Below are 532,848 nucleotides of genomic sequence, written 5' to 3'. Positions count from 1 at the left end.
TGTACTGACCGGAAAATACCACAAGGGGTCACGGCTTCACAGCGTTATCTTTGCCCCTTGATTCCAGGGGAAAACATTTAAACAGACACAGGCAGACTATTTATAAACAGGATAATGGCATAAAAATGCAACTCGGCACAAAACATAGGTAAGACGAATATTTTGATGTAGCGCTGCTACAAGTGGTTTGAGACTTCATGAAAACAAGCTAAACAAGACTACATTAAGCTCCATCTTTAGCTAAAAGCTTGTAGCGGTCTGGTGCCACTAAGATACAGTCTCTTAGATGGTGTGAGATTTATTTATTTTTTTAGTGAAGATTCCTGTGACGCACTCCCAAACAGAGACAAAAAGCCCCCGAAAATAAAACAGCAAATAAAGAATGTATTAACAATAATAAATAAAAACAACGATCCCACCCCAGTACCCCTTATGGTGATTAAACATTAAATACAACAAACCACGCACAGTAAAGTCCATGATAAAAAACAGCAACTGATGTAATGTAAAGATGAAGGTAAATAGTCCAGAGATCCGCATGTTGAAGGGGAATGTAAAGATAGTCCTACTGGTAGTTCCTGAATGGTGAAAACGGGTGGACGGTTCAGGTGTGCTTCTTTCTTCACAGGATGGCCATAAATCCACACACAGTCCTCATGTAACAGGCAGACAGTAGACAATCCAGACCCCGACCCAGAAGCGATGCAGTACAAAAATGAGAAAGCACAGGTATCCCAATAGAAGGCAGACAGACAGGAACTTTAGACACGAAACACAAAATACTTCTTCCTTTTTGGTAACACTAGCCCCGTTTTAAATGTTGTGCCAGCCTCTTTGTACCCAACAGCCCCTGCACCTTCAGTAGTAACCAATAAGAGCCACTGCAGGGACTGCTGGGAGTTGTAGTTTCAAACCCCAGTAACACTGCTACAAGCTGATGTTTGGGTGCTTCAGTTACCAACTGTGATTTGCCCTAATCCTGTTGATGGGACCAAATCAGGCAGAAATAAGCCTGACTTGTTGCATTAAGTACCCACTTGCTAAGTGCGCTTTGTGGAATACCCCAATGTTGTGCTGTTTTCCATCAGGGCAGACTCTCACATAAACTCCAAGATGTGCCTTTGCCTTTTCAAAAACTGGTTCCCACATCAGTAGAATGCCTATAAAAGACATTGGCACAGAATCAATCTTAATAATAATTCTTGGCATTTATATAGCGCTTTTTTCACTACTCAAAGCACTCCGCAATTGCAGGTTAAGGGCCTTACTCAAGGACCCAACAGAGCAGAGTCCCTATTGGCACTTACAGGATTCGAACCAGCAACCTTCCGATTGCTAGTGCAGATCCCTAGCCTCAGAGCCACCACTCCACACCAAGCATATCACGTATTAGTCGAGGTAAAGCTGCGGTTCTTGAGAGACGATCTACCAGAAATTATTGCAGGGATCCGGGTTTGAATCCCACTCATGGCACATTGCTGAATGGAAGAATATATCTCTAAAATATATATTTTTTTAAACTTTATCTTCTACTTCTAATTCTACTTTGCAGATTTAGTTGTTTATTTTTCTTTTTTGATTAAACAAAAACTGTTTAATGAAGGATTGATTTGTTAAGGAACACATGGACAACAAGCATAGTTAACATCACAATTAAACAAACTGCCTGCAAATTCTATTGAATCATAATTATAACAAATGATAACGCATTTCAATTACTTATATAGCACCTTTACCATGGTCTCAGACGGCCACACAGATAATCAAGAGGGGTACAATAAAAATGAAAGAGGAGTTGGTTTCGTTCGTTTATAGGAGATGGACGTCTGAAGCAGAGCTCCGCTAGCAGCGGCTTTATTTTCCCACGTATTTCATATTATTTAGAGGTATCCTGTATTTAACCCGACCAAGGAACTTCCACTACAATATACAAGCATGAGTAACAAGAAGAAAAGTCAGAAAGAACCGGAAAAGAAACTTAAAGCTGCATCAAAGTCCGGACAGACTTCCGGCCTGAGTGCAAGTGTAAGGTATGGTGGCCTCACGGAGACTGACCTGGAACAGGCAGAAGAGTGCGCAGAATTCCTGGGACCCCGCTCCATTGTATTGTCTCCAGTCGAGAGTGAAAATGGGAGCGAAGGCGCAAGTGATACAGGCCACGAGGGATCGCCAATTTCTGAGAATCATTTGAGACTAGAAAGGGCTCTGCAGGACGTGCTCTCATCTACTCATCGTGAGCCTGTAACAGGAGCTGCATTTTCACTTGCGGAGCACGAAAGCCGAAGCGAACTGTCCGAACTGAAAGAGATGATCGCTACACAGAAAGAGATGATCGCTACACTGGCCACTGCCATGGTTACGGCCATGAATGAGCTTAAGAAAGATAACACAAATGATCTTAAGAAGGTGGCCATTGAGCTCAAGAAGGATAACAAAGATAAGGAAACGCGTCTATTTAAACGTTTCGACGTGAACTTTAAAGGCATGTTGGAGAAATTAGTGGAACACATTGAAGAAACTAACTCCAAACTGAAAAGGCTTGATGATCATATTAATGACGTTTCAGATCAGCTGGAAGACGTTAAGCAGGGACTCACGGCTCGAGTGGAAACAGCGGAACAACTGGCATCTAACGCCGATGAAAAAGCCACAGCTGCGAACTCGGAATGCAAAAAACTTGGAGACAGACTTGCAGCCCTGGAGGATGGGTGCAGAAGAAATAATATAAGAATTGAGGGTATACCTGAGAAACCAGAAAGCTCAAGCCCAGTGAAATTTGCAGTAGAATTACTGTCTAAAATAATTGGAGATGACTTTAAACTCGACAATGAGATAGCCACGGCTTATCGCACAAAGATACCAAGCGCCTTTAAACCTAGGTCTTTTATTGTCCGCTTCGAGCGACTAAGATGTAAGCTTGATGTGATGGCACTTCTCAGACACAAGCAAGAGATTATATTCGAAAATAATCTTATTCGTATTTTTCCCGACTTCTCACCATCAACAGCTGCAAAACGCAGATCCTACATCGACATTAAAAGGATGCTACGGGAAGCCGATATCAAATACAGCCTCTTGTATCCTGCCAAACTGAAAGTGGAAGTTCAAGATCGACATTATATTTTCTTCAGCAAAGAAGAAGCTGAAAAAGAATTAAAGAAGCTGTTTCCGACACTTTTTTGAAAGTTAATTAAAATTAAAGAGCCGTATTCTATCAAGGCACGGGAAGGACCTATGATCTGATCGCTGGATCCATGTTTAAAGAGACTGGTATTATAATTATACATCTCTTATTTTTTTTTTTTTTTTTTTTTTTTTTATCTGGACTTTATGTTTATGTTTTAATCAGAGTTATAGACGTGAGTGTGAAAATGTGGAAGGGATTAAAGTAGGATTCGTTTTATTTTTATTTTTTTTAATTTTTTTATTTTTTCTTTATTTTTTTTTTTTTTATTTTACTATACCTTAAAGTAGACTGTTTAACTTCATACCCTTGGTTTATTGCTTTTTCTACTATTTATATAATTACCATTATACTATTACAGTAGGAATTACCAGGTTTATCCTAGACTAGTTTTTAAAATCATTCCCAGGGTTGGTTTTTTTTTTTTTTTAAATCTTAATATCTTAACTTAAAAGCGCTGAAGATTATTTCAAGCTTAAATATTGTTAATGAGAACATTTTCGGCAGATAGTATTAAGGATTTAACTGTAAAAGATATCTCTGTTTTAATTCTGTAACGCCGCTGCAGGGTGGGGGTTGTTTTGTTTTGGACGTGCTCTGTCTCTTCGTATGTCAGAGGACTGGAACATCGCGAAGTGGGATCTAGCCTCATGTGGGGAGGCAAAATGGGGGGGGGGGGAAAAAGGGGGGGAGAGAAGGAGAGCAGGTTATATCTAATCTATTCTTGTAATCCTTATAATTATAAATATCAATGCAACAACAGGCTAAAATGCAACAACTCATGGGGAATCTTGAAACTAAGATTAAAACTGCCATATTACCAATTAAAACTATAAATGACATTAAAAACTCAGAATCAATGTCTCCATGATGGGACAGTTAACTTTGTGAGCTGGAATGTTAAAGGCCTGAATCACGAATTAAAGAGAAAGAAAGTATGCTCTCACCTAACAGGCTTAAACGCTAAAATAGTATTTCTACAGGAGACCCACTTACTAACCAAGGATCAGTTCAGATTACAAAAAGGCTGGACTGGCCAAATGTTCCATTCTAGCTTTATAAAGAAAACTAGAGGGGTGGGAATTCTCATACATAGAACAGTTCCATTTGTAGCAACAGAGGTAGTGTCGGACCCTGAAGGGAGATATGTGATGGTCATGGGCAACTTATATAACAGTAAAATGATTTTGATAAATGTTTATGCACCCAATGTTGATGATAAGGAATTCATGCAAAATCTATTTGCATCCATTCCCAATGTGAACACTCATAAAATTATAATGGCTGGGGACTTTAATTGTGTTTTAAATCCACTCTTAGATAGGACTCCTGTGACAGGGGGAACGACATCTAATACTGCAAAGATAATTACACAGTTTTTAAATGATCACAACTTATCAGACCCCTGGAGGTTTCTTAACCCAAACTCAAGAACATATCCGTTCTACTCACCAGTGCATTATAGCTACTCAAGAATTGATTATTTTTTTATAGATAATAATTTCCTGCCTACAATTAAATCATGCAAATATGACACAATTGTTATCTCTGACCATGCCCCTCTAGTCTTGGAGCTAAAATCAATAAGCCCCTCATACTCACCTCGCAGATGGCGTCTTAACCCTCTTTTATTGGCAGATGAGAACTGCACAGAATTTATATCCAAACAAATCAGCTTCTTCCTAGAGACAAACATGTCCACAGAGGTTTCTGCAGGAACACTCTGGGAAACTCTAAAGGCCTTCTTAAGAGGACAGATTATTTCATATCTTTCCCATAGAAATAAATTAGAAACCAAGAAAGTGTCAGAGCTAAGAAATGAAATTACTAGAATAGATGAAGAACAAGCCAGGCGTCCAAGTGAAGCTCTTCACAGGAAAAGGCAGGCCCTGCATACAGAACTTAACATCTTAACAACTGAAGAAACTGAACAATTTATTTATAAGTCTAGACAGCATTACTATGAACACGGAGAAAAAGCTAATAAGCTTTTAGCTCAACAAATTCATAAACAAGAAGTTCACAATGCAATACCAGTAATCACCAACAAGAATGGAGAAGAAATCATCGACCATAATAAAATAATGCACACATTTAGAGATTACTATAAGTCTTTATATTCCACTGAGCCCAAAGAAGACAACACGCAATCTAATGCATTTCTGGATAATTCACAAATACCACAAATAGATGCTTTAAGTGCTGAGGAACTGGCTAAACCTCTAACGCTAACAGAATTACTAGACGCTATAAAGTCACTACAAAGCGGGAAATCATCAGGCCCTGATGGTTACCACGTAGAGTTTTATAAGAAATTCTCCACTCAGCTAGCTCCACTCTTATTGGTAACATTTACAGAAGCTAAAGACCACCAAATACTACCTCAAACATTTCGACAAGCATTAATCACCGTCTTTCCTAAACAAAATAAGGACTTGTTACCATGTGCATCATATAGACCAATTTCACTCCTGAATAATGATGTTAAGATACTCTCAAAAATCCTAGCTAGAAGGATGGAGAAAGTGCTGCCCTCGGTAATATCACAAGATCAAACTGGATTTATTAAAGGCCGACATCTATCTTCAAATCTCAGACGCTTGTTTAATGTTATATATTCACCAGCAAAATCAAACACCCCAGAGATATTACTATCATTAGACGCAGAAAAAGCATTTGACATGATCGAATGGAATTACCTTTTCACTGCATTGGAGAAATTTGGGTTTGGCCCGAATATTTGTGCATGGATCAAACTACTGTATACCAGTCCAGAAGCTTCAGTTTGTATTAATAAAATTTGCTCAGAGTACTTTAAACTAGAACGTGGTACCAGACAAGGATGTCCCTTGTCGCCACTGTTATTTGCAATCGCTATTGAACCACTGGCGGTTCACTGCCGAAATTCTTATCAGATAAAGGGGATTGTCAGAGAAGGACTGGAACAGAAAATTTCTTTATATGCAGATGATATGGTCTTATATATATCGGACCCAGAAAACACTGTCCCTGTTGTTTTAACAGCACTAACAGAATTTCAAAAGATATCTGGTCTTAGAATTAATCTGAATAAAAGTATACTCTTTCCAGTGAACTCACAAGCATATAATATTAGATTAGACACCCTACCTTTTACCATAGCAGATCAGTTTAAATACCTAGGGGTAAATATCACAAGTAAACATAAAGCTCTTTATCAACAAAATTTTGGCGTCTGTATGGAAAAAATTAAGCAAGACTTGCATAGATGGTCAACCCTTCATCTCACTCTAGCCGCAAGAATTAACATTGTTAAGATGAATATCCTTCCTAAACTTCTCTTTTTATTTCAAAACATTTCAATATATATCAATAAATCGTTTTTTAAACAGTTAGATTCAATAATAACCTCATTCATTTGGATCTCAAAACACCCACGTATCCGAAGAGCGACCCTACAAAGACCTCAGGCAGAAGGTGGCATGGCTTTACCTAATTTTCAGTTTTATTACTGGGCAGCAAACATACAAGCCATAAAAACCTGGACACAAATAAATGAACATACACAGTCTTGGTCCGCAATAGAAGTAAAATCCTGTAGTACTTCTTTATATTCCCTGCTCTGCTCTCCAATAAATGAAAGTTATCGCAAATATACTAATAACCCAATTGTGCTTTACTCACTCAGAATATGGAACCAAATTAGGAAGCATTTTAAGATGGAAAATCTTTTATCAGTGGCACCTCTGCAAGGGAACCACCTCTTTCAACCTTTGCAAGTATATTCAGTTTTTAATACCTGGAAAAGTTTTGGGATTAAAATGCTCAGAGATCTTTATATAGACAACATATTTACATCTTTTGAACAATTACGTTCAAAATTTAACCTCCCAGCTACACATTTCTTTTACTATCTTCAAATTAGAAATTTTGTTAAACAGAAATTGCCCGATTTCCCCCACCTTGCACCCTCCACAATGCTGGAAAAAATACTGCTCAATTCCGAGGAAACAAACACTATTTCCGCAATATATAAAATCTTATTAGAGTCCCTACCTTTCAAAGATCCAAGAGGACATTGGGAAGAAGATCTCTTAATCAATATATCAGAAAAGGAGTGGAAGGTAGCAAAGCAGAGAATTCACTCGAGTTCTATATGCGCAAAGCATAGAATTATTCAACTAAAAATTATATATCGAGCTCATCTGTCTCGCTTAAAACTGTCCAAAATGTTTCCAGGCCAGGATCCAACCTGCGAGCGCTGCAACCAAGCTCCTGCCTCACTGGGTCACATGTTCTGGGCCTGCACCAAACTAACATCATTTTGGACAAAAATTTTTAAGTGCCTCTCAGACAGCTTTAGTATCACAATCCCTCCTAACCCATTAACAGCTGTGTTCGGTGTTCTTCCAGATGGACTTGAATTGGAGAAGGACAAACAAACGGTGATTGCATTCACTACACTCTTGGCACGCAGACTTATTTTGTTAAATTGGAAGAATCCTAATTCTCCTCTTATAAGTCAGTGGGAAACCGATGTTTTATATTATTTGAAATTGGAAAAAATCAAATTTTCAGTTAGAGGATCTGTACAAAATTTTTTCAAAACATGGCAGGATTTAATCAATATTATTTTAGAATAAGAGAAATAACTATTATTGCATTTAACTCCCTTCTCCATCTCTTATTTATATAGATATTTACTTCTCCCCTTCTTTTGTCTAATGTTGCCTTATTAAAAAGCTTAAAGCAATTTTCCTTTAGCTAAGCTCTCCTTCTCAGGGGTGGGGTTTGATTTGTTTTCAAATTTGTTGGGTTATAAATTGATCTGTTTGTATGGAATGATTACAATGAAAATTAATAAAATAAAAATATTAAAAAAAAAAAAAAAAAAAATGAAAGCACAATAAGAATGAATAAATAATAATAAATGCACAGCCTTGTGTTTGTATGTATTTATAAAATTTGGGAAGTAATATATTCTAGTTGACGCTGACATTTAATTAATTTGAAGTAGGTAAAAATAAATATTTGGAAATATTGCGAAGGGAAATGTTTATATACTTATAGTAAACAGAACACACACCATTTAGTTAATTATATATATATATATATATCTTCTTCTTCTTCATTCGGCTGCTCCCGTTAGGGGTTGCCACAGCGGATCATCTTGTGTGTGTGTGTGTGTGTGTGTGTATATATATATATATATATATATATATATATATAGATAATATATATATATATATATAATATGCTGTTCTACAACACAATTAGAATAGTCTGAGTATTAAAGGTGTAGGTCTATTTTATAAGCATATTTTATAACATCAATGTTGATGTAGAGTATAACTATAATTATTATTATTCTGTATTAGCATTGATATGAATGATTTGTGAAATTAGTGTTAAGTGTAATAAATGAAACTATGACTATACAATTCAATGTTTATTATATTTATACTTTATTATATCTGTCTTTACACATTTTGCACACATATTTAATAAATGTAATAAACTGCACCAAGAATAGTTAAAAAATCATTCAAAAAATGTGTACTTGAATGTAAATATATCTGCACAAACCGACACTCATGAGTAACATTTTTAGAAAGTTCAAAATGAAACGCAAATCGCAAAGCGTCTGTGTGCCGATTCGAACGAGCTTTTGCAGAATACATTAACTAACAAGAGGCTGGCCCGCCCTTTCCGAGTTTTGGTAGCCAACATGAGCCGTGATTCGCCAATTCCTGATAGCCGACCGAGCCGTTATTGGCCAATTCTTGGTAGCCGAATCGAGTTGCAAGTGGCCCGAGCTTTCAATTCTTGATAGAATCTTGGTAGCAGAAAGCGATCTGATTGGTTTTCGCTACCAAAAATTACCTCAACTCATGGCTGCTCGGGGGGCGCCATAGGATCTTAGGGTGTCGTGTCAACTCTTGGTAATCCTTAGACTTGAAGAGCAGGCTAAAAATATCATCTAAAATGTATCTCTTTTGATGGCTTCAACCCATTTTCTACTTTGTGTTACAACAGTGGAAAGTAATGGAAATTCGAGTTGGGATGGTTTTTTTGTACTTAATAATAACAGAACCTTATAGATGTTCTTCTTTACCAATTCTTTCATTGTTGACTCAAAGAATGTCTACCCACTGACCACACCCTGTGGAAGAAAAAATACTGAACTGTTAAAAGGACCACTGAGTCTCAGGATTGGGGTGTGGTGGCTGGGGGCATTAAATTAATAAGACAGGATGACCGGGACAAAGTCTGGGGAGAAGAAATGTGTGAATGATCAGAGAAAGCGATCAGATTGTTTCAGAAGAAGCTCAAAACTGAATAAACAACAAGTGTTTCAGCCTCTTCCTTCATATTCCCTCTGAGCTACTTTGTGGTGTTTCAGAATCCAGTCCAGGATTTTTTTTTTCTTTCTTAACCCTAAAACTGATTAACATTATAAAGTTAAAATAAGTCTCTAATCCATAAACAAAGAATTAAACTGTTACCAGAGTGAAACCAGGCCAGCTTCATTAGCTAGTTAAATTTAAAGCACTTTTATTTATTGGAAGATCTGCTATGCCAGACAGGGCCCTTGTTATCAAAAGGAAGTATGAAATCAAGAATGATGTTGAAAGCAGATTTGAACTTCTACAGTACAAATTAAGCAATGAAGTAAGAATTTGTACAGTGGCAATTCCTCATTTGATGGCATTTCCTGAGGCAGGAAAAGGGTACTTGAATATGTGGTGGGTGCCATGCTTGTTTTCAGATTTGCGCAGGCCGATGATGACGTTTAACTCTTTCTTGCACACTTTAATGATGTTGAAGCATTTTGACAGAGATGAATTCCATAGGTGGATTTGCCCATGCAACTAATTTTGTGGCTTAATCAGGTTAATCGCCTTTTTGATGTGTATATACTGTAAATGCAGTCATATTTTCATAGTACTTTATATGTTTTCGTGTATTTGCTTGACAGAAGCTTTTATCCAACACAACTTACAAAGGAGGTCAATATAATCAACTAACCATCTGCCTTGAGTCCCTGTTTTAGAACAAGTGTTATGAAATTATTCATCACAAATGAAAAGCTCAGAACAAAATACAAGTCATAATTCTTTGGTTATAAGAACTTAACAGCTCGATTAGATAGAAATGCACCAACGAAGAGAGTCTCCAGATGGAGGTGGGCAGCTCAATCCACAACCTTGGAGCTTCACATGTAAAGAGTCTGGACTGAGATTTGATACCACGTAGAGGTGGCATCAGCAGACATGAGAGGTCAAGAAGGAGCATAAGACCTCACAAGTGTCTCCATAAGCATGGATACTAGCCTTTTGATTATTCTGTTAGAAATCATCAAGGATTTGAACTAAATACATACTTCTACAGGGAGCCAGTGGAGTGGCCTTATAAGAGGAGTGACATGCAGCCACCTTGGCTGATTGAACACAAGATATGACCTAGCATTATGAAGCATCATCAAGCAGAGAGTTTCTGTAGATCAAACATGACAAGCCCAAACTTGGGCCAGCAGTTGTGCTGCACACTCTGTCAGATAAGGCCTGTTCTTGCAGATGTTGCATAGAGTGAATCATCAAGAATGAGAGACCATTGCAACATGGGCTGCATGCAGACATATAGAGATTCTAGTAAATACTGTTGTTTTGGGGTGTAAAAGTGTCTAGGAAAGGCATTTTAACCTCTGAGGTTCTTTGTGTATTGGTGGAGAAGCTAATGATGGAAATGCTAGCCTTGATTCACGCACTCTGTATGTCCTGCAGAACTTACCTGGTCAACAGTCAGTCAGCACAGATAAGCTCAAATACAAAGTAAGATTATCTCAATGCTGGCCGAGGCTAGCGACTTCAACTCCAATACTTTTCCAGGAGCTAGAAGGCACTCCACTCATGAGGCGTCCCTACTGGGATTCACTTACATGTTGATGTGTTTTCGGATTGCTTCCCCTTCCCCTGAAAGGGCTACATTTCAGAATAACCAAGAAGAAGAAAGGAACGGCTACTCCTGTTGGGCTTTCATATTCTGATGGCTACCTTTGAAATGGCCACACAGTCTAATAGAAGGTAATCAGGGTTAATCACTACCTTGATAGTATGTAACCTAAATGGATACAGTTAATTTTATTTACAGTCATCGGCCATTGCTATATCTCAATAAACAGCAGGACAACTTCAGCAAAGCAACAGTCAAACCACTTGAATCATTACTTATGTGTATTTGAAGGAGAAACCAGGCATGAATGTTGGATATGAAATCATACAACCTGAACGATTCAAATCAGGGTCACACAGCAAACTTCATATCAGGTGCCTATGGCTTTGGTTGTCATGGTCTTTGTTTTCTTAAACCAGGAAGGATGCTTGGGAGTGGAAGTCTGTAGATGGCAAAGTCTTACCAAGTGGTCTTCTCTTCAGCAGATGTTTCTCTCTCTTTCTCCTCTTTTCTTGACAGTTAGGATGTCTCTCTGGCAGTGCCTTTTGAACATCCTTTGAATTTATACGGCCTTTCTGACTGCCCCTCTTCACAATAAAACCCTGCCTTATGTAAGATATTGCATCAGTTAAAGTTTGGGACAACCAATAAGTTCCCATGGTCTGGTTGACTGTTAATTCAGTTACTTTTGGCTAAACATGAAACATGTTAATCTTGAAGTCCCACGCTTCCACTTCATATTCTTACAAGCAGACACACACTGGTCACTTTATTTAAGCTTAATCATAAACATTCTAATAAACAATAATACTTATTTTCCCAGAATTCCTGTCTAACAGTCTTAGGATACTACTTCATGAATAATAATGAGCTGATGAAGTTATTTGTACCTGCCTAGCCTTTCAATTACAGAACATTTCCCACGTGAGCTCTGAGCCCACAACCTAAGAGACAGTATCTAAATAATTCAAAAATGAAAAGAGACCAAAATAAAACCCACAAATATTACGAGTTTCATTAGGATTCTGTAAAAGCTCAATTTTCCAACTGTGTAGTCTTCTGGCAGGAATGACAGTTACAACTGAGTATCGTTGACATAGAACTAATCAGAAAAAAAAACAAATGGCTAGATGAGAGGGCCGAGTGAGGAGGTGGTAAAAATTGAATTGGAAATATATCAAATCAAGAAATTTGTCCTCAACTGGGACCTCTTTGAGTCAGGAACCAGGCAGGAGGAAACTTGTTCAATGCATCTTTAATTTCTTTTTATGAAGAGGGAACACCCTGTTACAGCAATCTACTAAAGGGCAGTGGCCTGAACAGAGGATGTTGGCCAATGGTCACAGAACAAAGACAAAACCTCATACTTATTGATAACTGAATTTTCATAAAAGTGCTGAATTAATTCTGACATTTACTTCTGATTGGTTCATTGGCTTACGTCATCTGAATATTGTGAACCCTGTTGGGGCCCGTGGCTGCCGCCAGGGGGTGCATGAATGTTTTCAGGGCCTTATTTGGCGGCACTTCTGCCACACCCGGAAGTGCTGCCAGAAGAAGCTCGTTGGACACTTGGGTTCTTACCTGGTGCCCTATAAAAAGGGGCCAGTCGCCAAAAGTCATCAGCCAGAGTCTGGAGGAAGAGGACAAAGCCTCTAGGGAGGACGGAAGGAGACGGTGAAAAGACTGTGCTTGCCTTGTGTGCTGTGGAAGGCAACTGTGTAAATAAATCATGCACTGTGTGGACTAGAATTAGTGTCCTGCCTGTCTGTGTCAGGGTTGAGGCCGCTGTACCCGCCTGGTTCATCACAATATTTACTCTGATTGGTTAAAAGTCATTAGATGTTTTCAGCAAAGAGTATAGCCAGCTTACATACCCAAAATAAAAGTCACACTAGCCAACCCACGGCGTAGCATACGCCGCATAATTATGTATTGATGGGTGAACACTTCCTAAACGACACAGTTGTCCAAATGGGGTGGGTTTGTGGATACCACTGTGAGTGAATGAAAAGATAGACCTCTGGAGAGAGCAACATACAACTGTCCGTGACTGAAAGTGGGATTGTCTGTGACGAAGAAGGCCACGCTGGTGAAAGTTACTTTGTCGGTAGGGATAAGTGTCAGTACTTGTAGATTAAGGTGTAGCGAGTAGTCTTCGTTGTTGACGCTTAATATAGCTTGCGTACTGAGATGTTCCGGAGTCACAGTTGAGAAACACTTTGTTAATGTCTTTTAAGCACAGGGGAAAAAATGAACATGTGAAACATCCGTAATGTAATAAGCCACCAAGAAAAGTAACATTGCAACAATGCTATCTACAACTCGATCTCTGTAAACAGAAGTGATAAGAAAATCGAGCCCGGTGTATTCTTTAACTGCCTTGTGGCGCTGTAGTAGTGCTGCTGCTTTGCAGTAAGGAGACTGTGGAAGATTGTGGTTTCGCTTCCTGGTTCCTCCCTCTGTGGATAGCGCTTTGAATACTGAGAACACCGCTATATCAATGTAACGAAGTATTAACAGGAAATTGTCTTCGTGTAATAGTAAAAGGCAAACAAACTGTTTTACACGCTGCATACCACTACGCCGCATAATCACGCCGCTTTTTAAATGTCTTTTAAGCAGAGGGAAAAAAATAAACATTTGCAAAATCCGTAACACTGCTTTCAGTAAGTACAATGCACACGCGTTTAATTTGTTGGCCACTTTTTGCCAGCCGTCTTTTCTGGTTTGGGCTGCTTTTGCAGTGTTACCGCTTGTGCATATTAAATCTTGAAATCCTTCGAGTAACTAATTAACTAACTAACACCAACCCACCCACACACACAGCTTGTGTGAAAAAATGTGCCCGTACTTTCATAATTTTGTTGCAGCCTATAGTGGAGTCATGCACAGAGAAGGTTAGCTGCTGAGAGAGCGTCTCGACTGTTGCAGGGTCTGCATCAGTGAAGCAGGTGAGACGCTAATGAAACAGAGGCACAGGGCTTATTGGTTTTTAAAGACTGCTTCCTTCATTGTGTTTTAACCTCAGTTTTAAAGGATTGTTTTAAGGATCCCATGGGATACCTCTCGCAAACTGTTTTAGACGCTGCATTCAGCAACTCACATCCGCGACAAACATGCCTCTTCTTACATGGTCCTGCCGCGTCCACCCTCGTTCTCAAAGCATACACACCACCTGGTCATGTGCCCACTCGTAAGAGCAACTCACGGAGACCCGCCCACCAACTCTAAGACCATGGCGTGTAAAACAGTTTGCGATGGTGGTGCGTGCGTCATAACCGAAAAGAATAATGAAAAGTCAACGTGGCTCAGAGGTGCATGTGGACTCCTAACACAGACGAAAGTGACTTACGGGGTGGTCGGTGAGTTGTTGAGTCCGGGCACATGAGCAGGCAGTGGGAATGCCTAGAGAGGGAGGGTGGACGCGGGCCAGGGAATAAGGAGTGTTGGTGGGCTGGGAAACATTTTCCGTGTTCCTGCAGGACCATCTAAGAAGACGCATGTTTGTCTCGGATGCGGTGGACGCGGGCCAGGGAATAAAGAGTGTTGGTGGCCGGGGAAACGTTTTCCGTGTTCCTGCAGGACCATCTAAGAAGACGCATGTTTGTCGTGGATGCAAATTGCTGTATGTAGCGTGTAAAACAGTTTGCGATGTTGCACGCGGTCGTATGTCGTAACCAAAAAGTCAACGTGGCTCAGAGCTGCATGCGGACTGTATTACAGACAAACAGAAATGACGGCGTGTTTTCTGAGGCGTCGCATCTGAGTTGGTGGGCATGGCTCTGCGAGTTTTTGGCGTATCCAATGGTCTTAGAGTTGGTGGGCGTGGCTCCTTCCTGCGTGCCTTCATGGGTGTCTTGCCTGCTCTGGCGGCGGCTTAGAGAATTATATATATAGATTCTATCAATTCCACCTGGGGAGGTAAACGTTAACACTATACAAGATTATTGTCTATTATACCTGCCTCGCACTTTCCACCTTGCATTTTTTTTTTAACTTGTACTGTGTTTTTATCACTCTTCAATTTAATATTGCTTTTATCAGTATCCTGCTGCTGGAGTATGTGAATTTCCCCTTGGGATTAATAAAGTATCTATCTATCTATCTATCTATCTATCTATCTATCTATCTATCTATCTATCTATCTATCTATCTATCTATCTATCTATCTATCTATCTATCTATTTCTTATCTATCTATCTATCTATCTATCTATCTATCTATCTATCTCTTAAGTTCAGCTTTTATTCTTTTATTGGAAACTGTGTATGTGACAACTGCCAGATTTATCTGGGCACATGACATTGGCCAATTTCTTAAGCTGCCATGCTAGAACACTGTGTCTCTTTACTTAACCCTTTGAGCAGTCACTTCATGCTGCTTCTAAAATAATTTATATTTTAATGTGGAAAGTATACCGAAACACTTTATGGGCAACAGCTATGTTACCCCTAATGCATATCATTCTCTCACACTATGTAAAACAAAAATAATGAATGTTTATGTTAAGTCATTTATGTTCTTTTTATTTTGTACTTTGCCTTTACGGTTGTGTTTATGAAAAGGTCACAGAAACAGAAACTTTCATAAACCTGAGAGATGACTGTCATTCAAGCCAGGGTCACTACACTAGGCTTTAAAAGTAATAAAAGTAAAAATAATAAATATGGTTACTTAATGGAGCTTTACAATACCATACTGTATGTGCAAGAATAGCAATAATAATTTAAACCAGGGGTCCTGGAGGACCCCCATGGATGCAGGTTTTCATTCTAACCCTTTTTTTTAATGAGTACCGTTTGTGCTGCTAAGCAACTTCTTGTGAATTCATTTTAATTCAATTGCTTTTTCAAGATTTGTTCCCCTGAATTTCGTCATCGTTCCTCTGAATTTCTTAATTTCTTTCCTTAAATGGCACCCAAACAGAAATGAAACGTGACGCGAGTGAGCCAACAGAAGGCCAACTAAGCCAGGGCCTCAAACTCACACCAATTTCACTCCAACCAGCTGCTTAATGAGGTCCTAATTCTTGTTGTTAATTAATCCCGTTCTTTAATTCCATGGCTTGTTGCTGCTCTCGTGGTGCATTAGCGGACATTTCTGAAATTGTTGATTTTCTCTTTTCTAAGAGCACTGTTCAAATGTTTTAGGGACCTGAGCAGATCAACATTCCTAAGACCTTCATTGTTCTTTATTTTCAGATATTGTATGATGGTCACCAGTTGTTTTGGTTCATTTTGTATCCCATTATTTTTTGGCTGCTAATTAAGGAAAAAGAAACAATTAAGGTGTCTGAGTCTTCAAGAGCAAATCAATTCAAATGAGTTCAAAAGTTAGAATGAAAACCTGCAGCCACTGCGACTGTCCAGGACTGAAGTTGGCAACCCCTGGTTTAAAGAGTGTTTCCTTACAACTGTACAGAAACAAAGTGAAGTTTATAGATTCATTTTCAATTTAACATATTCATACAAATGTTAAATATTTTCTTTTCCAGTACAACAGATCTGCAAGTTGAGTTGGAAACCCCCACAGGCACATCAACTTGTGGCAGATGAACACCAGTGGATGTTAATGGACAGTATTCACAGAATTCGCTGGTGGCACCAGGTTATCAGCGAGACTCCTTATTTAAACGTCGAGTCAGGAGCCTTTCATTTGGACATTTTCCACACCCAAGGAAGCGTTATTTTACCAGTTAAAAGTTTAAATTGTGTAAAGGGCCATGTGTTATGGGGGGTATTTTCTTACGTATATGTCACATTTACAATTACTTGTTACATGCTGTGTATGTGATTATTTCATGTGAAGATCATTTGGTTTACCTGAGGTAAAATACTAGCATTATTGAACAGAGTAATGCATGTGTTTGTGAAGCCTATGATTTACAGATCTTGCTGTGCCGCCAGTATTTCCATTTGAACACAGCAGCAGATACCTTGACATATAGCTAACGTCACACTATGTGTTGCCATACAACTTTAACTGTATTGTTTCTGGGAATTTTACACAAACTTCAGTGAAGTGCAATTTTAAAACCGGCTATTCTGGTTGCTCTCCAACTGTACTCTTTCTTAATAAAGGTATGTAGGTTTGGGTTGAGTCATGATTCTTAAATCAGTGGGTCATTCTGGGTTGACATACAGTATGCAGTGGATTCAGAAAGTATTCAGACCCCTTCACTTTCTGCGTAGTTTATTGTTTCGTAGGTTTCATTTGAAATGGGTAAATTTGCCATTTTTGCCCACACTCAATAGCCTATCATGGCAAAGTGAAAACATGTTTTCAGAAAGGTTTGAAAGTTCTTTCAAAATCTAAAACTGAAATCTCTTCTCTTCAGACCTTAATTCAGTACTTTGTAGAAACTCCTTTGGTAGCAATTCATCACTGATGGAGGATGACAGGCGTCATCGGGTAGAGGGGTTCTTTCATCGGATTGGCCAGCCCAGTACTGACTCAACTGTGGAATGGCCAATAGGGGGAGGCAGCTTGATGGCTGAGGTCTCCAAGACTCTGAACAAATCCAAATCGTATTATGGGATATCATCTACTGTTGAATTCTTCTCTGTACTTGTACTATTTCTATTGCACTATTATATTGAAGATTACTTGTGTTCTGTTCTGTGTATTGTATTGTATTGTATTGACCCCCTTTTTTTGACACCCACTGCACGCCCAACCTACCTGGAGAGGGGTCTCTCTTTGAACTGCCTTTCCAAATGTTTCTTCCATTTTTTTCCCTACAAGGGTTTTTTGGGAGTTTTTCCTTGTCTTCTTAAAGAGTCAAGGCTAGGGGGGCTGTCAAAAGGCAGGGCCTGTTAAAGCCCATTGCAGCATGTCTTGTGTGATTTTGGGCTAGACAAAAATAAATTGTATTGCATTGTATTGTAATTACAGCTATGGATCTCTTCTTGGTAGTTCTCTACTAGGTTTGCACACCTGGATTTGGGCAGTTTGTTCCATTCCTCCTTTCAGATCCCCTTAAGCTCTGTTAGGTTGGATTGGAAGCATCTGTAAACTGCCATCTTCAGGTCTCTCCACAGATGTTCTTTCAATCAGAGACTTGTCCTGAAGACAATGCTGTCATGCTGAAAGATAAACCATCACCCTTTTCTGGAGCAGGTTTGCTTCAAGGGCCTCTCTGTATTTGGCTGTGTTCACCCTTGTCTTAATTCTGATCAGTGTTCTTGTCCCTACTTCTGAAAAGCAAACCCATAGCATGATGCTGCCACCACCATGCTTGACCATAGAGACGGCATTAGGCAGGAGGTGATGAGGAATGCCTGGTCTTCACCAGACAGAGTACTTAGAGTTTTGCACGAAGAGTTGAATCTTTGTCTGATCAGACTAGAGAATCTTTTTCCTTATGCTCTCAGACCCCTGGTGGGCTTCTTCACTTGTGCTCAATCTTAATGTAGGCATGTAATTTTGGCTTGATTCATGATTCTTAAAGCAGTCTGCCAGTTTCATTTGTAAAATTAATTAACATTTCCTTGAAGGCTGAGATATAAGTGTGGTTTTACTGTTGGAGGTACCGGCCAAATTAACTGAGCGGGATTACCCTCACACTTTTGAAAACCTGTTTGGTACTGGATGATATCATGTCCTGCACACTACATGAGAAGTTTCATTGCTCTTATATTTAAATGGACGGAATTTAACAGAAAGAGAGCACAGTTTGGAACCTGATCCACTTCAGAGCTATGTGAACTCATAAAATATATGAAGCTCTGAGGGCGCGTTCCTGATGAACTGCACAATTTGTTCTGCTTAAAGAGATATTTTATGCTGGGAACCATTGGTAGTAATATGTTAGGCTGTAATCCGTTATTGACAATGAAGCACGATGGCAAGGGTCTCCACTCAGAAGCTGAATAGCAAAGGTATGAGGGAGTATCCCTGTCTGGTACCTTTAAAAGTCTAAATGGGCTCTGACATATTCTAGTTAGTAATGATGACTACTGTAACAGAGGAGTACAACATCTGGATCATATTAAATATCTCTCTCACCCCTTCACCGCCTAATAACAAATGTGTGTTGAACATCCTGGCACAAAAACGGCTGCCATTGCATCATTCAAGTGGATCCCACACATTGGTGGTGGTTCAAGTGTTTCCTGGCTATCTATGTAAAGTGTTTTGAACAGCGTGAAAAGCACTATATAAGTGTAACTAACTAACTGTTTTGAACTCAGGTGTTCCAAAGCACATAAGTCCTGAACAGTTTCAAAAATGCTCACTAGAGGGGGAAATCCAGTCAAAAAACCCTGGCTAGGAACACAGAGGGCCATTTAGAATTTTTTTTTATAAATAATGGATTTATTCTTACAGAAATGCTCTGAACAAGAGCAAGCTCTGTGGAACACAAAAGGCAAAAAAAAAAGAGTTGTCAGCAATGGTAAACCAAGACGAACAAAGTCCCAATACGAAATTTGAAAAGTCATGAAGAGCAGAGCAAAAAGGTCAAACATCCAATAGGTCACTAAAGCACAGAAAAATCACAAAAAGCATCACAAATTCAAGAACTCTCCACTCTCAATCAAATGAACCACCATAACTGTAGGAAACCCCCTCCTTTATGGGGCTGAAGGAGGTCTCTAGCGGTGATGGGCATAGTGGTCCGCCTCTTGGGGAACAACCGACAAAACACAAGGCATGTAACAAAGGCTTGCAGACAAAATCAAAAACAAAGAATAATGTAAATAATTAATACTAGTAACATCTATCCATCCATCCATTTTCCAACCCACTTAATCCGAACGCAGGGTCACGGGGGTCTGCTGGAGCCAATCCCAGTCAACACAGGGCATGAAACAATCCCGGGCAGGGTGCCAACCCACCACAGGACACACACAAACACACCGGGGCCAATTTAGAATCGCCAATCCACCTAACCTGTATGTCTTTGGACTGTGGGAAGAAACCGGAGCACCCATAGGAAACCCACGCAGACACAGGGAGAACACGCAAACTCTGAGCAGAGAGGACCTGGGAAGTGAACCCAGGTCTCCTAACTGCAAGGCAGCAGCGCTACCACTGCGCCACCGTGCCACCCATACTAGTAACATTAACATACATAATCAGAAATGAATAAAACAGACATAAAACAAAAAGCTGGCCTTGTTTATGGATGTCTCAGTGTGGCTGTGTCTAGCGAAGAGCATCATTAGTGGTTTAGTTTTACAGTTTGGAATTTTTTTAGGTTTACATTAATACTTTCTGTGTATGAACTTTACTTTCAATAATTATGTATATATACTTTAAATATTTTTTAATGTATAGATATGCAGCTTTTGTATTCCCTCAAAGTCTTTTTTTGATTTTATTTTCCATGGATATTATTTTGTGACCTCATGGCCGATGTAATATTGTTTTGCCGAGAAATGGAGAAGTGATATATTTACTGAGCTAAACCTGGAGAAGCATGTAAAAATGCAGTCCAAAACTGTAAGCATAAGTTTGATATGTCACTGTGCTCTGTGCAAATCTATCTTAGAAAATCTGATTTTCTCTGCTCACATGCACAGCTGCCACATAGCCAGATTAAGCACAGACCTCACATAGAACTGCCGGGCAAGCAGATGGATTAGGACAGATGAACAGCATGCAAACAGACTGTGAGATGCTGTAACGGTGTGCTATGTCTACCAGTTAAGTCAACATGGAATAGTATCCTTGTTTAAGCATTGTTGCCTTGTTTAGAATTGTATGCTTATCTGAAGGGGGCTCTGCACGTGAAGAAAGAGTATAAAGCCTTGGAACAATGCCCGGCACACCTTTGAAGTCAACGAATGGATTGAAGACGTCACCACCTGTTCCTGAAAATGCTTTCCGCATCTGCAATGATGACACTGACAGGCCCCACTCCTCAGGCCCCCACTCCCGTCTGGGTCTTGTCACTGGCTTCATTCGTCATTGTACTATCTGCAGTGTAAGCCGACATTAAACAAAGTTAAGTTATTTCTCCTACGTGATTTCTTACCGCCGTATCACTAGGGTGGGGTATCATTTTTTTAGGTTATATCTATATAGATTCAGGTTAAGTAACACGCCGCAATCACAAAAAGAACTCATTCCCAGGGAGTGAGTGCCTCCTGTTGGATACAAAAACAAATACAAATTAACCTATCTACCAAATCCTAACAAAAGACAAGAATTGAAGTGGAAAAAAAAAACAAAACAAACGAAGCACAATAACAATTTATTTTTAATTTGTTTAAGAGATTTGTATCCGCTAATTGCATAACAAAAGGAACCCCCCAGCTGAAGTTTAATCAATGAAGATAAGAGCCAATGACTGTTCTTTAAACAGAACCTAAAAACAAGTGTTCAAGATGTAGAAAATACCAATTGAATTTATGAGAAACCTAATCATGACAAATATGTTATGTTATGTGTTGTTACTTTTGTCAACCGCATTTTATTTTATTAATCTTTCTTTCATTTTACTGATTATTGTTTATGCCCTTTCTTATTCACTGGGTTCTTTTTCCAGTTTTCAGAGGATTATAATCATGGTTGAATTTATAGTAGGGTTCAATATGGTAGAAGTGATGGAAAAGATTAGATTTTGCTAACACTGGGGATGGAAGCAGTCATTTCTAAAAGGCAGAAAAAATATGTAGAGGTAATCCGTCAGGACCAGGAGATTCCCCCAGAGTTCAAGTCTAAATCCTCCTTGTGCTCAGACTGCATACATAAAGTAGGTTGTGCAAGACAGCAGTGTTTTCTACAGTCATCTTAGTGAGGGACAGTTCCCCTGGATGACTGAACTTCCCTTGGAAGGTTTAAAGTGATTCTGCAATGATTCCCAATAAAAGTTCATAGAAGTGATTGTTATTCTGTAAGGAGTTATTTGTGATGCATCCTGATTTTCTTTTGATGGCTTAAGTGTTGCTTCTAGTGTTGGTTCCTGTCTTGTGTGCAGTACTGATAGAATAAGTTGTTGTCCCCATGAGGGTTTCAGAATGTTACTTGATTTTGCATAATGCTGCCATCTGAATCAGCAATAGTAAACTAAAACTCACTGTGTTTAGCAAACGATTACAGTAAGTGTATGCACATAACCTATCAGTGACTGTAAAGGGACAATTTGCACAATAGTTGCAAAATCACCTAGTCCTGAACTGAAATGAAATTACAAAAGGGAGAGCTTGAGTGTTTTTTTTCTTGCTTAAGAAAAAGCAAGAAAAATGAAGTCAAATGCTTCTGCACTGTAATGGCATCAGTCTCTCTCTAACAATGCTGAATACAAAGAATGGAATTAATGGTTTGTGGTCTTTTCAAAGAGAACAAGCAGTAGCTGAGAAATACTAACATCTTCATCTGTGTAATACAGGAAGATAGAGATGTATTTACAAAGGACATTCAAAAAGTTTCTGAACTTTTATATTTTTGTTGGAAACAGTAATGGCGGGAGGAGTAGTAATTGGGCATTAAGAAGCTGGTATGACGCTGGGAAGATGACTATGTAGAAAAGTGATGTAATTTGTTTTTGAAATTATTAATAGAGTTAAAAAAAGTGCAGAAACTTTTTGAACGTCCTTCGTAAAATGTACAAGTACTCCAAGGTATTAAGAAAGACATTCTAAAAACAACCACTTAAAAATGTAATCCCAGTATCAAGTTATATTTATTTCATTCTCCATCTTCTTTTCTTGGTGAAGGTCAATGTGAGAATACGCTGAGTTAGAAAGACTAGGATACTGTACCCCTAGCCACAGTCTCTATGAACGTCAGTATGATTCAAGAAGCTCCCATCATGTGGAGAAAAAGACAAAAATATTTTTCCACCTCATTCTAAGTCTATCCTTGGTCTTCCTCATGTGGGCATTACCCATGTACATCACTTTTATCGTGGTATTTCCCTCTACTTACCCTTTACCTAGGGGTAAGTGTACTCATCAGATTCGTTACCGGTTTGCTCTACTGTTGCACCTTAAGAGTAACACACACATACATAGCTATACGCATACACACAGAAACTCAACAGTGCCCTATGAATGACACACACACAGCTGGTTAATCTCTGGCACTTTAAACTACACAAGTGCCTTAGGAATAACACAGCCTGTCACTCTCTCAACACTTCAAGAGACGTACTTATTATTTGCACGAACAACATACGATGTTTTAAAGATATCTCAGACCTAAATTTTTTTGACCTACAAGAATACATTTAACAACAACAACAACATTTATTTATATAGCACATTTTCATACAAAAAATGTAGCTCAAAGTGCTTTACATAATGAAGAAAAGAAAAATTAAAGACAAAGTAAGAATTAAAATAAGACAACATTAATTAACATAGAATAAGAGTAAGGTCTGATGGCCAGGGAGAACAGAAAAAACAAAAAAAAACTCCAGACGGCAGGAGAAAAAAATAAAATCTGCAGGGGTTCCAGACCATGAGACCACCCAGTCCCCTCTTCTACGTCACATAAATGAAACAGTCCTCTTTGTATTTCGGGTTCTCACGGTAGGACTTGATGATGATTTAAATATACAAAGGCTCAGCATCTTTGACTATGGGCTATTTATCAGCCAAGAATGCCTTAATATACGTACTGTTCCCTACTTTTGGGTGGAGCTCTCACCCTCAGCCCTTAATATACGTTGCAGCACAGAGGTAATGGAAAACCTCCAGCTGCACCAGGTGCTCAAAGAAATCTACCTTATTACTTTAATCACTCTATAGACATTAAGACAAAGCCTAGAAAGTTAAAAGCAGCATGGTATTTATTACAGGAATAATAATTCCAGTAGAACAAAGAATAATAGAAAATAGGACTGATAGTGAAGTCTGGATATATATAGTCTTTAGAAAAAGCTTATGAAAAGTTGACAAGGATTAATATTACAGACGACTTGTGATCTAGCACTCATAGTTGTTCAAGATGCTTTTCTGATGACCAGATGGAAACGGCCAGACGTTGCTATCGCTCTGTTCTCTTCTGACGTCTTCGTCCCTTCTTCTTCCTCCCTCCTTCCTATTGCGCTCCTCAGACGAGGCATATTTATTCTAAAATTCTACCGGGGGGGTTTGCAAGATGTGATTGTTAGTTATTCTGATTGGCTGGCTGTCAATATGATGAATGAATTCACTGTCAGTTTTCCCAAACAATAAAACTTTTTTGATGTTCTCTGAGGTATTGGCAGGTCTTCTTTTCCCAGGCTGTAAAATAATTAAATGTCCATCCTTTCTCAGGTTATAAAGCAATTGATAGCCTGAGCCACCAGCATGTCTTCCTTTCTTTGTTGGAACATCTGCTTTAAAAGTGAGATATATCTGGGAAGAAGACATGCTTTGATTTGTCCTGAATGTAGTTCATCTATTGTCTTGTCTTGAACAAAATATAATGGAAATATAAACAAAAATGTACAGATTTTGTACCCCACAACAATCACCCATGAGAGATATAGGGAAAGGACAATTAATTTTAACTTGCCCACCCAGGGACAGTCAAAATGAATTATCAGTTTTGCCTTTGGCAGTGCTGCCAATTGAGTAATAATTACTTTATTTTCTTTACCTGCCTCTATTGTAGGAGATAGTCTCCGGCCTTTATACTTGCATTAAATTAACTGAAGCAAACATGAATTAAAAAACAGAATAATACAGTTTTCAGAGAAACACAAAGATTATAGAAATACTGAGTGTTCAAAACTCATTTTAGTAGCTAGCGAGGTCATTCTTTCCAGTCGTTGCTCACGTCTTGTGCCCATAGGTGATGATCAAGTTGGAGTCTAGTAGATGGTCTAGTAAATCCAGACCATCATCTGAAGACATAGTTGACACTTTACCACTATTGTCTGCTTGTAACATATGCAGACTTGCCAGAGGTGCATTGATTCCTTGGTTAATCTCATAATAAAATATCTATGCTTATTCAAGAACAAGACTCTGAACTATTGAAGCTCCTCCACTTGGGACAGGACCTCCGATTTAATGGTGTTCATCAGGCTTCACTTTCAGATGAGACTAAGATGTCAACATCGTTCACAAGCATCAGAGACATAAGCCTTATGCTTCCTCAATGAATGATCTTCATGCCTTTGACATGACTTCATATCCCATCAATGACAATCATGACCATGACAGAAGACAACATGCACCTTTGGGGGATCCAACAGCCACATTGAGTGTTTTAAATGCCAGAAATTGTGCCCTGTACATACAGTATATGGATCAAATGCTAAATTAACAACTAGCCTTAATCCCCATAGTGATGTATGTCCTTCCTCAAGCTACCATTGACTACACATTCAAAAGCTCTCAGTAGAATTGGAAAGAACATGCAGATGACATTACCAAACTTTCATGACCTCTCAAATAGCCATGTAAGGCAAAGAAGTTCATCTACGTGTCCAAGACAAGGACTGAATTAGCATTGTACCTCTTGAATCTTTCACTTAATTATTGGGGTTTCTGTTCTAGTTCTCAGTTTTTGGTTTTCCCCAACAGGTTGAAAAGAGGAATGGAAAACAGTTTCTTGTTTCCTTTTTCTGAAATGCTGACAGGCACTGTTGTCTTTCACCCTCCAAAGTTTTGTCTCTGCCTTCAATCTAATATTGAAGTGTTATATTAGCTTAGCCGGCCATACAATGTGTACGAACATGAGAAGTCTGACAAATAAGAGGTGACCAGTGAATTTCTCAGTCTTGTCTGGTTAGCTTATAACTTTAACATACTACGTTGTCCAAATATCTCACCCATGTACTTTAAAAAAATTCCTTCTTCAACTACATCGCTTCATAATTTTTTACAACGTTCCACATATCTTTTTGTGCTACGTAGTCCAATATAATAGAATATCAGAGTATTCTCAAGTATTTAATTCACTATTTAATCAAAATAATTCTAATGGATTAGCTTTATAAGTTCCAAAAACTGAATTTGATCCTCACCCAGCGTTCACTATTGAAGATTAAAGAGATCTAATTCCTTAATTCCGTGTCAGTGTAGGACATGCTGCTGCAGACCATCTTCAGAGACAGACGTCAGAACCGACTGGGGAGAGCCAACGAAAAGATAGCAGATGTTGAAAAGATAGCAGTTCCTTAAAAAAAATTACACAGTGGTGTAAAAATTATTTACAGTGAAATTCAAACCAGAAAGACCACACAAGTGAGAAATCTTGGATGATTAAAAAAAAAGTCCCACATGGGGCTGAAAACAAAAACAAGTAAATGTTCCCAATCCATTGTTCTCTTACCCTGCTGATATACAAAAACAAACGGGTAATTTACCAGCATCACCTCCATAAAAAGAAGCAAGCTTTGCATCAGCCCTAAAAACAAATCAAAAAGAGCAAGTCTCCTCCAAACAAGACAAAGTGAGGAGACTTCCATGGCCAATAGCTCTTCCCACATCCACTACATACCTACCAGCCAACTGCTGAGCCACAAAGCTTTCCTTACATTAAGGTGCTCTCTCACTTTCAGTACTCATCACTACTCTGATCAATCAAACTGCCCTGACTATCACAGTTGATGATCAGGATGGAGTCTGACTAATAAATCCAGACAATCATCTCAAGACATAGTTGACACTTTACAACTATTGACTATCACAGCACTTCATAAAGAAGAAACTATTGCAGCCCATCCTCACGTGGAGTACCACCACTGACCATTGAAGAGGACAAAATGCACACAGTCAACCAACACCTCACAGCATTCTGACTATAATCAAAACACATATGGACCAAACAAACACCCAATAACTAAAATATCATCACTAAATCAAAACCAAAACATTACATTGAAACAAAAAACTACAAGCATACAATAAAATCTAATAATAATCTTAGCCGGCACTAAGCTAAAAATGAAGCGCCTTGCGAGAAAGTGGCGTTTCAAGCCTTCGGTGCCTTCTGTGATTCTGGGGAATGTAAACTCAATCTCAAATAAGATCGACGAACTGGCTGCGCTGGTGAAAAATGTCAGGACCTACAGAGAATGCAGTTTGTTGTGTTTTTGCGAAACGTGGCTAACTACCACCATCCCAGATGCCAACATGGAGCTACCCAGGTTTAGCACAGTTAGAGCGGACAGAGATGCAAGTACCTGTGGGAAGCACAAAGGAGGAGGACTCGCTCTCTATGTTAATACACGGTGGTGTAACTCTGGACATGTTAACGTCAAAGTCTCCACTTGCTGCAGGGACATCGAACTGTTGGCCGTAAGTTTACGTCCCTACTACTTGCCCAGAGAGTTTGGACATGTCATTGTTGTCATCGTGTATATCCCTCCTCGGGCGGACGAGGAGTCAGCGAGTGACATCATCCATTCTGCTGTTGCTAAGTTACAAACGCAGCACCCTGAGGCGCTTGTGCTAATCGCTGGAGATTTTAACCATGTGACGCTGGACAAAACATTGCCTGCATTCTCCCAGTATGTGGACTGTAACACCCGGGGAAATAAGACTATTGATTTACTGTATGCAAACGTTAAAGACGCATACAGCGCCACCCCGCTGCCTGCGCTTGGGAAAGCAGATCATAACCTGGTTCTGCTTCAGCCTCACTATAAACCAAAAGTGAGAGTCCTACCTACAACCACACGATCATTCAGGAAGTGGACCCCGGAGGCTGAGAATACTCTGAGAAAATTTTTTGGAACTACAGACTGGGATATCCTGCAGGGATCTCATAATGAGAACATTGAGGAAGTTGTTGACTGCACTACTGACTACATCAACTTCTGTATGGACATTGTAGTTCCAGTAAGAACTGTACGCTGCTATGCTAACAACAAGCCATGGATTACAAGTGACATCAAGGGCCTTTTGAACCAGAAGAAAAGGGCTTTAAAAACAGTGATCAGCATGAGCTCAAGCGCGTGCAGAAGGAACTCCGAGTCCAGCTCAGGGCGGCGAAGGAGCAGTACAGGAGAAAGCTGGAGCAGAAGTTGCAGAATAACAGCATGAAGGAAGTGTGGGATGGGATGAAGATCATCACTGGCTGCAGCTCGAAGCGGGGTACCACCATTGAGAGAGACGTGAAGAGAGCAAACCAAATGAACAACTTCTTTAACAGGTTTGACCACCCTAACCCACTCTCACACTCACCTCGGAGTATTGCACCCTCCACACATCCTTCTGCTGATACCAGCATAGGAAAGACATCCCCACCCATAATTACAACAGCGCAAGTGAGCAGAGAGCTGAGGAGACTTCGTGCCAGCAAAGCAGCGGGTCCAGATGGAGTATCGCCACGACTGCTGAAGGTCTGTGCATCGGAGCTGGGGGGTCCTCTACAGCGCATCTTCAACCTGAGCCTGGAACAGGGGAGAGTCCCGAGGCTTTGGAAAACATCTTGTATCACCCCAATCCCAAAGGTATCACGTCCTAGTGAGCTGAATGACTTTCGGCCTGTTGCTCTGACATCACATGTGATGAAGACCATGGAGAGGCTGCTGCTTCACCACCTTAGGCCACAGGTTCAACACGCCCTTGACCCTCTGCAGTTTGCATATCAGGAGAAGGTGGGAGCAGAGGATGCCATCATCTATATGCTACACCGATCCCTCTCTCACTTGGACAGAGGCAGTGGTGCTGTAAGAATTATGTTTCTAGACTTCTCTAGCGCCTTCAACACAATCCAACCTCTGCTCCTTAGGGACAAGCTGACAGAGATGGGATTAGATTCATACCTAGTGGCATGGATCGTGGACTATCTTAAAGACAGACCTCAGTATGTGCGTCTTGGGAACTGCACTTCTAACATTGTGGTCAGCAACACAGGAGCGCAACAGGGGACTGTACTTTCTCCGGTCCTGTTCAGCCTATATACATCGGACTTCCAATACAACTTGGAGTCCTGCCATGTGCAAAAGTTCGCTGATGACACTGCTATCGTGGGCTGCATCAGGAATGGGCTGGAGGAGGAGTATAGGGACCTAATCAATGACTTTGTTAAATGGTGCGACTCAAACCACCTACACCTGAACACCAGCAAAACCAAAGAGCTGGTGGTGGATTTTAGGAGGCCCAGACCCCTCATAGACCCAGTGATCATCAAAGGTGACTGTGTGCAGATGGTGCAGACCTATAAATATCTGGGAGTGCAGCTGGATGATAAATTAGACTGGACTGCCAATACTGATGTGCTGTGCAAGAAAGGACAGAGCCGGTTATACTACCTTAGAAGGCTGGCGTCCTTCAACATCTGCAATAAGATGCTGCAGATGTTCTATCAGACAGTTGTGGCGAGCGCCCTCTTCTACGCAGTGGTGTGCTGGGGAAGCAGCATTAAGAGGAAAGACGCCTCACGTCTGGACAAACTGGTGAGGAAGGCAAGCTCTATTGTTGGCATGGAGCTGGACAGTTTAACATCTGTGGCAGAGCGAAGGGCGCTCAGCAGGCTCCTATCAATTATTGAGAATCCACTGCATCCACTTAATAGTATCATCTCCAGACAGAAGAGCAGCTTCAGTGACAGACTGCTGTCACTGTCCTGCTCCACTGACAGATTGAGGAGATCGTTTCTCCCCCAAACTATGCGACTCTTTAATTCCACCCGGGGGGGTAAACGTTAACATTCAACATTATACATAGTTATTGTCTGTTTTTCACCTGCATTATTATCATTCTTTATTTTAATATTATTTATTGTATCAGTATGCTGCTGCTGAAGAATGTGAATTTCCCATTGGGATTAATAAAGTATCTATCTATCTATCTATCTATCTATCTATCTATCTATCTATCTATCTATCTATCTATCTATCTATCTATCTATCTATCTATCTATCTATCTATCTATCTATCTATCTATCTATCTATCTATCTATCTATCTATCTATCTATCTATCTATCTATCTATCTATCTATCTATCTATCTATCTATCTATCTATCTATCTATCTATCTATCTATCTATCTATCTATCTATCTATCTATCTATCTATCTATCTATCTATCTATCTATCTAAAAGAGTCTTCCCTGAGCCTACCTTTGTGAGGGCCACCATGACTACGCTTGCCCTTGGCTAGAGAGCTACGTTTAAAACAATGAGCCAGCACACACATACACACAAGAGAACGCGTTAGAAGATGGAAAAGATGGATCCTTGGAGACAGCCTGTAGGTAAGCTTCAGATTTTATATTTCTGTGCTCACTGTAAATGTCATACTGTTGGTTTTGATGCTCTGTATGCCCTTCATGCTTGGGAAAGCAAATCTGAAGGCTTTCTGTTGTCAGATAAAACTGAAGCTGTTCAGTTTGTATTCTTTGGGGTTAGGGGTTGGCTGCAGGCGTTACATGTGCCCTTTTTTCCAGGGATGCCCTTTGTCGCTCTCTCCTGCACGGCTTCTAGTGATGCTATGTCATTTTTGTAGACACAGACACAGTGCTCTAGATGCAGCCTGACCACTGTAGATTCAACAGTTTTCACAATGCAGTCTAACATTTGCCTTTTTAATTGCTCCTGTATATTATCTAGTGTAGAGCTTCTTAAACCTTTTTTTTTCCCACAACCCAATTTTTGTGTCTACGTGACCCAGTCCATGATGGACATCAGAGCAGTCCGGGGCAGATCTACTATGAAACTAATGAAGCTCAAGCTTCAGGGCCACCAGACCTGCAGGGGCCCCAGAAGCAACTTTGTTCCATACTGCTTAAACATTTAGGTATGAGAAGGGGTTTTTAAAAAATGATAATAATATTGTGTAATGCAATACAAAATCATGGTTAAAATAAAAATTAAAAGGTTAAAAGTAAAAGTTTTAAAAAGTTAAAATCATAGATGCTTTGTCATAGAACATCTGTAATAAGCACAAGTTAGATAGATAGATAGATAGTTAGATAGATAGATAGATAGATAGATAGATAGATAGATAGATAGATAGATAGATAGATAGATAGATAGATAGATAGATAGATAGATAGATAGATAGATAGATAGATAGATAGATAGATAGATAGATAGATAGATAGATAGATAGATAGATAGATGCTTTATAATATATACTTTATATGTCACTGTACTATGGAAATATATCCTATAAATCTGTCTTTTTCTACTCACATGCACAGTTGACACAGAGCCAGATTCAGCACAGGGGTTCATCATATAAGAACTCCTAGGCAAGCATTATAAGACAAGACAGTTAGGGACAACTGCGAAGTGGGCAGTCAGACTCAGGACTGTCGCATACTATTTTTGTCTGTCAAAGTCAGCATGAAACTGTATCCTCTTTGCCTTGTTTGGAGTTGCATGATTCACCTAAGTGGGGACCTGCACATGAAGTAAGAGTATAAAGCCTTGGAACTTTGCCCGGCACACCTTTGAAGCTGACAGACGGACGGTAGATAGCGTCATCCGATCCTGAAAATCCTTCCACTACAACGGCGAAAATGGCAGACTCTACACATCAGGCCCCCACTCCCAAACTGGGTTTTTGTCATTGGCTTCCTTCGTCTGTTATGCAGCGTAATCCGCCATTAAAGAAAGCTAAGTTATTTCCCCTATGTGATTTCTTACCGCCGTATCACTAAGGGAGGGTTATTGCCTTTTTATATTATATCTAGTTTTCGGGTTATGTACTGTAACATGCCACAACTACAAAAGAACTTGTTCCAAGGGGCTATAGCCCCCACTGCTGCATACAACAACCCTATTGATGTGGATAACAGTGGTTACCCAGACCTCTTTGCTTACACAGCAGTTCAAGTTTCAGGGCCCCCGTAAACGTTGGTCCACCACTGAATTGATCTCCCTTGGAGAGTCACCGACGTGATAACCCTGAGTTGCACAAATCCAGAGACGTTACTATTAAGCTTGTGTTGCATTAGTCTTCCACCTCCTCCCCTTTAAAGCTCAAAATTGTTCCTCCTGGGGAAAAAAAAATCTGCCTGGTTCAGCTTTTTAATTTTTTTTAAACCACATTTAAATACTCTTAATGGTGGGAAATGATGACATTGTCCTGTTAGCCAAGTGTCTAAAGTGTGTGGCTCCCACAACACAGGAAGGCAGTTGCATGTTACTCAAGGAGAGGGTGAAAACAAGAAATCATGTGGGGAAATGTGAACATTTGTAAGACGAAGTGGCACATCACGAGTGTTGAAATGGCAGCAGCAGCAGTGGCAGCACCACTGATATGCTTTGTTCCCCCAGGATGAAGTTGCTTTACAGTTCACCGCCCTGCTAATGAAAGCACAAGCGTTCTAGAAACAGGTGTCAAAAGTCCAGCATAACAGTAAGACATCAGTGGTATTATCTGGAAGTTAACTTCAAAATCGTTCATTAAGCATATACATTGCATCGTGATGATTCCCAGCCTCAAATTGTAATGGTAAATTTAGAGTTTAATTGTGTCGTCTGCATCTAAGATGTGATACCCATAAACTAAAAATGGGGGAATGCCATCCAAAGTGGATTCTTTCTTGGATCTTAATGTTGCTAAAGCCTACAAGGCTGCATTCAGACTGCAGTGTCTCAATGTGGCTTGCAATTTTTTTGTTTGTTTGACAGATCAAATTAATTCTGCAAGTGAATTAAATCCAAAATAACGGAGTACCAAATTTGAGAAAATAATAAAAATTAATTCCTCAGATAGATGCAACTTACCAAACCAACATAAATATCAGCTATGTGGTCAACTCATGACAGCAGGGGCTTAGACATGGAATCATCACTGCCGAATGTGTCTGGTACACTTTTGTGGAGAAATGCGTTCGAGGAGTTTCACATCACAGGAAAGTCTTAACAACCGGGCTGTATTGACAGTTTTTTTTTTCCATTTTCCATTTCTCTTAAAACATCGATCATGAGTCCATCCATCCATCCAGTATCCAACCCGCTATATCTTAACACAAGGGTCACAGGGGCCTGCTGGAGCCAATCCCAGCCAACACAGGGTGCAAGGCAGGAAACAAACCCCGGGCAGGGCATCAGCCCACCGCAGATACATATATATATACATATATATATATGAGGGGGGACCCAAAAATAACCAGAATTTTGTTGTTGTTAGGTTGGTACTTGTAGTACGTGGTTGGGCCGCTAGGGCGATCAAGTTACACTCCTCACAACTCAGTCTGCCAAGTGCCATCAGTCTGGAAGGTTGTGCTTGTGTTCAGTGAATTTTTTTGTAAAAGTAGGTTGCGCAAAAGTGTGAGAAGGAAACGCCCTGATTTGTGGGAGTCGGGCGATTGGTTCTTTCATCATGACAACGCTCCATCATCTCACACTGCTCTCAGCATTCGCCAATTTTTGGCAAGAAACGGTATGACAACCCTGAACCACCCACCCTACTCACCGGATTTAGCTCCGTGTGATTTCTTTTTGTTCCCTCGGATGAAAAAAGACTTGAAAGGAAGGCGTTTTGCTGACGTCAAAGAGGTAAAACAAGAAATGACCAGAACATTAATGGGCATTACTTCAGACGAATTTAAAAAATGCTTCGAACAATGGAACAAATGGTTAGATAAGTGTATTTCCACCAATGGAGAGTACTTTGAAGGAGACTATTTGTAGTTTGTACAGAAAATTAAATTAAACACATTTTAAAATATTTCTGGTTATTTTTGGGTCCCCCCTCGTATACTGACTAAGTCAGTATGATCAAGGTGGGGGGGGGGGGGGGTGCTTGTATAGTTTATTTATTATGTACATGTTCTTCTTAAGTTAGCATATGCTGGATTTATGTCCAAGTGTCTGTTGATGGCGTTTTCACATTTTTTCTCCCTTTGTGGATCTCCAGCTGCACATATGCAAACTGTATCACAGACCTTCTCTTCCATATAGATATATATATCCATCCATCCATCCATCCATTTTCCAACCCGCTGAATCCGAACACAGGGTCACGGGTGTCTGCTGGAGCCAATCCCAGCCAACACAGGGCGCAAGGCAGGAACAATTCCTGGGCAGGGCGCCAGCCCACCGCAGGGCACACACGCCAAGCACACACTAGGGACAATTTAGGATCGCCAATGCACCTAACCTGCACATCTTTGGACTGTGGGAGGAATCCGGAGCACCCGGAGGAAACTCAATCATGAGTGGAAAGATACATTTTCAACGAACAGCAGTAAAAACGAATTTTAAGCAGGAGTACACTCTTAAAATTAAAGGTATCAGAGTGGTTCTACAATTCAATGCCATAGGGGGACCATTTTAAGTTCGCAAATGATCCATCCACATGAAGGTTCCAGAAAGCTTCTTTATTTATTTAGATCATTAACAGGCTTCATACAGTAAATAACCAGAATAGATGTAACAGATCTGTAATGGCTCATGGTTTTAAGAGGACTCTTGCTGCATAGATAGGTTCAGTAACACAGGCTAAGTCCAGGTTTTCTTATTCTGTAGCTGCCTACCATACAGTAAAGATTTCCATGTATTTCTACATATTAGGAAGTTTTTCAAAACACAAAAACCATCTTCATGTGCCGAGAACTCTTTTCAGAATTAAATGGTGCTTGGTCAAGTAATAGTTCCATGAGGAACCACACAACCCAGTAAAGAACCATAAAATGGCATTGAAGAACCAGAACTTTTAAGAGTGCAACTCCATAATTGTTCCAGAAGCTCTCATCGCGTGCCTTTACCGAGAATATATTGGGTTTGGGGCAAATGGCAGCAAAACTGTATTTTGCCCCGGGTGGCATTAATTGTCACGTATGCTTTTACAAGTTGGAACTTTATGACACTATGGAACCTGTTATGGATTTAAATAAATAAAAGGATCTTTCTGGAACATTCATGTTGATGGATCTTTTGGGACCCTAAAATGGTTCCCCTGTAGCTTCACTCTGAAGAACCACTCTGGCCCCTTTATTTAATGAAGTGTACATTCTTACCCAACATGCAACACTATCATGGGGGCATCTGATTAGTCCCATCTTCATTCTGCAGCATGAAAGTGACCCCCCAACACACATACATGGCCAAAATCATAAACAAAACTATCTGCTATAAAAAGAGGAAAAGATACTTTGGCCCCCACAGAGCCCTGATCTCAACATCTTCAACCCAGATTGGGATTATAAGTAAGACAGCCAAAGTCTTCAGTGGATCAGGCTTGGAACAAGTGACCGTGTGAGGACCACCAGAAACTGCAAGACAGTGGAATGAAGAGAACTGACAACGGTAATCACACTAAATATTGAAATGCTGATTGCATTTACTTCTGCTTTCTGTTTATTGCACTTTCAATGAAGTTTTTTGAACAATAAATAACATTTATGGCGTTATTTTTTATTCTTGCATTACAGTATTTCTTCTTAGTGCCTAAGACTACTGTACACAGTACTGTATTTGTGTGTAAAGACAGAACTTTATTTGTCCCTGGGGGAAATTTGGCTTTGTACAGAGTCTCTTTAAATAAATAGAAGAATAGATAGGCAAATAAATAAATATATACACACACTATGGTCTGAACACACACTAGAATGACTAAAAAGCAAGAAAATTAAAAAGAATGAAAACATCTCACTTGGCAGTAATGCACAGGTCTGGAAGGGACTAAAAACAATTACAGGACTGGGCTCTAAAACGAGTGTGAATTTTCCAGCTGACAAAGACCACAAGCTTTTAGCAGATGAACTATTACAGATTACATCTCGCCTGAAGAAGAGGCCTGAGTTGCCTCGAAAGCTTGCATATTGTAATCTTTTTAGTTAGCCAATAAAAGGTGTCATTTTGCTTGGCTTTTCTCTACATTCATAATGGCTAACACGGTACAACACCCTAGTACTGCAGATGAACTGAATAACTTTTATGCCAGATTTGAAACAAGTGATTTCAGCACCCAAAATACAGAAATAAAGGAGATGCTTTATAAAAACACCAGGAATTCTGCTGTGATGGGGTTCAGTTTAACTGAAGTAGAGAAACAAAGGCTTGCGGCAGGCCAAAACAAACAGTGCAGCTCTCTCCAGTTTTTCATTTGCTTTTTAACTGGTCTCTGACCTGTGGTATTGTGGAAACAATCAATCATTACCCCTGTATCTAAGGTTTGTAGGCCAGGCTGTTTAAATGACTATAGACCAGTGGCACTTACATCTATTCCAATGAAATGCTTTGAACATTTGGTGAAAAACATTTTAATGACAGAGACAAAGTCTTTTCAAGACAACAATCAATTTGCTTATTGTGCAAACAGAAATGTGGAAGATGCTCTGTTTGTTATCTTACATCAAATCTATACTTTTCTTGATCAGTCTGGTTCATATGTCAGAGCACTATTTTTGGATTTTTCTTCAGCGTTCAATACCATACAGTCTCATACACTGATTCAGAAATTGAACAGTATGAATGTAAACCCATTTATTACACTAAGGATTCAGAACTTTCTTTTAAATCGTTCACAGACAGTTAAAGTTCAGGACACTTTTTCAGTAGTCATTCATTCAAACACAGGAAGTCTGCAGGTGTGTCTTATCACCATTACTGTTTACTCTGTACACAAGTGACCTGAGACAGAATAATGACCACTGCTCCATTATCAAGTACGCGGATGACACCATGATCATAGGACGCATGTCTGGGGAGGATGAAAGCCACTATTATGGAAAATAAGAAATTATTTTTTTCATGTATTAGCATAAATAAATATAGAAAAACGTAAAAGCATTAACCTTAGTGCAAATATTAATGCAAGTCAGGCCGGCTAAACGAATGGTTAAATAAAGGCACATGCCATATTTCTTTTTTAATTAAAGTGTAGCTCCAGCCACCAATATATCTTGTTAGCTCGAGGACCAAGGAAGAGGGAATGATAAGATAAGACAGTCCAAGAGTGGAGGAGGGGGAACATCTGCAAGCTCAAGGCCGACCAAAAAATAAGCGAAGCAGAAAAATAAAGATGAATAATAGAAAGTAAAAATATCAGTGGCTAGCTACAGAAGGGAGTCAGAATAAGCAGTGAATAAGCTGTTTGGAGCGAGGTCAGAATGATAAGAAATGATTATATAAACTGTGATTTTTGGACTGTTCAGGGCTCAGCTCGATTTGGCCTAATTGGGTTGAGTCTGTGTTATTGTTTATTGCAATAAATCTAATTACTCTGTTTGCCTGTTCTTCGACTCCTAGAGCCTTCATTTAAAGTGAGAATCTTCAACGTATTTTTTGCTTCCACACTGTCTAAATCAAGTGGACTGTGGACTCTCTCACTCTGAATGTAAAAAAGACCAAAGAAATGATATTTGATTTTAAGAGACAGAAATCTGTATGTTCACTCATTGTAGTTCTGGGAGAGGAGGTAGAAATAGTGACTGAATATAAATACTTAGGAACTTACCTAGATAACAATCTTAACTGGAATACAAATACAAAAACATTATTTTCTAAATGCAACCAGCGCTTATTTCTCCTCCATAAACTCAAACTATTTAAAGTAGACAAGGACCTCATGTTGTCCTTCTATCACAGTATGATCCAGTCTGTGATCATTTTCAGTTTCATTGCCTGGTTTAATAGTCTGACAAACCAAAACTCAAAAAAGCTCCAGCAGATTACGAAGTATGCAGCTAAAGTTATTGGGACTAATGTAGATGATGTGACTAGTGTGTGTCAAAGGGCAATGCTAAAGAAACTGGAAATCATCTCAACTGATGACAGACATCCATTACATGTAGAACTAAACCAGTAAATCAGGAAGGATAGTTGCTTTGAAAACCCACACAAATCACTCTAGAAACTCCTTTCTTCCTTGTGCCATACGACTTTTCAATAAGAAATATCGGAGATAATGATTAAGGTTTTGATATATATCCTGTACCTTTTTTTTTGGTGTAAGTTTGCATTATCTAACTGCCTGACCTTAACCTTTCTTGTTTCTATTTGTCTGTTTTATTTCATTCTGTCTGTTATTAGATGCAACTGAGAAGGCAAATTTCATGTTTTCTTGTGTAAACATGACTAAATAAAGAAACCTTAAACCTTAAACCTATTATGGAGTATTGCTGGAGCCCCCTTCTTGACTCACTTTTGCTGAATATTTATTAGTGACGCAGACCTGTAGCACACTGTCCAAAGCAAGCTGTCTGTCTAGTAGAGGTGGGTAGAGTGGCTAAAAACTGTACTCAAGTAAGAGTAGCGTTACTTCAAAATAATATTACTCAAGTAGAACTAAAAAGTAGTCATCCAAAAAATTACTCACGTAAGAGTAAAAATGTATTTGGTGAAAAGACTACTTAAGTACTGAGTTTGAACATAATAAATGATTTATTTTTTAGAAATGTTGTAATAAGACAGACAAAAATATAATATAATGCGCAAATTCTGCTATTTCCAAATAATAAAATAAAAAATGAGTACAAATAAATAACATCTTTACAAAATAAAGATGCAAAAATAACACAAAGTTCCAAATCTTAGTTTTTCACAACAAAGCTTTTGAAGCCGATACCGACAGTAGGTAACATGTATGTTTGAACAGCGCAAACTACTTACAGTGACAAGATCTACTGACTGTACACTGACAGTATCATACTGCATATTCACTTGCCCTCCAAATATCACAGCTGATAGAAAATAACATCAGAACAAAGCAGCTTGTGTACATACAAGAAGTCTCACTTTACCTTAACTGTCTGCGTCTGCATGTTTGGTTAAAATGTGCTTGCCTGTTAGCTTCAGCGGGAGTTGGCTCTCATTTTTCATGTATTCTTTGTTTCCCTGTCTGCTGTCTGTAATTAGTTTGTGCCGCTATGGCGCCACAGTTTGTGAGTGGTCATGTGACTGCATGGCTACATCTGATTTGTCAAACAGAGCCATGTGATTATTGTTGCTATGTCTGATTGGTGAAACGGAGTCTTGAGATTATTTTTGCTACGTCTGATTGGTGAAACAGTCATGCAGTAGATCCACTGACGGATTCTCTCTGGCAAAAATATAGCGTATATAATGGAAAAAAAGTAACGATTCGAGTGTTGCCCAATGTAGCGGAGTAAGAGTAGCATTTCGTCTTCACAAATGTACTCAAGTATAGTAAAAGTAAAAAAGTATGGTGCAGTAAAACTACTCTTAGAAGTACAGTTTTTTAAAAAAGTTACTCATGCAAATGTAACGGAGTAAATGTAACTCGTTACTACCCACCTCTGCTGTCTAGAAGGTGATATGATAGCATGTAGTGCTGGGTCAGCAAACTCATAAACAGCACTCACCTTTGGGCCGTTAAATTGTCCGATTTCCATGTAGTCACAGCGGAGTCTTCTGCTTGGCCTGTGATCAAAGCTCCATGCTGTACGCACCTGCTCTGTCAGTCATATACAATACAATACAATATAGTTTATTTTTGTATAGCCCAAAATCACACAGGAAGTGTTGCAATGGGCTTTAAAGGGCCCTGCCTCTTGACAGCCCCTCAGCCTTGACTCTCTAAGAAGACACGGAAAAACTCCCAAAAAAACCTAGTAGGGAAAAATGGAAGAAACCTTGGGAAAGGCAGTTCAAAAAGAGATCCCTTTCCAGGTAGGTTGGGCGTGCAGTGGGTGTCAAAAGAAAGGGGTCAATACAATGCAATACACAGAACAGAACAAATCCTCAATAAAAAATTAAAAATTTTTTAGAAGTACGGAGCAGAATTTAACAGTAGATGATATCACATAAGAAGATTTGGATATATTTAGAGTCCTGGAGACCTCATCCATCAAGCTGCCTCCCCATTTGGCCATTCCATGGCTGAAACAGTGTTGGGCCAGCCGATCCAATGAAAGGACCCCTCTTTCTCACGATTCCTGTGATCCTCCATCAGGGATGACTTTACCTTAGGCAGGCAAAACAACTTGGCAGGTGGGCCGTGGCACCAAGTGCCACATTTGAGTACCAAGAAGAGAAACAGAATATGTGAGGGTTAGTATACAATTCTAACTATCATGTTACTTATGTTTTAGTGCTAATGACTAACAGAGATGCAGTCTGTACAGTTAATCAGCAGCTCTAGTCAGGATATGCCAAACTGAAGTAGTGAGTCTTCAGCCAGGATTTAAAAGCTGAGACCGAAGGGGCATCTCTTATAGTAGCAGGCAGACCACCAGTTCATATGCCCCCCTGATTTAACATGAATGACCATTATGCAGACCCCTCACTTGTACTTAAGTGAATGTGACTTGTTTTGGTCTGGTAAATGTGTTTTGCATGTGATAATTGAATTTAATGTTCATGCTTTTTGCCATGACTTGTATCTGTTGCACTACGTTTATAGACAATGTACTGCATTGTTACACATTTCTGAGGTCTCTGAACTGGTGGTCCTTGCAACAAATGCTTGAATTTGTGCTATTAATACATGTAATTGATTTATACTGTATATGTTCCTTTTTAATTTAAATTTCCTCAGTAAGATATTGCTAATGGACCTCTTTGAAGTTTCTTTTTTTTGTATATGGCCAACCCTCCACCATGCCACCCTATACTGTGCACATTTTTGGATTTCATCATGGTCCTTCTATCACTTTCACATCATGTTTATATTCCACTATGTAACTGAGCTAATTGAAAGATTAAGAAGCTAAGTGCAATGCAAGGATTGTCATAGAATAAAATCCCAAACCAGTAATATCCAAAGCCATGAAATCCCACAGAGTCCAAAAGCATTCTGGCTTCAAGTTTAGAAACTGTGGAAGATCAGCCTCGACACAGACAGACACGCAGACTCTGAAGTCCCAAAAACACACACGTTTATTATTATTCTTCATAGCACACATGGTGCACAAACCCACAACTCTCTTTACTGCCACCTCCACTCCTCTCCTCTCCCAAAAGCTCTGCCTTCTACCTTCCGACTCTGGCTCGCTTGCTGGGTTCCCAGCAGTTCTTTAAATAGTCCTTGACCTGGCAGTGCTTCTGTTCTTCCTCCCACGTGACTTGTCAGCACTTCTGGGTCAGCTGGAGAATCCAAGTTCTTTTGTCAGCCCAGAAGTATTTTGGGGCTCCCATCCGCATGATCCATTAGTACTTCCAGGCTATGGAAAGTATGACTCCCCAGGTCCTTTGACAGCTCCCCCTGGCAGCACCCACGGAACCCAACAGGGCTGAGAAACCAAACTCCAAGTCCCAGGATGTCCTGCGGTAATCTGGGGCACCGCTATACTCCAGGGGAGCTGCCATCTAGCGTCTTGGGGGAGACAGTGTCCAAAAGTAGCTGCCTTCCCCCATCCTTTCATTCTCGGGGCAACCCGGCCATCCATCACAACATTTATTAAAGACAATAAATAGACGTGTTCTGTCCACATTTTTATAAATAGCTTAACACAGATAAGATATTCGGACACTCCTCCTTATGCTAACGGACAACACCTAATGGCATATTGCCACCTTTATCTGATCCCCCTTCAGTCAAGCCCACTCCTCACTGGGTTATGCCCATCCATGCCCCTTATTCATTATGTTGATGGCCAACACCTTTAGGCATTTTTAGCCATCTTTGTCTCCTTTCCTTTTCAACTGTCTTAAAATATGCGAAATCACATAATGAAACAAGGGTTTTTAATTGACAGGGCTTATTCATATTATACATTCTAATTTCTATACATATTATATTCTAATCTTCCAGTGTGTGATTGTATATCCAATAAATATTCATGTAGATATACCACACATGGTGGTGATATAGTCAAAGTCAACACGTCCATAAGTTCTGGGATGCACTTGGTTGCTCTCCATTGCAGAGCTTCAAGTGCTGCTATGTCTTTTTTTGTAGCATGGTGACCAGAAATGCACACAATACTCCAGATATGGTCTCACTAGTGCATGATAGAGTCTGAGAAGAATGTCCCGTAATTTATGTGTATATACAACACATTTTTCCAATGCAATGTAGGTGCCAAGGTGGATGGACTGGCATCCCGGGCAGGAGTGAGGGTGGTTCCTTGTCCAAACAGAAGGTTGTAATGGGAGAACAAGAATGGAGAGGGTTGTTTGCAGGTGCCTTTCCTAGTCAGGAGGTCATAATGGATAAACAAGGGGAGATAGTCTTTCCAAAAGAATTCCTTCCCCAGTACACTAGATGGCAACTTCCCTTAGGTGAATTCCTAGGTGCACACCTGCATGACAACATGGGAATTGTAGTTCCAGTGAGCAGCCCTGCTGGGGTGCCTTGAGAGATCCCAGGAGGTGCTGCAGAAAGGAGAATTCCTTATTTTAAGGAGGCTGCGAATGACCCAGTAGTGCTACCTTAATATGCAATATGGTGGCACTGGAAAAACTCTCAGGTCAGGCATGAAGGAACCTGCCTGACCTCATACGGGGAACTCGCAGTTGGGAGGCAGAGGGTGACACTCACCTGGAAGTGTGGAAGGTGTGGTTGTTGAAATAGATCTCACTCATTTGTGAAGGAGCTGGGTTTAATAAACAAAATATTTTATTTGAACCCGGGACTGCATTGGATGTGTTGATGTCTGGAGTTTTACGCTCAGTGGTGTCCCCTACTGCTTACTATAACATAACATTTTATTTGCTGTTGTATCAATATAAACCCCCAAATCCTTTTCAGAGGCTGATTCCTTTAGGACATTGTCTCCCATCTTGTATTTATTACTGATGTCCTTTTTGCCCACGCTTAGCAGTTTTCTATGTTAATATATTTCCCAAGTGTTCACCCAGTTCTAAAGGTTGTCCAGGTCTTCTTGAATTGTTTTTGCTGTTCCCTTGTTGTCTGCCATTCCTCCAATTTTAGTATCATCTGTGAATTTCACAAGTGCCCGAACTATGCTGTCATTAATATAAATCAGACAAGGTACCGCTCCAGGTATACAGACCCCTGAGGTACTCTACCAATGGCCTCACTCCATGTGGAGCATTCTCCTCTTACCTGTGCTCTTCTAGTCTCAAAATTATTTTTTAGTGTGAATTGAGACCCTTTCCACACAACTACATTTACGTTTCAAAACTTTTTTTGATTTTCTACCACATTAGCCCAGTGTTTTCAACCCCCACAATGAAGACTTTTATAAATGCTGTCCAAAGCCAGATACGTTCATTAATGCAGAGTCAGTGTCAAGGTGTGAACAAGTGAAAACAGAGTTTTCCAAGAAACAATCCTGTAATCACACTCTGGTTGGTTCGTGCTTATTACCTGGCCCTCCCTTAATCGGATTGTGCTCATTACAACTTGTCTTTCACTGATTGGTCACACTTCATGGAAGAAAAACATTTTCCAGCATAACAGACATACAACAAGAGTCATGGGCATTGTAGTGGGAGGAAAAAGAGTAATGATTACCCAGGGCCCTCGAAGCCTGGAATAGATAGATAGATAGATAGATAGATAGATAGATAGATAGATAGATAGATAGATAGATAGATAGATAGATAGATAGATAGATAGATAGATAGATAGATAGATAGATAGATAGATAGATAGATAGATAGATAGATAGATAGATAGATAGGAAATGCAATATATAATAGATAGATAGATAGAAAAGGAACTATATAATAGATAGATAGATAGATAGGAAATGCAATATATAATAGATAGATAGATAGATAGATAGATAGATAGATAGATAGATAGATAGATAGATAGATAGATAGATAGATAGATAGATAGATAGATAGATAGATAGATAGATAGATAGATAGATAGATAGATAGATAGATAGATAGATACTTTATTAATCCCAAGGGGAAATTCACATACTCCAACAGCAGCATACTGATAAAGAACAATATTAAATTAAAGAGTGAGAACAATGCAGGTATACAGACAGACAATAACTTTGTATACTGTTAACGTTTACCCCCCAAGGTGGAATTGAAGAGTCGCATAGTGTGGGAGAGGAATGATCTCCTCAAGCAGGGCAGGAACCCTCCTTTTGTAAACATATCCCTAAAAATATAAATTTCTCAATAGTACCATGTGTTGTATTTTTTTAGCCTTTATGGCAGAACCAACCATATTATGGAGGAAGAGGAACAGTACTTGGACCTTTATGATTAAGAGAATTTCTGCTGACCTTTTTCATGTGAATGTTAAAGCAAAAAAGGGAAGTGTCACGACTTAAATTAATATATTGGAGAAGTCAGTGGCTTTAAAGGGGTTGATGCTGTTTGACATTGAGGAAGAGTGGCAGACAGAGAGTTGCTTATGGATGAGGGATGTGAAAAATGAAGGCTCATGAGACTGAGGTCTTGTGGTGGGTGCTAAAACAATTTGATCAACATTTCTACTTCACATAATAATAACTGTGAAGTTTTCAGTTTGAATGTGCATGTCAGGATAGCTGGTGACTCCATTATGGCTCAGTGTTCTGATTGAGTTTGTGTTTGTATGTGGGCATGTCCTGCAACAGACTGGTCCCATTTAAAATTGGCTCCTGGTTTATTCCCAGTGCTTACAACAAATCCTAAATTTGGATTTTTATTACAATTTTATTATAATATCAATTGCAAGGCTCAAAGACTGTTTCTCTGATGTGGAGGTGAGCAACACTGGAGCACCGGAAGGAACAGTCCAGTCTCCTTATGTCTTCACTCTGTACACCTCCGACTATAACTATAACATCAGGTCTTGCCACTGACAGAAATTCTCAGGTTATTCTGCACTAATGGGGTGTATTGACAAGAGGAATGAAACAGAGGACAGAAGTCAGATGAACGACTTTCAAAACTGTTTGGAAATTAACCTCAAGAAAATCAAGGAACTGCTTATTGACTTTCACCGCAGCAAAGAGCCTCAATGTCCAGTCACTATTCAGGGAGTGTATGTGGAGGAGGTGCACTGCTGCATGTACTTGGGGGTCCACATGAATGACAGGGCAGACTGGTCTCAGAACACAGAGGAGCGATATAAGAAAGGGGCAGAGCAGACTCTCTTTTCTTAGGAGATTGTGGGTAGTTAATGTGGGTAACTAGATCCTTTTCATGCTCGATAACTCTGTGATGGTCAGTGCGATTTTTCTATGCTGTGGTGCTCTGGGCCATTAACATCCCCTCAAGAGAGGCAGGGTCAGTTATGGGAAGCACTCTCAATACCGTGGAGGCAGTGGTCGAGAAGACAATGAAGACAAAAGTGACGGCCATTATGAACAATGCTGCATGTCCCCTTTCAATCAACTGAATATGCAGATGAATATGTTTCCTAAAAAAATACGCTACTAGAGCTCTTGTATACCAACGGCAAAACTCCTGCATAATACTTCAATGTGGCTGCAACTTCTTATCATAATGCAGTAAGAAGATTTTTTTTTCTTTTTAGTTTTCTTTCCATTTACTCATTCTGGTTTTCATATGAGATGGAGGTTGCTGCTTGTTATAATACAATAGTAATATTTATTTATTCAGTTTCTTTAAGAAGACAAATTTCCCCCTGGGGAAAAATAAAGTTCTATCTATCTATTATACTGTATAGTGTATTTCCTAACTATCTATCTATTATATATTGCGTTTACTATCTATCTATCTATCTATCTATCTATCTATCTATCTATCTATCTATCTATCTATCTATCTATCTATCTATCTATCTATCTATCTATCTATCTATCTATCTATTACATAGTGCCTTTTCTATCTATCTATCTATCTATCTATCTATCTATCTATCTATCTATCTATCTATCTATCTATCTATCTATCTATCTATCTATCTATCTATCTATCTATCTATCTATTCTGTTCAGACTGTGAATAGCATAAACATGAATGAATGTGTAAGCCTCATTCATTTCAAATAAAATAAGCAAAAAGTGAAATGATCATGAGTCTGAAAAGGGGAACATTCAGAGCTCAACAGAAGAGATTTCATCATACTCTTATTTCACACGGTGACTGTTGTACAACTGAGGAAAATACTGAAGGCTGGTGCATCCAAACAATTTACAATGCTGAGAACTGTGAAAAACTATTAGTAGTGGTTTTTATGTTGTGTTCTGGAGTGAATGCCACACATTAAAAGCTGTTTAATAATAAGAAAGAAAAAGAAAAAAATGCAAAAATGAGCCAGCTATATTTTGTACATGACTTGGCCTGTGCAGGGAGACAGGGTGTTATGAATCGTGAGACAGAAAAATCTCAAAATAGTGCAGCCAAACTCAGAAAACTACAATAAGACATGCTGTCAGCACTGGTCCGAATCCAATAGGGCCTCACCCCAAACATCCAGTCCCCAAACACAAAGTGGTAGGCTTTCACCTCTAGCTCAGCTTCAAAATGGGGAATTGGATATGAAAGTTAAAAAAAAACTCAAAATATTAGTTAAAACGGCAGACCAAAACTGCACACAGTACTCCAGATGAGGCCTCACCAGTGTGTTATAAAAGTTGAGCAGAACCTCCTTGGACTTGTACTCCACACATCAGGGTGCTAACATTCTGTTAGCCTTCTTAATGTTTTCTGAACAATTTCTGGCAATTGATGGTATAGAGTCCACTACTCCTAAATCCTTCTCATTAAGGTGTGCTCTCAATTTTCAGACCTCACATTGTGTATTCAAACCTAACATTTTTACTTCCAATGTGTAATACTTTACATTTACTGACATTACATTTCATCTGCCACACATCTGCCTGAGCCTGTATGCTGTCCAAGTCCATCTGAAATGACTGAATGGATTCAAGATTATCTGCTAATCCACCTATCTTGGTATCATCTGCAAACTTAACCAGCTTGTTACTTATATTCCTATCTAAATCATTTATATATATTAAAAATAGCAGCAGCCCTAGCACTGACTCCTGCTGGTCACCACTCTTAACATCGGCCAGTTCTGATGAGGTTCCTCTCACCATCACCCTCTGCTTCCAGTGTCTGAGCCAATTCTGCACCCACCTAAAAACATCACCCTGAACTCCCACTTCTTTTAGTTTGATGCCCAACCTCTCATGTGCCACCTTATCAAATGCTTTCTCAAAGTCAAGATAAATAATAGGCAGCTTGAAAACACCAGGACAAATACTGCTTTAAAGAAATTCTGAAGTAATAACCTTGAACTGGCATGTTTCATTTAACAAAGTAGCCTTGAAGTTCTCTGTTATTAATCAGCTAATGTCTGCACCATATACTGATGTATTCTCTCAATTGCCACTGCCACAAACTTGACAAACCGGATTTGAAAAGTGTGTTCTTATCAAAGCAGCTTTTAAAAACTGGTGAAAACTGAAATATTTTGAATTATTTTGATATTCACTTATTTCACATGGTAATGGCGTTGGTTTTATGCAGTGTTTATTTTTCAAGTAATGGACAGAAACTGTGAGCAAATTTAGTACACATTGTAAGATAACACAAATGGTTCATGATAATCGCATCATTTTCCATAAACCCTTCTCTGGAGTCCCCAAAACTGAATAAATAACAATGGCATGACCTCTTGCCAAGTTGGAAGGTGCCAGGGGATGGACGAGCAGAAGCCATAGGCCAGGAGCAGTTCCATCCCCTGTACATTATGTGGCAGTGGTCTGCTGGAGGAGTCCTAGCTTGGACACCTACAGGAGTTCATGGATACTGAAGTCTGGGAGTGCATCCGTGTCGGTGTCCCTGGGTTCCACACGGGGGTGTTATTTGGGGGAGGACTAGCCTGGTTCTCAAACAACACGGAAGTGCTCCCCAACAAGTCATGCCGGGTCATCGAGAGCCCTTCCGCGATCAGTAAAAAAGGTTCTTGAGGAGTCAGTGGGTCACACTCAACTGGAGGCGGGAGGAGAGAAAAGAGTTTTATTATTTATATGGTTATTGGCTGTGCTTCATCGTAAAAGTGCTTGGTTTATTAAAAATCATTTATTTGAACTTGTAACTGTGTTGGGGATTATTGTGTCTAGGGTTTGGTGTCCCATTCTGGTTGCAACTCCTAATTTAAATCTGGCTCAGTATTCACAGTTGAATTTCCATAAAAAACAGAAACTTTTACAATTAGCAAGACACATTTTACTGCATGCATAGCTATCATAAATAGTAATGTGGAAATGGACACTCGTAAGGTTTATTAAAGTATGGTTTACCTAAATCAGGCCTTTCACAGAACCACTTGAGACTAACCTGGCAAGTTTAGACTAACCTTAAGTAAGATGCTTATATGAAAAATTAGCAAAAAAGAAAATAAAACCATTCTGAGGTGCATTAAATAATTACCAAATTAAGAAAGAACAGTTCCCAGGCTAATTAAATCTTATTATTTCACCACCTCCCCCTGGCCCTTCTCAGAATTAAGGAGGCTTAGAAGACGGTATGGTCTGGTATTTCACAACCTCTGTGTACATTTGCAACTGACATACTGTATGTGATTTAGATAGGCTAACCCACTAATAAATTCTCTTTAATCCAACTTTCCTGGATGCCTATAAATATAATAGTCTATAAAGAATTATTTACAGACAACCTCCCCTTTCTGCACACATTCTTGTCTCATTGTATCACTTATGGTATCTCTCGGTGTCACAGACTGTAAACTATAAGCCATTTGGGTGTGATTGTGTGCAGCTGCAGCAATAAAAACATAAGAAGTACCAGCCTTTGAAAATGTGCATTTTGTTGTTAAATAAAAAACACTCTCTGAAAACCTTTTTGCTCTTTTAATAGATAGTGTTCAATTTTATCTTTTTTGGAACACAATGTCTGCATTATTGTGTCAATTGTATTCTTGTAATTAAAAGTACGTTTTGGTTTCTATCAGTTTTGAGGTAGGACCAAGATGGAATGACAGGAGAAAGCTTTGGACCATGGCTGTACAAAGTCGCACGTGATAGAAGTTGTATATATGCCTTGTATGTGAACAGACAATTTCCAGAGCAGATGCATTCATTTTTACATTTTAGCAGAACACCAATAAACTAAAACAGGGAAAAGTAAAGGAAGCAAATTTAAACCAAAGGAGATTAAGTGGAGACATGATTGAAGTGTTTAAAATTATGAAGGGAATTAGTCCAGTGGATCGAGACTGTGACTTTACAACGAGTTCATCAAGAACACGGGGACACAGTTGGAAACGTGTTAAGGGTAAATTTCGCACAAACATTAGGAAGTTCTTCTTTATACAGTCAACCATAGACACTTGGAATAAGTGACCAAGTAGTGTGGTAGACAGTAGGATGTTAGGGGCTTTCAAAACTCAGCTTGATGTTAATTTTGGAAGAATTAATTGGATAACAATGTCAAACTTTGTGTGGCTGGATGGCTTGTTCTCATCTAGATTGTTCTAATGTTCTAAAACAAGAGCAAACACTGGGACAGTTATAGTTATATCAAAATACACCTTAAAAAGACAAACTTTCAAGTTAACATTACAGTCTTTACAGTAACAGCTGTAGGATATATACTGAAGTCCTGCTTTAAACTTAATTTTCTCAAAGGCTCACCTCATAATTCTTTAAAGCATTCATGTGCATTCACATTCATGTTTTCATGTGCAAAGAAGTGGATAACCTCCTCGCAGTAACAGGGGCTTCTAAGGTGGTACTGAGTGATTTGGAAATTTTAGAGGGAGAACTGCTGCTTGGATTAAATAAACTAATATCAAACAAATCATCAACTTTTTTAGTATATACAGTTAGGTACATAAATATTTGGACAGAGACAACTTTTTTCTAACTTTGGTTCTGTACATTACCACAATGAATTTTAAATGAAACAACTCAGGTGCAGTTGAAGTGCAGACTTTCAGCTTTAATTTAGTGGGGTGAACAAAACGATTGCATAAAAATGTGAGGTAACTAAAGCATTTTTTTAACACAATCCCTTCATTTCAGAAGCTCAAAAGGAATTGGACAAATGAAATAACTGGAAATAAAATGTTCTTTTCTAATATTTGGTTGAAAACCCTTTGCTGGCAATGACAGCCTGAAGTCTTGAACTCATGGACATCACCAGATGCTGGGTTTCCTCCTTTTTAATGCTCTGCCAGGCCTTTACTGCAGTGGCTTTCAGTTGCTGTTTGTTTGTGGGCCTTTCTGTCTGAAGATTAGTCTTCAACAAGTGAAATGCATGTTCAATTGGGTTAAGATCAGGTGACTGACTTGGCCATTCAAGAATTTTCCACTTCTTTGCTTTAATAAACTCCTGGGTTGCTTTGGCTGTATGTTTTGGGTCATTGTCCATCTGTATCATGAAACGCCGCCCAATCAATTTGACTGCATTTAGCTGGATTTGAGCAGACAGTATGTCTCTGAACACCTCAGAATTCATTCGGCTGCTTCTGTCCTGTGTCACATCATCAATAAACACTAGTGTCCCAGTGCCACTGGCAGCCATGCACGCCCAAGCCATCACACTGCCTCCACTGTGTTTTACAGATGATGTGGTATGCTTTGGATAATGAGCTGTTCCACGCCTTCTCCATACTTTTTTCTTGCCATCATTCTGGTAGAAGTTGATCTTGGTTTCATCTGTCCAAAGAATGTTTTTACAGAACTGTGCTGGCTTTTTCAGATGTTCTTTAGCAAAGTCCAATCTAGCCTTTCTATTCTTGAGGCTTATGAGTGGCTTGCACCTTGCAGTGCACCTTCTGTATTTACTTTCATGCAGTCTTCTCTTTATGGTAGACTTGGATATCGATATGCCTACCCCCCCAGAGAGTGTTGTTCACTTGGTTGGCTGTTGTGAAGGGGTTTCTCTTCACCATGGAAATGATTCTGCGATCATCCACCACTGTTGTCTTCCGTGGACGTCCAGGTCTTTTTGCGTCGCTGAGTTCACCAGTGCTTGCTTTCTTTCTCAGGATGTACCAAACTGTAGATTTTGCCACTCGTAATACTGTAACAATTTCTCGACTGGTTTTTTTCTGTTTTCGCAGCTTCAGGATGGTTTCTTTCACTTGCATGGAGAGCTCCTTTGACCGCATGTTGTCTGTTCACAGCAAAATCTTCCACATGCAAGCACCACACCTCAAATCAACTCCAGGCCTTTTATCTGCTTAATTGATAATGACATAATGATGGACTTGCCCACACCTGCTCATGAAATAGCCTTTATGTCAATTGTCCAATTACTTTTGAGCCCCTGAAATGAAGGGATTGTGTTAAAAAATGCTTTAGTTGCCTCACATTTTTATGCAATCGTTTTGTTCACCCCACTGAATTAAAGCTGAAAGTTTGCACTTCAACTGCATCTGAGTTGTTTCATTTAAAATACATTGTGGTAATGTACAGAACCAAAATTAGAAAAAAGTTGTCTCTGTCCAAATATTTATGGACCTAACTGTACAAACCCTTGACACGTAATTTTACAAAGTCAGTGCACAATGGGGAAGTTCTTAAGGACTGGAAGTTAGCAAATATTATCCCCTTATATAAAAAGGTTGATCAGTCAGCTCCAAATAACTGTAGGCCAACAAGCTTAATGTGCATCACAGGTAGATTCAGGCTGACCATGGCAAGAACAGGAATGTCAGTCAACAGTCAGCGTGGGGTCTGATTAGGGAGGTAGTGTTTCACTAATATGCTGGTTTCACTAATATGTTGGTAACTCAAGAATATGATCTGATTTGTGTGTATGATATTATTTATCCTGATTTTCAGAAAGCATTCCATCTGCATCCATCCCTGCATGTAGGCCCTCCAACCTGCAGGGAAAAACTTGGGGGTTGGTGGCAGAATTGGCACTCCAGCCACCATAAAACCTCACACTGTCCCACTCCATCTGAGCTAGTGTGGTGCTGAGGTGTCACCCATTGCATGGCTGCACTTGGGTCCTAATCTGGATCCTGAGTTGGTTTGTCGTGTGAGGGGTGCGGCAATGCACTGTATCAGCGTGTGCTCCTAACCTCTATCCATTTAATGAGGTACCACATGAGAGGCTGGGTATCAAACTAATAGAAGTGTGAATACAGGGCGTAGTGTAAAGATGGGTCCAGAATTAGATCAACCACAGGAAACAGATGGTGATGGTGTGAGGAACCTTATAATTAGATAATATTATAAGTGGTGTACTTCAGTGTTCAGTGCTGAGAATGCTGCTCTTTATAATCTATAAATGATTTGGATAATAACATAAACAATAAGCTGGTTAAGGTTAAAGATGGGTGGAAAGTCAAATAATGACAAATTAGCCAAATCATTCCTCAATGTCATGGATAGAATACAGGCTTGTGCAGTTTTATGTCATTTGAAATTTTGTTTAAGTAGGTGTAGGGTATTGTATGTGAGAAGTAAAAGTATTAGATATGAGTACAAGTTGGCAAGTCTAAAACTTAAATTTGCCACTTATTAGAAGGACCTAGCAGTCATAGTGGACTTGTCACTATCTACTATCTACTGGTGAGGGGACACTGGCGCACGCATGTTGTTGCCGCTCCTCCCTGTAAACAACACTTCTCACAAAATTCGCCTAATTCTACACTTTCTTACGTTTGTTTTATTTCTTTTATTGTACGTATAGTTCGTGGATACAGCTGACTCGAATTGTATGGATTTGGCTTATATTTACAGATTTTATGGACTCTACTTTGACTGGGAATAGCTGAGTCTGTGGATCACGGGACGAGAACCTTCAAGCATTTCTTTGTGCCTGGCAATCTAGGACCTCGGGATGATCTGTCTCCGTGATTATATTTAATTCGCTTTGCTGATCTGCTCCCATTTCATCTTATAGTACTCTACGACTGGGAACTGATCTGATGTTCTTATTAACCTGGCTTTTGGCTCCGGGGCGATCACGCCTGAAATTACCAAGCGTTACATTTTGTGACTGTGTATTGGAACCTCCAACTCCTGCTACCTCCTCTTGCTATGCTTTCTGCTGATTGCTATGGCTGCTCACCTACGCTACCACACCCACCTGTCCTACCGGTTCCACTCTGCTGTGCTGCTTCTCCACTGCTATTCAGATAAGTATTACTCAGCATCATGCTAAAATACTCTCATGACAAACTCCTTCTTATTAAACAGTTTATCCAGAGCAAATGGTCTGACTGCAACATCCTAAAGGACGCCGGTATTTTGCAGCGCCCGAAATATATACATCGCGGGTCAGGTCGCCGCCACCGCCGGGCTGCGAATGAAAAGACCACCGGCAGCATTTGCTCAGGAATACGCCGTCCTTCTCATGACCCTGGAAATAGAATTGTCAGTGTGCCAAATTTGCATTATGTGGGAATAAACCCTGATTGCGGCTCTGTGCAGAAAGAAGCCTCATTATGTAATATTGCACTGTTTAACTCGAGGTCTCTTAATGGCAAAGCATTGGTGTTGTCAGAACTCATCACTGACACCAAACTTGATATTCTGTGTCTAACGGAGACTTGGCAAAAACCAAACGAATTTGCGTCTCTCACAGAGGCGACTCCAATTGGTTTCACTTTCCACTCAGAGCCTCGCAGCTCAAGACATGGCGGCGGGCTGGCAGTAATTATCAGAGAAGACTTAAACGTTAAAAGAATCCCAATTGACTGCCCATTGTCTTTTGAGTGCCTGGCTCTTAAACTAACAACGGAATCAGGTCCTGTCTCACTCATTGTTCTTTATCGTCCCCCAAAATACAATGCATCCTTCTTATCCGATCTGATTGAACTTTTGACCCACCTAAGCTCTTACTCTCAGAGAATTATCCTTCTTGGTGATTTCAACATCCATATTGACACCCCCACATCTAAACTGAGAAATGAATTCCTGTCCTTACTGGACTGTTTTGACTTGACACAACATGTTGATTTTCCAACCCATTTTGGTGGTCATATATTGGACCTGATCTGCACTTCTGGACTATCTGTTGCCAACATTTACAGCACTGATTTGGGACTCTCTGACCATAAAGCAGTATTTTTCACTGTTTCATTGCCTTTCCCACCTCTTACCTGTAAACGACAAATTTCTTACAGAAACCTTAAAAATATCTGTCCCTCTATCCTTTCTGGATCCATTTCTGATCTTTTACTGTCTGTACCTATTCCACCAACACTAGATAGTTTTGTTGACCACTATAACTCAGCCCTTCACTCAGCATTAGATAAAACAGCTCCTTTAAAACATAAGGAGGTTTCCTTTAAGCGCTCAGCTCCTTGGTATAACTCAGAATTGCGATCTATGAAAGCAGCTGGCCGACGCCTTGAGAGAATGTCACGTAAGACTGGCCTCACCGTGCACATCCAGGCTTTCTCTGACCACCAAAGAGCTTACAGAGAAGCACTAACTTCTGCCAAGAACACCCATTATGGCAGAATAATAGAAAGTAGCCATGATAACCCAAGGGTTTTGTTCTCTGTAGTTAATAAACTACTCGAACCCGCATCTGGTCCAACTACCTCTTCTACTGAAGTCTGTGAGGAATTCCTCCACTTTTTCCGTAACAAAATTAAAGATCTAAATAATTCAACCAACATAAATACATCATCTGTTTATATCTCTCCCTGTTTTCCCACTCCATCCAGCTCCTTCTCTAAGTTCTCACCAGTCACATCTGCGTTTGTTAATGACCTGCTTTATAAGATGAGGCCGACTACTTGTGTACTGGACCCCATCCCCACCACACTACTTAAATCCTGCCTTTATGCCATAATCCCGACTGTTACAACAATAATAAACTCATCCCTTGACGCTGGCTCCGTGCCGCTCACTTTTAAAATTGCTTCTGTAACCCCAATGTTAAAAAAGTCTGGCCTTGATGCTGACAATCTTAACAATTTCCGGCCTATTTCCCACTTACCTTTCCTGTCAAAAGTTCTTGAGCGTGTTGTAGCTTCCCAACTCACCAATTACCTAACCTCTAATAATTTGATGGAACCCTTTCAGTCTGGTTTCAGGGCGCGGCACAGCTGTGAAACTGCTCTGCTATGGGTAACCAATGATTTGCTTATGGCAGCAGACTCTGGACAAACCAGCATTTTAATTCTGTTAGACCTCAGTGCAGCATTTGACACTGTCAGACATGACATCCTACTGTTCAGAATGGAGAACATGCTGGGTATCTCTGGCACTGCCCTCCAGTGGTTCAAGTCCTATCTGACTGATAGGCAAGAGTTTGTTAGTCTTGGCAACAGTAGATCCAGCTCAGCGCCAGTCACACAAGGAGTCCCTCAGGGCTCTGTCCTCGGTCCTCTGCTTTTCTGTGTTTATATGCTTCCCCTTGGCCATATTATCCGTAGTTATGGATTGGGTTATCATTTTTATGCAGATGATACTCAGCTCTACTTCAATGTTAAAAGTGGAACTTCATCAGAGCTTTCTCAGCTCACAACCTGCCTTAGTGAAATTAAAACCTGGATGGAGCAGAACTCTTTAAAATTAAATTGCAATAAAACTGAACTCCTGCAAATTGGGACTAAAATGCAACTTAATAAAATGAGCTCCTTCCCAGTCCATCTTGGCAGTGATCTCATCAGACCTGCCTCTACTGTAAAAAATCTTGGTGTCATTTTTGACTCCTCCCTCACTTATTCCGCCCACATAAATCACATTAAGAAACTTTCTTACTTTCACCTCCGTAACATATCCCGTGTTCGCTCCTTCCTCTCCTTCTCTAATGCTGAGAAACGTGTCCATGCTTTTATCACATCCCGCATCGATTATTGTAATTCCCTACTGGCAGGTGCCCCTTCTAATCTTATATCACAGCTCCAGCTTATTCAAAACTCAGCTGCAAGAGTCCTTACTCGAACCAGCAGCAGCGAGCACATCACACCCATCCTGCTCCGCCTTCACTGGCTCCCTGTGTCCTACAGAATCGAATATAAAATCCTACTAATAACCTACAAAGCTTTAAATAACCTCGCACCAAACTACATCAGTGACCTTCTCCATCACTATGTGCCTGCCCGCCCACTAAGGTCCTCTGATTCTGGTAATCTTGTTGTGCCCGTCACTAATCTACACTCCATGGGTGACAGGGCCTTCAGCTGTATAGCGCCCAGATTCTGGAATGACCTACCAAAATTAATCAGGTCAGCTGACTCCATGAATTCTTTTAAAAAACAACTCAAAACTCATCTGTTCAGGAAGGCTTTTAGCTCTACTTGACTTTATTACCCTTCTCTCAGTTTACTTCTCTGTCAAGATGCTCATGTAACCTGTATGTGTGTGCGAGACCATCAATTATGTTGTCTGTTTTTTTTTCAGAATTTACTGTCTTAATCTTCTTTGTTTATTTATCTGGTTTGTACAATGCTATATACTGTATATTCTGCCGTTCTTTATTTATTCTGTAAGTGCCTTGAGCATGGGAAAGGCGCTATATAAATAAAATGTATTATTATTATTATTATTAAGTGTATGTAAAACACTTTAACCTTTGAGCCGACAGAATTCAAGCGATATGCCTTAAGTCTGAAAGTTTTGTCAAGCTGAATTTGAGTGCATTGTATTTTGGAAAAGCTGAAAGGCACAAAAGGGTTGTCAGTATTTTGTTTAGTTAGACTGTGCCACTTTTGATTCCCAAGATAAAATAACCTTGAGCTTGTTGATAATGATTGAAAAATGCTTCTTTATTAGACATATTTTAAAAAGAGTTCTGTCAGTTCAGTTGCCGTGGACAAATCTGGCTAACCAAAGTTCCAATACATTTTAAAATTGCATTCTTAGCGTTCTGTAATTTATTTCGTACTGATATAATAGAGTTTGAATTTTTCTTTTGTATCTTTTTTTAAGCAGTATGTTTGACAAAGGTGTGCTACAATTCAAGGCAATAGTCTAGGCCTAGGGGTGTCTTGTTGGTTCAGTGAAGTTTATTGGGCCTTCTTTGCCTTTGCTGCAAAAAAAAAACAAATAGAAGATACTTAAAAACTTCTTCAATCCACTGTCATGCCATTGCTGCCTGGCATGCAAGAAAAGGGAAGAGTTGACTTCACAGATAGGAGAAAAAGGAAGTAAGGCATAATTATAGGGGGGATGAGTGAGAAACTAAATTGCAACAGTAAAGTACAAAGTGTGGAATCCACAGAACAATGTAATGTGAAAGAGGATGAACGGCTTAAAAAGTCACTGTGTTTATAAAAACATGGAATTTGTACTTATTAAGTAGAAGGTTGCAAGTAACTATGAGTTTAGGGTATTGTCGTGCCCCTGTCGTAAAGAGTAAACCTAATACTGAATAATCACAGGTTTTAAAGTTTACGTGTGCTCACTGTGGCACATATGGCTTTGTAAAAGAAAACAACTATCACAAAGTCCAAGATATTTATATGTATATTGTGGCGGACCCGGCCGGGACACCCCTTCAACGTATGTTCTGGGGGGAGCAACCATGGGCTGCTCAATACCTCCCCCAGGATGCTTGGTGGCAGCCTCCCTGGTGATGGTGGTGCCTCAGTTTCCCGCAGGGCTCCATGGGAGTTGGAGTTCTCCACAGCCCTGTGGGGATCTGGGGTGGCCACCAGGGGGTGCTACATGGGTACCTGAGCCTGGCTGGACAAGTCTTCAGCCCCGCCCGGAAGTGCAACCGGAAACAGGTGATCAAGCACCTAAAGCACTTCCTGGTGGGCTATAAAAGGGGCCAGCCACCACCACTCAGTGGCCAGAGTCAGGAGGAGGAGGATGAAGCTAGACTGGAGGAGTGGTGGTGTCAGAAGGGAGTGTATTGCTGTTGTGTGCTGTTTTGGACTGTGTTGTGCCTGTGGGGATTATGGGGAAGACGTGCCCCACAGGTGAAGAAAAATTAAATACTGTATTTGTGTTATTTTTACACGTGCCTCTGTGTGAGTCTGTGCCGTGTCTGGCGCAATATAGCGCCTCATTTTACAATATATATATGTTTGAGTTATTAACAAAAATCCTTGACCCTTCCTCTCTTTTTCTGCTTGTTAAATGTGGCATTATGCGTGTCTTTGATGCTGAAAGGATTGAAAGATTAACCTCCATGATGATACCTGTAGCATCGCATCTTCGAGGACTTTTCATCATACAGAAAGTAGACAATACTGAATACCTTTGGGATGGCTGTCTTCTAGAGGTTTACTTTCACTAGCATCCATGCCAGCTGGAACTTTTGTTTTCCTCACCTCTCTGGCCTACTGACCACGGCATATATTATCAGATTGGACATTGACTTTTTTCCATAATAGTCATTAGAAAAGGAACAACTACCTAAACAGAAATTTATATTAATTTACATTTGTCACCATTAGCTATTCTGTCATTTCTTTTTTTTTTTTAATTTTATTAATTTTATTGTAATCATTCATACAAATCGATCAATTTTTACAAAAAATAGGATTGAAAAACAAGTCGACCCCCACCCCTGAGAGAGAGAGCATGGCCAACGGGGTAACACTTAAGGCTTGTAAACTTACCTAAATTGATGAGTTTAATAGGCCAGTAGAGATGAATGGAGAGGAAAAAGATAATGCGGAGAGAATTACTTCCTCGGTGCTTTAAGAGCTTATTCTAAAATTTTATTGATTATATCCTGCCAGGTTTTTAAAAAAATCTGTACAGATCCTTTAACTGAATATTTGATTTTTTTCCAATTTCAAATAGTATAAAACATCGGTTACCCACTGACTTAAAAGAGGAGAGTTAGGATTCTTCCAGTTTAGCAAAATAAGTCTGCGTGCCAAAAGTGTAGTGAAGGCAATCACCGTTTGTTTGTCCTTCTCCAGTTTAAACCCATGTGGAAGAACATCAAACTAATGGGTTAGGAGGGATTGTGACACCAAGGCTGTCTGAAAGGCACTTAAAAATTTGGTCCAAAATGATGTTAGTTTGGTGCAGGCCCAGAACATGTGACCCAGTGAGGCAGGAGCTTGATTGCAGCGTTTGCAGGTTGGATCTTGCCCTGGAAACATTTTGGACAGTTTCAGGCGAGACAGACGTGTTCGATATATAATTTTGAGTTGAATAATTGTATGCTTTGCGCATATGCAGCTCGGGTGAAGTCTCTGCATTGCTACCTTCCACTCCTTTTCTGATATATTGATTAAGAGATCTTTTTCCCATTGTCGTCTTGGATCTTTGAAAGGGAGGGACTGTAAAATAATTTTATATGTTGCAGAGATGGTGTCTAAGTCCTTGAAGTTGAGCAGTATTTTTTTCCAGCATGGATGAGGGTGCAAGATGAGGAAAATCGGGCAGGTTCTGTTTAACAAAGTTCCTAATTTGTAGATAGTGAAAGAAATGTGTAGCTATTCTGTCATTTCTACCTGTTTATACAATTTGCAAAGCACTTTGAGCTACATGTCTGTATGGAAATATGCTGTTTAAATACATGTTATTGATAGGTTAGTTAAGAATAGGAAGACTATTTTATTCTAGTGGGACCTTTTTTCTTTTGGAGCAAGAAAGTATAAAACATTGTGGCACAGATATAAGAAAATAAGCCAAGACACAACAGCTGAAAACTAGTGTTGTCATAAATACGTATACTCAAGATTAGTACAAGGAAGAAAAATTACCTTTAACATTACACCAACAATAATCCAGAATTATCAGCATTGCTAGAAGTAACTAAATTCAAAATGCTTATAACTTTGGGAATAAAAGACTTCTTAAATTTGTTGTTCTTTATCCACAGGAACCCAAATCTGCAGCCTGATGGCAACAACTGAAATTTAGAATAAGAGGATGGCCACTGTCTGACAGAGCTGGATGGCTTTTTAAATTGTTTGTGATACAGCCCAGTGACAGAGATCTGCTGCAAACCAACACTTTTACAGATTTTTTCTTTCTTAATGCTGAGGTTGCAAAACCAACGTATAAAAGCAAAAGTGACAACAAATTCAATAAAATCTCATTATGTTGTTGTCCACTTTAAAACAGTTGAGTTTCCCAAGGAAATAAAGCCATGTCTGCCCCTTCTTACAGATTTGTTCTGTGTTGAGATCAAAGTTTAGCCAGTTATCAAGGATTGTCCCCTGATATTTGTTTTCCTCCACAAGTCCACTGTCTCATCTTCTTTTATTGTAGAGAGTAAGAGGAGAGGAGCACCTGAAATCTACAGCCATATCCTTTATCTTAGAAATATATAGCTGTAAAAAGGAACAATCACACCTATGATCAACACATTAACAGCAGGTCCATGTCTCTCCTCCATATCTTGTAACAGATTCATAATAACAGAGTCAATTGAAAATTTCAGGATATGTCTGTCCTTGGACACTAACTCTTTGTGTTCTGTGAGTTAAGATGTCCAGAATCCACCCCACCAAGTTAAAATTCAAGCAGAATTGATCAACCAGCTTGTCTAAAAGAATGGGGAGCTTGATAGAAATTAAAGTCAAAAAACAATGTAATAGACAACATGGGTTGGCTGGCATCCTGGCTGGGATGAATGATTCATTACCTGCCTAGGAGGCCTTTTTAATGGAAGGATATGGGTGGACAGGCATTCCAACCAGGTTGATTAGTGGTACCTTTCCTGGTCAGGATCCCGTTATAATGGATGGACAAATGGAGAATGTTTTCCAGGGCCATGTGCTTCCCCAATAAGTTGAGTGGCAACACCCCTCTGGAGTGCACTCCATTTCAACACCAGCAGGACTGCATAGGAGTTGTTGGGGTCTCAGACTTTCCTGTCATGGGGAGGTTCTGCCTGACCTGAAATTGCTTCCTGGATGTAAAATGATAGCACCAGAAGTACTCTTGGGTCCGACACAAAGGAAGGTGATCTGCTTCGTCTGGGGAGTCAGAGTCAGGAGAAAAGTCCAACAAAGCTTACCTGGTTGGGATGGAGAAGGGAAGAGTCATATGATTGGAGCTGTACTTATAGCCATCTGGAACTGTGACTGTGCTGTTGTGAATGGGGTTTGGGTCCCTGCAACACCCCCCTCATGGTTCACAACAGCAAAATGTGTGTTTATGTGGCACCTTCTAAGTGCTCATTGAGTAAATTCAGAAGTGTTGCTGTAACGTCCTCCACCCCTCTCTTTGCTCTTTATGCAGCTGGTAAGGGGCCAAGTTAGACCTCGGTGTGGTTAAGCAGGAGTCTCTAAATTAACTTCTCAAAGGATTTCATGATTTGAGAAGTTAAGGCCACGGGTTTAAAATCAGCAAATGTGTTAAGGTGTGTAGTTGTAGTGTGTTGTTGTCTTTATGATAGATAGATAGATAGATAGATAGATAGATAGATAGATAGATAGATAGATAGATAGATAGATAGATAGATAGATAGATAGATAGATAGATAGATAGATAGATAGATAGATAGATAGATAGATAGATAGATAGATAAGGAACTATATAATAGATAGATAGAAAAGGAACTATATAATAGATAGATAGATAGATAGATAGATAGATAGATAGATAGATAGATAGATAGATAGATAGATAGATAGATAGATAGATAGATAGATAGATAGATAGATAGGTAGGAAATGCAATATATAATAGATAGATAGATAGATAGATAGATAGATAGATAGATAGATAGATAGATAGATAGATAGATAGATAGATAGATAGATAGATAGATAGATGTATGTAAAGGCACTATAATATAATAATTATCCCTAAAGGTCTTACTCCTTTCATGTTATCATTAAGAAGTCCAGGTAACTAGTATAAATAACTTTATTTAATGCAAACATTCAAGCTGTTAATTTTGCATTTTGTTTTACAAAAACACAGATAGTGTAATAACACTAGTAGCAAATTTAATAAATGTAAGCTCACAAACAAGCACCCTTGTCTAGATTGTAGCAAAATTACAAGAAGCTAAATGTCATGTCTGGTACATTTGGGGGGCTCACATATTCTGAATCTACTGCGACAAGAGCCAGTATCCATTGCAGAATTGTAATCTGCACCCACCATCTGCGAGAGAAGTGCGCTGTTATGTAAATTAAGTTACAGAGGTGACCCTCACAATGCATGGGACAGCTCTTAGATGGCTATGGGTACACAAGTCACTTGCACGCTGCAGGCAGGGATGAGGAACTGACTGGAAAATAACCAAGAACAAAAGAGGTGGGAAGTTCCATTTTTATTGTAGAAAGTGAAAGTGAGCAAGCCAAATACTGTATAGTAAGTAAAATATTCTTTATCTTTTTTCAGATCTTGACACTAGAGTGCCAAGATTGTAAAAACACTCAAAATTGGCTCTGCAATGGGCCCCCAGAGAATCAATTGAGTTGAAATGGAACTACAAAATGTCAGACACTGAAACACACTGGTTTAACAATAATATTCAAGGTTTGAGTGCCATAAGATGCCATTAATGAAAAGACTGTTTATGACGCATATCACTAAGTTACTATTTAACACTGTGTACACACATAGCACTGAGGTTCAAAGTACAAGTACTTGACATGAAAGCTAGAAAATCTCATTGTGGTATAGTGACTTCCGGATCACAGCGGTCCATTTTAATCACGGATGTACTAATAAAAAATAGTTTTAAGCTGCATGACGGTTTTGTAGTAAGCTCTGTTTTCTCATGGCTCAACACATGGGCACTATCTGTGTGCCAAGTGAGGACATATGGCTATCTTAGTGAGGACATGTGGCTTTGCCTGGAAAATATTATGGAAAGAGGTCTTATTTTAGGAGTTTGTTATAGAGGACCCAATTCAGACAGTAATTTCAACACACATCTTTTTAGTAATATCAAAAAGGCAAGTTTAAAGGGAGATATTATAGTCACGGGGGACTTTAATTATTCGAATATTAACTGGGATAACCTTGCAGATGGAGGAGCACAAAAGCAGGAGTTTTTAGAAGTAATCAGTGACTGTTTTTAAACACAGCATGTTAAAGCACCGAGACGGGGTGAAGCCTGACTGGAATTAGTTTTTTGTAATAATCAGGATAGCATTGAGGGTGTAGAGGTGATTGAACCACTAGGGTCAAGTGACCATAATAAACTGCTCAGAAAAATTAAAGGAACACTTTGAAAACACATCAGATCTCAATGGGAAAAAAAATCAAGCTGGACATCTCTACTGATATGAACTGGGTGATGTGTTAGGAACAAAAGGATGCCACATCATTTGATGGAAATGAAAATTATCAACCTACAGAGGGCTGAATTCAAAGACACTCCGAAAATCAAAGTGAAAAAATGATGCAGTAGGCTAGTCCATTTTGTTGAAATTTCATTGCAGCAACTCCAAATCGTACTCAGTAGTTTGTATGACCCCCACGTGGTTGTATGCATGCTTGACAACGTTTGGGCATGCTCCTAATGAGACAACGGATGGTGTCCTGGGGGATCTTCTCCCTGGTCTGGACCATAGCTTCACTGAGCTCCTGGACAGTCTTAGGTGCAACCTGGCAGTATTGGTTAGACCAAAACATAATGTCCAGAGGTGTTCTATTGGATTGAGGTCAGGCGAGCGTGGGGGTCAGTCAATGGTATCCATTCCTTCATCCTCCAGGAACTGCCTGCATACTCTCGCCACATGAGGCCGGGCATTGTCGTGCGCCAGGAGGAACCCAGGACCCACTACACTAGCGTAGGGTCTGACCGTGGGTCCAAGGACTTCATCCCGATACCTAATGGCAGTCAAGGTGCTGTTGTCTAGCCTTTAGAGGTCTGTGCGTCCCTCCATGGATATGCCTCCCCAAACCATCACTGACCCACCATCCAAACTGGTCATGCTGAACAAAGTTACAGGCCACATAACGTTCTCCACAGCTTCTCCAGACCCTTTCATGTCTGTCACATGTGCTCAGGGTGAACCTGCTGTCATCTGTGAAAAGCACAGGGTACCAGTGGTGGACCTGCCAATTCTGGTATTCCACGGCAAATGCTAATCAAGCTCAACAGTGCTGGGCAGGCAGTGAGCACACGGCCCACTAGAGGACATCGGGCCCTCAGACCACCCTCATGATGTCTGTTTCTGATTGTTTGGTCAGAGACATTCACACCAGTGGCCTGCTGGAGGTCATTATGTAGGACTCTGACAGTGCTCGTCCTGTTCCTCCTTGCCCAGAGGAGCAGATACTAGTCCTGCTGATGGGTTAAGGACCTTCTATGGCCCTGTCCAGCCCTCCTAGAGTAAGTGCCTGTCTCCTGGAATCTCCTCCATGCCCTTGAGACTGTGCTGGGAGACACAGCAAACCTTCTGCCAATGACACATATTGATATTTTAGAGGGAGAAGTGCTGCTCAGATTAAACAGTCTGAAATCAAACAAATCACCAGGACTAGATCATATTTATCCTTGTGTTCTTAAGGCGGCTATTGAGTACAGATATAAACCCTTGACACACATTTTTAGGAAGGCACTGCGTATTGGAGAGATTCCAAAGGACTGGAAAATGACAAATATCATCCCATTTTATAAAAAGGGTGACAGGGCAGATCCAAGCAACTATAGGCCAGTAAGCTCAACATGCATCACAGGAAAATTAATGGAAGGAATTATTAAGGATAAGATTGAGCAACACCTGGCAAGGACAGGACAGTCAGCATGGTGTCAGAAGAGGGAGGTCATGTTTTACTAACATGCTGGAATTCTATGAGGAGGCAACAAAAGGATACGATCAAAGTGGTGCTTATGATATTATTTATCTGGACTTTCAGAAAGCATTTGATAAGGTGCCACATGAGAGGTTGGGCATCAGACTAAAAGAAGTGGGAGTTCAGGGTGATGTTTGTAGATGGGTGTAGAATTGGCTGTGACACAGGAAGCAGAGGGTGATGGTGTGAGGAACCTCATCAGAACTGGCCGATATTAAGAGTGGTGCTCCACAGGGGTCAGTGCTAGGGCTGCTGCTATTTTTAATAAATATAAATGATTTAGATAGGAATATGAGTAACAAGCTGGTTAAGTTTGCAGATGATACCAAAACAGGTGGATTAGCAGATAATTTGGAATCCGTTATATCATTACAGAAGGACTTGGACAGCACACAGGCTTGAGCAGATTTGTGGCAGATGACATTTAATGTCAAGTATTACACATAGGAAGTAAAAATGTTAGGTTTGAATACACAATGGGCGGTCAGAAAATCGAGAGTACACCTTATGAGAAGGATTTAGGAGTCACAGTGGACTCTAAGCTATCGACTTCCCACCAGTGTTCAGAAGCCATTAAGAAGGCTAACAGAATGTCAGGTTATAAAGCACCCTGATGTGTGGAGTACAAGTCCAAGGAGGTTCTGCTCAAGCTTTATAACACACTGGTGAGGCCTTATATGGAGTACTGTGTGCAGTTTTGGTCTCCAGGCTACAAAAAGGACATAGCAGCATTAGAAAAGGTCCAGAGAAGAGCGACTAGGCTGATTCCAGGGGTATAGGGGTTGAATTATGAGGAAAGATTAAAAGAGCTGAGCCTTTACAGTTTAAGCAAAAGAAGATTAAGAGGTGACCTGATTGAAATGTTTAAAATTATGAAGGGAATCAGTCCAGTGGATCAAGACTGGTATTTTAAAATGAGTTCAGCAAGAACACGGGGACACAGTTGGAAACTTGTTGAGGGTAAATTTTGCACAAACATTAAGAAGTTTTTCTTTACACAAAGAACCACAGACACTTGGAATAAGCGACCAAGTAGTGTGGTAGACAGTAAGACTTTAGGGACTTTCAAAACTTGATGTTTTTTTGGAAGAAATAAGTAGATAGGACTGGCGAGCTTTGTTAGGCTGAATGGCCTGTTCTCGTCCAGAGTGTTCTAATGTTCTAAAGTGCTTTCTCCTGAGAGCCACATGAGTTTTTTCCGGTTACCTTTGCAAATGCATGCAGGTTATGCCGATCGGTGGCTCTGAATGGGAGCGTGTCGGAGAGACTACCCTTATGATTTACTGCTTTGGTACTGGTGGCTGCTCCTCATGACTGAATCAATAAGTTTTGAAAATGATTGAAAGAAATATCAAGATAGATTTTTTTTATTTAAATTTTGTTTTTTTTCTTACTATACCACAGTGGTTATACAGGGGGCTGGGCGGTCTCATGGTCTGGACCCCCTGCAGATTTTTTTTTTTTTTGTTTTTTCTGTCCTCCCTGGCCATCAAACCTTACTCTTATTCTATGTTAACTAATGTTGTCTTATTTTAATTCTTACTTTGTCTTTTCTTTTTCTTTTCTTCATTATGTAAAGCACTTTGAGCTGTATGAAAATGTGCTATATAAATAAATGTTGTTGTTGTTGTTGTTATCAATGTCACCCGATACATTTGAGTCCCAGCTGCAGATCTCCCTGTGTGAAGTCTCTTTGTTGAGACACTAACACGTGGTAATTGAAGGAATTAATTATGTCAAATATTCAAAAAAATAATTGCTTGTAGAAATAGAAAAGTATTTTTCACTTAATACAAAATACAACAAAGCTCGCCAGTCCTATCCACTTATTCTTCTAAAATAACATCAAGTCGAGTTTTGAAAGTCCCTAAAGTCTTACTGTCTACCACACTACTTGGTCGCTTATTCCAAGTGTCTGTGGTTCTCAGTGTAAAGAAAAACTTCCTAATGTTTGTGCAAAATTTACCCTCAACAAGTTTCAAACTTTGACCGCGTGTTCCTGATGAACTCGTTATAAAGTCACAGTCTCAATCCAATGGACTATTTCCCTTCATAATTTTAAACACTTCAATCATCCATCCATTATCCAACCTGCTATATCCTAACTACAGGGTCACAGGGGTCTGTTGGAGCCAATCCCAGCCAACACAGGGCGCAAGGCAGGAAACAAACCCCAGGCAGGGCGCACACACACACTAAGGATAATTTAGGATTGCCAATGCACCTAACCTGCATGTCTTTGGACTGTGGGAAGAAACCCACACAGACACGGGGAGAACATGCAAACTCCACACAAGGAGGACCCAGGAAGTGAACCCGGGTCTCCTAACTGCAAGGCAGCAGCGCTACCACTGCACCACCGTGCCGCACTTTAATACAAAATGAAAGATTAAAATTTGGTCAAATAACTCTAATCCACTACTCACCTTAACCACTTCTGAAAAAGCATCTTCTTTAACTAACGTTTGTTTGAGATGGACTTTCACCCCATGCAGAGCTGGATTCTGATTTATGCTCAGTGCAGCCAGGATAAGTGCCAGCTTTCACAACACCACATTGAAGAGATGTTTATGTGAAAGCAGAAATCGGTTAAATTATTGTTGTTGTTATAATTCATTTTTTTATAGCTCAAAATCACATAAGGAATGCCTCAAGGGACTTTAACGTGCCTTGTTTTTCTGACTGGTCCCAGCCTTGGCTCCCTAAGAAGACATGAAAAAAAAACTTGTTGGGGAAAAATATGGAACAAAACTTGGGAAAGGCAATTCAGAGAGAGACCCCCATCCCGGAAGGTTGGGCGTGCAATATGTAGTGTTCTTTAGGTTGAAGTAGAGACACACTCAGGATAACGTTTCGAATGCTGTTCATTTTCTAACCCTGTTCAACCAACTCTCCATACAGCGTTTTTAGAAAAGTGCACGCTTCCCTCAAGATGTCATACATCCCAAAAGACGCAGACCATAGTAATCAATACCTGAACATAAAAAAATCGATAAAAGCATTATTGAACAATCATTTACAACACAATGGGTGTCAAAAAATGGGGTAAATACAACACACAAAACAGAACACAAGTAACGCTCTTCACAGAGCTAAATGGCCAATCTATGATGGCCACCTCAGAAATATAATGCAACAGTAGAAACTAGTTTGTTCATACACAGTGCGACTCACCAAGTGCAGGCATAGAGCACCGCAACAACTCTATAAGAGAGAATAATCTTATAAATGGCTTAAAGTGATCAAGATAAGACATTCGGCAGTAACTCTAATGAACTACATATATTACTGTATATTCTTATTTAATACGCTACCATGGCTGTCTGTTTGCTTGTCCAGGATTTTAAATCACCTGTAGCTCGCATACCGTTTGAACTAGTGACGTCAAATTTGGTGCACTTATACTACGTGACGTCTACTATCCGCCTCAGGAAGGTGAAGGTCAAACAACAATAACCTGTAGCCTGAAATTCGGTACACATATACTATGCTGAATCCTGCACTACAGCTTTATATTAAAAGTGAAGAGTTTTGGAATTATTCCTCTTTTTATTTTATTTTATTTTATTGTAGAATCAACTCTCGGCAGTGGCCAGCAGGGTGGCAGTATGGGTGCCATTCTCATCCTTACCACCTTTGCCATCACTTCCTCTACCTCTTTATATGTAAATCATTCTTGAGGCAGATTGAAGACTCATGTGCCAGCTTAAGTGAAAAGTTAAGGAAAACATACTGCAACACAAAAACTGACTTAATCAGTTTAAACACAAAAAGATACTGATGAAAGAAGAGAAAAAGTGGGCCGCTAGGGTGGAGAACAGAAGAGCTGCTCAGGAAGCAGCAAGCGCATCAACCTCTGAGCAAATGAATGCTAAACATACAGAGAAAGAAATGAAAACTAGAAATGCTCAAGTCAAGTGTATAACGTGCAGTGCGCCATTACTGGTAAATTATATTGCAAGATATGCCCTTATATTTTTGGGTATGTTGAAATATCTTTAATTTTCATATATATATATATGAAAATTATATATATATATATATATATATATATATACAGTGATCCCTCGCTATATCGCGCTTCGCCTTTCGCGGCTTCACTCTATCGCAGATTTTATGTGTAAGCATATTTAAATATATATCGCGGATTTTTTGCTGGTTCGTGGATTTCTGAGGACAATGGGTCTTTTAATTTCTGGTACATGCTTCCTCAGTTGGTTTGCCCAGTTGATTTCATACAAGGGACGCTATTGGCAGATGGCTGAGAAGCTACCCAGCTTACTTTCTCTCTCTCTCTCTTGCGCTGACTTTCTCTGATCCTGACGTAGGGGGTGTGAGCAGGGGGGCTGTTCGCACACCTAGACGATACGGACGCTCGTCTAAAAATGCTGAAAGATTATCTTCACGTTGCTCCCTTCTGTGCAGCTGCTTCCTGAAACGACATGCTGCACGGTGCTTCGCATACTTAAAAGCTCGAAGGGCACGTATTGATTTTTGACTGTTTGTTTTTCTCTCTCTCTCTCTCTGCTCCTGACGGAGGGGGTGTGAGCTGCCGCCTTCAACAGCTTTGTGCCGCGGTGCTTCGCATACTTAAAAGCCAAACAGCCCTATTGATTTGTTTGCTTTCCTCTGTCTTTCTGACAGTCTGTGCTCCTGACGCACACTCCTTTGAAGAGGAAGATATGTTTGTATTCTTTTAATTGTGAGACGGAACTATCATCTCTGTCTTGTCATGGAGCACAGTTTAAACTTTTGAAAAAGAGACAAATGTTTGTTTGCAGTGTTTGAATAACGTTCCTGTCTCTCTACAACCTCCTGTGTTTCTGCGCAAATCTGTGACCCAAGCATGACAATATAAAAATAACCATATAAACATATGGTTTCTACTTCGCGGATTTTCTTATTTCGCAGGTGGCTCTGGAACGCAACCCCCGCAATGGAGGAGAGATTACTATATATATATATATATATTAATATCTATATTAAATGGCAAGGGACCTTGACTTAATTCTTTTTGTTGGTCGTATTTTTCTATCTTTCAGCCTTTCTTTTGTTGATGTTTACTTGCTGAGCTGACCATTCTTCGTGGGCTGCCGCCATGTATTGTGTGTCTTTAATTTTCTGTGACAGTAATACTGTCTTGTACGTCTGCTGGCTTGTACGTCCGTAATATGCCTGTAATTTTCTCTGACCCTAATACTGGCTTGTATGTGGCTGTAATATGCTTCACTGTATTGTGTACCTTTAATTTCCTCTTGCAGTAATACTGGTTTATATTTCCATAAAACGCCTGTAACTTTCTCTGACAGTAATATCGCGCATCGCACTTCACCAGAAGACACACACACGGACACCTGGACGCACACAGGGATTTTATTATATATATATATATATATATATATATATATATATATATATATATATGAAAATTAAAGATATTTCAACATGCCCAAAAATATAAGGGCATATCTTGCAATATATAGGCCTACGTATACAATACAGTATGTGCCCATATATATTAGTTTAATAAGTTTAGATTACAAGATGCAGAACTACTTCATACACAATAAATAATTCCAAATTTCATATCAAAATCAACTTCATCCCAATCCCCAAACCCTTTTCAGAATACATTATTTTATTTACATTTATTTTACTGAATTTGTAGGCTATTACAGAAATTATTACAATTTAACAAACTGGGCACACTGAACCTGATACCATCGCTGGGCGGGACGCCCCTCAAAGCCGGGATGTTTCTCACCTGCCCACTGGCAGTCAAATGGGAGTCGAAAAGGTGTGTAGCCGGCTGGAGGTGAATCTCAGCTTCAGCTCTAAGCACTTCACTGACAAAATAAAGAAGAAAGTCTCCTTATGGTTACAATAATGTCTCTTAGAGAAAGCCCTTCCGAAAGTTAATTTTCTGAAATGGCTATACGTCAGTCTTTTGTGCTTTTATTTAATGACTTTAAACTGTGATCGCAAAAATGCCTTTTTAATTAGCCGGCGCTACTCGTCTCAACCTTTCAGCGATTTTGTGTCTGGGGGGCCCAAACACCGCCCACCTGCTTTCTTCATATCGAAAGTACTTCACGTCTTTTCGCAAGACTTCGGGAAAAGGAACTGTCCTGACAGCTTTCGGTAATACGTTTGGTACCTTACTCCTTGTTCCTCCTTCCTGGACCAGTCAGCTTGAGTTAAACGCTAGTGCGGCGGAGAGTGAAGAGCGGCGCAGGGCGTACTCAGGTAAGGCTCGTGGGGGTTTTATGTCCGTCTTCATTGTCCGAGCGATTCACTGACAATTTTAAATAAATAGATTGCCTATAGTAGGTGTTAAAAAAGGAAAGCAAATGCTTAAGTAAAGGAAAACTTTGTCTGCACAGAACTATAATGGACAGACTGGACAATTGCTCAGGTGTGGTTAGAAATAAAATAAACTGGCGGCCTTTGGACCTTTTTGAAGTTGCTATAGAGCTGTGCATGTTCCATTTTCATGTGGACATCCTTAAGAGAGTCTCGACTGCTGCTACACTCAAAGGTCCGGCAGCTAGCTGGACGTGCTGCTCTGTATCAGACCGGCGCGGGGTGTCGCCTGGTGTCCCCATCTCGTGGTTGACTCGTCTCAATGGCACTTCTTATTCTCGGTTATAACGGCTTTCCAGAAGTTCCATGTGGCATATAAAGCTGTAGCTCAATTAAAGGTTTCAATTTAGGTTATGTCATTTCATTGCGAGTGGAGTGTGTATAATTCCTCTGCCAGGATTCCCGGTTCATCTAATGCACTAATATGGTGATCGTGGCGGATGCTAATGTGAAGTTTGCAAGTTCTTCTCGTGCGTTTCCTCCGGGAATTAGGATTACCTCACACATCCCAGACACCTGCGCGTTAAATGCATTCACGAATTTAAATTGGGGGTGGGGTCTGCTGCATTGGACGAAACGTTAAGAAGACACGGAGAAGGGCGTACACATTTCGTGCTGTTTAATAAATGATTTCTTTTTAACGTGCCCGGAAAAACAAAAATAGCATCGTCTCTTTAGATCGAATGTTAAAGTGTCGCTGAATGCCTTTGTAAACCACTTCATGCTGCTCTTGAAGATGCAGGAGCAGCGACCTGCGCAGACCTACCGGTGGGCAGTGACGTGAAGGGGGGCACCACAGCACATCAGGGTTTGTTGCATTTTAATCCTGCACACAATGGTGTGTAGTTTTCAATATTACTGGAAATTTGGTTGTGACTTCTGGATTGTTATATTTACGAACTTGGCAGAATACACAGTATGTGCCCATGATTGCTGATTATGTCACAGTATCAGACTCTGCACCTTCCTCTGTCCTGCATATATAATTTATTTTGCAAATATAAAACATTTTAACAAAAAAAAAAACCTCCCAGTGATATGGACCTTATTAGCACATTAAAATCTTTGCATCCAATTTTTTTTCACTTTTTCCACCTAAATAAACTGCAGGAACTGCCTGCATACTCTCGCCACGTGAGGCCGGGCATTGTCGTGCACCAGGAGGAACTCAGGACCCACTGCATCAGCACAGGGTTTGACAATGGGTCCAAGGATTTCATCACGATACCTAATGGCAGTCAAGGTGCCGTTGTCTAGCCTGTAGAGGTCTGTGTGTCCCTCCATGGATATGCCTCCCCAGACCATCACTGACCCACCACCAAACCAGTCATGCTGAACGATGTTACAGGCAGCATAACATTCTCCATGGCTTCTCCAGACCCTTTCACGCCTGTCACATGTGCTCAGGGTGAACCTGCTCTCATCTGTGAAAAGCACAGGGTGCCAGTGGTGGACATGCCAATTCTGGTATTCTATGGCAAATGACAATCAAGCTCAACAGTGCTGAGCGGGCAGTGAGCACAGGGCACACTAGAGGACATCAGGCCCACGGACCACCCTCATGAAGTCTGTTTCTGATTGTTTGGTCAGAGACATTCACACCAGTGGCCTGCTGGAGGTCATTTTGTAGGGCTCTGGCAGTGCTCATCCTGTTCCTCCTTGCCCAAATGAGCAGATACCAGTCCTGCTGATGGGCTAAGGACCTTCTTCAGCCCTGTCCAGCTCTCCTACAGTAACTGCCTGTCTCCTGGAAACTCCTCCATGTTCTCTACTGTCATATGTACTCAGGGTAAATCTGCTCTCATCTGTGAAAAGCACAGGGCACCAGTGGTGGACCTGTCAAATCCGGTATTCTATGGCAAATGCCAATCGAGCTCCACAGTGCCGGGCAGTGAGCACAGGGCCCACTAGAGGACAAAGTCTGTTTCTGATTGTTTGGTCAGAGACATTCACACCAGTGGCCTGCTGGAGATCATTTTGTAGGCTCTGGCAGTGCTCATCCTGTTCCTCCTTGCCCAAAGAAGCAAATACTGGCCCTGATGATGGGTTAAGGACCTTCTATGGCCCTGTCTAGCTCTCCTAGAGTAACTGCCTGTCACCTGGAATCTCCTCCATGCCCTTGAGACTGTGCCAGCAAACCTTCTGGCAATGTAACGTATTGATGTGCCATCCTGGAGAAGTTGGACTACCTGTTCCATATCGCCTCATGCTACCAGTAGTGACACTGACCATAGCCAAATGTAAAACGAGTGAAAAAACAGATGAGGAGGGGAAAATGTCAGTGCCCCCCACCTGTTAAACCATCCCTGTTTTGGGGGTCGTCTCATTGTTGCCCCTCTAGTGCCCCTGTTGTTCATTTCATTAACACCAAAGCAGCTGAAACTGATGAACAACCCCCTCTGCTACTTAACTGACCAGATCAATAGCCCACAAGTTCCATTGACATGATGCTATACACTCATTAAAAAGTGTTTGTTTAATTTTTTGAGCAGTATATATTAAATTAATCCTAATTCAAATGTGTTGTGTTTCCTAAATGTATTTACAGTGCTTTATTTTAGCATAATGAAGTTAATTAAACTACACACATTGTCTTTTAATTAGATAGATAGATAGATAGATAGATAGATAGATAGATAGATAGATAGATAGATAGATAGATAGATAGATAGATAGATAGATAGATAGATAGATAGATAGATAGATAGATAGATACTTTATTAATCCCAATGGGAAATTCACATTTTCCAGCAGCAGCATACTGATACAATAAATAATATTAAATTAAAGAATGATAATAATGCAGGTGAAAAAAAAAGACAATAACTTTGTATAATGTTAAATGTTAACGTTTACCTCCCCCCTCCCAAGGTGGAATTGAAGAGTCGCATAGTTTGGGGGAGGAACGATCTCCTCAATCTGTCAGTGGAGCTGAATTCAAGTGAGTAGCAGTTCACACATTACACTCCTAACAATCCTGGCTCTTTACTGGCGAGTTGTGTGGTTCCTCATTGAGCAATTGCTTGACGGCACCACATCATTCTCAGACAAGTTCTTCGCATATGAAGTTGGTTCTTTGTGCTTTGAAAACCTTCCTAACATGTAAAAAAAAATTAAATCTTGAATGTATAGTAGACTTCCTAGCAAGACACTAAAGATAAAGTAAACCTGAACTTAGCCTGTGTTACTGTAGCAAGAGTAACTTTAAGGTCATGAGCCTTTGGTATTCCAGAAATTCAGGGTTGTTTACTGTCAGTGCCACTCCTAAGTTATTTTGCTTAGGCCAGGCTTTTTATTGCACCAAGGAGCAGGTTTGACAAGTGTACCATCAACAGAAACAGAGAAGTTGGATGCCTTAGAAAGTTGGGATTTTGGACCTACCAGTAACACTTCAGTTTTATTGGCATTAAGTTTGAGAAAGTTATTTTCCATCCATAGCTTAAGATCAATGATGCAGTCAGTGAGTGTGCTGAGAGGTGAATCTGTAGGGGAGTCTGTACTAAGATATAACTGTATATCGTTTGCATAAGAGTGGAAGTTAAGGCCATGTCTGCAAATAATCTGACCCAAAGGAAGGATATAATGTAAAAAAAGTAATGGCCCAAGGACTGAACCCTGAGAGACACCACGTGACACAGGTGAGGTGGAGGATTTATATCGGCCGAGTGTGACAAACTGTTGCCTATTAGAGAGATATGATGTGAGCCATTGAAGGGCTAAGCCAGAGGTCCCTACGTCAGAGAGATGTGACAGGAGGATTTCATGATTAACAGTGTCAGAAGTTTGAGTACCCACCGTGGATGCAATGCAAAAGTCAGTCCTGGGTAGCACACCAACACTTCCAAACCTTTGTATACAAAACTCAAAAGTTTGCTTAAAGGAATAGTTAGGGGTGTTCAGCAGAATGACATGTTTGTGTCTTATTTTACAAAATACAAGTAAACATAATGGGGAGGTTCAGGTTTTCTAACGGAGATGGCGTGTCAGTAGGATTACAGTGTCTCCAGTTTTGACATGCAATAGAAGTTATCTGAATCAAGATATCTGAAAGTGAAAATAAATTTAAACACAAATTGAAAAATGATTTGTTAAGTAATCATGGACACTGGTTCAATTAGTCTGAGTAGTTTTAAAATGAACCATTATTTTTAAGTTGATGCATTTACTTTGTGTTCAGAAAGCGTAGTTAAAGTAATTTAAATAAATGCCTTTATGTAGAATTAAAGTAACTAAATCCATATCATTAAATTTAAACTACATGAAACATTTTATGTTGAGAAGACATAATTTCCTTAAGTCAATCCAACTTAACCTTATTTCACTACATATTGTATTAATGAACATTGTAGACAGTGGTTTGATCTAAACAATGCATAGAACACAAAAGGTTGATGATGTGTGTAGTGGTTCACTAAAGCCGATGTCACATTACTTGACTTTTTGTCATGATAGGTCAGATTTGCTGATCACAGTCGCTGATCTTGTCACTAAACTGTGTCAAATTACCAAACTGAAAATCGCAGCCCATGTCACATTTGCAGACCGAGTGACGATCTTCTAACACAGTCGTGCTTGCCCCTTTTTCTGACAGCCAATAGCGTATTGCCTGACAGAGCAGGGGCCTCATGTATAAACGGTGCGTACGCACAAAAATGTTGCGTAAGAATGTTTCCACGTTCAAATCATGATGTATAAAACCTAAACTTGGCGTAAAGCCACGCACATTTCCACGGTAGCTCATACCCTGTCGTACGCAAGTTCTCCGCCCGGTTTTGCAGACTGGTGGCACCCAGCATCAAAGCAGTGCTACTGTTTGTGTGGTTATCCTTTCTTTTTTAGATCCACATCCCTGACGCAGCTTTATAAATACACTGAAATTAACCGTATATTGTTTATTAGTTTAAGGCATCTGATTGTAATTAACCTGTAATAATATAATGGTCCACAGAATAGTCAAACTATTCCAAATACCATAACTGCTTTAGCATTGTTACTCTCACTGCACTTTCTTCTTCTTTCAGCTGCTCCCGTTAGGGGTTGCAACATCGGATCATCTTTTTCCATATTACTCTCACTGCACCACTCGGAGTATTTATATCACTGTATCTGAGTGTGGAATCACAGCGCTACAGCAGCTAATCAGAAAGAGAATTATCGATATACAGCATCAAGCAAATGCTGCCTCAGCCATGCTGTCTATTGAACTGCTCTCATCCGACAAATGCTTCAGAATATTTAATGTACGGACCTCGCGGTTCAGAAACAGTTTCATCCCAAGAACTATAAACGCACTCAATCAGTCCATCAAGTGCTCCTTGTAGAACTGTTTGTACTTATAAGTACAATTACCTCACTATAAACTTGCGATACAGTTATAATATTGCACAACCTGAGTCACTTTATAAAGCGCGTATTTACATATGATGATGATATCATTTTTAAGGCGAAAAATATGTTTATTATATTATACAGATAAAACTTTAACTTTAACTACACGGTGCCACAGCGCTAGCAAGGAGCTGGAGCTTCGTTCACGGATTGTTCCTGTTACGGTTTGTAAAATATGAGACATCAGACAGAAGAGCTTCTCTTCTGTTTGTGAGGTTCATAGTTCACAAGGTTGGCATGTTGCTTACACCTCGTCTGCTACACTGTACGTCTAGATGAGCATTCATTGGTTCATGTGGTGGTCCTCTCTCCTGCAGGGACAGCCCAACCCTCCCTAATGCGAACAATCAAACCTGTTTGATTATGTCCTAGTAAGTTATATTTTGGTTGATTGCATTCTTCATGTAATTACATTGTTGTTTTGAAACTAATTTAAAAAATGCTTTCTTGATGTAGAGCGAGCAACGTGTATCAAAAAGAAGTCTCACCTTCCACAACCCCGTAAAACCCCAAGGCATTTGAAAGTAAAATCAGTTTACTAAAAGTCTTTAACATTCTTTCAAATTATACAAAGGTGTGGAAATCCCTTGTAATGTGCTATCAACAAAAGGGGCAGGCCTTTATGCAAATGATTGTACTTTATGCAAATATGGGAAAGTCATATTTATAAAGCTTGATTATTTAAAGTTAAATCAGCTTTCTTTATATATAGGAAAAATGAGAATACTGCATTCTGAACATTAGAAAAGTATTAACTGTGAGCGAGATTAACATAAACTAAGTGAGTAATGACAACAGTCCCTGAGATGGATTATGCTTTGGTTGAAAGAAAATAATCTGATTGCTTTGTTTCAATATAAATTGTGTTAGTGTGACATCTTACAAATGTAACTAGAAAAGGTTTAGCAAACACAATTATTTTAAGATAATATAACTTAAATTAGATATTGTTGTCAGTTAATGGTAAGACAGGAGTCAAGATGAAATGTTAGGGTGGCAACACAACCAAACCAAAACCAAAGTTTCCCAAAATTAACAAGCGCACAATGGCACGATAAAAAAACAAACGCATAGTCTAGCCTTAGGCTGCAGTTTAATGGCACTGGAGAGCGGTTGGGTTTCAAGGTCATAGCTCCATAGCATTGATAGCTCATCTGCTGAATGAAACACCTACTTCTGGGAACAGCCTGCTTTTATAGCAAAAAGCTGACCTCAATGGATGATTTCCCTGAGCTGTGAGTGCAAAAGGAGACAATACAATACAATACAATACAATACAATACAATACAATACAATACAGTTTATTTTTGTATAGCCCAAAATCACACAGGAAGTGCCGCAATGGGCTTTAACAGGCCCTGCCTCTTGACAGCCCCCCAGCCTTGACTCTCTAAGAAGACAGGGAAAAACTCCCAAAAAAACCTTGTAGGGAAAAATAGAAGACACCTTGGGAAAGGCAGTTCAAAGAGAGACCCCTTTCCAGGTAGGTTGGGCGTGCAGTGGGTGTCAAAAGAAGGGGGTCAGTACAATACAATGCAGTACACAGAACAGAACAATTTCTCAATATAGTAAGAAATAAAAAATATAAGTTTTAGAAGTACAGAGCAGAATTTAACAGTAGATGATATATCCCATAATAAGATTTGGATTTGTGTAGAGTCCTGGAGACCTCATCCTTCAAGCTGCCTCCCCCATTTGGCCATTCCACGGCTGAAACAGTGCTGGGCCAGCCAATCCGATGAAAGGACCCCTCTTTCCCATGATTCCTGTGATCCTCCATCAGGGATGACTTTTCCTTAGGCAGGCAAAACAACTTGGCAGGTGGGCCATGGCACCAAGTGCCACATTTGAGTACCGAGAAGAAAAACAGAATAAGTGAGGGTTTGTATACAATTATAACTGTCATGTTACTTATGTTTAAGTGCTAATGACTAACAACAGAGATGCAGACAGACGAGTTGGTAATCCCAGGGTGGTAGTGCTTACCTCTGATGAGCCCAGAAGGTGACCCTCAGATTCACATTCCTGAAAATAAATAAACAATACATAAATCTCATTTTCTGAGAGCACCTAAACTGTTCACAGACAGTAGTTAATAAATAAATCAATCAGCACTGTTTCTACAAAAAATATTATGCATTGGTGGTAAGCAAAAACGGACAGGAAGCTTTTTGTACCCATCAAGTGGGCCCACCTAATATACATTATCGATGACACAACGTGCTGGTCGTGTTTGACTAGATGAAATTAACAATGAGGTCAGCTTGAACATTATATATTGTGGCGAACGGCTGGGGGCAGTAACCAGCCGGGATGCCCGGAAGGACCAAAGAAGGGAGTACGCCTCCTCCGGACCACGAGGGGCGACCACCCTGGTGGCTATGGGGACCACGGGAAAGGAGCATGGAAGCTCAACCCTATAGGGGCCCGTGGTCACCACCATGGGGCACCCAAACGCCAGGAGAGCCCTGGTCCTCAGCACTTTCGCCACACCCGGAAGTGCTGGGTGGACAAAGACCAGGGACACCCAGAGTGCTTCCGGGTGCACAGCCGGCACTTCCACCACACCAGGGAGTGCAGGCAGAAGTTCATCAGGAGGAACCTGGAGCATGTCCGGGTGAGGATAAAAGGGGCTGCCTCCCTCCGTTCGATGGCTGGAGTCGGGTGGAAGAGGATGGAGCTCGGAGGAGAGGAGTGGAGGTGGTCAAGAAGAGAGAAGGGCATTGTGATAGGCCAGGACTTAAAGGGTGATTAGTACGGGAGTACTGGGTTGTGTGCACTGTACTTTATTTAATTATGAATAAACGTGTGTTGGTGCTTGAACCATCGGTGTCTGCCTGTCCGTGTCCGGGCCACCTTCCACAATATATAAAAAAAGATGGTCATGAAGGGCTTTCAAAACACAGTAATTGAGGGGACTCATCTTGCAGTTCTACTCTCATCCCCTTCAATTTTGTAGCAAGGGTGGGCTTGCAAGGTCGACAGTGAATACAATGTATTGGAAACTTCTAGAGGATCTTACCACTTTGCATTTGAAATCGGAGTCGGAGTTTACACCTAAAATAACATTTCATATAATATTTAAGCATTGGATTTGAAATAAATGTATGTGCATTAATTAAATGGAAAAACACGTAGCTATTACATTTTCAGACCGAAACATATTTGAAGACACATGTGATTCATCCATTCACTGATCTTTATTTCTCTTCTCAAGTTAAGTAATATTTAAAATAATTGATTTCCAGACAGGTTGATCAGTGTTGTGGTCTCATGTCTGATTATCAGTCTGATTGTGCTTTGTTTTGCATTAACATCCCATCCTGGGATGAGTCTCACCTTGTACCATATGCTACTGGGTTCTCACTTAATATTTTTTATCCAAGGCAACTTAAGATATTTGAGATACAATTGGTTATATTTCTTTAGTTTTTCCAATTGGAGCACAGGCAGGTGAAGTGGCTTGCTCATAGTCACACAGTGTCAGTTTCAGGATTTGAACTCACAATCTCAGGGTTTGAGATCCAAAACCTTAACCACTACACCACACTTGTAGCCATGGGCATAAGGCAGGAAAATAACAGTGACATCTGTCTGTGTCTGTCAGGCTCTGAATTCTATGTAGAAATGGTTAAGCCCGAGTGTCCCTTGAGTTAAGACTGAACAGCGCTTGAGAGAGTATCCTGCTGCCATCTAGTGGATAAAATAACATAATGCTGAAAAATAATTATGAATATTTCAGTGTGATATACCACTATATGGTAACTCTGAGCCTTCAATCAAAACACACAATTAAATACAAACCAAAAAAATGTAAATCCAATTTTGGAACAAGCTGAACTATTACTTGAATCCAGCGATAGGGATGACAATGAGAACTGGTCATCAGACGTTGACACGGATAGTGAAACTGATGCATGTAGTACTGCACCACTGAATTCCTGTGATGTGCCTGATGGGAATCGGTCATATGAAGCTTCAGCATTGAGAAAAGATAAAATGATTGCAATGAAGTGAAAGGGCAATGAAGATGTTAGCCTCCTAAGCACTGCTCATAATGCAGCAACTGTCAATGTTTGTGTCGGGGCAAATGTCGAAGTCACTAAACCTTGTGCTGTGGTAGCCCACAATAACACAAGGGGCACTTCGATTGTGTGGATCAGACACTCACATTCTACCGTCTCACGTGCAAGCAACAGAAAAATGCACAAAGAAGCACGCTTCTACTGTCCTGATTGCAATGTCGGGCTGTGCGTTGGCAGCCGTTTCAAAACGTCACATGACAGATGTGCACCTCAGTAGAACAGTGGACACTTGACATACCTTTTCTATTGTGTTTATGTTGACATTTGGTATACAGTGTGTATGTGTCCATCCATCCATTATCCAACCCGCTATATCCTTACTACAGGGTACCAGGGGTCTGCTGGAGCCAATCCCAGCCTACACAGGGCGCAAGGCAGGAAACAAATCTCGGGAAGGGATAGGGACAATTTAGGATTGCCAATGCACCACCACGCAGACATGGGGAGAACATGCAAATTCCATGCAGAGAGGACCCGGGAAGCGAACCTAGGTCTTCTAACTGCGAGGCAGCATTGCTACCACTGCGCCACCGTGCCGGATATGTTTGTTAGGAAATGTGAAATGGGGGCTGTTGGGGACTTTTGTTGTTTAACTTGTATCTTATAATTAGCTTAAAATAACTCCAGGTTGACAGATAGGGAAGACTGCAAGTAAATTCCAAGTCACCTGATTTATTTATTTTTTATTATTGTCTCTTACAGGGCCATCTTACTAGCATCATAGGACCCCAGACAAAGTAGTGTGCTGCAGCCCCTGCTTTGATTGCAAAACAGAAACATACATAGGCATCAGAAACATCATGGACCCCTAGCCAGTGCCCATTACCCATACGGTCACATGCTTATAACAAACATCAAGGCATGTTATAAAAACGTTTAATGGCTTTTGACAGAGGCAGGTGTGAGGCAGTTGAAAAGGGGGGACGACACACAGCTTTGAATACGGGAGTGCGGCGTTGTTGTGAGAGGCAGAGGACGGTGGCTGTTCAGAAGATGCACTGAAACAACATGCCGTCTGAGAACAAAATGCATCGCAACCTAAAATGCACCCCAGCGACAAAGACTACACCATGAATGTGGTGCCTACTTTTAAGTAAGCACCTCAGCTGCATTAAGAAGAATGGGCTCTTTAAATTACATGGACCCCCAAATCAGTTACCGCTTTTATGAACATTGACTTGAATTGCTCAGGTTGTATGTTTTCTTCTTCTGTTTTTGACTTCTAGTATTTAATGCCCGGTTTCCCTGCAAATATACATAAGTAATGATAAAATTAAAGTTTGTATATGATCTCGCTGAAACTTGTCTTGTTTATCGATATAATTTGCCCCCATGTGCTCGTTTGTGTGATTTTGTTGTTTAGCCCTTTCGAAGGCAGTGATCTGGCCTTGTTGGAGTTTGCCTTGCATGCTTGTTCAGGTGTGAGCTGTGTTCATTCTGTTAGAATTGTGCAGGACCATCAGGGGTAACGAGGAGGTAGTTAGTCTCTGACCCCTGCTAAGATATTGAAGTAAAGGTAGCCAACCTTGGCCAAATTGCTCTGGGCGATATGTGCAGCCCTCTCAAAGGTGGCAATCTGCAAAGTCCTGAAGCAGCTCTTGGCCTTCACTATGGCATCCCAAAGTTTAGCCCTTTCAGGGGTAGTTCTTTGGGGCAGCAATTGACACTTGACCCATGTTTAGGAATATTTGCTTTGTATTTGATCTGTACCCCAGCAGTGGCAGTGATGTGTTGTGTTAGTGAATGTCAAGTTAGTAAGTACTGTGGGGCGCACTTGTAAATCAAGGATCATAATAATTGAGACATTTCCAGCATTGGATTGTCCACCAACATAAAAAGAACCTAAGAGGGGAAAGTATCTTTATATGAACACTTCCACAGAGCAAAACACTGATGGGAATGGAAGAATGACAGTCAGTTGAGTAGGTGTGTGCAAGCAAGGATGAAATTTAGTGACATGATGATGACATGTAGTTCTTCCTTTTGGATTATGCAGAAGGCAATCTTGCTGCTTTTAAGGAGAAGCCACAAAGCTTTTTTAGGATCAGAGGCATAAATTGTGGCCAACAGGGGGCGCTCCATCTATGTTGGATTACAATATTCGGTCTGCAGTGATTACTCACTCACTTTATCTTCTCCTTATGGTGTTGGGGTCTTGAGTCATTGGTTATGTTTTGTTCTCTGTTTTGCCAGGATCTTCATTTGTTCCATGGTCATCCCTCCTCTTTTTTGCTGCATCTTTGACATTTTCCTCCCACAGCTTTCTGGGTCTTCTCCTCTGTCTTTTCCCTTCACCCTTCATTTCAAACACCTCTCCTTATTATGTGTCCATTCCACTGTAGCTCTTTAATTTCTGTGGTTTCCATGAGTGTTTGTCCAGCTCTTCACAGATTCTTTTTGTTTTACCTGCCACTCAGATTAAATACTTCATTTCAACTGCTGATCTTTATCCAGTATTACCCAAGAATCTGCAGTGTATAATATAGTTGGTACATACACTTTGGGGTTTTTATATAGATGAATCTTCATTTTTAACTTCATTTTTTTCCCCTATTAGGTTATTTGATAATTTAAAAATATTCATTATTTGCCCTGCTTATTCCGTTTCCAATTTTTTCATCTATCTTTCCATCTTCACTTATTATTACTCCCAGGTATTCATGTATTGACATGTTTTGCAGCTGCTTTCCATCCATCTGTATTCACATTTGCCCTTTCTCTTCCTGTTCTCCCCTTATTTTTTCATTACTTTTCTTTACATTTATTATCCATCCATCCATCCGTTACCCAACCCGCTATATCCTAACTACAGAGTCACGGGGGACTGCAGGAGCCAATCCCAGCCAACACAGGGCACAAGGCAGGAAACAAACCCCGGGCAGGGCGCCAACCCACCGAAGTACATTTTTTATGCCTTTGTTAATTATATATTCCATACATGAGGGTAAATCTTAGTTAGTTATTTGAAAATTACACAGTAACCACAACAGACAGAAGCTAATGCAATACAACACATTTGTAATGGCTTGTGGGTAGTTTGATCTCACACAGTGCTGTTCTCTAGTTGAAGCCAAGGTCAAATGAAAATGGATGCTCCACTGTGGGATTGCACCATTGCTGAACAGTACACCATAGTGAGATTTCTTTGGACAGAGGGAGTGAGACCTGCTGAAATTCACTGATGGGTGTTGGCTCAGTACAGAAGTGAAAAAATTAGAAAGGTTTAAAGCAGGACAAGTGTAACCATCAAGTGTTGACCATCAACACAAGCCCATGTCGACAGGGTGAATGCCTTAATCAAAGAAGACAGATTATGTTGTCCAGTGTTGCTGCACATTTGGATATCAGCTATGGATCTCCATATGATGCAAGTTATCTCCACGATGACTTGGGGTACCATAAAGTTTGTGCAAGATGGGCACCCAAAACAGTTTACTGATCTAAACAAGCCAACATCCTTCAGCTACATGTACACTTGCCTAATGAGCCTTGTTACGTGATACTCCAAAACACAATGATGAAGATGCTAAGACCTGCAATGTGAAGTTTAGTGTGGACTTCCTCAATCAAGGCACATACCAAAGTGAGTTGGCCATGCTCTAGGTTATCTTTCATTTATGGGTTAACATTTTTGTTCTGTTTTTATAGGAACAATCTAAGGATAAACCCCAGCCAAGATGGCAGAGACTAAAAGTGACACAGGTCTTTCTGAAAAAGATGCTGTCAAAACAGAAGTCGGACAATCCAGTTATACCAACATGGCCTTTGCATATCCTGAAGCTGGTGAGGCAATGCAAGTACCTCCACCTCCATCATACATGCCACCTTCATATCAATCAGGTAGCGTATGAGAAGCTGATCTGAATTATAAAATGTAATCCACTAAGTGATGAACACTCGTGGTATTAGACTGCTTACAAAACTTTGATTTTCAATTGATGAATCATTTCAGTTTTTGACTGAGGTTACTGACAACAAGTGATGGATCCCAAAAATAGATTAGTGAGGTAAACTCTTATGGTATTAGTTGATAAGCAATACAAGAAAGCAAGTCCACGGGAGAAAAAAATAGAACAGTGAAAAGTCCATGTGTTCTTTTTCAGACCTGCTGTATTAGCGAGATATTTCCCTCTACTTAACTCTACTTTACCTATTTTCTTCAGAGATAAGTGAACTCATCAGGTTTTTTGGTCTACTGTTGCACCTTACATAGATATAAACATACACAGAGACCCTAACCACAAAAGTACTGTATGAAAAACGTATACACGTGCACGTTATTCCCTAGCACTTTAACCCACACAAGTACCGTATGAATAACACATACACAGTCCGCTCTCCCTAGTACTCCAAGAGACTTACTTATTATCTGCACAAACAACAAGCAATGTTTTAAATTTATCTGAGATCTAAATATTACTTTGGCCTCTAGGATTACATTTAAACATTCAAAGGCTCAACATTCTTGGTGACAGGCCATTTATAAACCAAAAATGCCTTACTTTATGTACTGTTCCCTACTATTGGATGGAGCTCTCATCCTCAGCCTTAATAAACCTTGCAGATCGGCGCGCATGGCAAACTTCTGACTGCTCCAGTTTTATTATTATATTCCTTCATTACTTCAGTCACTCTAGATATAAAGACAAACTATATTAAGTTAAAAGCCGTGGTATGTATTAAAGAACAATAATACCAGTAGAGAAAAGCATAAAAGAAAATGTGGATAGCAAAGTCTACATATATATAATCTTTAGAAAAAAATTACGAACGGTTAAAGATGTCAAAGGTGAATGTCCCAGGGTGGTGTTGATTTAGCAAGCAATCTTCATGGAACATTTCAGCTGATGATCAGATGAAAACGGTCACACATTGCTGGCGACCTCTTTTGGTGTCATTCTGTCGTCTCCTCTTGATGTTACTGCTGGACCTTCTTCTGATGTCGCTGCTCTGTTGTCTTGTTGTTTAGTCCTTCATATTTATTATAAAATTCCACAGGTGTTTCACGACATGTGATTGTTAAATACACCTGATTGGCTGGCTGTCAATATGACTTGCTCAAACTCTTTAATCCGTTTCCTAAACAATAACATTTTTGATGTTTTAATAGCCTTCCTGTCCCAAGCTGGAAACTGGTTTCGCAATTGACTCTAATCCCATGGCATCTGTGTCTGTTCACAGGTTATAAAGTAATAAATACAGCTTGAGGCATCTGCATGTCTTCTCTCCCCAAGCTGTAAACTAATTTAGTCCTACGTGCAACCGATGTCACTGTGCTTTGATTACTATTACAATTTAGGAAAACAGAATGCTTCAATGTTAAAATTTGCCCATGGAAGTATCCTGTATTTAAATTCATCTTGTTTGGCTTGAGCAAGGTATAATGGAAATATAGACACAGAATTACAGATTTTGTGTCACACCAGAACCACCTCTTATCTAGTTCAGGGTCTCAGGTTACTGGTGAATATCACAACAGCATTGAGAATGAGGCAGGAAACAGCACTAGATGGGGCACTGGACCACTGCATGTCACGCACACACCAATAGTCACTTATATTGGACCATTTTAATGTCACCAGTTAATTTTGAGGTACATGAATGTATGGTGACACAAATTAATTTAAAATTAATTTTCCCATTCTCAACCTTGAAACTAGATTAAATGGGATGGACAGATGGATGGATGATGGTGGACAGTTATCAAAATCATGAGAGCAACTACAGAGCACATGTACAATCTGTTACATCATGTTATGTCTTTAGAAGTTTTAATTGGGGAGAAAAATACATATTAAAATATTAGAATCTATGTTTTAACAAATAACATTTATTTATCCACTTAGCCAACATTTAGATTAGCAGCACTTTACACGTACATATGAATAATGCAATTGTTTTTATGGCTCTACAATTGAAGCACAGGGAGCAGTACAGACCTGCACTAAAGCTGATGTCACTTTATGCGACTTTTAGTTGTAGGGCACGTCAGAGTTGCCGACTGCTGTTGCTGATCTCGTCTTCTGCCCATCTGAAAATTCACTGGTCCTGTCACATTTGCCAACGTCATGACGCCCCTCCAGCACAGTTGTGCTCACCCCTTTCTCTGACAGCCAACGACGTGCTACCTGATGAAGCCCATGCTTTTTGAATGGTTAACAGGTTTGGCGAGTACTACTGCAATCTCTGCCTTTTTTGTTTTCCATTTTGTCATGTAAAATAAAACACAATCAACATGCAGGTGAGGTCAAAAAACATCCATGTTTGTTGCTGCGTTAAAAAAAAAGCCAGGGGACTGAGTTAGGCGTACCTGTAAAACCTTCAGCCAACACTGGCTCTGTCTGGCAGCCAGTTATTAGCTGTCTGGAAAAGGAAACACCCTTGGAATATTTTGGAAATGTGAACCTGTGATGCAAAGTAAGTCGCCACATTTCTCTTATTTCTCTCCAGGTATATGTAATTAAAACAGACAATCAATACACACACAGCCATGTGAGACAGTGAACGACTGGTTCGTTTGTTATGCATATCCCAGTGTTAACTGGTAAATGGTTAAGCCAACGAGAAGAAACTGAACTGTGAATGAAGCTCTTTAAGACAAAAAGAAACAGTTAAAGGTTGGCAGTTTTAAGAAGTGAGTTAAGTCGACATCACATCACCTGACTTGTTAGATTTACCGGCCACAGTTGCTGATCTCCTCCCCAGACCACATCAGTTTTCAGAGGCGTGACCACGGGGGGGCTGGGGTGGGCACTGCCCCCCCAGAGACAAGCCATGCCCCCCCTGCGAAATGCTCTGTCTGTCCAATGAAAACTCTGGAGAAGAATAACATTTGATTTTCAAAACTGAGTTGATTTCCAATCGGCCCGTTTGAATTTGGGGCGCATCCGTCAGTGTCTCCTCCACTAGACAGGCACCGTGCTGCTCACAGTTCACTTCGCCACACATTTTGCAGCACGTTTTGAACCTATTGACCACATTCTTTAATTAAAACAACGTATACATTCCATTCTTCTTTTATTTTCTGGTTGGTAACACCAAAGGCTATGCATAGATAGATAGATAGATAGATAGATAGATAGATAGATAGATAGATAGATAGATAGATAGATAGATAGATAGATAGATAGATAGATAGATAGATAGATAGATAGATAGATAGATAGATAGATACTGTACTTTATTAATCCCAAGGGGAAATTCACATACTCCAGCAGCTGCATACTAATAACAAACAATATTAAAATAAAGAGTAATAAAAATGCATGTAAAAACAGACAATAACTTTATATAATGATAACGTTTACCCCCCAAGGGTGGAATTGAAGAATCGCATAGTTTGGTGGAGGAATGATCTCCTCAGTCTGTCAGTGGAGCAGGACAGTGACAGCAGTCTGTCGCTGAAGCTGCTCCTCTGTCTGGAGATGATACTGTTTAGTGGATGCAGTGGATTCTCCATAATTGATAGGAGCCTGCTGAGCGCCCGTCGCTCTGCCACAGATGTCAAGCTGTCCAGCTCCATGCCAACAATAGAGCCTGCCTTCCTCACCAGTTTGTCCAGGCGTGAGGTGTCCTTCTTCTTAATGCTGCCATAGCTGGCTTATTAAAAAGCAGACATCTTCAACCTCTGTCTCTCCGCAAGCTGCTGGCTCCATGGTTGAGCCCATCACCACTGCTACCAACACGGAGCACAGCACACCCACGTCGGGAACTGAAACTCCAAAAGATGTAGATAAGCCTACACAATCCTCCAGCTCTGCGCCCGTGTCAGGTACTCCAAACCTCTGCCTTCAACAAAATATACAGTCTGGTCTGCCTGACTTAGGCTAAATATGGATAGCCCATCCCAGCCCATTTTAATTAATTATCCCAAGCGCGCATTCGGAAAGACACTCGGATGTTTTAGTGCAAGCTGGTATCAGTCTCGTCCATGGCTTGAATATTCTGTTGTCCGTGATGGCAGATTTTACTTTGCCTGCCGCAAATTTAGTGTTTCCAATTCGGACCGCGAGGACATATTCACCAAACACAGCTACACTAATTGGAAAAAAGCTCTAGAAAAAGACGGTGGCGGCTTCCACAAACACGCATCTAGTATCCTGCATGTCAGAGCCATGTTTGCATCACGGCACTCAGCATTGGTGTGTCTTCAGCTGCATGCGAAAGCTCTTTCTCTACTTTGAACCGCATTCTCACTCCACTCCGCCGAATCATAAGACTGTATTGCTGCACGACGTCAACACACAGCGATGTGATGATGTCTGCGTTTTGAGTTTGAATGTGTGTTTATTACAGTCGTCTAACTGGGGTGCTCTGTGATTGACGGCGGACAGTAAACTTTGTAAAAATGGTATCAAAAATGCCACTTTGTTAGTTGTTACATCAGTCGTTTTGGCGTGCGCGCTACATGTTTTGTTATCAATAAATTCTTCAACCACAGCTTATCAACAAAGAAACCTGGAAAATAAGATTTAGTAAAAAAAAATAATAGGAATAATTATAATTAATAATTCACTGCTTGACCCACAAGAACTCTGTGCAAAGACATTTTAAAATAAATGTACTAATCCACTTTCACGCCACACGTGGTGCCTTGCTCTTAAACATTTACAGTACTCTGCTATTTTTTTAGTAGCAGTTTTTTACGATGGGCCAGCGCCCATTGTGCCCATATATTAAAACAGCCCGGTGCTATAATTTATATTAATGACGCGTACAACACCAGAAAAAAGCACAATAAAGGCACACAAAACACGAACGCACAGTTCAAGCAGTACAAACACCAAGGCGGGTATGTGATGGGCACACGCAGTAGAGCAGAGAGACCCGTGCATTTACACGCACACACGTAACTGGGTTAACGTGAATAACCCACTTAAGGCAGAAATCTGCTTTGTTAATAATCTGCGTATACCTGTGCTAGTCATCTTCTGGAGTTCTTCTTTGTCACAACGCTCAGACGTCATTAAAGTTCACACAAAAAGAGTTAAACGTCACCATCGTCCAACGTAAATTCAAAAATAAGCATTACGCTTGTGATAGATTTTTTGTGTTTTATAAATAAGTTTAGCTGGGTTAGTTTGGGTGCATGCTTAGCTATACTAACACTTTATTTATTGGGTTCTGTTAGCTCTTTTTCTACATTGGGATTAATAATCTATCTATCTATCTATCTATCTATCTATCTATCTATCTATCTATCTATCTATCTATCTATCTATCTATCTATCTATCTATCTATCTATCTACTTGATCTGGGGTTGAGCACCACAAAGGACTGACCCGTTATGTTTGCATCTTGCCTTGCACCCAGTGCTGCTGGCATTAAAAAATAACACATGTATTCGTACTTAATAAAAATAATTAAATAAAATAAGTACTGAGTTAGGTTACACGTTGCTTTAATCAGTAATTGAACTGCGTAACGCAAGTCACCTTGCCGAGCATAGGACGCTGCTGCTGTGCCGGCGCTGTACTGTCTAGCCTTGCGCGCGTGCTTTATGCAAATCTGGAAGGTTCCACTAGGGGGCATTGCGAGACATCATAACGGTAAGAAAACAACATCCGGTTTCGCTGTTTTGCGAGTTGAGGGATAGAGATGTTCAAAATTTAAAAACAAAAGTTATTTGTAATGAAAAAAAAGACGGCAAAAGCGATCCAGATGGTTATGTGAGACCTTTAAATGTATCCTGTCATTAGGAGGGGGAATGTGCGACACTTGTATTGCGTATGCGAGAAATAGATGAAGAAAAGCACATTCATATGTTAAAAACTTGATATCAAATTTCAAAACCGTGATATCAAATTTTAAAACTGTGACATCGAATTTCAAAAAAGCTACGTCAAATTTCAAAATCTTTATCAAATTTCAAAAGCTCTAACAAATTTTAAAAGCATGATGTCAAGTTATATACAAAATGAAAAATGGATTAATGGCCCACCATAATACAATATATTAGTATTTTAGCTCTCTTTTTTTAAAATTAATTTTCAAAAACACAATATCAAATTTTAAAAACTGGATATAAAATTTCCAAAGCTTAATAGTAAATTTTAAAAGCTTGATATCAAATTTAAAAACTGGCGATATTAGCGTTGTAACTGCTGAAATCAAGGAAAATGTATTAAATATTAAAACGGACTGCCATAGTAACCCACGCACGATTCTGACATTCTGTTAAGATGAAACGCAGGACAGCCACAGCCCTGGGCGCTGTGTGTTTTTGAGGTTTGATGAAGAGTTTACTGAACACCAATACTTCACTTGACAAAACACATTTCATGGGGTACAGGGACTCTTTCATTCACTGAAAGCTAAACATGGAATTGTTGTTCGTCTTCTTCAACTGAGTTTAAATAAGAAGTGGGTGTGGCAGAATCACCTGTGGATCCTTCCATCTTTTTTGTGATATTGCGCACAGAAAAAGGGAGCTTTGGGTGTTGTACTATACTCACTAAAGTACGTGCAGATTAAAGTAGTAGTGTAAAGTAATGTTGTCACTTAAGCATTAAATTAGAGAAGTAAATGTTCATTACATTAGAATGAGAATATGAATATACCTACATTTAGATCTGCAATGTTAATTTCTCTGTTAAGTTTTAAGTATAATGTGTTAGAAAGTAGTGTTTATAAAGTTAAGCATTCAAGATCTGGGAGGATATGCGAGAGGAAGTCCGATTGTTGTTTTTTGGTTTTGTCCTGACCATGTGCTAGCAGCTGCAGAGAATACAGCTTGTATTTGGAACAGAAATCTGCCTCCATTCAGTTTTTTTTTTGTTCCCAAAAAGGATTCCATCCACCTTAGAAGACAAACCTTGTTACATTTGGTGGCAGCGGTGGGATAGTGGCATAGCTTCTTGTATATTATTAACATTACTGCTATATGTTTCAGTGCTCAGCACAGTGGTTGTTCCAGCAGGGAGTGAAATTATCATGACTGCCAGTGCGGGCACACCTACATTACCTTAGTCAGTCCCTGACAACTACTTTGGTGTGTTAGGACCTCAAACTAATTGTGATGTTATTGTAGCTCGCACTCTCAGTCAGATACAGAATGGACTTATTATTGAACGAGTGCTTAACCCCTCTAATGAAGACTAGGAATTAACATTGCGGATCTAAATGTAGGTATATTCATATTCTCATTCTAATATAAGGAACATTTACTTCTCTAATTTAATGCTTAAGTGACAACATAACTTTACATTAGCATGCGGTGCGAAGCAGGACACATCGGTGACTGTAGGCTCGTTCAGCAGAGAGCACACTAATGGGACAGGCGGATTTTAAGTGACTGACGAAATAAAGCATTGTGTGAATTTATAAGCAAGTAAAGCAGATATTCTCAAATGATACTCAAGTAAAATAGTGAAGTAGATTTTAAACACTGCTCCTGGCTAACAGCTCTCATGAAAGATTACGGAGGCATAGTGGTGGCTTTGAGGCTAGGGATCGGCACTGGTAATCAGAAGGTTGCCGGTTCAAATCCTGTAAATGCCAAAAAGGGACTCTGCTCTGTTGGGCCCTTGAGTAAGGCCCTTAACCTGCAATTGCTGAGTACTTTGAGTAGTGAGAAAAGCGCTCCATAAATGCAAAGAATTATTATTATTACAATGAGAAATTATTACAAAGAAAACGAGAGCAATAATCATGACAAACAGTAAATAGAACTAAAAAGGATATCCCCAAATGTGACTATAACCAGTAACCACAAAAATAATGCAGCTTTAGTGAAAGCACACAAAGAAGCAAAGCCCAGTGAACGACCGGGTGTCAGCACAAGGAAAGTGGAGCGAGTCTTGGACTGAGTCACTGGGCACATCAGACTCGGCAACTGATCTTATTGGGAGGGCAACGCCAACAGCCCCCAAGGCGCTAAGATTGGGTAAATAAAAACTACGAATGAAAACCCTGAAAAATGTTGTGTGATATAATAAGGTCTTTAACTTGGAACAAAAACCTGCGGTGCTCTAGAAACCAACTTGAGATCTGTTTTGTTATTTTGTATTTAATGGTGGATTATCTGATAGCACCACCCATTGTTCTAAACAGATTCATCTAAATATTTTTATTTATAATTACATTACTGGTTAGAAGTTTTAGAACACCAAAAAGGTGAAAAGGTAATCAATAAACTGCCAGAGGTTTAAAGTTTAGGATAGCAAAAACTGAAAAAAAGGAAAAATCAGAATATTACAAATGGGCCTTCTTAAGGGAACAACTAATAGATTACAACTTACAGATGTTCAGACGCAATTAAAGTAAATGAAGCCTTGCAACAATTTGCACAAGTGTCCCAACTTCTGTTGATTACTTAAAATCTCTCTGTCTGTCTTAAAGCAGAGTGGGAACAAGCTGTGTTACTACACCCTGTGAAGTGCTGCCAGTGATAAAGGCAAGAAAACAGCAATTAACAAATGAAACGAGGCAGAGCATTAATACTCTTAGAAGTGTAGGCCTTTTCATTAGAGAAATTTAAAAAAATCCAAGTGTCGGTGGGTACGGTGGTGTCCAACAATGCAAATGCAACTGGAAGAAACTCCGATAGTAAAAGATCTGGCAGACCCAAAGTCACAAACCAATCAGAAGTCAAGTTTGTGAGGGTCACCAGCTGGTGTGATCAGAGGCGCCTCACAGCACAAGAGCTTCAAGCACAGCTTAACAGAACAGGTCGACCAAAGCAAATCTCAGTTTGTGCTGTGAAGAGGAGACTTTGTGCTGCAGGTTTGACGGGGCGAGTGGCAGTAAGAAAGCCATTCCTTTAAGGACGAAATAAGAAAGCAAGGCTTACCTGGGCCATGAAATGCCAGCTGTGAACTACTGCAGACTGGAAGAAAGTCTTATGGACCAATGAATCAAAGTTTGAAATCTTCTGCTCGTCACACAGGTTGTTTATATGCTGTTGTGTTTGTGAAAGGCTGGTTCCTCAGTGTGTGACACCGACTGTCAAACATGGAGGAGGAAGTGTGATGGTCTGGGCTTCTGTTGCTGGAGGCAGAGTGGGTGACTGGCATTCTGAATCAAAAGAGTTACCATAGCATTTTGCAGCCCCCCACAGTACCTTCTAGTGTGCTTCTAGTAGGTCAGGAGTTCATCCTACAGCCAGACAATGACCCACAATACACCTCAAGCCTATATCAGAACTAGACGTTAAACTGCGTGTATAAAACTGAAAAACTGAAGTGTTCTAAAACTTTTAACCAGTAACTGTATGTATGTATGTATGTATGTATGTATGTATGTATGTATGTATGTATGTATGTATTTATTTTATTTGTATTTTCATGTGTTTCCTCAGCGGTCTGTGCCAGTGAGTATGCCAACAAACCGGAGCCTTCACTGAATTCAAATTATAACACAATAAATGGTCCGGACACAGGTACTACATGTTACTTTTTCAAGTTTAAGTCAAGTACTTTATGTCCAGCTGATGTCTTAGTAATTGTTTTTATTTACCTTTAGTTGTAGTTGTAACAGGAAATGACGCATTACCACCCGGCTGTGTGGAAGTGGTGGCAACTGAGTATGAAGACAAATCTGTTCGGAGAGCTTTCATCAGAAAAGTAATTTTTTTTAATATTTATTTTTTAATTAAAAAAAAAATAGCTAAATTTAAGGTGTATGGGTGTGTGTATGAATGTGTGTATTATGGTCATGTGAGGTACAACACAAGTCCAAAGAATAAATTTTGGGGTGCCACTCTGGTCACCCCATTTTTATAATGGTGCCAATAACAAAAGAAATAGCATTCGATGGTGCAAACAAACAAACATCTAACAGGTTGCAGTGCCTTCTCATAAAGAGTCTGCCGAGTGGTCAGTCTGGGGCAGAGCCCAGTCCTGGGCTGGTTCTATGTCCAAGATAAGATGCCACCTTCCCTGAGCTCCTCAGATTTATAGACCTCCGACAGTAAGGGGCAGAGTCAGTTGGCCTCATTGGGTGTCTTCTTGGAGCTGTGGGTATAAAAGTCGATGACACCGTTATCAACAGCACCCCCTTGTGTTCCGGGGTGGTATTACTTACCTTGGATGAGGTAACCCTCTGACATGCACATATGACAGTATATATACAGGGGTGGGCAAAAGTAAGTTTACAGTTGGGAGTACACAAGGCTGTCAATTTGAGCCCTTATGAGACTGTACCTAAGTGCACTGTGCCATTGTGACATTCTTTTGAGTTAATAAAGTTATTGAGTTAATGAAGCTATTGCAATCATCATAACCTGTATGTCGTTTTCCATACAGTAACAACTGTAAAATCTACTTTTGCCCACCCTTGTATATATAATATATATTTTAGAATCCAAGCTGGATTGTTGCTTCAGATAAAAAAGAGAAGCAAATCCTCCTACAGTTAATGTGTCTTATCATGTAATCGTAATTATTGCTTAATATGTTACATTTTGGTTTGCACTGATTACTCAACAGGACCCAGACTCACTGGTGTACTTTAAGTGTTTTTTTACTACTCTTTTTTTAGTTTGGTGTTTAGGAGAGATGGCAGTGGAGTTTTTAACCAGATTGTTTAATGGAATCTTGGAAAGTGAGAGGATGCCTGAGGAGTAGAGAAGTGTACTGGTGCTGATATTTAAGAATAAGGGGGGTGTGCAGGACTGTGGTAACTACAGGGGGATAAAATTGATGAGCCACAGCATGAAGTTATGGGAAAGAGTAGTGGAAGCTAGGTTAAGAAGTGAGGTGATGATTAGTGAGCAGTTGTATGGTTTCATGCCAAGAAAGAGCACCACAGATGCAATGTTTACTCTGAGGATGTTGATGGAGAAGTTTAGAGAAGGCCAGAAGGAGTTGCATTGCGTCTTTGTGGACCTGCAGAAAGCATATGACAGGGTGCCTCGAGAGGAGCTGTGGTATTGTATGAGGAAGTCGGGAGTGGCAGAGAAGTACGTAAGAGTTGTACAGGATATGTACGAGGGAAGTGTGACAGTCGTGAGGTCTGTGGTAGGAGTGACTGATGCATTCAAGTTGGAGGTGAGATTATATCAGGGATCGGCTCTGAGCCCTTTCTTATTTGCAATGGTGATGGACAGGTTGACAGATGAGATTAGACAGGAGTCCCCGTGAACTATGATGTTTGCTGATGACATTGTGATCTGTAGCGATAGTAGGGAGCAGGTTGAGGAAACTCTGGAGAGGTGGAGATATGCTCTAGAGAGGAGAGGAATGAAGGTGAGTAGGAACAAGACAGAATACATGTGTGTAAATGAGAGGGAGGTCAGTGGAATGGTGAGGATGCAAGCAGTTGAGTTGGCGAAGGTGGATGAGTTTAAATACTTGGGATCAACAGTACAGAGTAATGGGGATTGTGGAAGAGACGTGAAAAAGAGAGTGCAGGCAGGGTGGAATGGGTGGAGAAGTGTGTCAGGAGTGATTTGTGACAGACGGGTATCCACAAGAGTGAAAGGTAAGGTCTACAGGATGGTAGTGAGACCAGCTATGTTATATGGGTTGGAGACGGTGGCACAGACCAGAAAGCAGGAGATGGAGCTGGAGGTGGCAGAGATAAAGATGGTAAGATTTGCACTGGGTGTGACGAAGATGGGTAGGATTAGAAATGAGGACATTAGAGGGTCAGCTCAAGTTGGACGGTTGGGAGACAAAGTCAGAGAGGCGAGATTGCGTTGGTTTGGACATGTGCAGAGGAGAGATGCTGGGTATATTGGGAGAAGGATGCTAAGGATAGAGCTGCCAGGCAAGAGAAAAAGAGGATGGCCTAAGAGAAGGTTTATGGATGTGGTGAGAGAGGACATGCAGGTGATGGGTGTAACAGAATAAGATGCAGAGGACAGAAAAATATGGAAGAAGATGATCTGCTGTGGTAACCCCTAACGGGAGCAGCCGAAACAAGAAGAAGAAGTATACTTACTGCTACCCTCCATCTACAGACAATCATCAAGGAGACTGAAATATCAGCAAACAACACCACCATACTACACACAGTAATGCAAGAAGGTGATGATCACTGGGAGAGTATACAGCTCTGTGAATATCTCTGGAGAGACCTGAATATAGTTGTGCAGTGACAGTGTCCATCCATCCTGACAGAGCTTGAAAGAATCTGTAGAGAAAAATGGCAGAAAATCCCCAAATTCACTTCTTGTGTCAGACCCAAAAAGACTCCACAGACAGCAATGGCTGCCAAATATTCTTCAACTAATTACTGAGACAAGAGTCTGAATATTTCTGTCATGGCATTTTCTAACCCACTCAATCAAGCCCAGATTCAGTTAGGGTGGGCTGGTTGAGTCTTGCTGGGGTCTATTCCAGCTAGGACAGGGCACAAGGCAGGAACAAACCCTGGACAGGGCAAACACACACATTCACACACCATTTATATAGTGTATGCAGATACCCTTAAAGGAAAGTCTGCAATGCGCACTTTCATCACATCGAAATTGTTTGCTTTGTAACTTTAAACTATGGAGCAGAGGGGTAAATTATGAAAAATGTGTTTTTGTCCCAAATATTATGAAGGGCACTGTAAATTTTAGCATAAGGTTGTAACATAACAAAATGTGTAAAAAGTGAAGGGGTTTGAATACGTGTTGATGTATTGATCTTTTAATTCAACAGATCTACTAGAGAGAGTCAAGTGAACTCTTTGTTTTACTTGAGCCAACTAGACAGAGACGTGCTGAGGCTGACGTAGACATGGATAAGAGCGACTGCTGAGACGCAGTAAATCCTCTTGTAGACTGCTAAAGTTACTTTGAAAGTTAGAAACTTAAAGTGCACAACTTATCTGCTGATCCAGGCTGTGCCCTGTTCTGGATGAGGCTAAAGGGCATCCTTTGTACAATAATAATAATGATAGGTTATATAGCGCCCTGATGTGTGGAATACAAGTCCAAGGAGGTTCTGCTCTGCTCTAGTAACGCACTAGTAGAATAGAATACAATGCCTTTTATTGTCACTATACACGGGTACAATTTGATTAAAAGCAGCTTCTTCAGTGCAGACATATATGTAGAACACAACAAGTAAATAAACACATGAACAAATGGTGCAAAAAGTTGCGAAAAGTTGCAAAAAAGTTCTGCAATGCTATATACATATGGAAAGAATAATAACTGCAGTGAACCCTCGTTTATCACGGTTAATCCGTTCCAGACTCTACCGCGATAAATGAATTTTCGCGAAGTAGGATTCTTTATTTATAAATCAAATATTTTCGCAGTTAGAGTATAGAAAACCTGTTTACGACCTTCTAAATATGTTTTTTAACATTATAGGAGCCCTCTAGACATGAAATAACACCCTTTAGTCACCATTACACTCGTATTACCCAATATATTAGGCAAAATAAGAGAAAATAAGACTTATTAGATGTTACAAATATCATTATTATTGTACTGTACATTTAATTACACACACACACGGTTCTTACACACAACCACTAACCTATGAAGGCACAAGCTCAGTAGGAGAGTCTTCAGGTGGTGCGTCGTTGTCTTCTTCCGCTGAAGGAGTACTAGGAGTAGGCTATGGGTGTCTGGGTGCACGGCTGAAGAACATCTTGATAGGCAGTTGCTGGCGCTATCTTTTCATATGCGTGAGGAGGCTTTTGTAGGGTATTGCCATCTTTGATCATATCCAAGAGTTTCACCTTCTCCTGGATGGTAAGCATCTTCCTCCGGCGCTTAGTTTCATTGTCAGAAGGCTTACAAAAAGCAGCACGTTTAGGAGCCATCGTGGGGCTTAGATAAAAGTTCTCAGAAAGCGCATGTGTAGTGACGTAAGCGTGTATGAGAAAAAATTGCGATAGAGTGAAGCCGCGAAAGTCGAAGCGTGATATAGCGAGGGATTCACTATATTGCACTATTGGGTTATTGCACATAATTTAAATATTGCACAATAATGATGATCATGTGCAGTGAGTAGTGGATGTTGGACCCTGAGAGTAATGACATTGTACAGTATACAGATATTGCACAGTTATTATCAATACCATTTAGATATTGGATATTGCACAGTTGATGGATAGAAGGAAGTCCAGGGGTCGGGGGGTTAGACTGTGTAGTCAGTGCATGTGTGAGTTTAGAATGGTTATGGCTTATGGGAAAAAACTGTTCTTGACTCTGTTTGTGAGGCCTCATCTGGAGTCCTGTGTGCAGTTTCAGTCTCCAGGCTACAAAAAGGACATAGCAGCACTAGAAAAGGTCCAGAGAAGAGCAACTAGGCTGAGTCCAGGGCTACAGGGGATGAATTATGAGGAAATATTAAAAGGGCTGAGCCTTTACAGTTTAAGCAAAAGAAAATTAAGAGGTGACCTGGTTGAAGTGCTGCGGTGGGCTGGCGTCCTGCCCTGTGTTGGCTGGGATTGGCTCCAGCAGACCCCTGTGACCCTGTAGTTAGGATATAGCGGGTTGGATAATGGATGGATGGATGTTTGAAGTGTTTAAAATTATGAAGGGAAATAGTCCAGTGGATCGAGACTGTGACTTTACAACGAGTTCATCAGGAACACGTGGTCATAGTTGGAAACTTGTTGAGGGTAAATTTCGCACAAACATTAGGAAGTTTTTCTTTACACTGAGAACCACAGACACTTGGAATAAGCTACCAAGTAGTGTGGTAGACAGTAAGACTTTAGGGACTTTCAAAACTCGACTTGATGTTATTTTAGAAGAATTAAGTGGAGAGGACTGGCGAGCTTTGTTGTCCTGAATGGCCAGTTCTCATCCAGATTGTTCTAAAGTTCTAATGTATCCTGAGTACATATGAGTACACACGTGTATAAAACTGGTTTCATATATAAGATATAGTAAGCTGTATAGAAAAAATACATCAAAGTTTAAACCAAAAATACTTCCACAAGTTGAGAAAGCACCCACCTGATAACCTTTATTCTTGCTTTCAAAATGCTTTCAGGTATTTGCAGTGGTCACCATGCAGCTGTTGGTAACTTTCGGCATTGTGTGCATTTTCACCTTCGCAAATGTTGTGAAGAATTACATCAAGTCCAACATTTGGGTCTACATAACCTCCTACTGTGTGTTTGCTGTTGTGGCCATCGTCCTTCAGTTCGGTGGGTCGTTGAGGAGGAGATTTCCCTGGAATATTATTGCACTGGTAAGAGAGTTATTTTGAATGACCTTCGGGCTCTGTACTCCAAGCGCTCTTGAAGACTCTTTTAAATGTTCTAACACAACTCTGATTGTTTCCCTTAGGGTGTTGTGACGCTGAGCTTGTCCTTCATGGTGGGAGCAGTGGCTTCATTCCATGATACCACAGCGGTCATAATTGCACTTGGAAGTACAGTGATCATCTCCTTCACCATTATCATCTTCTCAGCACAGGTACTCTTTTATATTGACAGTGTGTAGTCCAATGAAGCAGAACAATGGAGGAAAAGCCAATTAAGATTTCCTGTAAGCCTAAACTGGGGTACACAATAATGTTACACAAACTCAGTGTTAGGCTGAGCCAATGTCTGTCTTAAAAGCAAAGGACAGGCCACCTAACCTTTACATTTCTACATTATTTGTAACTATGGTCATCAGCATCCATATACATGTTAAGCACGTTCATATCCATATTGTTTATGCTCAGTATAATTTGATACAGTGCTCCATTAAGGCAACGAATGCCATGTCTGAAACTCAAAAAGATTTTAAAGTAGACATTACACAGAAAAAAGTTCAAACTGAATAGCAAACTGAGTGCCAAACATCTAATGCATTTGAAACATCACTGGGCCAAGGAGAATTGACTGTATTCTTAGGGGTGAATAAGTGAAAAGCAGCCTGCTGCTAGTTAGATCATCTATTCATAATTATGAGGAAAGATTAAAAGAGCTGAGTCCTTTCAGTTTAAGCAAAAGAAGGCTAAGAGGTGACATGATTGAAGTGTTTAAAATTATGAAGGGAATTAGTCCAGTGGATAGAGACGGTGACTTTACAATGAGTTCATCAGGAACACGTGGTCATAGTTGGAAACTTGTTAAGGGTAAATTTTGCACAAACATTAGGAAGTTTTTCTTTACACTGAGAACCACAGACACTTGGAATAAGCTACCAAGTAGTGTGGTAGACAGTAAGACTTTAGGGACTTTCAAAACTCAACTTGATATTATTTTAGAAGAATAAGTGGATAGGCCAGGCGAGCTTTGTTGGGCTGAATGGCCTGTTTTCATCTAGCTTGGTCCAATGTTCTAATATTATGAACTCAGCCTGCATTTAAGTCAGATTATTTCATCCTGTAGAAGTACTAGGGTGTTGTACTGTGTTAGCCATTATGAATGTAGTGAGAAGTCAAGTAAAATGACACCTGTTCTTGGCTAACTGAACAGATTACAATATGCAAGCATTCAAGGCACCTCAGGCCCCTTCTTCAGGCAAAATGTCATACAGAAACTGGAGTTCCCCGAGTTTATTTAGACACTAGGACAAATAACAACATTGGAAAACCTTTAAGTGGGACATCTTAAATATATTATAGGTTTGTATGGTTGAATTCCATATCATGATGCCTTTTGGGATAAGATTTTCCTTTTTGCATTCCGTTAAGAAGAAGATGTCAATGTCCCTGTGTGTCAGTTTCTTCCACCAGGTATCAATTCCATGTAGTAGCAGGACATTTCAGTGTCTTGTATGTCTGTAGTATTAGGGTCTTGTACAGTGTTAGCCATTATGTGTGTAGTGAGAAGTCAAGTAAAATAACACTTTTATTGGCTAACTAAAAAGATTACAATGTGCAAGCTTTCAAGGCAACTCAGGCCCTGTAGAATAAATATTTTTCTAGGTTTCTATCATAGCTTTTCATCTCAAGCAGTTCCAGTATTTCCTTAGGTTTTTCCAACACTATTTAATTACTTTTTTCTCTATTTTGTATGTAAATTGGACTTTGAGATGCTCTGGTCAAGTATTTTTAAAGCCCTAAACATTCTACCTGGGCTTTAAACAGCTCTTGTCTCTGCAGATTTAGGTGAAGTGATTTGCTCATTACAGTGGCAGGGAAAGGTCATTGAACCTTTTGGAAACAACTGCATTTATGCATACATTGTCTTACAATATGGTCTGATCATCATCTAAGGTAGATATTAAATTCCTCATTCAAACTTTCACATTATAGGTTGGAAAAAGTATGAGACCCTCTAGGCTGATGACTTCAATAAAAGCAAATTAGAGTCAGGGGTTAGGAAACCTGGACACCAGCCAATGAAACGAGATTGGAGGTGTGGTTTAGAGGCACTTTGACCAATAAAAAAAGACTCAAACATTTTGAATTTGCTACTCACAAGAAGCATCTGCCGATGTGAAGCATGCCTCAGGAACCTCTGAACTGCATAAAACTGGAAGGGGTTGCAAAGTAATTTCAAAGGATATTAATCAGCCCACAGTTAGTTTGAGAAATGAGCACCAAAGCAAGATGACAAGAAAAGAACAATGCAGAATCCTCAATGAGCCATTGTTGGCTTGTCATTTTAGCAAATTCTAGCCTGGCTTTTTTTTATTTTTGTCCTTCAACAGTGGAGTCCTCCTGGCTCTTCTTCCACTGAGCCCACTATCATTCAAAAAGGGGTAGATGGTGCAATCAGTCAATGATGTTTCTTGACCTTGGTGTTCAGCTTGTGTCTCAATGGTAGTTGCCCGGAATTGGTTCCTGCCTTGTGCCCTGGGATTGGCTCCAGCAGACCCCCCGTGACCCTGTAGTTAGGATATAGCGGGTTGGAAAATGGATGGATGGATATCTGAGTCCTCAAGACTGAGCAATATTTTTTCCAGCATAAAGGGAGGTGGGAGGTAAGGAAAATTGGGCAGGTTCTGTTTAAAAAAGTTTCTAATTTGAAGGTAGTGAAAGAAATGAGGTTGCTGGAAAGTTAAATTTGGATTGTAATTTGTTTGTAGGATGGAAAGACATTGTCTACGTACAGATCTCTAAATGATTTAATCCTGAATGTTTTCCAGACATTAAAAACTGCATATGTTTGGGAGGGTTGAAAAAGGTGGTTCTTGTGCAGAGGTGCCACAGTTAAATGCTTCTTTATCTTAAAATACGTCCTACATTGTTTCCATATTCTGAGTGAGTGAAGCACAATTGGGTTGTTAGTATTATTGGGGTACAAAGAAAGGAATATAAAGAAGTACTGCAGGATTTTATTCCTATTGCAGACCAAGCCTGTGTATGTTCATCTATTTGTGTCCATATCCAGGTTTTAGAAGTTTGTATATTTGCTGCCCAGTAACAAAACTGAAATTTGGGTAGAGCCATACCACCTTTCACCTTAAGTCTTTGTAGGGTCGATCTTTGGATACATGGATGTATTAAATTCCAAATAAATGAGGTTATGATTGAATCTAATTTCTTAAAAAATGATTTATTGATGTATATTGGAATGTTTTGAAATAGAAAAAGGAGCTTACAAAGGATATTCATCTTGACAGTGTTAATTCTTCCAGCTAAAGTGAGATGAAGGGTTGACCATCTATGCAAGTCTTGCTTAATTTTTCCATGCAGAAGGCAAACTTTTGTTGATAAAGAGCTTTATGTTTACTTGTGATGTTTACTCCTAGGTATTTAAACTGATCTGCGATGACAAAAGGGAAGGTGTCCAATCTAATGTTGTGTGCTTGAGAATTCACTGGAAACAGCACACTTTTATTCAAATTAATTCAGAGTCCAGATATCTTTTGAAATTCTGTTAGTGCTATTAGGACTGCAGGCACAGTATTTTGTTGATCTGATTTATATAGTACCATATGATCTGCATATAGAGACATTTTGTTTTCAAGTCCTTCTCTGATAATCCCGTTTATCTCAGAAGCATTTTGGCAGTGAACTGCCAGTGGCTCAATGGCGATTGCAAAAAGCAGTGGTGACAAGGGGCATCCTTGTTTAGTACCACATTCTAATTTAAAGTTGTCTGAATTAATGTTGTTAATACAAATGTTTTCTTTCTGGTGTCCTCAGACAACTCTCTCCTTTGCTTTTTCTGGTTCATGTTCAGTGCGGGATACACAGTGATACCAAGCAAAAGAGTGATGAGTTTTCTTCATTTAAGTGGGCTGAGTGACTAATTGGACAATTGGAGACATGTTTGATACTAATTCAAGAAAATAGATTGAAATCGGAATCAGAATCTGAAATCTCAGACCTATCTATCTTTTCTAGGGGTGCCAACAAATGTGTCCTGGCCATTTTAGAATATCTCTGTAGAATAAGCAATACTTGAATAAATCCGGCCTTCTGAAACTATGTGCTCTGGACAGATGAGTGAAAGAACAGCAGACATGTTTAGTACAAACTAAAGATCACATTTCAGGAGAAGAACTTCAAACCAACTATGAAGCAAGGTTGTGGAAATATTATGATTTGGGGTTGCTTTGCTGCTTCAGGGCCAGGGCAGCTTCCAGTCAGCAAGTCAACTGTTAATTTTGCATCATATCAAAGTGTGCTTGAGGAAAATGTGGGGCCACCTGTCCAAACATTGAAATTGAAGCAGAAATAAAAACATGGCAATGCCCCAAAGCACACTAGCAAATGAATCAAGGAATGGCTCAAAATGAAGATATGGAGGGTTAAGAACAAGCCTAGTCAAAGCTCTAATTTGAATCCCACTGAAATGCTGTAGGGGTTGAAACTGGCAGTACATGCAAGAAGACCTACAAACATCTCGCAAATGAAGGAATGAAGGAATTTTACATGGAGGAGTTGTCAAAAATGTCACTGACCCAATGACACCTGGAGAAATAACAAAGAGGGGGATGAATGTAACATAGAGCGATACACATTTTTAGGAAGGATAGACAGAACAGAAAAGGAGGTGGAGTTGCTTTTTACATCAAACAGAATTTAATGTAAGTCCTCTTAGTGAGACCCATCTTAGTGAGGACATGTGGCTTCACCTGGAAAATATTAGGGAAAGAGGTCTTATTTTAGGAATGTGTTATAGACCACCTAATTCAGACAGTAATTTCAACACACATCTTTTTAGTAATATCAAAAAGGCAAGTTTACAGGGAGATATTATAGTCATGGGGGACTTAAATTATCCAAATATTAACTGGGATAACCTTACAGATGGAGGAGTACAAGAGCAGGAGTTTTTAGAAGTAATCAGTGACTGTTTTCTAACACAGCATGTTAAAGCACCAACACGGGGTGAAGCTCGTCTGGATTTAGTATTTTGTAATAATCAGGATAGAAATGATGAGGGTGTAGAGATGATTGAACCACTAGGGTCAGGGGACCATAATATAATACAATTTTCAGTATATTGTAAGAGTGCAGAAGCAAAGACTAACATTTTTTATTTTAACTTTATTAGGGCAAATTTTGAGCAGATGTGGCAAAGTCTAAGGTGGACAGACTGGGATAAGCTTTTAAGTGTGGAGACAGTTGAGGAGCAGTCCTTTTGTCTCACTTCCTTGTCTCCTGGGACATTATCTGGAGTCCTGTGTGCAGTTTTAGTCTTCAGGCTACAAAAAGGACATAGCAGTGGTAGAAAAGGTCCAGAGAAGAGCGACTGGGCCGATTCCAGGGCTAGAGGGGATGAATTATGAGAAAAGATTAAAAGAGCTGAGCCTATACAGTTTAAACAAAAGAAGATTAAGAGATGACATGATTGAAATGTTTAAAATTATGAAGGGAATTAGTCCAGTGGATCAAGACTGTTATTTTAAAATGGGTTAATCAAGAACACAGGGACACATTTGGAAACATGTTAAGGCTAAATTTTGCACATAAAACATAAGTTTTTCTTTACACAAAGAACGATAGACACTTAGAATAAGCTACGAAGTAGTGTGGTAGACAGTAAGACTTTAGGGACTTTCAAAACTCGACTTGATGTTATTTTAGAAGAATTAAGTGAAGAGGATTGGCGAGCTTTGTTGGGCTGAAAGGCCTGTTCTCTTCCAGATTGTTCTAATGTTACAATGTTCTGATGTTAGAGACTGTTGGGCAAGTGTGCAAAACAAAGTATATCATCTTTATCTCTAGACACTATCTGCATGAAGATCTACTGTTTGCCTTTATCAGTATGCTGCTGCTGGAGAATGTGAATTTCCCCTTGGGATTAATAAAGTATCTATCTATCTTGTCAGATACTGTGTGTTGAAAAAATCAACAATTTCCATGGGGGTGTAGTTACTTTTTCATATGACTCTACCTTCTAAGTTAACAGATTTGGTTTATTATTATCAATGCATATACAGTATATGAATAAATCAATAGCAAAAAAATCAAAAAAAGCCTTAATGATTAGTGTTGAAACCAAATATTAAGAAAAATAATGGGTTTGATTAAGTCATCATTCAGACGCTGGCTTCTGGTTAGTAACATGGCAGCAGCCCGAGTGTTCCTTAAGGATGAGTAACAGAAAGCACTCAGGTAGAACATGAAGACTGGAATTCAGTTAGGATAGTTGGCATTAACAATTTTGGGGTCACAATTAAAGCAGGTAACAAATTATGGAATCAGATGAACAAATTGTTTGCTGTTTTTTTAATACAATGTGCCACAAGCCAACTGCTACAATCATCTACTTAACTAAAATATTTTCTTTCTCCATGCAGTCGCGAATAAGCTTCTCCATCTGCAATGGCATCCTTATTGTCCTGGCTGTTGACCTCATGATGTTTGGCTTCTTCTCCATTTTCTTCTACTCCACCATGCTCCAGATTCTCTATGGCTGCCTTGGGGCACTCGTCTTTGCTTTGGTTTGTATCACAGGACTCCTGCTGAATGGATGAGGGGGGAGGCGGGTCTTCATGATCTTTTGATCTTATCTGTGCACGCTTTGCAGCAGTCATGCACAAGACAGAAATGCCTTTTCAGTTTCGGGTGGAGTATTCCATTAAGTCTAGCTAAGGAATGATTTCCAAGCATGTCCCAGGTCAGAAGTGCCAGTGACAAGACGTTGGGTCACTCTACTAGAACAGCTCAAGGTGTCCCTGCAATCCTAAGCACTAATGCTCTAATAAAGGACAGATAAACCTCTGGACCCTTACCCATTCTAATTGGTTATGGGGGGCGGGTATCAGAGTGGGCCGACTCCTGCCTATAGGACTTCATTCCCTAGCGTTCTTCCATTCCTGAAATACAAAACTTTGGGGCTATTAACTAGCCGTATATTAGCCCCAGGCAGCCAAGTTAAGTAACGGGTAACTGTCCTCTGTACCTTCCTTCAAATGGTAGCCTGCGTAATCATGTATAACATCTGCCAGAGTGCGTTAAGGTCTGATTCCTGCCCTTAACACTAAATTGCCTTCAGTCCTGGGAGTTTATCCTACAAAGAGCACTTATGAAGTCAAGACTTAGCTGTGAAAACCTCGCTTGAATAAGCCATGTTTACCAACCAAGGCTCAGTCGGTTCCATTAACTTGGAGTGTTTCTCATTAAGTCGAGATGTGCTTTGTCATTCCATGATTACGTATGCACTCCTGAGGTTTAAACAGCACTGAGAACCGACAGTAGACAACATGAACCAAAGTTCAAAAAGCATAGAGAAGAGTGAAGTATCTGCAGGTTGAGGACTTTAATGGTAAAACTGATGGGATGCATGATGTATTGTGGGTAGCTTGGAGAAGTTTAGAGGTAAAATTGTCATAAAATTGAACAACATGTAACAGAGATAGTGGCAGTCTTTTCAGCAGTTGATGAAGAAGTAATACGTGATCTACAATAATGCACAAAAAAGGGAAATGCATCCACTATAAAGAAAGCACGAGAGGCTGCATGCAATCCATAGTAGACTGATGTCAAACTACGTTCCGGTTCTGAAATTTGTGCATTGCGCAAAGTGATACAAAGCAGGGCTTCAGCGAGACCCCAAACCCCAACACGAACACACCAAGAGCCACGGGTTCAAATAACAGTGCGTTTATTACACACACTCAAGAACATTAACAAAATGTAACACAAAGTTAACACAAGCACAACATTCGCTTTTTCTCTCTCCACCGTACTGCCCTCCTCCAACCGAGTGTTGTCCCACATCCTCCCAGCTCCGACTCGCCTGGGAAAGGGAGTGCGGTCCCTTTCATTATGGACCCGGGAGTACTTCCGGCACCAGGGCCATTGCCTGATGGAAGCATTTCCGGGTCATGTGAAAGTCCATTATAACAGACAGCTTGTCTCCCTGTAGCACCCTCTTGTGGCACCCAGTGACCCCAGCAGGGCTGCCCTGCCGGAGGACATCTCCTTGTCATGTCCTCCTGGCTTTCTACTGGGCACTGATATCCAGAAATTATGCCATCTACCGTGCTGGGGGAGTATGAAGCCCTTTTCAGTGGGCTGTACATCCAGCCTTTCCTTCCAGGTCTGATCCTCTTCTCTTCCAAGGCCGGGATGCCTATCTGCCTGTTGGGAGCCTCCTGTCCGGGTAAAGAACCATCCCCTCCTCTGGCTGAGATGCCCGTCCAGCCCATGTGGCATCTACAGCACTTAAATATTAATAGTATTACTCACTTTTTTATGAGAAGTTTCCTTTGAATTGCCTAGTTTGATTGTAAATAAACTGGCTTGTAAACATCATAAGTAATCATGTTCTGTTTGCCAGTTGGTTTTGTAGTAGTATCAGATCAGCTGTTTTGAGAAAAGTTTACTATAATTTGTTAAGTAATTGCAACTCACTCGAAAAAGTACATTTTAGGATTTATTTACATGTATGTCATGTTTTCCACCTAAATGAATTAAATAAATTCTCCTTAAAATAGGCTGCTTTTACTAAATACATTTAAGCTCTTCCGTTTTAAATCAATTAAAATGAATTCACAAGAAGTTAATTAGCAGCACAAACAAGGCACTCATTTAAAAAAAGGGTTAGAATGAAAACCTGCAGCCACGCTGATCCTTCAGGACTGGACTTGGCAACCCCTGCCCTAAACATTCAAATACTCATTTATAATAGTATATCAACATAAACTCTAAAGAATTAGAAGCATTCATTTATTTAGTTTGGTTGATTACGCTTTTCACAAAATCTTAACAGTTGTATGTTATATTGAAAATAAAGAAAAAGATGCTTTTGTGATGCAGGGCGTGGAAAAAAAAAGTGTCATAAATCAACTTCATATCCATAACACACACAAAACAACTACGACTTTCAGGAAAAAATCAATTAAAGTCTACAATGTTCTTTCCAGGTGTGAGGACCACAATGGAACAAAAGGGGTGCAACTTTATGCAAAATAGCAAACCTTATATAAATTAGGACAGTCGTGTACATAAAACAGGTTTAAGTTAAGTCAACTTAATTCAGCTGTGTATCAGGAAAATTAAAATATTGTTTTAAGGATTAGAAAAGTGTTAATTTTGAGTAAGCATAAAATAATTGAGTAATTACAACAAAGTTTTCAAGGCTGATTATGCTTCCGTTAAAAGAAAACAATTTATTGGCTTTGTTTTAACTTATGTTAATGTGACATTTGAGAGATTTTTAAATGTAACTACAAAAAGTAATGTAATTCCAACAAAATTATTATTTTAAGTAACATTGAAGTTGATGTATAAAGTAAATATCCTCCTTCAGATTTTTTTCAGTGTACTTCAAACATGTAAAACAAGTAAGCATTCAATTTCAATATGAAGTGCATATGGCAGCAACTGAAAATTTCATATAAGAATATAACTTCCTTCAGAATTACTAGATTTGTACATTTAGTATACACTACCAGTCAAAAACACCTCGGTTTTTCCAGTTTTTCTTTGCATTTAATCAGTTGAAATGCAGTGAAAAATCTAAAAATGATGAAAATAATGCTAGAGGTTTAAATTTAAAGATTAGGTTAGCAAAAGTTGAAAAAAAGGAAAATATAAGAATATTACAAATGGGCCTTCTTCAGGGAAGAACTAACAGGTTACAACCTACAGATGTTCAGCAGCAATTAAAGTAAATGAAGCCTTGCAAGTTGATGCAAACAATTTGCACAAGTGTCCCAGCTTCTGTGGATTACTTAAAAACCCTCTTTGTAGACTGTGTTACTACACCCTGTGAAGTACTACCTGGACGATATTACAGTGATAACGGCAAGAAAACAGCAATTAACAAATGAAATGAGGCAGGGCATTATTAACGCTGTGTAGGCCTTTAATTTTGCATAAAAAAATCAAAGTGTCAGGGAGTACGGAGGTGTCCTACACAATCCAAAGGAAGTTAGAAACCAGAAGAAACTCTTGAGGTCTGGCTGACCCAAAGTCACAAACCAATCAGAAGTCAAGTTTGTGAAGATCACCGGCTGGTGTGATCAGAGGCGCCTCACAGCACAAGAGCTTCAAGCACAGCTTAACAGAGCAGGTCGACAAAAGCAAATCTCAGTTTCTACTGTGAAGAGGAGACTTTGTGCTGCCGATTTGACAGGGCGAGTGGCAGTAAGAAAGCCATTCCTTTAAGGACAAAATAGGGCCTTGAAATACCAACTGTGGACTACTGCTAACTGGAAGAAAGACTTGTGGACCAATGAGTCAAAATTTGAAATCTCCAGTTCATCATGCAGGGTGTTTGTATGGAGGAGAAAGTGTGACTGATGGTCTGGGGTTCTTTTGCTGGAGGCAGAGTTGGTGACTTGCACAGAGCAGCTGGCATTCTGAATCAAAAGGGTTACCACAGTTTGATTATTACTTCAGCAAAAGGTGGCTACTTTGATGAGCCAAACTTTGAATAACATTTGACTTAGTTTTTCTGTTTGCCATTGTTTATTTGTTCTATGCCTTGACTTCATGAAACATTAAGACATTAAACTGTGTGCATTTCCATCAAAACTTTAAAAACTGAGGTGTTCTAAAAATCTTTGACCGGTAGTGTATGTAAACGTATACTGCACATTTATCAACCAAAAAGAAAGTTGCTACTTCAGACACAGATGCAATGCTCCAGTGCCACTCCTGCTCTAGGAGTTTGCCCTCCTCAGAAGGTCCAATTGCACAATACGACTGGTGGGTTACATTTATAAGGACCGACCTGTGCTATTGAGCTTCACAGTGCGTTTATTCAGTCATTTGCACCGATGACATTTTGAAAGCATAAAACAACATTTAGTGTCGCTGATAAGGCTTTGGATTCACTTACAACACTTGACATTTTATGTATTGAATGTTAACCACAAACATCCGAATGACAAATCAAACATTCGTCACGAGTATCAGACCAGACCTGACCATTTTTAATAACGAGTGTTACTGTTGTACTGACATATCCTCAATTACAAAACATTTTGCCTTTTTAATATTTACTAGAGAAGGAAAAATGTGGACTAATTTAAAAATTATACAATTTATTAAGTTTGTTTAATTATTGAGGTGTGCAGCTGAATTTATTTTAGATATGTTATTCTATTTTACAATGTAGCTGTATGTACTGCCATGAATTATGCCAAAAGCGACCAGGGCCTGCCTGCCTTTCTTTCTTTCTTTTCCATTGTGGGGCACAAGCACACCAAGGTTGATCCCAGAAGGTCTTGAAGTGCGGCTTTTTCTTGTACATACATCACTATAAACATCTTTATGCTGCTTTAGTGTTTAAAGTTTACTGACTTAGAATTGGTACTATTAGAACGAAACATCCCCTATTAACTTTTTTTTATTATTATACTTTTTCCTTTGTTCCTCACTGACAAACAGACCAATGTGGATGAATGGCATAATACTTTTAAATGTGACATATTATTAAATTCTTGTCATTATTCAATAAACAGTAGCTTTTAATATTTTAGCACTTTTCAATGAATATCAGATTAATTTAAAAGATACTGTAGCCAAGAATGCATCAATATTAAATACACTACAAAATCCCATCACTGACTAAAAAGGTTTTTAACAAAGTACATAATTTAAATGTCATTCATTTTCAATGGATAGTTTAGGTTATAATATAGTAATTAAGTAAGAATAATATAAAAGAGAATTCACCAAGATTAGATAATCCTAAGAATATCCCTGGTTCCTTTCTCCGAACTTTCATTTTCTCAACAAGTGGGAATTTCATCAGCTCTCAATGCACAATATTCCGCTCAGCTTCATCTTCAGCCTGGTGCGGAGCAGACTAAGACGGGGCCTTTAGCTGCCTCTGTTAGCGTAACCCGCCCATATCCTCCTTGGTGGACCCCAAACCAGCGCAGATAAACCTCAGTTTAACTAAGGCTTACTTGCTAAATGTATTCTCTGGAATACCCCCCTACCCCCAGTCTTAACAGAGTCCTGTACAAATAAGATGATGATGGAAAGATGGTCTTTCTCAAATTGTTGGATCATCGTTTGCAACTATTAGGAGGTAGAACCCAAGAATTAGCTGTTGTGGCAGTGTAAATAGTTTAAGGCTTAGCAACAGAAGCTGTGTGAAGCCAATTTCAGAATTCCCCACCCCCAAATCCCCCCCACCCCCCAAAGACATAAACCCACTGATTTGGGCCGCCAGTGCGAGGGCCTAATTGTAGGCAAGAGACCACTGACTGAAATTTACAACAGGTTTATTCACCGCTGAAGTGCCTTCTTTCAGTTTAGGTGACCCTGCATTGATGAGATCTGCTGGTCAAGTCAGTTGGCATAGTCTCGGCCATAGTTCTCGTTGTGTTAGTGAGATGTTATTGAACTGTTTGTATAACCGCTAATGACATTCATTTTGGTTTAACATTTTTGTTTACTGTATGTTAATGGCGAGGTGAACGTTTCAAAGCTAGATATTAAAAGTGGTATCCTTAAGGAGTCAGTGTTAATACACATCAACAATTTGGACAAGAATGTAATCCGTAATCTGGTCAAATCTGCAGGTGACACCAAACAAAATCCACTATATAATTACAGAAGTAATTGGAGAGCATACAGGCTTGAGCAGATCTGTGGAAGATGAAATTAAAATGTAAAAAGTATTACATGTAGGAAGAAGAGACGCTAGATTTGAACACATAATGGGAGGTCTGAAACTTTCCTACGAGAAGAATCTGGAGATGATAATGGACGCTAGACTTGAAAACAATGGGAGGTCTGAAATGTTAAAGTACATTCTATGGGAAGGACCTGGAGATGATAATGGACTTGTCACTTGCCATCCAAACAGGGTACAGAAGCAATCAGAAAGGCTAACAGGAGGTCGGGCTGAGGTAGATAGCACAAGATGTTATGCTTAAGTTAGATAACACACTAGTGAGACCTCACCTGGAGTTCTGAGCAGAGTTTTGGTTTCCGTATTACAAAAAAAAAAACACCGCAGCCCTAGAGAAAGGCCAGAGCAGAGCGACTAGGCCGAGTCTGGGACTAAGAGGTATGAGCTATGAGGAGACGTTGAAGGGGTTGAATTTCAAATGGAGATTATGAGGAGGCATGATTAAAGTGCCTAAAATCATGAAGGGATTCAGTACAGCGGATCCCAGTGTTACTTTAACATAAATTCTTCAGAAATAACATGGGGACATGGTTGGAAACTGGTTAATGGCAGATTTCTCACAAATACTAGAAAGATTTACTTTACTTAATTAATCACACAGAACAAATTAACCAAATAGAGTGGTGGAGAACAGGACTTTAGGGACCTTGAAAACTTGACCTGATGTTATTTATTTTTTACACAAAATAACAATCACAATCGTTGGCTCCAAATAGGTCATCTGAGAATGTCTCTTCCTCTTTTTCTTTTTAGTTCCTAGCTATTGACGTTCAGCTTGTGATTGGTCGAGAATCGTATGCACTGAGCCCTGAGGAGTACATATTTGCAGCTTTGGCCATTTACCTGGACATCATCCTCATCTTCCTTTATCTCCTCATCCTCTTTGGTGGAGGCAAAAAGTAACTCAACTCAACTAAATGTACGACGAGCAACCGCTGCATCCGACATCAAAGAGAGACTTTTAACTCTGAGCTTAAAGATATTTTTATTACATTTTTATTGAATTACATGTACTAACTACCTTGAACCATTTTTTTACATTGTTTTATGAATTGTACCTATTTTAATTTGTAATTAAAAATGGATGAATTTTTTTATTTCACATATCAGGTTGGACACATTGGTTCAGAATTAGAATTGATGCACTTAGAATGGCTTGCAAGCAGGAAACAAAAATAATGCAAATGGATTTTTTAAGGTAATTGTTCTGAGTAATCGGTTAATATTTATCATTTTGTTTTTGGATAGTGCTCTTTTAATTTGACATTATTTTACTTTGACCTAATGTCATGTGAAGCCACATGGGTGGGACACCAGATGCCACTGCCACTCCAGTATAAGAAAGGTGGCACCCAGCTGTCAGGCACCCACCCATTGGATTGAGGAAGCGCTCAAAGCAAAAAGCTCTTTAGTATAAGAGGAGGAGAAAGCATCTCAAGGTGATGGTGAAGTTGGCCTTTTTCTGGTTTGAAACTTATTTCCTTTTTGTTTTTATTTCTCGCTTGTTTATGGACTATAAACCTGCCATATCCTATCTTATTTCTCTAGAATAAACTGTAAAAACACACAATACTGCTGCCAAGTACATAGCAGTATTTGTTTTTTTTTTTTTTTTTAGAACTTGTATTTCTTTCCCAAATACCGGAGAACGAAATGCCCAACAGCTGCGTACCATAGCGGCTAAGGTTTTGGTGGTAAAAATCCAAGGTCACCAGTGTAATGGCCTCCTGTGACTCACCGTGTGAAGCTGAGAAAGTCACGGAAACTTCTGTTGCTCCAACTGTTAAAAAAAATAAAGTTGGAAATGCATCCTGAAATTGAAAGTTTACTTGGATAGAGGTGTCCGTTAATTTACACAAATGGAAGTTAACATGAGCAATATCTAAAGGTCTAGCAAGGCATTTAGTACAAGAAACCGTTCACAAGAACTTAAGTTATCTGGATATCAAAGCATTTATTGCAACACATTCCACTGTAAATGTACTCCTCGACCACTGACTTCACGATATGGACCAAACAATGACAAAAGATGTGCGTTTCCTTGATTTTCCCCTCTGCTGCACAGGTTTAAAATTACAAGCAATTCTGATGTGACTAAAGCGCACATTGCACACTTTTATTTAAGGGCACTGTCATACATTTCGGTCACAGCATATGAAAATGACAACACCTTTTCTCTATAGTCCCCTCCATTTTAGGGCGGAGTGGTGGCTCGAAGGCTAGGGATTTGCACTGGCAATTGGAAGATTGCCAATTTCAATCCCGTAAACGCCAAAAGTGACTCTACTTCGTCGGGCCCTTAACCTGCAATTGCTCCGTCCTGGGTATGACATTAATCTGCATCCAGCCCTGCATGTAGGCCCTCCAACCTGCAGAGAAAACTTGGGGTTTGGTGGCAGAATTGGCACTCCAGACACCATAAAAAACCTCACACTTAGTCCATTCCATTGTGTGCTGCTGGGGTGTCACCTGTTGCATGGCTACACTCGGGTCCCAATCTGGGATCCCGAGTTGGTTTGTAATGTGGTGGGTGCGGCAATGCGCTGTATCAGTGTGTGCTCCTAAACCCTCCATTTCAGGGCAGCATAATTACTGGACAATAGCAATGGAAAGTATATTGAAGCAGCCATATTTAGTTCTTTGCTGCATATCCCTTAAATGTAATAATGACTGCTTAAAGTCTGCAATTCATAGACATCACCAGGGGGCTCATGTATAAACGGTGTGTACGCACAGAAATGTTGCGCAAGAACATTTCCACGTTCAAATCGTGATGTATAAAACCTACACTTGGCGTAAAGCCACGCACTTTTCCACGGTACCTCATACCCTGTCGTACGCAAGTTCTCCACTCACTTTTGCAGACTGGCGGAACCCAGCGTCAAAGCAGTGCTACTGTTCCTGTGTGGTTACCCTTTCTTAGATCCACATCCACGACGGCGGCTTTATCAAATACACCGAAATTAACCGCATATCGTTCATAAATTTAATGCATCTGATTGTAATTAACCTGTAACAATATAATGGTCCACAGAATGGTCAAAATATTCTAAATACCATAACTGCTTTAGCGATGTTACTCTCACTGCATCCTTGCAAGTTACCGTGAGGTAATTGTACTTGTTATAATTCTACAGTTATAATGTTGCACAACCTGAGCCACTTTATAAAGCGCGTATTTACATATGATGACGAATTAAACATTATGAAGATATTTTGATGTTCCTTAAAAGTTTTGAAGAATCGGCGTTCTAAGCTTACAGATGGCTTAATGTCTATTACAGAGCTGACTGTGTGGCAATTGGGTATTTGGAGAAAGAAAAGCAAGGACAGGAATTGGGGGTTAGTACGTTTGAAAAACTACTTCTGTAATAAAGCATTTCATCGAAGGTCGCACATGGCACAGCAAGCATCTTGCTGTAAGACATGAACAATCACTGCGCCACCGTGTTCTCATGTTTAATGACATGCTTTAACTCATATCATCATGAAAATGATATCACGTATACTTCTCAGTATTTTAATTACTCAGAGAGCTGTAATATTACGAATGTAATGGATTCTGTGTCCTGTCGGAGGAAGAGCACGTAGTGATTCACGCACATAGACCTCATATAAGATCAAATACACAACAAAGCATTTAACGTGCTACTTTATTACGATGGGATTTGAGAAACTAGTAAATTAAACGATTTTAAGATGAAGGTTATGATGTTCTACTTTAACGACAAAATAAACTACGTGATTAAAGTGGAAATTTCGAGATTATAGTTGACATTTCCTGCTTTTTTCACACTATGTGCCTTTTTTTTCACTGTACCCTAATAAGCTTCATATGACACTCAGACGGTGGCTACGACTCGCCTTTTCACGACGACTTTGATATGTGATAACTTCTTTTTTATTTCGGGCACTGTGCGACTTTGTGAACTTGAGCTTTCGAGTTTCTCTGACATGCTATGTCACTCTATCAACTTCCTTTTGTTGCTTATATAACTGTTTAAACCAACAAATAGTACGTTTTTCTTTGCTTCCATTTGGTATTCGCTGAAATTCTTCTATTTTTCCTCGTACTTTTGCCATTGCCTTTTCACAGAACGCTGGGCTTAAGGGCTATTTATATTGATTTGCATATTCAAAGAGGCGTAATTCTGGGAGGAGTTGGGGCGGGACAGCAGGTGCGTGCACATGCGTTTATTTCCACGCTGAGCGGGATTTACGTAGCGGAAGAACGTGGAAGTTGGCTAACGCACGGATTCCTGCATCTGGATTTTTCTGTGCGTAAGCACATTTCGACTTTCGTGCTTACGTCATGTTTTAGTGCTAATTCTACACACGGCGTTATGCATGAGGCCCCAGGTGCGGAGACTCTTTTCTGGTGATGCTCTGCCAAGTCTCTAATGCTGCCATCTTGAGCTCCTGCTTGTTTCAGGTGCTTGTCTCCTTACATTTTCTCTTCAAATTATGGAAGGCCTGCTCAGTGCTTGGCCATTCAAGAATTTTCTTATTTTTAAGTTTTAAAAACTCCTGTGTTGCCTTAGCAGTATGTTTAATCACCTCTGAATTGTTTGATTTGTAATTTTTTTTTTTTATTGTGGAGCAGAGGAAAGCAAATCTAGGAAAAATGTGACTTTGTCAAAACATTAGGGTGGCATTGTGTGGCTTCATTTTCTTTGAATCAAGGAAAACACAAGTCTTATACTAGTTTTGACAATGTGCGGAAGCTATTAATGAGGCAAATATAATTTTGAAAACTGAGGAATATAAACTCAAAGACATTATGTTGAGACCACATCAGAAGTATTGTGTCCAGGTCTGCTCAAAACGCTACCTGAAAGACAGAGCAGCACTTGACACTGCAAAGAGAAGAGCAACCAAGGAGTGAAAGGCACATCTGACAAGGACAGGCTAACAAAATGAAAAGTTCTTAGTGCAGATTAGGGGAGTATGCAGGTTTTTGAAAATCTGGAAGGCAGCTTAAATTCAATTAAATGAACATGCACATATGCAAAGACATAAGGAAATTAAGATTTAGCCATAAAGAGCTGCTTATCACAAGGAGTTATAGGAATTTTGAACAAAATACCATATCATATACAGTGGTGTGAAAAACTATTTGCCCCCTTCCTGATTTCTTATTCTTTTGCATGTTTGTCACACAAAATGTTTCTGATCATCAAACACATTTAACCATTAGTCAAATATAACACAAGTAAACACAAAATGCATTTTTTAAATGATGGTTTTTATTATTTAGGGAGAAAAAAAATCCAAACCTACATGGCCCTGTGTGAAAAAGTAATTGCCCCCTTGTTAAAAAATAACCTGTGGTGTATCACACCTGAGTTCAATTTCCGTAGCCACCCCCAGGCCTGATTACTGCCACACCTGTTTCAATCAAGAAATCACTTAAATAGGAGCTGCCTGACACAGAAAAGTAGACCAAAAGCACCTCAAAAGCTAGACATCATGCCAAGATCCAAAGAAATTCAGGAACAAATGAGAACAGAAGTAATTGAGATCTATCAGTCTGGTAAAGGTTATAAAGCCATTTCTAAAGCTTTGGGACTCCAGCGAACCACAGTGAGAGCCATTATCCACAAATGGCAAAAACATGGAACAGTGGTGAACCTTCCCAGGAGTGGCCGGCCAACCAAAATTACCCCAAGAGCGCAGAGACGACTCATCCGAGAGGTCACAAAAGACCCCAGGACAACGTCTAAAGAACTGCAGGCCTCACTTGCCTCAATTAAGGTCAGTGTTCACGACTCCACCATAAGAAAGAGACTGGGCAAAAATGGCCTGCATGGCAGATTTCCAAGACACAAACCACTGTTAAGCAAAAAGAACATTAGGGCTCGTCTCAATTTTGCTAAGAAACATCTCAATGATTGCCAACACTTTTGGGAAAATACCTTGTAGACTGATGAGTCAAAAGTTGAACTTTTTGGAAGGCAAATGTCCCGTTACATCTGGCGTAAAAGGAACACAGCATTTCAGAAAAAGAACATCATACCAACAGTAAAATATGGTGGTGGTAGTGTGATGGTCTGGGGTTGTTTTGCTGCTTCAGGACCTGGAAGGCTTGCTGTGATAGATGGAACCATGAATTCTACTGTCTACCAAAAAATCCTGAAGGAGAATGTCCGGCCATCTGTTCGTCAACTCAAGCTGAAGCGATCTTGGGTGCTGCAACAGGACAATGACCCAAAACACACCAGTAAATCCACCTCTGAATGGCTGAAGAAAAACAAAATGAAGACTTTGGAGTGGCCTAGTCAAAGTCCTGACCTGAATCCAATTGAGATGCTATGGCATGACCTTAAAAAGGCGGTTCATGCTAGAAGACCCTCAAATAAAGCTGAATTACAACAATTTTGCAAAGATGAATGGGCCAAAATTCCTCCAGAGCGCTGTAAAAGACTCATTGCAAGTTATCGCAAATGCTTGATTGCAGTTATTGCTGCTAAGGGTGGCCCAACCAGTTATTTGGTTCAGGGGGCAATTACTTTTTCACACAGGGCCATGTAGGTTTGGATTTTTTTTTCTCCCTAAATAATAAAAACCATCATTTACAAACTGCATTTTGTGTTTACTTGTGTTATATTTGACTAATGGTTAAATGTGTTTGATGATCAGAAACATTTTGTGTGACAAACATGCAAAAGAATAAGAAATCAGGAAGGGGGCAAATAGTTTTTCACACCACTGTAGTTGCAATGTAAAGCTTGACAACTTGTAAAAGGGCAGCTGGATTAGGCTTTGAGACAATTTAGCTGTTAACCGTGAGTATGACTCGGGCTCAGAATTCTATGCAATTAAAGATAATCCCAAGTCGGGCTTGGGGTGATGTGTAATGATCTGCTGTACTGTGTTAAGCGTGAATAACCCTTGTGTCTGTATTCTGCTTCTCTATAGTAGATAAAACAACACAACATACTACAAAAAATCACATTAATTTGTTTTGCCTTTATAAGTTAACTAATCAATATTTATGAGAGGGGTGGAGTCCTCAACCAAAACAACAATAGCATGAAAAGCTGTAAAGCCAGTTTTAGAATAAACAGAAACTGAACCAATTGTTGAATTAAGCAATACTGAGGACAAATTAAATTAGTATTCACACACTGATACAGCTAATGAAACAGGTGCATACAGCACTGTATGACCAAACCGCCATGATATGCCCCATGAATCTGGTTGCCTGAAGGTTCACTGTGGTGCAAGTAGGGATGTGGCAAGAAACTTATTGCAAACACATAAGTACAAGAAAGACATTTCCCCCCTTATCTCTGTGCATAATGCAGAAACTGTAAATGTTTGTGTTGGGGGATATGTGAAGTCAGTAAGTCTTGCGCCACAGAAGCCTACAAAAACACAATGTGCGCCATTAATCATGCAGATGAGGCACTGACATGCCACCCTGTCATTTGCAAGCAACAGAAAAATAAATGTGTAAGGAAACAAACTTCTACCATACTAATTGTGACATTAAGTTGTGCATTGGTGACTGTTTTCAAAACGGTATCATGAAAGGTGTGTATCAATTCTGCATCAGTACAGCTGAGAACACTCGACATAGCTTTCAATACTGTATTTATGTTAATGTTTTCGTACTTACAAATTTCGTTTGAAAAACATTTTTGCCACATTTTTCCAGGGTCAAAAATTAACACTAAGGAGGCTATGCTAATGAGCCTATTATTTATTAAGCACTGAGGGCAAATTCTTGTTTATCTTTTCCTATTTAAAAATGTGAGGTCCTGTAATCAACACAAGCTCGCTCACTGTCCACACTCAAACAAGGAATCTGTTTTGATTAAAGAAACAAATGAGAAGGTCTGAACTTATTAAAGCAGCTTCTCTTAATTTTCTGCCAAAGACACACCTTGCTTTACCACCCCTTCAAGTTCAGGTGGACTTCATACACAACAGATTCTGCTTTCTCAGTGGACTACTCCATGTTCTTTAATGTAAAAGCCAGTATTATGAGCTTCTCTTTCCTAAACTTTGAATGTGCACTCCAGAACGTTCTGGCAGTAAAATGACAACTGGAGTACCTCACGAACCTTAATACTTTGTCTAAAGGGGCACAACAACTGAATTATCGTGAAGCTTAGAAAAGTAGATTATAAAAAATGGGCAATTATTAATTGTCTGGGCACAACAACTGAATTATCGTGAAGCTTAGAAAAGTAGATTATAAAAAATGGGCAATTATTAATTGTCTATCAAAACATTTGAAGTGGACCATCACTAATATTTAACATCACAATTAAAGAGTACATTTCAGTTACTAGAATGAGATGGAAAACCATTGGTTTGAAAAATAAAATTGCCTTTAACAAAGCCACCTCCTATGCTCCACATTCACACAAATATGTAGGTGTAGTTAAATTAGCTAAATGCAATCTTTGAGGCATTTGGAAGCATGTTGGACTCCCGTTTATTAAACTTAACATTAAAATTAACTTTAAAATGCATCCCTACACACACCTCTAATATTTGAATTAACTCTATGCAGTCTTCAGCAGAGAAAGTTTTTCCAGTCATCATCTTTCCTCAAAACACTAAGTGGTGTATTGTACATTATCAGAGTTGTTCAAAACAATTCATCATTTCTTCAATGATTTATACCCTTCTATCTTACTTTAACTTATGAACAAATTAAAACTAAAAAAGATGTCACTCATAATCAGGTCTCTCAAAACAAGCAACGGGACATTGCAGGAGGAAACTACGTTGAATAAATACAAGTAGGAAAAAAGGCTAAGCAATAAGGACATGGTTAGCAAAGAGACAGAAAACTGTCACTAAGTTGTCATTCTGTCAGCAAGGGGAGAGAAGCAACCGACTCAAAAGATGATTGCCTCAGGAAAATCAAATTTACCCTAATGTGATATTATTTTAGTCTTCACTTTAACATCTACATGAACAATGATGAGCCTAAACATTCTGAACATCTGCCAAATATGTTGCTCCTCTGTGGTCTGCCGAAAGTGTCCTAGTGCCAGGATGTTAGCAGCAGATCCTGTAACCTTTGCAAATTGTGAAGGGGAGCCTGTGATAAGAGGCCCATGGCATGGTGCAGTTTTTAAATGAATAATTCAATCCCAGAGTGTGCAGGCTCAGAACGTTTGTGGGAGGACAAGAGCGCATTTGGATCTGGGGTTGACTAGCTGATTGCGCACATACATGTGCGAATGTGAGTGGATCAGTCAGATGCCTCATTCACATCTTGGGGGCAGTGCTGGTGTACCGTTATTTTGCACTCAGTGCGCCAACCGACTGGTCAGTAGCTAACCCATATGGCTGGGTATCTTACGTGGGTGCCCAATTTGCCTTAATGGTGGTGCCGGCACTGCTTGGAGGTGGTGGTACATCACACCTGTGCCCAGTCAGGTAGGGAGATAAAAAGCCGCCTGCACTGCAGAGAATGGAAAAAATTGGAAAAGAAAGAAGGAAATTAAAAACAGAAAAGAACAGAGGAATGGAGGTTAAAAGTAAAGAAGAATAAGGAGAGAGACAAGAGAACAGAAAGATCGAAAAGGAAAGAATGGAGGTTAAGGTGAAAAAAGAGTGATGCGCAGGATCAGGAGAGACCATGCAGAGAGGAATGAAGGCAGGTGGTCAGGAGTGAGCCTCAGGGAAAGGAGCCTGGGGTTGAAAAAGGGTCACTCCAGCTAATGAACCATGCAGTGTCTCCAACAGACGCCAAAGGACTGGTGGAGAGATACATTTGTGGCTTGGTAGGACACCCTACAGATTCTAAACGCCTGGTAATGGGGATCCAAACCAGGAATTTAGGTTTGACTGCACCTACCGGTTGGGCGTCTCCTCTGCTACAAGATCCTGTGTGGGATAAGTAGAGGAGATGTTGGTTTGTTAAGAAAACATTGGAGCTCATTATTATGCAAGAGCTGTCTCTGGATTTTCACCTTGGTCTGGCTTAATTTGGATTTTTGTTAAATCTTCATGTTCACCTCAAGTTTTATTGGATAATTTATTTGTTGACTTGTTTATTGGAGATCATTTGTTGCAGTGCACTTTTAAGGAACACTGCTTGTCCTTCTGGTTTTAATAAAGGCGCTGCACACTTTTAGCACCAACCTGTTGCTGGACGTTTGTCTCTTCATTTGTCCAGCTCATCTCGGTTCAAGACAATCTATGGTTCTGGGTTGAAGAGGCGACAATCTATGGTTCCGGGTTGAAGAGGCGACAATCTATGGTTCCGGGTTGAAGAGGCTCCTAGCAGTGACAAGGGAGCATTGAGCCGACCCCAACCATTACAGAGCCACCATAGATTGGACATCTTATTCCAACATCCCCTCACCCCCCATCCTCAACTACACTGAGATCTAGGGAATTTGGAGTCCCCACAGTTGGGGATTCAACACTGGAGCTGGCAAGTATCCATTTCTCACTAAGCAGTCAGTCATTGTCCAACCACTATATCCTAACACAGGGTCACGGGGGTCTGCTGGAGCCAATCCCAGCCAATGCAGGGCGCAAGGCAGGAACAAATCCCCGAAGGGCATGGCCTAAACACAAACATACACCAAGCACACACTAGGGACAATTTAGGATGGCCAATGCACCTAACCTGCTTATCTTTGGACTGTGGGAGGAAACCCACACAAACACGGAGAACATGCAAACTCCATGCAGGGAGAACCCAGGTCTCCTTACTGCAAGGCAGCAGCGCTACCACTGTGCCACCATGTCGCCCTTTTCACTAAGCAGCAGGCAGGAAACACACCATCTCTTGACATCTGACACACTCCAAGTTGTTCAAGACACAAGTGTCTTGTGTACTCCCTGCACATTAATTCCCTTAAAATTTTTCAAAAGGAGTAGATGGCATTAAATTTTCTGCGAGTATGAATAGGGATGAGCGTTCTATCCACATAACATATAATGACAGCTATGCCTAAAATTTTATGAAAACCAAATTTTAGTGGAGGGAAAAAATGTAGGACTCCCCTCCAGTTGACAAAAGTTGCACACAAGACAAAATAGTTATCTGGTCATTGCATGCACAGATTTAGACACTGCAGCCTTGTTGAGGTCTTTAGCATCACAGATGATCTACAAGAATCCACGGGTAATATAGAAAAGGGGAGCTGTTAGAAGCTCAACAGTGGGACTGAGGGCAAAATTCCAGCATGTTGTTCTTTCCAATTGGCCCAACAGCAGACCAAGGAGGGTTGTTTCACTCCTGGGCGCTCTATTATCATGTTCAGTCACATAAGAGCAGTTAAACCCACGCCATCTCAAACACTGTCTCCGTGTCAGCTGTACAATTTACTGGCCGGCTGCATTACCGTTGCAAGTGGTGCTTAAAGGCAATTCACCCTTTGACTTTAAAGGATGTGAACGATGACATAGTGAGTTTGATTAGTTAACTCATTATGAACTCAAGAAGGCTACAGGTGAAAAAGCTAAAAAGCGTCCCTTTGTGCTGACACATAACCAATATTGTATTTTTTATGTATATAGCAAAATTGACTTATTGTTATTACTTTGTATAATAACAGGATCAGTGTGTTTCATGAGATCCACTAAAATCAACATCTGCTCCTCTATGACAGACTCGCATGAAAAAGTCCAAATGCTACAAACAACAAGTGGGCCGATTCAGTTGTTAATTTATGAACAAGAAGTATTTCTTTAGTTAGTTCGGGGAAACACTCACTAATTAACAAACGATCTTAAGTACAAGATAAAGTATTTAAGAGTTATGAAGCTTAAGGGAAAATCACCCCAGCTTAAGTATTTTGTAAGCCCAACTCTGTGGAAATGAGATGCAGCTTATTTGAAAATTGTGCAACACAAGTTACTGAGAACTGTCACATTTTTCCCTTCATTTTTAAAACTTTGTCAAAGTGCTTATTACGCAAATTGAACAATTGTGAACACTAATTTATTGCATTGTTTCAACACTTGTTCACCTGTAAACAATTTTGATTTGAAATTTATAGTTTTGCAATAAACTGATTTCACATTTTGTATAAAAGAAATTTTAAAGTACTTGTTAGACAAGTTGTACAATTGCAATCACAAATTTATTGCATTTTCAGCTGTAAAGAATTTTGATTTGAATTGGTTGTATAAAGAGAATTTTGTTTGTTTAATAGGCCCTTGTGGCTCTGGCCCTACTCTGAATCACTGGTCCTCATTTATAACAGGATGACAGGCATTCTTAAGCAAGGTTGAGGACAACGGAGTATCACAATTGCTTCCTAGAAAAACAAATCGCATTACTCATTACTTTACTCTTCTCTCTCTCTCTTACCAAATGATGAAAGGACATCTCACACCATGAACTGAAAAAAACACAACAAAAAGCACACCTCGGCAGGCATATTGAGACAGGAATGTGGCCTATTCTGAGAGAAAGCTGACCAAAAATGAGGACTTTAACTAGAGACATTTTAAGTACAGTGGAACCTCAGTTCACGAATGTCTCGGTACACATACAAATTGGTTTATGACCAAAAAGTTCGCCAAACCTTTGCCTCGGTTCACGACCACACACTCGGTATACGAACAAGCCAGTTTCCCCTTTCGGTTTGTACATGTTCAGTCTCTCCGTGTGCATTTCCTGTGCAGAGAGAGAGAGAGAGAGAGAGAAAACACACACAGGCAGCACGAGAGAGCGCGCACACACGCAGGTGAGAGAGAGACGGGCACACACACACAGGCAGCGCGAGAGGGGGCTGTGGACGCTTAAGGTAGGAAGGCAGTTAAAGAATGCACTGGGCTTGATTTTGTTTTCAATTCTGTTTACAGCGATCGGTTCGTAGTGTGCATTGTTGCAATGTTACTTTTCTTGGTGGTTTATTAAATTACGGATTTTTTGAAATGTTCATTTTTTTTCCCTGTGCTTAAAACTCATTAAAAAAAAGTGTTTTTAGCCAGTGGTTGGTAGCACTATAGCGCGAACTATTGCAGTGTTAGTTTTCTCTGTTGTTCAAGGTTTTCTCAGTGTTTTTCATTGTTTTTACATTTAGTTTACTATTATGCTTACGCTGTGCATTCTGTGGTTTGATTAACTATATTTGTGCTTAAAAACATATATATTTACATACAGTTTGTATGGTCTGGAACGGATTAATTGTATTTACATACAATCCTATGGAGGAAATTGCTTCGGTTCACGACCAAATTGGTTTCCGACCAGAGTTTTGAAATGAATTATGGTCGTGAACCAAGGTTTCACTGTAACTAACAAGTCAGGTTGTATGGTTGCCAATATTTAAATGTACTTTGCATATTGTTATTATTTATGAATATCATCAGTAATATATTATTTAAAGTGTAACTTAACTCCTGCTTGTCTTTTACTACATTTAATTGCTTGAGGTTATAAATGTAGAAGGGAAGGTGGGGGAGAGGTTATATGGTACAATACCTTATAAACAGTGGTAAGTCTGTGAGATTAGAGGCATTCTGACAAAGGCTACATATTAATAACACAAAAGATGAAACTCTGCCAAGATAAAAAAAAATCCCTAACTTCTTGGCATTTAGAAAACACAAGGATAACACCCCTATGTATTTTCAGTATTTAATACAGAGAAAATGGTGAGTAATGGCAAGTCTGAGTTAAGTAAACGACACAATTTACATCATTAGTCACCTGCCTTTTCAAACATGAACCAGCCAGTAGAGGTTTTTAATTCACAAAAATAATTTGTAAAAAAAAAAAAAAAAAAAAAAATCTAACATACTCATGACACTTACAAACACGTAGTCAATATACAAACATGTAGTCAATAAACAGTAAATTACTGCATTTACTGATTGGGTGGGCCAGTTACCTCGAAGGCACACTCTACACTTTGTACTGACACACCACTTCCAGGAATATAAATGCCCTGTAGAACCACCATTTTTTCTGTCTTAAATTGTTAAGTACTGAACTCTTGTTGGATAAAATTTTTTCCAGCCAAAAACATTTGTAACAAGCTATCACAGGTATTTTTGTGTCCAAATGTCTTTTGATTTTTCTTATGTACATTGTATTAATAAATTATTTTTTAATGTATGATTGTGATTTATGTTCCATACCAAACTAGACTAACTCCTAAAATTCTTTAGTTTCAATTTACAAAAATTGTACCAGTCAGAGTGTGAACTGCATGTGTTGCAGAGGGGGGAATTTGGAGACAGGGGTTTCAACAAATTCGATTTGTAATGGCTTTGAGGGATTTTCAAATACTGCTATTGTCATGAACTACCTGATTTATCTCATCACATGCATGTACTAAACTAATTCACTTTAAGTTTCTGTCCACTAATTGAAAAATAAAAATGACTAAAAAAAAATACAAAAATAAATTATTATTACATCACTGCCAAGTGAATTAGTAAATATAAAAATAATTCAGAATATTTAAGGGTGCTGTTATAACAGCACACTTTAATTGAGTATTGTCAGGAAATGTCGGTCAGGTTTGAGATTTTTGTTGTCAAGATTGAATCAGTGCACGGAGGACAATAGCACTGACAGAAAAATACTTCATATTTAATAGAGAAGTCAAATGAACATAAAATTTCAAATTGTGCCAAACTCCTGATGCTTTATTTATTTTTAAAATTTTCCCCCTTTGTGTAATCTGGCCCAACTTTACGGCTACCTTTGCAAAATCAAACTATTCCATTTAAGATTATAATTTTAGAATTCCCAATAAAACAGCCTTTGTTGTGTAGTATTCAAACTGTTTCAAATATCTGACAAGACTTGCTGAAAAGGTGACGCACTGGTTACTCTTCAGGCAAACATCAGAGAGATCTGAAGTTGATGCATGGTGTTAAAGGCAGCCAATATAGTGATCTAAAAGGGGAGTGACGTGTGCACATCTTGGCTAGTTGAGCTCCATGCTGCGTATCACTGCATTTTCAATCTTCTGCAGTGGTTTGGTGCTACATGCTGATGCATCTGCCAGCAGAGAGCTGCAGTAGTCCAGACATGACTCGACCAAACCTAGAACAGGAGTAGTACCACATATTCTGTCAGATAATAAGTTTATACAGAGTATTTTCAAAGAAAATCAGCAAAAGTTTAAAAACAGAGAGCTTCAAAATATGATCCAAAGAAAAACAGTGCCATACAGGATGTGATAGTGGTGGTGATGGGTAACAATACTTGCATTAAGTCTGAGGGAAATGTAAAATACTTGCATTAAGTCTGAGGGAAATGCAACCATTCAATTTCTAAACCCACTTTTCAGGGTAAAGTCAGGGGGCAGCTGGAGTCTATCCCAGTAGTCATCAGGCACAAGGCAGGAGGAACACCACCTGGACAGGGTGCCAGTACATCACAAGATGAACAGAGAAAAAACACACAGACTCATTGGGGCTAATTCAGCACTGCCAATCCATGGAATCTGCACCTCTTTGGACAGAGAGAAAACTGGAGTACTGACCGGAAAGCCACATTGGCAAGTGAAGAACATGAAAACTCCATGCAGGGAGCACCCGGGATGAAAGCCCAGGTCTCCTTACTGCAAGGCAGCAGCACTACCACAGCACAACCATGTTGCCCTATAATACTTAACTCGTAATTACAGTTTATTTTTCTATGTTTGCACGTTTTCACTCAGGCAACACAGGGTAAATCATTTAAATTAAGACATACTATGATATAGTAATTACATTTAAAACCCCTAGTGCAAAGGCTCTGTAAATAAACAAAAGTTAATAATCTAAATTTAAGAATAAAAATGTCAAGAAATAGGTGCGTGGTTGCCACACTAAAAAAAAATAAAACTGTTGAAAACTGCTGCGCCAATATACACAGTCATACAGATTTTCTTTGTTGTTTACAATAAGAATTTTAAAATATTTTTTAAACATTAAGGAAATGTGTCACTGTTTTCATAAAACATTAAGTGCATCAAGAAAAGATTTATATAGAGACTTAAAACTAATACAATTCTGGAGAGTGTATATTCAAAGTATGGAATAAGGTGAAAACATATTAGCAAAACTTATTATTAACAAACGGAGTATCTGATGTCCATGTCAGTAACAAGCAGGCCTCTGGTCAATAACATAATTGCTGGTCCTGTTTTCACAGATGCAGATTATAGACATGCATATCAGCCATTGTTAAAAAAAAAAAAGTTGCAAAATGCCTGTAAAGAGCCACTCTAAGCAACTGCTTCAACAGGTTGTTGTTTCATTATAATTAAAGGGAAACATCCCATGCAGATGCCAACATCTGTTGATCTGCTTGAAGAAGACTTCTTTCAGATTTACCTTTCACAGCTGCAAAACAAGCACAAGGCACATGTGTACACAAGACAGTTGATGCACACTACAAACAGAAGATCAGTGCAGGTTCTCTAACTGAATAAAGTTGTCTCCACATCAGTGCTAGCACACATCAGCTTTTCATAGGTTAGTTAGCCTCGATCAAGCACAGTATGCCATTAGGAAAAATTAGGCTGACCCGGATTTAATATTTACTAAGGGCCTGCCCTGAACTGGGTACACAATGTTTGGAACCAATCATTTTCAGCACATCTTGCCCAGTGTTTACAGTTGGCTTCACACTACAGCAGATGTTTTCTTTGGATGGACCAGAAATTTCATGTTGGTTCAGAAAAAAACTAATTTGCTTCCATCAATTAGAATTAAAAGAAGTTGATTTTTTCTTTCATTCACAGGCATGATGTGTAGCCAATAACATTCATAAACTCATTCAGAACACACAATGATATCATCGACAGTTAAACACCCAAGGAGAAAATCTTGTAAATGAGACTTGAAAGGTTAAAAAAATAAAATATCCACCTTGAGGATAGACTAGCATTACAAGAAACTTGCAGGGTTGTTATCTAAATCTGCTTTTCTGTGTTCATGTAGAAGCAGTCACTTTATCTGTAGTCTAGACAAAATGGCTAAATGGTTCATAACCTTGTCCATGCTGTGATGATGCACAAAGATCAACAAGGCTTAACACCACAAATGATTTGTCAACCCAGATAAACCTCTCAAGAAGTTTCCACTTGTCTGTTGTACATGCTATTCGAGGTCAATGTAAATGAATGACTGCTATATTGAATGCCAGAAAGATAGACTGGGTTCAGTTCCTGAATATTATTAGTTTCTTCAGTGGATGAAACAACACTACAAAAGTAAGACAGACCTTAGAAATGAAGGAAACGGGTTTTTGCAAAGCAAAGCAAAACAAAGAATGGTACTCATCTTTTCTAGCTTTTCTGTGAAAAGATTAAAGTAACATACAGTTAAGCATCTAGAATCTGAAAAGGAATATTGTTAGTATAACATCTTTTGGACTTATCACCTGGTGTGTGAGAAGCATGCTGTTTAGCAGCAGACACAGAGGTTGGCTAAAATCTTTATATAGCTCTGCAACAAACAACATAACGTGCATTTACATCTGTAAACTTACCTTCCTCCATACTGAATAATACACAAAATATTTTTAAAGGTGTAAAAATAAAGGAAGTAGCATAACTCTTAGCTTAACAGTAGCTTAATCACACAGAGTGCTTAAGTGCCAAAACTTGTAATGGCTCTACTTCAGACAGGTACCTCAAAATGGTTAAAAAACCCAGCTGATTAAATGAAAAGAACAGGTATAAACCCTTTTTAACAAATTCATTCTTCATCACTAATGACAACGGATCAATCCACAAGCACAGCTTATGAGGATATCTGATCTAAAAAATAAAGTTTATCTGAACAGGACTAGGGTTAGAATTTTAACTGAAAAGGAAAGGGTGTATTGCTTGGAGACACTGCATGCACTGCTAAAAATGCCCCTTCAGGCAGAGTCTGGAGGCCAGTTGAGTCAGGAACCAGATGGAGCTGCAGCCAAACCGTAGAGCAACCCTGCATTTAGGGAGATTGAGAGAGAAAACAAGTGGATAAAACAAGAAAGAAATTACTGTCTATAATAGGATTTGAGTAGGAGATGTTTATTGTAGACTGGACTTCTTATTCTACTAATTCCGCTTTAATTCAGAGTTTAAATGCTATCATGGGCATTTTTCTATAAACAAAGAAATCCTTGCTATTCATAGGAACAGAATACTTAATTAGGCATGGTTTCTGAAATATATTAGTAACTACTCATATTGGATGTATATAATCAACAAGCTTAAAAACAAATTACATTTAAAAAAATATTAGTAAGAGGATAAGAGAACACTATAATCCATTTCACTTTTTAAAAATCTGGGCAAAGTATTACACTTAAAAGGTTTCACTTTTTAAAAATCTGGGCAAAGTATTACACTTAAAAGGTTGCTACAAGATTTTTAAAACAACATCTGCTTGACCAGTAAACTGCTTGAGGTGTCCAAGAGAATTAAGTGTGGAAACATGACTGAAATGCAGATTAGGCAAATTTCAACTTGTCTTGATCTGTAGGCTTTAATTTCTGCATCAAGTGCCAAGAATGTTAGTACTAGTTTAACTGAAGAGTGTGGATTGGTTGCTACTCAAGTCAGATTCCGCATGGTAAACAGACTGTGTAAAATAGGGGGGCTTACAATGCTACATTTTCTTTTATCACAGATTAAAAGCTCTCCAAACAATTATCTAGGTGTTTCTGTGCATATCTGCAGTATCAATACAGTCCAATCAAATCCACTGTGATTTAATGTTGTAAAACAATAAAATGTAAAACCTTTCATAGGGGGTAAATACTTTGTTTAGGCACTGAACCTGAAGTGCCAATACTGCCCTTAGATTCACTCAGTTTTAAAACATCCCTGGATGGGATGCACAGCACGTTCTTGGTATGGCTAATGGAAAAAAAATGCCTTAAGATAGCCATAATTCAGTTTTATTGTGGTTGGTAACAGGGATAACATTCACTGTTTACAGTTATGGATATATGCCATCTTATGAACAAGCAAGGCACACCATAAGCAACTTGGAGCACAAAAATAAATCAAAGGAAAGAGCCTAAACATAGCATAAAAACAGCTACCTAGAATGCCCTGAATGCTTCATCAAGGTTACAGCACCACTTAAGGCTTTGTGAATTAACCCAAAGCACAGCTCGTAGTTGCAGCCAACAGAGCACTGGAACATAAAACAAAAGCGTTAAAAAGTTATGAAACACATCAAACTTCAGAGTTAAGAATGTTCTTACATGTTGATTTATGGAGTCATGCCAATATCAAAATAATTTTGTAAGGAGGGAAGTAAGATCAACTGAAAAAAATACTAGTTTACAGTACATGTAACTCCTCTCTTGGATGTTACACATTTGTGTATATTTGGAACATTTGTCTACGTTCAAATTTTCTGATATACAAGTAAAGTGCATGGTGCTAGCTAGGTCAAGATACTGAGGAACTGACTTATTTAAAATGTGAAAAAACTGTACCTATCATGTTCCTTAAAACAAACTAAGTACAGTAAAGGAAGTAACATTCTAACCAGTCAACCATACTCTCAAGTACATTTATTCCACTCCAAGGCAGCAAGTAGCTAAGCCTGCAGGAACTAAGCCAGAATATGGCAAAGTATTCTTTCAAAGGACACACATACAAGGTCAATCAAGAGCCCTGACTTGTGTGGTAATGTGGGAGAGAAAAAGGGAAAAGCCGGTGGGTTGGCAACAAAAACCCAAACACAAGGAGAATATGTAAAATCCATATAAAGAAGTGAGTGGAGAGAAACAACACATTGACGTTACTAAATCTAATTGCAGGATCAGCAGTGTATTTAACATAGCTGATATGCAGTATCAAAATTAAAACAGCCAACTGGCAACCTTGGCACACAAGATAAAGCTTAGCCAAAGAACTGATCCTTGACAAAATGGACTGACTGACAGCATTCAAGGCCTAAGAAGCAGGTTAATGCATGACACTTTTGACAGTTCAGTTCAGTTCATACATTTTGAGCAAAAACCTCTAATGAACAGTTTGGACAAGCTCTGCTAAACCGAAGGAATTAGTTACTCTTCTGCTTGTTGTAGATTACTTGACCCTTTCAACTTACATATCAGAACTCTCTGCTCTACTATCATAAACAAAGCTCTTTGCTCTGAAAAAATTTACAAAAATAAATTGGTATGCTTTTCAAAGCAATTGAAGAGCTCAGTTCCAAAATCAGCTAAGTACAAAAGATAAATTTTAGAGATAAATAGGAAAATAAATTTCAAGAAATTACAATCAAATTTTGAAACTTCTATTTGCCTCATATGTGAATGTCATTTACAGTATAGATGAGAAATCGGAGTTTTTTATTTTTTGCAAATAAATGAAAAAATGTATATTTAGCAGGTTTTGGCGCTAACCAAAGGCTACGTTTTAGATTTACTGTAAGAAAGTTTCATCTTTACTCAAGCTGATCAAGAAATATTTGATAGAAAACAAACAACTTCACAAAAATAAGACTAACTAATGTCCTAACAAAAATATTTGAAAAACTCTTCAAAAGTATTCATTTACTCAATAGTACGTGGCAAGTTTGAGAAACCTAAAATCCAAAATGTTTGTTTACAGAACAGATGTCAAATCTTGAGACGTTAATAGTCTATATCTTCATCTTCATGGCCTTTACTATGATGGGGCTGTACAACTGTTCGAGTGTCTCTGAATCATCAATGTTGACTTCCATTTTGCTTAACAGCATTTTCACATCCTTAGCCTTTGCAGGATTGACACAGCAGTGAAGTGGGAGTACAGTTGGTGAAACGTTCTTTATTTTGCTTTTTTGCTGCCACGTTTCACAATAGAGTGGCTGCAAAATTCCCCGAGTACGTCGTCTTGATCTCGACATTAGTGCTGGTAACTTGTGTTACTCTAACCTTTGTGAGCTGAAATGGCAGTTTCTTCTTGCAGACTTTGGCAGCTACTGACTTGTAGTCATACACCTGCCAGTCTGATCCTAATTCGGATACCACACTGTGATATTCTTCAGGCAGCAGAACAGTTTCATATTGCCGAAGCCTTCGTAAACTCGATCATGTGACAAAATGCAAGGCGCTGAGTGGCTGCCCTACTTAACAGATTTTGGAATTAATCTGGGTCCGTACTTAGCAGATTTTGAAACTAAATCCCTAAAACTACAGTGCTACACTGTTGCAATTAGCAGGTCTTGAAGCTGAAACATATTTTCGGCACATGACCAACTGCATGAAAAGTCACAATCACGTGTTCACTAAATTTTACCAAAAGGTGTAATTAGCAGATTTTGGAACTCACATCTTCATTGCATAGTAAGCTTCAGGATATTTGGCCAATTGTCATAAAAACTGTGATATTACACCAGAGAATGTAACTAAAAAGATTAATCAAAGAAGGCAAACAACTTTGCATGTATTTTATACATTTTATATATAAAAAGAGGTACTGATGAGGATTACAGAATTGCCCCAAAGCAGCTTTTCCAGGATCTTTATTATAAAGGATGGAGGATTAATCAAGGCAGGCATTTCCAATTTATGAAAACAGAAAAGAAGGTTAGAATCTATGTCAGTGTTACTGGCTTCTAAGACGTTTCTTATTCTTTATTACTTAAATACTTTACACATTAACTATCTAAATAGACATTTGATAGTACAAGCACAGTGTATTCGTCCCTGTCCTACAATCATCCCTGTTCCAAAACAGGCAGTGGTCAGGTCAATGAGCGATTATCGTCCGGTTGCCCTGACCCCCATTGTTATGAAGTACTTTGAGCGACTTGTCCTCAGACACCCCTCCCCAGACCAAAACCAGTTCACTTACAGGGCAAACAGGTCAACTGAGGACACTGTCTCACTTGCCCTTCACACTGCCCTGTCACACCTGGAGCAGAGGGGTGGCTATGTGCGGATTCTGTTCATCAACTACAGCTACACCTTCAACACCATCCCCACCAACAAGCTGGTTATTAAACTATAATAACTTGGGTCTCAACTCACACTAACAGACTATAAACTGTGTGCATGGGTAATCAATTCTCTTTGACCATAAGACTGAACACTGGGGTACCACAGGGCTATGTGCCGAGACTTCTCCTTTACTCCCTCTTCACAAACAATTGCAAACCTACCCATTATACTAACATCATGATAAAGTTCACAGACGACACCACTGTGATAGGCCTTATATCCAATAATGATGAAGCAGCCTATAGAGAAGATGTCGAGAATATGGAGAGGTGCAGCCAGAATAACCACCTTACACTCAATTCCAATAAAACAAAAAGGAACTCATTCTGCACTTCAGGAGACATAACTACAGTGGTCATCATCTCATCAGCATTAATGGCAAGAGGGTGGAGACAGTCCAGAGTTTCAGATTCTTGGCAGTCCACATCAGCCAGGACCACAACAAACGCAACAGCAATGGCCAAGAAAGGTCTTCAGAGGCTTCACTTTCTGAGGAGTCTAAAGAAAGCACAACTCCCACAACAGCTGCTGGTTAACTTCTACAGGTGCACCACAGATTCTGTCATCATGTACTGCATTATGTGGTTCTCTGTCTGCACCTCCGAGAACAGGAAGGCCCTCCAGTATATCAACAAAACGGCCCAGAGATTTACTGGCACTCAGATACCATCACTGGAAGATCTCTTCACTACCCACTGCAGCAGAAAAACAAAGAACATCTGTAGAAACCCAACCCACCCAGGACATAGCATCTTCACTCCTCTGCCTTCTGGCATGCGCTTCAGAGCCCTGCAGGTCCTCAATACCAGGCTGAAAAACAGCTTTTACCCCAAAGCAAATCAGCCTATTAAATGCACAGCCATCAGTACTCAGCTGATTGAGCTGAACTTTTGCATCAACCACACATAGTCACACACTTATACATGACCCATGTAGAACTTGATGACCATCGCAACATTAACTGCAACTTTCTCTGTGACTTAATTTATTATGTATTCATTTATGCTTACATATTCACCTTTACTTTTACTCTGTGTATATTTGTAACTATTAATAGTAACTGTGCTTGTCATAGTTTACTTTTAAATTTGCGTTTCTTGTAGTTTAAAGTATACTCTTACACACCTTTATCTAAGGCATCTACAGGCTTGCTCCAAACAATATTTCATTGTGTTGTACAGTGACAAATAGGTATCTTATCTTGAGATTGCATTAACTTTTATCTTTTTTATTATACTTTGCTTTGTACCTTCTTACACTAATTTGCCCAAAATGTTTATAACTTTATGGAGTCAGAGGTTCGGTGCACTGGTTTAGGGATGGAGAGGGGGTTTTGGGGGTGAGAGTTAAGCAGGAGCCTGAACTACAGGACAATAAGGGCTTCAGGCCTACAAAATGCAAACAAACCTGGTAAATTCCCATCACCAGGTGCTGGGCTCAAAGGTGTGGAACTGCGCAGTGAACCCTAAAAGTCACCATTGTCCCCAGACTTTTTACTTCTATGCCTGAGAAAGAGAGAGACAGGTAAACTTGATGCATAAAAACATGCTAACTACAAATAAGCAGTATTTGTATGAACATACACAAAACATTAAAAAATGAAAAAGCTGCTTTTACCACTGAATTGGGTTTACTTACTAAACCTGAATTCTTGAATTTGTAATTAAAACTCAGTTTTATATTTAAATAGTTCAGCAGAAAACAAAAACATTGTCTTTGGTAATTTCCTGTGTAAATTACTTGTACAATTGTAGTCTTAACATTTTATCAATGTGCATGACCACTGGTCAAGGCTGCCTGTAAATTTAGCTTAGATTTGAAGGAGGAAGCTAAAACACATACCTTTGTGATGGCCAGGAACAGAAGTACTGGAGTACACAGTTAAAACTCACAAATGATTGCTTAAAAATGTACAACGAATTTACCAAAAACTTACTGAAAAAGGTGTTATTAATATTACTGTTAATTTATGAATATTTTTTCCCCCATGCAAACAATATATCCACAATATGTCTACTGAGAAAGCTCTAGTTGCCAGCTTTGTCAAGCTTTCCACAACTAGCAGGTTTACAAATTGATTTACAATTGCCCTTACAGAAGAACACACATTTATGAATAAACAGTACAGTACAATGAATGTTATAACTTCAAAGACTTAAGAGTGAAGAAATTCCTTTGTTTAAGCATCAAGTCAAAACAATTAACAAAACAGCAAAAGAAAAAATAAGTAGAAGCATTAAGCTAAAACAATTTAAAAAATGAACAATTTTTTTTATTAATTCTTTCCTGAATGATTTAAAACATAATGTACATAAACCAATGTTGTCACTACTATTCAGATCAAACAATTATAGAACAGGGATTTGAAACAATGTTAGTATTATTGATTCTCAAACAAACAAATGAAATATTATATAAAGAACTACTTGCAGTTAACATTCATCATACTTTTTTCTTTTTTAACAAATGAAGAACAATATATTTTAAAGTATACAATTTAATGTTAAATCTTTGTTATTAAAGATGTTCAAAGCAGAAAACTGAAAAACCCTGCTTTTAATTTTAATAAAATATATCCTGAAAACACAAAAGATGTACACTCTGCCCCTTGATTTGCAGTTTCATAAATTCCTCAGGAATTTCCTATATTTAAGTTTGTTACTTTAAATACCACTTGAAAACAAGGTGTATGGAACTACCTGAAAATATATCCTTTATATTGTTCATTCCTCTTTTCCTCTTCTTATGGCTTGGTCAAAGTAGATGGATTTCTGCCAGTTTAGTAATCACCATAGTGACACAAAGTTGAACTGCACTTTTAGAAGGTATTTCATGCGAACCTGCTGAGGGTTATACACAATATATTCATTGTAGAGAAGGCTGTAACCAACTGGGTTGCCTACTCCAGTGTTGATTGCCGGACCCATTAACAAGGAGGCTTCATCTCTGTTCAAGTAAAGAAAAGCAGACATCCATTAATTAACACATACATATTCAGTATTTTAGTAATGTTGAGAAGAACACAAGATTTGTTTAAGTAATTGTTCATTCATTTTCCACTGCTTATTCGAAGCTGGGTCGCAGGGACAACTGTCCTATCAGTGAGGCCCATACATCCCTTCCTCTAGCCACACCTGCCAGCTTATACTGTGAGATCCCAAGGCATTACAAGACCATCTGGAAAACATAATCCCTTCAGTGAGCCCTTAGCTGGTCATGCCCATAAAACCTCCATAGTGAGGAATCCTTATCAGATGCCAGAACCACCTCAATTTGTTTCTCTCGATTCGGAGGATCAGTGGGCCTACTCTGAGCCTCTCCTTGATGTCTGTTCTTCTCACCCTGTCACTAAGGGAGAGCTAGCCATCCTGAAGGGAAAGCCATTTTCAGCAGTTTGTACCCACAATCCCATTCTTTCGGTTATTGCACAAAGTTCACAACCAATAAGGATCGGGTCGTAGATCAACTGGCAAATGAGGAGCTTCACATTCTGACTCTGCTCTTTCTTCACCACTACAGACTGGTATAGCAATCACATAATTATGCTCGCTGCCCTGATCCATCTGTTGATCTCACCATCCCTTTTCCAATCACTTGTGAACAAGACCCCAAGGTACTTCATCTCCTCTAGTTGAGGCAGTCACTCACCTCCCACTTGAAGAGGACAATACACCTTTTTCCTACTAAGGATAATGGCCTCAGATTAGAGGTGCTGATCCTTACTTATCCCTACCACTTCACACTTGGTTTCAGGCAATATGTGCTGGAGCTCACAGCCCAATGAAGCCAACGGTCCATGCCATTTGTAAAAAGCAGTGATGCAATTCTAAGGCCACCAAACTGGACACTCTTCCCCCTCCCCGGCGGCACCTTGATATCCTGTCCATGAAAATTGCAAACAGGATAGGAGATAAAGCACAACCCTGGTGGAGTCCCAAACTGGAAATGGTGTTGATATTTTTCTGAGTATGTGGACACAGCTCTCACTGTGATTTAACAGGGAACAAATAATCCGAGCAACACCATACTTTCCCAGTACCCTCCACAGAATCCCTTGAGGAACAAAAGCCCGACTGGGCGTACTCCCATGCCCCCTCCAGAATGCTCATGAGGGTAAAGAGCTGGTTCACCATTCCATGGCCTGGACATTGCTCCTCCTGGACATGAGGATTCATAATTGAACAGAGCTTCCTTTCTAGTATCCCAGCATAAGCTTTAACACAGAGGTGGAGAAGTGTGATCCGATAACCGCAATACACCCTCCTGTCCCCCTTGGTCTGCCACACTAGAGGCACAACTCCTGATGACCAACTCAGTGACCTCGCTAAGAGAAATGGGCATTGATCCCCCATCCACTTCTGGCTCTGCCTTCTCCACAGAAGGCATGTCCATCGGGTTCAGGAGCGCCTCAAAGTTTTCCTTTTAGCGCCAGACAACATCCTCAGTCTGGGTCTTGCTGAGAACAGCCTGGGTGAGTCCCTGCCTTCCTTTTCCAAGTCGCCTGATGGTTTGCCAGAACCTCGATAGGCACTTTCCATTGTCTCTCCGAACTCCTCCAACACCCGGGTTTTATGCTGCTTTGACTGCCAAGGATGACACCCTTTAAGCCTGTCGGTACCGTTCTACTGCTTCAGGACACTCCCACACTACCCATACAGTGGTGTGAAAAAGTATTCAAATCCCCATTAAAGTCATCACAATTTTCTGCATGACAAAAGATTTGTACACATATTTATCTATTCAGTAATTTTAAAGCAAGTTCTTATGCTTAACAATACATTTTCAAAGTCAAAATAAACCATTTACTGTAGATATTTATTTAACCGAATAAGAAAAACTAAAAAATTAGTGTATGCTAAGTATTCAAAGCCCTACACATTAATACTTTCTTAAGAACCCTTTTGCTGTAATAACAGCCTTAATTCTTTTGGGGTATGTATGTTCGATTGTTCAGGATTGATTTTTCCCTATTGTTCTTGGCAGTATTTATAGAGATCTTCTAGGTTGGTGGGATGGAGTCTCTGGACATTCTCAATAGGGTTAAGATCAGTACTTTGACTTGGCAATTCCAAAACATTCACCTTTCTGTTTTTTAACCACTCCTGTGTCGTTTTGGCCTAATGCTTAGGTCATTGTCATGCTGAAAGATGAATCTTCTCCTGTGTTGTAAATTCATAGCAGACTGGAACAAGGTCTCCCGCAATATTGTGCAATATGTGTGTCTATCCATTTTCCCTTTAGCTCCGACAAGATTCCCATTTCCAGCACATGAAAAAGAATCCCCATAGAATGATGCTGTCACCACCTATGTCACAGAAAATATGGCATTTCTTGAAACATGGGCAGTGTTAAGTTTTACACCACACATGCCATCTCTAGTTTGGCCAAAAAGTTGAATTTTGGTTTTATCTGACCATAAAACCGTCACATCTTAACTAGGTCTTTCTTGTGCTTTATAGCAAATGCCAAACATGCTTTTATGTGGACCTTCTTAAGGAATGGCTTCTTTCTTGCTACCCTCCTGTAGAGGCCTGTTTTATGGAGAGCTCTTGAACTCTTGAAATTGTGGACCCATGCACCTTCACTCCAGTTTCAGCTGAAGAGAACTACACAGTTCGATTTTTAGTAGCCTCTCTCACCATTCAACGTCTTGCTCTGATTTTCAGTTTTGAGGGATGGCCTGTTCTAGTAAGAGTCGGGTGCTGTGATAAACCTTCCACTTTCTGGTGAAGGAACAGTGCTGAACAGGACATTCAAACTTTGATATTTTTTGTAGCTATTTCCTGCTTTGTGCATTTCAATAACTGTTTCTCACATCAGCAGAAAGTTCATTTGTCTTCATTTTGGTGGTGATTGTCCAACAAAAACTATGGCCTTTACAATGGGTGCTTTTTATATCCAGACAGAGATACTCTGATGGCGCCTAGGATGGCAGCCATGGTAGCTTGGTGCTCTGTCTTGGTCTGTCTTTTTGTGTTAAATTAATCAACTTCATTAAAAAGTCATACAATATATACACGGAAAAAGATTCTGAATATCAGTCACAGTGTGCCACCTAATGCAACTCCAGAAATTATAACTACATCCGTGGATCTTACAGCTTTGTTGATCACAGGTGCTTATGCAGCTAAATATGTAGCCTGACGGTGGACAACCAGAGGCAGAAAAGCTGGCATCGATTCAAGAAGCGAGGACTACGGCAACCACGGCCTAGAATATGTCTATCTAACGTGCATACAAAGTCGACGAATGCACGAACTGCATTCGTTAATACATACTAAAATAAACTTTTCTTTTTTATCTGCTTTGTGATTTACTGAAACATGGTTGAATGACTATACATGACTCTGCACTGGACTTAGCCGACTTCACACTGTACCGAGTGGACCGTGTTATTGAAATTTGATACAAAGGACAGGAGTGTGTTTCTATATTAATCCAAGCTGGTGTAACGATGTACAGTTTTTTAAATCATGTTCTCCCAACCCAGAATTGCTTATTATAAACCGTAAGCCATTTAATTTACCACACAAGTTTTCCTCAGTAATTAGACAGTGTTTACATTTGCTCTTGCACTAATGCTCACGAAGTGCACTGGCACCTAGCTGATGTAATCACAGAGACTGAAAAAGACAACCCAGACTCGCAAATCATTATTTTGGGTGATATTAACCATGTCCATTTTAAACAGGTCCTTCCTAAATATCAACAGCAAATAAAATATCCTACCAGAGATGGAAATATTCTAGATCAAGGATGCCTATCATGCTTTCTCGGTGCCACCCTTGGTAATTCTAATCATTCTAGGATTCACCTTATTCCTGCTTACAAGCAAAAGCTGAAAACTGTCATGTCTGTAAAAAGAACAGTTAGAAAGTGGACCAGCAAGGTATTAGAGTAGCTTCTGGACGGCTTTGCCTTTACAGACTGGAGTATCTTCAAAACTGCCGCCACCAACATACACAAACACACTGATGCTATAATTTCATATATTAGTTTTTGTGAAGGTGTTTGCCAAGTTTAGCAATGATAAGCCTTGGTTCATCCCAGAGCACACACAACTGCACCAGGACCAAGAGTGTGCTTTCAGATCTGGCAATAATGATGAATACAGGAAAGCCAAGTACATGTTGAAGAAATGGATCAGAAAAGAAAGTACTCAGAAAAGTTGTAAGAAGAATTGTCTATAAATGACAGCGCATCAGTCTAGAGAACCTACAAATCTGGTTACTAACTAGAAGAAACAAACACCAAACAGTTCTACTGATCCCAGGCTGGCTATTCAGTTAAATCAGTTTTAATGGTTGCTTTGAAAGACAATGGGACATAAATTCTCCTGAAGGTCTCACTGTTACTACTTTACACTACTCTTCTTCTCAGCCTCCCTTCATGTCATCACTGCAAAAGTCAACAGTTGTCAAAGTATTTGCAGACATTTTCAACCAATCTCTGGATATCTGTGCACTTTTCCTGCCTACTTCAACACCTCCAACATCATTCCAGTATAAATAAAAAAAATCAAAGGTCACAGGCCTCAGTGATTACAGGCCAGCAGCTTTAACCTCTGCGGTAATAAAGACCTCTGAATGACTTATTCTAAACAACATCAAGGATGTTACAAAAGACTTCATGAACCCATTTTAACTTGCATATACAGCCAACCAGTCTGTGGATGATGCAGTGAATTTAAGTCTGAGCTTTATTTAACAACACCTTGATAAACCAGGGGCATACAGTGGTGTGAAAAACTATTTGTCCCCTTCCTGATTTCTTATTCTTTTGCATGTTTGTCACACAAAATGTTTCTGATCATCAAACACATTTAACCATTAGTCAAATATAACACAAGTAAACACAAAATGCAGTTTGTAAATGGTGGTTTTTATTATTTAGGGAGAAAAAAAAATCCAAACCTACATGGCCCTGTGTGAAAAAGTAATTGCCCCCTGAACCTAATAACTGGTTGGGCCACCCTTAGCAGCAATAACTGCAATCAAGCGTTTGCGATAACTTGCAATGAGTCTTTTACAGCGCTCTGGAGGAATTTTGGCCCACTCATCTTTGCAAAATTGTTGTAATTCAGCTTTATTTGAGGGCTTTCTAGCATGAACCGCCTTTTTAAGGTCATGCCATAGCATCTCAATTGGATTCAGGTCAGGACTTTGACTAGGCCACTCCAAAGTCTTCATTTTGTTTTTCTTCAGCCATTCAGAGGTGGATTTGCTGGTGTGTTTTGGGTCATTGTCCTGTTGCAGCACCCAAGATCGCTTCAGCTTGAGTTGATGAACAGATAGCCAGACATTCTCCTTCAGGATTTTTTGGTAGACAGTAGAATTCATGGTTCCATCTATCACAGCAAGCCTTCCAGGTCCTGAAGCAGCAAAACAACCCCAGACCATCACACTACCACCACCATATTTTACTGTTGGTATGATGTTCTTTTTCTGAAATGCTGTGTTCCTTTTACGCCAGATGTAACGGGACATTTGCCTTCCAAAAAGTTCAACTTTTGACTCATCAGTCCACAAGGTATTTTCCCAAAAGTCTTGGCAATCATTGAGATGTTTCTTAGCAAAATTGAGACGAGCCCTAATGTTCTTTTTGCTTAACAGTGGTTTGCGTCTTGGAAATCTGCCATGCAGGCCGTTTTTGCCCAGTCTCTTTCTTATGGTGGAGTTGTGAACACTGACCTTAATTGAGGCAAGTGAGGCCTGCAGTTCTTTAGACGTTGTCCTGGGGTCTTTTGTGACCTCTCGGATGAGTCGTCTCTGCGCTCTTGGGGTAATTTTGGTTGGCCGGCCACTCCTGGGAAGGTTCACCACTGTTCCATGTTTTTGCCATTTGTGGATAATGGCTCTCACTGTGGTTCGCTGGAGTCCCAAAGCTTTAGAAATGGCTTTATAACCTTTACCAGACTGATAGATCTCAATTACTTCTGTTCTCATTTGTTCCTGAATTTCTTTGGATCTTGGCATGATGTCTAGCTTTTGAGGTGCTTTTGGTCTACTTCTCTGTGTCAGGCAGCTCCTATTTAAGTGATTTCTTGATTGAAACAGGTGTGGCAGTAATCAGGCCTGGGGGTGGCTACGGAAATTGAACTCAGGTGTGATACACCACAGTTAGGTTATTTTTTAACAAGGGGGCAATTACTTTTTCACACAGGGCCATGTAGGTTTGGATTTTTTTTCTCCCTAAATAATAAACACCATCATTTAAAAACTGAATTTTGTGTTTACTTGTGTTATATTTGACTAATGGTTAAATGTGTTTGATGATCAGAAACATTTTGTGTGACAAACATGCAAAAGAATAAGAAATCAGGAAGGGGGCAAATAGTTTTTCACACCACTGTATATGAGGATCTTGTTTGTGGATTTTAGCTCTCCTCTCAATACAATCATCCCAGAACTGCCAGATAAGAAACTCACCTACTTCAACCTGCCAAGTTCAATATGCAATTGGATCACAGTCTTCCTTACACACAGAAAACAGTATGTGTAGCTTGGCACACATCTGTTCCATTAACCCTTAGTACTGGTGCATTGCATGGATGTGCCCTTTCCTCACTACTCTTTTCACTTTATACAAATGACTGTATCTCTGGCGATTTGTCTGTCAAACATCTTAAATTTGCAGATGACAACACTAATAGGTCACATTTCAAACAAACAAATATAAAGACGAGGTGGAAAATCTGACATTGTGGTGCAGCCATAATAATTTGGACCATAACATTACAAAAAACTCAGGAGATGATCATAGATTTCAGGGAACAGTGACCTGCTCATACTATCACTTGTTATATTATAAATGGCTCAGCAATTGGATGACCGAATCCTTTTATGTTTCTGAGCACTGTGTTGTCACAAAACCTTAATTAAGTGGGACAATAACATCACATGCATTAATAAGAAAGCCATTCAGAGAATGTTCGTTTTGCATAAGCTGAGGAAATTCAATCTCCCTCAAGCAATAATGGTCCAATTTTACGCAGCCAACACTGTGTCCATTCTGACCTAATCTACAACTGTCTGGTTTGGTGCTGCTTCTGTTTAGGCTAAGGCCAGTCTGCAATGCATCATCAAGGCCTAAGAAATGATCATAGGCTGTAACTTACTGTAAACTTAAGTCTAATACGAGTCCAGGGTAAGGAAGACCATAAAAAATATTGCTGATCAGACTTACCCAGGGCGTCGCCTGTTCAAACATTTCCATTCGACAAACTTCTTTGTGAAGTGAGAGCTAAATCAACACGAAACCTAAACATTTTTTTTTTCCCCATGTGCTGTTATTCTTACTAATCAGGCCTGAGCTTTTACTTAGTGTCTATGTATACCTGCACAAAAGACTTCCTGGAAAATTTAAACCTACCTATTGCCCTTGTATGCTGCATCATATTTACCATTTTATATTTAATATTCTTTTATTTAACTTTTGTATTCTGTGTTATCCTTGTATGTTGCACCAATACTATCGTAATTGCAACAATACTATCAAGTGAAATTCCTAATACACATTAATGCACATGGCCAATAAAGTGAATTTTAATTCGGATTCTGATAAAGGACTTGCAAGTAATACCTAATGACGTTAAATTATGGTCAAATGACTGTCACCTTTATGTCATCTGTGAATAATTTATCATGTGTGTAAATCAGGAGCTTCCAGAGCACAAAGAGGTTTAAATACTTATGCAAACATGAACTTTTGTTTTTCTTCTGCAGTTAAATATCTACAGAAAATGGTTTATTTTGACTTTAAAAATGTATTGTTACAGCACAAGAAAGAGTTCACATGAAAATACTGAATGGATAAATATATGTACAAATCTTTTGTCATGCAGAAAATTGTGATGAATACTTTTGCATGCCACTGCACATGGAAGGCCTCCTTTTTCAGCCTGATAGCATCCCTCAACCCCTGGTGTCCACCATTCGCATCCTTGCATTGCCATTTCGAGAGGCACCTATGGCTTTCAAGCCACAGATCTGTGTAGACACTTCCACAATGGAGGCTTTGAACAAAGCCCATTCAGACTATGTCTCCAGCTTCCCCTGGGATGCAAGAAAAACTCTTTCGGTTGGAGCTGGAAGTCTTCTGGACAAGGCTCTCAGACTCCCCCAGATGTTCCCAACCCACCCTCACTACTCGTTTGGGCTTACCGGGTCTATCCAAGAGCCTCCCCCACCATCTGACCCAACTCACCACCAGGTAGTGATTAGCTGACCACTCTGCCCCTCTCTGCACCCAAGAGTCCAGAACATATAGGGGCAAACCTGATGATACAATTATGAAATTGATTACAGATTTTTGGCCTAAGATGCTCTGGTACCAAGTAGACTTACAAGCCACCTCATTTTCGAACATGGTGTTCACTACTGACAAACCCTGCCTAGCACAGAAGGCTGAACCCTCCCAATCATGCCTCTCTAGGCGTCTCGATCATTTCCCAAGAGGGTGCTGAAGTTTCCCAGCAGAACTATAAAGTCCCCAGATGGGACCCTTTCCAAGATCTACTGGAAGAATCCTTGGTACTCTGAACCGATATTGGCATTTGATGCATAAGCTAATATGGCAGTCAGAGTACTCGCCTCCACGACCTTCAGTTGCATAGATGCAGCCCTCTCGTTCTCTGGGACAAACTCCAACATGGCATTGACTAGGCAAGGGCTCAATAAGAAGTCCACTCCCACCCAAGACATTTTTTCTGGGCAACTACAAAGTAAAGCAGATTATTGAAGTCCACTCCCACCCAAGACATTTTCTCTGGGCAACTACAAAGTAAAGCAGAGTCCAGCCTCTTTTGCGGTGTCTGGGTCCAGAACCAAGGATTGGGTGGATGTGAGCCCAACTATATCTAGCTGGTATCTCTTTGCATCATACACCAACGCTGGCTCCTTCTCGGAGGTGACATGCCACATCCCAAGAGCCAGTTTGTGTGCCTAGGTTCCAGTCTGCCAAGGCCTCTCCCTTAGACTGCCACCCAGGTCACACTGCACCAGACCCCTATTCGACCTATAGGTGTTGGGCCCACAGGAGGGCAGCCTAACTTGTGTTTTTGGGCTATGCCTGACTGGACCCGTGGCAAGCCCAGCTATCAGGTGCTCACCTGTGGGCAACTCCTCCCAGGCCTGGCAATCCCGTACCAGGCACGGTACTTTTACATTTTTTTATCTTTGCTTTATGAGGGACTTTCAATTGCTCTTTGTCTGACCCTTCATCTGGGATAAAGTTTGGTCAAACATTGTGTGTCTTTTACCATCATTCCTTTTTTTGGGAATAACTTAATTTTTTAATTTACAGATGCATGCTGACACAGACCTTCAATAGCTCTACCCCAAAGAATCTGTATAATTTCTGCTTTTCCTAAATGTTTTAGAAAGAAGTGCTACAATTATCAATCACAATTCAATGTTGGAATAACAATTAATATGAATTCTACCTAAATGTGAGAAAGCAGAAAGGAAATATATCTTGTCCAGATGTAGTTCAGTTTTAACAAATACATTTAACAAAATACATTAATAATCACCTTCATTTCTTTGAAATGAACACAAATTTTACACTTGATTCTTACAAATATAGTCTGAACAAGAAAACTCACAGTGTAACCATGTTTTTTGGATCAGGTGCTCTCTTCCCTAAACCTTTGGTGCTGTGCTTGCCGGAAGGCAAACTAGCAGCATCATAGTCTGCAGCAAGAAGTTCATTGCATTCCCCAAGAGCCACCTAGAAACCAAAAAAAGAAAAAGAATATAATGTAGAAATAAAATAGCCAATTAATCACAGTAATTTGATGGCACCTACTTTTCCTGTCCGTATAGGGTACACACTCTTGAGTGTGAATGTGTATATTATATTAAAATTATCTTACATTCATTTACACCAGTAAAACTCTCAGCTTGTGAAAGAGAAAGGAAGTAAGAGAAAGAAGAAACAAAAGAAATCTTAATATCAGATAATATTTGAAACAAAAGAGAATAATTTTAAATGGCCAGAGAATGAGAGTGTGACAGATACACAGAATGCATGATCTGGTTCAAAATGGCTTTTACAATTCAACTATTTGAACTGAAAAGATAATGTATTGACATTTGACAGGCTGCGTTTGCCATCATTTTATCAACCCTTCTAGACCAGCACTTTGGGTGCCTTTATAGCTTTTTCAAAATGATTTTGTAATGTTAAAGTGCTAGTGGGTGTTCGATTAACAGATTTAAATACATTTATTGTTTTCCACAACACTGAAGGGACTTGTTCTAATAATAATAAAGTGTTTAAATTTAACTGTGCTGGGTGGGATTGGCTCCAGCAGACCCCCATGACCCTATGTTAGGATATAGCGGGTTGGATAATGGATGGATGAAATGCTCCAACAACATAGTCAAAACATGTCCAGATGGGTTTTCCTCAAGTGTTAATTAAAAACATTACCAAGGGTGGGTGATGCCTCCTGGTATTACCTCTCACAGGTTGTATCTATCCTTAGACAAATATTAGATAGGTCAAGCTCAAGAGTCGCCATCTGTATGGTGTACAACTTTAAACTGTATTTCATGTCTAGTGCAGAATGAAGAGTAATATATCCTTGCAAAATGACATCAGTTAATGAATTGCAACTTGAAACTCTTGTGCAACTAAAGTCATAGATAAAGCAGTTACAAAAAGCACTGTATATAACACTACAGTCTTTAAAAGATTGCTGGCATGTAGGTATGAATTTACAAGTATAAAAAAAATTAACTGCATTAATCCATCCATCCTTCCTCTTCCACTTATCCGAGGTCGGGTCATGGGGGCAGGAGCTTGAGCAGAGATGCCCAGGCTTCCCTCTGCCCCAGCCACTTCTTCTAGCTCTTCTGGGAGAATCCCAAGGTGTTCCCAGGCCAGCCGGGAGACATAGTCCCTCCAGCATGTCCTGGGTCTTCCCTGGGGCCTCCTCCCGGTTGGACGTGCCCGGAACACCTCACCAGGGAGGCGTCCAGGAGGCATCCTGATCAGATGCCCGAGCCACCTCATCTGACTCCTCTCGATGCGGAGGAGCAGCGGCTCTACTCTGAGCCCCTCCCGGATGACTGAGCTTCTCACCCTATCTTTAAGGGAGAGCCCAGACACCCAGCGGAGGAAACTCATTTCAGCCGCTGGTATTCGCGATCTCGTTCTTTCGGTCACTACCCATAGCTCATGACCATAGGTGAGGGTAGGAACATAGATCGACTGGTAAATTGAGAGCTTTGCCTTATGGCTTAGCTCCTTTTTCACCACGACAGACTGATGCAGAGCCCGCATCACTACGGACGCCGCACCGATCCGCCTGTTGATCTCGCGCTCCATTCTTCCCTCACTCGTGAACAAGACCCCGAGATACTTGAACTCCTCCACTTGAGGCAGGATCTCGCTCCCAACCCTGAGAGGGCACTCCACCCTTTTCCGGCTGAGGACCATGGTCTCGGAATTGGAGGTGCCGATTCCCATCCCAGCCGCTTCACACTCAGCTGCGAACCGATCCAGAGAGAGCTGAAGATCATGGCCTGATGAATCAAGCAGGACAACATCATCTGCAAAAAGCAGTGACCCAATCCTGAGTCCACCAAACCGGACCCCCTCAACACCCTGGCTGCGCCTAGAAATTCTGTCCATAAAAGTTATGAACAGAATCTGTGTCACCGATTCTGTAACTGCATTAATTCTTCACATAAATGTAAGTACCATGAGGAGTCATAGTCGATATTATTCAGGAGGAATATAAAATACTAGTTCGTAAAGATCTTTAAAATTTGAATAAATGTGACTTATAAATGCATTTATTTATATGAATATGGTGAAAGGAAAATGACCAGTACTAGCGCTCACATGTAAAACACGTCTGGTTCAAGGAATCTACATGTTCGAGTTCCTGCTTTTAAATCCCCTGAACAGCCATACATTTGCAATAATAAACACACAGAAGCTTGATAGCCGGTGCAGAAAGAAGAGGCGACAAAAATGAAATTCTCTTGGAAGAAATAAAAGAAAAAACTAGAAAAAATAGTGTTATTTGTATAACTGAGACTTCAGGAGTGGAGTACAAAAGGTTTATCTTCATCTTGAGGTGAAACCAAAAAAAACTACACAGATCTTTTAAAATCATTTTCTGTATATAATACCACACTCTTAAGTACTCTGACACTGATGATTTATGTTTAGTAAATTTTAACAGGTTCAGTTTAGCCCAAGTTTCTACTTTCAGACTAAATTATTCTGTTTAATGTTATTCAGTTGCTTCCAAAACAAGCATTAAAACAATCAAGGCTTAACAAATGTTTACTTACCAACATAGAATATATACAGTTCATATGAATAAGTTTGGGAACCCCTGTCAGCCTGCATAATAATTTACTCTACTTTCAACAAAAAAAAGATAACAGTGGTATGTCTTTCATTTCCTAGGTACATTTGAGTACTGGGGTGTTTTCCAAACAAAGATTTTTAGTGAAGCAGTATTTAGTTGTATGAAATTAAATCAAATGTGAAAAACTGGCTGTGCACAAATTTGGGTCCCCTTATAATTTTGCTGATTTGAATGCATGTAACTGCTCAAAACTGATTACTTGTAACAGCAAATTGGTTGGATTAGCTCGTTAAGCCTTGAACTTCATAGACAGGTGTGTCCAATCATGAGAAAAGGTATTTTCAGTGTAGGGCCATTAAGCCGCGGGCCAGTAATCCGCGAATTCGCTTAAGCCGCGCAAAAAGCTTGGATCCCAATTTTTTGACACTATGGATCGTACGGACCTAAACATGGCTTCTCAAACACTCGAGACAGGTGTTGACAGCTATCATTTTGGCATTTCGAATGTCCATGATTGACATGCTATGCACTATCGCGGATTAAATATTTAAATGCTGGCTTATAACTTCAAAGAGGTATTTATAGAAGATTAGTCTTATTTATCAATAAACAATAAAATAACTTACAATGAAATTCAAATATTAATCTGTTTTATCCACGCTGAGTGTCAGCGTTATGGAGGCCGCCATTGTAACCGATTCACACCTTACAATTCTACAAAGTTAATCCGCGGTAATTCCGCAAAAAATCGACTCGTATTTAAAGTATTATTTTTAATTTGATAATCTGATAAAACTTGAAATTGTATAACTATGAGTCACAAACCCGATGTAAATCACTTCAGTTTCTGAATCTATAGCGAGCATATCATATTTGCTTTAAAAATTATTACGCCATGAGTAATAAACGTAAACACACTTCATATGATGTTCAGCAATAACAGTAATAGCACTAATTTATGCATTATCAAAAAATATTTAAGCCACGGACCACCTAAGCCGCAGTTAAGCAGTTTGGACCCCAATCACCACGGCTTAATGGCCCTACACCAGGGGTGGGCAAATTCATTCCAGGAGGGCCGCAGTGGCTGCAGGTTTTTGTTCCAACCCAGTTGCTTAATAAGAAGCACTTATTGCTCTAGAAACACTTCTGCTTCATTTTAGTTATCTCCCTCGTTAAGATTATGAACCCTTATTGCTTATTTAAGTCTTAAACAGCTGCATTCTTGGTTTTTAATTGCTCCTTATTAGCAATAAGATGCAAATGACAAAAGAAACCAGCAGTTATCCATTTTGCTTGTTACCCTTTACACCTGTGTGTATTTATCGTGCACTATTTGGTTTAATTAAATACTTGGAAGGAAAGAGAAGAGAAAAAAGTGAAGGATTGAGAATTACCCATCCGTTTTACACTTCAAAGTATTTGGATGATATCCTTAGAATGGAAAAAAAAATCTAGGATATGAGAATGACTTGACATAGCAGAGTTAAAGCACTAACAAGCCATGAAATGTAATTATTGGCAAGGATTGTTTTCTGATTAAGCAACTGGGTTGGAACAAAAACCCGCAGCCACTGCGGCCCTCCAGGAATGAATTTGCCCACCCCTGCCCTACACTGTATTTTGTGCATCCCTTTGGCTCTCCTCTGAAGAGTGACAGCATGGGATCCTCAAAGCAACACTCAAAAGATCTGAAAACAAAGATTGTTCAGTATCATGGTTTAGGGGAAGGCTACAAAAAGCTATCTCAGAGGTTTAAACTGTCAGTTTCAACTGTATGGAATGTACTCAGGAAATGGAAGGCCACAGGCACAGTTGCTGTTAAACCCAGCACGTCTGGCAGGTCAAGAAAAATAAAGGAGCGGCATATACGCAAGATTGTGAGAATGGTTACAGACAACCCACAGATCACCTCCAAAGACCTGCAAGAACATCTTGCTGCAGATGGTGTATCTGTACATTGTTCTACAATTCAGCGCAATTTGCACAAAGAACAACTGCATGGCAGGGTGATGAGAAAGAAGCCCTTTCTGCACTCAGGCCACAGACAGAGTCGCTTGTTGTATGCAAATGCTCATTTAGACAAGCCAGATTCATTTTGAAACAAAGTGCTTTGGACTGATGAGACAAAAATTGAGTTATTTGGTCATAACAAAAAGTGCTTTGCATGGCGGAAGAAAAACACCTGCTACCTACTGTCAAATGTGGTGGAGGTTCCATCATGCTGTGGGGCTCTGTGGCTAGTTCAGGGACTGAAGCCCTTGTTAAAGTCGAGGGTCGGATGAATTCAACCCAATATCAACAAGAGTGGAAGAATAGTCAAAAATACCTCCATCCAGAATCCAGTCACTCATCAAAGGCTATAGGAGGCATCTAGAGGCTGTTATATTTGCAAAAGGAGGCTCAACTAAGTACTGATGTAATATCTCTGTTGGGGTACCCACATTTATGCACTTGTCTAATTTTGTTATGATGCATATTGCATATTTTCTGTTAATCCAATAAACTTAATGTCACTGCTGAAATACTACTGTTTCCATAAGGCATGTCATATATTAAAAGGAAGTTGCTACTTTGAAAGCTCAGCCAATGATAAACAAAAATCCAAGAATTAAGAGGGGTTCCCAAACTTTTTCATATGACGGTAATACTACATAAATACATGCATACATACATACACACTCCTATCATACATTATCACACACACACACACATTATTTATATACAGGCCACTCACAATTATTGGCACCCCTTGTAAAGATGAGTAAAAGAGGTTATTAATAAAAATAAAAATAAGAAGGGGAAAAAAAGAGAAATTAAACCTTTTACTGAAGCAAATTTATTCTGAGAAAAAAATTCTTGCTCATCAACAAATACTTTTTAACAAAACCACACATGCCACACGTATTAGAAACCCTTAATGTTTTATTGGCAAAGGGAAGTACAAACTTACCCCCTCCCCCCACCCAAACCCCTTTACTACCTAGAACGCTGGAAAACATACACCAGAAAATCAGACCATCACAGAATCCCTTCAGATCACCCAGAGTCCTAGGTCCTCTTTTATACTCTCCCTCTTCTCATTTGTGGTTAAAAGATAGGAAAGGCATTTTTTAGGCTTGCACTCCAATTAATTTGTTGGCATGGAGTAGGAATCTGATGGCAGTTTGGGTGCTCTTCCAGGCAAGTTGGTAACAGTACCAACAGATCTGAAATTTTTAATTATTGCTCTAACTGTAAATACGGGTATATTCAGGGGAGTAGAAATTTTTAATAGCGATTCCCAAACTTATGAAGGCCAATGCACTTTCCTCTCAATTGAACTGTATGCTTTCTTTTCTTTCCTATGTTGGAATTTGAATCTAGATCATTTGGCCTTGGTCACCTCATATTTATACCACAGTGAAACAGAAAGTCATGGATTACTGCTTGAAAGTTTCTACACACACATATCTTTCACTTTAAAAAGATACAGATGAAAAAAAAAAAAATCAGTTACACTTTGCTCTTGAGAATTGTAGTACTAGGGTGCTGTACCGTGTTAGCCATTATGAATGTAGAGAAAAGCCAAGCAAAATGACACCTTTTATTGGCTAACTAGAAAGATTACAATATGCAAGCTTTCGAGGCAACTCAGGCCCCTCTTGCCTGAAGAAGGGGCCTGAGTTGCCTCGAAAGCTTGCATATTGTAATCTTTCTAGTTAGCCAATAAAAGGTGTCATTTTGCTTGGCTTTTCTCTTGAGAATTGCAAAGAGGTGCCGATAATTGCAGCACACATGTATTTGTTAAAATAGTTATTTCTTTATTCCTATATTTTGTGTATATGCACACTAATAGTCAAAAAAGTTTTAGAACATGACTATTTTTCCAGTTTCGGAGAGTCAACATATGGTGTGTGTTATAATAAGTTTGTTATAATATTAAGTTTAATGTCACTGTCTCTGTGCAAATTGTTTTATGGATTCATTCACACATGGGGACCAAGTATGGCACACAGGGGCTAGGTTGCATTTAGAAACCACTAGTCTAGCAGTTTGCAGAATGAGACAACTGCAAGTAGGCATTGTGCTATTCCTGTATTTTTGGGGGTGGGGTTGAGTCCTTTCCTGTCCTTGTTTGGAGACCAGAGAGAGAGTCTGCACATGGAGAAACCAGTATATAAGGCTTGGACTGCTGCCAAGACACTTTGAAGCTGACGGCCGAATGACTGATATCGTCATTTGTCCCGAAAAATCCTTCCTGCAGCGAACGAAAGATGGCAGACTGCATAGATCAAGATCCCACCTTGATAAAGTTTGTCATAAGCTTCCCGTTCATAATGCCGCGTAAAATCATCAGTAAAGAAAGCCAAGTTATATCTTTTTCTCTTATGTGATTATTCACCGCCGTAACACTATGGGAGGGATATCGCCTTTTAATATCATATCTCTATATTTTTCGGTTACTTAAAATGCCGCAATTTCAAAAGAACACATTTCTGGAGAGTTAGTGCCTCCTAAGGAAATAGTGTGATAGGTTGAGCAAGCTTCACTTCCCACAGTGAAGAGCGGACTTCTAACTGCAGGTTGTAAGAAATCAACAAATGTTGGGACACTTCCATTACTGTAGAAATGCTACAAGTTGTTAACATATTACTTGTTCCCTGAAAAGGTCTATTTGTATATTTGAAAATTTTTCAGTTTTTGGCAAGCTAATTTTTTTAATCCTCTTGACAGTTTAGTTGTCAGCTTTTTACCATTTCAAGGCTATTCACTGGACTTAGGTGCTTAAATTAAAAAATAAAAACTGGAAAAATTAGGAGTGATCTAAAAGTCGAAGTACGTATGTATATATACTGTATATATACACGCAAACACATACACATTATATATTGGTAGCTTTAATTTATTCTTTGTCATATAACAAAAGTCAAGCAAAAAATGGCATTTCACATAAACGCATCGTCTTTTAAAACTAGCTGCCATTTATATGTAGCCAAAGAAAAAAAAATCACCATAAAAATAAACCTGATGAGACAAAAGAACCACCAAGCAGTTTTACAATGATACACTACAATAGAAGTACAGTTAAATATGTACAAAAAGCCATACTTTTTGAAAACAAGCAAGTATGCATGGGGCGGAGTGGTGGCTCTGAGGATAAGGATCTGTGCTGGTATCCAGAAGGTTGCCGGTTCAAATCCCCGTCACTGCCAAAAAGAGATCCTACTCTGCTGGGTTCTTGAGCAAGACCCTTAACCTGAAATTGCTCCAGGGGCGCTGTACAATGGCTGACCCTGCGCTCTGACCCCAAGGGGTATGCGAAAACTAACAAATTCCTAATACAAGAAAGTGTATAAGGCGAAATAAAGAACAAAAAATAAATAAATAACCCTTGCAAACTTTAGGCCTTTACTTTGCAATATATACAAATGGAAACAAGTAGCACAGAAACAATCAGGAGCCATGTTATATATTGAAATTTATATGAAATATCACCCTTAATTTAGGGCCTATTCATTTTTGTTCCCAATTAAGGCGCCACTCTAAATGCAAAAAGAAATTTTCATTCATAAAAGTTTGGTTATTCAAATTCAGGATGACTGAAATTTATAACAGATTTCCTTAGCATAAGTATAGGTAAGCATAAGTAAATATCTACAAGTATAAGGTTTTAGAATGTAGAATGAAACACCCAGAGATAACCACCTCATGATTATTCATAAATTACTATTTAGATCTTTATACAATGTATAGATGCTTTTTACTACTGTAGAGTCACAGGAGACCAGAAGCAAGTATACTGGAAACACTGGATGTATTGGAAGAAACAACCTTGGACAAAGAACCACATCAGAGCAGGGCAGATTCATATGCACTAATCTGTACTCACATAAAGGTTAATTTAGAGTGACTGGTCAACTATGCATTGAAGTTATTTAAATGTTGTGGTACGTCTGGTGTTCCCAGGGAAAAACCCCATATAGACACAAGGTGAAAGAGAAAGAGGCACTCTAGAGGAACCCTCAAATACCATAATTCTGCAATTAATTATGTACTCTTTTTGTCAATTGCTATCGTAATGAGCTATTTTATGATTAGAAAGATCAGCATCAGAGCGGTAAATACGGAAATGTTAAAGAATGGTTCAGGTACTTGGTTCCTTGGGCGTAAAGCCTAAAGACACTCAAATCTGAATTTTATTTTTTTTTTTGGTAGTGGTTCTCAGCTCACACAATATGAAGACCTTGGAAAAGCTTAATATTGGCTCACTTGCAAGCCCTGGTGAAGACCACTGAACCCTCCACAGTTGGGAATCAATGTACTCAATAGATCCTACTCCCATTTAGAGAAACAGGGTAACCGGGTGAGGATATTGTTCTGTGACTTCTCTAGTACACTCAACATCATACAGCCCAAGCTGCTGGGGGAGAAGCTCCAGTCAACGAGGGTTAACCCTACCATTGTATCCTGGATAATGGACTACTCAACTGGTAGACCAGAGTTTTTGAGGATCAAGAATTGTGTGTCTGACATGGTCATCAGCAGCACAGGTGATTCCAGAGAGAAATGTATGTACGAATACCTCAGGTGTATCTGATTAACAGGCTTGAGTAGTGTACCAGCACACAGGCTGTATAAAAGAAGGGTCAGAGTTGCCTCTATTTCCCGAGTAGGTGAAGGTTGTTTGGTGTATTGAGGCCCATTTTACGTGTTTTTTACCAGTCTGTAGTGGCAGCCAGTGGACTGTTCTATGCAGTAGTGTGCTGGGGAAATGACAATAGCGCAGGTGATGCCCTGACTAAATAAACTGATTAATAAGGCTAGATAAATCTCACAAGTCTGGCTGTACTTAACTGGAGGAACTGGTAGAACAGAGATCAATCAGGAAGTTGCTTACTATCCTGGACAATTACTCTCAACCCTTTATGAAATTTTAGTAAACAGGAGTGCATTTAGTAACAGACTGAAAAAAATGTTTTGCTCCAAGGAGTGCTATTTGAGGATGTTTCTATCCTTAGCCATGAGGCTCTATAATAAGTCACACCTCGGCCAAAGTGGTTATGTACTGTGCCAATGACGGACATCCTGTACTGTAAAATTTTAAGTAAACTAGGGGGCTTCACCCCATGCTCGCTTCGTTCGCCAACCCCCGTGTTTGGTTTTCCGGATACACACTTTTAAGATTTTTTTTTCTTTGAATTGTTGCTATTTCAGAACTTCTATAAAAACAATATTTGTAATCTTGCGAGTCCCAATATGCTGAATCTTTTTAAGGAGGTCAGGACAGGTTTCTCTGTTTGGAATTTCAGCACAGACAAAACGATCTACATCATCAGCAGTTAATAATTTTTTTTTTTTTTTTTTTTACAAAGTAAAAAAGTAAGTAGAGTTCTGCATTGGACTCCTGTCTGTAAAGTCGTGCTATTTTCCTCTCACAGTTCCAAAGGTACATGGGGTTACCAAAGTGATACCCCAGCTTTTGTCTAGGTTTTTGTACAAGGGAAAGACAGAACGTTTTTGACTCCTGGGGTAAATGTAGCTTTTTAAATAAGCAGACAGATAAATATATATATATATATATATATACACACTAACAAAGTAACCAATAAATGCATGTGTGGTAAACTTCGTTTTTGATATTCTTAAGATTCTTTATTTGTCACATGTATAGTTATACAAGACAACATGCAGTGAAATGCATCCTGATCTGCTTATCAAAAACTGTGCAAAGTTAGAAGAATATCAGTTAAATTAACAAAAAGTCATAGATTGAAAGATAACAGTATAGTAGAACATAATAAATAAGTAAAATTATGTGAATAAAGTAGAATTAAGTGTTAAGGTGCAATAGTGTAGTAATTATTGTGCAAAACCAAAGTTAGACTGGTGCATAGTTAAATGAGGCAGTTGGTTTGTTTGCGCTTTCTTTTTTTTATATTTTCTAATTTTCCTACTTTCATATCTTTTAACTTTCTCCACGTGTATAGCGCCGTTTTTTTTTTTGAGCCTTTCTAATTTCACTGGTTTCATAGTCTCTAACCTGCTCTACATGTGTTTAGCGTCAACGTTTGTAAACGTCTTTATGAAGTTCTAGTTTGTCATTTTACTCATTGTCTTTTAATTCTGAGCTGTAGAGTACAATACATAGAACAGAATAAATCCTCAATACAATATAAAAATAAAAATTCTAGAAGTACGGAGTAGAATTTCACATTAGATGATATTACATAATATGATTTGGATTTGTTTTAAGTCCTGGAGACCTCATTCATCAAGCTGCCTCCCCCATTTTGCCATTCAACATCTAAAATCGCGCTAATCCGATGAAAGAACCCCTCATTCCCACGTCCCCATTCATCAGGGATGACTTTACCTTAGGCAGGCAATCTACAATTTAAAGAGATTGTTATTTTCTTGTGAATTGTTACATATGCATTATTTTCACTTTTACTTTAAAACCTTTTGTAAAAACAATACTTGTTTCTTCATTTCCTGCCCCGCGCATGTTTACATCTTTCTTCACAGACGTATAATACTGCTCGTGTTGTGAAGGGTGTTGCGACTGAACGTACGCTAAGGATATGCCTTTGGATCATTTGCTGTCTTTTTGCTGCTTGCTAGCTGCCTTTTCTGCCTGTCGCATTTCGTTGTTTTAAGAGCTCCGAGCACATGATGCTTGCCTGCCAAAAGCAATCCAAAAACTGCTAGATTAGAGGTCTGTTGACTTGTTTTAAATGATGGCTCACTGCCTGGTCTCGCGTGACTTTGTAAAAGCAATACCCGTCTTTTATTTCTGGCCCCGGGCGTGTTTGAATTGTTTCTTGCAGGATGTATAATGCTGCTCGCGTTCGTTTGGGGTAGCTGCCGTTGCGCTACCCTTTGATCTTTTTAAAGTCTGTACAGCCGCTGTCCTTTTTACTATGGCCCTGGGACAATCTCTTGGCACCAAGTCTCATGTTTACGGTCCCCGCGAGATGCACCGTGGCAAGTCTCCTCGGTCTCGCAGGTCTTTTAAATGTCTTTCGAGATTATCATGTATCATAGCCTTGCATTTGCTTTCCATTCCAGGATTCCTTTTATATATAAAGAGATAGTATGTGCAATTCTAATCACTTTAAACTAGTAAGTACTACAATTTGTTAGCCTACACATAGATAATTCGTGGTAATGTGTATTTGTAACTTTTTAGCATATGTAAGACTATTATAATTCTTGTTATATGTTTGTGTCTTTATTATCTGTTGCTGTAACTCTGTAATTTCCTTCGGTATTGATAAAGTTTCTGTTTATCCATCTGCTCGCCAATGTGAAGGACTAATGCAGGCCAGTCCTAACTTTGCTATTGCTCTGGATGAGACTATGTAAATTTCAATGCTATATTAAAATCCCACACAAATGAACTCGGAAGCTACCAATGGCCTGCATCATATAGTAGTTTAAAGCACAGGGTGAGCCAAAAAGAAGTACCACATTTCAAACGTTAATTCAACAAAAATGCTACAAGATAAAATAAATTTCATTACGACACAAGAAAGGATATACAAAATAGATTTTTTTCACTGTGTTTTAAAAATGATGTCTTCAAGGTGGAGGCCATCATTAGCAAAACACACTTTAAGACGATTTCTGAACGCTTGAATGACTCGTTCATGATCAGGTAACGTGAAGGCCACCTGGCATGACTGCACAGGGAGATCAGCTTCGCTGGAAACATCTCCTGCAAAACTTGCATGGGTCTCTGTGCCATATGAGCTGTTGCTTCATTCTGTTGAAAACAGACATTCACCACATCCATTTCTTTCAGTTGGGGCCAGAAAAAGTTCTCTAGCATTTCAATGTAATGTTCTGAAGTCGACGGTGACTATTGCTTACCCCTCCTCAAAAAAGTAAAGGTCTACAATGCCAAATTCTGCAAACTGTAACACGCCCACTGTTCAGGGGCCACTGATGACATTTATGAGGGTTGGTTTCAGCCCAATAGCAAAAGTTTTGCTTATTTACGCAACCATTCAAATGGAAATGCCATCGTCCTGTGCAGCGACGAAGCACATCTCGATGCAGTTTGCAGAATGTTCACTTACAACTCTCTATGGCTCTCCCAGTCTCTCTCAGTGAGTTCTTGCAGTACCATCATTTTGTATGGATTGAAATTAAGGTCCTCATGTAAAATCCTCTTCAAAGACATGCTGCATGCTAAACATCTAGGAGACTACAAAATTGATACCCTTACAGCTTGGATGTTTTCAGGCGTTCGTACAGTCCGAGGATGGTCTGGAGATTTTTTGTTCAATGTTATACCCGTCTGTCTAAATTTAGCCAACCACTGAAGAACTGGTTTTCCCGATTTGGGATGTCAGCATTAGGAGGAATACTGAAGTGCGTACGGAAGGCGCGTTGTGTAGTGATGATGGATTTGTTGTTTTTGAAGAATGCTTTGAAAGCAAAAGCACGGAGAGCACTGGACCAAGGCACGTTTCCATCTGAAAACTACAAGGGATCGCCTATAAAAAGTCCACCCAAAAACTCCAACCAACTCAGCTGCCTCTACAATGAACTTGAGAAATGTGGAACTTCATTTTGGCTCAACCTGTATAATTTCATGGGCTGGAGTTTATGTAGTTATGTAACCAATTAAATTCATCAGCACCAGAGTTTCAGGCCAACCCATTTTTGTTTTAGCGTTTTTGTACACAAATTTTTCTGGAGACCAAGAGGATTTCTATGACTGTAAATACCCTTATCCATTCATTGATTTAATTACTGGAACCCACATTTCACTGCATCTCCAAGTGAAATATGCATATGCTGCTTTACAAACATGAATCTCCTATAATTGCCATGCCTGACTTATTTAAACAGAAGATTTTCGTTCCTGTTGATGTCGCATGTGAAGTTTTTCACAAACCTTTGTACCTAATATTATTTCCTTAGATATTCATAGTTTGGAATGTGTTCCAAGTTTTTCCCCACAAACACTGTGGCAAATGTCACATGTGCTACAACTTAATTTCCTGTATTTGTGAGCTCACTCTAGTGATGATACTTCTTGGCAGTCAGACTTTCCTATATCTCATATATATTACTCTTCCGGTTCGTCCTGCTTCCAATTCAAAACTGGTTCCGCCCATATGCAGCCAACACGGTATTTCTCGATTCCTATTCGTCCTCTTCCAAACCCTTCCCCACAATGCATTGGGACTCCAGACCAGCAGTGCAAACACTGTCATGCACTATACTGGCCTGCGGAGCGTAATACATCCAACAAGTACTCGAGGTTCTGCCACAACGGTAAAGTAGCTTTACCACCCTTGCGGGAGCCACCTGTGTCTTTACAACAGCTTCTTACACAGCAAACATCAGAAGCTAAAAATTATCGTGACACGTTCGAGGATACAACTCTTCTTTAGCGTTTGCTTCCATGGGTGCACAGATAACTCAACCTCCTGGTCATGGACCATACTGTTTTAAAATACACGGGCAAATTTATCACCAAATCTCTCTACTATACGCTAACACTTCTACCTCTCCAGGATATGGACAGTTGTATGTTTTTGACACCGCGCAAGCTACTGAAGTATGCTTACAAAATAAAGCAAACTCTGCATGCAGCAAAAATGTACTTCTCCAGCCAGATTCCATGCTCAGAACCATCAACCCCTTCACTAAATCATACAAACACATGCATGAAATCGCTCAGTCCAATCCAACAGCATCTGTACGAATGGTTTTCAAGGAAAACCCTAGGCAGGATTAACGACGATACAATGCCCCGACATGTCACACCGATGTTGCAGCGATTTTCGTCGGAGAAGATGGCGAACCGCCTGCCGAAAGGGACATTTGCATCTATCCCATAGGCAACTCCTGTAAACAGATTTCCACGCTCAATATGAATTGCGATCCTAAGGTTTACCCACTTTTACTCCCTTACGGAGACATTGCCTTGCACAAAGATTTACAACATGTTCCCAATAAAAGAACCGCTAAGCGATAAGGCTTACTCAATGCCAATTTTATGCGTACAGATTAGCAATGAGGAATACATTTAGTATTTTGCACTCCAGCGGCAAACTATTCCAACAGTACGTCGTAGATGCGTATGTTAAAACAGAGGGCACGCGTCTCAACTATTTCAGATTACATCAACAAGATCAGCACGTGGAACAATACAAAGGACTTTCAGACGCACTGCAAGCAAACGCTGAAAATAACATACGTGTAGGCAAAATGATCATACTACCGTTCACATTTCCAGGAAGTCCAAGATACATGCAACAAAACTATCAGGATGCCATGTCCATAGTACGTAAATTCGGAAAGCCTGATTTATTTATCACTTTCACATGTAATCCTGCTTGGCCGGAAATTCTACATGCAATGTCGGATACCCAAAGACTGGAGCACAGACCTGAAATTGTAGTACGAGTCTTTTGGATTAAGCTGCAGGAATTACTTAGATGCATTCTACAACCCCAATTCCAATGAAGTTGGGATGTTGTGTAAAACGTAAATAAAAACAATACAATGATTTGCAAATCCTTTTCAACCTATATTCAGTTGAATACACTACAAAGACAAGATATCAAATGTTCAAACCGATAAACTTTATTGTTGTTTTGCAAATTTTCACTCATTTTCTATATAAAGGTATATATCTGCCAGTAGGAGATAGCTACTCTGAGTATGTAAACATCAAAAACTACTCTTACACTAATAAAAACTGTTCACACGTTTTTCACTTAACTAAAATAAGTAAATAACTTAGAAAGAGGTTTACAACACTGTTTAAATATTCATTAAAATGACAGAATCTGATTACAAGGTAATTAACTGCATTACAGCAGAAATTGTATTATTGCAAAGTATGAAAAAAAGACAAGACCGTTAAGTGTGCAAAAAAATGCAAAAGATTTCTTATTTCTTTGGTGCACATGTCAACTCTTGCTTTCACTCAGAAGCCCAGCATGATTTATTAAATTTCTCCCTTACTACAATCAAACAATACTGGCATTACAAGCTAAAGCTAAGCTTGCGCCACCACCATCTACTCAAAGCACCGTGATGTTCCAACAATGATTGATGGATTAAAAGCCAGAAGTCTGTATGACCATCAGCATCAAGTGACTCTGTGAGAACCCTAACTACAAAGAGGACTATTTCTTTTATGTTAGGTAGAATGCCCAGAGGGGACTGGGCGGTCTCAAGGCCTGGAACCCCTGCAGATTTTTTTTTTTTTTCTCTAGCTGCCTGGAGTTTTTTTTTGTTTTTTTCTGTCCACCCTGGCCATCGGACCTTACTCCTTTTCTGTGTTAACTAATGTTGTCTTATTTTAATTTCTTATTTTGTCTTTTATTTTTCTTTTCTTCATTATGTAAAGCACTTTGAGCTATTTTTGTATGAAAATGTGCTATATAAATAAATGTTGTTGTTAGTGTTAAACAAGCTGAAATTAGCACCTTACCTCACTAAGGAGTAGCAGCCCCACGTTCTTCTGTCTGTTGGCAAAGCAATAGTTGGCACTTTTCGAGGACATGTCTGCAAAGTAGATTCCTTTGCCAAACTATAAAAGAAAGATTATGTTAGCTTTATTAGTTTCACGGTAACTGTTGTGTACAATAATTCTGAGAAAATAACTAACAGCAGTCATTGTTGGAAATTCTTAATGAGTGTTTTCAAAATGTCCAAAAAAGGCTTTCAAGTTACAAAACTCTTGACAACTTTCCACTATAGTCTCCAATCTCAGAACAAAGCAAGTTTGTGTCTTTTTCCCCCAACCAATAATGTACTGCCTGACTAGCTGGTGCTTGTGTGAAGGCTTTACAGGTACAGCAAGTTTAGCCACAACCTCTGCCCCTTTTTTTCCCCTCCGCATTCTGCTGTGTAAAGTAAAACACAAAAAAATCTGATACACAAGTTTCTCTTCTGTTTACGCGTCAGGTCCAAAATACCTGTGTTAGTTTCTAATTCCTTGTAGCTGCATTATATGCGTTGTACTTCAAGTTAAGAGATCACTGGTTGCCAGCTCTCCAATGACTTAAGACAAAAAACAAATCTGTTTGATAAAGTTGGGTAACATGACATGGCCTTAGTGGCCTCTAGAGAATAATTCTAAAAACAATATGATAAACAACATCTGTGAAAAATGATAGAAGCCCCACCTATAGGAAAAGGGCGATCTGAAGTACTAAGAAGTAACAGTTTTAAGTATTAAATATGACAGGTCTAATTTCCACCAAATTACTAAGAATCAACAGTTTGTGATTTAAATGATAGAGGGTCTCATTTCCACTAATATTTCAAACAATTAATAAAAGTAAGCTTTTTAGCCATTTACACAAAAATTAAATCTCGTTTGAAATTTTTACTAAAACATTAAATCAAGGTTGAGCAAACATGTTTGTGGTATGTAAAAATGCTGTGTGTGTGTGTTGTTACATTGAGTTTCAAAATTAATAACTAGATACATTATTATTAGCCTGATTCCTTTATCGGGCATCTTACAAAACCACAATATGGCACAATTATTTAACTTGTTTCCTTTTTGAGTCCAAGGCAAGAAAATACAAGCCACATAAACTCTCTGAAATTAGCTTCCAGATTTACTGGTATTGGGCGGCATGGTGGCGCAGTGGGTAGCGCTGCTGCCTCGCCGTTGGGAGACCTGGGGACCCAGGTTCGCTTCCCGGGTCCTCCCTGCGTGGAGTTTGCATGTTCTCCCCGTGTCTGCGTGGGTTTCCTACCACAGTCCAAAGACATGCAGGTTAGGTGGATTGGTGATTCTAAATTGGCCCTAGTGTGTGCTTGTGTTTGTGTGTGTCCTGCTGTGGGTTGGCACCCTGCCCAGGATTGGTTCGGATTGGCTCCAGCAGACCCCCGTGACCCTGTGTTCGGATTCAGCGGGTTGGAAAATGGATGGATGGATGGATGGATGGATGGATGGATTTGCTGGTATTCAGATGAATCCCTTCTTCCTTCTGTCCAAACACTATTTCCTATTCCACTGTCTACCACACATATTCCACCAGTGCTTAATGGCAGGCAAGATTTTTGTGGGTCATATAAAGTGAGAGTTATTCAAACAACTATAACTTCTAAAGACAACAGGCTGAGCAGGAGACTGTTTACAGAATATACTATATATTATAAATAAAGGAAATAATAGCAAATTTTAAAACATCTACATAAATGAAGTTGATTAATGACAAATAAAAAAACAAAATGTTGCAAATTCATGTTGTAACAAAGTACAAAAAATACAGGTAAAATTCCGTTACAACGAATGTCCAAGGACCTAAAAAATATTTCGTTGTAATGAGATTCTGTATTTGTTGCTATAGTGCTTTTTTTAACTTGCGTCCAGGCGTCTGCAATCATTTCAACAGCTTCTTTCCGCTTCTTTTCTCTTACGAGAATTTGTTCTCAGCATTTCCTTGCAATAATACACTTTTACGGTGCGAATGATGCCCAAATCCAATAGCTGAAGCACTGCTGTGCAATTGGGTGGGAGGAATTCAACCCAAAATTTATAATGCGGAAGCAGGGCAACAGCAGGCTCACAGTGGTACAGTGAGACGACACAGAAGCGAATCCAAAAAGATTTGAGTCGCACTATAAGTCCCTGTCTTGTACCCCAAAACGCGAGGCTGAGTCTCAGTACTTTAGCAAAACCAGCTTTATTCAGCTTGAAAGAGGAAAAGCACGGTTATTTATTGTAGCGTGATCTGCCACTCTCCTATACACAGACACAGCAGTCAGGCAGGGTTGTTGCCAGGTTAGTGGCCAAGTAATCATGTTCCCTGCATTTACAATGCTCCTTGCATCACCCATCGAGTTTGCTTTGGCAGAGAGACGCAGCAGAGCTGTGAGCCTGCTGTTGCCCCGGCAATATATAAACAGTCTTCCACAGACGCGGTGATTGCACTTCGGGACGCTCTTCAGTTGGGGGAGGAGGTCGCCAGAGAGTTTAGAAACCTCACATTTTCTTGAATGAGTGCCACATTAATAGGAATGTCTCTTGAACGAGCATCACTTAACCACATAAAAACGGCTTTTTCAACATCTTCAAATGCAGTTCGCATACATTTGCAACCCAAGATTTTTCTTCTTTTTTTGCTCGGTCTATCAAGAAAGTTGACAGTGTCAATGGCGAAATTACGAATTCACTGGCAAAGTCTTTTTTCTTTTTGCCGCAATCGAGAGCTGCAAAAATTTTTTTTTTTCCTAATATGAACTGTTAGCGTTTTTCCGTTTCTGCCGTTTCTATAGGAGAGTGACAATGAGTTGTTGACCAATAAGCAAAAGGTATCCCTGAAAACCACCGAAAACAAAAACAGCAAAAAAACAGTACGAGCAAATTTCGAAGAAAGAAATTTTTTTTTTTTTTTTTTTTTTACAATGTTTCTGTTTGGGGATCATTGTGCACAACTGAGCTGCGACCATAGAATTAACTGCTCTGTGGATGATTCATTCAGGCATTTCAAGGTTTTTTGGGCACTTCGTTGTAATGAAAGTATCTGCTGAACGTACTTCGTAGTAATGAGATTTCTATAGACTCATGTCATATGGGGAAACTGTCGGGACCATAAAAATATTTCGTTGTAATGAAAGTTTCATTGTAAAGGAATTTTACCTGTATATATCTCAATGATTATTTTTCTTTAGGCAATTTCCCTTGGTGGGATACACCAAACCTAAGCATGTTCCTAATGAGCAGAAAATGTTAACTCCAAATGCAGAATTATTCACAGATGATAAAGACAGAGCACACAAATGACTCCACAAATAACTAGGAATATTTGGGCTGTTAGAATAGGTTGCTGTATATAATAATGGACAAAAGAATTAAAAAATGACTGAATCATCAATGAAGCACCATTTGCTGGAAACTTATTTCTTGACCCTTCTGTAATTCTCAATTCATTCCACAAAAGATTAAAAATTCATCTAATGGGTCATACATTTTTATAATAGTTTATTAGCAGAATACTCTACCGAAAAAAAAATCATTTTTGTATCTTGTTATTCGCTACATTTTTTGAATTGAGAGTTGAGGAACATTTGTAATCAGATGTTGTCATGAAGAACAGAGATTAAAAAAAAAAATCTGAGAGGCCTGAATGGAGACCCAGCCAACAATATCAGAATATCCATGAAGAAAAAAAAAAAACTCAAATTACTTGTGTTATGTAATTCAAATGCCAGATATCCAAGTCCTTTTCTCATAACATTCAAAGTGTAGTTTTACTAAAATACTCTTAGAAAATCTATTTCTAGAAGTCCTCTCAAAATCTATTTCTAGAAGTCCTCTCATGCATGATAATGAAGCAAGTAGAAATGAGATAGTGTTTGGATAACAGACCCACCTCCCCCTCACTTATTGATCACTGCAAGCTAAGTAACAAATACAAAAATACTCATTTTTGGGCACAGAATTCCTTTAAGATTTGCTTTTCAAACTGTCATTAAAAAGGAACCTTTGACAATTCTCAGCCTACTAAGGCATAGATTAATTTAGTATCGAGAATGAAACATCAAAAATGGCAACTCACTGAAGCAGAAAAACAGACATGTCATACTCACCATGTAACCGGTGACAGGAGCCTCAGGTGGTGCTACCCTTAGGCCTTTAGTCAGTATTCCCACCCAGTTTGATAGACGTGATCCATGCCATAATAATATTCTGCCAGGGGAAAAAAAAATGCACAAAGAGGTTTTTAAGACCACATACAAACATGCAAATCAAGAAATTAAAAAAAAGAAAGTGCGCTAATATACAAGTCACAGATGCTTACCTGTTGCCAATGTCTTGTTGAAAAGCATCTTTCTCACCCTGTTTTTCCATCTTAAAGACATCAAGAAGAGTAAGGGTGTAATCGGAGTGTGTGCAAGCATGGGTTGACAGTAAACATCTCTCCAGTATCTAAATAAGAGAATAAAAAAGAGAAAATGACATGGTTCCTTAAGCTTGCTGTGTTTTAACCAAATACTAAAATATGCTAAGGCAGATCAAAACTGCAATGCATAAGAGAGACAAATGTACAATTCACAAAAAATGCATAATGAAATTCATTTATATATAAAGAAATTGCAATTGAGCAATTAATGGTTTATCTCATTACAAGGTAACTCAAGATTATATAATTCAGGAGAATATATATTTTTCTTTTTTGGCAAAAACTACAACATTAGAATAACTTTAATGAAGTGATAAACTTTGTATAATCAGGGCTGTTGGGGAATGATTATTAGCATTTTACTTATGTTGAATGTTTTGATTCACATATGCTTCACCATATCAAATCCAATGCATTTTTTATTGAGCATTAATAATATAACTGCCATGTATACTGTATATAGTCAAACATTTGACAGACATAACTCTGAATGCTATGTTACTGTAATCTAAACAGGTTTACAATCTTTGGAGTCCAATTATCTACTTAATATAAAGAGAAGAAAGAAATTCTGAAATAAAACTACTTATGTCACAGTAGTTTCTGCATGTGTGAACCTCCTGGTGTACGAACCAGTATATTTAAATAAATTGTGTATCTCAAAACTACTCATGCCAAAATGTTGCTAATCAGTAGGCCTGGACCTATGATTAAATGGAATAGACTGCAAAAATTCAGGTTAATTTAAGCAGTTTCTACAGTAGTTATCGTTGGCTATAGATTCAACTGATTTTGAAGGATACGGAGACACGTAGAGGTGCAAATTAGACAACTAGGCCTGGAGCCTGTTTACAAGCCAAACACAATGCAGCTTGTTTGAAAAGTACACAGGTGTCAGCATTTAGGGCAGATATCTCAAACACTACATTTTTTAGTACATCTTATCTTTGATTAGGATGCTGTCATCCTGTAGCATTACACTACACAACTATTAATGAAAATGACAATGAAATCTGTCATATTTAGACCTGAAATTAAAGTTTTCCACAGACACCATACTAATATGAACTTTTAACATTTTGAAAATTACCCAAACTTTACATGGACAGGTTAAAAAAAATGCAATTCTGAAGCAGCTCTCACCTTGAACTCCTTACTGTTATGATCCAAAGGCTCCAAACTACACTTAAGTGACTGATACTGTATGTCAAGTGGATTTTCAGAGCTGTCCAAGCTTGACTTGACCATTTTGATAGCATATTCAATATCACTTAGCGCCTAATGAAAAAAAAAAAAAACAGGTAATAGACTCTCAAAAACTATTACCATTTACCTTGGAAAAACACTAAACTCAACTTCACTTTTACCGTGTCATTCTTATATATATATATATATATATATATATATATATATATATATATATATATATATATATATATATATATATATATATATATATATATATATATATATATATATACACACACACACACACACACACACACACATACGTACGTACATACATACATACATAATACATACATACATACATACATACACACACACACACACACACACACACACACACACACACACACCACATACTGAATTATCAAGTATAATAAAAAATTTACATGAAACAATGAAATGATTGAAATGATTCTTTTAACACAAGGTTTTAGAAATTGCTATATTTACGCTGTTTATAGGCTGCAAATCAATAAATCAATGTTGTATAACCTACATTTTAGAAAAAAAACTGCTAAGTAAATCTACGCATTTCAATTCAAATAACATTAAACAAGCAATGAGGGATCCTTGATAAACAGGATACTATCTCTCTAATACAGAATTTTCCACATAAAATGCAGAAATCTTCCACATAAGGTGTAATAATGGCAGAATTTTATGACAGAACTGCAAAGTTGTGAGGATGGCTTGAAATCACAAGTTATATTATTACAATTACTGGCTATGACATCCAGCTCAACTTTAAGCAATTTTATTTTTATTGCATTCCATTAATGAACAATTAAATATCGGGTATTTTCCTTTCAATACATGGCTTCTTTTTAATGCTGAAAGCAGTAGTTGCATTTGTCCAATATATATTTTTTTTTTTTTTATTTCGCCTTATACAATTTCTTGCATTAGAAATTGGTTTGTTTTCGCATACCCCTTGGGGTCAGAGCGCAGGGTCAGCCATTGTACAGCTCAAGGGCCCAGCAGAGTAGGATCTCTTTTGGCAGTGACGGGGATTCGAACCGGAAACCTTCTGGATGTCAGCACAGATCCTTATCCTCAGAGCCACCACTCTGCCCCAAAATTGTACCTTCCTTTTGTACCTTCCTAAAGTTTTTTTTAATAATTTTCTGAGTGGTGTTCAGTTGAGACAAATCTATTAAATGATATTTCAGTATTTTTAAGCTAAAGTTATTTTTCACAATCATTTATGTGCCGTGGGAAACTGGCAAATCTCTTTAAAGATTAATAAAAACTTCTTCACTTAAAAAAATACTGTTGACTGTTCTTGTGGCTTAACATGTAGTCTATGGGGCTACAGTCCAAATTTAAAAATAAAATCCTTAAAATTTACGGAATATGTTCATTATAAAGCTAAGGACATTCCTGAGCACTGATCCACGTCTTGAGATTGTGTATGTTGTAAAACAGCATATTCATGTTGTCCATGATAAACATTTTTGTGAAACTCTTCAATCTCAAAAGAAGTCCAGCTGTGCTCTTCACCTCATTACCTGTCACCCTCCAAGGTAACTAGTTTGTCATCCCCTGGGATGTGGTCTCTTGGTTATTTTTTAGCAGTTATGTGCGACTATGAAAACAAGGATACATTTGCCTCATTGCAGAACCTTATTCTTGTAATGTGAGTTTTAGGATCCCCTTTTGTGGATTTATATAGAACGGTTAGTTTAGGCAGCCCTTAAAGTACTGTATTTTAATTGCCATGATAGTAAAATGGCTATGGAGCTACTTTTGTTTCCGTTTTTTTTTTTTTTTTTTGGGTATGGGATGGCCATGTTGTTCATGTCTGCGAAATACCAGACTTACTTAGAAACTTTACTTAGACAATAAAACAAGTGTACCAAAAGAACTTTCTTGCTTGCTCTCTTTTGACTTGATTCTCATTTCAGTGTATATGGCTTTAAAGAACAGTATTTTTGTCTTTTCTGTGGCACGTTACCCCATTTGCTTGTTTCTGAGTTTGTCTAAATCCTGTTTTGCCTTTTGATAACCTCACTTATTATAAGAGGAAGCTACGACATTTCAATGTTAGGACCCTTGTCTGTTGCATTCACTCAAATTTATGTTGTCCTGTCTTCTAGAATATGTCCAGTCTGAATCTTTCTCTTTGTGATTCTCTCTACAGTTTGGTTCACTCTCAGTTGTAGCACATAATAAATACCTGTACAATACACAATGTACAGAATATACAATTTCCCATTGGGATTAATAAAGTATCTATCTATCTATCTATACAGATGAGGACTTCCATCAAAAAAACAGAACTGGAGAGGAAATATGCAGCTTTAGCTATTGGCAAGTCCAACTGGTAAGGTAACTTCAAAGTTAGGCAAATACCATTTGGGGATTGATGAAAACTGTAAACAATATAATTATTGGTATTTAGTAAAGTAGTAGTGATGTTTACCTGAAGAAGTTCAATTTTTTCTTGTAATTGTTTTTCTGTTCGAATAATAGGTGGAGTTCGTAACCTGAAAAAAAAAAAAATACCATTGTTTAGTAAAAATCTGCTTTGGGTAGAAGCTATTTAAAAAGTAAAATATGAAATACTCCTCACAGGTTTTTTTAACTGAACAACAGGCTTAACACCTTTATGTTTTAGCTCTATAAACATAAAAACTGTACTGTACACAGAGGTCAGACATGTCCAGGAGTAAAATGAATTAAAAAAATTAAGTTTCACATGAGATTCATTCTTACACAAGACTAGATACAAACAGCACACAATTACTACAACATAATACCTTAAGTCCAATTTGCCACATCAGGCAAAACACATAAGAAACACATACCATTCATGGTTCATACCATTACCACCAACAGTTATTTAGTAAACATATGACCCAAGCATAAATGCTGTTCCTACCAATAGGCCTAAACTGACTCTACAAAACTTTGTGCTGTTTGCATAAATTGTGAAACTGAAGAGAAACAGCAAAGTGAAGTGTTCAACAGATCTGGATTGATGGTTCAAATATTCAAGTGACATGGCTTATAGGTAGTAAAATCAAAAATGTTTGTTGGGTTTGTCAGTTCTAATCTTGATCAGGGCCTCAAGAAAAGATGGTGACTGGAATAATAAAAATAGAATTCTCTTTAATATTCAGAAGATAAAGAGGAACATATACATAGCAAAACATAGCAAAAGTTAGACCTCTTGTATCATTGAAAGATGCAGAGAAATTAGTTCACGCGTTTGTTTTCAGTCGACTAGATTACTGTAACGCACTCCTCTCAGGACTACCCAAAAAAGACATAAATCGTTTGCAACTAGTGCAGAACGCAGCTGCTAGAATCCTTACCAGGAAAAGAAAATCTGAGCACATCTCTCCAGTTTTGATGTCACTACACTGGTTACATGTGTCATTCAGGATTGACTTTAAAATTCTGCTTATGGTTTATAAAGCCTTAAATAATCTCGCCCCATCTTATATATCGGAATGTCTGACACCTTATATTCCAAATCGCAACCTCAGATCCTCAACCGAGTGTCTCCTTAGAATTCCAAGAGCAAAACTTAAAAGAAGTGGTGAGGCGGCCTACTGCTGTTAAGCACCTAAAATCTGGAATAGCCTGCCAGTAGGAATTCGCCAGGCTAATACAGTGGAGCACTTTAAAAAAACTGCTGAAAACATATTACTTTAACATGGCCTTCTCATAACTTCACTGTAATTTAAATCCTGATACTTTGTATACCCAATTCATTATAATAACTATTCATGGTGGCTCTAAAATCTGTACTAACCCCTACTCTCTTCTGTTTCCTTTTCCGGTGTCTTTTTGGTGGTGGCGCAAGCCACCACCATCTACTCAAAGCACCGTGATGTTCCAACAATGATGGATGGATTAAAAGCCAGAAGTCTGTATGACCATCAGCATCAAGTGTCTCCCTGAGAACCCTAACTACAAAGAGGACTATTTCATTTATGTTAGGTAGAATGCACAGAGGGGACTGGGCGGTCTCGTGGCCTGGAACCCCTACAGATTTTATTCTTTTTTCTCCAGCTTTCTGTTGTTTTTTTTTTTTTTGTTTTGTTTTTTCTGTCCACCCTGGCCATCGGACCTTACTCCTTTTCTATGTTAGCTAATGTTGTCTTATTTTAATTTCTTATTCTGTCTTTTATTTTTCTTTTCTTCATTATGTAAAGCACTTTGAGCTACTTTTTGTATGAAAATGTGCTATATAAATAAATGTTGTTGTTGTTGTATACCATTACATGTAAATGGAAAATAATAGTATGGACTCACTAAAGCATCAGTAAACCTATAGATATATTTGCAAATATCATCAATAACAACGCACATTTTCTGGAATATGCTTGATAAAGAATGCAATCCTTTTCACCAGGATAAAGAGATTATTTGTGGTCAATGGTAGCTCTTTCCAGGATTGAAAGGGGCATCGATTACTATTTTACAACATTACTTTGAAGGTCTTAATGACACAGTATGGGCAGCTTAAATTAATCAACTTTTCCAATTTGACCCATGATTAGGAAATATTTTCTAGGACATGCACCTCTTTGAAGATGCATACTATAATAAATGTAGCCAGATGACAGTTGTGTATTCTCATCAAGATATGAGACTCAAATTTAAGTATATTACTTTAAATATTCCTGCTTTGACAAAAATAAATTCAAGTCAAACAGAAGGAAATCTGGTTGGTTGGCAACAAACAAATAACAGCAAACTATAGCATAATTATCACTATTGATATACTTATTAACTTTAATATACCCGAAGGACAGACTGAAAAAGTAACAAATACATTACCCAAAGTCATGAGGAATGCGGGTATAAAACTCATTACAGGCTTCAAGCAACTCTTTGCCCGTTGCATTTTTCTTGATGCAGTTTTCAATCTTCTTCAGAGACATGTATCCTGCCTTGATTTGTTCTTCAGTAAGTTTGCCTTCAAGCAATGTGGGCAAACATTAATCTTACGATACAACACACACTCGCATAAATGTTAAATTTACATATTATCATGTTTATAAATTTATTTATTAAGCAACACTTTTATCCAAGGAAACTTACAAAGCAAGTTAGAATTTATACAAGAATGAAATAAAAGTTGCATGTATGAAACTCAATAGAGAACCATAGGTCAAGACAAATGAGTTTTGCACTGGATTCTAGTAGCAACAGGAATTGGAACTGAAATGAGAAGCAGAGAGGACCAGTTGACCTGCTCTATTCTAGAGTAGCTGAAGCTGTCTTATAGCAGTTGAATGAAACCCTGCCAAGAAAGAGTTGCAAAGAGCAAAGAGAGAATCAGTGCCTGAACAAGGAGCTGTGTGGCAAATTAATGAGATTATGAAGAAAGAAATGACATGATTGTGTCATTCAAGGATTATTAAAAGTGAGGAATCCAGAGTTATACCAGGATTCCTGACTGCGGGTAATGGTGAAAGGGTGAAATGTTTAAGAGCAATGCTTAAAGACAAATCTGAGGAAGGAGAATCAGAAGGCAAGTACAACGATGCGTGACTTTGAAAGATTAAATTTAAAGTAATGAACAATCACTCATGATGAGACTTCAGGGAGACAGCTGGAGATCTGTGTTTAAATCTGTGGGTTGTAAGAGGGAAATGATAGGAATATCTGTGCATCATTAGGCGGAGTGGTGGCTCTGAGGCTAGCACTGCAACTGCACTGGCAATCGGAAGGTCCCATAAATCCCATAAAAAATCCTGTATGAATCCCATAAAATGCCAAAAGGGACTCTGCTCTGTTGGGCCCTTGAGCAAGGCCCTTAACCTGCAATTGCTAAGCGTTTTGAGTAGTGAGAAAAGTGCTATATAAATGCAAAGAATTATTATTATTAGCATGGAAGTGGTAGAGGTGGTAAGAGAAGCCATGAAAAAAATAATGCCTACAAAGTGAGTGCAAAGAGAAGAGAAGTAGACCTAGCACTGATCTTTAAGGCATGCCTGTGGAAAGTTTCTATATAGAAGACAGACAGAAAAGAAACTGGTGAGAACTGGTGGGACTTGAACTAATCCAAAGCAGAACCATGGACTCAGAGTTTACTGAAGTAAGAGATAACCAAGGCAGGATTAATAGTATTGAACGCTAAGGAAATGTCACTAAGGATGAAAACAAAGGAGGGATAAGTAGGTTGAGCAGATCTAAGAGCACTTGTACTTCAAAGCAGTGCAGTCTCAGTAGACTGCCCTTACAGAATCCAGACTGAACAGGGTCAAGTAGATTATTGTCAGAAAAAACAATAGTGATAGAAAAAAACAAGTGTCGTTTGTGTACTATGCATTCTAGAGTGCTGGACAGGAATAGTAGAAGGGAGACAGGATGGTAATTCTTTATAACAGATGGCTTGAAAGGGGGTTACATATAACAAGAATTACTGTCATTTCTAATTTAGCCATATTTTATATAAAAATATGACAAATTTACCTTAATTATTTGAAAATTAGCATAATTCCTGTACAGAACACCAAGGGAAGTGGCTGAAATGCTACATTTACTTAAAATGTAAAAATATAAGGACAATAAAACAAAAATAAAATTCAGTATATTTCATTAGTTTAAACTTTTAAGTAGAGCAGTTGGAAATTTGACAAAATTTCTTACCAAGAGGGGCTTTTTGCGTGTCAAACTTCATTTCTAAGATGCACTCTTCCATTGTCTGAATGTTGCAGATAAGATTAATGAGATCTTGCACTTGGGCTTTAAGCTTTGAGTCTTTATACTTCTTTGGTTCTTGTGTGGTACTTTCCTCTTCCTGAAAAATCAAACACAAAAAATTAAACATGCATTAGTTAAAAATTAAGATATGGCAAATTAAAGCACAAGGATTTATATTAATACTTTTAGATCTTTGTGAACACTTGTTAATAAATTTTCAAGGTGGCTCAAGACAAAAATCAAACCAAATGCTACAAACAAAATCTTTAAGACATTTCTAATAACTTAATAGGGTTGTCAACATTATTGAAATATCAACAAGTATCAATTTTAACATTACTCAATTTTTTTTAATGGTATCAATTTTACAGTGTACATTAAGAATGCACTTCCAGTTTGGCATGGCTCGAACTGCAGCCCCGTTTTTATACACTTAAGTGTTAAGATGGCAGTTTCAGCAGTATTGGAGCCTTCACTGGAAAACTTAACTTACAAAAAGAAGGCAGCCAGAGTGGTGTCGGGAAATACTTCACCTTTGTGGCAAATGCGAACAGAAAAAAATGCGAACAGAAAACCACATACATGCAAGCATATATTCAAGATTTGCAAGAAACTCAACACAAAACATTTTGAAAGGAATCTTGTTTCCAAATTATGGAAACATTAATAAGAATAAACCTGTAAATTATTTCATTGGAAGTAGGAATGTGGCATGTATTATTTTTCTACAGGTTAAAATGTTTTTTGCCTTTTTTTTTTTTTTTTTTTTTAATAGCCAGTTAAAAAGACTTGACACATCAAGACTGGGGTTTTCGATTACTTTTACCTGCAGGTCAATTTTATTCTGTGCTGTTCATTCAAAGCCAATACTTTTTATAGCGCTGTAGGGACTCAATCAAACCCTCGACTTTTAAAACCTTGCCATTAAATCTGCTGCTATAGCTCGTTACTTTCTGTTCTTGTGTGTGATTCTAAAATTATATATTTCATCATATAGTGACCTGTATAATGTTTGGGATAGGATCACATTTTTCCTAGACTGACCACCTGCTCAAGAGTATAAAACTGCAAATCAAACAATTCAGACTTGATTAAAAAGTGCACAATACAGACATTACTTTAAGGGTACAGTGGAACCTCGGTTCATGACCATAATTCGTTCCAAACCTCTGGTCGCAAACCGATTTGGTCGTGAACCGAAGCAATTTCCCCTATAGGATTGTATGTAAATACAATTAATCCATTCCAGACCATACGAACTGTATGTAAATATATTTTTTTTTAAAGATTTTTAAGCACAAATATAGTTAATTACACCACAGAATGCACAGTGTAATAGTAAGCTAATGTAAAAACATTGAATAACACTGACACAAACACCCAGGCTCCCTGCTCAGCTGCACAAGCAGGCTCGCTCGCTCTCAGCTGCACGTGCCCTCTCTCTCTCTCTCTGTGTGTGTGTGTGTGTGTGTGTGTGTGTGTGTGTAACATTGCAGCAGTTTGCGCTATAGCCTTGCAACCGATCACTGTATAAACACTTTTTTTTAATGACTTTTAAGCACAGGGGTGAAAAAAAAGGAACATTTGAACAAATCCGAACTTTATTTAAAAACCAACCAAGAAAGTAACATTTACAGGAGTTCACGCTACCGATCGCTGTATAAACACTTAGTTTTGAGGGAGAGTTTGGCTCCGCGATGGAGGGATGTTTTCCTTCAGATGTTTTCTCTCTTGTGATTTCTTGGGTTTCTGGTGTTTTTAGCAATTCAGTTGGTGGGAGCGAAAGCCTCGTGCAGCGATTCCAAAAACAAAGTCCTTGTGACCCAACCCTTTGTGTTTGCCCTCCACATCACTGGCAGTCTGGCTTTGTTTACATTGTGCTGCTTGAAAGAACAAGGGTTCTCAAATTGGTAAATGAGTAAACTGGTAAACAGTTTTTTCCACCTCTTCCAGCACTTGAGGCCTCTGCCTGGTTAACGCTGTAACTCCTTTTGCAACATCTGTTGCTTTAATAGATTCTTTCTGCTTTAGAATAGTCAAAATCGTAGGTTTTGACTTCTTGTACTCGGCGGCAAGATTAGTAACACAAACGCCACGCTCATACTTTTGAATAATTTCTTTCTTTACTTCGATTTCAATTTTCTGAAAAACTTTCTTCTCACCACTCTTCACTTGCTTAGAAGCCATGGTTAACTGCAAAAGCACACGAAATACTGTAGAGCACAAAGAATTTACAGGTAAAGCACGCACGTCTGACTGAGAACAATGAACAGGGAGAGGCTGAACACATGCTTAAATACAGTAATCGGCGTGTACCAACCGGAAGGGAAATGAAATAGAGCACAAAGAGTTCACAGCGAAAGCACGCACACACGTGCAAGCACGCACGTCTGACCGAGAACAATGCAATACTTGTGGAAATCATCAGCGCGCACAAACTGAAAGGGAAACTGGCTTGTTCGTATACCGAGTGTGTGGTTGTGAACCGAGGCAAAAGTTTGGCGAACTTTTTGGTCGTAAACCGAGTTGTACGTGTACCAAGACGTTCGTGAACCGAGGTTCCACTGTATTTGTATAATTTCAGTCACAGTAAATAGAAATGACAACACTTTTTAAACTGTGGAGTAAAGGGGTAAACAATTAAGGAAAAATGTGTCTTTGTCCCAAATGTTATGGAGGGCACTGTATTTACCATATAATGTAAGATACTGTTACTTTTCAGTGCTCAACTGCATAAACAGTGGTGCTAGGCCCCTGTGTTCTGATTTACTTCCAGCTGTGCTTCAATTTGCATATTTAGTACATTAGGGCACATCTGCAGCTTAACAAAAAGCACACAGAGGCCTCACAGAGGAGCACATTAAAATGACAAACTTCTACAATTGGAGTTTATTTTCACAAAAATGCAATGTGCGTAATTTAAGTGTGTTAGTGGTTGGTTTCTGTGTTGCTTTCTGAACAAAAGACCACATTAATAACCTCCATCCATCCATTTTCCAAACCCGCTGAATCCGAACACAGGGGTCTGCTGGAGCCAATCCCAGCCAACACAGGGCACAAGGCAGGAACCAATCCCAGGCAGGGTGCCAACCCACCACCACAGGACACACGCAAACACACCCACACACCAAGCACACACTAGGGCCAATTTAGAATCGCCAATCCACCTAACCAGCATGTCTTTGGACTGTGGGAGGAAACCGGAGCGCCCGGAGGAAACCCACGCAGACACGGGGAGAACATGCAAACTCCACGCAGGGAGGACCCGGGAAGCGAACCCAGGTCCCCAGGTCTCCCAACTGCGAGGCAGCAGCGCTACCCACTGCGCCACCGTGCCGCCACATTAATAACCTTTTCATTGGAATATTTTTTAATGTTGGTTTTAATAATCGCATGTATACTGCTTACAACACTATTGAATTAACATTTAATGACATTTGTTACATTTCATTGTACTACCTCAGCAAGAGTATCTGTTTCCATGTATTAAAAAGAAACTTTACTAGATTTAAAGTTCTTTACTTTTAATTGCTTACAGAATTGTACTCTACAGCACTTTTACAAAGGACTGAAGTACTTAAAGTACTTGCATTTAATGAGTAAAATTTCTATTATCTATCAATGTTAAGATTTGAATTTATACAGAACTGCAATTGATTTAAATATGTTTTTTAAAGAATTGAAATTGAACTTTGAAGTTCTGGTGTCGTTACAAACCTCTCTCTCTATTATAAAAAAAAAAATTTGGAAAGGAAAACCAGGGAGACAAGACATGATCTTCTCAGAAGACACTTAAAAGACCCGCAAGACAAAAGAGGTTGGCCATGGAGCATTTCATGGGGACCGTAAACATGAAACCTGGTGCCAAGAGATTGTCTCAGGACCGTCTCGTGGGGACGTGGAACATGAGATTCTTGCAAGACACACCCTACTTACAACCAATATCAAATAAGATCATGGGCAGCAAAACACTCAGTCGTGTAAAGGCATGTAGCAGACACAGATCCTGTGCTCTCAGCTCATATAAAGCGTACAAGGACAATACATTCTAGATGAAACGTCAACAACTAAGTGAAGAAGAAAGAGCAGCGTGGAGAGAAGAGACACAAAAGCGTTGGAGAGAAAAAAAATGCAGATAACAGATTATGAAAGCAGTGGAATTCGAAAGGCTCAAAATAAACAATGGTGCGATACACATGCAGTAAAAGGTAAAGAATATGAAAGCAGTAAAATTCAAAAGTATTGTAGCGTCCCAGCCAGGATGAAAAGGTTGAAGCCTTTTTTTTTTTTTGAGTGACTGTTAGGTCCGATTGAGGGAGGGCAGAGTAGGTAGATAGGCAGATAGATACTTTATTAATCCCAAGGGGAAATTCACATTGAATAAGAAGAAAAAAAAGAAAAAAAAAACAGAGCTGCTGAAAAGGCTGCCACTCTCAGCGGCGCCCAAGTCATATGAGAGTACTGTACAGAAGACTGACAGCGGGGTACTGATTGATGCGGAAAGGGGGGGCCCGGGATGGGAGGAGGGGTTGGAGAGGGTGCTAGAAGGTTGTGTTTGGGATTACGGAGTCGGAGTTCTTTTTCTTGAACTTTTGTGAGACTTTATTACATCCATCTGTTTTTTTTTTTTTTTTACTTCTCTTTTCGAGCCGGATGCGGAGGTCACTACAGTATCAAAAAAAGATAGTAAAGATCGCATTAGCACAAACAAAAGGAAATTATTACTCGAAAAAAGGAAAAATAATCATCACAGACAAAGAGGCCTCATGTATAAACGGTGCGTATGCACAAAAATGTTGAGTAAGAAAGTTTCCACGTTCAAATCGCAATGTATAAAACCTAAACTTGGCGTAAAGCCACGCACATTTCCACGGTAGCTCATACCCTGTCGTACGGAAGTTCTCCGGCTCGGTTTTACAGACTGGCAGCACCCAGCATCAAAGCAGTGCTACTGTTCCTGTATGGTTACCCTTTCTTTTTTAGATCCACATCCCTAACGCAGCTTTATAAATACACTGAAATTAACCACATATTGTTTATTAGTTTAATGCATCTGATTGTAATTAACCTGTAATAATATAATGATCCACAGAATGGTCAAATTATTCCAAATACCATAACTGCTTTAGCGTTGTTACTCTCACTGCACCTTCTTCTTCTTTCAGCTGCTCCCGTTAGGGGTTGCCACATCGGATCATCTTTTTCCATATTACTCTCACTGCACCACTCAGAGTATTTATATCATTGTATCCGAGTGTGAATCACAGCTGTACAGCAGCTGATCGGAAAGAGAATTATCGGTATACAGACATCAAGCACACGCTGCCTGAGCCATGCTGTCTATTGAACTGCTCTCATATGACAAACACTTCAGAGCCTTTCCTGTACTGACCTCGCAGTTCACAAAAAGTTTCATCCCAAGAACTATAAATGCACTCAATCAGTCCATCAAGTGCTCCATGTCGAACTGTTTGTACTTATAAGTACAATTACTTCACTGTAAACTTGTGATACAGTTATGATATTGCACAACCTGAGCCACTTTATAAATCACGTATTTACATATGATGATAATATCATTTTTAAGATGAAATGAAGCAAAATATGTTTATTATATTATACAGATAAAACTTTAACTACACGGTGCCGATGATCTGGCACTCCGTTCATGGATTGTCCCTGCCTCGTGCTGTATTCTTGCTGTGGCTGGCGCGACACTGGAAGGACAGAGAGATGGGATAGAATAATTAAACATTACAAAAATATTTCAATGTTCCTTAAATGTTTTGAAGAATTCAGCGTTCTAAGCTTACAGAAGGCTTAACGTCTACTACAGAGCTGATTGTGTGGCGATTGGGTATTTGGAGAAAGAAAAGTAAAGAAAGGAATTGGAGGTTAGTACGTTTGAAAGAGACAGTACTTCTGCAGTAAAGTATTTCATCGAAGATCGCGCATGGTGCAGCAAGCATCTTGCGTGAGACATGAAAAATCACTGAGCCACCGTGTTCCCATGTTTAATAAAATGCTTTAACTCCTATCATCATGAAAATGATCACACGTATACTTTTCACTATTTTAATTATTCAGACAGCTGTAATATTACGAATGTAATAAATTCTGTGTTCTGTCGGAGGAAGAGAAAGCCCGGAAGCACATAGTGATTCATGAACATAGAGCACATAGAAGATCAAATACAAAACAAAGCATTTAACGTGCTACTTTAGTTACAACAGGACTTGAGAAACTAGTAAATTAAACGATTTTAAGATCAAGTTTATGATGGTCTACTTTAATGACAAAATAAACTATGTGATTAAAGTGGAAATTTCGAGATTAAAGTTGACATTTCGTGATTTTTTTCCCCACTATGTGCCTTTTTTTTTCTCTGTACCCTAATAAGCTTTCATATGACACTCAGACGGTGGCTACAACTCACCTTTTCACGGCGACTTTGATATGTGATAACTTCTTTTTTATTTCGGGCACTGTGCGACTTTGTGAACTTGAGCTTTCAAGTTTCTCCGACACGCTATGTCACTCAATCAACTTCCTTCCGTTGTTTATACCACTGTTTAAACGAACAAATAGTAAGTTTTTCCTTGCCTCCACTTGGTATTCGCTGAAATTCTTCTATTTTCCCTTGTACTTTTGCCACAGCCTTTTCACAAAAGGCTGTGCTTAAGGGCTGTTTATATTGATTTGCATATTCAAAGAGGCAGATTTCTGGGAGGAGTTGGGGCGGGACAGCAGGCGCGTGCACGTGTGGCAATTTTCACACTGACCGGGATTTATGTAGAGGAAGAACATGGAAGCTGGCGTTAGCACAGATTTATGCATCTGGATTTTTTTGTGTGTAAGCACATTTCTGCTTTTGTGCTTATGTCATGTTATAGTGCGAGTTCTAGGCACGGCGTTATGCATGAGGCCCTAGGTGTATTTGAAAAAATAGCAGGACAAAGCGAGGTCAGAAATAAAAGACAAAGAGTAGAAAACAAGTAAAACGTCATAAAGAGGTTCAAAAATGACGGGGCGAAACACATGCAGAGCAGGTTAGAGATAATGAAAACAGTGGAATTCAAAAGACACAAAAAAACGTAGGCGCGATATACATGCAGAGCAAGTTACAGAATATAAAAGCAGAAAAATTCGAAAGTATCAAAAAAAGATAAAGATCGCATTGCAAAGTAAAAGTGCAAATAATGAAATTGAAACATTTCCAAAAAAGCTTAACTTTAAATCACCATCTCTAAAGCAACTTGTTTATTTTTATTGTTGCTTTCACACTTCTAAATCTCACTAACTAGGTGGCCTGTGGTTCATCAGCTAAAATACAATGGAAGAAGAAAAATTAGCTCATATTTTTGCTTGCAATTCATAAAACTTGTTTCTTTCTGCAGTATAAATTGGCATGTGAATTCCAAAATTTTCAGAAAAAGTAGCTTTTGATTTAAAAGTCTGCTTGTAACATACAATTAAGTACAGACTACAATCATATATCAAATGTGGCACAATTATTAAAAAAAAAAACAACTTGGCAGTTTTGTGGATTAAATATTGCTGAAAGAATTTTCTTAAATGATCAAATTGCATCATTTAATTTTGCAATACTACAAAAGAAAGCTAGGTTTTGTGAAGTGTTTTCTTTAGCATACCACATTTACCATTAAAAGGTACAACATTTAAAAATCTTAAAGCTTGTGTGTACCAATTAAAAATGTGCATGCATTATACTGAAATACAGATAATTACGTAACCTGATTTAGTAAATATGTTGGCACTGAAAAAGTCCATAAAAAGAAGTATGGATTATTATAAACTTAAAACAACAGTGAAGCAATATTATTGTAATTTAAATTACAACATCACAATTAATTTAAACTAAAATGAACCACAGATGAATTGTATGTTAACCTTATGCTTAAACATATCCTATTGTTTTTGATAATGACACAATGTCTAAGAGTTGGAAAAAGACATGGTAATGGCACAAAAACCAACCACTAATTGATGATTGATCCCACAACTGGGAATGCTGTCTTTGATGAGGGATATCCAAGAGTGTTATCTACCCCTTCCAAATGACGTAATGTCAGAGACAACATGGCAGAATGGAAGACATAGGATGCCGGGAATTCAAAAAATAAAAACAGGTTCTCCCTTTCTTCAACTGAATGTTAACCTTAATCTTAAACAAATATCCTATTGTTTTTGATAATGACACAGTGTCTAAGAGTTATATGCCAGGTAATCAAAAAAATAAAAACAGGTTCTCCCTATCCTCAGCTGAACGGACAGATCCTTAACTGCAATAGTGCTTATTGTATAGCTGTGTGTTACACTAAGTAACATGTGCCATCTTTGCGGAGGGATCACCAAGAGTGTCAAGCAAGCAGCTATTCTTCTGTGACAGCACAGCTGGGAGGTATACTTGGGACAGAAACTTTCAAGCAGTGGGTTTTACAGCAAATCAGCCAGCTGTCAATCAAGCTGCTTACCTATGACTGACCTTAGTGTGCATGCTGCCTGCAGGTAACTGACTGCAGGAAAAGCACAAAATGATTGAAAATGGTAACAAAGTCCACGGTAAGAAGTACTATTCCTCGCTGTTAATGATGGCTGTTATGAATTAAATTAAAAGAGTAAAAAATTGGAAATAATGAGATTAAAATTTAATTGAAATTCAGATCAAAACAAAAATTTTTTTTTTTTTTTTAGGTTATTATCTGTAGAATTAATCATAATTTGAGACCTGTCTATATGTCATTTCTCTGTAGCATCTTTTAGTACTGGAACACATTAGGCAAAACTGCTACTTTTGTTATTATAAACAAGCAATTTGAATAAAACAAGAGTGAATATAAGGCAAACATGCAAAATGTTTATTTCTTGGTAATCCTCTACATAAAATGGTTGACATTTTGTTCCACCTCACTTTTTAGCAAATTGTAATATGCCATTCTCTATTAGGCATTTGATGATGTGCATGCTTAAATTTCCAATTATTGTAAAACCAGTAACGGCACATACACTTGACTTGAGCATTCTTAGTTTTCATACTCTTTCTCCGTCTCTGTTTAGCATTTGTTTGCTCAGAGGTTGATGCACTTGCTGCTTACTGAGCAGCTAATGCTTTCTGCACCCTAGCGGCCCGCTGCTTCTCTTCTTTCATTGGCATCTTTTCGCGTTAAAACTGATTAAGTTAGTTTTTGTGTTGCAATTACTTAGTATGTTTTCCTTAATTTTTCACTTAAGCTGGCACTTAAGTCTTCAATCTTCTTCAAGAAGGATTAGCGAAGGTGGTGGGGAATGAGAACAGCACCCATACGCATGCGCCGCACAGCTGCCCTACTGCGTGGTACAGAGAGTTGATTCAACAATAAAATAAAATAAAAATAAAACGAATAATACAAATCATCACTCCGAAAGCGGATAGTAGACATCACGTAGTATATGTGTGCCAAATTTCAAGTCAATAGGTGAAACAGTTTGAGAGCTACAGGTGATTTAAAATCCTGGACAGACAAACAAACAGCCACGGTAGCGCATTATATAAGAAGATATAAATTAGATATTTTTGGGTGTATGGTTTGAAACCAGGGAATACCAAACTCAACTATTTAAAATAATTAAATATCTTGTGTAATGAACAAGCAGCAATGATGAGGCTGGTTCATGAAAAGTGATCAGAGCTGAAAAACTAAAAAAAAAAAAAAAAAAAAAAACTTTTATTTAGTCTTTTTTCACAAGTCACATACTTATGTAGTTACGTAACAGCCACCCAATGCTGTCAAATGAATTACTGACTTTTGAATACAGAGGGGGAGCACAGAATGACTTAAGAATACATTAATATCAAAGAACACCCTTTGCATTCAGAACAGCTTTAGTGCTTTTTGGAATTTGGTCACACACTTCCTGAACTGTGTTAAGTGGGGTACTGTACCTCTAAAGAAGATAGAAGAGATGGAAATCTTACTTGACACAAAGGTTTAATGACATTTATATATCGCACCGGACTAGGCCATGTAAAGCATTTGAACTCATTCTGGTGTTAATGAACCCACTCTTGTTTACTACAGAGTTTAGTACATTTTTCATCCTGGAATAGGGAACACCATATTCTAGCTTTGTGAAGCTTGAATTTTTGTTGAGACTAGATCACAGAGGTGGTGGTTCACCATTTGCTGTTTAGTATATGATGAGCTATTCTTTGAATTGTCTAAGCCTATTTGCAAACTTTGACCTGGGACCACAGTTTCTCTTTGCTTATGTAGTTTTTCAATTGTTCTGCACATGGCGTCATTATTTCTCAGTCACAAGCCTATGATAAATTAATTAATTTTTTACTTTGGGCACTGAAATTTTGGTCTACTTGGAACTTTTACTTCCCTTATTGCTGCTATGAAAACTTACATATCAAGGTGGTAACTGTCAGAACACATATTGTATTTCATAATTGGCAATAAACCCAATGTGACTCACCTTTGCAACTGTTATTTGTAACTGGGGTTTAGTTGCTTAAAAGTTAAACTCCTTTTACACATGTTTCAGTTATTTTGTTGGCCCCTATGTATTGTATAAAATTTGCATTTATATACGTTTTGCTTTTTTGGTCTTAACAGTCAAACTACTAATGGAAAAAAAAAATGTAAGAGTTATCAGTGCCACTACTGGGTTCATAAGTGCAAATTATTTAACTGCAGTAAATATTATGATTTAAGTGGCTGTGTTAGACCTCGTTTCATATCCGTGGATCTGTCACAAGAGCAAGCAGTGTTAACAGAGCACTGTAACAGGCAGCAACCCCACTTGACCTTTAAGGCTATCCAAGTGAACTGTATTTCAGCACATGATGCCTGATCCTTTGGGCATGCCTACACACTAGTGATTTAAATTCTTTGTATTTAATTTTATTTTATTTATTTGTATTTGTATTTTTTCTCCTAAAATGAAAAGATTGTAAAACTCAACAGATTTTTTTACCTTGTTTGTGCTGTAGTCCATCTTTACAATATCGTATTTACCAGGAACTTTTTCAAAATGTTCTCTGTTGTCCCACTCATTCTTGGTCTTGTCAAGAAATCTTTTTGTAAGAATAAAAAAAGAATCAAACTTCAGTGTTTTATTCCAATTCAGACAATTGTTGTCAGCCTTAAATATTAATTATAAGTTTGGTATTTTTCAAGGGCAAGTTATTTCTTCACAATCAGCATATAATTTGCCACAGAAAACCATTTTCTTGTGTGTTAATTCAAGAATACTCCATTCTTGCATCTTATAATGGGGCTTACAGAACCCTAAGTCCATACATGATAGAAAAAGCCTTAAAATTAACTAAATAACAAATTTGAAGTGGCAAAGGTTTTGATTTATGAAAACGTGCCCTCACATTTATGATGCATCCTCACGATAATAGAATGAAGCTAGAAATAACCACTTGATCACAGATTCGTAGTGCAAACTTCTCAAGGTAAAGATGCATTCTCATGCTCTTTATGGGCCCGCAACTTTATAGTAACACCAAGCCCATAACAATTTGTATAGTCATTTTTCACTAGCTACAATAGCCGTCGCCGACAGGTTGAGTATTTATAAAAATATTTGATATCTCTACACCTACATGTACCTTTAGTGCCTTTCCTCTGTATACTTATATGTGTGAACACCTCCTCACCAGCACTCCCTCTCTTGAGAGTATTACCGTAAAGCCTGCTTTGCATACTTTCATTATATGCGAGGACCCTTTCTTGCCTCCCATCTAGCTTTGTACTTGGACGTCTTTGAGGGCGACTCTTCCTGCATGGCACATACACCATTACTACTCCACGTACACCTCACACTCTCACTTCCTCTCACCACATCACCAAAACCAAACTGACCAATCACACCAAATCCATACTGGGCCAAACCAGATTGTTTTGAGAAACTGGGCACACAAACCTTGGCATCTTTTGTTATACAGAATGGCATTTTATTATACAGTAAATAGGATACAAATCAAGATGCACAATAAGTGGCAGCATAGTGAAAAGAGAATGTAGGAGTTTCGTTGTACTTTACACACATAACAGAAACTCTGAAATGAGCGGCTTACACTGCACTGCATTTTTAGTAAAAGCCTTATATTTTTAAAGTGCCAAGCCACTTTTGTTGCGTCTTGCACATGCACAATAAAAAAAAAAAAAAATTCAGAAAAAAGTTGATTGAAAAGGCCAAAAACAACTGATTTTTATTACAAGTCAATTATGCAGATGACTGTAATAAAAGGACTGATCACAATGTTTCTAAATATGTAAATTCATTGACCTTCATGGTAATCAATCTGTAAAAACATGCAGAAAAAACATAAAATTTTGACTTTGCGAAAGGAAGGCCAGACCACTATGCCTATGTTAAAAATTAAAAAATCTGCACTTGGATGAATTGGCTTTGCTAAAGTGGCTCTATAGTGTTTGTGTGTTTGCACTGCGATGGACTGTCACCCATTCCAGGATTGATCCTGCCTCGCATCCAGTGCTTTCTGGGATAGTCTCCAGCTGGACCGCAACCCTGCCCTGGATAAAGGGGTTAAAACGATGGATGAATGTATGCAGGACTTGAAGTGGGGCAGTACACACCAACACCCCATACTGACTTTCTCCCGTTCCAAGTACTGGAGGCACGCCTATAATTTCTGCTCAGTTCTTGTCGCTTCACTGCTACATGAGCTCAGTATTCTTTCATTGAAGCACACCCGCTTTAGCAATCAAGCTGGAGCAGACAGTATAGGAATAATTATTATTATATCCATATACAGCAATCCCTCCTCCATCGCGGGGGTTGTGTTCCAGAGCCACCCACGAAATAAGAAAATCCGCGAAGTAGAAACCATATGTTTATATGGTTATTTTTATATTGTCATGCTTGGGTCACAGATTTGCGAAAAAAACACAGGAGGTTGTAGAGAGACAGGAACGTTATTCAAACACTGCAAACAAACATTTGTCTCTTTTTCAAAAGTTTAAACTGTGCTCCATGACAAGACAGGGATGACAGTTCTGTCTCACAATTAAAAGAATGCAAACATATCTTCCTCTTCAAAGGAGTGCGCGTCAGGAGCACAGACTGTCAGAAAGACAGAGGAAAGCAAACAAATCAATAGGGCTGTTTGGCTTTTAAGTATGCAAAGCACTGCCGGTACAAAGCTGTTGAAGGCGGCAGCTCACACCCCCTCCGTCAGGAGCAGGGAGAGAGAGAGAGAGAGAGAGAGAGAGAGAGAGAGAGAGACAGAGAAAAACAAACAGTCAAAAATCAATACGTGCCCTTCGAGCTTTTAAGTATGCGAAGCACCGTGCAGCATGTCGCTTCAGGAAGCAGCTGCACAGAAGATAGCAACGTGAAGATAATCTTTCAGCATTTTTAGACGAGCGTCCGTATCGTCTAGGTGTGCGAACAGCCCCCCTGCTCACACCCCCTACGTCAGGATCAGAGAAAGTCAGCGCGAGAGAGAGAAAAGTAAGTTGGGTAGCTTCTCAGCCATCTGCCAATAGCGTCCCTTGTATGAAATCAACTGGGCAAACCAAAAAGCAAAAAATCCGCAATATATATTTTTAATATGCTTACATATAAAATCCGCGATAAAGTGAAGCCGCGAAAGGCGAAGCGCGATATAGCGAGGGATCACTGTAGTTAAAGAATATATGCGATTATAATTGTGAATTTTAAAATTATTATTATCTAGCTGCCTACAAAACATATAGAGCAAGGGTACCACGGAGTAAGACAAAGGGTGAAGTTGGTGAAGATGCGAGGCTCACAGCCAGTTTCCTTTTAAAATGGTTCAATCGCACAAAAAAGACTATTTGCTTTTTTCCTTCTTAAAACAGCATGGATATGCTGTTTTGCAATGTGTGTGTAATCTCAATATGCAGATCAATGCTCAATAACATTTTGGCTTAAAAAAAAGCTTTAAACCTTACAAAGAACATCTTTTCTTTTTCGTCATTTATGAACATGAGTTTCCATTGAGCCCCATTATAACATGCAAGAACTGACCATTAAAATTTACAAAAAAATGCTTCACTTTAGAACAGAGTTTTTATGTGGCAAATTAACATATACCATGACTATAAAGAAATAACTTCAACTTAAACAATGCTGAATGTATGCTTTAATTCTGCCACACTATTTCTCAATAAACTTTCCAACAAGATGAAACAACTATTAACCTTAGATTTAAATCTGCATTTTCACTTTTTATTGCGCACTTTTGGATATTCTTTGGAAGCTTGAACTTTAGACTCCAGGAAAGCCTACAAGCCTTCATACATATACCACAGGCAACATTTTCAGTAAATTACTAGAAAAAACTTCTCAAACAGAGATGAGTAAATTAAACTTTCAATAGACATTTACCACTTACTTCTTTTTAAATATGTTTTTGGCCTTAAGAAGGTCCACCCCACAAGTCACTAGGGAGGACTGTCCAATCTTGCCAACTGGGGAAAATTAAAAGTCAAGAATCAAGGACGGATCAATGATCATTATATAACTAACACAGACTGTGTTAAATATCCTTACCTCTTCCCCATCTCATCCAAACACTGAACACAAGTTCACTGTCATCTTGCAGTAGCTGTATGAGGTAGTACTTGTTGTTGTTGTATTGGACATTGGTCTAATATGGACACAGATAAAGACTTTTTTATTCTCAAAATTTTTTTCTCTTTTTAGAAAAGAAAGATTCAAACAGCAATACATTTCAAAATTAATATGGGCACTCTATACTTTTTTTAACAGCTAACTATTACCCTCTTACAATAACAGTTCCAATAATTTTACTTTCAAGTTTGGTTTAAAACTATTGTTCTCATATTGATTCTAATCATACCAAACCAACTATATTCAATAGTTTAAATCACATGTGATTTTAAGAGAAGTGGAATGCAGGTGCATTTTTTGTGTAACTTGTTCTACAACTGAATGTGTCCAAGAATGTGCAGCTGCATCTCAGCCAGCTTTTTTCTGCTGAAAAATGAGAACTTAATGTTTTATGCAATATGTATATAGAATTTAAATTTACAGTGGTGCAAAAAAGTATTTAGTCAGCCACCAATTGTGCAAGTTCTCCCACTTAAAAAGATGAGAGGCCTGTAATTTTCATCATAGGTATACCTCAACTATGAGAGACAAAATGAGAGAAAAAATCCAGAAAATCACATTGTCTGATTTTAAAGAATTTATTTGCAAATTATGGTGGAAAATAAGTATTTGGTCACCTACAAACAAGCAAGATTTCTGGCTCTCACAGACCTGTAACTTCTTCTGTACAAGGCTCCTCTGTCCTCCACTCGTTACCTGTATTAATGGCACCTGTTTGAACTCGTCATCAATATAAAAGACACCTGTCCACAACCTCAAACAGTCACATTCCAAACTCCACTATGGCCATGACCAAAGAGCTGTCAAAGGACACCAGAAACAAAATTGTAGACCAGCACCAGTCTGGGAAGACTGAATCTGAAATAGGTAAGCAGCTTGGTGTGAAGAAATCAATTGTGGGAGCAATTATTAGAAAATGGAAGACATACAAGACCACTGATAATCTCCCTCGATCTGAGGCTCCATGCAAGATCTCACCCCGTGGGGTAAAAATGATCACAAGAACGGCAAGCAAAAATCCCAGAACCACACGGGGGGACCTAGTGAATGACCTGCAGAGAGCTGGGACCAAAGTAACAAAGGCTACCATCAGTAACACACTACGCTGCCAGGGACTCAAATCCTGCAGTGCCAGACGTGTCCCCCTGCTTAAGCCAGTACATGTGCAGGCCCGTCCAAAGTTTGCTAGAGAGCATTTGGATGATCCAGAAGAGGATTGGAAGAATGTCATATGGTCAGATGAAACCAAAATAGAACTTTTTGGTAAAAACTCTACTTGTCGTGTTTGGAGGAGAAAGAATGCTGAGTTGCATCCAAAGAACACCATACCTACTGTAAAGCATCGGGGTGGAAACATCATGCTTTGGGGCTGTTTTTCTGCAAAGGGACCAGGACGACTGATCCGTGTAAAGGAAAGAATGAATGGGGCCATGTCAGATTTTGAGTGAAAACCTCCTTCCATCAGCAAGGGCATTGAAGATGAAACATGGCTGGGTCTTTCAGCATGACAATGATCCCAAACACACCGCCCGGGTAACAAAGGAGTGGCTTCGTAAGAAGCATTTCAAGGTCCTGGAGTGGCCTAGCCAGTATCCAGGGGCCTCATGTATAAACGGTGCGTACGCACAGAAATGTTGCGTACGAACCTTTCCACGCTCAAATCGCGATGTATAAAACCTAAACTTGACATAAAGCCACGCACATTTCCACGGTAACTCATACCTTGGCGTACGCAATTTCTCCGCTCGGTTTTGCAGACTGGCGGCACTCAACGTCAAAGCAGTGCTACTGTTCCTGTGTGGTTACCCTTTCTTAGATCCACATCCACGGCGGCGGCTTTATCAAGTACACTGAAATTAACCGCATATCGTTCATAAATTTAATGCATCTGATTGTAATTAACCTGTAACAATATAATGGTCCACAGAATGGTCAAATTACTGTTCCTGTGTGCTCATCCTTTCTTTCTTAGCTCCACATTCCTGACGCGGCTTTATAAATACACTGAAATTAACTGCATATTGTTTATTAGTGTAATGCATCGGATTGTAATTAACCTGTAGCAATATAATGGGCCAGGGAATAGCCATAGTATTCCAAATACCATAACTGCTTTAGCGTTGTTACGCTCACTGCATCTTGTTCTTCTTTTTGCTGCTCCCGTTAAGGGTTGCCATATTACTCTCACTGCACCACTCGGAGTATTTATATCACTGTATCTGAGTGTGAATCACAGCAGCAGATGATCGGAAAGAGAATTATCGGTATACAGTTTCAAGTACACACTACCTCAACCACGGCAAAAAGTGTCAAAGCCTTTCATGTACGGACCTCGCGTTTCAGAAACAGTTTCATCCCAAGAACTATAAACACACTCAATCAGTCCATCAAGTGCTCCTTGTAGAACTGTTTGTACTTATAAGTACAATCACCTCACTGTAAACTTACACTACAGTTATAATATTGCACAACCTGCGCTACTTTATAAAGCGCGTATGATGACAATATCATTTTTAAGATGAAATGCAGCAAAATATGTTGCTTATAGTATACAGATAAAACGTTAACTTCATTTAAATAATCTGTATTGTTAATAATTAAACATGTGAGGAGGACACGGTGCCGCAGCGCTAGCTAGTTCACGGATAGCTCCTGCCTTGCACTGTGTTATTGCTGGTGCTGATGCGACACTGGAAGGATAGACGGAGAGAATAATTAAACATGTACTACGAAGATATTTCAATGTTCCTTAAAAGTTTTGAAGAATCGGCGTTCTAAGCTTACAGATGGCTTCACGTCTATTACAGAGCTGATTGTGTGGCGATTGGGTATTTGGAGAAAGAAAAGTAAGGACAGGAATTGGAGGTTAGTACGTTTGAAAGAGACAGTACTTCTGTAATAAATTATTTCATCGAAGGTCGCACATGGGGCAGCAAGCCTCTTGCGTGAGATATGAACAATCACTGCGACACCGTGTTCCCATGTTTAATAACATGCTTTCATTCCTATCATCATGAAAATGATATCACGTATACATCTCAGTATTTTAATTATTCAGAGAGCTGTAATATCTCGAATGTAATGCATTCTGTGTCCTGTCGGAGAAAGAGAAAGAACTGAAGCATGTAGTGATTCACACACATAGAGCACATAGAAGATGAAACACAGAACAAGCATTTAACATGCTACTTGAGAAACTAGTAAAATAAACGATTTTAAGATGAAGTTTATGATGTTCTACTTTAATGGCAAAAAACTACGTGATTAAAGTGGAAATTTCGAGATTAAAGTTGACATTTCGTGCTTTTTTCCCCACTGTGTGCCTATGTTTTTTGTTTGTACCCTAATAAGCTTTCATATGACACTCAGACGGTGGGCTACGACTTGCCTTTTCACAGCGACTTTGATATGTGATTTCTTTTTTCTTTCGGGCACTGTGCGACTTTGTGAATTTGATCTTTCGAGTTTTTCCGACACTGTCAGTCAATCAACTTTCTTTTGTTGATTATACCACTGTTTAAACCAACAAATAGTACGTTTTTCCTTTGCCTCCACTTGTTATTCACTGAAATTCTTATATTTCCCCCCGTGCTTTTCCCATTGTCTTTTCACAGAAGGCTATTTATATTGATTTGCATATTCAAAGAGGCGTAATTCTGGGAGGAGTTGGGGCGGGACAGAAGGCGCGTGCACGTGCGTTACTTTTCACGCTGATCGGGATTTATGTAGTGGAAGAACGTGAAAGTATGCGTGCGCACAGATTCCTGCATAAGGATTTTTCTGTGCGTACGCACAATCCCGCTTTTGTGCTTACGCCATGTTATAGTGTGAGTTCTACGCACGGCGTTATACATGAGGCCCCAGATCTTAACCCCATAGAAAAATGTTTGGAGGGAGTTGAAAGTCCGTGTTGCCTAGCGACAGCCCCAAAACATCACTGCTCTAGAGGAGATCTGCATGGAGGGATGGGCCAAAATACCAGCAACAGTGTGTGAAAACCTTGTGAAGACTTGCAGAAAACGTTTGACCTCTGTCATTGCCAACAAAGGGTATATAACAAAGTATTGAGATGAACTTTTGTTATTGACCAAATACATTTTTTCCACCATAATTTGCAAATAAATTCTTCAAAAATCAGACAATGTGATTTTCTGGATTTTTTTTCTCATTTTGTCTCTCATAGTTGAGGTTATACCTATGATGAAAATTACAGGCCTCTCTCATCTTTTTAAGTGGGAGAACTTGCACAATTGGTGGCTGACTAACTACTCTTTTTGCCCCACTGTATGTAGTTTACATCAAGAAAAAAACATTTCATATACATTGATTTTATTATAGCAATTAGCCATCATAACAGTTGACTGTGAAACTATTGATAAAAATATTTGCATGTTGTAGTATATGCATATTGTGTTGTTGCTATATTATAAAATTTATTTTGATGGCAACAATTATTAAAAGCATTATTGTTGACACACAAAACAAAAACTACAATTTCCCTTCTACCATGCTTTTAGCTTTCTATATGAAAAATTGTACCTAAAGCTTTAATATTTTAATTAGTATTTCAACATAATCTATACCTTTATGGTTTTCAACATAATCTATATCTTTACGGTTTTCTTACCTGATTCAACATGACATCATATATATCATCACCTTCACAATACACACGTGCCTAGGAATACAAAAAATTTTTACAACTAATACAAATCACAGACTGCATGTCAAATGAAGATAAAAAGTTCACTGTATTTAATATCAATAATCAAAAAACCCTAACAAACCCAATTAAACCATGAAACCTAGATGAAAACAACCCACACATACCCTTAAAGGAAAACATTTAAAATCACACAATGTACCTCGATGAACAAAATATTCAAGTGGGAAATTTTTATGAATAATACCTTGTAATTCCTTGAGAACAAAATGATGTAACAAACAGTCAATGGAAACCAAAATCACCAACCCATTATGTGCTGAATTCAACATCACACTGAAAATCAATGACAAAAACAGAAATCATAGGCTGATCCGACTTGCGTGAATTTCATCATGGCAACTCATAATGTGACTCAGTAGTGTGTATGGGCCCCACGTGCCTGTATGCACACCCGACAACATTTAAGCTTGCTCATGATGAGACGGCAGATGGTGTCCTGGGGGTTCTCCTCCCAGACCTGGATAAGGGCATCAGTGAGCTCTGGGACTCTCTATGGCGCTATTTGGCATTGTAGGATTAACCCAATACATAATGTCACAGAGTTTCTCAATTGGATTCAGATCTGGAGAATGTGTGGGCCAGGCAATGGCATCAATGCCTTAGTCATCCAGAAACTGCCAACATACTCTGGCTACACAAGGCAGGGCATTGTCCTGCACCAGAAGAACACAGGACCCACTGCACCAGCATAACATCTGACAATAGCTCGGAGGATTTCACCACAGTACTTAACTTCCAAGCATGTGGAGGTCTGTGCATTCCTCCAAGGATATACCACCCCAGACCATCACTGAGCCACTACCAAACTGGCCATGCTGGATTATGTTGCAGGCTGCATAATGTTCACCACGGTGTCACCAGATCTGTCACATGTGTTCAGTGTGAACCTCTTCTCATCTGTGAAGAGAATGGGGCACCAATGGCGGAGCTGCCAATTGTAGAATTATCCAAGATGCTAACTGAACTACATGGTGAACAGCTGTGAGCACAGGTCTCACTAAAGGACATTGAACCCTCCTGCCAGACTCATGTAGTTTGTTTCGGACAATCTTGTCAGAAACACTCACTCCAGAAGCCAGCTGGAGGTCATATTGTAGGACTCTGGCAGTGCTCCTTCTGTTTCTCATAACACAAAGGAGCAGATACCGGTCCTGCTGCTGGGTTGATGCCCTTTTACAGCAATGTCTACTCTCCTCATTTAACAGACGATCTCCTGGCGTCTACTCCATGCTCTTGAAGTGTGGCTGGGAGACACAGGAAACCTTCATGTGATGACATGTATGGATGTGCCATCCTGGAGGAGCTGGACTACCTCTAGAACTTGCATTAGCTGCAGGTGCAACCCTATTCAACCATTAGCGACAAGTACACTAGCAAAATGCAAAAAGAAAATCGGTCAGGAAGGATAAGGAGAGAGAAACTGCCTGTAGCCACCACCTGCAAAATTACTCCCTTTTAGTGGTTGGTGTCTTGCTATTGCCTCTCCAGTGCATCTGTTGTCTCTTTCATTTGCACCAAAGCAGGTGAAGTTGATTCACAATCGCTTATGCTTCCTAACTTGACATACTGATATCCTTGAAACTTAACTGACTTGGTGTTAAGTAAGACTGTGATGATCAAGTATTCCCTTATTTGCACAGTGTGAACGTATTATACACATACTAGCCGACGCCCGCCATAGCATACGGCGGTGTAAGAATAGGAACAGAAAACGGTGAGAAAGGAATTCAGAAATCAAGAAGAAATAAATACTTCTTGAAAGACGCAGTGTGCATATAGAATTTCCGGCCAAGCAGGATTACATGTGAAAGTGATACACTTAGGTCCATAAATATTGGGACAGAGACAACTTTTTTCTAATTCTGGTACTGTACATTACCACAATGAATTTTAAATGAAACAACTCAGATGCAGTTGAAGTGCAGACTTTCAGCTTTAATTTAATGGGGTAAACAAAACGATTGCATAAAAATGTGAAGCAACTAAAGCAATTTTTTTAACACAATCCCTTCATTTCAGGGGCTCAAAAGTAATTGGACAATTGACTCAAAGGCTATTTCATGGGCAGATGTGGGCAAGTCCGTCGTTATGTCATTATCAATTAAGCAGATAAAAGGCCTGGAGTTGTTTTGAGGTGTGGTGCTTGCATGTGGAAGATTTTGCTGTGAACAGACAACATGCGGTCAAAGGAGCTCTCCACGCAGGTGAAAGAAGCCATCCTTAAGATGCGAAAACAGAAAAAACCCATCAAAGTGTGGCAAAATCTACAGTTTGGTACATCCTGAGAAAGAAAGCAAGCACTGGTGAACTCAGCAACGCAAAAAGACCTGGACGTCCACGGAAGACAACAGTGGTGGATGATCGCAGAATCATTTCCATGGTGAAGAGAAACCCCTTCACAACAGCCAACCAAGTGAACAACACTCTCCAGGGGGTAGGCCTATCGATATCCAAGTCTACCTACCATAAAGAGAAGACTGCATGAAAGTAAATACAGAGGGTGCACAGCAAGGTGCAAGCCACTCATAAGCCTCAAGAATAGAAAGGCTAGATTGGACTTTGCTAAAGAACATATAAAAAAGCCAGCACAGTTCCGGAAAAACATTCTTTGGACAGATGAAACCAAGATCAACCTCTACCAGAATGATGGCAAGATAAAAGTATGGAGAAGGCGTGGAACAGCTTATTATCCAAAGCATTCCACATCATCTGTAAAACACGGTGGAGGCAGTGTGATGGCTTGGGCGTGCATGGCTGCCAGTGGCACTGGGACACTAGTGTTTATTGATGATGTGACACAGGACAGAAGCAGCCGAATGAATTCTGAGGTGTTCAGAGACATACTGTCTGCTCAAATACAGCTAAATACAGTCAAATTGATTGGGAGGCATTTCATGATACAGATGGACAATGACCCAAAACATACAGCCAAAGCAACCCAGGAGTTTATTAAAGCAAAGAAGTGGAAAATTCTTGAATGGCCAAGTCAGTCACCTGATCTTAACCCAATTGAGCATGCATTTCACTTGTTGAAGACTAAACTTCGGACAGAAAGGCCCACAAACAAACAGCAACTGAAAGCCGCTGCAGTAAAGGCCTGGCAGAGCATTAAAAAGGAGGAAACCCAGCATCTGGTGATGTCCATGAGTTCAAGACTTCAGGCTGTCATTGTCAGCAATGGGTTTTCGACCAAGTATTAGAAATGAACATTTTATTTCCAGTTATTTAAATTTGTCCAATTACTTTTGAGCCCCTGAAATGAAGAGATTGTGTTAAAAAATGCTTTAGTTGCCTCACATTGTTATGCAATCGTTTTGTTCACCCCACTGAATTAAAGCTGAAAGTCTGCACTTCAATTGCATCGGAGTTGTTTTATTTAACATTCATTGTGGTAATGTACAGAACCAAAATTAGAAAAAAGTTCTCTCTCCAAATATTTATGGACCCAAATGTAAATAAATCAGGCTTTCCGAATTTACGTACTATGGCCATGGCATTCTGATAATTTTGTTGCATGTATCTTGGGACTTCCTGGAAATTTGGACGGTAATATGATCATTTTGCCTACACGAACGTTATTTTCAGCGTTTGCTTGCAGTGTGTCTGATAGATTACATCAACAAGATCTGCGCCTCGAACTGAGATAACTGAGACGCGTGCCCCCTGTTTTAACATACGCATCTACAACGTACTGTTGTGCGTTGTTTGCCGCTGGAGTGCAAAATACTAAATGTATTCCTCATTGCTAATCTGTACGCGCAAAATTGGCATTGAGTAAGCCTTATTCGCTTGGCAGTTCTTTTATCGGGAACATGTTGTAAATCTTTGTGCCAGCCAATGTCTCCGTAAGGGAATAAAAGTGGGTACACCATAGGATCACAATTCATATTGAGCGTGGAAATCTGTTTACAGGAGTTGCCTATGGGATAGATGCAAATGTCCCTTTCGGCAGGCAGTTCGCCATCTTCTCCGACGAAAATCGCTGCAACATTGGTGTGACATGTCGGGGCATTGTATCGTTGTAAATCCTGTCTAGGGGTTTCCTTGAAAACCATTCGTACAGATGCTGTTGGATTGGACTGAGCGATTTCATGCATGTGTTTGTATGATTTAGTGAAGGGAATTTGCTTCATTTTGTAACCGTACTTTAGTAGCTTGCGCTGTGTCAAAAACATACAACTGTCCATATCCTGGAGAGGTAGAAGTGTTAGCGTATAGTGGAGAGATTTGGTTATAAATTTGCCTGTGTATTTTAAAACAGTATGGTCCGTGGCCAGGAGGTTGAGTTATCTGTGCACCCATGGAAGCAAACGCTAGAGAAGGGTTGTATTCTCGAAAGTGTTCATGATAATTTTTAGTTTCTGATGTTTGCTGTGTAAGAAGCGGTTGTAAAGACACAGGTGGCTCCCGCAAGGGTGGTAAAGCTACTTTATCGTTGTGGCAGCACCTCGAGTACTTGTTGGATGTATTATGTTCAGCAGGTCAGTATAGTGCATGACATGGAAGACGACGAATAGGAATCGAGAAATGCCGTGTCGGCTGCGTGTGGGCGGGACTGGTTTTGAAGTGGAAGCAGGATGAACCAGAAGAGAAATATATACAAGAAATACACACACATCTCAAGAACACTTAACAGTCACCGCTTTAATTTCACCTATAACAGGCCCAAGTGCATGATTTTTATTTTACATTTCCTTTGATAGCTTTTGAAAAATCAAATAATGCAAATTCAGGTATCAGCCAAAATGTACATAAACAACACTCACTCAGTTCTGTACAGAAATTGACAATGAAGGCGGAGAAGCCTCTGAAGGATGCCTTTGAGAACACTGGGATATGCTTTGTGAGTCACACTGCAAGAACATTGAGTTACTCAGCCACTGAATCACAGACTACATCAACTTTGTGTGAACAATATACAGTGATCCCTCATTATATCACGCTTCGACTTTCACGGCTTCACTCTATCGATTATTTCTCATACACGCTTACGTCACTACGCATGCGCTTTGTGAGAACTTTTATCTATGCCCCATGATGGCTCCTAAACGTGCTGCTTTTTCTAAGCCTTCTGATCTGACAATGAAACTAAGTGCCGGAGGAAGATGCTTACCATCCAGGAGAAGGTGAAACTCTTGGATATGATCAAAGATGGCAATACCCTACAAAAGCCTCCTCACGCATATGAAAAGACAGCGCCAGCAACTGCCTATCAAGATGTTCTTCAGCCGCGCACCCAGACACCCATAGCCTACTCCTAGTACTCCTTCAGCGGAAGAAGACAACGACGCACCTGCTGAAGATACTGCACCACCTTGTCACGCTTGGGTCACAGATTTGTACAGAGACACAGGAGGTTGTAGAAAAAAAAAAAGAACTTTATTCAAAGCACTGCAAACAAACGTTTGTCTCTTTTCAAAAGTTTAAACGTGCTCCATGACAAGTCAGAGGTGACAGTTCCGCCAGGAGCAGAGAATGTCTGACAGAGAGAGAGAGAGAAACAAAGCAACCCATTCCAAAGCTGAAAGGCGCTGCACAATACTTTTAAGTAAGCGGAGTACCGCGTGAGAGGTTTATCGCTCGTTATAGTGCAAGTAAGAAGGGTAAGGAGCAATGTGAAGGTAGACTGTCAGCTGTTTCAGGGGTTTTCCCAGGGGGGTCTGTGTCCTCTGAGGGTGCGATCAGCGCTCCAGCTTACAACCTGAAGACTCTCCTACTGAGCTTGTGCCTTCATAGGTTAGTGGTTGTATGTAAGAACTGTGTGTGTGTATGTAATTAAATCTACAGTACAACCATAATATGATATTTGTAATGTCTAATATGTCTTATTTTCTCTTATTTTGTCTAATATATTGGGTAATACGAGTGTAATGGTGACTAAACAGTGTTATTTCATGCCTAGAGGGTTCTAATAATGTTAAAAAAAACGTATTTAGAAGGTCGTAATTAGGTTTTCTATACTCTAACTGCGAAAATATTCGATTTATAAATAAAGAATCCTACTTCGCGAAAATTCATTTATCGCAGTAGAGTCTGGAACGGATTAACCGTGATAAACGAGGGTTCACTGTAGTCCCCAAAAAGACAGTACACCGTTTGCCCAAAAACAAGCCATGGAACACAAAAGACTTGAAAGTCCTACTGAATCTCAAGAAGAGAGCCTTAAGATCTGGAGGTAAGGATATAATCAAGTGGGTGCAGTCAGAACTGAACTGAAGAAGTTCCGTGAGGGGAAACCCCACTACAGAGACGAACTTGAACACAACTTACAACAAAACAACATGAAGAAAGTGTGGAACTGGATGAGGACTATAATACAAGCAGAACGTAAAATGTGCAAAGAAAGAGAACTATAACAGAGGAAATGAACTGAACCAGTTCTTCAACGATTTTTACTCATTCTTGTCAGTACGGCCCTCCCCCAACACTGCTAGCCACTCTGGGCAAACTGAAGTGGTTTCAGAATCCCAACTGCCATATGCATGACATTTTTCTACAATGACATCACAATTGTGGTCTCTGGCCCCTCTCCACTTCTTGGACTATTGTCTCTCTGCTGATCATGTGAGAAAAGAGCTGGGAAAACTCTGCCTAAACATGTCTTCAGGGCACGATAGATCAGCCCCAGGGTGCTGAAAACATGTGCCAGCCAGCTATGTGGGGTCCTTCAGCACCTGTCCATCCCTTCTCTCAAATTGCAAAAGGTTCCTCAGCTATGGAATACATCCTGGGTAGTCATAGTGTCAAAAAATATGCATTACAGTGATCCCAAAGATTTCAGACCAGTTGCTCTGACTTTATAAATCATGGAGACCTTAGAGAGACTGGTCCTAAAACAGCTATGACCCCTGATTTCACAACATCTGGATCATTGGCAGTTTGCCCATCAGACAAATATAGGTGTAAAGGATGCTCTGATTTACAGGCTCCAGAGCCTACTCCGACTTCGACAAAGCCAGCACCACAGTCGGGATAACATTCTTTGATTATTCCAGTTCCTTTAACACCATTCTGCCTTATCAACTGGGGAAAAAGCTCAAGGCTTTGAATCTTGATGCCCTCACAATCTCCTGGATTATGAACTATCTGACCAAAATACATCCGTTTATGAGTCTGAGAGACTGTGTGTCAGAAATGTTGGTGCGTAATACTGGAGGCACCTCTGACAACTATCTTGTCTCCCTTTTTCTTTACCCTCTGCACAACAGACTGCTAAGCACAATAACAATGCTTGCCATCTACAGAAATTTTCAGATGAATCCTCCATCATAGGCTGAATTATTAATGGAGATGAGTCATAGTACAGGAAGGTTTTGGAGGACTTCATCTTGTGGTGCAGGGACAACAACCTGAAACTCAACATTAGCAAAACAAAAAAGAGCTGGTGGTGGACTTCTGGTGGGCCAAGGAGCCACTGAGACCAGTCAACATACAGGAAGAGGACATGGAAGTGGTACAGAGTTACAAATACCAGGGGGTTCACATAATCAACAAAATGGACTGGTCTGACAACACAGTGGTGCTGTACAAGAAGGGCCAAGGCAGATTGTATTTCCTATGGAGACTCTGGTCTTTTGATGTATGCAGCAAACAGCTGAAAAAGTTATACCTCAACTAAGGAGAGTCAAGTTTTTTAATGTATGCAAGCAACTTGCTGGGAAGTTCCATAAGTCCATAGTAACCAATGTGTTGTTTTACACTGCAGTCTCCTGGGGAAGCAACTTAAGCTCAAAAGAAGCATTATCCTGAATAAATTTATCAGGAAAACATGCTCAATCACAAGGCAAACCCTGAACACATTTGAAGCTGTTATGGAAAGGGGGATGGTGGCAAAACTGGATGCCAGTGATAAATATCTTCTCAATGAGGCACTCTAGAAGTCTGCTGGGCAATTCAATACTTCATCCCGATGTATTCATTAAGTTCATTATTAATTATCTGCACAATATACATGTACCAATTGATTAAATTATTAGCCGTATTGTTTATCCTATGAGTATACATATGTTTTTTATTTTATTTCTGCTGCTTTATGCATCTGAATTTACCTACAGGATTAATAACATTTACCTAATCTAATTCAGTACCATACCAAATGATATATATTCCACACCATTGCTGGTACTCAACCTTAATGCATCAAAGTAAAACCCAAGAGAAAAATTGAATGTGTTCCATTCTCAATTACAATCTAGAAACATATAAATCACCTTACCAGCACTTATTTGTACTCTTGGCACAACTACTGGCAAAATTAGCTTACCCCTTTTAAGTTTCAGATGAAGAGGCAATAATATAATACATTCATGGATTTAATTACCTTGCCTACTTTGGTTTTGCATTCAGGATCCACTGGTACTCTCCCTTTTAAAACGACCTTCTTCACAACTTCTGCCAAGATGGAGAAAAAATCCAACACAAGTTGAACCTCTTGAAAAATCAACTTTATAAAATTCACATTCTACAAACAATCTAAAACTTTTAAGACCTTTCTGAAGTAAATAAAGCATGCACAGTGGCCAGGAAGACTACAGACTGGCTTTAGCTTTTAGTTCATGTGGGCAGTTTGAAGCAAGAGCTGAACGTATTGTATTGCCAACAAGCCTCTGAAAGAAATGACTTCTTCTCAAATAGTACAGGAACTTTGCTGTTCCTAAAGTTACTAATATAAGTATTGCTGTTACTGTTCTACTGTGAGTTAAGAATTTCATTGTACACTATATATTTATATAATGACGAACTTGAGCTTGGATGGTTGACAGAAACTAACTACAGAGTGAACAAAACTTTCTTTCATACACTTGTAAAAGATCAGTTTAGCACCACAAATCAAATAAATATGTTCATCTATACAATATACACAAAAGTATAAAAGTCAAACTCTAAATAATGTACACACACAAGGAGGCATGCACTACTCAACTTTATACAGTGCATCTGGAAAGCATTCACAGCGCATCACTTTTTCCACATTGTGTTATGTTACAGCCTTATTCCAAAATGGATTAAATTCATTTTTTCCTCAGAATTCTACACACAATACCCCATAATCCATCCATCCATTTTCCAACCCGCTGAATCCGAACACAGGGTCACTGGGGTCTGCTGAAGCCAATCCCAGCCAACACAGGGCACAAGGCAGGAACCAATCCCAGGCAGGGTGCCAACCCACCGCAGACACCCCATAATGACAACGTGAAAAAAGTTTTTGAGGTTTTTGCAAATTTATTAAAAGTAAAAAATTGAGAAAGCACATATACATAAGTATTCACAGCCTTTGCCATGAAGCTCAAAATTGAGCTCAGGTGCATCCTGTTTCCCCTGATCATCCTTGAGATGTTTCTGCAGCTTCATTGGAGTCCACCTGTGGTAAATTCAGTTGATTGGACATGATTTGGAAAGGCACACACCTGTCTATATAAGGTCCCACAGTTGACAGTTCATGTCAGAGCACAAACCAAGCATGAATTCAAAGGAATTGTCTGTAGACCTCTGAGACAGGATTGTCTCGAGGCACAAATCTAGGGAAAATTACAGAAAAATTTCTGCTGCTTTGAAGGTCCCAATGAGCACAGTGGCCTCCATCATCCATAAGTGGAAGAAATTCAAAACCACCAGGACTCTTCCTAAAGCTGGCCGGCCATCTAAACTGAGCGATCGGGGGAGAAGGGCCTTAGTCAGGGAGGTGACCAAGAACCCGATGGTCAGTCTGTCAGAGCTCCAGAGGTCCTCTGTGGAGAGAGGAGAACCTTCCAGAAGGACAACCATCTCTGCAGCAATCCACCAATCAGGCCTGTATGGTAGAGTGACCAGATGGAAGCCACTCCTTAGTAAACGGCAAAGGCACCTGAAGGACTCTCAGACCACGAGAAAGAAAATTATCTGGTCTGATGAGACAAAGATTGAACTCTTTGGTGTGAATGCCAGGCGTCACGTTTGGAGGAAACCAGGCACCGCTCATCACCAGGCCAATATCATCCCTACAGTGAAGCATGGTGGTGGCAGCATCATGCTGTGGGGATGTTTTTCACCAGCAGGGACTGGGAGACTAGTCAGGATAAAGGGACAGATGACTGCAGCAATGTACAGAGACATCCTGGATGAAAACCTGCTCCAGAGCGCGCTTGACCTCAGACTGGAACGACGGCTCATCTTTCAGCAGGACAACGACCCTAAGCACACAGCCAAGATATCAAAGGAGTGGCTTCAGGACAACTCTGTGAATGTTCTTGAGTGGCCCAGCCAGAGCCCAGACTTGAATGCGATTGAACATCTCTGGAGAGATCTTAAAATGGCTGTGCACCGACGCTTCCCATCCAACCTGATGGAGCTTGAGAGGTGCTGCAAAAAGGAATGGGTGAAATTGGCCAAGGATAGGTGTGCCAAGCTTGTGGCATCATATTCAAAAAGACTTGAGGCTGTAATTGCTGCCAAAGGTGCATCAACAAAGTATTGAGCAAAGGCTGTGAATACTTATGTACATGTGATTTCTCAGTTATTTCATTTTAATAAAATTTGCAAAAACCTCAAGTAAACTTTTTCACGTTGTCATTATGGGGTGTTGTGTGTAGCATTCGGAGGAAAAAAATGAATTTAATCCATTTTGGATTAAGGCCGTAACATAACAAAATGTGGAAAACGTGATGCGCTGTGAATACTTTCCGGATGCACTGTATATAAACACACATATACATACATACATACATACACACACACACAAAATATAGATTTTGGTCATTCATTCAGTGATTGGTTTTACTACCATTCTTATCAGTGTTGCTAACAGGAACAGTAGAGACTCCTCTATTTTTGCCACTTCTTCCAGCAACCTTCTTTTTCTTCTTCGGAGAGGGACCATCGTCTTCTTCATTTTTTGAAGAATCAGAGACAGACACACGGGTAACGCCATCGCCATTCTCACTGGTGGAAATTGGTATCACTGCCACTACAAAAACAGATTGGTCTGATCACACATTTTTTAGAGCTTACATTTACATAAACCAGAGAAGTAGTTCAATTACCAACAACAAGTTGAATGAAAAATCTGAAATAATTTTTTTAACTAATTTGAAATGTACTATAAAGAAAGAATACTTGAAGAATAATTAAAGTAAAATAAATAAGTCTACTTAAATCATTAGCAAACAGTCTAATATTCACCATACCAGACTCCACACGTTGAATTCTCCTTTCAAATTTAGTCTTCTTGTTTACTTGCACCATTTTTACCAAGTCCATTATATACTGATTCCTCTTCAAGGCAAGTGTAAGACTTATCTCATTTTTCTGCAATGCCTGCTCAAGCTGCAAAGATGTCCTAGCCTCATAAGGTATCCATTCTCCATCAGATTCCTCCCACTGCCAGCTAAAATCTTAATTAAATAAGATTTGGTTACTTTCAATATTAGTATTAGTAGTAGTAGTAGTAGTAGTAGTAGCAGTAATGCCTAAGATTAATCCATGTTCTTCCATCTTATCAATGTATGTTAATTTACAGTACGAACTACTATTCCACCTACAGGTGCATTTCAATAAATTACAATATCATCAAAACGTTAATTTATCTCAGTAATTCGATTCAAAAAGTGAAACTCCTATATCACTCTGTGTGTAATGAATCTATATATTTCAAGAGTTTATTTCTTTTCATTTTGCTGATTATGGCTTACAGGTAATGAAAACTCAAAATTCAGTATCTCAGAAAATTAGACTATTACATGAGACCAATAAAAAAAATGATTTTTAATACAGAAATGTTGGCCTACTGAAAAGTATGTCCATGTACACACTCAATACTTGGTCAGGGCTCCTTTTGCATGAATTACTGCATCAATGCAGTGTGGCATGGAGGCAATCAGCCTGTGGCACTGCTAAGGTGTTATGGGAGCCCAGGATATTTTGATAGCAGCCTTCAGCTCGTCTGCATTGTTGGGTCTGGTGCCTCTCATCTTCCACTTAACAATATCTCATAGATTGTCTATGGGGTTTAGGTCAGGTGAGTTTGCTGGCCAATCAGGCCCTGTGATATCATGGTCATTAAACCAGGTATTGATTGGTACTTTTGCTAGTGTGGGCAGGTGCCAAGTCTTGCTGGAAAATGAAATCAGCATAAAGCTTGTCAGCAGAGGGAAGCATGAAGTGCTCTAAAATTTCCTCATAGACAGCTGCACTGACTTTGGACTTGATAAAACACAGTGTACCAACACCAGCAGATGACATGGCTCCACAAATTATCACCGACTATGGAAACTTCTCACTGGACCTCAAGCAACTTAGATTCTGTGCCTCTCCACTCTTCCTCCAGACTCGAGGACCTTGATTTCCAAATGAAATGCAAAATTTACTTTCATCTGAAAAGAGGACTTTGGACCACTGAGCAACAGTCCAATCCGTTTTCCCCTTGGCCCAGGTAAGACGCTTCTGACATTGTCTCTTGTTCAGGAGTGGCTTGACAGAAGTAATGTGACAATTGTAGCCCACGTCCTGAATACATCTGTGTGTGGTGGCTCTTGAAACACTAACTCCGGCCGTAGTCCACTCCATGTAAATCTCCTCCAAATTCTTGAATGGGCTGTGCTTCACAATCCTCTCAAGGCTGCGGTTATCTCTGTTGCTTGTGCACCTTTTTATTCTACATTTTTTCCTGCCACTCAACTTTCTATTAATATGCTTAAATACAGCACTCTGAACAGACAGCTTCTTAAGCAATTACTTTTTGTAGCTTACGCTCCCTTGTGGAGGTTGTCAATGACGGTCTTCTGGACAACTGACAAGTCAGCAGTCTCCCCATGTTTGTGTGGCCTACTGAACCAGACTGAGAGACCATTTAAAGGCTCAGGACACCTTTGCAGGTGTTTTGGGTTAATTAGCTGAGTGGAGTGTGACACCAGGAGTCTACAATATTGAACTTTTTCATAATATTCTAATTTTCTGAATTTTGAGTTTTCATTACCTGTAGTCCTTAATCAGCAAAATGAAAAGAAATAAACTCTTGAAATACAGTTAGGTCCATAAACATTTGGACAGAGACAACTTTTTTTCTAATTTTGGTTCTGTACATTACCACAATGAATTTTAAATGAAACAACTCAGATGCAGTTGAAGTGCAGACTTTCAGCTTTAATTCTGTGGGGTGAACAAAACGATTGCACAAAAATGTGAGGCAACTAAAGCATTTTTTTAACACTATCTCTTCATTTCAGGGGCTCAAAAGTAATTGGACAATTGACTCAAAGGCTATTTCATGGGCAGGTGTGGGCAAGTCCGTCGTTATGTCATTATCAATTAAGCAGATAAAAGACCTGGAGATGATGCTCAGTTGTAAATGGGTCTCCCAAATGGACAACAACCCCAGGCATATATCCAAAGTTGTGGCAAAATGGCTTAAGGACAACAAGGTCAAGGAATTTGGAGTGGCTATCAAAGAGCCCTTTCCTAAATCTGATTGAAAATTTCTGGGCAGAACTGAAAAGGTATGTTCGTGCAAGGAGGCCCACAATCCTGTCCCAGTTAAACCAGTTCTGTCTGGAGGAATGGGACAAAATTCCAAGCAACTTATTGTAAGAAGCTTGTGGAAGGCAACCCTAAACATTTGGCTCAATTTAAACAATTTAAAGGCAATGCTACCAAATATTAACCAAGTGTATGTACACTTTTAACCCACTGTAATTGTGAGAAGGTCAATAAAAAATAAAACTACTCTAGTCTGTGAACATTGTTGGAAAAAAATACTTTCATCCTGCACAAAGTAGATGTTCTAGTTTTAGTATAAAATCCGTGGAGGGCTTATAAAGTTAGTTTTAAAGAGTATGTAAACTTTTGACTTCAACTGTATAATATACGCAACTCACAAGTCAGGGATAACAAAAAAAAAAGTATGCTTACATTTATATTTAATATGCTATACCTGACAAGGTTAGAAATTAACAATTCTATTTTAAAAATGTTGACAAAATTTTGATCAATGTACTTATTAATTTTAAGTAACATTGTCACACAAATGGATATAGCACACATTTACACTTGCAGTGGTTTCATTACATCTTCCGTTTTAAAATAATACCTTCTTTTGAAAAGCATGTTTACAGTATTTGTTGTGACATTTTAATACATTTACAAAATCCGACTTTTTGATAAAAAGTGTTAATAGAGCCATTTTGACAAGAACAAGTCTTCAACAAACATATAATCAAGTTTTGAAAGTCCCTAAAGTACTACCACAGTCCACCAAAATACTTGGCAATTTATTCCAAGTATTTAATGATATGTTATGGAAAAAGATGATCCGCTGTGGCAACCCCTAATGGAAGCAGCCGAAAGATGATGATTTATGGATGTCTGTACGAAGGAAACTTTCAGGCATTTTTTTGGTATATATTACACTGTATTAATCCCCAAGTGGAAACGGTCGTATTGCATTATCTTTGGAGATCAGAGCACGGTCAGATCTCTTCAAGCAGTAACAGGATTAGAACCAGCAACCTTCCAGGTACCACCAGCACAGATCCTTAGCCTCAGAGCCACCACCAGATTAAATACTATCAAGATATAAACCAATATTTACCCTTAACATGTTTTAACCTATGTGTCTTTCATCTGTGTTCTTTAAGAACTCAGTTTAAAATAACAGCTATGATAAAATGGATTGATTCACTTCAGAGCTCTGTCTACCCAAACAGTATGGATTGCAAACCAAGACCGAAGTCTGAACGATCTGAAAGGTAACAGGAGGGCACATGGACACACTCCTAAAATTTTTTACCTATTTAAAATTCCCAATTAACTACGGACAAGGCCAAAAATTTTAAAAAATACTATACTGAATTATTTATATTCCATCATGAAACAATCTTTTAATAACATTTTATATGTGAATTGTAACAATTTATAAACAGCAAAAAAGTAAAGCAACTAATTGTGATGTATCCTAATCTGATCTAAATTTGCCCTGGATATGCCCATTAATTAAATATTAAACCTATTCTTTTTTCTTGATAACTCCACACATTAAAAGAGCCTGAAAACAACCACTATATTTATAATTCTTTTTCTTCTAAATTGTTCTTACATTTGCTGTGCTGTCGAACTGCAATTCTTATTTTCCTTTTGACACCTGACTGTATGTTCTGCTGGGTCATATTCTTCAAATCCACTTTGAGCCCATCTCCGGAGTCAGGTGTCAAACTAACTGAGGACTTCCCACTTCTGAAATGGGTAGAGAAAAAAGGAGTTACTGAAAGGAAACTTACAACTCAGTTTTTAAAGGGTAAGACTCAACCAATACTCTCCAAGCATAACTTTATATTATCTTTTATATCACAGATTATACCTATCCAAGCATAACTTTATATTATCTTTTATATCACAGATTATACCTATCTGTACAGGATTAAATCACAATTATTATGTGTTTTATGGCCTGAGAGAGGACAAATTCAAAAATGTCATTAAAAAAATGTAAGTAACCAGAAACAAAAATGATCAAATGTAGCTTTTTTGCACCAACAAACATGTTTAATTTGTCATTCTGATTTTATTATTAATTTCCTTAGGAGTGCTGGCTGTAACTCTTGTTTCAAGAGTTGAACTAAGCTTTGGCCTACCTGAAGGCATCTGCGATCTGAGAGTTCAAATGATCTGAAAACACACTCCAGTCACCAGGTTCATCTCCTTCCCACTCCCAACGCATACCCGAATTTGACCTGTCGTCGTCATCCTCTTCTTTTATCACGACCAGTGTAGGTTTTACATCTTCATCATCCTCCTTCTTTATCTTACGCTTTTGCCCAGCTTAAATATTAAAAATTGGCAAATTATAAGTATCATATCAGCAGAAGGTTCATGTGTGTACACAAGTTTAAATCTAACCTAGTTAACCTGTCAAAATCTTAATCGCACATCTACAAATCAAAAATCTATACAACTAATACGTAATCAATATTTAATTTACGTACGTTTGTTAATTACATGTTGAAAATTACTATTATACAAACTATATTTTAGTAAGACTGAAATAAGAATACTAAGTTCATTTTTAATATATCAAGTCACAACAACAAGTGGGACAGTTTTTAGTACCATTATGTAAGTAAAACACCTCGTATTTAGTTATTAACTTTTAAGCGCAATTCGATCATCTGCCACATCTTTCATATTCCAACGAGTTGATTAGAGCTTTATACTCCCGCACCTCTAACTGTGGCCGCCTGGCTGCCACTGCGACTACTCCTTCGGGACATCACTTTCTAACGAGTTAAACCAGGACCAGGAAGGCTGTGTTCACGTCGCTACAATAACCGTGACTCCCAGAAAAAGGTCCGTTTACACTACATACGGCGTCACCATCAACGTTCTACAGCTGCAGCATTACTTTAAACCGGCCTCGATTCTGGCAAGTGTGAGAAGAAAAATGTAGCACTGTCTTTAAGAAAGAGCTAGAACCAGTCCAAACCACCTCGTGGGGGAGAAAGGAGGGAAAAGAAAATAAGGAACACGAACGGAGGTATATGGGCGTTACTCACAAAATAGCAGCCAATTATATTTCGATATAGGCGTGTTTAATCCAGAGCTCGCGTGTTGATTGGCCAGACTTACATCATTTTATGGTAACCAGAAACAAACTGTACCGGAATACAACAAAACATTTTAAAGGGGAATTGTACCAAATTGTCTGTGAATCATAAAGCGTTATACAAAAGAACCAAAAGTAAATAGCCCAGAATTTTAAAAAAAATCTAACTTCTAATATGTAACAATCAAATGATGTAATTTTAATTCGCGCTATTTCGTCTTGCGTCATCAACAGAAATAAAAAAAAATCCCAGTCGCACTCGACTTCCCTACGGAAACTTATTAGGGCCACGACAAAGAAAAAAAATACGGACACTGAAGGAAAAAAAACTGTCGACATATTTACTTTATTCTCGACATTTCCACTTTAATCTCGACGTTTATGACGTGATTAAAGTCGACATTTCCACTTTATTCTTGTAGTTTATTTTGTCAGTAGAATGTGGTAAACTAAACTACATCTTAAAATGAATATTTAATTTACTAGATTTTCTGAAAAACCCGTCATAACTAATGTAGCATATTAAATGCTTTGTGTTAAGTGTTTCCTGACCCAGTTGTTAATCGCTACGGGTTTCTTAAACTGACTTCCTTTTGAACTGAGGAGGCGATCGCCGCACAGAATACATTCACTTCATGATATTCCTCCTCTCTGAATATTTAGAATGCTAAGATAAATACTTGATATAATTTTCATGATGAAATGCATTGAAGAATATATTAAACATTCACGGTGGTGTGGCGGTAGTGCTGCTCCCACGTAGTAAGGGGTCCCAAGGTCTACGTTCAGTGTAGAGACCTTTATGGCAGGTGTGACGAGGCTCCAAAAAACTGCATGTATGAATAGGTATCACACAAGTTTAACTTAAATATTGTGTAAATGTTGGGTTCGTGATCTGGTGGTCGGATACACGAACACTGAATTCAATGAATGTTTTTCTGAGCGGGCTTTCTTTATTGCATGCATGCTGTCTCTATCTGATGTACCAAACCCTCAGTTCCTATCCTTCCTTTTTCTTTCTCCACATAACCAATCACCACACCATAAACGTCTTTGTGAAATAAAAACTAGTTATACACTTAGACCACGGAGTGTTCAGAACTTTAAAAAATATTCATTATACGTGTTTAGTTATGCCGTCCATTCAGGGTTGCGCCCATCCCAGCAAGCATCGTGTGCGAGGCAGGAACAAATCTTGAATGGGGCGCCAGCACATTGCAGGGTGAATACGAGAAACACACACTAGGGTCAATATAGCATAACAAAAGCCCACAGCCTACATGACTTTGAAAGGAAACTGAAGCACGCCGAGTAAACCCACCAGAAAAACATGCAAACTCAAGGCAGGGAACACCCGGGACCCCCTTGCTGCAAGGCAGCAGTGCAACCTCCACGCCACCGTGCCCCCACGTGTTTAATACATGCTTTAATGCATTTCATCATGAAAATTATATCAAGTATTTATCTTAGCATTCTGAATGTTCAGGGAGAAGGAATATCATAAAATTAATGTATTCTGTGCGGCGATCGCTGCCTGCGCCGCCTCTTAGTGCAAGAGGAAGTTAGTTTAAGAAGCACATAGCGATTAACATGGCCCGGGAAACACTTAACACAAAGCATTTAATATGCTACATAATTTAAGACGGGGTTTGAGAAAATCTAGTACATGAAATATTAATTTTAAGATGTTTGATTTACCACATTTCTTCACTGTCCGTATTTTTTTTTTCTTCACCGTGGCCCTAATACGTTTCCGTAGGAAAGTCGAGTGTGACTGGGATTTTTTTAAAATTTCTGTTGATGACGCAGGATGAAATAGCACGAATTAAAATTATATCATTTGATTGTTGCATATTAGAAGTTAGATTTTATTTTTAATTCTGGGCTATTTACTTTTGGTTCTTTTGTATAACGTTTTATGATTCACAGACAATTTGGTACAATTCCCCTTTAAAATGTTTTGTTGTATTCAGGTACAGTTTGTTTCTGGTTACCATAAAATAGATGTAAGCCTGACCAATTAACACACCAGCTCTGGATTAGACACACCTAGTAAATAAACTCTAGTAAATTACATACAGGGGGTCCTTGGGTTACAACACAGTTCCGTTCCTACAACAGTGATGTAACCCGAATTTTGGTGTAAGTAGAAGCACACCCTAGCCTAAGTCACTTACCTATCCTAACACATTTGCAAAATCATAATCTAGAACATAAAAACTAAGCCACAGAAAAAGAAAAAGGACATAAATATACTGTACTGTACACTGTACTGTAGTAACAGAAAAAATGACAAAAAATGAGTGTAAAAAAATTACTTACCTTTATTCCTTCTGATCACTTTACAATGTCTAATTTCACTTCCATCGTGATGGCTTTCCTCTTCTTCGAAGCACTACCATCTGAAGACTCTGACTTTCATTTAGGGGCCATGATAAGGGTCAAAAAGTCACCAAACAAAGCAACACAAACTTGTGCTCTGCGTAACCAAACCAGTTCACCAACTCCCTCACTCAAACGCCACGTACTTCTGCCGCGCGCAACCAAACTAGTTTGCCCACGTAGTCTGTAAGTACGACGCTAACACCGTAAGCCGAAACACTCACATCTCAATTTTTTTACGTTTTTATGGGAGTGAGCGTTGTAAACTTGAAACGTCGTATGTCGAGACGTTGTAAGTCGAGGACCCACTGTATTCATTTTAAGATGAAGTTTAGTTTATGATGTTCTAATTTATAGACAAACTACGAAAATAAAGTCAATATGTCAGCTTTAATCTCGACATAAATGTCGAGATTAAAGCGAAAATGTCGAGATTAACATATAGTTTTTTTTTCTTCACTGTGTCCGTATTTTTTTTCTTCACCGTGGCCAGAAGCCATTTGCATTTGATTGGTGTCCCTGGTGTGTGGGTGTGTGTGTGTCCTGCGGTGGGCTGGTGCCCTGCCCTGAGTTTGTTCCTTTCTTGCGCCCTGTGCTAGCTGGGATTGGCTCCAGCAGACCCCCGTTACCCTGTGTTAGGATATAGCAGGTTGGAGAATGACTGACTGACTGACTGGATAAAAAAAGCATTTTGCAAAATTACCCGCCCACCTTGGAAAGTGATGCTTACTTTTCTCTACAGGTTGAATTCTTTCATGTATCATTTATCAAGTAGAACAACACGACACTCTCAAATTCGTTTAATCCCTCCCAGGGAATTCATGGCAGGAAACAGCGGTACAGTATTTCGTAGGCCCTGTTTAGGCAATCAAAAATTTGGTATCTCCAGATAAAAACTGAAGCACAGCGCAGATCGTTTCGGAGTCGATGTTCGAACCTGGGACGAAGGACCAATTTGTGACATAGCGATTCCACTTAAATAGGTGAAAGATTATATTAAAAAGGACACTCCCAGATCTAATTTATTAAAGATGTACCATATACATGATTCTGTTGTGTAAACTATTTTATATAATTACATAGACACGGAGGACCTGCTGGAGTCTAAGTGTCTGGGCTTGCGAGTGTCCTGGATAAAATCCAAGATCCAGGCCTTTAATGACCTCTTAGGCACAACCATCAGCAGTGTGTCTGTCTACGAAGAGAATGTCCACCTTGTCAAGAGGTTTACTTACCTCGGCAGTGACATTCATGTCTCTGGTGACTCTTCCTATGAAGTCAGTAGATGGATTGGGAGAGAATGGAGATCATGAGGTCCCTGGAAAGGGGTGTGTGGCACTCCCGATATCTATGCAAAAGGACAAACATCCCAGTCTTTAGAGTTCTGGTACCTCCTGTCTTGCTATATGGTTGCGAGACATGGACGCTATCAAGTGACCTGAGATGAAAACTGGACTCCTTTGGTACTGTGTCTCTTCTGAGAATCCTTGGGTACTGCTGGTTTGACTTTGTATCGAATGAGTGGTTGCTCATGGAGTCCCAAATGAGGCACATTACCTGCGTTGTGAGGGAGCATCAGTTACAGCACCACGGCAATATGGCGCGACTCCACGACTGCAGTCCGGCTTGCAGGATCCTCATTGTTCAGGACCCGAGTGGCTAGACCAGGCCAAGGGGACGCACACATAACACCTGGCTGCGGCAGACAGAGTGTCATTTCCGAAGGGTGCGACTGGACCACGTGTCTGCCTGAGGGATTGCCAACCAGGATCCCAAGCTGTTTTGTTGTGTGGTGGGTGTGGCAACACTCTGTGCCAGTGCATGCTCCCCAACCTGACCTAGAGGAGGGGGCTGTCTGCCCCTGAAGCATCAGCTGCCGCACAGGGATGCCAGACACCAAATACATACAAAAACTAAACATTTTCTTTGGAATTGTACCAATTATGTTATCTGTGAAACTGTATCTTATCTGCAAAAACTGGGTCTCATTAAAAAATGTAATACCTATTAAATCCTATCACATTTCCTGGTAATTTTTGTTTTCATTTCACAGATTTAAAAGCTCAGTGCTTCAAAACAGTCAGTCATTTTCCAACCCTCTATATCCTAATACAGGGTCACAGGGGTCTGCTGGAGCCAATCTCAGCCAACACAGGGCACAAGGCAGGAACAGACCCCGGGCAGGGTGCCAGCCCACCGCAGGGCCCACACACCAAGCACAATTTTAGGATCGCCAATGCACCTAACCTGCATGTCCAGAGAACCCGGAGAAAACCCATGCAGACACGGGGAGAACATGCAAAATCCACGCAGGGAGGAACCAGGAAGTGAACCCAGGTCTCCTTACTGCAAGGAAGCAGCGCTACCACTGCGCCACCCTGCTTCAAAACAAGTCTGTCAATTTACTAGCTGAGCATTTAATACAAGTATGCAAGAAATGTGTCTCCTGTACATATCATGCACATTGCTTCTGAGGTCTGTTCCATGCCAGTAATACGAGTATGTCAAGCACATCAAATTGTGCACTAATGGATAATATGAGGCCCATATGGGTTAGTACACTGTTACTGATTGTCTGATTGCCAGTTGTGCTGGAAGTGAGCAAAACCTTAAGATAGTTTGGATGTCTATGTTGGGAACCCCTGGTCTAGATAACATGCACCTACATATGAATCAATCATTTTAAATAATGAAAAATGTAACATTTGACATCAACTTATTTCTCTAACACCTTTACCCAAGGTGATATACAGCATTTTAGATGTAATTGGTTACGTTTCTTTTGTTTTTTTTATTTGGAGCACAAGCAGGTGAAGTGACTTGCTCATGGTCATACAGTGTCAGTAGCAGGAAAAGTCACTCAAGTTAAAGCTCCATATCCTGCAAATTCATTGTGGCTCTTGGTATAAAATTTAAATTACATTTTCAGTTTGACAACTGTTAAATGTAAATAACTCTTTTGAGGTACTTTTAGCAAATCACTGGTTAGTAGTTAGGACTTGTCACTTCAAACCCTCAGATTGTGGGTACAGATCCTGCTACTCACACTGTGTGACTATGAACAAGCTGCTTCTCTTGTCTGTGCTCCAGAAAAAACAAAAACAAAGAAAACAAAAATGTAACCCATTGTTTCTCTATTGGGTGGCACAGTGGTAGCGTGTCTGCGTGGGTTTCCTCCAGGTGCACCGGTTTCCTCCCACAGTCCAAAGACATGCAGGTTAGGTGCATTGGCAAATCTAAATTGTCCCTAGTGTGTGCTTGGTGTGTGTGTGTGTGTGTGCACGCACCCTGCCCGGGGTTTGTTTCCTGCCTTTCACCCCATGTTGGCTGGGATTGGCTCCAGCAGACCCCCATGGCTCTGTAGTTAGGATGTAGCGGGTTGGATAATGGATGGATGGATGTTTCTCTATTGTTTTTAGTTGCCTTGGATAAAGGTGTCAACCAAATAAGTAAATGTAAGTCTTTCATTACTTAATATGACTGCTTCAAGTCTAGATGCACATTTGCTAGATCAGACGTTCCCAAACCCACACCCTGGGGTCCCCCACACTGTCCAGATTTTGTTCACTCCCAGCACCCCTGACAATCAGTAACAGTGTGACCATATTGGCACTGAAAGGCACAGAGTTTAAAAAATATGGTGTATTATATTTATGTATTCCTTTTCAGGCTATTTTCAAAAGTAGACAAGCAAACCTTACAAAATAAATATTTTTGACACTTCTGTGGGGCATTACATTCCCTGGGCGGTTCTGTAGAAAATGCTTTCTACTCTAAACATGTTAATGTGATTGCGATCCACCAAGTTCTCATGCTATCCCATTTAGAATATATACTGCTAAAAAAAATTAAAGAATCACTTTTTAATCAGAGTATACCATCACGTCAATGAAACTTCTGGGCTATTGATCTGGCCAGTTAAGTAACAGAGAGGGTTGTTAATCAGTTTCAGGTGCTTTGTTGTTAATGAAATGAAATTAACAACAGGGGCACTAGAGGGGCAACAATGAGATGACCCCCAAAACAGGAATGGTTTAACAGGTGGAGGTCACTGACATTTTTCCCTCCTCATCTTTTCTGACTGTTTTTTCACTAGTTTTGACCGCATGTTGTCTGTTCACAGCAAAATCTTCCACATGCAAGCACCACACCTCAAATCAACTCCTGGCCTTTTATCTGCTTAATTGATAATGACATTATGACGGACTTGCCCACACCTGCCCATGAAATAGCCTTTATGTCAATTGTCCAATTACTTTTGAGCCCCTGAAATGAAGGGATTGTGTTCAAAAAATGCTTTAGTTGCCTCACATTTTTATGCAATCGTTTTGTTCACCCCACTGAATTAAAGCTGAAAGTCTGCACTTCAACTGCATCTGAGTTGTTTCATATAAAATTCATTGTGGTAATGTACAGAACCAAAATTAGAAAAAAAGTTGTCTCTGTCCAAATATTTATGGACCTAACTGTAAGTGCATAATAAACAACAATAGTTTAGCTGCATCAGATATTTGAAATATTAAAATGTGTGCTCTGCGGTGGGCTGGCGCCCTGCCCGGGGTTTGTTCCCTGCCTTGCACCCTGTGTTGGTTGGGATTGGCTCCAGCAGACTCCCATGTCCCTGTAGTTAGGATATAGCAGGTTGGATAATGGATGGATGGAAAATGTGTGCTTCAATTTAAATGTTTCAGGTTTATATATTCTTGATTTTAAAAGAAATGTATTATTTTTCACTCTCTGATAGAGGTCCACAGAGAGCTTAATTCCTTGTAAAGGATTCAAAATTAAAAAATAACGTATTTGTAATCAATGATCTTGAAATTGTCTAAAACAATACCCACAAATGGTCTAAAATTGTCTAAAAGTGAAGGTTTTTGTGTGTATAGGGCCAAAAAGCTTGACATCTTGCATAACTAGATATCAAGATGAGTCGAACAATCTATCATACTGTATGTGGGTTTATTCTTTTACTGGGGAGTCAGAAAGTGCCGTAAAAAAACGACAACAACCTACTGAAATGATACATTTTCTGCTGTAGATATTGAAAGCTAGAGCATCTGTTTTTCTCATTGTTCTTACAGTAGTTGTGTGATTTCTTTGGTTGCTAGACCCAAACAGTTTTCCAGTTTACTTGATATGTGACATAACATTTAGAATTTTAACAGAGGACAAAAAGATTCAACGTATACTGAATACCTTATGGCTTGTAGGGAATGTTTTGTTCATGTGTTTTTTATTATTAAAACAATTTACAATTAAACGAGGAAAACAACACTAAAGATTATTGATTCTTTATAATTCGCGCTTTGAGTACTGAGGAAAGCGCTATATAAATGTAATGAATTATTATTATTATTATAATTAACAGAAACCCTTTTATTCCCTTTTTATACTGTGTGCTATAGTATACTATGTTCTTTAACAAGTCATTCTAAATATTGATCTGTATGGAACTGCAGATTTTAAGATTTTTTTTTTTAAAGTAACTTAATTTACGAAAAGGTGGAAGGAGAGTAGTCTGAATTAGGTTGTGAGACTCACGTGCCTCACCTCACACATTGAACTCAGAATTGCCAGCCGTGAGCTTTTCCAATCCCAGTGTCGCTGCATCCACGCACGTCAGTTTCATTTTTGACGATCGCGCTTCTCCTGCTCATAGCAACACTTGGACCAGAATTTCTGGGACCTCACTCACCCGGATCAGGTGATGCCCTGCAAGGGCAGCGATTGGCTCTTGTCTCAGACCTTCCCCGAGGAGGGCCATCGAGTGATTGGACACTCTGCATGTGACCTCTACAGTGAGCTTCCTCCCACCTATCACAATTTACCACATACGCTAGTTTTATGCTGCTCGGATCTGCAACGATTAATGAGTATGGTACTTAGTTGATGTTCTTTCTTAAACTAATTGTATTACATGGTTATCTTTAAATATAATCTAAACGAATGAGCATACAATAAGGTATGTTTCTATCGATCAAAACTTGACGGTGAATGTATTTTCATCCGAAATGCTCTCTTTTCTAGCACGTCTGCAAAGATATGCTAAATAGGCGTTGCTCATTGGTTGTTCCATTTTGAACCACTACTTCGCCCGCTGGTTGCTTCACTCCATACTACTGGCCCTCCGATTGTTCAAAAATAAAATTGGAATACTGCGTACGGTGCTCAAATACGGGGTATTCATAAAAAAAAAAGAAATGATTTAGGTAATGCGTTATAAGTTCATAATAAACAAGAAGAGTTACGACAAATATTTTAAACAATAAAATGTCAGCTTCAGTTTAAATAGTATCTAAATATTCTCGATTACGATAGAAAAAAATCAAAGATAACATCATATTCGTAATGACATGCCTTAACCAAAACTTAAACGAAACTCCACGTGCTTATGTTTGAAATAATGTCAGTCGTTTCAGTTCCTGAGTATGGCGGGGCAAATATCCCTTTGACTGAGTGAAGATGTAAAATCTGCAATCAGTAAGTCCTTCAAACGGTAAAGCGATAGTGGATGTAATATTTGTTAAATCTAAACTGACGGACTCGTGTATGGTTTCCAGCGACCCACATTTGGGGCAGCCCACGGGTTGAGAAACACTGCCCTCCTACAGAGAACATACCCGGTAGATTAAGAAACAGTGGGACACAAGAATGTCAGGAGTGCAGCTTAAGCTAACACGTAACAGTTTACAGCACGCCGTCTTTCTTTGAAAACAGATACAAGCTAAAGAACTTTTGCATTTTGTGATTTTTTACAGTGTTGATGTTACACAAAACATCTTACTGTGTTCTTTGAAATCACTTCAAGAAAATCCCCACATATGACATACCGTTCGACTCGTCTTGGTGTTTCGTTATGCTCGAAGTAAATCGTTCGACATTTTTTATATAAAAGAAAAATAAAATCTTGAGGAGACCTTTGTGAATTGTGCAGTAGATACAGTATAGCCTATGCCCCGAAAACCTGCAAACGAAGATACATTCCATAAAAAAGACATATGGACACTAAATTTGACTCAGTATTAAACACCCATGTGTCGAGTTATTTTGATGTGTATTTCATCAACTGTGTCAATATTAAATACATTTTTACTATTATTTTTAATGTGTGCCGTTTAGGGCAAAACGTTGGCTAGTTTACGTTAAAATGACTGCTAATAAAGGGTCATAACTGAACAAAATAGATAAAAACTTGATCCCATGGTGAAAATCCCAGATAGCAAATTTCATCTGGCCCAAATCTGGTCCACTTCTGCTAGGACTTTCTGGCCCACTTACCACATGGATTGATGGCAAGAGAGTGGACCACATCCGGATGCCGCATCCCAGCCAAAACAAAATTAAAACTCAGCCAAACCTGCCGAAGTCTGCCCAGCACTGAACCAGATGAAAATTAACTGGGCCTCATGTGGGCCACAGGTCAGATTTTCACTTTGCTCATTTAAATATAATTAAAATAATTTAAATATATAATTAATATAATTGTATATAATTTATAAATTATAAATATATAATTTAAATATAATTATACACCCTAGTAATATTATTATAAGTAGTAGTAAATATGGAGTAAATAATATTATAACTATATACTATACTATTCTATATGACTATAGTATTACATAGTATAATAGTATATAGTATTTTAAGTTACACTATTACTTATTTAAATATCAATTATTTACTCTTACTTTCCATATACGCTATCCGACTATTATCTACTGCATATCTTTAATATGAACAAACAAATCCAAATACGCATATTTAAACTTATTACATTTTATTGTCATATACAGTGTAATGCATTTCAACAAACAGAACAATCCTGAATCTGCATTACATAATCAGTAACAAAATTACTAATACTAAAGTTTGTAGATGTGACAATAATAAAAGTAAATGTTTTATTTATATAGAAAACAAACAAAACAAAGTTCCTTGCGTTTCTGACATATCCAAATAAATAAACCACCATGACAAAATAGTCTATAATACATTTGCAATTTATACAGTTTTACATTACCATTTTCTTATGAATCATGTGAGCATACACATGGAAAAATAACAAATAAGCCTGTATGTGCCTAAAAAACATCACATAGGTGAGATACACATATTATAAAATAGATTTTTACTTTATATATTGAACTTAATTTTAACTGTTGTCTTGCACAATGAATTATTTAAATAAACAAACAGGGAAAGGTTTCCTAAATGTAAGTCTTTAAAACAAGCACAAAACAAGAATGTATCAAACAGTGATGGTAAAAATTTCAGTCAACAAAATGTACAAACATTAATTTTATAAAGTCCATGATTGGATACCCACTATTACACACAGTTCCAGATGGTGCCTGATGTTAGAACTCAGAAAGCATTGAATGAGCACTAATCTCTTTGGGAAGGTTGTGGCAGATCAAGGTATCACATTTGTCCAGCTTGTCCTCAGCAAAGGTTTAGAAGGCTGGTCTTAATGATGACTTGAAAGAACATGCATTTCACCTGCAGCCAAGAAATCAACAGTTGATCAGTTACTTGAAATTATACAATTTCCTAATTAACTTCTTACTAGACGTGTTTGAGGGTTGATAGTGCTCACCTGATTCTTGATAGCTGTTCTTCCTCTGACGCTCCATTCTTGCTCGTCTCCCTCCATCCCTATCTGCAGCCAGATGAAGCCATCTCTTAATCCACATTTCTATTTCCTGAGTTGTGGCTCTTGATGTTAGAGTTTCTTCGTACTGCATCTAAAGAACAGTCATTATACAGTCTGAGTCAATCAGCAGTTGATACTTGGTTATTTGTCAGACATGAGCATTGACTGCATCCAACCATAATGGTAAAGAAACAGGCTGCAAGTGTAGGCTATGTCGTGGTTGTTTATTTTCAGTAAACAAAGCGACTATATAAAATGTAGTTGTATTCTGACAAGAAACAATATTTACAACTAGAGATATTTGTACAATACAGTATTTGCATTCGTTACTGCCTAAATGACTGGCTTTAAATACTTCCCTGTAGTTAGTTCACAAACATGACCAATTGCTTATCACTAATGTTTAACCCGATTACAGGTTAGCATCACTGCTGGCTGAAGACTTTAAGACCCAAAGTAGAATTTTATTCTGTACAAATAGATTGCACTCTGATGCAAAAGCTTCTTTCCCTCTCTGTGTCTCTGGAGAACAAGCTGGGGTATGCAAAAATGACAAATTCCTAATGTAAGAACTTGTATATGGAAAATAAAGTAAAGTAGTTATCATACATGGCTATAATTTCCCTTTATTTTTTAACACCATTTAGTATTTTGCCTGATATATTTCATTTAATGTTGAATGTTAAACATTAGATCTCCCCCCCCCCATTCAACTGGGGTTTCCTTGGTGGCCGGAGGGCCCTGAGCAGCCACTTAGTTTGTTTACATCTTGACCTGGCTATTAAAAAAGTGTTTGTGTGTTAAGGTTTTTTCAAACAGTAGTTTCTGACAAGGAAAGTGACATTTAATAAGGAACTATTGTCCATGTCAATGTGAAACTTAAGATGGTTAATGCAGAGAACATGTACACTTTTAATCTGGTCATAATGCATATAGTTTACCTTTAATAGCTTGATTTATTGTAAACAAACAACAAAAAGATACTCATCTCACAGAAATTTTCAGTCACAGGTTACTTCATTTTAAATGGCAGTGTATGCATATTGAAATCATTATAAATACTCACCAATCACAATATCCTTAATGTGAAGGCTATGAAAACATGTTTTTCCATTTATTCCCCTCCAGTTAAGTTGTTTGTCCAATGAATTGGTCAAAGTTTGCCTCATGATTCTCCACACCGTGTCTCTCACATCAATGCCTCCTTGAATCCCAAGCAATGTAATCTGCCACAGGTTTACAGAAAGAAAAAAAAAATAATTCACTGGAGTTCATAACTTCTTAAAATGCTCGATGCAATAGAAACATTAGAAGGAATCGGAACAAGCAACAAAGTAAAATATACTAGAAGTTCAAGCACCTAAGTTTTTAGGTAGCTTTCCAATAAAGCTAATATAGGTGGAGCTATATAATAAAATGTACATGCTGAATCTTTGGGGTAAGCTTGGACATGGGACTCCAAGCACCTTTTGATATGATATGCCAGCAGTGTCAAATAAAAAAAAAGCTTTTGACAGTCCTTTAGCATATTGTCATGCCCAATACTGACGGCCTTTACAGATGTTATCTGTGGTCAGACATGTCAAGTTATGAGCACTTCATTTAATTTTCAACAAAGATTTGACTACAGTAGCAGTCTTCAATACTCCCAAAAACTGACAACCATGCTCGGATAGGAATTTTTTCAGTCCTTTTAAAAATGTAATGTTGTAGACTGTTTAAAAGCTTTTCTGACTTAAATAATTAACAATATATTTATTTTTTTAACTATGCCTACGATTTTGACTACACATCACAGCTTGTGCATATCTGATGAGCGCCATTTGGGCATTTAAGACAACTTGAAGCTGTCGTTGTTTGAAGGTATATGTTTCAGTTGTTATTAAAAAAGTTCTTCCTTACTAGTTTTTTTTTAAATCTCCACCAACCGCTAGGTCACTTTCAAGCTGTTGCATGGATGTGAGATCTTGAAGTGGAAGAATGTCTTTTTCCAGCACTGGATCTGAACCACTGTCACTACAGCATTTCTCATGTAGGTCTTGTACGGTTTTTAAAATCACTTTGACTTGCTCCATCATCATTTCCTGCTTAACCTGAATGTTTCGAAGAATGGCTAAAACAATGTACAAACACCACAAAATTAATATCAAACAAAATAAGATCATAATTGTCACAGACATTTACCAAAGGGGATGAAATGTAAACTAAAAATTGGCATGATGAAAAGTGGAAAAATAAAGGAAACAGATGAAGAGAGAATCCATCCATTCTCTTCCGCTTATCTGAGGTCAGGTCATGGGGGCAGCAGCTTGAGCAGATATGCCCAGACTTCCTTCTCCCCTGCCACTTCTTCTAGCTCTTCCGGGGGAATCCCAAGGCGTTCCCAGGCCAGCCGAGAGACATAGTCCCTACAGCGTGTCCTGGGTCTTACCCTGGGCTTCCTCCCGGTTAGACGTGCCCGGAACACCTCACCAGGGAGGCGTCCAGGAGGCATCCTGATCAGATACCCGAGCCACCTCATCTGACTCCTCTCGATGTGGAGGAGCAGCGGCTCTACTCTGAAAACCTTCTATGATGAATGAAAACTTGGGACGGCGTTTTCTCTTGCCTAGACGTGGGTCACCGGGGCCCCCCTCTAGAGCCAGGCCTGGAGGTGGGGCTCGAAGGCGAGCACCTGGTGGCCAGGCCTGCACCCATGGGGCTCGGCCGGGCACAGCCCGAAGAGGCAACGTGAGTCCCCCTTCCCATGGGCTCACCACCTATGGGAGCGGCCAAGGAGGTCGGGTGCAGTGTGAGTTGGGTGGTGGTTGAAGGCGGGGACCTTAGCGGTCCGATCCTCGGCTACAGAAGCTGGCTCTTGGGACGTGGAATGAAAAGAGAAGGTAAAATCAATTTAGCTGTATTAATGAATAAAGGTAATGAAAAGTGAGTCCTGTGAGAAACATTAAATACACACACAAAGTTGCACAGATTCATAATTCTTTTACTCAAAATGTAAAACATTTAGGGTAATTATTTTCGTGCTTCACAGTTGAGTCTGGTTATCAGGGCTTTATTTAAAGTGACAAACACAGAGGCAGCTATATTAAAGAGAAACTGAGATAAAACACTTACGGCCATTAATGTCTTGATTTGGTCCATCATTTTGTTGTGAGGTAGACCAGTGTCTAAATGCAGTATTTGTAATTTCCACACACTCTGGGGTTAGGTGCTCTTCCACTATAGATGCACTTTGATTTTTGTAATAATTTCTCAGGCTTTTCATTTCTTGAGTGCATCTTCCACATTCAGTGGACCTACATTCAGAATGTAGCTGAACACTGTCAGGTTGATGCATCCTGCACATTGATTTTGCATTTCGTCCAAGTTCTCCAAGGTCAGCAGATATCTTGGTGGTTGATTTTGAAAATTTTTGAGGAGGGGTTATCTTGGGTGGTGGAGGTAGATGGCTTTTGGGTTTGCTACAGACATCACCGTCGCTATCACTATCAAATCTTGTGTTTGCTCTTTGGGAAAAGATTAAGAAATTATTGACAAAATACACAGTTATACAACATACAACTGTACAATTATGAGAAAAAATGCTTTACCAATTTAGACAAATTTTCATGAATTAGCCTTGTGGTAGTTATACTATATTAAATTACAGTATATAAATAAAATGAGATAACTGGATCATTAAACTTAGTGTTTTCTCTTTAAAAGATCAAGTATTACAGCTTGAAAATTCACTGTATTAACACAAGCAACAGTCGGCAGGTGATGCTACAGTTCAAGCATATTAACTATTTCAGGCTTACATTTTCCTTCTTTTTGTCCTTTTTGGAATTTCATCATCTTCTTCATCTTCTGCTGTCTGCAAATCTGAGTGTCTTTCGGCAACTGGAAGCTTCAGTCTTGCAGTTCTGTAATTGTCTGTTAAATTCCAGATGTAAGAGCATTTACTCTATAATATGGATATACAGTACTCAGGAATACAATTATACCAGGGTGGCACAGTGGTAGCACTGCTGCCTCGCAGTAAGGAGACCTGGGTTCCTGTCCTGGGTCTTCCCTGTGTGGAGTTTGCATGTTCTCCCCGTGTCTGCATGGGTTTCCTCCGGGTGCTCCGGTTTCCTCCCAAAGACATGCAGGTTAGGTGATTTGGAGATCCTAAATTGGCCTTAGTGTGTGTATGCGTGTGCACCCTGCGATGGACTGGAGCCCTGTCTAGGGTTTGTTCCTGCCTTGCACCCTGCTGGGATGGGCTCCAGCAGACCCCCGTGACCCTTTTCTGGATATAGTGGGCTGGAAGATGACATGATATGATATGACAATTATACCAAATATTATAAATACAAACCTGTCGTGTACATAACTTCAACCTTAAATGATTTCCAGTTTTCTTTCGGCTGCTCTTTATTTATTATAGCCTTATGGATATCTCCAGTTTTATATGGTGGCCAAGCACACACTCCATTGGATACCCAATTGGATGGCACCAACTCAACTTCATTGCATTCCGAAAAATTCACAATGTGATACATAGCCTACAAAAATTACTAAAAACAAAGATTTTTTTAAAACATTTATAAAAGTCCTTGATAAATGCACTTACAACATGCATGCATGCTTACAATTACTAATCAAATATAAGTAACAATAATAATACATATGATTAATATATACAGTAAATTATATTAGTTAAACATGATTTCATTTGTACAGTTGAAATAATCAAATTTGCTTACCTAGCAACTTCACACACCACCATAAATCGGTCCGGAATATAAAGAATGCAAGTGGTGGGGTGATGAGAGTTTAAAAAACTAATTAGAAAAAAGCACTTATGAACTCTGTAACACAACAGGAAGGAAGAAACAAACAAACAAAAAAATAAATACTGTACCAATTAATCTGTGTTTACTGTATATGAAGTAGGGGGATTACAAGATATTTGTCATCTAGTGGCAAACGGACATATTTCAGCATGCCAGAACCAATAGGTAAACACTGAAGATTTGAGGAAAGCTTGGACACAACAAAAATCCCCAGGCATGAAGAATCAATTGGATATTCAAAAAATATGGCCTTGTGTTGGTATTCCTGACAGACAACATATTCCCTGTCTTCATGCACAATTATATTTTGAACTATGACAATTTTATTATCAATTTTAATACAGGAATCCCCTGTAGAAACTTTGATGACAAATCCATTAAACTCCACCTCTTTAAACTGGAGTACTACCTCAAAGTGTAATGGAACTGGACCATCTGAATGTTGCATTTTAAACCTCTTTTGAGGGTGTATGCTAAAATCAGAATTTAAATGCAAAAAGTCAAGCTCTGAAATCCTACGTATAACCTGTGTTAAAGGACAGTGAGGTCGTCTAACCATTTTCTTTAGCTTTCTTAGATAATTTTCAAATGGAAAACCTGATATAACATCCAAACTACCATGGACTTTAACATCTTGACTTAAATGAGTTAGCCCATGTACATTATAGCTGACAAACTCAGGACCATATAACTCACTAAAATGCTTGACAAATGCCACTAGCAGAGAGTTAGCAAAATCATTCATAGTTGAACAGTACTCAGGACTTGCTAAAATGTATATACCCACAGAGAGCAGCATGAAATTTTGATACACCTCAGAGTGAAATATCTCTCTCAAAACAACTGGACCCGTGTACAATAAGAATTGTCTCAACTCAGTTGCTTTCCACCGTAGTCTTTCAAAAAGTGAACGGGGCTTCCTTGCAAACTCGTTAGGAATGAAACCACGTAACGCTACCAACTTATCAGAAATTAACGACACTTGACTGGCTGAAACACGGCACTGTAGTGGGCCATTGCTTCCTATCCACAAATCCAAGAGACGTCTCATTACTCCTAAGCATACAAGGTGCATGTAATCATGCGGGAATCCCTTAATCATACTGATGCGCTGTGCAAGAAAGGACAGAGCCGGTTATACTACCTTAGAAGGCTGGCGTCCTTCAACATCTGCAATAAGATGCTGCAGATGTTCTATCAGACAGTTGTGGCGAGCGCCCTCTTCTACGCAGTGGTGTGCTGGGGAGGCAGCATTAAGAGGAAAGACGCCTCACGTCTGGACAAACTGGTGAGGAAGGCAAGCTCTATTGTTGGCATGGAGCTGGACAGTTTAACATCTGTGGCAGAGCGAAGGGCGCTCAGCAGGCTCCTATCAATTATGGAGAATCCACTGCATCCACTTAATAGTATCATCTCCAGACAGAAGAGCAGCTTCAGCGACAGACTGCTGTCACTGTCCTGCTCCACGGACAGATTGAGGAGATCGTTTCTCCCCCAAACTATGCGACTCTTTAATTCCACCCAGAGGGGTAAACGTTAACATTCAACATTATACATAGTTATTGTCTGTTTTTCACCTGCATTGTTATCATTCTTTAATTTAATATTATTTATTGTATCAGTATGCTGCTGCTGCAGAATGTGAATTTCCCATTGGGATTAATAAAGTATCTATCTATCTATCTATCTATCTAATCATATCTATGATTTCTGAGAGAGGTGAAGATTCTACATGGTGTGCATCATCATCTAATGTTTTAAATGATTCACCCGTTCGAAGACTTGCAGTGGTTTCTGGAAATGTCATACGATGGTTTACATATACTCCTTTTTGTACACACTTATCACAACTGTGATATCCAGTGTGTGATTTTATGCCCTTAATAAAGACTCTAGCAGGTGCATCGCAAACAACTGAAGATAAAGTGATGAAAAATGTTTTTCCTTTCACAGGAAATCCTTTTCCAATTGTTTTTAACTCATTGACTAGAGCACTCAAGTATTCAGAAAGTGAGTTTGGTTTTGAACATCCACAGAACAATGCAATCAAAACTGGAATCTTGATATAATTCTTAACAATTCCAAGAACTGGCCAAAACTGAAGTGAAGAACTCTTAAAAATAGGAAGCCCATCAAAATTAAGTTGCAAATTAAAAGTGTGTCCACTTGGAACAGTTGACCATACCTTTTCAAAGAAAGCTCTCAGAGAATGTTTAATGCCAAAGTAATGAAATGAACCACCACCAAGCATTTCAACTGTGTAAGCAGTCTTAGTTTTCAGTAAGGACCTTGCATCTTTTGGCAAAAAAGCATGATTAATTCTGAGTATAGTTAGTAATGCAGATAAGGCAATTAAAGGGATACTGAACTGAAGAGCCCAATTTCTCAAACTTGCCTGGAGGGTGTCCTGGTAATCGTTCTGCCCACAATCAAAGTTATCATCACTGTCACTCTCTGACTGACTGGATTCCAAATCATCACAAGAACAACCAAATTGAGAAGTTTGAATCTCATCCACATGTATTTCACTGTGAGTGATTTCAATCCCACCACTAACCTGCCTTTCATTCTCCAATGAATCTATCAACTTATTCACCCTCTTTATAGCCCTTTTTCTCAGATTAATGCGTTTTACATTCCATTTTGCCCTGTCCATATTACTATGAAATACCAAAATATACCTGTCAATGCCCAACTACTGTTCAATGCTGCAAAAGAAAAGAAAGGGACAAGAAAATATTATTTATATAACGTATACATAGTGCTACGATTCAAGGCTTATACAGTGACAAACTACATTATGAGATACACAAATAAACGTTGCCTCCGTTCTGATTGGAACATTGTAAAAAGCTCCAATTGAGCACTCATTATTTGTCAAGACATACCTTAACAAAGTTTAAGTCTGATGCCACGTCCACCATTGTGCGTCTTTCACTCTATAAAAATAAACTCACATTCGCGGGTTTTTACGTTTGCACTTCCGCTCATGCTAACTAAACGCACTAACAGCGAAAAATTTCGGTGTTTCTAAGCGGTTAAAAACTTAATATATCACGTGCTAAAATAAATACCAAATTTTAACGTTACTTGCTTGCCTTCGTCACCGCTTATTATATTTAATATCTGGATATCATAAGTATTTAAGTAAAAAAAAAAGCCCGCCGAATAATTTAAAAATGGCTTATATAACAGTTTAAGCACGTTACAGCACCTTGCATACTATGCAATTAATTGGTTACGTTTTTCATAATATAAACATTTTAACATGAACGATAATAACCAACACATAATATATGAAATAATCGAATATTAACTTACCGCTTCACCATCAGTCAACTACAAACTTTAGTGTCTGACTGAATGGGCAACTGTTCGTCACTCAAGGTGTTCTCTCATTGGCTAACGTGAACGTCAGAAGGCAGTCCGATAGTTATCTCAATGGCTGGCCACAATGTCAATCAAAGAAATTACCTTTTTTTTTTTAAGCACAGATTGAGAAAATTCGAATCCACAAAAAGGCTGAAAGCAGTCATGGCAGATGCTGGATACTTGTCGAAAATTCTGCCCGCCGTTTATAGTGTTTAAAATTTGGAGAAAGTTTGTAAAGTTCACGATATTTCATCCTTGAGATGTGTTTGTTTGTACTTGTCACAAAGAAACGAGATTTCTCAAATAAATAAATAATAAAACTCCGTGGTCAGTCTGATATTTACACGCATTTTGTAGCCGGCTCTTAACCACACCATCTTCGATTTTGAAATGAAAAAAAAAATATATTGACATATGCTAACTGTAAATATTGCATTTTATTTTAAAGACACCTCACCATGAGACGTCACTGCCCTATTCTGAGTCATGCATCCAATCGCAGAACTATGCTAATGGCCCAGTACTGGCCCACATATGCCGTACCGGAAGCTGATTTGGCGGATTCATCAACTGTGCGCCACATGTGGCCCATATCCATCATGCCGCTGCCAGAAGTGAACCAGAGGTGCCAGTTTTAAACCAGATGTGGCCCACTTGCGGCTGCTATCTGGGATGCTATTGCTCTATATGTAAACCAGTTAGGGAAACACCACGTGACCAATGAACAACGCTAAATGGGGGTTTATAGTGTTGAAAAACACAACCTCCTTCCCAACGATCGGACTTTTATTTACTTGGGTCACGTTCATTTCCAGCTTTAAAAGTTTTAGGAAACTTGACCCTCTTTTGTTGGAGGGGTATGTGCAAGGAATTGAGTTGAGTGAAGGAGTGGAGGATAGTGTTAAGAGAAAGGATGATCAGATAGGAAGACAAAAAGAGAGAAATGAAAGATGAGGTGTAGTGTAGAATCAATAAGGCAGGGAATATATAACAAGACAGGAAAGGACAACAGGTAAACAAACAAATTGATGTGACAAGTGGTATACTGTATAAAAATTATGACTGGTGAAATATAAGATGTATAATCTACAGTAGATATACATGAATAATACATATACAGTGAAATGAAAAGGATAGCTATACTTCCTTAGAAGACTGGCGTCCTTTAACATCTGCAATAAGATGCTGCAGATGTTCTATCAGACGGTTGTGGCGAGTGCCCTCTTCTACGCAGTGGTGTGCTGGGGAGGCAGCATAAAGAAGAAGGACGCCTCACGCCTGGACAAACTAGTGAGGAAGGCAGGTTCTATTGTAGGCATGGAGCTAGACAGTTTGACATTCGTGGCAGAGTGAAGGGCGCTCAGCAGGCTCCTATCAATTATGGAGAGTCCACTGCATCCACTAAACAGTATCATCTCCAGACAGAGGAGCAGCTTCAGCGACAGACTGCTGTCACTGTCCTGCTCCACTGACAGACTGAGGAGATCGTTCCTCCCCCACACTATGCGACTCTTCAATTCCACCTGGGGGGGTTGTAAACGTTAACATTATTCAAAGTTGTCTGTTTTTACCTACATTTTTATTACTCTTTAATACTGTTTTTTTTTTGTATCAGTATGCTGCTGCTGGAGTATGTGAATTTCCCCTTGGGATTAATAAAGTATCATCTATCTATCTATCTATCTATCTATCTATCTATCTATCTATCTATCTATCTATCTATCTATCTATCTATCTATCTATCTATCTATCTATCTATCTATCTATCTATAAGTGCCTTGAGCATGGGAAAAGCGCTATATAAATAAAATGTATTCTTCTTCTTATTATAGATAGATAGATAGATAGATAGATAGATAGATAGATAGATAGATAGATAGATAGATAGATAGATAGATAGATAGATAGATAGATAGATACGAAAGGTGCTATAGAAAAGAAAGGCACAACAGGTATATGTGAAATGCATTATAGTAAATAGTCAAGAAAGGCAGAGTAGATAAACTATCCACTGGAAACTGGAATTTGATTCGGTACATAATTTTAAAACAAATAGAAACATTAAACAAGAAAATATTCGCAAAAATCTTAAATTTCATTAATTATAAAGTTCACATGATTACGTTGATGAAGTGTAAGGTAAAAAAAAAAAGTTGTAATACTTTTTCGAATTTAGGCAAATTTTGATCAGATACACATTTTTCAATGCACTGGTCTCTTTGAAATAAGATCGACATCTCCCTCTTTGGAAAACACACCTGTCTTTCAGTCACAAAGAGGTGTTTCCTAAATATCCCGGATTGAGGTTGGGAGCATGCGCTGATTCCTAGAACACATTTCAGAACCTATTTTACGTAATTGTTTAAGGAGGACCGGCGGAATGTTTTTGCAGTAGGACCAAGCGGAAGTTGTGCTTTACACGGGATAACAACAGCAAGCATGGCAACCTTGTGCCGCAGAGCTTCGCGCGTGTGCACGTTTGGTAGGAAGTTAGCTTTGCGGGTAAGTGTGGGGATTTCTTCGATATCACGTAAATGACAAGACTGCTTATTGGCAACTACTATTATAGCCAGCTACTTGTTCACATACCTCGTGCAAAATAATTACTTTTTCCACGTTAACAGAAAAACAGATGCCTTTGATCAATAACATTTTAAGTTTTACACGACCCGACGTGGGTATCTGGGTCAAATGGGGTGGCTTAGCTGGCACACTATAATGAGTGAGATTTATTTTGGTGTTAAAATGGCACCATAAGAGGTTAAATGTCTTTGGGTCACCCCGGTTTTCACAGTTTCGTGAAAAGAAAGATCTTTGTGAAGCTTCAATTGTGGTTTGTCCAACCCAACGTGAATACCAGGGTCAAATGGGCTGGCAAAGTTGTCACGCTGTAATATCTAATGAATGAGATCCACTGTGATGTTTGAAGGACACTGTAAAAGGTTAAAAAGCCTTGGCCCACTCCCACTTTTTCACCATTTCAAGAAAATATAGATTCTGTTGTTAAGCTGTAGTGGAGTTTTGTCCAGCCAACTTTGCCAGACCTTCTGACCCAGGTACTGATGGTAGTCATGGAGTCCAGATGAGAATGCAGAACAATTCTTTGTCTGCACAAAGTTATGTGCAAATGTCTCTGTCAATGGAATGAGAAATCAGTTAAGTAATTCATCTGCTTTTTTATGTTTTTCTGATTACATCACCTCACTTTACTAGATATGCAGAACTTTATTACCCCCTTTAATCATCTCACACCACCAGTAATTTCTGACTCGTCAATTCTAATATTCTGAACACAGCTTCTTTAAGCGGGTTGTTTTGTGGATTGTCCTATTTCCGTTCGCTCATTATAACCGTAGGATAATTACATTGGTATCTTCTCAAAGACATGGCAGAGATCCCTTGATCTCTTACGATATTTTATAAGCCAGTGAAACTTTTTATTGTCTCAACATTTTTGTTTGGTTCTGTTGCTTTGAATTTTTTTTCTTAAGCCAGTTTACATTGATGTTGAACATGTAATCAGTTTAGGTATGTTGTGTTTTTGCCTTTATGTCTATTCAAGTGTGGTTTAAGTGATTCTTGGAGCATTTTATTAAACTGCTATTCATTCTGCTTAGAACCTGTGCAGAGCACATTCTTTCTTGTTGTTTGTCAGTTAATCGGCTTCTGCAATATGCTTCATGTTCAGCAGATGTTGCTGCTCTGCATTTACTTTCTTTGTTTATGCAGGTTATGACTTGATTTCTCAATCACTACCATCTGAGCTTAGAAATATTGAATCATTTTCACTTTTCAAATCTAAACTTAAAACTCATTTGCTTAAGACTGCTTTTTCTCTGATTACAATTGCTCTGTCTGATTTTAATTTTTGTATTTTAGTTTTGTTAATAATCAGTGTTTTATCTATTGTTTGTTGTCCTTGAGTGTTTAGAAAGGTGCCTACAAATAAATACAATGTATTACTATTATTGTTATTATTAATCACTTTGCCATAAATGGTGACCACAGATCATGGCCACCTGGTGGACGCAATGTAAGATTTTCTGAATATTTTCTTAAGCACTTTCACCAAATATAAGGGTCCCAGAAGCCAATGCCAGGCACCAACCTGCTGTAGCTTCTCCACAGCCTTTCACAGGCCACATTCACACACTCACCTGTACTTATTTCATTTTACAATTACCAATTAACTAATGTAGAAGTGCTTGAAATGTTATAAGAAAGCCAGAGCAGCTAGAGAGAGAGAAGGGAAAATGTTATTTGGAGAACATGCAAACTGCACTCAAACATTAGCAGGGCCAGGATTTAAAAGTAGATTGTTTCAACTGTGATGTTGCAGTTATACTCATAATGTCAAAATTCCTTGCTTCATTGGATAATTTATTTTAATCCAAGGTAAGGCTTAATCATTCTGGAAAAAACAATGTACTTTGAGCAACTTGTCTAACAAATCCCTTTATAGGTTACTGTTGACAAACCCTGCCTTTTTAAAAAATTCCAACAATTAACCTGTTGTGACTCATCAGCATCTCTGTGTTTATTGTGCTTGTACTAAGTATGCCCTTTTCAGTTTTTTTTTTTAATAGCAGAAATCAGCCACCAAGTTCATCTTACTAGAATTGGACATTTCTAATACTTGTGTATTTTTTCCTTTATCCTTTAAAAATGTTTATGCTAAGCTTATGTATAACCATCCATATAGAGCCATATGATTAGTAGCATCTGAGAAGTAGTTTTCTTATAGGTTTTTCTGTTTTTCTTACAGAACCAAGCAACTGTAACTACACATGAAATCCAATTGGATAATACCTCACAGTTCTTAGACACCACACCATACCGGAAGCATCCTGGTATTACATCAATGAATATGGTTTGCTTACCTCCACCATTAGAAGATGCTGCTAAAATACTTTTGAACAGTAAGCTAAATATTTTATTCTACAAAATGTTATTCATGGTATTAAATTATGTGCAGTTCAGTTACTTTTTTAATCTACATAACCTACTTGTAGCAGTATCTATTGAATTGATTACTCCTCCAGTCAGGAGCTGCTTTGAAACTTACCAAGGAAGGAAAAAATATTATTGTTTGTTTTTGTTTTTAAATCTGTCTTTTATTATATTCCCTGTAAAAGACAATATGTGGAATATTTTAACAAACTGGATTCACATTGGACAAACTGAGATCAGTGTAAATAGCTTGGCTAAATATTAAAACCCTTTATAAGAGTTAGTGTTAATTTTTAATTATTCAAAATAATAAATGTTTCTTTTATAAATAAAGAAAAAACATGAGTTTCATTCACTATGGCTTATTAAGTAAAATTCAGTTGTCTTTATATATTTGTTGTAGAAAATATTGTGCTAAGATAAGTGCTTCTGTATGTACTCTGTGACCATCTGAAATGTGAAGTACTTGATGTTGGTACTGGCTGTCAAAAAAAATGGTATCAGTGCATCCTTGCCAGGAAGGTGTCACATCATTAACACTTTCTCGAACCTAAAACCGAATTACATAATTTTGCTAAGTCTGCAGCATTGGTCCACATTTGCGTACAGAATTAAGGTAACACAGCTGGTCAAATGGCACTCCCAAGTAAACAATTTGGACATCAATTATTTTTGTTTTCTTCACATTTAAGTGAAACAAAAGATCATGTTTGTCATTATACATCAAAGGCCAGTATCACAGTGGTAATGGAGAAACTCATGTTCTATCATAGAACCAGTACTCTTAACATGAGAGTCAACATTTGTTAAACTCAAGAAATCTCACTAGAGGCTGTTCTTTCTAAATTAAATGATGTTCAGAAGTCTCTGGAAGCAGTGACCATTTTCTACAGGTTCAGCATTGAAAGTGTTGTGGTTATCTTTGTCACAATTTGGTTTGGCAGTCTTTTTGCCAGAGGTAGAGGTAGGAAGCAGAAAGACAAAGAGGTGTGCCTGCCTCTAAAATCACTGGGTAGCACCAAGCCACTGTGGATTCACTCAGCTTTTACTGAATGATGAATAAAGCCATTCAGATTTCTAATAGTCCATTATGTCTCACCAACCCCTGAGCATTCTGCTTCTGTCTCGTAATTATCAACAAGCTTTGAGATCCATGAACTTAATATCTTTGGGTTAATATGTAATGAATATCTAAGTGTTTTTTAAATTGGCTGTAGGGAAGGATGTATACTATTAGTTATATGTTGTACATTCATATTGATATTTTATTTGTTTAAACCTCACCAAATTCATCCTCTTTAATAAAACCCCTGTGTGCGTCTATGTGTCCGTGTGTGTGTGTCTTCTGGTGAAGTGGACATGCGCGGGGCATGGTGCGATGCTTCAAAGGTCGCCTGACGGGTCACACAAGACAGAGAGGGCGGGACCTATAAAATATTGCGCGGACGATCCAATCGGATTTCGGTAAATGAGGTAAGACCTAAAACATAACGCACGAAAAATCCAATCGGGTACTGAGACGCAGAGACCAGCTTCCCCAAAGAGGTGGGATTAGTGTTTGTTGTTGTGCAAGTGTTCACTCTGAGGATGTCAGATTTGCGATTAACAAACTTGGCCTGGTAAAGTGTAAAGTGTCAGTCGTTGAAGGGGATTTCCTAAATATACGAATTTTCATGATATTACAATAGGATGACTTTTAAAAGTTGATTTATTTTCGCGCACATAAAATCCGTTGCTGGGGAGACGCCACACATACAATAATCAGCTGCACGCCAGCACAGATTAAAATACTTGCTGGAGAGATGCATTACTGTGAAAGAAAATTAAAGGCACACAATACAGTGACACATATTACAGCCACATACAAGCCAGGATTACTGTAACAGAAAATAGACGGTCCCTTGCCATTTAATATAGACTGTTCCTACTAATGTCTATGCACTACTGTTCTAGCGCCTGTTATTGTAACAGGCTTAATGTCTAGTTGGTAAATAATGTTATAATAGCATGAAAATATTTATATTACATGTACTGATGGAGGGAGAAACTTAGTTACCAGATTTTAGTTGGGTCTGCTCCCTCATGAAGAGAGAACCTGTTTTTCCATTTTTTTCCACAGACCAACTTATGATTTTAGTTTCTTAAGGAATTCACTTTGGCTAGAGTTGCTGGTTGGTGCTAAATATACAGAATATATTTCAGCTCACAGGATGTTAGCTGACATTAAAATATGTGATTTGCCGTGACAAAGAAAAGTGCAAGTTTATCTTTATACTACAAAGTTTTGAAATGCTGATTTAATCATAGTGTAAAATATGCTGGAATATGTTGGAACTCTTAACCATTTATATTGTCCACATGATGATTACAGCTGAGATGTCCTGAGTGGCCAAATGGTTTCAGATTAGGTGATTTTCTGCTGCAGAAAAGTGAAATGTAATTGAAGCTAAAGATCCAGATAGGCAAACTTGTGGAGCTTTAGCAATCAGTTTCAATGATCTTCAGTAAATCACTGAAAACACTGCCTGTTTTGTGTAAACCACAAATAAGACATGTAGATGAATCATCAGTTCTTTAATTTTTTTAGTTATTTACTTACTGTCTTATTTGACAGGAGATTCGGTAGAAAAAGATCTGTCCTATTGGCTGTTAGTAAAAAATGTATCAGTCAAATTTCAGTGTGTATTTTCTTGCATATGGCAGTACTGTTCAACTTTTAATTTCCTAGCAAAAACCTACTTCAAGAATGTCTTTGAAATGTTGGTTCTGAACTTTAATTACCTGTTAGTTTTGGTTATGGCTAATTTTTATCATCTTTAAGAAGTATCCTATTTTTATTCTTTTATCAAAGATTATAAGACAATTTCTTGTGCAGAACCTTTTTTTGATTAATCGACCTCACATAAACTGTTTTTTGTTTTTTTTTTTTTCTTCTACCCCTCTTTCTCTCAGAATGCTCAATAAAACATTTTGAAGAGCGGTCAAGATTTCTGTGTAATTTCCTGTGGAGTAGGAAACGTCCAGTGGAAGACTGGGTGATTCAGCAGAAAGCACAGGAACTTGAGAGAAAAGCAAAACAGAGGCTTCAGAATCATGCAAAAAGTACAGATTTGTCTGGAAAAGAAAATGTGGATAAAGGTACAAAAAATTCCTAACTATTATTAATTTGAGTGTGTAGCTAGTTTAGTCAATGATGCATACAAATGTACTATTTATATAATAAATGCAACAGTTTAAATAAAGTAAATATAAAGTTTGAACAATCCAAGTACTGAATAGTACAAAGATGGCAGTACAGTGAACATAAAATATAATTCATCAAGTATAATATTACATGCTTTATATATGACAGTTGCATTTAAGTTATACATGTTGAGTTCCCTAATCCAAAATTCCAAAATCTGAAACTTATTGAGCTCCACATTTTGGAAAATTCCACACCAGTGTCTTTTATAAAACATTGCTTAGATTTGAATGTGAAAATAGAAAATATGCATATACCAAAATGTGATTGTGAATAACATATGTGCAGACTCAAACCAGATTTATTCTTTAGAGCAGTTTGGAGAGGTGAGTCCTCTCGTAAAGCTCAGAGCACTGCTAAGCAACAAAACAAGTCGATTAGCTTTGTCCTTTGTGAAGTAACACAGTAATACCAGTGTGGCAGTTCAAAATTGCTGTGCAGTGCTGTTAAATCTATAGATGACCTGTGCTTTAATTGAATGTACAGTGAAACCTCGGGTCACAAATGTCTCTGAACATGTACAAATCGGGTTACGACCAAAAAGTTTGCCAAACTTTTGCATCTGTTCACGACCACACACTCGGATGACGAACAAGCCGGTTTTCCTTCTGGTTCGTACGTGCCGATGATTTCCGCAAGTGTTCAGTCTCTCCCTGTACCTGAACAGTACATTGTTCTCAGTCAGACGTGCATCGCGCAGAGGGACTTTACCTCAAAACTGTAATCTCCTCTCCACCCAGTTCCTCCTCACTTCCTTCATGCCAGAACTCGACTCATGCAAGGTTAGTTTTCTTGGTTGTTTATGGTTAGTTTTTGTATAAATTATGGATTTTTCAAATGTTCATTTTTTTCCCTGTGCTTAAAACTCATTAAAAAAAAAAAAAAAAAAAGTGTTTACAGCGATCAGTTCATAAGGCTATTAGCATGAACTCCTGCAGTGTTACTTTCTTGGTTGTTTATGGTTGGTTTTTAAATAAATTTCGGATTTGTTCAAACCTTCTTTTTTTCCCCCCTGTGCTTAAAACTCGTTAAAAAAAAAAAAAAAAAAAAAGTGTTTACAACGATCGGTTCGTAAGGGTATAGCGTGAACTCTTGCAATGTTAGTTTTTCTCTGTTCAAGGTTTTCTCAGTGTTTTTCAATGTTTTTACATTTAGTTTACTATTACACTGTGCATTCCATGGTATACTTAACTATTTTTGTGTTTAAAAATCTTTAAAAAAAAAATATGTTTACTTTCAGCTCGTACGGTCCGGAATGGATTAATTGTATTTACATACAATCCTATGGGGGGAAATTGCTTCGGGTCCTGACCAAATCGGGTTGCGACCAGAGTTTTGGAACGAATTACGGTCGTGACCCGAGGTTCCACTGTACCTCTTATGGTTAATCCAGCAGCTTTATTCTTCCTAGGTGTGTTTACTGCATTATGAATGCATTAAATTGCTTTGATTATTAGGAGAACTGGGCACTGCTACAGATTGCCTTTTTATGTTGGAAAAGATCTGGAGATATTGGAACAGCTTATCTATTAGTAAACAAACAAGCTTGAGGAACTGAATGGTCTCTACTTGTTTGTCAAATTTCCTTTGCTCTAAATAAACCAAATTTTACAGTCTGCAACAATTTTGTAACCTTTGTGTGCCAAAAGAATTAACCTAATTTTGCAAAAATGTACTTCTAGGTAGTCCTGACAATAAACTTTTAATCTGGTTTCCTTATTTTTTGGCATATTGCAGTATATAGTTCTAAATTACTTAATAGATCTATTCTTACTTTAGTATAATAACTAGTTCTTATTTGCCTCTGAAAGTGTCATTTTATGTTTTTTGAAGACCAGCCAAATTTACCTTTGGATGAGTTGCATTTTGAAGAAAAGATACACAGAAAAGTTTTGACAGACCTGAAGAAAGCAGTCTATCACTGGAAACCAGTCAGGTAAGAAAAAAATTATCCACATAAATTATTTATTTTTTACATCAATGTTATTCTTAATATGATTTTGTTCCACATTTTAGGCTTTTATAGTATCTTCTCTTAAGACAGCGTTTCTCAACCTTTTAAGTATTTGTGACCCGAGTTTTCATAACAGTTTTAATCGCGCCCCCCCTAACGTTTTTTTTGAAAGGATCCCACTAATACCAATTTGTTCTTTTTTTAATCAATGATCTATCATAGATGCATATTTTATTATACCTACTTAACTTTTATCGACATTTATCTAACTTTATATTTATTTTTCTGGTATCAGAATATAGTTTGTTAATTTGTTTTGGTTTCAATAGATGTATTTTTGACATTTTCGATTCTTGTTTTCTTCTTTTTTTTTTTTTCACATCTTCGCGCCCCCCTTTTTGTTACTTCGCGTCCTCCTATGGGGGCCCGCCCCACAGTTTGAGAACCACTGTCTTAAGATATATTCATATATCCATTACAGTAGTGAAACCTTACAAATGTACAGAAGTACAATATATGTAAATTTCTTAAAGAAACAAATACAGCTTATATACATGGTTAGTGGGAAAACTGACACATTTTGTAATGCAAAATTTGTGGATTTTGCCATATACATATGCAAAAAGATACTCCAATTGATGAATAACGATGATATTCCTGTTATAGCATGATATCTCTCTTTTTTTTTTTTTTTTTAATTGTAGTTTTGCAAGCTAGACTGAAATTTAATATATGAATGTACCAGGAGTATTCATGAAATTCATAGATTTTAAGAATCCTGGCATAGAGGATTTGTAATTATTCAAATCCAAATTATTTCACCGTAATTATGATTAGGATTCTTAAACAAAATTTAATGATTTTTTGAGAATCCATAAAACAGCCAGGAAAATAAAATTACTAGAAGGATCTTTGGCTGCAGAAACTCTTGCTGTCCAAAAGACCATTCAGTTGGATACTATCGCCTGCATAGTTCCACATGCTTATTTTGTCTGTTGCTACTACAAATGCACTAATAATGGTATTACAAGCAAAATAAAAGAAGGTAAACCTTGGTAACTCATAACAAATATTTTAATATTATATTCTGAAATGTGTCCTTTTTAATTCTTTAAATATTTCTGTACAAACTTTTTCATTGATGGTTCATCGGAGACTAGAGTATGTTCCTATATCACTGTAAACTCTGAGTAAGTAAGTAAGTAAGTATCTATCTCTCTCTCTCTCTCTCTCTCTCTCTCTCTCTCTCTCTCTCTCTCTCTCTCTCTCTCTCTCTCTCTCTCTCTCCCTTCCTGTTGGTAAAGGTAAATGGTGCTATATGTGGTGTGCCATTACCCCCAGGCTCCCTCTTGCACCTTACCTGAAAAATAAAAATACTACAGATAGAATAGTGTAATTATCATTTCAGGGGAAACATATCACTGTTATGCTTTATTCAATTGTATTTGCTTAAATTTAAATCAGGTACAATGAGGAACTGAGTTTGATTTATGCAGCTGCCAGGCTAGATGGGGGATATGCTGCTGTGTCAAGGGCTTTGCATGAGGTATGTAAAATCAGCAATGTTCTGTTAGACTTATAATGTGTTCTTTGTCTTTGATATTTTCGCCTAAATGGAAATGCCTCTTTTATTTAGCATTAAGTTTGAAAAAGGTGCTTTGTATTGGTTGCTTTATTTTCACATTAAGTTTAATGTTAATCTAGTTTCAACATTAGCTTTTGTTTAGGTGACAGCTATATGAATGTTGTCCTTCACAAGTTCTGTAATATTACAAAATCTCCTTTTTCATATGTATTTTGCAGGAATACTAGTAAACAGATTATTTACATATAGTCTTTTTTCAGTTAAAGGTTAACAATCACAAAAGAACAAAGAAGCCTTACTTGAGCTTGTTTGGAAATATTTCTTTTTGTTCAATATCAGCAAACATTCTGTTGGTGGCTTGTAATCCACAGAACACCACCTAGCTGTTTAATCTGAAGTGTGAACATGTGCAGTATGCTGTGTTTAATTTAATTTTATTGGAGCTTTCACATTGACAGGCAAAAGGGGATAAGCTGGTCATTTTTATTGATCAATTGTAGTTGATGATGAGATGAACTAATGATTTGCTGTATTAATATCACATATAATTGAAGCATGTTAAATTTCATACTATATCTTATAAAAGCAATAAGACCACACTGTATTGACTCCAAAATTTGTACATTAAAGGAATGTTTGTGACACATCAGTAAATCTTTGTCTGAATTGCTTTTTCCTGAACAGGGGTACTGGAGCCTATACCAGTTGGCATGGGACACAAGGCAGGAACAAACCCTGGACAAGGCTCCAGTCCATCACAGGATGAACACACACACACACACTCACACTCCAACCACACACTAGGGCTAATTTAGCATCACCAATCCTCCTAACTTACATGTCTTTGGACTGTGGGAGGAAACCCATGCAGACTCCACACAGGAAGAACCAGGGACACAAACCCTGGTCTCCTTACTGTGAGGCAGCAGGGTTACCACTGTGCCACCCTTTATAATGCATTTCACAAATAAACAGACGTTAGACTTTAAAGTGAATACTTGCCTCAAAGCTCCATTTTCAATAAGTTCCTGTGCTTGGCAGTAATTGTTTTTTGATTCACTGAAATTTAAGTTAAGAAACTGTAAATTTCTGATTGCGGATAATAGTGAAATATTTGTGTATTATGTGACTTTTATGCATAGGATATTTCCTACTCTGGTTAATCTACATTTCCAATTGAACTGACTCCAACCATTTCTGAAAACAATGAGCTACAACTCTACCTGTTAAATTAAAACTACTTTAAGGTATCTGAAAGCACTGGAGTCCAGATTTAGTTTAAACATTATGTGGTGGTTCCTTTTTAAGTCCTTAATTCTCAAAATATTAATTTTATGTCATGCTTAATGTTAATGCTTCAAAACCACAGTTGGAGCAATCTTGATGTTAGGTTATTAATAAAATCCACAGTCAAAAGGCATTTTACATAGAAAGTCAAGCAAGGATTAATTTACAGTGGAACCTCGGGTCACGACCGTAATTTGTTCCAAAACTCTGGTCGCAACCCGATTTGGTCGTGACCTGAAGTAATTTCCCCCATAGGATTGTATGTAAATACAATTAATCCGTTCCAGACCATACGAACTGTATGTAAATATATTTTTTTAAAGATTTTTAAGCACAAAAATAGTTAATTATACCATAGAATGCACAGTGTAATAGTAAACTAAATGTAAAAACATTGAATAACACTGAGAAAACCTTGAACAGAGAAAAATAACATTGCAAAAATTCACACTATAGCCTTACAAACTGCTCGCTGTAAACTTTTTTTTTAATGAGTTTTAAGCACAGGGGAAAAAAATGAACATTTGAAAAATCCGTAATTTATACATAAACAACCAAGAAAACTAACATTGCATGAGTCGAGTTCTGGCATGAAGGAAGTGAGGAGGAACTGGGTGGAGAGGAGATTACAGTTTTGAGGTAAAGTCTGTGACAATGCAGGTTCGCTGCATTCTCCCATCTAGCTTCCGGGAGCCCTTAAACCCGTCACCGTCGGTAATGTTACCGATGAGCACGACAGTGAGGCACTACAATGGAGCAATCGGATGGTGCAAAAAGAGCCAAGTGCTTTTATTAAAATCAACAAAACAACAATCAAAAACAAAGTCCAAATTAAATAAATCCTCCAGAATCCTTCAATAAATAAATGATCCCATAAAAACAAAAGTGAAGTGGAGGTTAAAATCCAATAGAAAAAAGTCTTCATTAAGTACAACGAGGTTAAAACAATGCTCAAAGCAGTCTCTTTAAAAACAAGCCCGGTGCATTCTTTAACTGCCTTCTCAGCCTTACGCGGCCACCTGTCCTTCTTCTGGTCACTCCAGCTCCTTGATCACTCAGCTGGAGCGACCTCTTCCTTCTGCCCCACTGAGTGTCGGCCAAAACACCCCTGCTTGGGCTCACTGTCCAGCTGCCTGCCTGCGAACACGCACTCGCTCCAATAGAAAAAAGTCTTCATTAAATACAACGAGGATAAAACAATGCTCGAAGCAGTCTCTTTAAAAACAAGCCCGGTGAATTCTTTGCTGTAGTAATCAACCACCACGCCCCCCTCGCTAAGTTGCAAGCACGCCGGTTATTTATTTAAAACTGGCCTCTTGACGTGAGCTGTGGACCCACTATACCACAAAGTCCCTCTGCGTGATGCACGTCTGACCGAGAACAATGTACTGTACAGGGAGAGACTGAACACGTGCGTAAATCACCGGCGGTACGAACTAGAAGGGAAACAAAATAGAGCACAAAGAGTTCACAGCGAACGCACAGGGAGAGACTGAACACGTGTGGAGATCATCGGCACGTACGAACCGGACGGGAAATTGGCTTGTTCGTCACCCGAGTGTGTGGTCGTGAACAGATACAAAAGTTTGCAGAACTTTTTGATCGTAACCCGATTTTGTATGTGTTCAGAGCCATTCGTGACCCGAGGTTCCACTGTATTAAAAATGCCAGTTATACTGGCCGTTTTCCAATCAGTGGTGAATCTCAGCAATTCATTGCATTTTAACATTTAAGTGTTCCTTTTTTAATTTGCAGACTTAATTTGTTGTCATTAATGATTGTTTAGACACAATTAAGAGTTTTGGGTTTCTGTGAATTTTAGTGCACCCAAATATAGCAATCAGTACTTTGACTTAAGAAGTATGTTGAATTTCATTGATATTTTTTTACACATCCAGTATAGCATTTGTAGCCGTTTCCCATCACTTTTGGTTCATTGTTTCTTCATTAATACCACTCCCTAATACAAATTCATATATGAAAAGCACATCCCGTATTCTGTGAAAGTGGAAAAGCATAGCCGTGGAACCCATATTTGGCACATGTGGTCAAATAGGTGTTCTTTCCAACAAACTGTTTTGTACATCTTTCAAGATAAGAATTTTGAAATTTGTATTCCCTCTCTTTTTTTCACAGATAAAGAAAAGAGTTCCTGACTTTGCACCCCAAACTCTGCTAGACTTTGGATCAGGCACTGGAACAGTTACATGGTAAGATATCTAGAAATAATTTGCTGTTGACTGGGGTCCAGCAAAGTAAAAGTATATACTTGCACATATATTGTTTATTTGGTTTATCAGTTTTAACTTACCTATATTTTCAGGGCAGTTCATTCGAAGTGGGGCTCAACCATGAAAGAATATGTTTGTGTGGATAGTTCTGCAGCTATGAACAATCTATCAGACCTCCTTTTAAGAGGTAAAGAAAACAATATTTTCTCCCCTCCTTATTCAGTTTAAGACTTATTTAATTTGGCCTTTATCTATTGATCCAGGCTATCTTGAGTGCTCTTCATAGATAATAGAATAATGAGAGGAAAAATGGCAATGCCTTGAACACATTTTTGTACAAGAACAGTACAATAGTTTTTGTAGCATTCTCCCCAAATTCTAAAGTGTGAGAACAGAAATATGAATAAGCCTAAAAGTTCCTAAAGTCATATTTTTGGCACTATTTACTATGTACACAAGAGGTGTACAGTATATATTTACAAGAGCAAATGTAATAAAAAAAAATTGAGTGTTATTTGCTACCTGCTAATCATAAAATTATTAGTATTTGTTTTTTTTAACTTATACATTATGACAAAATTGTAAATGCTAAAATAGCATTATACTCAACACATTTTGCTTTGAGAGGTTAATTTTTAAAATCTGTCATAATCCTTCTTGCCCGAAGAAGGTGCCTGAGTTGTTTCGAAAGCTTGCATATTGTAATCTTTTTAGTTAGCCAATAAAATGTGTTTTGCTTGACTTTTCATTAAAATCTGTAATACAAATAAGTATAACAACATAAGTGCATCTTGATTTTGTATTTTATCAAGTATACAAAATGCTGTTTCTCTCCAGTTCATTTTTTTGTTTCTGATAAATTCAGATTAATTACTTCAGTTCTTTCTTTAGAGTCAAATTATAATAAATATATAAAGTGACATACACGAAAAAGGTGACAAACCCTCAAAGCTGAACTCAAAATCTAAGTTCAATAAAATACATAGATATACAATCGACTCCAGAAATATTGGCACCCCTCAAAAAAGTGAACAAAAGCTTTAGTATAACATAGATAATACATGCAATGATTCTGATATTCTTCAAATGTTTGGAGAAATTGTTGACTATTTAAGTAATTAAAACAATTCCTGCAAAAGTGTTGTTTATATCTTCAGAATAATTTATCTTGTCAAAAACGTTTGTGGCAAAATTGTTGGAACCCTTAAAGAATATCATAAATAAGACCAAATAAATTTGCATCTTTAGGGAAAAAATGTTTCTTGATGTTGCTTTTAGTGTCTAGGAACTGTTGTCTATGGCCATTTCCTATTTCACATGTGATAACACACAGGTAATTTGTCGTCCATCAAAAACCAAAGAGCTCTCAACTCTAATGAGAAAAAAAAATTGTTGAGCTGCATAGATTAGGGAATGGTTACCAAAAAATAGGCCTTCAATTGAAATTACCAATAAGCACAATCAGGACCATAATAAACAAGTTTGAAAAGCATGGAACTGTTGAAAATTTGCCAGGAAGGGGACACATCTGCATATTGCCCCTATGCACAGTGAGGTGGATGCTAAGACAGGCAAAGAGGATCCCAAAGATCACAGTTTCACAAGTGCAAAGTTTAGCTGAATCTTGGGATCCACTGTTTCTAAGTAAACTGTGAGATAACATCTCCATTACCAGAAGCTTTATGGACAAATAGTACAAAAGAAGCATCTCCTGAGTCCAAGACACAAATCCCAACATCTCAACTTTGCCAAGCAACATTGGAGATCCTACTGCAGTCATGTATTGTGGTCAGGTGAGACAAAAATCAAGCTTTTTGGCTGTGCACACCATTGCCATGTTTGATGAGAAAAGGGTACTGTATACCCACAGTAAAATATGGTAGTGTCTCTTTAATGCTTTGGGGCTGTTTTGCTGCTAGTGGTCAATGGGCTCTTGTTGAGGTTAGTGGCATAATGAATTCCATTAAATACCAGAATATTTTAATAGAAAATCTAGTTGCCATTGCGAGAGGGATAAAACTGTCATTATCATGTCTTCCAACAAGTCAATGATCTGAAGTACACATCAAAATCCTCAACGAACTGGTTGCAGAAACACACAATTGGGGATTTGAAATGGCCCTCTCAGTCTCCTGATTTGAACCCAATTGAAAATCTGTGGTCTCAATTGAAGATAGCAGTTCACAAGAGAAAACCCAAGAATCTTCATGAGCTGGCAATGTTCTGCATGGAAGAGTGGTCCAGAATCCCTCCACAATTGTTTTCCAGCCTTGTTATACAATACAGAAAAAGGCTGAGTGCTGTCATTCTCACCAGAGGATATTTTGGCTCCAATATTTTTGGAATCTGCCGCCTTATGAAAATTTGTGTTACTAAAGGAAGACTTTCTTTTGTTCCAAAAGTCTGTTTGACAATAAAAACATGAGGCTTACCCAGTTGTTTGAGCACAAAATATAAGTCATTGCAAGTGTGGTTACTTTTTTTTTATTGATTTTTGCAATTCTTCATAAAGGGTGCCAGTATTTCTGGAGTTGTCTGTATGCATACATAATATAATATATACACACATGCACACACACACATCTGTGTCCTTTGTTATACTAGCTTAAACCCAGATTTCAGTGTTCTTCGGTCAGCCTACCTAGTCACCATAGTGCATCTCAGCACAAATAAACATTTAAAACACAAACACACCCACTCCAAAGCCCAAAATGTGAAATCAATTATCACTGCAGAACACTAAGATTAAAAAGAAAATAAAAAACACTTAATAAATGGTCATCAAATGATATTTGTCATTAAGTAAAAGTAAAGCATATACCTTATCAGTAGGTCAATATGTTTGTTAGTCTTAAAGGGTAAGTTTATTTTATTCCAGTCAGTTATTTTTTCACAGTCTTGGTATATATTAATTTGTCACATAAAATTGTGTTTTAAAATGAAGTTTTTTTTTTTATATAAATCCTAAAAATACTTTGTCCTTGCACCTTACAATGGGGTCTTACAGAACCCCAGCATCCATAAGTGATACAAAAAGCTTTAAAACTTACCTCAAACTCCACTTTTATCTTTTTTTTTTTTAAAGCAGCAAATGTTTTGATTCAATAAAAGATGCCCTCTGTGTTTTTGAGGCATCCGTGTGATAATGGAAGGAAACTAGAATTAATCATTTTATCACAGACTAGCTGTGCTACTTGGCTTTGCCTGGGAAATTCTTAGTCAGATAGCCTCGGTTATTGTGCCGTTGTTCAACTGAATATATCAGAGGTACTATGCAACTAGTCAAATACTTTTTTGTATATAATATGCATTAGTGGTGGAGGGTCCCTGACTAATTCTTTCAATTAACTTAAACATAACATTTTTAAAATACATTCAATAGAGTTATATCCAATAATTAGCAATTGAAAATGATCTAATATAAAAAATTAGAATCAATATTACCCTGTCAAAGGAGAAAAGGAACTGAAATAAGTTCCCTATCTAGCTATTAATAGCTAAACATGGCAATTTGTTAAAATAATATAAATAATTAAGAACTTGGAAAGAAACTGGTTTATTATATAATGGGGATATGAATGGTAACCAATGAGCAAGAGATCAAGGCCTTGCTGCATTCATTCATGTTTATATGGGACCGAAAGATCAGGATCTGGATATTTTTAAAATGCCAGGAGGTTTATAAATGTTATGTTTGCTTTGGTTTTTGAGAATTGGTGGAGTCATGTAAGGTAAAGGAAGACTAAGAATTTATGACCATATGCCCAAAATGTCCTCTTAACTGGAAGCTAGTACAGCTAATGATCTCAAAAGATTTGCCATTTTATAAAGGATTTCTCGTTACGTGACACTATCTAATTAAAGTTAAGCATGTTTCTTTCAATTCAATCTTTTCTCTGTGATTTCATTGGGTAAATGTTAATTCTACATTCTTTTATACATGCAAAGTGGCCTTCTGTAAACTAAGGAGAACTGACATAGAACTGCTAGAATATAGTTGTGTTTCTTGTTTTGTATTCAAGAAAATTTAACTTGAATTTAAGAAATTGCCAAAATCATGATTGTGGCTAATTTTAATATGGCAAGTGCTGTTTACACTTTCAATCACAGTTGTGTGTATATGTACTAATAGAGATCTGATTTTTTTTTTTTTTTTTAACAATAAAAACAAATGCCTGTTTTTAACTGTTATGTTGCCATGGAATAGCTGCTTCTGTGAATATGCAATTGTATTATCATACACGGAACAGAGGAACCAGGGCCCCATGTATGAAAACATGTTGTAAGTAAAGTTACGGAGTTCAAAAAAGGTTCATCATAGCTTGCCTGAGCAAAACATGCAGCAAAAAGCAGGTCACTGTGGCCTTGCAAGTAAAATGTCTACAGATAGATACTTTATTAATCCCAAGGGGAAATTCACAAGTCCGATTTATCAGAGGTTAACAAGTCAAATTTACAGTCAGAGTATACCAATTTTGTGTCTCTAGGATAGCAGTAAATATTAAATTATTCTTTTTTGGGGGGGGGGGGGGTAAGTTTATAATAAATTGCCATCAAAGAATCCTCCAAGAATGCCTTACAATACTATTTATCAAAAGCAATTTATTGGGACAGTCAAATAATTTTAAAAGGAAAAAAGTTGAAACAAGTGACCCATTATTAATGCTGTGCTTTTATTCAGTGGCATGCAAAAGTTTTGGCACCTTTACTTAAAATTTCTGTTGCAGTGAGTACTTAAGTAAGCAGAAGATGAACTGATCACCAAAAGGTATTGAGTTAAAGATGACACATTTCTTTAATATTCTAAGCAAGATTACATTTTTATTTCCAGCATTCACACTTTTTGTAGCCAGATGAGTCTTTCAGTTCTTTCTTGGGGTATATTCGTCCATTCGTTTCTGTAAAAATCATATAATTCTGCAAGATTCTTGGGGCATCTTGCATGCACTGCTCTTGTGAGATCTGTCCACAGATTTTCAATGATGTTTAGGTTGAGGGACTGTGAGGGCAATGGCAAAACCATCATCTTGCTGGTTTTGATGTGTGTTTTGGATCATTATCTTGTTGTAGGACCCATTCTCTTTTTAACTTTCAAGTTTTTTATAGATGGTGTGATGTTTACTTCCAGAATGTGCTGGTATTTATTTGAATCAATTCTTCCCTCTACCGATGATATCCAAAGCACGATCGATCCACCCATGTTTAATAGTTGGAGAGGTGTTCTTTTCACCACCATTTTTTCTCCTAACATACCTTGGTGCATAGTGGCCAAAAAGTTCTATTTTGACTTCATCAGTCCACAAAACTTGTTTCCAAAATGCTTGTTTAGATGTTCATTTTTAAACTTCAGGCTCTGAATTTTGTAGCTAGGATGCAGGAGAAAGGTTTTCTTCTGCTGACTCTACCATGAAGGCCATATATGTTCAGGTGCCACAGTACGGTAGAACAGTGCACCACCACTCTAGAGTCTATTAAATCTTCCTGAAAGTCTTTTGCAGTCAAACAGGGGTTTTTATTTGCCTTTCTAGCAATCCAACGAACAGCTCTTTCAGAAGGTGTTCTTGGTCAAGACCTTCACTTGAACTCCACTGTTCCTTTCAACTTCCATTTCTTAATAACATTATGAAGTGAGGAAACAGCTACCTGAAAATGGTTTGCTATCTTCTTGTAGCCTTCTCCTGCTTTGTGAGCATCAAGTATTTCATTTTTCAGATTTCTGTGCAGCTGCTTAGATGACTGCTGATTGTTGGGACAAGGTTTGAGGAGTAAGAGAATTTGTACAGCTTTGCTATTTGCATCATCTGGAGTTTCCTAACAGTGACTGTGAACAAGCCATAACCCCAAAGAGATAATTAAAGTTTGAGACCTCGGGAAAAGTTATCTGAGACCTAAAATATCTTGGGGTGCCCAAACATTTGCATGGTGCTCATTTCCTATTTTCACTGTACAATTGTACAAAACAAAAACAGTGCACTAATCTTGCATAAAATGCTGAGAAAGAAATATGTCATCTTTAACTTTGTCTTATGGTGATCAGTTCATCTTCTACTCACTAAACTATTCTCAGTAACAGATATTTTAGGCATGATTGTCAAAAATTTTGCATGCCACTGTAACTGTAGCATTTTTACTCATAACTGTGCAAACCAAAAGGGGAAATTAAAAAAATGAAGGAATCAAAATTAAAGAAGCCTCTTCTTATCTGTGAAGCGATGAAGCCGTTTTTGTGGATGGGTTTCATAAGGGGTTAAACAAGTGAAATAAATATTGTATTGTATTGGAAACTTAATTTTGATTTTGATATTTTGTTAGGTGGCTGTGAATCCCAAGAGCCTCACATCAAGGGTGTATATTTTAGACAGTTTCTGCCTGTGTCACCAAAGGTAATATGTTTGTTATACAGTATGTTTTCCTTCATAGTTGTTAAAATTAGTTAATAGTTGAACCTATTAATAGTGATAATTTTTTTTATTATTATAAGATGTCCCACTAGAAAGAACAATGTGCTGTCTTTTTATAATTAGCATAATATGGTAAACCTTTAGAAATAATATAGTGAATTCATTAAATCTGCACAGATGACAAGGATAAAATCAATCCGTTATTGAAATTGCCAACTCTGTTTTAGTTGGGAGGTGCTCGTCTTGCAGAATTGGACAGAAAGTAGCACGTAGCACACTTATGCACACTACCCTACTCACTCATACTGTGCCCATTTTGCAGTCTTCAATTTATTTATTTACTAAGTCTTTGGAATATAAAATATTGGGGAAGGAAAAAATGCATATATTGGAATAGCATGCAAACGCCGTACTGACATTGGCTGGGCCAGGGTAGCTAAATGGCTGCACCATCAAATTGCATAAGAAGTTAAAATATATTGAGCAATCTTTAACAAGGAGAGCTTGACTAATCAAGCTCTCCCTATCAAAGATTGCTCAGTGTATTTACAGTAACTTCATAGGCTGGTTTCTGTCTGTTTGCCAGGTTAAGTTCTAACTTCTCAAAACTTGTAATTGGGGAAAGTAGTTCCAAAAATGTATACTTTCCTTTTAGTAACACCTGGTCGATCATCTGACCCACTACTGTGCCTCACAATAGAAAACAGTTTTTGGATTTTTTTTCCCATCATATCCATCTAAGTAATGTTCTTGTAAATAATTGTTGTTTTCCTAGGGTAGGTTGCACTCCTGTTATTTTGGATTTGTTCTTTGTGAGTTTAGTCCCCAAGACAAGAAAAATGTTTAATAATTCCTTAAGGGCTTGGTCACCAGGCTGTTTAAAGAAAAGTTTCTTGCAAGAAAGAATTGAGTTCTTAATTCAGCATTTTGGAAAAATCAGTGAAGAGATGCTCCATTGTTTGGGTAATTTGTTTCCTTAGCATATATATTTTGAAGTTTAATTTATTTAATCTCATACTACACAACTAAAAATCTAAACTCTTGACAATTTATATTTGCTTTTTATCATTATTAATGCTTCTTGTACTTAACTAAATCTCCACGACATGCAGAAAAATTGTGTATTGCACAATTGTACATTTATTACCAAGAGGTTAATAATTATGAGCAAGAAATTTAAATCAAAACAGTCTTATAGTTGTGGACATTTCTTTAATTTGGTGTGCAATACTTTTCCACAGATTAGGAATTTATTGTACTAATGTTCTATCTTCTTTGTCTACACATATTCTTTGTGCCCAATTGAACACAGTAACCTTTGTAGGCAAGAATTAGAAGCACTGCAGTCCTCATGGTAGGCAAAAACTTTGCTTACTTGAGTTTTGTACATTTATTAACTCCTATATCAGTTGCAAAGAACACCAGTAGCCAAGCTATACCAGATGACTAAATGATGAAATCATTGGTAGTTTGCATAGATTTACTGTCCCCTCCACTAGCAGTAGCTGTTTTTTTTTTTTTTTTTTTTTTGGGCTAGAGTTCAGAATCGTAATGTGTCCATATGTTATCTATGGCTGCTGATGAGCTTATAAAGCATCAAGATGCTACAGTAAAGAATACAGTTTTCATCTTTTGTTTTTTGCATGCATAATTTCTGTTTTGACAAATTGAATATCCTGTTTAAACAGTATACACTTTATAGTCTAACATTTTGCTTAATTTGAAAAGAACTATGGAGATAAATTCTTTTAAAATGGTACATCATATTGGTAGGCATTACATTTATTATAAAGTTGTAAATCTTTTTTTTCCGTGCAGGTTCAATTTGACTTGGTGGTGTCTGCCTTCTCTCTTATTGAACTGCCTAGTGCCAGTGATCGAATCACCACTATTCAAACTCTTTGGAGGAAAACACAGTCTTTTCTGGTGAGTCCCCAAAACTGCAACATAGAATATAACTTTCCTTTTCTTAGAGTATCCAAGCCAGCATCCCCCCCTTTTAACATTAAACATAGATGCTGAAAATATTCTAAGCAATTTCATGGAAAATATAGGAGAGTCATCTGGAGTACCACACTTGTACTGTTATTTTGCTGTAGTTCAGTTTTACTTGATTCAGTTTTATGGTTCTTTAGATTCCTTTGTAAGCAATAAGTCTTTGCCTGAGTCTATTGACTCAGTGCCTATATTACCCACCTTTTGCTTCACATGCTCAATTCACTCCTCATTGCACAAATTATTTTCATTAAGCCAGTTCTTTCTCTTCATTTTACATTTGTTTTTCTCTCTAAAAGAAACCATACATACACTGGATCATTTTTATAATCTTGTCTGTAATCACAGTTTTGTATTGTTCATTCATAGAGTATATGTCCACACTTTCACATACAGTGCCTTACTTTCTATAAATTTCCCTTTGATGTCGGCATGATGCAGATCCATGCGTACAGAACATTCCTATCAAGCCCCAGTCCGAATAAGCCTGCTCACTTTATTGGCACTCATATCTTTGTTCTTTCATTCTTTGATTATTTCAGATGGGAATAAAATTGTTTATGTTAACAGAATTTCATTACCCTAAGTTCTTGTCTATAAGCCACGGCTTATCTAAGGAAAAAAGTTGTGAAAATGAAAAAATAGAATATCGGCTTATACATAAGTCCGGTTTATACATCCATCGCGGGGGTTGCGTTCCAGAGCCACCCGCGAAATGAGAAAATCCGCGAAGTAGAAACCATATGTTTATATGGTTATTTTTATATTGTCATGCTTGGGTCACAGATTTGCGCAGAAACACAGGAGGTTGTAGAGAGACAGGAACGTTATTCAAACACTGCAAACAAACATTTGTCTCTTTTTCAAAAGTTTAAACTGTGCTCCATGACAAGACAGAGATGACAGTTCCGTCTCACAATTAAAAGAATGCAAACATATCTTCCTCTTCAAAGGAGTGAAGCAAACAAATCAATATGTCTGTTTGGCTTTTAAGTATGCGAAGCACCGCGGCACAAAGCTGTTGAAGGCGGCAGCTCACACCCCCTCCGTCAGGAGCAGGAAGAGAGAGAGAGACAGAGTTTGTTTTTCAGTCAAAAATCAATACGTGCCCTTCGAGCTTTTAAGTATGCGAAGCACTGTGCAGCATGTCTTTTCAGGAATCAGCTTTACAAAAGATAGCAACGTGAAGATAATCTTTCAGCATTTTTAGACGAGCGTCCGTATCGTCTAGGTGTGCAAACAGCCCCCCTGCTCAATCCCCATACGTCAGGATCACAGATAGTCAGCGCAAGAGAGACAGAGAAAAGTAAGTTGGGTAGCTTCTCAGCCATCTGCCAATAGCGTCCCTTGTATGAAATCAACTGGGCAAACCAACTGAGGAAGCATGTACCAGAAATTAAAAGACCCATTGTCCGCAGAAATCCGCGAACCAGCAAAAAATCCGCGATATATATTTAAATATGCTTACATATAAAATCACAATTTAAATGACCGCTACGCGTGCGTGTTGACTCGGCGACGCCCAGAGCAGAAAGAACGCGCTCCGTCCGCTCCAACCGCGCCATGCGGGGAGTGAGAGAGACGCCAATATCTCACACTCTCTCCCCCCTTAAAGAAATTAAATGGGTGCGAGTGAGACCACTGACCTCCCTCCCTTCTATTAGTTATAGGTTATAGTACGTCCGGCTTATCTATGATACGATTTTATTTTAAAAATTCGTATGATTTTTGGTCTCCGGCTTATACATGAGTCCGGCTTATAGACAAGAACCTAGGGTAATTTGATGTTTTAATAAAAAAGAAAACTAATTCAAGTGACCTTTAATCATAAAATTATTTCAATGAATTACTTAAGCCTGCAAGGTGAATTTGTAGAAATTACGGGTGCATCGATCAATCGACTATTTTTTGAGATTGGCTGATTTTTCAAAGCAAATGACTTCATCGGTAAATTAGCTGACTTTAAAAAAATTTTTTTTTTTTATTTAGAATAGTCATAATGAAATCACCTTTCTATACAACATGTATTTTACAGTGCACTGCAGTACATTTGTTGTTGATGCAAATGCTTGAATGAATATGTACAGCATTAGAACTTTAATAATGTATTTTTTATTAAATGTTGAGGGGCAAGGTCAACTAGAGAAGAAGAGAAATTGTCCACAGAGAGAGAGAGAGAGATTCATGATTCAAGTGAGGAAAAAGCGGCATTGAGACAGGTTCACTGGGTTGGGTTGTTTTCCTACAGCCTTTGCTACCATGTTTCTGAAATTGATTAGTTGTTCATAGAGATGGATTACTGAAATAAAGAATTGGATCACGCTAAATTAAAATTGTGCTGTAAATTTTAAATATACAGTATGATACTGAATTTTCATAAATCATTAATATTTTTTTTTTGTAGGTCCTTATTGAAAATGGTACAAAAGAAGGGCACCAAGTTCTCATGGAAGCTAGAAATACGATATTAAAGGTTAGAGCTAGTTTGCTTACTGCGTTCATTCAATTCCCTCTGTTTTATTAAGATATACTTCTGTTTTAGCAGAAATATTTTCTTAGTTTTTCTCTATCCCTTTAATGCTTTTGTCACACCAAAATCACCATTCTCAGAACTCTAAATGCAGTTAAAGCATTTGTCACAACTGTAAAGTACCTGTGAAAAAGACTCAATCCAAGTATTAATCACATGCAGTCAAAACATTTAAAGATAGTAAACCACGCACATAACTCTTTTTTCATTTCATTAATACTTGTGTAAAAAAAATAGTAATTCTTTTCATAAGAGCCATACTCTCTGTATAAAGTACTGCAGTCAGTATAAATGTGAGAAATATACAAAATTCACAGACATAAATACGACAGAGCACTCACTGTATTAATATACAGTGGACCCTTGACTTACGAACTCAATTCGTTCGCGAGGGCTGGTTGTAACTCAAGTTGGTTGTAAGTCAAGACTATTTTTCCCCATAAGAAATAATGGAAATGTCCTTAATGTGTTCTGAACCACCCACAGCAACACTTACTTAACTTTTTTTAATAGAAAAGGGTAGTATAATGTGCATAATTTACCAAAAACACCAATAATTTTTCTAATGTACTAACCAAAAAGTTATAAAAAGTGCCTAGCCTACCAGAAACAACAATTTCATACTGTACTCACCATTTAAGTTGACATCTTTGGCTTCCAGGAAGGAAGGAGGAGGAGAATGAAATGGAAGGTGGTTATTGTTTGGAAGAAGTTTCCTTATACAAATCTTTTCTTTGTAAAATTGTCGAGATGGTGGATTTCGACATGCTGTACATATTAGCGAGATCGGTCACATGAACACCACTCTCATATTTCCACACAATTTCCTTCTTCGTTTCGATTGTGATTGCTTTCTTTACCTTCATTACCTTCACTTCATTCCTTAGCAATTCTCAAAATAAATTATATAAATCACTGCACTGACCGAAATTATGTCCACAAACACGTGTATCTGGGCTCCGACTGACGTTTACAAACGCTCTTGGCTGTTTGTTTACAATCGCACAAGCGGATACACGTGACCGCATTCGGGTCATAACGCAAGATGTTGGTCGTAATTCAAAACAAAAATTTTGGTCATAAAGCAAGTTGTTCGCATGTCAGGCCGGTCGTATATCAAGGGTCGACTGTACTCATATATTGTTGTGTATGTCAAAAATGAACTGGGGACAAACATGGTGATAATAGTGAAAAAAATACATGAAAATGATAGAGAAGTGAAAATAAGAATGTAACCACAATAAGAAAAGCAAAAATATAAGTACAGGCAAGGTGGGATGGAAAATGCTGCTCCTACCCCTAGAAAGCCTCAGCCATGATGTCCTCATAGCCAGTATACATTGCCTACAGTAACAACATGTGGTCATGGAGCTTGTGATTATGTACTTTCCACTTCCACACTGAAAAGAATTCTGCAGTTGAGTTTTGGAGGTGAGAGTTAGGTGGCGGAAACGGCATCAACATGGTTGTTTCAGACTATTCTCTTGCACAATTGGATTGGCGAAAATGAGCATCTTCCTCAAATAATCACATGATTTGGATGGTCAGATTTTACAACTCCCTTCCCATATTGAGAGTTATCCCTAAACCTAAGAAGATTGTGTTATAGAGCACTGTGACTGAAACATAGTGAATAACAAGTTGCTCAAATATTACAATACACATTGCTTTATCACCTCGGTGCTAGCCTGACTCTTGCATGCTGGCCCTATGTCCTATAATTTTCGTGCTTTGTGGCATCCAGCAGTGTGGTTTAGTGGTTAAGGCTTTTGATTTCAAACCCTGAGATGTCTGTGCTTCAACTGGAAAAACAAAAGAAAGATTGTATCTCCAACATTGTAATTTGACTTGGTGAAAGGCATTCACCAAATAAGTAAATGTAAATCACTTTTCAAAAGAAGGAAAACTTTACTGGTGAATTGACTAAACTTGTATTCTTACTTCTTACTAACCTTGTCCTTTATAGATGCACGAATGTTACTTGTATAAACTAACTGTCGAGATAAGAAAATGAAGAGAGTAATGAATAGAGCTGACTGGTGAACTATTCTTACAACCTTCCCATAGTCTAATGAAAATTGTACCAACACAATGAGAAATCTGTCTAGAGTTGTGCAAAATGTCTTTTATTATTTCAAGTTTGGTCATGTAGAATTAGAGATTTTATCATGTGCGCGTTATTACATTGGAGATTTGAGGAACTGTTATGGTGTTCCTGGTATGAGAAACATGTCAGAGCAATACAGTTAAACTAATACGAGTATAATACACTGAGGCCTAAGGTTGAATATACTGTCTAAGAAACTCTTAGAATTTATACATTTACATTTATATTGTGAGTATAACTGTTTATAGCTGTAGGATTCACCATAAAATTGGCAGTACTGTATCAGAAGGTAGTGGCTAAATTCATAAAGTCCTAGTACTAAACAAGTTGAGTTGTGGCAAAGTAAAAAATATCTTTTACTAGACCTTGTTTTCAGATGGTGACAATTAAATTATCCAGAATAGTTTATTATTAGAAATATGCCAGATACCACTAAACAGATAATACCCCTTTCATATGTTTCTTTGAGTCATAAAAATATGCATATAAAAAGTTTCAGAGCTGCAGATTGAAATTGCAGTGCAAAACTTAACATTTGCAATATTTTTAAGCTAACAATCTGCTCAGAAGGTGGTATGAGTGAATATAATTATTATTTTCCATCCAGTGTCTGTTTCTTAGTTTGTTGTGCTTGACATTTATTTGGCACCAGTTTTGGTAGTAGAGGAATGTGTATTTTCAGCCATAGGATATATGTGATCTCTTGGTCACAACGCAAGCAGCAGATGGGGGAAAAATTTAAAGAGATCTGGCATTTTCAATGCATCAGTCTTTTTTAAGAATCTAATTTGCACATTTCAGTCACCAGAATACAATATAAAATATACCTTATTTTTCTGTCAGTGGGACGGTTAAAATATTTCTCAAACAAGTCTTGCAGTAAAACTTACACTGCTACTTGAATGTCTGTACAGACTTTGATATTGTATCTAATCTCTGTGCGGTGCAGTGTCAAAAATTAAAGTAATGAAATATTACAGTGTTATACATATGAATAAATAAATTATAATTGTCCTTAAGTAGAGAATATTTTTTAAACTAGTTACAGGAAGAAGATGAGCTAACCAAGGAACACTGGGATGTCTCTGTTTTTGCTCCAGTAAGTATTCCTACATTCACATGTTGCCCGTTGGCCTTTTATATGCATCTCATTATTTTCTAATGTTATTCCCTTTTTTTTTTCCTCCACCCTAGTGTCCCCATGCTCTGTCTTGCCCCAAGCTGGTAGGAAAAGTTGTTTTACCCTGTAACTTTGCACAATCCTATCGTCGACTGAGCCTAAATTCGGTAAGTATGTTTTAAATAATGACTGATTCTTTTTTTAACTGTTGGTCAAGGAAATTGGAGATTTATTATTTTAAAGTCTCTTGGTGTTTAATTCTACATTTAAGATACTGGTATACAGAAGCAAAAAGTAATAATTTTTTAAAATTAAACATTTAGCCTATTTACATATAGTATTACAGTTTTTAGATGTAATAAATATAAAAAACAATTAGTACAAGTCTTCTTTTTTTTTTTTTTTTTTTTTTTTTTTTTAGTTTAAGTAGGTATTAGTCTGCTAATGTTATGTTTGTTTTTTGTTTAAGAACTCTGAAAATAAGCTGGAAAAGTTCTCATTTGTAATTCTTCAGCGCGGACCGGCAGACAACACTAGTCATTGGCCAAGAATTGTGCAGCCAGTACTGCGAAGAGCAAGACATGTTCATTGTCACCTTTGTTGCTCTAATGGGGAAAAGCAACATGTTGTTATTACTGCAAAAAAGCATGGCAGGTAACTCTTAAGAGCGTTCATAGATATGCAGATATATATGTAGAATTTTATCATTAGCTTATAACCGAGTCAAGATGAGATTTACCTTTTAGAAAACTATTAAAAGTGAAATTTTTATACTAAAGGACAATGCAAAATGATCAGATCAGCAGAATATGTAGATATGTAAAGTTACAAAAGTCAAAAAGTACTTCTCAGCAAAATCTGCAGGATGGGAGTAGTTTCTTTTAAGGCATTATGAAGTAAACAATGTTGCTTTTCTTTGTGTGATGCAAGTGGTAAGGATGCGAAAAACGGTCAAACCTAATCTGTCCAAGGCTGGTTTGTGCCTTTGTACGCTGCTGGTTATTTTCCATTGTTGTTGATAAGAGAGAAAATCGGATGTCTGTTTAGTGTGGTTATCTATATTATTTTACACAAAGTTGTAAGGTAAGTATTTACATGTGATGCTCTGTACCAAAGGACCAGCGCATATGAAACTACCAGGCATTTTGTAGTTCATGAGCCGAACCACACGGACACTCTAGCAAGTTTTTCTGGGTGCAAATAACAGGACTATTGTTTATTAAATTATGTTCCTTCCTCAAAAATAATATAATCACTTTCTAAATATACAGTCCATTGGTGTGATAAAAAAGTAATTGGGAAAAACAGGAATACTTTTAATAGTCCTACTAGATGGACTTCCTTCCTAGTTAAAAAGAAGCCTCTAAAAGTAATCCCTCTAAACAGTTGGATTAAGAAATGAAATGCCATAATTCTTCTGTTACTGGTACCACACCTTCCTCTCATCATTGTTTGAGATGCGACAGTGAAACATTGTCTGTTTATTTTATTCCTTTCCAACACTGATCTCTCTCTCTTTTTTTCCATTTCCCCAAATCACATGGTAATCATCTGTCCCTCACTTCAATGTAAATTGGGGACCAATTTGTGCCCTCTTCTCCTACCTCTGCACAATATTTTTAAATGTCTGTCTATGCTGCATCTTTAATAGTACCAGGAGGCTATTATTCCTTTCCCACTAAACTTTACAGTACACAGCATTCTCCATGCATCTGCCAAACCTAGATTTGTCCATCAGACTGTCAGATAATGAAGCCTTATTCTTCACTCCAGAGAATGTTTCCACTGCTCCAGAGTCCAGTAGCTGCTTGCTTTACATGACTCCATCTGATACTTACCATTGCACATAGTGATCTTAAGACTTCTGTCCAACTACTTGGCCGTAGAAGCTCACAGCACACAAGTTTTGTGTTGATTTTGCTTCTAGTGGCCATTTGGAACTCTTGTAAGCGAGCAACAGAGTATAGGCGATTTGTATGTGAATTGCACTTCATCACGTAGCCACCGCATTCAGCGAGTGTTGCTATTTTTACAAAGCACTCTTTATTATGTTGGGCCATTATCTGTCTATGTGCGAGCCAGATTTGCTTCCTCTGCTATTCAGGCAGTGGTTAGGAAACATTTCATAGTATGAAAAATATATATCAATTTCAGTGTCTTTACAGTAGGTTTTTTTATAAAAACATTCCTTTAGTGAGACACTAATATATGATAAGTCAAGTTTTTGTATACTTTCACTTAGAGATGGTAAAGTCCTTAGAACTTACCTACACATATTGAAATTGTTAGATCAGGTTGTACCACTTTTTCTTCCTTAGATTTTAAAATATCCTTCTAGAGTTGCATGTTGCATACAGTCATGTGAAAAATGTTTTTTTTTTTTTTTTTTTTTACATATGTAGACATATAGAGATTTTATCTTTCTTTAAATAGTGCCTGTATATAATGGTGATATAATATACCAAACATCATGATAGATTTATATTATTAAATATACAAATCATTTACATTTCAACACATATTTCAAAATAAATCACTATAAAGAAAAAACACAAAGAAATGCATACAAAAAGATGAAAAAAAATGCTTCGAAAAATAGTAATGAGATACCATGTAAGTCACACAGCAGTACAGTATCATGTCAATCAAAAAAATTACTCCGATATATTTACCACGAAGGAAACAATTGAAAAATGCAAACTTATTGAATTGTACATGATTTTTTTCCTACATAAAGCAATAGGCATGACCACCTTTAGAACTGCAATTGGATCTATGTTTGGGTGTAATGAGTGTAGTGAGGAATTTGTTTCCTTTCAAGACATTTGCATAAGAACTGCAGTATAAACAAGGAAAATGTCCAGGATCAATTTAATTGAAACTTTAAAAGGGGATGTGGAGAAAGAGGTATGTAAGCAATTGACTACATAGTTACGAATATTATGGCCACAAGAGAAGCCAAATAGTGGTGGTTCAGAGAAATTAGGCTGTAGTCTTAAAATGTGCCAATGTTTAAGAATGATGTCTAATCTGATTAGCATAACTTGAATAAGACTGAAAACAATTCTTATAGTGAATATAGGTTTCATCTATGGTGTAAGTAAAAGTTCTCTTTTTATAAACAGTGCACATTTAAATGCAGTCTTAACATTTTAGTGTAACTCCTTTGTAAGAAATGACCTTATGTATCTTTAGCCTGACAAATCATCTTGTTTGGAACAAATTCAGTGGATATACGAAAAAGCTTAGACACTGTTCAATTGTTAGCCAAAGACCTAGGATGAAAGCTAGAGGCATATAAAAGCATATTGCAGTTAGTAGGTTTCCTTTATAAGGAAAATTGAAAGACATCAATATGAACATAAATAGTAACGTGAAGAAAGGAGAGAGAATTTATTTTATAATTAAGTGTGAAAGATGAATTAGAATTTTATTTACATGTATTAATATCACGTGAAAACACTGTTAAGTTATCTAAAGTACCCTTCCAAATCAGAAATATATCATCAGTATAACAAAGTCAAAACACTATATGATTAACAAATGGATTATTTGATGAGTAAAGAAATTGTTGTTCAAAAACTGAGACATATATATTTGCAATGTTTTGGCAAAAGACAGCTCCCACTGTGTTTCTTCTATGTTGACGGTAAAAGCTCTTATTAACTCTTTGAGGGCAGAATATTTTTTCCAAAAATCTTAGTTTTCTGAAAAGCACATAAACCAATAATTTCACACATAAATCACCATAAAACATCCATTGCTGCTTACTGTGGCTGCTGTTGGCGCCTGTTCAGCGTCTCTGGCAGTAGCTGGCAGGAATGTACGGCAGGCTGTCTGCCTGGCTGTCTTTGCATGGCAGGTGGGCGCCGGTGGTAGGCGCAGTGTGACAATCTGGTTTATACCTCTTGTCATCCTAAGTAGCGGTCCTCCCAGGCATACTTTGCTGTAGGTGCATCAGCTACACAAACTTATTCAGCATCACAATTGGCTAGGGACTGAGCAGATGATGCTGGTACCTCACTTTCGTTTTCAATCTCCATCTCCAGATCATTGCATCAAAATTGGCATCTGACAAGTCAGAGTCTGACTCAGCGATAATACACAAAACATCGTCCATGGAGTGTTTTGCATTGCGCATTTGCTTTGGTCTCTCACTAGATGTCAGTGCCATTTTAGAGGTTGTTTGCTCTTCACTATTCATTCACGTGCAAGGAATCCCGGTCAAATCAACTAAGCTAAGTTTCATTATAGCAAAAAGAGTGGAACTAAAACGTAACTGCAAGTTTTGTCTCATTTTACAGCTGATTTATGTCTTCTACCCCTCAATTTCGAAAAAAGTCAACATCCGCTCTAAATTAAATACAAAAAAATTTCAGTGTAGAACAGTATGCATAATTTGGGCAATAAAGTCAATCAGATTTAATTGGTAACCAGAGAGTTGTAATAAAGTGTTTTGAACTATGAATAGTGTAGCATCTTGAGATGTTTGTGTGCAATGAAGCTATATCGATTGGTTCCATAATAAGGCCATCTTTATGCTGAGTCTCCAGTTGATGACGTATAAAGTTTGCTGAATTTCTAACGTAGGAACGTCATAATGACACAAAAGGTATAATATTGAAATCATTAGATTGAGTTAATGATTGTAGTGTTTAATTAATCACAGAAACTATTTAATGACCAGGACGGTTAATAAGATTTTTATGTATTTTAGGTAAAAGATAAAAAAACAGAAGTGCATGAATATTGATTTGCATAAGAATCTAGCAATTTCATCATTAATAGTTTTAGTAACCACAGCTTAAATAATTGCAGAATTGCTTACAGAAAAAAGGTCATGCGTAGTATCTCGTAGCATGAAGTATCACTTAATTGTCTGAGACCTTTCGTGTAAATACAGTGATGTATCCATTACTACAATCGCACCGCCCTTATTTGCTGGCAATATGGGAATACCAGGATCATTCTTTAAACCACGTAAGATGTTCACAAAAGGTTTACAGTGGTGTGAAAAACTATTTGCCCCCTTCCTGATTTCTTATTCTTTTGCATGTTTGTCACACAAAATGTTTCTGATCATCAAACACATTTAACCATTAGTCAAATATAACACAAGTAAACACAAAATGCAGTTTGTAAATGGTGGTTTTTATTATTTAGGGAGAAAAAAAAATCCAAACCTACATGGCCCTGTGTGAAAAAGTAATTGCCCCCTGAACCTAATAGCTGGTTGGGCCACCCTTAGCAGCAATAACTGCAATCAAGCGTTTGCGATAACTTGCAATGAGTCTTTTACAGCGCTCTGGAGGAATTTTGGCCCACTCATCTTTGCAAAATTGTTGTAATTCAGCTTTATTTGAGGGTTTTCTAGCATGAACCGCCTTTTTAAGGTCATGCCATAGCATCTCAATTGGATTCAGGTCAGGACATTGACTAGGCCACTCCAAAGTCTTCATTTTGTTTTTCTTCAGCAATTCAGAGGTGGATTTGCTGGTGTGTTTTGGGTCATTGTCCTGTTGCAGCACCCAAGATCGCTTCAGCTTGAGTTGACGAACAGATGGCCGGACATTCTCCATCAGGATTTTTTGGTAGACAGTAGAATTCATGGTTCCATCTATCACAGCAAGCCTTCCAGGTCCTGAAGCAGCAAAACAACCCCAGACCATCACACTACCACCACCATATTTTACTGTTGGTATGATGTTCTTTTTCTGAAATGCTGTGTTCCTTTTACGCCAGATGTAACGGGACATTTGCCTTCCAAAAAGTTCAACTTTTGACTCATCAGTCCACAAGGTATTTTCCCAAAAGTCTTGGCAATCATTGAGATGTTTCTTAGCAAAATTGAGACGAGCCCTAATGTTCTTTTTGCTTAACAGTGGTTTGCGTCTTGGAAATCTGCCATGCAGGCCGTTTTTGCCCAGTCTCTTTCTTATGGTGGAGTCGTGAACACTGACCTTAATTGAGGCAAGTGAGGCCTGCAGTTCTTTAGGCGTTGTCTTGGGGTCTTTTGTGACCTCTCGGATGAGTCGTCTCTGCGCTCTTGGAGTAATTTTGGTAGGCCGGCCACTCCTGGGAAGGTTCACCACTGTTCCATGTTTTTGCCATTTGTGGATAATGGCTCTCACTGTGGTTCGCTGGAGTCCCAAAGCTTTAGAAATGGCTTTATAACCTTTACCAGACTGATAGATCTCAATTACTTCTGTTCTCATTTGTTCCTGAATTTCTTTGGATCTTGGCATGATGTCTAGCTTTTGAGGTGCTTTTGGTCTACTTCTCTGTGTCAGGCAGCTCCTATTTAAGTGATTTCTTGATTGAAACAGGTGTGGCAGTAATCAGGCCTGGGGGTGGCTACGGAAATTGAACTCAGGTGTGATACACCTCAGTTAGGTTATTTTTTAACAAGGGGGCAATTACTTTTTCACACAGGGCCATGTAGGTTTGGATTTTTTTTCTCCCTAAATAATAAACACCATCATTTAAAAACTGCATTTTGTGTTTACTTGTGTTATATTTGACTAATGGTTAAATGTGTTTGATGATCAGAAACATTTTGTGTGACAAACATGCAAAAGAATAAGAAATCAGGAAGGGGGCAAATAGTTTTTCACACCACTGTATGTGCAGATTTTTCCAGTTTCTCTATTGTTTTCTACTCTATAACTATTTAAACACATAGCCCACAGTATGATCATTAGTGTCTCTATCAGATTTCTTTTGTTGGTGTTTTGAGATCCAATTCAAATGATGTGATACATTTCTTACTGTCTTCCAAAACTTGGTTGTAAGTAGTATTATCAAGGGTATTATTATATTCTTTCTACAGATCGTCAGTGTTGGGGTCACTATCTCATATTTGTAATTGTCAGGTGAATAACTAAAGATATCTTTCCATTCTCAACACACATCTGTGGTGACTGTTAACAGCAATCAGCTGACCCACAATAGTACGAATTACATCATGGCAGGACATCTCTCAAAGATTAGTTAGAGTCATGGACATTATCGATGACGGAAGAAAATGTGGCCACCGTGGAGATAATTGTAATGCAGAATAGAAGAGTGACAATATGTGAGATAATTGACACTGCAGTAATTAGTTGTGTGTCTGCTAAATTTCCATACGGTATTAGTAATTAAACATGAGCAGGGTCTGTGCATGCTGCCTGCCTAAAATGTAGACTCCTGAAATCCAGCATTATGCAATCCCTGTCACCTTTTAGCCACACCTCACTCCAGCTGACTGATGGAAGGTATAGTCCCCTCATTGTGTCGCTTCTAAAATCTATTGTGTCACTGAACTAACAGCAGTGTTTACATTTGGCAGAAAGTATTGGTGCCATGAGGAGCCTCTCCTGGACATTCAATTCATAGTATATATATTGAACACCATTCTTCCGGTCTCAGTGGCACATATTTCACTTGTTGATAAACAGCATACTTTCACAATTATTTTTATGAAGTAAAACCAATTCAGTTTTGCTCAAATTTCTGATTAATATTAGGCTAAATGTAGCCCAGACCCATGTGGCCCGCCCTGTTCTGCTGTCTGTGTTCTGACCCCTAGTATGTTACATACACCTATACAAAAAAATATAATGACTTATCAAGAAAGAGAAAAATCAGCTTTCCTCGCTGAGCTGTGCTGCAAACTAGCAGTTCAGATTTTCCCACTCCTCCATTCTGGATTCTTTCACTTGTGCATTGTTTGAAGGTTGTCTTGCAAGCACAGCCCGTTCACCCAAAACCCAACAGCATCTCCATGGGATTCATACCTGGGCTTTGACTAGACCATTCCGGAGCCTTCGATTTCTTTTTTTTTTTTTCAGACATTCCTTGGTGGATTACTTTTGGTGGGTTTAGAGTAATTTTCGTTTTGCAAGGTGCACTTTCATTTGAGCTTCTACTCTGTGAAAGACGGTCTCATTATGCCCAAGCACTCTCTGACATTGAAGAATTTCCAGTGGATTCTGAGATGGTGAGCGATTAGGCCCTGATGCTTCAAAGCACCCCCAAATCATAACATTTCCACCACCTAGAATTACAGTTGGTATCGGGTTCTTCTGATCAAAGTTGTCTTTGGTTTTTGCTAAACATGCCTTCTGGTACTGTGGCTAAATAACAGCATCTTTGCCACTTCTTTCAAAAGCACATTGTTCTAGTAGTCAGTCTTTGTCTAGGTGTTCATGGGCAAACTTCAGTCTTGCCCTGATGTTCTTTTTAGATAGCAAAGCTTTCCTCTTAGCACACCTCCCATGTTGATCAAATTTGTGCATAATCTTTCTAATAGTAAACTCATGCACTTTGACATTAACAGTGCAAAAACTACCTGTAGATCCTAATAATAATACACATTAATAATAATACACACTTAAAACCAAACTAAATGTCTGATAATGAGACAAGTTCTGTACCGGATTGTAATTTTTGGTATTTGAGCACTAATAAATATAGAGGTGTACTTAATGTTTTATGTATGTTTATATAACTTATACAGGGTGAGTCAAAATTATGTTAACACTAATGGTACTGCTATTTATGTACTTGTATACAATTTTTATGGACAAGTTTTTTGCCACATCGGGTACATGTGTTGAATATGATGGTGAACAGGTTGAGACATTCCTGTAAATCATCTTGCAAATATGAGGTATGTTTTGTGAATAAATTGTTTCCGCCATTCAAATGTTAACATAATTTTGACTCACCCTGTATAGTGGACTACAAATGTAGATGTGGCAATAAATTGCCTTTATCAGTATATACTGTTTAAATGAAGATCTTATCTTGACATTTCCATTTATGTTAAAAAAGAAAACCTATTTCATTGGATGTATTTACTTTTTCCATCCATCCATTGTCTCCCGCTTATCCGAGGTCGGGTCGCGGGGGCAGCAGCTTGAGCAGAGATGCCCAGACTTCCCTCTCCCCGGCCACTTCTTCTAGCTCTTCCGGGAGAATCCCAAGGCGTTCCCAGGCCAGTCGAGAGACATAGTCCCTCCAGCGTGTCCTGGGTCTTCCCCGGGGCCTCCTCCCGGTTAGACGTGCCCGGAACACCTCACCAGGGAGGCGTCCAGGAGGCATCCTGATCAGATGCCCGAGCCACCTCATCTGACTCCTCTCGATGCGGAGGAGCAGCGGCTCTACTCTGAGCCCCTCCCGGATGACTGAGCTTCTCACCCTATCTTTAAGGGAAAGCCCAGACACCCTGCGGAGGAAACTCATTTCAGCCGCTTGTATTCGCGATCTCGTTCTTTCGGTCACTACCCATAGCTCATGACCATAGGTGAGGGTAGGAACATAGATCGACTGGTAAATTGAGAGCTTCGCCTTGCGGCTCAGCTCCTTTTTCACCACGACAGACCGATGCAGCGCCCGCATTACTGCGGATGCCGCACCGATCCGCCTGTCGATCTCACGCTCCATTCTTTCACATGACTATATTCAGTTGTCCAGATGTATAAGTATTGAAGCTAGTATCAGTGCTCAGTAGACAAAAATAAACTTGACAAAAGCTTGGTTAAATGAGAGAGGGCACTGTATATGAATATGGTATTCCTTACTGAACATGGCAACTGTTTTCACTCATGATTTTAATTTTTCCATTGCTCAGAATTGGTTGAGAATTTCACAAAACATTTCAAACCAAATTTGATCTATATATTTATTACTCAACACTTTTAATCAAAAAAGTTTTAATTTTTTTTTTCCTGAAAAAAGTGTTAGTGTTAACACTGTGTTGGTGTTACACACCAAACTAGAGCAAAGTTAAAATAATAGGAAACCAAAAAGTTTTGGAAATAACCAAAATATTTTGAACAAAATTTCTACCTTTCAATTTCTTATGACATGCCCTTGAAATGGGAGGAAAAAAAAGGAATACTAGTAACATGCTGGTTCCCATAAACAAATTTTTCCATATTAATATGGGTTCTGATTTTTTAGGGCAGTAATTGTAGCAAGAGTGTCCTATATATTTGAGAATTGTTCCTTCATGGATAGGAATAGCAGACATTTACAGATCTGCACACAAACATCACACAGGGTACATGGGTGCATAAGATATGTGGACTGTTCTATTCCGTTTCAGTAACTTTTCTTTAATTGTATAGAGTAAAAGTTAAAAAAAAAAAAAAAAAAGTGTATCGGAAAACTGCATTTTGTTGGCATGTTAGCATTTCTGTCTCACTCTTTGTGTAACAAGATTTGTCAGCTAAGAAAAAGTGTGATAAAATAGCTCAATCAAATAAATAGTAAATATAATGTTATTCAACTGTGCCTTGTTAAATAATTATATGGTCTTCATTTTGTTAGTAATTTAATTTTTTGTGTTACCTTTTGACCAGTTTCAAATTATTATTTTTTTTGCAGGGACTTATACCGCTGTGCTCGCAGTAGTGACTTGGGAGATCGGCTTCCAATGGCAGCTGTCAAGAGTAACAGTGATATAGATGTTTCTGCACCAGGAATTCCTTAACTACACTTTTCCCTTTCCATTGAAGAAGTTAGGACTTTCAAAGTTATAACACTTATTTCATATGGGTAGCTTGGACATTAAAGGCAACACCTGAAAAGGTGTGATACTGTAAGATAAATAATGTATTATAAAATTTTGTTAAGAGTTATTTATATAAAAATATAAAATAATTCAGAAAAGTAAGACTTTTTATAGTTGTCACTCAGTTTTTGCTGTTCTTAAATCTTCTTTTCAGGTACAAACAGTCATTAAGTTCATCACAATATTTCCTTACTTCAACACAATATTGTCCTGTTGCCCATATTCTTGAAACTTTCCCATGGATCACTGGGGAGGGTACTAACCTTTTTATGTTGCTTTAAATTATGTGAATCATTCCGTACAGCTCGATAAAAAATGCTTTGCTTGTGTCTTATGTGCCTTATACAATATATATTATCACTGCTGGGCTAGGCTCCAGCACCCCATGACCCTGCTCAGGATTAATCAGGGTTGAAAATGCAATGGTGTATGCGCATGTATTTTTGTGTATATTTTTTATATATATAAAAAGAAGAACACGGTTTTTAAACATGTTAAAATAGAATGTGCCCTTCATAATGTTTAGGACAAAGACACATTTTTCCTTGATTTACCCTTCTGTTCCACAGTTTAAAATTACAATTCAGACCTGATTTAAAGTGCATATTATAGACTTTGATTTAAAGATATTTTCATACATTTCAGTCATAGCATGTAAAAATGACAACACTCTTTAAACATGATCTCCTCATTTAATGGCACCATAATGTTTGAGACAATTGGCATCACAGGTGTTTGTGATTAATTGCTTCATGAGATACCTCGGCTTGCTTCAACCCTTTGGAGTCTGTAGTTGCCATTGTTCAACATGAGGGCACAAGCTGTGGCAATGAAAGTCAAAGAAGCCATTATGAGGCTGAATAACAGGAGTAAAACCATTAGAGACATTACTTTAACTTTAGCATTATCTAAATGAGCTGTCTAGAATATCATTAAGAAGAAAGAATGCACTGGTAACCTCAGTAATTGTAAAGGGACTAGTAGGCCACAGAAGACCTCCACTGCTGATGATGGAAGAATCCTCACTATGGTAAAGCGAAACACATCACAAAAGGTCTTCAGGAAGCAGATGTGTATGTTTCAGAGACTATTGTGTGCAGAACACTTCATGAAACAAATACAGGGCCCACACTCCAAGATGCAAATATCTAGTTAGCCAGTAAAACAGGATGGCCAGATTACTGTTTGCAAAAAATTACTTAGAAGAGCCTGCAGAATTTTTTTAAAAGATCTTGTGGACAGACGAGACAAAGATGAACCTGTATCAGAGTGATGGCAAGAGCAAAGTGTGGAGATAGAAAGGAACTGCCCAAGATCAAAAGCATACTACCTCATCTTTTACACGCGATGCTAAGGGTGTTACGGCTTGGGCATGTATGGCTGCCACACATAATGGCACACCTATCTTCATTAATAATGTAACTACATCTGTTCAAGTTCCAGTAATACCTCATAACTCATTAGATGGTGCTTCATCCGACAACAAGATAATGGTCCCAAATATATTGTTATGGCAACACAGGAGTTTTTCAAAGCTACAAAATGGAAAATTCTTGAAAGTCCAAGCCAGTCACCTGATTTAAATCCAATTGAGCAAGTTGAAGAGAAAACAGGACAAACCCCCAAAACACGCATGAAGTGAAGATGGCTGCATTAAAGGTTTGGCAGAGCATCACCAAAGAAGATCCTCAGCACCTGGTGATATCCAGACTTCAAGCAGTCATTGCATGCAAGGAATATGCAACAAAGAACTAAATATAACTGCTTTAATATTCGTACCATTGTATGTTCCAAACATTATGGTGCCCTGAAATGGGGGCATCGTGTAGAAAAAGTGTTGTCATTTCTACATGATGTGCCCAAACTGTATGCAAATTGCCTTAAACTCTGCAATGTGCACTTTAATCACATTTGATTTGTAATTTTAAACTGTGGAGCAGACGTTTTATCTGTCTGTCTGTCTCTATAGAGATAGAGAAGGAGATGCTATGTAAATATATAGATATTTTATATGTATATATTGAAGGTGTTTAGCTGATCATTCAGTGTTTTATAAGAACCTTTATGAAAAGTTACATGCTGAGCATGTTATTGCAGTTAGTTAATGAGTAAATTACTCTCATGTTTACATAAACTTACAAAAATGTTCTTTGCTATATTGCACTCTTTTTGTTAAAAAGAATCTGTTTATGTACAGTAAGGGGTTATCAGTTTTGGGTGGTATAGTATGGTTTTCAAACTTTTTTGAACAAGTACCACTCCGCGAGGACCAGTAAACTGAAGTACCACTGTCAATGAACCGTTAATTTACGCCCGTGTTGTTTTGAAGAAAAAGTCACTATAATCACTATAATCACTATAATTATGACGTTAAAGTGATATTAAACTAATTAAGGAAATGGGCGGCTTGGAGTCTTCCACGCATTTACAGTAGTATACTTATACTATATATGATTATATGCAACATATTGGCATTCTAGCAACATCGATTCGTGGAAAATAAAGGACCACACGAGGACCACTTGGCATGACTTGAAGTACCACCAGTGGTACGCGTACCACAGTTTGAAAACCGTGGGTATAGTAAAGCAGTAGTTGGCACTGCTACCTCACAACTCCAGAGTCATATGCTTGAACTGTGGCCTGAGCTGTCAAAATAATATTGAAAACTGAGCCAATGGTGGATGAATAAGAACCTGTCCTTGAGTATCATGTGAAGGGGAGATCAGCATTGTTTCCTCAAAAGATGCAGCCTTCTCTGTTGGAGTTTTGTGCTTGGTCATTTTCACTGTGGATTTTGTCTGATCCTCTTATTGTGGTGATCTACAGATGAATGCATACTTTTATTTGTTCTGTTTCTCCGTATTTGCGGGGTTTCCTCTGGGTTGTTTATTTTTTCTCCTACATCCCCAGAGGTTAATTGGTAATTCAGAATTAGCCCTATGTAAGCTTGGAAGTATGCAGAAGTAGCCTCAGCAATGGATGGCATTATGTCAAGCATTGGTTTCTGACTTGCACCAAACCCTGTCAAGTATGAGAATGTAGTGTTACCCCTTTAATATCTATAAACATGTAAGTATAAAATACAGTGCCCTCCACTATTATTGGCACCCCTTTTAATAATTAGTAAGAAGGGGTAGACAAAAATCACTGCTGAAGAACTGTCATCTTGTACTGAAGAAATGAGAAACATCTGACTTTTAATTGAAACAAGTTCATTCAAAGAAAAACAGCCCTCCTCAAGAAATAAATACTTTTAGCAAAAACACGTGCCACAATTGGTGGCACCCCTGCATTTAATACTTTGTACAACTTCCCTTTGCCAATATAACAGCACAGTCTTCTCTTATAACCTTTTATAAGGTTGGAGAATACAGAGCATGGCATTTGAGACTATTCTTCTTTACATAATCTCTCCAGATCATTCAGGGTCTTAGGCCTTCTCCTGTGTACTGTCTTCTCACTCCACACATTTTCTGTAAGGTTCAGGTCAGGGAATTGAGATGGCTATGGCAGAATTTTGATTTTGTGGTCAATTAACCATTGCAGGGTTGATTTGGACATGTGTTTCAGATCATTATCCTGCTGGAAGATCCAATGATGAGTTTTAGTTACCTGGCAGAGGCAGCCAGGTTTTGATTTAAAATCTCCTGATATTTCATGGAATCCATGATGCCATGTACCCTAACAATGTTTCCAGGTACTTTGGAGGAAAAACAGCCACACAACATCACAGAACCTCCACTATATTTCACAGTATATTTTATAGCCATCCTTCTTTTTACATAAAACCTACTTTGCGTGTTGCCAAAAAGTTCAATTTTTGTTTCATCAGACCATAGAATATGGTTCCAGTCAAAGATGTAGTAACGTTTTGCAAACTCCAGGCGCTTATGTTTGTGGATAACTGACAGAAAAGGCTTCTTTCTGGCATACCTTCCAAATAATCTGTTGGCATGGAAATGCCACTGATGGTGGTTCTGGAGACTTGATAACAATAACGACATCATTTACAGTTAGGTCCATAAATATTTGGACAGAGAAAACTTTTTTATAATTTTGGTTCTGTACATTACCACAATGAATTTTAAATGAAACAACTCCGATGCAGTTGTAGTGCAGACTTTCAGCTTTAATTCAGTGGGGTGAACAAAATGATTGCATAAAAAGGTGAGGCAACTAAAGCATTTTTTAACACAATCCCTTCATTTCAGGGGCTCAAAAGTAATTGGACAATTGTCTCAAAGGCTATTTCATGGGCAGGTGTGGGCAAGTCCGTCGTTAGGTCATTATCAATCAAGCAGATAAAAGGCCTGGAGTTGATTTGAGGTGTGGTGCTTGCATGTGGAAGAATTTGCTGTGAACAGACAACATGCAGGTGAAAGAAGCCATCCTTAAGCTGCGAAAACAGAAAAAACCCATCCGAGAAATTGCTACAATATTATGAGTGGCAAAATCTACAGTTTGGTACATCCTGAGAAAGAAAGCAAGCACTGGTGAACTCAGCAACGCAAAAAGACCTGGACGTCCACGGAAGACAACAGTGGTGGATGATTGCAGAATCATTTCCATGGTGAAGAGAAACCCCTTCACAACAGCCAACCAAGTGAACAACACTCTCCAGAGGGTAGGCGTATCGATATCCAAGTCTACCATAAAGAGAAGACTGCATGAAAGTAAATACAGAGGGTGCACTGCAAGGTGCAAGCCACTCATAAGCCTCAAGAATAGAAAGGCTAGATTGGACTTTGCTAAGGAACATCTAAAAAAGCCAGCACAGTTCTGGAAAAACATTCTTTGGACAGATGAAACCAAGATCAACCTCTACCAGAATGATGGCAAGAAAAAAGTATGGAGAAGGCGTGGAACAGCTCATTATCCAGAGCATACCACATCATCTGTTAAACACGGTGGAGGCAGTGTGATGGCTTGGGCGTGCATGGCTGCCAGTGGCACTGGGACACTAGTGTTTATTGATGATGTGACACAGGACAGAAGCAGCCGAATGAATTCTGAGGTGTTCAGAGACATATTGTCTGCTTAAATCGAGCTAAATGCAGTCAAATTGATTGGGCGGCGTTTCATGATACAGATGGACAATGACCCAAAACATACAGCCAAAGCAACCCAGGAGTCTATTAAAGCAAAGAAGTGGAAAATTCTTGAATGGCCAAGTCAGTCACCTGATCTTAACCCAATTGAGCATGCATTTCACTTGTTGAAGACTAAACTTCGGACAGAAAGGCCCACAAACAAACAGCAACTGAAAGCTGCTGCAGTAAAGGCCTGGCAGAGCATTAAAAAGGAGGAAACCCAGCATCTGGGGCCTCATGTATAAACGGTGCGTACGCACAGAAATGTTGCGTTAGAACGTTTCCACGCTCATATCGCGATGTTTAAAACCTACACTTGACATAAAGCCACGCACTTTTCCACGGTACCTCATACCCTGTCGTACGCAAGTTCTCCGCTTGGTTTTGCAGACTGGCGGCACCCAGCGTCAAAGCAGTGCTACTGTTCCTGCGTGGTTACCCTTTCTTAGATCCACATTGACGACGGCGGCTTTATCAGATACACTGAAATTAACCGCATATCGTTCATAAATTTAATGCATCTGATTGTAATTAACCTGTAACAATATAATGGTCCACAGAATGGTCAAACTATTCTTAATACCATAACTGCTTTAGCGTTGTTACTCTCACTGCACCTTCCTCTTCTTCTGTCAGCTGCTCCTGTTAGGGGTTGCCACAGCAGATCATATTTTTCCATATTACTTGCACTGCACCACTCGGAGTATTTATATCACTGTATCTGAGTGTGAATCACAGATCTACAGCAGCTGAGCGGAAAGAGAATTATCGGGGTACAGCATCAAGCACTAGCTGCCTCAGCCATTCGCTATTTGAACTGCTCTCATCCGACCAACACTTCAGAGCCATTTCTGTTTGGACCTCGCAGTTCACAAACAGTTTCATCCCAAGAACTATAAATGCACTCAATCAGTCCATCAAGTGCTCCTTGTAGAACTGTTTGCACTTGCAAGTTACCGTGAGGTAATTGTACTTATGATACAGTTATAATATTGCACAACCTGAGCCACTTTATAAAGCGCGTATTTACATATGATGGCGATATCATTTTTAAGATGAAATGCAGCAAGATATGTTGATTATATTATACAGATAAAATAACTTTAACTACACGATGCCGCAGCGCTAGCGAGCTTGAGCTTCGTTCACGGTTTGTTCCTCCTCGCGCTGTATTCATGCTGTGGCTGGCGCGACACTGGAAGGATAGATGGATAGAATAATTAAACATTACGAAGATATTTCGATGTTTCTTAAAAGTTTTGAAGAATCGGCGTTCTAAGCTTACAGATGGCTTAACGTCTATTACAGAGCTGATTGTGTGGCGATTGGGTATTTGGAGAAAGAAAAATAAGGACAGGAATTGGGGGTTAGTACGTTTGAAAAAGACAGTACTTCTGTAATAAAGCATTTCATTGAAGGTCGCGCATGGCGCAGCAAGCAGCTTGCTGTAAGACATGAACAATCACTGTGCCACTGTGTTCCCATGTTTAATAACCGTGCTTTAACTTATATCATCATGAAAATTATATCACGTATACTTCTCAGTATTTTAATTAATCAGAGAGCTGTAATATTATGAACGTAATGGATTCTGTGTCCTGTCGGAGGAAGAGCACGTAGTGATTCAGGCACATAGCGCACATATAAGATCAAATACAAAACAAAGCATTTAATGTGCTACTTTAGTTATGATGGGATTTGAGAAACTAGTAAATTAAACGATTTTAAGATGAAGTTTATGATGTTCTACTTTAATGGCAAAATAAACTACGTGATTAAAGTGGAAATTTCAATATTAAAGTTGACATTTCGTGCTTTTTTCACACTGTGTGCCTTTTTTTTCACTGTACCCTAATAAGCTTTCACTTAACACTCAGACGGTGGGCTATGAGTCGCCTTTTCACGCCGACTTTGATATGTGACAACTTTTTTATTTCGGGCACTGTGCGACTTTGTGAACTTTAGCTTTCGAGTTTCTCCGACACGCTATGTCACTCGATCAACTTCCTTTTGTTGCTTATATAACTGTTTAAACCAACAAATAGTACGTTTTTCTTTGCCTTCATTTGGTATTTGCTGAAGTTCTTCTATTTTTCCTCGTACTTTTACCATTGCCTTTTCACAGAACGCTGGGCTTAAGGGCTATTTATATTGATTTGCATATTCAAAGAGGTGTAATTCTGGGAGGAGTTGGGGCAGGACAGCAGGTGCATGCACGTGCGTTTATTTCCACACTGAGTGGGATTTATTTAGCGGAAGAACGCGGAAGTTGGCGAACGCACAGATTCCTGCATCCGGATTTTTCTGTGTGTAAGCACACTTCGGCTTTTGTGCTTATGTCATGTTATAGTGCGAATTCTACACACGGCGTTATGCATGAGGCCCCTGGTGATGTCCATGAGTTCAAGACTTCAGGCTGTCATTGCCAGCAAAGGGTTTTCTACCAAGTATTAGAAATGAACATTTTATTTCCAGTAATTTGTCCAATTACTTTTGAGCCCCTGAAATGAAGGGACTGTGTTCAAAGAATGCTTTAGTTGCCTCACATTTTTATGCAATCGTTTTGTTCACCCCACTGAATTAAAGCTGAAAGTCTGCACTTCAAGTGAATCTGAGTTGTTTCATTTAAAATTCATTGTGGTAATGTACAGAACCAAAAATTAGAAAAAAGTTGTCTCTGTCCAAATATTTATGGACCTAACTGTATTTATATAGCACATTTTCATACAAGTAATGTAGCTCAAAGTGCTTTTCATGATGAAGAAAAGAGAAAAAAATATAAAGTAAGATTTAAAATAAGACAACACTAATTAACATAGAATAAGAGTAAGGTCCAATGACCAGGGAGAACAGAAAAAACAAAAAAAACTCCATATGGCTGGAGAAAAAAAATAAAATCTGCAGGGGTTCCAGACCATGAGACCACCCAGCCCCCTCTGGGCATTCTACCTAACATTAATGATCAGTCCTCTTTGTATTTAGGATTCTCAAGGACTTGATGATGATGGTCATGTAGACTTCTGGCTTTTAATCCATCAATGTAGGAACATCATGGTGCTTTGATTAGGTGGTGATGGCGCAGGTTGCCACCACAGAAAACCAGGAAAAAAAACAGAAGAGAGAGTAGGGGTTAGTACGGATTTTGGAGCCACCATGAATAGTTATGATAATTAATTGAATATACACAGCATCAGGATTAAACTAAAATGAAGTTAAGAGAAAGCCATGTTAAAGTAATGTGTTTTTAGCAGTTTTTTTAAAGTGCTCCACTGTATTAGCCTGGCAAATTCCTATTGGCAGGCTATTCCAGATTTTCCACGGGATTTTACTTTTTCTTTCAATTCCCCAACAGTGATCCTTGGAGATATTATTGCCTCTCTTACCATCCTTCTCACTGTATGTGGGTGTAAAATGAATTTAGGTGGTCTTCTAGGCAAGTTTGTCACAGTTCCAGTTGATGACCACTTTTTTTATTATTGCCCTAACTGTAGAAATGGCCATTTTCAGGTGAGTAACTATTTTTTTTATAATCATTCCCTGAGTTATGAAGGGCAACACACTTCTTCTTCATTTGGATTGAGTCTCCTCTTTTCTTTGCTATGATGATGGTTGGCTGAGGAAATTTGGCACTGTGTCTCCTCACATTTGTATCCCAGTTAATCAGGAAGTCATGGATTTCTGGTGGACGGTTCCTATACGCTCCAATCAGCATAACAATGTCCAATTTAAATGGGAAACATGCTTTAGTTACAGTGTTTCACATTAACTTCCTAGGGTGCCAACAATTGTGGCAAATGTGTTTTTGTTTAAAGTACTTATTTTTTTATTAAGATTTTGTTTTCTTTGAATGAACTTGTTTCAATTAAAAGTCAGATGTTTCTCATTTTTTCAGTGCAAGGTGACAGTTCTTCAGCAAGCAGTGATTTTTTTCTAACCCTTCTTACTAATTTTTACAAGGAGTGCCAATAAGAGTGAACAGCACTGTATATGTGTATACTCTGTGTATCTAGTATGTATACTGGCATGCAAAAGTATTCAATCTTCTTGAAAGTTATAACAATTTTTTAAAATGATAAAAGATTTGTACACATTTTTATCCATTCAGTAATTTTAATTTGAACTCTTGTGCTGCAGTGAAGCAGTCAAAATAAAAAAATTTCTGTAGATATTTAACAGAAGAAGAAAACCTCAAAAGTTAGTATTAAATCCGCTATGCTTTACAAAGGACTCGCAAGTAGTACTTAATTATGTTTAATTACGGTCAAAAGATTAGTCATTTGTGTAAATGTGGAGTTTCCAGAGCACTGTGGTTTAAATTCCTATGCAAACATTAACTAAATTTAGAGTTTTTCTTCTTCAGTTAAATATCTACAGAAAATGGTTTATTTTGACTTTGGAAATGTATTGTTAAAATATAAGACTTCACATTTAAAATACTGAATGGATAAATATGTGGATAAATCTTTTGTCATGCAGAAAGTTGGCTTTCAAGGGGATTGAATACTTTTGCATGCCCGTATATGTGTATATTTGTTGATAATTGTAAACCTGTTCAGTATGTATGTTTATATACATTTGTAAAGCAAATCCAGAAAATCACCAGAATTACTAAAATATGTTAAAAATACTTTAAGGATTTGTTTCAATTGGGGCACTTGAGTAACTGTCATTACTCACTACCTAGCTGCAATATGAACACTAGATGGCAGCATTGGCTGTCACTGCTCTTGGCACCTAACTTTTTATGTTTCTTCACCCTTTCAACGGCAGGGGTGGAATAAGCTCAATCCTCCTTAATTGGGCATCTGTGAGAAAATAAAATTGTATTTTTTGGCCAAACATTTGAGGTAGTTGTACAATTAGCAGTGCTAGGTTAGGTTAATAGTTGAAATGTAGACTCCATAGATTCTTTGAGAATGTAAGTGGGACTTGAGGGCTGCCAATAATTAACTACTAAGTAATATATAAAGGGAATGCTTTTATATAAAAAAAATTAGGAAGTGTTCACAGCATTATCAACAGGATTACAGCAATTCCAGGCCTTTATGTTAACAATGTTTAGAATAATTTAAACAATGTCCATTATTTTAAGTACTTCATCCTGCAACCAATATGTTAGTTAAATTATACAGTATATTGTGTTTTATAATGGTAATAATAGTTATTAACTGTTAAGCAACTCAGGATAATTTGATTTGATACGATATGATGATTTAATTTGATGATATATTTTCAAGAATGTTTCCTTACAATTTTTTTTTTTGTGATGTTCAATATGTTGATATTTTTAAAAAAGGACTAAAATATAATTAGAGGCATTACTACTGGATTTATATACTTTCTGTAAATGACATCTGAATATCCAACGCATTTTTCACATCTTCTAAAGTTGTGATAACTTGGTAACTTCAAGTTTCAACATTCCATGCAGAGCTGAGTTGAAATTTTTTTTAATTAGCTCTTCAGACTACATCAACCATTGAACAGAGAAGAGAACAAAAGGCCAGCACATGGTTAGCATATTTTTCTTAAACGTCTAAAAGAATATTTAGACTGTTCTACAAAGCAGGAGGTAGGCTTGCTTGCAGGCAGGGGTGCAGGGCAGTCATCCAAGTGTGCAAGCTGTCTTTAATTCTTCATCACACTTGATGTTTACTTGTTTTATACAGCAAGGATAAAAAAATTTTTTATATGAATTACTGCAGTATTTAATTGTGGATATGTAAAAATGCAGTGTGGTTACAGGACAAATCGTGACCCATTCATATTGCTTTGAGATAACAATTTATTTAGAAATTATTGTGGTAATAAAAACTTACCTCTTTTATATCACATAAAACCATGCATTTCTGCTGCCTGAATTTCAAAAGTTTTATACATATAAACATATAAACATAAGCAAAAAAAAATCCAATAATTTAAAATACATTAAACATGAATAATGAAATGTCGTGCAATTATGTATGTTTAGTGGTTTTTACAGCTAAAAGGGAATGGCTTTTGATTCAGAGCCTAAGCTATTTTTAGGAAGTTGGCAGCTCACTAGAAGAATGCCATCTCTGACTTTTCTGACAGTCAATAACAAAACAAAACAAAACAAACAAAAAGAAACTTTTAGACACGCACACATACTGTATAAGTACCTATGCAAAGCTTACTCCAGGAAAATGCTGTCACATCAAAAGTGTGTCATCAAAATATCGATACGATTGTCTACACATCCTGTTCCATTTATGTTTGAGGGGTTTCATACTATAAACAAATATTAATGTGATAGTTTACATAGTACATACATTACTATATTTATGGCAACAATAATATGAGAGAAACTAAATGTATCATTGGATATTCAAATTTTTCACAACTTTCTGACAGACTGAAATATTGTCAGCTAAGAAAATGCATAATGTAATATTTTTACTGGTTAGTGGACACTTTCAAATCTTTTCGTTGAGCAAAAGACATAAAAATGAATTTGATATTTTTTTGTGAGATTCACTCTTAATTTTTTTATTTAATAGATATGTAATCTGATATGTCATTGGAGTTCCTTTGTTAATCCATTGTGCTAGACAGGCTTTTGCTTTTTTTTACTAAGTGACAATGTGCAGGTGTGATTTTCTTTATAAATCAAAGAAAAAGGCCATTCCAAACACCTGTAATCTATTTTCAAATCTTTGAAAACACATCAAAAAGTAGCAAGATTCCAACTCAATTGCTATAACTTTACATACTATTGTAAGACACTATTCCCTTTATAACATGCTGAAAGAAATCAGATAAAATTTTTGCAGTGATGGGTGCAAAGAAAATTGATCAATTATGGACCCAAAAAACCAGAAAGCCTAACTTCTCACTCCGATAATGGTGATCATTTTCCTAGAAACAGATGTGAGTGACACTTCAATCAGTAAATGCACTGCTCTTTTTTTTTTTTAGGGATTCAAACAAAATAATCAGACAAAGAGATGCTAAAAATCACAACCCAAGTTTACATATGCATTAAAGAAACATCTGTGTGGGCTTCTTAAGCAATACCTCTAATTATCCAGAACTATTTCGAACCTATACCGTAAGTCAACTTTTCACCAGCACAGTCCTGGAATTCCAATGTGCTTTCTAGTTTTTAATCCTGCCAGAGGTCTTTAATTGGATTCTGAGTAGTTTCTTGGACCATTGCATTTTATTCGTCTATCCATCGTCTGACTCCTGTTATCCAGAGTTTCAAGGAGCTGGACTCTGTCTTTACATGATCGTATACAAGGCAGGGAACAACATGGGAGAGAATGTAAGTGCCTCCCAGGGCACACTGTTAAACACTCACATTCACTTAAAGATAAGTAATTTACAGTCCCACAGGCTCTACAATACTGTATATGCATGGGATTTAAACCCAAGGCTTAAGATCTGTGAGGTAGTAGTTAAAAATTATTAACTTGCAATAATGCATTGATATGTTAACACTTAATCCTTCATTTGCTATATATTTTGAAAATATAATAGTGGGACAGCTTGGTTTTTGAAATTAACATAATGTACCTTAAACACAGAGCCAGTATCAGCATTTATTAAGTGTGGTATAAACAAGTCCTTGAAATAAATCTTGACTGTGTCAGTTTTGATAGTAAAATACTGAATTTTGGTAAAGACTATTCTGCTCTGTGCAGTGTCCAGTTCCCTATTTCTCCAGCAAAGTCTAAAACTTATGGTGATGGAAATATATACTCTCTAATAAATTGGGAGTCATAGTTTAATCTAAATAGAAGATTGCATTTTAGGTTAAAGGTATGTTTTAAAAACAGAATGTGGGAAAATGAAATTCATGTATAGAAATATTTGTATTACTCAAAGAATTATTCGCTAATGTAGAATGAAAGTAAACCTTGTGCTGTGTCATAGTAAATGTTCAAATTCAGGATATAAAGTGAGAAATAATATACAGCTATTTAAATGAGACACAAAAAATAAAAAGTGAAATATTTTGTTAGATAGTATGCTAGCTATGTTAATTGAGCCTACCCTACAAATATTTAAAATCTTAGACCACCCCTTGACCCCATTCTAATGTACAGGATGTACAGTATACATACAGTATGTCTGTTTTAACAGGTTCACAATACTCCTGTCGATCATCTCCAAGACTTCAGACAATGACCTTGCACTTTCAAGGCAGGCTGGCTTTGGAAATATAAGAGGAATACAAGGCCAAGGACATGCTTCCAAGCTCAGTTTTTAATGAACTGTGCCAGTTAGAACCACAAAATTAAAATCAGTTACCTGAGTATGTCTACTGGAATACAGCGTTGAGACAGAAATAATCCTGACTTTATGTGAAGGTATTCTTTTTAGAGAAATATTAAAACATTTTAAGCTTAGAGTACATTGCATTTTCATTATTGCCCATACAATTTTTAAAATCTGCTTTTTTGATAACAGAATTTTCTTCCTATTTTTTTAAATTTTTTTTTTAAACTTGTTCTTTCCAGAGATTCAGGGATACAGTAGTTGTGACGTTTGGCAGCTAATTTGGTTTCTGGTCTTTATAAGCAACCTGTACCAACTATGAATGCTTAGTCAATGTTGACAGCGTCCTAATTATGGGCCAGTTCACAAATAAACATCACTTATGGACTTTGCTCAGGAGCTGTGTTAGCATATATTTGCAAAAGGAAAGGGTGATTTTTCACAATGAAAAATCAAATACAGTCAAATAAAATCTGTTGTTATAGAAAATTAGACTTCCGTGTGATTTGAACTAATTAGGAATCTCTACATATCGTACAGTTTGGCCCTAAATTTCATCTAATAAAAAGCTTGTTGTAGACCTCTGGAGAGAGGTGAGAGATTGACGCACAACATGATATGAAATTGATGAAGACAAATGCTCCCTTTAGGTATTCATGTGTATCTAGAAATGTCTAGATTAGCTATGATATGCAGTGACTACTGAGAGGCAGTGTGCATTTGTGTCTGTGCCTTTTGACCTACCAGTTGGGTAGCTTTGGTAGGTGATACTCAATTTCTCTTGCTTTTGGACTTTCACAAAACCTAGCTGTCATATGTGACCGTGGAACCTGCCTGATAAGCAATAATGAGGACTGCTGAGTCATTTTATTGCATTTTGGGCGGCACGCTGGTGCAGTGGTAGTGCTGCTGCCTCACAGTAAGTAGATCGGGTTCACATCCTGGGTCCTCTGTGTGTGGAGGTTGCATGTTCTCCCTGTGTGTGTGTGAGTTTCCTCTGGGTGCTCCGGTTTCCTCTCACAATCCAAAGACTTGCAGGTTAGATGTGTTGGTGGTAATGAAGTGGCCCTAGTGTGTGTTTGGGGTGTGTATTTGTGTTTGTTTGTCCTGTCGCCCTGTCCATGTTTTGCTGTTACCTTACCCCCAATGCTAGCTGGGATAGGGTCCAGCACCCCTTGTAAACCAGTTCAGGACTAAGCAGGTTAGACAATGACTTTTTATGTTGATGTGCTTGTTATGAAATGTGTGAAACTATTGAATGTGTTATGTTTGCTTCTTTTACTGAGAACAAGTGTAAGTTAGAATTGTGTTGTGACAAATGTCAATAGCCCAACTAAAAACAGAAAAAAGAGATCTGTTTATGTTTGATGTGATCAGTCTGCAGTTAATACATCCTTTAGAGTTTTTGCTTCTAGTAGAAAGACAACATGTACCAGAATATGAATTTAATGCTGGTCAGTGGTATTAGAAATGTCCAAACTGTATACATTAAGTCAATTATTTTAAAACTCAATCCACCTATAGCCAAACATCCGTCTAGTTTTTTGTCTGGCCAATCAATGATTAGTCATTTTGAATTTTTAGATATATTATTCAAAATTAGATTTATACTTCATTTTTAAATTCACACAATGTTTCAAAAGTATACTTCAGACTTTTTCCCAGCCTTTTACAATAATAATTTAAAAATAAAAAAATGGATTTAGACCCTGAACATGCTTCATGCTTTACTAGACTGATTATTTATTTATTTTTTTATGAACTGTTTAGTTTAATCTGAATATAATAAAATTCAACTTTGTCCAAGCACTACAAAAATCAGGACCTCCTTATATTTTTACAGATTACTTAAATACTCATACTTGAAAGCATAAGCAGATTTTGAAAACATGTTTTTGTATATGACTGTACCGCATATTCTGTCAACAACAAATTTACAATGTGTAAATTAATCTCCTAAGAAAAATAGGAAAAAAGATCAAATCAAATACAGCTAAAACCAACCTACATTTTAAAATGTTACAAATAAATGTGCTTTCCTTACGATTCACATGTAAACACAGCCACCCTGTTGACATATTTTGCACATTTGCTTTCAACAGTTCATCTAATACTCATTAAATGACCTCGGTAAATGTGAAAAAGTCATTTTTATCATGCAAGAAATGGGAATGCTGTCATGCCACTAGGCACAAATATAATGTTAAAGTGGAAAATTTGGTTGCTTTGGCAGTAAAAAGCAGACTCAACCCACAGTCTTTCTAAGAAAAGTATTATGAATAAATCCTATATAACATGAAAGGAAGAGAGAGAGAAAATTGAAGGATTTGACAAATCAGATTTAACAAAATAAACAAAAATGCTTGAAGATTGCATGTGGCATATGGTAAACTGACTGTTTTAGTAAGCACATGAAGCTAGTGTGACTTGCTTTAGACAAGGTAAGGTGTACATGAAATAAGCATAGTTGAATGTGTCTAGCAATGAACTGACAAACCTTCTAGGACTCCAGTTTAGCTGTGAACATGCACTGGCTTATTCAAGTTAGAACACTGACATATTGGGGGATATGTATGTCAAATGTTAACCCCCCCCCCCCCCCCCAAAAATATAATGAAACATATACAGTATGTGGAATCACATGTGGAGTATAGTAATGTATTTCTGCTATCTAAAGTAATAATGGGATAAATTTGTAGGTATAGATTCAAAAATGGGAAGCTTTATGTCACTTGGAGAAATTTCTTTCTGAACTAGTACTCAAATTTGATAAAGCTAACCTCAGGTGACAGACAACATACTGTAGATTTTAATTTGTGATTACATATTCATGCATAGCACAGTGTAGTACTGACTTGTGCTGCTGCCTCAGTGTGGTCTTAAGTTGAATGCTGCACCTTTTATCTTGTTACCATCTGTATTGATTTATTTTTCTCTGGGCCCTCTGTTTTTCCTCCCTGAAACATGCAGCTCTGGTTGACCAAATATCCCAAATTAACCATGTGAGATGTGGTGGTACCATGATAAAGACTGGAGTCCTATCCAGTGTTACATTACAGAAGGCTTTTGTGAAAAAGCAGGTAAACCCTCAGTTTACTACCTTGTACAACTGATTTTATCAGCAATTGCCTGAAGTGTTTTCTGTATGAATTTCTCTGACTCTTACGTTGTATTTGAAGAATTCTGAGCTACTTCTCCTTTCAATGCTTCTTCAACTTCTTTAATATTTGAGGGTATTCATTTATGCACAGTTCTCTGAAGGTTCCACCACAGCATTTTAATGAAGTTAAGGTCTACACTTTCAATTCACCTTTCCAAAACTAATTGTTTTTCTTTTCTGCTATTCAGTTGTGGATTTGCTGGTATGGTCACTATTATTGTCCTGTTCCATAGTATGATTTTGGCCAAGCTTTGGTTATCAGGCAGATGAGCTCAATAATCAAATTTTAAAAAGGAGTTCATATTAGGGTGTCCAGGCCCTGGGGCTCTACAAAACAACTCCATATCATTACCTTTTCACCAATGCACTTTACATTCCATAGGAGTTTTCCTTTTTAGCCAAACACAGTGAAGTTCATGGTAACCAAGAAAGTCAGCTTTACCTCTGTCTGGCCAGAAGACATTATTCCAAAATCTTATGGTTATGGTGGAGTAAGAGAGCTTTTGCTGCTTTTTTGCTATGACAGCTATACTTTTTCTAATGATAAAGTCCTAAATTGTAACTTTTCCATGTTGACAGTGGCTTTTTGGTTCTTTACAGTTTTTCAAAATATCATGCAGTCTGATCTTTGGAGTGAATTTTTTGGAACTTTATTCCTAGGAATATTGTCAGCTTTCTTGATTGTTCTTGATTTGCAAATACACCATTTTAGTATAGAATGAAGACTTGGTTTGCTAAAAGGTTTTTTAACCTCTCTCAGACTATTGAATTGAGACATCTGCCAAGGTCTTTCTCCTTAGCATGGAGTTCCACCAAACCTGAATGTTGCAGACTGAACTGCCATAAGAAATTTGACAATTCAGAGGAGACAAGCTCATTAGTTTAGCTAATAGCTAAGCTGTTCCAGTATCTCCTCTTAGATACCCTTTAAAGGTTGACAAGGTTTCCAGTTCAGCTGAATGACTTGGTGGTTTGTTCCAGATTCCTATGTACATCTCTTTAAGTAAAAAAAACTGTTTCCTGGTTTCAGTCTTAAGGGCCCTTCTTATAAATTATTCACTATTTTGTCAAAAGAATGTGGCTTGATCTGCTTTATTGTATTGATCCCTTTGAGAATTTTGAAAACCTGGAATATGTGCCCAATCAAATGGATTTAATTCTCTGAGTCATTCATAGTAGGACATGTCCTTAAGTCCTGGGGAGGCACCTGGCTGTTCTTCTCTGCACAGCTTCAAATGCTTCTGCATCTTTTTTGTTTTGCATTTTGGCCAAAGGTTCTGTTTTTATATTGAGGTGTGTCACACACGTGCGCATGGGAGGCAGCTAAAGGGCTTGAGGGACGGCAGTTCTGAGACATACTGGGAGGTGCCGGAGTACACTGACTCTTTTTCTCTCTTGCCTGCAGACCGTTCCCGGGAGATTCCACCTGGCTCTCGTGACATCATTTCCGGGACCGAGCCAATGGAAGGAGACCTGACTGGCTCCGGCCCCTCTGACGTCACGTCCGGGCTCGGTCCAATGGAGAACGAACACATCCCTGATCCTTATGACCTCACTTCCTGTCTTCCCCTTTAAAACCCTGCCCTCTTTCCTAATTCCTCAGTCTGGTTTTGGACTCGTTTGTATGCACTTCAGTGCTATTACTCTTCATTGCAACTTTGCAGCCAAGGATTTTGAGATTATACGGGTGGCTGCCCCAAACCTTTATCGGAGTATGTCTTATTCTTTCACAGGTGTTAACACTTCTTGATCATCAAATAATCAGGTTCTCATAATTAATAACACATGGCTCAAATAATATTTTCAAGAGATTGAAGCACTAATGGTGTGTTTAGTTTTTCATGCATGGTTTCTATATGCTAGCTATTTTATGTTGATGAAAATGACAAAATCTGTTATAGGTTGCTTACTGCCTGGAATGTGCGCTATCCAATTTTAAAACATGTGGAGGACTTTATATATATATATATATATATATATATATATATATATATATATATATATATATAATGTGTGTGCGTGTGTGTGTGTGTGTGTGTGTATAATACACAGTGATATAAAATACATAAATATTCACAATAATAGGATGTTACTAGTTTTACAAGAGCTTGAGTGCTGTAGTGAATTCTAATGGGGAGTAAACCAGCTTTAGAACTCTGATATTGGTAGTACCTGGGGTGTCATTTAAGTGCCATTTTACCTTTAAATAGCAGCAGTTCAGATAATCCCTTTTGGTACACATGCAAGCAAGAATTTCATAGTATAGTGTGCACATGCCAATTAACTTGAAGTTAAAGTTGAACTTTATAGTGAACCTGATATATGGCTCTCTTGTGGCAGCTGTAAGCATAACATACATGCAGACCTTATAATTGCATGTCTGGCTAATGCTGGCTTGCATGTAAATTACACCTCTGCTTCTGAATGCCGCTATTCTCTTTTGACAGAGTGTATGTAAGGCTTTTATTACAAGAACATCAAGAAATGATTCAACTGGATAACTAAATTGGAAAATGGATTATTGGAGCTTGTGTACTCTGGAATTCTGAACCCTGTTAAGCTAAATTATTATTAATTTCTCTATTCAGTCCATTGGGCTTCTTTGTTTAGCTAGTAGCTGAGCTGTCCCAATATCTCATCCAGATAGTTCTTAAAGGATGTTAAGGTTTTTGCTTCAAATACATGAGTTAGTAGTTTGTTCCAGATTCCCATAACTCTTTGAGTAAGGAAGTGCTTCTTGGCTCAGTCTTCAATACACTTCCCCTTGATTTTTGCTGGAGTCCTTGCAAATGGTATTCACCGAAAAGTTCAAAGAATTTGGCAGGGTTCTACTTTATTAATGCCTTTAAGAAGTTTGAAGACCTGGATTAGGATTTAGCCTCCTTTGCTTGACAATAAACCAGTTTAAGTGTCTTTGAGCCTGTCAGAGTAGGACATGTTTTTAAGTCCAGGACGTGCCTAATCATTCTCCTCCGCACAACTTCAAGTGCTGTTATGTCTTTCTTGTAGTATGGTGACCAGATCTGTACAAAGTACTCCAGATGTGGTCTCACAAGTGCATTATATTGTTTAAGCATAATGTCCCTTTTATTTTTTTTGACAAAAGTGCTATTTTTGTTCAAAAAATTTTAGATTTGTTAAAAATATATAAAAAAATACAAGAAGTTTTTTTATGGTCAAATTGCCTCAGTTGTGCATATATCAATAGTGTCATGCATGTGCAGACTTTGAAAGCAGGACATAAGTAGGGTTTAACTTTAGAGCATTTGCAGCATTAGACCCAGTGGCAATCCATTGCAATGCACAGTCACTAGAACAACCAATTAGGAGTCGCCAATTAGCCTAACCGGCAAATCTTTAGGATGCAGGAGAGAAAAATGTGTAAATTGACACAGACAGAGACCAGGTCAGAATTCAAACTGATTATGTAGATGTACCCAATAGTAAGAGGTCAGTTCTGCTACGATGGCTTTTCTTTCTACTAAAGACTTACCAGTGGATCTTAGGTTATATTATAAAAACAATGCATCCATCCATCCAACCATCCATTGTCTAACCCACTTAATTCAGTTTAGATTCTTCTCACCAACATGGTTACAAGGAAATAGCCAATTTGGATGGAGTGCCAGTCCATCACTTGTCACATGGTAAAACAAAATATTTTGAAAGCTATTCCTGAGAACCTTGTGCAACTGATAGCAAGAAAGATTCCACTAAGAGTCTGATGTATTGGCCAAGGAAAAATGCATTGATTGTTAGACAAGGAATATTGCAGGCTAACACTTGTTAATAATTACTGTTCACACCTCTATAGTTCGAATTATCATGAAAAAGCTGCCAGAAATGTAGCTAAGTAAGGTAGCTTAGAGTTCTCTTGATTCAAGGCTTGTCTCCGGAAATGAGTTGAGGTTCTCACCTATGAATTCATTGACTACAAAAAGAAAGAAAAAGATAGTTAGGTATAATATAAAAAAAAAATCAAGTGTTTGTTAATTATCAACCTATATAGCATACACAGATAATACATTTTTGTCCACTTACTGTAGTTTAATGAGTTTTACCCCACTAGTATGGTGTAGTGCATTTCATTTCTACCTCATGGATCCAGTGTCCTGGGTTTGAATCCCATGGTTGGTTGCTGCATGTGTCCGAGTGGGCTTTTCTTCATCTATTTGTGTTTTTCTCCCCAAAGATGTCTTTCTTAAACTAACATTACATCTTGCCTGAAGAAGAGGCCTGAATTGCCTCAAAAGCTTGCATATTGTAATGTTTTTAGTTAGCCAATAAAAGGTGTTATTTTGCTTTGACTTTTCATTAAACTAACATGCAAGTCTAAATTAGCTGTGTGTGAGAGAGGGTGTGTCCTCTCTGATGAACTGGAGTCAGATTTAAGGTTAGTTGTTACTTTGTGCCATGTGCTGCTGGGATAGGCTCTGTCCCCCCAAGACTCTGAATTGGATTAAGATGTGTACACAGTATATACATTGCCATTGCCTGAGTATATTTGTGTAATGGGTTAAGGTAAGAAAGCAAATATTTGTGGTTTTTAAAGGTTGATCATTTTGTCATTGCTGAGTGATATGCAAGTGTCTCATTTGCCATCTACACTATCTCTCTGATAACAGATAATTTCTCTGCTGTCGTAAAAGCATTTTTGGAAGCATTCTTGGAATTATAAGCATACTCATCATTGTTATCATCTTAAGGTGTTTCTTGTTCCCTTTCTTCAAAAAATAAAAAAAAAGTTATCCTTGTATCATGTTTCCTCATTTCAAGACTCGTTAAATATATAAAAAAACATTGGAATGGCAGTGTGGACTTAGCTTTACATCTAAAGCTGGGATATTTGGAATCATTTTATGATCATTTTTTTTATTTTGGGCACAAATATAAACAGATTCTTACTACAGCTTTCCTAAGAACGTGCCATACTCAATTACTCATGAGAAACAGCAGGATGTCGGCTCATCATCAGCTGAACTGTTTTAGTGTGATAGAATGGTTCTGGTTTTGTACTAGCCCCAATTATTACAGCCGTTTCTCATTGGAATTTTTTTAGGCCTTAAAGTCTGAACGTTGAGTTGTATCAACAGTAATATCCATCCATCCATCCATTTTCCAACCTGCTGAATCCGAACACAGGGTCACGGGGGTCTGCTGGAGCCAATCCCAGCCAACACAGGGCACAAGGCAGGAACCAATCCCGGACAGGGTGCCAACCCACCGCAGGACACACAGAAACACACCCACACACCAAGCACACACTAGGGCCAATTTAGAATCACCAATCCACCTAACCTGCATGTCTTTGGACTGTGGGAGGAAACCGGAGCGCCCGGAGGAAACCCACGCAGACACGGGGAGAACATGCAAACTCCACGCAGGGTGGACCCGGGAAGTGAACCCGGGTCTCCTAACTGCGAGGCAGCAGCGCTACCACTGCGCCACCGTGCCACCCTCAACAGTAATATGCATGTAAAAATTCATGAATTTCAACTTGGCCGTTTTTGAGTGATTTTTTTTTTTTTTTGACGCCACAATTGCAGCCACCCTTGCCGAAGGACAAACTTCAACCTTAATACAAAATCTTGTGAAAATCAGTATAGCCACTTTTGCATTATTGACAAACAAACAAGCCGTGATCTTCGGGTTGAAAAGAGGTCCTTAGTTTACAAAACGGATAAACAACATCAAATGAAGCAGGAAAAACACCAAAAGACAGACCGATGGTATTACAATTTTATTTACTGTATATAGATGATGTATTTTCCCTTTTTTGTAAAAGCAAAATCTGGGGTGTATGGACTTTTTTTAATTACCTGTAACAATATGTGTGATGACTAAGAATAAAGAAGCTAGGAAGCTTATTTTATTTCAGGCATTTTAAGTAACTATTTTCATTTTAATTTATTCTAATACAGTATGATGTGGTTGCAGCACTGGACGCAAGGCATTAACCAGGAACTGACTGGTCAAGATGCCCATGCATCAGCGGACACACTTGCTCATAACTAGCCAATTCTGAGCTGTCCATATTGTAGGGTTGTGGAGGAAAAAGGAGTGCCCGCCAGCAAAACAGGTGAACAAGCAAACTCCCCAAATATAGTGAAAAGACAACAAGTCCTTGGAGCTGTGAGGCCCAACATGAAACTCCAGTATTTAATCTATACATATCGAGGAATATACAGTCATATGAAAAAGTTTGGGAACCCCTCTTAATTCTTTGTATTTTTGTTTATCATTGGCTGAGCTTTCAAAGTAGCAACTTCCTTTTAATATATGACATGCCTTATGGAAATAGTAGTATTTCAGCAGTGACATTAAGTTTATTGGATTAACAGAAAATATGCAATATGCATCATAACAAAATTAGACAGGTGCACAAATTTGGGCACCCCAACAGAGATATTACATCAATACTTAGTTGAGCCACTTTTTGCAAATATAACAGCCTCTAGATGCCTCCTATAGCCTTTGATGAGTGTCTGGATTCTGGATGGAGGTATTTTTGACCATTCTTCCATACAAAATCTCTCCAGTTCAGTCCAATTTGATGGCTGCCGAGCATGGACAGCCTGCTTCAAATCATCCCATAGATCTTCGATGATATTCAAGTCAGGGGACTGTGACGGTCATACCAGAACTTTGTAATTCTCCCTCTGCATGAATGCATTTGTAGATTTTGAACTGTGTTTTGGGTCATTGTCTTGTTGGAATATCCATCCCCTGCGTAACTTCAACTTTGTGACTGATGCTTGAACATTATCCTGAAGAATTTGTTGATATTGGGTTGAATTCATCCGACCCTCAACTTTAACAAGTGCCCCAGTCCCTGAACTAGCCTCACAGCCCCATAGCTCGATAGAACCTCCCAAAATTTGACAGGAGGTAGCAGGTGTTTTTCTTGGAATGCAGTGTTCTTCTTCTGCCATGCAAAGTGCTTTTTGTTATGACCAAATAACTCAATTTTTGTCTCATCAGTCCAAAGCACTTTGTTCCAAAATGAATCTGGCTTGTCTAAATGAGCATTTGCATACAACAAGCGACTCTGTTTGTGGTGTGAGTGCAGAAAGGGCTTCTTTCTCATCACCCTGCCGTACAGATGTTCTTTGTGCAAATTGCTCTGAATTGTAGAACGATGTACAGATACACCATCTGCAGCAAGATGTTCTTGCAGGTCTTTGGAGGTGATCTGTGGGTTGTCTGTAACCATTCTCACAATCCTGCGCATATGCCGCTGCTGTATTTTTCTTGGCCTGCCAGATCTGCTGGGTAGTGATGGGCCGCTCGATACTGAAGTTTCAATACTGTGTCGAGCTGTCGAAGCACTGGAGCTCGAAGCGCCGCTTCGAGGCTTGCTTCAAATGCGCCCGTCACGTGATTTTGAGGCACGCTAGCGTAATGACGTCATTGATATCTGCGCAGTCAGCAGTCGATTTGGTCACTCACTAGTCTGTTAAAGTGCTTTGGCTCAAATCGTAAAAGCAGTTGTCTGTGCTACAGCGATAAGGTGCGCTAACCCGAGTTCAAATCCTAATTGGGGCTCGCATATGTTGAAATAAGGATTTTGTATAAAACAGTTAAGTAGTACTTGTCTGTAAGTTAACAAATATATTTTGGAGACATTATGAACGATTTACATGGGGCACCTTTTTCCTTGGTGTGGAATCGTGTCCACCTAGAATCTGTAACAAATTAATGAGCATATTTTGCATAAGGTAGCACGTATTATAACAATCCAGAATCTACTCTGCGCCATGTCGATCATATCAGAGAGGCTAAGAAATGCTTCACTAAAGCCGACGTGGTCATTACACCAGTATATGCGCAAGACACTCTCATTAAACATTTTTACTATTCAGTGATTCCCAGATCTGTAGCTGATTTGTATTATTGATTTCCAAAAAGCAATGTGAGTAAAAGCGTGTGCTGCATAACTAATCACAACTGTCTATAAAACAGAATCAACGCCATCAACAGTGTCTTCTGCAATTTAAGGAAAGCCTCAGGATTTCTGTTTTAATGAGACAAAAAGTTGTAAAGAAACTTTGCGAATTCATCCAGAGGTGAACATAAAGCTCACTCAAGTACTGACAAGAAGGTGCAGCTGGATAAGCACATCTGGAGCCAAACTTTCAAAAAAGCACCTGACTTTGTCAGCAACATCCTTTCCTTCTGAATGCATCTTATCAAAGGCTGCGCTGGGGGGGTAAAGAAGTAATCTTCTGAACTGCAACACAACAGAGTAAATCATTGATGTAAATAGAATTTTTGAAAGACTAAGCTTTTGTCATTTCTGTATTCTTAAACCATCCTCCAGTTCCACAATCCCCCGCAGTCACTGTCACATTTAACGTTCCCTGCTCCTCACCTGTCTTGTTACTCAAAGCATCAACACTGAGTTTCATTCAAGGCTTTACCGTCCTTCCTTTCATAGACATAAAATAAGACACACATTTCCTCTACATACGTGTCCAATAATAATAGTAAACTGGCAAGAAACGAGAAAAGCACAAGATGGGAATATTCATGACAAGAGCCTCGGCATCAGGGTGAGGATGTGCCTTGTCACCCATTACGTGAGCTCGTCTGCCACCCTTCAGTTGCACTGGCACACGTTACACTCGGGGGCAAATGCAATGGAGAATACTGACAATGTACACCTTCAGAAGTGGAATAAATCGACTGTATAAGTAGAGCATTTCAGATAAACTATGAATTTTGTTAATCATAAACAATGCAACATAACTATTATATGTGTTGTTACTTTTTATTTATTCTCACCAAACGTTACATATCTACATGGGAAATGAACGTGGGTAATATGTTTATAATCATTCTCACTAAAATACACTGTCAAAATATATTAATGAGCAAATTGAGACACATTGGCCTTTAGGAAATATAAAAAAGCGTGTGCGCTGTCATTTAGGACAGAATGCATTGTTAACGTCACGCACTCTCTACTGACGCGATGTCACGAAAAAAAAGAAACGGCACAGTCCATGCAAACTCACATCCTCCTTGATTTTTGACCTTATGATTAATTGTCAATATCAAATCAATAAAGTCATTTTAAGATGACAAGTCTGCTATAGTCAGTTCAATTAACGCTCTTTTTAAAAAGTTTGCTTATACAGAATATAAAACAGAATCTCAATGATACAGGACTCGCGAGTAGTAACGAATAATATGTGACACTGAGAAATTATAATTCCTAATAACGGGAACAAGTAAAAACTACGACTTCCTAAAATGGACACTGTAAATGTATAGGCATTTCAATAAATAATTTAGGAGACTTTTGTGTGCATTTCAATATCGATTTAAGAACTACGTAGGCTACCTGTTGTACTTTAAATGGTACCTCAAGCAGCACTTAACAGTAAATAGTCTAACAGGACAATGACTGACTGAAACGAAGATGCTGCACTGCTACAATAAAGGGTCACACTGTCATTCTGCATGTTTAGAAGGCGCTGATTGGCTGAAACTGTTTATAGCGAATTGTCCCAAGTTGGAAGTGCCGTATACCGATCAGAAACGAAAAGACACATTTAGGCATGCTGCACAGTAGTTTGTTTTTCTACAATACAAATTCAGTAGGACACCATGGTCTCCAAACACACAAATATGAAGCTTATTACGTTTTACAGTGAAACTCTTTACATACACAATATAATTAGTGACGTGTGACCCTTGCCTGACTATGGTAGCCCAACCATCCCTCGATAGCTCGATTCGCTCGCTATCCGTCCAAGCTGAAAATATTGTTAAATGGAGGAATTGAAAAAAAAAAACCTTGCACAAGAGGAGGACCAACGACGCGAACCCCTGTTGTTGTTACTGAGAGACAGTTGCGATACCATTGAGCCACCTAATCGGGATAATTAATGATCTCTGCACAACTGAACTACTACTACTGTTCTTACTGGGGTGGATGTAGAAATATGTTGTTTGACATATGCACGTTAAATTGGTTTAATTGACACGAGAGTATCATTGTTGTATTCTCCTAATGAAGACGAAAAAAGTATATTTATAGATGTATACTATATGACGTACGGTTTTGAAGAAAATTAACCATTCCATAAAAAGGTTGCACAATTTACCTAATCTTTTTATATATACAGTATATATAAAGTTGATATATGACAATATATCTTTGACACTACAGGTATCCATCCATCCATCCATTTTCCAACCCGCTGAATCCGAACACAGGGTCACGGGGGTCTGCTGGAGCCAATCCCAGCCAACACAGGGCACAAGGCAGGGAACCAATCCCGGGCAGGGTGCCAACCCACCGCAGCACTACAGGTATGTATCAGACAAAGGAAATCACAGCAATCCACAAGAACAATAATTAATTCTCAGCAACTACCTGAATTGTAGTTTAACGATATTAACTGAAGTGTGTAATGTCAATACGAATTACAAAATATAACTAGAGAGTTAAGTGTCAGATAGACTCTCAAAATATAGAGGTCAATGCCTTTGAGTGTGCTGAGGCTTCACAAAGATTCAGTAACCAGTGACCATGTCTGCTCGAGGGTTTCGAAGCCCTGTCATAATCCAATCTCAGTACTACGCATGTCTGAGGTTTCGGAGCCCCATCATGATCTCAGTACTATGCATGTCTGAGGGTTCAGAGCCCCGTCATGATCTCAGTACTACGCATGTCTGAGGCTTCAAAGCCCCGTCATGACGCAATCTCAGTACTACGCATGTCTGCTCGAGGCTTCGAAGCCTCTGTTAACCCAGTGCGCATGTTCGAGGCTTCGAATCTGCTTGAGGCGTCGAAGCCTCAGTTAACCCAGTGCGCATGTCAGAGGCTTTGAATCTGCTGGAGGCTTCGAAGCCTCTGTTAACCCAGTGTGCATGTTCGAGGCATTGAAGCCCTGTCATGATGCAATCTCAGTACTACGCATGTGTGCTCAGTGCTTCTAACCAAGCTTGACGATTCCAGTGTGCATGTCTTAGTGCTTCGAATCATTATTCATCGAGCTCCCATTTGAAGTACATATGGCATCAACAGAGTTCAAAAACTCGACAGAATTCCCATTGAAATGAATGTTTGTGGATGATCCATACATGTTAAATGATTGTGCCCGATAATACTTTGTGGCAAAAAATAAAATTATAAATTATACATCATGCAAAGAAGAGCTTTAGTAATACGGGTGACGACACATCTCTCACTATAATACTCTCATAAATATCCATTCTTCGCCTCATGCAACGTTTTCATGCAACACTGAACATATGTCATATAGTATACATCTATATATAATTGTTTTTGTCTTCATTACATACATACATACATACATACATAAAAAACATACATTATATACATCCACCCTGCTGAAAACAGTAGTGGTGCAGCGGTAGCATTGCTGCTCCATAATAAGGCTTGCGTGGGTTCAGGTCCCACGTCCACCCATTATGAATTGTCATCCAAAAGAGTCTGTTTTTCTTTTTTTTTCCCATTTAACAGCAAATTCCACCGTGGACCGAGAGCGAGCAAGGCGAGAACACTAGTAAAGATATATCAAATGGAAATGGGCATCTTGGTTTATGTCTATAACAAAAAAAAAATATTTGAGTGACGATTTCACTTGTTATTGTAGTTGTTGATGGTGGGTTTGGCGGTTTATATTTTTAAATATTAAATTAATAAGGTGGAATGTGTTCTTATGTGAAGATGTGTTCACGAGGGAGGGATGCTGCTGGTAAAAGCAAATGCTTTTTCGGCAGCAGGTCCAGATGTGTTTATCCCGCTGCTTTTTGTTGTTGCCTCAGCACTCAAGAGGATCTTTAATGCTGACCTTGATATGTGCGCAATGCTAACTTGATACATGCACTGTTCACCTCGGAGTGTCCCATGTGTGTCTGTGTGTCAGTGACTGATCTGCGCCGTGTCTCTCAGCCACTCTGAAGTGCTCCGGATTGACACCTTTAAATGTTTGGTGCAGCAGAGCAAATTCAACCTGATCTACTACAGCGGGTTTGTTATCACCTTATTCATGGACGTCAAATGGCAACGAATAGAAGATGAATTAATGTAAATACGTGAGCTGCCTTACGCAATTAGTCATCGCATTTAGATGGTGATTTGAAGTGGGGATGATTCCCGAACAGATCTCTTATGTGATCCTTCCACAGTATCTCTCAAAATTATTTAGTTCAAATTGGTTATAAAGATTTCACTCCAGATTTTTTTAAATTATTATTAATTATGACGAGTCTTTAATTCGGATCGAACTCGGGCTAGCACTACGCTCAGAATTTGAGAAGCAACCACCTTAGTTAATTGAGCCACTGACGGCGTCTTTCCTTCGTAGTGAACTCATTACTTTTGTGCTCCACAAAATATTGTAAAGTATAATAAATGAAATATGTCAATACTTGATCAAATAATAACATCTGTGATTTAAGGATTTCACCTTTTCTTTCTCTAACGTGCTTACCTATATCATGGCAAAGTACAGGGATAAACCTTTATTTTCTGTCTACTCCGTTTTAATTAAGTCAGACCAAAGAAAACATTTAAGGCTATTAAATGTGATCTCAAGAAAAGATGAGGGTTAATTATAATACTAATAACAGGAGCGATTATAATGATACAGTGCAAAAGTAAATACTAATTGAAAGAGCCGGGAATCAATGAGTGAGGCGTCTTATTTTGATTAATTCTTGCTATCGTATAGTGCATTCTGCCTGTCGGCGTTAGTTATATTTATATTTTTTAGACATCAGACACTAGAAGCTGCTGACGAACCCTTCTCTTCGTTGTCAGTCTATAGCTGCAAAAAAATAAAAGCAATAAGAGTTGTAACAGACGTCATTGAAGTGTATCATAAGTTTGTGTAACGTTAATGAAAATGGCCAGGAGGTGTCACTAGAGAGGTGAGTGTCAAATGCTTCGAAGCTTCGATACAATTTCCGACACAATTGGTTCAAACGTGTTGATGCTTTGTGAGGCTTCACTCCGCCTTCACTACTGCTGGGTTTAACAGCAACTGTGCCTGTGGCCTTCCATTTCCTGATTACATTCCTTACAGTTGAAACTGACAGTTTAAACCTCTGAGATAGCTTTTTGTAGCCTTCTCCTAAACCATGAGACTCAACAATCTTTGTTTTCAGATCTTTTGAGAGTTGCTTTGAGGATCCCATGCTGTCACTCTTCAGAGGAAAGTCATAGGGAAGCACAACTTGCAATTGACCACCTTAAATACCTTTATATCTCATGATTGGACACACCTGTCTATGAAGTTCAAGGCTTAATGAGCTCATCCAACCAATTTGGTGTTACAAGTAATCAGCACTGAGCAGTGACAGGCATTCAAATCAGCAAAATTACAAGGGGACCCACATTTTTGCACAGCCAGTTTTTCACATTTAATTTCATTTCATACAACTAAATACTGCTTCACTAAAAATCCTTGTTCGGGAGACACCCCAGGAGTCAGATGTTCCTAGGAAATGAATGACATACCACTGTTATCTTTTTGTTGAAAGTAGAGTCAATTGTTATGCAGGCTGAGAGGGGTTCCCAAACTTTTTCATATGACTGTAAAATCTCTTTTTGACTCTTAATAAACTGACATTTTCTTTTCAAAGCTGTTAAGATATAAATTGATGTGGTTTTGTATTTTCCTTCACATTTACACATAGCACATAAATCAAAAGATGCTTGAGGTTTCATTTATTACAGGAAAATTTTCATAAATGCTTTTCAGATTCAGATTGCATTTCATTGTATTTGAAGAGGACACTTTTTTGGGTTTGCCTATTTTAAGTTTAAAACAATCTGCCTAATCCAAAAAAGCAAAAAAATATCCTTCTTTATGAATGTTTGAAGTGCCTGTAAAAAATATGTTTGCCACACCCCATTGGAACTATTCACATTTTATTATCCTGCAATATAGAATCTTAATTTAGTTCATTTTTTTCCGATGATAAACTAGTGCCAAAAAGAAATCGGAAACTTAATGGATCATTTAGTTTTAAATGAAAACAGAAGTCTTGTTAATTGGGCTCTTACTATTCAATTACAGCCTGTTTTAACATAACTTCAGACCTGATTAATCCAGTTTGGGGTTTCTGGGAGCTGGAGCCTATCCCATCTGAGTTGGGTGCAATTTGGAAGAATACAATAGACAAGGAAATCCAATAAAACAGTTAAACTATTGACAAAGGTGAGTGCCATTTTTATTCATTTTTCTCTTATAAAGTGCAATATGATTTTTTTTCTTTCTTACCTTTTTTATTGATGTGACCTTTTATCACTTGTCTGCCTCTTATAGTACACTGCATATTACTTGTGAGATTGTTTTTCCGTAGGTATTGATTGTTTTTATTATATGAAACATTTTTGAATATATTGTTTATTTAGTGCACTACTTGTTCCCTTCTTCCATATTACTTTAGCTATAAGGAGGCCTTAATTACATTTCTTTGTTCAGCAGGCATTTATTATATTTGTGTCCAGGAGCCTTTGGAACAAGGCAAGAACCAGCCCAGGAAGTGGCGCTAGTCCTCAACATGGAGCCAATTAAGAATGGCCAGTTAAGCTAACAAACATTTTGGGGACATGGAACATAAACTCAAACAGTCATGGGAAGAATGTGCAAACTTTTCACTAACAATGACATTGCAAGGAAGTGAACACAACAACTTAGAGGAAAGAGATAGCAATCTGAACAACTACACCACCATGCTACCTATAATATTTAAACATATTATATATTACTAATTGCAACAAATATTATTTTAAACAGGTAAAATTTTTTATGTATATGTGATATACTGTCTGGTATATTAAATTTATGCCAGACAGCAACTAGGCACAGAATTCAACCCCAGGATGTGGGTGCAGCCCAATGCACTGCTACATTGTGCTGCTCAAGTTACTTTAAATATGTATCTGAAAGGAATTATATATGAGTGAGGAATGTAAGAGAACGCCAAAGGGCACACTTCATTAGACAAAAAACTGTACTCCATTACCTTCCTCCAGAGTTATGCCTTGCATTGGAATGTTTTGGAAAGGAAGATGGTAGCCTTCCATATCTGTCTTCAGGTCTTCTTCTGGGAGATCAATGCCCTCGTGTGGTGCACTGGAGTCCAGATTCATGCTATTGCAGACACTAATAGCCGATGCACCCTTGGATAGAAAATGGCCCGGCTCTAGTTTTTGTGGAAATGAAGACCGAGTAGAATTTGGAGCAATTTGTGTTTCTGTATTTGTGTTTGATGAAGAAGGAGAATTATCTATTTCTAGCCTCATTCCTGAGTTGGTATAGTTATAAGATGTTGGAGAATAAGAAGGGAGTTGTCCTTCTTGGTTAGATTGGGAATGAAGAGGATGGATGGGTGAAACATCTTGAGCTTTCGGTGCATAATCTGTTAAGGAGTGCAAAAAATGGACAGGATTGATTGAATTTGTGTGATACAGAGACCCTTCGTCCATTGGCTGCTCTGGTTCACTTACAGAATAGGTATGGTTCCCAGATTCAAACACTTCTTTGGATGTGGTTAGTTGAAATGAAGAATCACTGTAAGACTTTGGCATTGTTTGGGAGCCATGAGAAGCTGTTGAGTCTTGGACAAAATGATCTGATGAGGTTCGAGATGGTGATGAGGAAGAGTAATGTGTGTCTAACCATGTAAATGTAGGAGATGGTGATGGTTTTTGCAAATGAGGAAGCAGTAAATCATTTAAACCTATCCCAGAATCTGTTTCAAAGCCGGAAGGAACAGGCAGAGACTGAAATGTTGTTGGTTCTGTTCCTTCTGCATATGCATCACCTGAATCTTGCCACTTCCTTGTGGAAAAGCTTCCCATCGGTGCAGGTGAATGCCCCAAATTTGTCAGAGGGTAACTAGCCTGGGTTTGCTGATCATCCTGCCCTCTGTAAGATGTTGGAAAGCTATGGAAATTGGATGGATATGGGGGTATTTGGCTTAAAAATCCTCCAGGATCCAACAGTCGGACAGGTGGTGTTTCTCTGGTGCCATTAAAATCTGGAACAGGGGAGTGCAGGAGTCCTGTCATTGAGATCTCTTGTGAAGTCTCTCCTTTAAACACTGCTGCATTGTCAAAAAAGGAAAGAGAAAAATAATAGAACTACTTATTATCTTTCAGTGTTACATTACAAAGGAAATATTTTGCAGATATACATTAATAAAGTCTTCTAATTTTATATTCCTTAATTCTATCCACCCCATTTCAGTCTTGCAATTCTGGCCTTTGGGGCCTTAGCCTGTCCTAGGAAATTGGGGCAGGCAGGAACCAAAATTAGACAGGTGGCCATTTCATCCTAGTGCCCTAGTATGGTGAGGCTGCTCTACGGGTTTAGAGGGTTGTTATTGTCACAAGTACAGAGCCCTTTGAAATTCTTACTTGAATGTGCTAATAAAAATGCAACCTGTTACCACTCTCTAGTTCCTTAATTAGTTAGTATAGCAAACTTTTCTCAAGTAACATATTCAAAAAATAAATAAATAAAATAAAGCTATTACCATCTACTGCTACCTTAATCCAACATAACATAAAATCATGAAATATGCTTAATCCATTTCAGGGTGATGAAAGAAGAGAGCTAATCCTGGCAGACCTGAGTATAAACCATGAACCAATCACAAGGCCCACTCACATACATACCCTCATGGGGCTAAACAGAGTCACCAATCGATCTAATCGACCTAACGTGCGCATCTTTAAAATGAGGTAGATGCCTAGGAGGAAAACCCACACAGGAGAATGAGCAAAATTCACATAGGCAGGGAGCGGGTACGGAGTTCAAACTCAGTCTGTCACACCACCATTTTAGTTAACTGGGCAATCTTGATAAGAACTCATCCTTATATGTTCTTTTGTAATTATTAGGACAAATATATCAAGATCCCCTGGTAATGAATATATAAATAGATACTATATATATATATATATATACACGCACAGTATATACTGTCACACAAGCACGAGTATGGAGCATCCAGGTGATTCTGATAAGGAAAGGAGTTTTGACCCGATGTCTGGGGTTGCATAATCACTATCAGCCTCTTTCCTTTTGACCAGCAGCCCAGATGAAAACACCTGCTGATGTCACCTCTGACCTGGCTCCAGACCTCCCAACTCTTCTGCTCGCAGGCTACTTAAAACACAAAGCCAGTCCCGCACTGGATTCTGAAAAGCTTTGAGCTTCTCAGATTAAAATAGATGAAGATGCCTGAGGAACGAGTCATCACAGAATGAGGATGCCCATGATCATACTCTTCTTTAGTTTATTTAGCTTGGATTAAATGTGGTACAGATTGGTCCCTAACCCTTTACCTTCTCCCTCTTATTCTTTCATACTTATATACAGTAGTATATACGAAGTGGGGGACCTAAAACTTCCTTGAATTGGTAAATAGCCTGGGCCCAGTAAGGTACATTATCGAATATGCCGCCAGGTATCGTACAGTATGTCTACAAGTCTGGTTTATCAGTATTATTATTAGTGGTATTGTACTGAGTTGAATGAGTGTGTACTTCTGGTGTTTATTTTGGAATCACACAGATGAGTTTGCAGATATTTTTCTCCAGGCCACCATGATAGATTTTCATGACTGTGATGATTGTGTTTTTCAACACTGATGGATTTCTTCATAAAGAGTTTGATCTCCATGGACAGACTGTTTTTCAACCATAATACATTTAACTGCTGAGGTATCTATGAGAAGGAATCTTGGGGGTGGGGGAAGCCAGTAGAAGTTAGACATCCAAAACTGGATTTTATACCATACACAGTTGCACGTGTTATGCTGCCAAAGAGATTTTGACGAAAAACATACTGGTTATTGCTTTACACAATTCATCAGATGTTGCTCCTGTGACTTGTTCCCCAAATTAAAACGGAGACTGAAGGGAATGAGATTTGCTACTGCAGAAGAAATCAAGGAAGGATCTTTGAAGACTCTAGAGATGGTGACAAAAAATGAGTACTAGAACAAGAGTATTACATCTCAAGGAGAGAATTCTAAAGGTGACTAAAATGGAACTGCTGTAAGTTTAATAATAAAGGTGTTGTTGTTGTTGTTCTTTTTTTTTTTTGTTAACAACTCCAAGATTTTTTTTGTCCCTGCTTTTATGGGAGCGTAAACTGGGTAAGACACAGCTACTAAGCTCTCTTCCTCTTTCAGTCCTAGAGTGGAGGTGGAGTCCTCCCATAAAATGCTTCTGGTCTGCTGCAGAAGCTCTGCCCCTTCCTGTTGCCCAGCTGTAAAAGAAACAACATGACTGGAAGTCCGCATTCATTCAGTGAACTGTGATTGCTGGAACAACCTACCCAAGGTCACTAGCGATCATTGAACGATTACATTAATTTCTTTTGCACTTTTGTTGCTATTAAAAGGAGACCTTCTGGGGACCCCAAAACTTCATCCTGTTCTGTCTTTTTTTTTTCCTCACAATGGTTGCACATACAAAACTAAAACAGTCTTTCAAAACAGAAGCCAAACTTTATTAATTTTTCAAAGAATTTCATGTCCATTTGTGACTTCCAGAAATTACAAAAATTCAAAGTCATCCTCTTGAGAGTTGTGTCCTTCTAGGGGGTTGCTGCATGAGCACCTGACAAGGGTAAATTCGATGGCATCAGGCAATCAATCACTTATAAAGGGTTTTTACTGTGAGATATGAGATGAAGGCAGCTGATCCTGCCTTTGTTTGATTAGTGTCTGTGTGAAATTGTGTTTCCTGTGTAACTAAACCAGCTTTGGAAAGCAAAGTGCTGCATTTATATATACATATACAGGTGCTGGTCATAAAATTAGAATATCATGACAAAGTTGATTTATTTCAGTAATTCCATTCAAAAAGTGAAACTTGTATATTAGATTCATTCATTACACACAGACTGATGTATTTCAAATGTTTATTTCTTTTAATGTTGATGATTATAACTGACAACTAATGAAAGTCCCAAATTCAGTATCTCGGAAAATTAGAATATTGTGAAAAGGTTCAATATTGAAGACACCTGGTGCCACACTCTAATCAGCTAATTAACTCAAAACACCTGCAAAAGCCTTTAAATGGTCTCTCAGTCTCATTCTGTAGGCTACACAATCATGGGGAAGACTGCTGACTTGACAGTTGTCCAAAAGACGACCACTGACACCTTGCACAAGGAGGGCAAGACACAAAAGGTCATTGCTAAAGAGGCTGGCTGTTCACAGAGCTCTGTGTCCAAGCACATTAATAGAGAGGTGAAGAGAAGGACAAGATGTGGTAGAAAAAAGTGTACAAGCAATAGGGATAACCGCACCCTGGACAGGATTGTGACACAAAACCCATTCAAAAATGTGGGGGAGATTCACAAAGAGTGGACTGCAGCTGGAGTCAGTGCTTCAAGAACCACCAGCACAGACGTATGCAAGACATGGGTTTCAGCTGTCGCATTCCTTGTGTCAAGCCACTCTTGAACAAGAGACAGCGTCAGAAGCGTCTCGCCTTTGGACTGCTGCTGAGTGGTCCAAAGTTATGTTCTCTGATGAAAGTAAATTTTGCATTTCCTTTGGAAATCAAGGTCCCTGAGTCTGGAAGAAGAGAGGAGAGGCACAGAATCCACGTTGCGTGAGGTCCAGTGTAAAGTTTCCACAATCAGTGATGGTTTGGGGTGCCATGTCATCTGCTGGTGTTGGTCCATTGTGTTTTCTGAGGTCCAAGGTCAACGCAGCCATCTACCAGGAAGTTTTAGAGCACTTCATGCTTCCTGCTGCTGACAAACTTTATGGAGATGCAGATTTAATTTTCCAACAGGACCTGGCACCTGCACACAGTGCCAAATCTACCAGTACCCGGTTTAAGGACCATGGTATCCCTGTTCTTGATTGGCCAGCAAACTCGCCTGACCTTAACCCCATAGAAAATCTATGGAGTATTGTGAAGAGGAAGATACAATACGCCAGACCCAACAATTCAGAAGAGCTGAAGGCCACTATCAGAGCAACATGGGCTCTCATAACACCTGAGCAGTGCCACAGACTGATCGACTCCATGCCACGCTGCATTGCTGCAGTAATCCAGGCCAAAGGAGCCCCAATTAAATATTGAGTGCTGTGCATGCTCATACTTTTCATGTTCATACCTTTTAGTTGGCCAACATTTCTAAAAATCCTTTATTTGCATTGGTCTTAATTGATATTCTAATTTTCCGAGATACTGAATTTGGGACTTTCATTGGTTGTCAGTTATAATCATCAACATTAAAAGAAATAAACATTTGAAATACATCAGTCTGTGTGTAATGAATGAATCTAATATACAAGTTTCACTTTTTGAATGGAATTACTGAAATAAATCAACTTTGTCATGATATTCTAATTTTATGACCAGCACCTGTATATGTAAAGCAAACCCACGATTAAAGAATATTTCAGTTATGGGGGAATCATCTCATGTAAAAATTATTTTTAAATAATAACGCAAGTGAAATAACTGCAATATGTACACTTTTAAATTATCTGAAAATACACATAGTATATCACCACATGTAGTGTCTCTTTATATTTAAAATAAGTCATCAAATTACAGTAAAATCTGTAAATGCAACACTTTACCTGGAAGATATCTGAAGCACTGAGTTGGGCTTCTCTTTCTTTTTCCATTGAAGACATAGAAGCAGACCTGGATAGGGCGCCTGGCATTTCTGTCACAATAAGCAGGGATCTGGACGTACAGCTTAGACTGTTGGAAAGTGGAACATACAGTACAGTTGCAGTTATTATTGTTATCACTCTTTATTAATATTAGAAATTCAGATCATAACAACAATATTACATGTCAGTCATCCAACATTTAAAAGTGAAACTAATCAGAGGCTAGGAGCTTAACAATATGGGAGAACTATGGAGTGCTTCTCCTGATCACAATGTGATATTTGGGTGGTTACCTACCAGGTAATATGTGCAGTTGGTTGGCAAAGTAAGTGAACCAGCCACCATGGCGCAATGTCTGAGGTTTTGCCTTGGGGATTAATGTCTGAAGTTCGATCCCCACAAGGGGAAGCAAAAGTGCTGCACCTGATGAGCCCCAATTAGGACGAAACACATGTTGTGCACTCTTTGTATTATTTGACAGGTACTACTGTGTCTATGATCTGCTTCTCACAACTAAGAGGGTTTGGTGGATTGTCTGCTGACTGGCTGACCAACCACAAGTGTGGCTTTGGTGATGCTAAATACGGTCAAATATTGTTGGCACTGTGTTCTACTCGCTTCTCTTCTTCTCCCTCAGAAAACTTGAAAACTGACAGCCACTCCATCGCTGGTATCACTTCCATTGTCTGCCTGCCAGGACCTGCCCATTTCTTCCACATGACCATATAACATGGGAATCGGCCATCTTGTTTTCAGTTTTGTCCTAAACTCATCTTTGAGAAGACATCTTCACAATTATTGTGTGTTTTATGTTTTTCAAAACCTTTAAATATTCTGAGTAACCAAGTTGGTGCCTGAACTCTTTATCTTTGTTTTATTCTTTACATTGTATATACAGTGAGTACTTGACAAAGTTGACTTATTCACTACCCAGTCACTCAATCACTCACTCATCAACAAAAAAACAATTTCTTGTTTAGTTAAAAAGCTGAAATTTCACAAGGATGGTACATGAAAGTCAGTAGGTGTCTGCCAAGAAAGGGAATTTAGATATTTAGGGATAAAAAAACCTTCAATAGAAAAACTAATAGAAACAATACCCTAAAACCTCAAAAATGCTTTGACTGATTTGATTGAAATTTTCGAAAAAAGAAACTTGGCCGACACGTCTTTTTATTTGTTGATATCTGTCGATAATAATGCTATATTATAGGGAGTGGGCTCTTTTATGGCACCCTTTCTTTTTTCTAATCTCAACAAACCTGCTTGTTGAACGCCTCCATCACAACAGTGCCATTCCCCTAAAGTGTGGACGGATGAGTGAAAAAGTGGAGATGTTCTGACAAGGAAAATGTAAACGGATGATATGTGGTGTGAGCTCTGATGTGGAAGAAAGAAGGTTCACCAAAGCTGCAGTAAGATGCCAGGGAGAGATTGAAAAATACAGGAGGAGGTCCTCGCGCCTAAAACAAGGCATGACAGACGGTGCTAATGCCGCTAAGAAGAGAGAGGGGAATGGACAATGTTTACAGTGCCCATGTATAACACCAACCATCCTCCTATTATACTCTACACTACACATGCGAGAATCCATCCCCCAAGTCTTGTATGTGCGGAATAACATCATCAAGACGTCCAAATAGAGCCATGATGTTTACACCTTCGCTTCGGGTACCAAAAATGCCTACACTGACTCTGCATGTAGTTCATGACATTATTTGTTTTTCATTCTTCACAGTATATACACCAAATACTGAAACACTTGCACTGTGTACTGAAACGTATACACTATCTGTTGTGTTAATAATAAATCAACAAACTTTATTCACTTTGCCAGTGTTTTCTGCCTTTGATCGCAACAATACATACAACATATTTTGATTTTTGGTCTCACACACTATATATGAACATTTATAGACAACTGTAACACAACTCTAACAACTTAAAAAAATCGAGAAGTTTGAGACTTTGTGTGTTTTATGCTGTAAACATCCTGCCAAGTACCATCTAGGCATGACCATTACTCCCAGTCACACTGTGGTGTGATGTTGTACTGAAAATCTCATGACACATGTCATTCTCCTCATAACACATACAAATCTGTTAATTGGTATTTTTCAGGTAGGTTCAAGTAAACGTCTGTTTGTATTCCATTGCTTTTTTACATGTAATTCTTTTCTCAAATCTCTTCAACCCGTTCCTGTCATCCTGGCTCAAGGAGGTGTGGAGTGGTGCATTTCAGGATGTCGTGTATGCATTTCAGTATATTATATAAGCAGTGCTTGAAGTGGGCCAGTACTCACCGGTACACAGACCTCCTCCCAGTTTCAACACAGAGTACCAGCACCCTTTCTTAGTGTACTGGTGAGTACTGGTGCCTCTTCAAAAATCTTCACCAAGGGGCCCACCACACGTCTATCAATTAATATTGTTTCATGAAGATCTGTGTTTCACTGGAATGACACAGCAATGTTAATTTCACTGTACTGGCACATTTTCTTACAGTACCAGTGAGTACCGGCACCTCTTTGTGATTCTTCATGGGCACAAACTAATTGATAGAATGTCACTACTTTCTTCTTCTTATTCTTTCTTCATTTTCTTTCTTCATGGTCTGCATGACCATCGTCATCAAGTCCTTCCGTGAGAAACTTAACTACAAAGAGGACTATTTCATTTTTGTTAGGTAGAATGTCCAGAGGGGACTGGGTGGTCTTGTGGCCTGGAACCCCTGCAGATTTTATTTTTTTCTCCAGCCGTCTGGAGTTTTTTTTGTTTTTTCTGTCCTCCCTGGCCATCGGAGCTTACTCTTATTCTATGTTAACTAATGTTGTCTTTTTTAATTTCTTACTTTATCTTTTATTTTTCTTTTCTTCATTATGTAAAGCACTTTGAGCTACTTTTGTGTATGAAAATGTGCTATAGAAATAAATGTTGTTGTTCTTTTAGTTGCTCCCGTTAGGGGTTGCCACAGCAGATCATTTTTTCCATATCTTCCTGTGCAAACACTCCACCAAAGAATACGTACATTTACACAAGTATCACATTAATCAAGGCAATAGAGATATTCTTGTAGGAGCTTACTCCAGCAGCAATTGACACTGCAAGGCTGATTTTCAAGACACAACAAAAGAGAAAGGAATGGGAAGTTAAACTGATGCTGAAATGTAACACATTACAACACGGTTTAAATAGAGACCAGAGTTTAATGACCAGATAGGAAGATTATTTATGTCACTCGGACTGATCCCGGAGATTTAATCACAGATTCACATGGTTAGGAATACTCATCAAAAACTTCAAAAGACTTTGTTGGACAGCTATCTCATCAGAAGATCTTGATTATAAATTAATAATAATAATAATTCTTTGAATTTATATAGCGCTTTTCTCACTACTCAAAGCACTCAGCAATTGCAGGTTAAGGGCCTTGCTCAAGGGACCAACAGAGCAGAGTCCCTATTGGCATTTACGGGATTCGAACCAGCAACCTTCCGATTACCAGTGCAGATCCCTAACCTCAGAGTCACCACTTCTAAATGAATCTTAGGATGGAGAGTTCTGTTAATATTTTACATTAAAGATGTCTCACATAAGGGTTTTAGGATTGTGTTTCTTTGCTGGTGTGTATATAATCACAGATAACTCCCGTTTCTGCGTTACAGAAACTTGTATATTGTAATCTATTCAGTAAGAAAATAAAAGGTGTCATTGTGCTTTACTTTGCATTGAGTGAATGATGTAAACAAATGAAAATTGCTAACTACTACTACTACTAGTAATAATAATAATAATAATAATGCACCCATCCATCTATTTTCATACAGGGAGAGCTTTTGAAAAAAGTGGATATATTTAAATATCTAAGATCAGTGGTAGCCCAAGATGGAGAATTAGATGAATAGTACCAGGATAACCCATAGAGTCCAGTGTGTATGGAATAAGTGGAGGAATGTATCAGGAGTACTGTGTGATTGAAGAATTAAGGCAAAGTTTATAAGATGGTGATAAGACCAGCAATGATGTATGGAGCTGAGACATGGGCAGTAAAGAGAGCTTAGAAGAAGTTAGATGTGATAGAAATTAGAGTGTTGAGATGAATATGTGGAGTTACAAAAAACAACAGAATAAGAAATGAAACAATCAGAGGTACAACAATAGTGGGAGAGATATCTGAGAAAGTGCAGAAATGTATGGACATGTGATGAGAAGAGACAATGAATATGTGGTGTGAGAGATAGCCCGAACACCATCAGACAGACGTCAGTACAATTACAAAACACACGTTTAATAAAGACAAAACTCCCACACAGCACACAGTGCTTCCGCACCAATCACCCCCAAATTACGGGCCTTTTAAATGTCCGTGAGCTGACTTTCTTTCCTCCGTCGCTGGAGCTTCATCCTACTCTCGCTCCCAGACTGTAGGAAGGCGGCCCCTTTTATAGTCACCCGGACGTGCTCCAGGTGCTCGCTGATGTCCTTCCGCCGGCACTTCCTGGTGTGGCGGAAGTACCGCATGAGCACCCGGAAGCACTCCGGGCATCCCTGGAAGGTCCTTCCTCCACCTTCCCAGGTGTGGTGGAAGTGCAGATCTCCCGGGCTTTATGAGGTCTGGGGCGCCCCCTGGCGGTAGCCATGGGGCCCCAGTGGGTTTGAGCCTCCTTGCTCCTTCCCCGTGGTCCCACTACTATCCAGGGCGGTTGCCCTCTCTTGGCCCGGGGGACGTATAGATTGCCGACTGGGTCTGACCCCCAGCCTCCTGCCACCGTGGGCAAAAGAGTGATGGGACTTAAAGTACAGGGGAAGAGAAAGTGAGGGAGGCCAAAGTGGAAGAAGATAGATAAAGTCAACGAAGATCTGAAGGAGAAGGGTCTGACTGGGGAGGAGGTGCAGGACTGAGCTGTATGGAGAAAGCTGATCAAGGATATCGACCCCACATAGAAGTGGGAACAGACAAAGATCGTAACAGAGATTTTATAATGAAACTAAAAACATAATGTTACTGTATGGATTGTTTAAAAGAATTCCATCATTTTTATAAATAATTAGGAAGAGAAATAATTATAGTGTAAAAAAACAGTATTTCATGACCAACCTCACAGCTTTTTTCTCGATTTACCACGGCTTCCTCGTCCCATTGAAGCTTTCCATCTGTCAATCATAGACAAAATAAAATTGTTAGAATATGTGGTGAACACCAAAACAGGCAAAGACAGTACAGAAGGATACATGTTCATAATGGACAGGATTGCAACCTTGCTGCTCAAGAGTGCTGGCTTCATATCCTGGCCCTTGTATCCCAAAGATGTACTGTATATGTCAGTCTGGGGGTCTAAACTGGCATTGTGCAAGTAAGTATGTGTGAGGTGGTCTGACGGTTTATAATGCTTGGTAGTGCCAGCACCCTATGACTCTGAACTGTATATGCAGGTTAGAAAACACTTTGCTACATGATTACAAGTCAGTTGGAAACTGGCATTATGCTGGGGAGGCTATTTTTATTTATTTATTTATTTATTTATTTATAAGCCAAATAGTAAATAAAAAAATGTAAAAGAAACACTTATGAAAATCAATTTAAATATACTGTATTTAGTGTATCGTGCAACTTGGCAAGTCTGGGCTATCGTGTATTTACAGATTTTTATGCCTAATATATACAAGAAGACTTTTATGAAAGATGTAATGCACAAAATACAAGGAAGGGATCAGAGTCAGGCCAGTATTCACATCAATGATAACATTCACTGTTTTGTTTTTTTTTTTAACTCTTAAATCCTAAAAACAATAACTTTCACGTGACCTTATTTGAAATTTTACATTGGGTTTTCCTGCTTAACTCACAGTAATTGAATCCTTTGGTTTGGGACGAATTTTAGTTAATGGTCAGATTCCTCCTTCCCATGGGCTCACCACCTATGGGAGGGGCCAAGGAGGTCAGGTGCAGTGTGAGTTGGGTGGTGGCCGAAGGTGGGGACCTTGGTGGTCTGATCCTTGGCTAGAGAAGCTGGCTCTTGGGATGTGGAATGTCACCTCTCTGAAGGGGAAGGGGCCTGAGCTAGTGCGCAAGGTCGTGAGGTTCCGGCTAGATATAGTTGGACTCACCTCGACGCACAGCTTGGACTCTGGAACCAATCTCCTTGAGAGGGGCTGGGCTTTCTACCACTCTGGAGTTGTCCCCGGTGAGAGGCACCGAGCGGGTGTGGGCATACTTATTGCCCCCTGACTTGGAGCCTGTTCATTGGGGTTTAACCCGGTGGATGGGAGGGTAGGGGGACAGGTCGTAACTGTTGTTTGTGCGTATGCACTGAACAGCAGTTCAGAGTACCCACCCTTTTTGGAGTCCCTGGAGGGGGTGCTAAAGGGCATACCTTCTGGGGACTCCCTCGTTCTGCTGGGAGACTTCAATGCTCACGTGGGCAATGACAGTGAGACCTGGAAGGGCGTGATTGGGAGGAATGGCCCCCCCGATCTGAACCCGAGTGGTGTTTGTTATTGGACTTCTGTGCTCGTCACGGATTGTCCATAACAAACACCATGTTCAATCATAGGGGTGTTCATATGTGCACTTGGCACCAGGACACCCTAGGCCTCAGTTCGATGATCGACTTTGTGGTCGTGTCATCCAACTTGCGGCCACATGTCTTGGACACTCGGGTGAAGAGAGGGGCAGAGCTGTCAACTGATCACCACCTGGTGGTGAGTAGGCTTCGATGGTGGGGGAGGATGCCAATCAGGCCTGGTAGGCCCAAGCGTGTTGTGAGGGTCTGCTGGGAATGTCTGGCAGAGTCCCCTGTCAGAAGTAGCTTCAACTCCCACCTCCGGCAGAACTTCGACCATGTCCCGAGGGAGGTGGGGGACATTGAGTCCGAATGGGCCAAGTTCCGTGCCTCTATTGTTGAGGTGGCTGACCAGAGCTGTGGCCGTAAGGTGGTCGGTGCCCGTCGTGGCGGCAATCCCTGAACCTGTTGGTGGACACCGGCGATGAGTGATGCCGTCAAGCTGAAGAAGGAGTCTTACCGGTCCCTTTTGTCCTGTGGGACTCTGGAGGCATCTAATAGGTACCAGCAGGCCAAGCGGAATGCGGCTTTGGTGGTTGCTGAGGCAAAAACTCGGGCGTGGGAGGAGTTTGGGGAGGCCATGGAGAACGACTTTCGGACGGCTTCAAGGAGATTCTGGTCCACCGTCCGGCGTCTCAGGAGGGGGAAGCAGTGCAGTGTCAACACTGTATATGGTGGGGATGGTGTGCTGCTGACCTCGACTCGGGACGTTGTGGGTCGGTGGGGGGGAGTACTTCAAAGACCTCATCAATCCCACTAACATCTCTTCCAATGAGGAAGGAGAGCCTGGGGACTTGGAGGTGGGCTCCCCCATCTCTGGGACTGAGGTCACCGAGGTGGTCAAAAAAACTCCTTGGTGGCAGGGGCCCCAGGGGTGGATGAGATACGCCTGGAGTTCCTCAAGGCTCTGGATGTTGTAGGACTGTCTTGGTTGACACGCCTCTGCAACATCACATGGACATCAGGGACAGTGCCTCTGGATTGGCAGACCGGGGTGGTGGTCCCACTCTTTAAGAAGGGGGACCGGAGGGTGTGTTCCAACTACAGAGGGATCACACTCCTCAGCCTCCCTGGAAAAGTCTATTCGGGGGTTCTGGAGAGGAGAGTCCGTCGGATAGTCAAACCTTGGATTCAGGAGGAACAGTGTGGTTTTCGTCTTGGTCGCGGAACAGTGGACCAGCTCTACACCCTTAGCAGGGTCCTGGAGGGTGCATGGGAGTTCGCCCAACCAGTCTACATGTGTTTTGTGGACTTGGAAAAGGCGTTCGACCGTGTCCCTCGGGGAATCCTGTGGGGGGTGCTCCGGGAGTATGGAGTACCGGACCCCCTGATAAGGGCGGTTCGGTCCCTGTACAACCAGTGTCAGAGCTTGGTCCGCATTGCCGGCAGTAAGTCGAACCCGTTTCCAGTGAGAGTTGGACTCCGCCAGGGCTGCCCTTTGTCACCGATTCTGTTCATAACTTTTATGGACAGAATTTTTAGGCGCAGCCAGGGTGTTGAGGGGGTCTGGTTTGGTGGACTCAGGATTGGGTCACTGCTTTTTGCAGATGATGTTGTCCTGTTTGCTTCATCAGGCCGTGATCTTCAGCTCTCTCTGGATCGGTTCGCAGCTGAGTGTGAAGCGGCTGGGATGGGAATCGGCACCTCCAAATCCGAGATCATGGTCCTCAGCCGGAAAAGGGTGGAGTGCCCTCTCAGGGTTGGGAGCGAGATCCTGCCTCAAGTGGAGGAGTTCAAGTATCTTGGGGTCTTGTTCACGAGTGAGGGAAGAATGGAATGTGAGATCGACAGGCGGATTGGTGCGGCGTCCGCAGTGATGCGGGCTCTGCATCGGTCTGTCGTGGTGAAAAAGGAGCTGAGCCATAAGGCAAAGCTCTTAATTTACCAGTCGATCTATGTTCCTACCCTCACCTATGATCACGAGCTATGGGTAGTGACCGAAAGAACGAGAACGCGAATACAAGCGGCTGAAATGTGTTTCCTCCGCAGGGTGTCTGGGCTTTCCCTTAAAGATAGGGTGAGAAACTCAGTCATCCGGGAGGAGCTCAGAGTAGAGCCGCTGCTCCTCCGCATCGAGAGGAGTCAGATGAGGTGGCTCGGGCATCTGATCAGGATGCCTCCTGGACACCTCCCTGGTGAGGTGTTCCGGGCACGTCCAACCGGGAGGAGGCCCCGGGGAAGACCCGGGACACGCTGGAGGGACTATGTCTCCCGGCTGGCCTGGGAACGCCTCGGGATTCTCCCGGAAGAGCTAGAAGAAGTGGCCGGGGAGAAGGAAGTCTGGGCATCTCTGCTCAAGCTGCTGCCCCCGCGACCCGACCTCGGATAAGCGGAAGAGGATGGATGGATGGATGGATGGAATCCTCATGCCACGGGCATTCACATTTTTTTTTTTTTTAGAAGCTGGAACTTGTGTGACATTAAAACACCCAGAAAACCGAAGGGTATACTCCATTCATACAAATACCATTTTATTTTGTGAATCATTCAAAGAGTTACAAAAAGCTGGAGGCCTACAAACCCCGTGCCTATGCACTTTGTTATTATGCTGTCAATAAGTTCATGACTGGAGGTTATGTTGTACAGGAATGCCACATGAAACATAAAGTGATGTCCTCTGCCTGTCTCTTGTTCTGTCATGGATGTGAAGGAGGTTGGGTAATTGAGTGATAGAGGACTGTCACCTAGAAAATGGAAAATGATCCCCGTTTTATGCATCTGCCTTAATAGCGTTACTCATTTGGAGGCTAAAAACCTAAAGTGGCCTGCCTGTGCTCCTCCTTTTATACCATGAATCATATGGACCCTGGATGTTATGTGGAAGAGGACCATTCATTATAAAATGTAAATAACACCCCATAATTATGCCATAAATTGAATGGTGACTGTCAGGGGACTGAGATATAGAAACCTCAAGTAATGCTTCCTGCTGATACAATATGCACCACTTATTACAACGTGAATCAGGTGGTGTCTCAAAGTATTAAATTAGCCAAAAAATAAGGCCAAAATATTCAAGTTAAAAATAAGTAAATATTCAAATATATTCAAGGTTAGGTGAATGATTCTCAGTATGTTTGTATATATTTTATTATTACTAGGGGGCTCTGCCCCCTGCTCACTTCGCCCACCCACCCTCAGGTTTGGTTTACCAGATATACAATTTAAAGAGATTGTTATTTTCATGGGAATTGTTACATATGCATTATTTTCACTTTTACTTTAACCCCTTAACCGCTTTCTGCCGGATATATCCGGCATCGTAGCTTTATTGCTGACGCCTTATTGCCGGAATTATCCGGCACATTTGCCTGTGGTTATGTGAATGCCTGGCGCGTAGTATAACTGACGGTTTGGCGTGGGTATTATTACTACGTTGTATTTCGACAACTCTGCGGTTGTATTGACCGTTCACGTGATGTGATTCGAAAGTGAAAGCTGTGAATATGGCGAAACGTAAACTGACTTCAAGTGAGGTTTTGCAGGCGATTTTGGACAATAATTCTGATCATGATTGTAGCAGTTCTGAAGAAGATTTTAGCGACAATGATGATCAGCAACGTGCGCTGCATGATACTGTGAATGACGACGCATCGGATGATGGCGATGAGTGGGTGTATCCCCAGCATCTCAGCTGGACTGCTGCCCGTTATCTGAGCCAGATATGAAAGATCCAAACCGTGACCGCTTGTTCAAGCTACGTCCTTTGATTGACCATTTATTTGAAACATTTCAGCAGGTATTTCAGCAGGTAAATACTGCTTGAATAAATGTAAAGTAAAAAAATGAAAATTGTTCAGATTTCTCCTGGCATGGGGAATATTTAGGGAGTTGGCGGTTAAAGGGTTAAAAACCTTTGTAAAAACAATACCTGTCCTTTATTTTCAGCCCCGTGCGTGGTTACATCTCTTTCTCGCAGGGCGTACAATGCTGCTCGCATTGTGAAGGGGGTTGCGGCTGAACACACACTAAGGATATTCCGTCGGATCATCTGCTGTCTTTCTGCTGCTGGCGAACTTACTGTTCTGCTTGTTGCATGTCGTTGTTTTAAGAGCTGGGAGCGCATGATGCTTGTCTGCCAAAAGCAATCCAACAACTGCTAGGTTAGATGTCTGTGGACTTGTTTTAAATGATGCTTGTAAAAACAATAATTGTCCTTTATTTCCGGCCCCGGGCATGGTTAAATCTCTTTCTTGCAGGACGTATAACGCTGCTTGTGTTGTGATCGCTTCTCCGTGATCATAAATATACACCTGACCGAATTGTGTTTTCTTTGAAATTAAACTTGTCGTTGCTTTAACTGTTGCGGGACCACAGATTCTCATAGCGTATGGTCCATTATTGTGTAAATCTACGTTTTGTGCATTGAATGATGCGAAGGCGAAAAGACTTTGTTTTCTGCTCTTTGCCTTTTATTTCTGACCTCGCTTTGTCCTGCTATTTTTTCAATTCCACCTGGTCCTGATGATTAATTTCCTTTTGTTTGTGCTAATGTGATCTTTTAGTCGTCGATGTTTCATTTATAACGTATTGTCCTTTATACGCTTTATATGCACTGAGACCCCTGGATCTGTGTGTGCTGCGTGCCTTTACACTACTGATTTTTTTGCTGGCCGTGCTCTGATATTGCTTGTAAGTAGGGCATGTCTTACAAGAATCTCATGTTCTATATCCCCGCGAGATGCTCCGTGGCCATTCTCTTTTGTCTCGCGGGTCTTTATTTGTCTTCCATGATCTTAACGTGAAGATCACGTATCGTCTCCTAGACATTCCCTCAAACACAGGATTTTTTTTTGTAATAGAGAGATGGTCATGGCCACAGCAACAACACAAACAGCAAGTAAAATATTTATATATATGGGGGACATTTAAAAAGTTTTGTATTTTCGTTAGAAATGGTGAAGGCGGGAGGAGTTAGTAATTGGTTGTGTCTGAGAGTGTCATGTGACTAGTTCTGTCTGGTAAGCCGGCTGCCCTTGCAGTTTAGTTAAAGAGTTGTCACCCTGTGGTGAGGATGGCTGCGTAACTTATAAATTGCACCAAAGAGGAACAGCATTCTGTCATACGCTTGTTGTGGGCAGAGGATGTGCCGGGTGCACAAATTCATCTCCGCATGTGTGCTCAGTATGGGATAAAGTTCTCTCTCTGTCTATGAGTGGATTGAAATGTTTGAAAATGGCTGTACTGGTGTGAGGGATGCAGAGCACGTCCAAGGGAAGAAGATTTTCATGTGATGATGACGTGAAAGGAGCGGCGCATCAGTGCTGATGGCAAACAAAAGTTGGTATGACACTGGGAAAATTGCATCGCAAAGGAAGGTGATTATGTAGAAAAGTGAGGTCATTTGTTTTCGAAATTCTTAATAAATAGAGTTTAAAAAAAGTGCGGAAACTTTTTGAACGTCCCTCGTATATATACCAGTAGTCAAAATCCTAAGCATCTGCACCCTCTGAAAGAGGAGCATCAGCACTGCCATCTTGTTTGCAGTCTGACGACTGAGTGACCACATCTTAAACCGCTTAGCCTGTTGGGTACCAGAGCACTCTCCCTCACTCCTGTCACTGTCCTGCACACTCACAAAAAGTGCTTCCTCCTGGTCTCCACCTCAGCCCAGCTTCCCATTCCTCAAAACTGTCCTTGCAGCAGCAACACACGTCACAATACGTTTATAGCGCAGGATACATGTTGGGTGCTACAAAACAACCCACACAACACTGTCATAAGCTCTTTATACTTTGCAGACACACCGAGAGTAAAAAAAAAAAGAATAATAATGCAGTCATGTGTGGCTCATAGGGATTTATGCTCCGTTTTCCTTGTCCTGACAAGGGTCAGGAGGAGCGTGGGTTAGTTAGTAAGACTGCGACATGGTGAAACAGCAAGTGAAGTAAGTAAATATGTGGGTCACAGGACGACTAGTTTTATAATTTTGGAGGGGTCCAATGGGCAGTTGGAGGGTCTTATTTAAATTGTGGCATTCAGAATAAACCTGTGGACTCATCTAGAAAAATAAGATTGTCACAGTATCAAGTCAGGGTCCTCACATGCGGTTTACTTTTTTTTTCTCCTTTACAGATGCAGCAATATTTTAATAAAGGTGGCCTGAATATAATTACACCTCATTGTTTTAGGTATCATGTGTCAAACCAGCAGCCACATAAGACAAAGACTAATTGTGGAACACGACACCAGAGAAATGCTCTCAGCACATCTGTAGAAACAAAGTGCAGGACAGTGGGACAGAAAAAAAGAAGTGAGAAGGGGTCAGGCTGTAAGTTATTACATTCAAAATTAGGAAGAGGTTGATCTTGGATATGACGTACAAAATCAAAAAATTAGCATATCTTAGCATGGCAGTGTCTGAAGTAACTTGATGCCATAAATTGCGTGGGTGAAACAAATATCGAATGTTAGCTTTTGACTTCAAATATGACCTTTTCCCAATGAATTTCAATTATATTTAAATAGCAATGTTTGATTTGACCACCCTGTTGTTACATAAAAACTTAAACCAATGCCCTCACTTATACCCTTATAACAGTGAAAGGGTCACATGAAGTTCAGGAATAGCTGAGATGCATTTTTCATGACTATCACCAAACTGTGCTTTAAATGTTTCTTACCTGGGCCCTTCTCCAGAAAGATGACCTTTGATTCCGGAAGGAAGTTGGCACCAGTTAGCACAAGCTCTTCTCCTCCTTCCACCGAGCAGGAAGTAATGCTGCAGGACTCCACAACTGGCAGCTCCTGGGCCGAGCGCTGAGCTGAATAAAATACAAGTGTCAGTACGTGCTTCACCTCAGCTTCTCATTCATTAAGTTTGTTTGTCTCATTTCCTTTAAGACTGCTGCAGGCACAGGACATTTTCCGTTGTGATGAAACAACCCTTTTAATTTGAGGCAAATACCAGTAATTACAGTGCTTGTCACTTAAGTCTATGAGAAATTGTAGTTGGTTATTAACTCTGCTAAGCTTATTGATCTGTAAGCAAAAGCGAAGTCAGGACAGATGTAAGAATTTTAATAGATTAATAATCATTAAGACAGCCACCCAGGGGCATTCCATAATAATGAGGGATTTGAAAAAGAAAATCTTTAACTTGGTTAATTAATTATCAGTTTTGCCTTTGGCGAGCCCGGTTTTTAATCCAATAGTTTGGCAAGAACCTCCTTTATTTAATAATTCTTTGCATTTATATAGCACTTTTCTCACTACTCAAAGCGCTCAGCAATTGCAGGTTAAGGTCCTTGCTCAAGGGCCCAACAGAGCAGAGTCCCTTTTGGCATTTACGGGATTCGAACTGGCAACCTTCCGATTGCCAGTGCAGATCCCTAGCATTAGAGCCTCCACTCCGCCCTTACCTTTCTCTGTTGTAGAAGGTGGGTCTCTGACCTTCAGACTTTTATCAAGATAACTGAAGTATACTCAGTTTATGGAACAGAAAAATACAATTTATTGATAAATACAAAGTGTATAGAAATACAATAACTGCATATACAGTGCATCTGGAAAGTATTCACAGCGCATCACTTTTTCCACATTTTGTTATGTTACAGCCTTATTCTAAAATGGATTAAATTCATTTTTTTCCTCAGAATTCTACACACAACACCCCATAATGATAACGTGAAAAAAGTTTACTTGAGGTTTTTGCAAATTTATTAAAAATAAAAAAATTGAGAAAGCACATGTTCATAAGTACTCACAGCCTTTGCCATGAAGCTCAAAATTGAGCTCAGGTGCATCCTGTTTCCCCTGATCATCCTTGAGATGTTTCTGCAGCTTCATTGGAGTCCACCTGTGGTAAATTCAGTTGACTGCACATGATTTGGAAAGACACACACCTGTCTATATAAGGTCCCACAGTTGACAGTTCATGTCAGAGCACAAACCAAGCATGAAGTCAAAGGAATTGTCTGTAGACCTCTGAGACAGGATTGTCTCGAGGCACAAATCTGGGGAAGGTTACAGAAAAATTTCTGCTGCTTTGAAGGTCCCAATGATCACAGTGGCCTCCATCATCCGTATGTGGAAGAAGTTCAAAACCACCAGGACTCTTCCTAGTGCTGGCCGGCCATATAAACTGAACGATCGGGGGAGAAGGGCCTTAGTCAGGGAGGTGACCAAGAACCCGATGGTCACTCTGTCAGAGCTCCAGAGGTCCTCTGTGGAGAGAGGAGAACCTTCCAGAAGGACAACCATCTCTGCAGCAATCCACCAATCAGGCCTGTATGGTAGAGTGGCCAGACGGAAGCCACTCCTTAGTAAAAGGCACATGACAGCCCACCTGGAGTTTGCCAAAAGGCACCTGAAGGACTCTCAGACCATGAGAGAGAAAATTCTCTGGTCTGATGAGACAAAGATTGAACTCTTTGGTGTGAATGCCAGGCGTCACGTTTGGAGGAAACCAGGCACCGCTCATCACCAGGCCAATACCATCCCTACAGTGAAGCATGGTGGTGGCAGCATCATGCTGTGGGGATGTTTTTCAGTGGCAGGGACTGGGAGACTAGTCAGGGTAAAGGGAAAGATGACTGCAGCAAAGTACAGAGACATCCTGGATGAAAACCTGCTCCAGAGCGCTCTTGACCTCAGAGTGGGGCGACGGTTCATCTTTCTGCAGGACAACGACCCTAAGCACACAGCCAAGATATCAAAGGAATGGCTTCAGGACAACTCTGTGAATGTCCTTGAGTGGCCCAGCCAGAGCCCAGACTTGAATCTGATTGAACATCTCTGGAGAGATCTTAAAATGGCTGTGGACTGACACTTCCCATCCAACCTGATGGAGCTTGAGAGGTGCTGCAAAGAGGAATTGGCGAAACTGGCCAAGGATAGGTGTGCCAAGCTTGTGGCATCATATTCAAAAAGACTTGAGGCTGTAATTGCTGCCAAAGGTGCATTGACAAAGTATTGAGCAAAGGCTGTGAATACTTACGTACATGGGATTTCTCAGTTTTTTTATTTTTAATAAATTTGCAAAAACCTCAAGTAAACTTTTTTCACGTTGTCATTATGGGGTGTTGTGTGTAGAATTCTGAGGAAAAAAATTAATTTAATCCATTTTGGAATAAGGCTGTAACATAACAAAATGTGTAAAAAGTGATGTGTTGTGAATACTTTCCAGATGTACTGTATACTGTATGTTGACATATGAGACTGGACGCAGACAGACAAACACATAGCCTGGCTGTTTACTGGTATTTAGAGTTCTACTTTATCTTGGCATAGATCAGGGGTCCTCAATCACAGTCCTGGAGGGCCACAGTGGTTGCAGGTTTTTGTTCTAACCCAATTGCTTAATTAGAAAGCAATTCTTGCCAATAATTTAATTTCATGGCTTGTTAGTGCTTTAACTCTGCCATGTCAGGTCCTTCTGATATCCTTGTTTTTCTTCCCCTTTCTAAGGATATCATCCAAATGATTTGAAGTCTACAATGGAGGAGTAATTCTCAGTCCTTCACTTTTTTCTCTTCACTGTCCTTTAAAGTATTTAATTAAACCCAATAGTGCGTGATAAATACACACGGGTGTAAATGGTAACAAGTTAAATGGAGAAATGCTGGTCTCTTTTGTCATTTGCATGTTATTGCTAATTAGGAGCAATTAAAAACCAAGAATAAAGCTGTTTAAGACTAAAATAAGTGATAAGGGTTCAAAATCTTAAAGTCCGAGACCACTAAAATGAAGCAGAAGTGTCACTTGAGCAATAAGGGCTTCATATTAAGTAATTTGGTTGGAGCAAAAACCTGCAGCCACTGCAGCCCTCCAGGACCGTGATTGAGGACCCCTGGCATAGATAAATAGTTTTACGATACTGAGTCTCCATGGATGATGTCCCGTGTTGTGTGGAGTTGTTGCTTTGTTGTTGCTCCCGAGTTCAAGTGGAAGATTCTTCATGCGTTGCCCTGCACTTATTCCCTTTGCTGCGTGATCCTTGTCTGAGATGTGCTGTCACTTCCTCAGCTTGCTTTCTGTTGTTTGGTCCTTTGCTGTGCCATCTGAATTTTAGGGAAAAGCATTACTGTTCTGGCACAAGATTGTAGATGCTGAAGTTTCCTTCTTGAAGTGATGGCTGCTTCTCAGCCTTCAGAATGGCTTACCGTTTAGCTTGGCAAACTGGATCTCAGCTCTCAGGTTCACAAAGAGAAGAATTTGTCGGGTTCTTCTCTCCAAGAGATAGAGTGGCTCTTAATGTTTGAGGTTTCAGAAGGTCATTTTGCATATTTCCCCATCCCTGACACAATCCCAGAGATGGTGCCCCGAGAGAATCCGCTGTGTAGAAAAAGTGTTGTCATTTCTACATGGTGCGACTGAAATGCATGCAAATCCCCTTATATGAAAGTCTGCAATATGCCCTTTAATCACATCTGAACTGTTTGATTTTTTAATTTTATACTGTGGAGCAGCAGGCTAAAGCAAGGAAAAATGTTTCTTTGTCCCAGACATTATGGAGGGCACTGTAATTAATCAAAATGTCAAACCCATTCACTGCCTTTATCAAAATAGGTTTTTTTTGTTATTTTAATAGCTTTGTTTACTTCCTTTGTCTCCTGCAATTCTGTGTAAGTTCTACAGACTCCGTCATCCTGAAAAAAAGCGTATGTCTGCTTCCCTTCTTTCTTTCCATGTATAAGCATTTAATATTTAGGTAATGTTGAATTTTGGGCATTATGTATCAACATTTATGAGTTAGAACAAAATAAACAGACAAAGCAGGTTTTGCATGACCAAACTCTTGTTAAAAATGGTTAATCACTGTGTGTGCTTCATCTCAGTTTAACCAGTCGTAAGAAGATAAGTTTTAAAAATGAGGGGTGGCCATTTAGTTGATGGAGTTCCTTGGGTTAGCTACTAGCTAAGTTGTCAGGTTTTTTGCATGGGCTTCAATATGTGAGATATTGAAGCATTCATCTGTAGAGAAACTCAGTCCTTTAATTGATTAACTATTTTAAAAGAGAGAAATACTTAGACTCTAACCAGAAATTGAAATGTGGAATAAGCAAATACAATTCTATACTTAAGGAATCTTAATTATATGTTTGTCTTACATAAGTGTGCTTTCTTTCTTTTATTTGTTTACTATTTATGCATTATTTTTCTGCTCTAATTTGAATTGTTTTTTCTTTGTATGCAATTACTTCTTTGACATCTTCTAAAGCACACTGAGCTACATTGTTTGTATGAAAATGTCCTACAGAAATAAAGGTTGTTGTTGTTGTTGTTAAGCGGGACGTAAAAGCGGAAGCTCTTAAACTCGAAGTCCAAATACTAGCCATTGTCAGTTTCCTGAACTTTTTAGAAAATGGCAGTTATACTTTCTCTACATAAACTATACGTATTACCTATTGCGAAACATGACCCGGACACAGACAGGCAGACACTTTCAAATCACCCCACACACGTTTATTTACAGTGTCCATATTTACAATAAAGTGCTCCACAGTCCCCAAGTCCTGGCCAACAACAACAATGCCTTCTCTCTCTTCAGGCCGCCTCCTTGCCTCCTCCCAGACCTCGTCCTTCTCCTCACCCGACTCCAGTCCTGAATGATGGGAGGCTTCCCCTTTTATAGTCACCCGGATGTGCTCCAGGTGCTTCCTGACAATCTTCCACCGGCACTCCCCAGTGTGGCGGAAGTGCCGGCTGCGCACCCAGAAACACTCCGGATGTCCCCAATCCTCTTCCCCCCAGCACTTCTGGGTGTGGTGGAAGTGCTGAGCTCCAGGGCTCCCAAGGCATTGGGGCGCCCCCTGCCGGTAACCACGGGCCCCTGCAGGGTTGAGCTTCAAATCTCTGTACCAGTGGTCCCCATAGCCACCAGGGCGGTCGCCCCCATGTGGTCTGGGGAAGGCGTAAGCCCTCTTCTGGTCCTCCGGGTTGTTCCGGCCGGGTCGCCCCCCCCAGCCACTTGCGACACTATCTATAAATTGAAAAAGTATTGTGACAGAATGAAAGCTTTTGACAGTGAATTTTCATTCACTTTTCATGTTTTATGCATCCCTGAACCCAGTTTGACCAGTTTAGCAGTGATGTCTTTCTGCAGACACAATAACATAAAATGACATCAGTTGGTCACGTTTAATTAGTATTATAAAATGCTGGAAGTATTTTGCTCTGCAGAGAAAAGTATTTTGCTTATTTTGAACATATTTATAAAAGTATAAAGCACAACTGGGGAAGGAGAGCACATATGTTTATTAAAACACATTCCTTTAATTTCATTACCTATAATAAAAATATTGGCCTTCAATATTTTATAGGTAAAATCAAATCTTAATAGGGTAACTAGCAGAAGTACTCGTCACTGCCTGGAGTGAAAAAATTGCAGATGTGGTCACTAAATAAATTCCTCAGGGGGGAAAATTTCACAGACTAAACCCCCTGTTGAAAGCAACTGTGTATACTTGTGCCAAGTCCCAAAAAATGTCTTCTTGGGGCGTTCTACTAATAAAGCGCAGGTGTGGTTAAATTTCGGAATGAAACCTCGCCAGTGGTCTTCTCCATTACAAATGGAGAATCGGTACAAAATTTGGCGGAGGTATGGTCAACAATGTGGATTTCCATACTGGACAAACAAACACACATTTTACTTTATATATTAGGGAAATGTGTTTGCTGAACTCATACATTTTTTTTTACATTTCTTTCTTTTAAAGTTCAGATGAAAAACATTGGCTGTTCATGTTCTTCTATACAATGAGTTATCTGCATTAAACAGCAATGCATGTTCACTAGTCTCCAGTAATGGCTGTTGTGTAACTAGCAACCGCTGTGATAAACCTGGGAAAGACAGATTCATATAAAATGCGATGATGTGAATTAAATATTATAATCAAATGCCTGAACAAAATTAAATGTGAGAAGATTCCATCCATTTTTTCATTATCCAACCCGCTATATTCTAACTACAGGGTTCACAGGGGTCTGCTGGAGCCAATCCCAGCCAACAAAGGGCACAAGGCAGGAAACAAACACCAGGCAGGGCGCCAGCTCACCACATGGCACACACACACACACCAAGCACACACTAGGGACAATTTAGGATCACCAGTGCACCTAACCTGAATGTCTTTGGACATTGGGAGGAAACTAGAGCACCCGGAGGAAACCCACACAGACATGGGGAGAACCCAGGAAGCGAACCCGGGTCTCCTAACTGCGAGGCAGCAGCACTACCGCTGCGCCACCATGCCGCCCTGTGAGAAGATTCATATACTGAAATAATTTAAAGCAGCACAAAAATGATTAAGAATATGTACAACCCAATGCCTAAAGGGGTATAATTCCCTGAGCTCTGTACATTATTTCTTTTAACATTTGGACTTTTATCTGACATTTATCACTTACATCTGCATGTGACTTATATCTGTTCTCTGTGTTTACATGGAAAGCACTCTGAAATTAAAAAAATGAATGACCAGTGTTTTTTACCCTTTTTTTAAGGTATGGTCACATAAAATGCACAAAGCACCTATTATAATAGCTCATGTCTGTCTGTCCTCATTAAATAACCCAGCCCCATGATGACCAATTTTGTTGAAATGTGGTATGATTATTCTTTAAAGAAATTTGTCAATTTTCATTGAGATATCTTGAACAGATCACAGTGTACAGAGCTTTAAAATGTCAAACTTTCCCATTGAAGAGCATTTGCAAATTAGTAAAACTCATCTATCTTAAAATGAAGAAACATTCTGTACGATTTCAGCTATAAATTAGTTTACTGTATCAATTTTTGTATATTGTATATTATTTGTATATTTTGCTGTTTTTCACCTCTAATAGCAGCTACTGACAGCAAATAATACAAGTTAATCTTTATATATAATACGCTACCGTGGCTGTCCTTTTGTCTGTCCAGGATTTTAAATCACCTGTAGCTCCCAAACTCTTTAACCTATTGACCTGAAATTTGGTGCACATATAGTACGTGATGTCTACTATCCACCTTCGCCGTCACTTCCCCTACCTCTTCATATCTTAAATCATTCTTGAGGCAGATTGAACACTTAAGTGCCAGCTTAAGTGAAAAAGAAAGCATACTAAGTAATTGCAACACAAACACTGACTTAATCAGTTTTAATGTGATAAGAAAAAGAGAAGAAGGGGCTGCTAGCCATAAAAAAGAAGAGCTGCTCAGGAAGCAGCAAGCGTATCAACCTCTGAGCAAACGAATGATAAAACGCCCAGAGAAAGAAATGAAAACTAGGAATGCTCAGGTCAAGTGTATTCACTGCACATTATCGTGTAGTGTGCCATTATTGGTATATATATATATATATATATATATATATATATATATATATATATATATATATATATACAGTGGAACCTCGGTTCACGAACGTCCCTGAACACGTACAAATTGGGTTACGACCAAAAAGTTCGCCAAACTTTTGCATCTGTTCACAACCACACACTTGGTATAAGAAGAAGCCTGCTTCCCTTTTGGTTTGTGCGCGCCGATGATTTCCGCACGTGTTCAGTCTCTCCCTGTGCATTCCCTGTGCAGCGAGCGAGAGAGAGAGAGCGCGAGAAAGCAAGAGAGAGACAGACACACACGCGTGAGAGAGAGAGACACACACACACATGCGCGCGAGAGAGAGAGAGCTGGCCGATAAGGCAGTTGATTCGAGCATTATTTTAACCTCGTTGTATTTAATGAAGACTTTTTGCTATGGATTTTAACCTCCACTTCACTTCTGTTTTTAGCGAGCGGTTCGTAGCGCTATAGCGCGAACTCTTGCAATGTTAGTTTTGTCTGTTGTTCAAGGTTTTCTCAGTGTTATTCAATGTTTTTACATTTAGTTTACTATTTACGCTGTGCATTCTTTGGTATAATTAATTATATTTGTGCTTAAAAATCTTTAAAAAAAATATATTTACATACAGTTTGTATGGTCTGGAACGGATTAATTGTATTTACATACAATCCTATGGGGGAAATTACTTCGGGTCACGACCAAATCGGGTTACGACCAGAGTTTTGGAACGAATTATGGTCGTGACCCGAGGTTCCACTGTATATATACATACAGTATATATATATAATATATTCTTTTTTTTTAAGTCTGAATCTCAATCTGATTATTAGGCGGTTACATACCAGATAACCCTTTTGGTTTGTCAGCCAGTTGGTAAACATCTGCCACATCCTCTGAGTTGTGAGAAGCAGCTCATTGATATGTGATACAGTATCTGCCAAATAATATACATATTATGTATATAATAGTGTATATATACAAATCAAATCCCTTTATAGCGAATACCGAAGTAAAGAAATTTTCAAAATAACAAATACTTTTTGTTGACCCAGACAAACATTCATACAACATCATGTTTAACAGATTTTGTTTTATCAAAATGTAAATTTTACTATAAGAAACGTTTTTTTCAACCAAATATGTTCATCGAAGATAATAATGAGATGCAAAAAATACTTAATGCCGCATTTTTGCCGAGTATCAGGAACTCTACTAGTGGCTGTCTCTTTCTTCTTAGTCTAAAAGAAAGTGACAGTCTGTTGCAAAATTTCCTTTCTCGGGCAGTTTCGGCGAGACTCAACAAGAGTGCAGATATGACATCATACAGATATAGCTGAATTCTGAGCCAGTGCTCTACCAAGCATCCATGTGGGTAGTTGAGTCGTATGCAGATACTGTACTGTTGGAGTTTTCTTTATGAAGAACAAAAAAAGGAGAAACGGTGTTCATTTATGCTGAAAAAAAGTTAAATCTAACGTCTCATTTTCATTCTGTTTTCATATCTGTTTTTCAATAAAAAAACAGTTACATCTAATGTTTCATTTTCAAAATTTTTTTGCAGTTTAAGAACCACTGTTTTTTTTTATACAAGTATTGTCAGGCTTAGGTCACAGAGTTGCAGAAGAGACAGGAAGGTGAGTCCAGGTTTCCAAGGAAAATACTGGTACTTTATTAGAGAAGATAGGTACAGTCTCAAGACTTCATTCAAAATAGGAGCTGTTACTTCTGTACTCAAGCAGACAAGATAGGAGCTTTAGCTCCCATCTTCAGATTAGAAGAACACCAGTGGCTTGGAATCACTGCTTGTGGCAGACCAGGTGAGGGCGAGGAAGAGCAGGTCAAAGCCCGGTGTTAAATGCTCTAAACATAGTGCAGCAAGCACGTTACACGGTAAGCCTGATCCTGAAGAGGACAACCAGTTACTTTACCCTTGGTTTACTGGTTACAAGACACAGCAGAGTAGCTATGGAGCTGTCCTTGCGCCACTTCTGTTAGAGATGAAGAATTGCCAGCAACCTTGGTCACAACAGTATACATAATTTCCTCATATTTGTAATAACGAAATTTCCATTATAGCTAAATATTTTTATTGTCCAATGAATGTTGTTACAACGGGATTCCTGTATCCCGTATTCCTGTATTCCTGTTACAACCTGCATCAATAAAGGACCCTGTGGCGTGTAAACTGTTATGCACAGAATAAATAAACACTCAGTATTAACTTTACATTAAACCAATCTCACACCTCTTTATCTGCAGATTATAATGATTAACTTTTTCACTGACATTACAATTTACTAGGGTGAGCAGGCATCCAGTTAACAGGGACAGTCATGATTTCACACTAAGCCTCCTGATAAATAACTGAAAAATATCAAAATACCCCAGTTTTAACAAGCTACCCATCTGCTGTATATACTCATGTATAAGTTGGGTCTGCGAAAAATCGATCATAAAATCAGACCTCGACTTATACGCCTGTTCAAACATGCGATCTTCTTGCCTCCTGCAATCTCGCATCAGTTTCTCAGACGCATCGAATTTTGTTGCAGCTGTTTAACGCCACCGACACACACAGAAGTGGGCAAGCAGCAGCCCCTTAAATTTGCTGATTGGGTACTGGGAATGCCTTTGGGGTCCTTCCTGCTTGCAAGCTAAGCTTTTAGACTGAAACTAAAATACTTTTATCCCAGAGTCTTTAAAGTGATTTTTTTACTGAGTTAAACTTTATATTTTCTAAAGTATAGCCCAAACTAATACCCACACCACAGTTGACCTGTAACCTCCAGCCTCCAACATGCTGTAATTACATGCAGTACATATTAACTTTCTAAACTTGCCTTAATTTTAATCGTTTTCACTTTGCCCTCTTGGAGGATGCTCCCCAACACAGTATTGGGTACTGTTAGCAAGTGCTTCTATGGCACCCCGGCCTATTATTGTGACACCTGTTTGAAAATCACTGGCCAAGGAGCTTGGCACCATGTTTGCATTAATGGCACCACATAATGACCAGTGTGAATAAAGGTGATAATATGGAAGTATGAGAGTGGAAGTCTTAAGGATTTTATGTTTTTATTAACATCGCCAGCTGTGCTATCTATCTAAGATGGGTTGAAATCTACGTAATCAATGTAGACTTGAGTGGGGTTTTTTTGTAACTTTTATTGAATTTATTTAAAGCATATAACATTCATTCAATCAAGTCAAACTTAACAAAATAGAATTCATTTCAACCCCTAACCATGAAAAAGAGAGAAAGGCCAGCTGCCATAGTAAAACTTTTGAGAGTAGTATAGTGGGAAAGGAGTCTTTCTCCTCAATATAGTTACTTATTCTAAAATATTATTGATTAGATCCTGCCAGGTTTTTAAAAAGTTTTGAACAGATCCACTAAGTGAGAATTAGATTTTTCCAATTTCAAATAGTATACAGTAATCCCTCCTCCATCGCAGGGGTTGCGTTCCAGAGCCACCCGCGAAATAAGAAAATCCGCGAAGTAGAAACCATATGTTTATAGTTAGATAGATAGATAGATACTTTATTAATCCCAATGGGAAATTCACATTCTTCAGCAGCAGCATACTGATACAATAAATAATATTAAAGAATGATAATAATGCAGGTGAAAAACAGACAATAACTATGTATAATGTTAAATGTTAACGTTTACCCCCCCGGATGGAATTAAACAGTCGCATAGTTTGGGGGAGGAACAATCTCCTCAATCTGTCAGTGGAGCAGGACAGTGACAGCAGTCTGTCGCTGAAGCTGCTCTTCTGTCTGGGGATGATACTATTAAGTGGATGCAGTGGATTCTCCATAATTGATAGGAGCCTGCTGAGCGCCCTTCGCTCTGCCACAGATGTTAAACTGTCCAGCTCCATGCCAACAATAGAGCTTGCCTTCCTCACCAGTTTGTCCAGACATGAGGCGTCTTTCCTCTTAATGCTGCCTCCCCAGCACACCACTGCGTAGAAGAGGGCGCTCGCCACAACTGTTTGATAGAACATCTGCAGCATCTTATTGCAGATGTTGAAGGACGCCAGCCTTCTAAGGTAGTATAACGGGCTTTGTCCTTTCTTTCACAGCGCATCAGTATTGGCAGTCCAGTCTAATTTATCATCCAGCTGTTTATATGGTTATTTTTATATTGTCATGCTTGGGTCACAGATTTGCGCAGAAACACAGGAGGTTGTAGAGAGACAGGACGTTATTCAAACACTGCAAACAAACATTTGTCTCTTTTTCAAAAGTTTAAACTGTGCTCCATGACAAGACAGAGATGACAGTTCTGTCTCACAATTAAAAGAATGCAAACATATCTTCCTCTTCAAAGGAGTGCGTGTCAGGAGCACAGAATGTCACATAGATAGAGAAAACAATCTCTAGCAAACAAATCAATAGGGCTGTTTGGCTTTTAAGTATGCGAAGCACCGCGGCACAAAGCTGTTGAAGGCGACAGCTCACACCCCCTCCGTCAGGAGCAGACAAAGAGAGAGAGAGAGAGACAGAGTTTGTTTTTCAGTCAAAAATCAATACGTGCCCTTCGAGCTTTTAAGTATGCGAAGCACCATGCAGCATGTCGTTTCAGGAAGCAGCTGCACAAAAGATAGCAACGTGAAGATAATCTTTCAGCATTTTTAGACGAGCGTCCGTATCGTCTAGGTGTGCGAACAGCCCCCCTGCTCAATCCCCATACGTCAGGATCAGAGAAAGTCAGCGCAAGAGAGACAGAGAAAAGTAAGCAATCTAGCTTCTCAGCCATCTGCCAATAGCATCCCTTGTATGAAATCAACTGTGCAAACCAACTGAGGAAGCATGTACCAGAAATTAAAAGACCCATTGTACGCAGAAATCCGCGAACCAGCAAAAAATCCGCAATAGATATTTAAATATGCTTACATATAAAATCCGCGATGGAGTGAAGCCGCGAAAGGCGAAGCGCGATATAGCGAGGGATCACTGTATAACATCAGTTACCCACTGACTTAACAGAGGTGGGCTAGGATTCTTCCAGTTGAACAAGATACATCTATGTGCTAATAGTGAAGTAAAGGCAATTACAGTTTGTTTGTCTTTCTTCACTTTAATTCCATCTGGGAATACACCAGACACAGCCCTTAATGGATTAAGAGGGATTGTGGCACCAAGGCTGTCTAATAGGCATTTAAAAATCTTTTGTCCAGAACGATGTTGATTTGGTGCTTGCCCAAAACATGTGGCCTAGTGAAGCTGGTGCTTGGTTGCAACGTTAACAGGTTGGATCTTCCCTTGGAAACATTTTGGACAATTTTATATGAGATAGATGTGCTTGATAAAAAAATTAAAGTTGAATAATGCTTTGCGCATATGGAACGCGAGTGAATTTTATGCATGGTTGCCTTCTACTCCTTTTCTAAAATGTTAAGTCAGAGATCCTATTCCCACTGTACTTTGGGATCTTTAAAAGGAAGGGACTTTAAAATGGTTTTATGTATTATAGAAATGCTGCCTAAGTCTTCAAGACTGATCAATATCTCTTCTGGAATAGAAATAGGTGAGAGGTGAGGAAAATTGGGTAGATTTTGTTTAGCAACGTTTCTAATTTGGAGATAGTGGAAAATTTGCGTTGATGAAAAACAAAATTTAGAGTGTAATTGTTGATTGGATGCAAATACATTATTTATATACAAATCTCTAAATGATTTAATTATATTTCAGAAATATTAAAAACTGTGTAAGTCTCAGAGGGTGGAAAAAGGTGGTTATCATGCAGAGGTGCCACAGATAAAATATTCTCTAACTTGAACTGCTTCATACATTCGTTCCATATTCTGAGTGAATGATGGGCAATTGAGTTGTTAGTCTATTGGCGATACCTTGTATTTACTGGTGTACAAAGCAAGGAATATAAAGGGGTACTGCAGGATTTCATTTCTAATGCAGACCAAGGTAGTGTATGTTCATATATTTGTGTTAGTGTCTAGGTTTTCATAGCTTGTATGTTTGCCACCCAGTAATAAAGCTGAAAATTAGGTAGAGCCATGCCACCTTCTGATTTAGGTCATTCTAGGGTCACCCTTTGGATGCATATATATTTTGAATTACAAATAAATGAGGTTATGATTGAATCTAATTTCTTAAAAAAAGATTTATTAATGTATATGGGGATGTTTTGAAATAGAAACAGAAGCTTAGGTAGGATATTCATGTTGACAGTGTTAATTCTCCCTGCTAACATAAGATGGAGGGTAGAGCATCTTTGCACATCATGTTTAATTTTGTCGATGCAAACAGCAAAATTTTGTTGAAAAAGAGCTTTATATTTACTTGTAATTTTTACCACTAGATATTTAAACTGATCTGCAGTGATAAAAGAGAAGGTGTTTAATCTAATGCTGTTTGCTAGAGAATTCACTGGAAATAGCACACTTTTGTTCAAACTAATTTTGAGTCCAGATATCTTTTGAAATTGTGCTTGTACATTTAGGGCAGCAGGCACTGAATTTTGTGGGTCTGATATATACAGTACCATGTCATCTGCATATAGTGATTTTTTCTGTTCAGGTCCTTCTCTGAAAATCCCTTTTATCTCTTATGCATTTTGAAAGTGAACAGCCAATGGCTCAATGGCGATTGCAAACAGCATTGGTGAGAAGGGGTAACCCGGTCTAGTACTGCATTCTAGTTTGAAGTAGTCTGAGATAGTGTTGTTAATACAAACTGAAGCTTCTGGACTGGTATACAGTAGTTTGATCCATGCACATATGTTAGGGCCAAAGTTATGCAAAGTGGTGAATAGGTAATACCATTCAACCATATCAAACGCTTTTTCTGTCTCTAAAGATAATAGGATCTCTGGAGTATTGACAGTTTATTTTTTTTTATTTTGTATAGCCCAAAATCACACAGGAAGTGCCGCAATGGGCTTTAACAGGCCCTGCCTCTTGACAGCCCCCCAGCCTTGACTCTCTAAGAAGACAAGGAAAAACTCCCAAAAAAAAACCTAGTAGGGAAAAATGGAAGAAACCTTGGGAAAGGCAGTTCAAAGAGAGACCCCTTTCCAGGAAGGTTGGGCGTGCAGTGGGTGTCAAAAGAAGGGGGTCAATACAATACAATGCAGTACACAGAACAGAACAATTTCTCAATATAGTAAGAAACAAAAAATATAAATTTTAGAAGTACAGAGCAGAATTTAACAGTAGATGATATATCCCATAATATCCCATAATAGTATTGACCTTTATGGGTGAATATATTACATTAAATAGGTGTTGAAGAATGGAAGCCAAATGTCTACCTTTAATAAATCCAGTTTGGTATTGTGATATTACTGAAGGGAGCACTTTCTCAATCCTAGCAGCTAGGACTTTGGAGAGTATCTTAACATCATTATTCAGAAGTGAGATTGGCCTGTATGATGCACATTGTAATAAGTCCTTATTTTTCTTAGGAAAGGTTGTAATTAATGTTTGGCGAAATGTTTGAGGTAGAATTTTATTATCTCTGGCTTCTATAAACATTGCTAATAAAAGGGGAGCTAACTTGATTGAAAACTTTTTAGAAAATTCAGCAGGGTAGCCATCAGGACATGGTGGAGTTTATAGTGTCTAGTAATTCTGATAGTGTCAGGGGTTTATCCAATTCCTCTGCACTGAGAGTATCTAGCTGTGGTATTTGTAATACATCAAAAAGTGCATTAAATTGTGTCTTATATTCTTTAAACTGAGTAGAATATAAGGACATATAATAGTCTCTAAATGTGTACATTATATTTTTATGGCCAATGATTCAATCTCCGTCTGTGTTGGTGATTACTGATATTGCATTGCAAACTTACTGCTTGTGGATTTGTTGAGCTAAGATCTGATTAGCCTTCTCTCTGTGTTCATACTAATGATGTTGCGATTTAAAAAAAAGTTATTCTGTTTCTTTTGTTGTCAAAAGGTTCAGTTCTGATTGTAAAGCCTGTCTTTCCCTAAAAGTGCCTCCTATGCAGACCTGGTATGTCCTTGATCTATTCTGGTAATTTCATTGATTAAGTGTGACGCCTTCTTGGTTTCCGATTTATTTTTGTGGGAGAGATATGAGATAATCTGTCCTTTTAAAAATGCCTTCAGAGTTTCCCAAGAGTATTCCTGCAGAAACCTTTGAGGATGCATTTGTCTCTAAAAAATCAATTTGCTTGGATATCAATTCTGTATAGTTCTCATCAGCTAATAACAGGGGTTGAAGACACCAGCTGCGAGATGAGTATGTGGGGCATAGTTATGTGAGCTCCATGATCAGAGGGGCATGGTCGGAGATAACAATAGTGTCGTATTTGCAAGAAATTGTTATCGATACAGAAATAATAAGTTCTTGAGTAACAATGATGTACTGAAGAAGGAATATGCTCTTAAGTATGGATTTAGAAATCTCCATGGGTCTCATAAGTTGATTATTTTTGCAGTGTTAGATGTTGTCGCCCTGTATCCGAAGACCTATCCAGATCTAGATTTAAAACACAATTAGTCTCCAGCCATTATAATTTTTTGAGTGTTCAAGTTAGGAATCGATGCGAATACATTTTGGATAAAGTCTCTATCATCTATATTGGGTGAGTAAATATTTATCAAAATCACTTTATAATTAAATACAGTACCAATCACCATCACGTATCACCCATCAGGATCTGATACTACCACTGATACTGCAGATGAAATTGTTTTATGAATTAAGATTCCCACACCTCTAGTTTTCTTTGTATAGCTGGAGTATTTGGCCCGTCCAGTCTCTTTGCAACCAAAACTGATCCTTGCTGATTAAGTGAGTCTCCTGTAAAAATACTATCTTGGCGTTTAGACATGTTAGGTGAGAGAATACTTTCTTCCTCTTTAATTAAGTCACAGAGGCGTTGCTTCTGAACTTTTGTTGCCATTTTATAATCTTAAGCTAATGTTGTACATTATTGCATATGATAGCTTTAACCTTAATTTATAATATTTCCAGGAGTTATGGCCATGAAGCCTATTGTTGTGTTGGGACTTAAAATTTTGGAAATGAAAAAGATCTGAAATGGCTTTCTCTCTTACCCCAGACCCCCTGCCCCCCAATATTATGTGCTCCATTATGATCAAATGTTTTTGTGCGTTTTCAGTAAACTTTAGCATATTGTTATGTTGTGGGCGGCACGGTGGCGCAGTGGGTAGCGCTGCTGCCTCGCAGTTGGGACACCTGGGGACCTGGGTTCGCTTCCCGGGTCCTCCCTGTGTGGAGTTTGCATGTTCTCCCCGTGTCTGCGTGGGTTTCCTCCGGGCGCTCCGGTTTCCTCCCACAGTCCAAAGACATGCAGGTTAGGTGGATTGGCAATTCTAAATTGGCACTAGTGTGTGCTTGGTGTGTGAGTGTGTTTGTGTGTGTCCTGCGGTGGGTTGGCACCCTGCCCGGGATTGGTTCCTGCCCTGTGTTGGCTGGGATTGGCTCCAGCAGACCCCCGTGACCCTGTGTTCAGATTCAGCGGGTTGGAAAATGGATGGATGGATATTGTTATGTTGACACTTACAATTGTAAGGATTAAACGGATAGATTAGAAATAGTTTGCTCTCTTTCTCCCTTCCCCCCAATTTTGCCTGCTCACGTGAGGCTAAAACACTCTTCACAAAGTCCCAGTCCTCTGACATATCTAGAGACAAAGCATGTCCAAAACAAAATAAGCCCACCCGCAGCGGTGTATAAGGATTAAAATAGAGATATCTATTGACAATACAGTCAAAACACATAAACATAAAATATAATCTTAAATCTTCCTGAAAGAGTAAACCCAGGGAATGATGTTGAACAGTAGCCATGGATAAGTAGATAACGTGTAATAATAAGTCCTAATACAATAAACCAAGGATATGATGTTAAACAGTCCCCTTTGGGGAAACAAAATACACACATACACATACATACACACATACACATATATATATTTGTAATTAAATGTTAAAAAAAAAAATTGGCTGAGAAGAAAATAGGATGTATAATTATGGCACGAGTCTCATTGTGTCGGGATCACATTTCTTAGCTCTTTTTCTGTTTCCTCCGGTGAACTAAAATGTAGAACTTGTCTTGAATATCCACTTTTAATTTATCAGGATACAAAAGGCTGTATCTGATCTCGGCTTTCCGTAAGCGCTGTTTAATGCTGTAAAATGTGCCAAGTTTACCAGCTGTTGAAGGTGAGAAATCAGGGAAAATATGAATGCGGTTATTTTCAAAAATAATCTCTTGTTTCTGTCTGAGAAGTAACATTATATTTAATTTAGATTGTAATTTGTCAAAACGCACAATGAAGCTTATAGGTTTAGAGGCATTCAATCCATGTATTTGGTAAGCTGCTGCTATCTCGGTGTCTGATTTGAAGTCCTCTCCATTTATTTTAGAGAATAGTTCAGTTATCAATTTGACTGGGTTTGGACTTTAATGGTTTTCAGGGAGATCTTCGATTCTGATACTATTCCTTCTGTATCCATCTTCCAGTACAGCTAGTCTGTCTCTGAGTACTTTGCATTTGGATTTTGCAGCCATTGCTTTTCCGTCAGCGGTAGATGTCAGTTGTTCAACTATTTCAATACGAGTTGTGTACATATGTTTAACGTCTTCAAACTGAGCATCAAGTGCTCTAAATTTATTCTCAAACTTAGAAGCATTTTCATGTATTTTTTCCTTGATTTTCTCCTCAATTCTTTCTAGCATAGCTTTAAAGGTTGCCTCAAAGCGATTACTGAAACGTTTTTCCTGGTCTTTAATATCCTGAAACAAGTTCTTGTTTGTCTTCTGTATGTCCTTTATATCTTTCCTTATATCATTTATATCCTTTATATTAATCTTGAGCTCCCCGAGAGCGGTGGCCATTGTAGAGATTGTTACCTTCAGTTCAGACAGATCGTTTCAGTCTTCTCCGTGCTCTGTGGGTGAAGTAGCAAGCCCAGTTGGTGTCGGTGTTGCTGGTTCACGAGGGGTAGATGACAGCGCGGAAAGTAAGTCCATTTTCAGTTTCAATGGACCATCTGGAATCAACTAGTTCTCCTAGCCCAACTCACTGGCACATTCACTCCCAGTTTTGCTCTCTGCTGGAGATCATGCAGCACTGTCAGGTTCTGGGAGATCTGTGCTTTTGCCTATCAGCTCCAGCTCATTTTGTGGCAGGCCGTACCTTGAGCTTGAACTTGAGGCCTGTTTAGGCTTGGATGAAGCTTTAGTTGTCTTTTCTGTTTCTTTCTGAGCCTTTTTTTTTGCCACTCATGCATAAATATGCTTGCATATACTGTAATTGAAGCCCCTCAGGTTAAGTAAATACAGGATACCTCAGAATGTTAAAAAAAATTGAAAAATAACACGGAGTTCTGTCTCAGATATAGGAAACTTTTGCAATGCAGCACACATTGCATATGTCTCTGTTATAAGCCATTTGCTATGGAATTTGTAACAGTAGTGCTAATGTTTGTGATGCGCCATCTATTGCAATGATAGAGACATAGCAACCAAAAGGATATCCATATCCATATGCATATCATTTCTTTTTCTGTTCAGGCATGTTCCTCTTAAGTGGAATTAAATACACCTGCAGCCGCTGTTATTGATTTTCTGCTATGTTTTGCTCTTTACAACTTGCCTGTGTCTTACAGAGATCATTAGGCATTGCATCGGCCTCTGTCCTATATCCTGCCTTCTCTTAATTTTGCCCATCTATTTTCTTGTTCCAAAGTTTTTGAGGACTCTTAATCACCTCATAGTTCAGGATCAGTCACATCTGCCCATGGATGGCTACACTGACAGTTGGTTTTCATTGCCTCTAATCTCTTAAGCATAAACAATACAATACAATACAATACAGTTTATTCTTGTATAGCCCAAAATCACACAGGAAGTGCCGCAATGGGCTTTAACGAGCCCTGCCTCTTGACAGTCCCCCAGCCTTGACTCTCTAAGAAGACAGGGAAAAACTCCCAAAAAACCTAGTAGGGAAAAATGGAAGACACCTTGGGAAAGGCAGTTCAAAGAGAGACCTCTTTCCAGGTAGGTTGGGCGTGCAGTGGGTGTCAAAAAGAAGGGGGTCAATACAATACAATACACAGAACAGAACAAAACCAAATCTGCGTCTAAATTTCACCTGATTTCTATTGGACAGGTACAGGTGGCAGTAATAATGACTATGTGTCTTCTGTGCAGGGCTTTGGTGCAGTGTCTTTAGATAGTATTCAGACCCATTCACTCTTCACATTTTGTTATACTGCAATCTTGTTCTAAAATCAATTAATTTCATTATTCTCCTTATCAAACAACACTCATTACCCCAGAATAACAAAGTGAAAACAGGATTTTAGACATTTTTGCAAATTTATTCAAAATACACAACTGAACTATTACATTGACACAAGTATTCAGACCATTTACTCAGTACTTAGTGGAAGCTCCTTTAACAGCAGTTATAGCCAGGAGTCTTCTTGAGTATGACACAACAAGCTTTGCATACCAATATTTTGAGATTTTCTGCCATTCTTCTCTGCATTTCTTCTCAAGTTCTGTCAATTTGAATGGAAATCATCGGTGGACATCTATTTTCTGGTCTCTCCAGAGATGTTTGATTGGGTTTAGGTTTGGGCTTTGGCTGGAACACTCAAGAAAAGAACATTCCCAAGCCACTCCTTTGTTGTCTCAGCTTTGTGATTAAAGTCTTTGTCCTGTATGCCCAGTCTGAGGTCCAGAACACTTCACTTTAGGATATCTCTGCACTTTGCTCTGTCCAGCGTTCCCTCAACTATGAGTAGTCTCCCAGTCCCTGCCACAGACAAAATAACCCCACAGAATGATGCTGCCACCACCACGCTTCAACATTGGAATGATATTGTAAAGGCGATGAGGAGTGTATGCTTTCCTCCAGAGATTATTCTTGGAACTAAGACCAGACTGTTCAGTCTTGGTTTCATTAGACCAGAGAATCTTGTTTCTCATAGTCTGAGAGTTCATTAGGTAGCTTTTTTGCAAACTATCTTCACGCTTTGCCATAAAGACCAAATTAAATGGAGTGCTGCAGTGATGGTTGTCCTTTTGTAATTTTCTTCTGTGTCCACCCATGTTCTTATCCTGTTTCTAAGCTCTGTAGCCAGTTCCTTCAACCTCACGGCTTGGTTTTTGCTCTTATAGACACTGTCAACCGTGGGACCTTACATCGACAGGTATGTTATGTGCTTTTGCTAACCAGTCCAATCAATTTAATTTACCAGAGGTGGACGCCAAACAAGGTGTAGAAGTATCTCAATGATAGCCAATAGAATGAGATGCATCTGAGCCAAATTTCTGTGGGTCTGAATAGTTGTGTCAATGTAAGATTTCACCTTTTTAAATTTGTAATAAATTAAAATAAAATTCTGAAATCCTGATTTTGTTGTGTCATTCTGGGGTATTGAGTGTTATTTGATGAGGGCAAAAAATGTATTTAAATGGCTTTAGCATTAAAACCCTTCTTGGATCGAGGCCTTGCCGTGGCAGAAGGGCTTGTGCAGTCTAGTGATCCTCGGAGCTATGTTGTCAGGAGCTACATGCTCCTGGTAGGGTTTCCCAAGGCAAACAGGTCTGAGGTGAAGATCCAGACTAACTCGATCCTGAGACCCCACATGGATTTAAAGCAAGGATCGGCATTTCATTTGCCCGGGAAAGGGTACCTGGGGCCCCACCCTGGAGCAAGGCCTGGGGGAGGGGCTCGCTGGTGAGCTCCTGGTGGCTGGACCTTTGACCACGGGGCCCAGCCGGGCTCAGCCTGAAGGAGCAACGTGGTTCCACTCTCTTCTGGGCCCACCACCTGCAAGAGAGGCCATAGGGGTCGGGTGCAATGTGATATGTGTGGTGGCTGAAGGCGGGAGCCCTGGCGTTCTGACCCTCGGTTACTGAAACTGGCTCATGGGACATAGAATGTTACCTATCTTGCGGGTAAGGAGCCTGAACTAGTGCAAGAGGTTGACAGGTACCGGCTAGATATAGTTGGGCTCACCTCTATGCACAGTCTGGGCTCTGGAACCATTCCTCTTGAGAGATCCTGGACTTTGTTCCACTCTGGAGTTGCTGTGGGTGAAAGGCGTCGGGCAGGAGTGGGCTTGCTTCTGGCCCCACAGCTCGAGGCCTGCACGTTGGGGTTCCCCCAGTTGGACGAGGGGGTTGCTTCCCTGCGCCTTCAAGTTGGAGGAAGGACTCTGACTGTTGTTTGTGCTTATGCGCCGAATGGCAGTTCAGAGTACCCAGTCTTCTTCGAGTCCCTGGAGGAAGCGCTGCAAAGCGCAGCTCTTGGGGACTCTATCGTCCTGCTGGGAGACTAACATGCTCACATCGGCAATGACAGTGAAACCTGGAGAGGTGTGATTGGGAGGAACAGACTCCATAAGTGTCCATAAGTGCACTTGGTGCTGGGATGCCCGAAGTCGCAGCTCGATGATCGACTTTGTAATCGTGTCGTCGGATCTGCGACCTAATGTCTTGGACACTCAACCAAGACATTGTAAAAAGTGAAGAGAGGGGCTGAGCTGTCAACTGATCACCACCTGGTGGTAAGTTGGATCAGATGGCGGGAGAGGCTGCCGGACAGACCAGGCAGACCCAAACGGATAGTGAGGGTCTGCTGGGAACGTCTGGCAGAGGAACCGGTCATAAAGATCTTTAACTGCCACCTCCAGCAGAACTTCAATCTCATTCCGAGGGAGGCGAAGGACATTGAGTCTGAATGGGCCATGTTCCGAGCCTCCATTGTCGAAGCAGCAGAACGGAGCAGTGGCCGCAAGGTTGTCGGTGCCTCTTGAGGCGGTAATCCACGAACCTGGTAGTGGAAGCCTAAGGTTTGAGAGGCCGTCAAGTTGAAGAAAGAGTCCTGTTGGGCCTGGGTGACCAGTGGGACTCTAGAGGCAGCTGAGGGTTACTGGCAGGCCAAGCATGTGGCGGCATCGGCTGTTGCAGAGGCAAAAACTCAGGCATGGGAGGAGATTTGGGGAAGCCATGGAAAATGACTTTCGGTTGGCACCGAGAGGGTTCTGGCAAACCGTCAAGCGCCTCAGGAGGGGAAAGTTGTGCTCCACCAACACTGTGTACAGTGAAGATGGGGCCCTGCTGACTTCAACTGTAGATGTTATTGACCGGTGGAAGGAATACTTCGAGGATCTTCTCAATCCCACCAGCATGTCTTCCTTAAAGGAAGCAAAGCTGGAGGACTCCGGGGGCAGCCTGTCCATATCAGGGGCCGAGGTCACCGAGTTAAAAACCTTGTCCACCCCTCAAAGCTCTGGATGTTGTGGAGCTGTCCTAGTTGACACGTCTCAGGCACATCGGGGGCAGTGCCTCTGGATTGGCAAACCGGGGTGGTGGTCCCCCTTTTTAAGAAGGGTGACTGGAGGATGTGCTCCAACTATAGGGGGATCACACTCCTCAGCGTCCCCGGTAAGGTCTTTTCAGGGGTGCTGGAGAAGAGAGTTCGGTCAATAGTCGAATCTCGGATTCAAGAGGAACAATGCGGATTCCGTCCTGGCCGTGGAAGACTGGACCAGCTCTACACCCTGGCCAGAATCCTGGAGGGGGCATGGGAGTTTGCCCAACCAGTCCACATGTGTTTTGTGGATTTGGAGAAGGCATTCGACTGTGTCCCTCGAAGCATCCTGTGGGGTGTGCTCCAAGAAAACGGGGTGCAAGGCTTGTTGTTATGAGCAATTCAGTCCCTGTACAGGAGGAGCAGGAGCTTGGTCCGCATTGCCGGTAATAATCCGAACTCATTTCCTGTTGAGGTTGGACTCCTCCAGGGCTGCCCTTTGTCACCAATTCTGTTCATAAGTTTTATGGACAGAATTTCTAGACGCAGCCAAGGAGCAGAGGCGTTCTGGTTCAGTGACCTCAGAATCTCGTCTCTGCTATTTGCGGATCACGTGGTTCTGTTGGCTTCATCGGACAGTGACCTCCAGCAGTTCGTAGCTGAGTGTGAAGCGGCAGGGATGAGAGTCAGCACCTCTAAATCTGAGACCATGGTTCTCTGCCGGAAAAGGGTGGAATGCTCTCTCCGGGTTGGGAACACATTACTGCCTCAAGTGGAGGAGTTCAAGTATCTTGAGGTCTTGTTCACGAGTGAGGGAAGAATGGAGCGGGAGGTCGACAGATGGATCAGTGCGGCATCCGCAGTAATGCGGGCTCTGCAATGGTCCATTGTGGTGAAGAGAGTGCTGAGCCAAAAGGCGAGGCTGTCGATTTACCAGTCGATCTACGTTTCTACCCTCACCTATGGCCACACACTTTGAGCAGTGACCGAAAGAGCAAGATCACGGATACAAGCGGCCGAAATGAGTTTTCTCCGCAGGGTGGCTGGACTTTCCCTTAGAGATAGGGTGAGGAGTTCAGTTATCCGGGAGAGACTTGGAGTAGAGTTGCTGCTCCTCCGCATTGAGAGGATTCAGTTGAGGTGGTTCGGGCATCTGGTCAGGATGCTCCCTGGATGCCTCCCTGAAGGGGTGTTCCAAGCATGCCCCACTGGGAGAAGACCATGGGACAGACCTAGGACACGCTGGAGGGATTATATCTCCCGGTTAGCCTGGGAATGCCTTGGGGTCTCCCCAGAGGAGCTGGAGGAGGTGGCCGGGGAGAGGGAGATCTGGGCTTCCCTGCTAAGGCTGCTGCCCCCGCGACCCGACTTCGGATGAGCGGTGGACAATGGATGGATGGATGGATGGCTTTAGCATAAGGCTGCAATGTAATAAAATGTGAAGGGATCTGAATATTTTCTGAAAACAATGAATATGATATGTTATTAGGTTATGGAAATGTAATAAAAGGGAACCATAACATGTGTCAGGAGCAAAACAGCATATTTGAACTAAAATTACTGAATAGAATAAATTAGTTAAAAAGGAAAGCCAAACTGTGGGTTCATTCAGAATCCTCAGTCTGGAAAGTAGGACACATGAAATTAAAATGCAAATTCAATAAGACGCACAAATTAGCCTTTAATAAAGGAGGACTTGCACTTGCTGTGGCCCAACATGGCCTGAATAGTCAGGTTTTGATAGACTGGAGGCAACCTTTACTTTGTGTTCTGCATTGAGTCCTTGACTTTTTTTTATGTAGAAACACAGAAAACTTAGCAAAGACTTCAAGATAATTGGCTACCTTTGCGGCATTCTAGTAAGAATATGTGTCATAAAACTCGCAAAGTACAAATTGTGAAATAAATGCCAGATTTTAATATATCAGTTTTTCATTTTCAAGTCATAATTACATATAGCACCAATAATCTTAGAAAAGAGAGGGCAAGGAGATGCTTAATGTTATTAATGGAATAATAAGAAATTCAAGTAGGGCACAAAGATCAGGAAAGTAAAGGAGACAGAAGAAGAAGGAAAAATTACAATAGAGTGAACCTTCTTGTACTCACAGCACTCAATGGGAATGGAGGCAGTCTGCACAGACACCACTTTTCCACCTCCTTGGGGGATGTGGACCCTGAACACAAGCTTCACCCTCGTGTTCTTGCGACCGATATCAGTTTCACCCTTACGTAGCTCTATGTCAGAGTTGCGGAGCTTCAGAATCCCAGCACAGTCGATGCTGCAGGAGGAAAGAGATCTGTATGAGCTGACCTAAGATAGACAGTGCTTGTCCAGAAGCAAAATCTGAAAAAGGCTGGTGGGCCATGTAACATTTCCTGACAGATTAATTAACTCATGGTGTTAAAAATACAACCTTTATATAAACTTCAACTAAATGTTTCCCACATAGGCTATTTTAACTCTTCAGATTCACTATCCCAAAAGGTAGATGACATGGAGGCAGCATTGGTCTCAGACAATCCACTTCCCTCAACAACTTCAACAGATGCACAGTGCAGGCCATTTTGACTGGATGTATAATGTCCTGGTACAGCGCCCACTAGGCTTTGGACCACAAAGCACTACACAGGGTGGTGAAGGTGGCCCGGAATATTACCTGTACATGGCTACCTTCTAGCCGGGACATACACAACACAGAGACAAGCAAGATTATAAAAGACCTAAGCCACTGTGCACCCTCATATATTCAGAAAAACAGTTCAAGACTATTAGCACTCAGACGTCTAGAAGGACAGTTTTTATTTAGGGGGCATAAGGTTTCTCAACAGTAAAGCATATGACAGGGTGCTTCGATTAGACAGGAGTCCCCGTGGACTATGATGTTTGCTGATGACACTGTGATCTGTAGCAATAGTAGGGAGCAGGTTGAGGAGACCCTGGAGAGGTGGAGATATGCTCTAGAGAGGAGAGGAATGAAGGTCAGTAGGAACAAGACAAAATACATGTGTGGAAATGAGAGGGAGGTCAGTGGAATGGTGAGGATGCAGGGAGTAGAGTTGGCGAAGTTGGAAGAGTTTAAATACTTGGGATCAACAGTACAGAGTAATCAGGATTGTGGAAGAAAGAGGTGAAAAAGAGAGTGCAGGCAGGGTGGAATGGGTGGAGAAGAGTGTCAGGAGTGATTTATGACAGGTGGATATCAGCCAGAGTGAAAGGGAAGGTCTACTAGACAATAGTGAGACCAGCTATGTTATATGGGTTGGAGACAGTGGCACTGACAAGAAAGCAGGAGACAGAGCTGGAGGTGGCAGAGTTAAAGATGCTAAGATTTGCATTGGGTGTGACGAGGATGGACAGGAATAGAAATGAGTACAGTAGAGGGTCAGCTCAAGTTGGACGGTCGGGAGACAAAGTCAGAGAGGCGAGATTGCGTTGTTTGGACATGTGCAGAAGAGAGATGCTGGGTATATTGGGAGAAGGATATTGAGGATAGAGCTGTCAGGCAAGAGGAAAAGAGGAAGGCCTAAGAGAAGGTTTATGGATGTGGTGAGAGAGGACATGGGTCTAACAGAGCAAGATGCAGAGGACAGAAGGATATGGAAGAAGATGATCCGCTGTGGCAACGCAGTCGAAAGAAGAAGAAGAAGAAGGTTTCTCAACAGTAACTTGTACTAACAGCTGTATTAGATTACCTGATGTGCCTTTCTTATATCCATCATCAGATACTTTAGATAATGTAGAGTTTTCCACCTCTGATCCTGGGGAGCCACAGTGGCTGCAGATTTTCCTTCCTGCAATTTTTTTAACCAGTGACCAATTTCTGCTGTTAATTGACTTCAAATCCCTTCATTTTAACTGACTCATGTTTCAACACACAATGCTCTGAATGGATTCTTTTTTCCATAAATGCAGTCAAACAAAACTGAGATATGCAGTGAGCCAACAAATAGCCAGATAACTTGAGGCCTCAAGCTCCATCCAATTTCACTTGAAACAGTTTCTTAACTAAAAGTCAATTCTTGTTAATTAAACCTATTATTTAATGCCATGTCTTGTGTGTGCTCTCATTCTGCTACAGCAGAGATTTCCAAAACTTTTTTTTTTCTAAGACCACCATCAAAATGTTTTGTGGACTGAACAGATTAACATAACTGAGACCTTCATTTTCCTTTATTTTCAGATATTGTGTGATGGATGCTGGTAAGCTGGTTAGCTGCTCATGCCTGGCCCATTTTGAATTTTATTATCATTTGGTTGCTAATTAAGGGAAAAAGAAACAATTAAGGGGTCTGAATATTAAATAGCAAGTCAGTTAAAATTACAAAAAGGGTAATTAGCAGCACAAACTGGTCACTAATTTAGAAAAGAGTTAGAATGAAACCTGTAACCAATGCAGCCCTCCAGGACTGGAGTTGGACACCCCTGATTTAATGCAATGTGTTACATTTGATGTATCCTGTTGTACTTAATGTCTTGTGTTGCCATCTGTGGGAAGCAGGAAAGCAAAAATTTCATGATATTGTCTGACAAAACATGCAGTTAGGTGAGCAGGCCCATCCAGATTTACTAATGCACACAGTCCTTGCAATTCAACTTAACTTACAGTAGTTTAGCCATGGATGAAATGTCTTTATTAGGTTTCTTACTATATGTACTTTTTCCTTTGTCTGTTTTTTTGGTATTAAAATGACCAGTTAAATGTCTCTTTCAAAATTAATAAGAATCATTTGACCTTGACTTTAAATATGATAAAGCTGAAATATCTTAACACAGATTAAATGTGAATGGCACAGTGAAAGAGTTACTGCCTTGTATGAAAGAAACCAGGGTTTTAGTCCTGGGTGCTTCCTGCGTGGTGTTTGCATGTTCTTCCAGTATCCTCTTGGGTTTCTCCCAGGTGCTTCATTTTCCACCCACAGTTCAAAGAAACCTGCCTTGCACCAAAAGGCTCCCATGACCTGCTCAGGGTAAGCAGGTTTTAGGAAATGGATGGATTAAATGTGAAAGCCAATAACCAGTTCCATGGTTTTGCTGATAGATAGATAGATAGATAGATAGATAGATAGATAGATAGATAGATAGATAGATAGATAGATAGATAGATAGATAGATAGATAGATAGATAGATAGATAGATAGATAGATAGATAGATGGATGGATGGATGGATGGATGGATGGATGGATGGATGGATGGATGGATGGATGGATGGATGGATGGATGGATGGATGGATGGATGGATAGATAGATAGATAGATAGATAGATAGATAGATAGATAGATAGATAGATAGATAGATAGATAGATAGATAGATAGATAGATAGTATACTTTATGTTAAGTTGCAGACAATTCTTTTTGCACCAAGAAACAAAGTTCCCTACCTGACTGCTATACTCCATATCAACCCCCTTATGAATATAACCCATAAGTGAAGAATCATTAGAGAATTTCTGCAAGTGACATGTCTCGGTGTTATATTTCTAGTCGGAAGTGTACAGAGTGAAGACAAAAGGAGACAGGGCTGTTCCTTGTGGTGCTCCAGTGTTGCTCACATCCTTGAGTCTCCCAAACTACCTGACAGATAGTCCATTATCCAGGACACCACAGGCTCATCCCCCTACATATCTCTGAGTTTACCCCTTAACAGGGATGGCTGGATGGTATGGAAGGTGCTAGAGAACTCAAAAAACATAATCCTCACAGTGCTGCCCAATTTCTCTAGGTGAGAATAAGGCTTGTGGAGCAGATCGATAATTTCACCCTGCACTCCAATCTTTGTCCGATAAGCAAACTGCAGTGGGTCCAGGTGGTCTACCACAAGAGGACTCATATAGCCCAGGACCAGTCTCTCATAGGTCTTCATGATGTGAGACGTAAGTACCACTGGTCTGTAGTCATTAGGTGAAGGAGTGCCTGCATTCTTTAAAAGCAGGTTGTTTTTCACAGCAACGGCACTTTCTGAAACTTTAGGGACAGACTGAACAGGTGACAGAAGACTCCACAAAGATAAAGACACCTCACCTCTTGACCTTACTAATCTCATCAATATGTGTTTGTATTAATTTGAATGTTTGAGAGCTGCAGGGAAATGATGATTTGTTACTCTCAGATTATATTAATTTTGTGATGTTGCCATGGTGATAAAGGATGGTAAAGTGGGGCTATTTTAGAAACAGAAATAGACGAGAAGTTCCTCCCCAAGTTCAAAGCACTCACTGATTTCAGATTGGCTTTAATGAAGACTGATGTCCATACCCCGGCACTGAGTCAGCTCACATCTGCTCTAAACAGCCCCCCATGGCACAGTCAAAAATAGCCCAATGTGCTGGAATTAACAAAACAAGCTCCTTTTCTTTCAAATTAAAATGTATTTTTTTTACAATCTACAGTCACTTTTCATCAACAATTTGTCACGAAGGTGGCAGCTGAAATCAAAAAAATGCACGTACTTTGAGTCTCCAGGAAGGAAGCTGACACACCCTTAGTATCCAGATCTCAAACAAATCTCGAGTGAGAAGGCAAAAATGAAATATATACAGATGCATAATCGGCACGGGATGAGAATGGCATGTACACAACATTGTTCTTATTATAAGGAACATTTTTAACAAGTTGAAGATGAGAAAAGTCATTTGTTCAATTTTAACTGAAAGAACACAACGATATCTTTAGGGTCTTGATGTAAATATTAGGCCTGTCCACAAGGCCCCAAGCGTGCTAACATTTCACTCTCATGGTAGTCCAGCTTTTCTTTTTTGTAATTTATTCTTTCTCCTCTCTGCAGGTCATTCTCATACCAGGATTAGACATTAGCTTAGGCATTGGACTTTTAAAACACAAGGCCACCACCTTTGATTCATGGTGTAGTTCAAAGCAATCAATTGATCTGCCTGAGCTTTATTTCTTAAAATAAAGTGCAAATGTGTTTGTGAGGTATGACATAGAAACGTATTCAAAAGTACTATGTAATAAAAAATCTGCTTGTGTTTTCTTACCTTTATAATATTATAATGTAATGAAAACAGCTGGTATCTCCCTTGTTAGTCTGAACTGTATTCTTCTTTGCTTTTTAAAGTGCCTGGTGATGGTCTTCTCTGGTATAGTCTTTTGGTAGATGGATCACCTATTTAGCACTGCTGCCTCATAGATCCAGCACCCTGGGTTCAAATCTAATTTGACTGTATTTGTGTGGACTTTCCTCTTGGTAATTGCCAAATCCCCAAATCCCAAAGACATACATTATATGTTAACTAGTGACTCTAAGCTGGTTATAAATGGAGGTATGTGTTAATGAGCCTAGTGATGGACTGGCCTCCCATCCAGAGTTAATGCCTGCCTTTTGCTCTGATGATGGTTAGATCGGCTCTCACCCCACATGGCTTTGAATTTTTCTTTGTTGTTGAGCTGCACATTAAATCGCACAGTTTTCATTCACAATAATATATCAGAGGTGTTTTAATGATTCATTCTTCTTCAAATATTGAAATGTTTGAAAAAACAATAGTGATGGGCAATTCACAAAAGTTTTTCTTTCTTTTTGAACAACTTTTTTTTAGTGAATCATGGGAATTAATTCAACACTAAGAACACATTGATTCAGTTGAGCTCCATGGAAGTGCTGAAGCGCATGTCTGCTGCCATCTGCCTCACTCATTTAGATGATTAAAGCACATGTGCAAGAACCACCCATCAGATTCATGATTCTCGTTTACTTCACTTATGATTCTTTCTAGTTAGAGCATTATCTGTGAATGAAACCTCTGTCATTGCATGCAAGTACAATACAGCAGCAACACATTTACTATATATTAAAGTGTTTATTTTGTACAATTCATTATTGGAATCATTTTTTGAACAGAATGTACAAACATGAAATTACTTCAATACATCTATGCCATTCAAAAAATTTGTCACACAATGCTGAACTTTATAAAAAAAATATTCTTCTAATTTCCAACATTTATTTTGCTTTTAACTTTACTTTAACATTACAGCTAATTGTATGCACCAAACATATATCATTCACTAATTCTTTCAAATTCAAACTGAATTAGCTCCCGAGAATGAGTCACAAGGTTCTTGTTTATTTGTTTCGAGAATGAGTCATTCGATTCTCATTCATTTGATTTGTGATGTGAATCACTGGATCATTACCCGAGAACGAGTCACTTGATTCTTGTTCATTTGAATTGTGAACAGAATCACTATCTGAAAATGAGTCAAATGATTCACTCTCATTGGATTCATGAATGAGTCACATGGTTCTTGTTTATTTCATTCACAAACCAAATCCCAAGAACGAGTCATGTGGTCCTCTTTCATTTGATGCTGAAAAAGTCACATGATTCTTGTTGATTTGATTCATGAACAAGTTGCATAATTCTCGTTTATTTGATTTGTGAAGTGAATCACTGAATCATTACCCGAGAACAAGTCACTTGATTCCTGTTCTTTTGAATTTTGAACAGAATTATTACCTGAGAATGAGTAACATGAGTAACTTTCACTAGATTCATAAATGAGTTACATGATTCTCATTTGTTTTTTTTTGTGAACTGAATCATTACCTGAGAACAAGTCACATGGTTGTCTTTTATTTGATTAATGAACAAGTCATATGATTCTTGTTAATTCGAATTGTGAGCACATCACACAATTCTCATTCATTTGATTTGTGAAGTTAATCACTGAATCATTACCTGAGAATGAGTCACACGATTCTTGTTCACATATGATGTGATTCTTGAACTTAGTGTCTTATTTTAAATATGCACTTTCACTATTTTCTCAAGCTTTGTGTTTTCAAAGAGGTAAGTAGTATACAATATGAATTACCAGCATGTTTAATATATAATTTAAATATCTAAATTATATATTATAAATAGGGGTGGCACGGTGGCGCAGTAGGTAGCACTGCTGCCTCGCAGTTAGGAGAACTGGGTTCGCTTCCCGGATCCTCCCTGCGTGGAGTTTGCATGTTTTCCCCGTGTCTGCGTGGGTTTCCTCCCACGGTCCAAAGACATGCAGGTTAGGTGCATTGGCGATTCTAAATTGTCCTTGGTGTGTGTGTATGTGTGTGCATGCCCTGCGGTGGGCTGGTGCCCTGCCTGGGGTTTGTTTCCTGCCTTGCACCCTGTGTTGGCTGGGATTGGCTCCAGCAGACCCCCGTGACCATGTAGATAGGATATAGCGGGTTGGATAATGGATGGATATATTATAAATACATAAAAAATTAATTTACAATTCATTCAAAGGTGAGTAGACAAAGGTTTTGTTTTTATTACTGATGAACCAAACAAATCAAATGAATCATTTCACTTAATTGTGTATTTTGAAAGAATTAAATCACTAAAAATGAAACAAAATGCCATTACTAAAACACAACTGAAGTATATTTTGGAATCTGCTTTGGACTAAAGCATCAGCTGCATAGATTTAATGTAAAATACATGATGGCATCAATGAGTCCACCTCATTGTTGGTTTTGCTAGTAACTAACAGATCCTAATGTCTGTAATTTGAAAGCAAGGCATCTCATTGGTTAACAATGGTTGGAAGATTTGCTACTACTCACCTTTACTCAACACTTATTTGAACATTTAAATAAAATTTTTGCATACATATACTGTATTTCTTGACTGCATGCAAATTATGGGAAATTAATTAAAAAAAAACAAAAAAATGTAACAAAAGTAACAAGTGGGCAGTAAAGTATACAGGCCAAAGTATAGATATCTTACCAAGAAATAAAATGTCTGATGCCCCATCCATCCTCAGAACATTGTGAGGAACACACTGACATCTGGACCCTGCTCTCTTGCCTGGCCAGGAGGCCATGATAAAGGAAGATCACTGAGTGGGCAGCAGGACATAGACACGAAATTACACTGCAGCAACAGAGGGACACACTGTTTGGGCTTGGAAGGCTGAAAGGACAGGAGAGTGAGTGACTGCCGTATGTACGCTGGGTGGCAGCATCCCATCTGGTGAGCTTCAGTATTGATGCCCACAGAACAACATGGGAGTTGTGGTCCTATGGGACTGCCCTGTCTGATTCTGTTGGGGCAGATACTGACTGCACAAAAACCAGGGTGGTCCTGTCTGACCCAGAAGTGCTTCCCAGAGGCAATGGATTGAGCACATATTGAGTGTTAAAAGAGAGCCCTTCACTTGTCCCATGCAGTTGGATTCAGGAGAAGAGTAGGGTAGTATTAGGAAGTACTGTGTTGTGTGGAAGCTGCTAAGACACTGAGGGAATAAAGCATTGAAAAGGTATACGTTGTTGTAAATAAAACTGCTGGATTTGACCCCAGGACTGTGTGAATATAGCACTTTTTCTATAAGTAGTGTATAGTGTCACTGAAGCCCATATATTATTGATGGACATAACCATCTTTGTACTGGCCTCCAGTCTGGGACAAAGCATATGGGTAACACTGTAAAAGACTCGGTTGTCAAAGGTCTGGTGCTTAAAGCATAATAATGATAAACAGAAGGAAATGAAAGACATATGTGAAGACTCACTTAGCTGTCATGCCATTTTCTGGGTGCAGTGGTATCTCCAGAACCTTGGTACCTGCCAGAACCAGCTCCTGACTGGCAGTGCCCACCATTTTGCCTGTGATGCGATGTACTTGGTAGAAGGCGTGCGGGCGCAGGCTACGTTCATCTGCCGTGCCGATGAACATCTGGAGGGAGAGTGGCTTCTCATTGTATCCTGAAAGCTAAATAACAAAAAACAAAATGCAAAAATTAGTCACAATGGCAAATTGTGAGTTCTAATGAGGGAAAGCAACACAAGCAGAACCCATGGCTTAATAACAGTGGATAGAATATTTCTGGTTTTGCTTACCTCACTGCATGCCTCAGCAGTCATTTTCAAGTTGATAACCTGCTTTATGTGTTTTGGTTTTTAAGTCAGGATTAACTATGCCTGTATAGCACACAAGCAGGGCCGGCACCACCATTAAGATGAATTGGGCATTCAACTAAGGCACAGATTATAACTGGGAGGGAACCCAGCCGCACGGGTTAGCTACCGAAATGTCGATTGGCACATTAATAATCTTGGCCTAACACAATGATTACACAAGAATTAAAGTAAAAAACAACTCCATAAAAACAGACAATTAAACAATGAACCTTTCTGTTACCATCATCTTTGTAATTTACTGGCAAATTATGTAGTTTGGGTATGAATAAAAAAAATCAGGAGTGGTCTCCCCTAGAATTTCTCGTATACTCAATATGAGGATGGATATTTGAGGAGTAAACCGCAAGACAATGATTTTATTTTTATATTATGTACATTAAAGAACCATCAACAACAAATCAAATTAATAATACATTGAACAATTATTATAAAAGTAAAGTTGAATAAATCGGAATCTGCAGCCGCATGAATAAAAGGCAAAGTACAGCTTCCGGTTAACAGAAATAACCCCGAAGTTGATAGAAATCTATGTTTTGTACCTAATACTTATGTAAAATATGGTTGGCTTAAGTGAAAGTGTACTCAAGTTATTGTGTTTTCATACACACACACGCACACGCACACGCACGCACACACACACACACACACACACACACACAGACATAATTACAAAAATTGTATTTTCGGACTCTGAAAGGTGAAAAACGTCGAAATTCATTAAAATCTCAAAAATGGAATTTTTGGAGGATTCCAATAACTTCCCTATACTTTGTATACGAGAAAGTCAGGGAGGTCTAAAATGTCGATATTAATCAATATCTCGACATCGAATTTTTGCATGATTACAATCCTTTCCCTATACAATCATGGCTGAAATTATCGGCACCCCTGGAATTTTCCCAGAAAATGCACCAGTTCTCCCAGAAAATTATTACAATTACAAATGTTTTTGTATATACATGTTTATTTCCTTTATGTGCATTGGAACAACACAAAAAAACAGAGAAAAAAACCCAAATCTGACATCATGTCACACAGAACTCCAAAAATGGGCCGGACAAAATTATTGGCACCTTTTCAAAATTGTGGGTAAATCGTTTTATTTCAAGCATATGATGCTCATTTGAACTCACCTGTGGCAAGAAATAGGTGCTGGCAATATAGCAATGACAACTGAAGCCAGTTAAAATGGAGAAAAGTTGACTCAACCTTTCTGTTGTGTGTCTGAGTGTGCCACACTAAGCATGGAGAACAGAAAGAAGAGCAGAGAATTGTCTGAGGACTTGAAAACAAATATTGTGAAAAAATATCAACAATCTCAAGGCTTCAAGTCCATCTCCAGAGATCTTCATGTTCCTTAGTCCACTGTGCGCAACATAATCAAGAAGTTCACAACACATGGCACTGTAGCTAATCTCCCTGGACGTGGACGGAAGAGAAAAATTGATAAAAGACTGCAACGAAGGATAGTCTGAATGGTGGATAAACAACCCCAATCAACTTCAAAACATATTCAAGCTGTTCTGCAGACTCAGGGTGCAACAGTGTCAGCTCGAACTATCCGTCGACATCTGAACGAAATGAAACGCTATGGCAGGAGAGCCATGAGAACCCCACTGCTGACACAGAAACATAAAATAGCCAGACTGGAGTTTGCCAAAATGTACTTGAGGAAGCCAAAATCCTTCTGGGCGAACATCTTGTGGACAGATGAGACCAAAGTAGATCTGTCTTGACTGTATGTAAGGCATCATGAAATCTGAAGACTACCAAAAGATATTGGGGCGCAATGTAGGGCCCAGTGTCAGAAAGCTGGGACTGCGTCAGAGGTCCTGGGTGTTCCAGCAGGACAATGACCCCAAACATACCTCTAAAAGCACTCAGAAATGGTTGAAGACAAAGCGCTGGAGAGTTCTGAAGTGGCCAGCAATGAGTCCGGATCTAAATCTGATTGAACACTTATGGAGAGATCTCAAAATTGCTGTTGGGAGAAGGCGCCCTTCAAATCTGAGAGACCTTGAGCAGTTTGCAAAAGAAGAGTGGTCAGAAATTCCAGTTGAGAGGTGTGACAAGCTTGTTGATGGTTATAGGAAGCGCTTGATTTCAGTTATTTTTTCCAAAGGGCGTGCAACCAAATATTAAGTTGAGGGTACCAATAATTTTGTCTAGCCCGGTTTTTGAGTTTTGTGTGAAATGATGTCAGATTTGGCTTTTTTCCTCTGTTTTTTGTGTTGTTCCAATGCACATAAAGGAAATAAACGTGTGTATACCAGAACATTTTTAATTGCAACAATTTTCTGGGAGAAAATTCCAAGGGTGCCGATAATTTCGGCCATGACTGTACTTCATATATGAGAAAGTAAAAAGTGGATATTTAAGGACAGCTGCCTTTTAATTTCTCTGGTCCTCATCTAATATGACTCCTAGGAAATTACGGCTGTTATGTTTGTTCTTAGGTAGATAGCAAGAGTCAGAGATCGAGTCAAATTTAAGGGATAACATAGGAGAACAGTCAGATGTAGCTAGGACTGATACCTTGTGAAGCGATTATCCAAAATTCCAAAGCCAAATCCTTAACCCTTAAACCGAAAACCATAATAAAGCAAAATTCAGCACCCTAAATTAATTCTTTAACACGCAATTTGTTTGTTTCATTTAATTGACTCTTCCCTTATTATTTCAAACTTTAGAGACTTGCTCTTGAGCACGACCATCCTTCATATCATGACTGCCATGATGTCACAGGTTGTATGCCTAGCATTGACACAGCAACATAGTGAGCAGACACACATAAACAAAAACAGTTAGGATTGGTGGTTTTTATTAACTTTTTTGAGTTTCCTGTAGACTTAAAAATTTTCTTAGTGTCATTTCTGAGGTTTTTCTATCCAGAGAATTGATTTGTGCAATTAGTTTCGTGGCAGGAGTTTCACTTTAAAAGTAGAAATTTATTTCATGTCTTTACTGATGTCATTATTTGGGGGATTCATCTCACCAGTTTTTATGACAGTATATCAGAGATATGCAGGTGGATGAGCATCTGGTGTTCTGGATAGTTGACTATCTGTCAGGCAGATTGTAGCTGGTGAGACTCAAGTTCTGTGTTTCTGATATGGATGTGAGCAACACTGGAGCACCACCAGGAACTGTCCTGATTCCTTTTCTCTTCATTCTGTACACCTCAAACTAAAAATTTAACACCAGGTCATGCCACTTGCAGAAATTACCAGATGATTTTGCACTTATGGGGTGTATTGATAAGGGTGATGGGACAGAGGAGAGGAGTCAGGTGGAGAACTTTGTTTCTTGACAAAGAAAGAATTGTCTTCTTCTTTTTCTTTCAGCTGCTCCCGTTAGGGATTGCCACAGCGGATCATCTTCTTCCATATCATTCTGTCCTCTGCATCTTGTTCTGTTACATCCATCACCTGCATGTCCTCTCTCACCACATTTATAAACCTTCGCTTAGACCTTCCTCTTTTCCTCTTCCCTGGCAACTTTATCCTTAGAATCCTTTTCCCAATATACCCAGCATCTCTCCTCTGCACAAACCAACGCAATCTCGCCTCTCTGACTTTGTCTCCCAACCATCCAACTTGAGCTGATCCTCTAATGTACTCATTTCTAATCCTATCCATCCTCGTCACACACAGTGCAAATCTTAGCATCTTTAGCAGCTCTGTCTCCTGCTTTCTGGTCAGTGCCACCGTCTCCAACCCAGATAACATAGCTGATCTCACTACTGTCCTGTCTGCAACTAAACATCAGAAAATCAACAAACTGGTTATTGACTTTCACTGTGCTAAAGAGCCTCTGCATCTGGTCACTATTCAAGGAGTGGGTGTAAAGGTGGTCCACTCCTACAAGTACTTGGGGGTCCACATCAATGACAGGTTGGACTGGTCTTGGAATACAGAGGAGCTGTATAAGAAAGGGCAGAGCAGACTCTTTTGTCTTAGGAGACTGTGTTCCTTTAATGTAGGTAGTGATATCTTCTACAACTCTATGATGGCCAGTGTGATTTTCTATTCTGTGGTGTGCTGGGCTGGTAACATCACTTTAGCAGTGGCCCACTGAATCAACAAACTAATTAAAAGGGCAAGCTCAGATATAGGATGCACTCTGGGCCCCCAGGAGGTCGTAACGAAGGAGAGAACTAAAATAAAACGGAGTGCCATTATGAACAATGCAGCACATCCTCTGTCTGACACACTAACACTGAGGACTTTCAGCCAATGAATCATTCAGCAGAAGTGTGTTAAACAACACTATGGGGGCTCCTTTACACCAACAGCAATGCACCTGCATAATGTCTCACTGGGACTGTGACAGCCAAGTCAAAAGTTTTCTTTCCTTTTAATTTTCTTCTTTGTTCAGACCAAAGTGTATATGAAGATTTGTTTATTTATTTACTTATCTACTTATTTATGTATTTATTTACTTAAAGAGCTTATATAAAAAGACAGATTTCCCCCCAAGGACAAATAAAGTTCCATCTATCTATCTAATGCTCAATAACAGCATGCCTGTGGTGTCATTGATGCAGCCATTTAAGGGTCACCCGAGTATTGTACCCGACATTGGATAAACGTAACTACTTGCTATTCTTACTGTTTTGTGATTACTGACTCTTGAATTTAGCTCTGCTCCATGACTCTGATTTCTGATTTGAACATTAGAACATTAGAACACTCTGGACGAGAACAGGCCATTCAGCCCAACAAGCTCGCCAGTCCTATCCACTTATTTCTTCCAAAAAAACATCAAGTGGAATTTTGAAAGTTCCCAACGTCTTACTGTCTACCACACTACTTGGTAGCTTATTCCAAGTGTCTATCGTTCTTTGTGTAAAGAAAAACTTCCTAAAGTTTGTGTGAAATTTACCCTTAACAAGTTTCCAACTGTGTTCCTGTGTTCTTGATGAATACATTTTAAAATAACAGTCCCAATCCACTGTACTGATTCCCTTCATAATTTTAAACACTTCAATCATGTCACCTCTTAATCTTCTTTTGCTTAAACTGTAAAGGCTCAGCTCTTTGAATCTTTCCTCTTAATTCAACCCCTGTAGCCCTGGAATCAGCCTAGTCGCTCTTCTCTGGACCTTTTCTAGTGCTGCTATGTCCTTTTTGTAGCCTGGAGACCAAAACTGCACACACTTCTCCATACAAGGCCTCGCCAGTGTGTCATAAAGCTTGAGCAGAACCTCCTGTGACTTGTACTCCACACATCAGGGTGCTTTATAAACTGATATTCTGTTAGCCTTCTTAATGGCTTCTGAACACTGTTGGGAAGTCGATAGCTTAGAGTCCACTATGACTCCTTAATCCTTCTCATAAGGTGTACTCTCGATTTTCAAACCGCCCATTGTGTATTCAAACCTAACATTTTTACTTCTTATGTGTAATACTTTACATTTACTGACATTAAATGTCATCTGCCACAAATCTGTCCAAGCCTGTATGCTATCCAAGTCCTTCTGTAATGATATAACGGATTCCAAATTATCTGCTAATCCACCTATCTTGGTATCATCTGCAAACTTAACCAGCTTGTTACTTATATTACTATCTAAATCATTTATATGTATTAAAATAGCAGCGGCCCTAGCACTGACCCCTGTGGAACACCACTCTTAACATCGGCCAGTTCTGATGAGGTTCCTCGCACCATCACCCTCTGCTTCCAGTGTCTGAGCCAATTCTGCACCCATCTAAAAACATCACCCTGAACTCCCACTTCTTTTAATTTGATGCCCAACCTCTCATGTGGCACCTTATCAAATGCTTTCTGAAAGTCAAGATAAATAATATCATGAGCTCCACTTTGATCAGATCCTTTTGTTGCCTCCTCATAGAATTCCAGCATGTTAGTAAAACACGACCTCCCTCTCCTGAACCCATGCTGACTGACTGATAACTCCTGCTCTTGCCAGGTGTTGCTCAATCTTATCCTTAATAATTCCTTCCATTAAGGATTTGTGATTTGGTTTTGAAGACTCCCCTTTTCACTCCTGGTTTTGATGTTTATTTGCTTTTGACTCTTTCTCCTGATCCTCAATCAACTCTTTTTCTGGCCTTCTTTCATCACAATAAATCAAGTACCCAATAGAAGTTTAAAATTATTTCTACATTATGATATTGTATATAGGGATGCTATTCTTCTACTATTTATATATCTATGTTTTATAAGATCATATACATTTATTTGTTTTTTTCTTTGCTACTTATTCATTAATATTCTTGCCTAATGTGTTATTTATTCTTTTATTGTAACTTTCTCCTTGACATCATGTAAAGCACTTTGACCTGCATTGTTTTTTATGAAAATGTGCTACATAAAGAAATGTTATTGTTGTTAAAAGCCAATAAATAAATCCAAAAAAATGAGGTTAGCATCCCAAAATCAGAAAATCCTTCCTTCCAGGGGCCACAGTGGTACTTTCTTAAAACCACCTTCTCTTCTTACCTCATAAAGGTCTAGGAGACAGAGGAGATATGTCTTCCCAACAGACACGGTCAACCCTAATACTAGGCTCGGGCCTAGCCGTCAGTCCTTCACATCGAGCCTTGCTCCCTTCTCTCCTCCTGCTACACATCACCCTGAGGTGTAATGGTGTGGATATATGTGTTTGTTTTGCTTGATTATGGAGTCTTCAAAATGACAAAACCTATAATCCAATATATATATATATATATATATATATACACAGTATAGATTTACATTTATTTGGCAAACAACTTTATCCAAAGTGACTTACATCATTTCAGATACAATTGGTTCCATTTCTTTTCTTTTTTCAATTGGAGCACAGGGAGGTGAATTATCTTGCTAATGGTCACACTGTGTTAGTGACAGGATTTGAAACCATAACCCAGGGTTTGAAGTCCAAAGCCTTAACTGCTGTACCACACTGCCTGCCTCAAAACTTTTAGGAAAGTTTTACTTAGACCAGCCATGTTCAATCCACTGTGACTCCAAATTGCAAGTGGTAGGAAACTAAAAAAGGTCATTGGTGCACAATATGAAGGGATGCAGAATCAGGGCAAATTCATACCTTCTATGATCAACACTTGTAGATGCGGACATTGTAGATGACGTCATTTGCATGCTAATCTGAATGATTGGTCTCATCATGAGAACTCTTCATGCATCTCCATGTTGTCCATATTGAAGGAGCCCATACCACAAATGACACAAATAACACAAATAATAAACACACACAGTCAAATAAACATGGATGTTTTATAGCAGGGGCTCTTCAACTTTTTTAATCTGAGGATTCAAATTAGAAAGTTGGTACCATACTGGGACCCAAGAAGATGATTATTATCATAAAGACAGTAAGGTCATAAGGAGACAAATAGCATGGTAATATAATAAAAAGGAAAAAGTTTTGTTTCCATTCAAGGCTATTTCTCACTTGACTATTACTAAAAGAGAAAAGTTATAGCCATCTATCTGTTTTCCAGACCTGCTTATCCAGGATAAGGAAGCTTCGGGTTCAAAGCAGGAACAACACCTGGACAGGGCACCAGCCTACCACAGGGTGAGCATACACACACACACACACACACACACACACACACACACACACCAAGGGATATTTTAGCATCACCAGTCCAACTACCCTCCATGTCTCTGAGCTGAAGGAAACCCACAGAGACACTGGGAGAACATGCAGACTCCACATATAAAGGACTTGGGAGGTGAGCTAAAACAATTATTATCATTCAAAACAGGAACACAATGCTGAGGTACATATATCACCGCCAGTGGAAATGCTTAGTGTAAGCTTTAGTAAAGCTGAGAGTAAGAAAGCCTTGGGGTGTGGTATTGAGGATATGATCCCTGAAAGGATAATATGAAAGGCAACTTAACTTATTAACAGCTTATTTACTTTGTCTTTTTTAAAGTAATGCTTTTCAAATGAGCTGCAGTCTATCCCAGCAAGCACAGGGTATAAGGAAGAAGCAGTTCCTGGACAGGATGCCAGTCCTAAATCTATCAAAATTTTCTACATGCAGCATATGGCTTTTACTTTGTTTCTCTAATTTAAAGACAAGGCCACCTCCAAGAACAATAATGTACCATCTGATGTCGCTGATGTTGCTTCATGTATCCATCAAAAAAAAAAAACAGTTTTCAAAGCTTTTTCAACTTCAGAATTGTGAATAAGAGAGATTGTGGACCTGTACTGATGTTCTTTTACCTCTTGAAAACGCCTCTTAACCGGATCTTGGGACGGCTTTGGCTGTGTAACCTCCTGTCCTTTCTGAACAATCTTGGCCTGCATGAACTCAATCAACCATCTAGCAGTTTTACGTTTGTTCAAATGTGCAGGTTTCACCTGTAATATGCACTCTTCTCATGCTCCAGTGTACATTTTTCTAATGCTTGCTCATTTTGCATTTGCTAATTGTTCACAATACTAAAGTGCATGATGATTTTTTTTATTTATAAATAATTTTGGATAAGGGTATCTTTGAACTAAGGAATAATGTGCAGAAACCTTGAAAAATGAAGGAAAACCCTCCACTGTCCTAGTTTCAAACCACTATACATTTTCTGAATTCAGTTTTTTCAGTAAATGGTCACTAATTTAAAAAAAAAAGTTTTGTAAAGCAATGTGCTGGAAGCAATGTATTGAGTTTAATGTTTTTTTTCCCTCATCATCTGAGTCATCTGAGATTTTTTTGAACCTTGGCAGCCTTTAAAACTCCGGGCACTGTGCCCAGTGGATAATCCAGCCTGGGGTTACTCAGGAAAAGCTACTGGATCGTTTCCTGGAGATTCGGGGGAAGATAACAGTCTAAATGGCAGTTCTTACATTTTTTTCACCATTTTTTTTAATGCTTAGAACTTACATTGACAAGTAGTATTTTTGGTAAAAATATTCCCATTTAAAAATGAAAAAGTTGTAACTCCCATTTATTTGGAATAACAAAGTCACTAGGGAGATATGACAAAACATACCAATTCCAAAATTTTTGTGTTCAAATAAATTAAATAGTGGTAGTTGGAGAAGCAGATAGCAATCAGTTATTATAAGACCTAAAAGAAGACTGGTAATGGGTATGAAGCCGACTTCTGGACGTCACATGAATGAACTTGAGAGCCGTTCTTACCACTGGGGTGACAAAAACATGTCTCAAATGGAAAGGCATATACCCCTGTTTACTTGTACCTATCTTGTTTTGGTCTTTTCATTGCTTTGTTGTATCCCAACATGAACACTGTGTGATGTTCTTCTGGCAACATTTATCTTCAAGGCTTTTTAAACACATCCCCCTGACAACAGCTGGCTTCAGGGAGAGTCCAATATCTCTAACAAATCCTATTATAGTCACGACTCTGTTAACTGAATGATACCTAAACACACTTTTTTTCTCCTTAGTCATTTTAAAGTTATGGTCAGTGTTTATTTAATTAGTGTAAGAGAATATTTTTGGGTAACATAGCATTCATCTGAAGAAGTAGCATAAAAGTTTAATACATGTGAGAAACCTGTTCAAGCACATCAGGAAACCAGATAAAGGCCAAGTGAGCAACAAAGTCAAGAATGCACCAGAGGAAGGTTGATGTAATACACAAAATGTACCAGGAAATTATTAAGAGATCAGCAGATGTCCTGTAAACAACAAGGATGGACAGTTGTCACATACACAGAGATTTCAAAGGTGATAGCTAAACTCAAAAGATAAATACTTTTATTTTCTTAGTTATCTGGGGGTGTAAGCCAACAGTGATATATATGCATTTACTGACACTACATTCGGTTATCAATACGTATTAGCTTCTATCTTTATTATGGGATCATACGATCATTCTGAAACAGGCTGCTATGATGAATGCTCCCTCTTCGTCATTTGCCGAGGGGATAATTAAAGATGCAACTTTTCTCCTGCCTGGTTTCTGACTCAAAGAGGTTATATCAAACTTGTCCTAGTAGAGGATAAGTTTCTTTCTTTAATGAAGGTCACAATGAGACGTGCACACACAAAATATAGATAACCCTGTAATGGACAAGACTTATGGGATGGCATCCCCCGCCAGCACTGAACAGAGACCCTCACCCAGTTGGGAAGCCAGTGTAGTGGAACAGTGGAAGGACGTGAGTAGATAAGAACTGGTTTATATTTCCTCCCCCAATATGCTACATGGCAGCATCCTTGGGTTAGGATTCTCGTACGGAAATCCACAGGGCATGCTGGCGCATGTAGCCTCATGGGGAAGACCTGTTGGGTACTGATGGGGCCCCCACCTATAGAGCTGCTGGGAGTCACAATCTCTACTTTCAGGGATTTCTGTTTGACCTGGAAGTTCTTCCAGTGGGTAAAACGTAAAGGTTGCCCCTCGACCTCATCCATGTGGGAGCAGTGGGGAGCTGGACTACAATCACCTGAGAGGAGTTGAGGAGAAAGACGAGAAAGAGTTTGTTTGATTTGTGTTGTGCTTAAAGAAGAAGCCTGTTAGAGGTATTTTTTAAATAGAATATATGTATTTGATGTGTCAGTGAGGCTGTGCTTGGGGTTTGGAGGGTGCTGTTCGGCCCCCTTACTGGTCACAACCCATAGTAAACATCATTTTTTCAGACCAACAAGGGAAAAACTTGCAGCACTTCCCAAACCTTCCTCTTCTTTAGGCCACAGGAAATGCCCATTAAAGTAATGACTTCACGTGATGAAATGTCATAACCGCTGAATCTTCCTCTCCTTCACACAATGACTCCTCAAGAAAAAGACTTTTCTGTGTTTTTTCCCACTGATCTTTCACTCAGCTTCAGACTGTGCTCACTTTCCTTCTTCTTCTTGAAGGGTCTCTGAGGAGCGCTCAACTTGCCTGCCTGTCTTACAACCCCACTAGAAGTATATCAGGCCGCACAACTGTGGCAGCAACCCTGGTGTCCATCAGAGCCTTTACAACATGGCTGCCAACCCAAGTGTGAGTGTTACAATTGTCCCTACATCCGATTCATCCCCCTGTTACAGGTGGTGGTGCCGGACTACAGTATATCTGGCTACTGTTGGGACTCTGAGTGGGCCCAGTGTCTAACAAGGTGAGTGTGAGCATAAAACTGAGTGAAAATCAAACATCAAAAAGCTTGGAAAAGGAATTGATATAGATACTACCTTTCTCCAGTTTAGTTAAGGTCTTAAATTTGTAAACAAAGTAAAGTCAATGATAGGAGCATGTGGATTGGTCTTGAGTAAGATGGCCACCAAGACTTTGCCCTCTAGTGAAACATGATGTCTTCTTTCTTCTTCTTCTTTCAGCTGCTCTCGTTAGGGGTCGCCACAGCAGATCATCTTCTTCCATATCTTTCTGTCTTCTGCATCTTGCTCTGTCACACCAATCACCCGCATGTCCTCTCTCGCCACATCCATAAACCTTCTCTTAGACCTTCCTCTTTTCCTCTTGCCTGATAGCTCTATCCTCAAAATCCTTCTCCCAATATACTCATCATCTCTCTTCTGCACATATCCAAACCAACACAATCTCATCTCTCTGATTTTGTCTCCCATTTGTCCAACCTGAGCTGACCCTGTAATGTCCTCATTTCTAATCCTATCCATCCTCGTCACACCCAATTAAAATCTTAGCATCTTTAACTCTGCCACCTCCAGCTCTGTCTCCTGCTTTCTGGTCAGTGCCACCGTCTCCAACCCAAAGTGACAAAAATCCAAAATGCTGAAATGATGATGTGATTATTGCATAACAATCAAAGACTGTTTTCACTTTACATGCTTCCACTGGGACCTCTCATTAGGAAACATAATGTTAATTTTCACTCGTATGCAGATGACACCCAGTTATACCTTTCATTTAGATCAAATGAAGTTTCTCCGATGTTGTCTTTAATTAGTTGTGTTAGTGAATTAAAGGAGTGGATGGATGAGAACTACTTGTCTTTAAACACCGATAAAACACAGACGTTAATTGTTGGAGGGAATGACACTGACCACAACAATATTTTGTCATCATTTAATTCAGTTTGAATCACCATTAATTTTACTGAATCAGCCTGCAATCTAGGAGTTATCTTTGACACCAGCATGTCATTTAAAGCGCATATTACAAAGTTGTCCACATCATGTTTCTTCCATCTTAAAAATGTTGAGAAATTAAGGTGCTTTCTAAATAAACAGGATTCTGAGAAATTAATTGATGCATTTATTTCTAGTAGGATTGACTACTGCAATGCGGTGTTCACTGGATGTTTAAACTGTTCTTTATACAGCCTCCAGTTAATCTAAAATTCTGCTGCAATAATTATTACAAGAACAAGAAAGTATGAACACATAACTCCAGTTCTTAAATCCTTACACTGGCTCACAGTTAAGTTTAGGGCAGATTTCAAAATCTTCCTTTTAATATATAAAATGGTCAAAGAAATGATATCTGATTTTAAGAGACAGAAATCTGTATGTTCACCTATTGTAGTTCTGGGAGAGGAGGTAGAAATAGTGAATGAATATAAATACTTAGGAACTTACCTAGATAACAATCTTAACTGGAATAGAAATACAAAAAAATTATTTTCTAAATGCAACCAGCGCTTATTTCTCCTCCATAAACTCAAACTATTTAAAGTAGACAAGGACCTCATGTTGTCCTTCTATCGTAGTATGATCCAGTCCGTGATCACTTTCAGTTTCATTGCCTGGTTTAATAGTCTGACAAACCAAAACTCAAAAAAGCTCCAGCAGATTACGAAGTATGCAGCTAAAGTTATTAGGGCTGATGTAGATGATTTGACTAGTGTGTGTCAGAGGGCAATGCTAAAGAAACTGGAAATCATCTCAACTGATGACAGTCATCCATTACATGTAGAACTAAACTTCAGTAAATCAGGAAGGATAGTTGCTTTGAAAACCCACACAAATCGCTCCAGAAACTCCTTTCTTCCTAGTGCCATATGACTTTTCAATAAGAAATATCGGAGATAATGTTTAAGGTTTTGATATATATCCTGTTACCTTTTTTTTTTTTGGTATAAATATGTTTTATCTAACTGCCTTACCTTAATCTTTCTTATTTCCATTTGTCTGTTTTATTTCATTCTGTCTGTTACCTGTTATTAGATGCAACTGAGAAGGCAAATTTCATGTTTTCCTGTGTAAACATGACTAAATAAAGAAACCTAACCTAACCTAACCTAACCTAACCTAAGTCCGGCTTACTTATCTGAACTTATCATGACTTTCAAACCAGAGTGCACATTAAGATCTCAAGATGCCTGTCTGCTTATGATTCCAAGGATTAATAAAATAACAGTAGGAGGTCGAACTTTTAGTTACAGGCCCCTAAACTGTGGAATGGTCTGCCTGCTACTATAAGAGATGCCCCTTCAGTCTCAGCTTTTAAATCCCGGCTGAAGACTCACTACTTCAGTTTAGCATATCCTGACTAGAGCTGCTGATTAACTGTACAGACTGCATCTCTGTTGTTAGTCATTAGCACTTAAACATAAATAACATGATAGTAATAATTTGATACTAACCCTCACCTATTCTGTTTCTCTTCTCGGTACTCAAATGTGGCACTTGGTGCCACGGCCCATCTGCCAAGTTGTTTTGCCTGCCTAAGGTAAAGTCATCCCTGATGGAGGATCGCAGGAATCATGGGGTAGAGGGGTCCTTTCATCGGATTGACTGGCCCAGCGCTGACTCAGCTGTGGAATGGCCAAATGGGAGAGGCAGCTTGATCACCGAGGTCTCCAGGACTCTAAATAAATCCAAATCATATTATGTGATATCATCTACTGTTAAATTCTGCTCCGTACTTCTAAACTTTTTATTTTTATACTGTATTGAGGATCAGGTACTCCCTGCGTGGAGTTTGCATGTTCTCCCCGTGTCTGCGTGGGTTTCCTCCGGGCGCTCTGGTTTCCTCCCACAGTCCAAAGACATGCAGGTTAGGTGGATTGGTGATTCTAAATTGGCCCTAGTGTTTGCTTGGTGTGTAGGTGTGTTTGCGTGTGTCCTGCGGTGGGTTGGCACCCTGCCCGGGATTGGTTCCTGCCTTGTGCCCTCTGTTGGCTGGGATTGGCTCCAGCAGACCCCCGTGACCCTGTGTTCGGATTCAGCGGGTTGGAAAATGGATGGATGGATGTATTGAGGATTTGTTCTGTTCTGTGTATTGTATTGTATTGTATTGACCCCCTTCTTTTTGACACCCACTGCACGCCCAGCCTACCTAGAAAGGGGTCTCTCTTTGAACTGCCTTTCTCAAGGTTTCTTACATTTTTTTCCTGCAAGGGTTTTTTGGGAGTTTTTTGTTGTTTTCTTAGAGAGTCAAGGCTGGGGGGCTTTCAAGAGGCAGGGCCTGTTAAAGCCCGTTGCGGCACTTCTTGTGTGATTTTGGGCTATACAAAAATAAATTGTATTGTATTGTATTGTAAAGAGCAAAAAATAAACAAAAGCTATCAAAAAACAATAATAATAATAAAATGTTATGGTTTTTATTTCATGTATGACAATGCATCACCACAATTCTGACATATTTCAAATAATGAATCTACCCAAATGATGGCCAGTCAAAGAGGTCCAACAGGTCATACTGGGAAATTTTTCTGGGAAAAAGATATTGAGACAAAACTTATGCAATGCTTTCCATAACGTTTCATTAACTTTTGTGTCTCATTTTTTTTCGACAATAACATATCAAAATCATTCCATTTATCCATTTCCTATCCCACTTATCCAGTTTACTCCAGCCACTATAAAAAAACCTCACATTGGTTCTACTCCATCTGATCTAGTGTGGTGCTGAGATGTCACCCCTTGCATGGCTGCACTCGGGTCCTAATCTGGGATCCTGAGTTGGTTTGTCGCGTGGTGGGTGTGACAATGCGCTGTATCAGCGTGTGCTCCTGACCTCTCGCTCTCTCTCTCTTATCCAGTTTAGGGATGTGGTGATTTGGTACCAGTCCAAGAAGAATTAAGTTCAAGGCCGGACAAGCAGCCTCCCCATTGCAGATGTTTCAAAGTGTACAAATGAATTTATAAAAGCTGTATAAATGTAAATAATGCCACAGTGGTTAATACTGTATTTTTAATATATCTTTTATATTACAGTATCTTTTCTATGTATATTTTTGTATTATTTTTGTATTTGTGGGTGGAGGCTAGGGATCTGTGCCAGCAATCAGAAGGTTGCCAGTTGAAATCCTGGAATCGCCAGAAGAGACTCTACTCCATTGGGTCCCTGAGTAAGGCCTTTAACCTGCAATTGCGCTGTCCTAGGCATGACGTTAATCTGCACCCAGCCCTGCAAGCAGGTCCTCCAATTTGCAGGGAAATCTTGGGGGTTGGTGGCAGGATTGGCACTCCAGGCACCATAAAAAACCTCACACTGTTCAGTGTGGTGCTGAGGTGTCACCCATTGCACAGCTGCACTCGGACCTCAATCCAGGTGGTTCGCTGTGTGGTGGTTGTGGTATTGCGCTGTAATTAGCGGATGCTCCTAACCCCTCTCTCTTTGTATGTGTAGATTCTAATTTTCAAGCCTGTTTAGCAATTTGTCTTGATTTCGCAGAGTTCATTTTCCTTACCATCTTGATTTTCTGTATTTACGCAATACTATTAGTATTGATCACATGACTACAAGTGCCATGATCGTGACATCACATAAATAAGGTGACACTCGCATATCCCTCTGTGGATAAATAAAAACCCCTTATGTTCTTTAGTGCTAGTTAGCTTTACATTCAAGCAGGCCCTCACGTTGAGTTTTGCTTTTCTGGTTTTGACATCTCTTCAGTATTTTTTACTTCCTCTTCCTTTTGGTATTTTTGATCCTGTTGCTTGGTTTCATTTTGAGATTCTGGGATTTTGTCTTTCACTAGCCTTGTGACCACAATTTTCTCACTTTTTATCATCTCCAGGTTATTTTTTTTAACACTCACAATTATTCTCTGCACCCCGTGTGCCATAGCACTATCACACAGTTCCAAGGGCCTGGGTTCAATTCATGGCCTAATTACTGTTAGAAGATACCAGACAATGTGGATTAGCGGATAATCTAGAATAGTCTGAATCATTATAGAGGGACTTGGACAGCATACAGGCTTGGGCAGATTTGTGACAGATGGCATGTAATTTGAGTGAATATAAAGTATTAAATGTAAGAAGTAATGATGTTACATTTGAATACACATTGGGAGGTCTGAAAATCAAAAGTACACCTTATGAGATGGATTTAGGAGTCGTAGTGGAGTCAACACTATCAACTGCCAGACAGTGTTCAGAAGCCATTAAGAAGGCTAACAGAATGTCAGGTAATATAGCGCCTTGATGTGTGGAGTACAAGTCCAAGGAGGTTCTGCTCAAGCTTTATAACACACTGGTGAGGCCTCATCTTGAGTACTGTGTACATTTGTGGTCTCCAGGCTACAAAAAGGACATACAGTTAGGTACATAAATATTTGGACAGAGACAACTTTTTTCTAATTTTGGTTCTGTACATTACCACAATGAATTTTAAATGAAACAACTCCGATGCAGTTGAAGTGCAGACTTTCAGCTTTAATTCAGTGGGGTGAACAAAACGATTGCATAAAACTGTGAGGCAACTAAAGCATTTTTTGAACACAATCCCTTCATTTCAGGGGTTCAAAAGTAATTGGACAAATTAAAAAACTGGAAATAAAATGTTCATTTCTAATACTTGGTTGAAAACCCTTTGCTGGCAATGACAGCCTGAAGTCTTGAACTCATGGACATCACCAGATGTTGGGTTTCCTCCATTTTAATGCTCTGCCAGGCCTTTACTGCAGCAGCTTTCAGTTGCTGTTTGTTTGTGGGCCTTTCTGTCTGAAGTTTAGTCTTCAACAAGTGAAATGCATGCTCAATTGGGTTAAGATCAGGTGACTGACTTGGCCATTCAAGAATTTTCCACTTCTTTGCTTTAATAAACTCCTGGGTTGCTTTGGCTGTATGTTTTGGGTCATTGTCCATCTGTATCATGAAACACCGCCCAATCAATTTGATTGCATTTAGCTGGATTTGAGCAGACAGTATGTCTCTGAACACCTCAGAATTCATTCGGCTGCTTCTGTCCTGTGTCACATCATCAATAAACACTAGTGTCCCAGTGCCACTGGCAGCCATGCACGCCCAAGCCATCACACTGCCTCCACCATGTTTTACAGATGATGTGGTATGCTTTGGATAATGAGCTGTTCCACACCTCCTCCATACTTTTTTCTTGCCATCATTCTGGTAGAGGTTGATCTTGGTTTCATCTGTCCAAAGAATGTTTTTCCAGAACTGTGCTGGCTTTTTTAGATGTTCTTTAGCAAAGTCCAATCTAGCCTTTCTATTCTTGAGGCTTATGAGTGCCTTACACCTTGCAGTGCACCTTCTGTATTTACTTTCATGCAGTCTTCTCTTTATGGTAGACTTGGATATCGATATGCCTACCCCCTGGAGAGTGTTGTTCACTTGGTTGGCTGTTGTGAAGGGGTTTCTCTTCACCATGGAAATGATTCTGCGATCATCCACCACTGTTGTCTTCCGTGGACGTCCAGGTCTTTTTTGCGTTGCTGAGTTCACCAGTGCTTGCTTTCTTTCTCAGGATGTACCAAACTATAGATTTTGCCACTCGTAATATTGTAGCAATTTCTCAGATGTGTTTTTTCTGTTTTCGCAGCTTAAGGATGGCTTCTTTCACCTGCATGGAGAGCTCCTTTGACCGCATGTTGTCTGTTCACAACAAAATCTTCCACATGCAAGCACCACACCTCAAATCAACTCCAGGCCTTTTATCTGCTTAATTGATAATGACATAACGACGGACTTACCCACACCTGCCCATGAAATAGCCTTTGAGTCAATTGTCCAATTACTATTGAGCCCCTGAAATGAAGGGATTGTGTTCAAAAAATGCTTTAGTTGCCTCACATTTTTATGCAATCGTTTTGTTCACTCCACTGAATTAAAGCTGAAAGTCTGCACTTCAACTGCATCTGAGTTGTTTCATTTAAAATTCATTGTGGTAATGTACAGAACCAAAATTAGAAAAAAGTTGTCTCTGTCCAAATATTTCTGGACCTAACTGTAACAGCACTAGAAAAGGTCCAGAGAAGAGTGACTAGGCTGATTCCAGAATTGCAAGGAATGAATTAATATGAAAGATTAAAGCAGTTGAGCCATTTCAGTTTAAGGAAATGGAGATTAAGAGGTGACATGATTGAAGTGTTTAAAATTACAAAACTAATTAAAGCAGTGGATCCACAGGATCACAGTTGGAAACTTGTTAAGCATAAATTCCACACAAATGTTAGGAAGTCTTTCCTCACACAGTGAACTAAAGACACATGGTATAAATTTCCAAGTAGTGTGGTGGACAGAAGGACCCTAGAGGGACATTCAAAACTCAACCTGGTGTTGTTTTAGAAGAATTCGGTGGAGCTTTGTTGAGTTGAATGGACTTTTCCCGTCAAACATTGTTCTAATCTTCTAATGTTTTAATGTACTATCTGTGTGGAGTTTCCATAACCCAAGCCCCCCCCCCCCCCCCATGTCCAGACAGGTTTTCTCTGTGTACTCCAGTTCATCCCAAAGCCTTTCAAGTGGCTTAGTGTCAGTGACCGTAGGCATGCAATGGATTGTCTTCCTGTCTAGACTTGGCTTGCTTTTTATGCAGCAGTAAGGCTTGTAATAGAAAAAGAAATATCAGGGTAATGGATGACAATATGTGATAGTTTCCCAAAGAATTTCAGATTTGCTTGTTGATCTTGTAAGAAGAAAACCTGCAATCAATTTACAAATAAACAGCTCAATCCTAAAAAGAAAAAGAAGCAGCCAAACTTTAGTTAATGAATGGCTGAACACGCAGACTGCATTGACTTGCATTACTAGGCACTTTGGAATGCACTCAGCACTCACTCTTGGGACTCTTTTCATTGACCTTTGTCCAGCAAGAAGGCCAACAGTCTTCCCAGAGTCACACAGTGGTCTTTCATCCTTTTCTCTTATACATTTTCTGCCATTATTTCCTCCATATAGTCGTCATCAAACAGACACAGTGACTGGCTATTAAAATCAATCGTCACTTATTTGAGTTTCAAAAAAGTCACCCTTGCTTTAATGAAACTGCATGATGAATGCTTTCAATTCAAAGTTGAGGTGCACGTCTTCTCTGTAGTCGAGGTTTCATTTTTCCAGTTCCTTAACATTGCAAAGGTCAACTCTTTTATTCATCTGTCCGCACCTTCATCACCTCTTTTACAAACTGTATATCTTCATAAAGGATCCATGACTGCAATAAGATCAAGATGCAGATTCCTGAGTTTTAACTGGCACCAAATTCATAGTGATCACATGCCCTCTCATCTGGAATTTCTGCACTGGTTTCCTCTCAGATGCTAGAACAAGTCTAAAAGTCGACCTTTTAACTCAGAAAGCTGTCAGTACCAATGACTCAGATAAGATGTCGAGTGAGGTCTCTAATAAGAAGACACCAAATAAGCCAAAAATTCACCTCAAAACAGTACAATTATTCAAAAAACACAAGTGTGGGTAAGCACAGAGAGTAATAAAACAAATTAAAGAACAAAACCTAATCCAGGTTGGTTGACTTGCCCATCTCAAAAACCACAACAAACTCCCATCACTCTCCTTTCCTGTCTCACTGTGTCTCTGTCTCTCTTCCTTCTGCCATTTGAGTCCTTGCACTCAACTCAACCCTCAACTCTAAGCTCATCATGCCTTTTGTGTCAGCTTTAAGCCTCATTCCTAGTTCAAGTCCACCCAAATTCATTTCCAGGTTAATGAACCCCGGGCTAAGGCAACATCTGGCTCTCAAGCACTAATAAACCAATATAGATTATGTACCTCCTGTTGCCTGCCATCGTAAAGACCCCTATACTCATAGCTTTGTGTTGGCATCCATTGGCCACTAGGTCTTTTTACCCTTTCATCCCTTTGCTTGCCTTACTTGACCTAACTCTTTCTATTGAAGCCATGCGGAAACTCTTTCTTTATTTCCCAGGTGCTTTACGCTCTGCTGGACCATCTCCCTCTGGCCTTTTACCTACACTGCTATTACCAGCCCACATTTTCCTCTCTGATCTATGGTTGTGTTGAGCCCTGTACCCCTTTTAATCATATTTAACCCCTTTCATCTTTCACACATCATTTAAACTCTTGAGGTAACTGAGATCTTCTGACAGTGATCATCTCACCTGATCAAAGTGCTGCCAACTCCACACAACTGTTTTAAATATCCACTAAATACCTGTCATCTGCACTACTGCCTTCCGTTAACACCACTCATCCAGAGTTTCATTCTACAAACTGACACCGCTATGGTTAGATATATTGCTGATTTCTCTTTGTCCAGGTCGTGTCATTCCTTACCCAACTCTGAGTATTCCCAAGTAGATCTTCCAGTCCCTCCACACTGTCTTTGTGCTTAGACTTGTACAGTACTGTTCATTTAACTTGGCTCAAGAGTTACTTAGATTCTCTGTTGTCTATGTCAGCGTTTCTCAACCTTTAAGTATTTGCGACCCGAGTTTTCATAACAGTTTTAATCGCGCCCCCCTAATGTTTTTTTGAAAGGAGCCCACTAATACCAATTTGTTCTTTTTTAATTAATGAAATATCATAGATGCATATTTTATTATACCTACTTAACTTTTATCGACATTTATCTAACTCTATATTTATTTTTCTAGTATCAGAATGTAGTTTAAATTAATTTGTTTTGGTTTCAATAGATGTATATTTGTTTTCTTTTTTTCACATCTTTGCACTTCCTTTTTTGTTACTTCGCACCCCCCTAGGGGGGCCCACCCCACAATTTGAGAACCACTGGTCTATGTTGTGGTTCCAGTGGAGTCCTTTTGTTATGTTTTTGACATTTTTATCATTATATCTCTTATTGTTTATTACGACAATTACATCATCACAGAGTCATTTTGAATGATCTTCTTGCAGCCATCCTGTGGTATTTTTGCATGGAAATATTGTTTACAGGTTGCTACGCCCAATCATGAGCCATAGAAGTCATCTGATATGTTCATTTAATATGGTCATCTGGTTCCCCCTATAAAAGATGGTGGCATGCAGAAGTTATATCCTAGTGTTGGATAAGGTTTTGTACAAATACTCTTTGTGTTTGACATTAGTGTTACTTAGGAGAAAGAACACCAAGTCAGTGTTACAATTTCTTGCCTCATGATCTCCTCTGTTTTTCTTTTCTGTTTTGATCTCCTTAATTTTTTTCTTTGAAATGTTTGGTGTTCAAATCAGCACCAGTCTCTTGGTTACACTCTTGCATGTTACTTTTGGTTCATTCCATTCCCTGGTTATGTTCTAAACCAAAGTATTAATTCTCTTTTTCACAGTATTACCCTCCATTCCACACAGTAATCTTGTTCGCTCTACAAAGGGACCTTGTAATGGTTTGGACTGCACTCTGCCCATGGCTTGCCTCCTCTTATTTTTTCAGCCATTGCCCTGTTCATTATTTGTCAAAATCCACCTTGAGCTTGGCTAAGTATGATACCTGAATTAGTGTGCTATTCCTTTTGATGGTGCTCATGCCTCCTGCCCAGACCTCATTCCAAGTTGAGCTAAGCTACCTTTACTGTCATGTATACATAGTACATAGTGAAATACTTTGTCAGAAGAGTTGACAAAAATACATGTAAAAATAAAAAAATGCATACATACATAAAAGTATACATAGGATCCAACACACACACACACACACACACACATATATATATATATATTGTGGAAATCAGCCTGGACACAGACAGGCAGACATCATTTTAAGCACCACAACACACGTTTATTTACAACATACTATTTACAAGGTGCACACAACCCCAAAACTCCCCCAAAGTCCAGGCCTCACAATGCCTTTGCCTCTTCAGGTCCGCCTCCACTCCTCACCACCAAGACTTCGTCTTCTACACTCCCGACTCCAGCCATCGAATGCAGGGAGGTGGCCCCTTTTACACACACCCAGATGTGCTCCAGGTGCCTCCTGATGAGCTTCCTCCGCCCCTTCCTGGTGTAGCGGAAGTACCAACTGCAAACTCGGAAGCACTCCGGGTGTCCCTGGTCTTCTTCCCCCGAGCACTTCTTGGTGTGGCAGACGTTCTGAGGGCCAGGGCTCCATATGCATTGGGGTGCCCCCTGGCGGTGACCACAGGCCCCTATAGGGTTGAGCTTCTAAGCTCCGTTCCCGTGGTCCCCAAAGCCATCAAGGCGGTCACCCCTTCATGGTCTGGAAGAGGCGTAAGCCCTCCTCTGGTCCTCCTGGGCATCCTGGCTGGGTAGCACCCCCAGCTGTTTGCCACAATATATATAAACAATAGTTGTTCTTATGATTAACTGTTCAGTAGTAACTGTGCTTGAATCTACTGGTGTGGGTGACAATAGCCCCATATAACTGCATTGCAGGTACTCCACAGAGTAATGTGCTATGTCCCGTTCTGTACTCTTGTTCACCAATGACTGTGTAGCCAGACACAGGACCAACTCCATCTAAATTTGTTGATGACACCACCATCATATACCTGATCATCAACAACCATAAATGCACTTTACTAACCCAGTTATTCACAGAAGCCTGATTTCTAAAATGTCATGTAAACCCGTACTCTGTTTAGAGAAACCATAATATTGATCTCTGAAAAACCAGGTTAAGATTTCTTGGTGAGTAACTTGGTTCTTTGGACTTCTAAACCCTTAAATGGGTTGCAGTTAAGGATTTGCTAGTCTGTACATTTGTGTTCCACTCTGTTAGCCTGTGCATGCATTTGCGTCCCCCACACTTCCAGCAACAATGGGTCAAAAGATAAACACAATGCCTGAACAAACTTATCAGGAAAGCCTGCTCCATCACAGGGCTAGCCTGGATGCCGTTGTGATAAAGAGGATGGTGGCAAAGTTGGATGCCATCAGGAAAAGTCCCCTCCAGGAGGCACTTGATTGGAGCGCTTTTAACTACAGGCTCGTTCCTCCACAGCGTGAAACAATTGTTGGCTTATTGGGAATCTTTTCTGCCTAGTGCTATAAGCCATTCAGTACTTATAGTCTTTAAGTTCTTTTTCCAATTTTTGTATAATAGAAATGTATTTATTTATTATTCCTGCTAATCTGAATCTTTGCTTTTTATGTTTCTTTTGTAGCATGCATCTAAATTTCCCCTTGGGTTTAATAAAATTTATCTAATCGAATCCAACTTTGTTTTGATGAGTTAAACATATAGAGCTAAGTTCAGCAGCACAGTTTCAGGAGCCGTAGAGTTACGCATTAATAGTAACGCGAGTTAAGTAGGCCAATTACATTTTAAAGTAATGAGTAACTTAATGCAATAGTTATTCTGTTGAAGTAAAAATACCTGCGTCATTATTATCCCAGCAGCATTGGGTGTAGGACAAGAAGCTCACGTACTGTGTGGCAAGCGGCTGGGGGTGGCACCCAGGATGTCTGGAAGGACCGGAGGAGGGATTGCACCTCCTCCAGACCATGACGGGGCAACCGGCCTGGTGTCTTTGGGGAACACGGAACTGAGCATGGATACTCAACTCTATAGGGGCCCGTGGTCACCGCCAGGGGGTGACCCAATGCCTGAAGAGCCCTGGCCCGGGTGTGGCGGAAGTGCTGAGGGGAAGAAGACCAGGGACACCCGGAGTGCTTCTGGGTGCACTGGGGAGTGCCGGCGGAAGCTGATCGGGAGGCACCTGGAGCATGTCCGGGTGTGTATAAAAGGGGCCGCCTCCCTCCATTCGAGGGCTGGAATCGGGAGTGGAGAAGACGAGGTCTTGGAGGAGAGGAGTGGAGGTGGACCTGAGAGAGAGGCATTACTGTGAAGGCCTGGACTTTGGGAGAGTTTTGGGGGTTGTGTGCACTTCTGTAAATAACTTAGAGTGTAAATAAATGTGTGTGGTGACCTTAAAACATGCCTACCTATCTGTGTCCGGGCTGCTTTCCACAACTGGTATGCCACTCCTTTGCAGAGCTCAGTCACACAGCTAAACTTCTGAAGAGTGTGTGGCATGCAATCCAATCCGTTATAACAGAAACATATCAATAAAGTGTCCAGTTTAGTTTTCATCCAGCTATTTGCTATAAATATATTGAAGCAGGGTAACAGGGTGATGCAGCAGTCAGTGGCTCAGGTCTGGGATGTAATGAAGGACTCCCCATATTTATAAAACACAAGAAAATGTTCCCATTTGGCTGTGCTTCTGGTCAGTTTCATGAAAGTTCATATAGGGGCTTAGGATTTATTAACAAATGCTAGCCAGTCAAAAGTGACATTTTTCATACAAAAGATGGAAAAGTAACACACAGTTTATGCCTAACATTTTATATAATAAGTGAGTATATAACATATCTAGTGACTTTCTTCTGTAAGTAATGAGTAATGTTACTTTTAGAAGTAACGTTCCCCACATTGCTCAGGAGACACAGGCTTCATGTTTGTTTTGGGATCCATGATGGGCAGTGAGGACGTTTAACTCTTTTTTGCGCAGATTAATGAAGTCAGCACTTTTTGCCAAAAGCAGAACTTAACGACTGGACTGAGGTTTTTAAGAAGTTATCTTTCTGCCTTAACGGTGGCACTCGGTTTTGTGTGTTTGTGTAAACGCACTCAGGGAGACATCTTACAGAAGAAAGAGCTGACTCAGTGGTGCCTGGATAGCAACCTTCCTTGAGGTGAGTAGAAGCCTGATTTGTGTCTGACTACTCAACAGCTACCCGTCAGGCAAGGATAGCCCCCATAAAAAGCAGAGCATCGCTTTACTCAGTTACCATCTGGTGGTCCTCGGTTCTGTTCTTGTTTGTTTTTGCCCTGACAATCTTTCATTTTTTTTCTGTTAAAAATAAATGTTGGTGCTTTTTATGTTTCTGTTTTGCAATTTTCTGCGTTGAATTTAAGATCTTCTTTTGCTCCGCTTTCTTTTTCTTTTGTTAGTTGGGTTCCCCTTTGATTGTTTTTTTTTTTTTGTTCTTAATTTTGCCTTTTACAATTTCTTATATTAGGAATTGGTTATTTTTTGCATGTCCCTTGGGGTCAGAGTGCAGGGTCAGCCTTGGTACAGCTCCACCCTGGAGCAACTACAGCTCAAGGGCCCAGCAGAGTAGGATCGTTTTTGGCAGTAACTTGGATTCGAACCAGCAACCTTCCAGATACCAGCACAAATCCTTAGCCTAAGAGACCGCTTTTGCCACAGGACTGGGTTTTCCACTCCAATCCTTTATTTTATTTACATGTTAATTGCATTATTCGTATTACTGAAATAAAATTGTATTTTAGATGGTTTATTTATTATTCCTTTGTCCCCATTAGTTTGCTCCTGATACTTTTCATATTATTTCTCTAAATGTGCTTATCAATTATGGAGGTAATCCATGTTTGATTAACATTATCAGTCATACTCACTACAATGAAGCAGAGAGGCCTGTTTAATTTGCCTAAGCCTGTTGACCGTACCTGCGTGACAGCCGTGTAATGGCATATGCCGATTATGGAGCTACGGTATAGAAAATAAAAGACTTATTAGAATGTGTCTGATCAGGGAGGTCATGCTGCCGATATAAGATGTGCCAACAGTCATGTACACTATTGCTATATGCAGTGCAGTGTGCTGACAGTCAGCTTTTGACCTAGAATGGTTAGTGATTTCAGGGCCAAGCGTGGGAAAGAGCAAAGATGCTTTGAGTTTGACTCCTCTGCCCTTCCCTCCCTTCCTTCCTCCCTCCCTCTCTCTCTTTCTCTCCCTGTCTCTCCCTCCCTCTTGCGCTCCCTCCAACACATGTTATCTGGGGATTTCGAGAGGAAGAGGGAGGAGGAGGCCTACAGAGATCTCTGGATATGAAGGGTCCTACTCATCTACTGTTCTCTATGTTCTTTTCCCCTTGTTAATTAGTTCAGGATACTATGAACGACTAACAAGGAAAAGAAAACAACACCCTGCAATTGGAAATGATTGATTGTAGTAGAGTGCAGATTGATAAGAAGATGGAGCAGACTTTCAGTCTGATCACATTAAAAACAAAGCACTCTGCGATGATCACTTAGGTCTTATAGTAACCTGAGTTTGCCAGAAGCTTCACTGTGACAAAGATATCTGACTTGCCAGTACAATTGATAGGAAAGGTAGAAACTGGCCACTCACAGAAGGCAAACTGTGTGACAACAAATGAATTCAGTTTACAAGACCAGATTGATCTGCAAAATGACAAATATAGTAGTTTAAAAGGGCAGCATGTGCTTAGTGGGGCTATCTCATGGATCCAGCATCTTGTGGTCGAATCTCATCTGGTCATTCGTCTGTGTACAGTTTGCACATATCTCCATATATCTTTATGGGTTTCTCTCTCTGTTTCCTTTCCAGTTCCCAAAAGATCTGTGTGCTAAGCTAACCGGCGGTTATAAATTCACCCTCTCACAAGCAGTACTCAACTATAGTTAATTCCTTAGCCTGATGATGGTCGGAGCGCACCCCTCTGACCATGATTGGGTCCATATTTCCCTATATGACAAAGACTACAGTAGAGATCAGCCGCCTTCTAGACCTCCTTCCATCACAGCTCCTCCATCCAAATATCGCCAGTACCAGTTGTTCAGCAAGTACATTATAGTGTGACATCGTTAGGGATGGGAATCGAAAACCGGTTCTTGTTGAGAACCGGTTCCCACTGTTTCAATTCCATGGAATTGTTTGCCATTTTTGCAAACGATTCCCCTATCGATTCCAGTCGCCTTGAATGACGTCACCACGTTGCGTAGCGTCATTTACCCAGCAGGAAACATGGCGCCTAAGCGGCACAAACACTCAAAAGTTTGGTTATACTTTACGAGAAAGGATGACAACAGGGCAACTTGCAATACTTGCAAAGTAGATATTTCATCAAAGGGAGGAAACACTACGAATATGCAAAAGCATTTGCTCACGCGATAACCTTAAATGAATGTCGTGTTTTTGATCCGCTCCGGACTAGTGAATCTCAACCCAGCAGCAGCGGTAACGTTTGCACGTCCTCTCCCGTTAATACGGCAGGTAACTAATCAACTAACATTGCATATTATGTTAGCGTGATTTGCCTTATTGCAAAACCTGCTATTGCTGTGCACTGCATTTAGATAACCATGACGAGAGAGACAGACAGAGTCTGGCTGGCTTAGATGCTGGCAGTTCTCGCTGCAGTCTACCGGTAGCTTCTCCTTTCACAGAGACGGGGAAAAGTAAAAATTCCTTCCTGAAAAAGCAGATATGCTTATATTTCTGCAAAAGAATTGTTAATTCTCCATAGTTGATGGTTGCAGAATTGCACAGTGCACAGTTCCATTGGACTTGAGTTGATTGTATTTGTTGCTGGCTGATGTAGTTTTATTTTTGAGTGCTCAGCTCATATATACTTTTAAAAGGAGAGTGTAAATGTTACTGGACATTCTTGTGTAATTGCCACAGAATTATTTATGTTATACTTTGTTGTTGCTACAGAAGAATATTTATTTTATTATTATTTTACATTTACAAATTTTTTTCTGGGGACCCCGTGGCACCCCATCGAGGAGCCGTAGGCTGTGGATCTCTTAAGATCTCACTGTTGGGTTTGTAAGGTCATGCTACTCCTAAATTTCTGTCTTGTTCAAAGATAAGATATAAAACAAAGTTCTAAGCTAATCGACCTGTGTGTTCTCCTTTTTTAAAAATAAGAATCGATAGGAGAATCGATAAAGAATCGAATTGTTAAACAGAATCGAAAATGGAATCGGAATCGTGAAAATCTTATCAATTCCCATCCCTAGACATCGTGGTTAAGACTTTGCACTTGAAACCCTGCAGTTGGGTTCAAATCCTGCTGCTGAAACTTTGTGACTATGAGCAAGTCAGTTAACCTGCCTGGGGCTCAACTGACAAAAAAAAAGAAATGTAACCAGTTTTATCTCAGATGTTGTAAGTCATCTTGGATCCTGAGTTGGTTGGTCATGTGGTGGGTGTGGCAATGCGCTGTATCGGTGTGTGCTCCAACCTCCACCACCACCACCTATCCTGTACAAGACAATGGGTAGCCCAACATACATTCTATCTATCTATCTATCTATCTTGTGCCTTGAGCATGGGAAAGGCGCTATATAAATAAAATGTATTATTATTATTATTATCTATCTATCTATCTATCTATTGGTCCCAAAAGGATTGTAACATGTGTTGCGATGGATAGCCATTGGATTGTTTTAGTGATCAACATTGCCCTGGTATGTTCGAAGGAGGATTCCCCACACCCCCTGTTAAGTCGATTGCCGGCAATTTTCCAATGGGAACCCCTCCGCTAAGTCATTTGTTGGAAATTCTCGATGAGAGACCACCCCCCTGCTTTGATGATCAGTGGTGATTCTTCAAGGATGACCCCAAAAACAAGAATGAAATTGGGGCATAGAGACAGAAATGGTCAGGTTTTGGACATGTAACAAAAAAAGTTTAAGAAACCCTGATGTAGTGTTGTGCCCCCATAGTAATGAAACAGGACAAACTTTAAAAATCAATAGACGTTGGCACTATATCTGATCGTGTTCCGCTCTGACAGGAGAGCGTTCCTAGCATGGGGAGAAAAGCACATGGCCATGATATCCCTGGCAATCAGCAGCTACCCTCTAAAACACATGGAGCTCTGATCTCTCTCTCAAAAACGTCAATCGTTACTCCTTAACAAACTGTAGATGATAATGTTTGTTGAACAGGTATTGCTAGGTAAGCGGAGGCAAGGTGCACTCCAACACGTGGCGAGACCTGGACCAACTCGAACAGAGGCTGGCGAGTGAATGAGTGAGGCCCCGTCCCCGCTGCTCTCGGCCCACAGCCACTCTGTTGGATTTGCATAAATAGACCGGTACCACAAGCAAACAATGGTACTTAGCACAATGAGAGAAGTTGCTAAATCAATCGGAAAGTTGAAGCTAATTATACAAAACAACCAGATCTAAATCCATTAAGTTATTCTCTTGTGAAAAGTGGACAGGCATACAAACAATCCGCACTTGGACCACGAAATTTTTAAAACCGTTTCTTAGTGAGCACCTATGGGCCAAGGGTAACCTACATTCCAAATTTCAAGTTGGTTCTGGAGATTTTGTGATGAGTGAGTCAGTGGTATTTGGCTTTTATATATAGAGATACAGAAAAATGATTGAATAAAATGGTTTTAAGAACTTGCTTTAAAGCATGTATTAGCATTTATTGGTATGTAACACAAATAAAACCTCAGTTCTCTTAGGCCGGATTTATATTTCACGCGACACATGCTGCAGCGGACGCTCCTGCTACGCAAGTGTTTTACTGTTTATACTTCCGCGCGTACTTTACATAAATCTGGAGGAATCCACCAGGTGGCAGTATGAGATATTATCACGGTGAGAACAGGTTCAGTTTCGCTGTGTTGTGAATTGCCTGGAACACCCATTAAACTCTGATGACACCTTACTGCAATATCTCTGAAAAGGATGTTTAATGATTAAATCCATCAGTCCAGGGATTTGTCCATTTCAGCTAGCACTGGGCACGAGGCAGAAACAATCCCTAGATGAGGCATCAGCTCATCGCAAGGTGAATACAAGCACACACATACACTAGTGTAAATTTAGTGTAACTAAATCTGCATATCTTTGGAAGGAAACCGGAGCACACTGTGGAAACCCAGCAGGAAAACATGGAAACTCCAGGCAGGGAATATCAGCGATGTGACTCCCTGCAAGACAGCAGTGCTAGCGCTCCGCCACTGTGTAACCCCCATGTGTGTAATTATTAACAGTATTCATTATTTAAACGAAATTACCGATTTATCTGTAACATATAACATACACACTTTAATGCATTTCATCATGAAAGTGATATCAAGTATAAATCTAAGGATTCTAAATGTGCAGAGAGTTAGAATATCATACATTTAATTTGCTCGATGTGGCGATCTACTGCTGGCGATCTGCTGCTGTCAGGACCAGAGGAAGCCCCAGAAAAAAAGACGGCACAGAAGATGGTATGTGAGACTTTTAAAATGTATCGTGTCATTACTATCGGGAATAAGCGACACTTGAATATAAAAGCACCACGAATACATCTGTATGTCAGCATTTTGCTTCACCACTTCGAACCTTTCATCATCAAACATCGAAGCGCGCACACCGATCTCGTAGGATCCACAAAGCGGCTTTCTGTCACATGTAGATAGTAACCAGAGACTCTGACGTCACATTTCGACTTTTAGCACACTGCGCCCCCTGACTTTTTTTATGCTTGGAAAACAAATGTTTTGTTTTGCAGACTGCATCTGGTTTTCCTCTAAGATTTCCCTGGATTTTCTTCCATTCAACCTACCCTTTGCCCTAACAAGCCATCCAGGTCCTGCTGCAGAGCGCATCCCCACAAAATGATGCGGCTACCACCATGCTTGATGGTGGGGATGGTATGTTTTTGATAATGTGTAGCGTAACATGGCATTTGGTCTCCTGGCCAAAAAACTCAGTTCTGGTCTCATCAGACAACAGAACACGTTCCCAACTGGCTTCTGGATCTCCCATGTGCCTTCTGGCAAATTCTACCTCACATGTCAGGTGTGTTTTTTTTCTCTTTGCTCCTCTCCCATAAAGCTAGTGAAGCACAATTTTTGTTTGCCCAGTCTCTCCAATCTGCTCCACTGTGGCTCGTAACTCCTTCAGAGTTATCATTGGTCTCATGGTGGCATCCGTCATTAGTCGTCGTCTTCGATGTTTGCACAGTTTTTGTGGATGGCTAACTCTGGGCAGATTTACACTTGTACCCCACTCTCTCCATTTCTTAATGATTAGTTTAATTGAACTCAAAGGGATGTTCAGTAACATGGATATTTTTTTGTCTCCATTCCCTCACTTGTGCTTTTCAATCGTTTTACACAGAGTTGCTTGGAGTGTTTTTTTGTCTTCCGGTAGGCCACCATACTGAATTTGGAGCTTCAAGATAAAGTGCAATTAGACCTCGATCAATTGAAACACCAGACAGGTGATCTCCTTTTAACCAATCATGTGACTTCTAAAGCCAATTGGCTGCACCGGTGATGACTTAGGTGTGTCATATTAAAGAGGATGAATACTTATGTGATCAATTAGATTGTATTTTATATTTGTAATTCATTTGGACCACTTTGAAGAGGTCTGTTTTGATTACATCTTGCCTGAAGAAGGGGCCTGAGTTGCCTCGAAAGCTTGCATATTGTAATTTTTTTAGTTAGCCAATAAAAGGTGTCATTTTGCTTGGCTTTTCTCTACATTCATAATGTCTAACATGGTACAACACCCTAGTACTACATTCTGACATTAAAGAGTCAATGTCAAAAAAGTCAAAATTAAATTCACTATAATTTAATCCACCCATCCAACTATACCCTAACTACAGGGTCACGGGGGTCTGCTGGAGCCAATCCCAGCCAACACAGGGCACAAGGCAGGAAACAAACCCCAGGCAGGGCACACACACACACACCAAGGACACACTAGGGACAATTTAGGATCGCCAATGCACCTAACCTGCATGTCTTTGGACTGTGGGAGGAATCCCACGCAGACACGGGGAGAACATGCAAACTCCACACAGGGAGAACCCAGGAAGCGAACCTGGGTCTCCTAACTGAGAGGCAGCTACACCACCACTGCACCACCATGCCGTTCCTATGATTTAATGTTGTAAAATAATAACATATGAACACCTCCAACCAAGGGGGTGAATACTTTTTATAGGCACTGTACATAAAGTGACACCTCAGACAGTGGTGGCTCTGAGGCTAGGGATCTGCACTGGCAGTCGGAAGGTTGCTGGTTCGAATCCTGTAAAATGCCAAAAGGGTCTCTGCTCTGTTGGCCCCTTGAGCAAGGCCCTTAACCTGCAATTGCTGAGTGCTTTGAGTACTGAGAAAAGCGCTATATAAATGCAAAGAATTATCATTATTATTCTTCTTCTTCTTCTTCTTCGCCATATCTCAGTGTTGTAATTGCACGTCGACGTGGGCTCTAGCATGAGGAGACATCAAACGCCAGAGATCTCTGTCTTGGGCCGTCCGCGTTACATCTTGCAGTCCCATGTCATATCTTGAGAGTGCTGCCGACACCCATGTCGTTCTTGGGCGCCCTCTCTTGTTGGTTCCGTCCACTCTTCCATGTAGTGTGATGTTAGCAATCCTGTTCTTGTCCACCCGGAGTACATGACCTAGCCACTTATGTTGTCGTTCATGCACTCGTTGCACTATCGTTTCTGTCTGGTTGAGGGCCTTCCTGATGTCTTCGTTTCTCATCTTGTCTATGATGCGTACTCCAAGTATCTTTCTGAGCGCTGCCATCTCGAACACGAGCAGTTGTCTTTCTTCAGCACTTCTAAGAGTCCACGTTTCGCATCCGTACAAGGCAATCGGTACTATAAGCGAGTTGTATAGTCTCATCTTGGTTATCTTGTTGATGTTCTTGTTCTTCCAGATGCTGTCCAGGTCGCTCATTGAACTTAAGGCTATGGCTGTTCTCGTTCTGATGTCTTTCGAGCTGTCACACGTTATGGTTAAGGTCGATCCTAAATACTTAAAACTGTCTTCATGCTGCAGTTTCTTTCCTCTGAGCAACATGCCCTCTTCAACTCTATTCTTCGTTTCTTGCTCAGGCTTCGAGCTCAGCAGCATCCATACTGTCTTGGTGTCGCTTATCTCTTGTCCGTATCTTGAACTGACGCTTTCCACCTTATTTAGTAGGAGTTGTGCGTGACTGCGGAGTTCAATTATAAGACCGATGTCGTCAGCAAAACGAAGGTTGTTAATCGTTCTGCCATTCACGCATGCTCCTTTGCTTTCTAGTCCGTCGAGTGCCTCCCGCATAATGTGCTCTAGATAGATGTTGAAGAGATCCGGCGACAATATGCAGCCTTGGCGTACTCCGATTGCTAGTTGGAACCAATCTGTCACATCTCTTCCGACTCTTATGGCACTCTGCGTTCGCTTGTACAGGTTCTCCATCAGACTGATCAGCTTTGGGTGTATGCCGTAGTGATGTAGTACTTTCCAGAGGCCTTGGTGCCACACTCAGTCGAATGCTTTCTTGAAGTCGATGAAAATCAAGTAAAGCTCTTTATCCTGTAGTGAAAGATACTTTTCGCATAACAGTCTGAGTGAGAAGATCTGCTCAATTGTACCGCGTCCTGACCTGAATCCGGCTTGCTCCTCCGCCATTTGCACTTCTATCGCGTTCTTCATCCGGCTCCTGATAATCTCCAAGATGATCTTACTTGCGTGACAGATAAGGCTTATCGTGCGGTAGTTCTCGCATTTGGTGGAGTCCCCTTTTTTTGGAATGGTAACTACAAGAGACTTAGTCCAGAGCGTCGGAAATTTTTCTGTGGCCCATATCTTGTTGCAGATCTTGTGCATGATTTGAACCATTGCTCTTCCGCCGCTTTTGATTAGCTCTCCTTCAATGTCGTCGATACCAGGAGCTTTCCGTGTCTTGATCTTCGTAATGGCTGCTCGTACTTCGCTTTCAAGAAGGTCTGGCTCTTCTTCCTCTCTCTTGCAATTAGGCCATAATTGTTCAAGAACGTCACCATCCGTTTCAATGTTTGCATTATAGAGGCCTCTACCGTATTCGTACCATCGCTTAAGAATGTCGATGTCCTTGGTGAGCAGGTTGCCATCCTTGTCTCTGGTGTTGTTGCACCTTTCATTCAGCTTGACTCCTTTCTTGAGCATTTTGACCTTTTGAAAGAGAGTGCGCATATCGTTTTTTCGGCTTGCTTCCTCTGCCTCACAGCACTGTCTGTTAAACCAATCGTCTCGGCACTCCTCAACCTTTTTGTCTATGATGATCTTGAGCTGTGAGTATAGTTGTTTCAAATTCTCGTCCTGTGGATTATTGTTCTTCATTGCCTTCACAGCTCGTCGTTGGTCAGACAGGTCGAGCACTTCGTCACTGATCCATGGGGCCTTTCTGTATCTCTTAAGGCCAATTACCTCCTCCGCTGTTCTCTTAATCGTGTCGTTGACGGCCTCCAGTGCTTCGTCCACGTTCGTTTCTTCAACTAGACCGCTAAGCGCTTCAAAACGATTTTTTAGTTCAATCTTATAACTTTCTTTGACTTCGGGTATTTGCAGTCGTTCGATATCCACCTTCTTTGTGACCGTTCTTTTTTGGATGTTGAATCTTAACTTGAAGTTGCCCATCACGAGGTTATGATCGTTGTGCACATTCGGCACTTTTGCACTTGGGAAGCTGCGTGTGTTATGGGCACAGCTACGCCATCTCTGATCGATCATGATGTAGTCGATCATCTGCTGGGTTCGATCTCCAGGTGAGCTCCATGTCCATTTCCTTGATGGCTTGTGGTTGAACCAGGTGTTCATGATGTTCAGTTTGTTGAGCCTGCAAAATTGGAGAAGTCTTTCCCCTCTTTCATTCATTGAGCCGTAGCCAAAGTGTCCCAGCATGCCTTTCCATGTGTCGTGATCGATACCGACTTGCGCGTTGAAGTCGCCCATTATAATCTTGACATCTCTTCTTGGCGCCTTATCGACGACTTGCTGTAAGGTCTGATAGAAGTGATTGACAGCCTCATCACTGTGGCTTGTAGTTGGTGCGTACGCTTGAATGATGGTGATGTTGTGGCCTTGTCCAGTGAACCGTGCACTGATGATTCTTGGCGATGCCGGGTTCCAATCGATTAAGCTCTTGACTGCCTTTTTTGAAAGTAGCAAACCGACACCTCCTTGATGTACTTTCTCTTCGCCTGAGTACAGAAGTTTGTGTCCATCGTATTCCACTAAGCCCTGTTTCATTCTTCTCACCTCTGACAGACCGATCACATCCCATCTGAACCACTTGTTAAGATGGTCGACAAGCAGTTCAAGGCTCTAGTCCTTTCAGAGTGTCCTCACGTTCCATGTTCCGATTGATGCATAATGTTTTGCATCAATCAGCCTCTCTGTTTGTCTGGTCCTTCCCTGTAGCTCATTTATCGAAGTAAACCCCAGGGTTGCCCTAAGTCTACGACGGGGCGCTTGTTTATCCAGGCGACCGCCCAGCTGGCATTCCGTTTTGTTAAGTCGTCCTCTCATGTTTTGTTTCTTGTGGATTGTTTCACGAGACGGTTCCACAGTCCTCTCCTCGCTAAGCTAGTTCTCTAGCATAGGTAGACACCGTTTACCTCTCTGTTAGGTTCATCCGCCGTTTTGGTAGCTTTTAACTACCAAGGGTATCACCACACCCTGCTCGCAACTAGCGAGTTAGACCAGTTACTTGACCGGCACCAATCGTTCGCCGTTGTTATTCGGCTCGGTTTAACGTAATGAGCTGGACACATTATTATTATTACCTCCTCTTAATTCATGTTGGGTTTAAGAGGTGGTGCTCAGAAACGTGGGTGGTTTCCTCATATGTGATTGGTTGAGGCTTCCAGCCATCCTATAAGACCCAGCATGCTCACAATATGGATGGGTGTGACACCTCCTTGTGGTCTGCAGCCTCGCTAGTTTGCATTTCCTCTATAGCTGGGATTCCTAAACTGGGGTACCTGCAGCACCAGGAACCACGAGATGGCATTTCAGGGGGTGCGACAAAGACAAAGGCTGCATCACAATTCACCAAAACTGAGCGAGGTGTGTTGTCTGACTTTATTGTGATGCAATCAGTGTCTTGCAGTGTGCTGTCATTTATTAGCTTGTGCTCCTGTTCTACGATATGAAAAGAATTAAGCATTGCACACGTAGTTGTCACCTGTGAATGTGCCGTGGGTTCCTTGCCGCAGGCCGGGTGTTCGGAAAGGTGAACAACTTTTTTTAAGAGAATGGAATTTGGACCTTCCAGTGACCCATAGAGAATTACGAGGTCGAGTATTGGTTTCTGTGCAAGCCCTGATCATGACGCATACTGCATCCGGCGCCGCCGTGAGTGGCAGCCTTTTCAGCAGCTCCGTGTTTTGTGAATTTCCCATTGGGATTAATAAAGTATCTATCTATCTATCTATCTATCTATCTATCTATCTATCTATCTATCTATCTATCTATCTATCTATCTATCTATCTATCTATCTATCTATCTATCTATCTATCTATCTATCTATCTATCTATCACTGATTTTGAGGTTTGATTGACAATTTTGCTGGGGATGGCAAGGGATGCAACACCTGTTACTTACGCTCAGCCCATCTCACCGTGCTGGTGGTCCTATCTGTAGCGCAGCAATTTTAACTGTGCGGTACATTTATTTTTAAACTGCAGTGTATGTGTTATCAGAGGACAAAGCTCGTCGACTGTGTTTCATCGCTTAGCACCCGTTCTTTCAAGAGGGTCTCCAGTCCCCTAAAACCCTCAGTCGTTGATTGTTTGTCTTTTCCTCATGCAGTTGACTCCTCCAGGGATCATTAATCGAGGGTCTAAGCTTGACAGGGGACGCATTAACAAGATGATTTAGAAAGGTAAACTGCTCAGTTTATTTTAATTTTATACTTTGAGTCAAAAAGCTTATTTTTTTTAGTTCAATTTGTTCACCCACAGTATTGTATGTTGGTAAATTTGTGGTTCAAAAATTAGAAATTTGATTTCTTCATCTTCAAATGTGATATTACTTTTGGAGGGGTGTGAACATCCATCCATCCATCCATCCATTATCCAACCTGCTATATCCTAACTACAGGGTCACGGGGGTCTGCTGGAGCCAATCCCACCCCACTGCAGGGCACACACACACACACACACACACACACCAAGCATACAGTAGGGACAATTTAGAATCGCCAATGCACTTAACCTGCATGACTTTGGACTGTGGGAGGAAACCCAAGCAGACACGGGGAGAAGGTGTGAACATGAATCGAATATTTTGTAGGGGTGCGAGGCAAAGAAAAGTTTGGGAACCACTGCTTTATAGTATTGTAAGTTAGGCTTTCATAAGTACCATCAAGGCAGGAAATGAAGAGCGTAATGGACGAATGATTAAGTATTTAATGCTGTTATTAATCTTAAATATATTTTTGAGTGATAGACATGAATGAAAATATCGAGCTACCTCAATCATAATATAAATTATACATTATACTCAATGTGACTGCACTGTAAGAATCAATTGCTCAGTTTTTATTGTACATTATGCCATCAACACGGCTCTGTCCAGAGCAAGTAAGGCTGCAGTGCAGTGTCAAATATAAAAACTAAGCAGTACAAAAGAATTACAGCAAATGCCAAACATCCATTCACCCTTTTCTGACTACTTTGTCAGCGCATTGGCTCCGTTTGCAATTGATGCACGCTGGATAGCGTGACCAGGCCCAAGCGCCGTATATGCATCTGTGTGCAAAGAACACGGTCCATGTTCACAGCTCAGTGCGCGGCAGGAATCTTGCCCATTTCCTGTCTTAATTGCATTGCCACTTGAGTGTGAACAGAGCGCACATGCAAACTTTGTTTCCTGTTGACCCAGATTGTTCAGTCTAATTTAGAGAGACGTTTATTATGCACACACAAATGCTCTCTCTCTCACACACACACACACACTCATGGGGATTTATCTATACTGGAATGCTTTAATTCTGGGGATGTTGTGTTGCCTTACCTTTATGTGGCAGCATATAATTAAAGTGGCCTAGTGACTCAGGAATTGGGCTGTTAACCACAAGGCTGCCTAGAGCTATGTGACTAACACCATTAAGAATGGTAAGTTATAGGAATGTGTTAAATCTCCAAGGAGCTGTCCTAACTCACTGTAGGTGAGAGATGGACCTTTGGATTCAATTGAGCGTATAGGAGAAATATTTATAGCTTGGATTCCACATTAATATGGCGCATTGACAAGGGGGGTGAGACAAACCATAAGAGTCAGGTAGAGAACTTTAAGAATTGTCTGCAACTTAACATCAGCAAAACCAAATAACTGGTTATTGACTTTGATCACACCAGGGAGTGGACACAGAGGTGGTGCGCCGCTACAAGTATTTGAGTGTCCACATCAATGACAAGCTGGTCTCATAACACAGAGGAACTATGGGAAAAATGGCAGAGCAGACTCTTTTTTTTCTTCTTAAGAAGACTGCACTCCTTTAATCTCCTTGGTCTTAACCCCAAGCATGACATGGGCTCGAAATCCTATGCAATTACTGTTAACCATGAGTCACACTCGGGGTGACATGTAACGATTCACTTTAACACTCAGAACAGTATTCTGCTACCATCTAGTGGATGAAATAACCCCATGCTGCAAAAAAAATCATGAATACTTCTAGTGGCACATATGTGCATGTGAGAATCACCATCCAGACTCTAAGGTGTGTAATACCACCCCAGGATGAGAGGGGGCACGGTCGTTAATCACATCATCTCCCTTTGCCTGCACAGCATTGATAAGCTGCTCCTTGAAGGCAACTGAGCTCTACCGCCAGTGTCCCAGAGTCCCCTTCTATGTGGGCTGAGATGTTATAAAACCCAAACTTCTCAGAAAATGGCATCTCACTTCAGTTAGAAGACTCCTCATGACTGACCCACTCAGATGAGCCCCTTTTGCTGCCGAGCCTAGTTAGCTGAGATGGCACTTACGGTACAAAGTCTGATTTCTGTTGCGCCACCAAGTGCTTGTTTGTATAGTTTTTTGGGCAATTACATTAAACAGGGTGACCTAACCCCAACCTTTCTTGGGGACACCAGTCGTTCTTCAGTTTATCACACTATGCATTTTGCCATTCTAAGGTAATTCTGCAATGTTTATGAGTGGGACGGAGCGTCCAACTAAAAACACAACAGCAAACGAAAAGCCGCAAAGGCGGTTTTAGAACGAACTGAAATAGAATCTTTGCTCAAATGAAGTGATAGTGATGATGATGATGAATTAGTCCTCAGACGTTGACATGGAAAGTGAAACTGATGTATGATACAGCACTGTACAACCAAAGAGCTGTGACATGCTGAGTGAAAGGACAAGCAAGACATTAGCCCCCTAAGGACTGTTCATAACGCATAAGCAGCTGTCAATGTTCATGTCAGGGGAAATGTGCAAGTTACTGAACCTTGTACTGTGGTAGCCTTCAATAACAAAGGGGGCCTGTCACTCGAGCAGATCAGGCACTGACATTCTACCCTGTCATGTGCAAGCAACTGAAAAAAAACAATAAAAATGCAGAAAGAAACATGGATCACACAAAGGATGTGTTCCAAATCTGCAGTGGTCACTAGACATGCCTTTTCTACTTTATTAATGTTGATGCTCTGGTAGATATAGGGTTTGGTTACACGTAGTAACACATTTTCTTGTTAAAAAAAATAGTTTTTGGCTCATTTTTTTCTGGGGTAAACATAACGTTAAGGTGGATTATATGGGTAGTGACATCCTTCACATGTTCTGCAAAGCTGTAACGGCCAGTGTGATTTTGGATGCTATGGTATGGTGGGCTGGTTACAAGAAAGTCACACCAAATCAGCAAACTAATTAGGAAGGGAGGCTCAATTATGGGATGGATTCTGGACCCCCTGGGGGTAGTAGAAGAGAAGGGAATGAAGAGAAAACCAATGGCCATTATGAACAAAGCTGCACATCGTCTCTTTGACACTCGAGCATTGAGGACTTTCAGACAACAAATTATTCATCTACAGTACATCTTTATAGCATCTGACTGTGACTGAGCTTTTTATCATTAGCCAGAAGTTAGATGATTTATCTTACCTATAAGTCAGTCTGGTGTGTATTTCAGAAGGGCATTGTTGTTTGTTGAAATATAATAATATTTATTTATTGAGCTCCTGTAAAAGCCAAATTTCTCTATGGTGACAAATAAAGCACTATCTATCTATCTATCTATCTATCTATCTATCTATCTATCTATCTATCTATCTATCTATCTATCTATCTATCTATCTATCTATCTATCTATCTATCTATCTATCTATCTATCTATCTATCGTCACACACGTGTGTTTAGGAGACAGCCAAAGGGCTTAAATACAGGTAATTCCATGCCAGGCCAGGGGGTGGTGGAGTGTACTAATTTTCCCTCTCAATCTGTTGCAGACCATTCTAGGGAAATCCCGCCCAGCTCTGGGGCAGCCAATGACGTTCCTTCCGGTTCCGGGGCTGATGACATCACTTCCTTAGCTGGCCTTTAAAAGCCGCCATACTGTCTGAAGAAGTCAGTTCTGTTTTGGACTCAGTTGAATGAACATATATACCAGTTTTGACCTATTTTGCAGCTGTAATCGATTAAATGGGTGGCTGCCCCAAACCTTCTTGATGTCTCATGGTCGTTCTTGTGACACTATCTATCTATCTATCTATCTATCTATCTATCTATCTATCTATCTATCTATCTATCTATCTATCTATCTATCTATCTATCTATCTATCTATCTATCTATCTATCTATCTATCTATCTATCTATCTATCTATCCTCACTCTTTTATATGAAATAATAAATAACAAGCAAGAATCCACAATGGGGCATTTCGCCTAGCATATGTTAACTTGGATGACTGGAAGAAGGTAAGGTGAAACACAATTATTCAGTCTCAGTTTTTAATTTTCCCAATTCATGCAGGAGAAGCTTTCTTAAGGCTGCTTAGTTGGTAACCATAGAAACAGCCGTTGTGCCATGGTCTGAGAAGATGAACTTATTCCAACTGAAAAGAATGCCACTTATATGAAATGCATGCTCACCCATTGCTTTAACCCTAGATGAACAGGCGAGTAGCCATTAATAACCACAGTCCAGGAGGAAAATCGTTATTTCAAATGTTCAGTAGCATTTGTGGTGATCAGAATCTGAAAGGCCAACAATTCAGCTTATCTGACTAACACCATAGCAGCTGTTTTGTCTGTGTACTTACTGTAAATGACCTGTTTCAACCAACTAACATTGGACAGGACTGTAACCCATTTGTCAGGTTTATGCACACTGGGACGGTTTATCCTGATCCATATGCAGTTTGGATGTGGACGGTAGCAGAATACCTGACAAAAATTTCACATGGACATAGGATTAATGTGCATTCTCCTCAAAGGCAGTGACTGTGCCGAGAATATGAACCCTGTATGCCAAACCTGTCAGGCCATTGCAATTGTGATAATATTGTATATACAATATACGTGGTGTCTACTTTAAATGATTGCTTCCAACTATTAACTGCTTCTCTCATTCTGCAAGCAACTCTGACTTGAGGTTTAAATACTGCTTCTGACCAGAAGGAGGCAGCAAAGAGCTCACACAGGTAGGACCCTGTTGCCGATTAAAGAGTATATATATACCATATGTGTGTGCATATATTACACACACACACATATATATATACTGTATACTGCTCAAAAAAGTTAAAGGAACACTCTTTAATAGCATCAAGTCAATGAAACTTCTGGGCTATTGATCTGGTCAGTTAAGTCGCAGAGGGGGTTGTTCATCAGTTTCAGCTGCTTTGGTGTTAATGAAATGAACAACAGGGGCACTAGAGGGGCAACAATGAGATTACCCTCAAAACAGGAATGGATTAACACGTGGAGGTCACTGACATTTTCCCCCCTCATCTGTTTTTTCACTAGTTTTGCATTTGGCTACGGTCAGTGTTACTACTGGTAGCATGAGGCGATACCTGGACCCTACAGAGGTTGCACAGGTAGTCCAACTTCTTCAGGATGGCACATCAATACATGGCATTGCCAGAAGGTTTGCTGTGTCTCCTAGCACAGTCTCAAGGGCATGGAGGAGATTCCACAGTTACTCTAGGAGAGCTAGACAGGGCTGTAGAAGGTCCTTAACCCATCAGTAGCACTGACCAGTATCTGCTCTTTTAGGCAAGGAGGAACAGGATGAGCACTTCCAGAGCCCTACAAAATGATCTCCAGCAGGCCACTGGTGTGAATGTCTCTGACCAAACAATCAGAAACAGACTTCATGAAGAAACAGGGGAACTATGTGAGATTGTTGTTCATTGACTATAGTTCAGCATTCAATACAATAATACCCCGTAGGCTGTTTGTGAAACTGAGGGACTTAGGACTCAACAATCCCTTGTGTACGTGGATGCTGGACTTCCTCACAGGCAGAACACAGGCAGTGACGGTTGGTAACTGTGTTTCCAACACCATCACCATCAACACAGGAGCTCCTCAAGGGTGTGTTCTTAGCCCCCTGCTGTACTCCCTCTACACCCATGACTGCACTGCCATGTATTCCTCCAACACTATTGTGAAATTTGCAGATGACACGGTGGTACTGGGCTTCATCGCGAACAATGATGAGACGGCCTACATGGATGAAGTTACAAACCTGACATTGTGGTGTCAGGAAAACTGCCTCCAGCTCAATGTCAGCAAAACCAAGGTGCTGGTGGTGGACTTCAGCAGGAGACAGCAGCGGGACTATAAGCCCCTCATCATTAACGGGACTCCAGTGGAAAGGGTGGACAGTTTTAAATACCTGGGGGTTCATATGTCTTAGGATCTGACATGGTCTGAACACATCCAAGTTCAGACCAAAAGGGCAAAGCGGAGACTCTACCATCTCAGACAGCTTAGGAAGTTTGGGGTCTCTTCAGGGATTCTAAAGACTTTCTACTCTGGCACTGTGGAAAGTATCCTGACGCAGAACATTACATCCTGGTTTGGAAACTGCTGTGTTCAGGACCGTAAAGCCCTACAAAGAGTGATCCGTGCTGCAGGTTAGCTCTACCATCTATGCAGGACATTTACACCAGAAGATGCAGGACCAGAGCTCTCAGGATGATCAAAGACTCCTCTCATCCCAGCAATAGCCTGTTTCATCTGTTAAAATCAGGCAAAATGCATTGTAGCATCCTGGCCAGGACAGAGAGACTCAGAAGGAGTTTTTATCCTCAAGCCATAAGACTGTTAAATCAGAACATTCCATCTTATCCATGACCCTCTACATACATAGAGAATTGTTGTTTGGTGGCGCGCTAGGGCGCAGCGGCTACTCCGGATTAAAAAAAAAAGGTGCATTTTAGCTATTTTTAACTATTTATTCTGTTCGCACAGTCAATAAATCATGTGTGTGAAAGACACACAAAGACTCTCATACAACCGTGTCACACTTCTGGAAATCAATTCAAGATTTAACACCAACAACTTACCTGAAGACGGTCTAACAAAAGAGCTCCGTGAGCTAGGCCTGCTCCGTGAACCCGCCCCCGAATCACCTACAGGTATCATCCCAGCAAGGAGATGCCGCAAGCGGTGTGAGCGTACCCGGAAGCGCGGTAAACGAGGAGGTGTCCGAGCTAAGCTAAAGGCTAATCCAACCAGACCGGCTGTTCCGTCCATCATTCTGGCAAATGTTCGTTCATTGGACAACAAACTGGACCATATCCGACTTCTAAGAGCAAAACGTCGTGAAGTAAGTGACTGCTGTGTTTTTATCTTCACGGAAACCTGGCTGAATGATAATATCTCCGACGCGGCTATACAGCTAACAGGACTACATGCTATCCGTGCGGATAGAGACGCCAACAGATCTGGAAAAACACGCGGCGGCGGCCTGTGTGTATACATCAACACAGAATGGTGTGGAAACACAGGTATGATCACGAAGCACTGCTCATTGCTGGTGGAATTTGTGGCAGTTAAGTGCAGACCTTATTATTTGCCGCGAGAATTCAGTATTATTGTCATTGTGGCAGTGTATATTCCTCCCGATGCAAATGCTAAGGAGGCGCTATGCGAACTGTATGAGGCCATCGGTGACCTGCAATCTCGCCACCCTGAGGGATTTTTTATTATCGCTGGGGACTTCAATCAAGCGAATTTAAAGACTGTTCTGCCTAAACTCCACCAGCATGTTAAATTTCCGACAAGAGGAGACAATATATTGGATTTGGTATACACTAACATCAAGTCTGCATATAGAGCAACTCCCCACCCTCACATTGGACTGTCTGATCACATTACAGTAATGCTTACTCCGGCATATATGCCATTGCTGAAGAGAACAAAGCCGTTAATAAAGCAGATCAGAACATGGCCAGATGGAGCTACTGAAGCCCTGCAGGACTGTTTTGAGAGCACAGAATGGAGTGTCTTTAGAGAAGCGGCGACCATTGATCATCACATTGACATTAATGAGTATGCCGAAGCAGTGACAGGATACATTGACAAATGCATTGGAGATGTCACCGTCATCAAATCTGTCTCAACACACGCTAACCAGAAGCCATGGTTCACAGCAGAAGTTCACGAGCTGCTGAAAACAAGGGATGCTGCCTACAAAGCCAATGACGAAGTGGCACTCAGAGCAGCTAGAACCAACCTGTCCCGAGGCATTAAGTTAGCAAAGCGGGAGTACTAAAAGAAAATTAGTGATCATTTCGCCTGCTCAAGAGATTCTCGTCGAATGTGGCAGGGCATCCAAACCATCACGGATTATAAGGCCCCACCGCATATGTGTGTTAACGACACCTCTCTTCCAGACGCTCTTAACACCTTCTATGCCAGGTTTGAGACACAGAACAATAAACCAGCATGGAAGACCATCCCCTCTTCAGACAATCAAGTTTTGTCTCTGTCTGCAGCTAGTGTGAGAAGGACTCTCATCAAGGTCAACCCACACAAAGCTGCTGGACCAGATAACATACCTGGACGTGTGCTCAGAGCTTGTGCTGACCAGCTGACTGATGTCCTAGCGGACATCTTCAACATCTCCCTGAGTCAAGCTGTTGTGCCACAATGTTTTAAAAACATCACCATCAGACCTGTCCCAAAGACAGCTACAGCCTCAGAACTCAATGACTACCGCCCAGTGGCACTCACTCCAATCATTATGAAGTGCTTTGAGCGGTTAGTTTTGAGTCACATAAAGAATCAGCTGCCCCCGAAACTGGACCCTCTACAGTTTGCATATCAATCAAATCGATCAACTGACGATGCAATTTCAATGGTATTCCACCTGATCCTGTCACATCTGGATCACCGCAATGCACATGTAAGAATGCTGTTCATTGATTTCAGCTCAGCATTCAATACTATCATTCCCAGGCAGCTGATAAGTAAGCTGGATCTGCTCGGACTCAACACCTCCACCTGCAACTGGATTCTGGACTTTCTCACTGAAAGACCTCAAACAGTGCAGATTGGGAATAAAAGATCAAACACCATCACACTGAGCACAAGTGCCCCCCAGGGTTGTGTGTTGAGCCCGCTACTCTTCACGCTGTTGACCCATGATTGCCCCTCCAACTCTGACACAAACCACATTATCAAGTTCGCCGTTGACACTACAGTAGTGGGACTCATTGAGAACGATGATGATGCGGCGTACAGAGAAGAGGTGGAACGGCTGGCACTTTGGTGTAAAGACAATAATCTGTCTCTTAATGTTGAAAAGACAAAAGAGTTGATGGTTGACTTCAGGAAGACAAAGGCTGTCCATCTTCCACTCAACATTGATGGCGTCACAGTAGAGAGAGTGAAGAGCACCAAGTTCCTAGGTGTTCATATCACAGAGGACCTGTCCTGGACCAAAAACACCAACTATCTTACAAAAAGAGCCCAGCAGCGTCTTTACTTCCTGTGATGACTGAAGAAGGTGCACCTCTCTAAACCCATACTTACCACCTTCTACAGAGGCACCATAGAGAGCGTCCTGACCAGCTGTATTACAGTCTGGTATGGAAACTGCCATGCCTCCGACCGCAAAGCCCTTCAGAGGATTGTGCGGACTGCTGAGTGCATCATTGGCAGCTCTCTACCCAGTCTGCAGGAGATCTACACCTCACGCTGCCTTCATAAAGCCACTAGCATCATGGCTGACCCCCACCACCCCTCCCACCAACTGTTTACTCCTCTTCCATTTGGAAGACGACTCTGCAGCATCAGGAGCAGGTCTGTGAGATTGTACAATAGTTTCTTTCCCCAAGCAGTCCGGCTCCTGAACACCATGCTGCCCTCCTCCACACTGGACTCTTTACTCCACACACTCTCTGGATTACATAATACTACTTAATACTGTATATGTTTTTTAGTTTTATATATATATATATATATATATATATATATATATATATATATATATATATATATATATATATATATATATATATATATATCTTGTGTACTGCACCTTTTGACTCTGGAGGACGATATTTCGTCCCACTGTGTACTGTAAGTATATTGTTAGGATGACAATAAAGCTCTACTACTACTACTACTACTACTACTACTACTACTACTACTACATAGACTGGACTGTAAGTTGTACTGTGCCATCTACCCTTACCTTGTTTTGGAATTGGTCTGTCATTTAACTATGCACCTGTCTAACTTTGGTTTTGCACAATAATCACCGCACTATTGCACCTTAACATTTAATTCTACTTTATTCACATAATTTATTATGTTTTATTATATTGTTATCTTTCAATGTATGACTTTTTGTTAATCTAACTGATATTCTTCTAACTTTGCACAGTTTTTGATAAGTGGATCAGGATGCATTTCACTATGTGTTGTCCTGTATAACTATGCATGTGAATCTTGAATCATGAGGATGGCCTGAAGGCCTGATGTCCTCTAGTGGGCGTTGTGCTCATTGCCCGGCACCGTGGAGCTCAATTGGCATTTGCCATAGAATACCAGAATTGGCAGGTCCACCACTGGTGTCCTGTGCTTTTCACAGATGAGAGCAGGTTCACCCTGAGCACATGTGACACACGTGAAAGGGTCTGGAGAAGCCATGGAGAATGTTATGCTGCCTGTAACATCGTTCAGCATGACCGGTTTGGTGGTGGGTCAGTGATGGTCTGGGGAGGCATATCCATGGAGGGACACACAGACCTCTACAGTCTAGACAATGGCACCTTGACTGCCATTAGGTATCGGGATGAAGTCCTTGGACCCATTGTCAGACCCTGTGCTGATGCAGTGGGTCCTGGGTTCCTCCTGGTGCACAACAATGCCCAGCCTCATGTGGTGAGAGTATGCAGGCAGTTCCTGGAGGATGAAGGAATGGATACCATTGACTGACCCCCACGCTCGCCTGATCTCAATCCAATAGGACACCTCTGGGACATTATGTTTCGGTCCATCCGACGCCGCCAGGTTGCACCTCAGACTGTCCGGGAGCTCAGTGATGCCCTGGTCTAGATCTGGAAGGAGATACCCGAGGACACCATTTGTCGTCTCATTAGGAGCATGCCCCCCCCCCTTGACGTTATCAGGCATGCATACAAACACGTGGGGGCAATACAAACTACTGAGTACGATTTGGAGTCGCTGTAATGAAATTTCAGCAAAATGGACTAGCCTGCCACATCATTATTTCAGTTTGATTTTCGGGGTGTCTTTGAATTCAGCCCTCTGTAGGTTGATAATTTGCATTTCCATCAAGCAATGTGGCATCCTTTTGTACCTAACACATTAGCCAGTCCATATCAGTAGAGATAGCCAGCAGGATTTTTTTTCCCCATTGAGATCTGATGTGTTTTCAAAGTGTTCCTTTAATTTTGTTGTGTGCAGTTTATATATATATATATATATATATATATATATATATATATATATATATATACAGTATATAAAACCACAAGTTATTTTTCTTAACAATGGAAACAATTAGACAACTCATTAAGTGTTATATTTCTAAACCAATCCAATGTCTTATGAAGGCAGTGCTCAAAGTGCTCAAAATCCTATTAGACTTACTATATAAATCTATGCTCTATGGGAGGAGAGTACATTTCACGTTTTAAAAATAAATTTAACATGATGCAGAGGAAAAACCTTTCTGAAGCATCAGATTATACATTGGCATTCAGCTTTGTTAATGGACAAATGGTAAACTTGACCGGCTTGTTATCGCAATGTGCTGTGTGTGCTCTCTGTAGTTGTTGATTTAAGCTTGAAAGAACTGGCAGCTATATTTATGAAAATCCGAACTGCAAAATATGTATTTGATGTAAACACTGTGTCACACCCTGTCAAAAGCTCTGCCGTTAAGAAAGCTGATATTGAAGAGCCACAGCAGTTACAGATTTCAGCATTCAAAATACCCAAATCAAGAAATCTTCCTAACAACACCAGTAAATGCACTGATGTAGCTGCACAACATCCACCTACTGACTGTATGTCTAAATGAATAACTAAAATTTAACATTAATATCTAAATACAAACATACCATAACAAAATAACTGCAGTGTTTAAATATGTTGCATATTGAAAGACCACAATGCTCATCTAAACTCTCTTTGCTGCTGTAATATCATATAGTGATGTAATAGTTAAAATGACAGAAAGGTACCATAGCACACAGAGGCACTGTGTGGAGTGTGGTGCCCAGTAGCTGCTGTGGTCTACGTGTGTGTGTCTGTCTGTCTCCCTCCATTGTCGTAGCACTCATTATAATGTGCAAATGAATTGTTAAGTTCCCTTGTGCTACTGAGCTCCTGAATGCATAACAGAAATTTTAACTTCTTATTTTATCTTGGCACCAAGTCTTTTTTTCATTATCTTTTGCTCTCTCCCTGAAGCCCCGCTGGTGGTTTAAAATGCATGGACTGGAGATATGGGGGACGGGTGTTTTAGGAAGAAGCCTTGTGGGTACCGACAGCCTTTGCAGCACAGGATTTTGATTCTATTCACTCCATTTTTTTAACGGTTTGTTTCCAGGTGTGTATTTTAACTTGAGAATCACGTCTGGCTCTGTAAGTCTAATTAAGGAGAGTAGGAAAGCCAGAACTGATTTTAATACAATGGATCTTGAGCCTCCAGAGGACTTCTGAGGGCTTCTCTTTCTCTGGAAGTTAATACCTACCTGAGATTTAAATGCCACTCCTTGTAATGGTCACATTGATTCTAGAGTCTGGAGGTGAGTGGGATTAAAGGCTCAGCTGCCCAGGAAGCAATGCAACCAAAGACAAGGAGGTTGTTTTACATGCTGGTCACTTGAACTTGCCACTGTGACGGCGCGGGTTATCTCCACACTCCCACTTAACGTTAAGGGCCTCTTGAACCCACAACCGTCGATAACGTAACCAAGTGATGGGCCTCGGCTAGTGAAGACACATACGCAGTGAACAAGGCTTGGGTATATAAAAGTGTATAGTGCTTTTAATAAACTTTCATAACAAAGAACATGTACAACAAAATACAGTGCAAAGACATAATCTCCCATAAATAAATAATCCATAAAATGAGAGTGCCCCTTGTGGAGGTTAAAATCCCTAAATCAGTGTTTCTCAACCTTTAAGTATTTGCGACCCGAGTTTTCATAACAGTTTTAATCGCGCCTCCCTAACGTTTTTTTGAAAGGAGCCCACTAATACCAATTTGTTCTTTTTTAATTAATGATATATCATAGATGCATATTTTATTATACCTACTGTCGCAGGAGGCTGGGGGACAGACCCGGCCGGGACGCCTGGAAGGACCGGGAGGTGGCGTATTCGTCCTCCGCGCCATGAGGGGGCAACCGCCCTGGAGTTGGAGAGGGCCACGAAAGAGGAGCAAGGAGGCTCAAGCACGTTGGGGCCCGTGCCTACCACCAGGGGGTGCTCTGAGCCTCATTAAGCCCGGGAAATGTTTACTTCCGCCACACCCGGGAAGATGGAGGATGATCCTTCCAGGCACCCCCGGAGTGCTTCCGGGTGCAAGGGCAGCACTTCCGCCACACCAGGAAGTGCTGCCGGAAGATCATCAAGCACCTGGAGCACATCCGAGTGAGAATAAAAGGGGCCACCTCCTTCCAATCTTGGAGCTGGAGTCAGGAGTGGGAGCAGGACAAAGCTCCCGTGGAAAGAGGAAAGGCGGCCCACGGACGTTGAGAGAAAGGCCCGTATTGACGGTGGTTAGTGCTGGGAAGCACTGTGTGCTGAGTGGGACTGTTTATAGGAGAACTGTGAATAAACGTGTGTGCTTTTATATAAAGACGTGGTGTCAGTCTGATGGTGTCCGGACATGTCTCACACTATTTAACTTTTATCGACATTTTTCTAACTCTATATTTATTTTTCTAGTATCAGAATGCAGTTTAAGTTAATTTGTTTTGGTTTCAATAGATGTATTTTTCATATTTTCGATTCTTGTTTTCTTTTTTTCACATCTTCGTGCCCCCCCTTTTTGTTACTTTGCCGCCCCCTTAGGGGGGCCTGCCCCACAGATTGAGAAACACTTCCCTAAATAATCCATAAAATGATTCTATTCAATGAGGTTAAAAACTCATACAGGCATTCACTTAAAACCTTTGAGTCACGGTGCCCCTTTTTAAAATAAATGTCTCCTTGGCTTACCCTGTCCAGGTCTTGCAGCCCAAGGAGACGTCAACACCAGCAGGAGCAGGCTGCTTTCATCTGGCTCGTGTCCTCATCTGTCCCTGTGAAGTTACCTTTCCGAGTCTTGTTCCTGCCTCCATCGTTCCTTCTCTTACCATAGCCACCCAGGCTCAACTGCCCAGGAAGCTGTAAGGCAGGAACAAGAATCCATTATTGACTTTGTTATTTCTTTAATTGCTACTTTTATGTATCATATTTTGATTATTTCTCCCTTTTTTATTTTGCTTGAAAAAAGATGCATGATTTTGATGTTTGGGAAAGCAGTGTGGCATAATGTCTGTTATGAACCAGTCTAGTTCCCTATTTCTGTGGAAGATACTATTGATTATTTATTATTCTCATTGTGTTTGTGACCATCAGTTTGGTGACCATTGTGTTTACAACATTAACTCTTGTTGCTAGTCTGTATTTACTTAAGATGATGGCATCCTAGTCTTAGTATCCTCATTATAGATCCCAAAAAAAGATAAAATTCAAACAAGCAAGTATAAGTGAAGGTAGAAAGATACCCAAGTGGGTGGACGTTCCTCTTCTCATTGATCTCGTTGTTTGCTGACTTTGTTTCAAGTTTACTGTCTTGGTTGTGATTATCTGACTGCAGATTCTTGCTTATTGTCAGACTACTGTGAATGCCTTCTCCATTTAGATTTCCATCAATCCCTTAGCATCATGTTTGTTTAAAAATGTCCATGTACTACCTTACAAGAGAAGAGCGACAAGAAGCCAACAATGAAAGCCTTTAAACATGCCACGTGTCCACTAGCAGAAAATTAAAAATGAAACTCAAAGGCCCACACCAACACATTAACCAGAGGATGTATTCGGCAACCCTAGAAAGACCTTTAGAGCACAGTATTTGGTTTGTTTTTATTTATAAACATGGACAACTGGAAAAGTGCACTGCTTGCTTATATAATTTGTAATCAATTACATCATAACGACAATGTGTGTGCTGATCACAAGATGGTAACGTGGCACCTTTGCTACAACTAAATAATCATAGCCCCTAGGAAAAGTAAGAAAATGCCAGGAAATGCGATCAAAAGCAATACTCAGAATGGTATAATATCTGTAGATGCCACATTGGCTGGACGGGCATCCTGGCCAGAAGAGGGGATGATTCCTTACCCGGACGGGAGGCTCCTAGTAGGCAGACAAGGGGGAGGAGAAGCGGATCAGTCCCATAAAGAAGGACCAGAAGGGGTGCACGGAGAGCCCACTGAAGAATGAAGATGTCGCTGGAGGCTTTTTCCTCCCCCAGCATGCTAGATGGCAGCAGTCCCGGATATCAGTCCCAAGTGGAACCTTTTCCTTATTGGTACAAAATTAAACATTTTCCAAAACTGATCACTTTTCATTTGTTATTGATAATTCCTCTGTCTCCCCTTCCCCACAGGTTAAGAGTCTGGGTGTCATCCTTGACAGTACTTTATCCTTTCAGTCCCACATCAATAACACCTCCTGGTCTGCATATTTCCACTTGCGTAACATTAATCGTATTCACCAACCGCCCCCGCCTCACACCCCATACCACTGCTATCCTTGTTCATATCCTTGTCACCTCTCGTCTGGATTATTGCAATTCTTTTTTCTTTGGTCTTTCTCGCAGATCTCTTTATAAGCTTCAACTGGTCCAGAATTCAGCTGCCCGCATCATTACTAGAACCCTCTCTATTCACCATATCACTCCCGTTTTGCAGCAGCTTCATTGGCTTCCAGTTCAGTTCCAAATTCAATTCAAGATTCTCCTACTAACTTTTAAGGCTCTCCACAACCATATCTTTCTGACCTCCTCCATGTTGCCATTCTCTCCCGTACCCTTAGATCCTCTTCCTCCATCCACTTGACTGTCCCCTTCGTCCGTCTTACCACAACTGAATGCTCTGCTCCCCAGCTCTGGAACTCACTACCACCTGAGCTTAGAAGTATTGAATCATTCTCACTTTTCAAATCTTAACTTAAGACTCATTTGTTTAAGACAGCTTTTTCTCTTTGATTACAATTGCTCTGTCTGATTTTAATTTTTGTATTTTATTTTTGTTAATAATCTGTGTTTTGTCTATTGTTTGGTGTCCCTGAGTGTTTAGAAAGGAGCCTACAAATAAATAAAATGTATTATTATTATTATTATTAGTCTGGCAGAGCTGCCCTGCTGGAGTCACTGGGTGCCACGAGGCAGCGCTGTAGGGAGACAAGCTCCCTGTTATAATGGGCTTCCATATGACACAGAAGTACTTCCATTGGGCAATTGCCTTGGCACCGGAAGTACACCATAATAAAAGGGGCCGCATTCCCCTATCCAGGTGAGTCGGAGCTGGGAGGACATGGGGCATCACTCCACTCGAGGAGGGCAGTGCGGTGGTGAGAGAGAATATTGTGAGAAGATAGAGAAATCTGTGCTTTGTGTTACTTTGAGTATTGTGGTGTAATAAACACACCTGTATTTGAACCCGGGACTCTATGAATGTTTGGGTTTTTGGGGCTTGCTGATGCCCCTGGTTCCATCACACATCATTAAAATAGGTGAAATACGATGACATGACAGCAAAGTGTGGTGCAAATTAAACATTTAAAAAGGTGTAAATATCATATCAAATAAGCATAATATATAAAATACACAATTGTTTGTAATACTGGAAATTAAAGTGAAGGGCATTTGGGGAATCTTGAACAAACTACTGAGCCATCCATGCAGTTAAAGCAGGAACCTCAACAGCCTTAAAGAAGCATATGGTACATTTGTTTAGCTTAATCAGAGAAGTCATTAATTTGTGCACTTCATGTTTAGGCCGATCAGTGTGATTCCATTAATCTGAGTCATACAGGAAGAGTGAGCTGTAGTGTCCGCATCACACAAACACGTTACAATAATAAATGCACATATTGTATACGGATGTGGCTTGATATTACGCTGTAGTCTGAATTTGTGCAATTACGCCAGTGGTATGATCATTAAGCTCAATCCTTAGATGTTCAATGGGAAAAAGTACAAATTAAATCTCTTAATACACTATGCATTTATGAAAAATGATAGTCCTAAAGTAAATAAATAAATACATATTTATTTATTTATTTATTTATTTATTCTAACCTAATTATACAAATTCCACAAGCAATGCCAATTCATTTTGGACGAGATTTTATTTTTTAGCAACATTAGAGTTGCTTAACCAACAGCAATTAGGAAACTGTAGCTAATAATGACTTTAGGTTATGCTTTTCTATTAGACGTTTTGGAAAAACCCAATCATACCAATGAAACACAGAAAAAGCTATGCAATTTGGCTATCATTCTGTAATATGACCCCTGACTCAGTTTATAAGGTTAAGGGAAAGGGGCAATTTTTTCTTTTTTTTTTCCCCAGACTCATTATTCTCCGCAGTCCTGACCGAAATCGAGTCCAATCACTTAAACAGTGTGCCAGGAAACAGGAGCTACTGGAGTGGGACAGGATTCAGTGCCAGCACCCAAAAATCAGACGATGGTTTGAACTGGGCAGCTCTCTTCTTATTGCATTTTCATTAGTGTACTATGTACAAATAATAAAGCGATGGGCACACCACGTACATTCTCACTTATCCACTCTCACTGTTGCCCCTTAGTTTCAGTACCTTCTACAGGGTGTTTAGTACATTAATTGTGCCACACGTCTAAGTGTCGCGCATAAAAACTATGCAAAGGAATGAAACACACTTACCTTAACAATGGGGTGCCCACCAGGAGACGCTTTAACGGCCCCTCGACTTCCCTCAGTCTCATAGTGGGCGCGATGATGGGATCGAGGCTGGACGTCAATTCTCAGTTCATACTGGTCAAACTGTGAAGGCAACGGCCAGTCCAGTGGAGGTAGCGCCGAACTCCTGAAATAAAGAAACACGTTTAACTAACTCGTTGAAGTATTTTACAAAATGCTGAGTTAGGTTTTACCTGTTAGGGCTGCAAAATGGAGCTCAAGACTTACTTACTTCCATAACTTATTTTGGATTTCATTGATTCATATCAACAAAAACATATAACATGACAGGATGATCTTATATTTAAGATTTAGTATTAATGTTTTAACATAGCATAACATTCTCAGACCAGCGTAACCAACTGAGGGGAGTTGAGGGGCTGGAGCCTAAGTCACTAAGTCACTCTGGATAGGACACACTCACACACTCAACCAATGTACATTAACTTTTTGAGGGCTGAATATTTTTACTGCACACAAAGCAAAGGTTTCAAACATAAATCAACTTAAAATGTCTATTTCTGTGTGCTGTGGCTGCTGTTGGTGTCTGTTTGTCATCTCTGGCAGCTGCTTGAAGGCCAGAAGGAATGCCGTGGCGGTCTGGCTGCCTAGCATTCTTCATGTGGTGGTGGCAGCCACAGTGCGATGCAATCTGATTCATACCTCTTGCCATCGTCAGGGCCAGAGTCCTTCTAGGCGAACGTTGCCATAGACACATAAGCTACGTGAACGTGTTCTACACTATGATCGGCTGTTGCGGATACCTCACTTTCGTTTTTGATCTCCATCTCCAGACCACCTGCATCAAAATCAGAGTCTGACAAGTCAGAGTCCGATTCAGTGATAATATACAAAATGGCACCCGTGGAGTGTTTCACTTTGGTCACTCACCAGATGTTCGATGCCATTTTAGAAGTTGTTTGCTCTTCACTACTCATTCACGCAAAGAAAATCAAAGTCAAATCATGGAAGCTAACTTTCCTTCTAGCAAAGAGAGTGAAACTAAAACGTATCAGCGAGTTCTGTTGCCATTTACAGCTGATTACCATCCTCTACCCCTGAATTTTGACAAAAGTCAACATCTTGTACACACTTTTAAAACTGCTTAATCAAATTCAAGTGTAAAGCAAGAACCAAACTTGGACGTGGTGCCAGTCACTCATGGGGCAAACAAATCTTACATTGGGCTCACTGTAGAAACACGAAACAACACAAAAATCTTTGGGATGTGGAAGAAAAATCCACACATACACAGGAATAACATACAAACTCCATAGAGATAGCGACCAGGGGTGCAACTAGAGCTCAGGGTGCTGTATGGTGTCTCTAACAAGTACTCACCCGCTTTGAAGTTTTCACATTTTATTGATTCACAGTGGATTTCATTTGGATTATTTGACACTGGTCAAGAGAAAAAGACTCTTTAATGTCAAAGTGAAAAACAGATCTCTGCAAAGTTGTCTAAATTAATTATGAATATAAAACACAAAATAAATTATTACATAACTAATTCACCCCTTTCAATACGACCCACCCCAATCATCCCTTGTGCAGCTAATTGGCTTTAGAAGTCACATGATTAGTTAAATGGAGATCACCTGTTTGGGGCTTCAGTTAGTTTTAGTATAACTACACCTGCATGTGGAAGGGCCAACGTGTGTTGAGTCAGTATGGTGGCCTAACCTAGACAATAAAGTCATAAAGAACACTCCAAGTAATTCTGTGAAAAAGGGGGATCAAAAAGCATAAGTCACGGGATGGAGACAAGAAAATATCCAGGTCACTGAATATATTTCTTTGAGTCCAGTTAAATTAATCATGTCGAAATGGAAAGAGTCTGGTATTGCTGGAAATCTGCAACAGCAGGCTGTCCACAAAAACCGAGTGATCGTGGAAGAAGATGACAAGTGAGGAAGACAACAACAACAACATTTATTTATATAGCACATTTTCATACAAAAAGTAGCTCAAAGTGCTTTACATAATGAAGAAAAGAAGAATAAAAGACAAATAAGAAATTCAAATAAGACAACCTTAGTTAACATAAAAAGGAGTAAGGTCCGATGGCCAGGGTGGACAGAAAAAACAAAAAAAAACTCCAGAAGGCTGGAGAAAAAAATAAAATCTGTAGGGGTTCCAGGCCACGAGACCGCCCAGTCCCCTTTGGGCATTCTACCTAACATAAATGAAATAGTCTTCTTTGTAGTTAGGGTTCTCACGGAGTCACTTTATGCTGATGGTTATACAGACTTCTGGCTTTTAATCCATCCATCATTGTTGGAACATCATGGTGCTTTGGGTAGATGGTGGAAGTGAGGAAGGCCACCAAGAGACCAAGGAGTTTCAAGCTGAGGTTGGAGAAACTCTGCAGACAACATCAGTTGACCAGGTGCTTCACCTGTCACAGCTTTACGTGACAGAGGCAAAGAGACAAAAAACTGACACGACAGCTTGGTTAGAGTTTTCCAGAAGGCTCATGGGAGACTCAGAAGTCAAGAAGAAGGTTCTGTGGACTGATGAGACCAGAACTGAGATTTTTGGCCATCAGACTAAATACCATGTTACACTGCACATTAATGAAAAGCCATCCCTACAGTGAAGCATGGTGGTGGCAGCATCCTGGTGTGGGGACAGTTCTCAGCAGCATAACCTGGAAAGCATACAGCAACATATTGGGAAATCCTGGAGAAAATCCTGATTCATTTTGCAGAAAACCTGTGCCTTGGGGAAGGTTTATTTTCTAGCAATATAATGACAACAAGTATAAAGTCAACGACACACAGGAATGACTTAAAAATAACAACGTTAATGCTGTGGAGTCAAAGTCCTAATCTCGATCAAATTGAGAATTTGTGGCTGGACTTGACAAAGGCTGTTCACTCACGATCTCCATTCACCCGAATATTCTTATATAACAAAGGACTGGAGGCTGCTTTTGTCTCCAATAGACCGGATTATTGTATTTCTCTATACCTTGGAGTGAGTGAGTCAGTCAGTCTGTCAGTCAGGCTCTTCTATCCTGAAGGTCGCAGAGGTCTACAGAGAGCCCCTTGATCTTCATGACTTGGTATTTGTCCCTACATACAATGTGAATTGTGAGACCTTACATACACAGGGGGTGGCTTTTCTAAACGATGTCCAATCAATTCTGTTTGCTACAGGTGGACTCCAGTCAAGTTATAGACACATCTCAAGAAGAATTAAAGCAAACAGGAAGCACCTGATCATAATATGGAGTGTAACAGCAAAGGAGCTGAAGACTTCTGCAAAAGAGAGATTTCAGTTTGTGATTTTGTAAAAATCTGCATACTTTTCTAAAAACACATTTTTACTTTGACATTATGGGCTACTGAGTGTAGATTGGTGAACAAAAATGTAAAAATTGAAACATTTAAAATTAAATCCACAACGTCATTAAAGAGTGCAGAGAGTTAAGGGATTGGAATACTTTCTGCGTGGCGGTGAGGGTGAGTAGGCACTAAGTATCGGGATGAGATATTTGGAGTTCTGACAAGCTCGATGGATTGAATGTTCTCCTCTAATTTGTCAAGATTCTTATGTTCCTACACGGTGGGTGAGTGTGTCCTACCATTGACTGCAGCTCCGTCCTTGTGTCTCTTGCTACTGGGGTAGGCTTCTGCAGACAGTGGGTTTCCCTACATTTTCCTAATAATTCCCTTACAAAAAGCAAAAACCTGGATCAATTTTGAGATTTCAATGTTTCAATGAGGGACGGCACAGTGGCGCAGTGGGTAGCGCTGCTGCAGTTGGGAGACCTGGGGACCTGGGTTCGCTTCCCGGGTCCTCCCTGCGTGGAGTTTGTATGTTCTCTCCATGTCAACGTGGGTTTCCTCCCACAGCCCAAAGACATGCAGGTTAGGTGGATTGGTGATTCTAAATTGGCCCTAGTGTGTGCTTGGTGTGTGGGTGTGTTTGTGTGTGTCCTGCGGTGGGTTGGCACCCTGCCTGGGATTGGTTCCTGCCCTGTGTTGGCTGGGATTGGCTCCAGCAGACCCTCGTGACCCTGTGTTTGGATTCAACGGGTTGGAAAATGGATGGTTGGATGTTTCAATGACAATGTATTGACAAAAAGGTAACATGCAGCTTATCAGATTATAAAACATGTTAAATTCTCCTGGATTCACAAATACAATCATTAGTGTTCTACTTTGCTGAAAGTGTATGCTGGAGAATTTAATGTATAAACAGCTAGAGCAGGAGTTTCAAACTCAAGGCCCGTGGGCAGAATTGGGTCTCTTGGACCCTTTCAAAGCAGCCCACTTCATTAATATTCAAGGCATGTTAAATACATCCCTCTGATTGTATCTGAATATAATTTACATTTACAGCTGCCATTAAAATGCATCTCCTGCACAGAATAGCCCACCACCATTACTAATCTGTAATTTGAAAGGAAACTGGCTGATCTTACTCTAAAAGAAAATGTGAAAAGAAGGTGACATCTTCACCCACTGGGCTCACTTTATAGAGCTGCCATGGTGTCAGGGCCAGCCACCCCTAAACCATCTAGAGCTTAAGCAAATGTCACATTACCTGACATCTAGCCATTGGGTATGTCAGTCTTACGAATGCAGTTGCTGATCTCGTTGCCGGACTATGTCAATTTAAATGAATGAAAATTACTGGACACACCAGCATTCTGGCACAGCCATGCTTGCCCTTTTTTATGACAGCCAATAATGTGTGGCCTGATGGAGCCGCTGCTGTACGAAGGTTTAACAGGTATAGCCAGTTCTGCCACAGTATCTGCCTCTTTTTTTCTTTTCTCCATTCTGTCATGGCACTTAAAGAATGAAACATTAGACAGATGAGCTTCTCTTCTGTTTGTGAGGTCAAAAACACCCATGTTCCTTCTTCCTCGTCACTGCATTGTATGTGTTGTACTTCCTAATGAGCACTTATTGGTTGTCAGCTCTCATGCACACAGAGCTCACTTCTACAACTAAAGACAAAATCAAACTTGCTTGATGTTATTGGAGTGAGTCATGGTCTAGCATTGGACTATTGATTAGTAACACTAGTGACTAGTAGTCCCTGGATATGCTATAATTTGCAACTGGCTTTTACAGGCTATGCCATCAACTGCCTCCGACTCATTAAGATTATGTAAATGAAGACTACGCCTCAAAATTGCTTGAAAAGAAGTTTGATGTAACATGGCCTTTGCCTTACTGCTGCCACCGCTGTACATGATTTATTTGTCTTTCCTCTTTTATGGTTTTTGTATGCAGATAGAAATCATATTTGCATTTTTTTCAATTGAGTTTGGTTGATTTTTTTGTATTGCACGCGCTTTGCTTGTGTTAAATATCATCAAAATCGATTTCGGACCAAAAACAAATGTGTCTTTGTGTTACCACACCAGCACACTTCCTCCCATTTTTTAAATCTGGTTCAGCACCATCAGATCGTGACACAGGTGTTCTTTGATTTAGCTACAAATTGTCACATGATGTCCTAACTGCTGCCCTCACTCAGTTTCGTGCGCTGACATAATTTCTTCATTCAAAGCTAATTTTTTGATCCTGTGGCTACTGGTAGCTTTACTAACCCATTTCTGTTGTTCAAGAAAAGAAAAGCCAATAAAGAGGGAAGGCAGTTCCATGAGGGATGCAAGGCAGAACATACAATTGTGATGAGCAGAGAGATATTTTTGTGTCTTATTTGTAAAGAAGACATGTTTGTTGATATACCCTGGTCCACAATGAGTATATAAAATGTTTTTGGCTTTCATTAAAATTGCGTTTAAAACCACTGTGCTAGAGCAGTGTTTCCCAACCTTGGTCCTGGGGGCACACTGTGGCTGCGGGTTTTTGTTCCAACCAGATTCCTAATTAGTGACAACACCTGATAGAACTGATCTCATTTAATTAGCTTGGATTATTTTTCTTTTATTCTACATTCAGAAAAGCATAGCACCATGATTTTTACATTTAGAAGACATGCCTACTGGGTAGGCATCACATAGGAACTCTAAAAAATAAACATTTATGTGTTTACCGACAATAACGTATTTAGTGACATGTATGTTTTGCATAAGCTATTAAATTCAACAGAATTAAAAGTGTTTTGCTCTTGATTTTCTTTTCTATTCAATGTCTGGTGCATCACATTGCAGTGTCCAACAGTAGTCAGCAAGCATTGACGGATTCCAGGTGCCCTGGTATCGTTTCTCCATCGTAGAAATGTCCTGGTGAAACCTTTCACCGTGTTCGTCACTGACAGCACCAAGATTTGCGGGGAAGAAGTCCAAGTGTGAGTGGAGGAAATGAATCTTGAGTGACATGTGGCACTTCATTGTCTTGAATGCTTTGAGAAGTTTGTCTACCAGCTGAATGCAGTTTGGGGCTCTGTACTTGGTTCTGTATTTGCCCAGAAAATTGTCAACAACGTCTTTGAAGGCTTTCCAGGCAATTTTTTCCTGCCCAACTAACAGATCTTCAAACCGCTTCAAACCACTCATAACATGTCTGATCTGGGGGCCAACAAAAATGCATCAGTTATTCTTGGGAACATCTGTTGTAAATAATGAAAACCTTCGCCTTCCTTGTTCAGTGCTTTCACGAAATTCTTCATGAGTCCCAGTTTTATGTGAAGAGGAGGCAAAACTATTTTTGCTGAGTCGACAAGCGATTCGTGTGCCAAATTTTTCTGTCCTGGAACTAACTTTTTACAGAGTGGCCAGTTCTGTCGAGAATAGTGCGACTCTTTGGCACGGCTGTCCCATTCACAGATGTACTTTGTATAGCGGAGCTGCAATCCTAGTAACAAAGAAACAACATTAAGATCTCCACTGATATTCCAGTTGTACCTGCTATACTGGACATGCTTCATCAACAGTTCCATATCTCATACGTTTCTTTCACATGTGCTGCATAGCCAATGGGTACTGAAGGATAAACGTTGCCATTGTGTAGCAGAACAGCTTTCAGGCTTAACATTAACGAATCAATGAAGAGATGCCACTCTTCCGGATTGTGATCACAACCCAAGCCCGAGAACAATCCTTCACTGTCACAACAGAAACAGAGACTGTCGATTTGTGCAAAAAATTTGGTTATATCATGATGTCAGCCTTGAAATACAGAAATTTTCATACCTGGTGACAGCAAACACCATTCCTGCAGTCTCAAACCCAGAAGCTCGGCTTTTGCTTTTGACAGACCCAAATCTCTGACCAAATTGTTCAATTTGGACTGTGTTATCAGATGTGGATCGCCTGATGAGCACGGTTCAAAATTTGGGTCAATGTCACTGTCAGTATCCTGCATTGCAGTTTCTTCATCTGGTTCATCTAAGGTCCAATCCGCTGGTGGTTTCGGAATTGGAAGACTGTCATCATGTGGCGTGGCTCTCATTGCTGAAGGCAGATTAGGATATTCAATTGACTTCTTGTTTTTGGCAGAGAAACCAGACACATTAGTCAAACAGAAGTAACAGTCCGTCACATGGTCTTTCTGTTCTCGCCATATCATTGTCTTTCGAGTGCCTCTGAGCCAGGCTCTCAGACTGACAGCACATGTTGCACAGCAAATGTGAGGCGCCCATTCCTTCTCTTGATCAGCAATTTTGCAGCCGAAATACAGATAATAAGCTTTCTTCACAAGAGCAGTCATCCAATGTCTCTGAGGCGCAAGTGTATATTCGCCACAGATATAGCAGAATGTATCGCGGCTGTTACGACATTGACGAGACATATCACCCGACAGCAAAACGTCTGTAGCATCAAGCTTACTTCCTGTTATATTGCTACAGATACTATACTTTACTATACTGATATTATACATATACACTGACTGTCCATATTAACCAAATGAGCAGGATCAGTGTATGCAAGCCACCTTTATAGCATGCTGAGACAGCGTCAAGCTCATTTAGACCTGCCCAGGATGTCAACTTCCACAGAACATCTTCCAACCTGACCCGATTCCATCCCTGGACATGCCCAGGCTGCACAAACCATTGTTGATAAGTCACTTACGGGAGCAAAAACTTTTGGATACAAATGTAAGAGAAAATCATGACAAACTGAAGATGTCTCTGAAACGGTACGTGATGAGTAAATTTTTATGTGATATTCGTGATCAGCAGCCAAAAATCATTAAGAAACACCCAACAGTGTTCAATAAGCAAAAACTTTGTTGTGCAGTCTGAGCAGAATAGACACGCTGAAACAACACTGTAAACAACACTGAATAATCAAAGGCTGCAACTACTTTAGCATCAGACCCAATAATAAGTAAGTAATGGATTAATTAAACAATGAGTACGTCTAGAAAAGTAGAATGAAAACATTGTTAAAACGAACAAAAATACATTATTCCCATATAACTGCTTGGTACATTTTAATATATATATATATATATATATATATATATATATATATATATATATATATATATATATATATATACACACACAGTTGGGCCCATAAATATTTGGACAGAGACAACTTTTTTCTAATTTTGGTTCTGTACATTACCACAATGAATTTTAAATGAAACAACTCAGATGCAGTTGAAGTGCAGACTTTCAACTTTAATTCAGTGGGGTGAACAAAACGATTGCATAAAAATGTGAGGCAACTAAAGCATTTTTTGAACACAATCCCTTCATTTCAGGGGCTCAAAAGTAATTGGACAATTGACTCAAAGGCTATTTCATGGGCAGGTGTGGGCAAGTCTGTCGTTATGTCATTATCGATTAAGCAGATAAAAGGTCTGGAGTTGATTTGAGGTGTGGTGCTTGCATGTGGAAGATTTTGCTGTAAACAGACAACATGCGGTCAAAGGAGCTCTCCATGCAGGTGAAAGAAGCCATCCTTAAGCTGTGAAAACAGAAAAAACCCATCCAAGAAATTCCTACAATATTACGAGTGGCAAAATCTACAGTTTGGTACATCCTGAGAAAGAAAGCAAGCACTGGTGAACTCAGCAACGCAAAAAGACCTGGATGTCCATGGAAGACAACAGTGGTGGATGATCGCAGAATCATTTCCATGGTGAAGAGAAACCCCTTCACAACAGCCAACTAAGTGAACAACACTCTCCAGGGGGTAGGCATATCGATATCCAAGTCTACCATAAAGAGAAGACTGCATGAAAGTAAATACAGAGGGTGCACTGCAAGGTGCAAGCCACTCATAAGCCTCAACAATAGAAAGGCTAGATTGGACTTTGCTAAAGAACAACTAAGAACAGCTAAAGACAACTGCAAAGCATGCAGCTCTTCCTCAAATAAGACGACTACTCAAACCTGGTGACCACACCCAGTGACACCACACGTATGCTTGAATGTGTGGTGTCATGGCAGCCAATTTAAAAAAGTTCTAATTTTTGATGATGCTACCAACATACAGCTACAAAAAGTATTAAAAAAGTAAAAAATATATTACAAGAAATGAATAAATGAATAAAACATACAGTATATTATAAGCAGCATTAGCAGAAACAAATTCATGAAGTGAAAATGTGATTTACCGAAACACTGGACTGTGACCACTGATCCTGGCCTTGGACCACACAAGAGGTGATGGAACAGATAAGTAATCCATCCCAGAGTGGTGATTCTGATTGTTTTCTTTCCGGATATGGAGAAATCCATCCTCAGCTGGTCCAATCGGCTGATATCCATTACTGTTAAAGACGACAGGTTCTTCTTTCCTAGCAGACTGATCTATGGATGTCTTCCTGGTTTTTTGTGGTATATTATCTGTTTCTACTCCACCAGATATTCTTGGAAACCCATAGTCTGGGGCTGTTGAGGAGTCTGATAGGGAATCAGGAGATAACGGGTCCTCAGAGAAACTTCCTCTCCTAGAAATTGAGGGCGAAGGAAGTGGGGAGTAACCTTCGGAGTAGCTAGAATATCTACGTTTGCCTCCAGGAGATGTGGGCCTCGAACTGGGGGAGGTGGGGTGAAGGTAAGAAAGCAGCCGTGGAGAGCTAGGCCTGGGTGAGGCAATAGGTGATCCCAACGAAAATCTTGATGTGGCTTCATTCAGTTCATCTTCATCACACAGTAGTTGCAGAGATTCACAGCTGGAAGCTTCAGAAATCCAGCTACGTGATGACAAGCTGCTGGCAGGACTGGGGCTTAAGGATCCAGCATCTCGATATGCAAATGGATCAAGAGGAAGGTAAAGGTGATCTCTTGACATTCTCTCCCAGCCTGAGTATGGTTCGTTTTCCTCTGAATAATGGTTTTCAGGTGATATTGTAGTGATTTGGATGCTGGGACATTCCAGAATTCGAGAGCCCCCTAGCTGTATAAACCTTGCTGGCTGGCTTTCGTACGTTCCAATGAAGTTCTTGTCCAGAGCTGGTCGTGGTGGAGGTGAGTGCATCCCTGCACGGTTAGCTGCACAGTTCATACCTCCCATTTTTGCGTGTAGGGTTCTCATTGGCTGGTTTGTGGAAGGTGAAATCTCCTGAAAGGATGGGGAGGGACATTCATCAGTGTCGCCATCTGCAATGAAAAGAGGTAGGGATGAGCCATGAATTTAGAATATTCTAGATGAACACCACAGTTCATTACATGTGCCTTTCACTTTCATTCTCCCCTTTTCCTGAACTCAATTAGACCAAACATGAGCTGTAGGCAGCTAGAGAAAGCCACACCATTAGCAGAATCATTGCTACAAGGCCCACACATTTACTATACCAATCATTCAGACAGCACACCAACATCTACATTTTTGGGATGGCATTGTTGACTGTCTTGGGCAGCAGCAATTGTCAGCTCAAGAAAATTGTGGAGGACTGGGATGAGCTTTTTATCACTGCAGTAATAATTGCTACTTTAGGGACTGTTGAAGTCATGGCAGAAAATGAAAGTAGCTAAGATCATATTAGATCTAATGTTTACATTTACAATTACTTATTTGACTGATGCCTTTATCCAAGGCAACTTACAACATTTATGACGCAATTGGTTACATTTCTTTTGGTTTTCCAATTCCGCCTGGGCCCTTGAATGTCACAGACATGGTGGGTTTTATAGATGGAGGGAGGAAGTGACACCTTCAGGGGTGGAACTAGAAGTGACGTTCAAGGGCCTAGGTGGAATTTCCCACATTTGGTCTGCTGGGAAAAAAGTGAACGGATCAGTACACACTACGACTCCCAGGAATTACCTTCCTTCGAGCTCTTTAGCTATCTCCCAAGCGCATATGTGTCACAATACCTACATAGCTATTACCTATGCTTTTAGTCAATGGCCTTGGTTCAAATTCTCCTTCAAGTCATTTTCTATGTGGCGTTTGCATATTCTCCTGTGTCTGTGCATGTTAGGCTAATTAGCAGCTCCACATTGCTCTGATTTCTGTGTCAGTGGGCCCTGTGGTGGGCTAATGCCCTATCTTCGGATGACTCCTGTCTCGGGAATAGTCCATGGCTCCACTCGACTGTGAATTATGTTAGATTTGTGTCAGTGTTACACAATGTCTGATGTTGTATTTACTACTGTACTGGTTATGTATTATTGTCTGTTCTTGCCATTCTACTACAGTCACTACAATCTTAATAATACTGGTGATGTAATGGCACTTTACTGGGATCCTCACAGAACCATTCTTTGACAAAAATGCATTTAATTATGGGAAGTGCGCTTACCAATGAATTTGTTTCTTTGAGCCTTGAAAAAATTCCTCATAAGCGGGCAAAACAAGAAATCGTTAAAGAAGAGTACGTGATCTAGCAGGATGCTGAGAGATTAAGAAAACCTGAACCAGGCCTGTGTTATTGTATGCAGCAGAAGTCCTTTCAAAATCATTCTGGTATTTCAAAAACTACTTATCATTTATTCATGCTTATTTAAGGAACCTGTTCCAGATCTAAATATATAAAACATCTTTCTGGAACTTTCATGTGAATGATTGTTTTGGGGATCAAAAATGGTCTCCCTAGGGTATTGTTCTGAAAAACCACTTTGACATTTTTATTTTTGAAAGTGTATGGTAGACTTTAAAGTAATAATCTCATTATGTTATACACATGACAATAAATGTGAACTTCTTATGGCAGTATAGGAATATAATTGCTGTACAAACTCAATGGCCTAGCATGTTCTCATGAACTGGTTGTTATATTTCAATTTGTCTTTCTTCGGTTCGGAATTTAATATTTGGCATGCCTCATATTCTCACTGACTGACTAACTGTATATTTATATGTTTGTGGATTATAATGCTCATCTCAGTAGTCTGAAACAGAATGAAATTCCATCGTTGGGCATTAATACTCATCTATATAAATAGGTCTCAGTGCAGACAGTTGTCTAGAGATGTCACATGCAGGCTGCCAATATGTAGTAAAGTTTCTCAAGAATTCTGGTTAAATACACCAGGCACTGGGAATTTCTACAGTTAGTTAGTTAGTGCTTCCAGTCATCCATTTTCAATGATTGGATTGCAGAGAGCCGTTATCCCTTAATTGCAGTATTCGACCCAAAAAGAGAAACAGTTGAACACAATATGCAAACTCCAAACCGACAGCAGCTGGTGAACTTCCACCTCTGCACCACTGAGAGTATCCTTACTAGATGCATCACAGTGTGGTTTGGTAACCTGACTTTCCAGGCTTGCAAGCTCCTCCAAAGAGCTGTCCATGCTTCTTCCAAAATCACTGGGGCAGATCTTCCACAGCTCCATGCCATTTTTTCCACCGGCTGTCTAAGGGGAGCTGAATCCATCATTTGTGATGATAGTAATCCACCTCATCCCTTGCATCAATTCCTGACCTCTGGTACATGTTACTGTAGCTCCACCTGCTTAGGCTTTACCTGCTGTAGGGTCAGCTTCTTGCCCCAGGCCATAAGGTCACTGAACTCTCGGTAGTCTGAATTTAACTGCCCCATATTGTACCCTTGTGCTGCATCACATCCAGCTCTGCAGTATGTTACATCTGTATTGGCATCTGCATTCACTTATTTTGCAATTTGAGCTTTAAATATATATTTTTTCTTCACTTGTTTTGCACTGCTGTTGCCCTGTCACTTTATTCACCTGTATAATTCTGTTTTGTACCATGTGCATATCACAATATTTAATATTATCATCCTTGTTGTCTAATTGTTTGTATGCATTTCCCTGCCCATCCCTCGTATCTTTTCCTGTGTAAACATGACTAAATAAAGGAACATAACCTAAATAAAGAAACCTAACCTAACCTAACTGTGGCTCAAGATTTTTTTTTTTGCATATTGTCACCACTAGTCCACAGGGGATGCATTATCTGTTGCACTTCATACCATCCAGGAATATCTGAATAATAAAAGCTATTTTGCCAGAGTCCTGTTTATTGACTGTGTGATGGATGGCCGGGGATCTTGCCTGGGAAATGGACATACTACCAGCAGTACCTCCCCCGGGACACGAGAGGGCAGCCCCCTTGGTTTACATCAGGGCCACAGAATTGGAGCTCAGAAGCTCAACTCGGCGGGAGTCCGTGGCCACCACCAAGGGGTGCCTGGAGAGCTCCAGAGTCTGGGCATGCAGCACTTCCGCCACACCCAGAAGTGCTGCCAGATGTCAATTAGGAGGCACCTGGAGCATGTCTGGTTGCAGTATAAAGTAAAGAAGGCCACCTCACTCCATTCGGGAGGCCAGAGTCGGGTAGAAGGTGGACAAAGCTTAGGAGGAAAGGAGTTGAGGCAGCAGAAGAAAAGAAACTGAGGTAGTGTGGCTGTTTGGTGCACTGTGTTGTGTGCAGGATTTAAAGACGAATAAATGTGTGTGCTTTTGGACATTCTGAGTCCGTGTCTGTCTGTGTCTGGGGCTAATCTTCTACAACTGCAACTCAGCATTTTACACTGTTGTACCAGAAACCCTGACCACTCTCAGTAAGTGGACTTTGAGCTTCCTAAATGACAGACGTCATGTTTGGATTGGCAGCATCACATCCCCCATGCTGACCTTCAACATAGACACTCCACAGGGTAGTGTGCTGAGCCCACTTCTGTACTCCTTGTTCACCAAACACAGAACCAACTTCATTATTAAATTAGCTGACGGCAGCAGCATCAACAATAATACAATACAATACAATACAATACAATACATTTTTCTATAGCCCAAAATCACACAAGAAGTGCCGCAATGGGCTTTACCTGCCCTGCCTCTTGACAGCCCCCCAGCTTCTCTAAGAAGACAAAAAAAAACCCTAGTAGGGAAAAAATGGAAGAAACCTTGAGAAAGTCAATTCAAAGAAAGACCCCTTTCAGGTAGGTTGGGCGTGCAGTGGGTGTCAAAGAGAAGGGGGTCAATACAATACAATACACAGAACAGAACACAAGTAAACCTCAATACAGTATAACAGTAAGATAAAAATATTACAAGTACAGAGCAGAATTTAACAGAAGATTATATCACATAATATGATTTGGATTTGATGATGACACGACTACCAGAGCAAAGGCCTCCTCTCTGACTTAGTGGTGTCAGGATGACAATCTCACAATTTAATATTAGCAAAAACAAGGAGCAGGTCATAGACTCAAGGAAGCAGAAGACAGACAATACAGGCATCTACACCAGAGATAGTGATGTGAAAAGGATAAGTAGCTGTAAAGTAACTAAGACTGATGAAATGAAGTGGGCCAACACAGTTCATTTCTAATTGAGAAGGCTTGATGTCTGAGGACAGCTTACATTTCTCCATCTGTTCTCAGAAATGTCTGCAGGTGCACAGTGGAGTCCATCCTCAATGGCTGCATTATATCCTAGTAGGGGACCTGCTTGGCCCTATGATGGTTAAGCCCTGCAGTACAGAATATTACTAGCACCCATCTGCTCTTTGTTCCGGACACAGACAACACTCGCTAACTTAGAAAGGGCAAACAGGAAAGTTAAAGAACTCAGTCATCCATGCGGTTGCTTTTACTACTCCTGTCTTCAGGAAACAATGAGAGGATGATTGGTACCAGCACCATTAGATTCAGGGACAATTTCAATCTAAAGGTCATAAGACTATTGGACAGTCAGTTACGATAACACAGACTGTACATGGTCATACTGTATATGAGTATGTGTATATATGTACACAATGGATTCAGAAAGATTTCAGACCCCTTCAATTTCTGCACACTTTATCATATTGCAAATGTAATTTTAAATGAATACGTGTGCCACTTTCATCCATCAATCTACAGTTAATAACCTATAATGACAAAGTGAAAGCGTGTTTTTAGAAAGGTTTGCAAACTGATAATCAAAAACTGACATCTCTCATTCACATAAGTATTCAGACCCTGAATTCAATACTTTGGAGAAGCCCCGTTGGCACCAATTAGAACTTTGACTTTTCTTGGGTGAGTCTCTACAAGCTATGCACACCTGGATTTGGATAGTTTATCACATTCTTCCTGGCAGATTCTCTGAATGTGAAGTGTCTGTAAAGTGACTTCTTCAGTATGTACACAGTATTAGAATTTCATTGACTATAGCAATAACAGTAAACTTGAATGGGCTGATATGGTTTAGATAGATAGATAGATAGATAGATAGATAGATAGATAGATAGATAGATAGATAGATAGATAGATAGATAGATAGATAGATAGATAGATAGATAGATAGATAGATAGATAGATAGATAGATAGATAGATAGATAGATAGATAGATAGATAGATAGATAGATAGATAGATAGATACTTTATTAATCCCAATGGGAAATTCACACCCAGGACACTGGATCTGTGATACTGCACTGATAACCACTGAGCCATCACCACCACTCCACACAACAGAAAGGTAATCTAATGCAATTGTTACATTTTTTTTTCATTATTACCTTAATATTCTGTTTTCAACTTTGGATTTCTTCCTTATGCCCTCAATTTGTAGGGAAGACGCAAGACTTTCTGCCCATTTTAATCACAATGTTGCTGCTTTTCAAAAGTGAATTGGGCTACACATCCAGGAATTGAGTGAAATGAAATTTGTTCCACATTACTTATTCCACAAAGAATGTTTTCTTTGATTTTATTTTTCCATGATTACTTTGATACTGTTGTTCTACAAGCAGCATTTTATCGGTCTCATTTTTATACACATTTTACTAGCATCATTAAAAAAAGAACTCTGGATTAACTTGCTCTTTTTTTTTTACAAAGCAAAATTGTGGCATGCCTGCCAGCTGCCTAGTTGGGCAGACTGTTCATTGGCTTCTAAAAGTCCTGCACCCAGAAATTTTTAATGCACAGGAAACCTTTATAGACTGCAAAAGGAAATGCAGCAACTCTGAAAGATGGAGGCATTGAGAAGCACAGTGGCACTGCGGCTTTAGTTGCTGCCATGCAGTGCCAGGATCCTCATTTAATTCACAACTCGCCAGCCTTCTGTATGAAGTGTGTGTGGTTTCTTTGCGTCAGTGTCCATTGCATCTCATTGTCTGAAAACATGTGTGTCTATCAATTGTCTCAATATAAGTTGGTGGAAGGATACACGACAACACATCCAGGGCTACTTTCTTTTAAAGATGTAAAATTGTCAAAATGCACTACTGGAACAAAAGTGCCATGATTAAAACAAAAAAACAAATATGCCAGATTTCTGAGCCCCTTACTATGAGGGACGTTCTATTTATTATTTATTAAGAATTTCAAAAATAAATGACATCACCTTTCTACATAGTCACCTTCCTTTGTGATGCCATTTTCCCAGTCACATGACACTCTCAGATACAACCAATTACTATTCCTCCCGCCTTCATCGTTTCCAATGAAAATATAAAAGTGCAGAAACTTTCTGAACATCCCTCGTATTATGCTAGAAGATGGCTCCTCAGGTGGCTCTCACTTGGTCCCTACCTGAAAGCTTTCATATTGCCATCGCTAACTTCATAGACCTCCACAATTAGGTATAGTCTGATCCCTTGAACAGCACTATGGTGCAGCAGTTCACACTACTGTAACACACCTCTGTGGACCAGGGGCTCACACTCCAGCTCAGGCACTGCATGTACAGGATGGTGTTTGCTTAAGTCCTTTCACATTCCATAGAAATGTCTGCTTACATGGGTGCATGTGTCCGCTTGCGTGTGCCTGCCATGGACTGATTCAATTCTTAAGTTGTACCTGAGGCTACTCAGATAGATTTCAGCTTTAAAGGTGGTTCAGAAAATGTACAGACTTATAATGCTCCAGGGATCTGGGTTTCAAAACTGTGAAGAGTCATCATATTATTCTCCCCGTGTTTGTGTTTTTGTTTGTTTAGGTAATCCAGTATCCTCTCGAATCCTAACACATACTGTGCCAGCATAGATATGTATGTGATGCTGGGTAAGCCATTTTGGTCCTGCTTGGTGCCCGATACTACAGGATGTACTCTGGCTCACCATTGCTCTATTAGCAGTTATAACAAAAATCTGAATTGATGAACATTTCGGTTGTAATCAGTCTGGGCTTCATTCTAATGGGACGTCAGCAGTCTGGCGTGACATGCTGTTTTTCATGCTCTTACAATGTTCCTTTTGAATTTCCATAGTCCTTTTTCAGAGATTACCTTCCACAAATTACCAACAAACTACAAAATATTCATAATACAATAGCTGGAATCTTCCCTCAAATCAAACCCAGAGTTCACCTGACACTACAGCTGGCTTAACTTCACTGGTCTTCTATAAAACTGTTATAATCAATCTCAAATCCAAACAACAACTTTCTGTACTGATTACACTGCATAAACCCTTGAAACAACTAAACTTTTCCAAATGGAGCCTTATTTGAGTTCCAAAAATCTTGGCAAAAACTCTTTTAGGTTTATAGAGTGTGAAACTTTCCCCCAAGGTCTGCTCAAGAGGTTTCATCACTTGTAACGTTTAAGATTTTTTTTGTCCTTACTTGCATATTAGAGCTGATCTTTTTGTCTCTGCTTTCTAAAACTTGATCATGGTGACCTCTTTTATAAGCAGTTTAAGATATAAATGTGACTGATATGCAAATAAATGTAAATGAAAAAAGCGGAATATTGCACTGGGCAAAAGTCTCTGGATTTTGAGTATTCAACAGTGGATTTCTGCATATCATTCCCCAAACCTGTTCTCACCACATCACTAAACCTGCTTGAGCAGACCAGACAGAGTGGGTAATAAAATACAGTTCCCTCCATACAGTCTGGGACAAAGACACATTTTTCTTTGATTAAACATTCAAGAAATTTCCATTTTTCAGCTTTGAAAAGCTCCTGTGTGGCCATAGCAGTATTTTTGGGATCTTTACCTTGCTGTGGGATGAATAGCCGTCCAATGAGTTTGGAGGCATTTACTGGAATTTGAGCAGATCAGATGTTTCTATACACCTCTGTTGTCAGTAGTTCCACCATTAAATGAAGAGAAGTGTGGCAGTACCTGTGGCAGCCGTACATCCCAAAGCCATAACATCCAGACTGCCATGTTTAACAGATGGGGTGGTCTTCTTTGGATCAGTTCGTTTATGTCTCCACACTCTACTCTTGCCATCACTCTGATGTAGGTTCACCTTGCCTTGTCTGTCCACAAGACCTTTTTCCAGAACTCGGAAGGGTCTTTTAAGTCCTTTTTCTCAAACTGTAATCTGGCCATCCTGTTTTTGTGGTTAAGTAGTGGTTTGCATCCTGCAGCATGACCTCTGTATTTCTGTTCATGAAGTCTTCTGCCGATAGTCGTTTCTGACACATACACGTCTGCCTCCTGAAGACTGTATCTGATCTGTTGGTCAGGTGTTTGGAGCTTTTGCTTTACCATATTTAGGATTCTTCTGTCATCAGCAGTGGAGTTTTCCTTGGCCTACTAGTCTCTTTGCGATTACTGAACTCACCAGTGCATTCTTTCTTCTTAATGTTATTCCAGACAGTTCAATCAGGTAGTCCTAAGTTTTTACCGATGTATCTAATGGTTTTATTCTTTGTTTTACAGCCTCATAATGGCTTCTTTTACTGTCATTGGCACAGCTCTTTCTATAGTTTTTCTGTCCAACCCCTAGAGCTGATAGGGAGTCATGGTACTTAAAGGCTTCTGATACAAGACAGTTCCAAACAGCCATACTTCAGACCAATGGGGGAACAGAATACCTTCACACCTGCCCTCTAAACCATATGTTAAGCTAAAGCTCAGCAGTTAGGCAGCCTGGCTTTCCTGTGGTGGTTGACTGAGTTTGGTTGAGACTGGTTTGAGGCACTTCCCCGAACCCTGTCGTAAAATTACAAAGGACTGGTTCTTCAAAGGGGGGACGGGGTTCTTAACCATCTACCATTAACCATTGCTGTTCTTATCAATCATATGCATTAGTGTTACAAGTTACCAATAAAGACATACAAAATATTTATCAACTTATATGTAAAATTTCACACCCCAACAGTTAGTTTCAAATCCAAGTAGACTCTAATATTCAGCATTGTTTTCAACTTCTAATTCTTATCTTACCCAGATGGAATACTTTGATTTGTTAACTAGAATGCTTTAAACACTACAAGCACAAAACTGAGACTGTTCAAAGATTTAATCCGTAATCTCGGACACTGCACTGAACATTTCATGGTGTTATAAAGCAGGCTACCATTATGCAGTGTATTGTGCCTTCAGCCTCTGGTAACAGTACCACACTTCCTAGTACCCCAATAACAAAATGATGAATCAACAAAATGGTGACATGATACACTTAAAATTAAAGAACAAAAGTATTTACATTTATTCCAAATGAAATTATCAATACAAAAAACATATGCAGAAACAATGATCTGTAACACGGGAATGGAAAAAATGTATCTGACACAAAAACATTTTAAGGAAGTGTTCTAAATCTAACACCGGTGATCAGAAATAAGAAACAAAATGGCACTGCACAGATGACACCAAATTAACAAAAATAAATAAAAATCTTCAAAATGGCAATAAAATTGCAAAACAATCACAGGAATGGATTATACAGGTGAAAAAGGTCAAATTAATAAGAGTTATGAGTGGTTCTTGTTTAGAGTGAACTATAACCATTGAAATTTCGACTCACAAACAGTTTTGAAAAACTGACGATAAAATTTGTTTTGCAGGAAATTTAGCAGTTGCAAGATGTAATACTCACTGAGATTCATGTTTTTGGGGTTTTAAAATTCTCACATGAAGTCTTTATTTAAAACCTAACTGACAGGCAGACACATGCAAAATGAATGCATAGAACACTTCTAGACAAGAACTAAACGTCTTTCTTCTTGTGGGAATGGCACAGATTTGGCTGAGTGTGAAATTAATTCTTTGTGATGTTGAACATGGAGTTCCACTGCAAAGTCAATTTCACACAAATCATTTTGTTCATTACTACATGTAACAATTTTCTTTAGGTAAACCCAAGAGAAGTACTTATCTCAAGTATTGTGGTCTTTCGTGAACCAAGAAGACTTCACATTACCAAAGCTCACTTCTTCTCCTCATTTAAAGCACACTGGAGGCACGGGGAGACCACCATAAGGGATTATTGAGTGGGAGCTCTGGATGTCGCAAAGCTTGTCCTCTTCCCTTTTATTGGAAGCTCAAAAAGTGCATTTGTGAGGTCAGGCCCATGAAGTCGGGGAGACACCAAACACTCCTCAACAAGTTTGAGAGGGCAGTGGAAAGACTTAGTCACACAACCACTAGGAAATATGAAAAGGGAATGGGAGTTGTAGTCACCAAAGTATAAGGCGAGTTCAAGCACGGGTAAAACGCGTGCCGAAAGAAACCTCTCAGTCCAAAAGTTTGTTTTAAAAATATTTAGTGAAAATTAAAAGCAAATAATCCTCACAAGAATAAAGAAAAAAGTAGTTACACACGTGGAATAAAAGGCAAAAAAAAGGAAAAATGTATCTTCTCTAAACTTAGCTTTTCTTGAGAAACTTTGGTTAATTCTGTACTTAAAAGTTCTTAATTTCTTCTTCTGTATGCCTTAAGCGTACGGCTCTGCACTTAAATAAGCGCGTTGTCTTACGAGTTACTTCACACACTCAAAAGGCCTGTAGGCACAGTTTAAAACCATGTGCCCTCTACACCTTACACATGGTAAGGCTGGTCACTAACTGAGAATAATGTTTAGTCAGAGCTGTTAGAAATGGTAAGAATATACCAATTCAATTCTACGTATGGGGCTGATAGGAACCTCCCATAGATTTTGCATTGCCATTTATTAAAACATTCATTAATCTTATATAACTAGGAAATGGCTCTTACAGGAGCTAAAGGCAGCTTCGTCAAGCTTTTTACACAGTTAAAGAAACTGTACCTGAGAGACCACTATAGGTGTTCTAGCAGGGGAAGAATAGTTTATTAGAACTAAATGAGAATAAAAGGGGTGCTGACACACTCTGGTCATTTAATAAATATACCAGTTGCTTGATTTGAACATTCCGGTTCACCAGACATCACCTAGCAGTTACAAGATCAAGTTTGGAGAGATGTTTCAGGCCTTCAGTCCTTTCCTCTGTCCCAATATCTCCTTGTAGTTATTGATTTTTTTTCTTTTTAAATGGAAAATATGAAAATGCAATAATGACTTTCAGTACTTGCCTAGATAAACTGGGCTAGAATTGAACAGTGTACAGACTGAAAAGAGAGTTTGTAAAATTTTCTGAGAAAAGGAGTACTACGGTGTATACAGACCCTGGGTGAAATCTTTGACAGTTCTGGGCTCCCGATGTTCTTGATTTCTAAGTTGTATGTCCCTTCTACTTCATTTTATTTTTTCTTCTATTAAGGTGAGTCCTTGAATCATGTGGTGTACCAATACCCTCACTGCCTGTCCTTCACCCATTGCATAAGGCACTCCATTATCTTCCTGTGGCGAGAGAAACACGTTTCCAAAATGTATAAAATTCTAATTTGGGTTTCCTATCGCGCTCTTCCAGTTTTCACTTTTTTGTCTCGTGACCTCCCTTCTGCTGACTCTCCACCTTAAAATTATATATTTAAGAATATCTTCTTGGCAGCTTAGAATCCTTTATTTCAGCACACTGTTAACATATTTTGAATTTTCCTGGGCTGTGGAAGGTGCAGTGGGTGCCAATGTTGGGGTGTTATATTCTGCACATTAAATTTTATCTTGCGCATGTTGAGTTTTCTTCTTTGTTGATCTTCATTATAATAAAAATTTGATCACAAACAATGACTAGGAAGCAAGACATGGCCAAGTTCAAGCCAAATTCACTACCAGGAAATTAAATCAATAAATCTTTCAACTAACCAAAAATCAAAGTCCCTGAATTGAAAGTAATGTACCAAAACCAAGAGGTACAGAATGAATGACACTTAAATACTCAGTGTATCCAAGTCTTGGTTGAACTGGGAACATCGTATGCCATGCATTCCCAGAGTCTCATGGGTAATGTTACCATAACAAGAGAGAACACAATTGATCAAAAATAGTGGTGCAAGCAAAATACTGTCACACAGTGACACACACACAAAAAAAAGATTTTTTGTAGAAAACCGTATGTCAAAAATGGTCAAATTTGAGTTCTTTTGGTTAACAAACCCAGGAAGGACATATTCTTTATTTTAAACACTTATGGAAAGTTTTTAAAATGAAAGAAAAATGCTAATTATAACAACGATTGCAGTTACAGTAGTATTTGATTTCATTCTTAGACCTGCTTAATACAATTCAAAGTTGTTGGGGAGCTGGAGCGTATGCCCCCTGCAGTGGACACGAGGCACCAGGCAGCACTGTCTGGACTGCCAGTCGAAGTCACGCACAGTGACACAGCCTATTCAGAGTCACCTGCTAACAAAACACATATCCTTGAAGATGTGGGAGGAGAAGCCAAGGAGACGTACACTCCACATGAACAACACTTAGACGACAGGAGACTAGCAGGCTGCCACTACTGCACCATCAAATCCCAGTGTATAATAGTGGTACCTATGAATTTTTAATGATTTAATGATTCCACTTTACTCATTCAGTAGTTGTACTGGTAAAAATGTAAAGCTTCATCCTTATACTGTAGATTTGTATTTGTGAGTACAAAATGCTTCCACATCTTGTAAAGCATCTCATGGATTTAGTAACAAGGATGAAGACCTGTTTTAAAAAGTTTTATAACGCGTGGGTTGGCATAGCAGTAAGTATTGCCACATCAAAGCAACAATGGCCTGAAGCATACAGCCAAAACAATGCTGGAGTGGCTTCACACGTGACTGTTCTTGAGGGACCGGACAAAGCTCCTAGTTAAACCCCATAGAACATCAGTGGAGAGACCTGTAGATGGCACTTTACCGACACTTCCCGTCCAGCCTAATGGAGTCAGGAAAACTGGGATACACGGCCCCAATCCAGGAAGGCTAAGCTTTAAAGTCTTACCCATGAAGACTCAAAACTTGAATTGCTGCCAAAGGGGCTTCGACAAAGTTCTGAATTAATACTTATACAAATAAAAGATTTCAGTTTTCAATTTTAAATAAATTTCCAAACCGTTCAGAAAACATATTTTCAATTAGACATTATGAGTTACTGAAATGTAAATTGATGGGCAGAAATGGCTAATTTATCCATTTAAAATTAAGTCAGCAACAAAATAAGATGTACATAAAATGAACGGCTCTGTGTACTTTCTGCATTAACTGCATAAACATATTTTTTCCAATTATGTACGCACAGCATCATCCATTATCTGTTCTCCATTTATGTTCACACAAACAAAAGCAACAAAGATTTTTTGTAACATTCATATTAACAGGTGTGGGATATGGCCGGCCATTCATCCCAGCCAATACCCCCAGGACAACAGCGCCCCCTATCTGTCACATAGGATAAAAATAATTACATCAGGAATTGATGCAACTATAAATATATTCCAAATATATTAAAACAAAATGTAATATATTAGAGAGAAAAGACAAACAGGCCGGACAGTGTGGGGAGACATATTTTCACTCTAGAAGAAGCTAGGAATAGGAATGCTGGGGAGCGCTAATCCAGCTCCAGGTCCAGGCCCTAAACTGATGCAACTCAGAACATTTAAAATACTCCATTGTATATTTGTACATGTTAAGTTCCTCTTGTTAAATTTCTATAAATAAAATGTATTACTGACTCTTGTGAAAGGCAGTAGTGGAGCTGATGAATGCCAAAGGCAAAAGGAGCAGATGTTAAAACCATTCTAAAGCATTCCCTACAGTCTGAAACATCTGCAAGTATAGCATGGAGACAGTCTCTACCAGTGCCCAAGGCATTGGACTCGAAATCTCCAGGGTGCCTGACTCACTGAGTGACCTGCCGCAGTTCACTTAACTTGCCTGTGTTTCAAACTTACAAGTTACATACTGTATGTAAGTAAAGTAAATTGGGAATGTGTCAAATGTAGAAAGGTGCTATAAATTAAAGGATTTTGCTAGTGTATGATTTTTCCAAATTAAAATAGCAAGTTTTCAAAAACACCTTCGGCTGTTTCATCCATCCATTATCCAACCCGCTATATTCTAACTACAGGGTCACGGGGGTCTGCTGGAGGCAATCCCAGCCAACACAGGGCACAAGGCAGGAAACAAACCCTGGGCAGGGTGCCAGCCCACCACAGGGCACGCACATACACACACACACACCAAGCACACACTAGGGACAATTTAGAATCGCCAATGCACCTAACCTGCATGTCTTTGGACTGTGGGAGGAAACCGAAGTACCTGGAGGAAACCCACGCAGACACGGGGAGAACATGCAGACTCCACGCAGGGAGGACCTGGGAAGCAAACCTGGGTCTCCTAACTGTGAGGCAGCAGTGCCACCGTGCTACCCAGGTTATACAACAAAACACAAAACTCCAATATGCAAAACAAAGACCAAATTTGAAGATAACATATGAAAGTCACAACTCCCTGAAATAATTAAGTGCTCCATGTAAATTCATTCTGTACCTAGAAACTTACAGACAATGAGACCCTTTTAAGTCGAACCAGCAAGCTGATTTCCTGCTTTGAACTTCTGAATGGCCACTTCCTTTTAAACTACCTTGGAATCGTGTTTATAACATCCCTCATTGACAACCGTAGGCAAAGAAAGCATGGTCCTCTACATGGATGAAGCAGAGATGTTTGTCTCGGCCCCTAATTTAAGACCAGTCTATCTGTCCTTGACATGCCTGTTGCAAAAATGAAAGTGTGTCATCCTCAATGATTTAGCTTAGGAAGATTCAAAACACACATACACCCCTCTCTTCACACACTGTCACTCATTTTCTACAGTTTCAAAGGATGCACAAATGTAGTTTCAGACAAACAAGAAAACAGAAATCTACAGGCAATTAAATCGTAAACTGCCTCCAGGGAAGGCTTATAGACTGTAAAGCGTTCCTGCACATCTGTCCCACTCTGATCAGCTGTCCCCCTCCTTGTCACAGATGACCAGAGCACCTAATAAAAGCTCTTATATGATCTGTTAAATCATAAATGTCCCAAAGCATTAACTGGCTTATCCAGCTTCCTTGCGATTTAAAGTGAAATAATTAGACAATAACCTCTCTGCCTGTTTAAACAATTATGTTGACATTAATATGAAAAAATATTATCAACCTATATGCTAGATAGATAGATAGATAGATAGATAGATAGATAGATAGATAGATAGATAGATAGATAGATAGATAGATAGATAGATAGATAGATAGATAGATAGATAGACATTCAACATATTAGGTGTGCCACATTAGTGTGATAATTTATTAGTCTCTTGTGAACATTTTTTAGATTGGATCTCAGTTGAAAATAAAACTTGCTTGTTTCTTTTACTGGCGTTTCTCTTTAAAGATCAGGCTCAGCACTTCTTGTTCATTGTTCCTTTCAGGAAACAACAATAGCTTTTCCAGACACGTGGTGTGGCGGCTAAGACTTTGCCCTTCAAGCCCTGAAACGGTCCGATTCAGTTTCAAATCCTATATAGGCCTACTGCTGACACTGTGTGACCCTGAGTAAGTTCCTTCACCTCCATGTGCTCTAATTAGAAAAATAAAAGAGCTGTAAGCAAGTGCTTCTCAAATGTATTAAGATTCCTTGGATAAAGAAGCAATGATATTTTGATAATATGCATCTTATGCATATAATGTATGTCATATGCGAAGTTTTAACGTTCCGTTTTCAACTTTATTCAGAAAGCGTTATATAGTCCGAGATCAACAAAAGAGCTATAAGCAAGTGTATCTCAAATGTTGTAAGTTGCGTTGGATAACGAAGTAATGATATTTCGATAATATTTATCTTATGCATATAAATGTGAGTTATATGTGAAGTTTCAACGTTCTGTTTTCAATTTTATTTAAAAAGCGATATGGTCTAAAACACTAAAGGGTTGAGCTTGCATACTCCGAACCTGTGGCCCAGCTGCAAGCCAGGAGGGCTCCCCTCTAGTGAATAAGCTGTCTCCCCTGGTCCTTCCATGATCGAAGCGTCCCGGCTGGGTAAGGACCCCGGTGGTCCGTCACAATAGATAGATAGATGCTTCAGTCTGTTCGATTGACTGCCACATGTACCACTAGTTGCTAGGCCCTGGCTTTCAGCTTTAAGAGACCTACATCATAAAACTTGTGTGTTTTAAAACATTCTTTAAAGAATTCCCACAGAAATCAGTAATAACTTGCAAACCCCTACCCAGATAAAAATGAAGTTAGCAGCAAGGCAGCAGTCACATTATTGCACCGGGGTACCATGACTGACTTCTCTGATCTAATTATCTATGTTCAGAGATGCTGAATAAACCTTTAATGAGACATTACTCTTCAGTGGTTTATGTTTCCAATTAGGAGAGGAGTTGAATGTAATTTGTTGCTTAAATTCAGGGACAGTTTTACATTTTATATGTAGTGTAAACGTTGATTTAATTTTTTAAATTTTGCTTTTGTATGTGATTATTTTTGCGAAGATACATAATACGTTGCATAACTTTGAGTAAAGTCTAAACTTTATTTGCCAGAATAATGCAGTGCTGTCTCTTTAAGTATTTCTCTTTTTTTTTTTTTAAATTGGCACCCTACTATGAGCAGGATGAAAAGTAAATTGCAAATGAAAGATCAACCAAAAAACAAATCTTAATGATCCTGTAAAAAGATAAGGCAGCCAAGCTTACTGCAGAGGGAATGTTCATGAAGGCCAGTGAGGTAAACAGACCGTTATTTGTGCTTGCGGATGATCGCCTGAGTCTCTGGATTGAAATGTCCAGGTCAGTCTGACACAGACGTTAAGGAGCCCGATTACAAAGCAGTTTGGAGCGGGGCTGAGACTGGGGAGATGTGGTACAAATACTGTAATAACTCAAGGTTTTTAATACAGCATGTTATTCTGTAAAAGACATACATATAATTTGCTTTATTAAATAAAATATGTTTCATTTTTGAAATGCATATATTCAGGGTCCAGCTCTGATTTACTTTTTATACAGTAGTGCTCTCTGATGAACTGTCATCCTGTCCTGATCTGGTTCTTGAACCTGCTGCAGCACCCTGAAATCTGACACATGCTAAAGTAAGTTTAGAAGAAATGACAATTTTGACCTTTGATTCCTTAAGTCATTTTACATTATTATTATTGTGATGAATAAGCATGCAGCCGAACAGCTGGAAACATTCAGTTACATGCTCTGTATGTGTTGAAAACCCCTGACTCTGGAGAAGTCTTTTTATTACTTTGTACATTGGGATGTGAAATAAAGTAGGATTAAGCCTGAATCATTTAAAAAAGTACAGTACAATGCACATTATGCAGGTGTTATGATTCTATTTTAATATTCTGCGGATTCCTTTAGCATCTATTTCATGCTCTTCTTGTCCTTTTGGGATGTTTTTAACACAGAAATTCCATATTTAACATCTTTTCACAATACTATTTTGTTTCTTGTGGGCACCACCATTGTGAGCTTCTATATGCTTGCTAGCTCTTATGAACAAGACTCACACACATGGCAAAATGGATGTGAGGCCTTGAAAAGTACCACGACACGCAGGCCAGCATTTTCACTGGCCATCCCAGATGAAGCCCACCCCAGTGTAGCTAGTCCCGAACTGTTAGCTGAGACTTTGGCCTAAGCTACACCCAAAATGAGGAAACTGGATTTTAAAGTTCAAAAAACCCTTTAGAAATCTCAAAATACCAAAAATGCATCACAAGAAGGAAAATCTGTAAAAAACACTAACTTATATAGACAAAGAAAATGAGGAATCTTTATAAACTGAAGATTTATTTAGCTAAATAACAAAAAGAACAAATACAATTTCAAAAGAGACCAAAAAGGAGTTTTCTGAAAAGGCCGTTCTAAGGAAACAAATCCCAATTATTCTGGCACCACTGGAATGTGCAGGGAGACCAGAAGTGGATGAAGAACACACAACTGGTAAGAACTTTAATTAAAAAGATTTCTAGCAATCAAAACCAGAAATGAAGTCAGAGAACAAACAAGGTGGAAGCCAAAAATAAACTCAAGAAAATATGCACAAAATAAAATATGTTGTGATAGATAGATAGATAGATAGATAGATAGATAGATAGATAGATAGATAGATAGATAGATAGATAGATAGATAGATAGATAGATAGATAGATAGATAGATAGATAGATAGATAGATAGATAGATAGATAGATAGACATTCAACATATTAGGTGTGCCACATTAGTGTGATAATTTATTAGTCTGTTGTGAACATTTTTTAGATTGGATCTCAGTTGAAAATAAAACTTGTTTGTTTCTTTTACTGGCGTTTCTCTTTAAAGATCAGGCTCAGCACTTCTTGTTCATTGTTCCTTTCAGGAAACAACAATAGCTTTTCCAGACGCGTGGTGTGGCGGCTAAGACTTTGCCCTTCAAGCCCTGAAACGGTCCGATTCAGTTTCAAATCCTATATAGGCCTACTGCTGACACTGTGTGACCCTGAGTAAGTTCCTTCACCTCCATGTGCTCTAATTAGAGAAATAAAAGAGCTGTAAGCAAGTGTTTCTCAAATGTATTAAGATTCCTTGGATAAAGAAGCAATGATATTTTGATAATATGCATCTTATGCATATAATGTATGTCATATGTGAAGTTTTAACGTTCCGTTTTCAACTTTATTCAGAAAGCGTTATATAGTCCGAGATCAACAAAAGAGCTGTAAGCAAGTGTATCTCAAATGTTGTAAAGGATGTACCAAACTGTAGATTTTGTCACTCGTAATATTGTAGCAATTTCTCGGATGGGTTTTTTCTGTTTTCGCAGCTTAAGGATGGCTTCTTTTACCTGCATGGAGAGCTCCTTTGACCGCATGTTGTCTGTTCACAGCAAAATCTTCCACATGCAAGCACCACACCTCAAATCAACTCCAGGCCTTTTATCTGCTTAATTGATAATGACATAACGACAGACTTGCCCACACCTGCCCATGAAATAGCCTTTGAGTCAATTGTCCAATTACTTTTGAGCCCCTGAAATGAAGGGATTGTGTTAAAAAAATGCTTTAGTTGCCTCACATTTTTATGCAATCGTTTTGTTCACCCCACTGAATTAAAACTGAAAGTCTGCACTTCAACTGCATCTGAGTTGTTTCATTTAAAATTCATTGTGGTAATGTACAGAACCAAAATTAGAAAAAAGTTGTCTCTGTCCAAATATTTATGGGCCTAACTGTAGCTCCTCTGTGTTATGAGACCAGTCCAGCCTGTCAATGATATGGACTCCCAAGTACCTGTAGCAGTGAAACACCACCAAATCCACTCCCTTGAAAATAATCAAGCATAGAGGTTCGTTGTGGTGCAAGTCAACAACCAATTTCTTGGTTTTCCTGATGTTAAATGATAATCAATTCTCTTTATTCAAAACAGTGTTATCTACCGCACTCTCATCCTCCTTATCAATACACCCTAAAAGTGCAGAATTATCTTAAAATTTATGCAAGTGCCATGACCTGCTAATGTTCTCATCAGAAACACAGTCCATGAGTCTCACAAATTGTGGTCTGCCCGACAGATTGTCCATAATCCTAGACACTATAGGCTCATCCACCTGCATATCTCTGAGTTTATCCCTTAACGGGAACGGCTGGATGGTATTGAAAGTGCTGGAGAAATCAAACAACATAATTATAGTGCTACCAGCTTTGTCCAGGTGAGAATAAGCCTTATGGAGCAGATAAATAATTGCATCCTCCACCCCAATCTTTGTCCGATAGGCAAACTGCAGTGGGTCCAGGTGGTCTACCATAGGAGGATTCATAGAGTCCAGGACCAGCCTATCAAAGGTCTTCGTGATTTGAGATGTAAGTACATATGTTGCATGTTTGTAGGACATGCAATTAAAACTTTCACACTTCTCTGTTCATGAGACAATAATACTAGTACTGCTTTACACAGGTACTGACCAGATCTGGACTTGAACCCTGACTCTTGGAACTGTAAGACAACAATGCTAACTGCCCGATTCTATGTCAAGATATTTATTTGTTTTAAACCAGTTTGGTGTGCTTCAGTGTTTCTCTGCTCAATACCGTGTACTGCTTCAAAGCAAATGGTTACAGGGCTGCCTTCTGTAAAACTTAAATACCTCAAAAACTAAGAAATGTCTCCTTTAAAAATAAAAATAGAAAGCTTTGCTTTGTTAAGATTTGAATCATTACTTTTGTCTTGTTCTTTGCGTGATCATCTGACCCTCTTTAGTTTTTGATTTTGGTTCATTATTTTAACCTCTTACACTGCAAGGATACTGAAAATAATATTTTTGTGGTAGCATCTGAATGCATCCTAGATTTTGTAATTATGGATCACTTCCTTAGATTGTGGAACCTTTTAAGTGTGGACGAAAAAGGCACACTGGAAAGCAGACAGATAATATTTTCTCAATTCACTTTCTTTATTCATTCGGAGTCGCAGTAAGTAGAGATTCAAAAGAGTATAACTTATTGCCGCAAAGCTCAATTGAACCCTGATCAAAAGCCAGGAGGGGTTTTTTATACTTCAGCATCTCATGATTAATAAGACAGAAAGAACATCCTTATCAAAACAGTAAAGTTAAATAATATGTCTGTTGAGCTAAGCATTATCTGTGTTTTGGAAGCTAAGCACAGGAGAGACGCCTTTGCATAAACTACATGTGCAGTTCTGCAGCCTTGTGACCTTGTCCCTGAAACATTCACTCTGAGAAAGGGAAAAACAAGAAACAGCTTACATTTTATTCATGTGGACACTATTTCTCCTGAACCCTGGAATAACATATTTTTGTTAGTTCATAAGCCAAAGCGTCTCTCACTGGCAAGTTACAAAATAGTTATTATAAAGATTCTAATTTACTAAACACACAAAATACATGGTGCTGAGGAGAACATTCTTCTTCTACATAAGCATGTAAATTAGCAGTTAAAATGATAATGGATTCAAATAAACTGATACAGTGAAACATATTTAGTCACCCAATGGTATAGCTGCAAACTGTGATCTGAGTTTTTAAGGTAAGGTCGTTATACTTACCGTATATCAGCGTTTCTCAACCTTTAAGTATTTATGACGTTTTCATAACAATTTTAATCGCGTCCCCCTAATGTTTTTTTGAAACCCTAATAAAATTTATTCCTATATGTTTTGCTGCTGATACACCGCTACAAGTTTAAAATTTCCCCACGAATAGCGGAATTATGCCACATATGGCAACATTCGCGCCCCCTTTTTTGTTACTTCAGATTGAGAACCGCTACCGTATATACTCACGTTTAAGTTCTCCCACGGATAAGTCGGAGCTTGATTTTACCATATAATTTCTGGTATTTTATAATGTCGGTCGCATAAGTCGAAAATGGAAAACTCACGCTGTTGGTCCAAGAGATTATGATATACTGACACCCACCTGAGAGAGTAACCATGGAGCCCACTGCCTTTTTTATCTATGCATTGTGCCTACGTGACCACACGGTAATACCCAAACTATTTCGAAGCGACATTTGTTCTGTTTTGTGTTTTTTGTATCTCATACCCTTATACACCTTTATTGTAAGAGCATTCCTTATCTATGATGGAGTGTTCGATCAGAAAAGCAGAAGTTTGTCCCTTTACTGCAACCCTGACGGTATCACTTCATTTTGAAACACATTCCTACCGATTACTACTCCATTCCACGGTCCATTTTCACAGTCCAGTCTACAACATGAACCCATTGTTTTCCAAATAGCATCACATTCTGTGATTTATTAAATTAATAAAAAAACTATTGTGGCCACTGTTTCTTTTTTTTTGAGTCATCATTTTGGGGTAATACATGTAGCCCAAATAGAAATAACTGATTAATGTAAATAAGTTATTGATGTAAAAATGTAAATGTGTTTTAATCTGTTAATTTTAGTGTAGTAGTTTGTTTACGTGGTTATGCAGACTTTTATCTTGATAACCGGATGCGGTAGAGAAAACGGAAGGGGGTGGGAGGACGAGCTGTGAAGGAGAACGGAGAAAAAAAAAAAAAGGAGCGTGACGCCGAGGTGGTGTACCAGAAAGTTTGGGAGACAAATTATCAGCAAGATAATTTACCGGAATACGAATGGCTGAGATAGACGGAGAATTTCGATTAGACGTTCGCAGTGGCTATCCGGCGAAGAACCCTTCATTAACTCAGCGAGGAGAAGTAGCAGCATTAAGAGGCAGCAGCTAACTCAGCTCAACGCGCTTCTGGTGGACGTTCGCTTATTTGGAGACGCTTTCGGATTCGCTCAGCAGCGGTTCCCTGTTCATGGACAGAGGCAGAGGGGTCAGAAAGATTTGTTGGACTGATACCACCATTGCCAAGTAAGGTACCTCTTTCATTTTATGTGTTGCTCCTGGTGGAGTGAAATGACCGCTAAGTTTTTGGTCACAACGCTCACAAGCACCGAATCAGGCCTGCAACGTTTTGTTTCAATACGAGTGACAAGACTGAATGTATTTTTATTTTATTATTAATAGTGTAATATAGTTCCTGATTATTTCCAGTTTATTAATTGTGTTTTGTTGGTTTATAATTAAAAGGGGAGTTTATCATTGTTTTATAAACCAGTGTTCTTGGTGTTTGTGTAGTATAAACTATTGGTTTGGGAACGAATGTTAACGGGAAACTTCTTCTACCTTTATTTATTTGTTATTACCTGACCAGTATATTGCTATATTTAATTAATAATGTTTTGTTCATAGTGACCCGAGAAACAAAATATTAAAGTAATTAGAATCATAATAAATTAGGCATTGGAGTAAAGAACTCAGGGCCCCTTTCTACACACAGTTAGAGTAGATGGGCTACATACAAAAGAAAGGAAAGCACAGTGTCACACACGTGCATGTGGGGGACAGTTTACAGGTTCAAACAGTGTTAGTTAGTCAGCCAGATGGGGGGTTGGCACTCACACCTGATCGTCTATCTTCTTGTTCCTCTGCAGTTCAGCCAAAGACCCTGCCTCTCGATGACATCACCACCGGTCAACCCACTGCTGACGTCACTTCCGGCAGCCTCTAAAGATGACATTTCCAGTACACAGAATCCATCTTACCGCCACATCAGTTCCTGTTCCGGCTGCCCTCACTCCACCTCTTCCTTTTTTTCCACCATATTTATGACCAGTATACAACCTGCTAGTCAGTTTAGTTTAGAACTCTGTTTATGTCAACAGTGTTTCTTTTACTTTTGCTGATTTTTCAGTAATGGGTTGGCCATCCCCAAACCTTTTTCTGTCTGTTGTCTAATTTTTTTTTACCACAACAGGTATCTGAATCTTTAGATAAAAAGGTTAGGAAAACAAACAAAAAAAAAGGTCAAAAACAATAAAAAATGAAAAATCACCAGGGGCCTTCACAAATTCAGGTTGCACAATTTTCTGTCTCTGTCAAGATCCCGCTTTCACTTTCCTTGTCCATGTGAATGCTGCTTGATTAATTCTGCATGGCAATACTGATAGCATCACGATTTAAGTAGAAATCTCAATGATTCATATTTTTTATTTTATGTAGTTTTATTTTGTATATTCTTTGCTGTTTGAACATCACTTGATGATTATGTTTTCATTCTAACACTTTCGATTGTGGCCACTATGGTACTGCACACGTGTGTCGTGATGTCGGAGGGCAACTCCATGCTTTAAAATTGTTCAAACAGTCTTTACAAAGGAAATACCATTTGCTGGCCTGATAAAACAAGTTTTCTTTTTATTTGTTTTTGAATTTTGGTTTTGACACAATTTCAAGCTTGTTTTCTTTTTCTGTTTTGATTGCAAATTACTAGATGTTTGTGTATGGACTCTTGCCTTGTCCTGACGAGTACACCTGTAATGCTCCCAAAAAGAGAAGAACCTTTGTGCCACACACTTACGACAATTAAAATCTATTTGGTCTGCTTTATTAATAGACTAGCCATCCCCCGTGGCTTTGCCAGTGTTTTAGATAAACAGGACAGAGAGGAGGGCCTCGCCTAGCTCTCTACTCCTGACGTCGCTCACACCCGCAGCCTCTCTTGGATTTGCACAAATATATCGCTCCTGTAAGCGAACTATGATTCTTAGCGCAATGAGAGCAATGAGAGAAGTTGCAAAATCAACCAGAATGTTCAAGCAAATTATAGAAAAAAATAGATCTAAATCCGTTAAGTAGTTCTCCCGTTCGCTAACTAAGCGAAGTTAAGGTTATGCCCCGAGGCAGACGTGTGAGTGAGGAGGGCCCTGCCCTCCCCTCCCCACAGCCCAATGAGTCTCTCTCGATTTATGCTAATAAATCAGTACCATAAGTGAACTATGATACTTAAAATCAACAGAATGTTCAAGCAAATAATAGAAAAAAACCCAATCTAAATCCGTCAAGTAGTTCTCTCCTGAAAAGCGGACAGACATACAAATGGGTCAAAAAAAACTATAAGAAATTTTTAGTTTTGACCATGAAATTTTTAAAACTGTTTCTTAGCAAGCACCTCTGGGCCAAGGGTAACCTACATTCTAAATTTCAAGTTGCATGTCCTCATGGTTCGGGAGATTTCGTGAAGAGTTAGTCAGTGGTGTTTGGCTTTTATATATAGAGATTCCAGGAGAGGCCAAGGGGCAAGCTGCAGCAGAAGAAGAGGTTGGTTCAGAGCCCTAGAAATCTAGAGCGAGAAAATTTCAAAGGACGAGTAGATTTAACTTTTTACCACTTCAAACAATTTACAAATTTGGTGCTTATTGCAATGTAAGATGGTGACATCACATGTTGCCTTACAGTACCTGCAAAGATACCAAGTAACAGCAACGGCATCCTAAGCAACAACCTCAACATACCCAGAATATGCTGACATAATTCCTTCTGTGATTCTGGGAAATGTGAACTCAATCCCAAATAAGATCGACGAACTGGCTGCGCTGGTGAAAAATGTCAGAACCTACTGTCATCTCCAGACAGAAGAGTAGCTTCAGCGACAGACTGCTGTCATTGTCCTGCTCCACTGACAGACTGAGAAGATCGTTCCTCCCCCAAACTATGCGACTCTTCAATTCCAAATGTTAACATTATACAAAGTTATTGTCTGTTTTTATCTGCATTGTTATCAATCTTTAATATTGTTTTTTGTATCAGTAAGCTGCTGCTGGAGTATGTGAATTTCCCCTTGGGATTAATAAAGTATCTATCTATCTATCTATCTAATTACAAAGTGTCTTCTGAATTGAAAAATGTAAGCAAATAACACTGGTCAACAAGCATTTTGATATTGGGATTCTTTCATCTGTACTTTAACAAATTTCACTTGCTGACTCCAAATCTGAAAACCGTTTTCATCCAGCATGTCCCATTTTTTAGTTGTGATGTTCCAGGTCTTGGACAACTAGGGTGACTGGACAGTAAAGGCGATGTGTTTCAGTATTTAAGAAATAAGTTTGGTCTCAAGAAAAGTGAAACCAAAATTAAGGAAGGTGTTTTTGTTGGCCCTGAAATATGTGCTTGACAATGAGTTCAAAAGGAAACTGAAGCCAACTGAATCCGCACCGTCATTCATGCAGGTTGTCCAGACTTTTTTTGACAGTCACAGAGCAGAGAATTATACTGAGCTTGTGGAGAACCTGCTGAAAGTATATTAGCTTACGGGAGCCCGAATGTCACTGAAGACTTTTTTCCACCAAATCTAAGCGATGTCAGAGATGAGCATGGGGAAAGATTTCATCAAGATATAAAGGTGATAGAAAATTGATATCAGGGAAAATTCACTCCGAGCACGATGGGTGACTACTGTTGGTTCTTGCAAAGAGAGACAGATGTGCAGTACAAGTGCAAAAGCAAGTGCCTCCAACATTTTTGGGCACGCTGACCTCACTTTTATATTGAGGTAGATTGACATAAATATGCTTTAACGTGTCTCTGGTATCGTCTTCTGGTTTGTTTTCAGAATAAACACATCAAAACAATTTTGGTGGGACATAGTCCAAACTCCAGATATCATGTTGATATATTATATTGATATTCAAAAGTGTCAAAACATCAATGATGTGTATTTCAAAAACCTGACGTGCTAGCTTAATTTCAATTTCAGAACAACAATACAGTGCACAATTAACCACAATAATGCTCTCAGTCCATTTTCTCTCTCTCTTTTCCTTTCTCTGACCACCTCCTCCTCCTCTTCCTCCTCCTCCTAGCTCAGGCTCCTGTCTTCTCCCTCCCGACTCTATCACCGAGTGGAGTGCAGTGGTCTCCTTTATACAGCACCCAGAAGTGCTCCAGGTGCTTCTTAATTAGCTTCCGGCAGCACTTCTGGGTGTGGTGGAAATGCTGCATGCCAATTCAGCTCCTCTTCTGACAGCACTTCCTGTTGTGGCGGAACTGCTGTCGACCACCATTCTGGAGCTGTTCAGGCATCCTCCGGCGGTTGCCACGTCCTCCCACAGGGTTGTGCGTCCCGGCTTCGTGGCCCCCATGCAACCCAGGAAGGCTGCCCTCTCACATTCCAGGGAAAATACTGCCCCTCTCCCGGTCTTTCCCATCTCCTGGCATCCCGGTGGGGCAATGTCCCCAGACATCTGTCACACAATCTTCAAAGCAACAGCAATGTAAGAATATAAAAGCAATGCTTTCATATAATTGAAAGTTTCAACTAATTGACGATCTTCTCGATTGTCACCAAGCATTTCTGTTTCTGATGCATTCTTATATTCTTTGTTCTGGATTTTGCCTTGAATGCCAATGAACCATTGAGTTTGTATGCTGCTTATTTGCTAATTCTTTCTTGTCAATGTGGTTCAGCATCTTGTCCTCTTATGGGAGGCAATTGTCCTCACAGGTGGCGCAGTGGTAGTGCTACTGCTTTGCAGTAAGGAGACTGTGGAAGATTGTGGGTTCGCTTCCTGGTTCCTCCCTGTGTGGATAGCGCTTTGAGTATTGAGAAAAGCGCTATATAAATGTAATGTATTATTATTTTATTATTATACGCTTTCTGACCATTTATTGAAGGTATAATTAGAAAACATAATATTCACATTCATTCATTTACAGATGATTGTTAGTTACTGTATAACTTTCCTTCTCACATTTCTCTGTATGTTTCCTTATCTAATTTTGTCAGCTATTAAAAGACTAGCTGTGTGGTCTTCGGGACATAAAACAACCTGAAGATGCCTTAGAACAGCGGTTCTCAAACTGTGGGGCGTAAGTAACAAATAAGTGGACGTGAATGTTGCCATATGTGGCGTAATTTCACTATTCGTAGGAAATTTTAAACTTGTAGCAGTGTATCGGCAGCAAAATATATAGGAATAAATTTTATTAGGGTTTCAAAAAAACGTTAGGGGGCGCATTAAAACTGTTATGAAAACTCAGGTCGCAAATACTTAAAGGTTAAGAAATGCTGTCCTAGAAGTTTTATTATGTTCGTGAACTTGGAGAAGTGTCAGCTAACTCTTAAGAATTACCCAGTGCAGAGGACATGGACCCACCTGTGCTTGCTGCACCACTCGCTTTGTAAGAAGACACTGGCGATACCAAATCTTAGCCGTATCACTGGTATATGAGTCCTATTAATCTTTGTCTTGAGAAAATACCTCCAGATAGACAATGTTTCTAGTGAAAACCTCAAGCCTTGCCCTCCATTGCAGAAGGTGTTGAGCCACTGAATTTGTTTCGTTTCGATATTTTGTCTCTTCATCTGTGTCATTAGCACGACGTCATTGTTGTGCAGCATCATTTGTTGCACACAGGTCTTTCGTAGCATTGGAGAAATTTAAAAGTGCGTGCATGTACCATCTAGTGGCTCTGGTTGAGCATAAACAGAGCTGACTGCTCCATATACACACACACAGGTCTTTTGTTTATATATGTCTAATAGAACATGTGATAAATGTTAATTGGCGGGAAAAAATACAGACAGCAACATTATTCTATAATTTTTTAACTCTAGTAATTCAAAACACAACTTAGGTGTTACCTTTAAAATCTCATTATAACTCTCTAACACTTCATTTCTTTCCCATTTAAAATACAAAAAAATCGGGAGTGGTCTCCCCCAGACTTTCTTGTATACTCAGACATGGGGATGGATATTTGAGGAGTAAACTGCAAGACAATGATTATATTTTTATATTATGTACATTAAAGAACCATCCACAACAAATCAAATCAAATTAATAATATATTGAGCAATTATTATAAAAGTAAGGTTGAATAAATCGTACTCTACATCTACATAAATAAAAAAGTACCACTTCCCATTTGCGGAAATAGCTCACACGTTGATAGAAATCTATGTTTTGTTCCAATTTGCAAAATTTGGTAGACCTAAGTGAAAGCGTACTCAAGTTATCATGTTTACATACAAACACACACACAGACATAATTCCAAAAATTGTATTTTTCGACTCAGGGAGGTCTAAAATGTCTAGATTCATCAAAATCTAAGGGTCTGCTGGAGCCAATCCCAGCCAACACAGAGCACAAGGCAGGAACCAATCCCGGGCAGGGTGCCAACCCACCGCAGTTGAAGCATTCAGTTTAATTCAAAATGTTTATGCATAAATCATTATTAGAAGTAGGAAGAAAGACCACATAACCTCTGTTCTTAAGTCCTTACACTGGCATCCAGTTACGTTTAGGGCCCATTTCAAAATCAATCCACTTCTTAAGCTTTAAATGGCTTAGGCCTTACTTTTTTTATCAGAACTTATCAACACATACAAACAGGAGTATACAATAGAATCTAAAGATGCTGGTCTGCTAAAAATGTAAAACTTTAATAAAACTCCTAAGGGAGGTTGAGCTTTTAGCTGCGGAACTTAAAAGCTGTGTGCTTATTTAAGAGATGCCCTGTTGGTCTCAGAATTTATGTCCAGGCTACAGATGGCCAGCTTTATTCTACCATTCCTGTGATTAAAGATGCTGATTGGCTGTTCATAATGTATCTTTGTTTAGTGGTTGTAAACACACAAACAAAAGCCTGACAATTGTTATAAAATGTTACTGTTCCTCACTTTTACTGTTTCTCTTCAGTATCTAACGCTGGCTGTTGGTGCAATTGCTAAAATGCCAAACTACATTTCCTGCCCATAGGGAGCGAGTCAGTAGGAGCTTTGGAAGCCAAGGACACATATATTTAATTGTCATGTTAGACTGCCGAGAACATGCACTTATGATATTATAAGATGCACAGGAGTGGGTGGGAAGCCAGTCAGCCAAGGTCACCAGATTTGTGACAATGTCTAACTTTTAATGAGGCCTTGTCTGTTAAACACCGATCATGGATCCTCGAAAGGTTTATTTTGTCCAGGAATGCTGTTAATTCAAATTTGTATTTTCCTCTGCTACATTTATACACAAATTAATCAGCTTATATTGTCATGATTTAAAATTACTGAAATTTCCTCTGTTTTACACTGTCTTTTACTTAATTTCATGTATATAAATGGTGTATAGTTTAGTTATTTCTGTCTTTGCCTTAAAGCTAGAAACTCGTACAAATGTTCGCAGCCTATAATCAGTGAAGACAGTTCTATAAAAATGAATTGAACTGCCATTCCTCTCAAAGAAAATCCATTCTGAGTCAAAGCCCCATATGATCTTTTCTTCCAGAAGTTCAAAGTTTGAATCTACATATATCTTTCAATCACCGTCACAGTATCTGCTATTTTTAGAACTAAAGAAAAAGTATCATCAGACTGCAGTTTTATATACTAAGGCGTGACAGAGTGGCCTTGATTTCGCAGGCTGCCGGCTTCTTTCAATCACTTCACCTTATACTTTTATGTTAAATTTAAATACCCTTCCTATTACAAACTTTACTTTGTCTGACATTTTTCAGTTACCAGCCCCTCGGTCCACCCCATTTTAACTCTTAATGTCTGGGACAACCCTGTGTCCTGCTGGCTTCCCTCATGATGTACAGCAACATCTGCCACTGTCCAGACAGAGAACTAAAGGCTCTTTAGCTAAATGTAACCTTTAATGTTGACATATTTAATAAATACACATAAACTATTTTGTCCAGGCTTTGTGATGACCCCACAATTCTCTATATACAGTGAATTGACAAAGCATTCAACCCCCTTCACTTTCTTCACACTTTATTGTGTTGTAGATTTAATTTTAAATAGATACTGTATATTTGCCAGTTCTGCCCATCAATCTACACTAAATAATCCACAATGACAATGTCAAAACATGTTTTCATACAAGTTTGCAAATTCATTAAAATTCAAAAACTGAAATTCTCATTCATGTAACTATTCAGACCCTTTGCTGTGGCACTCCAAATTGTGGTCAGGTCATCCTGTTTGCTTTAATTCTCCTTGAGATGTGTCCAGAACCTGATTGGTGTCTTCTTGTGGCACATTTAATTGACTAGATATCACTTACAAAAGCACACAGCTGTGTATATAAGGACCTACAATTTAAACTGCAAGTCAGGACAAAAAACGAACCACAAAGTCCAAAGAATTCTCCGCAGAACTCCATGATCAAACTGTGGTGAGGCATTGATCAAAAGTAATGTTAAAAAACTACTTCTAAAGCTTTGAGTATTCCCAGGATCAAAATAGCCTCCATAATTGTGAAATAAAAGTTTGGAACCACGAGGACTCTTCATAGAGCTGACCAATTGGCCAAACTGAGTAACTGAGCAAGAAGAGCCTTGCTCAGGGGGGTGACCAAAAACAAAATGGCAACTCTAGAGCTTCAGAAGTCCTCTGCTGAGATGGGAGAGCCTGACAGAAGGATGACAATCTCAGCAGCACTCCTTCAAATAAGGGTTTATGGTAGAGTGGCTAGATGGAAGCTTCCTGTTGGTAAAAGGCATATGACAGCCTTTAAAGGAATCTGAGAGCATGAGGAAAAGGATGTTCTGACAAGGAGAGAATGGAACTCTTTGGGCAAAACTCCAAGCATTATGTCAGAAAAGACCAAGCACTGCTCATCACCTCTCTAATATCGCCGCTACAATGAAGCATGTTGGTGGCAGCACTCCATCAATCAGGCATTTATGATGGGTAGTCAGAAGCCATTCTTGAGTTAAAGGTATATGACAGTTTAAAGGATTCTGAGAGCAAGAGGAAAAGGATCTGGTCTGATGAAGTGTGGTGGTGACAGCATTGTGCTAGGGGAGTGCTTCTCAGTGCAGGGACAGGGAGATTGGTCAGAACTGAGGAAATGATGAATCCATGTAAATGCAGAGAGGTCCTTGAAGAAGACCTGTGACCTTAGAATGGGGCAACATGTCACCTTGGCAATGACCCGAATGCTAGAGTAGACAGGTTTCTGTCTGTCCTTGGGTAGCCCAGCCAAACCCACAAAACATCTGCAAAGAGACCAGCAGATGGCAGCTTACAGACACTTCCCATCCAATTGATTCCCATCTGGCAAGATCAGCCAGGAAGAATGGGATAAAGTGCCAAAATTCAAGTTTGCAAAGCTTCTGGAGACGTACTCAAGAAGATTCTAGGTCATAATTGCTGCCAAAGGGGCGTCTACAATAATGAACTAAGAGTCTGAATACTTACATAAATGGGAGATTTCAGTTTTTGATTTTTAATTAATTTGCACACCTTTCTGAAAGCAGGTTTTCACTTTGTAATTTTGGGTTACTGAGTGTGGAGCGATGGGCAAAAGTGAAAAATTTCTCAACTTAAAATTGTATCTATGACACAATAAAGTGTACAGAAAGCGAAGAGGTCTGAATACTTTCTGAATCCACTAGATACAGTATGTGATGAGTTCTCTAGATGACAAGTGATAATTAAGGATGAAAAGACACTAAACAGCATCAGGCAGCAGGTCTAGTAGTAGCTGACATAAAAGGAATTCACACTGGTAAAAGAAAAGTCCACCCACCCACTACAATGGACATCAAGAAGGTGAAAGGCCTATAACAGTCAATGGGGACACTCCATCAGTTAGAGAAAACCAAACTGATTCCACACTCCATAACGGAGGGCAGGCAGGTACACTGGATGTACAGTGAAATTAAGGGTCTCCAGTGGTTAATGAAGCATTTTAGGGCATCCCTAACCCCCAACGTAATATGGATTCAAGGGCTATCTTAGAGAATAAGAATCATTGAATAAGAAGTTGACTTAGAGGCCCAGCAAATAGAGAGGCAGTGCAGAGAAAGGCTCAAGATTGAAGTAGACAGACAAGTAAGGAGTCCCATCTGGCCAGCAAGGAACTACTTTCATTTAATAATCAAAGCCAGTGTAGCTATTAGGATCTGACTTTGATCTTCTATTTGTAGTCAGTATGACTCCCTTTCTTCATCTCCCCTCTTTTGTACACTTGACATTTTGGCCACTATTCTGATTGAAAAGCATCACCTAGAAGACTCTCGCTGTCTGACTGGTCCTGACAATAAATAAGACAAAGTCACTTAATCCATGTATAGGATTGCAAGTGGATGATACCTTTCAGTGTATTGTCAGGTCTAAAGCAGGAATCAAACCCGAATGGGTAGCTGGCTCATCGCAAGGCACCAGCACTCACACTGCACCAAATCACCTAAGCTGTACATCTTTTGTGGGAGGAAGATCAATGCAGACTTCTACAAACACACAAAGATAACATGCAGACTGTTCAGAAACTCTGTAGATGCATGGCATTTCTTTCAAGTACTGCAGCAACGTGTTCAAAATAAAACTGATACATTTCAGTGCCTGAGAACTGGGCAAAATATGTAAAACAAATCAATGAATACCAGACAAAGGAACTGTCAAAGGGCCAGAAAGCAATTAATGGAGTTAACCACAGGAGTTGCAAGGCTCCACTTAACCTGTATTCCAATGAGGCCGCTCAGTTGCATACCTACTGTACACTCTAAGCACATCTTCTGGGGCAGCAAAGTGATTAGATTTAAAATGCAGGGATCTGGATTCAGTTTCTGGCTAGTGCCCATATTTATCAAGCGTTCTGACTGGCTCAAAAATCTCAGAGTGATGCAAAGTTAGTCCTACTCTTTGGAGCGGGATTGACAATGTCACTGTTTCTAATTTAAGAAGCTAATCCTAACTTCAGCAAGATTAAGAAAAGCTTGTGAGCTGCCCTAACTCGGTAGGAGCGGACAGAAAATGGCATTCAGGCAGTGATCGGCACACAAGTACTAGGAAAGGCTGAATGTGTTGGAAATGCTGGGCATCAATGAACTTATAAAAATATATCAATTTGACAGAGATGAAATAAAATGTTTATAACAAATCTTGTATTGTACTCGATCACTCCATCTACATGAAAAGTCGTGTGCTGTCAGCTGACATGAAGGTGTTGGTAAAGTTATGTGTGAGGTGATGAGAATTTGGGTATATCACAACCTACCATTTCTCAAAATTTGCACCAAACTTTAAACACCCTTAAAACACATGAGGTAATACGCAGATTAATACATCTCCCCAGCACTCCATGTAAGGTAATGTTAAAGCAAGCTGCATTCATGCAATTTTGCATACACATAAAGATTATTGGCCCAAGTATGGATGAGCATGTATATGTGAATCTCAGTATCAATACACAAGTGTTGCAAACTTTATTGTAGTAGACATTAAGATATGTGGGGCTGGATGAGTGATTGACAGTGAAATGTCACACAGATACACCGAACTCTGCATTCACAAAACTCTGGAACACTTGTGTTACACTTTACAAGCCCGGAGAGGTTCAAGAAGGCAAGTGGGGACTCCCAGGGCATTAGAATAATCAGTGAAGATGTGAAGGGATCCTATAGAAATGAAATGTATGGTATAGTGGAAGACGATCCTGAAAATGAAAGAAAGAATGTGACTTCAAAAACAGTATAACTGTTAACTTTACAATGCAGGAAGGTAATTCATCTGAATGTACGGCTCTGAATCCTCCATCCACCCATCCAGTTTCTAAAGCTGCTTTAGCTTGAGCATAGTTGCAGGGAAGAGAGTCTAATCCAGCAAGCATAGGGCACAAGGCAGAAACAATCAGTGCAGCATCCATTGTTGAATAGACATGCCCAATTTCAGGCCTTACTCTCATTTGGTGTGTATCTGTTTATTTCAGTCTGTCCATCTCATTGCCTGTTGCAGTATCATTCTTTATGTTGCAAAGTGGCAACAACTATATGCAGTTTAGCCCAATGTCCTAACTTATTATGTTTTCCTTCTTCTTCTTCTACACTATTATTGTACACTAATATTATTATTTATGGAAAAAGATGATCTGCTGTGGCAACCCCTAACGGGAGCAGCCAAAAGAAGAAGAAGAATATTATTATTATTATTATTATTATTATTGTGGTGGAGCCTTAGTGTTAGTATCGGAAAACTCCAAAATGTCATCATGAGTTCCAATTAGCTGCTCAGGGTGAAGTATTGATGTCATACATTCTCTAATATGAGCTCCCATTCCTCACTGGGCGCGATTTTAGGATACCTTCATAAATTCTTCTCATGTCCTACTCTAAGGTAGGACAAATTCTTATCCAAGTCAGACTGTTAGGGTAGTTCCTAGGAGAAATTCTAAGATACTTAATATATATACGGGCCAGGTCATACTATGTGTGGAATTTGATGGTTCTGTCCATGTTTATATGTCTCACCAATCTCTGTGTGCTATGACAATTCTCTGCCAGTTTTCCACTCCTTTTCCAGTACAGCTCAGTTTAATAAAAAAGGCCCCTGTGGTGACCATCCAGAGCCTAAGGAAAAAATGAATGAGCATCCAAATCTGGTGGCAGTGACTTCTAGGGACATTATAGAAGTCAGTTACACTAAAGGTCAAGAAATCACTTCTCAGAATTATTAAAATAATTAGATTTGTGACCAAAAGATTCTAATCAAAACAGTGCTCAAAAACAAAGTTTTCTCATGAGGCTTTCCTTTATTATTTAGCAAAGTTCAGACACCATTTTAACCATGTGGTCAACTTACGTTAACACTGCCACCATACTGTCATAAGTCCAGGGCCATCTTAACACATGGGCATGCTGGGCAGTTGCCTGGGGGCTTCACAAGCATAGGGGCACCATGCTAATCTATGTATGTTGAGACTTGTTGAGTGGTTATGTAGGTAGGGGCCCTAGTGCACTGCCTTGCCCGGGGGCCTATAATGCTGTTAAGATGGCCCTGCATGGCATGTGTGTATGGCATCACACCAAGAAGATGAAAACAAATGGCAAATGTACACGAAAACCAGAAACACAAAATGACGACATTCAGACAAACAAAAACTGAAAAAGACGCTGTAGAATTCTGTCATTTGAGCGATTTGGATGTGGATAAAACTAGAGAGGTTCTCCAGTAATAATTTATTTTCCCCACCTCTTGGTGTAAATCTAATCCTTTCCAAATATGGCTAAACATTATTTTCTGTAGGATTTCCCATTTGTTGAGGTTGGCACGATGCTCACCCAAAAGTTCCTCCACAGATGGCAGGTCAACCCTTGATCTTTACTTTCTTGTTGTTATTGTGAAATGGCAACAATTACGTGCAGCTTAGCGCAATGTCCTACCTTATTATGTATTCCTTCTTCCACTTCTTCTTCTACAACTCCTACTACTTTGAATATTATTATTATTATTATTATGCAGCCCTAGAAAATTACAAAATATCAGCATGTGTTCCAATTTTCTGCTCAGCATTTTATGATATCATGACGTCATTCATTCATTCATTCATTCATTCATTCATTCATTCATTCTCAAATGTGAACTCCCACTCCCCATAGAGAGTAAGTGTAGGACACTTCATAAATATGCACTTCTCTTATCCTATAAGTTCTTATCCTAGCCATGCATTTAGTGCAATTCCTAGGAGTAATTCTGAGATGTTTCATAAATACTTTCCCACATCATCATATGTGTGGAATTTGAACGTTCTCTCCATGTTTGCACAATTCTTCATTTTTTTTTCTGCTACATCCCCAACAATTAACGTGTGTGTGCGATTAACTGGATTTGTTTGTGTGTGTGTTTGTGGGGCTCCTGTCTTGCAATCTTTGTTTGCCCACGATCCTGTAATAGAAGTAGGTTCATAAAATAAATGGAGTAGCTCTCAAATGTACAGGTAGTCTGCTTTTAAGGGAGTGTCAATGTCATCAAATGACAAGACCTCACGGTCACCTCAAAGTCCACATTTGTCAGCTTGGCTATCTTCAGCTTTAGCATAAGAGTGTAAGTAAACTTTCATTTCATCCCATCCAGGGACGCTGTCACAATAGCCTCCTCTCCCCACAAATCTATTTTGGATAAAGTGAATTCAGAAATGCATCATTTTCATTTACAATCATTTATAAAAGGAAACCTATTTAGGCATTAAGGACTGGGTTCTCGTCTAGGGTAGATTTCTGCCGTACACTTGGTTCAGATCTTCAGCTCACTGCATATGTGACGTGGACACACCAGGCTCAGAAAACGGATGGATGTTCAGAATGACCAAATGCAGTTTTTGGTGTGAAAGTTAAGAACCTTCCAGTCAAGTCAAACATATACATATCACTGTTTTATACTGTATATTTAAATTTAAAAATAAATGTGCACCTTTTGTGTTGCATTAATATATGGTAAAGAAAATGACAGAATTCGGAATTATGAACAGTTCCTTTCCTTTAAAAAGAAAGAAAAGAAAGATCTTTGCTGCTCCAGATGGTAACAGTTTTCTTTATAACCACGCACCGCACCCTAGTCCTCCAGGCACTCTAATTAAAACCACATTTTCAAGAGCCCAGCTCCTTCCAGCCAGCTCGCCTCAACACGATGCCAGGAAGCTTGTCTCGTAAGACAAGGTAGCCCCCATTTGAAATCAGAGGCAAAATGTGAATTAGTAAAAGCAGAAATGCGGCCACACCTCGGCCATTTCCAGAAGGGCTTACATGTTTCAGCCGCATGTGCTATGACAATCATCTGCCAGTTTTCCACTGTTTTTCCAGAACAGCTCAGTTTAATAAAAGGCCCCTGTGGTGACCATCCAGATCCAAAGTTTAAACAAAAAAATCATGAGCATCCAAAACTGGTGGTAGTAACTTCAGTCAGGATGTTACAGAAGGGGAATCAGACATTTACAAGGTCAGTTACACTTCTTCTTCTAAAGGGCAAGAAATCACTTCTCAACGTTGTTAACAAAGTTTGATCAAAACGGTGCTCAAAAACAAAGATTTCTTATTAGGCTTTTCATTATTATTGGGCAAAGTTTATCTCCTCTGGACTTTTTCTAGTGCTGCTATGTCCTTTTTGTATCCTGGAGACCACAAATGTACACAGTACACCAGATGAGGCCTCACCAGTGCGTTATAAAGCTTCAGCAGGACCTCCTTGGACTTGTACTCAACACATCAGAGCGCTATATAACCTGACATTCTGCTTGCCTTCTTAATGGCTTCTGAATACTGACGGGAAGTTAAGATTGTTGAGTCCACTACGACTTCTAAATCCTTCTCATAAGGTACACTTTCAGTTTTCTGACCTCCCATTGTGTATTCAAACCTAACCTTTTTATTTCTACATGTAATACTTTTCATTTACCTACATGAATTTTCATCTGACACAAATCTGCCTGAGCCTGTATGTTTTCCAAGTCCATCTGAAATGACTGAATGGATTCAAGATTATCTGCCAATCCACGTATCTTGGTATCATCTGCAAACTTAACCATCTTGTTACTTATATTCCTAACTAAATCATTTATATATATATATATATTAAAAATAGCAGCGGCCCTAGCACTGACCCCTATGGAACACCACTCTTAACATCAGCCAATTCTGATGAGGTTGATCCCACCATCACCCTCTGCTTCCAGTGTCTGAGCCAATTCTGCACCCATCTACAAACATCACCCTGAACTCCTTCTAATTTTAGTTTGATGCCCAACCTCTCATGTGGCACCTTATCAAATGTTTTCTGAAAGTCAAGATAAATAATATCATAAGCTCCACTTTGATCAAACCCTTTTAGTTGCTTTCTCATAGAATTCCAGCATGTTAGTAAAACACGACCTCCCTCTTCTGAACCCATGCTGTCTGCTCAGTAAAACTCCAGTCCTTGCCAGGTGTTGCTCAATCTTATTCTTAATAATTCCTTCCATTAATTTTTCTGTGATGCATGTTAAATTTATTAGTCTATAGTTGCTTGGAGCAGCCTGGTCACCTTTTTATATAATATGTATATATTTATATTTGTCATTTTCCAGTCTTCCAGAATTTCCCCAGTGCACAGCAACTTCCCAAAAATGTGCATCAAGGGTTTATATTCATACTTGCTAACCTCCTTAAGAACCTGAGGGTAAATATTATCTGGTCCTGGTGATTTGTTTGATTTCAGCCTATTTAATCTAAACAGCTCTTCTCCCTTTAGAATTTCCAAATCCCTCAGTACCTCCTTAGTAGTCACGTTTACCTCTGGGAGGTTATCCACTTGCTCACTTGTAAACACCTCAGAAAAATGTAAGTTTAGGGCATCCGCTATTTCACTGTCTGTATTTTTTATTCTCATTTACTATTCCTGATGCACTTCACCTCCTCATTGACTGTACCTTTATTAGTAAAACACTGAAAGAACCTCTTACGGTCATCTTTTGCCTTGTCTGCTATATTCCTCTCTGTCTTTTAGCCCACTAATATCCTTCTTAATGGTTGCCCTCATTCTCTCATACGCCCTACAATTAACAATGGAGTTAATAGTCTTACATGACTTATACAGCTGTTTTTTCCCCTTTGCAGCTTCCTTTTCATCTTTTTAATAACCCACTGCAGAGTTTTTAAAAATTTCCTACTAATTCTAAATTTATGTTTCCTGCATTATATGTAAAACATTTTTAAACCTGTTCCACTGCTCCTCAACTGCCTCCACACTTAAAAGCTTATCCCAGTCTATCCTCCTTAGACTTTGCCACATCTGCTCAAAATTTGCCCTACCAAAGTTAAAGTTAAGTTTTAGCCTTTGCATCGGCACTCTTACAAAACTCTAAGAACTGTATTATATTATGGTCTCCTGACCCTAGTGGTTCAATCACTTGTACACCCTCAATTCTATCCTGATTATTACAAAATACTAAATCCAGACAGGATTAATCCTGCGTTGGTGCTTTAACATGTTGTGTTAAAAAACAGTCACTGATTACTTCTAAAAACTCTTGTGCTGCACTATTTGCAACATTATCCCAGTTAATATTCAAATAATTAAAGAACCCCATGACTATAATATCCCCCTGTAAACTTGCATCTTCATTTGATATATATGACAAATCACTGGTGGAGCATACAGCTTTTAAAACACAATAACTGCCTGGCGATATTGGAGTGAAATACTAAGTGCAGCCATTTTGTGAATTTTACATTTAGATCTTGATAACTTCTGTCCATTTGCATTTACTCAACATGTCCAATGCAGGGAGCTGAAATCTATCCTGGCATTATTTTGCACTAGATAGCAGAGAAGCCTGGAAAGGGCACACTCAGAGTCACCCATACTCATTTATAATAGGCTAATGTGGAGATGACAATTAATCTAACACATGTGCTTTTGGGATGTCAGATAAAAATTGGAATACCTGGAGGAACATTCCCACAGACATGGACACAATGCACAACTCCACATAGACAGTGACTGGTGCCAGAATTCAAATCCCAACTCCTGGAGCTGTGACACTGGTGCACTAACCACTCAGCAGCTCTTCATGTCATATTATTCTTCTGCTAATGTATTTAAGGGTGACAAGGAGTCACAGCTGGCAGTTATTTTAAAGTGTAAGTCTATTGTCAGTCACCTTTGTAAGGTTTCAGGTGTAGCTTTCATTTACATAATCTTAAGTAAATCACATAAATTATTGCAGGGCATGGTCACTGCTGTCAGATGTATAGCGTGACATCTCCATTTAGGCATTTGTAGAGCTCTACAACTAGAACTGATTATGACAAAGTCACATTGGCTGGATTTTCTTGTAGCAAGTCAAAAGTTCTATGGATGTGGTCTTGTTTCAGCAAGAATTAACAGATGTCGACTGCTTTTGGATAAAAGTAAGTTTAATTTATACATTGCCCACAAACAGTGAAGAATAAAAATGGGATCAAGGAAAGAAGCAAAGCATGTATTTTGAGCTGTACAAACGGAAGAGATGCTCATCAAACTTTAGCACCAGTACAAAGGTCCACCTGATGTTTCATGTTTGCACACCACAGGAAAGCACAGGCTATGGCTTATTTTTCATGACATTTGCTTACTTTGTGTATCTTCTCCTTATTGTTTTTATGCTCCATGTTTATTGGCTGCCAAAATTAGGTGACTTTCTGGTACTCCCACAGGGCAATGCAAGACTTGAAACCATAAGGAGACTCATCAAGAATTGACTTCTTGTGATTTCAAGTTGTAGAATTTGACACCCTCCAAAGCAATTCGATTCACCATCATTATTTGTTAAATATGGGAGGCTGTCTGACTAGAAGTCATGTCAAGTCCTGCACTGTGATGCCAGCCTTAGTGATGGTTCATCTTTTTGATATTCTGTCTGTGTTTGCGCCATTATATACCAAATAATTGGCTGTCTTATGGCTCACGCCTGTCTCAGCAGAAATAAGTTTTAGCTCATTGAACTGGAATGATCCAGGAGTTCAGAATAATTTATCTTATATATAAAAGTTCATGCATGGAAGTGCATATGTCTGTCTGTCTGGCCCGGAAGTGCGAGGCTACTGCATGAAGCTCAATGAGCCAGCAAGGCGGCCCCAAGTTAATGAGTCAGAAGAACGGAGTACGAGACTGCAGCATGAAGCTGAAAGAAAGCGACTCCATCGGCAAAGTAGCCACTGATAGACAAGGGGGAGAACATGTCCACAAAACGACACCGCCGACTCTGCATTTCAATTTTTTTTCTGATGATTTCAATAGTTTCTAGGAGTTTCTAGGATTACAGAATGGCCTTACACAGCTATTTAACATAAAAATAAAAGAAACTGTCAGACAAGAAGATATCATTCAGTCCATCAGCCTTGTAGAAGCCAAAGCCTCCCAGCATTGGGGCAATTGCTACCTGAATCATCGAAAGCCATTTTGGCCATATTCTGCATTCATACAGTGACTTCAGAAAGTATTCAGACCTCTTCATTTAAAATCATTTAAATTCATTTGTTATCACATCAAGCCACACTCAATTTCCCCAACTGACAGACAGGATTTTAGAAGGGTTTACATTTTTTTTTAAATGAAAAAGTGAAATATCACATTGACATAAGTATTCAGAACTTTTGCTTTGACACTGGCTCGGGTGCATCCCATTTTATTGATCATCACTGTGATGTTTCCCCACCTTGTTTGGAGTCCATCGATTGTCAATCAAATGGATTGGACTGACTAGGAAAGACACACACCTGTCTATAGAAGGTCCCACAGCTGAAAATTTGTATTAGAGCAAAAAACCAAGCCATGACGTTGAAGGAATTGCCAGCAGAGGTTAGAGACAGGGGCGGCACGGTGGCGCAGTGGGTAGCGCTGCTGCCTCACAGTTGGGAGATCTGGGGACCTGGGTTCGATTCCCGGGTCCTGCCTGCGTGGAGTTTGCATGTTCTCCCCGTGTCTGCGTGGGTTTCCTCCGGGCGCTCCGGTTTCCTCCCACAGTCCAAAGACATGCAGGTTAGGTGGATTGGTGATTCTAAATTGGCCCTAGTGTGTGCTTGGTGTGTGGGTGTGTTTGTGTGTGTCCTGCGGTGGGTTGGCACCCTGCCCAGGATTGTTTCCTGCCTTGTGCCCTGTGTTGGCTGGGATTGGCTCCAGCAGACCCCCGTGACCCTGTGTTCGGATTCAGCGGGTCGGAAAATGGATGGATGGATGGGTTAGAGACAGGATAGAGTTCAGGCACAGATCTATCTATAAAAAAAATCCATGCAGCATTGAAGATTCCCAAGAGCCCTTCATAATTCTTAAATGGAAGAAGTTTGAAACAACCACAACTACTCCTTGAGTTCACAAAGAGGAGGAGGGCCTTAATAAGAAAGGTGTCCAAGAACCCAATGGTTACTTTGCCTGAGCTTCAGAGAAACTGTGTAGAGATGGGAGAAGTTTTCTAAAGGACAACCATCACTGCAGCCCTTCCCTGTTTTATGACAGAGTGGCCAGACTGAAGCCTGTCCTCATTAAAAGACACAAGGAAGCCCACTTGGAGTGTACAAAAATACACCAAAAAGACTGAAAAAAAAGATTTTCTGGTTTGATGAAACCAACATTACTGTGTCATGTCTGGAGGAAACCAGGCCCCAATCATCACCTGTGCAATACACTCCAATAGTGAAACATGATGGTGGCAGCATCATGCTGTGGGATTGTTTTTCTGGGAAATTTATCAGGGTTGAGGATAAACTGAACAGAGTAAAGTACAGAGATATCCTTAATGAAAACCTGCCCTAGAGCACTCTGAATATCAGACTGGGCCAAAGGTTCACCTTCCAACAGGACAATGACCCTCAGCACAAAGCAAAGACAACACAAGGGTGGCTTAAAAACAACTCGGGTATGTTGTTGAGTTGCTCACCCAGAACCCGGACTTGAACCCAATTGAACATCTCTGGAGAGACCTGAAAATCACTGTTGCTCCATCCATCTTGACAGAGCTTGAGAGGATCTGAAGAGAAGAATGGGAGAAAATCCCCAAATCCGGGTGTGCAAAGACCCAAGAAGACTCCAGGTTGGAATCACTGCCAAAGGTGCTTCAGCTAAGTGCTGGGTAAAGGGTATGAATACCTGTGTCAATGTTATATGACAGGTTTTTATTTTTAATAAATTGCACACATTTTGAAAATCCTGTTTTTGCTTTGTCATTTTGGGGTATTCAGTGCTGCTTGAAGAGGAAAAAAAGGAATTTAAATGATTTTAGCACAAGACAGCAACATAACAAAATGTGTAAAACGTGAAGGGGGTCTGAATACTTTCTGAATCCACTGCATGTATACACATGGCTGTCAATGATTCAATACTCCAATACTGGCAGGCTGTAGCTTCTGCAAGGCTGATGGACTGAATACTATGTTCTTCTCGGACAAGTTCTTCTACATTTACATTAAATAAAAATGATTTCTGCTGGGACAGGCACAGCCATAAGGCAGCAAATCGCTTGGTATGCAGTGGCGCAAACAGATGACATATTAAAAAGATTGACCATCACTAAGATTGGCATCACAGTACTGGACTTGCTGTGACTTCTAATCAGCGAATAAAGGCTGCAACATGATAAAATGAGAAAAAAACAAAGTGTTCTGAATATTTTCTGAAGGCCCAGTACAGCAGGACGCACCCTGAGACAACAGTTCACACTCACACTGACTCAGATGAGTATTAACTGACAAGACATCACCAATAAAGCAGTGATTCCTAAACTTTTTTGATTCTCTGCGCCCTTGCTGAATCCAGGTTTACCCAAGGTGCACCCCCAAATCCCCCCCACCCCCATCAAATTCTCATTTGCAGAATAGCTGATATTTTTTTTTTATTAAAGGGTTCAATAAAAATAAATAAAACACATATTTAAGGTCATAAGTGCCTTGAGCATGGGAAAGGCGCTATATAAATAAGATGTATTATTATTATTATTATCTTGTAAGATGCTAGCAATGCATTGCTTGGTATTGATGCCTGCTTATAAAACCTACCTTTTTGTTGATTTAACTCTTTTAACTTTCTGGTAAAGTAGTTACGAGATTTACTAACTATGCTGGGATGATTGGTTTCTAAAAGGCATTTCAACTTACTTGGTAGCGTACGCTCTGATGCCAACACTTTCATACACAGTACACACTGCGGCCTCTCTTCACCATTGACTTCTGTCAACGTAAAAACGAAGTCCAAATAACTATCATCAGATTTTTGATATTTGCCACTGGTTGACTGTGTGCCCTCTTTATTTTCACTCTCACAACGCTTATTACTGCTTAGTAAAAACGGATCCATTTTTAAAAATACATACGAGAAGAAATACTTCACTTGACTTAATCACAACAATATACAATTGATACAATCTCTGAAAACGAATTCAACACTAAGACTATGTGAAACCGATAGCAATTTACTGTATATATGAACACAAAGTACAGAGAAAGTTTGACAAACTACTAAAACAATCGAGAAACTTAATTATTGTAGAGCACCATCTAGTAACCATTTGTAGAGGCTTCCGCAAATAGTAATTACTAAGTGAGTTACTGGTTTGCACCAGGTCCGCCAGATGTCGCGTCCTATCACATTGAATTGAAAATGGAAATAAAATTATGAAAACTGGGAACCACTGACTTAAAGTAAAGCACCATTTTCACACAATATAATAGTAAGCACCCTTATCCAAATATCCTTCAGACTTTTAGAATTATAATTTATAACTAAATTTATAATATGCTTTAAGAAAAGAAACTATGCTGTGCTTTAGAAATAGGCCTTACAAGGATTCTGAATTATCATTGGACTGTATGGGCTGCTACTAACTTAAAACATATTTTTGAACATTAACAAACACTTTAATTAAAGTGCATGACCCTTTTAAATAAGTATTTTTAGTTATCCATGGAAAAAAATAAAGTCTGTTTAAAGTTGTTAGTCACGGATCCCCACTCCAGACAGCAAGTACAGGCTCTAAATAGAAAGAATCAGGTGTGTGCCCCGAGGGGTGGTCTTGCCCACTGTGGATAGTAGTAAGCACAGGACCACTGCTGGTGGTTAAACACAAAGTGGAGGATTCTGGCATAACGACAAATGCTGGCAAAGCTCCCACAATGGAAGCTGGCAGAAGGTCCCAGTGAGAGTATACAGCTGCTCAGAGGTGGCCTCGTTCTTTAAGTGAGGTATTTCAGCTGTAATGTAGCTAGGAGCCTCCGGGTGGTGCTGTTTATTGGAGGCCTCATTTTTATTTTTAAGTTGCCCTAATCCCAGAAATAATTTTATATTTGGGTTTATAAGACCCTGAGAACTCCAAGTTGGAAAGCCGAGACAGACAGCTCTCTATAGTTGTGCCCCGTGTCATCGAGGTACTTGGGCTCTTGTATCACGTGTGTGCTGCTTAACTTTGTGCCCAATAGTATCTTTTTTTGTTGTAAACATGAGACTTGAACATTTTTTATTTATATAGCAGTCTTAGCCACGCTCAAATTTTATGATTGCTCCTGTTGTTAGGAGTATTCTTACTTCTGGTAATTTTTCAGATATTTTAAGTCAATATTTGGAAATGTTTATTATTTTGGGGTATTTTGACTGTTATTTTATATTGTTGTCATTCTGTCATTCAATTCTTCTCTAACTGAGCTGCAGATAAAACCATTTTCGAATCACAGTACAGAAAATTGTTGTGTAAGTTAAATCTCAAGCTTTGCTATCACCTTTGGACTCTGAGTTAGCCTTTCATTTTGGATTGCCACACAGCTTCTTCCAATCTTTATGGTTTTGACCCCTTGTCTGTTTTTCTTTACATTGTTCTCCTGGTGACCCATAACACCTGCATGCAAAGGGATCAAGACCCTAAGTATATATTATGGCCCCAATTTACATGGTATCTTATTTTCACAAATAATATGAGATAAAGGAGTCAACCAAGAAAGGAGGTGGTTTTAGGAATCAATGTCTTCAAGACTTTAGGGTACTCAGTGATACTTTATTATATATAATGAAAAACTACAGCTTTACTGACTTACCCATCTCCTGTGTTAACCTTGATGACTTTAGTAAAGGGAGCATGCTGAGCCAATGGTGGCAGGAAAAAAGAAAGTTGTTTGATTATTAGGTAATGTTTGTAAGTATTTCATTGTTCTACTAATGTTGTTTCTTCTTCTGCAGTCCCAGTTTATCTTCTGATACTGTCACAAGACCAGGATTAAGTGGTGGGGCCAGCATGAGGGAGGCTCATATAAATAATATACATATTAAATAATGTAGTTTTGAAGTTTAAAAAGCACACACGCTGATTACACAACCGCACTACGTCACTATTTCTCGGCACATTACACCATACAAAACAATGAATAACAGCTCTCGTTACTTCAAGTTTGATTCCGCTCACACAAGTAATTCAGTCACAACAACTACAACAAAATGAAAAAGATTTCAAAGAAGAACAAAGTGACAAGGCAAACAGTGTCAGATTGTCCAACAAAGAAAGTGACCATGCAAATATCACAGAAGATAGTACAACAAAATGCAAAGGAAAACTAAAACAATGAGAGGGAGAGATGAACAAGCTGTGCTCAGTTAAAATGATGGTGTCCATCACAGTTCACCAGCACTGGCCATGCTGACGTAGCACCCTCACTCATGTTTAACACTGAAGACAGCAACAAAATGATTACAATAAACATGAGTTGCAATATGCTTATGGTAACGAAAGGAAACTGCAAGTAATAAAATTTACCACTTTAGGCAGTTTTAGTTTGTGTTCACTAGGGTTGATCGGTGAAATTCGCCAATGCAATTTTCACAGTGAATTTTCATGAAAGGGAAAAATAATACCTTGACCCTGGTTCAGCTTACATAAAAAGGTTCTTCACACTTTAGAATATGTAAGTACTAGGGCGCTTCACCCCCTGCTCACTTTGCTCGCCAATCCCCCAGCCTGCCACTCACGTATATGGATTTCACTTTCACCAAACAACAAATCTTTTAATTCTCACGGATACGCCTCTTCATTGTGAAGAAACACTACTTTTCCCTGATGGCAACATGAATTAGAAGATCTACAAGTCTCCGACTTAAGGTTTAAATCCGAACAATATCTACATACTTTTGTCATATCACCTATGTCCATATTCTCGATCTCTTTTCGCTGTTGTTATTTCATCGAGTAATAATTTCCATTTGTTTGCGCTAACGTGATCTTTACTATCATTTTTTGAGACTTTCGAATTTTAGTACTTTCATTATCTCTAACTTGCTCTGCATGTGTATCGCGCCAATGTTTTTGAATTCTTTATGACATTCTACTTTGTCATCTACTCTTTGTCTTTTATTTCCAGGCCCAGGCATGGTTAAATCTCTTGGCAAAAAGTCTCGTCTCACGGGACATGAAATTATCTCTCTGAAAAAATCACATCTTGTCCCAGGCTAAAAAGTCACATCTCGTCCCAGGATTTTTTTTAAATAATAGGGAGATAAAGAAATTATTTAAAGAAAGATACTTTGGAGCACTTTGGTAAGCAAAGGCTTTACATGTTATGGATATACAAGAGAATAGATAGATAGATAGATAGATAGATAGATAGATAGATAGATAGATAGATAGATAGATAGATAGATAGATAGATAGATAGATAGATAGATAGATAGATAGATAGATAGATAGAACTTTATTTGTCCCCAGGGAGAAATTGGGCTTTTTATAGAAACTCTTAAATAAATAAATAAATCAATAGATAAATAAATAAACACATACCAAAATGACAATAAAGCAAGAAAATTAAAAACAAAGAAAAGTTTGCATTGAGGAGTCATATTGCTGTTGGAATAAAGAAGCCCCCTTAGCATTTCTTGACACACTTCTGCTGAATGGTCCATTGGCTGAAAGTCCTTAGTGTTAGTGTGTTCATGATGCACCCATCTTTGTTTTATTTTTCTCCTTTGTTACTACCTCCAGTGGGTCCAGAGTGTGTTCCATAACTGATCTGCCCTTTTAAGTAGCTTGTTGATTCGGTGGGCCGCTCTTGAAGAGATGTTACCAGCCCAGCACACCACAGTGTATAAAATCACACTGGTCTTCACAGAGTTATAGAAGACATGAAGGATGAAACTTCCCAAATTAAAGGAGCACAGTCGCTTAAGGCAGAAGAGCCTTCTCTGCCCTTTCTTATAGAGACCCTTTGTGTTTAGAGACTAGTCCAACCTGTAATTAATGTGGACCCCTAATTACTTATAGGAGTGGTCCACCTCTACATTAACTCCTTGAACAGTGACCGGACATAGGGGCTCTTTTGGCATGGAGAATATAGCTGATAACATATTACAAATAGGTCCATACATGGAACATTAAATCATTCTCTAATATGTCACACAGAGAGTTACCTGATACTTCATTCCAGCAACCTTGGGACTGCATAACAAAATTAATTCATCCTACTAGCAGTTAGACAAATGGCAATATAACTGAAAAACTTAAGAGACAACGATTGTTACCTAAAGATTTTCTGCTACATTCACCAGCGACATTGTTCACTTAGATATTTCCTAAAAATCCACTGTGTGGCTGGCTTAGGAATACTTTTTTTTCCAGAGCCCCATAATGCTTTGTAAGGCCGACATAACATCTTTGATCTATAGTATAGGAGGCATCTTGGATGGGAATGTCACTACCCAATTGCACATGTGTAGAACTTTCAGGCCTGCAAACAGTAAGTGTGCACCACCTCATGCTTTACAGCACGTCCCGATCTACTTTGTACTTGTGGGAATAATCCACAGCATATACATGTCTGCATGGTATCATTTACCCAATCAATACTCCAGCTGGATTTGCACCTCAAATGCATAAAAAAAAAACTTGCAGTATTTATATTTTGAAGGGTAAATTACTTGACCATAAAAAGGATATTATGAAAATGCTTTGTTGCTCTCCATTGATTCATTGTGCTTCAAGTGCTGGTTTGCACATGTTGTGCTCCTCACTATGTAGGAAGATCACAGGAACAGTGGGTGTGCCAGTACACACTGATATGCATACATTTACAAAGTTCAAACAGGGAAATTCTGGTGCAGATCAAGAACTGCTGCTGAGTATATAACATTAATCTCTGGGCACTCACTCACTCACCATAGCTGGTCAAATGTATGCACAATTAGCTACATGGCACGGCAGAGAGTGAAAACAAACCTTAAAGTAGGCCCCCCCCCCCCCACCCAGAGTCAAAAAACACACAAGACCTTGTGAAATAATAATAACAAATGATTTATTACTAATCTCAAGGAATTTATGTCTTCTTGATGGAAAGAAAAATGTGCAAAGCATCTGCACAGATAGGTCAGAAATAAAAAAGATGCTCCAGCTGTGTGACGTATGACTAGAAAATGCTGTGTGTTATGGCCAATCAGTGTCTTGAAGGCCGGAACTCAGTGAATACAATGATATATAGACTCAGGTCTTTGGATGTGTACAGCAAGCTGCTGGAAATGTTCTATCAGTCCATAGTAGCCAGTGGAATGTTCTGCACTGCAGTTTCCAGGGAAAGCAACCTGAGCTCAAAAGAAGCACAATGTCTGAACGAACTTATCAGAAAAGTCTACTCCATCACAGGGTGAATGCTGTACACACTGGTAGCTGTTGTGGAGACGTGTGTGTTGGGAAAACTGGATGCCATCATGAAAATGCCCTACGTCTCCTCCAGGAGATTCTTTCTTGGACCACTTTTAGCAACTGGTGCATTACATCACAGTGTGCTAAGAAGCAGTCCACTATCATCAGGCAATTCAGTGCATCCGCCTGAAGTATTCTTTGAGTTAATTTTCAAATACTGCACATTTGCACAATATACACTCTATCTATCTATCTATCTATCTATCTATCTATCTATCTATGTATCGATAGGTTGATTGGCTGTATTATCTGGCCTGTGAGTCTGTGTCTTTGTTTTGTATGTTTCTGCTGCTGTATGCATTTGAATTTTCCCCATGGGATTAATAAAGTTTATGTAATCTAATCTAAATGCCACTTTCATTAGGAGAACTGGACACTGCTCCACACTGCCTTTTTATGTCATTAAAAACCTGTTATGTTTGATGTATGTACACCCACACCAAACAACAACGGAATGTAGCACCTCATATAATTGGTCAGTTAATGTCTTCCAAACTTGGGTGAGATGTTCCAGACTTGTCAGCCAGTTCCCTGAGAAGTGAGAACAGGTCACCAATATAAACTTACAAAAACCCTCAAAAAGGTCTTTTGTGCAAATACGCAGCATTGGCCCTCTTAAAAAGAAACTAAAATGGAGTCTATACATCATATTCGTCACAATTGAGGTGTAATATGTTACTCACAGCAACACATACTATGATGACATATTGGTGATGTGACTTATTGTGTGTAATTGTGTGATTAGGCTGTCTTTCCCTACTTTATTGAGGGTGTCATCATTTCCCAGTTTCTCCAAAATGTTGCATATGTATGGGACATAAATATGCACAAGTCCTCCCTCTTTTTTCAAGCCTCCTTTCTTGCATACACAAGGTTGGTAAATATGATCCCGGGTCAGGTTTCCATCCATCCATTATCCAACCTGCTATATCCTAACTACAGGGTCACGGGGGATAATCCCAGCCAACACAGGGCAGAAGGCAGGAAACAAAGCCGCAACAAGCACACACTAGGAACAATTTAGGATCACCAATGCACCTAACCTGCATGTCTTTGGACTGTGGGAAGAAACTGGAACACCCGGAGGAAACCCAAACAGACACTGGGAGAACAGATAGACAGATAGATACTTTATTAATCCCAAGGGGAAATTCACACAATGCAAACTCCACGCAGGGAGGATCCTGGATGCGAACCCGGGTTTCCCAACTGCGAGGCAGCAGCGCTACCACTGCGCCCCTGTGCCGCCCTGCGGGTCAGGTTTTCAACTCAGAATTCAGGAGATGTGATGTAGCAATGCTAACAAGTGTGTCACACATTTCAAAATTGTGCAGATCCATTTGTTAATTGGCACTTGATTGGCTGATAAGCTCTTATCAGTCCAAAAAGGAAGAATTTTTGTAATCTATGAAAAAGAACCACAAGCAGCCCCTGTGCTGTTCCTGAACAAATGCTATCTCTATCCATACACCTTATATTTTTCAACTGCACCAAGTGACCAATGAACGATTACAAATAATTTGAGGATTTTTCATCTGTCAATAAGCAAAAAATAGCCTGTTGTAGTGGCTCAGGCCTTAGACTTGAAACAATCACAGTATCTACCACTGAATCACTGTGAGTCCCTGAAAAGGTCACTGTTGTACCAGCTATAAAAGTGGCACAATGTAAGGGCAGAAAGAAAGAAATGGGCCTGGAAGAAAAATGGGACTTGAAAGCAAGAAAAAGTGATCATAACCGGAAAGATACAAAAGATTAGTGTCAAAACCAAAAGCGAAATCCTAAGTCATGGTTGAAAAACAAAACAACTACTGCAAAACTTCTAAACATGTGCTAATTCTTAGGTTTAGGTAGATAGATAGATAATTTTTTTAAAAACTAGATAGATAGATAGATAGATAGATAGATAGATAGATAGATAGATAGATAGATAGATAGATAGATAGATAGATAGATAGATAGATAGATAGATAGATAGATAGATAGATAGATAGATAGATAGTTTATTTGTCCCCAGAGTGTTTGCATCCACAAACTCAGATAATCCGATAGGCTAAGAGCCTGAACTTTACACATTTGACAAAGTGTGCATAGTGTGAGCCTGTCTGTCACTCTGTAGCAACTCCTTTACAACATATACACAAAAAGAGACACAAATGAATTTCAAGATGATGTCACGAGAAGATGTGAAGTAGTTCTGACTACCAAAAAATATTTAGGAAAAGTAATAACAGAAATGAACTCTATGACCCAAATGAACATCAATAGAGTGAAACATGAGATTAAGTTTGCAATACAGTATTAACATAACAAAGAAAATAAATGCAAAAAATAAAAGTCACTTAATATGCTTATTTAAATAAACTCTGAGAAAAGGTTTCTCTCAAATATGCAATAAAAATTCTGAATGAAATAACCCAAGCAATGACACGTTTTATTCATTTTCCTTTGCACTACATAAAAATATCGATATTAATCAATGCTACTTTAATTGGCTAAACCATGGTAATAAAATCATGGAACCGCCTGCCACGAAAACAGTGTGATGTACAAATGGCAGCTGGAATGGTGACTGGGAGTCCACTTGGTAACTTCGAAATTGTGACCCCCACATAAAGCCACAGTACGTCTTTCCTTGTGTTATGTTGTCTGAGGGCATGTACTGTAAGTATTGGTGTGTGTTTGAGTGTACCCAGCAATTTTCTAAAGTGCTATACAGTGCTGGTTTATTCATATATTTTGAGTGTGTTATAAAATACACACTCAGTTGAATGAGCACAGCAAGTGTCCCCTCCATACACGTCTGCTCTATCAACACTAAGCTGGCGTTTCATGTATGAGTGTATCCTGTAGTTGGCTGGTCCCTGCCTTGCACTCAGTGCTGTCACAAAAGGCTGTGGCTCACCACTGAGTAATATTTACAAATTGGTGACATAAACTGATAACATAAGCAAGTCAGACAAAGTAAGCAAAGTATTCAAAAGCATCAAAGCCTTAAAAATCTTCAAAGAAACGTGAGAACTCTTGAATGGCTGGTGAAACAAAACACCTGAAATCAACCACTGGGGGCTTGAGACTGCTATTTTAAATATTTATTGACATTAAAAAGAGTTATTCACAGCTAATTCTATTTTATCTAAAACTGAACATTAGAACAATCTAGACGAGAATGGGCCATTTAGCCAAATAAAGCTCGCCAGTCCTAACCACTTAATTCTTCCAAAATAACGTCAAGTCTAGTTTTGAAAGTCCCTAAAGTCCTTCTCTCCACCACACTACTTAGTAATTCATTCCATATGTCCATGGTTTTCTGTTTGAAGAAAAACTTTGTGCAAAATCTGCCCTTAAAAAGTTTCCAAATGTGTCCCTTGTTGCAGAATTTATTATAAAGTAACAGCTGAGATCGACTGGACTAATTCCCTTCATAATTTTAAACACTTTAGTCATGTCACTTCTTAATCTTCTTTTGCTTAAACTAAAAAGGTTCAACTGCTTTAGTCTTTCCTTGTAATTCATCCCCATGTAGTCCTAGAATGAGCCTAGTCGCTCTTCGCTGGACTTTTTCTAGTCTTTTTTGTAGCCTGGAGACCAAAACTGTAATGCAGTTCTCCAGATGATGCCTCATAAGTGAGTTATAAAGCTTGAAGATACCCTCCTTGGACTTGTACTCCACACATCAAGGCGCTGTATATAAAGTAGCACTCTGTTAGTCTCCTTAATGGCATCAGTCCACTCTCTGAAATACAGAAGGTTTCAGAAACATCTAAATCCTAGTCATCAGTTCTTGTTTATTTTCTTGGACTAGTTTCCATGGTCATTCTAAAGACAAGCAAATGCTCCCCTTACATGGCATTTATGCTAAGTGCTGAGATGGCACCTGTGCTTCTTGTTTAAGAGCTTTGAGGCTCTACCACCATGTGCACATAGCAATGACAAAAGGGTTATATCATTTAGCAACCTGCTAGATATACTGATAATACTGTAGAAGGCCCAAAAGGGGATGGGTGGCCAGTCAACTCTCAGTCATTAGAACTACAACACTGTCTGCTTTCTGGCCTGTTTGGTTTATTTCCTGCAATTATTCTGTTGAGTAGAGTTTTTCTTTTTTTCTTTTCCATCGTCAAAGTTGTATTTGTACATTATAATTTCAATGAAATGTATATGTCTTCATCTTAATTAAGCTCTGATTTATAGTTTGTTTAACATAATTTGTGTTTTTGTTTTGCATGGAAATCTATATGTATATAAAATGCTAAGATGTTCTTCTGTCATGCAATTAATTACTCGTGAACTACTGGGGCAAGAATCTTTATCTTGTTCTTGATCAAATGTTTATGACCCGATACTCATTGGGAATTCTAAAAAAATTGAGGTAGTGGCAACCTTGGCAAACCATCCTACACTCATGGGTTTCTTATTAGAAAATGATCAGCAGACGAAGAAATGTGGTGGAAAGAAAAAGAACAATTGCAACATCTGCTGAGCATCAAGCCAACTGCAGAGGCCGATGACGTGACAAAAACTAAAAGAAGAAGAACAAAAGCAGTGCTATCTGCTTAACAAGTGCAGGATAGGGAGAGCAAGAATGAAAAAGATGAAGAGATGCATGCTACCGGAGGTCAGGTGTGACTACTGTGGCTAGAACTTGGATCTTCATATTGACTGAAAGCTTATGACCTGATGCACTTTGGAAATTCAGACAATTTAAGGTAGAGCCAACCTTGACAAACTGACCTGCACTCGTAGGTTTCTTACAGCAATGTGATTGGCAAACAAAAGAAAAACATGGTGAAAAGAAAAAGACCAGTGACATCTGTTGAGAGTCAAACAAATTGCAGAAGCTGATGATGTGACAAAGAACATTATAATAGGAAAAAGAAGAACAAGAGCAGTGCAATCTGCATAACATCATGGGCAGGATGCAGAAAGCAAGAACAACAAAGACAGAGAAATGAATGCTACGAGAGGTCCTTGTGTGACTACTTGGTCTGGAACCTTGATTGAAAGCCTATGATATTACATGTTTTACGCACCATTACAGAATTGAAAAAGAGAAAAATATGGGCAGTGATTACGGCTGAACTGGCTATACCTGTAAAGCCTTTACACAGGCACCTGCTCCATCAGGCAGCATATTATGGGCAATCAGAAAAGGGGCAAACCTGCGATATGTTAAATTGTATTGGAAAGTTGTCACTTAGTCATCTGTTTTGACATAACCTGCTCTTACTGGTCGTGTAATATGTCATGCTCAGGCAATGAGATCAGTCCAGTTTGACATCCCCTCAGACTAAAGGTTGTGTAATGTGACTATCAGCTTTAGCAGACTGGCATATCAGCTTATGGGCACTGGCCTTCTGCAGTGAGAAGGAGGACCTATGGCATCTTTATCAAGTGGGGGCTGTGACCCACGAATGCACGTGATAAAATGTGAGTCTGGTTCACCAAATAGAGGAATTACGTAACAATCAGTTGTGGTCCTTGTTGACCCATGGGAGCTAACTCTGTAATTTGTCTCAAGTTTTGAAAATACTACAGCCGATGAAAAGCACTACGCCAGCAGCTGTCTTTCTTCTCTGCTACATTCTAACAGCGTCCAGTATGTGCTGTTGCTGCTGCGGCGGGGTGGAGGGTGAGGGGGTTGCGTGCGAAAAAGCCGTCACTTCGGTGCCCAGCGTTAAACCGTTAACTTCTCATGTCCATAAATGGGGACGGTCACGTCCTGGAGTCTATGTATTCACCGCACACTCCCGAGACTGTGACAGATCCCGAGTGTCTGAGTTCTCGTCATTTCTTCTTACCCGGCCTCAAGTCCGTGTGTTCACCCAACTCCTCTTCTGATTCCCTGGTTGGAAGGAAAGGGGCTGTGCGCGTGCACGCGACACGCGACACAGTCAAATTCAAGAGCGGGCGCACAGCCCGGAGTCTACTCACTCATATACGGTTAAACTGCAATCAGCATTATAGCTATACTTGGAAATAAACACATAAATTCAGCCATGCATTCACGTACCCATGGGCAAACTCAAAAAATGACGGATTTAGAGGTCGCTCGCAGCACACTCTGCTCACCTCTGTCCGCCCGGTGCCCGCGCACATGACTGCTGCCAGAAGTGCGACTTATTTCTATACTTCTATGGGAAACTGCTCACCTGGGCTATGCGTCTCGTCCGCGGATATTCGCTTCTCTGTCCTGGACTCACAAGTGCTATTGCCAGCGCCCGACCCTGGAACGGCCGGCGGATCTTCTTCAAATACCAGTTTGAATTCCAGCTCTCCGTCTTCCCAGCCCGGTGCTGCGCCCATCTGTGGGACCCTAGCATACAAATGCTGCGACAATGCGGAGATCCCAGCTGGTTAGCTGTCCGGGGACCAAAAGCTCGCGAAGTCAAGCAAGCAAAGAGTAGGGTCAGTAAATATGTTCTTTCTTTCTTTCTTTCTTTCTTTCTTTCTTTCTTTCTTTCTTTCTTTCTTTCTTTCTTTCTTTCTTTCTTATTTCGCGAAATCCCTTTATTTTCCTATATTTTGCCAACTTTTTTCTCACGCTCTCTGTTCATTGGACGACGTTTTTCCCGTTCTTCACTTTTCATTGGGCGGCGCTTTTGCACCCCTGCGAGGAGTACCCTCTGCTGAATTAGGATTGGCCAAGCCTGACAGATAACCGGGACAGTATTGGCTTCCGTAACAGTAAATCACTGTAGTTTTTAATAGGGGAAACGTTTTTATTGTTAAATGCTTCGGGGAGAAAGTTAACTCGTTGTGCTTCTTAGCTTTTCCTAGAGTAAATTATTTGTGATTCAACAACAGTGGCATCGCCAATTTAGTCTACTCAGTATATTAATTAAGTTAATTATATCATTAAGTTGCATTGTTTATGATCATTACGTATACAAATGAAATTCGATAATGGGTTTAGGAGTCGCCTGACGTGCATCACTGAGATTCTTACACACACGAGCCATTTGTTAAGGTCAAATTACGGCGAAGTAAGTGGCGAATCAGGGCAATATAAGCAGCCCCGATTCAGAAGTGCCATCACTGGCGCCTCGTAATGCATTACTATGATCGCATTCATAAACGACTAGTACATGCAGCATACGCTTATTTACTGATCTCGGACTATATAACGCTTTCTGAATAAAGTTGAAAACGGAACGTTAAAGCTTCGCATATGACATACATTATATGCATTAGATGCATATTATCAAAATATCATTGCTCCTTTATCCAAGGAATCTTAATACATTTGAGAAACACTTGCTTACAGCTCTTTTATTTTTCTAATTAGAGCACATGGAGGTGAAGGAACTTACTCAGGGTCACACAGTGTCAGCAGTAGGCCTATATAGGATTTGAAACTGAATCGGACCGTTTCAGAGCTTGAAAGGCAAAGTCTTAGCCACCATACCACGTGTCTGGAAAAGCTATTGTTGTTTCCTTAAATAAACAATGAACAAGAAGTGCTGAGCCTGATCTTTAAAGAGAAACACCAGTAAAAGAAACAAACAAGTTTTATTTTTAACTGCGATCCAATCTAAAAAATGTTCACAAGGGACTAATAAATTATCACACTAACGCGGCACACCTAATATGTTGAATGTCTTTCCTTCTTTTATGAATCTATCTATCTATCTATCTATCTATCTATCTATCTATCTATCTATCTATCTATCTATCTATCTATCTATCTATCTATGTACAGTGGATTCAGAAAGTATTCATCCCCGTTCCCTTTCAGTACACTTTATAGAGTTGTAGGTTTAATTTTTAATGGATACATCTTCCATTCTTGCCCATCAATCTACATTCAATTATCCATAATAACAAAGTGAAAATATATTTTCAGAAAACTTTGCAAATGTATTAAAAATCAAAACCTGACCCCATGCTGTGACACTCCAAACTGTGCTCAGAAAAGCACACATTTGTCTATGTAAGGTCCCACAATTCATACCACAGATCAGGAAAAACCAACTCACAAAGTTCAAGGTGCTTTCTATACTTCACCACAGGTTAAGGTGAGGCACAGATCAGGACAAGAATATAAATCCATTTCTAAAGCTTTGAGGGTTAACCCAGTAGCACCTTAGCTTTAATAATTGGGAAATGGAAATGTGGAACTACCAGGACTCTTCCCAGAGTTGGCAGTCCAAGGAGGGCCTTGGTCTGGCAGATGACCAGGAAGCCACTGGTAACTCTTAGCAGAGCTTCAGAAGTCCTCAGCTAAGATGGGAGAACCAGTTATGGCCCAGTGGAGTGACAGAAGCCACTCTTCAGTAGAAGACATTTGACAGTTTAAAAGACTCTGAGAGCTGGAGGGAAAGATTCTGTGATCTTTTTAGACAAAACTTGAACTCTTTGGGCAAACTCCAAGTAGACTCCAGGCTCAGCCTATACCATCACTGGGGTGAAGCATGGTGATGGCAGTATCATGCTGTAGGGATGTTTTTCAGCAACAGGGACAGGGAGAGTGGTCAGAACTAAGGGAAGGATGAATGCAGCCAAAAACAGAGAGGTCCTTGAACAAACACCTGCTCCAGAGTTCACACTACCTCAGACTACACTATACTAAGGTGCAAGAGTGGTTCTGCAGAGCAATATCAGAGGAGAACCATTTTTGGTTTCCAAAACACCAATTCACATGAAGGTTGCAGAAAGAACCTTAATTTATTTAGATATATAACTGGATCCATACATTCAATAATCATGAGTAGATGGTTACAGATTTGTGAAATACCAATGGGTTGTGATTTTAAAAGGACTTGCACTGCATACGTCCAGTAACACAGGCTAATCCAGGTTTTCTTAATCTGTTAGTATTCATTAAGGGGAATTAGGCTTTCACCTACAGCACATAAGGTGTGTTGGGGGGTTAGGAACACAGGTCAGTTACCGAACAGTTGGTTGGCACTAATAAGCTTGGCCTAGGGTGCAAAATAACCTAGCACTGACACTGCTTGTAACTAACCATACATTAAAGATTTTGTTTATATTTCTACATATTAAGAAGTTTTTTAAAACAGAAAGAACATGCAAAGAACCCGTCCCAGAATGAAATAAAGCTTGGTCAAGCAATGAAGCTATGAGGAGTCACAAAGCCAGGTAAAGAGCCATAAAGTGCCATTAGAGAACCAGGATCTTTAGCAGAGTAGTGTGACAGTTCACCTTTCATCATGACAATGTCTCCAAGCACAGAGTTAAGACAATGCTGAAGTGGCTTCTTGATAAGTGTCTGAAGAGTGAGGCCTTGAGTGGAAAGCCTTGACTTAAACCCCATAGAAAATCTGTGAAGTTACCTGAAGATGGCAGTTTACATGTTCTTCCCTTCTATTCTAATGGAACCTGAGAGGATCTGCCAGGATGAATGAGATAAACTGCCCAAATTCAGGTGTGCAAAACTTGTAGAAACTTAGTCCAAGAAGAAGCTTTCATTGCTGCCAAAGGAGCTTCCATAAAGTATTGAATTAAAGGTCTGAATTCTCATGTGAGTAAGAGATTTCAGTTTTTAACTTTGCAATAAATTTGCAAATTTTTCTGCAAGCATGATTTCATAATTGTCATTAGGGATATTGCGTCTACATTGATGGATAAAAACTGCAAATTTACCCATTTAAAATAAAATCTAAAACACCATAAACTTCACTTTCACTACTACTGGGTAGCTGCTGCTGCACTGACAAAGAGATTGGGGTCCTGAGTTTAGTGGTATGTTAGCTTCAGGCATAATTATGGAGTTCTAATTTCCTTGTGCTCATTTTTATCTATCTATCTATCTATCTATCTATCTATCTATCTATCTATCTATCTATCTATCTATCTATCTATCTATCTATCTATCTATCTATCTATCTATCTATCTACAGTTAGGTCCATAAATATTTGGACAGAGACAACTTTTTTCTAAGTTTGGTTCTGTACATTACCACAATGAATTTTAAATGAAACAACTCCGATGCAGTTGAAGTGCAGACTTTCAGCTTTAATTCAGTGGGGTGAACAAAACAATTGCATAAAAATGTGAGGCAACTAAAGCATTTTTTTTAACACAATTCCTTCATTTCAAGGGCTCAAAAGTAATTGGACAAATTAAATAACTGGAAATCAAATGTTCATTTCTAATACTTGGTTGAAAACCCTTTGCTGGCAATGACAGCCTGAAGTCTTGAACTCATGGACATCACCAGATGTTGGGTTTCCTCCTTTTTAATGCTCTGCCAGGCCTTTACTGCAGTGGCTTTCGGTTGCTGTTTGTTTGTGGGCCTTTCTGTCTGAAGTTTAGTCTTCAACAAGTGAAATGCTTGTTCAATTGGGTTAAGATCAGGTGACTGACTTGGCCATTCAAGAATTTTCCACTTCTTTGCTTTAATAAACTCCTGGGTTGCTTTGGCTGTATGTTTTGGGTCATTGTCCATCTGTATCATGAAACGCCGCCCAATCAACTTGACTGCATTTAGCTGGATTTGAGCAGACAGTATGTCTCTGAACACCTCAGAATTCATTCGGCTGCTTCTGTCCTGTGTCACATCATCAATAAACACTAGTGTCCCAGTGCCACTGGCAGCCATGCACGCCCAAGCCATCACACTGCCTCCACTGTGTTTTACAGATGATGTGGTATGCTTTGGATAATGAGCTGTTCCACACCTTCTCCATTCTTTTTTCTTGCCATCATTCTGGTAGAGGTTGATCTTGGTTTCATCTGTCCAAAGAATGTTTTTCCAGAACTGTGCTGGCTTTTTTAGATGTTCTTTAGCAAAGTCCAATCTAGCCTTTCTATTCTTGAGGCTTATGAGTGCCTTACACCTTGCAGTGCACCTTCTGTATTTACTTTCATGCAGTCTTCTCTTTATGGTAGACTTGGATATCGATAGGCCTACCCCCTGGAGAGTGTTGTTCACTTGGTTGGCAGTTGTGAAGGGGTTTCTCTTCGCCATGGAAATGATTCTGCAATCATCCACCACTGTTGTCTTCCGTGGACGTCCAGGTCTTTTTGCGTTGCTGAGTTCACCAGTGCTTGCTTTCTTTCTCAGGATGTACCAAACTGTAGATTTTGCCACTCGTAATATTGTAGCAATTTCTCAGATGTGTTTTTTCTGTTTTCGCAGCTTAAGGATGGCTTCTTTCACCTGCATGGAGAGCTCCTTTGACCGCATGTTGTCTGTTCACAGCAAAATCTTCCACATGCAAGCACTACACCTCAGATCAACTCCAGGCCTTTTATCTGCTTAATTGATAATGACATAACGACAGACTTGCCCACACCTGCCCATGAAATAGCCTTTGAGTCAATTGTCCAATTACTTTTGAGCCCCTGAAATGAAGGGATTGTGTTAAAAAATGCTTTAGTTGCCTCACATTTTTATGCAATCGTTTTGTTCACCCCACTGAATTAAAGCTGAAAGTCTGCACTTCAACTGCATCGGAGTTGTTTCATTTAAAATTCATTGTGGTAATGTACAGAACCAAAATTAGAAAAAAGTTGTCTCTGTCCAAATATTTATGGACTGAACTCTATCTATCTATCTATCTATCTATCTATCTATCTATCTATCTATCTATCTATCTATCTATCTATCTATCTATTATAAAGTTACTTTCAGTATCTATCTATCTATCTATCTATCTATCTATCTATCTATCTATCTATCTATCTATCTATCTATCTATCTATCTATCTATCTATCTATCTATCTATCTATCTATCTATCTATCTATTATAAAGTTACTTTCAGTATCTATCTATCTATCTATCTATCTATCTATCTATCTATCTATCTATCTATCTATCTATCTATCTATCTATCTATCTATCTATCTATCTAACGATGTATTCGCCCTACATACTGTACAAGAAGGTGTGTAAACTGTGATGTGTTTAAACTCTTTATTGTGTGGCGCGCAGGGTCAGTTACATTTTGCCATAACTTTGCTCTTTCTTTTTCTTTTCCAGATCCTCTTTTTCCAGCTCAAATGAAAGAATAGTAGCACTGGGCTCGAACTTTATCCTCCGAGTAACGGGACTGCAGTGCGCCCAGGGCAGCGGTGGCGGCGGCGGGGCTCGCGCGGTCTGCCCGTGTAATGTATGTCTGCACGGCGACTGCCGTCTCCACGCTCTGGCTCGGTTTCAGTCACTTTCATTTTTCAGGTCTCCCTCCTTCTCTCTCTCTCTGTCTCTGTCGGCAGTGCCCATCCCCCGATCACCCCCTACCTCCGTCCCGTCCCGAATTGTCTGCTTTGCATTAGGCTCCTGGATTGTTTACTTCTGCTGATTGCACACACATGCATCAAGAATGCACACCTCCCCCTCTCCCCTCACCGTCTCCTTCTCACTCCCTCTTTATTTCGTTCTTTTCCTCTGTTCCAGCCCCCTGCTCTTTAATACTGGCATCCCTTCCAAGCCTGGCTCCTGCTTTATGGGCGCTGCTACCGGGATAACCAACTCATCCGCTACTCCTTAAGTAAACACCTTCAGGTCTTTCCCTCAATATAAATGCCGTACGTAAGCTTAAGTTTGAACCCGTGCCCGCTCGTTGTCTGTGTGCAATTAGTGTAAATGGAGTTTTTTTTTTCCGATACTCTAGTTTTCCTTTTGCAGGTTACGAAGGTCGGCGGCTCGATGCTGGCCGTGTGTGTGAGTGAGTGAGTGTGTGTGCCCAGTGACGGATTGACACGTCTGTCCAGGTGCGTTTCCCACCTTTCGGCCAACACTGCCAGTACAGACTCCAGTGGACCTTGAATTGGATTAAGGATATCATGTTGAAAGACACTCCTGTCTCGGTCCAGTGCGCCTCATCAGCTGCTCGCACGCTTCTCCATCTTTCGCCGACTGCCGGACTCCTGCCCAGTTTTGACTGATGCCTAACCAGCTGCGTGCTCAAAACTGAATACGCCTTACTTATCCAACGAGTCAAGTAAGAAAGGAAACGATTTACTAAAAAGGAATGTCAAGTTCCTGCATAGCAGTCATTTTTTCGTGCGAGTAGACCAGTGTTTCCGAGTGATCAATGTTTCCAGTGGCCTAGGAGGCCCGCCGCTTCAAAGATCCGAAACACTTAGAAGAGGCGCCATCTCCTGCTACCCGATACCGCCACCTGTCGGTGAAATCAAGCCTTTCTTGGCAACTGCCGAGGTTTTTTTTAGTATTAATTGAACGCAAAAAAGTCGAATAGCAGTTGGTATGGCAGGAAAGCGAAAAGGAAAGTTACAGCAGAACACTCAAAAGCTTGCACAGGTTGCCCAGGTGTGTTCTTGTATGTTGTTGCAGTGTATTAAAGCAATACTCCACCCAAAAATGATTTTTTATGTTACTTGATAGTGGTGACCGAGAAAAAATGTTTTCATGCAGAAAAAATAGAAAAAATGTTATGATAAAGTGGAGCCCAATGGCGATCAATACACCACAACAACAAATGGTGTAAAATAAAATCATCCATGAAAAAAAGAAAAAATAAATCTCATGTTACTCATGTCACATAATCCACATGTCAGTTATCCAGTCTCAGGCACAATGCATGCTTTTTTGCTAAAACATTGTTGAACAGATACTTTTGGAATATTTTTTGCATTTCATAAATATGGGTCTGAGTTTTTAACTTGAACATCTGCCTCTCCCCCTCGTCACTGGACAGGAGTCGTTTACAATTCAAAATATAATTCCCATGATGCTTTACTTTCCTGTTTATAATGGGCTCTGATTATTCCAGAGCATTATATGAGAAAAAAAGCATTTGTTTTACACATTTTGAGCATACAGCTGAAAAACTGACATGTGGATTATGTGACCCAAGTAACGCAACGTTTTGTTTTTCCAGAGCAAAAGAGCAGAGCAAGCTCTTATTTCTTAGGAGCCTACGCTCCTTTAGTGTGAGTAGTGATCATCCATCACATCTTCTACAACTCTGTGATGGCCGGTGAGGTTTTCAATGCTGTGGTGTGTTGGGCAGGTAACATCACTCGAATCAACAGGCCAATTAAAAGGGCAGGCTCAGTTATGGGACACCATCTAGACCTCCTGGAGTTTGTGACAAAGGAGAGAATTCAAACAAAACTGAGTGCCATCATGAACAATGCTGCACATCGTCTCTCTGCCACAATGAGACTGAGGACTTTCAACCAATGAATCATTCAACAGAAGTGTGTCAAGAAACACTAAGGGGGCTCCTTTGTACCAACAGCAATACGCCAGCATAAGGCCTCACTGTGACTGGGGCAGCCAAGTCAGAACTTCACTTAATCTTTCAATTTTCTTTGTTTTTAGTTATTCTGGTGTGTCTTCAGATCATAGTTTGGGTGTGCAGCTTTTTATTTATCTATCTATCTATTTATGTATTTATTTATTTATTTAAGGAGCTTCTGTAAAAAGCCACATTTATCCTACAGACAAATACATCTATCTATCTATCTATCTATCTATCTATCTATCTATCTATCTATCTATCTATCTATCTATCTATCTATCTATCTATCTATCTATCTATCTATCTATCTATCTATCTATCTATCTATCTATCTATCTATCACTTGCCAGTGAAGATCATTACCACTATTGGCTTCTATTCATAAACAATTTTCCTCTCCATTTCTCATGAAAACATGAGAATAATTTTTTTCTTGACCACCACTACAAAGTATATGGTGTAAGTAACATATGGAAAAGTTAGTACAACCTTTAATCCGGGCATTGATGTTATTAAAACTGGACCGCTGCAACTATCTGCTGACAGAAGCACCTGCATGTGCTGCCAAGCTGCTCCAGATTTTTCAAAATACAGTGGCACATCTGGTGTTCAACCAGCAAAGACAGGCACATGCCACTTCTCTTTTCAGGTTGCTACATTGGCTCCATGTGGAGGCTCATTTTAAATTCAAATCCTTGATGCTTATGAAGAGAATAGTCAGTGGGTCAACCCCTGAGTATATGGAGACACTCATAAGGTTCTATCCTTGTTCTTGCCCACTTAGGTCTGCTGATGAATGATGTGTTGTGTTTCTACTTGATTGTGACATCAAATCTCAATGCAGAGTCTTATCATTTATAGGTCCTAGATGGTGGAACAACCTGCCTACCTCCATCTGAACAGATGACTACCTCAATGGGTTTAAGAGGCATTTGAAGACTCCCTTGTTCTGTGAATATCTTTCTAATTGATAGTATATACTGTATATATACATACTTATTTGCAGTTTATAGATCCACAAAGGGAGAAAAATGAATCACTTATCATAAAGTAGTTTTTATTCCTGAGCTTTCAGCCCCTGCCAGGGGTCTTCATCAGAGGATAATGCTTAGACTTACAAGAATCAGCTGCAAAATGTAAATCGTATTACAGACCTTCTCTTCCATATACATACATTATTGGGAGGCAGTCATCAAGCCCAAAGGTGAGCAATTTATTATCAGACGAAGGGTTGTATTATGGTACTAATGCCTCTCTCCCTACTTTTCTAGAACCAGAGAAGAGAAATAATTTACACACATCATCAACAACTTCTACCATAGAAAATGGCTTCCCAGCAAAATCCACTTCTGGTTCTGTTTTGATGACGTCACCTTCATCCAGTCCGAATGATGTCACTTCTGGTCCCTCGCCGACGATGTCACTTCCGTCCAGCCTGAATGATGCCACTTCCAGGTCCTCAATGATGATGTCACTTCCGGATGATGTAACTTCTGCTTAAACTTCCTGCCACATCATTTCCTTCGGCTATTTTATTACCTACTATATAAAAATGAATGGAAGACCTATGCATATGGTCGAATGTATGATTTGTCTGAAATCTTTTTTGACCATTTTTACATACAAGCAATATACGGGGCAAATCCCCAACACACAGTATATATGTATATACATACAGTGAGGAACATAAGTATTTGGACACCCTGCGATTTTGCAAGTTCTCCCACTTAGAAATCATGGAGGGGTCTGAAATTCACATTGTAGGTGCATTCCCACTGTGAGAGACAGAATGTAAAAAAAAAAATTCAGGAAATCCCATTGTATGATTTGTACAGAATTTATTTGTATTGCACTGCTGCACACAAGTATTTGAACACCTGAGAAAATCAGTGTTAATATTTGGTACAGAAGCCTTTGTTTGCAATTACAGAGGTCAAACATTTCCCGTAGTTCTTGACCAGGTTTGCACACACTGCAACAGGGATTTTGGCCCACTCCTCCACACAGATCTCCTCTAGATCTGTCAGGTTCCGGGGCTGGCACTGAGCAACACGGAGTTTCAGCTCCCTCTAAAGATTTTCGATTGGATTTAGGTCTGGAGACTGGCTAGGCCACTCCAGAACCTTGATATGCTTTTTACGGAGCCACTCCTTGGTTATCCTGGCTGTATGCTTCGGGTCATTGTCATGTTGGAAGACCCAGCCATGACCCATCTTCAGTGCTCTGACTGAGGGAAAGAGGTTGTTGCTCAAAATCTCACAATACATGGCCCCATTCATCCTCTCCTTAATACAGTGCAGTCGTCCTGTCCCCTTCGCAGAAAAGCACCCCCAAAGCACGATGTTTCCACCCCCATGCTTCACAGTAGGGATGGTGTTCTTGGGATGCAACTCCTCCTTCTTTTTCCTCCAAACACGGCGAGTGAAGTTTAGACCAAAAAGTTCTATTTTGGTCTCATCTGACCACATGACTTTCTCCCATGCCTCCTTTGGATTATCCAGGTGGTCATTGGCAAACTTCAGACGGGCCTGGACATGTGTTGACTTGAGCAGGGGAACCTTCCGTGCAATGCGTGATTTGAAACCATGATGGCATAGTGTTCTACCGACAGTGACCTTTGAAACTGTGGTCCCAGCTCTCTTCATGTCATTGACCAGCTCCTCCTGTGTAGTTCTGGGCTGATTCCTCACCTTTCTTATCATCTGTGATACCCCACGAGGTGAGATCTTGCATGGAGCCCCAGTCCGAGGGAGACTGACAGTCGTCTTTAGCCTCTTCCATTTTCTGACAATTGCTCCAACAGTTGATCTATTTTCACTAAGCTGCTTGGCAATTGCCCCGTAGCCCTTTCCAGCCTTGTGGAGGTCCACAATTTTGTCTCTGGTATCTTTTGACAGCTCTGTGGTCTTGCCCATTGTAGTAGTTGGAGTCTGACTGACTGTGGGGTGGACAGGTGTCTTTAAAGAGCTCAGACAGGCGCTACCAATTAAGATTACTAAGTGGAGTAGAGGTGGACTTCTTAAAGGCAGAGTAACAGGTCTTTGAGAGCCAGAATTCTTGCTGATTGCCAGGTGTTCAAATACTTATGTGCAGCAGTGCAATACAAATAAATTCTGTACAAATCATACAATGGGATTTCCTGAATTTTTTTTTTACATTCTGTCTCTCACAGTGGGAATGCACCTACAATGTGAATTTCAGACCCCTCCATGATTTCTAAGTGGGAGAACTTGCAAAATCGCAGGGTGTTCAAATACTTATGTTCCTCACTGTATAGTTCCCCTATATATATATATATACTAGGGGGCTTTGCCCCCTGCTTGCTTTGCTCGCCAACCCCTGGGCCTGAGCTACATGGTAGCCTTTTTGCAGTTCTGTCACTTGCGTATGGGGATGTGGACGTACAATTTAAACAGATTTTTATTTTCATGGGAATTGTTACATATGCATAATAGACCTAACTACTTTACATTACAGTGAGTAATTAACCATAGTTAAAAAATAGTAAAACATAATTTGAATGAAAATTATGTTTCATGTTGATTTAGTGTTATTCGTTGCATAGTATGATTTTGTTCTGTTTGGCTTTGAAATTAAACTTACACTTTTACTCTGAAACTTAAGTAAAAAAAATTTTTTAATTAAATTTTTATCAATATCACATTAAATTCTGATTCTGTGTTTGGACTTTCATCTTGACAATGCAACGTATAACTGCCTAAACTGATTGAATTTCATTTCTTTCTCTCTATTAAATAAAACGACTTTTTCGATTATTTGGCTCTGAGACTTTTTAATTGTCTTTGCAAAAGCTATTCTAATGGGAAACTGTAAACGTTTTAATATGAATGGCATATCAAGATCTCCTTTGTTGTCTAATGTTATCCCCTGAAGATGTACTACCTTACCTTTTTTGGATACATCCTTCTTTCAACAGTAATTCGGCCGGTGGAAGACGAGACTGTGTTAACTGTTGTAGATATTCTTCGTGATATTGTAAGGCAGCGGTTCTCAAACTGTGGGGCGCAAAGTAACAAAAAATGGGGTGCGGATGTTGCCATATGTGGCGTAATTTCTCAATTCGTAGGGAAATTTTAAACTTGTAGCGGTGTATCGGCAGCAAAAAGTATAGGAATAAATTTTATTAGGGTTTCAAAAAAACGTTAGGGGGGGCACGATTAAAACTGTTATGAAAACTCAGGTTGCAAATACTTAAAGGTTGAGAAACGCTGTTATATGGTGATGTTTTCATGTTCCACACGATCACCACCAAGTGTTTCAGCATAGTCTATTGATACGCATTTAACCAATTTTCCATGCAACCGATAAACATTTTTGGCATTAATTCTTTTGATTTCATTGTTTCTCGGTACTAGGATTGCCTGTGTACTCATTTCTTTTGTTGACAACCCTTTGGGATGAAATTCTTCAATAAGATTTGGACATAATACGTCTTCTTTAATTGGGAACTTAAATTGAGGAAAATGTTAAAATTTATAAGAGCTGAGAGAGCAGAAACTATCTGACAAAAGCATTCACACGAATGAGAGGTGACAGGACTGTGTGCGTGGTTGAAAATGATTGAGAGGAGGGCGTGACTTAAAAAAATCTCATGGCCAAAGTCTCGTCTCATGAGACTTGAAAAATCTCTTCAAAAAAGTCTTGTCTCGTCCCAGGATTTTTTTATATAATAGAGAGATATATACATATAAAGTTACAGTAGAAACTGAAACTTGCTTTTTCAACTACTGTTAAACTGCTTGAGGCTGTTGTGCTGTGAGGCGCCTGTCATGAAAGCCAGTGACCCTTCAAAACTTGTCTTCTGTCTGGGTTGTAACTGTGGGTATGCCAGATATTTTCCTATCAGTTTCTCCCAGTTTCCAGTTGCCTTTGCATTGCGTAGGACACCACTGTACTCAGTAACACTTTGATTTTTTTTTGCAGTTTCTCTAAATGAAAGGCCTACACTTCTAAAGGCAATATTGCTCTGTCTCATTTAATTTTTTAACTGTCGTTTTCTTGCCATTATCACTGGAATATTGTCCAAGTGGCACTTCAGAAGGTATAATAACACAGTCTGTTGCCGAACATCTGTAGGTTGTAACCTACTGGTTGTTTTAGTTGTTTCCTGATGAAGGCCCATTTGTAATATTCTGATATTTCCTTTTCTTCAGTTTTTGCTAACCTAAATTTTAAATTTAAACCTCTGGCAGTTTACTGATTACCTTTTCACTATTTTAAGTTATTCATTGCATTGGAAAACTGAAGTGTTCTAAAAATTTTCACCAATAGTGTATATGTATATATATATATATATATATATATATATAGTGTGACAGTTGTCCAGGGACCTTGCCCCACTAGGATGCCAGAACTACAGGAGTGCCAGAAGAAGGGCAGTGTTTTCCCTGGGCCACAAGGGGGCAGTGCCCCTGGGTTGTACAGGGGCCACTGAGGTAGGGGATCCACCGTGGCCACCGCCAGGGTGTGCCTGGATAGCCCCTGGACTTGAATATGCAGCACTTCCGCCACACTTGGGAGTGCTGCCGGAAGGATGACTGAATTCCCTTGCAGTACTTCTGACTCACCCAGAAGTGCTGCCAGATGTTAATCAGGGGCCACCTGCGACACATCCAGAGACTGAATAAAAGGGGCCGCCTCACTCCAATCAGGGATCCGGAGTCGGGTGGGAGAAGGACGGAGCTTGCCAGTGAGGAGTTGGAGGCGGCCAAAGAAGCAGAGAGGAGTCCTAAGAGACTGTGTTTAGGTGATTGTGCACTGTATGTTGTCTTGGGGGGTGCGGGTTGTAATAAAACGTGTGTATTCAAGACTTTCTGTGTCAGTGTGTCGGTGTCAGGGTCCAACATGTCCACAATATATATATACCCTGTATATATTCAGAGACAAAGAGAGAGAGAGATAAGGACAGAGTGTGCAATGGCAAAATTTATACTTCTTTTTTTTTGTTCTTTATTTCGTCTTATACGATATCTCGTATTAGAAATTTGTTAGTTTTCGCATACCCCTTGGGGTCAGAGCGCAGGGTCAGCCATTGTACAGCGCCCCTGGAGCAATTACAGGTGTAGGGTCTTGCTCAAGGGCCCAGCAGAGTAGGATCTCTTTTGGCAGTGAAGGGGATTCGAACAGGCTACCTTCAGGATACCAGCACAGATCCTTAGCCTCAGAGCCACCACTCCACTACTTGAGAGCAATCAAAGTACAATATGCCATGTCAAATGTTAGAAAACAGAGGGAGTCTGATCCTTCAGCTATTTGTTTTGAGAGAAATAGAAGGAAAGTATTCAAAAACATTATTTTCACAGCATCAGTTATTTTCAGTTGTTAACATAAAACTAAAAAGAGTGAGAGAGAGGTTAGGAGCACACACCGATACAGTGCATTGCCACACCCACCACATGACAAACCAACTCAGGATCCCAGATTAGGACCCGAGTGCAGCCATGTGACGGGTGACACCTCAGCACCACACTAGTTCAGATGGAGTGGAACAGTGTGAGTTTTTTTTATGGTGGCTGCAGTGCTAATTCTGCCACCAACCCCTAGGTTTTTCCCTGCAGGTTGGAGGCCCTACTTGCAGGGCTGGAAGCAGAGTAACATCATACCCAGGATGGAGCAATTGCAGGTTAAGGGCCTTACTCTCACTTTTGGCGTTTACAGGATTTGAACCGGCAACCTTCCGATTGCCAGTGCAGAACCCTAGCCTCAGAGCCACCACTCCGCCCTATAAAACAAAAAAAAAATAAAAATAAAATTAAAAGTAACCAAAATTTCCCTGCTGGCCTGGGGAAAATAATAATAATTTGCATTTATATAGCACTTTTCTAACTACTCAAAGCGCTCAGCAATTGCAGGTTAAGGGCCCAACAGAGCAGAGTCCCCTTTGGCATTTACGGGACTCGAAAGCTTGCATATTGTAATATTTTTAGTTAGCCAATAAAAGGTGTCATTTTGCTTGGCTTTTCTCTAAAATAAAGGATAAATGCCACATCAGACATATGATGGGCTGCTTCAATTGTAGAATAGCAGTCCTTTTTTGAAGTGAAGAGGAAATCTGATGGGAGACTGGGCAAGTTCCAAGGTGGTAATGCTACCCATTGAAGCATGTATTATCAAGAATCAGAAATAATACAAATCAAAATGTTAAACATGAAATTACAAACTTGATCTTTTCATCTGCCTAAGAGGATCATTCAACTCCATTTTCAACACCCCTTCAATGCATTGTGGTAAAGTGAGGACTGCGGCTGTTTGACATTTTAAATTAATATTTGCCGCACTCACGTTTTGATAGAAGGGGGCATGGTATCATGGCAAGAGAGGTTCCTGGGCATGATGTGGGATGGGTGGCCCTACACTAAGTGCACAGGTGTGCAATCATCCGTGGGCCTAATTATTGTTGGGAGCTGCTAATTGTCACAGCTGTGCCACGTCCCCATTTTAAAATGGGAAGTGCGAGTGCGAGGAGGAGAATCATGATTGAGAATAAAAAGTAAAACAGATAAGAAAAGAGAACGGAGGTTGAAAGATGGGAGAAAAAGAAAGAGAGAGAGAGAGAAGAAACAAGCCGGTGTACAGAGTGGAAGGGTCCCTCCAGTTCAGCGTTTTGGGAGCAGGGATGACCATCATGCTCAGGGGTACTTCACCGAGTGGAGCCAGGATTGGCAGCAGTGGAAGTACAGAGCACCCGCTCATGGAGGAGTCTGGATTGGCAGCGGTTCAGGCAGAGCAGGGCTTGGTGGTCGCCTGCTGACGCCGTGAGATTGGAGTTTGCACCTGCTGGTCGACGTCTCTCCGGACTGCACGGTCCGGATAGGATAAGCCAGAGAGGTGTCTGTTTTAAAGGAAGGCATCAGGGCTTGTTGGACAGATTGTTTAAGAGATTTTTCTATTTACTGATTTTAACCTCCACAAGAGCACATTTTTATGGATCATTTATTTATTGATAGTTTGGAGCACTGCACTTTTGGAACAGTTTGATTTTGAGTTGTTTGTAATAAAAGCACTTGAGCACTTTGCAACTTTCCCTTGCTTCATGTGGTGTCCTTATTTTGTACATCTCATCCTGGTCATGACTATCGACTGTGACAGGTTCAGGAGGCTCCCAAATTAGAGGGAACATGGAGCCGGACCCACACTGTCACATGCATCCTAACCACAAAGACGAATGATGGTGTTTGGTTCTAAGAAAAATATAGGAGCCCTCCAGCCTTTAGCAGCAAATGACCAAAATGATGAGACTCTCCCAGATGCAATACTTTATAACAGTCACCTTGGGTCATCATCTGCAATCTCCACACTCCTCCCAATGCCCCAACCTCTCAAGTAGAAACCATTAAGAAGGAGGCTATACCTTACTTGTGGCTCCTAAAACGATGCTGCAGTGCAGAGGGCTGTTAAGATAACTTCAAGAGAGGGTCCGGCTTAGTTATGGGGCGCACTCTCAACCCGCTTGAGATAGTGGAGGAGGAGAGAATGAAGTGAAAACTGAGTGCCGTTGACAAAAATGATACATATCTTCTCCCTGATGCACTGAGTACAAATTATTGAACAGAAGTGTGTTGAGAAATGCTACTGGGGCTCCTTTATACAAATGGCAATATGACTTTATAATGCCTCATGGTGACTGTATTATCTTGGGCTAAGCATCTTTCTCTCTCTCGGCTGGTGTGCCTGTCCGTCCACTTGGTGCCTCCCGTCTGGGTAAGGAACCTTTACCTCTCCTGGTCAGGATGCTCATCAGCAAAGGGGAGCCATGTCTTTTTTATGATTACTATGTAAATTTGTTAATTCAAAATAATGCCAGTGGGACTCACAAATGCTCCTCTCTCCTTCCAAAAGCCAAAAGCTTCCACTGACCTTCAATCACACAAACATAGATAGATAGATAGATAGATAGATAGATAGATAGATAGATAGATAGATAGATAGATAGATAGATAGATAGATAGATAGTGCTTTATTTGTCACCATAGAGAAATTTGGCTTTTACAGGAGCTCAATAAATAAATATTATTATATTTCAACAAATAACAATGCCCTTCTGAAATACACACCAGATTGACTTATAGGTAAGATAAATCATCTAACTTCTGGCTAATGATAAAAAGCTCAGTCAAAGTCAGATGCTATAAAGATGTACTGTAGATAAATAATTTGTTGTCTGAAAGTCCTCAATGCTCGAGTGTCAAAGAGATGATGTGCAGCTTTGTTCATAATGGCCATCGGTTTTCTCTTCATTCCCTTCTCTTCTACTACCCCCAGGGGGTCCAGAATCCATCCCATAATTGAGCCTCCCTTACTAATTAGTTTGCTGATTTAGTGTGACTTTCTTGTAACCAGCCCACCATACCATAGCATCCAAAATCACACTGGCCATTACAGCTTTGCAGAACATGTGAAGGATGTCACTACCCATATAATCCACCTTAACGTTATGTTTACCCCAGAAAAAATTGAGCCAAAAACTAATTTTTTTTAACAAGAAAATGTGTTACTACGTGTAACCAAACCCTGTATCTACCAGAGCATCAACATTAATAACGTAGACATTGCGAAGGTTTGGGGCAGCCACCCGTATAATTTTTCCCGGCTGCAAAACTGATTCAATATGACAGACATGTTCACACGGCTGAGTCCAAAACAGAACTGCTTTAGTATCAACAAGATGGCGGCTATAAAGGCCAGTAAGGGAAGTGATGTCGTTGGCTGCCCCAGAGCCGGGCGAGATTTCCCTGGAATGGTCTGCAAGTGATCGAGAGAGAGAATTAGTGCACTTCGCCACCTTCTGGTCCAGTGTGAAATTACATGTACTCAAGCCCTTTAGTTGTCTCCTAAACAAACACGCGTGTGTGACAATAGGAAATCTAAGGTTTTAATTGTGGATGGAGTCTGCTTATATATATTAACATTTAGTAAATGATAGCTAGTAAAAAATTGTTTCACAGGATTCAAAAGTGTTTGCAGTTACCAAGCAGAAGCAAACGTAATTCCCAGTGGTAGGTGTTTTTAAAAATGTGGTCAGTGCTGTTCATATAACCAGAAACATATAATTCATGTTTCAAAATTCAATAAACAAAAATGGGGTGACATAATAATTCTTTGCATTTATATAGCGCTTTTCTCACTACTCAAAGCGCTCAGCAGTTGCAGGTTAAGGGCCTTGCTCAAGGGCCCAACAGAGCAGAGTCCCTATTGGCATTTACGGGATTCGAACCAGCAACCTTCAGATTGTCAGTACAGATCCCTAGCCTCAGAGACATAGACTTTCATGGCCATCCCATGTTACATTTTTTCTTTCCTTTACAAAGCACACTTGGTTTTAATTCCAAGCCTGACAAGACACACACTTTCCCAGAGATATTTGACAGTCAAATTACAAGAATCTGGCTGAGCTCACACCAGCTTCTATTGTGAATTTCTCCAGTTCATAAAACAGATAAATCAGTAGGAAAGCAATGAGTTAAAGAGTTTTGTAATTTGCTTTCTCCAAAAAAAGAAAAAAAAAATCTAAGAATAATAATGATGATAAAATAAAGTTTTGTGGGGGGTTCAGCATGATGGTGATCTTTCCAAGTATTTCATATTGATTTTTATTCTCAGGAGCCTACCATGGTATTAAATAATCTGTGGAGCCAAGCAGTTGTGGTCAGGGCACACAGAGCCCCAGGCTGAAATTAGACTTGGACTCCAATTGAGAATCTGTTGATTTGCTGGAGAGGAGTTTGTAAGCCCACACAGAGGGATTGTATTCATCTCCTTGCATGCTGCTATGCATTAATCAGTCCCTACCAACCAGCGCCGCATCTGAATATTTATCCCAATGGGAAGATACCACTATTTTCACTTTAAATGGAAACTCTTTTGTGCTTAAATTAGGAGCCACGTTGCAAACATACTCCAGGGGGACCACTCTCTTTTAGTGTTATCGCCTTTATCCTGCCACTGGTCACCCAAGACCTGCAGGCTATGATTTCACTTTCACAGAGACCCACTAACAAAGGCCAGCTCCGACAAACTGTGTAAATACATTGATAGCCAAAGTGCCCACAGGGTTTGGTGGAAGGTCCACTCATGTGGGCAGACTCACTTGTGAGGGTGAATCAAACCTGAACGGTCAAGCAAAATGCAGTCTGTCAATAGGAGCAATTTTATTATTATTGTTATTATGATTTCAATGTGAGTGTGTTGCTATGAATGTGTGCGTGAGCATAGGCACCCTATTTAGGAACCAAAAATTTACATTTACATGTATTTGCTTAGCAGATGATTTAATCCAAAGTAACTTATAAAAGATGTCAACATAATCAAGTAAACATCACTCTGTGGATTGTTTGGGAACAAATATTACAGGACAAAGCTAGAAAACTGATCATCACAAGTGAAGAGCTCAGAGCAAAATACAAACGAGTTACAACTCCTAGGTTACAAAACCTAATAACAGCTAATATTAAACAGACAGAAATTCACAAATTCACCTAACAAGAGAGTCTTCAAATGCTTCATCAAAACATTAAGGGAGTCCAAATTTCAAGCAGAGGAGGGCAACTCATTTCACCAGCGTGGAGGTACACATGAAAAGAGTCTGGACATGATATCATGTGGAAGGGGCATCATCAGATGCCATTGAAAAACAGACATGAGAGGTCGAGAAGGAGCATACAACCTCAGAATTGTCTCCATATGAATAAGTGCTAACTTTTTGACTGCTTTGTAGGAAAGCATCAAGGATTTCAACTTAATATGTGCTGCTGCAGGAAACCAATGTAGTGTACTCCGACTCCACCACTCACTTCAGAGCAGGACAGACATACACACTTCCACGTGTTGACATTTATATACTGTATAATACAGTATATATAGCACTGCATGTAGTTATATATATATATATATATATATATATATATATATATATATATATATATATATATATATATATATAGTAAAATAAGAAGCAGAAACAAAATAAAAGGAAAGGTTGTGGGTTATCCACCTTGTAATGGTCCAAAACAGAATTGAGGTAATACATGAACATAAGGCCATTATAGGAAGGAAGATGTGGGCTCAGAAAGACCAAACGAAGAAGTGGCATTCTTGGTAGGCAGGATAATGGGACCGGAATCGGAAATGATGTTTCTAATTGTCCATTGGACTCCAGAGAAACAAAAGGAGAAAGATTTAGAGTACTGCACCAACCCGTGGTCCAGTGGAGAAACACAACCATTCAAGCCCTTAAAATGTCTCCCATGTGCACATGTGTGACTATATATATATATAAATATATATATATATATATATATATATATATATATATATATACAGTTATCCCTCCTCCATCGTGGAGGTTGCGAAGGGTCTGCAAAGTAAAAACCATATGTTTATATGGTTATTTTTATATTGTCATGCTTGAAGTCACATATTTGCACAGAAATATAGGAGGTTGTAGAGAGACAGGAACTTTATTCAAACACTACAAACAAACATTTGTCTCTTTTTCAATAGTTTAAACGTGCTCCATGACAAGTCAGAGATGACAGTTCTGTCTCACAATTAAAAGAATTCAAACATATCTTCCTCTTCAAAGGAGTGCGTGTCAGGAGCAGAGAATGTCAGAGAGAGAGAGAGAAAAGCAAACAATCAAAAACCGATAGGTGCTGTTCGAGCTTTTTAAGTATGCAAAGCACCGTGCGGTAAACATATCGCTTGACAAAGCAGCCGCAAGTAAGCCAAGCAAGGAAGGGAGCAATGTGAAGTTAGTCTTTCAGCATTTTTTGAGGAGCGTCCATATCCTCTAGGAGGGAGAACAGCCCCCCTGCTCACAATATATTTGAGGAGTTTTATTTAATACGTGCTCTGATTGGGTAGCTTCTCAGCCATCTGCCAATAGTGTCCCTTGTATGAAATCAACTGGGCAAACCAACTGAGGAAGCATGTACCAGAAATTAAAGGACCCATTGTCCACTGAAACCCACGAACCAGCGAAAAATCCACGATATATATTTAAATATGCTTACATATAAAACCTGCGATAGAGTGAAGCCGCGAAAGTTGAAGCGTGATATAGCGAGGGATTATATATATATATATACAGTATATATATACTAGGGGGTTACCTCCTGCTCACTTCACTCACCAATCCCCCTTGTCTGTGCTACGCGCCAGCCACTTCTCATCTCTGCCACCCTGTGACGATGCGCGTTCTGCTCCATGCTCCCATCTTGCTTCTGTGAGCCCTTGAACCCGACACCGTTGGTAATGTCACCGATGAGCTGGACAGTGAAGCACAACAAAGCAAGGGGATAGTGCAAAAAGTGCAAAAGTGCTTTTATTTAAAACAAAACAAAACAGTGTTCAAATAAATAGTGCAGTGCTTTAAATATAAGTCATTAAATAAATAATCCATAAAAACAAGTGAAAGGGTGGAGGTTAAAATCCAATAGAAAAATCCTTTTAAAACCCATGGTTAAAATAATGGCTGGAAGAAGACTCTTTAAAAACACAAAGCACGGTGTCTCCTTTCTTTTTTTTTTTTTAATTTTATTAATTTTATTGTAATCATTCATACAAATTGATCAATTTTTACAAAAAATAGGATTGAGAAACAAGTCGACCCCCACCCCTGAGAGAGAGAGCATACGGTGTCTCCTTTCTACTGGTGACTCCCCTGCTTCTCCCATCCAGGCTATGCACCAGGGGAGCCACCCTACCTGCAGCTGACCTTCTTTCTGCCTTCTCCTGCTGGTCTGTTCATCTTTCCGATCCCTGGCTCTGGTAGGCTTCACCAGACCGTGACTTGGGCTCCCCAGCGACCAAGGCGATCACGCTGGGAATTTCACGTCCCAAGTCTCGACTCCCGCTTCCTTCTTGGCATTATGCGGCGAGCCATCCTCCTTCCAGTCACTCCCACTTTTCAATATTGCTCAGTGGGAGCAACCACTACCGACTGCTCCCAGGATGCTGGCCAAACACCCAGGCTCACTGATCAGCTGCACCTTCACACGTTCACACACCGGCTTTCTCCACCCGGCTTTCTCCTCCATGCTTCCTCCATTCTTCTCCTTCTAACCTCCGTCTGTCTTTTCTTTTTCTCTCTTTAGCCTAGCCTCGTGCTTCTATTTATCATGTGGACGTGGATCAGGTGTGGCAATCAACAGCCCCCGGCAACAATTACGGATGCGGACCACCTCGCTTAAGTGCACAGGTGAAGAATGATTCCCCCGGGAAATCACTTCCGGCCACACTACCATGCCCCAGCTCTAAGCCGCGAAGGTGGCGATTATTTATTTAAAAAGTGGCCTTTTTGACTTGAGCTGTGGACCTGCTACACCACACACTCGTGTTGTGAAGAGGGGGGCTAAATACACCCCAAGGACACACAGTTGCTCCTCCGAAAACCCCTCTTAAATGGTGATACAGTGGGAAACAAATACAGTTTTTCTTAACCTCCTCTTTGCTCGACAAGCTGCTGCTTCTGCTGCCATGTGATCTGCATCTTGCACAGAGCTTCGGACATTTAAAAGCCTGTACAGCAGCTGTCCTACTCTTTGTCTTTTATTTCTGGCCCCAGGTGTGGTTAAATCTCTTGGCACAAAGTCTCATCTCGCGGGATGTGAGTTCTTGATATTTTAGTTTATAAATTAAAAATGGAATAAGAATCTGAAAATCTGACAACATCACATTAAAGTTTGATAAAATATGAAAAGAATAATACCAAACATATATATGTAGATTTTAAAACAAGACCAATTTAAAGCTTGACAAAAAATGTCACATAAAACTATTGCATTTTTAGGTTTAGGATTTTATATATATGGAGTAGTATATATATATAGTTTTACTGTCAAATAATGCAAAGAGTACGCGACATGTGTTTTGCCTTAATTCTGGGTTCATCAGGTGTACACACTCAATGCACCCCCCTCTCAGGGATTCAAACCTCAGATGTCAGCGCCAGAGGAGTAGGCTCTAACGTTGCACCACAGCGTGTGGTTCTTTCATTTGACAGCATGTAGATTGGGGTAATTACATTCATGGCATTCGTAGTCTGAATCACAATCTGATTGTATGGGTGGTTACCTACCAGGTAACGCTTGGGCGAAACACGTGTCGCGTACTCTTTGCATTATTTGACAGTAAAACTATTTCAACCATTCTATGATCTGCTTCTCGCAACTGAAGAGGGCACTGTGGCGGATGTTTGCCAACTTGCAGACCAACCACAAGCGTTACCTGGTAGGTAACCACCCATACAATCAGATTGTGATTCAGACTATGAATGCCATGAATATATATATATATATATTGAATATATATATATATATTCTGTGCACGGTATATATGTTGAGAGTATTTTTTTACTGTTGCAGCACAGGCTATTTAAGTGATCTGCTTGCAAAAAATGTACACAGTCTGTTGACAATGGGACTGAAGCAGTGGTTTAACCAAACCAGCACATGGATAGACAGATATGAAAGGATATGTTAAATAGATATAAAATGCACATGATAGATAGATAGATAGATAGATAGATAGATAGATAGATAGATAGATAGATAGATAGATAGATAGATAGATAGATAGATAGATAGATAGATAGATAGATAGATAGATAGATAGATAGATAGATAGATAGATAGATAGATAGTTTTGTTCAGGTAGAATTATAAAGGCAGCCTAGAGGGAGGGTGAGAGAGAGAGTGAAGGTCCAGACTACGAGTGCGGCATTGAAGAAGAACTGCAGGAGGCGGGCCAAAGCATGAGGGGGGCTGAACAGGAGAAGGAAGATGCAGTGGAAAGAATAGTGAGAGCCAGAGGCAGGTGGAGTAAAGCTGTGGAAACCTGGCATCATAAGAAAGGACTAATGAAAATTGTGAAAAGAGAAATAAAATGCACTGCAAGTAGTTAGATTTTATACAGTGTACTGCACATATTTTTTCCTTGAAGAAAAAACAATAATTTTGTGGTTTTATCTTTGAATAAACTAGTGATATTTTAGATCATGATTAACAGTTTAACACTTCTGAAATGTGGAAAATGTGGTCAAAAAGCAGAAGAGCTTTGACCCTTTGAGTTTTGAGAATTGTTACCTTTGGCTTCAATTCTTAATTTGCATTTTTTTGTGTTGCTAAAGTCTTAAATATTGCAAATACACATAGCATTCTCACCTCCTGGAGCCATTTTTTTTTTGCTGCCTGTCCTGGATGGTTCTGTCTGCCACAGTTGACTCTGCTGTTTGTTCTCAGAGATTGAACATGGACACAGTGTGAAGGATGGAGCCGTGGGCACAGTGAGTGGATTTGTACACTTTATGTATTTTAGTTCCAATGTATCATTAAAACAAAGGACAATTTGTTAATAGATGTAAATAGCTTTATTTCTTCTAACACACACTTGAACCCGAAATGACAATTTTTTAAAAATGTTTTGCTTTACCTTTGACTTTTTTCTTAGGCTGTGAATGAAAGTGAGAGTCCAGGTGTCTGTTAAATGTCTCCAAAGCAGCTTGAGAAGCTAAAAAAATGAGCTAACCTGGATTAACTTGACTAAGAAATATGTGCGTGCTGATTGTGGAGAAAGAGCTTGTTGAGTTTTGCATAATTCTTCAGTGTGACTAAAACCTTAGGTTTTTTGGCATCAAAGAAAATCAAAAACATGCAACAGCAGCTGAAATACAACTCCTGGTGTTTCCAATGATCTCAGTCCTGCATTATACAATCAAATCTGCTAAGATTTACAAAACCAGCCGCTCTTTTTTTTTCATTTTTTCCATTTGCTTAAAATGCATTACTAACAAATGGAAGCCACCAACCACCATTAAATTTATTCCTACATTTTCTAAGTCCACTCTTCCAGGACACACGTTAGCAGACGGCTCAAAGTTGTCCCAGCAAAACTGGATGCAAGGCATGAACTGTAATTGAATTTATTTTGGGTTTATTACAAAGGAAAATAGAATTTCTTTTGCAATGTTGAGAAAGTTAAAACTGGTATGAAATGTCTTAAAAAAGAAATCATTAATTCAACTAAATGCATTCAAACTGTTTGCCCTCACTTGCATGTTTTTCATTAGTTGTCAGACAGCTAACAGTTTCTTGTAGTAAGGCTTAGAAAGAAAAAATAAAACTATTATTATCGTTCATAAAGTTAATCACTAGAAGATACAAGAAAAATGTTTGTCACTATTAGTACAAGTGATTAGAATTAAAGTGACATATAAAAATGAACACATTTAGAGCACGTCAATGGTAACAGAATCCTGGACCTTCATGGGCATGCTAACAAAGTCAGTGTTATGTGATAAAGGCACAAATATGCTGAGGCCGATTTCATGATAAACTAAACATGTTGCACAGTAAGCTGTGAGACGTGACGTGCGGTACGCGTTCAAACCGTGCAGTATACAAGTCCTTAGATACATATGGGGGTAAGCCAAAAATTAAAGGAAATTTAAAAATTACGTATTAACGGCAATGGACAGAAGAATTTCACAATACAACACATTCATGACAGCTTGTGGGTAGTTTGAACACGCACAGCACAATGCCCTGACATTAATCTAGTTGAAGCCAAGTTCAAATGGACATTGACGCTCCGCTGTGTGATTGCTCCATTGGTGAACAATGTGGAACCTGCTGAAATTCACCAAAGGCCCTTTGGGGTACACATTTTGCAAAACTTTATAGTACCCTAAGTCATCATGCAGTATGGAACGTGCAGATCCATAACTGATATCCAAATGTGCCGAAAACAGTGGGCCACATAATCCATCAGGCTTCTCTGATTCAGGCATTCGCCATATCAAAGTGGACTTGTGTGTGCTGTGTTGATGGTTGACCTGATCGAGCTTCATCTGTTACACTTGTTCTTCCCACTTTAAACCTTTCTACCCATTCATAAGCTTTACGTTGAGTCATGCAGTTTTCACTTTCGTACCGAGCCAACATCCTCCAGTGAATTTCAGGAGGCTTCACTCCCTCTACCCACAGAAATCTCACTGCGGCACATTGTTCAACAATGGTGCAATCCCACTGCGGACCATTCATATTCATTTAACATTGATTTCAACTACACTAATGACAGCAGAGCGCTGTACTGTGTGCGTTTGAACTACCCATAAGCCATAGTGAATGAGTTGCATTCTGTCAGCTTTTTTCTGTTGCGGTTACTGCGTATTTCTTCAAATTGCTTTTACTTTTTGATTTACTCTTGGAAATGGTTAAAGACACTTAAAGAAAAAGCCACAAACTCAATAATATGGCTTCAGCTTGTAAAAAAAAGCAAGGATGTTCAAACTGTTATTGTAATCACACATGTGACATAGCTAGCTAAAGTACCTGCCATTGTCCGATTTTATTTATACTGTATAATGGCTTAAGGTAAAAAAACAAATATTTTTCTGTTTTTTAAATGTACTCCCTTTTGTCACTGCTGACTAAAATGCTAGCGTCCCATTCGTCATTTACACTTCCCGCTCTGTCAGTTTCTCTGCTCTCATGATTTGAGGATTTATTCTTCTTGTGTCTGATTGGACTCCATAATTGTGGTGACTCCTTAATGGGATGGAACCATGAAAGCTGCTTCTTTGCATTTAGTGTGTTTTCAAGAATAGAAGGTTAATCTCATATTAATAAACCAGATGGCTTGTTGAATAATTGAATCCTGCAACTACAGAAAGCAGCTACAATAGGAGGGCTGGGGGGATTGGAGCTGTCCATATTATTACAGGAGACAGCACCAGTGATGGTATTTGGGAATGTTATAAAGGTAATTCAAAGTTTATTGGTTTAAAGTGGCTTGAAATCATAATGCTGTATTGGCATCAAAGCCTAAAATTATAGCTGCCTCATCATAACATAGACTTAAAATATTGTCTTCCATCAATAAACGATAAACGTTACTAATGCCATCCTCTGTCATTCTCTTTCTACAGCATTTTCAGCAGCAAATCAGCATGCACTAAAAACTCCTGTTTTATTCTTTTTCATCGTGGCTTATCTCTATCGATCTTACTGTAGTAGCGATTTGCAGGCAATGGCTTCTTCAACAATGTAAGGGTTTGATTTGATAAAAATAATGTAGTGTCACAATAGTTAATTTCCGAGTTATTGTGTACACAGTGTAATGAAATTTCTATCTGTATGTTTGACCAACGTGGAGTAGGTCTCCAATGTCATTGCCCAGGGGCCTGAATCCCACTATATTTGGTTATTTGTAATATCCATCCATCCACTCGTCCATTTTCTAAACCCACATATAACATCAGAAAATAATAGGTAGAGCAGAGATAAACCTCCATATACTTTACTAATGTTTGTTTCAAATATGATTTCTCAAAAGCAAAACTCACTAACAAGGATGTTTTGGAGTTTTAAAAGTTTATTGGGGGGTTGAAAGAGTGGAATTTTGCTCTTTAGGGGTCTGACAACACCATGCACACCTTTTGGATATTTCCCAGAAAAATGTCAGGATGCTTTTGAAATTCAACATGGCTAAACACGACCCATGATGAGACAAGTCACGTACTCTTAGTCAAAAGCTACAGTATAACCCAGCAAGACAATAAAAGTGTTATCCAGACTAGTTGAGCAGAATGCACTGCACGTTCCTGTGGTCTTCGATGAGATCCTGCTTTAAATGGTGCAAAACTGTTCTCCCATCAGCCTCTGTGCACTCTTGCTGCCTGAAGGGAACTGCAGTCTCTACTTTAGCAATTGTTTCTTGGTTGCCCCCATTACAACCCATCATCCTTAAACACCATATAGCCTGGATTTTAAGTTTGACCGATGACATCGCAAGTGCAAACTTTTGTGAAAATCATTTCAGCCATTTTTGCAGGACTGGCAATAAGACAAACAAACAGACAACTTAGGATTGTAAATATGAAGACGAGAGTCCTGCTGTACTGTATACTAACAAGACATTGAGGGTAGTAGAAAATAAGAAGAAATAACAAGAAACAAGAACAAAAAACGTAATGCTGAAATACCAACAGAAAAGAATCAAGGGTCTGTATATCATGCTTTCAGAAAGTATTCAGAGCCTTCAGTTTTCACATTTTCTTATATTGCAGCTTTATGTTAAAATCATTTAGATGATTTTTTTCACTCATCAAACAATACTCACTAATCCAGAATGACAAAATCAAAAACACAATTTTAGGAATCTTTTCAAATTTATTAAAGATAAAAAGCTGAAATATTACATTGATACAAGTATTGAGACCCTTTATTCAGTACTTCGTTGAAGCTCCTTTAGCGGTGATTGCACCCTGGAGTCTACTTTGGTTTGATAGGACGAGCTTCTCACATCTGATTTTGGAGATTTTATGTTATTCTTCTCTACAGATTCTCTCAAACTCTGTCAGGTAGGATGGAGACCACTGGTGGACAGTTATTTTCAGGTCTCTCTGTGGATGTTTGGATTCAAGTCCAGGCTCTGGTTGGGACACTAAGAACATTCACAGAGTGTGTTGTCCTTGTTTTGTGCTTAGGGTCATTGTCTTGTTGGAAAGTGACCCTTCGGCCCAGTGTGAGGTCCAGAGGGCTCTGAAGCAGGTTTTCATTAAAGGTATCTCATCTTTGCTCCATTGAGGTTTCTCTCAACCCTGACTTGTCTCCTGGCCACAGCTATTAGAAAACAACCCCACAGCATGTTGTTGTAACCGCCATACTTCACTGCTGCAATGGTACTGCAGATTATGAGTTGTGCTTGGTTTCCTCCAGATGTAACTTTTAGAAATGAGACCAATGTTGGTTTCAGCATACCAGAGAATCTTGTTTCTCACAAACTGAAAATCCTTTAAGTGCTTTTTTTTGCAAACTCCTAGAGGGCTTTCATGTGTCGTCTGCCATAAACTCAAGATTAGTAGAGCGTTTCAGTGGTTGTTGTCCATCTGGAAGTTTCACCCATCTCCATAGTCTCTATGGAGCTCAGGCAGAGTGACATTTAGGTTCTTGGTCACTTCTTTTCACTGTGATTGCTTTTTTTGGCTGGGCAGACAGCTCTAGGAAGAGTCAAGGCTGTTCCAAATTGAATTCATTTAAAAATTAGTGAGGCCATTGTAATTTGGGGAATCTTCAGTGTTGCAGAAATATATTTTGTAGTCTTCCCAAGATCTGTGCCTTGATACAATCCTGTCTCTAAGCTCTGCAGGAAAATTCCCTCTACCCCATGGCTTGGGTTTTACTTTTAAACAGATTTGTGCCTTTCCTAATCATGTCCAATAAGATGAATTCCCCACAGGTGGACTCCAAACAAGGTGCAGAAACATCTCAGTGAACCATCAGTGTCAAGCATCATAGCAAAGAGTCTGAACGCTTGTGTCAAAGTGATATGTCAGTGTTTTATTTTTAATTAAAGTGCAAACATTTCTAAAATCCTGGTTTTGCTTTATCATTCTGGGGAACTAAGTGTTGTTTGATGAGGGAAAAAATGAATTTAAATGATTTTAGCATAAGTCTGCAACATAATAAAATGTGAAAAAAGTGAAGGGGTCTGCATACTTTCTGAAGGCAATGTTTACAAAAAAGCATGCAGGCACATATCTTATATAATGTAGCAGTTGAGGCGTTTATCGACCTCTTGAACCCTCAGGTACCACTCCAAACACCAGGTAAAAGTACTATTATTATTTATTAAATAATAGTAACGTGCACAAAGCACCCTCCACTCCACACTATTCATACAATAAACAAACTAATCACAATACTCTCTCCTCCGCTCCCAGACACTTAGCCACCCTACCTCCCAGCTCAGCTCAGTGTCTGGGCTTTCCCAGAGTCCTTTTATACCCCCTGACCCGGAGGTGTTCCTGCCCAACAGTCCACAAGTCCTTATTACTTCCGGGTCAGGGTAAAAGTCCTTTTCTTCAACCTGGAAGTACGTCATTTCTCCTGTTCACGTCACCAGGACGTACTTCCAGGTTATAGGGCACATACAAGTCCACGAGCCTCCCTACGGCGACTCCTGGTGGTCCCCAAGGTATCCAGCAGGGCTGTGTATAAAAACTACAAATGCCATGAGGCCCTGCTGGATTTCTGGGCACGTCCATGCTGTCGGGAGAGCTCCTCCTGGTGGCCTGGGGGTGAGGGCCGGAAACTCTCGCCGGCCATCCATCACAATAATTTTAATGATCAGTCACCATATTTGGTAAAAACCACTTGATCTTCATCAGAGTCACTGGGAGTTAAAGCATTGTATGTAAGACAAGAGCCAGCCTTGGATGAGGTGCCATCTCAGTGCTGGGCACACCCACACCCACAGTCACACCCATCAGCAGGGGTGGGGCTAATGAAACTGATATACCGTTTAATTATATTTAAAAAAATTACGTTAATGAGGAGAACATGTAAACTCCGATAGTGCCTGGGCCGAAATTTGCTCCCAGGATTTTGAAGCCATGACACAGAAGTACTTACCATCCCATAATTTAATTAATATAATAAAGGCAAAGAAATTTTCCAAATAGGTTTCAAATTAAAATTTTTTTCCCATTTTATTACTTTAATATTGAAAATGTCTTGTGACCTATGTGGGATCTGAAAATGGATAGATGGATAAATCAGAAAAAAAATATGCAAAATATCTGTCAGTTTAACTATTGTAATTATCTTTATATAATTTTATTAGGTTTATTAATAATATTTCCTTTCATTTATTTGTCTGCCTAGGCTACTATGGAATTCCTGATCACCCCAGAATTTGCACCATTACTATCTTTGTTATTACTCAACTGTAAAGAGCTGTAAAATTATTGCCAGTGCCAGTCATTATTTTGTTGCTGCAGAATCTTAATGGCTTTATAACAACTTGAGTCCAAATTTCTGAAAACCAACAGAGAAGCCAGCACACGCTAGCCATGCCATCATTAAAGTCTGCCATTAATGGCAAGTATTCACGGAACTGACACAATATTGAATTTCTAACTTCCTTTTTCGCTAACTGGATCTCTTGATTGGACTCATATTTCACAAACACTTTTTTCCTGTAAGGGACACTTTAATTTTAAAATGTTTTTATTTTTTTCCTTAAAAATACCAGTAATTTATTTTTTGGACAACTATATAACTTTAGTAGATTGATCATTCAAGCGATGAATATCTACGTGGATCATTACAAGGACTCTGATCAGACAAACACTTCCTTTGTCACGAACATGAGTGTTGAGAGTGTGTCGACATCCTCTACGTGGACCCCCATGAATATCAGCGCTGCTCTGCCCACTTCAGCCTTCTCTGCCGGAGACGACCCTGTGACTGGACCTCAGGTGATCATGGTGCCACTTGTTTTCTTCGTGGTCTTCATTTCTGGTGTGATTGGTAACTCCTTAGTCATTGTTGTGTTATCCCGGAAAAAAATGGGCAAATCTGGCACAACCACAAATATTCTCATTTTCAATCTAAGCATGGCAGACCTGGCCTTCCTGTTCCTCTGTGTCCCTTTCCAGGCCACGATTTACTCCCTTCCTGAGTGGATTTTTGGGCCAATCTTATGCAAGTTAGTTCACTACTTTGCCACAGTCACCATGCTGGTCAGCATCTTCACATTGGTTGCCATGTCGGCTGATCGTTACATTGCCGTTGTGCATCACGCCAAGGTGTCTTTGGGACTGCGCAGCCGCAGGAATGCTGTGTCTGGTATGGTAATGGCCTGGCTTCTTTCTTTGGGCATAGCCATACCAGTAGCCCAGCACCAAACATATGTCACAGGCTACTATGAGGCACCCAACAGTACTTTCTGCTGGGAGATATGGGAGAGTCATACCCAGAAACAAAGCTACACTGCTGCCATCCTCATTTTGGGATATCTCCTTCCACTACTGTTTATTTCATGTTGCTATATTCAGGTGAGTAAAACTTTGACATCAACATGCATGGCATTAAAAAATATACAGTGCTTTCAAAAAGTATTTAGACCCCTTCACTTTTTGCTATTTTGCTGCCTTATTCTAAAATCTATCAAATTCATTTTTGCCCTTCATCAAGCGACACTCAATTTTCTAGAACTTTAAGAGAAAACACGATTTTAGGAATTTTTGCAAAATTATTGAACATTAGCTACAGTATCTGTCACAGATAATAGAATAATTTAAAAATATTTGCTATCCCTGGCACCTTTCCTCTGTACGCATAAGTGTGTGTACACCACTTCACCAGCTGTCCCTCTTTTGTGCACGTTTCTGTAAAGCCTGTGTCTCAGATCCCTTCCTGAACTGCGAGGCAACTTTCTCACCTCCTGTTTGCTTTTTGACTTGAAGACAACGCTTCCTGTGTGGCTCATATGCCTTTACTCCTCCACTTGCATCTCACACTCTCACCTCCTCTTTCAATTCGTCATCCAAAGCCAAAGTGACTAATCACGCCAGAGCCAAACTGACCAATCAGATTTCTCGGAGAAACTGGACACACAGACCTTAGCGTTTTATTATATAATAAACTAGCTGTACCCCGTGGCTGTGCCCACATAGTAATGAAACAGGACAAACTTTAAAAATCAATAGACGTTGGCACAATATATGATCGTGTTCAGCTCTATTGGGAGAGCATTCCCCGCGTGGGGAGAAAAGCACATGGTCGTGATATCTCTGTCAATCAGTAGCTACCCTCTAAAACACATGGAGCTCTCATCTCTCTCTCAAAAACGTCAATCGTTACTCCTTAACAATCTTTAGATGATAATTTCTGTTGAACAAACAGGTATCGTTAGCTAAGCAGAGGCAAGGTGCACTCCAACACGTGGCGAGACCTGGACCAACTTGAACAGAGGCTGGAGAGTGAATGAGGAAGGCCCCGCCCCCCCCCTGCTCTTGGCCCACAGCCACTCTGTTGGATTTACATAAATACATCGGTACTGCAAGCGAACTATGGCACCAGAAAGTTGAAGCAAATTATAGAAAACAAGCAGATCTAAATCCATTAAGTAATTCTCTTGTGAAAAGCAGATGGATATATCGACAGAATACACTTGGACCATGAAATTTTTAAAACTGTTTCTTAGTGAGCACCTGTGGGCCAACGGTAACCTACAAATTTCTGATGGTTCGGGAGATTTCGTGATGAGTGAGTCAGTGGCATTTGGCTTTTATTAATATATAGATTTATAAACCTTAAATATCCAAATGACACAAGTATTTGCTGTGGCACTTGAAGTTTGGCTCAGGTGTATACCATCACATTGGTCCTCTTTGAGATGTTTCTACATCTTGTCCACCACCGGTCAATTCAATTGACTGTGCATGATTAGGAAAGGCACACTACTGTCTATAGAAGGTCCCATCCATTGAAGGACTCCATAATTCGTAAATGGAATAAGTTTGGAACAAACACAAGTCTTCTTCAAACTGACTGCATAAGAATTCTGAGGAGAAGGGCATTAGTGAAAAATCAGGAGTGGTCTCCCCAAGACTTTCTTATATACAGGGAGTCCTCAGGTTACAGCATCTCAACATACGACGTTTCAAGTTTACAACGCTCACTCCCATAAAAATTTTAAAAAATTGAGACATGAGAAGGAATAAAGGTAAGGATTTTTTTTACACTCATTTTTTCTGTTACTACAGTACAGTGTACAGTACAGTATATTTATGTCCTTTTCCTTTTTCTGTGGCTTTGTTGTGTTTTTATGTTCAAGATTATGATTTTGCAAATGTGTTAGGATAGGTAAGTGACTTAGGCTAGGGTGAGTTTTGACTTACACCAAAATTTGGGTTACATCACTGTTGTAGGAACGGAACTGTGTCGTAACCCGAGGACCCCCTGTACTCAGATATGGGGATGGATATTTGAGGAGTAAACCACAAGACAATGATTGTATTTTTATATTATGTACATTAAAGAACCATCAACAATAAATCAAATCAAATTAATAATATATTGAACAATTATTATAAAAATAAAGTTGAATAAATCAGACTCTTCAGCTGCGTGAACAAAAAAGTGCCACTTCCGGTTAGTGGAAATAGCTCAAAAGTTGATAGAAATTTACGTTTTGTACCTAATACTTGTATGCAAAACTTGGTTGACCTAAGCGAAAGCGTACTCAAGTTATCGTGTTTACACACGCACACACACACACACACACACACACGCACGCACACACACACACACACACACACAGAGACACAGAGACATAATTCCAAAATGGTATTTTTGGACTCAGGGGGGTCTAAAATGTTGAGATTCATCAAAACCTCGAAATCGAATTTTAGGACATTACAATATTTTCCCTATACTTCATACACAAGAAAGTAAAAAGGTGACCAAGACCTGATGGTCACTCTACAGCTACAGAGAAGCTGTGTGAAAATGGGAAATTTTCTAAAAGGACAACCACCACTGCAACACTCCACTAATCAAAGCTTTATGTCAAAGTGGTGAGACGTGGCTGCTTGGAGTTTGCACCTCAAGGATTCTCAGGTTATGAGACACATGATTCTCTGGTCTAATGAAACCAGAATTGAACTGCTTGGCCTCAATTTTAAGGGTTAACTTTTGAAGGAAGCCACACACCAGTCATCAGCTGTGCAGTACCCTTCCTATGGTAAATGATTATTGGAAAATATGAGTTGATCACTCGATTAATTGTCAATTTAAGCAATTCATTAATTTGGCAAGGCTCCCCCTATATTTACCTTACCTTCCTCTGTTGTAGGAGGCAGATCTCTGGCTGTTAGACTTGTGTCAAAGTAACTGAGGCAGACTTGTTTAAGAAACAGAACAACACAACTTAGTGATAAACTAAAGGACCATAGAAACATGATAACTGCATATATATGAAGGCAGAACGAAAGAGAAAAGAGACACACAAACATTTAACACAGAATATGCTGGCTGTTTACTGGCTATTTAGAGTTCTAATTCATCTTGGCACTGGTAAGCAGTTTTACGATACGTCTTTAAAGATGATGTCTGATATTGTGCCATCATTGTTGCTCCATGTTTAAGTGCAGGACTTCTTCTGTACTGGAGTGCCCTCTTTCTCTTTGCTACATGGTCATGGTCCTTTGTTTGTGGTGTGCTGTGATGCTGCCTTTATCAGCTCGCTGTTGATTTATTTGCTATGTCCTCTGCAACTTTTCTTTCAGCATTTTCAGACTGGGCTCAGTCACTGGCACAGAGCTTGGCTTGGCAGAGTGACTTCTAGTGCTAGTTCAGGGCATCCAGTGCCAAGGCTCTATGGAGAATAGCTTTCAGGCCAAAGACAGTTTGAGAGTTCTTTGTTCCACAGGCAGTGGGTGGCTTATCACCCCTGAAGAGACTGGCCCGTCTGCTTTCGTCTCACAAACAGAACAGACTGTCAGCTTTCAGTTCCCTAAAAGGGAGTGTATTGTCTGCAATATGGCTCCCCAAAGGAAAATGACCCTCAGGAAAAAAAGAGATGGAAGAGATGAAATCAGCTAGTCTTAAAGGAAGGTGACTGGATTAAAGTCCCATCCAGTTACAGATCCAGGGCCTGTTTGTTGGTGTGTTATTTTGTCCATCACATCCAGGCAGGTTCAGTTTAGTCACAAGTCTAAAAAAAATGTCCATTTGGGCGCCTTTCATCAGAAGGAGTCTCTTCAAAAGTGTCAGCTCAATTCTCATTCACACCTTTGCTATCAGATGAAGGACTGGGCTGTCCAGAGTGTTGGTGTGAGCTGCAGTTCAGAAAATCACTCTAGAAGGCAGGTAGAGAATGTAGAGTAAATGGCTGTCTGCATCCCTTTTAAATCTGCTGTATTGACAGGCCTTGCGTGCCACTAAGCCCAGCAAAATAGGCAGTGCCCACTTTATCCTAAAGCATTGCGGTGGCAGCAACATACCCTGGGGTTGTTTCTCAGCAGCAGGAACTGGGAGACTAGTCACAGTTGAGGAAAGTTGAATGGAGCAAAGTACAGAGATACAGTATCCTTAATGAGAACCTGCTCCAGAGTGATATGGACCTCAGACTGGGCTGAAGGTTCACCAATGACCCTAGAGGAGAGGTTTAGGGACAACTCTCTGAATGTGTTTGACCTTCCCAGCCAATCAATCTCTTCTGGAAAGCCTTGAAATTAACTGTCCACCAACAGTCTCCATCCAACCTGACAGAGCTTGAGACGATTTGCAGAGAAGAATTGCAGAAAATCCTCAAATCCAGGTGTGAAGGTCATTGGATCAAACCAAAGAAGACTTCTAGCTGTAATCTCTGCCAAAGTTGATTCAACTAATTACTAAGTACAGGTTCTGAATGTTTGTGTCATTGTGGTATTTCAGTTTTTATTCCTAAAATCTTGTTTTCGCTTTGTCATTCTGGGGTATTGAGTGTTGCTTGATGAAGGAAAAATGAATTTAATTGATTTTAAAATAAGGCTGTAACATAAGAAAATGAGTTAAAAGTGAAGTTATTATATGTAACAACAATAACAACAACATTTATTTATATAGGACGTTTTCATACAAATAATGTAGCTCAAAGTGCTTTACATGATGAAGAAAAGAAAAATAAAAGACAAAGTAAGAATTAAAATAAGACAACACTAATTAACATAGAATAAGGGACAGAAAAAAACAAAAAAAAAACTCCAGACGGCTGGAAAGAAAAAAAAAAAAATCTGCAGGGGTTGCAGACCATGAGACCACCCAGCCCCCTCTGGGCATTCTACCTAACATAAATGAAACAGTCCTCTTTGTATTTAAGGTTCTCACTGGAAGGACTTGATGATGATGGTCATGCAGACTTCTGGCTTTTAATCCATCAATGTAGGAACATCACGGTGCTTTCATTAGGTGGTGGTGGCGCAGGACGCCACCACAAAAAAACGGAAAAAGAAACAGAAGAGAGAGTAGGGGTTAGTACGGATTTTAGAGCCACCATGAATAGTTATTATAATGAATTAAATATACAGAGTATCAGGATTAAATTAAAGTGAAGTTATGAGAAGGCCATGTTAAAATTATGTGTTTTCAGCAATTTTTTAAAGTGCTCCACTATATTAGCCTGGCGAATTCTGGCAGATTTTAGGTGCATAATAGCAGAAGGCCACCTCACCACTTCTTTTAAGTTTTGCTCTTGGAATTCTAAGCACACACTCATTTGAGGATCTAAGGTTACGATTTGGAATATAAGGTGTCAGACATTCCGATATATAAGATGGAGCAAGATTATTTAAAGCTTTATAAACCATAAGCAGTATTTTAAAGTCAATTCTGAATGACACAGGTAACCAGTGTAGTGACATCAAAACTGGAGAAATGTTTATGTGTAAACCTTTGGGCATTTCAGAAATGAAGGTAAATTTTGAAATATGGCATACTGTTTATAAAGTAAGAGAATGACACGGGTTTATATGGCAGCCATACATTCATTTCTGTGCTTGGTAGCATCATACACAAAACAGCAACCACTCATGGCTGCATAGGAGACTATCACACATTCACCCAGCTTCAGTCGCACTCCATCACTTTAGATCCTCATTTGCCTTATTCTTGGTTGGGTTTATAGGGGCAAGGCCAGCCCTATCCTAGGATGAGACCCACACTCACACTAGCACAATTTAAAGGCCTTTTTGCTTTTAGCAATGAAATCATCCCAATATGGCCTACTTTACGCACTGCACAACACACTCACTCACACACACATGCCCACATTCTTTCATACTGGTGCTAGTTCAAGTCTGAATTTGCTTATTTCTGGTGAGGCTTATGAGGAGCCAAAAAGAAAACTGCCCTCATGTGGGGTTCTAGTTAATGGCAGGACATATTGTGAGCACACAATCACAACTGGTAGTCGCCATAACAGACCATTAAACTAAATGTCCTTAGGCTGTTTGAGGTAAGACGAGGAAACAGAAGGAACATTCAGACTCCAATAAGAAGGACAACATTTGGAAATGGAACCAGGTTCTTAACTTATATATTTTAAAAGATAGGAGAGAATGTAAAAAAGCATTACAGTAAATCTTCTGCTTCAGTTCTCAACTCACCTTATGGCCTGAAGAGAGTCACTTCACCTACCTGCAAACAATGGTGCCACGGTGTAAAGCTCCAGATGGAGGTCGCTATACAAAAGCAGTTCTGCCCACCGTCCATCCACTTCTTGAGTCTATCCATTGTAGATGCCACATGGGCTGGACAGGCATCCCGGCCTGAAGAGGGGATGGTTCCTTACCCAGACGGGGGGTGTCTAACAGGCAGATGGGAATCCCGGCCGGGGAGGAAGGGAGTGATAATCAGCCCACTAAAAAGATATAGCTGGGGGCTTTTTACTCCCCCAGCACACTAGATGGCAGCAGCCCCCGATATTGGTGCCCATCGGAAAGCCAGCAGGACATGTAGGGAGATGTAGTCCAGCAGAGCAGCCCTGCTGGGGTCACTGGGTGCCACAAGAGGGCGCTGCAGGGAGACAAGGTCCCGGCTGTAATTCCGTATGACTCAGGCAGTGGCCCTGGTACCAGAAGTACTCCCAGGTCATTAATAAAAGGGACCTGCACTCCCTTAGCCAGGCGAGTCGGAGTTGGGAGCAAGAAGGGCAACACTCAACTTTAGGAGGGCAGTGCGGTGGTGAGAGAAATTGTGGGGAAGAATTGAATTGTGGAGAGAGAAACCTGTTACTTGTTTGCAGAGTTTGGTTAATAAACCAACCCTTATTTAAACCCGGGACTGTGCTTGTGTGTTCATGTCGTGGTTTGGACTCACTGATGCCCCGGTTTCCATTACACCGTCTATTTCCAAACTAACGTATCCCAGCAGTATCAGATGCAAAACCAGCTGACGCTCTTGGGCTGAACCATAAAATGCGCACTATAAGGTAAAATGGTAGACGCTAAGCAGCTTTTCCATTTTAGTGATGCTCCCCCCTAGTTCTGCCCTAGAAAGTCAGCTCAGCTTTGACAGCACACATGGGCTGTTGTTGCTTGGTTGCTTTCTTTAATTAGTTAATTAAATTCTGTATAAACAAAGATTAGCTTGTTTTTATCTTTTAAAGTCTTCTTCACATCACCTTCTTTATTACCCAATGCTCTCCTCCACCCTTTAATAGCTCTCTCTAACATATTCAGATCATCAAGCAAAGCCGCACAATGTTCATAATCAATGCCCTACCATCTCCTTGCAGTGTTGGCACATCACACATCAGACACAGGGTTACTCTTAATGGCAGCACACTTACGCTAATTTTAATATTTCTAATTCTTAATTCCACCTTCTCTTGAATAAGCCAACAATTATTTGTCATTTAATTTAACTTGTTGAACACAGGTTTACCCCACTCACAGTTAAGTCTTCATTCTTATCATCTGGTATCAAGACAAAGGGTGAAGTCAGACTAATGAGGGTTACTATGCTGCTGGCAGCCTGGGCATTCTGCCAGGCTCATTAACAGAGCACACTCCTTTCCAGACATGTGAAGCTACCAATTACATGGGAGTTGGGGGCAAAAGATCACAAGATGTTTCTTAGCTAATCTTTTTTTTTTTTTTAATGTTCCAACCACTGGCGGCATGATGGCACAGAGGTTAGTGTGGCTGCCTCATACTTTCAGGAGACTTCCCATCTTGCTTGCCATCGGCTTTGAGTTTGCATGTTCTCCTCTTGTCCGTGTGCACTCTAGTTTCCTTTCAAAAAGCCTTTCACACAGTCCAATACTTAAAACTAATTTTGAAACTAGATGCTGTTGCCATTAAAACCGCATTTTATGTTGGATAATCGATACAAGGCCAAGAGGACAGATAAGGAGGGAATGGAGGAGGTCATTAGTGGAGTCCATCAAGGGGTCTGTCTTTCCACTGTTACTCTTTCAAAGTGATTTTAATAATTTTCCCAGAGTAGTTAATAAACCTTTGAAATGTCTAGATAGCACTAAAACTGGAGGGGTGGCAAATGCTACGGAGGTGGCGAAAATAATTTAAAAAAGATTTTAAGTTTAATGTCAAAAATGACAAAGTGCTACATGTGGGCAAAAGGAATGTCAACTATAAATACAAGATGGATGATTCTGTCTTACAGGAAGCAACCTCTGGAAAGGATTATGGGGGCTGATGTTACCACAGTATTCTCATCAGCAATGCAATATGCAGAAGCAATTGTAAAAGAAAATAAAATGCTAAACTATATTGTAAAAACTGTTCAATATAAATCACGCTAGGTTATGCTCAGACTGTAAAACGTACAGTGTCTATAAATAGTATTCACAATGGATTTAATTTGGCTTTTCTGACACTGATCAACAGAAAAGGCTCTTTAATGTCAAATTGAAAACAGACTTCTGCAAAGTGGTGTAAACTTATTACAAATGCCAAATGCAAAATAGCTGATCACATAAGAAGTCAGGCCCTTGCAGTGAGCATTTAGTATTTTGTACCTTTGGCAGCCATGACAGTTTTGAGTCTGGGTGCACAGGTCGCCCTCTTTCTATCCTCATCTTGGCTCTTCTTTTTTTCTCACATCAGTTTCCAAAACTGCCACACACTCCAGCCACACATTTTCAATTGGATTAGACCTGGATTCTGACTCGGCCACTCCAGGGGCCTCATGCATAACGGCATGTGTAGAATTCACACTAAAACATGGCATACGGACAAAAGCAGAAATGTGCATATGCACAAAAAAATCCAGATGCATAAAGTTGTGCGTATGCCAACTTCCACGTTTTTCCGCTCCATAAATCCTGGTCAGTGTGAAAAGTAACGCATGTGCACGCGTGTGCTGCCACTCCCCAACTCCTCCCAGAATTACGCCTCTTTGAATATGCAAATCAATATAAATAGCCCTTAAGCTCACCGTTCTGTGAAAAGACAATGGCAAAAGCACAGGGGAAATAGAAGAATTTCTGCGAATGCCAAGTGGAGGCAAGGAAAAACGTACTAGTCAGTCAGTCAGTCATTATCCAACCCGTTATATGTTGGTTTAAGCAGTGATATAAACAAAAAAAGGAGGAGTAACAGAGTGGCGGAGAAACTCGAAAGTTCAAGTTCAGAAAGTCGCAAAGTGATCAAATTAAATAAGAAGTGGTCAGATATCAAAGTCGCTGTGAAAAGGTGAGTCGTAGCCCACCGTCTGAGTGTCATATGGAAGCGTATTAGGGTACAGAGAAAAGAGAAAAAATAGGGACACGGTGGGGAAAAAAGCTCGAAATGTCAACTTTAATTTCGAAATTTCCACTTTAATCATGTAGTTTATTTTGCCATCAAAGTAGAGCGTCAAAAACGTCATCTTAAAATTGTTTAATTTACTAATTTCTCAAATACCAACATAGCTAAAGTAGCACGTTAAATGTTTTGTTTTGTATGTGTTCTTCTATGTGCTCTATGTGTGTGAAACACTAAAAGCATCTTAAAATGGCTTTCTCTTCCTCCAACAGGACACAGAATCCATTTCATTTGCGAAATTGCAGCTCCCTGAACAATTTAAATATTAAGATGTATACTTGATATCATTTCAGTATTCATATCATATCAATTAAAACATGTATTAAACATGGGAACACGGTGGCGCAGTGATAGTGACGAGCTTGTGCTCCGTCCAGTGATTGTTCCTGCCTTGCGCATGATGCTTGCTGCGCCGTGCGTGACCTTCGATGAAATAATTTATTGCAGCAGTACTGTCTCTCTCAAACATACTAACCCTCAATTCCTGTCCTTCCTTTTCTTTCTCTAAGTAACCAATCGCCACACAATCAGCTCTGTAAAAGATGCCAAGCCATCTGTAAGCTTAGAGCGTTGATTCTTCAAAACATTTATGAAATATTGAAATATCTTCATAGTACATGTTTAATTATTCCATCCATCTATCCATCCAGGTTGTGCCAATCCCAGAAAGCATACAGCGCGAAGCAGGAACAATCCCTGAACAGAGCGCCAGCTCGTCGCCAGCACAGGGCCACCATGTCCTCACATGTTTAATTATTAACAATATAGATTATTTTAATGAAGTTTAAAACTTATCTGTATAATGTAATAAACATGCTTTACTGCATTTCATCTTAAAAATGATATCGAGAGCTCCAAGAAGATAGCACTTAAAAATCTAAAATGACTTAGAAGCCAGTCGTCATCATCTGTAAATACATGCTTTATAAAGTGACTCGGGTTGTGCAATATTAAACTTGTAGTGCAAGTTTACAGTGAGGTGATTGTACTTATAAGTACAGGCAGTTCTACCAGGAACAATTGATGGACTGATTGAGTGCGCTTAGAGCACTTGGGATGAAACTGTTTCTGAACCGCAAGGTCCCTACAGGAAAGGCTCTGAAGCATTTGCCGTATGGGAACAGTTCAAATAGATTGCGCGCTGAGACAGCATCTTGCCATTTGGTGCACCATTATATGGTTACGGGTTGATTACAATGAGATGCCTTAAATTAATAAACAATATGTGGTTAATTTCAGTGCATTTGATAAAGCCACGTCAGGGATGTGAATCTAAAAACTAAAGGGAAACCACACAGGAACAAAATCAATGTTTTGACGTAATTCTCAGTAGTAGTTTGTTTTATTAATAAAATGTACATAACATCATTCAACATTTTATACTAATACATTTTGATAGTTTTTCATCATATAGTGAATGTAATCTCTTGTTGCATTTGTAGTGAGTGAAACTGTCTTCATTCCCAGTGCTACAAGCCCATTTCCATCTCATTTGCCTACCTCTATGGGCCCTAAAGTGTTTGTGTGTGTGTCTGCAGTGTGAAATTACCAATTTATTCAGGGGGCCTGAAGACAAGAGCCCCATATACTTGGCATTAAAATGTGAACCGGCTGTTTTTTATTTAATTGTACATCTGCACTTCTATTCCCAGTAAAAAATTATGCAGTATGACAAGCAGTGGGAGTCGAGCTTTCAAACTTCACTTATGGTTTATTGTGTAGGGAAGTCATTAGACCGCACTCTGCCCAATGTCCCTGTAGCCAAAGTCCTTCTGAAGATGGAGTTTAATGCCACCTCAGCACACAGATCATTAGAAGGACAGTTAGAAGAAAGGGTCATTGGAGGGAGGAAGAGGAGCATGATGCCAGGATTGTGGTGATTGCTTAGAAAGTGGTGCTTTGGTGCTACTGGAAAAGTAGGCATCTTCACTCACCAGGTAAACAGGAGTTCAACCATCTTTGAAGGAAGGCCTTATGGAGCAGCAGTGTTTAGTTTTCTTGTGTCAGATTTCTTTATACTTTTATGACTCTCCTCTGTGTGTTTTATAAAATAAAACCATAGTCCTGATCTGCTCGAGTCTCCTTGGCATCGCTGTGGGCGTGGAGAGATGCCAGAAGGGTGCTCTCCAGTTCCATGCAATTAGTGTGTCTACGAAGCCAAAGTAACATGATGAGGTTTAACCTACCTACTTGTAAATGACTGTTATTAGTAAACCAAAGTAACTGGCAGGGAGTAGAATAATTAGGAAAGTCATTAGCGTGGCGTCATCACAAACCCCGTGACCTGGTGACTGCTGAGCTTCCTAGAGACAACTGTGAGGCAGACATTTTTTGGTAAATTAGCACATGATGTGAGACAATAAAAAGAAAGAAATCCAACGATTGAGAGGGAATGGAACTTCTTTGTCATCTCTGCATTGGTGCCACCCTCATTTTCACTGATTACGTGGTTTGCTTTCTATGCACTGGCGCTAAAGTCTGCGTAGGGTGTGTTTAGATTTCCTTCGTCATACTTCTGTCTAGCCATCCTGTAAACTGATTGTCTTACAACCAACCTGTATATCTGATACTTAATCCTTCTATATATTCATTTTACAAATCCATTGTTCAATCCATCCTTATCAATCTTGTAAACTCACTGGTTAATCCAGTTGTCTGCGCCACATACTGCAGAACTTAGGGGCTAGAAAAGTGTGAAAGGGACATCTCCATTTGGGAACAGAAGGTTGACCGTGTCACTGATTTTATGTATCTGGGAAGTGTCCCACAGCCATGATGGTAGGTACACCCATGATATCATGCAGAGAACTGGTCTGACTGCTACCACTAGGAGATCTTTTCAGAAGCTCTGGCACCAGCACAAGGTCCAAGTCACCCTTAAGGTGAGAGTATACCAAACCTGTATCCACCTTAAAAAAATGGATACATGTCTGTCTGTGTGTCCATCCTGTTGCTATGTCTCTGTCATTCCAACAAATGTCACATCACTAACATTTTTAGTTATAAAATGTATTGCATTGGTCATTCCAATAGATGTCGGGCAGTGGGGACATCACAAACATTAACACTGCTTTCACAAATCCCATACCAAATGGTATTTAACAGAGACATATGCATTGCATAGTGCACTATTAATGTTAATGTAGACATCTATATTGTCTACATAGATTTCGACCCATCTTTGATAGGTAGCACAGCTAGTTATACTGCTATACAGTGCAGACTCCTGAATCCTGCTCTCTCGTTACATACAAAGACTCCAATCTTTCCACGTGTGATGACAGTGTCAAATTTTCTCTGCTTGTACAGGTTTAGAGCCCATTGTAGCTGTTATTTCCCACTGCCGGTTTGCAGTTTTAATTGCTCACATGAACACATCAACTCCAAATCATAGAGTGCTAGCGTGTGCTGTTCTCCGACATACAGAGAGTCGTGCTCCAAAGGGTAGGAAAAGGCCTTCAGGACTTCCACAATGCACATGGGTTTAACAAATTGGCAAAGGTACTCCCATGACTATACCGAAGGGTGGACTCTTGCCATTGGTCACAGTCAGAAGAAATCAGCGCAATGGGCCAGTGATGCCCATGTATTCTGATTGATTGATTGATGTCACATGACTAGTGTTCAGTTCAGCCTCTTTTATATCCTTTGTTTAATCTATTCAACTGTTTTGTAAAGTCAGTGTTTAATATTCCCATTCACTGACTTACCCAGCAATCTGGGAGATCTGCTGTATAATCTATTTATCCATCCATTTTGTATGGCATTGTTCAATCCATCCAATCACCTATCATGTAAACCCATTTCTTGTAAATCTATCCGTCCATCCATTTGTGTAAACGCATTGTTTTGTCCATAAATCCAAGTTTAGAGCCCATTGTAGCTGCTATCGCACAATGCTGATTCACTTGAACAGTTCAACTCCGAGTCATGAAGCACGAGCTTACGCTGTTGTGTATCATAATGCACCAAAGGGCTGGAAAAGGCCAAACAAATTGGCTATTTTACTCCTTTAACCATACAGAAGGATGGACTCTTGCCATTGATCGCAGTCATCATAGATCAGTGTAACAGGCCAGTGAAGTCCATGTGTTCTGAGTTATTGATTAATGTCACATGACCAGTGTTCATTCCAGCCAATCTTATTTCCACTGTTTAATCTGTTCACCCATTTTGTAAACCCATTGCTTAATCTTCCCATTCACTGATCTATCCAGAAATCTGGTAAAACTGCTATTTAATCCATTTATCCATCCATTTTTAAGGCGTTACTCATTCCAGTAAAACCATTTTTTTAATTTATCCATCCATCCAGTTCTGCAAACACATCATTTTATCCATAAATCCACTCACCGGTGTAGCACAAAATTCATGGCTCTCCTCACATTAATGTGAGTTTGCCCCCCACCTGGGAAAAAAAATGTTTTAAATCCACCAGTCTCTCCCCTGAAGTCAAAAACTATTCTAGTAAAGGTTCTTTTTTTAACTATGCTGTGCCTGGCCAATATGTTGCATTATGGGGGAAAACGGCTGCGGTGTTAACATAAAAATAATATTAATAATAAAATATTTTGAGACCCTAGTGTTATTATTCATTTATTTCTATCTGAATCTGGTGCTGGCAGGACACCTGGCGCGTTTTTATTATTACGTTTTTTGGTAACTGTGTGACATACCCTGGGGTAACTGGGGGTCCTGTTAGCTGAATACCGAAATCTTATTCTGGTACTATGATAAATTACATATGGAGAATGTTATCATTTAAGATTTGCATAGCTTAGGAAAACAAATTACATTATACACAGATAAACAAAACCACACCAGCATCACATGGAAAAAACGTTTTTTATAAAAAATACACACATTTCCATCTGAACATCAACTCCTTCAATGTGGGCGCTGATCTCTCATTGGCCTCCGTTCAGTCCTTCTGCCATCTGAGAACTGAAGTCCTCTCAGGGCTGCTGCCACAGGTTCATCTCAATAACGGATTTGTTTATTGAACAGCTAAATACAGCAACACTGTGTTCTCAGACCATAACAAGACCGATCATTTCACTTTCATATTTTTATGGGTGACAGGAAACACCTCTGAAGCTAATATGGACTGGAAACAAGACACGGCTGTGTCACATTACACATCTTCTAGTTGTCAGGTATGTCTGACTTTCCAGCTGCAGTTCTTGATGACATCGCCAGGCCATGTCAGTTTACATGACATGGAAATCACTGCCCATGTCACATTTATTGCCTACTCCTGCTTACCTATTTTTGTGACACCCAATAGATAACACGTTGATTGACAAAGCTGGTACTGTTTGAAGAGTTAACAAGTATGGCAAGTTCAGCCGCAATCTCATCCCTTTTAATTAATTTTTTCCATTCTATCGTTGTACATAAAACATGAGACATCAGACAGATGTTTGTGAGATCCAAAATGTCTGTGGTCCTAATTCCTCATCACTGCATTATATGTATTGTACGTCCAGATGAGCTTTCAATACGGATGCGTCCAGGAAAACCTTTGTTGCACTTGCTCCATCGGAATAGAAAAGCAGTTGATAACAACATATTACCTAGTAATTTTGCATTTGCAAACACCGTAGCAGCATGTCCACAGATAGAAGTTGGGCAGCGCTGTGTGTACAACTGATTTAATGAGACACATATTGACAGAACTGTGAATAAACAGCATGCTCTCACTAAAGTTAGCAGGTGTACGGCACCATTTTGGATTTCCATGATGATCTGAAGATGGACAAACCTGAACTTGACAGAGCAGCCCCAAGTTTTTGAGTTGGAAATCCGACGTAACTGGTGTAAATGGATGGATGCTAGGTGGCACTATTACCCTTTCTAAACCCAACAGACAGATGTTCTGGACACAGATTAAAAGCATCAAGGAGTATTTTATTATTTCTTCTTCCCATACAGTGCTACCAAAGCACCATATCCACAATACGTTCAGCAATAACAAACAATTTTCTTCTCCTCCACACCTCCCAGCAAGTGTTGTCCACCTCCTCCCGACTCAGGCTGGGTCTTCAGCAGTCCTTTATATAGTGCCCAACCCGGACGTTCCTCTGTTCTTCCTTCCATATGACTTACCAGCACTTCCGGGTCAGCTGGAGAACTCAAATTCTTTAGTCAGCCCGGAAGTACTTCAGGGTTCCTCTCCATGTGATCCATTAGTACTTCCGGGCTAAAGGGAAAGTATGATTCCCCTGGTCCTTCGACAGCTCCCCCTGACGGCACCTAAAAAGGGCTGTGAAACCGAACTCCAATTCCCAGGATGCCCTGCGGGAATCCGGGAGCTGCCATCTAGCGTCTTGGGGGAGGCAGTGGCCAAAAGTAGCTGCCTTCCCCCATCTTTTCCTTCTTGGGACGTCCTGGCTGGGTTGAGCTGCTGGCCGTCCATCAAAGTGGGCATTCCAGTTGAAAACTCCAACTAGAAACTCGCAAAATCTGACTTTGCAATTCAATGCATGAAAGATTTCAGTTTTTTTCTTTCTATTAAGATGTTGTTAAAGCACAAAGAACCAACTTCATATGCAAATAACCCTTCCCATAATGAATTGACACTTTGTCCAGCAATGGTTCTACAAGGAACCACCCAACCAAGCAAAGAACCATAAGATGCAATTAAAGAACCAGAATTTTTAAGAGTAGTTACACTATGGTTAAGATTAGTGACGTAGAAGGGTTGCCCGTCTCATATAATGATGACTGTCAAGCAAGTCATCTCCACCTACTTGGAGCTCCACGGTTCATGCTCTGGGCTGCAGAGAAACCCCTCCTGAATAATCACATATTCTAAATTTATGATGCAAAGCTTAAGGACTGGGAATTGATATTAAGGCATTTAGTTATGAGGTGGCCTGCTATAGCCACAAGCTTAATCCATCAATATGTCTAAACATTTGTGCTCATATAACAAAAGAACTTCAGAGAGATTTTTCATTTTCAAAAAAGGATGTACTTTGTTCTGAGAACAATAATCTGACATGCCAAACATGTGGAGGAAGATGTTCTATTTACTATGGGGAACACAAAGATATTACTTGGCCTAATCAATACCAAAAAAACATAAACACTCCAAAAAGAGTAAGCGTTCCAGGTAGGCCAATTTGTGCAAGAGTAGCGCTATTCACATTTCACTCAGCAGCATAAATAAAACACAATCTGAGGATCTATATAGGGCTTCTAATTCAATGGAGTTATGATATGAGAAAGCAGCGTCAAAGTGGTGGTACACAAGAGATAAAGAAACATAATAAGAGTGGCATTAAAGGCTGGATTTATTTGTTTTCGATTCTTTAGCGTTCTCGTGTGTATGAGCTGTGTAAACGTGTTTGTATATAGCAATGTAAAACCATGATACCCCAAAATTTTGATAGCCTTCAAATCATTCCTTAAATACTAATTGGCACCATAAGAAATGGAAACAACCAATGCAATAAGTAATCCATCAATCGACCATTATATGTTTCAGAGCACACACCACTTTATATATTATAAAACACTTTACAAATCAACAAGAATATATTTTAATAAAACAAAACCCAGCATTTGGTAAGGAGTAGTTCATGATTGGATTAAGAGGATTCAAAAACTAAAACATCAGTCCAGAACTGATAGCAAAGGGCTACAAAGCCCCACAGCAGTCACCTTGGGCGGCACTGGGATGGCAGGCTTCAGAAGTTAAATATGAAGTCCATAGTGGCCTGTCATTCCCAAAAGGAACATCATCGGTGCTAATTGCCTGGACGAGTCTGTTAAAGTGGTGATCTGTCATTTGGAAAGAGGAGGATGACAGCAGAGACCTGGCCAGTACGCATGGTGCTGACTGTGGTCTGCAGCAGCACGGGGGCTGCCCTTCTTGGAGGCCTATGAAACAGAATAATAATAATTCATTACATTTATATAGCACTTTTCTCAGTACTCAAAGTGCTATCCACACAGGGAGGAACCAGGAAGCGAACCCACAATCTTCCACAGTCTCCTTACTGCAAAGCAGCAGCACTACCACTGCACCACCTGTGAGGACAACAGAAACCAACAAAATCTTTACCTACAGTAGTTTTTATGACAGTTAACAGGAGGCTGCTGCTTATATTATTAAGATTCTCTGATTATAAGGCACAGAATAGATATTTGTTGTACTTTGAGATGAGGAAGGAAAACTAGCATGGACATGGGGAGAAAATCCAAACTTCATGTATAAAGTAGCCATGCACAGCATCTTTACTGTTTTTCTTGTTAATATTACATTTACAGGGGCCCACATTAACTCAGTGGCCACTTTATTAGGTCTGCCTACCATTTTCCCTACAGATCTGCTTGGATTCTTTGTGGCATGGATTCAACAAGGTGTCATAAACATTCCTTAAGGATGCTGGTCCATGCTGACTTGACAGCATCACACTCTTCCTGCAGATAGTTTCAAGAGTCTGGCTGGAGACAGCAACTGCGAGGCCACATCTACTATGAGGCTGGATGTACACTGAGTAGCCAAGAGGCCGGACGTGACATTTCATTGTTTGTGGAAATCAGCGCGACATTCCACTTTGAGGCTGCAAGTCTACTATTTTTGGGAACTTTTCAAAATGCAGAACTTTTAAAATAGGTACCATTTATAGAAATGATGATTTTAAAATATTGTTGCAGAACTTTTCAAATAGATATTGTTTATATAAATGTCGATTTAAAAAAAAAATGTATCCACCTAAAGTGTGGCTGGATTTCCACAAACAATGAAGCGTAACTACAATGAAACTTAATTTTCCAGGTTCTTACGCTGCGGTCACTTGCTCTTGGACAGAGGATAAATCCAAGTTGTCGAGTCAGAAATACCACATCAATGCTCAACAAACTAGGAATTACAAATTGGACCATATGGACATAACAAAGTTACCCGAATTATCCGAGTTCTAATGATATACTGACAATTTCACTTTAGTCAAATGCTCAAAATGAAACATATAACCTGGTCAGTCCAAAAAAAGCATTACAGTAGAACCCCTGGTCACAAACGTTTTCGAACACGTAAAAACCGGTTATGATCGTAAAGCTTGCCAAAATTTAGCATCTGTTCACGACCACACGCTCTAGTGGTGAACAAAAACACTGGCAGCCAGTTTCCCTACGCGCGTTCGTATGCGCCAATGATTTCCCATTTTCTTTTGTTTGCATATACAGGGCCTAACATGCAGCTGATGTTGCAAAAGGAGTTATAATATTAACCAAGCAGAGGCCTCAAGTGCTGGAAGAGGTGGAAAAACTTTTGCTAATGTGGTTGGACAAAAAGCAACTTGCAGGGGATAGCGTAAGCGAGCCGATCATATGCGCAAAAGCCAGGAAGATTCATGGCGATTTGCTGAAAAAAAATCCTTCTTCGAGCGGCGCAGGTGAGGAATTTAAAGCTAGTAGAGGATGGTTTGAAAAGTTTCGCAAGAGAAGTGGCATTTAATTTTTTTTCCCTGTGCTTAAAACTCATAAAAAAAGTTTACAGCATGCGGTTCGTAAGGGTCTAGCGCAAACTCTTACAATGTTAGTTTTCTCTTTTGTTCAAGGTTTTCTCAGTGTTATTCAATGTTTTTACATTAGTTTACTATTACACTGTGCATTCTATGGTATAATTAACTATTTTTGTGCTTAAAAAATATATATTTACATACAGTTTGTACAGTCTGGAATGGATTAATTGTGTTTACAAACAATCGTATGAGGAAATTACGTTCGGATCGCGACCAAATCGGGTCGCGTCCAGAGTTTTGGATTGAATTATGGTCGTGATCAGAGGTACCACTGTATTTGGTCAAATTGCATTTGGAGCAAAGTGATACACATTCAATATGTTTGCTGTTTATTTCCACAAAAATTGGCATTCATCTTTAATTGTTGTTTTTGCATACCGAGTAACAAATCAACAGCGATGTCGCTTTTCTCCAGATTGTCTGACTGTAAACTGACATAAACATACTGAAATGAGATGATGAAATAGGTCAAATAGGAAACAGGAATAGGCAAAGATAGGTCAGAGCTCTGAATAGTTTGAGAGCACGTGAATGAGGCATCAGTGTTCATCCAATCTCACAGCAGATGTCTGTAATCAGACCTTTCTTGATTTTTTGGCCATACATTCATGTTGCAAAGACAACCCTGACTAGCGAGAAGCAAAATGATTCACGCAAAACTGAATTTGTTGTGGAACTCAGTGTTTCACTTCTCGTAATAATTTATGAAACAAGTAACACTTGCTGTGAAATGTGTGACATTCACACAAGAATAAAGACATTTATTCCTGTCTGAAAGATGCTTTCATGCATTAATTACAAATACACCTGCCTAACATTTTATATGTAAAGTTTTTTTAGTAAAATAAATATTTAAATACCAAATAAATATATATTTCTTGCTTCATATAGAGAATTTACTGAGCAGTGAAGTGTGCTGTGTTTGTGCTGGTAAGAGGATGCCCACTTTGCCAATTATAATGAAAATGATAAAAATTAGATTAGACCAACTTTATCAATCCCATGGGGAAATTCAAATGCATACAGCAACAAAAACATAAAACATCAAGAATACAGACTCACAGGACAAATAATACAACCATTCAATAAATGAATCCAGATGCTCATGCAGCATGCAAGCCTTCATTTGTTGGAATGAAAGAACTGGAAAAGGGGGTTGGTAGGTAATGGTGAGTGGGGGGCAAGGTAATGCCAGCTGCCTTTCATGAAGTGAGTTTTCCTGTGGAGAAAACCCAGCAATGTGAATGATCATCCATTTTAGCGTGGCTTCATGTGAAAAATGTGCAGCATGTAAAAAACACACTGTGCACCTCTGTGGCTATATCAATGAAAGGCATAAATACCATTTTTAATAGTATGTTGATGAATGCCTGCATTACGCAGGTAAACTCTGAAGTGTGAAAAAAACTTTGAAACTCCCTAAAATTCTTTTTTTTTAAATTGAATTTATTAAAATCAAGTAACACTCAATACAAACAAGTCAAACTTAACAAAATAAATTCAATTTACTCCCACCAATGAGTAAGAAAGTAAAACTTTGAGAGTAGTAAAGGGGCAAAGGAGTTCTTCTCTCCAGTATAAAAGCTTATTCTAAAATGTTATTGATTAGATCCTGCCAGGTTTTTAAAGTTTTGAACAGATTCTCTAAGTGAAATTTGATTTTTTCAAATTCATATTCATATGTAACATCATTTACCAACTGACTTAACAGAGGTGGGTTAGGATTCCTTCAGTTGAGCAAGATAAGTCTACGTACCAATAGTGTAGTAAAGGCAATTCCAGTTTGTTTGTCCTTCTCTACTTTAAGCCCATCTGGGAGTCCAGCAAACACAGCTGTTAATGGATCAGGAGGGACTGTGACATCCAAGCTGTCTGGTAGGCATTTAATGATTTTGGTCCTGAATGATGTTAATTTGGTGCATGCCCAAAACATGTGGCCCAATGATGCTGGAGCTTGATTGCAACGTTCATAGATTGGATCCTGCCCTGGAAACCTTTTGGACAATTTAAAATGAGACAGATGTCCTCGATAAAAGATTTTAAGTTGAATAATTGTATGCTTTATGCATAAGGAGCTAGAGTGAATTCTGTGCATGGCTGCTTTTTACTCCTTTTCGGAAATGCTGAGTAAGAGATTCTTTTCCCACTGTACTCTGGGATCTTTGAAAGGAAGGGACTTTAAAATGTTTTTATATATTATAGAAATGTTGTCTGAGTCCTCAAGACTGGTCATTATTTCCACCAGAATTGAAGTAGGTGGGATGTGAGGAAAATTGTGCATATTTTGTTTAGATGATAACTTGCATTTACTGGGGCACAAAGCAAGAAATATAAAGAAGTACTGCAGGATTTTATGTTTATTGCGGACCAAGCCTGTGTATGTTTATCTATTTGTGTCCATGTCCAGGTTTTTATAGCTTGTATATTTGTCACCCAGTAATAAAATTGAAAGTTAGTAGAGCCATGCCACCTTCTGCTTTAAGTTATGGTAGGGTTGCCCTTTGGATGCGTGGATGTTTTGAATTTCAAATAAATGTGGTTATAAGTGAATCTAACGTGTTAAAAATGATTTGTTAATGTATATGGGGATGCTTTGAATTAGATAAAGAAGCTCAGGAAGGATATTCATCTTGACAGTGTTAATTCTCCCTTCTAAAGTGAGATGGAGGAGTGACCACCTATGCACATCTCGTTTACATTTTTCCATGCAGACAACAAAATTTTGTTGATAAAGAGTTTTATGTTTACTTGTGATGTTTACCCCTAGGTATTTAAACTAATCTGCAATGATAAAAGGGAAGGTGTCCAATCTAAGGGTGTGGTGCTAGAGAGTTCACTGGAAACAGCACACTGTTGCCAAAATTAATTTTGAGTCCAGATATCTTTTGAAATTTTGCTAGTGCTGTTAGGATTGCAGGCGCAGTAGTGTGTGGATCTGATATATATATAGTACCATATCATCTGCATATAGTTTTATTTTCTGTTCAAGTCCTTCTATGATAATCCTCTTTATCTCAGAAGCATTTCAAAACTGAACTGCCAATGGCTCAATGGCAATTACAAACAGCAGTTCTGAAAAGGTGTATCCTTATCTAGTACCACGTTTTAGTTTGAAGTTGTCTAAAACAATGTTGTTAATGCAAATTGAAGTTTTGGACTGGTATACAGTAGTTTGATCCATGCATATATGTTCGGGCCAAACCCATATTTGTGCAATGTAGTGAATAGGCAATCCCATTCAAATGCTTTTTCTTCATCCATCAATAATAAGATCTCCAGGGTGTTAGACTTTGTGGGTGAATATATTACATTAAACAGGCTTCAAACATTAGAAGCTAAGTGTCTCCCTTTAATAAATATGGTTTGGTCTTGTGATATTACCGAAGGATGCACTTTCTCAATCCTTCTAGCTTTGGAGAGTATCTTAACATCAATATTCAGAAGTGAAATTGGTCGGTATGATGCACATTGTATTAGCTCTTTATGTTTTCTTAGGAAAAATGGTAATTAATGCTTGGCAAAAGGTTTGAGGTAGAATTTTATTGTCTCTGGAGAACTAAATAACTGACCATTTTTAAATAAAATTTGGCAGGGTAGCCATCAGGGCCTGCTTCTTTACCACTCTGAAGTGAGTTTATAGCATCTAGTAATTCTGAGAGTGTCAGAGGTTTATCCAATTCCTCTGCACTGAAAGTATCTAGTTGTGGTATCTGTAATGCATCAAAAATGCATTAGATTGTGTCTTGGCTTTTTTAAACTGAGAAGCATATAAGGACTTATAGTAGTATCTAAATGTGCACATTTTATTTTTATAGTCAATGATTTTGTCTCCGTCTGTTTTGGTAATTACTAGCACTACAATGTAAACTCCCTGCTTGTGGAATTGTTGAACTAAGATCTTATTAGCCTTCTCTCATAGTAATGATGTTGCGATTTAAAAATAAGTTGTTCCATTTCTTTTGTTGTCAAGACGTTGATTTCTGAATGCAAAACCTGTCTTTTCCTATAAAGTGACTAATTTGGGAACCTGGTGTGTTCTTGATCTATTCTGGTAATTTCCCTGATTAATTCTGATGCCTTCTTGGTTTTTTTTTTATGGGAGAGATATAAAATAATCTGTCCTCTTAAAAATGCCTTCAGAGTTTCCCAGAGTATTCCTGCAGAGACCTCTGAGGATATATTTGTATCTAAAAAAATGTATTTGCTTGGATATGAGCTCTGTACAGTTCTTGTCAGCTAATGAAAGTGGGTTAAGAGGCCAACTGCAAGAAGGGTACGTGGGGCATAATGATTTGAGCTCCATGATCAGAGGGGTATGGTAAAAGATATCAAGAGTGTCATACTTGCAAGATCTAATTGTGGTTAAAAAATTGTCTATTATATAAAAAAAACTTCTTTTGAAGAGAGACAGATTAGAAAAGAGACAGAGAGATACTTTCACATCCCGCGACACGGTTAAGTCACGTCATACTGACATCCTTTGGAAGCAAGTCCCGTGAGATGGTGACCTTGGCAAGTCACGCCCTACTTACAAATATTTTCAAACACGATCACAGTTATCAAACCTCTCAGTTGTTGGATAGAACTTCAAAAATGACTAAGCGAAGAAGAAAGAGCAGCTCTAAAAAAATGCATAAGTTAAAGATGATACTTCCACGACTAAGCGAAGAAGAAAGAGCAACACATTAAAAAGAGACCCAAAAGCATTGGAGAGAAAAGAATGCCCAAAAAATGCAAAAAAGAACAATAATAATCTATGTGTAAATTCTGATAATAAGGAAAGTAAGCAACGATTAAGCGAAGAAGAAAGATCTGCAAGGTCTATCGCAATATTACAATATTATCTAAAAGTTGAAGCTAATCATCTTTTCTTTATTAAATCTAATCAAGCAAAACTTAGAATGGGACCTATGCAAGGTCTCATTGATCATGTTCAAAATTCAAATATCAATAGTTCAGACAAATTCAAAATAGGTAAAGCAGTGATATTATCATCATCATATCAAGGTAGTCCAAGAGCATTGCAACAGTTATATCATAATGCAATGGCAATATCCCGAACTATTGGTTGGCCAGATTTATTTATTACAATGACGTGCAATCCACAATGGCCACAAATCTGCAGATTCTTAAGAACAATGCCACCGGCTACATCGGCTCTTTCATATTCCCAATTTTGTAAGTAGATTGTTTAATCAGAAAGTCTTATTTTTATTTAATGAACTCGAAATGGTGTTCGGTCAAATCAGGTCATACATTTACACAACCAAATTTCAAAAACAGGGTTTGCCTTACATACATTTATTGGTTACTTTGCAATTATTAACTGCTGATGATGTAGATTGCTTTGTCTGTGCTGAAATTCCAAATAGAGAAACCTATCCTGAATTATGGTACAAAGTCATTAAACACATGTCTCACAGACCACATTTTAAAGATTCAGTATGTTGGGACTCAAAAGAAAAAAAGTATTTAAAGAAATTTCCAAAAGTGTTCGTTCAACAACAGATATGACTAAGGCTGGCTTTCCTGATTATCGCCAAAGAGATAATCGTCATGAACAACAAACTTATAATGGAAAGAAAGATGGTAAAATTCCATGATTGTGATTGTAATTGTGATGTTTGATAATTCAATGATTGTACCATATAACCCGTATTTGCTGAAACGATTCGATTGTCATATTAATGTTGAGTATTGTGCATCAATTATGAGTATTAAGTACATCTACAAGTACATTCATAAAGGGCACGATAGAGTATGCATAACTTTATCAAAAAAACAGTCTCAGGATGAAGTCCAAGCATATTTAGATAATCGGCATGTCAGTGCAATGAAAGCAGGTGGCATTTTATGGAATTGCCAATGCATGGTCGAAGTCATTCTGTCGAATTATTACCAATTAATTTACCAGGTCCGAATATGATTCAATTTAAAGAGGGCGAAAAAGCAGAAGCTTTAGAGGTAGCAAAAAATAGAAATACTAAAATATTGGCTTATTTTGAACTTAATAAAACAGATGTAAATGCACAAGCATATACTGTGTGTATGCACAAATTCCTCAACATTACACATAGCAGAAACGAAACAGAGTGTGGCATACAAGAAAAATTAATTGCAAAAGTGTTGCTCGATTAAATATTGTATCACCAAAAGATATTGAACAGTTTCATTTAAAATTGTTGTTACATGAATCGAAAGGAGCAATGTCGTATAAAGATGTTCTAACTGTAGATGAAATTAAGTGTGGTACTTTTCAAGAAGCAGCATGAGCAGCTTGGTTATGTAAATCAGACGACTATATGTTTGAAATGATGTCTGATGCCACTTCTGTAATGATGCCTGATAAATTAAGACACTTCTTTCTGTACTTAATTATGACGGGTAAAGTTGATGCTTTACAATTATGGGACTTCCAGAAGAAATTAACGAATCAGAGGTAAAGAAAGCGATAACAGCAGACGAAAATGTAACAGTGGAAGACCATAAAAAATTATATCAGAAAAGTTAATTCTAAATGTTATTTTTACCGAAATTTTAAAGTAAAAGTGAACATAATGCATATGTACCAATTCATATGAAAAAAACAATCTCTCTAAATTGTATTTCCGGAAAAGCAAACCCGGGGGTTGGCGAGCAAGGGGCAAAGCCCCCTAGTTATCTATAAAAAAATAATCATTGTACTGGTGAGAAGAAAGAATGTGCTGTTGCGATCAATTACAAAATTGTGTAATTGTTTTTGCAGTGTTAGATATTATCGTCCCTGCAGCTGAAGACTTATCCCAATCTGGATTTAAAACACGATTAAAGTCTCCAACCATTGAAATTTTATGAGTGTTCACATTTGGAATGGATGCAAACACATTTTAGATGATGTCTCTGTCATCCATATTGTGTGTGTAGATATTTATCAAAATCACTTTACAATTAAAAGAATTACCAATAACAATCATATGTCGCCCTTTAGAATCAGATACTACATCTGATACAACAAATGAAATTGTTCTATGTATTAAAATTCCCACACCTCTTGTTTTCTTTGTAAGGCTGGAGTGGAATATTTGCCCAGTTCAATCTCTTTGCAAGCGAAACTGATCCTTGGTTAATAAGTGGGTCTTCTGTAAAAATACTATCTTGGCATTTATACCTGTTAGATGAGAGAATACTTTCTTTCTCTTTAATTCGTGATTGATACCTTTTACATTCCAGCTCACAAAGTTAACTGTTTGGTCATAGAGACTATACTTCCGAACTTTTTTTGACATTTTGTAGTCATAAATTAAGATAGTTCATTATTACATTAGGTACCTTTAACCTTGATTTCCAATTCCAGGAGGTATGGCTATGAAGCCTATTGTTGTGTTGGCACTTACAATTGTAAAGGTTAAAAAGTTAGATTAGAAATAGCTTGCTCTTTTTCTCTCCCCCCAGCCCTTCCCATTTTTCCACCGAACCCCCGCCCCCTTTTTGCTTCCCCACATGAGACTAGACCACACTTCACGAAGTCCCAGTCATCTAACATACTGTATCTAGAAACAGAGCATGGCAGCAGCGGTGTAAAAGGATTAAAGTAGAGATATCGGCAATAAAGTCCAAATACTATAAACCTAGAATATAATCTTAAGCAGTCACAAAAGAGTAAACCATGGGAATGATGTTAAACAGTAGCCATAGATAATCCTAATACAATAAACCAAGGGTATAATGTTAAACGGTCCCCTTTGGAGAGGATAAAAAAATGTAATTAAAATGTAAAAATGGCCCAGAAGGAAATAGAATATATAATTACTGCAAAAGTCTCATTGCAAGTGGACCAAAATGCAGGTAAAATCTTCTTTGCCTTGCCAGGACACAATTTGACTCATAATCATATTTCAAAAAGTGTCATGATTGATTTTCTTAGCTCTTTTTCTGCTTCATCTGGAGAGCTAAAAATGTAGAAATTGACCTGAATATCAATTTTCAATTCATCAGGATCAACAAAGGCTGTATCTAATTTTGGCTTTCCATAAGT

At 39.4% G+C, this 532,848-nt stretch overlaps 5 protein-coding genes across 6 annotated transcripts in view; 3 read left to right on the top strand and 2 right to left on the bottom strand.

Annotated features, from left to right (window-relative positions):
- Positions 1-70,429: 70,429 nt before the first annotated feature.
- Positions 70,430-113,104, top strand: si:ch211-284o19.8 (protein lifeguard 1). The gene is made up of 8 exons (XM_028793593.2): positions 70,430-70,575; positions 83,814-84,005; positions 93,464-93,544; positions 93,628-93,728; positions 99,054-99,254; positions 99,353-99,481; positions 105,701-105,844; positions 112,756-113,104. Exons 2-8 carry the CDS (start codon positions 83,843-83,845, stop codon positions 112,903-112,905), a joined length of 969 nt encoding a protein of 322 aa, XP_028649426.1. The 5' UTR covers positions 70,430-70,575; positions 83,814-83,842; the 3' UTR covers positions 112,906-113,104.
- A 23,019-nt stretch (positions 113,105-136,123) lies between these two features.
- On the bottom strand, positions 136,124-210,844 carry parp2 (poly (ADP-ribose) polymerase 2). The gene is made up of 19 exons (XM_051922298.1): positions 210,550-210,844; positions 209,963-210,149; positions 209,428-209,564; positions 205,526-205,732; positions 205,123-205,305; positions 202,681-202,751; positions 194,262-194,312; positions 189,554-189,650; positions 189,396-189,471; positions 185,978-186,077; positions 174,941-175,091; positions 173,123-173,261; positions 170,754-170,817; positions 168,227-168,361; positions 166,982-167,109; positions 166,770-166,869; positions 162,652-162,750; positions 146,481-146,605; positions 136,124-136,822 (listed from the first exon to the last, which is right to left on the bottom strand). The coding sequence occupies exons 1-19, from the start codon at positions 210,596-210,598 to the stop codon at positions 136,663-136,665; spliced, it is 2,259 nt and encodes a 752-aa protein (XP_051778258.1). The 5' UTR covers positions 210,599-210,844; the 3' UTR covers positions 136,124-136,662.
- A 21,670-nt stretch (positions 210,845-232,514) lies between these two features.
- On the top strand, positions 232,515-270,343 carry mettl17 (methyltransferase like 17). Of its 2 annotated transcripts, none has more exons than XM_051922323.1 (14): positions 232,515-232,662; positions 234,926-235,079; positions 238,063-238,248; positions 240,188-240,290; positions 241,773-241,854; positions 245,317-245,390; positions 245,504-245,598; positions 251,724-251,794; positions 253,631-253,738; positions 256,212-256,280; positions 259,493-259,543; positions 259,639-259,731; positions 260,034-260,218; positions 269,939-270,343. In XM_051922323.1, exons 1-14 carry the CDS (start codon positions 232,600-232,602, stop codon positions 270,042-270,044), a joined length of 1,440 nt encoding a protein of 479 aa, XP_051778283.1. In that variant the 5' UTR covers positions 232,515-232,599; the 3' UTR covers positions 270,045-270,343. The 2 variants fall into 2 exon arrangements, with proteins under 2 accessions (XP_051778283.1, XP_051778282.1); XM_051922322.1 differs by having other exon boundaries at positions 259,487-259,543.
- An 18,417-nt stretch (positions 270,344-288,760) lies between these two features.
- nfatc4 (nuclear factor of activated T cells 4) lies at positions 288,761-474,963 on the bottom strand. The gene is made up of 10 exons (XM_028793592.2): positions 474,156-474,963; positions 417,852-418,839; positions 408,316-408,478; positions 353,927-354,126; positions 345,509-345,681; positions 320,461-320,601; positions 312,373-312,428; positions 307,236-307,362; positions 301,635-302,717; positions 288,761-290,553 (listed from the first exon to the last, which is right to left on the bottom strand). Exons 1-10 carry the CDS (start codon positions 474,307-474,309, stop codon positions 290,486-290,488), a joined length of 3,153 nt encoding a protein of 1,050 aa, XP_028649425.2. The 5' UTR covers positions 474,310-474,963; the 3' UTR covers positions 288,761-290,485.
- Positions 474,964-505,287: 30,324 nt separating this feature from the next.
- LOC114645247 (galanin receptor type 1-like) overlaps positions 505,288-532,848 on the top strand; it is a 37,456-nt gene continuing 9,895 nt past the window's right edge. The window contains exon 1 of the mRNA XM_028793119.2: positions 505,288-506,040. Within this exon, the coding sequence (XP_028648952.2) occupies positions 505,288-506,040 (753 nt within the window). The remainder of the gene's footprint in view (positions 506,041-532,848) is intronic.

This window comes from Erpetoichthys calabaricus, chromosome 2 (genome assembly GCF_900747795.2).
Source record: "Erpetoichthys calabaricus chromosome 2, fErpCal1.3, whole genome shotgun sequence".
NCBI lineage: Eukaryota > Metazoa > Chordata > Cladistia > Polypteriformes > Polypteridae > Erpetoichthys > Erpetoichthys calabaricus.
The sequence above is the reverse complement of the archived record's forward strand: the minus strand, read 5'-3'. Positions and strand labels throughout refer to the sequence as shown.

Bases quoted from the DNA above. Each gene is read 5' to 3' on its own strand.
- nfatc4 (XM_028793592.2), bottom strand. From the start codon at position 474,309: ATGGGCGCAGCACCGGGCTGGGAAGACGGAGAGCTGGAATTCAAACTG. The intron at 345,682-353,926 runs GTGAGTCTTCAC...TTCCTCCTGCAG, and splicing joins GAAAATGGCATGACAGCTAA to CATCGACTGTGCTGGGATTC. The intron at 290,554-301,634 runs GTAATGGAGTAC...TTCTTTTTGTAG, and splicing joins AGGCATAACTCTGGAGGAAG to TCAATGAATTCATAGGTGAG.
- si:ch211-284o19.8 (XM_028793593.2), top strand. From the start codon at position 83,843: ATGGCAGAGACTAAAAGTGACACAGGTCTTTCTGAAAAAGATGCTGTC. The intron at 93,545-93,627 runs GTACTACATGTT...ATTTACCTTTAG, and splicing joins AATAAATGGTCCGGACACAG to TTGTAGTTGTAACAGGAAAT. The intron at 99,482-105,700 runs GTACTCTTTTAT...TTCTCCATGCAG, and splicing joins TTATCATCTTCTCAGCACAG to TCGCGAATAAGCTTCTCCAT.
- parp2 (XM_051922298.1), bottom strand. From the start codon at position 210,598: ATGTCCCGAAGGAGTAGTCGCAGTGGCAGCCAGGCGGCCACAGTTAGA. The intron at 186,078-189,395 runs GTAAGTGGTAAA...TCTTACAAAAAG, and splicing joins AAAAACATATTTAAAAAGAA to ATTTCTTGACAAGACCAAGA. The intron at 166,870-166,981 runs GTAAGCATCTGT...TTCCCCTGGCAG, and splicing joins CAACAAGACATTGGCAACAG to AATATTATTATGGCATGGAT.
- mettl17 (XM_051922322.1), top strand. From the start codon at position 232,600: ATGGCAACCTTGTGCCGCAGAGCTTCGCGCGTGTGCACGTTTGGTAGG. The intron at 232,663-234,925 runs GTAAGTGTGGGG...TTTTTCTTACAG, and splicing joins GTAGGAAGTTAGCTTTGCGG to AACCAAGCAACTGTAACTAC. The intron at 256,281-259,486 runs GTTAGAGCTAGT...TTTTTAAACTAG, and splicing joins CTAGAAATACGATATTAAAG to TTACAGGAAGAAGATGAGCT.